The sequence below is a fragment of the Lissotriton helveticus genome, chromosome 1_2, assembly GCF_964261635.1.
Source record: "Lissotriton helveticus chromosome 1_2, aLisHel1.1, whole genome shotgun sequence".
Lineage (NCBI taxonomy): Eukaryota > Metazoa > Chordata > Amphibia > Caudata > Salamandridae > Lissotriton > Lissotriton helveticus.
In genome coordinates this window covers 301,501,981-302,078,696 of record NC_136058.1, presented here as the reverse complement: position 1 = coordinate 302,078,696, position 576,716 = coordinate 301,501,981, and the positions used below count along the sequence as shown (strand labels likewise).

At 45.7% G+C, this 576,716-nt stretch overlaps 1 long non-coding RNA gene across 1 annotated transcript; it reads right to left on the bottom strand.

The window, feature by feature from the left end:
• Positions 1 to 241,210: 241,210 nt before the first annotated feature.
• LOC144807866 (uncharacterized) lies at positions 241,211 to 508,552 on the bottom strand. The gene is made up of 3 exons (XR_013606480.1): positions 508,468 to 508,552; positions 480,606 to 480,671; positions 241,211 to 241,329 (listed from the first exon to the last, which is right to left on the bottom strand). It is a non-coding gene; the product is annotated as an uncharacterized LOC144807866 (long non-coding RNA).
• Positions 508,553 to 576,716: the final 68,164 nt, after the last annotated feature.

The following is a 576,716-nucleotide window of genomic DNA, read 5'->3' as shown; positions in this document are numbered from 1 at the left end:
GATGGCACGTTTCGCAAGCAACAAGGCCAGATCCGCGAAGCGTGTCGCCACGGTTCTAGTGCGCTGTGAGGGCCCCAACCCCAGTAACGTGCCTTCCAATGTTGGGGATCGGGTCAAAGCACCCACTTCCTGGAGCGAATCATGGACCGTGGTCCAGTAGTATCCTAGTTTGGGGCATTGCCAAAGCATGTGTATTAGTGTTGCGTCCTCGGTGTCACACCGGGGGCAATTACTGTTCGCATCAGGAAACATCATGTGTATGCGGCGTGGGGTCAGGTAGGCTCTGTGTAGAAGCATCGACTGAATAAACTTGAACTTGGGGTTTCTAGCCACTCTTTTGGGGAACTGAAGAATACGTTCCCATTCCTTACCCCTCAGGGGCCTACCAATATCTACCTCCCATTTTGCTCGGAGTGGCGACAGATCGAAAGCCCTCCCCTTCTTAATACTAACAGTAAGCCACTTAGTAAGGTGGGCGCCCGTGCCCATAAGGTAGTGCATGGTGATGAGAGGATTCGTAGCTGGCTCCAGTCCCCTAGGGGACCACTTATGTGTGATATAGTGGCGAAGGCTAGAGTGTAGCAGGAAGGTGCCCCCAGGGACTCCATGGGCAGCTCTAAAGTCTGCAAAGGACTGTAGGCGTTCATCCGCGAACAGGTCACCCACGTGTGACACTCCGGCGTCATGCCATTGCTCCAGCGAGGCCGTCGATAGAGTCCCGGTAGCCAACGGGATACCCAGGAGCGGGATCGTGGGGGCATAGGACGACTCAGGGGATGTGTACTTTAACGCCTTCCGCCAGTACGTTATCGCCAGTTTGAGGAGAGGTGGGACATCCCTAGGTACAATTGAGTTAGGCAAAAGTAACGTGTGTAATCTCCCCAAATCATGATCCCTGTCCGACATGTTAATCTCATGAAGATTGCGGCCCGCCACCCAGAAGGCCAGCCATTGCAATTGACATGCATAGTTGTAGGCCCGAAAATCAGGCAAACCCATGCCACCGGCTTCAGAGGGGAGCTGCAGTTTGGACAGGCCCACACGCCTGCGGCCGTGCCCCCATACCAGTTCGGTAAGTAGAGAGTCCAGGGCCTTAAAGGTAGCTGCCGGGATCAGGTGTGGCAAGTTAGTGAAGTGGTAAAGAAGGCGGGGGAGCATCACCATCTTGGATATCGCCACTCTGCCAGGTATAGAGAGTGGCAGTGTGATCCAAAATTGTATCTGCGACTTCAGTGCTCTAATGGCCCTCCCAAGATTACCGTCTATCATCTGATCTGCTTCCCTGTAAATCTGCATCCCCAGATATCTGAAGGTGGTTTCAGCCATCCGGAACTCGTGGGGGGCGAAGAGCAATGGAGTAGTCAGACCAGCGGCTGCAAATGTGAAGCCATACGATTTGGACTCGCTTATGGTCAGGCCTGAGATCGACCTAAAGACCTCAAACACCCGGGCCACAGGGCTCAAATCGCTCCTCAAGTCTCGGAAATATAAAATAATATCATCCGCATAAGCGGACACCATATGCGCCGTCCCATGTCGCATAATGCCAAACCGGGGGGCCATTTGGCGGAGTCTACAGAGCATCGGCTCAAGGGCAAGGACAAATAGTAGGGGGGAAAGCGGGCAGCCCTGTCTGGTGCCCCGTGCAATAGCGATAGGGACCGAAATATGACCTGAGGTGCGCACTCTAGCAGTGGGAGCTGTATACAGCAATCTGACCCAAGCGAGGAATTCGGGGGGTATCCCAAATTTCGACAATGTGTCAAACATGTAATCCCATCTGATGGAGTCAAATGCTTGTTTCAAGTCTAGTGAGATGCAGCCTTCAGAGCCCGTGTCCTCCCGATCACCGAGCATGAGCTGGGCTAGTCGCCTGAGGTTCATGGCTGTACTGCGGCCCGGGACAAAACCACATTGATCCGAGTGGACTAGTTGAGGTACATATTGCACGAGCCTTGATGCTAGCACCTTGCTCAATATCTTGGAGTCAGTATTGAGAAGGGACAGGGGTCTATAGTCACCCATCTGAAGCCCATCTTTGTTAGGCTTTAAAAGGGACGTGATCAACGCCTGCATAGTCGACTGCGGTAGGGTGGTCGTTCGCAGTGCTTCCAAGTAGATAGCGTGTAATCGTGGGGCCAGTAGTTCTATGTACGTTGCATAAAAGTCGGCCGGTAGGCCGTCTGTCCCAGGGGTCTTACCCTTAGGAAGGGCGCGTATTGCCTGTTTGATTTCAGCTATGGTGATGGTGCGCTTAAGGTCCGTGATCTGCCCCTCTGTAAGTCGAGGCAGGGCTAAGTCCTCCGTAAAGGCCTCAAATGCGACCTCCGGAAGGGGCTGTGGGGGACTGTACAGCGCTGTATAGTATTCCCTGAACGCAGTGTTAATCCCAATCTGTGTGGTGACTGGATTTCCCGCTTGGTCCAAGATTCTCAGAACGGGGTGGCTCACTGGTGAGTCCTTTAATAGGCGGGCTAGTAGGGGGCCAGCCCTATCTGCCTGTGTATGCTGCCTGTTCGTATATTCCCTATAGTCTAGGAGCCTTAGGTCTTCCAATAGCTCTGCGTGTCGAATGTGTGCCTCCTGTAGTGGTGTGAAGGGCGCATTCGTGCCTGCAGCCTCACTTTCTAGGGAAGCCAGGGAGCCCTCCACCTCCTTTAAGTGATTAATTATCTCCCTCTTCCTGCCCATTCCAGTGGCCATGGCCGCCCCCCTAATACAGACCTTAAATGCATCCCACTCCACTTGACGGGTGCTGGCAGTGTCCATGTTTGTGGAGAAATATGTTTCTATAGCGTCGGCCAGGGAGGCCCTGAACACTGAGTCTTCAAGAAGATCTGGGGACAGTCTCCAAGTAGGGATGGGGGCCAGACGCCTGCCCCATTGCCATGTGAGTTCTACAGAACTATGATCGGACAGGGTTTTCCCCATGTGTTGGGCCTTAACAATTGTATCCGCTACGGAGCGGGAACAGAAAATGTGGTCAATTCTAGTATGAAGCTGATGTGGTGGGGAGAAAAAGGTATATTCCCTGTCCTGTGAGTGTGTACTGCGCCATACATCAGTCAGGTCCCAGCCCTCAGCCCAACGAACAAGAGCATCTGCCTGTTTCCTACTCTCAGTCGCCTGTAAAGGGGGATGTGACCTATCCATCGTAACATCAAGCACAGCATTAAAATCACCCCCAATAAACCATCGGTGATCAGCCCATCCTGACAGCACCTCATTCACTGTTAACAAGAACTCCGATTGATTAGAGTTCGGCGAGTAAACACAGCCAAATACAACAGCATCCCCGTCCAACATCCCCCGTACAAATACATATCGGCCCTCTTTATCAATTCTATGCTCTAACATCTGAAAGGGGACAGAGCCACGGAACCAGATCGCCGCCCCCCTTGAAAATGCAGAATAAGAGGTAGCAAATAACTGTCCCCTCCATTTTTTGCGCAGCTTAACTGCTTCAGAGGCGTTCAAATGCGTTTCTTGCAGGCATACAATCTGGGTCCCCCTGCGGTTGAGCTGGGCCAAAATTCTATGGCGTTTCTGGACTGCTCCCATGCCACGCACGTTCCAGGTGCACATTTGGTAATTGTTAAGCGGCCCCATATCCAATCATGTGGTGCGACTCTGTGAGACTCCCAGGGCCCCATGTCAGTTTTGCGCTAAGATAAGGTGAGTGTGTCGTGGAAACAAATAACCCCTTAACAAAAAGGTCCCCTAGCCAACGTGCCCGGGATCCAAACTGTGGTGCCCAACGTGGGCACAAGTCATTGGAGTCCATGTGCAGACCGGGGGGTGACAGGCCTCCGTCGACTGTCATTAAACGGTCTGCATAGGCTCGGTAGTCCTCAACAAAGCGAGGTCCCCACGCAACCCACCAATTGCGAAAAGAGGGGGGGGGGGGGGGTATTCAAGTATACATTACCACCCGGAGGGTATCATATTTTCAGCAGATCAGAACTCCTCCGCCATTTGGGCTGTAACTTTCGGGAACAGCGGCAAGCTATCCATTGAGCCGGATGCCTCTGTATGGGTGCCAGTGGTGGCGGAGCGTCTGTCGCTACGTGCGCTGGCGTCATGTGCTGCTAGGGCCTCCTCAGTGAGCTGCTGCCGGTGAGATGACGATGGGTGGTCGTCCATTCGAGCATCAGGAGGATGCGTCCTCACAGGGGGTCCATTGGAAGAGTGGAGACCAGGGCCCGAAGTGTTGTGTCTTCTGTCCGAAGTGTCTCCGCGCTCGTTGAGGTCGTCCTCCCGGTGCTCCCCAAGTGGGTCCTGTGTGGTCGGCGGTGTCAGAGTGACCTCCATCCATTCCTCTGCCTCTTCCGGTGACTCGAAGAAGTGGGATTTGTTGTCGTGCATGATTTTGAGCCGAGCAGGGAACAGCAGCGCATACTTCATATTTCTGTCCCTTAACTTGCGCTTGACACCCATGAAGGTGGACCTGGCGCGCTGTACAGTGGGCGTGAAATCAGGATAGACTGAAATGTTCTTATCTTCAAATCGTATCGGTGCCTTCTCCCTGGCTGCACGCAACACAGTGTCCCGGTCTCTGAAATGAAGGAGGCGCGCGATCAGAGGACGAGGGGGCGCCCCTGGTTTGGGGGGCCGGGGAGGCACCCGATGCGCCCTCTCCACGCTGTACAGCGCAGTGAGATCTTCTTGGCCCACTAGTTTCCGTAGCCAGTCCTCCACGAATTGGGTGGGGTTCCTCCCCTCGCTTCTCTCCGGTATGCCCAGTATGCGGACGTTGTTTCGGCGCGCACGTCCTTCTGCCTCATCCACTTTATCCCAGAGATGTTTAAGCTGTTTTTCCACTCCCTCCAGCCTCGTGGAATGCTCCGTCTGTTGTGGCACCAGGTCATTCAGCGCCAGTTTCTGCTCCGTCACCCGTTCCGCCAATTTGTTATGGTCCGCCCTAAGTAGTGACAGGCCCGTCGCCATGTTGTCAATACGCGATTCCAGGGCCTCACGGGTCGCTCGTATCTCATTAAGGATAAGGTCCAATTTTGCATCCTGGGATCCTTTCCCAGTCGGCGGGACGATGTCCGCGTTGGAGGAAGCCAGTGGGTCCTCGGAGCCCGTGGACTGCTGGTCCGTCGCAGCGCCTTGTCCATGAGCCCTGCCCCTCGGCTTGCCCATGGCTCTTGTCAGCAGGGTGGCGTCGGAAAGGGCACAGCCGTTCGCTGCTGTCTTCTCCCGAGTCTACTCCGGGCGCCGGACTGTGGTCTCCCCCATCTCTTCCTACCGAATTTCATCAACTAGAATCTGAAATTACCCCTCAGGAAATTCTCAAGGCAATTACTTCCCTCAAGAAAGTGAAAGCCCCTGGTCCAGATGGTCTCCCTATTGAATTTTATGCCAACATGCATTCTATTTTTGTCCCCCATCTTTTACAACTATTTAACTTCTTTATTGCAAATGCTAAAGCTTCTGGCTCATTTTTGGACGCCCTTATAATCATAATCCCCAAACCTGACAAAGACCACTCCCTGTGTAAAAACTATCGTCCCATCTCCCTTATTAACTACGATTGTAAAATTTTTGCCAAAATTTTAGCGGCCCGCCTCGAATCCCTTATTCCTCTATTAATTACAACCGATCAAGTTGGCTTTGTAAAAGGTAGACTTGCAGCTGATAACGCTCGTGTTTTTGCCAATATTATCTCCCACAGTAAACAATTCAAAGCCCCTCTAGCTGCCCTATCCCTTGACGCTGAGAAAGCGTTTGATCGAATTAATTGGAAATTCATGTTTAAAGCATTACAATGGTTTGGATTTGGTTCCCACTTCATTTCCTTAGTTACATTACTTTATTCTGCTCCCCGTGCTAGTGTTTTTGTTAATAATCAATTCTCAAAATTTTTCCCCTTATCCAGAGGAACGAGACAAGGCTGTCCTCTTTCCCCTTTACTTTTTATTCTTTGTCTTGAGCCCTTCCTCATCAAAATCCGCTCTAATCCCCTAATTCAAGGGTTCAAACAGTCATCGATTGACACAAAAATTTCAGCATATGCTGATGATGTCCTGGTCTACATGGCTAACCCTGTCTCTTCCCTTCCTCCATTTTTAGAAGAAGTCCGCTTATACTCCTCTGTTTCTGGTTATAAACTTAATCTTTCTAAAACGGAGGTCCTACCCCTCGACTCATCTTGTTACCAATATATGTTTGCATCAACTGATTTTGCATGGTGTCCCTCCAAGATCAAATACTTGGGTATTTGGTTTTCCTCTACCTTACGTGACACACTCAAACTGACCTTTACCTCCCTTACTCAAAAAATTCAATCGCTCCTTCAGTTGTGGTCTCCTCTTTTCCTTTCATGGTGGGGTCGTTTAGACACCATCAAAATGATGATTTCCCCACATATTTTATACACTATATCCATGCTTCCTGTGAAAATCCCTAAATTGTATTTCAATCGGCTGAACTCCATCTGCTCCAAATTTCTGTGGAATAATAAAAGACCTCGTATTGCCTTACATAAACTTATACGCCCAAAATCTGAAGGTGGGGTTCGCTTTCCTGATTTCCAATCATACCATTCTGCCTTTTTAATAAAACAAGCCTTCTCTTTGGCGTTCGATTTTACTGATACCCCCCTACCCCGATGGATTATTGTTGAAAGGTCCTTGTTAAAAGATTTTACCTTCCAACAATCTCTTTTCATGTCAAATGGTTCATTTTTGTCTACACACCCTGTACTGAAATACTCCCATACTCTACTGCACAATGTATTCTCGAAAGACTTGTCCCCCTTACAAACTTTTCTTTCTTCTAGCGTATGGTATAACAAATATCTTAAGTACAAGGGTAAATCTTTCTATTTCAAGTATTGGAAAGAAAAGGATATTATGTTTGTATACCAATTTTTCTCTGATTCATCCATTATTTCATTTGATGTAATGCAAACTATGTTTGATTTACCTGCACATTTTCGCAAAGAATTTGACATTATTTCTTCTGTCATTCTATCTCACTTATCTACCTTTCCTACTTTTGATCTTCTTCCTTCCTTTACTCCTTCCACTCCTCTATATCCTATGTTTTCTCACCAAATCCCTAAAGCTGCTCTAATTTATAAACTGTTATTAGATAAGGTTGGCCTTAGGCCTAAAACCATTACTGAAACTGTTTGGGAAACTGATTTATCTTTCTCGTTATCTGTTGATGTTTGGGATCGCTTATGGTCTAAACTGTTTAAGACTTCGATTTCAGCCCGTATTACTCAGTCACTTTTTTTTCTTTATCATAGAGCTCTTATTACCCCCGTAAGCATAACAAAATTCTCCCCTTCTTCATCCCCCCTTTGTTGGTCATGTTCTTCTCACCCAGGCACACTCAAACATCTTTTGTTTGATTGCCCCTCTGTTTTTATTTTTTGGAGCTCAGTTTGGAATTATTGCATGCGTATTTTTCATTTTTCTGAACCATTCTCATCATTGCATATTTTTTTAGGTTCCCTATCTGATGTTTTGGACTTACATTCGTATAACGCTAAATTGTTTGATCTTCTCATTGCAACTGCTTTCAAAGTAATTTTGTCCTGCTGGAAGGATAACTCTAAATTGTCTGTGCATACATGGTGGAATTTTGTATGTGATGAGCACAGAATTGCAATTGCTTCTTCTTCCTCTGTCGCCTTAAAAATTAAATCTGATCTTACCTGGCTATCTTTCTCTACCTTCTTATCCTCTTATCCCCCTCCCTAACCTTTCCCTCCTTTTTCTCTCTCTTCCTCTTTTTCTCTTTTCTTTTCTTATCTTTCTTTCTCTCTACTATTTTCTTCCATTTCATATTTTATCTGAACCTTTTTTCATCTCCACTTTTCCTTCATGATTATCTCATATTGGTTCTGTTCTATGTCATGCTGTTATATTTTGCTGAACTATTTTTCTTAAACAAAATAAAAACTTTATTAAACTGAAAAAAAAAGGATTGTTACTTCTGAACTGCAAGTAAGACAAGGATCTCTGTGACAAGGGCAGTAACCCACTGAGCTATCCATATAAAATACAGTTCATCTGCATTTAAAAACGACTAACAGATAAGGGATTGCTTTCCAGCAGGATCATTAATCACCAGTGTTATCTGGGCATTTTGTATCGTCTTATTGTTGTCCTGCATTGGCCACAATATTGATAAAAATGAAGCACACACGAAGTATGTGTCCTGCTCGGCCTGTGCAGATTTAAAAAAGTAAAACATGTAGTAACACATTCCCTTACCTACTCCATTAGTCAAACTTTGTGTCACAGCCTGACGTGATAAGCAGCTGCAGGGGTTAGGAAAGGTTGCCTGAGAATAAACAAACTTCTTTTCTCCTGTGCTGCATAGAAAAAGAAATATCAACTTAGCAGGATATTAGGCAAAGGTTACCGACGTCAAAGAAAGGATTTGTCACCTTGCCCCATACAGAGATGAAGGTGTGAAAAAATAAACAAAGCCTCATTAACATTTAAATGGTCTTTTAAAGACCTGTGAAGTACTCGGGTGCGGCTGCGATCATCTTTAAAACTGTCTCTGTGTGTGTGCGCGCGCGCCCGGGTATCTGTCTCGGCCAGGCTGACACACACGACCTGTGTGTTGCACGCCTGCCTTCCAGCCTTCACTGCTGAGGGCGAAGGCTCCTGTTTGGGCCAAACATGAGCCTGGCCCACCCGGCCCACCTGCTAGAACCGGGCCTGGCGCCAGCGCACAATGGGCTGCGTGCGCCATCGCAGGCACCTTTGCACAATGGTGCAAGGGTGCCTACGTTGCAGGGATGATTATTTTTGTACAGGAAGGAAAACCTTTCTGTACAAAAATAATCACAAGAGGCTTTTATTCTTTCTATGCGTGCTGCAGAATGCAGCACACATAGAAAAAGGAAAAACGAGGAGAAATAAAGATATTTCTCCCCGTTGCGCGTCCCCTACGCCTCCCCTGGGGTGGTGTAAGCTTTTGGCACTGCATCAGATTTACGATTTCTCGTAAATCTGGGCCAGTGGCAAAAGGCCATGGATGTTGCTGGTAACGCCCCCAGCAACATCCATTGGACACCCCTTTAACGCAGAACACTGCGTTAAAGGGACTGATATTTATCAGGCAGAATTAAGCCCAAAAAAGTGGCTTAGTGCTGCCTGATAAATATCACGTAGGCTTCTGCACAAAAAGTGACGGTCCGATGGCGCAAGGGGTCTCATAAATGAGGCCCTAAGTGATTTGCCCAGAATCCCAGGATATTCAGCGTCATAGCCGAGACTCGAACCCAGGTCCCCAGATTTGAGGTCGACCTCCCTAGCCGTTAGGCCAACTCCTCTCCCCTGATATCTGGTTTTCTGCAGGCACCGGTACTTGCAAAGCATCACGTCACAATCCATATAGTTTAAAAGTCTCACTATTATTCGTCTGGCTGGTGCTCACGGCGGGAGGTTCGGGCCAAGGGAAATGTGGGCCCGCTCCACTATGCATATCGCTGACAGGGCATCCCCCAAGAGAGATCGGACATTCCTTTCACGTAGTCCTCAACCCGAGTCATTGCTGTGGGCTTTGGAATTCAAAGAATTCACAAGTTGTTACATCGAGAACAGGCCTCGAGGTCTTCGTTTTTGTTTTTTATTACCTCCAGCACCTTCTCCGTGCAAAGTAGTTTCTCACAGGTCGTATTACCTACGTCTTTCAGTGCGGAGGTCCGCTGCTCAACCTCTGCAACGTTTTCTGCACTACGCAGCGTGGGTCATATTTGTTCCCATCAGGCCCCACTCCTCTGAGCCATACGCGGTAGGCAGTAAAGGACAAGGGGGTGATCACCTGCAGAGCCTCACTATGTGGCGCCCCGACAACAGAATATTTTTGGATGTATTTATGGGGTGTTCCCTTTATTTGACACAAAGACCATAAACCATTGTTAAAAATTCTGTCCCCAGGAGGAGCAGGGGAAGGTTCTGTGAGATTGGCACGCTTAGCAGCTCGTATACACCAACTCCAATATAGTATAGAAAAGATATCAGATTGGAGGAATGCCCAAGAAGATGGTTTGTTTAGGTTGCCATTTCCATGGGAAAATGAGGCAAAAATGAAGATGGAGGATTTTGATGAAAAAGGTGCATAATAATGATATCACCAATGGCGAATTTATTCTGCAATGTCTCAAGATAGTGCTCTTTGAGAATTACTTTGAATTCGACCAAACCATGTACAGACAAGCTACTGGAGTCAGCATGGGAGCGAGCTGTGCACCCAGTATAGCATGCCTGTGTATGGGAGAATTTGAAAGAACTAACATCTTCAATGAAATGGCCCCCTTCTACGAGAACGTCAAGAATTGGAAACGATTCATTGACGATATCTTTTTCATCTGGAAGGGTACACAAGAACAACTCTATGAATTCATCGAATGGCTCAATGCGGCAGACGCCAATTTGAAATTTACTAGCCATATCAGTAAATCTAAAATTGAGTTTTTGGATATCTGGATCGAACATCACGAGAACACTATCAAGGTATCTTTATACACTAAACCTACGGCACGAAACACCCTGCTCCAGTATGCTAGCTTTCACCCGCGGAGCCAGAGGGATAGTATCCCATATAGCCAGTTCCTCCGTATCAGAAGGAACTGTTCTGATATGCGTACTTTCTGACCCAAGCTGACATCCTGAAGGAAAAATTACTCTTTCGAGGTTACCCAGCTAGATTGATTAAAGACTCTTTCAAACGGGCAAGGTACACAAATAGAGAGGTGATGTTTACATAAAAAAACACTGAGAAGACAAATCAACTTATATGCATCACTCGCCACTCGGAAATGAATCACAAAATTCGACAAGCCATTAATTCGAGTTGGCATATCCTGAACTTGGAGAAAGACAGGACCCACTTGAGCAGACCCATATTTGCCTTCAGAAAGAACCCTAATCTGAAAAATCACCTGGTAAGAGGCAAGCTGCCGGAAATATCTGAAAACACCCAAACTACTATAACTGGATTGGAACCCATATATGGCAACCACAAATGTGGGACATGCCATGTTTGCCCACAAGCCATTGTGGGTGAAAATGTCAGTACCAACACTCGCACGGTGTCCGTGCGGCGTAATGCCACCATGACCAACTGCCGTACCAGCAACATCATATACCTGATACTGTGTCCATGCAACCTCCCCTATGTTGGGGAAACAGGCAGAGAATGTCGAGTACGAATAGGGGAACACAAGTCAAACATCAGAAACAAGAAAATCGCAGCCCCCATTGTAGCACATTGGCTTGAAAAAGAACATAATGAACTGGAACTACGCTGGTTCATTCTGGAGAAAATAAAGGCCGGACCAGGAAGTGATCCTGTGGGCCTCCGGAAAAAACGAGAGGTCTTTTGGATCTTTTTCTGGAATGCTGTGACCAAGGGACTGAACGAAGAATGCCCTTGGCATCAGGCATTCTTGTAAAGTGACTTTGAGTGACAGGATTTGTGAATTCCTAAATAAATAAGGGGAAAAAATCTTATTAATTGGTAGAACCCATATATTGGACTCATCTCCAATATCACGTTGGTGGACACGGAGTGGACTAACATAAAATGCTGGCTCTTCATGTTTTTTGATGAGACCCAATCATACACACTACATATGATTGGACATCCGGCTGTCCCGCTTTTTGCGCCTTTTCTACCCTGGGCATTCGTACCAATAATTACACACAAAACCTTTGGGACCGTCATGTCACGCAAACTTCCCACAGGAGAAAATAAAACTATGGCATACTTTGTTGCCCTCTTAATAAATGTCATGCAACCATTATGACAATTTATTTTAAAACATGACTTCACGAGATAGCGAACTGAAATAACTTGTTTCTGTTCATGAAACAAAGATTCATCTTTCTAAGATGGCCACCGCCCGTCGATTGTAGAATATGGGTCTGTCATCTATGTTTACAGCCCCAGTACAGCTGATCCCTATCACTGGGCGTGCGGTTGACTGCCTATTTAAATGTGAACAGGCTCAGATAAGGTGAGGTAACTGTCTCCCGTTGCGGTTGGTCGGCCGGTTTGAGCCGACGAAATCCCACTGAAGGACGAACTATTAGAACCTAAAGGTAAGAGTACACCCCGATATGTCTAAGCTTTAGCCCTTAGAGGTAGCTCATGTGGCTAGTAAACCATGTATATAACTAGCTTTCTTGTCTTACGTTAGGAACCCCTGCCGAGAGTAACGATCACGGCTTATGGAACCGTAATTGCTGCACATCGCTTTGGGAGAGCAGTCTGAAACCTTGCTCCGGTAAGCAGCTAGTTACACAGCGGGTGTTTTCCACTGATCTGGGCAGCGGAACCCTAGTTTAAACTACTTAACATCTAGGATAAATGGCGCTGCTAGTAAAATTATGACTATAACTAGCTTTCCCCTTACCTGTTAGGAATCCCTGCCAGCAGTAACGAACACAGCCTATGTAAACCTAAAAGCCGCAAATCATTTCCGGAGAGCAGCCTGAAATCTCTCCAGGTAAGTCGTTAACTGCGTGGTGTAAAACATTTTTTTTTTTGCAGTACAGGGCCACGGGACCAGAGTTCGATTCCGACCACACCCAGAATAAGATAATGGAGCCCGTACGTAAGATTCCATCCACAGGCAAAAACGGAGGGTCGTACCGAATTCAGTAGAGACCCCTTCGCGCCCCCTTGCTTTAAATGCAGAAGCAGTGTCCTAACCAACATTAACGATTCAGTGATTTATCTATTGCACCTAACCAACATTAACGATTCAGTAATTTATTTATTGCACTTTATTGTGATCACAGGATAGCATTATCTCGCGTAAGTGGAATCAGAAAGTGTCACCCCCTCTGTCCATGGATCACCTGGCTACAACTATCTGTCCACCAAATACTAGGATTCCAATATAGGTAATATATCGTTCGATCATTTCCCTCTTGCTAGCTAAACCTTGTAATGTTGAAGGATAGCATGTGATGTTTTAATACATCGTGTTTCCTTCTTTCCTGTAGTCCATCCTTGTAAAGTGTGAAATTCCTTACGAATCATGCCAGTAATCCCTATGTTCTGACATACACTATGTAAGTACAACGCCAGTATGAAAACAATGTTCTCTAAATAGATTAAACTACCATAGACATTGGGCAGGGTCAGTAAATTGATGTCACACTGGACCTCTAAAAATGAACTCCTTGACCGCCATAACAATAGATAAAATTAAATGTATCTTAGTTCCAATTATGGAAATTCAGTCAATGCGCTCTAGAATGAATGTATGTGTGTATGAGGGAAGTTTATTCAGCTTGAATATGAGATATGCTTTGATATGTACCCAATGGTTCGCCAAGACAAGGTTATCTAGTTGCCTTTAGCAGACCTCACCGAACGGGAAGTCTTCTCCAGGGAGTGTCAATAGGTAGTCTAGTCCTGCACAGTCACAAGAAGTTAACTATACAGCAATCCAACTAGAAACAATGTTTGGTTAAAAATATAAAAAATAAAGAGGATATTAACAAAGTTATCGAAATTTATTAAATAAACAGAAAATGTATATTTGTATGATTTGAATCTGTATCTTGAATGAAGATCTAAGACACTGTTTTTATTTCCAGATTTTATGCCTGTCCCCCTCCCAGTTAACAACCCCTAGCCCTGACGAAGGTGCGGCCCCCCCGGCCAATCACCGAAACGCGCGTCGGCTTGCGTTTCCAGGAAAACGACATACTGATCCATATTCATCAGGATTTCTCCATACCTCGTTTGCCCCCTGGAACAATATTTTGACCTATGCAACAAACTTAACATCTTCATGTTGCAAGCACCAGGACTATATGAGTGAATGAAAGCTGAATGAAAGAACACTAGATTGATTGAAATGGAATGAGTGAGCTTGAGAGTATGAATGCTGTGTGGTATGTTACTGGGTAGGCTATGCTATAGGTTTAGGACTACTCCTTTATTTTTTATCTTTCCCCCCATCATGTGTATTTGATGTTATAAATATAATGTGGATTCAAACAATGTAATCTACTTTTGTACCTTTTGATACATAAAACCAAAGAAAAATAATAAATAATATATGTATAAAAAATATATCCTCTCTGAGTATATCTGGATTGATTTGCCTCTTGTTATGTGCAGTGCTGGCTCCTAGATAAATCACCCCTTTAATACTGGTTGGATCCTCTCCGGGACCACAATATCTTGGGGCAGGGTTACTCTTTTGTGTTCTATTCATAGAAAAAGGTGCATATGCCTGATTTGGGGGAAAAACGAACAGAGACCAGTTGGAGGGTCTCCTACCTGCGAGGCTGACGGTTGCCGAGTTGCTCCTGGGTTCCTAACGCTGTGGTCTCGCCGCTACCGCACTCCACCTCGCGGCTTGAGACTACAGCTCCCAGGGAGCTTTGAGGCCACTTCCCACTTCCGGCCACAGCGCGCCCGGAGGCGCTACTTGAACAGGACGCTCCCTCGGTGGAGCGGGGGGAAAAACGAACAGAGACCAGTTGGAGGGTCTCCTACCTGCGAGGCTGACGCTTGCCGAGTTGCTCCTGGGTTCCTAACGCTGTGGTCTCGCCGCTACCGCACTCCACCTCGCGGCTTGAGACTACAGCTCCCAGGGATCTTTGAGGCCACTTCCCACTTCCGGCCACAGTGCGCCTGGAGGCGCTACTTGAACAGGACGCTCCCTCCGCGTCGCGGGACGCGTGCGGGCGGGCGCCGGGCTAAGCCCGGGCAAAGGGCGGGTCGTCCGTGGCCGTCAGTGGCCGGAGGAGGCTGGGCTGGGCCACCCCCCCTGGCTGTCCCTTCTCATTATCGATGGATCTTACGACAGGTCAGTGACAAAGTACTGTACATCGCATATATAACTGCTTTTATACTATGGGGAAAAAAACACCGGCTGTCATTAGGCCAAAAGACTCCCTTAAATTGGCCCACCCATCGATTATTACTACCCCGCGGCCAACATTGACCGCCATTGATAAAATGCTCCAGAAAACAATTGAGGTTGTTGCTACTGCCATTCAGAATACAGAAAGACACTATTCACTCCCATCCAGCTTGCCCCCCCTTCTGTTGAATCATGATAACTCAATGGACTCTTTACTCGCTGCTTCTTATGCAGGACTCCCAGGCACAGATTCAAATGAGAATGAGAACTGTATAATTGTGGACTCGGCACCAGCGCCACAATTTACCCCAAGTAGTAGGTTATCTTCAACTCCTACCTTGCTTAGGGTCGATACAAACATTAGTCAAGATTCCTGTGCACTTTTGGCCAACGACCACCTATGTTCAAATGGTAACGACTCACAGGTGGATTCTGATATATCAATCACTGAGGGAGATAAAAGTGACAGCATCCCCGTGCGAACCAGGGGCCAAAAAGCAAAAAGTTAAATGAAGCACCTACATATTGAGTCTCCATTAAAAACATACAGAACTAAAGGAGGACGCAAGCGCAATCGGAGGGCTCCTGTTCCCGTACATCAAGAAAAGAACAAGGGAAAATATGAAACCGTGGCAGCTACAACTCCACTCACAGAAGTTACTGCAGCATCAGGGAATGAGGCTTTTTGGGGGAGGATGGAGACATTACTGTCCACACTCCTAGGTCCAATCAACCAACACATTTTAAATTTGGATAAAAGGTTGAAAGTATTGGACGATCGCGTATCAAAACTGGGTACAGGGCAGATTTCCACTAACCAAGCTGATAATGGGACACCAGGCCCCATTAAGGCCAAAAATAGTGGTCCCAATACTAACACCAATTCAAAAACAGTTGATAATAACAAATCAATTCTAACTGCGTCCATACCCAGCACTAGTGAAAATCAACCCCTACCAAAACAGGCCCTCAATCTGAACTCAACCAAAACAGCCAGTGTGTCAAGGATGGACCCTAACACTGATAAAAGTAAAAGGGTTCCAACCAATCAACCTAAGAACAATCCCCAAAATTGTCCCACAGCCCAACCTGAATCTAACACATCAAATTATAGGAAGAAGATGCTTATCTGCATCAATCTTCCCCCTGAATACGGGGCATATGTGTTGATTTTGGTGAATGTCCCTTAACTAAAGAATGACCAAGAGGAAAACCGCATAACCCTTAATAATAGGATTCTCCACTGGTTATCCACTAATTGTAATTTCCCAATGGAAGGAGCAAGGGAGATCATCCAAACACAAAGGGTCGGGTGGGTGGGCCCATTGAGAAAAAAGTTTGAGGGAGACTGCGTAGTCATCAACTTTAGGTCCCCACAATGGGCCCAAAAAAACTCTTCCTAATGCACCATTACCCTCGCCCTGGGAATTTAACACGACCTTGCTTCCCCTGGGTTATTTTTATAGACATCTAGCCCCAACTCCCAATCCCATGTCTAATCCAGCCGCACAATTCCAGGAGCGAAATCTTGGAATCAGGGACTTATATCCATTCCACCAACTGACCCAAGATTTCAATCCCGTCAACGGCCAAGCCCAATGCTATCAGGATAAACCCATGGGACATCTAACGTCTTATCCACACTTCCCAGTTATGCCTCGGCATAACTACAGCGAGAGGCTACACTTCAGTCTCAATGTAAATCCCAATCTAGGGTACAACAATGAGTTGAGGCCTATATATAATATACCAACTTACAACCGATTTGAACATGCCTTCTCAAACCTAGAAGAACAGGACTGACTGAGGATAAAGGGAAGTAGAGCTGAATGCCGAGATGCAAGTGTCGATACTGAGGAACATTCACCCCCGGTGTCAGTTATCATAACACGGGAAATATTGGCACAAAGTCATATTACTACATCTGCAATTACAGAAGAGGCTGTACTCCCGACTTCAACTACTCCCATGCAGAGCACAGCTAAGAATGTTAGAATTAAACCAATTAGACACAGTAAACACTGTGACCTATCCATTCTTAGCTGGAACGTCGCAGGACTGGAGTCAAGATTGACTAACCCAGAATAGATTAAGATATTGGAGGACAAAGACATTATTATGTTTCAGGAGACCTGGGCCGTGGAGAACCTATATATCGAAGGGTATCAATGTTTTAGTGTGACAGCACCAAAACCAGATTTTTGACGTGCAGTGGGAGGTTTGTACATTGGCATTAAGACATTGGCCGGAGGCACAATCACAGATCTCTCAAGAGGACACCCGAACATTCAGATTTTAGAGTTCAAGCGAAAGACCCGAATTTATCTAATTAACTTTTATAACAATGATTTTTGCTTTGTTCCCAACAAAAACTTTGAAGCACTATCTAAGACTTTACGGAACCTTGAAACTAGTTTTGCCACTGGGGAGGAAATATGGATCCTTATTGGGGGGGATTTTAATGCCAAAAATTGTTAGCAACTGCAGCACTGAGGAGAGGAAACAATCAGACCTGGCCAAACGCAGGGGTATTGAACTAGCTAACATCCTAACTGAGCACAATTTAAGTAATGTTATGGACATATGTCACACTCCCAGCGAATTCCATGCCCTTACGTTCAGAGGGCGGGACTGTTTTTCTATAATTGATTTTATTTTCATGTCACCCCAATTACTAGACCGTGTGATAAAATCTAAAGTGATAGAAACCTCGTTTGGTGACCATAATCCCCTCAATGTGACGCTAAAACTAGGCTGTAACAAGGTTTATGAAAAAATAAACGGGGCAAGAGATATCACACCCACAGGCGATGGCCTGCACCTCAAATGGAGGGGGGTTGATAGTGGGGCCGCAATAGAAAGTGTAACCAGGGCACACCCCAATTTAATTACTTCTTGCCTAACTATGGATGGGAACTGCCACAGGATAATCGATGATTTCGGTAAACTGTGTCTAGTAATAAAAGGTTCTTTGTCAGTCCCATTACCAAAAGAGCGAAAAGAACCTAGGTGATTTGACTCTGCCTGCTTAATAGCAAATAGGGAGCTGCGCAGGGCGCTAACTACTAAACCACGGTGTCTAGCAGAGGTTCAGGTAGCCAGGAAATTTTATAAACTAAAGATAGCCGAAAGGAAGGCCACATTATTAACAGAACAATGGGAGTCGCTGGTTCGGAGTGCTAATTTGAAAAACAGCGGACTTTTTTGGTCAGCTGTCAAAAAAACGTGTGAAATGGGCAAACAACTAACCCCAATTAGTTGCAATATAACCAGCAACTCTTGGGAGGCCCATTTCTCCTAAATATATGCTGCCCCATCCGAAGATATACCTGGCCCTCCTTGTGGTCAGCCCAACGGCCTGAAAATAGATCTTCATGAGGTGGTGATAGCCATCAAAAAGAGCCTTGGAAACAAGGCGCCAGGCCCCGATGGCTTACCCATAGATATAATTAAACACAGTCCAGAACTATGGGCACCAATCCTCCTTAATGTTTTTAATAGCCTCCCCACAGTCCCCATGCCCAACACCTGGGCCACTAACATCATAGTCCCAATTTTTAAGAAAGGGGAGAGATCGGACCCCCAGGGGCCTTGAGAATTTAGTAATTCAAGATAGGGCATGGTGACCATTTGGGACAAACGTTGATACTGAAAAGGCTGCGTGAAAATTTCTGGTGGCCTGGCATGGAAAAGGAAGTAATAGAGTAGGTAATGAGATATAGGGACTGTAAAGAGAGTGAGAAGAGACAAAAGGTAGGGGAGCAGTCAGTAATGGGTGATTGTGGATTCAGGTGTACCATCGCATACATTGAGTGCAGATTTCATTGGACCCATGAGAGGATTTGCGGCTGAGGTAAGATTTGCATTAGTCCTGATGGATAAACAACATTCCAAATGGCTGGTTGTGAACTTTATAAGATAGATAAAGGAACACGGTCAGTGTGTTAGATGAAATTTTTGAAAGGAGAAAGGATATCCCCTAAAACTGATTACTGACAATGGGACTCAATAGACATCATAAGAAATTAAGCAATATTTTAATTTTTGTGGCATAATGCATTCCCATACATCATTGTACAAAGACCAGGTGAATGATGTTGTTGAGAGGACAAATTACATGGTAAAGGGAGTAGTACAGATGGTGGTGGAAAAGAAAGGAGACGTCAAAGCATTGGTGAGCATTTTAGCATTCGCGTGTGTGACCACTGAAAGTAAGGACATTTGGTTTGAGGTGTTTGGGTATTTTAAGGGTTCAGATATAGTTTTGGTTATGGGGTACTGGGGTAGTTTTAGGGTTTAGGGATAGGTATGGGTTTTGGGGTACAGGGGTATTTTTAGAGTTCAGGGCTAGGTTTGGGTTTTGGGGTATAGGGGTATTTTTAGGGTTCAGGAGTAGGTTTGGGTTTTGGGGTACAGGGGTATTTTAAGGGTTCAGGGCTAGGTTTGGGTTTTGGGGACAGGGGTATTTTTAGTGTTCAGGGCTAGGTTTGGGTTTTGGGGTACAGAGGTATTTTAGGGTTCAGGGGTAGGTTTGGGTTTTGGGGTACAGGGTTATTTTTATGGTTCAGGGCTAGGTTTGAGTTTTGGGGTACAGGGATTATTTTTAGGGTTCAGGGGTAGGTTTGGGGTTTGAGGTACAGGGATATTTATAGGGTTCAGGGCTAGGTTGGGTTTTGGGGTACAGGGGTATTTTTAAGGTTTAGGGATAGGTTTGGGTTTTGGGGTACAGGGTATATTTATAGGTGTTAAGATGGGTTAGTGTTTAAGGGTGTTGGGGTATTTTAAGGAGTAAGGGTGGGTTATTTAAAGGGAGCAGGGTGGACACCCGGAGCTGGAATGTACAGAACCTGGGAAGAAAAAACAATGAAATATTTGGCACAACGCTTGCTTTTTTTTCCCCGTAATCCCGCGCCCCGCACACGCCCCCAGCACACGATATGAGACATGGCATGAAGGGCAGAACATAAAAACAACAGTTGATGGACAGAATGCAGAACAATGTCATACTTTCACCCCAGTACAGAGATCTGGGCCTAAATCCATCGTTTTTTTTCTCACTCCACAGCATCTCAGTTTAGTCATAGCCGTATGCAAATCAGCCTTGACCCTGTGCCTCATGGGAACAGTCCAGCACGAACTGCCAAGCAATGTCTTTCCTGGACCGGAATCAAGCATCCTAGAACCTAGAAAGCAAGCATCCTAAAACCGGTTTTTTCAGCCAGGATAACTTGACTCCAGTGGTGTGGAGAGAATGGAATTCACATCTGAGCATACCCATCCCACTCGGGGTGACAAATGCAAAAACAACAGTTGATGGACAGAATGCAGAACAATGTCATACATTCACCCCAGTACAGAGATCTGGGCCTAAATCCTTCGTTTTTTTGCACTCCACACCACCCCAGTTCAGACATGGCCATATGCAAATCAGCCTTGACCCTGTGCCTCATGGGAAAAGTCCAGCCCGAAGGGCGGAACATACCACATGCCCCCAGCATTTGTCACGCCCCCCCAGCACACGCCCACAGCACAATGCAGACACGCCCACAAGGGACTACTTTGCTGGCACGGTTCTTTTACCTTTTAAATGTATATGGTGGGCGTATGCGTAGCCTATGTCCTTCTGCTGCAACTGCCCTTTCCAACGCTGTATTGGGTGTTGTGATTGGTGCAGTGGTTCCTGAGATTACCCGCCTCAAAGGTTTGGGCTCTCTCTTTATTATATTAGTATGGATGTGTTATGTAGAATGTTTCTATGTAAGGGTTCCAGTATGCCCAGGTTCTGTGACTTGGCAATGTTTCCTTGAGAGACAGTTATTCACTGGCTGGAGAGGAAGAACCAACCAAAGTCATCTCTCTCAATACATTTTGATATTAAAACCTTCAATTAGTCTCCTGCAAAAGCACCACACAAATTTTCAACAATACCAGGCAAAGAAGAACAGTCAGTTATGCAGAAAGGAATTTGAGAGACAGAGAGCCATTTTCAGGTCAACAAAAAGAGAAATTGAGAGTCACATTAACATCCCACATATGATTATATTTCAACAAATGAGGATTAGAAAATCCTACTCCCTTTAATATTCAGCATATCAAGAGATATTCTGCTGAAATTGCTGATCTATTTGTGCTGCTAGTTTTTTTATGCCTTCTGTTGAAAACGAAGAAATGCTAAAAAGTTGACTATCAGAATGATGGGGCATATTATCAAGGACCTGTGTTAAAATTATCGCTGTTTTATCGGCAGGAAACTGCCAATAAAACGGCGATAATGGGCTTGATAATACACCCTTGTTAATTCCCATAGAAGCCCATGTTCTTGTGTTAACATGGGCTTCAATGGGAATTAAAAAGGGCGTATTATCAAGCCCATTATCGCTGTTTTATCGTCAGTTTCCTGCAGATAAAACGGCGATAATTTTAACACCGGTCCTTGATAATATGACCCACTATACCTTGAAAAGGGATATGCACCCTTGTCCAAACACCAGCTGCTTCAGGCCATCCAGGCTGACGTATAACTAAGGCGCATATTATCAACAACTTGCAATAAATATCGCAAAGTGTGCTTATCGCTATTTTGTTTATCGCTGGATTTCCAACGCTGACATATCGCATTATTAACAACGATTATCTCCGAGGCATAATGAAATCCAGCATTAGCTGTCGAAAAGAGCCATTATCGCTTGAAAAGCAGAGATAAATATTGGAGATAATGGATTCCTTGCTGATACGCCCCTGTGACCTTATCCCTGCAATCCACCTCCCACTATGTAGAAGTCCACTTTTGACCAGGTGTTAAAATCCTGCGATAAGGAGGCTTAGCACGAATATTCCTGTCGCTAAGCGAGTCTGCTGTAGGCTTGTAAATACTGCGAAGCCTTGTTAGCGACTATTTCCATGTTGTTTTGCTCCGGTATGCCTACTTTGCATGTCATTAGAGATGGCATGCACGGCTATATGAAACGTGAGCAAAAACATGAAAACTAGCGCTAACAAAGCTTAGCGCGAGCTTGTTAATAGGGCGATGTGAATATCCCCGCTTTAGCGGCAAAAAGTGCTGCGATAAATTCCCTTGATAATATGCCCCTTAGTTGTTTCCGGAGCCCATACCTAGTGTATGAGTTGAGCAGCATCTGACAACATTTCTGGGGGTTTTCAGGCAGTCCCGAAACCTCCCCTACCATCACAATGAGGAAGTGATTGAATATCATTTTGTGACCCTGACCTTGAATACCACAGGGACGGGTCATGCGCCGTAAACAGAAACATGGGGGCATATTACCAACAACTAGCGATAATTTTTGTCTCTAACTTGTTTAGAGACAAAAATTATCGCCGCACATCGGCGATTTTTATCGCAGATAAACCTTGCTATTAGCAAGGTTTATCGCAAATGCGATAAAAAACGGCCGCAATGCATGAATATCGCTGAAAAGTCAGCGATATTCATGCATTATCGAGCAAATGCTCTTAGCCATGTTATCCACCTCCCATTGGATAACATGGCTAAGAACTGCTCAGGGCAGGTGTTAGCTTTTGGAGATATTCGCGCTTAGCGCGAATATCTCCAAAAGTTGGTAATAGGAGATAGCGATGTTAGCGACTGTTTCCAGTCGCTAACATCTTGGCACGCCCACTTTGCATGTCATTAGTGATAAATATCACTGACATGCAAAGCGGGGCCCAAGATGGTCGCTATCTCCTATTAGCTGTCACTAACTGGTGTTAGTGACAGCTTGGTAATAGGGAGATAATTTTATCTCCGCTTTCTTGGCTTTTAAAGCCAAAAAAGCGGAGATAAACCCCCTTGATAATATGCCCCATGGTGTTATAATATACGTTACTGCAGTTTGACGAGAAGTGAATGTGTTCACACTGTGATCTACAGTCGGTGTGTTCCGTGTAATGCACATGTTATGTTTGTGTTGTATGGGGCAGTGAAAACAAGGGTTGGTAATATCACTTTATTCCATCAACAGCGCCATATTTACTGCATTTCCAAGGCAGTCCAGATTGTTGATGAAAGCGTTAATCTAAAAGACAGCTCTGCGCATAAACCTTTACACGGACATAGAAGGAAATTTACAAGGAAGTGGTGGAGAGAAGTGTTAGCCTTCCTGGCTTAACGCCTCTCTCTGCCACTTCTGTAATGCAGGTCTGCACCATATTTACAAGGATATGGCGCCGCCTTACATTTCCCCCTGAAATAGAGTTACACTTAGCAGTGTAGTGCCAACACAAGCACTGTTGCACCATAGTGCAAGGGTGTCTGAGTGCAGAAAAGGATTGTTTATGTGTAGGAAGATATCCCTTCCTGTACATAAACAATCTTGAAATGCTGTTTTGCCTCTTCTGTGTGTGCTGCTTAATGCAGCACACATGAAAGTCACAAAATAGAATTTTTTTAGATTGTATGTAAAAAATCCATGGCATTTTGCAGCACACATGGCAAAATCAAAAAGGAAGAAAAATAATGCATTTTTTCTCCTTTCGCCAACTTAAGACTAAACATATAGGGGCAAGCGAAATGAAATTGTCGTTGCTTTTGAGGCCGTTTTCGCCCGCAAGGCGGCAATAATTTCATTGCCCCATTAGCAAGCTGTCACTAACATCAGTTAGCGACAGCTTTTAGGTGATAGCGAGCAGTTTGGGGCCTGCTTTGCATGTCAGTGATATTTATCGCTAATGACATGCAAAGTGGGCGTACCCAACCAGTTAGCAACTGAAAGCAGTCGCTAATGTCGCTATCGCCTATAAGCAAGGTAGGCCTAGCAATAAAAAAATGTGCGATAAGCGCGAATATCGCTAAAAACTAACGCCTGCTCAGACCAGTTCTTAACCTGTATATTCAATGGGAGGTGGATATCCAGATTAAGACCTTATTGGCGTTAATGCCTTATTATCACTGGTTTTCCAGCGATATTCACGCATTTCACTGATAGCACCGGATATTTTATCACATTGGAGATAAACGATGCTAATAGCACGTTATCTCTGCGATAAAATTAGGCAATGTTTGGCAATAAAAAAATGTCTCTAAGCTTCTTTAGCGATAAATATCACTAGTTGTTGATAATATGCCCCAAAGTTTGCTATATCTCCATGTAGCTCTTTCTTTACATGCATATGGTCATCTCACAAAAGTGAGAATAAAAATACAGCAAGCAGTGAGAGAGGTGATGATTTTGGGGTCCTCCCTAACCTAGGCAGAGAGCCAAGAGGATGCCTTGCACACAAAGAGCACATCATGCTGAACGATTCAGTGGTGGTCCCATCCTCCTAGGACCACCCCAAGCACAGTTATGGTCACAAATATAATCCCAGCCAAAGGCCCTGCAAAGCATTATTGGATGACATTCTAGAGTGCAGTGAATATTATAGTATCCAATATCAAAACATTCCTCAAGCAGCAGCTGCTTCCAGCCCTAAGTGCTCCCGGTATGCCCAGGCGTGGGTCCCGGGCTCACTGTGCCGCTGGATTTTAGCGATCCTTACTGATGAGGGGTGAAATGCCGAAACCAGTCCTAGGATGCTTGTTTCCGGTCCAGGGAGGACCTGGCTTGGCAGTTCGGGCTGGGCTGTTCCCATGAGGCACAGGGTCAAGATGATTTGCATATGGCCATGTCTTAACTTGGGTGTCATGGTGAGTATAAGAATGATGGATTTAACCCAGATCTCTTGACTGGGGGTGAATATATTAATTTGTTCTGCATTCCATCCATCAATTGTGCGTCTTATAATATGAATACATTCACTTAATACTGTTGTGTAAAATCTAAATTAACACGTTCTATGAGCACATGAACACATGAATAACTGTCAGCGGTATACATGAATTCTGCAAGTTAATGATTTTAGCTAGCTACATTTAATTGCTGCGTTGATTTCTTCACATTTACAGACGGGCAGATTTATGTTGGGAATGCGCCACGTTTGCGTCACGCAACTGCGGCGTAAACGTGGCGCATCCCTACGACCCATTTACAACGTGACGCATCTAGGCAGATGCGTCACGTTGTAAAGCCCTGCGCCACTTGTGGGTGTTCCGGAGCAGGGTGGGCGTTCCGGTCCAGGTGCGCCTCGCAAAAGTGGCTGAGTTAAATCTATAAGATTTCACTCAGTCACTTTCAGGCCAATGCTGCGTCAAAACGGTCTTGACGCAGCATTGTAAAGATGGGGCACCCCTGAGCCTTGCTGGAGCTGCATCGCGCTTGCGACGCAACTCCAGCAATGCACCACCTTTACGGCACAGATGCGTCACGCATCTGTGCCATTTTTGCCCCATGGTGCGCCGCATTGTAAATGTGGCGCACCATGGGGGGCGGAGCAGAGGCGCAAAATAACTGGCGCATCCCTGGGGATGCGCCAGTTATCATAAATCTGCCCCAAAGTGTCTTAAAATCCGTCATGGTTCACGTTATTACAATTCACATTCTTCTAATGTCCCATGTTAATACGATGAAAGAAATATGTGGATGTGGACTACTCGTGATTATGATGCACCCCCACAAAATGAAAACTGATTTTGGGCTACATCAGTCCACCCCTCTGATTACCTGTGTAATCACACTCATCACAATTCCCTGTTGAGTAAACTGATCTAAACAAATGTTGTACCTAGTCTTCTCTGCCTGAACTCCGCCAAGCGCTTAAGATTCTTAAATCACCGTCCTGTAGTCTCTCCATTCTCCTCTCTCTCTTCCTTATAAAATTCTCCAATTGTCCCACCATGTGCCATTTATAAGTTCTCACTAGACCCAACAAGATGATAGCACAAACACAACAATTACTATCAGTTTCAAGATATATCCAAGACCTCATCTTCCCAGATTTGCTAACTAACTTCCAACCATTCCAAATCCTATCCCAATCTTGTCCCAAATGCCCTCGGTTGCCAGATAATTTATCTCATGATGTATCTTCGTGATGTTACTTATATACTTCCTAAATCCTTACAGTGGTCCTGGATGTAGGCGCAACACTGGTGGACCTTTCGTATTTTACAGACTCTGCCTTGTTTTGACAGTGACACATCTAATGCAAGATCGTTTTGCATCACAATAGCCCTCATCAAAACCATCTGTCCATCAAAAAAGCTATAGCGAGAGAGCTGTATTGACTGACAACGTATCCACAATAGTTGACGGCCTTCTAATGTCATTCAAAACAACTCCTAAACTGGGAATAATTGCTTCAAATATATACTCTACAATTTCCCTTGCACTCGTTCCACATTTCTCTCTATGAGCTGACCTTCTTTCCAAACTCTTCAAATCCTCCACATGGTATATCTTTGGAAACACAACAGGCACTTAACAGGTACCATACCAATTGTTCGGAAGCCAAACATATACGTTTCTTCCACACACAAAATACACACTTGGCACAACTTGAACAGCATCTTGCAAGAATTTCTTTGAAGAGGCATCAATCAAAAATATGTGTTTGCACATACTCTGTCCCACAAAAACAGTGTCAAAGTGTATCTGAACCTGTCGAATGCAAAGCTTGCCTTGTTGTTCCCAATCTAGATCTATTGGACCATAACTTCCGTTAGCCTTGTGGGCTAATTCTTCATTGGTCCATTGGAAAACTTCCTCCCTACTATTAAGTTTAACTGTTAGTCCCCTATGCCCATCCTCACCTTGGTCTCTGAACGTCTTCTCTATATCTGTTAGAGTACAAGTTAGATTGTGTCTGTGCGCATAAGCCATATCTAATGTAACTGTGGGTACAAATTACGTTCCCATCCTCTCCTCTTGCTTGTAATATATAACCCTGGGCATAGTACTACGCTACGCTAATGGAGCATTAGTAGTTTGTACTAATTCACACTCCGCAAATTGCACGTTTGCATAGCAGCACTACACGTAGCTGCACATAGTATATTTTGAACTACACGTAGTACACGTTGTACTGCATAGCGTGGGTGAATGCATTGTGTACTTGTCTGTACTGTAAAATAATTGCAAATGGCATCTTGCACAGTGCCAGTTATGATAAAACAAGTAACTCTATCTTTATATGCTGTTTCAAAAACCTTTATCCATACTAATATAATAAAGAGAGAGCCCAAAACTTTGAGGCGGGTAATCTCAGGAACCACAGCACCAATCACAACACCCAATACAGCATTGGAAAGGTCAGTTGCAGCAGATGGACGTAGGCTATGCGGACGCCCACCATATACATTTAAAAGGTAAAAGAACTGTGCCAGCAAAGTAGTCCCTTGTGGGCGTGTCTGCGTTGTGCTGTGGGCGTATGCAGGGGGCGTGAAAAACGCTGGAGGCGTGTGATAGTTCCACCCTTCGGGCTGGACTGTTCCCATGAGGCACAGGGTCAAGGCTCATTTGCATATGGCCATGTCTGAACTGGGGTGGTGTGGAGTGCAAAAAAAAGTTGGATTTAGGCCCATATCTCTGTACTGGGGTGAATGTATGACATTGTTCTGCATTCTGTCCATCAACTGTTGTTTTTGCATTTGTCACCCCGAGTGGGATGGGTATGTTCAGACATGAGTCCCATGCTCTCCAAACCACTGGAGTCAAGCTATTCTGGCTGAAGATGGATGATAGCCAGAAACTAGTCCTAGGATGCTTGATTCCGGTCTAGGAATGACATGGCTTGGGAGCTCAGGCTGGACTGTTCCCTTGAGGCACAGGGTTAAGGCTGGTTTGCATATGGCCATATCTGAACTGGGGTGGTGTGGAGTGCAAAAAAAACGATGGATTTAGGCCCAGATCTCTGTACTGGGGTGAATGTATGACATTGTTCTGCATTTTGTCCATAAACTGTTGTTTTTGCATTTGTCACCCCAAGTGGGATGGGTATGTTCAGACACGGCTGATAGCCAGGAACCAGTCCTAGGATGCTTGATTCTGGTCCAGTAAAGACATGGCTTGGCAGTTTGGGCTGGACTGTTCCCCTGAGGCACAGGGTCAAGGCTGATTTGCATATGGCCATGTCTGAACTGGGGTGGTGTGGAGTGCAAACAAACGATGGATTTAGGCCAAGATCTCTGTACTGGGGTGAATGTATGACATTGTTCTGCATTCTGTCCATCAACTGTTGTTTTTACTTTCCACCCTTCATGCCATGTCTCCTATCGTGTGCTGTGGGTGTGTGCGGGGCGCGGGATTACGGGGGAAAAAAAAGCGAGCGTTGTGCCAAATTTTTCATTGTTTTTTCTTCAAAGGTTCTGTACATTCCAGCTCCGAGTGTTCACCCTGCTACCTTTAAATACCCCTGCACCGCATAATCATGACCCACCCTTACTACTTAAAATACCCCAACACCCTTAAACACTAACCCATCTTAACCCTCTAAATATTCCCTGTACCCCAAAACCCAAACCTATCCCTAAACCCTAGCAATACCCCTGTACCCAAAAACCCAAACCTAGCCCTGAACCCTATAAATACCCCTGTACCTCAAAACCCAAACCTACCCGAACCCTACAAATACCCCTGTACCCCAAAACCCAAACCTAGCTCTGAACCCTAAAAATACCCCTGTACCCCAAAACCCAAACCTAGCCCTGAACCCTTAAAATACCCATTTACCCCAAAACCCAAACCTACCCCTGAACCCTAAAAATACCCCCTGTACCCCAAAACCCAAACCTAGCCCTGAACCATAAAAATAACCCTGCACCCCAAAATCCAAACCTACCACTGAACCCTAAAATACCCCTGTACCCCTAAACCCAAACCTAGCCCTGAACCCTAAAAATACCCCTATACCCCAAAACCCAAACCTAGCCCTGAACCCTAAAAATACCCCTGTACCCCAAAACCCATACCTATCCCTAAACCCTAAAACTACCCCTGTACCCCATAACCCAAAACTATATCTGAACCCTTAAAATACCCAAACACCCAAAAACATATACCTCAGTAACCCAAAACATATACCCCTATACCCATACTTACCTTATCCAAACAAAAGACATGCTTTTACCATTCATGCATTTAAAACGAATTTCGTTGTAAATGTATGCATGGTAAAAGCATATAAAATGTAATGCCATGCGTTATAATGGCATTGCGGAGTCATGGTACTTTCGTAATGAAAGTATGCGGAGTGATGGTATGCGGAAAGAAAATGGCAAAATAATGGGTGTTTACCCTCCCCCGGTAAGTACATTGGTGGCACGGCAGCCCACGGGCCCGATTCACAGAACTAACTTAAGACAAAAACCTAAACTTACTACCATTATGGTATTCACAGAAGGCACTTACTCATTTTGGTATTCACAGAAGGCACCTACTCATTCCGGTATTCACAGAAGTTAGGAGTCCTAACTTTAGGACTCCTAAATGTGTTCTGTGAATACCGAAAGTCTTAAAGTTAGGATTTTTCTCAACTTAGTAGTAGTAAAGTTAGGAGTCCTAACTTTACTACTACTAAGTTGAGAAAAATCCTAATTTTAAGTCTTTGTATTAAGTTACTTTTGTGAATCGGGCCCCACATCTCCAGCAACATACTCATATTTTTTCACCCCCAATTTGAAAAATGCACAGGTCTCTCTCATTGATGGCCAGCACTGACATACACTTTTAGACACACCTCCCGCCACAAGTTCTAGAATTGCGAACTTTAGAGCTGGGGAGCTACGTTCGAATATCGGCATCAGCTCAACATCCTGTGATTCCAGGCAAATCGCTTTGTCTCCTCATGCCTACCACAAATGAATGTGTTCTTCTGTAATGTAAATTGTGCTCATGCCATGTTGTCGAGTTCGCGCTATATAATATTGCAAGGAAAAATAAAGTAGGGAAATTCGAGTTCACACACTACTGAACGCACACAGTTAAGTGCATCAGCAGTGCACTGTGAATCAGAGCGTTTCACAGGCCTGTCACAGATAAGAAATGCTATCAAAACGAAATCCTCAAAACAATATACTACTGGCCGGCAGCAATTCATATCCGGACAACGTCGGGACGGGCTGCTAGTGAGGTAGATAAAGGCACATATACAGAGTTACAGTCAAAACATTTTGTCACATTAATAGAGCCAAAATTACACATCTAGCGCCAGATTCACAGAATGAACTTAAGACTCAATCCTAAACTTACTACTATTTTGGTATTCACAGAATGCACTTACTACTTTTGGCATTCACAGAATGCACTTACTACTTTTGGTATTCACAGAATGAACTTACTACTTTTGGTATTCACAGAAGTTAGGATTTTGTGTTAAGTTTGTCCTATGACAAACTTAAGACAGACTTAAGTTAGGATTTTGTCTTAAGTCTGTCTTAAATCTGTATTAAGACTAACTTAAGACAAAATCCTAACTTCTGTGAATACCAAAAGTAGTAAGTTCATTCTGTGAATGCCAAAAGTAGTAAAGTCATTCTGTGAATACCAAAATAGTAGTAAGTTTAGGATTGAGTCTTAAAATCATTCTGTGAATCGGGCCCACAGAGTTGTATGGCGAAGAACTACAATATGTACATCAAGAGGTCAAGTGGCAGAAAAAGGGCGGTTTGTGTCACAAGCGTGGCATGGCACACCCTCAAAAAGTGAATAAAGATTTTATTTATCACCTATATAAATGCCAATCCTCATAGCCTGGTGGCAAGACAAAGAAAAACAGAAGTTGTCAACAATACACTAAATATATATGTCTTAAGTGATCCATCCTTTCCAGTTTTAAATTTGCCACAAAGTGTTGGCTTCCTCAAGTCACAAGGTGGCACGATCTATATGAACATAAGTCATGATTTTATCAAGGAAAAGGTTTCTGCACGCCTTAGCATCCATGTCCTTATGTAGAAAAAGAAACAGATTCCGTCCCACAATGCCTCCTTAGCACAGTTCAACAGTCTCCACGAAGTGTGGGGACGTTGTGCAGAAATGTCCTGTCCAAAAAGAAGGGCTTAGAAAGACAAGGTAGAAATGCCTGCAATGTTCAAAAGAAAGGGATGTAGCAAAGTCCAGAAGGACTTGGCATGAAGGCAACCACATAGCAAATGGAAAGTTTCTTCCTTTCCGCATCTCGTGCGTGGGCAACATGTGGGGGCCAAACCTCGCCAATGCTGAAACACTTTCACTGGAAGGCATCCATGCACAGCCATCCAAGCCAAAAGCCGTTGACTGTGGGTAATGTCTCTGTGGCCCACCATCTTCCATATTCACAACGACTGTGGCTCTGACAGGATGCCCAGTAGGATCGGCTGCTCTTGTTTCCAGAGCTCATTTTTCAGTAAGGTAGGGTGAATACATACATCTCTATCAAACGTTTCAGTGTCCAAAGTTTGCAACAAGGAGTAAAGCCCCTTATAGTATGGCGGTACCTCTTGGGCCATAGGAGGAAGGTTAGAATGGGTACGGAGTCCAAAACGTCGTAGCATTGCCCCCACAAAATATTGTGCAAGCAAGGTAAGTACTAAAATCATAGCTTCATCTGTACGTGAAACAACTTAGCATAACACTTTAGACAACAAAAAAGCCTTACGGTCTGGAAAAGTTTTTCCTCTATTTTCCCAAGTTCTACATACATTGGGCCTCATTTATAAGGCCGTGCGTCACTTTTACGCTGCCGGTGCGTCACTTTTTATGACGCACCAGTGGTGTAAAAAATGCGCCTTGTTGCGCCGTATTTAAAATGTGCCACATCTAGGTAGATGCGTCACTTTTTAAACCCCTGCGCCACATTATACCTGCGCCAGGCATAATGTATGCAAGGGGGGCGTATTGACGCAAGGAAGGGTCGTAGAAGTGACGCAGTGAAATCTATGAGATTTCACTGCGTCACTTTTAGGACACTGTTGCGTCAAAATCTTGCGCCTGCCTCACAGCAGGCGTAAGATTGACGCAGGCCCTTTCACCTGGGGCTTGGCCCATGTGAAAGGGCGCATTGCTGGAGTTGCGTCACTTTTGTGACACACTCCAGCAATGCGTCACTTTTGCGCTTACAGATACGTCAGACATACTGACGTATCTGTAACTCCTTGCTCCATGATGCGTCATACTGTAAATATGACGCATCATTGGTCTCGCAAGGAGAGTGCAGTGAAAATTGACGCATCGCTGTTTTCATGCAGCGATGCGTCACTTTTCATAAATGAGGCCCATTGTCCCTACTGAGCTTTTCCATTCAAGAATTCCACAAGAAAGTAAAAATAATTTCCTGAATTTTCTGCAAAGTGAGATGCTGAGGAGGAAACGCCATAGCAAGGTATAGAAATAAGGGGAACAAACCAGCTTTAATTATCAACACCTTCCCTTCTAGTGTGAGCTTTTGCAAAGACCACCAAGAAAGCTTTTTCAATAGTTTAGTCTGAAGTTCCTTCCAATTTTGTTCCTCATACCCTTGGCCCCCAAAGTATACTCCTAGAATTTTTGTGAGTTGTGGGTTCTGTGGTCACTGTTACTTGTAAATGAGCCAGCCGATCCCAGGTAACCTGTGTTCAAGCATACACTCTTGTCCATGTTTAAACATAACCCTGAAACTTCCTGAAAAAGAGAGGCTGTAAAAGAGTTCTGTGCACAGAGGCCGAAGTAGTACATAATACAGTCACGTCATCCATGTATGCCACAACTTTATTCTGGACCCCAGAACCCCCTGGTACAAAAACCCCTTTTACCAATTTGTCCTTTCTAAGTTTGCACATGAAAGGTTCTAACGCATAGACAAAAAGGAAGGTAGACATTGGACACCCCTGACGTACCCCAGTGCAAATGGGAAATCCAGCGGTGTAGAAGCTGTTGATACTTACTTGGCTACGAGCTCCTTGGTAAAGGGTCTGTATCATTTTAATAAAAGTAGGAGGAACATTCATTGAAACCGTTGTCAAGGATATCGCTAAACCTGTTAGCGAAAGAAAAGCAGCGCTAACCATGGTTAATGCTGTTTTTTACATCTGGTATTTTCTGACTATGAATGTCTATCCCTATCAGCAAGCTATCGCCAAACCTTGTGGGATTATCGCTGTATTTCCAGCTGTGGTATTTGGTTCTAGCAGATCTACATGCTCTGCAAACGTACGACACTTTAAAACAGAAGTTGGCACGGACACTGGAATACAAAAGACAAGTTTATTAATACCCCATGGGGTGTTGGTACATTCAAACAATACCCTTCGGTAATGCAAGAAGCAGCACACCGAATATCGAGCAAGTGGCTCTTTTATACCGGTACAGAGGTTTGAAAAATAGGCGGTACACATTTTTGAACAATTTCAGGTATATATAAGGGCATTTTTGGAGCACAGCCAACTTGTGGGAGGAGCTTAGTATTACTGGTTAGTTTTAGGAGCATTCCTGAGCAGTGACTGATCGTTAACCTCAGGGGCCTGAGTGCGCATGTACAGTCTTGACCAACACTAAAAGGTAGCCTGTTGCTGGGCAGACCAAGTGGTCATCGGGAGAGAGAAAGGACAAAAGGGCATGCTGACCACGAGGCAGTCCATTCAGTTAAAAAGGAGGTTAGAAATACTAAATAGCCTCCGGAAAATGGTCAAGTTTAACAGGGGAAAACTCGTCTAGCTGAAGCAAATGCTAACCCAATCGCTGTCAAAATACGACAGACGGCCCTTTTAGCATTTTGCTGAAGCTACCTCATATCTGAGGTAATCTGGATATTCGTCATCGATATTTATTAGCATTATTTTCGTTATTTCTTTGCTAGTTAGTTGTTCATTTCTGGCAATAGCTCGTCTAGACGGAATACAAGCTGTGATACATATGGAACATAGCGTAGGGCCACATTGGATTCATAGGCTGAACATAAAGAATATTCCAACAATAATACAGAGGATAGTCAATAATTTCCAACCCCAGGTACTAAGCAAAGTCCAGAACCAATTTGAAAAGGTCCATGTACCATTTTCAGGGTTAATTTCTGCCGCAATCTTATGTAATTTGGAAATAGCATCATATACAGAAGGTGAGTTGTCGGGAAAGTATACACAGCAACTACTCCCGATAATGCAACATGCACCCCCGCGATCGGCCAACAGGACGTCAAGAACCATTTGATTCTGAAGCGTCACAATCCTAGTAATTTGAAGCTCCTCAGTCAATTTCCCTAGAACAGAGGCAGTTTGGTTGGCGACAGCTTCCACAACACGTGTCAGCCGCCTAATTTTCCTACTATTTAGCGCTGCTCCTACAAATGAGAATAAGCCCATATTAAAATCCACATATTGCTGTAAGGCGGTATCTGTCTGATCAATATCGTCAAGATCTAATTCCCTTTTTTCTCTATTCAGTATAAAATCATGGTATAATACAAAATCATTGTGGTACATGGGTGGGGCAATAAAGACAGGGGGCAATAAAAAAGTTATATAACATGTTCCTGACCACCCAACGGAAAGACGGTGGTAGCCCTTATCCCCACAAATGAAATAGGTGTTATGTGACGTTACAAAGGCAACATTATTTGGTGTATCAAATGCTAGTGTGGTAACGCATTCGCTCTTGCCAACTGGGATAGTACCTTTATTTCTAACACAAAGTTCGTCTCTTGCTTTAATGATCGTAATTACGAATAGGTTGGACATATTCACAGTTCTCAAATTAGTAAAAATACGAGGTGAAGATATATTGTCCGGTCGGTATTCTTCCCACTCAAGTTTAGTCCCTTCTGCTTGTGGGTGACCATCTTTATCATTGTATTTATAAAAATAACAATGGTTTTGGGTGGCCTCAAAAGGTCCTAATGAAAAGGGAATCTAATTTTTTAGTTATGAAATCAATCCTGGGAGAAGGTTTTTTGCAAGGTACCATATAGGTAAAATATTTTATTAATGTTTTTACAATTAGCTATTTTATATTTCAGGTGCTCACACATGTGACAAAGTGCTTATAGTGACTGAGTGAGAAATTGTTAAAAAATCTTATTAAAAAACAGCTATATACAAAGTGTCACAAACAAGGTTATTCCCCACAAAAAATATATACAATGGGACAGGGGAGTTTTCTTGAGTAGGTCGACGGCGTTTCGATCTAAACAATTCTAGATCATCATCATCGGGGACGCTTTGCTGATTTGCTGCTCTTTTGAAACCAACGCTGGGTGTGTGCTGTTTTCTTCCCGCTTTGCTTCACTCCTTGCGGTACCCGCTCCGCGGGTCCCGCTGCGTGGGGAGACTTTGCCGACCTTGAGCGGACTTTGCCGGTGCCACAGGAGGCGTGTTGACGTCTAGGGCTGCGAGCGAGTGCAAGCGCTCCACTGGGGACTACATCTCCCAGGAGCGCTGCCTGCCCGGATTGCCACCACCTGGGCCGCTCTCCCTGACGGCCCCTCCTCACCTGGATCTGTTAAATCCCACAAGCACTTGGGCTCCAACGGGACGCTTTGCTGATTTGCTGCTCTTTTGAAACCAACGCTGGGTGTGTGATGTTTTCTTCCCGCTTTTTATAAATACTTCAACCCCAGGTTTTACTAATGGGGTACCCTTGTTCTCTTTAACTACATCTTTATCATTGTGGCAAACTTTATTAAGTCGAAAAAGTAATCCTCCTTTCGTTGGCCATCGCAAAGTGACCAAAAGGGTATACCAGGCATTGCAGGAACCATTATGAGAAAACGGAAGAGGAATAAGAGGAGTTCCTCTTTTCTTTTGATGTCTAGACAACATACCACACACCCAACAGTTCGAAGTGTTGGTCATATTGTGGGTGTGATGGAGAATTTGAATGAAACTGTTGTTCAGGTAAGTCTGTATATGTCTCTCTTCATGATAGGGTAAAGTAAAATGGGAATGTTCAGATGGAGCTGGAGTGGTAGGAAGCAAATACTCTTTCACAGTGGCCATTCGCTCTACAACCCAAGCTATTATTGCTATTACCGCAATCGTTGAAACAAAAATCACAGCACCGAGAATTTTCCTATTTCTTGCCATATTAGATGCCATAGTCTCGAAACAAAAATAACTAAAATAACGCTAAGACGAAAATGAGTGCTGAGCCCCGAGGTAGCCGTTGGTATCTTCTCCGAGATTCAAGACGGGTGTCTCTACATTAGACAGAACTGATCCCCCCCTTGATATTCTCGGCATCGTTTTCACAAACCTCAAGGCGGTAACTCAACCAGTCTCACACAAAACAGCTGCTTTTCTCGGTCGCAGATTGTACTTCACTGCACCAGAAACTGTGTGGTCCAGGAGGGCTTCCTCTGATTTGCTGGGCGTGGTGGCTGGACTCTTCTCCGCATTCAAGATGTCTTGATAATCAGACAACACAGCAGGTTTCACCAGGTCCGGAGAAACACTGCGGCAATGCGAGGAATGCACCCACCGCTTCTTGTTCGTGACTCGTTGTTGGAAGGGGCGAACTCTGAGGGCCCGGTTGTGCTCACCCGGTCACCCCAAAGTCCCACCTCTCCCACAGAACCTGCCGAGTCTTGATCGTGAGGTCCTCACCTGGGAGGACGTCGAGTCTAGGATCGTACACGCTGAGCTCACACCACACTACGAACAGACACCACACCGTTAGATTCAAGTAATAAGTTCTTTATATAGCAGTAAGATGAAGAAAGCACTCTTAGGTACACAGGGGTCGAGGGACCACCAAAGTCTTTGAGGATTCGGGAAGGGGGAAGCGGGACAGTCTTTGAGTCTCTGGGATCGTACGAGGCGTACCCTACGCACAGCTCTCAATCCTCGAGCCGGGGGGTACGGGTTGCTTCACCTCCGTCGGGTCGGCTCGGTCGTGATGGCATTCTCCTTAGTCCAGCCGGACCAGGGTACTCCTCGAGCCGCGACGAGGTCAGCAGGGCTTGATTTGGGGAGGTTCGGGAGGAGCCGCGACAACGTCAGCAGGGCTCCGATGGTTCAGCTTGAGCCGCGACAACGTCAGCAGGGCTCCGATGGATCAGTTCAGCTTGAGCCGCGACAGCGTCAGCAGGGCTCCGATGGTTCAGCTTGAGCCACGACAACGTCAGCAGGGCTCCGATGGTTAAGTTCCAGTCTTCTTAGGGTCAGCCGCGATCAGATCAGCAGGGCTTCAAGTCCAAGATACAACTGCCCGCTAGTTGTCGGGCGGGCCCAGTTATAGTCCTTCTGTTCTTTGATCTCCGGACCCTCGCAGGCAGGGGTCTCAGGCCCTGGGGGCTAATCGTTGGCGAGGTCCGGCGGGTGGCTCTTTGATCCCTTTTGAAGATGGGTCCGGGGATTCCCAGACACCCAGCGGGTTTGGAGCCAGCCCTCGGGGAGGCCAGAGGGGTGATCGAGACTGGCCCACAGGAGAGGGCCAAAGGTGTGACAGAAACCAGCCCCTCAGGGGAGGCCGGAGGTGCCATCGAAACTCCCTGGCTTATCTCACTTGGGGAGCCCTTTACCCCCCAGCCGGGACTGGCGCGCCTTTGGAGTCGGGGTTTCGCTGGGCCGGGGTCACGCTAGGCCCAGGGAGACAGGGATGTCTGGAAGGGAAGATGGCGTCCGGGCCTTGTGGGGCATGCAAGATTTAGGCGCTCGGAGCCAGGAGTGGAGCGGGGAAGGCAGGCCTGGTCGAGGTTCCAGGGGGTTCTCGGCTTAACTGGGGTAGGACGACCAGGCTCGGGGTGCAGGCTACACTAACGGGGAGGCTGTGCAGGGGACTCGGGGCACAAGTCTACGCTCACAGGGTGCGGAGGGACAGAGGCGAACCACGCCACGAGGCCGGGTCCAACACGCGGCCCCCCCAGCTGAAGGCGGGGAGAACTACCCATCCTCTTGGGGGTTCTCTTCGCTGAGGCGGAAGAATCGGGACAGGCCGTCGGCGTTGGCGTGGTCAGAGCCAGGCCGGTGCTCAACAGTGAAGTCCATCCCCTGGAGGGAGATGGACCAGCGCAGCAATTTGGGATTCTCCCCTCTCATCTGCATTAGCCACCGGAGGGGCTCGGTGGTCGGTCTGGTCCCGGAAGTGAGTACCGAACAGGTAGGGCCTCAGCTTCTTTAGGGCCCAAACCACCGCGAAGGCCTCCCGCTCGATGGTGCTCCACCTTTTTTCGCGAGGGAGTAGCCTTCGGCTAATGAATGCCACTGGTTGGTCTAGGCCGTTCTCGTTCACCTGGGACAGGACCGCTCCGATGCCATGCTCGGACGCGTCTGTCTGGACGACAAACTCTCGGGAGTAGTCGGGGGCCTGTAGGATGGGGGCGGTGAACATGGCGTGCTTCAAGGTTTCAAACGCCTCTTGGCAGGCGGAGGTCCAGCTGACGTTCTTCGGCTGGTTTTTGGAGGTCAACTCCGTGAGGGGGGCTACGATGCTGCCGTAACTCTTAATGAACCGGCGGTAGTACCCCGTGAGCCCTAGGAACGCCCGCACTTCCGTCTGGGTCTTGGGGGCCTCCCAGGCCACGATGGCATCGATCTTAGGCTGGAGGGGGGCTACGAGGCCGCTTCCGACCTGGTGCCCGAGGTAGATTACGGACCCTTGTCCGATCTGGCACTTGCTTGCCTTAATGGTGAGACCAGCCTTTCTCAGGGCGGTCAGCACCTCCCAGAGGTGCTGGAGGTGCTCGGGCCAGTGGGAGCTGTACACTGCGATGTCGTCCAGATATGCAGCGCTGAACTCCTCCAACCCGGCCGGGACCTGGTTCACCAGCCTCTGGAAGGTGGCGGGGGCATTCTTCATCCCAAAGGGCATCACCCGGAAGTGATAGTGACCATCCGGGGTGGAAAAAGCGGACCTTTCCTTAGCCCCCTCGGTGAGGGCGATCTGCCAGTATCCGCTGGTCAGGTCGAATGTGCTAAGGAAGCGAGCAGCCCCGAGGCGATCGATAAGCTCGTCGGCTCGGGGGATGGGGTGCGCATCTGTTCTGGTGACTGCGTTGAGCCCGCGGTAGTCAACGCAGAACCTCAGCTCGGGAACAGCACCGGGGGCGGCTGCCTTTGGAACCAGGACCACGGGGCTAGCCCATGGGCTGTCAGAGGCCTCGACCACCCCGAGAGCTAACATTTTCGATACCTCGGCCTTGATGCAGGCCCGGACCCGGTCAGGGACGCGGTAGGCTCTGTGCCGTACCGGAGGGCTGTCCCCGGTGTCCACGTCGTGGACGCACCAGCTGGTGACGCCGGGGGTGAGGGAGAAGAGGTCCGAGAACTGTCCCAACAACTGGCGACAGTCCTCGCGCTGCTCGGGGGAGAGGGAGGAGGAGAGACGCACTCCCTCTACGGAGCCAACTTTCTCTTTCACAGACAGGAGATCGGGGAGAGGCTCCGTTTCTTCTTCCTCCCCATCGTCCGTGGCGAGGAGCAAGCTCAACTCGGACCGGGCGAAGTGGGGCTTGAGGCGGTTCACGTGAAGGACCCGCAAGGGGTTACTGGGGGACTCTACGTCGATGAGGTAGGTCACCTGACTTTTGCGCTCTACCACCTTGAAGGGCCCTGTCCACTTGTCTTGTAGGGCACAGGGCTCCACGGGGGCCATCACCCAGACCCGCTGTCCGGGCTGAAACTCGACCAAAGTGGCATTCTGGTCGTACCACCGTTTCATCTCTTCTTGGCTGGCCTCGAGGTTGGCCTCGGCCAGATCTCGGAACTTCCTCGTCTGGTTCCGGAGGGCTAGGATGTATCGAAACACATCGGGAGGGGGCTCGGGGGTCGCCGTCTCCCACCCTTCCTTGACCAGGGTGAGGGGTCCCCGGACGGGGTGCCCATAGAGCAGCTCGAAGGGGCTGAACCCCAGTGACTTCTGGGGGACTTCACGGTACGCGAAGAGGAGACAGGGAAGGAGGACGTCCCACTTACGCCTCAGGGGCTCTTCGAGACCCATGATCATCCCTTTGAGGGTCCGGTTGAAGCGTTCCACCAGACCGTTCCCCTGGGGGTGATAGGGGGTGGTGAACTTGTAGGTCACCCCACATTGCTGCCAGAGAGACTTCATGTATTTTGAGATGAAGTTCGCCCCTCGGTCGCTGACGACCTCTCGGGGGAATCCTACCCTGGAGAAGATCCCCATGAGGGCCCGCCCCACCACGGGGGTGGTCACCGTTCGGAGGGGAATGGCTTCGGGGTAGCGGGTGGCATGGTCCACCAAGACAAGGATAAAACAATGACCCAGGGAGGTCCGGGGGTCAAGGGGACCCACAATGTCGATTCCCACCCTCTCAAAGGGGGTACTGACCACGGGGAAGGGTTGGAGAGGAGCCTTGCGCCTTCCACCGCTCTTTCCGCTGGACTGACACATGGGGCAGGACTTACAGTGGGCCTCCACATCGGAGCGCATGCCCGGCCAGTAGAAGTGAGTGACCAGGCGATGGTACGTTTTATCCTGTCCCAAGTGTCCCGCCAGGGGTACGTCATGGGCCAGGTTGAGGAGAAAACTGCGGAAGCGTAGGGGTACCACCAGCACCCGGCCAGACCCTAGCTCGGCGGACTTTTGCTCGCTGTATAAGAGGCCGTTTTCCCAATATACCAAGTGGGAGCCGGACTGGTCACCGGCGGCCTGGGCGGCGGCCTGCTGCCGCGGCCCGACCAAGGACGGACAGGAGGTCTGCTCTAGGCAGAATTCTTCCCGGGACGGTCCTCCTTCCTGGCGCCACTGGGCCAGCTCGGGCAGGTCGTCCGGGCACGGGGTCGGTTCGGCGCCAGGGCCGAGGGGACCTGCGTCGGGGGGGAAGCTGCGTCGGGGAACAGCTCAGGGGTCTCAGACGGTTCAAGGACCTCGGGGTCCTCTGGGGTCGCTGGTTCCGCCTCTACGGTCGCCCCTTCGGGGGTGGCTCTTCGGGCAGTCATCGACCTGGTGCTCACACAGGCCCATTCGGGCAGGCCCACCATCTCCAGGTGGGTCCTTTTCTCAACCCGCTGCCAAGGGGAGCTCTCTAGATCGTTGCCGAGCAGGCAGTCCACCGGCATGTCGGAGCGGACCGCCACTCGTAACTCTCCAGAGACGCCTCCCCATTCGAACGGGACTTGCGCTATCCGGCAGGTGCGGACGGAGTTATCAGCTGCGATCACCCTGCAGGAGATGTGGGGGACAATCTGGGCTTCGGTGACGAGGTGCCGTTTGACGGCGGTGATACTGGCCCCAGTGTCTCGGAGCGCCCCTATGTGATGGCCATTGACAGTCACCTGCTGTCGGTACTTCTCGGTATTGTCGGGTAGGGGGGCTCCGGGGACCATCTCCCTATTACCCAGGGAGACTAACATCATCGCTGCGGGGTCAGTTCCCTCGAACTCCTCTACTCCCTCCTCTTCTTCTAAGGCTACTGAGGTGATGTGGCGCGCTGGGGGCCCTGCAGCGGCAGGCTTCTTGAACAAAGGGCAGCGGGGGTCATTGGCATAATGCCCTGGCTGCTGGCAATGGAAGCAGGTTTGGCTGACTCGGGGCCCTGGCTTGGCTGGGGGAAACCCTGTGCGTGCTGCGGGGGGCGAGGAGCTGGGCTGGTTTCTAGGGGGACTGCGCGGGGCTCCTCCCTGGGACCCCCTCTGTCTATTCTGGTTCCCCCCTCCCCTCTGGCGGGAAGATCCCTGTTCATTTCGGCCAGAGTCTCCCCCGGGCCCCCGGGGGACTCTGGTGCTCACCCAGCGATCGGCCTCGACAGCCAGCTTCCGGGGGTCAGCCAGCTTGCTGTCCAGGAGGTGCTGTCGGAGCTCCACAAAGCAGTTCAGAGACAAATGTTCGTAGGCAATGAGGTCAATGAGCCCCTCGAAGGTGGATACTTTGCTGCCCTTGATCCACCCTTCTAGGGCTCGAGTGTAGAAGTTGACGTATTCCACCCATGTGGTGTCGGGGATCTTCTTGCAGTCTCTAAAGCGTTGACGGTACATTTCTGGGGTAAGCCCGTACCGGGTGAGGAGGGCGTCCTTCATGTGGCTGTAGGAGGTCTGTTCAGCAGACGGTAGGTCGAGTAGGGTGTCTCTCCCCTCGCTCAGGAATCGCCCCCACAGCCCAGCTCCCCAATCTTTCTGTGGAACTCGGTGCGAGGTCATGGCGACCTCGTAGGCCTTGAACCATTGCTGGATGTCATCGTTTTTATAATATTCTTTGACCACATCCTTGGGGATGTGGACTTTGGGTTCCACCGGGGGAACAGACTCTCGGGTCGCTGCTGTTTTGTTGTTCTCGTTCCGGGCCTTTAGTTCTATTTCCAGCACGCTGCGCTCGTGCTCCAGCTGGAGCTTCTTTCCGTCATGTTCTCGCTGGAGCTTCTTCTCTTCTAGTTCTCCTTGCAGCCGCAGCTGCTCGATGGCTAGCTTTTTCTCGGCCAGCTTGAGTTCTACCTCCATCTTTAAACGGGCTAGTTCTAGCTCGTGGTTCCGGTCGCGTTCTCGGTCGGTCATCTCTTCGAGAGACAGACCTCTCTCCGTGCTGCGAGTCCGCGTCGGGGACTCGGTTCTTTCTCGCTCTGGGGCGTCGGTTGCGATCAGGGGAGCTCCCCCTCCATCGGCTTCTGTCAGTGCTGGAGGTTGGGCTCCGGACTCCACCCAGGCGGTCAGAGCTTGTTGGAAGTCCTCTTTGGTGTTTAATCCCGTTGACGGGATATGGAGATCCTTGCAGAATTGCTTGAGCTCACGGTGCGAATAGTCCTTCAGACGCTCCATCTGGAAGGAGGTCTCGTCGTTCGTGAGGCTCATGGTTGTTCTTCGTTCGGGTAGTGTGTTAGTGCTGTACGATCCCTAGATGTGGGTTCTTATCGCGACGCTGCCACCAATGTTGGAAGGGGCGAACTCTGAGGGCCCGGTTGTGCTCACCCGGTCACCCCAAAGTCCCACCTCTCCCACAGAACCTGCCGAGTCTTGATCGTGAGGTCCTCACCTGGGAGGACGTCGAGTCTAGGATCGTACACGCTGAGCTCACACCACACTACGAACAGACACCACACCGTTAGATTCAAGTAATAAGTTCTTTATATAGCAGTAAGATGAAGAAAGCACTCTTAGGTACACAGGGGTCGAGGGACCACCAAAGTCTTTGAGGATTCGGGAAGGGGGAAGCGGGACAGTCTTTGAGTCTCTGGGATCGTACGAGGCGTACCCTACGCACAGCTCTCAATCCTCGAGCCGGGGGGTACGGGTTGCTTCACCTCCGTCGGGTCGGCTCGGTCGTGATGGCGTTCTCCTTAGTCCAGCCGGACCAGGGTACTCCTCGAGCCGCGACGAGGTCAGCAGGGCTTGATTTGGGGAGGTTCGGGAGGAGGCGCGACAACGTCAGCAGGGCTCCGATGGTTCAGCTTGAGCCGCGACAACGTCAGCAGGGCTCCGATGGATCAGTTCACCTTGAGCCGCGACAGCGTCAGCAGGGCTCCGATGGTTCAGCTTGAGCCGCGACAACGTCAGCAGGGCTCCGATGGTTCAGGTCAGCTTGGGCCGCGACAGCGTCAGCAGGGCTCCGATAGTTCAGCTTGAGCCGCGACAACGTCAGCAGGGCTCCGATGGTTCATTTCCAGTCTTCTTAGGGTCAGCCGCGATCAGATCAGCAGGGCTTCAAGTCCAAGATACAACTGCCCGCTAGTTGTCGGGCGGGCCCAGTTATAGTCCTTCTGTTCTTTGATCTCCGGACCCTCGCAGGCAGGGGTCTCAGGCCCTGGGGGCTAATCGTTGGCGAGGTCCGGCGGGTGGCTCTTTGATCCCTTTTGAAGATGGGTCCGGGGATTCCCAGACGCCCAGCGGGTTTGGAGCCAGCCCTCGGGGAGGCCAGAGGGGTGAACGAGACTGGCCCACAGGGGAGGGCCAAAGGTGTGACAGAAACCAGCCCCTCAGGGGAGGCCGGAGGTGCCATCGAAACTCCCTGGCTTATCTCACTTGGGGAGCCCTTTACCTCCCAGCCGGGACTGGCGCCCCTTTGGAGTCGGGGTTTCGCTGGGCCGGGGTCACGCTAGGCCCAGGGAGACAGGGATGTCTGGAAGGGAAGATGGCGTCCGGGCCTTGTGGCACTGCTATAATCACTCACAAGGAGTGTAAATCCAAAATTTCAAAAAGTATACAAACTATTTCATGTTAATTCGTTACTTGTACACATTGTAATCATGCATAGTTACACAATTTAACTCATTTTCATTTTATTCAATTGATTATTTCTTATATAAATTCACAAGAAAGCGCAATATGTGACGTTGTTGCAAATTCACAAGCATCTACATGTAAACAACAATATGATTATGCGCATCCCAATGCATTTCGGGCAGATAACAGTCCCCTTCATCAGGGGAATCTGTGGAATGATATAACATAATGTAAGTGTCTATTGGCGGCAGAATATACAATGTCCGTGCGACTTATATTACGTTGGAAAAACAGAACGCAGTGTGCGAATAAGAATTACAGAGCACAAAAGCCGTATACGCACGCAGAACACCACTTCCCCTCTGGCCATGCATTGGGTTACTGCCAAACACAACATATCCCAACTAAGATTCGGGGTTCTTCAAGCTATTGAACCTAGCTCTGAACATGACCGAGCGAAGCTTTTGTCTCAACGTGAGACACATTGGATATGGTTTTTACGAACCTTGACACCGACAGGGCTCAATGATAAGTTTGAACTGTCATGCTTTATGTAACCACATGTACATTCTATTCAATCAATTAGATTGTGCACACCAATAGTGGCAGATTCTTCTACATAGTACCTGTTAATGGTTTTTTAATGTAACAGATATGAATCGACACATTCTGCATACTAGTGCTTATACATTAATACTGTTCAGTGTTACACCAGCAATTTTGCGTTTTCTGCTGTGACTCTTTTAATTTAATTTAATTTATCACTTAAGCTTCTGCACTAAAAACGTAGCTGACCTTTTTTTCAACAGTATTGCAATGATTTAAAAGGTTAAAATGCTTCTATCCATTCATCTTCCATGATGACACAACCTTTATTACAGTCTGTCATTAATGTTTACCTTTGTCTGACAGAGAGTCAAGTATCCGACTTAGTTAAGTAGATTGTGCACACTGGTAGTGGCAGATATTATACTAAAGTTTTTTGCAATGAATTGGATATGGACCGGCACATTGTGTACAATTGGGTTTTTATATCCAGACAGATCAGATGTCTGAATACAAGTTTGTATGTTTGGTAGAGATTTCTTTAGGCTTATTTATTCTTCCAACATGGCGCGACCGCGGTCCGTCATTTATGTTTATCATCCACCACATATACAGTCACTTCCTGTTAGTGTTTTCCACCATACCGGCACTGTCGTTCATGCAGAAGAGCACCCGCGTTTAACATTTACGGTAAGCTCAACTATGGCACACGGTATATGTCGAGCACTGCCTTAGCAGCATACGATAACTAACTGATCCGTGCTGTTCGTTTTTTCACAGAGGATCGTGTTCATCTGCCTATATGGTAATCGCGTCTGTCTGTTTTTTAATAAAACGGGTGCACACCACATGGTCATTAGTTAAAACATGATGGGTTATTTTTATCCATAATAGGGCTGGATCCACAGAAGGGTATCTCCTGATATCCGGAAATCGAATTAGCGCACTGAAGTAAGGCTTTCTACAAGCGCCTAAGTTTCACTTCATGCATGCTCACCTCGGGCTACCAAAATTGCTTGATACCGTTTCCAACCAAGTCAAGACCTGCATGGCACAAAACTTTAGCCACTTGAAGCATGAAATTGCATGGCACATATTAAACAATTCGACTAAGGATACTGACACAGGACACAGCACACTACACTTGTTGTGTTTATGAAGAGTAAGCTCTTATGCTCAAGTAATCACCAACCACGTATTGAACGGGTCATGCTTTATTATTTTTTACGTTTTCACACACTGTTTCAGTTACTTTGGTGCAGATAGTTGAGCCTGATAAATCCTGACAATCTCTAAAATGTCTCCTTGTATATTCTGCCGCCAATAGACACTTACATTATGTTATATCATTCCACAGATTCCCCTGATGAAGGGCACTGTTATCTGCCCGAAATGCATTGGGATGCGCATAATCATATTGTTGTTTACATGTAGATGCTTGTGAATTTGCAACAACGTCACATATTGCGCTTTCTTGTGAATTTATATAAGAAATAATCAATTGAATAAAATGAAAATGAGTTAAATTGTGTAACTATGCATGATTACAATGTGTACAAGTAACGAATTAACATGAAATAGTTTGTATACTTTTTGAAATTTTGGATTTACACTCCTTGTGAGTGATTATAGCAGTGCAACAGTAGCCTGGACTGAATCCAGGAACTCCACTAATATTTTCAAAACAAGGGCTCTAGCAGAATCCCTAAGACTGCTGCACGCCACTGTTAAGTAATTATAAACAAAATACAAAGTTGAAATCAGATTAATTAGATTATCGAGTGCACACGCTGCTGCGTTACCCTCTTGTCCGGGCCTTGTGGGGCATGCAAGATTTAGGCGCTCGGAGCCGGGAGTGGAGCGGGGAAGGCAGGCCTGGTCGAGGTTCCAGGGGGTTCTCGGCTTAACTGGGGTAGGACGACCAGGCTCGGGGTGCAGGCTACACTAACGGGGAGGCTGTGCAGGGGACTCGGGGCACAGGTCTACGCTCACAGGGTGCAGAGGGACAGAGGCGAACCACGCCACGAGGCCGGGTCCAACACTCGTACTGCTGTTAGGGTCGCTAACAACATCTGCTCTGGTCCACGCCACCTCGGCTCTAGACTGCTGGATCTCTCAAACGATCTGACCATTACATGGTCCCCAGGTCGGAGATTGTGAGCCTCGCCCGTAGATTTGTCCGGAAGAGCCTCTCGAACCTGTTGATGAATGGAAAGCAAATCATTTATTAATCGTGCCAAATAATCGTTCATCATTATACATGGGACATCATGCACTGGGCGGGGTTTAGGGACTCCCCAGATATTCATTGGCCTTCCAAACACCACCTCATATGGTGTGAGGCCGGATCGGGAGTGTGACACTGATCTGATAGATAGCAATGCTAAGGGCAAGGCGTCCGACCATTTCTAAGACATGGATGCCACGATCTTTGCCAGCTTCAATTTTAAAGTAGCGCTGTATCTTTCCACCAAACCTGCTGACTGCGGGTGAAATACAGCATGGAATTTTTGTTTTATCCCCAATCCTTTCAGGACATACTCCACAATCTTCCCCACAAATGGGGCCCATTGTCGCTCCACAAAAATTTACAAACACCATATCTTGGGAAGTACTCCTTGAGCAACACCTTAGCTGTTGTCAGCGCTGTATTGTCCCTCATGGGGTAGGCCTCTAGCCATTTACTGAAGGCACATACCACCACCAGGACGTACTTCAGTTTATTACAACGCTCAAGCTGGATGTAATCCATCTGTAGTACTTTGAATGGTGCAGTTGGTGGAGTGAACCCTCCTTTATGAGTATAAGTCCCTTTTGCAGGATTATGCTGTAAGCATATCAAGCAGGTTTGCACCACTCTTTTAGCCGTGCTGGCAATCTCAGGATGCTCCGAAACTCACGTAAGCAATTTGGTAATTGCAAGAGCTCCAACATTGCTTGCAAATAGGCAGCAGGGAATTTCCTTCTCTCTATATTCTTGCTACGCCAACCGCCCTCATCATCCAACACTCCCTCTGTAGCCCAGCTTTTAAGTTCTGCTTCAGAGGCTGATTTCTGTATGTCCAGTATTTCCTCTCTGACATCGTGCCATCTCTCAGCCTGCGATTTTACCACATACATAGGTGAGGCATTCTTTAACATTGCGGTCTCTCTGGCTGTGTGATCTGCGAAAGCATTTCCTTTGCCTATTTTGTCTGTCACCTTTTTATGTGCACTGTATTTAACTATTGCTACTTGCTTTGGACATCTCAATGCATTCAGGAGATCACGTACTAACTCTCCATGCATGATTTGCAACCTGTGCGAAGGCAAAAATCCTCGCTCCTTCCAGAGTAGGCCAAAATAGTGCGCTACTCCAAAAGCATAGCGACTGTCGGTGTAAATGTTCTTGCGTAATCCAATACTTAGCTCACATGCTTTTGTTAGAGCTATCAGTTCAGCTGCTTGGGCCGACTTTTGTGGGATGCGGGCTGTTTCCACCACTGTCCTAAGTGTCGTTATTGCATACGCTGCGGAAGTCGTACCATCTGGCAACTTCAAGCACGACCCGTCAACCCACAGTTCCCCATCTACATCTGAAAGTGGCATAGTAAAGTAGCAGGGTTCAAAGTGGTGCACCTTTTCAGTGTAATATGTGGCGCCAACAGCGTTAACTCGTATCCCGTTAAACGAGCGCTAGTCAGATGCTGTGTTTTCGTTTTGTACAATAAGGCGTCTACCGCATGGGGCACTAAGACCAATAATTTGTGCGACAAAACTATTCCCTCACTTTGTCGTATAGACACTGCTGTTGCTGCAACCGCTTGAAAACACCCAGGGAATCCTCGTGCTACGGGATCAAGTACTGCTGAGAAGTATGCGCAGGGTCGCTGTTTATCTCTGTGTGTCTGCACTAAAACTGACAATGCACATCCATCCTTCCGTGTACATACAATGTAAAAATCTTTGTATAATCTGGCGTACCTAACACTGGTGCAGAGCAAACAGCCTGTCTCAGATGTTCAAAAGCATTCTGACATTCATCTGTCCATACAAGGGGAGTTGGTGTATTTTTGGACAACAAGGCTAACAAGGGTTTTATAATGTGTGAAAATCCCAATATCCACTGTCTGCAAAAGAACGTCAACCCTATAAAAGCACGAACATCTTTCTGAGTGGAGGGGACTGGTGTGTTTAGGATTGCTTGAATTCGATCTGATGTCAACGCACGCTCCTCCTTAGACAGAAGATGACCGAGGTAGGTCACCTTCTGTCTACAATATTGTAATTTTTTTCGTGACACTTTATGATTATTCTTGGCAAGGAAAGAAAGCAGGGAGAGAGTGCTCTCCTCGCATTGCTCTGGTGTATCTGCCGCTAACAGAATATCATCAACATATTGAATAAGAGTGACTCCAGGCAGTAATTTAAAGGAATCAAGCTGTGGTTTCAAAGCCTGACTGTAAATACTGGGACTCTCTGTATAGCCTTGAGAAACTCTACAAAATCTATACGATCTATTATTCAAAGTAAAGCCGAAGAGGTATCGGCTATCAGGGTGAATGGGAATCGAGAAGAAGGCATTCTTCAAGTCGATAACTGAGAAGGTAGTGGCTGTGGGTGGAACCAAAGTAAGTAAAGTAGTGATGTCAGATACCACGGGATATTGGGGCACTACAATTTTGTTGACCTCTCTCAGATCAATGATAAAACGGTAAATCCTAGTATCTGTATCTTTCTTCAGGATTGGAAGAATAGGGCTGTTGCAAACATTATAGGGAACTTCTTCCACTACTCCTACAGTAATCAAGTCATTTATAATATGGGTCAAAGCAACTTCACCTTCTCTAGATATTTTGTACTGTGGTACACGTGGCAAAAGCACTCCCTCCTTAACCGTGATATGTCCAGGGGGGATAATCATGTGTCTGACATTAATCAATCAATCAATCAGGGGTTTGTTAAAGCGCGACTACTCACCCATAAGGGTCTCAGGGCGCTAGAGGTGGGGGGGGGGGGTGCCGGTTCCATTCCATCAAGGAGGGGGGTCTGTCGAAGAGCCAGGTTTTGAGGTTTCTTGGGAAGATGGGGAGCGATGTTGTCTGTCTGAGGTGGAGCGGAAGGGCGTTCCATGCTTTGGCAACGAGGAAGGAGAAGGAGCGGCCTCCCGATCCGGTCTTTCTGGTGCGGGGGACCACGGCGTAGGAGAGCTGGGCTGATCGTAGTGTCCTTTGGGGTGCTTGGAATTTGAGTCGGCTGTTCAGGTATGCTGGTCCGGTGCCGTGGAGGGCCTTGTGTGCGTGGGTGAGCATCTTAAAGGTGATTCTCGCCTCGACGGGGAGCCAGTGGAGTGTGCGCAGGTGCTGGGAGATGTGGCAGTGTTTTGGCAGGTTGAGGACCAGTCTTGCGGCGGCGTTCTGGATGTTCTGTAGCTTGCGGATGAGGTTTTTGTTTATTCCGGCGTAGAGTGCGTTACCGTAGTCGAGTCTGCTGGTGACCAGGGCGTGAGTGACTGTCTTTCGGTGTTCGATGGGGATCCATTTGAAGGTCTTACGAAGGAGGCGGAGGGTGTGGAAGCAGGAAGATGAGACAGAGTTGATCTGGCGGTCAATTTTGAGCTCGGAGTCCAGGATGATTCCCAGGTTGCGTGCGTGGTCTGTGGGGGTTGGCGGGTTTCCGAGGGCGGTGGGCCACCAGGTGTCCCTCCAAGCGTCGGGGTTTGGGCCCATGATAAGTACTTCTGTTTTGTTGGTGTTTAGTTGTAGGCAGCTGTTTTTCATCCATTTGGCGACGGCTTCCATGCCTTCTCGAAAGTTGCATCTGGCGGTGTTGGGCTCGTTGGATAGGGAGAGGATGAGCTGGGTGTCGTCTGCGTATGACACGATGTTAAGTCCGCAGGTTCTGATGATGGGGGCAAGTGGAGCCATGTAGACGTTGAAGAGCGTCGGGCTGAGGGAGGAACCCTGGGGGACTCCGCAGGTGGTAGGTGTGGGGTCCGAGAGGAAAGGGGGGAGTCTGACACGCTGCGTCCTGCCGGAGAGGAAGGAGCAGACCCAGTCGAGGGCCTTGTCCTGGATTCCTGCATCATAGAGTCTGCGTATTAGGGTGCGGTGGGAGACTGTGTCGAACGCCGCTGATAGGTCGAGGAGGATGAGGGCTACTGTTTCTGCTTTGTCCATTAGGGTGCGGATGTCGTCTGTTGCGGCGAGGAGGGCGGTTTCCGTACTGTGGTTTTTTCTGAAGCCGGATTGGGAGGAGTCGAGGATGTTGTGTTCTTCAATGAATGTGGCGAGTTGGCTGTTGATGGCTTTCTCGGTGACTTTCGCTGGGAACGGGAGCATGGAGATGGGTCTGTAGTTTTTGAGGTCGGTGGGGTCCGCTGAGGGTTTCTTTAGGAGGGGGTTCACCTCGACGTGTTTCCAGTCGTCGGGGAACGAGGCAGTCGCCAGGGAGCGGTTGATGGTGTGGTGGAGCATGGGTGCGATGGTGTCGGCGGCTCTGTTGAGGATGTGGTGGGGGCAGGGGTCCGTGGGGGCCCCTGAGTGGATTGACTTCATTGTCTTCAGTGTGTCTTCGGTGGTGAGGGCTGTCCAGTCATCAATCGCTGGTTTCCAGGTGTCGGGGGTGGTTGGTGAGGGTTCAGTGTGTTGGTTGTCTTCGTTGAAGTTGTCGTAGATGCTCTTTATTTTGTGGTGGAAAAAGGTGCTGAGTTTGTCGCAGAGGTCTTGTGAGGGAGGGATGTCGGTAGATTCGCTGGTGGGTTGGGCAAACTCCTTGATGATGCTGAAGAGTTCCTTGCTGTTGTGTGCTTGGGTGGAGTCTTCAAACGCTTTTTTCCTTGTTTCTCTGATGAGTTGATGGTGGGCGTTGGTGGCTGCTCTGAAGTTGTTGTGGGCTTCTGTGGATTTGGTGTTTCTCCAGGCCTTTTCGAGGCGGCGGCATGTGCGCCTGGATTCTCGAAGTTCGGTGGTAAACCATCTGGCTTTCTTGGCACGGGTATTGTTGTTTTTCTTGAGGGGGGCTATGGTGTTGGTTCTGTCCGAGATCCATCTATGCAGGGTTCGGGCTGCGGTGTTGGGGTCGTCGTTTTCCGCGATGGTTGGGGTGGAGTTGTTGAGTGAGGAGGTGAGCTGGTTGTCGGTGGTTTTGGTCCAGTTTCTTTGTGGAAGCAGGTGCTGGTGTCTGTGGATGGTGGGTGTTCTGAAGGTGAAGTGGACGCAACGATGGTCGGTCCATGGGAGTTCGGTGGTGTGGCTGAAGGTGATGGACATCGGTATCAGAAGTGGCCCACAAAGCACTTGGAAGGGAGGCTAGTGCATCGGCTTCCTGAAGGAGGCACGATCTCTCAAACTCTGGGTAATTGTCATTCAAAATAACTCGCACCCTTTCGGGGGCGCAGCGTATCGTCGCTCGCAAATGTTTGAGCATATCAAGGCCCACAATGTTATCTGGTGTATTTGGGGACAATAGAAATGGGCATGGAGCAGTAAATTTGTCAATGTGGAATGGAAGAGGCTGAGACAATGGGCTAAGGGAGGGTGTTCCATCGAACCCTATCGATGTAATCGTTTTTCCAGACAGCGGAGCCCTTGGAACCAATTGTGTGGACAGAGCACTACGTGTAGCTCCTGTATCGACCAGAAACTGATCAGTAGAGCCCAAAACATGCGCTGAAATATATGGACCCCTTTGATTCACTGGTACTTCAACCGATTCCATACCCCATCCTATGCAATCCTCATAAGTGGCAACCTGCAACTCAGGAGACTCACCCTCGGCTATCTGGTACTGATTTCGTCAATCAAAAGTATTATAGTCAGTCTGACCACGACCCCTAGCTTCAAACCTACCACGATCATTCGCTCCACCCCTAGGACCTGAATAACCATTCTGAAACCTGTTATTTCCTCGACCACGCTGATTACGCTGTTCTCGAAGCATGGGACAATCTGCAAGCCAATGCCCAAACTGCTTACAATAAGCACACTGATCTGCAGAAATATCAGCGCGGGCAGAAGGCGAACCATACGATCTCCGTCTTCCTCTATCTTTCTCTCTCTGCTGCGACCCATAAACCTGTGCTAGCACCACCTTCGTCTTTAAGTCTTTCGTCTTTTTATCATCATTTACTGACCCATTGTGAGGAGGGAAGCAGGAGTTGCAGTGGTCCATGAACTTTCACTAGCCTTCAAACGTTTCGCCATCTCCGGTAGGAGATTAGCCACATACTTATCAACGAACAAATGCCTACCCGTGTCTTCTGTTAATGATTGCCCACTATAATCATGAAAAGCCTCCTCAAAGCGTGTAAAGAAATCGGAAACCGACTCTTCTGACTTCTGTTTACAAGACGCTAACACCGTCCAATCAATCTTTTTAGGGGGAAGGAGTAATTTTAACTTATTCAAAATAGCCACAGGGAGATCTAAAATCAATTGGCATGGTTTACACGCGGGCTTTCTTTCTAAATCCGCTTGTTCTATGCGCTTCCAATCTGCCCCTAAAATCGCTCGATCATCTACCTTATGAATTGCCCTCCACATATCAGGAGGTAATATTAAACCAAAGAAAAGGTCGATATCAACTAAAGTCATAGCACACGAGCTAATAGCCCCATCAACTTCCACATAGAAAGCCGCCGGATTTTTACGCGGGTCAGGCAAAGCGGTCTTAAGAGCCATAACATCCGCCCTATTCCAGGGAGTGTAAACCCAGTTATATATAAAATAACCCTTTGCATCTACAGATGTTTTATCATCATCTGTACCATTACCCTTAGGAGGGACATACAAAGGTGCGGCTTCCCGCATAGGCATAACATGGACCGCATTAATCTTATCTGATCCGAAGATAGGACACTCCCTGTTCTCAACCGTCGCTCCAGGCACAGACGAAGCCTCTTTCTTTTTCAGCTCCCATAATCGAGTAGCCTCGTCCCGCAATTTAAGTAAACGCTGGAAGAGGTCATCTGCATCTGCAAGAACAAAAACACTATTAAGCAAATTAGCATAGTCAACACTGATATCCTTAGGTTCTAAAGCAGGCGAATGTTTCCTGTAGCATTCAATAACTTCCTGAGCAAAATGCTCCAAAAAATACAACTGCTCTTTTTCCTGCCAAGATTTTATAGAACTAGTAACATCAGAAACAGCAATATAAGCAACATTAAGTTTGGAAGCCATAGAACGTAAATCCGCAGTTCGAGAAGCAGAAATCATGGAACGAGTGTCCCTCTTTTCATTTCTGTCATCGGGAGGATCAGAATCGCCGTCCAGAGCCGTAGGTAGGACATATGGAGGCGGAGAGCGATCTAATAGAGAAAAATCTTCAGGTGCATTATTAAGGACAGGATAGAGGGGACGTCGAATAGGAAAACTGACCATTAACTTGCAAATTACGTTCTCTAGTCTCCCTCTCTTTCTGTTTCTGTACTTCCTTATCTTGTAGCTGTAAAACCTTAACATGAGCAGCTTTTCGCTGTTCTTTATCCGCCAAGGCTTGTTCACGCTTCATTCGTTCATGTACAGCTTTCTCCCACATATGCACACAATCAAACATATCCTGTCTAGACCTGCGCTGAAACAAACACTGCTCCACGTACTGAACCTTACGTAAATCACACGACCCATGTAGTGGCCATTGCAATTCAGAGTCGTTCTTTGTATATCGGTGCCACAATGAACTATACATTATAGGGGGAAGGCCAAATTTTATAAAAATTTCTCGGTTAGGTGTTCCCTCTGGGGGAGCCGGCTGAGTCACATTTAATCATGAACTAGTATCATTTCCAAGACAGCACATCCCTCGGAGTGTGCTAAAAACAGGCATGTCAGGAATATCACAAAACATGATACTTTACACAAAATGGCACTTAAAGTATTTTACACACGGTGTGCCGTTCAATCAAACACAAAGACAGAGAAATATCTCTACATTACCTGCCTATGTGAGGTGCACTCCACATGTAGTACAAATCATATTTCCAAATGTTAGCTAACTCAAAGAAATCCACGAAAAAAACTGCGATAATCTCACATGTGGCAGCTTGCGCTCTGAATTTTATGGCTTTGGAAATAAGCGTTGCTGATAGTAGGCTATCTCCGTGATAAAATTCAGAGTTGGCCGGCGATAATTATCCTAGCGCTAAGTGCGCTTAGCGATAATTATCACCTTGCCTTGTTAATATGTCCTAAAGTCTTTTTGGGTAGCTTCTACGAATCTTGGAAAGTTCTTTAACAGTCTCTGGCACAATATTTACACAGCTTGGAAGACTTCCCTAGACCTCGTTTTTCTTTTAAGGAAAAGTCCCTATCTTCATTCTTCTTCCACTGTGGCCTAGGTTATCTTCTTTCAAGCAAAGTGTTCATTACTGTTCAAAGTTCAGTTTACATCCCTTATGAGGTCAGAACCATTTTAGTCGATAACTCGCTGCAACAGTTCAATTCGGAATGCTGCAATCTTGTGAGGTGGTGGCGGATTTCCAAAAGTCAGGAATTCGATGTCTTTCAAAATCAAACTCTGTAAGCCACTCAGCCTCGGTGGATAGCGCACAGTCAATGACAAAACAACATTTGCTTATATCCCAGGGACTCTCAGTTTGATCTTGATTATCAGTATCCCAGTACCAGAACCCACTCTTCCCGGCACTTGTAGTTAGGTTAGTCCACTCAGGAAATGCTTATCTCTGGCACTGCTCTCTTTCCCTCCTTGATCTCCTCACGCTCCCCTGAACTTGTTCTGGCTCACTTTGATCAGATTCAGATGATTCAGTTATTGCAGCAAGATCTCTCTCAGGCGCAAGTCTCAAGTTTTGCCTTCTCTGTATCACTGGACAAAATTCCTTTACGGCCTCTCTCCTTCTTGATTGCACACGACCACTCAGCCCACCAGTCTCTTCTGCTGCGTCAGACTCTACACCACTCGCAACGTTACCTTCCCCCTCAGAGTCTATGCCTGAGCCTTGTGTACTTCGACTTGGTTGGGTTCCAAACTCTTGAAGAACCCCCACAGCTTGACTTACCCTCTCCAGTGATCTTGCAATCATGGCTGAAGTTACTTCTGGGAGAAAAGATGTTTCTTCCTGAGGCCCTGGGACTCAACGGGTGTGTGAGGCATGTATCCAGTTCACCAGGCCGCTGCACTTCGCAGACGTGTTTATTACAAAAATCACCTGATACAGTTCATGCCATCATGAGTCAAGACAGTTCTTTCTTACATGCTTCAAGACTATGGGCCCAATTCACAGAATTAACTTAAGACAAAATTCTAAATTTACTACTTTTGGTATTCACAAAATGCACTTACTACTTTTGGTATTCACACAATGGATTTACGACTACTAACCTTACGTCCGCACTCGGGCTGTATATTCTGGCCTGGGGTTGAGCTTCTGGCTTGGAGGTGGAGTTTACGGCTTGGAGGCGGAGCTTGTGGCCCGGAGGCAGAGCTTCCGGCACGGAGGAAGAGCTTCAGGCACGGAGGTGGGGATTTAGCCATGGCTGAAATCTCCACCTCTGGGCCGCAAGCTCAGCCTCTGGGCCGGAAGCTCTGCCTCCGGGCCACAAGCTCCACCTCGAAACCGGAAGCTCCACCTCCGGGCCGAAAGCTCCACCCCGGGCCAGAATTTACGGCCCAACTGCGGACGTAAAATTAGTCGTAAATCCATTCTGTGAATACCAAAAGTAGTAAGCGCATTCTGTGAATACCAAAAGTAGTAAGTTTACGATTTAGTCTTAAGTTAGTTCTGTGAATCGGGCCCTCCGACCCAATCTCCTGGGCCAAGGTCGTGGCAGAGGTCTTTCGAGGTCGGTGCAGTTGCATCTTCAACCTGGTGAGACACAGAATAAACAACATCAGCCAATCCTTTGCAGTAATCAAGAACCAAATCATTGGTGATGTTAATCAATGCTGTGGATGACACTGCAGGTAAGAGCAGTCGCATCTTCAACCTGGTGAAACACAGGAGAAACAATATCAGCTAATCCTTTGCAGTAATCAAGAAACTAAATCATTGGTGATGTCTTTCAATTCTGTGGATGGAACTCCAGGTAGGAGCATCACTCTTCCCATGAGAATGTTGTGAGGTTTGAATTCCATTGCGGAGATTTCTGCTATGCAATGAAGTTACCCACTGTACCAACAACCCTTAGGAAATGTAACTTTACCATTACATGCTTTTTTTTTTTTTAAAGCATATAACAAACTCACAAAAGTGATCTTTGAACCTTCCCTCTATAAGTAGTCAATGGACAGCTTTTACCTCCGACGGCAAACAAAGACAATTTAAAGGATTAGCCATGCGCTACAAAAATATCCTACGTGATTTTGCCGCACATGTCGTCTTCTTGTTAGACGACAGAGACCCTGATCCGTACTCGTACGTTGATGATATTTATCTCACGGACATCGAATTATGGCTGCATCTTTTGTCGCATGGACCGCATTATAGTTTTATTTGGGGACTACGGTTACAAATTTAACTTTGCAAAATCATACATTGCAGAGTAAACAGTGTTATTTCTGGGCTATGAGCTCAACAATGAAGGTAGAGGCTTGCCACCTCACTTCTTGTAGAAATGTAGACGTTTGTGTTCTCCTTCAACTATGAAAAAATTACAATCTTTACTGGAATTTTTAAACTTTGGTCGAACTTACATTCCCAAATATGCCCAGCGTATCAAGCCTCTCTATGCCTTGATACAACCAAACTTTTCAAAAGCCTGCTGGCATCCAAGACATTCAGCTATACTGCAATCTTTGCAGTCTGATCTTGCTGAATCTAAATACTTGTTGACACGTGACAACCACACAAACCTGGTAATACGTATAGTGCCAGGCGCAGTGGGTTTCACCTACTTGACATTTAATGGAGGGGACACGGTACCTATTGCTTACAAGTCACATTTCTACACGTTGGCTGAGATGCGATTTTCAACAGTTGAAAACGTCTTGACAGCGGTCCAGATGGCGATCCAGAAGTAACGCGCACTGGTGCAGGTAAAACACATGTTGGTTGTAACACCATATCCTGAACTTGAAGCAGTGACGAAAGCCAGTGTACCAAATTCAAAAGCTTTGCATCCTCATTGGATACAATGGGCTATTTCCGTGACATCTCCTGATGTCCCATTTATCTTTGACTCCTCATTGCAAACTCAGGAGTTTTTACAGTATGAATTTGTTCATCCTGCTCCTCTGTCAATGCGCCCGCTTGAGGAGTACCATTGTATCATTTACACCGACGGTTCTGCAAAACTGGTGGCGGAATCTAAACATTCTTATTCAGCAGCCTGTGCTATCGTGACCGGTACCATGGTGAATGTTGAGTTCAAGTCCAGTGTGGACCACACGCAGGCACTAGGGAACTTTATCCGCCCAGTTAGCAGAGCTGCGTTCTCTGGTGCTTGCACTGGAGTTTGCTGATCCTCATGTGACAACCTTAACAGTAAGTGACTCTTACTATTGTGTTCAGTCTTATAACAACAACTTATTCTTTTTGTCTCAGAATGACTATCGTGATTCCAAAGGCAGCACGGTTAAGCATAAAATGCTTAGGGTTCAAGTCGCAGATCTTAAAGAACGTCTGCCTCTCATGCAAGTAATTCATCCTCTAGGCCACCAGTGCCTGGGAGTACACATGGTTGGCAACAGTTTGGCGGACGAAGCAGCTAAAACAGCAGTAGCCACATACACATTTGCAGCAGTTACAAGGTCCAGGAGTAAGATTGATAATGACATTTTAGCAGCAATAGCAGCTACAGAGAAGGAAGATAATTAGCCATAGGGCTTCCCTTCCAAATAGTCCTATTATTTAGGTCCTGATAAAAATCCCTATGTGGGGGGCCTGGCCAAGGCGTCAAGATGGCGGGCACACTTTAAGAGTGCTCTGGACCCCCCATCCATCATCCGCCTTAATCCTACCTGCTGCAGTGCCCTTATTTCGCCCACACCGGGCCGCCTGTGTTCGCCATCCCCGACGCTCTCTGCTGCTTCGTTCCTGGGTCCTGCAAGCTGTCCCTGAGGCTCGCGGGGCTCCCGGTGGCCTGGAAGATCGGCGCGGAGGCAAAATGGCGGCCCCCCGCGTGGCTCGCGGGTAGTGGCGGCTCCTCCACGAGAGTCCTGTGATGATCTCCTCGACTCCCCGCGGTGGACGGAGAGCCGGCTGCTGACCGAGGAGCCAAAGGCCGGGGCTGAGACGATCCGGTGCTTCCCCTTCGGTCCCCGCCACGGGAGTCCGATGCCCGATACTGCACCAAGATGGCGGCCCCCTGAAGTGCTTTGGCCTGCCGTGTCCGCTGCTTGCCGCCTGACTCCCCCGGTGCACATCCGCGCCTGTGACACAGGCACCCCTCTCGCTGGCGGTGGGACCAGTCCTGCAGTGCCTTACAGCGACTCTGCCTGATCCACCGCTGGAGCGACCCTGGTGGGAGACCGGCCGCCGCCTGACTGATGATCCGCAGGAAAGCCCTGGCCTGGAGGGATACGGAGCACCGTTTGCCGAGGCCACCATTTGCGGCGCACCACGTCTGTTCGGCTGCTGCTGGCCCTGCGCTGCATGTGACCCTGTGGGAAGGAGACGGCAGCCCTGGAGACTGCGTCCTGCCTGCCTCGCTGCCCGTGGGCCTCCCCCTGTTGAGTGGTGCTGTCCTGCCTTACCCCCTGTGACTTTCCTCCCGAGTGGGCCCCGGAGGGCGCTACACCTGGCTGCACCCGCCTGCTCCCAGTTTGGTGGTGGGTGCTGGGGCGTCCACCCGCTCTCCGCTCCCTCCTCCCCACGCCATCTTGGAGGGGTGGCCCTCCCGACTGGCTCTCACCCACTTGGGGCTCTACCCACATCTGCTGCTTTCTTTGGGCACGGAGACTCTGCGGTGTGCTGCCCCTGCCGCGACCTCGGCCTGGCCCGTCTCTCGGCCCGGGGCCGGTGTGGCACTAACCTTGAGGCCTCCCCACTGCGCAGGGCCTAGAATACTGGCGTTGGAGCCTAGGAGGCTGTGTTCCAGCTGGGTGCCCAGCCGCCTAGTCGGGTGGCATTGCACTGTGATAAGAGCGGCGTCCTCCCCCTGCCTGCTGAGATTTGGGGACCGTGGCACGCCTTCTTCCCACCTATGTGTCGGACTTTTGGGGGTCGCCAGTCCTGCCTGGGATACCCACTGTGCTGGACTTCACCCATCGGAGATTGTGGCTGGCCTCTGCCCTGTTCTCCTGAGTCCCGGCGTGACGGACAGTGTGTGGCGCTGAACTGCGGCTTTCCCGCCTGTGATACCGGAGATCGTGGCGCTTGTCCCTGCATCGAATCCTTGGCCCTGAGTTCGGAGGATTGCCGCGCCATGGGGAAACCTCGGGCGCCCGCGGTTCCGTACCCGCTACTCAGACGACCCTGGACAAATTTGTCACGGTGAAACGGGGGACTGGCGCGGACAGGCTGTCGGGCCCTGGCCCGGCTGGAGGGGACTTACAAACTATCCTTCAGGCGATCTCGACCTCACAGACATCGGTCGAAGACAAGATAGGGGAGGTAAAAATAGACGTATCTCTCATCCGCCAGGACCTCCGCTAGGCCACGGAGCGCCTCAGGGAGGCTGAATCCCGGATCTCCACGGTCGAGGACGATGTCTCCACCATCAAGGCCCAAATGGCTCATCTTCAATCACAAACCGCTGAGCTTCACCGTCGGGCTGAGGATGCGGAGAACAGGGCGCGCCGGAACAACCTACGCCTCCTGGGATTCCCGGAAGGGGTCAAACAGGCGGATGCGGCCACCTTCCTAGAGGAATAGATCCGCCTCTGGATGCCAAAGGACAAGCTCTCCCCATGGTTCGTGATTGAGCGTGCCCACTGCTCCTTGGCCCCCAAACCACCACCGGGAGCCCCTGCTCGACCTTTCATCCTTCGTGTTCTCAACTTTCGGGATCGAGATACCATTTTGAGAGCCGCTCGGGAGTTGGGGCAGGTACACCACCGAGACTCCAAGATAATGATTTTTCCCGACTACTCGAGAGAGGTCCAGTCCCAGCGCCGTTCCTACGAGGAGGTGAAACAGAAGCTTAGGGCGATGCACCTCCGATATGGACTCATCTTCCCGGCCCGGCTCAAGGTCTTCTTCCAGGGTCGGACCTTCTTCTTCGATTCCCCGCAGGCGGCGTGGACCTGGGCCATGGAGGAGAGACCCCTCCAGCTGCGGGTGACCCGTTCCCCGCCCCGAGTAGCCCCAGACCACCCGGGCAATGCTGCACCCAAGCCCAGGTGACGCAGGACCGAATCCCGCAGGAGGGGGGCACGCGGGGTGCGGAGCTCCCGCTCGCCGGGCCTCCCCTGATGCACGACAACGCGACCCTGACCCGCCTTCGCAGTCCCCGTCCCTGATTGACCTGCGTTCGGCCCCTGGGCCCGCCGACACCCTGCGATGTGCCGTTTCTGACACTGACCTCTCCAGAAGTCCGATGCTTCGTGGCTCCGAGGGCGACTCTGACTCCTGATTGAACGCGACTTTGTCCTGACCTTTTTTGTCTGGAGCCCTGAGACTCACGCCCGGATCCGGGGAGCCGGGACCGGCTTCGGCTGAGCCTGTGGCTCAGCACTCCTGTGATTCCCTGAGCCCCACGTCTGGGGACATGGAGTCCTTCCTGCACCGCCATGGAGGCATTGGCCTGTTCACAGACTGTCATTCATCTACTACTGTACCTGGATGGTGATGTTTTCGTTGGCACTGCTGGTTTATATCCTACATCATGGAGGGGGGTCCTCCCTATTGGTGTTCTAGCCATAGTCCCTACCCTTAGCTAACCGTTTTAGTTTAGCACTTGTCCTAAGAGGTTGTAGCTAGTTAAGGGCAACAGATGTTTCCCGTTTCGAAGTATAGGGTGGGGGGAGTTGGAGGGATGAGGGGGATCATTGTCCCTCAAGAGTTTGTTATTTTTGGCCGCCTTTGTTGTTTTTCATCACTAGTCACCTGTCCTTTTCATCTTCCCTGGCAACTGCAAACACCCCTGTCTCCACATGACACACCCCGGTTCCCTGAGCTGGACCTCGACCTGCCCCCTGCTCACGGGGGGAAACTATCCCTTACGGTTTGGTTCTTGTTGACCGACTCTGGACAGTCTTGCTCTACCTGTACGTGCACTCACGCGCCCCACTGTCCCCTGAATTGGTCACGTATGCCCCTGCATGAGCCCTGAAGTCCCGAACATTTCCAGGCCTCTCCCCCGGCTGAGGGGAGACCCCTTGCTCTCATCCGTTTTGTGTCAGATCACGCCCTTCCACATGCCCTACATCTCTGACACGCCACTCCATATTCTCTCCTGGAATGAGAATGGCCTCCTGGACCGTATCAAACGCACGGCGGTGCTGCGCGCTGCCCGCTGCCACCTCCCTGATGCCCTGTTCCTCCAAGAGACCCACCTCCTGGGCTCTCAGTGTCAATTCCTGGCGGGCTACGGGTTCGATCTCGTCTGGCATTCCAGCTTCGTCAGAGGCCCTAGGGGGGTGGCCGTTCTTCTGCGGTACTCAGGGTACGTACGTGGCGATATCGGGCCTGGTTGAGGGTAACCCCCTGAACCTTCTCTCCGTATACGTGCCTCCGGCCCTCCTGTCCTCCACCTTTCAGCACCTCACTCGCGTGGTCTCTTCCCTCCCCCAGGGCCTCACAGTTATCGAGGGGACTTCAACGCGGTCCCCCAGCCCCACAGGGATGTATCGGGCCCTCCTTTGGTGCAGCGGTGCGTCTCTGCGAAGTGTCTGGAGGGCTGGGCCTCGGCGCTGGGACTCTGTGATGTATGGAGGGTGTGGAACCCTCGAGTGACACGATACACCCACACGTTCGCTGCCCACCGAAATCACGCGCGGATAGACCTGATTCTTATGCCCGCTACGGACTGTCAGCTGGTGTCCGGGGCAGAGATACTCGCTAGAGGAATCTCTGATCACTCCCCTGTCGCTGTGCGCATTGGGTCCCCACCTACTGGTCGTAGGACTACCTGGCGCCTCAATGCGTGGTACCTGCAGGACCCAGACCTGGTAGACTCCCTCGGTCAGGAACTCCAGCACTACTTCTCCGCCAATGTGGGGTCGGTCTCTTCACAGGGAACGCTCTGGGAGGCTGGCAAGGCAGTGCTTCGAGGAGTCGCTAGGGGACTTGTACATGCCAAACGCGCGGCTCAGTCTGCCCATCTGGCGCAACTGGAGTCCCTCCGCCTAGAGCGGGACCAACTGGAGTCTGACGCCACAGATTCTTCCAGACAACTGGCCCTTGTCCGAGACGAGATCCGGCGGGTCTCTTTGGAGTCTCCCAAAATGCTCTGGCGATCCTCGGTTGCCCGCATATACAGATGGGGCGACAAAAACGGGAAACTGCTCCATAATTTGATCTCCTATCCCAGCGCTCACCGTATTGTCCCTGAGATCCGTGCGGCTGATGGGACTTGCCATGTGGCGTCTCAGGCCATGGCACAAACCTTCGCCCACTACCACGAGGCCCTCTACACTGCGCGTCCTCCCAGTGCCTCCCTTGCAGGCCTGATGGCAGAATCTGGATTATCTCTGCCTTGCCTTTCCGAAGGAGGTAGCGGACACCCTCGACGGCCCGCTTACCTCGGAAGAAATCCATGGGGCTATAACCCTGCTACATCCGGCAAAACGTCTGGGCCGGATGGTTTCCCCCAGGAATACTACTCTGCGTTCCGAGATGATCTGGTACCCCACCTGACGGAGCTCTTTCGACAGGTGGTGGAGGATGGGTCCTTTCCATCTGAATCAGACGTGGCGACCATCGTGGTCATCCCAAAGACACACCGACCCTCCTTGGACTGCTCGGCCTTTAGGCCCATTTCCCTGATTAACACTGAAATTAAGATTTTCGCCACCGCCATTGCCCAGAGGCTCCGCCCTCTCCTGCCTGACCTGGTCCACCCTGATCAATGCGGCTTTATGCCGGCCAGAAGCACCCGACATTGCATCCATCGTCTTCACCTTGCCCTGACCCATCGTCACCGGCTCTCCCCCTACCTGGCCCTTCTCCTTCTTGACTTTGAGAAGGCATTCGACACGGTGGACTGGGGGTACCTGGGCGATGTTTTGGAGAGGTTGGGCTTCGGCCCACCCTTCCACCTCCTGATCCAAGTCCTCTACAATGGCCCCAGAGCCCGGGTGCTCGTTAATGGCAAGCTCTCCGCCCCGTTCCCCATCCGCAGGGGCACCCGCCAAGGGTATCCTCTCTCCCCACTCCTATTCACGATGGCGATGGAGCCCCTGGCGGCGCTCATACGACAAAACCCCTTGATTCGGGGATGGCAATGTGATTGGAGCCACACGGAATAAATCGCTCTATATGCGGATGACGTGCTGCTCTATTTGGCTGACCCGGAGTGCTCCGGCCCTCGGTACCTGAGAGCGCTAGCGGCCTTTGAGGGGGTCTCCGGTTTCCGCCTTAACCCGACAAAGTCCACCCTGGTTCCCCTCCACCCCTCCCGAGCCTGCTTTGATTGGCAGGCTGTGATCCCCCTTCGGAAACTGTCATTTAAATACCTGGGTGTGTAGATAACCCTCTTGCCTGAACTAGAGTGGACCCTCAGCATCGCCCCCCTAGTCACCCGGATGAAAAATGATCTCCGTAATTGGCAATCCCTCCCCCTTAACCCGCTGGGACGCAGTGCCCTTTTTAAAATGATGATCCTCCCACGCTTCCTATATATCCTACAAAATACCTCGATCCGGCTGGTTCCGGGAAATAGATAGTATGTTGATTCGATTCTTATGGGGAGGGGGACGCTCCCGCTTATCACTCTGTCACTCCCGCATTCCCCCATACGATGGTGGTATGGGCGTTACCAACCTCTACGCCTACTACCTGGCCACCAAACGCATCATGATCCACGATTGGTTTTCGGGTGGGTGGTCTGACCCCGCCTACCGGGTGGAGCTTGCCGTTCTTGAGTTCACACACCTGCAGGGCTTCCTATACGACTCCCCGGTGCCCCGAGACATACCCTCCATCACCAGGTCAGTCCTTATGGCTTGGCGCACCGCACTTTGCCTGGTGCGCTGGGACCGGAAACTGACTAGGCAGACACCCCTTTGGTGCGGCACCTGGTTGGGCGAGGCCGTGGCCCTGGAGGGGTTCTGTCGATGGGACCTGGTGGGGATAACTCTGCTCGGCAACGTCTGGGTGGGGGACCACATACGCTCCTTCGCTGACCTGCAGCAGCGTCAGTCACTCCTACACTCCCAATTCTACAAGTACCTGCAACTCCGACATGCCCTCCACATTTGCCTCCCCACTCCCACTTCTCTCCCGGAGTTTAGTCCCCTGGAGGCCCAGGTCATGATGGGAGATCTGGGGAAGGGAGGGATCTCCCGGATATACCGTGCCCTCATTAATATTTCCCCTGCATACTTGGATCACCTTAGAGAGAAATGGGAGGAGTGGGTGGGCCCCTTGGATGAGGTGGACTGGCGTAACGCCCTTATGGCGCCCAGAACCCTAACAACATCCTCAAAACTACGCCTGGTCCAGCTCTAATTCCTTCAAATGGCCTACTTGACGCCGGTCCATCTCTTTCGTGCGGGTATGCGGCCCTCCCCGACATGTGCCCAATGCGCTGGTACCCCGGCTGACTTCTTCCACGTGGTGTGGCTTTGCCCGGCCCTGGAGTCATTCTGGAGGGGGGTGAAGAGGGAACTCACGGGTGTGCTGGGTTGGATGGTTCTGCATGACTCGAGACATTTGCTTCTTGGAGTGTTCGATGGTCTGGACGGCTCTCGGGCCCTTAAGCGTCTTCTAGGTACGGCGCTGGCGGTGGGGAAACGAGACATCGCAGCTAAGTGGTCTCAGAGGGAGGCACCAACCTTGTCGAATTGGAGGAGAGGGGTGGACTGGTGTGGGACTAAAGAGGAATCCGTTTTTGAGGCGAGGGGTTGCCCGGAACGTTTTAACAAGATATGGGGCAAATGGTTTGGTGTATTACCGCCGTGAAGACTCTGATATCATGTTGTGATTGCTGGGAACCAATGACTCGTTATATCCATGTTAATCTGCTTTTTGTGATGTCATGTGGGTGAATCAGGGGTGTTTTAAGGGACTATGTGACTTGTTGCGTATGAATTTCCTTGTGTTCAAAACTTTAAAAAAAACTGATTATCAAAAAAAAAATCCCTGTGTGAGAATAAATGACATTGGTGACAGGTTGATTCCCAACGTGGACCGCAGACTTTCATTGATAACAGCCACACAGGGGGCCTGATTCACAGAACTAACTTAAGACAAAATCCTAAACTTACTATCATTTTGGTATTCACAGAAGGCACTTACTCATTTTGGTACTCACAGAAGGCAGTTACTCATTTCGGTATTCACAGAAGTTAGTAGTCCTAACTTTAGGACTCCTAAATGCCTTCTGTGAATACCGAAAGTCTTAAAGTTAGGATTTTTCTCAATTTAGTAGTAGAAAAGTTAGGACTCCTAACTTTAGGACTCCTAAATGCCTTCTGTGAATACCGAAAGTCTTAAAATTAGAACTTTTCTCAACTTTACTACTACTAAACTGAGAAAAATCCTAATGTTAAGACTTTCAGTATTCACAGAAGGCATTTAGGAGTCCTAAAGTTAGGAGTCCCAACTTTACTACTACTAAATTGAGAAAATCATAATTTTAAGAGTTTTGGTATTCACAGAAGGTATTTAGGAGTTCTAACTACTAAGCTGAGAAAAATCCTAACTTTAACACTTTCGGTATTCACAGAAGGGATTTAGGAGTCCTAAAGTTAGGACTCCTACCTTCTGTGAATACCGAAATAAGTAAGTGTCGTCTGTGAATACCAAATTGAGTTCGGGCCCGATTCACAGAATGAACTTAAGACCCAATCCTAAACTTACTACTATTTTGGTATTCACTGAATGCACTTACTACTTTTGGCATTCACAGAATGCACTTACTACTTTTGGTATTCACAGAATGAACTTACTACTTTTGGTATTCACAGAAGTTAGGATTTTGTCTTAAGTCTGTCTTAAGTCTGTCTTAAGTTTGTCTTAAGTCTGTCTTAAGTCTGTCTTAAGTTTGTCTTAAGACAAACTTAAGACAAAATCCTAACTTCTGTGAATACCAAAAGTAGTAAGTTTATTCTGTGAATGCCAAAAGTAGTAAGTGCATTCTGTGAATGCCAAAAGTAGTAAGTGCATTCTGTGCATACCAAAATATTAGTAAATTTAGGATTGAGTCTTAAGTTCATTCTGTGAATCGGGCCCTAAGTGTCTTCTGTGAATGCGAAAATGGTAGTAAGTTTAGGATTTTGTCTTAAGTTTGTTCTGTGAATCGGGCCCACAAAGGTTTGGCCTCGGCACATGCAAGCGTTTCAGCGACTGTTTCTATCTTACAGCAACGTTACTGATGGCGTGGGTTGTATAAACAAACCCGTGCTTATGTGCTTTCATGTGACATTTGTCAGCAGATTAAACTTTCAATTGCTGTACGCCCACCATAAACACAGCTGTGCATTTCTAATAAACCATTAGGTTGTGTTTATTTAGATCATTGCGGTCCTTTTTCTTCAGATACTGTGTATAAGTTTATCTTAATTGCAGTTGATTTGTGCACACGCTTTCTATGGGTCTGACCACAAGACAGTGCTGACGCATAAACTGTCATCAGGGATCTGCGTGTCTTTGTGAGAATTTTTGCATGTGGCACCTTCCATTCTGACCAGGGTCCAGCGTTCGCCTTAAAGGCGTACAAGGATGCCATGAGGTCTTTAGGGGTGCAGGCCAAATTTTCTTCTCCATACAGGCCTGAGGGCAACTCAGTTGTGGAGCGAATAAACGTGACTTAAACCAATCCTTGACAGCTAGAGTTATAGATACTGGCAGGAACGGGTTCGCCCATTTGTATAGTGTACAACGTGCACTGAATAATCTTCCTAGAAGATCTCTGGGTGGGCGGACTCCATATGAAATGCTCTTTGGCATAAAAATGTTTGTCCCGGATCTTGATGGTCTTGACATGGGGCGACAGCCGCAGCCTTTGACGTAGATAATCATTCTGCTTTGTTACAGAACCTACAAGAGACTTGTGACAGTCTTGCAAAGGAACATTTGCCCTCCACCACTGAAGCTACATAACAGATTCCAGTGGTTGGCTGGCTACCTAAAGTCGGAGACCTGGTCCGTGAGAAGGTGGAGAACAAGAAAGAGTTTTGCCCCTCTTATCGATTACTGGTTCATTTCCTTGGCGTGAAGGGTACTCGTACAGTCTTTTTACCACCACTTCCTGGTCGCAAGGATGACAGATACATCTCGGTGGACAATGTCAAGCTACAAAGACTGGCCAATTCTTCATAGTATGACTCCAGCTGTTTCCTGTCCAGCGATGTTAAGGAATTTTGTCTTGGACTCGACAAACAACATTAGGCCTGACACAACCATAGAGATGACCAATGTTAATAATCTATTGTTGAATCCTCCGGCTTGCAGTCCACATGGAGGGACTGAGTATGTGTATCCCACTGATGTGTCATTGCTGGTGTGCCAAGAGATGCAGTTAACCAGTCATGTTTTTCTTTTGACACTGACTACACAACATCGAGTTCCCCCCCAAAATGTCCTCATAGGCATTTTTTTGTTCATGTCGATTGGATTTGTGACATTCTTTTTCCTTCTAATCAATGGTCTCCACCTTACTGAACACTCTTGTTCACACATCATGAAACAAGACCAGACTTTTGTCAACATCTCTGCCTGGCCAGTTTGGGATGGAATTGTTTGGGATGCTGTTATGTTCCAAATTCATGGCCCCACCGACTTGGTTAATGTCCCAAATGTACTTCGTGCTTCCATGGGGGATATATTGAAACAAAACATACACTCTGATGATTGGGATGTTCAAGCCGTACAGTCTTGATTTTCTGATTTAAAGTATTATGCTGCGTTTGATGCTGAAGATTTGTATTTGAATTCTGCTAATTATGCTGATTTATTTTGCTGCCGGCATTATGGCCATCAATTCCTGCATAAAGTATTTTTGCAGGAAATTTTGCAGTATTTAAAAAATAAATTGCAGCAGTAGCATAAGTAATAAAATGAATTTCACTAAGCAAGGAAAGGGTGCAGTACCACAGGCTGTTACTAGGTATCCCTGTGGAGTTGTAAAGGGCCTTTTATTAGCCACATAAGGTACTGCACCCTTAATGCAATTAAGAAAAATATTGTAGCTCAGCATACATTTCCATTTATTTTTTATTAAAATTGAGAATTTTGTTGCTTGTGTTTAAAAAAAGCACCATTGATGTTTATTTCAATGGTGATTTTTAAAAACGCTAGGTAGCAAAAATCTCACTTGTATTAAAAAATAAAGGGAAACCTATGTTCAGCTGCAATTGTTTTTTTATTACAATTGTATAAGGGTGTAGTATCTTATGTGGGTAACAGAGGTCCCTTTACAACTCCACCGGCACACCTAGTAACAGCCTGTGGTACTGCATCCTTTTTTTTCTTTGTGGAATATGTTTCAGTACATATAATACTGTGAGATATTTTTTGACCCAAAAAATAAAATAACAAACATTAGCATTTGCAATTGGTCTCGAATTAGGGACCTATTGATTGTGTCAAAGGTTTTTGGCGATGCTGTGCAACATAAAAAAACAAAGGTGCTATGACGCAGCCTTTGCAGCTGTGAAATTTTGTTTGTGTAAGTAAGTAAGTAAGTAAATATTTATTGTACAAGTTAATAAAAACCTTTACAAAAAAAAGAGATTGCTCAAGTCCAAACAAATTCAAACTAAAATAATACACTAAAATCAACATTATTGCACAAACAATGAAGATACAAAAAATATGGGAGGAATTGGCCCGGCCAAGTTTTCCTTTTTCAGCGTGGATGAGCCTTCCCCCAACAAAGTGGGCCCGATTCACAGAATGAACTTAAGACTCAATCCTAAACTTACTACTATTTTGGTATTCACAGAATGCACTTACTACTTTTGGCATTCACAGAATGCACTTACTACTTTTGGTATTCACACAATGAACTTACTAATTTTGGTATTCACAGAAGTTAGGATTTTGTCTTAAGTGTGTCTTAAGACAAACTTAAGACAGACTTAAAACAGACTTAAGTTAGGATTTTGTCTTAAGTCTCTCTTAAGTCTGTCTTAAGTCTGTCTTAAGTTTGTCTTAAGTCTGTCTTAAGTCTGTATTAAGTTTGTCTTAAGACAAACTTAAGTCAAAATCCTAACTTCGGTAAATACCAAAAGTAGTAAGTTCATTCTGTGAATGCCAAAAGTAGTAAGTGCATTCTATGAATACCAAAATAGTAGTAAATTTAGGATTGAGTCCTAAGTTTATTCTGTGAATCGGGCCCAGTGTCTATATCAACAAGTGTCCTTTAGTCAATCCTTAGTCCAAAAGTTGAGATATAAAAGCCTAGATTTAAAAAAAATGTAAGAATTACTTTTTTATTTAAAAGTCACAAAATTAATAGTTGCATATATCAGGTTTCTTCAGTTATGATATAGGGCCCGATCCACAGAATGAACTTAAGACTCAATCCTAAACGTACTACTATTTTGGTATTCACAGAATGCACTTACTAATTTTGGCATTCACAGAATGAACTTACTACTTTTGGTATTCACAGAAGTTAGGATTTTGTCTTAAGTTTGTCTTAAGACAAACTTAAGACAGACTTAAGACAGACTTAAGACAAACTTAAGACAGACTTAAGACAGACTTAATACAAAATCCTAACTTCTGTGAATACCAAAAGTAGTAAGCTCATTCTGTGAATACCAAAAGTAGTAAGTGCATTCTGTGAATGCCAAAAGTAGTTAGTGCATTCTGTGAATACCAAAATAGTAGTAAGTTTAGGATTGAGTCTTAAGTTAGTTCTGTGAATAGGGCCCATAGTTATTACTGGTCCTTCTTGACCTTGGGCCTTTCCTTAGCACCTCCGTTTTCAGGCGACGAAGGAAAGCTTATGTCCTGCATTTCTCCGATTTAAAAAGAAGAGGCCATTTAAGGACCATACAGAGTAACCCCCTAATTTAGACCTGTTTTATGGTATTCCATGTCCTTTCATTTTCTCTTCTGCCGCCCACATTAATTGTACAAACCGGCATGCCAGCTGTATGTCTCCTCCACCAAAGCAAGCCTTCACTGCTTGCCTGCAGGTTCTTATCCTCTTGGTGTTGAAGATAGATTTCAATAACAAGCGTTGTTCTAGGTCCAGACCGTGGCATGCATGCATGATGCTCTCTTCAGCTTCTCCGCAGAGGCGGCACTCAGTTGTTTCTGCGGTTCGCTTCCATGGTGGTAGATGCGGGAGGACAGGAAGAATTCCCAATCGAAACCTGAGGTATCTCTCTTTTAGCCTCCGGCTGAAGCCAGCATGCAGGTAGTCTTGAGGACCAGGTGTTGTGTAGCTCTGCAGCACGCACCAGCCGTGTGATCGTCTCCTGAGCGTTTCCTTATCTTCAAGTACTGATAGATTTTTTTACTGTCTTGTTTACCAAAGTCTTAAAACTATTCTGCGTTCCCATAGTAGCCCAGAGTTCCTTCAGGCCTAGACGGTTTATCGATGTGGTCAGGTAATTCATTGGGATACAAGCTCTGCTTGAGTTTATCTCTTTCCATAGGTGGAAATTCGGTGAGCAGTTTTCGGAGCTTCTGATCCTAAACCAACATTTCACATCAGCTGCGTTGCGAGCTATTTTTGTTACTGTAGGCCAAGCTCCAGCCTGATTTGCGCGGGAGAGACATAATTTGGTAGGCTAAAGATTATTCTTGCAGCTCTTAGCACAGTTTGTTCCAAAGTCTCTTCATCTTTTCCCCTGAGGCATTCACTTCCGTATGTAATAGCTGGGATTAGCTTTGCTTGTAGTACTTGTAGTAAGGGATAAAAGCTTGGCCCAGCAGTTTTGTGTTTCAGAGATTTTAGAGCTGCCGCTATTGTATTTCCTTTCCGTTTTATGGCTTCTTTTTGAAGATACCTTTCTCATCCAGTATTACCCCTAGATATTTGTATTCTGACACGACTTCCATAGGTGCACCTGCCAGGTTCCAATGAAACCCTGTGGTATTCTTTTTCGGGTTGAACCGCATGATTTTTGACTTATCTAGGTTGATGGTTAAACCATTAGATGCAGCATGCTTGGCAGTTGTATTTAGCAAGTGCTGAAGCCCAATTGGAGTTCGGCTTATTAGGACGATGTCGTCAGCGTACAGTAGGTTACAGAGTGACAGCCCGCCTAACCTCGGCGCATGAGAAGTGCTGTTGTTTAATTCTGTGGAAAGGTCTGCCATAAACAGGTTAAAAAGCGTGTGGGCCAGTACGCAGCCCTGCTTCAATCCGCTAGATGTTCATATTTTCCTTGACAGATATTCTCCGGTTCCTAGTTTTATTTGAACCCAAGTCTTAGTGTGTAAGTGGATTATCTATTTTAATAGTGCTGCTGCAATTTCCATCTTTGCTAGTTTAGCCCACAGCTGCTGCCTGTTTATACTGTCGAAAGCAGCAGAATAATTGATGAAGCAGAAAAATAGGGGGAGATTTGCTGCTTTGGCACCATCCATCACTAGCGTCAGGGGAAGTAGATTTGTGATGGTCCCAGTGCCTTTGGAGAAGCCTGTCTGATTGATAGGGATGAGGGATTTTTCATTTGCCCATACTGTTAGTTCGTCCAAAAGAAGACCGGCATAGTATTTTGCCTCGACATCAATTAAGGCTACAAGTCTGTAGCTAGTAGGTTTATTCTTATCACCCTTCTTATAGATTGGGGATATTATGGAGCCTTTCCAGGAGTCTGGGATGCCAGCCCCTTCTTCTATGGAGTTGAACACTTGTAATAATGCAGCTGCCAAGTAGTTCGGGTCAGCTTTGAACAATATTGGGGGGATACCGTTAGGGCCCGGTGCCCCCTCTGGCCTACCTTTGGCTACTCGGTTTTTAATCTGCAAAATCGTAAAGTGCAGTTCTCTTGTTGACCTCCTGTCGATGTTACCATGGGTGGTCAGCTTGTCAGGCTGTCCTGACCCTGGTTGTGCCGTACCGGAGCTTTCCCCTCCTGGGTTAAAGTGATCGTGGAGCTGGCCTGCCCATGTTTCCTCTGTTAGGTGGGAGTTGATGCCCTGCACGTGGGTTTTACCTAAATTATTTATTGTTCGCCAAAATTTTGGCTTTGATTTGTCTTTGCATCAAACAGGAGCTTAGCCCACAAAGATTCTTCTGCTTCCCTTTTTGCTTGCCATATCGTTTTCTTGTTAGTGTTTTTAATTGAGCAAGGGTATTTTGTAGAGTGGGTTCATTACCCCTTTGTCTTAGCTTTCGTAAAGTTTTATTTATCTCTTTATTGAGGGCCCTCAGACATGGTATACAATCTCTATATTTGGTGATCGACTTTCTGGCCCTCTGATCTATTGGCAAATTGTTCCTCTAGTTGTTTTGTCACTGTTTCCCAGCGGGCTTTCGCATTACTATGTACCTCTGCTTGCTTTTCCCAAATTGACTTAGCTACGATTTGGAGTTTGTCAGGTTGGCTTATTTTGCAATTGAGCCTCCTGAAATTCACAGTATAAATAGTTGCAGGATCCTCCACTGGGAGCATCGAGGGCCTCTCCTTTATACACAGTGAAATTTCCTGGGGCTGATGGTCACTATGCTCTTTTATTCTGATCTTAAAGCTAGAAATCCTACTAAACAATTGTAGAGTAACCAGCGTGTAATCTAGTATAGAGCTGGCCATGGCTTTGTGATAAGTTGCTGCGGGGGGTTGGTCTCCCTGAAAGCGACCATTTAGTACAACAAGGCTTAAGTGCTCCATGTCCTGTATAAAATTGTTTGTGTATGCACCATGCATGCATGCACACACCTGCAAAATGCGCAGGTGCCTTTTCTCTTATTCTTTACTTATCCAAGTTGGACTGGTAATAAAAAAAAGGGCAGTGCAAAAGCATCTTTTCAACAAAATAAAAAGTGTGTGGGGTGGCAAAATGGAGGGCGCAGTTGGGGTGAAGCATCACGCAGGGCAGGGCGGGAAGCCACACAGGGTGACAGGAAAAGTCATCCAACACAGGTGAGAGCAATGTGGATTGCGGGAGAACTCGCACATGGGCAAAAGAGAGAGCACGCGTGGAATGGGGAGAAGCAAACCGGCAAGAAAGCAATGTAGGGGAGAAGGCACGCAAGGACAAGCACAACACAGAAGGGGTGGGGGCAGTGCCGTCTTAACGCAAGGACACGCTGGGCAATTGGCCGGGGGCTCCGCGAGCATAGAGTACCATGCAGAAGAGAATTTAACATCAATTTTCGTTAAACATTTTTATTCCTGTTTGTAGTTGTTTAGTTGGGCCCAGTGCCCTGCTTTTCCCGGGGGCCTATAATGATGGTAAGACCACGCTGGGTGGGAGAGAAGCACACAAACAAGAGCAACTTGGAGCACAGTGGAGGGGCGAAGAGTACACGAGGGAGAGAGCAGGAAATCATATGCACTCATGGAGTACTTAACCAACAAAATAAAAAAAGACTGCCTGAAAAGTAAGCATTGGAAAGACACACATAATGAGGCCAGGCTTCAGTGGAGGGAGAAACATAGGAAGAGGAAGTAAACGACACACAACCAGTCTTGGAAGCAGGATTGACTCTGTTAATCAGTTGCTCTATTAAAAGCATACCATGTCCTGCGATGAACACAAAGGGGCAGATTTATGTTAACTGGCGCATCCCCAGGGATGCGCCAGTTAACATGCGCCACAGTGCGCCACTGCTCCGCCACCCATGGTGCAAGGCAGTGAAGATGCGTGACGCATCTCTCGGCGCACGGGCGGCGCATTGCAGGAGTCATGTCGCAAGTGCAACATGACTCCTGCAATGCACAGGAGCCACCTCTACAATGCATGGTGCGTCAACCTTACGCCTGCTTCAAGCAGGCGTAAGGAATTGACGTAGAAAGTGACTCAGTGAAATCTCATAGATTTCACTCAGCCACTTTTAGGAGGCGTTCCTGCGCAGGAACGCCACCCCCTGCGCAGGAACGCCTCCTTATGGCGCAGGGCTTTCCAACGTGACGCATCTCCTAGATGCGTCACGTTGTAAATAGGGCGCATTGTTTGCACCGCCGTTGCGTCACATTAAGTGACGCAATTGCGGTGCAAGGAGGCGCAAGGGCATCATAAATCTGCCCCTACGTTTTCATATTCCCACCGCACAGCAATTAATCTGTAGAAGTTAATCAAAAATTAATTTTATGCTTATATGAATCGGCCCAGTGAGCTCTCACAGCTGTATCCTTCTCAACATTCACATATTGATTTCCATGAAATAGGCCGACAGGTCAATACATGGCTCTAGACAAGTATACTTGATACATAGTTGCATTTTTTCATGTGAGGACAAGCTACTCAGGAGTAAACAAACTTCCATGAAAACAACAAGAGATTAATGAGTTGAGAATGGTTCTTTAAAAATGAGGGGGCATATTATCAAGGATCGGTGTTAAAACTATCGCAGTTTTATCGGCAGGAAACTGCCGATAAAATGGCGATAATGGGCTTGATAATACGCCCTTGTTAATTCCCATTGAAGCCTATGTTAACACAAGAACATGGGCTTCTATGGGCATTAACAAGGGCGCATTATCAAGCCCATTATCGCCGCTTTAGCAGCAGTTTCCTGCCGATAAAACGGTGATAATTTTAACACTGTTCCTTGATAATATGCCCGAGAATCTTTTATGACAATAGAGAGCCCAGTTGAATGAAAGGGTGGCATTGGTGAGGTTGGTAGTGGTTAGGGAGATACTGTTGGTGCACCATACCAGGCGCTATAAGATTAACATTAACGGTTTGCTCACTTCTGAGTAAATTCCATGACTGTTGAAGGGATCAGTGGATGACCTTTTGCCTAAATGTTCGAATTCCGGTAAGGCAGTCAATTTATCATTTGTTGGTGGAGCTATTAAAATGGGCATTAATACATCTGATAATTTAAAAGTGGGAAAAGCAGCACAGGTGCGCCAAACTAAACGAGCTATAATAAAAACTATCACAAACACACAAACTGCAGCAGGTGCGCAAACTCGCGGAGCCATTTTTGTTTTGTAACCTGTGACCTCTGGATTACACACACGTGCACACACCTGTAGCAAGCGCACAAATTCGCAGACTTTTCCTATACCTGATCTACATTGACACACAGATCTCTACAGCCGGCACATCAACCCAGTGAGCTGTGTGCTGGTATGCCTGACAGAAAACCTAACCTGTTACTTTTGTGTGTTCAAGTGTGGGGAGAGGGTGGAGAAGAATGCCTTTGTGTCACGCCTTGTTCCACTTGTTCTTCAGGAAGCTAAATGCAGATTTTTAGAAAAATAATTCATGAATATGCAGTTATTAAAAAATAATTAAAACTTTAGTTGGAACCATGTCTGATCGGTACGGGTTGAACTCCCCTTCTTTGTGTATTGAAAGAAGGCAGACATGGTATTTGCAAAATAACTGTTTGCATAAGTCGTGTAGAGTTGGATTGTATGTCAGGACTTAATTGTGCGTGTGTGTTTCGCAATGCATTTTTGCTTCCTTTTAGGCTCTAGATGGTGACCTAAGCAGAAGAATGAAAATCAGAGACTCCAAAGATCGATAGATTGGACGCAAGTTTATTTTAAATGAAAGCACACTGCAGGTGATATTTTTAAAAGATGCAAGCACATCTACGACACTGTGGGGGATATTCACAAGAACATGTGTTAAACATCACCAGAGTCAACGTGCAATTCACAATACGGCTCTAGCATGCGATAGTCCGCCGATAATGTGGACAATGTCCGTGATAAAACCACCTCGGTGATGATAAAAACACAAACCTCAACGCAGAAATACATGCAAATAGCTCATTCGCGAAGAGGAAAGCAGGGATGAGTACCGCCAGGCCCGAGACTGACATGTCAGCCAGGAATAAGCACAAGTAACCAATGAAAAAATAAGACAAACCGAAACAGAAATAAGTGCCAAGCACAATGGAGGTGTGGATTTGGGGGTGTTTTGGCAGACCACCAAAGGTGTCAGGGTCACCCTATAGTCCACTGGGGTCCGGAATACAAACTGAGACCAACGCTGGAGCCAGAGAGAAAGGATATTTATTACAATCTCATGAGATGGAGAGGCCTCCACAACAGACACCCATAGCTGTCTGAGGAGGCAGTCTGTTAGAATGGTCTCACTTCACATATTATATACTCTTTATCCTGCCCCAGGCTTGTAAGGCAGTTGTATCAGTTAACTATTTATTACATTCCTAAACAAATGGAAAATCTGGAGGGTCAGCAGGTGAGTAGCCTTTGGATATTTTCGCAGGATATGGGCAAAACATTATAATTACATAGTTCACAGAGGTTAATCTGAGTTAGATGGTTCTGCAGGGCATAGCATGATTACATGTCAAACAAAGGTAAATCTGATAAGCACAGGTAACGGGGAGGCACCTGTAAGGTGTAGGCGAAAAGCATGTTTATATAATGGAGTCCACAAGTATTTAGCTGTTTACCACTGCAGGGCACAGGTGATGAGTATGATTACACAGCAAGCAGGGATAGGCCTGTTGATGGATGCCTGGAGGGCGCAATGTACAGGGTGAGGACGATAAGCATCTGAGAAATTCCTTGTCTGGTTGAGCATGAGCTGGTCAATCAGTGTCAGGCCAAAGCGTGAACAGAGTGTCCGTGCAGGAATGCAACAGGTCAAAAGTTTGAGCTCAAGAGTGTTCATGATACAGAGAGAAAGCCAGTCACAAGGGCACAGCACAAAAATGGCGGAGTGAATGGGAAGACAATAAACGCACTTTTCCACAGAGGCAACCCGAGCCAACATACAACCTTACAAGCAATAAAGGAAAATAAACATTGTATATGGCATGCGATCTTGGACAAGGTGAATGCAACCTTAGAGTGAAGGAGTATAATGGAAGAAAACCAGATAATACGGAATGATGTGAAAGGCACAAACAAGCTGAAATGTGCCAACAACAAGAAGGCAGCAAAGCACACCGGATTTTGGAGTCCAGCACCACCCAAGGAGCTGGTTGACATGGAGGGAATTTTGTCCACCACATAAGTCTGGTGATGGTGGCAGGACTCGGGGACAGAAAACTGGCCAAAACAACAGACACAACAGCACCAGGAAGATGAACAAGCATGGACTGAGGGACGGGGTGAGATGAGTACAATGGCACACATGCACAATCAAGTACCGCACTCCCTGAAGGACATGTCCGAGCTACGCCCTGCTCCCCCTGCCGAATGAGAACACCCCTGCGCTGACCTGTGTATGCCGAACCAGCACACGGCGCTTGTGCATGCAGGGGGATACGTGTGTAGCTACATGTTCAGGGTCACTGCCAACGCTGAGGTGACATGGTAACGTCCGCTGAACGCAGCACACTATGATGTTGCAGGGCCCATGCCCATCATGCTGACACAATGACCACACAAACACACTTTCTCAGATGGTGTGAGTGGCTACATGCACATGGCCACATTTATTAGCTGTAACTGCAAACACAACAATGATGGACAGAATGTGGATCAATGTCACACATTCACCCCAGTCCAAAGATCTGGGCCCAAATCCATCGTTTTTCCACTCCACACCACCCTGGGTTAGATAATGGCGATATGCAAATCAGTGCTGACCCTGTGCCCCATGGGAACAGTCCAGTCCAAACTACAAAAGCCATGTCCTTCCCAGAACGGAAACAAGCATCCGAGGACCGGCCCGGTTTCGAGGTAACACCTCTCTTCAGCCCGGCTAGCTTGATTCCAGTGGTGTGGAGTAACTGGGACTCACGTCTGAGCATCCCCAGTACACTTAGAGCGGTAACTGCAAACACAACAATGATGGACAGAATGTGGATCAATGTCACACATTCACCCCAGTCCAAAGATCTGGGCCCAAATCCATCGTTTTTCCACTCCACACCACCCTGGGTTAGACAATGGCGATATGCAAATCAGAGCTGACCCTGTGCCCCATGGGAACAGTCCAGTCCGAACTACAAAAGCCATGTCCTTCCCAGAACGGAAACAAGCATCCGAGGACCGGCCCGGTTTCGAGGTAACACCTCTCTTCAGCCCGGCTAGCTTGATTCCAGTGGTGTGGAGTAACTGGGACTCACGTCTGAGCATCCCCAGTACACTTAGAGCGGTAACTGCAAACACAACAATGATGGACAGAATGTGGATCAATGTCACACATGTGACATTTATCCACATTCTGTCCATCATTGTTGTGTTTGCAATTACCACATTTATTAGCTGGCACACATACTGAGTGACACCTGTGTTGGATGTGTGTGGGGTATGTGCACACCAGCTGGCAAAGGCTGCCTGGTGCAGTCACTAATCGACAACAGTGTCCATCATAAAGGACACATCAATTATACCATGAGGGTACCATGATTTGTGCTGCACAGAGTTAGTGGCCCCGTGGTGGTAGGCCCTGCACCGGCTTACCACCATGGGACGTAGAATTCTGGTGCACAAAGGTAGGGCTACGTGGGCTGAGCTGGTCAAAGTCGATGTCGGGGTGCATGTCGCACATGTTTATGGGGCAGAGTGGAAGGTGTAGTTGCAGGGGATGATGCAGAGGGGAGACCTGCCGGAAACAGGCTAAATGGCGGAGTGGAGTGCTACAGCCTCACTTTTTACCACCAAGTCAGTAACACCTACATGATGGTGAATACCACCCCCAGGCCAGACTCAGACGCCATCAATGTCAACAAGAATGAGTACATGAATGTCGGGCCACTGACTTCGTGGCACTGGAGCTGAAAGGGCATGCAATTTGCGATTATGTCTGTACATTGATATGGACTCTGCAATATAAACAAGTCTTGGTTCAAGACATATGACCTACTATGCCGCAGTGTAGGCTTCAGGGAGCGCTCTGCAGAGGCACACAGCCACATGTCTCCAGCTTGGATTGCACATGGTTAGTGGTACCATGAGTTGATGACTTGGGTTGGACAGGGTTAGTGGCACCCAGTTTCGCGGCTTGGATTGCAGAGGGTTAGTGGCACCATGAGTCGATGACTTGGGTTGAACAAGGTTAGTGGCATCCAGTTTCGTGGCTTGGATTGCACAGGGTTAGTGACACCACGTGTCGCAGACTAGTGTTGAACAGGGTTAGTGGCACCATTTGTCTCCGGACATCCCAATGGCACTGTGCCTCACTGATCTAAGGGAGTCTGGTGCTGTGGCCGCTGCCACGGACTTGGGGTCAATGCCATTCAGGACTCAGGACACAGTTCCACATGTGGGATCTACTGTGCCGAAGGGCACGCCGGTGGAGCATCTCAATATAAAAGGAGTGATGGGGGCCTGCGTCGGGTGTGCCAGCGATGGTCTGCAGAGCCTGCAGAGCTGGTGGAACTGTTTCCTGGAGCTTTCACGGCCATGTGGTTGGCCCTCTTTGACACACACCGGTATAAGCAGGTGTGCGGTGAATTGTTGGTGTGTTGGGGCAGCCTGGAAGGGTCTGTGGGCCAGCAGCCCTGGGTGCATCAGGCGCACAGGAACACAGGCCCCGCTGCACTCTGTGCAGGACTCGTGGCAGGCTGAGAGGCACCGACCTGGATGAGGCATTGGCCATTCCGGTAAAGGAACCACACCCTGTACGACATGCTTTTTGTTCACACCCCTACGCAGGCCTGACGTACACTGGTCCAACCCACTACGCATGCGCATGGAGGGGCAGACGTGACGTAAGACATTTCCGCATACGTCACCCCAGACTATGGGGATATGGTGGCCTCCACTTTCCTCTGCACCCCATGTTCCAGCAGTTGATCTTGATGGAGAGAGGTACAGAAGATTTTGTGTGTACTCCATTCAGACCAATCATCCCATAACAAAGTAAATATATTAATTTTGATTGCTGTGTATTAACTAAAAACACACACATTACATGTATGTGGGAAATGGTTTGCACTAACAGGTTTGATTAACATATTAATTAATGATGTAAAACGCATGTTTAATCTAGTTTGTGCACTTAAGTGGTGTAATAGTGCATGTCTATGTTGAAATGTACATTGTGCATTGCATGCTGCTTTTCTGCTTCATTTTTAATGGCTTGCAGTGTGATGCTTTTCCGCCAGGTAACAGTTTTAGGGGTTAAATATTAGTACTGGTGGGTTACACTTATTTTCTGTGTATTTACATTTTCTTTTTGTGTTTATCGTTGTTTTGGCTGGTTGCCAGTTCCAAAATGGCTTCGCTTTTCCCGGTTCTGCGCAGTAGAGAATGCTTACATCATCTGGCTGAGAGAAACCTCGTTCATGCTCTGTGCTTCACTGTAACTTTGCAACTTCAGCTGACTATGTTCAAGGTCATTTGGTATGAATGCCGGTGAGTGGCTGAGAGCCAGAATGAAAGCACAGGAACTGCTGAACGCCTGCCAAAGATAATAGTCGAATGCTTACCAAAGAATGACCACGTAGAAATAGCTGAATCACGGCCAATGAACATTTAAATGCCTGATAATGAACTGGGACAGTCAAACTTGTATCTATCATTTTGTCAAACAAGGTTATTCACGGACATCCTGGAAGTTGAGAAATGCATGGACAGTCGCATTTGTATCTGTCAGCTTTTTAATCAGGAAGCTATTCACTGACATCTGAAAGTTAAAAACGACATTGTCATGAAAGGACAACCTGAGAGCTGAGAACTGCAATGTCAGGACAAATCAGAGCATGGGAAATGACAAAACTTGAAACATTTGAGGGTAGAGAGCCAGAAAACACAGTATAAATATCAGACCAAAATTGGGAGTGTCACTGAAGCTGTTTGCAGAGATGCTGAGATCTCAACACTACGCCAGATGCACACTGATGACCCTGTAGGTATGAGATCGTTGTGGGACACTAGCCTGGGTGAGAGATGTCACCGAGGTGGCCAAGGGTTAATTAAGTTAGTTTGGGGTTTTAGTGCTGGGTAGGAAGGTTTTAGTGTAGGAAATCTTTCAAATTAAATGCATGTTTTTAACTATGGTTCACTGATCCTTTATTTTGGAACCCACTGTCAGTTACATGAGCAGGGATTGATTTTTAACTATTTAGAGAATAATGGAATTAATGTAAAAGCTTGCTTTTTAATTATTTTCGCACCACAACACTCTGTCAGACAGATCGATTTTCTGGGTGCAAAGACTTTTACATTTTTCCTGACTTTAACTTTTGATGGGATCTGAGTCTTGATAGGAGGTTAACATCGAGGCAGGTAGAGAGGCTGATTTTGGGAACTTTTTCATTTAATCCTGTTTTTCCTCTATGACCAAGAAGATGGGTAATATGTCTTTGGACTTTCTCATTTCTGAACTATTCTGATAATAAATGTAAACTAATTGAACTTATTTTATCCTTTTTGCTTGAAGCGATCAGAGAAATGCTTAATCTAATTTTTCCCGAATAAAGAATAAAGGGCCCGATTCACAGAACCAATTTAAGACAAAATCCTAAACTTACTACCATATTCGTATTCACAGAAGACACTTACTCATTTTGGTATTCACAGAAGACATTTACTCATTTCAGTATTCACAGAAGTTAGGAGTCCTAAATTTAGGACTCCTAAATGCCTTCTGTGAATACCAAAAGTCTTCAAATTAGGATTTTTCTCAGTTTAGTAGTAGTAAAGTTAGGACTCCTAACTTTAGGACTCCTAAATGCCTTCTGTGAATACCGAAAGTCTTAAAATTAGGATTCTTCTCAATTTAGTAGTAGTAAAGTTAGGACTCCTAACTTTAGGACTCCTAAATGCCTTCTGTGAATACAGAAAGTCTTAAAATTAGGATTTTTCTCAGTATAGTAGTCGTAAAGTTGAGAATAATCCTAATCCTAACCCATGCTTCGCCCAATCCCAACTCTCCCAAGAGACTTTTGACATCCCTCAACCACTTTACCCTGTGCCAACCCCCCATGGCCATCACCTCGGACAGGCCCTCTGCATATGAGGCAAGTTCGGGGACCATCCACAAGCGGGCCCACAACAACAAGGGCCGTAGTCGTGCCTGATCCACAATCGATCTACATCCCAGGTCCAGTAGTACGGGAACTGTGGGATTGCTCTAAGGGAGAGCCATCAGATCTTTCAAAAATTTGCTCTCCACTTTGGCTAATACCTCCAAGTTACAAGTGCCCCACAGCTCTGCCCCATATAGTGTAGCAGAGACCCCTCTAGCTTTATAAACATCAATAACAGGGGCCATGCAATGTTTGGGGGAAGAGCAGTGTTCCCTGAGTAGCACACCGCCCACCCTTTTATGGCTAAGAAGCATTTTGTTAATATGCGGAGTCCAACTCATGGAGTCGCTAAGCCGAATTCCCAGGCAATCAAACTCTGTTACCTTCTCCAGTGGACAGTCATTCAGGACCGGTGGACGCCCTAATTTCCTGGGGGGATTCATGACCAAATACTTGGTCTTGTCAATGTTGATCACCAATCCCCTCAGGGAACAGAACTCCTGGAAGCGGTCAAGAAGCTTTTGCAGGCCTTGGGGGTTCTTCGAAATGAGGAGAGTGTCGTCTGCAAAGAGCAGGGTAGGGATCCGATGCCCGCCAGGGAGGGTGCATCAGCCGGTTCTTTTTGTAAGTGCTCCACCACCCCATTCACATACAAAGTGAATAGGGTGGTGGCTAGCACACATCCCTGGCGGACACCCCTGCACACCGGGATCCTATCGGTCTTTCCCCCCCCGTACCCCACCGCCACTGCGCATAATTCCCTGAGTGCAGTTTAATTAGGAGTGACAGAATATAGCGGGGCAACCCCATGTTCAGCAGGACCCTCCACAGATCCTCCCTAGGTACCAGGTCAAAGGCAGTCTTCAAGTCTATAAAGGCCAAATAAAGACTGCCCTTGCCCAGCACCACCACCTTCCAGTGCAGGAGCATTAGTCTGAAAGCCTTGTCGATAGTCCCGGTTCCCGACCGGAAGCCCGCCTGAAAGTCTGACAGAATCTGATTGTCGTCCACCCATTGGAGGACCCTCCCCAGGATCGCCTTCCCTGCCACCTTCTGGGAGGAGTCAATAAGGCTTATGGGCCTATAGTTGGCAGGGCTGTCCCGACATCCCTTTTTTGAATATCGGGACAACCTCTGCCCCTTTCCAAGAGTCAGGTACAGGACCTCCCCCTAAAATTGCGTTCAATAAGGAAGCAACCAACTGGCCCCATTCTTTGGGGTTGGCTCGTAGCAGGTCGCCGGGAATCCCATCTGGTTCTGCAGCTTTTAGTGGGACCAGGGTCTTTATTACGGCTTCAACCTCCCTAGCGGTGAAGACATCGAGGGGACCAACTAATGCCTCGATCACCGGGGATAAGGAATCGCTGATGACCCCATCAGGTAGGGAATAAAGGGCCTCAAAGTGGTTATACCAACTCTGAGCTGGAATGTTGCAAGTGACCAGCGTGGCAACCGGCCTATCCCTATTCCTGACCAGGCTCCAGAAACCCCTGGCGTCCCTTCCTATGCTAGCTGCCAAAAGGTCTGCCCAAAACTTCTCCTCCCACTCCTTTATCGCTGCCCTCAAGGTCCGGTAGTAATCCTTCCTTGCGAGCCTGGTAGCTACCTGAGATTTAGATTTGACTGCTCCCACTAAAGCTTTTTTCATGGCCCTGCATTTTTTTGTGTACCATCCCTGTTTGATAGGCGGTTTCTCCCTGGTGTTAGCTCCCGAGCACCTACCAGGGAGAATAAATAGATTACTTAATTCCCTGGTTAGGTTACAGAAGGTCAACGAGACCTCCTCAGACACTTGGGATGACAAATCTAGTTTATTCGAAGCTGCAATCAGGAGAGACCCTACGGCTGCCACTTTCTAAGGTAAATTTAGCCCACTTCAACCGTCGGCCACAGTTAGAAATAGTAACTGCCTGGGGGTTGGTGGCCATATGGGGGAGGGGTTTCTCCCTACCCTTAAACCACTGGGGGGAGAGGACAAGAGAGAGGAGATTGTGGTCACTCTCAATTGTCGACTTGATCTCCATATCCTTTAGGGCACCCCATAAACATACATCGAGAAGAATGTAGTCTATTCTAGATGTATGGTTTGGCCTATTGTAGGTGTGGGCCCCTTTCAGATCTGATTTGGACCTCCCATTGACTGCCCTTAGGTCGAATTCCATATTGAGGGAGTTAATCTGTAGAGCCACTTGAGTCCACCTCTTAAAGGGGGGCAAGGCCAGAGCAGGGATCCCCCTCCTTGAGTCCTCCTCATCTGTGCCTAGTACATCGTCCGTATCAAGGGGCTCGAACGTGCAATTAAGGTCACCCGCCACCAAGATATGGGATTTAAGAGGGCGCTGCCTAAGCAGTTCTTCCAAGAGAGCAATGGTGACCGATTGTGTACCACCCTTCGTTCCTCTAGCGTAGATGTTAAAGATGTCCAAAAGCAGGCCACCCCATTGAATCCTTTAAGGTGATGTTAAGGAGGTCGGGAGAGTTGGTGGGGTGCTCCTCCACCTTACACTCTAAGGAGATCGCGACCCAGATAAGGAGGCCACCCGAAGGGCGTCCCTTCAGTGCCACCGGGGGAACAGCTGGGACAAAGTAGGTTGAATATCCTACCTTGTAGCAAGGCTCCCTGCACCAAGTTTCCTGGAAGATACAGATGGAGTAACCCTCCACAAGGGTATTCCAATCCGGCAAGCCCAACTTCCTATCAATTTCCGGCGACGTTCCAGCTGAGAATCCTAAGGACTGGATCCGCCACAGCTAGCTCGCTGCGGAATACGGAACCATCTCCACCCTCCAACTGACCCAGGGTTCCTATTCCACTGCCCCTGCTTAATCTCCTATGGGACGCGTTGTCTCCCTGTACAATAATAGGGGCCACCGAGCTGGCGGATGGGATGTCGCCGACTGCAGATAGCTTAGGGGCTGCGGCAACTACACCCGTACTCCGTGCCCGAGTAGCCTCCCCATGGTGGACATCGGTTCAATATCTTGGAGGGCTCCAGTCAAACCCAGGCCAGGGAGCACATGGGTGAAACTGGGGACCAACAGGATTGTCGGGATAAGATGAACTATTACTCCAACCCCTGCCAGGATAAGGGCCAATAGAGATTGCAACAGGCCTTGGGTAGAAGTAGGTCAAATCTACTACACCAATGCTGGAACCCCCAATTATATCCCTGTGGTTGCAAATAACTTGTGCTACTCTACTGTCTTTAAAATTAACTATCACACAGTCCCCTTCAAATTGCTTATTGCCATAACCCACCCACCCTACTCTTCTTACTCCCAAGATCAGCCCGTCAACACCCCTAGGAAGTGGTCTGTTGGTCTTTAACCAATGAAAGGTTTTGTTTTTGAGTGCTTGGTGGGATTCGTATTGTTCATCCTTCAGTATTGGTACATTTGTAAGGATGACAACATACGGATGGCAATCAGGGGGCAAATTAACCGGGAGGCACTTTGGGGCAGTTTTTGACACAGAAGCTTCAGAATGAGTGGCTCTGGATAGATTGGTGGAGGTTGAGACTGGATGTGCCCGAACAGGACCCTTGCCAATACCATTCCCCTTCGATGTGCTCATGATGTTGCCAGAACCCTTCCCTCCCTGCGGCTTGGCCTTACTAGACTTCGTCGCCGGGGCTTCAGGGGGTTTGGGGATACTCGTGGGTGCATGGGCAATCAGGGTAGTGCTCACTGGGGTATCCACAACGCATGCTGCAGGAGCATTATCAGTCGCCTGCAGAATTACTGTATTTGCTATAGATGTTGTTGTGGAAATTGTCTGCGGAGAATCCGGGTTCGCCCGGTTACCAACTACCCCTCCCTGTCCATCCTCCCTCTTCCTAGAATGCAATTTAATGAGGATTTTCAATGAAAAAAAGTTGTCCAGTGTTACCTGTTCGAACCTATCCACCCTTTCCCCTAACCCCTTTACACTATCAGCTATCGGGGACAGTAGTGTTTTCATCAAGTTTTCAATTTGTGCTAGTGTTACCGGATCGTGACTTGCGGCCAGTTGGCAATTAGAAGGGGGGACTACACATGCTTCCTTAACTTTAGTACCTGGATGGTAGCCCCTTTTTTCAGTGATGTTTTCCGTAACTAAGCCCTCCCCCATTGTTTTTCCTGTACCCCTACTTCCAAGCTTCTTTGGTCTCTTGTGTGGTTTGAGGGAGCTACCTTTGCGTGGAATAACAATCCTTTTCCTTTTGGCAAGAGACGGGTTCTTGTTCGCCAACACCGGTAAGGCCAATGGGTGTGGAGAACCAGAACCACTTGGGGAGGATACCGGGCAGAGTGAGGGGGCTGGTACATCCTGAGAACACAAGTCCAGTCCACTACCAACTACTGGAGTGGGGATGGATGGTGCTACCAGGTTCTCCAGCCTGTCAATACTATCCCTCAGAGAAGCAATTCGTATCTGATCAGGTGTAGAGGGGGTGGGGTAGAGGGGAACCGAGCTGCATACTGGTGACTTAACCTGGGCTAGTGAGCCCAGAGAAGAGCACTTAGGCGGGAACTGTTCATGTGAAAGGCGCCGCTCTGTCATTACAATCTCTTTCTCAATAAATGCAGCTACTCGTGTGATGAACTGGTCCATAGTTCCTATAATAGTACTGGGCCCCGCCTCTCCCCCTCCCTTCAAGATTTTCCCAGAGCGTGTGGACATTTAGTAGTAACTATGGGGGTATAGCGACACCCTATACCTGAGATAGTCCAACCCTTGCAGCCAGGAGTAGCAGATGACAGAGGGGTGTCCCAGCCCAGCCTTGGCCAGCCCCGGACTGCCACAGACTGCCCACCCTTTGCCCGGGCTTCGCCCGGCATCCCGTTCGCGTCCCGCGAGGCATTAGACGAGCCGTTGAAATAGGGGGCATTGCAGGCGGCTACCAGGGGGCGCGGCCGCGATGTTCCTGGCTGTGGAGGGGCTCCTGGGCAACAGAGTCCCTGCCGCGCAACACCCCTGAGGCTGCTGCTGGCTCCCCGGCTTGACAAAGTTTGCAGGCACAGGTTTCAGGTTCAGCCCTCTATTCTCAACCAGAGATGTGACAGCGCCTCCAGAGACCCACGCAGGAAGGCAAACAGAAAGATCCAAGGTCGGTATCCTTATTCCGCTTTACGGCCAGTAATGTGAGCGTATAGAATGTAATTCTAGATGAAGTAGGGTACTCCACTATCCAGCAGCTCGCCCTCTTTTTTTTCACTGATCTCGGGAGCAGTGTGATTTGTGTGAATGAGTGACTCGCGGTGTTATGGGCCCCACTGACGAGTGAAGTATGATAGCTCCTGAGTATTCCGTGATGGTTTGAGGGTTGTTTGAGAGCAGCACTGGATCAATCTCCACATGGCCATTCCTGTTGTTTGCATTCTGTGGTCTGTCTGGCAGCTCCACGGCACACCTGGCATTGAGTAGGTTCACATTTTTTAGTGACTTGCCGCTCTTGCACATGCCTGCTCCATGCCACTCATGACCTTCTGCTATTGGGCATCTGTGGTCAGAAGCGCAACTTAAAAAAAATCGAGGGGGGAGCTACATACATTTTGAGGGGGGGAGGCGGCGGTGTTGTCGGGCCTGGAGTGGTTGTGGTGAGTGTTGTGGCCCTCATGGGTATCCGCGTATCATGCTCATTGTCCCCATGGCACTTGTGGGTCTTCCCTGGCTCTTGGCTGTATTTTCTTACATGCTGCAGGTAGTCGTCCTGCTTAACACCAGCAAAAGGCGGGTGTAAAAATCCTGGTGCTAGCGGCTTATTGCCAGAATTTGTTTTCCATCGCAGTTTTTGGATTTCGTTGCGAAAGTTGTGATGTCGTTTTTTCGTGTGTTTTTGCACGGCAACACCTACTCTGCATCTCATTAGTGTTATTTGGTGGTGTCCACCGTGGCGATAAATTTCAGGCCAGTTATCGCAGGGATACTGGTGATGGCTGCAGTTTGCACCAGCTTGTGACTAGGGTGCTACATTTATCTCAACTTTAGTTGCGTTGAAGTGGCGATAAATCTGAGATAAGTCCTTGTGAATATGCCCCTGTGTTCTGTGAACATTGTGTGTTTGTGAAGTGTGTGCCGCTAATAACATTGTAGTACTGCAGCGGTACATGCATGCAAAATTAATTTATATTAATTTACAAAAATAGAATGGAGAGTGAATAAAAGGAAAAAGCTGACGGGATATGCAGTATGCCTTTGTTAAATCCGGGCATACCTTGATGTTTTCAGTTGATGTATTTGTGGTGGGCAGAAGCAGCAATGGGCAACGCTGTTTAAAATAAAGTTACCACACTCAGCTCCATAGTCCAGCCACCCCCTGCTCGCCTCTCACAGGTTTCTGCAGAACTTGGACAAGCCAATTATTTTGTTTTCTTGAGAGTGCGGAATTAGGGCAGTGTACACTGTGATAGTGGAACATTGCGGGTGAAGTGTGGCCGCAAGCAAATATAATTTTAAAAAAGCCTTTGGCAAATACAGATGTGGTTTGATGTTTGTACTGGTGCATTTGTGTTGAAGGATGGGCGGAAGTAATGACGGGCTCAAACAACCATGAAAATAAAAAAGAGTTACCATCTCCGTAGTGCAGCTCACGTACCACAAACACTTTTTGCTCGCCTATCCTCTCACAAGTTTGATAAGCAGAGGAGTTTGTTTTCTGGAGAGCGTGGAATGCGGGCAGTCCTCACATAAATATAATGAAAAATAAATACAATGCCTTTTATAAAGGTGGGCGGAAACAGCGACGGTTGATGTAAAAAACAGGAAAGGTGGCGCCCTGCTCATACAAAGCGTGGTGCCCATCCACATAAAAGGGAGTTAAAAAAACATGGGAGCACGAAATTAAAGATATAGGGACATATTATCAAGACAGGAGATACAATTATCGCCGCTTTATCGGCAGAAAACTTCAGGTAAAGCGGTGATAATTGGCTTGATAATATGTTCTATGGAATTCCAATCGAAGCCCATGTTAGATGGCTTCACATCTCCTGGCTTGATATGCCCCATAGTCCCTAAAACAAACACATAAAGGCCTACTGCGTAAGTAAACTGTAGTTGGCCGGTGCTCCTTGCCATAAAACAGAAATGATGTATCGGAGCACAAGCCAATAAGAAGCCATGACAGAAGTACAACACAGTAGTGAACCAATGGCAAGCAGCAGGAAGAAGCAGGGGGAATACCCTCCTGAATACTGATTACAGCAGGTCTTGCAGACAACGCATGCACGATGATGCTCGACCTAAAAACAGAACTTAACACCTGCTGCCCTCTAGCATCGCGCGCTTCTGCTCCTCTTCCCTGCAGGCAGGCACAGGCTTCCAGCCTGCCCTTTGGCCAAATGAAAGCAGCTCCAGGATTGGCCTGAGCTCAGATGATTTGCGCTCCAGGACAGACTGGGAGTCTGTGCCTCCTCTCTCTCCAACCCAGCAGTGCAGCTGGTTTTAGGAGAGCTTCACTGGCATATGGGTTTGGCCGGTCTGCGATGGTGGCCACACCGACGTGTGCAGTGAAGGCTGTGCCAAACATTCCCCCTTCAGCCTGTCACCAACCTTTCCCCAACCCCAAGCCTCCGCACAAGCTAAATAAAACTGATAATAAAACAGATTTTAAACCAGTTTTATAATCGTTTTATTTTTCACATTTTTCAAAGTGAGGGGGTGACGCTCCTCTGCCATAGCAGAGGACCCGCCTCTGCTAGACGGACATGTCTGTACTTACTACAGTTCATGACTGAATTTAACTGTAATTAACAGTAATAATTCGCAAATGTCAGCTCAGATCTGAAGATGTTAAAGTTAACTTTTAAACATAGAGGGGCATATTAACAAGCCCCTGCCATCACAGGAATGCCACTTTTTTCTACGTTCCTGTGGCGATATGAGCTTTGCCTTATTTACAAGGCGTTGCTAAGGCACTTTCGTGGCTTAAGCCCTTCCATGCATGTGACGGCTGGGAGCCGTCACACGATACGGTGGGCGTGTACGTGGAATGGCTCCCGGCCATCCCAGCCCCCATCAGGGAAGGCAGAGGAAGCCCTTCCACTGCCCCGCCACGTCATCTAATGACGTCAGTGCTCGCCGCTCATAGAGGAGGTCAGTGACGCCAGTGCACACAGATGAAGTCAGACTCGCTGGAAGCCATTTGCTTCCAGTGGATCACTGAAATAATATCGAGGGACAGAATATCGACCATCAAAAATATCGTTGACAAAATATCGACAGTCAAAATATCGAGTTTCTATCTACAAACAGGTAAGTACAAAAATATCGAGTTAAAAATAACGTTTACAAAAATATAGTCGTAAAAAATATCGTATTTACTAAAAACAGTGTTAAATTAAATTAATATTAATAATTAATTACTAAACTATACTTAAAATTACTTAAATTAACTTATAATAATTAAATAATTAATGAAAGTTAAATCATTTTTTTTTTATTTCATATTTATTAAAACATATATATATATAGTAACAAAATATAATAAAATAATACCCAAAAACTGAAAACTGACCCTGAACCCTAAAAATACCCCTTTACCAAAAAACCCAAAACTGACGCTGAACCCTAAAAATACCCCTTTACCCAAAAACTGAAAACTGACCCTGAACCCTAAAAATACCCCTTTACCCAAAAACTGAAAACTGACCCTGAACCCTAAAAATACCCCTTTACCCAAAAACGGAAAACTGACCCTGAACCCTAAAAATGCCCCTTTACCCAAAAACCCAAAACTGACCCTGAACCCTAAAAATAAAAACGATTTTTTTTACTATCTATATTATATACTTACATATTTTCACTTTCTATATTATTTACAGTCGATATTACTTCACTTACCTTAAAAACGATATTTTGGCTGTCTATATTCTGTCCTGTCGATATTTTGTCCAAACGATATTTTTGACTCGATATTCTGTCCAAACGATATTTTGGAGTCGATATTATGTCTGTGCACCGCTTCCAGTGTGTCCAGGAAGAGGAGGTAAAGTTCTCCTGGTGCAGGGTTCTTATTTAAATCAAAGAGTCATCAGGGGAAAAGAAAGGGTTTTCCTTTCCTCCAATGTCTCTTTGGGGCATTCCTACTGCACGGTTGTGCATTTTTTAGATAATTTTTGTGTTTCGTGGAGTGGCCCCTTTGGAAAGGTTCGCTCCCCTTGGGGGAGCAATGAAATGGCCCATTTCCTGGCCCCCAGGGGGGCAGATCGGGGGTTGTTTTTTTTATTTTTATTATGTGTGTTCCACCGATCCACCTGCGATTTTTTTTATGTTGGGGAGCGGCCCCTTGGCCAAGGGTCACTCCCCTTAATGTGGGTAATTATTTTGGCCATTTCTGCCCCCCTTGGGGTGAAGATTGGCCTTATGTTTTTAGGCCGTTCTGCCCTGAAGGTGGGCAGAAGCCATTAGACCCAGGGATTTTATTTGGCAATGTCGGGAGTGGCCCTTGGGCAAGGGTCGCTTCCCATTATTTGGGTAATTCTTTTGCCTGTTTCTACTGCCCTTGGGGACAGATAGGCCTATCTGCCCCCAAGGGTGGCAGAATCCACTAGACACCAGGGATTTATTATTAATCAATTTTGGCAATGTTGGGAAGCGGCCCCTTGGGCAAGATTCACTCCCATGGATCTACTTTTAGAAAACATTTGCATTCATCCTTAAAGGGTTGCAAAGCTGGTGCCTGTTCAATGATGAGTTTTATCTTGTTAAATGTGTTGTGTAATTATTTACTCCATATGAATTTGGCACCTTTTCTGTGTAACGCTCTCAAAGGTTCTACTATTTGAGCATAACAATGTACAAATCATGCTTAACCCTAAAAAATAGCGTAAAGCATTCTTATCTCTAGGGGGACAGTTTCAGGTATTGCTTTGATTAACATTTAGGTTTGATACCTTCTGGAGTCAAGGTGTGTCCTAAATAGTCCACCAAACTTGCATTTTTTGTGTCTAATGGTCATACCACAAGAACAAATGGGACACCCAATAAACCCTTGTAGGTATGGGCAATGAACAGTATTGTGTAGGAAAGTCTACAAGGGATTTTATTTAGAATATCACTGAACTAGATTTTTAATTCAACTCAGAGAGTAAGTCATAAGATCAAACTTGTATGTGTCCACAGGAAAACAGCAACTAATGAAAAGAACAATGAAAAGCACACGGAATACCTTGATTGTATTGGATGAATGTATATTTCAAAATTTCATATATTAAAACATGAATTCACAGGGATATATATACAGAAAATGAATCAATTGCAAAAAGTCATGAACAGATGTCTGGGTAAATTACAACAAAGGCAGTTCATAACAAACATCATCTCCTGAAAATGAAAAGAGCAACTGAAAACAACAATGGAAAAAGTTACTCTCAAACAAATAAAATTTCTTTTGGAGATGATGAAGAGGTCGACGTTTCGGTCTTTGCAGCATAAGTCTATAAGACCTTCATCAGGACATTTGATTATTGCAGGAAAAAGCCCCTTATTCTTTGGAAGAGGTAGGTGTAGACAAACACAATCAATGTGACTTCATTGACCACACCGCAGAACTATCTTAAAACTGGCTGTGGAACTTCAGGAAGAAATAAAATGTTCTAGCTTAAAGCACCCAGCGTCAATATTGGAATGCGCCGTGGTTCAAAAATTATTTGCAGCAATGTGTGGCGAGAACAGGATCAGGCAGCATCCAGACTCTAGCCAGGTTTCTGTGCTTGGGGTGGTTCTAAGAGGATGGGACCACCACTGAAGTTCAACAAAATGTGCTTTTTGGGGACCCCTCAACCGCTACCAGCTGAGGGTGAGATTTCCCGATGCCCACCCGCACTGCGACTCACTGTGCCTTCCTTTGGGGTACCCTGTGTCCTAACCTACTTCCCCATTTGCCCTGAGTAAGTGACCAGGAGCCCAGCTCCCACAGCCGCATGGCCTGCTGGCCAACAGCCACCAACCGAAGGCTCCCTGCATCTCATTGGATAACATTGGGCCTAACTACCTCTGCACCCGGCTGCCCCTGTTCCACTGAGGGTGTACCAACTGTACCTACCTGACCCTGGGGGACCCCTGAGTCTATGCCCAGAAACTTAACTTCACCAGTCGAGTACTCACCTGGAAACCGATAACTCACTTTCCTGCCATAGGATAACATTGACTGTTTTGACTCGAAAAATGTTCGTGTGAAGTTTTGAAACTCTGAACTATTCCTATAAAATCATCCAAGCAACACATTTTGAAATACTCACCTGGAATCAGGAGAGGAGCCAGTACTGTACCTTTCAGCCCAGTACTGACCTGCAAAAGTAATTTTTACCGTAATTACCCATAACTGAATTTTCTCCCATAGGAAACCATTGACTGCTTTTCTCTGAAAATTGCAAATATTCCTTAAAAATCGTACCAGCTACTGAAATGTAATTGCTTACCTGTCTTGGGTTGAGTTCCCAGTGCTGGACCTAGGAGCCCAGTACTAGATTATAAAAGTAACAAGAACCTACTTTACCTGTGACTTGAATTTCCTGCTATAGGATAACATTGCCAGTTTGTCATTGAAAAGTTTCTGTGTCAACTTTTAAAATACCTTTTTATTCCTTAAAAATCATTGCAATAACCAAAATGTTTTTACTAAACTGTTTTTTCAGCTTAGACCCCAAGACTGAATCTAGGATCCAGTCCTGGGTTTACAAAAGTAATCTATAAAGTAATCAACTGCATTTATGTGGGAAAACCCATTGAGCTGAATGTTAAATTGTGTTTAGAATTGTGTTGCCTACTGCAACCCCTGTACCTATTGGGGCATATTTACAAGTCCCCTGCGCCTCTTTTACGCCGTTGCTGTGTCACTTTTGTGACGCAGCGGCGGCGCAAAAGATGCGCCGTGGTGCGTGGTATTTACAACATGACGCATCTCCCAGATGCGTCACGTTGTAAAGCCCTGTGCCAGAAGGAGGCGTTTCATCAAAGGGGTGGGGGGGGGGCGTTCCGGCGCAGGATCGCCTCCCAAAAGTGGCTGAGTGAAATCTGCAAGATTTCACTCAGTCACTTTTGGGCCCATGCTGCGTCAAAACCCTTCGCCTGCTTGAAGCAGGTGTAAGGATTGGCGCAGCATTGTGGAGATAGGGCCCCCCAGAGCATTGCTGGAGCTGCGTCGCGCTTGCGACGCAACTCCAGCAATGCGCCACTTTTACAGCCCAGATGCGTGACGCATCTGACCCATTTTTGCCCCATTGTGCGCCGCATTGTAAATGCGGAGCATCCAGGGTGGCGGACCTGCAGCGCACAATAACTGGCGCATCCCTGCTGATATGCAGGGATGCGCCAGTTATTGTAAATCTGCCCCATTGTGTTTACAAATGTATTGCCTCTCTGCAAAGTATTCAGCTGAGATCAATCATATTGAGAAAAGTATATTTTGATATCTGTTGGTTCTAAAAATAAAATAACTATATATTTTGATATAAAAACAATTGGCCTGGAGTTCAGTCCTTGAGTGTGTGAAACTTTTGCTGACTGAGTGTGTACAACAAATGCTTTACACTGTCCTCTGGTACTGCCTTACTGCTCGACCAATCTACCACTTTTGACAGTAAGGTCAGTTCTGACTTTAACCTCTGTTATACCTCTGGGGATTGTGGACCCTATACACACTGGGGCATATTACCAAGCGATATTTATCGCTTAACACGGTTAGCGGCAATATTATTATCGCAGAGCTCTGCCGATTTTTATCGCAGATAAACCTTGCTATTATCAAGGTTGATCTCAAACGCGATAAAAACCGGCTGTAATGCATGAATATCGCTGAAAAGTCCGCGATATTCATGCATTACCGAGCTAATGCTCTTAGCCATGTTATCCACCTACCATTGGATAACATGGCTAAGAACTGCTCTGGGAAGGCGTTAGCTTGTGGAGATATTCGCGCTTAGCGCGAATATTTCCAAAAGTACTCCTGTGTAGGTAATAGGAGATAGCGATGTTCAGTCGCTAACATCGTGGCACGCCCACTTTGCATGTAATTAGCGATAAATATCGCTGACATGCAAAGCGGGCCCCAAGATGATAGCTATCTCCTACTAGCTGTCGCTAACTGGTGTTAGCGACAGCTAGGTAATAGGGGGATAAAATAATATGCCCCACTGTACCTTACTTTGGTCCAGTATATATATAGCGCAACTTTCTCACATTGGTGGATCAGCGGGGGGATACAAACTTGCATTTGTTGGACTACTTGGTTACCATCTGATCACACAGCAGAACTCATAAATTGCCTTTAGAATTCTGAAATAGATTTTTCCAAAATACTAAAAGTCTGGAGGGCCTTGCTTAAGTCCCAGTAGAATTTTAGAAGAATAAAATTCACTATAATTAGGGTAGAGGGTTAGAACTGTCAGGTTAGAATGTCTCAACAGAACCCAGCTATTAGTGGAGATAACATGGACCTGGTTGAGGAGCTCGACCTCACACTTTACTTGCACTTGAATTTAAAGAAATTGAGGTCCCTATGCAAACGTAAAAATATCGTCATGGGCCTTCATCCAACCAAACAAGGGCTCCAGGAGCTCCTGGCTGAGTATGCAAAAGACCACCCCTCTGAACAGGGTGACACCCAGTCAGAGGAAGAAGAGGAGGAGGAGGAGGAGGAGGATAATACCAACACCCCCCTCCCCCATCTCTAGGGAATAAGGGTCTCTACACCCTTAAATCCAAGAGTCAGCTTTTGGGAGCCTGGGAACCACACAGGTGGACAGGGCCCCAGAGAACACATTGGGGAGCCCCAATGAAGAGAACAACTTCTTAGCAAAGTTGGCCAAGAGATTAGATCTAGAGTCCAGACTCCTGGCTCTTGAAAAAGAAAGGAAAGAGATGGGTTTAGCTCCCATCTCTGGTGGCAGCAATACCAATAATAAGGATGATGATCCTAAGATCCCCAAAGGGATTGTCCCTAAATTTAAGGAAGGTGATGATATCACCAAGTGGTTCACAGCCTTCGAGAGGGCTTGTGATATCAGAAGATAAAAGAAACCTCTCTCTGGGGGGCACTCCTGGGAGAACTGTTCTCTGGTAACTGCAGAGACAGGCTTCTGACCATCTCTGGGCCAGATGCAGGGTCCTATGACCTCATGAAGAAAACTCTGATTGAGGGATTTGGCTCCCTACTGAGGAGTATAGAATCAGGTTCAGGGGGGGACTCACAAAACCCCCTCCCAATCCTGGATAGATTTTGTAGACTACTCAGCAAAGACACTGGATGGTTGGTTAAATGGACACAATGTGCATGATTTTACTGCACTTTACAATTTGTTTATGAAGGAACACATTTTGAGTAATTGCACAAATGAAAAGTTGCATCAGTATTTGGTAGACCTAGGTCTAATTTCTCCCCAAGAATAGGGAAAGAAGGCAGACCACTGGGTCAATACTAGGGTGGCAAGGACAACCACTGTGGGTGACCAAACAAAAATGCTTACAAAGCCTCCCCAGGGTAAGGGTGGTGAGAATCCCCAAGTTAAAAAGGCTGAGTCTTCCAAAGTCCCCAAAACCCCGTACAGGTAGGTGTGTCCCAAACTATTCCCTATTTGTCTCAGCCCCATAAAGGGGAAGAACTTTGATCCTAACAAGGACTATTGTAACCACTGTAAGAAGTTGGGACATTTAAATGTAGACAAAAACTACCCCTACAAAAAAGCCCCTAAGGCACCTAGTACAGCTGCTCCAGGGACAGTAAATCTACAGATGGGATCAGAGGAGTGCCCAGAGCAAATCTGAGAATACACTCAAGCTTGTCTAGTCTCTTTGGAGGAAATGGAGTTTGCCAATGTAGCTGGTTGGCCACCCAACTGTAAAACATATTTGCAATACCCCTCCATTAATGGAACTAGAGTAGAAGCCCTGAGGGATACAGGTGCCAGTATCATTATGGTGAAACATATGCTGGTTTCCCCAGTGCAATACTTGATTGGAAAAGCATACCCAGTCACCAATGCTGACAGCATTACCACCCAACGCCCTATGGCCATGGTGACATTAGGTTGGGGAGAGGATACTGGCCTGAAATCTGGTAGTGGTCTCTCCACAATTACCAGCTGACTGTCTGCTTGGAAATGACCTGGAAACTTCAGCCTGGGCTGAGGTGGAGCAAATAACTCATGCAGCCATGCTGGGTATCCCTAGACTGGTGTGTGTGCAAACCAGAGCACAGAGCAAAATGAAGGGTGAACAAGTAGGTTTGGAGCCTGAAAGTATGGCCCAACTACCCAAGAGAAAAAGCAAGAAGTCTGGGGGACCTGCTTCTTCACAGCAAGCCTCTCAGGACCCATCTCCTCAGGGAGAGGACTTGGAAACCCTAGAGGGAACTGAGCCCATGGAGCTTGAGCCTTACCAGGTTGGACTCCTGGGCCCAGGGGGACCCACCAGGGCAGAGCTGTGCCAGGGTCAGCGAGACTGCCCCACTCTTGAAAGCCTGAGGCAGCAAGCTGTTTCAGAAGCACAGGGAGATGTCAGTGGTACCCACCGAGCTTGTTGGGAAGAGGGGTTACTGTATGCTGAGGCAAGAGACCCCACTCCTGAAGCTACCAGGAGGGTGGTAGTGCCACAGAAGTATAAGGAGTTCCTCCTAACTTTAACTCATGGCATCCCCCAAGCTAGATATATGAGGCGGAACAAAACTTAGGAAAGGCTAATTAGTCACTTCTAATGGCCCCAGATGTACCAAAAGGTGAAGGAGTTTATGAGCTCCTGTGTTACCTGTCCGGCTAGTGGCAAGATAGGTGGCCACCCAAAAGCACCCCTGATACCACTGCCAGTGGTGGGGGTACCCTTTGAAAGGGTGGGAGTGGGCATTGTGGGTCCAGTTGAACCTCCACAACCTAAGGGAACAAATTCATTCTAGTAGTAGTGGATCATGCTACTAGGTATCCTGAAGCAATTCTCCTTGGGGTTACTACAGCTCCTGCAGTAATCAAGGCCCTCCTGGGTGTCTTCACCAGGGTAGGGTTTCCTAAGGAGGTGGTTTCAGACAGAGGTTCCAACTTCATGTCTGCTTACCTGAAGCACATGTGGAGGGAGTGTGGTGTGCAGTAGAAGTTTACTACCCCATACCACCCACAAACCAATGGTCTTGTGGAGAGTTCAACAAGACATTGAAAGGTATGATCATGGGACTCCCTAAAAAACTCAAAAGGAGATGTGATGTCCTGTTGCCATGCCTGCTTTTCGCTTATAGGGAAGCGCCACAGAAGGGAGTAGGATTTTCAACCTTTGAACTACTTCTGCTTGGCCATCCTGTAAGGGAACCACTTTATCTTGTGAAAGAGGGTGGGAGAGGCCTCTCCAAGAACCCAAGCAAGACATTGTGGACTATGTGCTTGGCCTAAGGTCTAGAATGGCCGAGTATATGGAAAAGGCATCCAAGAATCTTGAGGCCAGCCAGGAGCTTCAGAAGCACTGGTATGACCAAAAAGCTGCCATGGTTGAATTTCAACCTAGGCAACAGGTGTGGGCTTTGGAGCCAGTGGCACCAAGGGCTCTCCGAGACAGATGGAGTGGCCCTTAACCTATCCTGGAGAAAAAGAGTGAGGTCACTTACTTAGTGGACCTGGGCACAAGCAGGACACCCAAAAGGGCTATCCATGTGAACCGCCTTAAACTCTACTATGACAGAGCTGACCTCACCATGCTGATGGTGACTGATGAGGAATAGGAATCAGTGAGTGATCCTCTCCCTGACCTCCTCTCTTTCAGCCCATAAGATGGGTCAGTAGATGAAGTGGCCTTTTCAGACACACTATCCACCCAACAGCAGACTGGCTGCAAGCAAGTCTTGCAGCAGTTTGCTAGTTTCTTTTCCTTGATCCCTGGTCTGGCCAGCTGGTGTACCCATGATGTGGACACTGGTGACAGTAACCCTGTCAAAAACAAACTCTATCGACAATCAGACCAAGTCAAGGAAAGCATCATAGCTGAAGTCAGCAAGATGCTGGAGCTAGGGGTGATTGAACCCTCTGAGAGCCACTGGGCTAGTCCAGTGGTTCTGATCCCCAAGCCTCATCAACAAGGTGAGGTTCTGTGTGGACTATCGAGGACTCAACTCTGTCACCAAGACAGATGCTCACCCCATTCCAAGAGCAGATGAGTTGATAGACAAGTTAGGGGCAGTCAAATTCCTCGGTACCTTTGACTTAACTGCAGGGTACTGGCAGCTTGGCAAGGCCCCAGGAGTCAAAGAGAAAACAGCATTCTCCACCCCTGATGGGCACTATCAGTTTACTGTAATGCCTTTTGGGTTAAAGAATACCCCTGCCACCTTCCAGAGGTTGGTGAACCAAGTCCTAACTGGATTGGAGTCCTTTAGTGCAGCTTATCTTGATGATATTGCGGTCTTTAGCAGGATCACCTGATCCACCTTGGGTTCTACAAGCCCTGGCATCTGCAGGACTATCAAGGCATCCACATGCCAGTTAGGGCAGGGCACTGTGGTATATTTGGGCTACCTTGTTGGTGGAGGCCAGGTCCAATCCTTACAGCCCAAGATCCAGAGTATCATGGACTGGGCAGCTCCAACAACCCAGACCCAAGTCAGGGCATTCCTTGGCTTGACTGGATACTACAGGAAGTTTGTGAAGGGATATGGGTTCATTGTGACTCCCTTCACAGAACTTCCCTCCAAGAAAATGCCCAAGAAAGTAAACTGGACTGTTACCTGCCAAAAGGCTTTTGACACCCTCAAAGAAGCAATGTGCTCATCACCCATTCTAAAAGCACCAGACTACTCCAAGCAGTTCATAGTACACTGATGCCTCAGAGCTGGCGATAGGAGCGGTCCTACCCCAGATCAATGAGGAAGGCCAAGACCAACCTGTTGCTTTTATAAGCAGGAGGCTACTCCCCAGAGAGCAGCGGTGGCGTGCCATTGAGAGGGAGGCCTTTGCTGTGGTTTGGTCCCTGAAGAAGTTGAGGCCCTACTTGTTTGGAACTCACTTCTTGGTTCAAACTGATCACAGACCTCTCAGATGGCTAATGCAGATGAAAGGGGAAAATCCCAAACTAGTGAGATGGTCCATCTCCCTACAGGGAATGGACTTTGAAGTGGAACACCGACCAGGGACTGCCCACGCCAATGCAAATGGACTTTCCAGGTTCTTCCACTTAGAAAATGAAGACTCCCTAGGGCAATATTAGTCTCATCACCTTTTGTTTGAGGGGGGTGTGGGGGTCGTGTGAGAAAGTGCAATCTTTCTTGCATTGGTATGCCCCCACTTTTTTCTGAACTGCTGATGTGCTTTGACTGAATGTGCCCTGGGCACCTGCCAACCACGTAGCCAGGGCCTGTGTTCCTTCCCTAAAACTATATTGAAACTAAAACCCAATTGGCATCTCTGGGCCCCTATCTGCCCCTAGTAAATGATACCCTAGGTACCCAGGGCATGGTGACCAGATAAGACTCCTAAGGGCTGCAGCACTTATTGTGCCACCCTTAGGGGCCCTGTACGCTGACACCCACACACAGCCTTTGCAGGCTGAGTGTCTAAGTACAGAACTAAACAGAGAGTCAACATGACCCACATCCCTGTGTGCCATGCCCACAAACCCACTGTCCTGGCATACCTCAGTCACCCCTCTAGCTAGGTGCCATATGCCAGTGGTGTGGGCACAGGTGCATGAGCCCTGTGCCCCTACAGTACCCAGGGCCATTCCTGGGCACTGTAAGTGCAATGCTGCTATTTAGAGTATATGTGCTGGGAGGTCGTCATTACGAACTCCACAGCACCATACTGGCTTCACTGAAGACTGAGAAGTTTGGTATCAAACTTCTCAGCACATTAAACCCACACTGAGGCCAGTGCAAGATTTAATGTAAAATGCACCAGAGGGCATCTTAGAGATGCCCCCTGAAACATAAACCTGCAATACACATCTGACTGAGAGGCTTCCTTGGCTGCCATACAGCAGACATGTTGCTGGACCCCTGTTTTGAGAGCCCTCCGTTCTCCTAGGCCTGCAACAATGTACATCCTGGGTGCGGTGCTAGGTCCCCTCACCCAGAATGGGCAGGGGGAAGCTTCAAAGTCCTGCCGCCTATGTGAGCTTCTCCAGACCATTTGCTGTACCCAGCAACTGGCCCCAGCAACTGGCCCCCACCAGCCCTGACCCACACTCTGGTGGGAAGACTGGCGGGAAAACCTATGTCAGAAAGGGGGGTGTGCCAGCCTGTGCCAACCCCACCCCTCAGGTGGGGGAGACGAGGTGAAGCACGACCACGGGCTCCGGCCATCTTGAGGATGGGGAGCCCTGCCCAATCACAGCTAGGCTCTTGCCCCCCTCCCACAGGAGAGGAGCAGGCTAGGGGGTGTACCCACCCTAGGACAGGGACCCATTGGTCCCTGCCCTTGCCCTACCTGTAAAACCCCTAAAGTCAGTATTTAGGGGCTCCCTGAACCTTCCTTCCTCAGATTCCGATAAGAAAAGAAGAAAGAAGATCAAGATGAAGAAGACCCACTGTGCAGCTGCTAACAACAGGACAACACCAACTGACTTGGCCCCAGCCCTACCGGCCTGTCGATCCTGGAACCTGCTCCTGCCTAAGCCCGGCGACTCTTGCAGACAGAAACCTTGGGACACCCGGAGGACCTGCCTGTCTTGACCCTTTTAAAGACTGGGATTCCCATAAGCAGAGGCTCGGCTCAACAACCCTACCCCTGGTGCGAGCCAGGAAGCTCCAGACCAACCCACTCTGCACCGCCAAGCCTGGCCTGTGCCCATGTGCTCCAAGACCCTCCTCGACGAACTAGATGATCCTTGCAGCCTTCGAACCAAGGATCCCCCCAACCGAGACCAGCTGAGGGTAAGATTTCCCGATGCCCAAAGACACCCCTGCACCCGGCGCCCTGCAACTCACTGTGCCTTCCTTTGGGGTACCTATCTCTGCTCCAAGATCCCAACTTACCTCTCGAAGTTGGGGTCGCACCTGAAGAATAACCGCCCCTGAGTCTGCAGTCTTTCTTTCCTTTTACCTTTCTCATTGAATAACATTGAGCGCGCAAAGGCTCAAAAGCACCCTGCACCCAGCCGCCCGAGTGCCTCTGGCCGTGCAGCCTATGTCCTAACCTACTTGCCCATTTGCCGTGAGCAAGTGACCAGGAGCCCAGCTCCCACAGCCGCGTGGCCTGCTAGCCAGCAGCCACCAACCGAAGGATAACATTGATCCTAACTACCTCTGCACCCGGCTGCCCCTGTGCTGCTGAGGGTGTACCAACTGTACCTACCTGACCCCGGGGGACCCCTGAGTCTATGCCCAGAATCTTAATTTCACCAGTCGAGTACTCACCTGGAAACCGATAACTCACTGTCCTGCCATAGGATAACATTGACTGGTTTGACTCGAAAAATCTTCTAAGTGTGAAGTTTTGAAACTCTGAAATATTCCTATAAAATCATCCGAGCAGCACATTTTGAAATACTCACCTGGAATCAGGAGAGGAGCCAGTACTGTACCTTTCAGCCCAGTACTGACCTGCAAAAGTAATTTTTACCGTAATTACCCATAACTGAATTTTCTCCCATAGGAAACCATTGACTGCTTTTCTCTGAAAATTGCAAATATTCCTTAAAAATCGTACCAGCTACTGAAACGTAATTGCTTACCTGTCTTGGGTTGAGTTCCCAGTGCTGGACCTAGGAGCCCAGTACTAGATTATAAAAGTAACAAGAACCTACTTTACCTGTGACTTGAATTTCCTGCTATAGGATAACATTGCCAGTTTGTCATTGAAAAGTTTCTGTGTCAACTTTTAAAATACCTTTTTATTCCTTAAAAATCATTGCAATAACCAAAATGTTTTTACTAAACTGTTTTTTCAGCTTAGACCCCAAGACTGAATCTAGGATCCAGTCCTGGGTTTACAAAAGTAATCTATAAAGTAATCAACTGCATTTATGTGGGAAAACCCATTGAGCTGAATGTTAAATTGTGTTTAGAATTGTGTTGCCTACTGCAACCCCTGTACCTATTGGGGCATATTTACAAGTCCCCTGCGCCTCTTTTACGCCGTTGCTGTGTCACTTTTGTGACGCAGCGGCGGCGCAAAAGATGCGCCGTGGTGCGTGGTATTTACAACATGACGCATCTCCCAGATGCGTCACGTTGTAAAGCCCTGTGCCAGAAGGAGGCGTTTCATCAAAGGGGTGGGGGGGGGGCGTTCCGGCGCAGGATCGCCTCCCAAAAGTGGCTGAGTGAAATCTGCAAGATTTCACTCAGTCACTTTTGGGCCCATGCTGCGTCAAAACCCTTCGCCTGCTTGAAGCAGGTGTAAGGATTGGCGCAGCATTGTGGAGATAGGGCCCCCCAGAGCATTGCTGGAGCTGCGTCGCGCTTGCGACGCAACTCCAGCAATGCGCCACTTTTACAGCCCAGATGCGTGACGCATCTGACCCGTTTTTGCCCCATTGTGCGCCGCATTGTAAATGCGGAGCATCCAGGGTGGCGGACCTGCAGCGCACAATAACTGGCGCATCCCTGCTGATATGCAGGGATGCGCCAGTTATTGTAAATCTGCCCCATTGTGTTTACAAATGTATTGCCTCTCTGCAAAGTATTCAGCTGAGATCAATCATATTGAGAAAAGTATATTTTGATATCTGTTGGTTCTAAAAATAAAATAACTATATATTTTGATATAAAAACAATTGGCCTGGAGTTCAGTCCTTGAGTGTGTGAAACTTTTGCTGACTGAGTGTGTACAACAAATGCTTTACACTGTCCTCTGGTACTGCCTTACTGCTCGACCAATCTACCACTTTTGACAGTAAGGTCAGTTCTGACTTTAACCTCTGTTATACCTCTGGGGATTGTGGACTCTATGAACACTGGGGCATATTACCAAGCGATATTTATCGCTTAACACGGTTAGCGGCAATATTATTATCGCAGAGCTCCGCCGATTTTTATCGCAGATAAACCTTGCTATTATCAAGGTTTATCTCAAAAGCGATAAAAACCGGCTGTAATGCATGAATATCGCTGAAAAGTCCGCGATATTCATGCATTACCAAGCTAATGCTCTTAGCCATGTTATCCACCTACCATTGGATAACATGGCTAAGAACTGCTCTGGGAAGGCGTTAGCTTGTGGAGATATTCGCGCTTAGCGCGAATATTTCCAAAAGTACCCCTGTGTAGGTAATAGGAGATAGCGATGTTAGCGACTGTTTACAGTCGCTAACATCGTGGCACGCCCACTTTGCATGTAATTAGCGATAAATATCGCTGACATGCAAAGCGGGCCCCAAGATGATAGCTATCTCCTACTAGCTGTCGCTAACTGGTGTTAGCGACAGCTAGGTAATAGGGGGATAAAATAATATGCCCCACTGTACCTTACTTTGGTCCAGTATATATATAGCGCAACTTTCACACATTGGTGGATCAGCGGTGGGATACAAACTTGCATTTGTTGGACTACTTGGTTACCATCTGATCACACAGCAGAACTCATAAATTGCCTTTAGAATTCTGAAATAGATTTTTCCAAAATACTAAAAGTCTGGAGGGCCTTGCTTAAGTCCCAGTAGAATTTTAGAAGAATAAAATTCACTATAATTAGGGTAGAGGGTTAGAACTGTCAGGTTAGAATGTCTCAACAGAACCCAGCTATTAGTGGAGATAACATGGACCTGGTTGAGGAGCTCGACCTCACACTTTACTTGCACTTGAATTTAAAGAAATTGAGGTCCCTATGCAAACGTAAAAATATCGTCATGGGCCTTCATCCAACCAAACAAGGGCTCCAGGAGCTCCTGGCTGAGTATGCAAAAGACCACCCCTCTGAACAGGGTGACACCCAGTCAGAGGAAGAAGAGGAGGAGGAGGAGGAGGAGGATAATACCAACACCCCCCTCCCCCATCTCTAGGGAATAAGGGTCTCTACACCCTTAAATCCAAGAGTCAGCTTTTGGGAGCCTGGGAACCACACAGGTGGACAGGGCCCCAGAGAACACATTGGGGAGCCCCAATGAAGAGAACAACTTCATAGCAAAGTTGGCCAAGAGATTAGATCTAGAGTCCAGACTCCTGGCTCTTGAAAAAGAAAGGAAAGAGATGGTGGCAGCAATACCAATAATAAGGATGATGATCCTAAGATCCCCAAAGGGATTGTCCCTAAATTTAAGGAAGGTGATGATATCACCAAGTGGTTCACAGCCTTCGAGAGGGCTTGTGATATCAGAAGATAAAAGAAACCTCTCTCTGGGGGGCACTCCTGGGAGAACTGTTCTCTGGTAACTGCAGAGACAGGCTTCTGACCATCTCTGGGCCAGATGCAGGGTCCTATGACCTCATGAAGAAAACTCTGATTGAGGGATTTGGCTCCCTACTGAGGAGTATAGAATCAGGTTCAGGGGGGGACTCACAAAACCCCCTCCCAATCCTGGATATATTTTGTAGACTACTCAGCAAAGACACTGGATGGTTGGTTAAATGGACACAATGTGCATGATTTTACTGCACTTTACAATTTGTTTATGAAGGAACACATTTTGAGTAATTGCACAAATGAAAAGTTGCATCAGTATTTGGTAGACCTAGGTCTAATTTCTCCCCAAGAATAGGGAAAGAAGGCAGACCACTGGGTCAATACTAGGGTGGCAAGGACAACCACTGTGGGTGACCAAACAAAAATGCTTACAAAGCCTCCCCAGGGTAAGGGTGGTGAGAATCCCCAAGTTAAAAAGGCTGAGTCTTCCAAAGTCCCCAAAACCCCGTACAGGTAGGTGTGTCCCAAACTATTCCCTATTTGTCTCAGCCCCATAAAGGGGAAGAACTTTGATCCTAACAAGGACTATTGTAACCACTGTAAGAAGTTGGGACATTTAAATGTAGACAAAAACTACCCCTACAAAAAAGCCCCTAAGGCACCTAGTACAGCTGCTCCAGGGACAGTAAATCTACAGATGGGATCAGAGGAGTGCCCAGAGCAAATCTGAGAATACACTCAAGCTTGTCTAGTCTCTTTGGAGGAAATGGAGTTTGCCAATGTAGCTGATTGGCCACCCAACTGTAAAACATATTTGCAATACCCCTCCATTAATGGAACTAGAGTAGAAGCCCTGAGGGATACAGGTGCCAGTATCATTATGGTGAAACATATGCTGGTTTCCCCAGTGCAATACTTGATTGGAAAAGCATACCCAGTCACCAATGCTGACAGCATTACCACCCAACGCCCTATGGCCATGGTGACATTAGGTTGGGGAGAGGATACTGGCCTGAAATCTGGTAGTGGTCTCTCCACAATTACCAGCTGACTGTCTGCTTGGAAATGACCTGGAAACTTCAGCCTGGGCTGAGGTGGAGCAAATAACTCATGCAGCCATGCTGGGTATCCCTAGACTGGTGTGTGTGCAAACCAGAGCACAGAGCAAAATGAAGGGTGAACAAGTAGGTTTGGAGCCTGAAAGTATGGCCCAACTACCCAAGAGAAAAAGCAAGAAGTCTGGGGGACCTGCTTCTTCACAGCAAGCCTCTCAGGACCCATCTCCTCAGGGAGAGGACTTGGAAACCCTAGAGGGAACTGAGCCCATGGAGCTTGAGCCTTACCAGGTTGGACTCCTGGGCCCAGGGGGACCCACCAGGGCAGAGCTGTGCCAGGGTCAGCGAGACTGCCCCACTCTTGAAAGCCTGAGGCAGCAAGCTGTTTCAGAAGCACAGGGAGATGTCAGTGGTACCCACCGAGCTTGTTGGGAAGAGGGGTTACTGTATGCTGAGGCAAGAGACCCCACTCCTGAAGCTACCAGGAGGGTGGTAGTGCCACAGAAGTATAAGGAGTTCCTCCTAACTTTAACTCATGGCATCCCCCAAGCTAGATATATGAGGCGGAACAAAACTTAGGAAAGGCTAATTAGTCACTTCTAATGGCCCCAGATGTACCAAAAGGTGAAGGAGTTTATGAGCTCCTGTGTTACCTGTCCGGCTAGTGGCAAGATAGGTGGCCACCCAAAAGCACCCCTGATACCACTGCCAGTGGTGGGGGTACCCTTTGAAAGGGTGGGAGTGGGCATTGTGGGTCCAGTTGAACCTCCACAACCTAAGGGAACAAATTCATTCTAGTAGTAGTGGATCATGCTACTAGGTATCCTGAAGCAATTCTCCTTGGGGTTACTACAGCTCCTGCAGTAATCAAGGCCCTCCTGGGTGTCTTCACCAGGGTAGGGTTTCCTAAGGAGGTGGTTTCAGACAGAGGTTCCAACTTCATGTCTGCTTACCTGAAGCACATGTGGAGGGAGTGTGGTGTGCAGTAGAAGTTTACTACCCCATACCACCCACAAACCAATGGTCTTGTGGAGAGTTCAACAAGACATTGAAAGGTATGATCATGGGACTCCCTAAAAAACTCAAAAGGAGATGTGATGTCCTGTTGCCATGCCTGCTTTTCGCTTATAGGGAAGCGCCACAGAAGGGAGTAGGATTTTCAACCTTTGAACTACTTCTGCTTGGCCATCCTGTAAGGGAACCACTTTATCTTGTGAAAGAGGGTGGGAGAGGCCTCTCCAAGAACCCAAGCAAGACATTGTGGACTATGTGCTTGGCCTAAGGTCTAGAATGGCCGAGTATATGGAAAAGGCATCCAAGAATCTTGAGGCCAGCCAGGAGCTTCAGAAGCACTGGTATGACCAAAAAGCTGCCATGGTTGAATTTCAACCTAGGCAACAGGTGTGGGCTTTGGAGCCAGTGGCACCAAGGGCTCTCCGAGACAGATGGAGTGGCCCTTAACCTATCCTGGAGAAAAAGAGTGAGGTCACTTACTTAGTGGACCTGGGCACAAGCAGGACACCCAAAAGGGCTATCCATGTGAACCGCCTTAAACTCTACTATGACAGAGCTGACCTCACCATGCTGATGGTGACTGATGAGGAACAGGAATCAGTGAGTGATCCTCTCCCTGACCTCCTCTCTTCCAGCCCATAAGATGGGTCAGTAGATGAAGTGGCCTTTTCAGACACACTATCCACCCAACAGCAGACTGGCTGCAAGCAAGTCTTGCAGCAGTTTGCTAGTTTCTTTTCCTTGATCCCTGGTCTGGCCAGCTGGTGTACCCATGATGTGGACACTGGTGACAGTAACCCTGTCAAAAACAAACTCTATCGACAATCAGACCAAGTCAAGGAAAGCATCATAGCTGAAGTCAGCAAGATGCTGGAGCTAGGGGTGATTGAACCCTCTGAGAGCCACTGGGCTAGTCCAGTGGTTCTGATCACCAAGCCTCATCAACAAGGTGAGGTTCTGTGTGGACTATCGAGGACTCAACTCTGTCACCAAGACAGATGCTCACCCCATTCCAAGAGCAGATGAGTTGATAGACAAGTTAGCGGCAGTCAAATTCCTCGGTACCTTTGACTTAACTGCAGGGTACTGGCAGCTTGGCAAGGCCCCAGGAGTCAAAGAGAAAACAGCATTCTCCACCCCTGATGGGCACTATCAGTTTACTGTAATGCCTTTTGGGTTAAAGAATACCCCTGCCACCTTCCAGAGGTTGGTGAACCAAGTCCTAACTGGATTGGAGTCCTTTAGTACAGCTTATCTTGATGATATTGCGGTCTTTAGCAGGTTCACCTGATCCACCTTGGGTTCTACAAGCCCTGGCATCTGCAGGACTATCAAGGCATCCACATGCCAGTTAGGGCAGGGTACTGTGGTATATTTGGGCTACCTTGTTGGTGGAGGCCAGGTCCAATCCTTACAGCCCAAGATCCAGAGTATCATGGACTGGGCAGCTCCAACAACCCAGACCCAAGTCAGGGCATTCCTTGGCTTGACTGGATACTACAGGAAGTTTGTGAAGGGATATGGGTTCATTGTGACTCCCTTCACAGAACTTCCCTCCAAGAAAATGCCCAAGAAAGTAAACTGGACTGTTACCTGCCAAAAGGCTTTTGACACCCTCAAAGAAGCAATGTGCTCATCACCCATTCTAAAAGCACCAGACTACTCCAAGCAGTTCATAGTACACTGATGCCTCAGAGCTGGCGATAGGAGCGGTCCTACCCCAGATCAATGAGGAAGGCCAAGACCAACCTGTTGCTTTTATAAGCAGGAGGCTACTCCCCAGAGAGCAGCGGTGGCGTGCCATTGAGAGGGAGGCCTTTGCTGTGGTTTGGTCCCTGAAGAAGTTGAGGCCCTACTTGTTTGGAACTCACTTCTTGGTTCAAACTGATCACAGACCTCTCAGATGGCTAATGCAGATGAAAGGGGAAAATCCCAAACTAGTGAGATGGTCCATCTCCCTACAGGGAATGGACTTTGAAGTGGAACACCGACCAGGGACTGCCCACGCCAATGCAAATGGACTTTCCAGGTTCTTCCACTTAGAAAATGAAGACTCCCTAGGGCAATATTAGTCTCATCACCTTTTGTTTGAGGGTGGTGTGGGGGTCGTGTGAGAAAGTGCCATCTTTCTTGCATTGGTATGCCCCCACTTTTTTCTGAACTGCTGATGTGCTTTGACTGAATGTGCCCTGGGCACCTGCCAACCACGTAGCCAGGGCCTGTGTTCCTTCCCTAAAACTATATTGAAACTAAAACCCAATTGGCATCTCTGGGCCCCTATCTGCCCCTAGTAAATGATACCCTAGGTACCCAGGGCATGGTGACCAGATAAGACTCCTAAGGGCTGCAGCACTTATTGTGCCACCCTTAGGGGCCCTGTACGCTGACACCCACACACAGCCTTTGCAGGCTGAGTGTCTAAGTACAGAACTAAACAGAGAGTCAACATGACCCACATCCCTGTGTGCCATGCCCACAAACCCACTGTCCTGGCATACCTCAGTCACCCCTCTAGCTAGGTGCCATATGCCAGTGGTGTGGGCACAGGTGCATGAGCCCTGTGCCCCTACAGTACCCAGGGCCATTCCTGGGCACTGTAAGTGCAATGCTGCTATTTAGAGTATATGTGCTGGGAGGTCGTCATTACGAACTCCACAGCACCATACTGGCTTCACTGAAGACTGAGAAGTTTGGTATCAAACTTCTCAGCACATTAAACCCACACTGAGGCCAGTGCAAGATTTAATGTAAAATGCACCAGAGGGCATCTTAGAGATGCCCCCTGAAACATAAACCTGCAATACACATCTGACTGAGAGGCTTCCTTGGCTGCCATACAGCAGACATGTTGCTGGACCCCTGTTTTGAGAGCCCTCCGTTCTCCTGGGCCTGCAACAATGTACATCCTGGGTGCGGTGCTAGGTCCCCTCACCCAGAATGGGCAGGGGGAAGCTTCAAAGTCCTGCCGCCTATGTGAGCTTCTCCAGACCATTTGCTGTACCCAGCAACTGGCCCCAGCAACTGGCCCCCACCAGCCCTGACCCACACTCTGGTGGGAAGACTGGCGGGAAAACCTATGTCAGAAAGGGGGGTGTGCCAGCCTGTGCCAACCCCACCCCTCAGGTGGGGGAGACGAGGTGAAGCACGACCACGGGCTCCGGCCATCTTGAGGATGGGGAGCCCTGCCCAATCACAGCTAGGCTCTTGCCCCCCTCCCACAGGAGAGGAGCAGGCTAGGGGGTGTACCCACCCTAGGACAGGGACCCATTGGTCCCTGCCCTTGCCCTACCTGTAAAACCCCTAAAGTCAGTATTTAGGGGCTCCCTGAACCTTCCTTCCTCAGATTCCGATAAGAAAAGAAGAAAGAAGATCAAGATGAAGAAGACCCACTGTGCAGCTGCTAACAACAGGACAACACCAACTGACTTGGCCCCAGCCCTACCGGCATGTCGATCCTGGAACCTGCTCCTGCCTAAGCCCGGCGACTCTTGCAGACAGAAACCTTGGGACACCCGGAGGACCTGCCTGTCTTGACCCTTTTAAAGACTGGGATTCCCATAAGCAGAGGCTCGGCTCAACAACCCTACCCCTGGTGCGAGCCAGAAAGCTCCAGACCAACCCACTCTGCACCGCCAAGCCTGGCCTGTGCCCATGTGCTCCAAGACCCTCCTCGACGAACTAGATGATCCTTGCAGCCTTCGAACCAAGGATCCCCCCAACCGAGACCAGCTGAGGGTAAGATTTCCCGATGCCCAAAGACACCCCTGCACCCGGCGCCCTGCAACTCACTGTGCCTTCCTTTGGGGTACCTACCTCTGCTCCAAGATCCCAACTTACCTCTCGAAGTTGGGGTCGCACCTGAAGAATAACCACCCCTGAGTCTGCAGTCTTTCTTTCCTTTTACCTTTCTCATTGAATAACATTGAGCGCGCAAAGGCTCAAAAGCACCCTGCACCCAGCCGCCCGAGTGCCTCTGGCCGTGCAGCCTATGTCCTAACCTACTTGCCCATTTGCCGTGAGCAAGTGACCAGGAGCCCAGCTCCCACAGCCGCGTGGCCTGCTAGCCAGCAGCCACCAACCGAAGGATAACATTGATCCTAACTACCTCTGCACCCGGCTGCCCCTGTGCTGCTGAGGGTGTACCAACTGTACCTACCTGACCCCGGGGGACCCCTGAGTCTATGCCCAGAATCTTAATTTCACCAGTCGAGTACTCACCTGGAAACCGATAACTCACTGTCCTGCCATAGGATAACATTGACTGGTTTGACTCGAAAAATCTTCTAAGTGTGAAGTTTTGAAACTCTGAAATATTCCTATAAAATCATCCGAGCAACACATTTTGAAATACTCACCTGGAATCAGGAGAGGAGCCAGTACTGTACCTTTCAGCCAAGTACTGACCTGCAAAAGTAATTTTTACAGTATTTACCCATAACTGAATTGTCTCCCATAGGAAACCATTGACTGCTTTTCTCTGAAAATTCTTCGGTGTCTACTTTTGAAAATTACAAATATTCCTTAAAAATCTACCAACTACTGAAACGTAATTTCTTACCTGTCTTGGGTTGAGTTCCAAGTGCTGGACCCAGGAACCCAGTACTGGATTACAAAAGTAACGAGAACCTACTTTACCTGTGACTTCAATTTCCTGCCATAGGATAAAATTGCCAGTTTTTCATTGAAAAGTTTCAGTGTCAACTTTTAAAATACCTTTTTATTCCTTAAAAATCATTGCATTAAGCAAAATGTTTTTACTGATCTGTTTTCAGCTTAGACCCCAAGACTGAATCTAGGATCCAGTCCTGGGATTACAAAAGTAATCTATAAAGTAAAGTAATCAACTGCATTTATGTAAGAAAACCCATTGAGCTCAATGTTAAATTGTGATTAGAATTGTAGTGTCTACTGCAACCCCTATACCTATTGTGTTTACAAAGGTATTGCCTTTCTGCAAAGTATTCAGCTGAGATCACTCATATTGAGAAAAGTATATTTTGATATCTGTTGGTTCTAAAAATAAAATAACTATATATTTTGATATATAAACAATTGGCCTGGAGTTCAGTCCTTGAGTGTGTGAAACCTTTTGCTGATTGAGTGCATACAACAAATGCATTACACTGTCCTCTGGTACTGCCTTACTGCTCGACCAAGCTACCACTTTTGAGAGTAAGGTCAGCCCTGACCTTAACCTCGGTTATACCTCTGGGGTTTGTGGTCTCTATACACACTGTGCCTTACTTTGGTCCAGTATATATAGAGACACTTTCTCACACTCAGCCAGCAAGAGATGTAGATAATTAAACCTAAATCTCGTCAGGAGAAAACGGTGCTGCGGCTTTGCACCAATATCCAGATCAGGCTCCATAAAATGAGAAGTTTTTAGGAGCTGGTGGGCACGAGCAGTGCGTTTCAGTAATTCCGCGGCCTCTCTTTCTAATGACGCTATGCGCAGAAACGAGGTCTTGGCCCACAAGAGGTCTTTTTGCATATTGTTTCTAGGTTGCCAAACAAGGCGGGCCGGCCTAATAAATCAGCTGTGCTTTTCAGATGTCTCAACCACGGTATATTGCTGACCCTATCTAGGGACTTGCAATCTCGTATGATCTCCTTATTCAACACCAAGTCAGGATTTGACCAGATTGAGATCCATTTAAGAATGAGTGACATTCCAATCGAATCCACCACATAGCAAATACCCACCTCCTGATGAAAAATGTACGAGGATGTCGATTAGGGGACTAAGAGCAAGGATCTTAAAAATGTTTTTTTTTCCAATGATTTGTAGCTCAGTACAATTATTATTATAACCCCAAATGTCAGAGCACTGCGGAATTCAAGAGGAGGCTCCGCTCGAATCTAATATCCCTCATATGGGCGGGTGGCCAGCCCCGAGTGGCATGGGAGACTCTTACGCTTCTATTTGAGTAAAGGTGTCGTATCAGACCTCAGCCAGGCCCGCTAGTGCAAGGGATTCGCTCTTCTGTGCACAAAAGTGCAGACTCCAAAGGAAAAAGTTGGCACGGAAACTGGAAAATACAAGACATAACGTTTATTACACCTCATGAGGTGGTGCTAAAGTTCAACCAGTACCCTTCGGCACTGCAAGAAGTAGCACCCAGGGCTACTGAACACATCGTTTGTTTATACCCACACAGGGGCTCAAAAGAGGGCGGTACAAAGCATAAGAGCACATTTTATGTCCATACATGGTAATATTGAGAGGCATAATCGATCAGTGGGTGGAGCTATCAGATCAGTCTTAGGGGTCTCGGCTAACACATTCCAATCTAAGGCTAACCTTTAACAGATGTAGACCCTAACGGTCAGCGGAGAACTCAAAGGAGCTATTAATAGCTTGTTGCCGGGCAGTTTAGAGGCCATGAGCAGAAAGGTAGGACAACGCACATGGTCGACACGAGGTAGCATGCGGTAGACAAAATGGCTGCCGTGAGTTCAAAATGGATGCCATAACCAATGTCAAAATAACGGAAAACCCGAATGTCTTTTGCTAACGCTCAACCTAATCGCTGTTTTATATACAACAGACGACCCTTTTAGCGTTAGCTAAAGACATATGCTCTTTTGGGGTAATCTGTGCATTCATCTCGTATATCTATGCACATTATATTGGTCACTTCTTTATCAAAGGTCTCCTGTGCTTTTGCAGCGTCCCTTCTAGATGGTATACAGGCAGTTATACACATAGAACATAACATTGGGCCACAATGGATACACATACAACAGGTGAAAATCACTGCAATTGCAATACATAGAATAGTCAATAATTTCCAACCCCAGGCAGAGATCAAAGCCCAAAACCATCCCGCAAAAGTCCAAGTGCCATTTTTCTCATGAATATCAGAAGCAATTTTATGCAGTTTAAGAATTGCCTCATATACAGAAGGTGAGTTATCTGGGATGAAAAGACAACAACTACTTCCGATGACTTTACATGCTCCTCCTTTATCTGCCAACATGACATTAAGAACCATCCGGTTCTGGAGGGTAACAATTCTAGCAATTTGTAACTCCTCCGTAATATTTCCTAAAGCTACAGCAGTTTCATTAGTGACAGCTTCTACAACTCTTGTTAATCGTCGTATTTTCCTACTATTTAATGCAGCACCTACAAAAGGGAATAATCCTAAATTGAAATCAACATATTGCTGTAGGCTAGTGTCTGTCTGATCCACATCCTCAATTCGAATTGTCCGTTTGTAACGATTCATAGAAATATTTCGAAACAATTTAAAATCTCGATAATACGAAGCAGGTGCTAGAAAAACAGGGGGTTATAGAAAAGATACATAACATGTGCCAGACCACCCTATAGGTAATCTTTGATATCCATGACTCCCACATACTAAATATGTGTTATGTGATGCTAGATAAGTACTGTCATTTATTCCATCCATGTTTAATACAACGACACAGTCACTAGGAGAAGTGTGGCTCACTGGTTAGAGGAGGCAGACCTGGAAGCAGAGGTCAGCCCGGAACCAGGGTTCAATTCCCGGCTCGGTGGGGTCTTGAGTCCTAAAATGTCCATGGACTCGACAATTCTCGCTCCAGTGCCTACTTGATTCACGAGTTCACACTCTGCGACTCTGGGCAATAGCTTGCTTAATCTCCACAACGGCCCCTCGCGGCGGGATGCCTGGCTTTCACCTTGCGGATACCCTGCCGGGGTTATCTCACAGGGGAATACCAGGACGGGTTCCCTAAGCAAGCGCTTAGAAACCGCTCGGTGATTTGCGCTATATAAATTACTGTACATTTACATTTACTAGACCCAACTGGAATTCGCCCAGTACTTTGTACACATAAATTTGCTTAAGTCCGTGTTACAGTAATTACAGATTCGTTGCTCGTAGTAGAGTCTCTCGTGGGGGTGAAAACATAAGGCGTAGAAGCATTGTCCGGTCGGTATTCCTCCCATTCCCATATAGTTCCATTCGCTTGGGGATACCCATGTTCATCTTGATAACATTCTTTATTCAAACGAAAGAGAAGTCCACCTACTGCAGGTTTCCTGTTTGGAAAGAGAAGAGTGTACCAGGCTCGACAAGATCCATTATGTGAAAAAGGAAGTGGAATAAATGGTGTTCCACCTTTCTTTTGATGAGCTGGAAGCATGCCACATATCCATCAGTTTGTAGTATTTGTGGCGTTATGAGTGTGGTGAAGCATTTGAACAAAAGTATTATTTAAGTAAGACTCTCGATGCTTATACTCATGATAAGGAAAAGTGAAATGCTGGTGCTCTTCCGGAATAGGAGTAGTAGGAACCACCACGAACCCACGAGCAGGAGTCACTATTTCAATGGACCAAGTGATCGCTGCTATAATCGTCAAAACAACAAACACATTTAATACTCCTAAAATCTTTTTCTTAGTAGCATTCATAGTCACAAGAGTCATCTTCAAACTAGAAAAATAGAAAAAACAAAAATAGTCAATGAGCTCTTTACTCTGGGCAGACGTTGGTTTCTTCGCCACAGACCAAGACAGGTGTCGCTACACTACGCAGGGCTGATCCCCCTCCCTTGTCATATCGGCTCTCCGTTTCCACTACCCAGAGCGGTTGCTCAACCAGTCTTGCAACAAAAAAGAAAAATTATAAGAATCACTTTCTTGATCTCAAATTATATCGCGTTGCTCCAGGAGTTGTCTGGTCTGGGAAGAACTCCACAAATCCGCCAGGTGATACAGCAGGGCCTTTCTGTGCAGTCAAGATGTCTCGATGATCGGTCAGCGCAGCAGATTCCACCAAGGCCGGCAAGACATTCCGCAGTGGACACTATGGATCCAGTTTCATTTATTGGTGACACGGACTGCCGTCCTCGTAGCAAGGAGTACCTGTTCCGGTCCACGCCACCTCGGTTCCAAGCTGCTTGACCTCTCGAAGGTTTTAATCATAACAAAGTCACCAGGACGGAGTTCATGGCCTTCACCTTGGGATTTATCGGGGAGCGCTTCTCGAACCTGTTGATGAATAGAAACCAAGCTATCAGTTAATTGTGCCAAATAGTCATTCATTAAAACACAAGGTACATCATACACAGAGCTTGGTTTTGGAACTCCCCAAATATTCATCGGCCGTCCAAATACCACCTCATACGGGGTAAGACACGTTCTAGAATGTGGTACCGATCTAAAGGATAACAATTCCAATGGCAATGCATCTGGCCAAGTCAATTTCATGGAGGCTATGATTTTCGCGATTTTTAGCTTCAGAGTAGCATTGTATCTTTCCACCAATCCTGCTGATTGTGGGTGGAACACAGCATGAAACTTTTGCTTGATTCCCAATCCTTTCAGAACATATTTGATAACTTTTCCAACAAAATGAGGTCCGTTATCATTCCATAGGAACCTGCAAACACCAAATCTAGGGAAGAACTCCTTCAGTAGCACCTTGGCAGTAGTAATCGCAGTATTGTCTTTCGTGGGGTATGCCTCAATCCACTTACTGAAAGCACAAACCACCACTAACACATACTTTAAATTATTACACCGCTCTAGCTGGATATAGTCCATTTGCAGGACTTCAAAAGGTGCAGTTGGTGTAACAAAACCTCCAGATGGAACTCGCGTTCCCTTTCCAGGATTGTATTGCAAACAAATCAAGCAGGACTGTACTGCTCTTTTAGCCATGCTAGCAATTTCTGTATGCTCCCAAACGTGCGTAAGCATTTTCGTTATTGCGGAAGTTCCAACATGTGCTAACCCATGTGCCATCTGGACCATTGGCTGTACCAAAGCTATAGGCAGCTTCCATCTGCTTATTTCTCCAACAACCTTCGTCATCTAACTCTCCATCTTTTGACCACTGTTCACGTTCTTGGTCAGAGGCTGTTTTCTGTATCTCTCTCACTTCCTGCCTAGCATCGTGCCACCTTTCAGCTTGTGACTTCACTACATACATAGAAGTAGTGTTCCTGTGTATGGCAGTTTCACGTGCTACATGATCTACAAAGGCATTTCCCTGACTAATTTTATCTGTTACTTTCTTGTGTGCACTGCATTTTATGATAGCTACTTTCTTCGGATATGTCAATGCAGTCAAGAGATTATGCACCAAATCTCCGTGCATAATCTGTATTCCATGAGATGTAAGAAAGCCTCTTTCCTTCCAGAGTAGGCCAAAATCATGTGCTACTCCAAAAGCATAGCGGCTATCTATATAAATGTTCACGCACAACCCAGCACTGAGCTCACATGCTCTCGTCAGAGCTATCAACTCAGCTGCTTGGGCTGATTTCTGTGGTATGCGAGCTGTCTCCACTATTGTTTTAAGTGTCATAATTGCATATGTGGCTGAAGTCGTACCATCCGGCAACTCCAGGTAAGACCCATCAACCCACAATTCACCATCCACATCTGGAAGGGGCGTATCCTGTAAATCAATGCGACCCTTTGTCTGTTCCTCAGTCAGAAAAATACAATTGTGCGTTTCTTGTGACTGAGGCTGGGTCACCGGATATGGCAACAAAGTGGCTGGATTCAAAGTTGCACATCTCTTCAACGTAATGTGAGGAGCTAGCAATGTCAATTCATATCCTGTAAGACGAGCACTGGTCAAATCCTGCGTCTTCGTCTGATTCAAAATGGCATCAACAGCATGTGGTACTAACACTAACAATTTGTGTGACAAAACTATTCCCTCACTCTGTCGAATTGACACTGCTGTTGCTGCAACTGAACGAAAACATCCAGGTAATGCTCTAGCAACAGGATCCAGAACTGCTGAGAAGTAAGCACACGGGCGTTGCTTATCGCCGTGTAACTGAACCATGTACATAAAGTGTGAAAAGCTTCGTATAATCTGGTGTATCTAACACTGGTGCTGAGCAAAGGGCTTGTCGTAATTGTTGAAAAGCACTTTCACATTCTTCTGTCCATGGGAGAGGTACTGGGGTATCTTTCGTCAAAAGTGCTAACAATGGCTTAACAATGTGTGAGAATCCCAAAATCCACTGTCTACAAAAGGAAGTAAGACCCAAAAATGCACGTACTCCTTTCTGTGTGGTAGGAACTGGTGTATCTAAGATTGCTTGTGTGCGGTCTGATGTCAATGCACGTCCCCCCTTAGACAAAAGGTGACCTAAGTAGGTTACCTTTGGTCTACAATATTGCAATTTCTTCCGGGATACCTTATGATGATGTAAGGCAAGGAAAGAAAGCAGAGAGAGTGTACATTTTTCACACTGCTCTGGGGTGTCAGCTGCCAACAAGATGTCATCGACATATTGGATGAGAGCCACACATTTGGGCAACACAAACAAATCAAGCTCCTTTTTCAATGCTTGACTGTAAATACTCGGACTCTCAGTATAGCCTTGAGGAACTCTACAAAATCGGTACGATTGATTATTCAAAGTGAAACCGAACAAATATCGGCTGTCAGGATGAATAGGAATCGAAAAGAAAGCGTTCTTCAAGTCTATCACAGAAAAGGTAGTAGCAGTTGGGGGAACCAAAGTAAGGAGTGTCGTGATGCCAGACACCACAGGATAGTGTGGTATAACGATCTTATTCACTTCCCTCAAATCAATAATGAATCTGTAAACACGCTTGTCAGTATCTCTTTTTAAAATTGGAAGAATCGGGCTATTGCAAACATTAAATGGAACTTCCTCAACAACCCCAACTCGGACAAGATCATGTACAAAATTTGCATGAGTGCTTCTTCTCCCTCCTGTGAGATCCGATACTGTGGCAATCGGGGTAACACTGCTCCCTCCTTAACACTGATCTGAATTGGAGGAATTACCATCTGACCCACATCGGTGTCTGATGTAGCCCAGAGGGACTCAGGAAGAGTGGCCAATGCAACGTCTTCTTTAACAAGACAAATTCTGTCAAAATCGGAATAATTATCATTTAGAATGACTCGTACCCCTTCAGCAGAACATCGTATCGTGGCTCTAAAATACTTCAGCATGTCAAGGCCCACAATATTATCTGGCGTGTTAGGGGAAAGCAAAAACGGGTGTGAAGCACTGAATTTATCAACATGAAGTGGAAGTGGTTGTGACAATGGGCTAAGGGAAGGTGTTCCATCGAAACCTATCGAAGTAATAGTCGTGCCAGACAGGGGAGCCCTCGGAACCAATTGTTTAGATAAAGCGCCACGAGTAGATCCTGTATCGACCAGAAACCGATCAGTAGAACCCAAAACATGTGCTGTAACATAGGGACCCGTCTGATCTACTGGAACTTCAATTGATTCCTTACCCCATCCTAGGCAATCCTATGCATGAGCTGAACCGTACAGATCAGGCTGAACATAATCGGACATCTGATATTGATTTCGTCTATCAAAGGTGTTCTGCCTATACTGTGGGCATACATTTGCATCAAATCGAGCACGATCATTCACATTTCCCCGAGCATCTGACGATCCTGAACCATTTCTCCCTTGGCCCCTCCCACGAGCATCCTGTGGCGGACGCAATAATGGGCAATCACGCATCCAATGACCGGGCTGCTTACAATATGCGCATTGATTAATATTCAAACTCGTACGAGTGTAAGGAGTATTGAGAGATGTTCGTCCACCTCTATCATAATTTCTATCGGGGCCCCTATCATAACCTCTAGAAGGCGGGCCATATACCTGGGCCATCATAACTTTCGTTTTTAGCTCTTTAGATTTCTTGTCCTCATTCCCCTTCGCCTCTGCTTCTTGGCGCTCATAATACTGAGCCATTGTTAAAACAGAGGCCGGAGAGGAGGTAGTCCAAGAACTCTCGCTAGCTTTTAAGCGGCTAGCTATCCCTGATAATAAATTCGTAACATATTTATCAACAAACAAATGTCTGCCGGTATCGTTTGTTAAAGATTGGCCGCTAAAATCATGAAAAGTTTCTTCAAAACGGGTGAAAAAATCTGAGACCGATTCATCTGCCTTTTGCTTACAGGACGCTAACATCGTCCAATCAATCTTTTTAGGGGGAATAATCGTTTTAAGTTTAGTCAAAATGGCTGCAGGAAGATCTAAAATCAACCGATGTGGCTTTTGGGCGGGTTCTCTATTCAGATCCAACTGTTCAAGATCTTTCCATTCAGCACCCAGAATAACACGATTGTCAATCTTACGAACTGTTCGCCACATGTCTGGGGGTAAAATTAAACCGAAAAACAAATCTATATCACGTAAGGTCATAGTGCAAGAATTTAAGGCGCCTTCGACTTCCTCATAAAAGGCCGCTGGGTTTTTACGCGGGTCAGGCAACGCATTTTTAAGCGCCATTACATCTGCTCTATTCCACGGAGTGTACACCCAATTATAAATAAAATAACCCTTGGAGTCAGCAGAATGTCTATCATCATCATCCCCTTTTCCTTTAGGAGGAACATACAAGGGTGCAGCTTCCCGCATAGGTTTCATTTGGGCAGAGTTTATCTTATCTGTCTCGGAGGGAGAAGACGGCGATACTCTATTCGGATTGGGCTGTGGAACGCTGTCCGCATTCTTTTTCTGCTCCTTCAGCTGGGACGCATCATTCCGTAATTTAACCAGTCGTCTAATCGTGTCTGGTACCTGAGAAAAAACAAAAGAGCCATCACGTAAGAATTTACGATCATTTTCTATGTCAGTCGGTTCTAACACCGAAGAGTATTTCCGAAACATTTCTATAACTTCTTCAGCAAATATCGCAGAAAAATATATCTGCTCTTTTTCTGACCAATTTTGTATGCTAGTTATGATATCGGGAGCAGAATTAATACTACGCAGTGGTTTACGAGCAGCCTGCCGTGGTTCGGACAAACGTTCAGCTGATAACATGGATCGAGTATCCCGCGTTTTCTGTTGCTCCGAGTCAGAGTCAGAGTCGTCTCCGGGCGGGCGGTCGGAACGGCATACGGAGGTGGAGGTCGATCTAATAACAAAAAATAATCTTGCGGTTTATTAAGGACAGGATAGAGAGGCTGATGGACAGGATATTGGCCAGATATCTGTAATCTACGTGCCATATCCTCTTGCTCCTGTAGTTCCTTTGTTTCTTTCTTTCATAACTCAAGCGCTTTCTCATACACACTCTTTCGCTGCTCCTTTTCTATCAACGCTTGCTCACGCTTCTCTTGCTGTCGTACTTCTTTCTCCCACATTCGCAAACTCTCAAACATGTCTCGCCTAGATTTTCGCTCAAACAAACATTGTTCCACATACTCAACCTTACGCGCATCAAATGACCCATGCAGTGGCCATCGTAACTCAGGATCCCTTTTGGTGTATTTGTGCCACAATGTGCTGTACATTATGGCAGAAGGACCAAACTTCACATACATATCTCTATTAGGTGTCCCCTCGGGGGGAGCCGGCGGTGAATCTTCAAGTCGCAAACTGGTACCCTTACAAAAGCAGCACAACCTTCGAAGTGCACTAAAAACAGGCATGTCAAAAGAAATAGCGCAAAATATACACTATTTAGAGGGAAAGAGCGCTTAAGGTACCTTCTTAGTACATCGCGCTATACAAACAAAGTTTGAGGAAAAGTCCTCACATTACCTGCCTATATGAGCTGCAGTTCATATATTTCCCAAATACATATACATATCCAAAGAGACTAGTCTGATTTCCCAAATACCAATATGCCACGGTAAGCGTTTCCTAAAACTACCTTACCACTCAAGGGCATCCAAATTCCAAAACCTACAACAGGCGCCGCAAAACGGCTCTTACCAATCATAGGCTGTCCAGGTTCCAACTGCCAAGTTCTAAATTCGACCAAACGGTCACTGCACGGCGGGCCAACAGAAGAGATCTCAGTCGGGGACCGGCGCCGCCTGGATGGTCGGATCAGAAAGTAGGGAAGAACCGCCTCGGGTGCCAAGACTCGAGTCTCCTCTGGCAGCGATCGCTTCCTCAGATTAGTTCCGAACCGTCGTCGCGACCAATCCTTCGGGCATCCGAGTCGCCGATGAGCCCCACGTGCCGGCGCCAATTTGTCGTATCAGACCTCAGCCAGGCCCGCTAGTGCAAGGGGTTCGCCCTTCTGTGCACAAAAGTCCACAGACTCCAAAGGAAAAAGTTGGCACGGAAACTGGAAAATACAAGATCTAACGTTTATTACACCTCATGAGGTGGTGCTAAAGTTCAACCAGTACCCTTCGGCACTGCAAGAAGTAGCACCCAGGGCTACTGAACACATGGTTTATTTATACCCACACAGGGGCTCAAAAGAGGGCGGTACAAAGCATAAGAGCACATTTTATGTCCATACATGGTAATATTGAGAGGCATAATCGATCAGTGGGTGGAGCTATCAGTCTTAGGGGTCTCGGCTAACACATTCCAATCTAAGGCTAACCTTTAACAGATGTAGACCATAACAGTCAGCGGAGAACACAAAGGAGCTATTAATAGCTTGTTGCCGGGCAGTTTAGAGGCCATGAGCAGAAAGGTAGGACAACGCACATGGTCGACACGAGGTAGCATGCGGTAGACAAAATGGCTGCCATGAATTCAAAATGGATGCCATAACCAATGTCAAAATAACGGAAAACCCGAATGTCTTTTGCTAACGCTCAACCTAATCGCTGTTTTATATACAACAAAGGGGTTTGGGAGCCTCGGACATGGAGTTGTATTATAACTGTCCACAGGCCCAATTCAGGTTCCACTGGATTTACCCGACCCCATTCATGGCACACACTGCCCCTGAGAGTGGCCAGGTGGACCCGACCTCGCTGCACATGGCATTGTACAAGCCCCAGAGCTGCCTTCGGGCTGAGATTAATACGGTTGGCAGCCCAGTTTGGGCGTGGCGGGAACTCAGGCACAGGGCACGCCTGGACAATCTATTTGGACCCTCTGTGCCACTCACTAGTCACCCGCATTATCCTTTACTGCAGTGACGGAAGTGAGGAAGCTGCAGTTGCAAATGATGGGGCGGGGGTTTCCGGATGGCATCTTCATTTACATGGATGCTACCCTTGGGAACGAACGCACGGGTCTTTTAGATCGAATGATGTACTTTCAGTTAAGGGCGGCGCTGCGCGCTCTATATTATTAGTTCCCGGTTGCACCACCAACATTCTGAATCCTAGAAGAGTTCTTAGCTAACCCCTTACCCCATAAACTCATAACACACATATATTCAGGAATGCAGCATGAATCTCCGGTAAGTATTCCCCCGGCTCAGCGAGAATGGGAGATATGCCAGGGAGTTCCATTTGAGGAGGGTGTTTGGGCCTACCGCTGCGCACAGGCCAGGAAGCTGTCGCCCAACTAAAGATTGAGATTGATACATATTACATTTATTAATAGGTTGAATACGACCCTGTGTGGCTGCATAGAGCTGGGCTGAGTGCTGATGCACGATGTGTGCATTGCGGGACGCCGGAGGCTCCTTCCTGCACCTGGCTTGGGAGTGTCCGGTAGGTGCCAGGAAATAGGGTAGCGTCTTTGAAGTGTTGGAGGAAATGATAAGTTATAGATTTGACCGCTATCTGCTGACTGTACTCCTGGGATATGTACGAAAAGTGCTGGCCAAAAATAGAAAGCTGGGGGCTTTGCTGTTGTAACTTGCTAAGAGGCAGGTGGCAATTTGATGGGGCCGCAAGCGCAAACTGAGTGTGAAAGAATGGCTGAAGGACAAAGCATTTTGCCATAACCAGCTATCTGAGTTTTGGGAATTAATGCCTGTGCAGGCATGCCCTCAGAATATATGGAAGCCATGCATGGCTACCTTGGAGCCCTTCCTCCTGATCAAGCAAAGGCACCCAATACAAATGAGCAGGCAGAGTGATAGGAGTGTATGAATGGGAAACAATCATTACAACGCAGTCATTACAACGCACTACCTTTTCAACGCGGGTGCTACAACGCAACTGCATTTACATCACATGCCATTACAACAAAGACATTACAACGCATGTTACAACAACGCATGCCATTACAATTCATACCATTATAATGCATGCCATTACAACGGATACCATTACAATGCATGCCATTACAACGCATTATAAGGTCAGTAATGGCGTTTTTTTTGTTTTAGGGTGGGTATGGGTTTGGGGGTACATAGGAATAATAATGTTTACACCTACACTATCCAACAGTTACCCTACTGTTGCACTCACCGGAGTGGGAATAGTAGTTTTACCCCTATACTATCCAACACTTACCCCACTGTTACCCTAAATGTATTATGCGTTGCAATTGTATGCGTTGTAATTGTATGCGTTGTAATGGAATCCGTTTTACAGGTAGTTTATAAAAAAAGTGTTGTAATGCCAGGCGTTGTAAAATCATGCGTTGTAAATGTAGCTGCAATGTAAAACCCATGTTGTAAAGGCATAGGCAAAGGCATGCATTGTAACTGTTTGCTTTGTAACGTCATATATTCCTGTGAAGGCACGGTTTGCACCGGCAAAACACGTCACTAGCGAAGGCCAGAGAGACCCTCCAACCCCCCCTTTTTAGGTCTCACCTTGGCAGCGCATGCACTGTCTCAGCGAGACCTAAAGTAATCTGTATGTTGGTTTAAACTTCATGTAATCTGTTTTTCTGCATCCTATTGGCTTACTTGTGGTAGTGTTGTTGTTATCTCCCTCTCTGTTGGCTGTTGGTCCTTTGCTAGCTTCCTTCTAGTCCCGATACAGCGGTGCCTAACTACAGTGTTAGTTCGCTCTGCTTGCCCTTCTTTTAATTGAAGTGCAGTGTGCCATCTGTTTTTCACGCTGTAACCTGCCCTTGTAATTGGAGACTTTTGAGCAGCTGGCTAGTTTTTGCTGTGTGATTCCTTCGCTCCTCCACCGCACCACGCGCTTTCACTTTCATATCGGACAGGACAATTACAGCCGCTTATTTGCAATGTCATAGTTCTCGCATAGGGTACTCAGACAAAATATCGAAAATAAAATATCGTAAAGACAAAATGTCGAAGTAAAAATATCGAAGGCAAAAAATATTGGGAAGCAAAAATATCGGATACAAAAATATCGTAATAGGTAAGTAAGTATAAATATCGAAAATAATAATATTGTATGACAAAATATCGACAATACAAAATATCGTGTAGTAATGGAAAAAATAAATAGTATAGGAAAAAATATAATAATTGTACATAAACATTTGATAAAAAGGTCTATATTAAAAAATTAAAATATATTTAATAAAAACATTTTTTTAAATACCATATCTAGTTTTAGGAGCGGGTTATTGGGTTTATAGGGGATAAGGGTGGGAAGTAATTTAAAAATAATTAATAAATTAATATATGTTTGTTACTTTTTTTTATTAATAATTAATTGGTAAATAATTAATATTAATTCGTTAATTAATTAATATAATTGTGTACATAATTTTTAATAATAATTAATTGGTAATTAATTATTAATAATTAGTTAATTAATTAATATAATTTTGTACATTATTTTATGTAATAAATATTTGGTAAGTAATGAATATTAATTAGTTAATTAATTATTATAATTTTGGACATAATTTTAAATAATAAATAATTGGTAATTAAATAATAATAATTAATTGGTAATTAATTAATATTATTTAGTTAATTAATTAATATAATTTTGAACATAATTTTTAATAATAATTAATTGGTAATTAATTATTATTAATTAGTTAATTAATTAATATAATTTTTTACATTATTTTAAATAATAATTAATTGGTAATTAATTATTATTAATTAGTTAATTAATTAATATAATTTTGTACATTATTTTATATAATAATTAATTGGTAATTAATGAATATTAATTAGTTAATTAATTATTATAATTTTGGACATAATTGTAAATAATAATTAATTGGTAAATAATTATTATTAATTCGTTAAATAATTTATATAAATTTTTACATAATTTTAAATAATAATTAATTGGTAATATATTAATATTAATTAGTTAATTATATTAATTAGCTTCATTTAGTTAAATATATATTTTTTACTTATTGTAAATTAATTTGGAAAAAATAATATTAATAATTAATTTTATGTATTTACAGCTAATGTGCTAATATATTTACTTTATTGTTATTATTAAATAATAATTCATTTGTAATTACATAATAATAATTATTTTTGGGTAAAGGAGTATTGTTAGAGTTCAGGGTCAGTTTTCAGTTCTTGGTTAAAGGGGTAATTTTAGGGTTCATGGTCAGTTTTCAGTTTTTGGGTAAAGGGGTATTTCTTGGGTTCAGGGTCAGTTTACAGTTTTTGGGTAAAGGGGTATTTGTTGGGTTCAGGGTCAGTTTTCAGTTTTTGGGTAAAGGGGTATTTTTTGGGTTCAGGGTCAGTTTTCAGTTTTTGGGTAAAGGGGTATTTCTTGGGTTCAGGGTCAGTTTTCAGTTTTTGGGTAAAGGGGTATTTCTTGGGTTCAGGGTCAGTTTTCTGTTTTTGGGTAAAGGGGTATTTTTTGGGATCAGGGTCAGTTTTCAGTTTTTGGGTAAAGGGGTATTTTTAGGGTTCAGGGTCAGTTTTGTGTTTTTGGGTAAAGGGGTATTTTTAGGGTTCGGGTCAGTTTTCAGTTTTTGGGTAAAGGGGTATCTTTTGGGTTCAGGGTCAGTTTTCAGTTTTTGGCTAAAGGGGTATTTTTAGGGTTCAGGGTCAGTTTTCAGTTTTTGGGTAAAGGGGTATCTTTTGGGTTCAGGGTCAGTTTTCAGTTTTTGGGTAAAGGGGTATTTTTAGGGTTCAGGGTCAGTTTTGGGTTTTTGGGTAAAGGGGTATTTTTAGGGTTCAGGGTCAGTTTGGGGTTTTTGGGTAAAGGGGTATTTTTAGGGTTCAGGGTCAGTTTTCAGTTTTTGGGTAAAGGGGTATTTTTTGGGTTCTGGGTCAGTTTTCAGTTTTTGGGTAAAGGGGTATTTTTTGGGTTCAGGGTCAGTTTTGGGTTTTTGGGTAAAGGGGTATTTTTTGGGTTCAGGGTCAGTTTTGGGTTTTTGGGTAAAGGGGTATTTATAGGGTTCAGGGTCAGTTTTCAGTTTTTGGGTAAAGGGGTATTTTTAGGGTTCAGGGTCAGTTTTGGGTTTTGGGGTAAAGGGGTATTTTTAGTGTTCAGGGTCAGTTTTCAGTTTTTGGGTAAAGGGATATTTTTTGGGTTGAAGGTCAGTTTTAATTTAATGTACGCTGGATTTGGTAAAGTAATAATTAAATTATTAGAGTCCAACATATACTCACATTTAATATACAGTGCAAAATATTTCTAATAAGATTGTTACATTATAGTAAGATAATGATACAAATAGTTCAACATGATTGTAGAAACATTATTTTTATTTATGTTTCACAAATAAAATGTTATTTCAGAACAAAAATCTTTTTATTACATTTGGTTTTATAAACATATTTTATAAACACAATGATAAGCAACTATACAGAAGCATTATTATTTTCATACTTTTTGTACAACAATGAAAATTATTTATTATCTCTTTTACATATTGTAATTTCAGAAAGAAATGTAGAAATAACAAAAGTATTTTTTCCACTTCATTTCAATACATGAAATATTTTTTATATAAGTCACACATTTTTTACACATTTTTCAATTATTATAATTTGTGACAATGTACTTACATTTCTAGACATTGTTAACATAAATATTATTCTTTTTATAATATGTATTTATTACATTCATTTATATATTTGTTAATCAAATCATTGTAGGATTAAAGTAAATTTTTCTTTACAATAATAGAAACTTTATGCTTATTTTTGCCTATTTAGTTAAGTATAGATATTATATTTTATACTTGGGACTATTTTATTGCATTTGGGTGCTTTATTTTGTAACCGGGTTAGGTCGTTTTGGGTTATTTGGAAGAAGGGCTGATCGCGGTTGGGAGACACTTCACGTCGCTTCAGGTAAGGTTTATTTTATATGTTTTATGTGTATTTTTATGATGTTTTGAGACTAGTGACCTTATATTTTGTGTTGTTGAATGTGAAGGAGTTATGTTTTAGATTTCGAAACCAGATAATTACTTATGGTAGATACACGTAGTGTTAGTTAGTTAACTCATTATATATAGAGTGAATTTTAGTCTTTTACGGTATATCTACAAGTGAAATCATCTATTTTAATATGTTTGTACCTAATTACTAGCTAATTAATGTGGGTGGGAATGTCTGTTTTCTATGTTTTTGTCATAGGTGTACGCTACATCGGAAGTTCCGTTTTTTTTTTTAAGGAAGTGTTTGTTTGTTTAATTCAACACTGCTTTACAAACACTTCTTTAAATTTTTCGGTTTTCCTGGAGCGATTCTTTCTATTTTTCCAATTTTTCGGGTTTTTTATGGTTATTCGATGGCTCTGGACAACGTGGATGTCTTAATTTTGGAACAGTTGTATTTTTGCATTTTTTTTGGGGTTAATTTTGCACTACCTGGATTACTTTGGTGGAGAAGGACGTTATTGGATTGACAACATGATTGGTAAATCCTTGCTTTCTTATTTTGTGTGGGTGGGTAATGTTATTTTTATTATGGAATTGTTTTTTAGTTGTTATTTAGTTTTAATGTGTGCATATATTATAATAATATCTCTATATATTGCATACATTAAATACTTTAGAAGCTCACGTTACATATTTTGGATACTTAGGTGATACTTTTAGTGTTTTATAACATTTTGGGAATTAATTAGAGTAGTGTTTTGGCAATGATGTTTAGGTATTCTATGCCTTTTGTACTAGGGTAAAGTTTAACTTGTTCTTCCAGGTACTTGTGCATTTGTTTATTTTGCTTTGATGTTTTAGGGACAAGTTCAGTTACAGATTGGTCCATTCTAAATTCCTGGTAGCTCTGTTCTTTCTGTAGGCATTTAATGAAATGTTCTAGAGTAGGTTTGGTTTTGCCAGTTGATTGTACAAATGCATTGTGCCAACCTTCCACTGCATTGTTAGTTTTTGATTCTCCGTTAAGGGTACTTCTGTAAACGTTCCACCAGGGTATGAGGAATTTGGGATTTCGTCTGTGGCCAGATCTGTGGAGTCTGCCTACCCAGGTGTCTTCAAAGTAGTCGAGAAATGGACTTAATTTAGCTTCATTTTGTTTATAGAAGGGGCTGTCTATAAGAATGTTGTAGTGTTCAGCTACGTCTGTTTCAGGGACATAAGCAAGTGCAATGAGTTTTTTAATTTGGAAAGCAAAAGATGAGTTTGTAGCATATTCGACACTTAGGGTAGTTTTTTTAAGGTGTCTCCATAAACACTGGTTTAAATGATAATAGCAGCCTTGAATGCAGGTATGGGGGTGGATTTTTAGGATAGTTGAGAGCATTGCTTGCTCAAAATCAAGAATGATTTTTTCAGGAGAAAAATCATTAGTTTTTTGTTTAATTATATTTATTAATTCCATATATGTGGAATTATTTTTGTTTGGTAATAGTGCATATAGCAAAGGTATGTTGCAGTTGTGGTAGAGGCCATGTATTGTGTATAATTGGAAAAATGGTTTGGGACAGATGTTAAATGTTCCATCCATCATCCAATATTGGCTTTGTTGCAGTTTAACTAAATTCATATTGGTACCAAAAATTATAAGCCTTTTGTCATTGTTTTCGTTGTCGTAAACTATAAATGGTTGTTTATTTAAAGTTATTATTTGGTTAGCAGTTAAATTTATATCCTGATATGTTCTGGGAGATGGTGTTGTAGCAGTGGTAGCTTTTTTAGTTCGTGCTATAGTTCTTTTTAAGGAGAGGATATTTGGCATTTGAGTTGTGGCAGTTTTTGGGATTTTAGGAATGGCTTCTTTTAAAATGACATTTGTTTGCTTTTGGGAACCTGTACTAGCTTCTTTTAGATTTTCCAAAGCTGTTCTAACTTCTATTTCAGTAACATTAGGTGGATGATTGTGTTCCCTAGTATACAGTACTGTAGCTTCTCTAGTTGTTGCTCTGCCATAGCACTTGTTAGAATAATATTTACAACATTTCCAATTAACTTTCCTGCCATATTGCTTTTCTTGTGTATAAGTGTAACCCATGTAGCATAGTAATAGTTTTCCTTTCTGGCTGGTCACAAATTCGGCTCCTTCGGTCATTTTGTACTTTGTATATCTATAAAATATATATAATAGTTAATGTCAAATTAAATGTGATAAATAATCTATGTTAGTGATAAGTAGGAATGTTTATACTTACGTGTTTTAGAATTTACAGCAAAATTAGGAGTTGCTTGCTTCTTTAGTTGGGGATAATTGTTTGTGATGTTGTTGTAGCTGTTATGAAAAACATGAAAGTAGTATATTATTAATTAATGTTTCGGTACATTTGCAATGTTAGAGCTCATTTCTACTACAAAAGTGTATCTTCATGATTCACATTGTGAAGATACTTACATATTTTTTTAAGTTGGTCTTTGCCAGTATAGTTGTTTCTTCAGCTTCTGGAGAGTAGTTTGTAGTGTTATCTTAAATACAAAAGGAACATATGTGTTACAATAATCACCATGTTGGTATGTTTTTAATAGATTATCTGGTAATTATGTTCTTTAATATACTTACTTTGTGATTAGTATCTGTATTATTCAGAATGTGGAGTTCTGTATTATGTCTGTATATCTATTCGTTGTGTTTGCTCTGTAAATAAACAATATATAATAGAAAATAATTAGAACAGTTCTAAATGTTTGAATTGTTTTTCCACATTTATTTCAGTTGCATAATACTTACTTAGTAAAATGTATTGGAGAAATAGTACTGATGTCCTTAGTTCATTAGTAGTGCAGTTTTCAGTAGTAGAATCTACAGAAAAGAAGAAATATGTGGGGCTAAAGTCATTATTTCTGTGTGTTTAGATTTATGTGCACATAATGAAACAATGTGAAATTACTTACATAGTTATTAGAATCTGTATTCTTATGCTTTGTTCACAGTTATTTTGAGTAGAATATTCAGTAGTCGTTGTATCTAAAAAAAATAGTTTCATATAATTATTTAGCATGTTAAGTAGTATGAATAGCAAAGGGGCACTGGGTATTTAGCAGGTAAGTAAGTAGTAGTAGCAAATAATGCAGTTTCTATTTTATTTACTTACTTAGAAGATGTGATAGTAGGTTGATAGTCTGGTTCTTCTAGTTGTTGTGCAGCAATTCGGATAGAGATGAATCTCCTTCAGTGACCTTTGGCAAGTAGTTAGTGCTTAGATTTTAATTGTTTATATAGGGGAGTGTCAGTAGTAATTACTTTGCTATTGGTTCATTTAAAAAATTAGGTTTGTGATTGGTTAGTTAGTATATTTGAATTTCAGTTGTGATTACTTTGTAATAGAAGTGAAAAACCCAAAAAAATTATAAAATTATACAAAGTAGTATAGAATATTTTTATATGTGTAGGTGATATAATTATACCAATAGGATATATTTGACAAATTAATAGTGTGTCTATAGTATTAATTTAAGTATTATGTGTTTATTTAGATGTGAAAACATATAAAACGTTAATTAATTATGCAAACAGATGCATATAAAAAGTCGATATAGCTGAGATTCCGATATTGAAGTGCACGATATTTTTGATGTCGATATTATAGTTAATGTCATTATTTTTTGTAGATAGCGATATTTTTGTTTTCCGATGTTAATGTAGTCGATATAAAAGTAAACGATGTTTTTGTATATCGATATTAAAAAATCGATATTTCTGTATATATGTAGTTAAGTATAGGAAGCCGATATTTTTGATTTCGATATCTTTGCTCCGATATTTTTGTACGTCGATATTGTGAATGTCGATATTTTGTCAGACATTCCTCGCATAGACCTATGGCACTGCAAATATTTTTTTGTAAAGACTATTCTCAGGCTCGAACCTGGATCTTCTGGACCAAAGTCGCCAGCTCTGTGTATTGAGTTACAGCACTAACTTATTTTAGCCTTGTTGCAAGGGAGGAGGCATGTTTGATGCACCCCCACCGGCCTTTGTTTCCTGCTCATCCGAGCCGTTGGAGGGCGCCTGTTCTCGCAGAGGCCGGCCACCGTAGGGGGCTGAGGAGCCGTCGCCATAACCCGGCGGAGAGCCCCCAGAGCAGCAAGGTGGGGGCAGGAGACGGCCCAAGAGACGCCAGTTTGGCGCAAAAACGGGGTCACCCCAGTGAGGATGTATGACATCACAACGCATGCTTTCACAACGCATGCCTTTACAACGCGATTTTCACAACGCATACCATTACAACGCATAGTGCTTTGGGGCGCTGGATAGTGAATTGTTTAATTTACTATTCAGAGGGGTTGGCCTAACGGCTAAGGCGCTCGACCTCGGACCTGGGGAACTTGGTTCGAGTCTCGGTAACGACGCCAAAAAAAAAAAAAAAAAAAACCCTGTGATTCTGGGCAAATCACTTAATCTCCCCGTGCCTAAAAAATGAAAGTAACTGGTGCTATGTAAAGCGCTCTGATAACTGATTCGGTTCGGTTCAAGGTCGCGCTATATAAAACTCTCTAAAATAAAAAATAAATAAAATAAAATACTATTCCAACTCCAGTCCCCGTGGATAGTAGGGAAGGTGTTGGATAGTAAATTAAACCTATTCCCTATCCTAGAGCGCCCCCAGCGCAATGCGTTGTAATGGTTTGCGTTGTAAAAGTTGCGTCGTAATGGCACTGCGTAGTAAAAGTTACGTTGTAGTGGATGTCCCCCCCAGCGAGCAGGGTAAACCCCGAGAGGTGTCCGGCTCATCCCCTACCCCTCCCTTTCCGCACCACGGCCAAAGGGGGGGGGGCGGGCGACATTTGAACCCCCCAATGAGGAGGTGTCCCTGAGCCCAAGTACAGCCTGGGGGGCATACAAGGGCCGCTCCCCCAGGTATGCTCCTATCTACAGGAGCGGGGGAGCAGCACGGCGCACGAAGAATCTTGTTGAGCAGGTGGGACGACGACGCAACACCTTGCAGTCCCACGAGGAGGACCACCGAAGGAAGAGCGCGACCGGAGTCCACCCGCGGCACCCAGCCGAGCGGAGCGCCCAAGGACCCCGCAGGAGAGTGACCGGAGCCCACCTGGTGCCTACTGCTCCTGGACAAAGTGACCGGCGGGAGCCTACCCCACGGCGCACTAAAAGCGGGAAGAACACGACCGGAGCCCAGCCGGTGCGTCCAAGCGGACAGGGGACAGCGGAGGCAACGTCCAGGCTAGCCGACGCCGCAGCGCCACTGAATTGCCCCTGAGAAGGAGACCGGAGACCACCCGGTGCCTTACTCACGGCCGGAAGCGCTCGGGCCACAGGAACACGACCGGAGCTCACCCGGTGCGTCCTGACCAGGGAGGGACCCGTCCGAAGGCACCGGACCACGTACGGGCAACAGAGAACGTGACCGGAGCCCACCCGGTGCTCCCTGAATAAGGAGAGACCCGCCCGAGCCAATCGGAGCCCACCTGGTGGGGCGGGAAGCGGCGGCACACAAGCATCACGACCGGACCCCACCCGGCATGTGCAAAGACTGTGAAAGCTCGGGGAAGCAATCCCGAGTAGGAACAACCCCCCCGTTTCCCCTTACCTCACCCCGAGACACTAGGGGGGAACGGGAGGAAGGCACAGAGTCCGCCCGGCAGCACCAGCGAATAGGTGAAGGAGTGCCCCTCGGTATCCAGGGAGGACGAAGAAGAAGCAGCGGGCGCCCTCTGGTGGAGGAAGAGGGCAATAGGAGGCAAAAAGAAGTCCAACAAGCATTGGAAGAGCAAGGAAGTTTCTCTGTTGTGGGGTCTTTCGCTTTGGTGCATAACACACAGAGGCTGCACCCCGCCACCGCGTGCCACAGCAACAAAGTTTGGTGCAAGATCTTTGGCAGCAGCACCCTGCCCGACATACAGAGAGCCCACAGCAAGAACAGCGGCACCCCCACCCAGAAGGGATGGCCAAGAAAGGGGGCACACGGAAGGGCCAGGACGACCTGAACGACCTGCTGAGGAGGATAAGCGCGACCTCAGAGGTGCATGGCGACGGATGGTTACAGGAGCAAATTGACCGCGACCCGGATGAGGGGACGAGTGAGACACGGCGCAACACAACCACGCCCCCCCGTGGCCAAAAGGAGCAGGAGGGCGCCAGCGAAGCTCCCAGATGCGGCGAAGGCACGAAAGCACCAAAAAGGACCCAGCCAACTGCAGCCAGCACGGCGGTGGCGGGACCGGACAAGGGGACCAACGACACACCAACCAGTGGTGAGCATATTAGCGTAATTATTCAAGAGTGTTGCAGAGCAATGGCGCCACTGTTATTACAAGGGTTAGGTGTGCAGAACGCAGGGAGCGCAGGGGCGCAGACGAGCGCGGGACAGGGGCCAGGGCGACCAGAGGGAGCAGCAACCTCGCAGGGCGAGGAGGCCACAGGGGCTCCTTGGTACTTAATCAACCAAGGCTCGGCAGCAACAGATAGGGGAACAGACCACAGTCGGTCCAGAGAGGGAGGGGGGTCACCCACAGTAGCATGGGAAAATGTCCAGCTCCAGAGCGGACCTCCCACCTTTGCAAGACCTTCACCGGGACCCGCACCCACGACCACAGAGCTGCGGGATTGGCTAGCCTCATCCCCTTGGCAGTAAAAGAAAGAATATGGCGGAAGGAGTTCATAGATATCTTCTCGCTACTGGAGATACAGTTAGAGGGGCTAGACTTGACAACGTGCAACAAGAAAGAGGAAGACAGGAGGGAAAGGAGAAGGGAGCGGAAGGAGCTCACATTTGACAATTGGTTAGATGCGTTCCGGATAATGGCGTGCATCATAGTCGAGAAGTTCCCGCGCTGCGCAGCCGACCTATGGCTGTACAAGGCGAGCATACACAATGCGCAAAGGCAGTTCCAGGGTGAGGCATTGCTAGAATACGACAAGGGTTTCAGGCTTAAAAGGCAGACACACCCGGAAATGGAGTGGAACGAGGAAGACGTTTCGGGTTTCATCCATAAGATGATGGTAGCGAAGGACGCTAGGTCTTGGGGGGGGAGGGGCGAACAACCCTATCGGGGATCCTTTCAAAGAGGGAAAGGAAGGCCGTTTCAGAAGCACAAAAACTTCAACACAGGAAAGGGGACACCCGCAAGCGGCCCACCAGCAATATGCTGGAAATTTGAGGCCAACGAATGCACATATGGGGCAGCATGTAAATTCTTACACACATGTTCAGCATGCGGGGGAGGACACCCGGCGGCAAACTGTAGGTGCAGAGATAACCCAAAGCGCGACAAAAAAGAGAGTAAGAAGCAATGAGGCACGCAGGGAGGACCGCGAGGGTGAAGCGCGACAAAGTACCCCCCCCCTTGCATGGTCCCCCATCAACATACAACGACTGCGCGCGTTAGCCAACAGATACCACAATAAGTCAGACGCGGAAATATTGGTACAAGGATTTGAGAAAGGTTTTACCATACCATTCAGAGCCCCCCTCCCCCCCAGCTGCGAGACGAACTTGAAATCAGCGATGCAGCACCCTGGGGTGGTAGCAAAGAAGATAGAAAAAGAGAGGCAGCTGGGCAGGATTGAGGGTCCCCTCCCAGCAACAGCAGGGGGGGAGCTGGTCATCTCACCACTGGGGTGGTGCCAAAAAAGGAGGCAGGGCAATTTAGACTGATTCACCACCTGTCATTCCCGGACGGGTTGTCAATTAATGATGGGATTGAGCCAGAGGTGTGCTCAGTAAGCTACTCCACGATAGATGAAGCAATAAACTTGATAAGGGCCACTGGCAGCGGCACGCTCATGGCAAAGGCAGACATCAAATCGGCGTTTCGCCTTCTCCCAGTCCACCTTGACAGCTTCCACCTGTTAGGTTTCCAGTGGGAGGGACAGTACTAACATGACAAAACAATGCTAATGGGTTGTTCAGTGTCATGTGCCTACTTCGAGCTATTTAGCACATTTATTGAGTGGGCCCTACACGACCGCCACCTGGCGGGCGCCAAGCTGTATTACTTAGATGATGATTTCTTGTTCACCGGCCCAGCGAAGTCCCCCGTGTGCCGGGACACCTTGGGGGCATTCATCAAGCTTGCAGGATATTTAGGGATTCCCTTGTCCAAAGAAAAAACCGAGGGGCCCACGACAAAGATCACGTTCCTAGGGATAGAGCTGGACTCAGTCTTAGGCACGCCCCCCCGTGGCCAAAAGGAGCAGGAGGGCGCCAGCGAAGCTCGCAGATGCGGCGAAGGCCACGAAAGCACCAAAAAGGACCCAGCCAACTGCAGCCAGCACGGCGGTGGCGGGACCGGACAAGGGGACCAACGACACACCAACCAGTGGTGAGCATATTAGCGTAATTATTCAAGAGTGTTGCAGAGCAATGGCGCCACTGTTATTACAAGGGTTAGGTGTGCAGAATGCAGGGAGCGCAGGGGCGCAGACGAGCGCGGGACAGGGGCCAGGGCGACCAGAGGGAGCAGCAACCTCGCAGGGCGAGGAGGCCACAGGGGCTCCTTGGTACTTAATCAACCAAGGCTCGGCGCGGCAGCAACAGATAGGGGAACAGACCACAGCCGGTCCAGAGAGGGAGGGGGGTCACCCACAGTAGCATGGGAAAATGTCCAGCTCCAGAGCGGACCTCCCACCTATGCAAGACCTTCACCGGGACCCGCACCCACGACCACAGAGCTGCGGGATTGGCTAGCCTCATCCCCTTGGCAGTAAAAGAAAGAATATGGCGGAAGGAGTTCATAGATATCTTCTCGCTACTGGAGATACAGTTAGAGGGGCTAGACTTGACAACGTGCAACAAGAAAGAGGAAGACAGGAGGGAAAGGAGAAGGGAGCGGAAGGAGCTCACATTTGACAATTGGTTAGATGCGTTCCGGATAATGGCGTGCATCATAGTCGAGAAGTTCCCGCGCTGCGCAGCCGACCTATGGCTGGACAAGGCGAGCATACACAATGCGCAAAGGCAGTTCCAGGGTGAGGCATTGCTAGAATACGACAAGGGTTTCAGGCTCAAAATGCAGACACACCCGGAAATGGAGTGGAACGAGGAAGACGTTTCGGGTTTCATCCATAAGATGATGGTAGCGAAGGACGCTAGGTCTTGGGGTGGGAGGGGCGAACAACCCTATCGGGGATCCTTTCAAAGAGGGAAAGGAAGGCCGTTTCAGAAGCACAAAAACTTCAACACAGGAAAGGGGACACCCGCAAGCGGCCCACCAGCAATATGCTGGAAATTTGAGGCCAACGAATGCACATATGGGGCAGCATGTAAATTCTTACACACATGTTCAGCATGCGGGGGAGGACACCCGGCGGCAAACTGTAGGTGCAGAGATAACCCAAAGCGCGACAAAAAAGAGAGTAAGAAGCAATGAGGCACGCAGGGAGGACCGCGAGGGTGAATCGCGACAAAGTACCCCCCCCTTGCATGGTCCCCCATCAACATACAACGACTGCGCCCGTTAGCCAACAGATACCACAATAAGTCAGACGCGGAAATATTGGTACAAGGATTTGAGAAAGGTTTTACCATACCATTCAGAGCCCCCCTGCCCCCCAGCTGCGAGACGAACTTGAAATCAGCGATGCAGCACCCTGGGGTGGTAGCAAAGAAGATAGAAAAAGAGAGGCAGCTGGGCAGGATTGAGGGTCCCCTCCCAGCAACAGCAGGGGGGGAGCTGGTCATCTCACCACTGGGGTGGTGCCAAAAAAGGAGGCAGGTCAATTTAGACTGATTCACCACCTGTCATTCCCGGACGGGTTGTCAATTAATGATGGGATTGAGTCAGAGGTGTGCTCAGTGAGCTACTCCACGATAGACGACGCAATAAACTTGATAAGGGCCACTGGCAGCGGCACGCTCATGGCAAAGGCAGACATCAAATCGGCGTTTCGCCTTCTCCCAGTCCACCCCGACAGCTTCCACCTGTTAGGTTTCCAGTGGGAGGGACAGTACTAACATGACAAAACAATGCTAATGGGTTGTTCAGTGTCATGTGCCTACTTCGAGCTATTTAGCACATTTATTGAGTGGGCCCTACACGACCGCCACCTGGCGGGCGCCAAGCTGTATTACTTAGATGATGATTTCTTGTTCACCGGCCCAGCGAAGTCCCCCGTGTGCCGGGACACCTTGGGGGCATTCATCAAGCTTGCAGGATATTTAGGGATTCCCTTGTCCAAAGAAAAAACCGAGGGGCCCACGACAAAGATCACGTTCCTAGGGATAGAGCTGGACTCAGTCTTAGGCTCGCCCAGCCCCCCCCCCCCGAGAAGGTAGAGGACTTCAGGCGGGAGATACAAGGTCTGTGTGGGTGGGAAAAAGCCACACTAAGAGAGATACAGCAATTCATTGGGAAGCTGAATTTCGCCACCAGGGTCATCCTAGCAGGCAGAGTGTTCGCAAGGCGATGGTAGTGTGGGATTCCTTCCTAGCGGAATTCAACGGGGTACTGATCTGGAGGGAAGGTTGGCTTACCTGCAAGCAGGTTGAGCTGTACACGGATGCGTCAGGGAGCACAGGGTTTGGTGCGATCTTGAGGGACAAGTGGTGCACGGGCAGTTGCCCGACAGCTGTCACAGGCAAGGCGTAACAGGCAATATAACATTCTTGGAGCATTTTCCCATTGTAGTAGCTCTGGTGATTTGGAGGGAGGAACTCCAGAACATGAAACTGACCCTATGGTCGGATAACAAAGTCATAGTTCAGGCAATTAACAGGGGGTCGGCCAGGTGCCCAGACACACTGAGACTAATGCGCCGCTTGGTTACCTGGCAGTTGGAAGGCAATATAGACCTGCGGGCAAGGCACGGGCCAGGAGTGGAGAACGAGATAGCGGACGCCCTATCCAGAGACAATATGAGCAGATTCAGGGAACTGGTACCCAGGGCAGATGCAGAAATGACACCCTTCCCGCATCAGCTGTGGAAACTGGCCGGGCAGACCTCTCAGAACTGATCGCCCACGCACTGGCCCCCGGCGCGGCGAAAAGTTACACCAAATACGTAGCGACAGTGTTTAAGGTAGGGGGCATACAATCACTGGCCAGCCCGGGTGACATGTGCAGGGCGGCGGAGCAATTTATTGTCTGGGCATACAAGAACGACAGGACCAGGACCAGGTCATGGACACAAGCCCACCTAGCAGCCGTGGCGCACCATGTGAAGTTAGAAACAGGGCACAACCCGATTGCATCACACTACATAAAGGCGGCAAAGAAAGGCTGGAGGAGGAAGGAAGGAAAGAAAGTGGACACAAGGCACCCAATAGATTTCGAAAGATTAAGGGCGCTACTCGAGGCACTGGAGAGCGTAGCAGCAGGCGAATACGAGCAGGTGCTATTCAGGGCAGCATTCACCACGGCGTTCTTTGGGGCGTTCCGCACCAGCGAACTAGTGGCCCCCGCCAGGGAGGGCCAGGCTGAGCGCTGCCTACAGGCCAGTGACGTAACCCCAAGAGCCAGGGGAGTAGAGCTGGTGCTGCGGAGGTCAAAGACAGATCAGGCGGGCAGAGGGGCCACAGTGAGATTGCATTGCATTCAGGACCAGGAACTCTGCGCGGTATGCTGCCTGTTAGCCTTCATGGCAATACGCCCAGCGGGAGGTGGCCCCCTACTCATACACGAGAATGGGTCTCATCTGAGCAAATTCCAGTTCATAGCGGTAATGCGTATCGCTCTCAGCAAAGCTGGCCTGCCACCGGGGGCCTTTGGGTCCCACTCATTCCGGATAGGGGCGGCCACAACCGCGGCACAACACGGGATGCCCGAGGCAGGCATACAGGCGGTAGGGAGGTGGCGCTCGTGCGCATACAAGACATATGTAAGGCCCCAGCTATTATGACCAGGGGGGCACGCGGGGTAAGCAGGAGAGTGACCGGTCACTTTCCATTTGCCTCGACAGGGAGCAGACCTCACCCAGTGTGGGTGGTTGGCCACTCGTTCATCAGGCGGATGGGCACGTGGTGGAAAAACAGGGGACGCGCCCTTGAGGCCAGACCACGACACACGTGCATCCGCTGGTTCAGCCGGTCAGGCATGCGTTGGAAGCAACTGTCGGCGGCCCTCAGAAGCCTGAGGGAAGAGGTGGGACACCACCCGGATGTTCTGATCATCCACCTTGGGCGGGAATGACCTGGCCAGTTTGGGGCGGAGAACCCTACTAAGCGGCATACAGAACGACCTGGTAGAGCCAGCCAGGGCATTCGGGCGCTCGACAATCATATGGTCCAAACTGGTCAGCAGGCAGGAATGGCGAGGTGCAGAATCATACAAGGGGGAGGAGAACTCGAGAAAAAAGGTGAACCTCACAGTGAGCAAATTCTGCAAGGCAAACGGCCTGGGATCAATCAGGCATGGGTCGATACACACGGGTCACCCGGAGTTTAACGACGCTGACGGGGTTCACCTCTCTGAGCAAGGGATGGAGATCTTCTGGGGCAACCTGTGGGGCACCATGGTTTTGGCAGGATGTCAGTGAATGAGGGGGCGTAAGGGGGGAGCCGCAGGAAGACAGCAGCCTCCCTGACGGCGCGGCGAAGGGCTACGCTGAGAACGGTTGGTACGGAGGCACACTGGAGGGCGGTGCGCCAGAATAGGTCCACTCACCTTCAGATGCAGCACGGCTGGTGAGATGGTCTAAGGACAGCGGCTCTGGGATGCCTCACGGCTGGGTGACATGGCTACGAAGGGAAGGGGTAATATGCAGAGACGGCGCTCGCAGCCCAGCCCCCGCCGGATGGCAGGGCACAACAAGGTCGGAAAGGTAGCGAGGCAGCCTAACTCTGGGACAACGGATATACCCTTCCCGCGCAGAGGGAGCGCAAGGAAATCAAGCCTACAGAAGAACCGCCCCAGAAGGGCCAAGAGACAATGGCACAGGGTCAGACTGATTTGCATACAGCCATGTCTGAAATGGGGTGGCTGAGTGGGCTAAAGAATGGTGGTGGATTAAACCCAGATCAGTTGACTGGGGGTGAGTGTTTGATTTGCTCAAATGCTCCGTCCATCATCCCCTTTTGTTTCGCTTTGTTCGCCCTAAGTGTGGCAGGGTATGCTCAGACGTGAGTCCCTTGCTCACTTGGCCACTGGATTCAAGATAGCCTGGCTGATGCGGATTATGAATCCGAAACCGGTCCCAGGATGCCTGTTTCCGGTCCATGGAAGACATGGCTTGGAAGTTCGGGCTGTACTGTTCCCATGAGGCACAGGGTCAGACTGATTTGCATATAGCCATGTCTGAAATGGGGTGGCTGAGTGGGCTAAAGAATGGTGGTGGATTAAACCCAGATCAGTTGACTGGGGGTGAGTGTTTGATTTGCTCAAACGCTCCGTCCATCATCCCTTTTTGTTTCGCTTTGTTCGCCCTAAGTGTGGCAGGGTATACTCAGACGTGAGTCCCTTGCTCACTTGGCCACTGGATTCAAGATAGCCTGGCTGATGAGGATTATGATTCCGAAACCGGTCCTAGGATGCCTGTTTCCGGTCCATGGAAGACATGCCTTGGCAGTTCGGGCTGTACTGTTCCCATGAGGCACAGGGTGAGACTGATTTGCATATAGCCATGTCTGAAATGGGGTGGAAGAGTGGGCTAAAGAATGGTGGTGGATTAAACCGAGATCAGTTGACTGGGGGTGAGTGTTTGATTTGCTCAAACGCTCCGTCCATCATCCCCTTTTGTTTCGCTTTGTTCGCCCTATGTGTGGCAGGGTATGCTCAGACGTGAGTCCCTTGCTCACTTGGCCACTGGATTCAAGATAGCCTGGCTGATGAGGATTATGAATCCGAAACCGGTCCCAGGATGCTTGTTTCCGGTCCATGGAAGACATGGCTTGGCAGTTCGGGCTGTACTGTTCCCATGAGGCACAGGGTCAGACTGATTTGCATATAGCCATGTCTGAAATGGGGTGGCTGAGTGGGCTAAAGAATGGTGGTGGATTAAACCCAGATCAGTTGACTGGGGGTGAGTGTTTGATTTGCTCAAACGCTCCGTCCATCATCCCCTTTTGTTTCGCTTTGTTCACCCTAAGTGTGGCAGGGTATGCTCAGACGTGAGTCCCTTGCTCACTTGGCCACTGGATTCAAGATAGCCTGGCTGATGAGGATTATGATGCCGAAACCGGTCCTAGGATGCTTGTTTCCGGTCCATGGAAGACATGGCTAGGTAGTTTGGGCTGTACTGTTCCCATGAGGCACAGGGTCAGACTGATTTGCATATAGCCATGTTTGAAATGGGGTGGCTGAGTGGGCCAAAGAATGGTGGTGGATTAAACCCAGATCAGTTGACTGGGGGTGAGTGTTTGATTTGCTCAAACGCTCCGTCCATCATCCCCTTTTGTTTCGCTTTGTTCGCCCTAAGTGTGGCAGGGTATGCTGAGACGTGAGTCCCTTGCTCACTTGGCCACTGGATACAAGATAGCCTGGCTGATGAGGATTATGAATCCGAAACCGGTCCCAGGATGCTTGTTTCCGGTCCATGGAAGACATGGCTTGGCAGTTCGGGCTGTACTGTTCCCATGAGGCACAGGGTCAGACTGATTTGCATATAGCCATGTTTGAAATGGGATGGCTGAGTGGGCTAAAGAATGGTGGTGGATTACACCCAGATCAGTTGACTGGGGGTGAGTGTTTGATTTGCTCAAACGCTCCGTCCATCATCCCCTTTTGTTTCGCTTTGTTCGCCCTATGTGTGGCAGGGTATGCTCAGACGTGAGTCCCTTGCTCACTTGGCCACTGGATTCAAGATAGCCTGGCTGATGAGGATTATGAATCCGAAACCGGTCCCAGGATGCTTGTTTCCGGTCCATGGAAGACATGGCTTGGCAGTTCGGGCTGTACTGTTCCCATGAGGCACAGGTTCAGACTGATTTGCATATAGCCATGTCTGAAATGGGGTGTCTGAGTGGGCTAAAGAATGGTGGTGGATTAAACCCAGATCAGTTGACTGGGGGTGAGTGTTTGATTTGCTCAAACACTCCGTCCATCATCCCCTTTTGTTTCGCTTTGTTCGCCCTAAGTGTGGCAGGGTATGCTCAGACGTGAGTCCCTTCCTCACTTGGCCACTGGATTCAAGATAGCCTGGCTGATGAGGATTATGAATCCGAAACCGGTCCCAGGATGCTTGTTTCCGGTCCATGGAAGACATGGCTTGGCAGTTCGGGCTGTACTGTTCCCATGAGGCCCAGGGTCGGACTGATTTGCATATAGCCATGTCTGAAATGGGGTGGCTGAGTGGGCTAAAGAATGGTGGTGGATTAAACCCAGATCAGTTGACTGGGGGTGAGTGTTTGATTTGCTCAAACGCTCCATCCATCATCCCCTTTTGTTTCGCAAGGAAATGTATGATGACATAACAAGCAAATGCAAGATATACCTGTTTCCTTGTAACCCTAATAAACTGTGGCCAACAAATGACCACCACAAAGACAAGAAGTGTAGTGGCGTTCTTGGCGGGAGGGGAACTACAAAGAAAATGTATTGGGGATCACTGCAAGAGTGGGGCAGAGTGCGGGGGTTATCACAGAGGTGGGCCACCGTCAGGGGCTGGGGAGACGTCGCCATAACCCGGCAGCGATGCCCCCAGTGCAGCAAGGTGGGGACAGGAGACGGCCCAAGAGACGCCATTTTGGCGTGAAAACGGGGTCACCCCAGCGAGCAGGGAAAACCGCGAAAGGTGTCCAGCTCACCCCCCCCCCCCCCCTTTCCGCACCACGGCCAATGGGGGGGCGGGCGACATTCGAACCCCCCAATGAGGAGGTGTGCCTGAGCCCAAGTACGGCCTGGGGGGGCATATAAGTGCCACTCCCCCAGGTATGCTCCTATCTACAGGATTGGGGGGAGCAGCACGGCGCACGAAGAATCTTTTCCCACCCACCCACACCTAAGGATCAGCATTGTCGCAGGGCTGAGATAGGGAAAGCTTGTGACGAAGGGCTATGCCGAGAACGGTTGGTACGGAGGCACACCGGAGGGCGGTGCACTAGAATAGGTCCACTCACCTTCAGATGCCGCATGGCTGGGTGAGATGACCTAAGGACAGCGGCTCTGGGATGCCTCACGGCTGGGTGACATGGCTACAAAGGGAAGGGGTAATATGCAGAGACGGCGCTCGCAGCCCAGCCCCCGCCGGATGGCAGGGCACAACAAGGTCGGAAAGGTAGCGAGGCAGCCTAACTCTGGGACAACGGATGTCCCCTTCCCGCGCAGAGGAAGCGCAACGAAATCCAACCTACAGAAGAACCGCCCCAGAAGGGCCATGAGACAATGGCAAGGAAATGCATGATGACATAACATGCAAATGCAAGATATACCTGTTTCCTTGTAACCCTAATAAACTGCGGCCAACAAATGACCAACACAAAGACAAGAAGTGTAGTGGCTTTCTTGGCGGAAGGGGAATTACAAAGAAAAGGTATTGGGGAGCACTGCAGGAGTGGGACAGAGTGCGGGGGTTATATTCCGTGCACCCCTCCTCTACTTGTTTTGATGCAACAACATTTGTTTATCTTATCCTGTACCTGTCTTACAGCCAACAAAGCACTAAAATAAACAATTAGCGAAAAGAAGCTGAAAATAAATGATACTTATTAAATTATTTAATAATATCAGCATATTTTTAAGGAGCCTATGCCGAGACTCGAACCCGGATCCCCAGGACCTAATACGATAGCTTTGTTTATTATGCCACACCTCTAGCTTGTTTTATTTCAGTTGCGGGGGAGGTGCATGTTCGAAGCTCTTCCCCCTCCCCTGACGTATTTGTTTCCTGCTTATTGGAGCTTTTGGAGGGCACCAGTTCTATTCTGTGATGTGGCTTAAGTCAGGTAAACCATGTAGACCCTCATTTTGGTGTGTTTTTCCATTGCAAAAATAAAGGCAATTGGTCTTCAAACCTGCCAGTTGTTTTTCTGAAAATTCAAACTTTTGAAAGTTAAATCAGCTTCCTGCATTACCTCTCACAGATTTCCTTCGCATATTCAGTTAAACACACCAGGTCATCGGAGCCCAGCACTGTAAAATGGCAGGATACCAGGGCGTGGCTAATGCAAGGTGACACCTCTGTTTCAATATACCTGCCTGCTGTTCACTAATAGTGTAATGAAACATTTGTTTACCTCTTGACAACTGATCCTTGTTCAAAGGATAAAGGCTGTCTCTTGGTTCACATTAAAGCGGCCTTGCTGAGCCTTAGTTCCATTATCGGCGAATGAACGCGTTTTGTCTTTATAATAAGAATTTGTGTTCAATACATCTAATTGCAAATAGTCTGAACTAAGAAAACATTACCATTTATTGGCTTTATCATTTACATTTCTGTTGACAAAGGGCCTTAGTGTTTTGTTTATGTATAGTTGTATGAATGAAGTATGAATGTCGTTGGTAGGATGTGTTTAAACTGTAAATTGTAAATATGTATAAAGCTGTTGGTTTGATATGTCTAACCTTCTAATTGTTTATACATGCATATTCAACTTTTGATATGGTTTTCAATTGTAATGTTTAACTAGTGACTAAAAATAAAACTTTGGACTTGTGACGCAAAACGGACCGTTATGCTTGATTCTTAAGGTTATCATTAGATTACGTTTGAAGTTTATCCAGTATTGGCCACTGTGTTGTTTTTAATTATCTGTAATTATGGCAGCTGAGCCTTTTGCCACGCTTTTTTTTAACTCTTATTCTGGTGTCACGTTACTTGTTTTCTCTTTGGCGCTTAAATCCTGCAATCAATGGGCCTCATTTATGAGGCTGTGCGTCACTTTTATGCCGCCGGTGCGTCACTTTTTGTGACACACCAGTGGTGTAAAAAATGCTCCTTGTTGCGCCATATTTACAAAGTGACGCATCTCGGTAGATGCGTCACTTTGTAATACCCTGCGCCACATTATACCTGCGCCAGGTATCATGTATGCAAGGAGGGTGTATTAACGCAAGGAAGGGTAGTAGAAGTGATGCAGTGAAATCTATGAGATTTCACTGCATCACTTTTAGAACTCCGTTGTGTCAAAATCTTGCGCCTGCCTCACAGCAGGCGTAAGACTGACGCAGGCCCTTTCACATTCTTTTGCCATTCTTGGTCCCGCTGATCTGCGAGCGGGCGCGAGACCTACCAGAGCGCTTCCAGGCGCTGTGCTCACCTGACGCGCGATTTTGCAGCGCGTTTTAAAAATCCTGTTTTAATATTTGGTTTGCTGTTTAATTTCGGTATCCCTTGCTTTTAAATCCTAGCGCCCTCACTTGCACCATAATAGTCGACTCACCGCGTTTTGCGGGTCTCGGTCTCCTGTGGGCTGGCTGTGGGAGCCCTGGGCTTCAGTGGCGGCCATATTGGGTGAGGGGCGCGGGCGCTGCGGTCTAGTGGCGCAGGCGACGGACTGTTCATTAGGGAGCCATGCTTACGCGCAGCGGTCACGCGCAGCGGTCACGCGCAGCGGTTGCGCCGGGTCACCGCCGGAGTCACGCCAGAGTCCAGCCCGTCTGCGCCCGTCAGCGTCCCGGAGGCGGGCGGGGCGGCGGGCCGGGCTCTACCATTGTTTGACTCCGCCGTTGGGTCTCCCTGGCTCCGTTACACATCTTGTGAGCTGCACTCACTTCGCCCTCTCTCCCCCCCTCAAGGGGACTGCCGTACCGTTTTTCCCGGTCGGTTCAGGGGTAAGTGTTGTTGCCCTGGATGCGGTTGGCGCCCGAGCTGTACCGTGTTCCTTCCCCCCAATAAACTGATCGAGCATGCCGGCCATCTCTGCATGCTGCTTAACACCAGATCTCTTGCCAGACATGCGCAGGATATCTTTGATCTTTTAGATCTGGAAAAGCCCTTGTGTCTCATGTTAACTGAGACCTGGCTGGGGGATTTCTCTAATCCTGATGTGGCAGCGGCTATACCTCCTGGTTATAACATCTTTAGGCAGGATAGACTCAAGGGCAGAGGCGGAGGAGTGGCCTTGGTGGTTCAGGAGAGTGTGGCTTGTTCCATTCTGCCGATTGAGGACATCCGGGGCTCTGAGTCCCTTGCTTTTTCCATCGCCCTGACACCCCACCATTCCTTCAAGGGTCTGCTGGTGTATAGACCACTTGGCCCTTTGGGCACCTTTTTTGAAGACTTTGAGTCTGTCCTATCTGGGCTGGCTTTGAAAGCAGTTCAGTGCATTGTCGCTGGAGATTTTAACCTCCACATGGATGACCCATCAGACTCGGATACCATCAAACTCCTGGAGGCTACTGCCCCCTTGGGCCTAACTCCGTTTCTCTTGGGACCCACCCATGTGAAGGGGCATACCCTGGATCAGGTTTTTTCTACCACTCCCCTTGAGGTTAAGGAGATAATCCCGGTGCTGTGGTCTGATCATCGGCTGGCCAAATGTTTGGTCAGAGGCTCCATGAGACCTGTTAACATGGGGTCTCTGCAACAGCGACGCGCCCACCGGGCTTATCATTCTATGACTCCAGCAATGCTCGCGCAGGCAGCCCTTGATCACCCGTGCCCCCTTACGGGTGATCTTGAGAAGGACTTGGAGGCGCTGCAAGGCTGGCTTTTGGACAGGCTTAACGATCTCGCCCCAGTGATGGCCCCCCGTGCTACCTTGAAACGGGTGTCGGCTCCGTGGTTCACGGCGACACTGGCGACTGCCCGGCAGTCTTGCAGGGCGGCGGAAAGAGCCTGGCGTGCCCAATATGATCCTGAGGCAAAACTGCTTTATAAGTCTGCGGTTAAGGCTTATCAACGGGACATTCGTCTCGGGAAAAGGGTTTACCTTGCTGGGAGAATAGAGGCTGCCTCTAACTCCTGCAAGGAAATCTTTTCCATTGTGAAGGAATTTACAGCTCCCCGCTCGAATGTCGCCCACGATATGCCTTTAAAGTCCTGGGCCGCGGACCTTGCCAAGTTTTTTACTGACAAGATAAAGCTCATCCAGGATTCTTTCCATTTGGTGGTGCCTGCGGGTGTAACCTGTATAAGGGAGGACTCCCTTCTGGCTGCGACATCAGGCCCGTCATTGGCAGTCTTCCCTCTTCTTTCAGTCGCTGAGTCGTTAGGACTTATGGGCGCGCTCAAGTCCGGCTCGCCTATGGACCCCTGTCCGGCCAAGTTTCTGTCTAGAATGGCGGAAGTTTTAAATCCCCTGGTCAACCCCCTCCTTAATTTATCCCTGAGCCAGGGCTTGGTCCCATTAGCCTGGAAACAGGCTATGGTGATCCCCCTGCTGAAAAAGCCCGGTCTCGATTCGGAGGCATTGGTCAACTATAGACCAATCTCTCTCCTGCCTGCCTTGATGAAAATTTTGGAGAAGCACATCCAAATGGTGCTCTCCAACTTTTTGGAAGTGCATGAGCTCTTGCATGCCTCCCAATCAGGCTTTCGCCCCAACCTCAGTACTGAGACAGCACTCCTGGAGGTGTCGGAAGACATCAAAGGAGTTCTGGACTCCGGAGGCAGGGCCATGCTGGTCATGTTGGACCTGTCGGCGGCGTTCGACACCGTCTCCCATGATGGCCTTCTCATGAGACTCTCCGAGATAGGTCTCAGGGGGACGGTGCTCAGCTGGTTTTCATCATTTTTAGCCGACCGCCGACAAACGGTCTGGACCCCGCCGGACTCTGCCGTAATGCCGCCATTGGGTGTTGGGGTCCCTCAGGGCTCTATTTTGAGCCCGACCCTCTTTAACATCTTTATGACCCCTTTGGCGGCACTGGCGGAGTCCTTCGGAGCCCGGATTGTGTCCTATGCTGACGACACTCAGCACCTCTTCTCCTGTGAGAGGGGAGGAGATTTTAATGGGGAGAGCATCCGGGATTGCCTTGGGGCTGTTTTCAGATGGTTTAATTTGAGTGGCCTCAAGTGCAATCCCGAGAAGTCCGAGGTGCTCTTCTTTGGGTGTGCGTCGGATCCTGACTGGCACGACTGGTGGCCTACCGACATGTTTCCACCTTCCTCCTCATCCCTAGTCGTTAAGAATCTGGGGGTGAAGATGGACAAGGGCTTGTCGATGAGAGCCCAGATTTTGAGAGTGACGGGCACCTGTTTCGGTCTCCTGAAGGTACTAAGAAAGTTTCTACCCCTGTTGTCGGAAGAACATCGGAAACTGACTGTGCAGGCGCTGATCGGGTCCAGGTTAGACTACGCCAACGTCCTCCACCTGGGCCTGCCGGAGTATCTGCTACAGCGCCTCCAGGTGACACAGAACGCTGCGGCAAGAGCCATTTATGGCTTAAATAGGCGAGCAAGAGTGGCGGGCCTCTTGCAGGCCCTACACTGGCTGCCTATCCGCAAGCGTATTATTTTTAAGACCTTGACTCTGGCCTATAAGGCCCTGCACTCTGGAGGCGCAAAGTACCTTCAAAGGAGACTGTCCTTTTACCATCCGGCCCGGTCACTCAGATCGGAGTCACAGTTTTTGGCTGTGGTGCCGCGTGTTCAAAGAGCCCGCATTGGGGGTCGCTCCTTTGGGTTGCGTGCCCCCCAGGCTGTGGAACGCCTTGCCGCTGACACTTCGGGGCGCTTCGAGCCTGCTGGCTTTTAGAAAAGGTCTTAAGACTTGGTTATTTACTTTATAGGCTTTTCTTTTTCTTTTCATTTTATCTCCCCTCTGTTTTAATCGTTGTGTTGTGTTATTCTCTCGTAGGTCTCGCTGTGAAAGCGCCGGGATACTCTTTTTGAGTCGCCGTGCGCTATACAAAAGAAACATAACATAACATAACACATGGGGCTTGTCCCATGTGAAAGGACACATTGGTGGAGTTGCGTCACTTTTGAGACACACTCCAGCAATGTGTCACTTTTGCGCCATACAGATACGTCAGAAATACTGACGTATCTGTAAGTCCTTGCGACATGATGCCTCATACGTTAAATATGACGCATCAGGAATGTCGCAAGGAGTACGCACTGAGAAGTGACGCATCGCTGCTTTCACGCAACGATGCGTCATTTCTCATAAATGAGGCCCAATATGCCCACACTGTTAGACTGCAAACACTAAACGCAGAGCGACTGAGGGGAGCAATAAAAGAATGTATTCAAAATGACATGGCATTATTTATCTTGTGTTTTGTTAACAATATTAAAAGGGGTTCGTGGTTGTTTAACATTTGCAGTAATCAATAAACTCATATTAATGTTAGCACGCATGCGCTTAAAGACAGCATTGACATAACAGGCAGTGAGGGTACTTTGTCAGCGTGTAGGCGTTGTCTTCGTTTGTAATTGAATGTAAACAGCAACCTACGCTCCACCCATCTGTGTGCGCCGTGGGGTCAGTGCCGAAGGCCTGTGTCAGGTTTCACCTGCACCTAGAAGCTGTGCAGCGCTGCTCCAGTCAGGGCCGGACTGGGAACAGAAACCGGCCCTGGCAAACTGCTCAGCTGCCTCCGGCCCCTACCCTAGCAGCCTACCGGGGAAATGCCCGGTGCCCGCTATGGCCAGTACGGCCCTGGCTCCAGTCTTCTCCCCACAGCGAGGGCTGAAGTTGTGCTGCTTGGGTTAGATGAGACGACGTCTCCCGCTCTGCAGAGAAGCTGAGAGAGATTGCATTTTGAATCAGAAAGCTACGTTTTCACAGATCAATGACTGCAGGACGGCTTGTGTTTACTTAGACATTTTGGAATCATCATAACATCATAACCCCTGCAGGTGCAGTTAACCCCGGGGCGGGGGGGAGGGACAGGAGGGGTTTCATTTCACTATGAGCATTTCACGTGGGGTGCGGTTTTGTCTACAGAGACCTTTCCAAACTATCCTAAAGGTACCGGGGCAGATTTATGAAGGCCTTGCGCCGCCGGTGCGTCACTTTTTCCCATGTTAAAAATGACGCACCGGCGGCGCAAGGCCTTCATAAATCTGCCCCACCATGTTTATTGAACCCCCTTCGGCAGGTCAGTGCATGTTGAGCACTGGGGGCAGATTTACAAGCCCCTTGCACCTCTTTTACGCCACCATTGCGTCACTTTTGTGACGCAGCAGCGGCACAAAAGATGCGCCATGGTGCGGGGTGTTTACAACGTGACGCATCTGGGAGATGCGTCACGTTGTAAAGCCCTGCGCCATAAGGAGGCATTCCGGCGCAGGGGGTTGGGGCGTTCCTGCACATGAACGCCTCCCAAAAGTGGCTGAGTGAAATCTACAAGATTTTACTCAGTCACTTTTGGGCCCATGCTCGACAAAACCCTGCATCTGCTTGAAGCAGGTGTAAGGCTTGACGCAGCTTTGGACAGGTAGGGCCCCCCAGAGCATTGCTGGAGCTGCGTCGCGCTTGCGATGCAACTCCAGCAATGCGCCGCCTTTTCGGCACAGATGTGTCACGCATATGTTCCGTTTTTGCCCCATGGTGCGCCGCATTGTAAATGCGGCGCACCATGGGTGGCAGGGCTGCGGCGCACAATAACTGGCGCATCCCTAGGGATGCACCAGTTATTGTAAATCTGCCCCACCGTGTTTATTGAACCCCCTTCGGCAGGTCAGAGCATGTTGAGCACTGGATAATTCGTGTGACAGTGCAGTGAGGTGGGTGTTCAGCGTTTCACCCTACAGCTTCTCTCTGGTCTGCGGGTTGATGGTGGCACCAGGCGCTAGTGCCGCCTGACGGACAGGTAGAGTTCAGCGTCGGGGGGTATTTCTGGCACTGCTTTGTCTCTCCTTTGTTGGCATGGACCTTATGTGGATAGAAGTGTGCTACACTTGATGCTTTCTGTGCACTCCTCATCTAGAAAGATGCACAGTAGAGGAATGTGAGGCTAAACTTAACACTGTATGAACTTTTAGCTGGTGCTCGGTGTTTGTTCCACGTCCAATGTGTGGGAGTCTGGAGGTGAAGTGGATACCTGGCTTAGCGCAGGAGCTGTTGCGAGTTGTCACAGGGGCCCGTTTTTCTAGAAGCCAGAATTCAAAGGAAGAAGTATGTGAAACTTTATTGGTTTGTTACTTGGTTTTAAGCTTTATCGTTCTCGTCATATTCCTTACATCATGTGGTGGGCCATGGTAAACATCATGCTGTAAGTAAGGGGTGAGTAAGTGGTACCAGAAAATATCAGTTCTTGCTAAGTCTATTGTGAGCGAGAATGTCCAGAGTCGAAGTTGCTGCCAAGAATGGCGACCAAAGACATATTGGTTTCAGAAAACAGCCACTGTTCTTCATACTCTGATGAAATGCTTGGGAAATATCAGTGTCTTTCTAACTTTTCATGACATTTTCCAGCCAAGTCTTGACATTTACCAGGAAATTTCAATAAATACGGAGTCACCTCTTAAATCTTAGGTAAATGCACGTATTACAATACAAACACTTTTACTGGTACTAATAAGAGAACAGCCGCTTTCTGCGCCAGTCCTTTAGCTTCCGAAATTACTTAACCTTCCATGCTCATGACGAGCTCAGCTCGTCATGAGGCACACTGGAGCTGTGCTAATGACAAGGTGAGCTCGTCATGAACAATGGGATTCAATAAATGTCAGCACAGGAGAAAAATACCTTTAGCATTGAAGGTGTTAAAGCATTTGCACCAGTGCAGCAATAGATGAAACACATTGATAAACATTGCAAAAAATACACCAGGAGGATATGTCTTGGAAAGTATTTCACTTATTTGATACATTTTTAAAAAGACAACTTGGTCTGTGAATAATTTTGCATCATGAGTAACCTTTCTGCAAAACTTTCGTTTGAAACAGTTCTGTTTTCGCAATTTGCTGCTTACACGGGCAGTAAAGGTAATTTGCTCTATTTTTGCACTTGTGCAGAACTTTATGTAGCTTCTAAGTGCTTGTTTCCCCACAAAGAGACAGGCATAATATTACATCACAGTTGGTTCTAAATGGCGTTTGACAATGATATGCTTTTTTCTGAGGACTTTCAATTTTCTTATATTAGAGGAGTGAGGCATTAGGAGAGGAGACACACTGGGTGTGGAGCTTATGGAGAAGTAACACCCCAATTAGAAAGTGGGCCTCCAGGTTTCAGATATTTGTTTTATGTTTTTTTTGCAGTCTTATGTAGCACACATGTAGGTAAGGGCATTAGAGCAATTGACATGGGCACCAGGTAACAAAACGTAAGGTCATGTTATTTATTTTTTGTGTTTTATGACTATTGGGATTAAATTAATTGCCCATAGGATATTGAGCTGGAACCAGGTCTCAAACCAGCTCCATCAAATACAATAACTATTGCAATAGTAAAAAAACAATTTACAATGCCAATACCTTCAACCTCAACAAATGCGAGACCTATTGCATTTCCAATGCTTGTTTATTTTTCTTTCTATTGGTTTGCTAGTGTCTCCCATTGGGAGCCCATGCAGGCTGGCAGTCCGTTATTATGGATATAGGGACATTGGATGTTTCTTGGGACTCTCAAAGTGAAAGATACACCATGTGCTTCAGTGAGTATAAACGTGCCCTCATAACTCTCATATGTCCCATCAACCACTATTCATTTGCAATTGTGTATTGGTGTTGTTGTATGTGATGTAAACTTATAAATATAACAATAAAGAAAATATATTATGTTTCCCTCTCTAGGAGGAGACAGTTAATATACGGATAATGTACTCCCACTGATTGCTGTATTTTGAGTAACTTTGAACACAAGTTTACTCATGTAGGTTTGCTGAGCCAGTCCATGTTTTCCAGGCTGCGCCGGTCAGCCAGCCATTCTGTGCAAGGAGTAGGATGACGCCGGGCGCCGGAATGAAGAGTTAGCGAGCTTGCGGGCGAGGAGCAGGGAGGACACCGCTCTTCTACCTCACACCCCCGTAGCGGAGTGGAGAAAGAAATATGGGGCCTTATTTATGAAGGCCTTGCGCCGCCGGTGCGTCACTTTTAAAATGGGAAAAAGTGACGCACTGGTGGCGCAACACCCTCATAAATAAGGCCCATGGAATTGAGTTATGAAAATCAAGATTGTGACACTCCTGATCAGTTAAAAACAACGATTATCAAAAAAATGAGAGGCAATGAGCAAGTGGTAGTTAAAACTGAATGCCTGTTGCTGCTATACGGGAGGTAATGAGAGCCCATCTCCCTCCAGAAAGGCCACTCAGACACCCACTGGGCCGCTGGCGGTATAGTCGAACAACAGAGACACCGCCCAAATCGGCCCCCAGGCTGCTCAAAAGCAGCCCTCAGCTGGAACTTGGACCCCGGCCCCTCGGGCATTGCCTGAATGCCCCCGTTACCAATCCGACGCTGAATTAGAGCATACATAAAATGTAATTTTTTAACCCAGAAGCGTGCCTGTTAATTAAATTGCTTTATTGGAACAACTGCTAACAATCCCTGCTTAGTAAAACATAAAAATAAAAGAACCTCCCTCTGTATTCGGTCGACCCTCTCAAAAAACCGCAAGAGCAAAATGTCCTGAAATCTGCTAGGACAGCTGGTGGAAACCCCGGAACGTCTGGGCAAATCCGGAACGCCTGGTCACCCTAAATTTTAAGGGGCCTCATCCTTCACCACAAGCACGTGATCTGCCCAGGATCACAGGAGCTGCATGGAAACTCGAACCTAAAAAGACAGGCCGTGGCCCAGCCAGATGGGACAGTACACTCTGCCCCCACAAGGGAAAGGGTAAACACCAGGGGGCAGATTTATGATGACTGGCGCATCCCCAGGGATGCGCCAGTCACTCTGCGCCGCTGCTCCGCCACCCATGGTGCGCCGCATTTACAATGCGGCGCACCATGGGGCAAAAACGGCACAGATGCGTCACACATCTTTGCCGTAAAGGTGGCGCATTGCTGGAGCTGCGTCGCAAGCGTGACGCAGCTCCAGCAAGGCTCGGGGGTGCCCCATCACCACAATGCTGCGTCAAGACCTACGCCTGCTTCAAGCAGGCGCAGGGTTTTGATGCAGCATTGTCCTGAAAGTGACTGAGTGAAATCTTATAGATTTCACTCGGCCACTTTTAGGAGGCGTTCCTGCGCAGGAACGCCCCCCCCCCCTGCGCAGGAACGCCTCCTTATGGCGCAGGGTTTACAACGTGACGCATCTCCTAGATGCGTCACGTTGTAAATGGGGCGCATTGTTTGCGCCGCCGTTGCGTCAAATAAAGTGACGCATTGCGCCGCCGTTGCGTCAAATAAAGTGACGCACCGGCGGCGCAAGGCCTTCATAAATCTGCCCCCTTAAACAAAGTGCTACCTCATTTTCTAACCAGGGAGGTAAGCATAGGAAAGGGTGACCAGATCTTGAGAACCAAAATCTGGGACATTGTGCACAAAATAGAAGAAGGACTACAATTTTAAATCAACCATGCTGTGCAGAATGACGACTCTTATCAACGTAGGAACACAAAAGAAGCACTAAGAAAATAAATAAAATGTAATTTCTTACACCAGCATCATACCTCATAATTAAATTGCATCCCTTTAACAGCTGCTAACTCGAACAGCTTTAGGACACCCAATAAGTGCTTCCCTCTAGTTTGAGTCGACCCCCTCTAAAAACCGGGACATGAGCCAAAATTGCTCAAATCTGCCCGGATAGCTGGTGAAAACCCGGGACTGCACGGGCAAATCCGGGACGCCTGGTCACCCTGGCAGAGGAGGCAACCGGGACAAGCACTGCTCTGCAGCGGCTCCAGGAGAGAGGAACCCACCGCGCCTGGTACCCCGGGCGGTCTCCCCTCTCATGCATGACCCGGTAAAAGCAGCAGCAGCACCCGAGGTCCAATCACGTGACCTCGCCCGAGTCCAACACCCACACTTCCCACAATCCTTTGCGTCATATCTACATACAGCCTAACATGGAATTGCTCTTTCATTTTAGTGGGTTAAAAACTATGTATTGAGTCATATGTACTACAGTATGTTGAGGTTCACTACTATGCTATAGATAGTCGATTGCAAAAATCTGCATCGCCACACTACTATTATTAGGTGAATATAATTATTAGGTTGTGTCGTGCGGACCATCACGTGATGTTCTGACATTGATAGTCACTTGCACTTCGCATGGCAGTGATTCATTATTTGTTAGAATTTTTGGAAGACTTTTCCTGGAGGAATTGTCTGCTTTGTTGTTATAAAGCAATTGTTTCGAACATTGATTGTGTACTCTTCCGCATTTACTTCGTTAATAGCCCAAGCTTGCACATATCAAATAATGTAACAAGCTAGCCTAAGAGTTAACAGGAGCCGTCTCAGGGAAGAGCACGCGGTGCAGTGCTAAGTTTTGTCGCTAGGGGTCAGGCTCCTTCAGTTCCAACAGGTAGCACGGTGGGTTCAGCGCCTGTGCCGCCGCCTGGTACAGAAACAGGCTCCTGCCTTGGGTTGTGGGTTCAAATCCATGCGAGGGGTGGAGACAACTTGTAGAGGGGCCACTAACCTGTCTGCATGATGGTTGGTCATGGGAAACATCATTTACCACGAAGGCATTACCACTACTAACGTTTACCACGTGACACTTACCACGCAGGGTGCCTTCCACGCAGGGTGCCTTCCACGACGTCTTTACCACGGGCTGGGGGGGAGACGTGGTATTCTTTCAAGTCGTTCTGCGTGGGCTTGGGGGGCAAAGGGGGGGGGGCTCGGGGGGGGGCTGGGGGGGGTCTCCCCCCCCAAAAAATAACAAGCAGGTTACTTTAAAAAAAAAACCGAACATAAATTTCAAAGAAAAAGGAAAGAGCCTCCCCCAAAGACGTGCCGTGTACGTCAAAAAAGCAGTCCTTTTTTTATTTTGGTATACGTGTTTTGACGCTTGTTTCAATGGAGGATGGAAGTAAGGGCTCGTAGAGAAAGACGTGCAGGTAAGACGTTTCTAGGCGTAGTAAAATCCTACGTTGTAAATACCAGCGTGGTAAAGCCACTTGCGATGTAAAATTCGCGTGGTAAAGCCATGCGTGGTATTTGAAATCGTGGTATAATCATATATTCGTTGGTCATAGCACCTCCATCTGACCGGCTCCAGTGATTCTCCCTAAAGTCCCTTTGTATCCCCATCTCCCTCTCACCCCCCTGCCATCCCACATGGTCACACCCCCTTACCCCACCACCTCCTTGTCACCTGTGTGAAGGCGGTAAGATGAGGGTAATTCAGGTGGGTTGGAGAGGCACAGAAAGGCAGTTGATCGAGCCTGGGTGTTATCGTTCATCTGATCTCAAAGAATTCTCCTGGAAAAAGGACTTATGACAATAATTTACAGATATGACAAATGTGTGTAGAGTTGTCATGCTTTAAGAACCGTGCACGCAAATAAAGTTTGATCTAGATACTGCATCATAAATGCATGCACAATGTTAGAAGTAGATTTGTAATGATACCTAACCACTGATGAACTAATGAGAAGTTAATAAGAATAGTGATATGTATTTTCTTAATGTTGATAAATATTTTCTTTATGCATAAATAAACAATAACAGGCAAACGATAATACTGAAATTCCTTATACGTCTTTGAATAAAGTTGTTTTAGGTTTTGAGAAAATGGACGCTAACATTAGGATGTGTAACGTAAGCACCGATATTGATGAGTTAACCAATGCTATAATAATTTGTTTTGTAAAATTTAGCTTAGCAATGTTTCACTTACTGAATGGTGTAATAAGCTTGTAACATCAAAAGAGTATTGAAAAAACGAATATGTGAATTGATATAAAGTTATAATTTTTTTATATAAGTACTGTATACTTGCTAATGTAGATGCAATTATTAATTGATATAAAAATGAAGACCTAATAAATTGTATTCAGTAATATGAAATTCATATTTGAGCTCAATTCAGCAGCACACACAAGCTGCATTTCATATAGGCCTCGAAATATCTTTTCCTTTCTAGCATGAACAAGAAAGCCTAGAGCCTAGGGGCCTCATTTATGAAAAGTGGCGCATCGCTGCGTGACGCATCATGTCGCAAGGAGTTACAGATACGTCAGTATTTCTGACGTATCTGTAAGCGCAAAAGTGACGCATTGCTGGAGTGTGTCACAAAAGTGACGCAACTCCAGCAATGCTCCCTTTCACATGGGGCAAGCCCCATGTGAAAGGGCCTGCGTCAGTCTTACGCCTGCTGTGAGGCAGGCGCAAGATTTTGACGCAACGGCATCCTAAAAGTGACGTAGTGAAATCTCATAGATTTTACTGCGTCTCTTCTACGACCCTTCCTTGCGTCAATACGCCCCCCTTGCATACATTATACCTGGTGCAGGTATAATGTGGCGCAGGGGTTTACAAAGTGACGCATCTACCTAGATGCGTCACTTTGTAAATATGGTGCAACAAGGCACATTATTTACGCTATAATCAGAATTTGGATACATACAGACTACGGGCGCTCACTCCAATGTTATCTGGGCATATGTATTAAATTATCATAAATGTGGTGCGTCTAGAGGTAAGATGCGTATCCTACATCCACAACTTCCAAGGAAGCGACAAACTCTACATGAACCTCTGAGCACACATATCACAATTCCAAACGTCACTAATAGTAGTATTCAGGCAAGAGTCAATTAAAATCAAAGTTCAGTTTTCCACAAATACAATGTCCAAAATTCCAAAGGATTGATGTTCCTTGTTGTTTATTTTCTTGCTTCAATTTTCACAAAGAATGGTACAACAGCCAACACGTGTTTTATCCTGTGGTTTATAACACATTGACTTCTTCAGGGCTGAAACCAGATAAACATTACCCTCAATTACTACACGCAATGCGTCTTTGCTTATAGCAAGAAAAATAGGTGCTGAGCACCCCTACTTGTATAAAAAAACGCTAAGTGTGTAGTGTTCAGAGGAAAGAACCGGAATATTAGAGCCCCTGTTATCAAATAAAACACCTCAATTTAGTGAAAAGGGTTATAGTCCCACTACCAAGAAGTGAGTACTAAATTGAGTATAAAAAGATTAGTACAATCTGAATTCATATTCACCAGATTATCCACTGTTTTTTAGCATCAAAAGTAGTTCCTCATTCCAAACCGTTTCTCGTTGCTATAATAGAAAGAGGATCTCCTATCAGCCTCTATTGGTTCTAAACAGTGACATAGACCACTGAACCATTTATAAACATTCTCATCAAAGTAACTCTGAATTTACCTTTATCCAATCACTTTATGTTTCTATACAACACGTTTCTCTTCAAATCCCTCCAAAATCAAATTTCGATTCCACTCTGTAATCGAAGATAAGTATTAATACTAAAGCTTCCATTTACGTATAAAAAGTGGTGGTAGCATTAATATCATGTAACCCACACACTTACCCTAACTAAGTTTTCGATGGGTTAATATTTTCAGCAGTTTCAATACTTGTTTGTTTCTTGTGTAAACTGTGACGATAAGTAATCCATTTACCCACTGTTAATTCACTCGTACTTTATGGTAAAGTTTAAGTGAGTGAAGTGAACAAAACTCACCCAAAACGTAAATTAGTACTGCGATGAGGGAACTATCCAAACGTTTCTCTGATTAACAATTGAAAATCCTATTAAAAGAACCAAATCACATACATAATGTAATGGGATTACCTCATATTATGCCGGTTTACATATGTCTCATCGATCCAAATAATCTCACCTTCACAATATTATCCCCTTCATGGGTTCCCTCATCCTTACTTGCACTATTCCATAATCGTCTCTATAACACACATTAAAGACTCGTCAAGAATTTAGTATTTCACAAACCTACTTCATACAGTTTAGCTAGGCTGTATGCACTCACCCACAATAAAAATTATATTGTCAATCCGGAGGCCGTTAGTATCTCATTCATCAAATTTCAATTCTATTGAGAGAACCAAAGTGTTAGAAAAATCCATACCGCTAACACCTGCATATCTGAAATTACTTGTTGTAATACATTATCGCTCACCAAGTATTATATCACGACTTCGTAGCAACCTCCGCTCCAACTCCTAAGTAAAAATACACAAAACCATATCTCAAAATTAAACTCATCATTCAAAAGTAAAATAAAATAAAATGAGGGCGATATCTCTATGATACAGAAGCTGTTTAAACTTGTACCTCAGTACGGGTGGAACAATCCCATCGAATCTCCTCGGCGTCTAGCACCGGCGCCATCTTGTAATGTCTATTTATGTCCGTTATCTATCAGCGCCATCTTGTAACATGTTCGTATTTTCACTACGAAAATTAGGGCAACCTAAAATCACTCACAATTCTCCTCTCAGTACAATAATCCACTAAAATAAACTGTATGCCAAGAGATATTCCTATACTAAATTATATTTGTGAAATATGGTCCCATTTCTAATCCGAGAAAATATATAGCGTTATTAATAAGAAATTATACAAACACCGTGAATAACGAGTAAAAGGAGTACTTGCCGGTTATAGGTTATAAGTTCAGAAATACGCATGCAAATAACGAATAATGTCATACAGTTAGAATTCAAATCCAGTTTCATAAAGGATAGTGAAAGAATATAATCAGCCCGATTCACAGAATGAACTTAAGACTCAATCCTAAACTTACTACTATTTTGGTATTCACAGAATGCACTTACTACTTTTGGCATTCACAGAATGAACTTACTACTTTTGGTATTCACAGAAGTTAGGATTTTGTCTTAAGTTTTTCTTAAGACAAACTTAAGACAGACTTAAGACAGACTTAAGACAAAATCCTAACTTCTGTGAATACCAAAAGTAGTAAGTTCATTCTGTGAATACCAAAAGTAGTAAGTGCATTCTGTGAATGTCAAAAGTAGTAAGTGCATTCTGTGAATACCAAAATAGTAGTAAGTTTAGGATTGAGTCGTAAATTCATTCTGTGAATCGGGTCCAGAGTGCCTATGTTTGCCAGTTTGTCAAGGGTCAGGTTCCACAGTTTTCATAAACAAAATATGCATTATGTATCTATATATCTCACAACATACAATGTGATAGACAACATTCTAGACTTATACATAGTATTCAATATAAAGAATAGTCATATTACATGTAGATGAATTTTCTGGCATATATGTGATAAAGACCTCTCCTACCAGACTGTTATTTCTCATTTGTACATTATTCCATCAGTCATTACCTAAGAAAAATTAATACTCATTATCAATATTAAGTCCCCGCTCCACCGCTTTCAATCTCATAATCCAAAGTACTTCCTTTCTCCTGAGTTTCAATAATCTGTTGCCACCCCTGGGATCTTGTGTTACACGTTCTATCCCATGATAACTAAATTGGTGGTCATCTCTCTTATCATAGTTTTGAACACAATGTGCAGCAATCGGGTACCTGGTGTCCCCATTTTTCCATGCCCTAATATGTTCCATCATCCTGTCTCTAAGTCTGCGAATTGTACTGCCGACATAGATCTGTCCACATGTGCATGATATTACATATATCACAAAAAGTGACGCACCGGCGGCGTAAAAGTGACGCACGGCCTCATAAATCAGGCCTTAGAAGGCTATGAGAACTTTTCGTAAAGTTTCTACTTGTGCTCTAACACTCAATAATTCCTTTTACGCTTGTAGCTTACCTGACCGGACTTGCAACAAATGTGTTATTTCCTAGAGTACATGCTTGAGAAGGGACTGACAAAGGATGAGAGCATGGACTCACCAACTTCCTAGATGTCATAACCAATTAGATGAATAAAAATGTGTGGTCTAATGGAACATGCAAAGTAACGGTTGCAGCCAGGCACAGACGAACCTGTTCAGGAACTGGAACTGGTCATTTTGGTGATTTCTGAACTTACATCCATAGGGTTTGCATGAGGGTTATATGCTTTAAAAGACTCATTTCTCATGATACAATCTCCCTCAGCGGAGGAAGAATTTCCCTTTAAGCTTGATTCTTACAGCTTTAGTAATTCATATTAAAATTCTATGAATCGGGAGGCGCTAGGGGGCGCACAGCGGAATGGCAGTGTGATTACACAGCTCCGCTGGACGGCTTACAAAACGCGGCCTGTACTGTCTGTCTTGGCCCCCAAGACCAACGAAAAACACAGATTCAGGGATGTGAATACATCTAGCCCTGAATGCGACGAGTGCGGGTGCCTGCACAGCGATCTATCGACATGAAACGGCGATAACTTCGGGAGTAACCGGTGCGAGGTGGCAAGATGGCGTCCGGCGCCACGATCGTCGGCTGGGCGCCGAGACGCTGCGATACCTTTAGCCCCTGAGGCTTATTCAGCGGTGGTCCACAAGTACTAACCCCATAAACACAGGATCTCCAAGCGTATAATTGTTGGGTGACCGGGAGACGATGCGAAGAAACCACAAGAGGCTCCTTTAAGAAATTCTGGTCGGCGATGCACAAAATGGCGGCGCCCATAGGCGCAGCGCGAATTGTTATTGTTTAACCCGGAGGCGGGCAAAATCAAGGCTGGATAAGACAGGAAATAACATCGGAGACTAGTGCACTTCCCGCCGACGACAACACTTTTGGACCGGAGCAGTGGTGGAGTGTAGCACTCAGGAGGAAGACTAAGGCGCGAAACTGCCGTACTCTCGGCCCCTGGATAGCGGAATACTTGGATCGCCGAATGGAAGGTACAGCGCGAAGCCACTAACATCCGCCTCCGATCGGACACTGAGCAAGCCCCTGAGCCTGGGTAAGAGCGGAATATAAATCTGAGGTACTGGCGTCTGCAATTCAAAAATAACCAGCGCATGCATGCAACTGCAGCGCCATCAATTTGCAGCCCAGGGATCCGCGTGGTGGCTATGGCGCGAGCCGAGAATTACTACTGCTGAGGCGGCGTGAAGCAGATTACAGCACTAGACATAGTGTTAACAAGGTACCAGCGCGGACGAGGGGTGACTGCAACAACTCGACTTCCTCGAATGGTGACATTTCCCCGCATTGCAGACCACGGTTCGGCGCAGAACAGAGAAACATGAACCTCGGCAGGGAAGGTACACACAACACGTGACGAACCACGTGCACGGACACCCCATGTTCCTGTGGTCGGTAAACACTCAAAGGCTGCTACACACAGAGACATTGCAAAAAACAGAACCGAAGCGTCAGAGAGATTTGTATGATGGCGGCCAGGTGAGCCTTTAGCATAACCAATTCAGAATAGTGCGGAGAGTTGGTCTGGAGTGCTAGGTCCGACCAAGGCAGGTACCCAACGTTGGAGAGCTATACACACACACAGCCAGACATGCTCCCTTACAACTCTTGATAGATAGGGGGCAAGGAGAAGCAACGAAGGAAGCTGGGGACCGCTGTGCTGTGGTGCCCCCCGGGTTCGCCACTCGAAGTGCGACTGCGGCGGCAGCGGCCAGCACCACCAGTCCCACGCCACAACTGACGGTTACAGGACCTCCTGGAACATCCATGATGGGGAAGCCTGATAAACAGCAACAAAAAATCTCCTTTGAGAACAAGAAAGCGCCAAAAAGCACAGAACACGCTCCAGAAGGGGACGGGACGCCAACTATGGAACCTACATCCAACATGGAAAAGATACTACTGTCCATCCAAGCGAATGTACAAGATATCAACGGAAAACTAGACAACCTGACGTGTAGAATGGACGGGATGGCAGACAAACTTGAGAAACATGGCGAAAGACTGGATAACGCCGAATCCAGAATATCAACAGTGGAGGATGAATCGCACGCCACGACTAGCAAGTGTGCCAGTATGGAACGCGTCCTGGAGGTGATTAAGGCAAGGGAGGAAGATTTGGAAGCGCGCTCCAGGCGCAATAATATGCTCATCACGGGCCTGCCAGAGTCCACAAACACGGGCAAGATGGAGTTCTACATAGAGCAACTATGCAGAGACATTTTTGGAACGGAGGCCCTATCTCACATTTTCATAGTCGAGAGAGCCCACAGATCCTTGGCGCCCAGACCGAAACCAGGAGCGACGCCTAGACCGATTGTAGCGAGAATCCTCAATTACCGCGACAGAGACTCCATCCTGCGTTTGGCACGCGAGAAAGGGAAGATCACACATCAAGGCAACACCCTAGAGTTCTACCCGGATCACACGGTGGCGGTTCAACAGGCGAGGAAGGAATTTGCATCCGTCAAGGCCAAACTCAGAGAATTAAACGTGGGATATTCCATGCTGTATCCGGCGAGGCTGCGGGTAACATGGAATGACAAAGCAGTGGTGTTACCGTCCCCAAAGGCAGCCCAAGAATTCGTTAAAAAGGTGATACAGCAAAACAAGCATCGAGAACGAACCGATCAGCACACGGATTCAGACGGAGCAGAGTAAGAATGGGGGTGGAATTCTGCAGGTTTATGGTAAGACTCTCCTTTTCTATATCCCCAGGAGGCCCGCATGCATAGACCCAAGGGGACGCAGACTTATGGGCTCTTTGCACACGTGCATAGGCACTGGCCCGAATTGAAGACGTGCACGAATGGAGCTGAATGCAAGTCGGTACCTAGACCTCTGACCGAGTTCACAATGAATGAGAGACAAACGCAAAGATTGCATGAGCCGTGTGCACCTAGCGGGGATCACAAAGGGGGCACTAACGGTCTTCACTGTGTATAGGGGTGGGTATATACCTGGTAACCACCGCACAGCGCACACACTGTTGACATGATGCAGGTGCCGGTTGCCTTGGCCTTTTCCGGCGACGTGCCTTCCTGTCTTCACAGACCCCAGATATACTGCAGGGCAATGTATACCTGAGGTTGAGATTGGTGGTTCAAGGGGACCTGACAATGTGGTTCCAGAGCCATGAGGAAGGGCAGGTGTGATCCCACAGGGGCGAGCACCTTGAGATTTTGACTGATTCTGTGCTGCTCTCACAGGTCCCACTGCGGCTCACGGAAGGGCCGCGGTGGCCATTGGGGCCAAGCACACCCCACCAGAATTGGCGTCCTTGAGCCCCGTTTGTCTCTACGTACGGTGCTAATCATTGCCAATCAAATGCACTACATGGGACGTTGACTTATATTTCTGAAATGTTGATCTGCAGGTACACTTACCCTGGTGACCCGTAATGTATAAAACAGCACGCTATCGCTCTCCTGAGTGGATGATCACAAATGAGGGAATCTGGCTTACGAAACTATAAAACACGGTATGGTACGATTAGGTTAGTACCACAGACCCACCCTCTCCATATGGTGGTGAAACGTTGCTAAGTTGTACATGGGGAATCACCTGCCACCGAGGACTACACTGACTCACAAGAGTGCCCGGGGTCTACGGGTGGAACCGGGATGGATAGACGAAATACACATGTATGAATTGTAAATATGTAGGACGTCCGCACCCATTCAGTTGGGTGTAGAGTTGTGCCCCAGACAGACCTCCAAAAGGGTAACCCCCACCAAAGTTGTTTGTGTTTGACTATTTTTGGGGGATGCTTACACTGGGAAAATGGCTTCGGCAGAATTGGGTTGCTGGAGTGGGTGGGAGCGGGGGGCATGGGAGTATTGTTCAGGTTTTGAGTCCGAAGCAGATACCACATGTTCATCTACGAGGTGTTAGTGAGCGAGGGACTGATGGTACGCAATTGCTCTCAACTGGGGGAATGAAGTTCTGTTTTGTATCTGATTATCATCTGCTGTTAAGATGGATCCCTCGATTTTATAGATGGCGCAGGTAGTAAGCGGTACCAGTAGGAATCATATAAACCTCCTCACGTGGAATGTCCGGGGTTTAAATCAGCCGAAAAAAATAAGACAGGTATTTGCCTACTTAAAAAGATGGGAAGTGGATATTGCTGTATTACAGGAGACACATATTGCACCTAACACACATGCGCAGATGGCAGGACGTTGGTCGGAATCCTCGTACATGGCTAACTACTCCTCTTACTCGAGGGGAGTGATCACACTAATCCGAAGAGGCGTGAACTTCACGGTACATAAGGTTATCAGTGATCCCAATGGCAGATATGTTATTGTGTCAGGCACACTACGTGGGCAAAAGATAACGCTTCTCAATGTGTATGGTCCAAATACAGACGCCCCGGAATTCTTCCAGGAACTGTGGGTGCATCTCCAGACACTAGCGAACACTCACATCATATGCGGAGGGGACTGGAATGTGACGATGGCAGAGGGGGTGGACCGTTCCTCACACTCATCAGAACCACATAAACAGGCCAGGGCTAATCTTCTGCACATGCTCTCAAACCTAGCATTGACAGACATCTGGAGGCACAAATTCCTTGATATCCCAGGTGCTACACACATTTCTGCGGTCCATCATAGCTGGTCACGCTTAGACTATTGGCTGGGTTCGGACGGCATTATGTTGTGGTCACGGGAGATAAGGATCTTACCCAGGACACTTTCGGACCACAGCCCTGTGTTATTGGCCCTCTTACTTCTGAATTATACCACGCCCCCTTTTCACTGGAGATTTAATTCCCGCGCACTCACAGACACGGTCTACGCAGACACCATTCACAAAGCGATCAAAGAATACTTCCTACTAAACGAACATGTGGTGGAGGACCCGGGACTGTTATGGGAAGCATTCAAGGCCACGATACGTGGAGTATGCATGAGCACCACGATAGGTATCTTGAAAGATATCCGGGGGCAAATTGCACCTTGTGAAACACGCATGAGGGACTTAGAGTTGGCCTCCGAAACCACCCAAGATATCACCCTTTTGGGTGAACTGAGAACACTACACTCAGAACATCAGACATTCGTCGACGACGAAATTAAGTACTTAGATAAGAAACACTCAGCCAGATCATACGGGGAGGGTGGCAGTGCAGGCAGTATACTGGCGGCCAAAATTTGCGATGACAAAGGGCACACACCTATCCTACGTATTAAAGCCAATGATGGCTCGCTCCACACACAGGCTACAGACATCTTAAAATGTTTTACAGAAGGGTACGAGGAGCTGTACAGGTCACGACCGATAGCATCAAGGGACGACACTTTTAACTATTTAGAGACTGTGGCAATAGGGTGGCTATCGGACGGGCAGAGGGAAATGTTAGCATCACCCATCACAGTAGAGGAAGTAACTGAAGTAATTGGGTCTCTCCCAAATGGGAAAGCACCAGGCCCTGATGGATACACTAATGAATTTTATAAACGATATGTGGACATCCTTACCCCACATATGGTAGAAATGTATGGAGCAGCATTCGAACAGTCAGAATTACCCCCAACATTGCGTGAGGCGGCAATAATAGCGCTCCTCAAACCTTCCAAAGACCCAGAGGTATGCGACTCCTATAGACTGCTTTCATTTATCAAGGAGGAGGAGGAGGAGCCGAGACAGGACGGACGTGGACCGTCTCGGCTCCCAGCCCGCGCGCTGCTCCGGCCTGGAGCCCAGCGTCCTTGGGAGGCCCCCCGTGACGCACACACTCCCTGATTGTAGCGGAGGTTGTGGGGCATCTGCAGGGCTACCCCGATCGCTGCTGGTGCCTGTGGAGCGGCGATTGCTGAGTGCTCCCGATCCCCGCCAAGGACCCAACATGGCGGCCGCCCGTTACCAGCTCGGGCTATGGAGCAACAAGGAGGAGGAGCGGAGACCGGGGGCGAGTCGGACGGGCGGGCGCTGTTCACCCGAGCCGATGTAGGGCTCCTGCCGCGTCCCCCGCTGCCACCTCGTTGCTGGTGTCTGTGGAGCGGCGCTGGCTGGCTGTTGTCGATCCCTGCCGGGGACCCAACATGGCGGACGCCCGCTGCTGGCCCGGACTGAAGGGCATCAGGGAAGAGGAGCGGAGACCGGGGGCGAGTCGGACAGGCGCTGAGCACCTGAGCGGTATGTAGAGCTCCCTCTGCGTACCCCGCTGCCACCCGCTGTCACCCACAGAGACTCTGAGGGCATTCCAGGGGCACACCAGTAAAGGGCCGGTGATTGACGGCGGCGCCCCTGCTGATGACGGCGCCGCCCTGAGGCCTTCCCACCGACCTGCTCCGGGGGCCATACACCCCTCTCTCCGCCACAGACGAGCCTGGGCCCGAGGGCAGAGATGCGCCCCCCCCCCCCTTCCCGGCCGCGCTGTTTGGCGCCGGCGGTGCCTGACTTCAAGATGGCGCCCTCGGGGACACACTTTCTATGACCGGCAGACGCAGGCTACGGGAACACGAACGCAGAGGATAGTGCCCTGGTGGACTCTGGAGGACTTTTTCGTTGGACTAGTCCCTCCCTACATACCCTGCATCCTACCCACCCTTCCTCTATGCTGTGAATGCTGCTGTTTTTTCTTGGACAGTTCTCGCTGGACTCTAGCCCTTCCTTCCCTCCAGACCTTTGCATCCCACCCACCCCTCCTCTATGCTGGTACTCGTGTAGTGTTTGCAGCGGTCCTCTGTACTCTCTACCACCCCTATATTACCCCTAGAGTGTTTCCAGTCACATCCCTCCTGTCAAGATAGATGATAACTCTAATGACTAGTTTACTATTTGATTTTTAGATTGTATCCATGTGTATCCCCTCCCTGGGTCAGAATTATAGCTTTTACGACTAATCGCCTGTGGAACTGGTGGAATATAGCCAGGTGTACCCCTTCCCCCGTGTGAAGAGATAACCCTATCCACTAGAGCTAAAAGAAAGGTGTTCCTGAAATGTGTAACGTAACTGATTTTATGTAAAGTGCCTTGTAAAGGGGCAGCTGAAATTCCAGGAGCCTAGTCCCGACAGCTCGACGACTTCGGAGGGCTGGAAGTGGTCCCCCGCTACACGGCGGAGGAGGGCACTGGACATCGAATGCTGTCTTATGTAAAGCGCTCTGATAACCTAACCTGTTCAAGATCCTGAAATGTGCAACGTAATTGATTCTATGTAAACTGCTGTGATAACATGTAACGGAACTGGTGCTATGTAAAGCGCTCTGATAACCTAATCGGTTCAAGTTCGCGCTATAGAAAACTCTAAAAATAAAATAAATAAAAATAAACACCGACTCTAAAATATTGGCGAAGTTACTGGCCATGCGACTGAAACCAATAATGACGAGTCTGGTCCTACCAGATCAGGCAGGGTTTATCCCTACGCGTTCCACTTCCCATAATACTAGATCATTGTTTGCCCTTTCACATTATCTTCAACCCTCCACAAGAGCAGTGGCGGTTATGCTAGATGCCGCCAAGGCCTTTGACTCCATTGAGTGGGAATATTTAATTGCTATTTTACATAGAATGGGGTTCCCCAAATGATTTGTACAGTGGGTATCACTCATATACACCAAACCGTGTGCCAGGGTGCGCATCAATGGTTATGTATCAGACTCATTCCATATTCAGCGTGGCACCAGGCAGGAATGCCCGCTCTCACCCCTGCTATTCGCGCTAGCACTCGAACCCCTAGCCTGCATAATACGGCAAAACTACAAAGCATCAGCGCTTCAGTTCCCATCCAGACCATTGCATATCTCTCTATGCGCAGATGACATGCTGCTATATGTCTGCGACCCCAACACACATTTAAATCCAATATTACGTGAATATATCAAATTTGGTGGACACTCAGGGCTGGCCATAAACTGGTCCAAATCCTTCATTATACCCCTGACAGATACGACAACCCCCCAAGACACTGAATACCCTTTGGAGTGGCAATCAGACCCTGTAAGGTATCTAGGTGTGTTGTACCATAGAGACCCCGAAGTGGTTATCAGATCTAACTATGGCACGGTAATATCCAAATTGGAAGATAAGATAACAAGCTGGATACAACTGCCCCTATTGTTAGCGGATCGTATAGCGATCGTGAAGATGAACATACTACCCAAACTATTGTACCTTTTTAATAACATCCCTATCGCACCACCGACAGAAGTATTCCGTCGTATAAAATCGCTCGTACTAAAACTTATATTGGCTGGAAAACAAGCACGTGCGGACCTTCAGACACTACCATTTCCGTATATCAGGGGAGGTTTCGGGGTGCCAGACTTCCTATTGTGCTACTTATGCGCACAAGCGCAATACGCTGCATATTGGTTCCACGACATACCATACCTCACGCACACTGCTATTGAGGAGGGAGATGCGTTACCGATACCATTGACGTCGATGCTATCCCATATCCGACAGCCCCTACATGCTCAAGACAGTAACACAGTTGACACCACCGTTAAGGCTTGGAGGAAATTGGGACAAACAGCACATAAGACACCATTGTACGCACCCGCGATGCCTTTACATCACCATCATGCAATATCAGTCTCAGGGGAAAAAGTGGGCATGTCCCTACTGCAACAAGTAGGTATTGAAAAAATGGGTGACATGTTTCATGAGGGCTCCTTTGTAAACACAGAAGACATGACGTATATCCAAAATAAAACGCCCCTGTTTCAATTCATGCATTATAGACTGAAACGTGCAATGCAGGTGCACTATCCAACATTTCCCATTGAACCCGCTAGCCTGAACACACTACAGCTGGTCATTACCACACAAGATCTATCCCACCTGGTGTCTAGATTGTACACCACAGCACAGGCTGAGATACCGTACACCACTGACAAAGCCAAAGCAAGATGGGACGAGGTACTAGAGGAACCGCTGTCCGAAAACGAATGACAACAAACCTGTGCATTAACACAAATCCTTACTCCAAACGGTAATTTAAGAATTATTCATTACAAGTTTGTGCATCAGGGGGGGCGTGGCCAGCAGCATGGAGGAGTAAGACGTGCTTCGGCTCGGCTCCCGGCGTGTTGCACTGATCCGGCGTTTATATATCTCCAAAGCTACCTAAAACGGCTCCGTTTTGCACCTTGACTGGCACCGTGACCTCCACCACCATCTAGCCGAGTCCACGGACGGAATCCGACCGGCAATCGGCCGGGGAAAAGGAGAGCTCCGAAGCGGTTCGAGCCAGACAAAATGGCGGCTGGGCGCGGAGACGCTCACGGACACGGCCATGTTACTAGAGGCGATTCAGGCCTCCAGGACTGATATCAAGGACTCCCGAGCGGCACTTGAGACTAAAATTGTCGAGGTAGGCTCCGAGGTCCTACAGCTGCGCCAGGACTTCCGAAATCTCACCGAAAGAGTGACGACAGCCGAAGCCAGAATCGGCGAAACGGAAGATTCGGTCACCACACTCCGTAGGGAAATGGCGGAGCTACAGGCGTCTCATAGACAACTGCTATGGAGGGTGACGACGCCGAAAATAGAGCAAGACGGAACAACCTCAGATTTGTGGGATTTAGGGAAGGAATTGAGAAAATGGACACTGCGGCCTTCCTAAGAGACTGGCTCCGTACCACCTTCCCACAGGCCCGATTCTCTGACTGCTTTATTATTGAACGGGCTCATAGGGCACTGCTGGCGAAACCGCCCGAGGGAGCGAGGTCTCGGCCGATAATTGCGCGCTTCCTGAATTACGCAGACAGGGACGTCATTCTCAGAGAGGCGAGAAATATTGGAGTGCTCCGGTACGAGAATGGGCATATCATGATCTTTCCTGATTATAGTCAGGATGCGCAGAAACAAAGGAGATCTTATGACTCTGTAAAGGCAAAGCTTCGAACACTCAACATCTCATATATGCTGCTTTTCCCGGCGAAGCTGAAAGTCATGTACAAGGGGAAATCGCACTTCTTTACTCGCCCGGAGGAGGCGTGGCACTGGCTGGAGGAAAGACCGATGTTTCGGGAAGCAGAGGAGGAGGGCCGCAGAATCAGAACGGAAATGGCGGTTGAGAACTTTCGGAGAAACACACCTGGGGTTAAAAGATCCCAAATCCCTAGAATGAGGCGAGGCTCGCACCCGGCGCCGTACCCGGATCCGCATGCTTCAAGGAGGAGTGGAGGAGGCGACGGCGACGCGGTCCCCGTCAACCTCATGGGCCAGGGACCTGGTCATGGGAGACTGGCTCGTCCACAGGACGCAAACACGGAAGGTTTGGACAACGAACTCTTGTCAGAGACTGAGGAGCCAGCCGACAGCTCGCCGCACCCATTGGCTGAAGTGATTCGTGAACTGGAAATGGGTGCATCCGGTGTGTCGGAGGACCATGCTGTGGAAATGCAGGACTCACATTCATGAGGTAGCTTGGACCCTAAATCGGAACTAGCTTCACGCTGCTGCTATTGCCGCGCAAGTTAAACCCCCTTTTGTATTTGGTTGCTTTTCATTGCTATTCTTATTTGAAGTACTGTCTGCGGGGTTAAGCTGGTGCCCCTGCGGTCTTGCCTGTCTTTGGAGAGGCGGTACGCGGTACGCAGGGTGCTAGTACGGACTATACCCCTGGGTGGTATCCTAATCGTGGTTTGAATTGGGATCCTGAGGGAGGGCGACAGGCCTTCTCCACCTGAAAGTCCAAATGGTTCAAAATTTCACACATGGGCTGGAAGGGGGGGAATGGTGGGGAGGGGGGAGGTTGGGGGGGAAATGTTGAACCAGTTTGTTTGGGGGGGTTAGTGTTTGGGGAAGGGGAGGGAACGTTGTTTACTTGCAGTCTAATTCATAGGTGCCCCGCGCGCCCCCGCGCTAGGCCATTCCCACGTGCTCGAGGATGCCCAAGGGTTCACTGGAGCATTCCATATAGAGGCTTGAACCGCCTATCTAGTGAGGCCCGCCTGCCTGACCACTCCACAATCCCAACATGCTAGCCGACTATAATACACAACGGGACACCCGGGGAGGGTTTAGTGTCCTTACATGGAATGTGAACGGTCTGGGCAGTAAGATTAATTGGTCAATGCATACCTGAAACGTGTCGCACCGGACATCACGATCCTGCAGGAGACACACCTCAAGAGGACCAAATGCGGTTTCCTAGCCAGAGGCCGTTTTAGGCTGCTAGCACACGCAGGATACACATCTGACTCCAGGGGGGTGGCCATTATTCTGAGAAAGTCGACACCATTCCTCATAACACGCACGTGGACAGATCCCCAGGGAACATATGTGGCAGTCAAAGGCACATGGAACAGGTGTGCATACACTATTATCTCAATCTATGCACCGCCGAAACTACAGGCCCATACACTTAGAAAAGTCGCGGACATATTGCTTGACACTGCCGGCACAATACAAATCGTTGGGGGGGACTTTAATGACGTGATGGACGTCTCCAGGGACAGATCAAGTGAGACACAGAGGAGGGAGGCACGGACACCATTGTCTCAATGGGCGGACGGCCTAGGCCTGACGGACATTTGGAGATGGCTGCATCCTGAGGCAAGGGTTTACTCGTTCTTCTCTGGTGCACATCGTGTCTTCTCGAGGTTGGATTATGTCTTTATGGCTCGTCAATACCTTACGATACAGGATGTGGCAGAATATAAAGCCAGAGGGGTCTCGGATCACTCGCCGCTTCTAGCTAGGCTGGGGGCGAGACGACAGGGTGACTCGAGACACCTACACATAACGGCTTGGGATCTGCAGAACCCGAATATTATCCGGGGGCTGAGGGGGACATTAAAGTATATGTAGCCGAGAACGAAGGTTCGGTAGACTCGAGGGTGGTCTTCTGGGAGGCCTTTAAGACAGTGATGAGGGATAGGGCTAAGAGTAGACTGGCAGAGGAACGAAGAAAGTTACATTCTGAAGTCAGCACCATGGAACACGGCATATTGGAATTGGAAAGGGAATGCCAGACCTCTAGTGACCCAGTGCTACTTAGGAGACTAACAGACAGACAATCGCAATATAGAGAGCTGGCGACAGGAGAGGCGAAAACGCAGGCGCTGGCCTCCCTCCATCGCCTATACGATGTGGGAGACAAATCCGGGAGGCTCCTGGCGTGGCTAAGCAAAAAGGAACGGGCAGAGAGATGGGTAGAACGGATCACAGACCCTCAGGGATTAACACATCGCTCAGACATTCAGATAGCTGGAGTGTTCGCCGACCATTATGAGAGTTTTTATGAGGCGAGGGATCTGGGATCAAAAGATGAGGCGCTACAATATATGGCCCGAATTGACCTCCCGACATTGTCCACGGACGACGTGAGGGAGCTAGACACTGACATCACACTAGAGGACATATCAGAGGCACTAGCCAAACTGAGGCCGGGGAAAACGCCGGGACCTAACGGCTTTCCTGCGGAATTCTTCAAACGTACAGCTGACCTCCTAGTGAAACACCTAAAGGGACTGTATGAGGATGCCCTCAAGGACGGTAGACTTCCTCCCGACTTGACTATGGCTACCATTGTCCCCATTCACAAAGACGGCAAACCGAAAGAGCTTTGCGCGTCTTATCGTCCGATCTCCTTATTAAACATGGAAACAAAGATATTGGCCACCATTCTTGCAATGAGAGTAAGGCGGGTGATAACACAGCTGATTCACCTTGACCAAACAGGGTTCATACCTGATAGGGCCACTAGACTGAACCTTAGGCGCACCCACAACTGGTTGCAGGAAGTTAAAGATAGGGAGGACCCGCACTGGTTCTTATCCCTAGATGCGGAGAAGGCCTTTGATGCGGTGCACTGGCCTTTCCTAGAGGGAGTCCTGCAGAAATTTGGCTTCGGCCCAAAATTCCTGTCGTGGGTGCAGCTGCTATACACTGAACCGAGAGCAAGGGTGAGAGTGAACGGGGTCCTCTCACGGGAATTCCAAATACGGCGTGGGACCAGACAGGGGTGCCCCCTCTCCCCGCTTTTGATCGCCCTAACGATAGAGGTCCTGGCGGCCAAAATTAGACAGAACCCAACCATTAGGGGTTTTCAACAGACCGGAGGGGGCATGACCGAGGAAAAAATCTCCCTTTATGCAGATGACGTTCTCCTGTATGTAACCTCTCCGGAGACGTCGGTCCCGCAGCTGTTCAATGAATTGGAGCGCTACGGGGGCCATGCTGGGTATAGCATAAATTGGCATAAGTCGGTCCTATACGACCCCGCTGGGAGAGAGGACTGGCTGGACCTGCAGGGACGGCTGCTAAAAACGACTGAGGGATTTCAATATCTAGGTGTCTATCTCACCCTGGACAAACGTGTTTCATACACCCGAAATATTGAACGAATCATGGTGAATTCAGTGACCGATATGGACCGATGGAGGCTGCTCCCGCTCACCATCCTGGGTCGAGCGGCAATGTATAAGATGGTAGTTCTCCCCAAGTACCTATACGCCCTCCAAAATGAGTATTACCCCCTCCCCCCGAAAGTCTTCCGTACGATTCACGCGGACCTCCGGTCCTTCCTGTGGTTGGGGAAACAACCCAGGGTGGCACTGACCACCCTGCAGAGACACCAATATAGTGGGGGGATCTCGCTCCCAAACCTAGAAGCATATTATTGGGCGGAACACCTGACCCCGATAAATGAGTGGATACATGCTCGGGCAGACCACCCCTCCTACGCATTGGAACGTCATAAATTGGCACCTAGACATATCCTTTCCTATCTGTATGGGAGGGGAGACCGGAAAGGCCTCCTGCCGGCTACTGCCATTACCATCAAGGCGTGGATAGCGTCCACGAAACGTATGGGATGGGATAGGAAACTAACAAAACAAACACCGCTCTGGCACTGCAAGTGGTTACAAGAGCTCCACAAACTGACGGGATACAGGAGATGGGATGACATAGGGATCTCCACGTTGGGAGATATCCTTGCCAAAGGGCAATTGAAAACATTCACAGCCATATCTACGGAGTGGATGTATGACGTTACAACGCATACTTTTACTCCGCGTACCATTACAACGCGGTATTTACAACGAATACCGTTACAACGCATAGCGCTTTGGGGTGCTGGATAGTGGTAAGTATAATTTACTATTCTAACTCCAGTCCCCGTGGACCCTAGGGAAGGTGTTGGATAGTAAATTAAACTTACCTCTTATCCTAGAGCGCCCCCCAGCGCAATGCGTTGTAATGCCATGCGTTGTAATGCCCGCGTTGTAATGGTAGTGCGGAGTAAAAGTTGCGTCGTAACGGGTGTATACCCTACGGAGTACGGCCTACACCCAACACAGAGATACAAATATACCAGACTTCAACACGCATGGAGGGCTCAGAACGCAGACACAGCAGAGTTGCCGGACTTCGCCCCGCTTGAGGGCAGACTCCTGCAGGAACATATTCAGCAGAAAGCAGTCTCTCTGACCTACAAGACCCTTACAAATAACATGCTGGGAGACCTGGCCAGGCTGAGACACCAGTGGGAGGCGGAAGTGGGGAACATGGAGGACATAGACTGGGAATTGTGTTTAATGCATCCGAGAGAAGTGGCAGTTAAATCTCGGCTCCGCCTCATTCAATTTAACGTGTTACATAGGACATATTTCAATAGGGTGAAGCTGCATAAGATGGGTAAGGCGGAGGATGCTAAATGCCTGAGATGTCAGGACCCTAGTGGGGATTTCTTTCATGTTCTGTGGTTATGCCCTAGGATACAGCGGTACTGGTCAGAACTGTTTATAGAATTGTCTGCAATACTGGAGATTCAATTGCAGGTTGACCCCAAACTGGCCCTATTGGGAATGACAAATGATGTTGACCTCCCGAGTCATCAGTTGACCTTCCTCGTGTTCGCCCTGGTGGTGTCCAAGAGAGACATTGCCAAATACTGGGGCTCACAAGTATTGCCATGTCTGGAGGAATGGAGGGGAGGCTTGGACATGTATATGGCAGCCGAAAGGGTTGCCTACAAGGCGCGTGGGTGCCCCAGGAAGTTTAAAAAAGTTTGGGGAAAATGGAGACACTATCACGGACTAGATGCCGGACTATGAGGGTACATGGCTAAGGATACATACTGGACACCAGAGATGCATTGTAAATTTGGAAAGTGGAGACTTTTCCGGGACCCCCGAATGGGGACCGCTTGTGCTGGTGCACTGTATGTTTTGCCGGGGGGATGGATGGAGGGGGGGGAAGCGGGAAAGGAGACACTGTAAATTGCACTTTAAAGTACGAATTGACTGCTATGTTTAATTTTGTTTTTGTTTTATTTGAAAAAAAAATGCCAATAAACATGGTTTAAAAAAAAAAAGTTTGTGTATCAGGCGTATTACACTCGCACGCATGTACAAATTTGGACTACAGGATAACGACAGGTGTAAGAGATGTAATGGAGAGGGAGCAGGGTTTGCACATTTGGCTTGGTACTGTTCTGCGGTGCATGCTTATTGGATGGAAGTGGTAACTGTGCTGTCCACTATGTTGGAGGTTGAGATAGAATGCACACTCCACACTTGTCTGCTGGGTATAGTACCGCAACTCAGAGCTACACAGAGTAAATTTTGTGCGATAGCACTATTGTTGGCCAAGAGACAGATTGCACAATGCTGGCACAGCAGGCAGATGCCCAAAACATCCAGATGGTTGCTAGATATGGCCAGCTGTAGAGACAAACTACAGACCTACGAGGAAGAATTGCCAGCAAAATCCAGGCCCAAAGACTTCTGGTGCTATCTCACGGACTATATACTGACACTGAATACCGGCGAGGAGGATTGACCCAGATGTAAGAACTACTCTATGGGAGTTGTGCAGCATTCGGTCCCATATGTCTATAGACACCATGATTCAATTCCATACTACTACTGAGCCAGGTAGCTTGTAAGAGTCTCATTTTTCTGTTATTACTTTGTTTTTTTGTTTTTTTGGGGTTCATAGTTGACAATCTACAAAATTGTAAAAACTCTAAGACCCCATGATCTGCAATGTAATGCCGGAATTCACATGATTGTGTTTAGAAATATATGTATAACACGTCACTATGTCCTGTCTATTGGTTTGCAGCCGGCCCCAGGGTTGTAGGCACGTGGCTGGGTATGTTTAACGAATTGTAATAAAGGTCTTACAAAACAAAAACAAAAATTCTATGAATCGTACATCTATTTGAGTTAATTCTTCTGCTACTTCTGTTTCACTCATTGGTTCAGGTCATTTTATCTGTTTACTAAATTCATTTGACCTGAACAGATTCTGCCTAAACGGTCCATTTGGTAATGAATAAATACTATTATCTTATTCCAGGTCCTCATATGATAATTATTCATCCCCTAAATATTCTAGTGCAAGAAGGGATGGCCAAGAAAGGGGGCACACGGAAGGGCCAGGATGACCTGAACGACCTGCTGAGGAGGATACGCGCGGCCTCAGAGGTGCATGGCGACGGATGGTTACAGGAGCAAATTGACCGCGACCCGGATGAGGGGACGAGTGAGACACGGCGCAACGCAACCACGCCCCCCATGGCCAAAAGGAGCAGGAGGGCGCCAGCGAAGCTCGCAGATGTGGCGAAGGCCACAAAAGCACCAAAAAGGACCCAGCCAACTGCAGCCAGCACGGCGGTGGCAGGACCAGACAAGGGGACCAACGACACACCAACCAGTGGTAAACATATTAGCGCAATTATTCATGAGTGTTGCAGAGCAATGGCGCCACTGTTATTACAAGGGTTAGGTGTGCAGAATGCAGAGAGCGCAGGGGCGCAGACGAGGGCGGGATAGGGGCCAGGGTGACCGGAGGGAGCAGCAACCTCGCAGGGCGAGGAGGCCACAGGGGCTCCTTGGTACTTAATCAACCCAGGCGCGGTGCGGCAGCAACAGATAGGGGAACAGACCACAGCCGCTCCAGAAAGGGAGGGGGGGTCACCCATAGTAGCATGGGGAAATGTCCAGCTCCAGAGCAGACCTCCCACCACAGCAGACATAGCCGGGGCCTATGCAAGACCTTCACCGGGACCCGCACCCATTACCACCAGAGCTATGGGATTGGCTAGCCTCATCCCCTTGGCAGTAAAAGAAAGAGGTGGAAGGAGTTCATAGATATCTTCTCGCTACTGGAGATACAGTTAGAGGAGCTAGACTTGACAACGTACAACAAGAAAGAGGAAGACAGGAGGGAAAGGAGAAGGGAGTGGAAAGAGCTCACATTTGATAATTGGTTAGATGCGTTCCGGATAATGGCGTGCATCATAGTCGAGAAGTTCCCGCGCTGCGCAGCTGACCTATGGCTGTACGAGGCGAGCATACACAATGCGCAAAGGCAGTTCCAGGGTGAGGCATGGCTAGAATACGACAAGGGTTTCAGGCTAAAAATGCAGACACACCCGGAAATGGAGTGGAACGAGGAAGACGTTTCCGGTTTCATCCATAAGATGATGGTAGCGAAGGACGCTAGGTCTTGGGGGGGGAGGGGTGAACAACCCTATCGTGGATCCTTTCAAAGAGGGAAAGGAAGGCCGTTTCAGAAGCACAAAAACTTCAACACAGGAAAGGGGACACACCCAAGCGGACCACCAGCAATATGCTGGAAATTTGAGGCCAACGAATGCACATATGGGGCAGCATGTAAATTCTTACACACATGTTCAGCATGCGGGGGAGCACACCCGGCGGCAAACTGTAGGCGCAGAGATAACCCAAAGCGTGACAAAAAAGAGAGTAAGAAGCAATGAGGCACGCAGGGAGGACCGCGAGGGTGAAGCAAGACAAAGTACTCCCCCCTTGCATGGTCCCCCATCAACACACAACGACTGCGTGCGTTAGCCAACAGATTCCACAATAAGTCAAACGCGGAAATATTGGTACAAGGATTTGAGAAAGGTTTTACCATACCATTCAGAGCCCCCCCCCCCTCCCCCAGCTGCGAAACGAACTTGAAATCAGTGATGCAGCACCCTGGGGTGGTAGCAAAGAAGATAGAAAAAGAGAGGCAGCTGGGCAGGATTGAGGGTCCCCTCCCAGCAATAGCAGGAGGGGAGCTGGTCATCTCACCACTGGGGTGGTGCCAAAAAAGGAGGCAGGGCAATTTAGACTGATTCACCACCTGTCATTCCCGGACGGGTTGTCAGTTAATTATGGGATTGAGTCAGAGGTGTGCTCAGTGAGCTACTCCACGATAGACAACGCAATAGACTTGATAAGGGCCACTGGCAGCGGCACGCTCATGGCAAAGGCAGACATCAAATCGGCGTTTTGCCTTCTCCCAGTCCACCCGACAGCTTCCACCTGTTAGGTTTCCAGTGGGAGGGACAGTACTAACATGACAAAGCAATGCCAATGGGTTGTTCAGTGTCATGTGCCTACTTCGAGCTATTTAGCAGATTTATTGAGTGGGCCCTACACGACCGCCACCCGACGGGCAGCAAGCTGTATTACTTAGATAATTTCTTGTTCACCGGCCCAGCGAAGTCCCCCATGTGCCGGGACACCTTGGGGGCATTCATCAAGCTCGCAGGAGATTTAGGGATTCCCTTGTCCAAAGAAAAAACCGAGGGGCCCACGACAAAGATCACGTTCCTAGGGATAGAGCTGGACTCAGTCTTAGGCACGCCCAAGCTCCCCCCGAGAAGGTAGAGGACTTCAGGCGGGAGATACAAGGTCTGTGTGGGTGGGAAAAAGCCACACTAAGAGAGATACAGCAATTCATTGGGAGGCTGAATTTCGCCACCAGGGTCATCCCACCAGGCAGAGTGTTTGCAAGGCGATGATAGCGTGGGATTCCTTCCTAGCGGAAATCAACGGGGTACTGATCGGGAGGGAAGGTTGGCTTACCTGCAAGCAGGTCGAGCTGTACACGGATGCGTCAGGGAGCACAGGGTTTGGTGCGATCTTGAGGGACAAGTGGTGTGCAGGGCAGTTGCCCGACAGCTGACACAGGCAAGGCGTAACAGGCAATATAACGTTCTTGGAGCTTTTTCCCATTGTAGTAGCTCTGGTGATTTGGATGGAGGAACTCCAGAACATGAAACTGACCCTATGGTCGGATAAAAAAGGCGTAGTTCAGGCAATTAACAGGGGGTCGGCCAGATGCCCAGACACACTGAGACTAATGCGCCGCTTGGTTACCTGGCAGTTGGAAGGCAACATAGACCTGCGGGCAAGGCACGTGCCAGGGGTGGAGAACGAGATAGCGGACGCCCTATCCAGAGACAAGATGAGTAGATTCAGGGAACTGGCACCCAGGGCAGATGCAGAAATGACACCCTTCCCGCATCAGCTGTGGAAACTGGCAGGGCAGACCTTTCAGAACTGATCACCCACGCACTGGCCCCCGGCGCGGTGAAAAGGTACACCAAATACGTAGCGACAGTGTTTAAGGTAGGCGGCATACAATCACTGGCCAGCCCGGGTGACACGAGCAGGGCGGAGGAGCAATTTATTGTCTGGGCATACAAGAACGACAGGTCCAGGTCATGGACACAAGCCCACCTAGCAGCCGTGGCGCACCATGCGAAGTTAGAAACAGGGCACAACCCGATTGCATCACACTACATAAAGATGGCAATGAAAGGCTGGAGGAGGAAGGAAGGAAAGAAAGCGGACACAAGGCGCCCAATAGATTTCAAAAGATTAGGGGCGCTACTCAAGGCACTGGAGAGCGTAGCAGCAGGCGAATACGAGCGGGTGCTATTCAGAGCAGCATTCACCACGGCGTTCTTTGGGGCGTTCCGCACCAGCGAACTAGTGGCCCCCGCCAGGGAGGGCCAGGCTGAGCGCTGCCTACAGGCCAGTGACGTAACCCCTAGAGCCAGGAGAGTAGAGCTGGTGCTGCGGAGGTCAAAGACAGATCAGGCGGGCAGAGGGGCCACAGTGAGATTGCATTGCATTCAGGACCAGGAACTGTGCGCGGTATGCTGCCTGTTGGCCTTCATGGCAATACGCACAGCGGGAGGTGGCCCCCTACTCATACACGGGGATGGGTCTCATCTTAGCAAATTCCAGTTCATAGCGGTAATGCGCATCACCCTCAGCAAAGCTGGCCTGCCACCGAGGGCCTTTGGGTCCCACTCATTCCGGATCGGGGCGGCCACAACTGCGGCACAACACGGAATGCCCGAGGCAGGCATACAGGCGGTAGGGAGGTGGCGCTCACGCACATACAAGACATATGTAAGGCCCCAGCTATTATGACCAGGGGGCACGCGGGGTAAGCAGGAGAGTGACCGGTCACTTTCCATTTGCCTCGACAGGGAGCAGACCTCACCTAGTGTGGGTGGTTTGCCACTCGTTCATCAGGCGGATGGGCACATGGAGGAAAAACAGGGGACGCGCGCTCGAGGCCAGACCACGACACACGTGCATCCGCTGGTTCAGCCGGTCAGGCATGCGTTGGGAGCAACTGTCTGCGGCCCTCAGAAGCCTGAGAGAAGAGGCGGGGCACCACCGAGACATTCTGATCATCCACCTCGGGGGGAACGACCTGGCCAGTTTGGGGCGGAGGACCCTACTAAGCGGGATACAGAACGACCTGGTAGAGACAGCCAGGGCATTCGGGTGCTCGACAATCATATGGTCCGAACTGGTCAGCAGGCAGGAACGGCGAGTTGCAGAATCATACAAGGGGGAGGAGAACTCGAGAAAAAAGCTGAATCTCACAGTGAGCAAATTCTGCAGGGCAAACGGCCTGGGATCAATCAGGCTTGGGTTGATACACACGGGTCGCTCGGAGTATTACGACGCTTACGGGGTTCACCTCTCCGAGCAAGGGATGGAGATCTTCTGGGGCAACCTGTGGGGTGCCATGGTTTTGGCAGGATGTCAGTGAATGAGGGGGCGTAAGGGGGGAGCCGCAGGAAGACGGCAGCCTCCCTGACGGCGTGGCGAAGGGCTACGCTGAGAACGGTTGGTACGGAGGCACACCGGAGGGCGGTGCGCCAGAATAGGTCCACTCACCTACAGATGCCGCACGGCTGGGTGAGATGGCCTAAGGACAGCGGCTCTGGGATGCCTCACGGCTGGGTGACATGGCTACGAAGGGAAGGGGTAATATGCAGAGACGGCGCTCGCAGCCCAGCCCCCGCCTGATGGCAGGGCACAACAAGGTCGGAAAGGTAGCGAGGCAGCCTAACTCTGAGACAACGGATATCCCCTTCCCGTGCAACGAAAGCACAAGGAAATCCAACCTACAGAAGAACCGCCCCAGAAGGGCCAAGAGACAATGGCAAGGCAATGTATGATGACATAACATGCAAATGCAAGTTATACCTATTTCCTTGTAACCCTAATAAACTGTGGCCAACAAATGACCACCACAAAGACAGGGGGCCCGATTCACAGAACTAACTTAAGACAAAATCCTAAACGTACTACTTATGGTATTCACAGAAGTTAGGATTTTGTCTTAAGTTTGTCTTAAGACAAACTTAAGATAGACTTAAGATAGACTTAAGACAAACTTAAGACAGACTTGTCTTAAGTCTGTCTTAAGTCTGTCTTAAGTTTGTCTTAAGACAAACTTAAGACAAAAAAAACCTAACTTCTGTGAATACCATAAGTAGTAAGTTTAGGATTTTGTCTTAAGTTAGATCTGTGAATCGGGCCCAAGAAGTGTAGTGGCTTTCTTGGCGGGAGGGGAATTACAAAGAAAAGGTATTGGGGATCACTGCAGGAGTGGGGCAGAGTACGGGGGTTATCGCAGAGGCGGGCCACCGTAGGGGGCTGAGGAGACGTCGTCATAACCCGGCGGCGAGGCCCCCAGTGCAGGAAGGTGGGGGCAGGAGACGGCCCAAGAGACGCCATTTTGGCACGAAAACGGGGTCACCCCAGCGAGCAGGGGAAACCCCGAAAGGTGTCCAGCTCATCCCCCCTCCTTTGCGCACCACAGCCAATGGGGGGGGGGCGGGCGACATTCGAACCCCCCAATGAGGAGGTGTGCCTGAGCCAAAGTACGGCCTGGGGGGGCATATAAGCGCCGCCCCCCCAGGTATGCTCCTATCTACAGGATCGGGGGAGCAGCACAGCGCACGAAGAACCTTGTCCCACCCACCCACACCTAAGGATCAGCATTGTCGCAGGGCTGAGATAGGGAAAGCGTGTGGCGAAGGGCGAAGAAATGTATGATGACATAACATGCAAATGCAAGATATACCTGTTTCCTTGTAACCCTAATAAACTGCGGCCAACAAATGACCAGCACAAAGACAAGAAGTGTAGTGGCTTTCTTGGCGGGAGGGGAATTACAAAGAAAAGGTATTGGGGATCACTGCAGTTGTGGGGCAGAGTGCGGGGGTTATATTCCGTGCACCCCTCCGCTACTTGTTTTGATGCAGCAACATTTGTTTAGCTTATCCTGTACCTGTCTTACAGCCAACAAAGCACTGAAATAAGCAATTAGCACTAGTGTCCTACGAAGCTGAAAATAAATTATACTTATTAAATTATTTAATAATGTCAGCATATTTTTAAGGAGCCTATGCCGAGTCTCGATCCCGGATCCCCAGGACCTAATACGATAGCTTTGTTTATTATGCCACACCTCTAGCTTGTTTTATTTCAGTTGCGAGGGAGGGTGCATGTTCGAAGCTCTTCCCCCTCCCCTGACGTATTTGTTTCCTGCTTATTGGAGCTTTTGGAGGGCACCAGTTCTATTCTGTGATGTGGCTTTTGTCAGGTAAACCATGTAGACCCTCATTTTGGTGTGTTTTTCCATTGAAAAATTAAGGCAATTGGTCTTCAAACCTGCCAGTTGTTTATCTGAAAATTCAAACTTTTGAAAGTTAAATTAGCTTCCTGCATTACCTCTCACAGATTTCCTTCGCATATTCAGTTAAACACACCAGGTCATCGGAGCCCAGCACTGTAAAATGGCAGGATACCAGGGCGTGGCTAATGCAAGGTGACACCTCTGTTTCAATATACCTGCCTGCTGTTCACTAATAGTGTAATGAAACATTTGTTTACCTCTTGACAACTGATCCTTGTTCAAAGGATAAAGGCTGTCTCTTGGTTCACATTAAAGCGGCGTTGCTGAGCCTTAGTTCCATTATCGGCGAAAGATGATCCCCACCCGCACCAACGTAGAAACGCATGCGTAAATAAATACTCAAAACAACTGGTTTGGAGAAAATATGGCTGTCAGTTTATTCCATACAACAGTCTGCAAATTATGGTGGGTTATCTTACGGGCGATCAAATGGCAGGTATTTATTTATTTTATTTTATAACACTTGTAAGGCGCACAGCTACCCACAAAGGGTTTCCCGGCGCCGGACCAGCAAAACACAACACACAACTGGATAGAGAATATTAAATGCACTTATTTGTCGAACAGCCAGGTTTTTACACTTTTTCTGAAATTCATAAAGCTTTCCTCCTTGCGTATATGAATGGGTAATGTGTTCCACAAGGTTGGGCCCAAATAGGAGAAAGATCTCCCACCTATTCTAGCCCGTTTGAACCTCGGTACCGCAAAGTTCGCAGCAGTGCATGAACGCAGACTGCGATTTGGGAGGTAGGGTTTAGCAAGGTCTTGAAGGTATTTGGGGGCAGTGCCAGCTTTGATTTTAAATAGGTAGGTCAGGGTTTTGAAACGAATCCGGTTTTCCACCCTGAGCCAATGGAGGTCCCTAAGATGTTTGGTGATCCTAGCGGATCTAGGGATTCTGCAAAGCAGTCTGGCAGCAGCGTTTTGCACCAGTTGCAAACGTCTTATTACTGCTTTGTTTGAGCCCAGGTACAAGATGTTACCGTAATCAAGCCGAGATGTCACTAAGGCATTGACCACGGTCTTCTGGGTAGTAGGTGGTAACATCCAGACAATTTTACGAAGCCATTTAAGAATGGTAAAACAAATGCCTGCCACTTTATTAGCTTGTTGAGTCATAGATAGATTGTCATCTATGATGACCCCAAGGTTTCTAACCTGAGAGGCTGGGGATGGAAGTTTACCTAATGACGATGGCCAATGGGGGTCACTCCAGAGATCTTTACTATTCCCTAAGAGGAGGACCTCTGTTTTCTCCCCATTTAATTTAAGTTGATTAGCTGACATCCAACTAAATATTTCCTGCAGGCCTATCTTTAATGCAGATGGAGCAGACGAGTCAGATTTGGAAAGTGAAAACAGGATTTGAGAATCGTCTGCATAAGTCATTAAAATAAGACCAAACTTTTCTGCAACATTGGCCAAAGGTCGTAGGTACAAATTAAAAAACAAAGGGCTCAGGATCGATCCCTGTGGCACACCATGAGGAGAGTGGAATACCTCAGAGCATGCCTCTGAGGAGGAGATCTGAAAGGTGCGGAGGGATAAGTATGAACTAATCCACTCCAGTGCTTTGCCTTCGACACCATTCTCCCCCAGCCTGTCAAGCAGTATGGAGTGAGAAATGGTGTCGAAGGCTGCACTTAGATCCAACAGGACCAATGCTACCGTTTGGCCATCATCCATGAGCTCCCTGATCTTTTCTGTGACCCCGAGCAGAGCCGTCTCGGTGGAATAACCACCCCTAAACCCAGATTGAGATGAATGAAGAAGCTCGTTATTTTCCACATAAGTTGAAAGTGCCTTATGGATATGCCTCTCTAAAATTTTTGAAAAAGCAGGCAGTAATGATATTGGACGATAATTGGCCAATATCATAGGGTCTGCAGCCGGCTTTTTAAGTAGAGGACTGACCATAGCATGTTTCCATAGAGCAGGAACTATGGCCTGCTCAATGGAGGCGTTCAGTATCTCAGCTATGGAAAACATGGCAGAGTCCTCTAATTTACTCATAATACTGATAGGAATAGGGTCACGTGGGGAGCCTGATTTGATCGATTTTAATAATTCCTTCAGTGTATCCAGATTAATGGGAGGCCATGCTTCAAGATGACAACTTCCTCTGGGGCCTTGGGAGGTGTTATGTTGTTTATGTATGATCGTACTGTCCCTTTTGATATTAGAGACAATGTTGTCAATCTTGTCGGTGAAAAAAGAAGCCAAGTCCTGGCACTGCTGGGTATTGAGAGGGGTAGGCTCCGCTCTAGCATTCTCACCAGCCAACTCTTTTACAGTATTGAAGAGAGTCTGGGATTTGTTTACTGCCATGTTAATGCTAGTAGTAACATAGCATGCTTTAGCTCTCATGCATGCTGAATGATAGCTATTTCTGGCCTTTCGGTAAACTTCTTTCTGATGAAGTTCATAGTTTTTACGCCACTGCCTCTCCAGAGTCTTACATATGGATTATTCTTTCTTAAGAGCTTCTGTATACCAGGGGGCAGGGGGGCGATGTGTTTTTCCTTTGCACCGGGATAGAGGCAGGCAGGTATCCGCTGCACCATTTAACCATGTTTGTGTAGCCTCTGCTATACTTTCCATATCTCCATCTAAGCATGGGTGATCCTTCCTCAAAGCATTGTTAAGATCCTCCAGGTTTAGAGATTTCCAATTTCTCCTAAAAGATTCTGAAGGAGTCGTAACAGGACATTTGGTAGGTTTAAGTGAGATAGCGAAACGTAAAAGGAAATGATCTGACCAGGGAACAGGAGTAGTGTTTAACCATGAGAGTTCTTTCATATTTGATATAATAGGGTCTAACAAGTGACCAGCTTTGTGGGTTGGACCCTCATTACGTAAAGTCATATTTAAAACCATAAAATCGTCTATTAGGTTTTTGCAGGTCTTGTTATTGTCATCTTCTAAATGAAGATTCAAGTCTCCAAGTACAGTAAAATTTTGAGCATTCAGATGTTGGGGTAGGATGAAGTTTACCAAGTTATCTGACCAAGAGGGATTATTAACTGGCGGTCGATAGATCAGTACTCCAGAAAAGGTAAAATTAGGGCTGAGAGTAATTTTAAAAGATGCTGCTTCGCAGTTAGGAATGTCTGCAGGTTCAAAGTTGCACACAAAATCTCTACTATGAATAATGGCAATACCACCTCCTGTTTGACCTGTCCGATCCCTCCTTACAATAGCATAGCTCGGGGGGAGGGCAGTTGAAACGTCTGGACCTGATCCGTCATGAAGCCAAGTCTCGGTTAAAAATATGGCAATGGGCTTTTTTTCCATTAAAAGATGAAATATATCTAATTTATGTTGTGGAAGTGAACGGCAATTTACCAAGTAGAATATGAAGTTGTTTGAACTGTCTCCCTGCTGGTAAGATTTGAAAACAGTACCCTGGGAGATGTCAGAATAGGGCTGATAGTTAGTCAAAGAAAGGGTGCATTCAGGGCATGTTTGTACGCCAGCTAATAAAGGATTCAGGGTTATACAGTTGTCATGGTTATTGGGGCGTAACGCCCTGAGATTGGCACCTGTTAACATACCGGATAGTGTAGGGGCAGAGAATTATGCCCTATGACCCGGACTGGCCCGGACGGGCACAGACGGGCTGACTCTGGCTGGACTCCGGCGAAGACGAAGCGCGTCCGCTCAAAACGCGTCTGCTATCGCGGAGAAGGCTGTTTCCTTTAATCACTGAGCCTAGAGCGCTCTCGCCGCTCTGTCCCGCCCTAAGATGGCCGCCACTAAATCCCTAGAGCTCGGTGCCTTGCCCTGAATCGGCAGGTATCGAGCGCGTGTGTGCTGGAGAAAATGCGGGTACGTAACAAGTGTGCTGCCTGCAGATTTCTAAAGTTAAAATACACAAGTATTACAAATTATCACAATACAATTCTTAAAAGGTTTTTGTTCGCTAAAAATCGGCTTTCAATTGTCCTCTAGCGAAATGAGGTAGTCGTACTAAGCTATGCTACCCTGCCCGCCTGATGAGCTAAGCACTGTGAAAACCCAATCAGCTTATGGGGTAATCCCCTTACTGGATCACGTGACACATTGGTCCCTTATTACTCACGCCCCTTTCAGGGCGGAGCATAGCAAGGCAAGCCCCAGACTGGCTGACCCTGTGGCTTCAGGGCACCGACTGTTCATGTAGGCCACACGCTTTTTCTTTCCAGTTTGGCAACCTGCTGATCTTGTGTGAAATGGGTAATGTTACTGGAGGGTGACACACTCACCCAGCGGTGGGAGTTTCATTACCCCTCTACCAGTTTGGCTGCCGAATTGCGCCGTTCATAGCAACTTGCTCACCGTTCGCCTTCAGCACAAAGATAAACAAGAGGCTCACTCTGAATTCTACAACCCAGGCCAAGTGGTGCGGGTGGGTCTACCGTATGCCGTACACCTTATGAGCACGCCGCATGCTCACAACATTAAAATGTCTTTCACTATTATGTTTTGAATAACCCTGGGCATAGTTTGCGTAGCAGCACGTAGTACTGCGTAGCGTAGCTGATGGCACTTTGTACTTTTCTGCACTGTAAAATAATTGCAAATGACATCCTACACAGTGCCAGTTATGATAAAATAAGTATCTTTATCTTTATATGCTAAAGAGCATATAGTACTTTTACAAAAGTGAAACTGAAAAATTAGCAAGCAGTGAGAGAGGTGATGATTTTGGGATCCTCCCTAACCTAGGGTGAGTACCAAGCAGATGCCTTGAAAACAAAAAGCACATCTTATTGAACAATTCGGTGGTGGTCCCATCCGCTTAGGACCACCCCAAGCACAGTTATTGGCAAAAAAAACATTTCCCCAGTAGCGTAGCGTAGTACTATGCCCAGGGTTAGGTTTGAAGTCATCGAATACTCAAGAAATTAAAATTCTTTCTGCCACCTCCTCCCAGGATTCAAACAAAGAGTACAATCATTAGTGATCTCCAAACTAGAATACAGATCTGCGACCCTGTCAAGTCTTCCCAAAGCGAGAACAGCTCCACTCAAAACGACCCCTAATGCAGCAGAGCTATACCCTCTTCTTTTTTATTTTATTTATTTTCCAAGACGAGCACGGCAACAGAGGACAACCTCTTTGTTAAAACAGAGCATATTAAAATGCTTGTTTTTGTTTTTAAAAGAGCGCCCCCCTAAGTTATAAAAATAGTTTGTTTTAACTAAAACCTCAGGGCCTGGGGATCTTTCAATTGATTCAGGATAGCTCAGGAAGTTAATGTAACCTCCTGAGATGGTGCAGAGGTCTCAGTCTAAATCTTAGCACGGCCCTCTTGGACTTTTATCCTTCAGAGGTAGGTAAAATGAGATGTCTAACAGCTTCTGTTTGTGATCAGCTGCTGGCGTGTGCTACATGCGACGGGATGTGAGTGACAGTTAAACAGAGGTATTTGCTTTGCTATTGCTGGTTTAAGAAGTCTCCTTCGGCTCTCTGGCCTCCCACACTGCTTGAAGGACCCCACCACTACTGTTTTGCTTGTTGTGTCAAGCAGCGCTTTATCTGTAATTATGGCAGCTGCGCCTTTTGCCACGCTTTTTTTAACTTTTATTCTGGTGTCACGTTACTTGTTTTCTCTTTGGCGCTTAAATCCTGCAATCAATGGGCCTCATTTATGAGGCTGTGCGTCACTTTTATGCAGCCGGTGCGTAACTTTTTGTGACACACCAGTGGTGTAAAAAATGCTCCTTGTTGCGCCATATTTACAAAGTGACGCATCTCGGTAGATGCGTCACTTTGTAAGACCCTGCTGCCACATTATACCTGCGCCAGGTATAATGTATGCAAGGAGGGTGTATTAACGCAAGGAAGGGTAGTAGAAGTGACGCAGTGAAATCTATGAGATTTCACTGCATCACTTTTAGGACGCCGTTGCGTCAAAATCTTGCGCCTGCCTCACAGCAGGCGTAAGACTGACGCAGGCCCTTTCACATGGGGCTTGTCCCATGTGAAAGGACACATTGGTGGAGTTGCGTCACTTTTGTGACACACTCCAGCAATGCGTCACTTTTGCGCCATACAGATACGTCAGAAATACTGACGTATCTGTAAGTCCTTGCGACATGATGCCTCATACATTAAATATGACGCATCAGGAATGTCGCAAGGAGTGCGCACTGAGAAGTGACGCATCGCTGCTTTCACGCAACGATGCGTCATTTCTCATAAATGAGGCCCAATATGCCCACACTGTTAGACTGCAAACACTAAACGCAGAGCGACTGAGGGGAGCAATAAAAGAATGTATTCAAAATGCCATGGCATTATTTATCTTGTGTTTTGCTAACAATATTAAAAGGGGTTCGTGGTTGTTTAACATTTGCAGTAATCAATAAACTAATATTAATGTTAGCACGCATGCGCTTAAAGACAGCATTGACATAACAGGCAGTGAGGGTACTTTGTCAGCGTGTAGGCGTTGTCTTCGTTTGTAATTGAACGTAAACAGCAACCTGCGCTCCACCCATCTGTGTGCGCGGTGGGGTCAGTGCCGAAGGCCTGTGTCAGGTTTCACCTGCGCCTAGAAGCTGTGCAGCGCTGCTCCAGTCAGGGCCGGACTGGGAACAGAAACCGGCCCTGGCAAACTGCTCAGCTGCCTCCGGCCCCTACCCTAGCAGCCTACCGGGGAAATGCCCGGTGCCCGCTATGGCCAGTACGGCCCTGGCTCCAGTCTTCTCCCCACAGCGAGGGCTGAAGTTGTGCTGCTTGGGTTAGATGAGACGTCGTCTCCCGCTCTGCAGAGAAGCTGAGAGAGATTGCATTTTGAATCAGAAAGCTACGTTTTCACAGATCAATGACTGCAGGACGGCTTGTGTTTACTTAGACATTTTGGAATCATCATAACATCATAACCCCTGCAGGTGCAATTAACCCCGGGGCGGGGGGGAGGGACAGGAGGGGTTTCATTTCACTATGAGCATTTCACGTGGGGTGCGGTTTTGTCTACAGAGACCTTTCCAAACTATCCTAAAGGTACCGGGGCAGATTTATGAAGGCCTTGCGCCGCCGGTGCGTCACTTTTTCCCATGTTAAAAATGACGCACCGGCGGCGCAAGGCCTTCATAAATCTGCCCCACCGTGTTTATTGAACCCCCTTCGGCAGGTCAGTGCATGTTGAGCACTGGGGGCAGATTTACAAGCCCCTTGCACCTCTTTTATGCCGCCATTGCGTCACTTTTGTGACGCAGCAGCGGTGCAAAAGATGCGCCATGGTGCAGGGTATTTACAACGTGACACATCTGGAAGATGCGTCACGTTGTAAAGCCCTGCGCCATAAGGAGGCATTCCGGCGCAGGGGGTTGGGTCGTTCCTGCACATGAACGCCTCCCAAAAGTGGCTGAGTGAAATCTACAAGATTTTACTTAGTCACTTTTGGGCCCATGCTCGACAAAACCCTGCATCTGCTTGAAGCAGGTGTAAGGCTTGACGCAGCATTGGACAGGTAGGGCCCCCCAGAGCATTGCTGGAGCTGCGTCGCGCTTGCGATGCAACTCCAGCAATGCACCGCCTTTTCGGCACAGATGTGTCACGCATATGTTCCGTTTTTGCCCCATGGTGCGCCGCATTGTAAATGCGGCGCACCATGGGTGGCAGGGCTGCGGCGCACAATAACTGGCGCATCCCTAGGGATGCACCAGTTATTGTAAATCTGCCCCACCGTGTTTATTGAACCCCCTTCGGCAGGTCAGAGCATGTTGAGCACTGGATAATTCGTGTGACAGTGCAGTGAGGTGGGTGTTCAGCGTTTCACCCTACAGCTTCTCTCTGGTCTGCGGGTTGATGGTGGCACCAGGCGCTAGTGCCGCCTGACGGACAGGTAGAGTTCAGCGTCGGGGGGTATTTCTGGCACTGCTTTGTCTCTCCTTTGTTGGCATGGACCTTATGTGGATAGAAGTGTGCTACACTTGATGCTTTCTGTGCACTCCTCATCTAGAAAGATGCACAGTAGAGGAATGTGAGGCTAAACTTAACACTGTATGAACTTTTAGCTGGTGCTCGGTGTTTGTTCCACGTCCAATGTGTGGGAGTCTGGAGGTGAAGTGGATACCTGGCTTAGCGCAGGAGCTGTTGCGAGTTGTCACAGGGGCCCGTTTTTCTAGAAGCCAGAATTCAAAGGAAGAAGTATGTGAAACTTTATTGGTTTGTTACTTGGTTTTAAGCTTTATCGTTCTCGTCATATTCCTTACATCATGTGGTGGGCCATGGTAAACATCATGCTGTAAGTAAGGGGTGAGTAAGTGGTACCAGAAAATATCAGTTCTTGCTAAGTCTATTGTGAGCGAGAATGTCCAGAGTCGAAGTTGCTGCCAAGAATGGCGACCAAAGACATATTGGTTTCAGAAAACAGCCACTGTTCTTCATACTCTGATGAAATGCTTGGGAAATATCAGTGTCTTTCTAACTTTTCATGACATTTTCCAGCCAAGTCTTGACATTTACCAGGAAATTTCAATAAATACGGAGTCACCTCTTAAATCTTAGGTAAATGCACGTATTACAATACAAACACTTTTACTGGTACTAATAAGGGAACAGCCGCTTTCTGCGCCAGTCCTTTAGCTTCCGAAATTACTTAACCTTCCATGCTCATGACGAGCTCAGCTCGTCATGAGGCACACTGGAGCTGTGCTAATGACAAGGTGAGCTCGTCATGAACAATGGGATTCAATAAATGTCAGCACAGGAGAAAAATACCTTTAGCATTGAAGGTGTTAAAGCATTTGCACCAGTGCAGCAATAGATGAAACACATTGATAAACATTGCAAAAAATACACCAGGAGGATATGTCTTGGAAAGTATTTCACTTATTTGATACATTTTTAAAAAGACAACTTGGTCTGTGAATAATTTTGCTTCATGAGTAACCTTTCTGCAAAACTTTCGTTTGAAACAGTTCTGTTTTCGCAATTTGCTGCTTACACGGGCAGTAAAGGTAATTTGCTCTATTTTTACTTGCGCAGAACTTTATGAAGCTTCTAAGTGCTTGTTTCCCCACAAAGGGACAGGCATAATATTACATCAACGTTAGTTCTAAATGGCTTTTGACAATGATAGGCTTTTTTCTGAGAACTTCCAATTTTCTTATATTAGAGGAGTGAGGCATTAGGAGAGGAGACACACTGGGTGTGGAGCTTATGGGGAAGTAACACCCCAATTAGAAAGTGGGCCTCCAGGTTTCAGACATTTGTTTTATTTTTTTTCGCAGTCGTATGTAGCACACATGTAGGTAAGGGCATTAGAGCAATTGACATGAGCACCAGGTAACAAAACGTAAGGTCATGTTATTTATTTTTTGTGTTTTATGACTATTGGGATTAAATGAATTGCCCATAGGATATTGAGCTGGAACCAGGTCTCAAACCAGCTCCAACAAATAAATAACTATTGCAATAGTAAATAAACATTGCCATTTACAATGCCAATACCTACAACCCCAACAAATGTGAGACCTATTGCATTTCCATTGCTTGTTTATTCTTTCTATTATTTTGCTAGTGTCTCCCAATGGGAGCCCATAATGGCTGGCAGTCCGTTATTATGGATATAGGGACATTGGATGTTTCTTGGGACTCTCAAAGTGAAAGATACAACATGTGCTTTAGTGAGTATAAACGTGCCCTCTTAACTCTCATATGTCCCATCAACCACTATTCATTTGCAATTGTGTATTGCTGTTGTTGTATGTGATGTAAACTTATAAATATAACAATAAAGAAAATATATTATGTTGCCCTCTCTAGGAGGAGACAGTTAATATACGGATAATGTACTCCCACTGATTGCTGTATTTTGAGTAACTTTGAACACAAGTTTACTCATGTAGGTTTGCTTAGCCAGTCCATGTTTTCCAGGCTGCGCCGGTCAGCCAGCCATTCTGTGCAAGGAGTAGGATGACGCCGGGCGCCAGAATGAAGAGTTAGCGAGCTTGCGGGCGAGGAGCAGGGAGGACACCGCTCTTCTACCTCACACCCCCGTAGCGGAGTGGAGAAAGAATTATGGAATTGAGTAATGAAAATCAAAATTGTGACACTCCTGACCAGTCAAAAACAACTATTATCAAAAAAATGAGAGGCAATGAGCAAGTGGTAGTTAAAACTGAATACACCGGTAAACATAATAACTTGGTTAAATCAAAAATTCAAACAGAAAACCAAGCAATTCGCCAGGTTGACACAACCACCTCTATTAGAAAGAAAAAAATACACATTAATCAACATTTTAAAAATGCATGCAATCAGGATCTAGGAACTATATGGGATATATTTTATCAAGCTTCAACACTAACTCTAGAAGCACTGACATATCAGTCGAATAAAATGGATACTTAAATTGAAAAACTTGGAGTAATTGCCGATGCAGTCACCGGAATCGATAATAAATTAGCTGAGTTAAACAACTAATAAACAAAGCTCAAAAAGAAGCAGCCTCAAATTATTTCGATTGCACATGTGCACCCATAATACCCAAATTTGCAACTATCCCGGATGTAGTAAACACCATATTGGAAGATGTTAAAGACATTGTGCGCAAAAAACATGAAAATAAAAAAGAGGAGATTTGTTGCGTTGACAGAAATCCATCTGCTTCTGTAGAAGAGAAAAAATTAAGCAAATTGGTGACATAATAGATTTTAATGTCGACTTGTAACCAAACTGAACTCAGAAATAATGCAGAGGACACAACAAGAAACAAATAGGTTAAAAAGTAAAGAAATACTGCTTGACTTCCCACAGTTGAATAATGAAGGAAAGGATAAGGAAGATCTAATAGCCTTTGAAATTACAAAGAGAAAAAGGAAATAATTACTTAAAGTAAGAAATAAGTCAAAAAAGGAAAATGCAGTAAAACATATTCCTAACCGGAAACACCTGCTGATATGACAAAAGAAGGAAAAAAAGATAGTGATGTATCCGGGAGTCAGTCTGCAAAATTATTGGAAAAAAATGAAAAATATTATGATATATTTTTAAAGCCTGGGAAACACCTTGCTGACCTAAAGCCACTGCCAACAAATACAATTATATTAACAGATAATACTGACGTAGTAAAATTAGAGGGGAAGAAAGCCCGAAATAAAGAAGAACTACATAGGCTAAAAGGAAATGGTTGTGTATTAACAAAGGAACTTATGTGTGATATTCAAAGCAACCCGATTAAATAAACGAGATCCCTAACCTCCCTTCATCCTAAAACCTCACTAACTAGCCAAAATGAAGAACAAAGGTACGTTGGCCAAGACCAAAATAATGCATCAAAAGTACGGTGGAATTTGACACAACAAAAAGATAATCTAGTTGCACAAAAACAACGGCTAGAGGAAACTGATAATAACTCTATGATGTCAAAAGAAACGATCGAGGATATGAGGGATAAACTTATAAGGGATGACCTAATTATTATAGGAAATGGTCAAGATAAACAAATTATATGTAAGGAATACCAAACTTGTGAGGATAAAAAGAGAGAAGCGTTGATTCTGAAAAGGCCTGCCCAAATTACTCTCACAACATTATATGACTCACTCGGCAATCATGATACTTTGAACAGAGGAAATATCCTTCAGCTGTTGAAATCAGTACCCTCACTAGAAAAAGTGACAACAGAAGATATTGAATGTGTAGGAGTTTTACAAAACCCTGATGGCAGTCAACGAATAACATTGTTAACTGTAAATACTGATTCCATAGTGGAGCAAATCCTGCAGGAACAAGAAATCTTTCGCATTTGGGGGATAACAAGTCCTATGAAAAGGTCAAAAGGGATAAAAGACGATCTAGTCTATTCCATACTAAAAAATCGCATGGGTAAAATAAACTGTGATGATGAAAAGTCCGTGGATGAAATAAAAGTTGGAAAAATTAAAAAAAATAAACGAATAAACGAAAAATGGATTCTGACAGCTTTGCATGGTAACACTAAACAATGACAGAATAGATCACAAGATAAAACAGAAGAATTGAATACAGATATTTTAACAATAGGAATACGCTTATGGAACATACATGGTTTATGTAAAAAGATAAAAAATGCCCAAATAGATTTATTAACAATTTTTTATCAAATTATATTATTGCAGGAAACATGGGAAATGGGCCCTTTTATGCTACAGGGATACAAAGGATACTTTGTGACTGCAATTAAACATCATAAATTTGGACGACCATTTGGGGGCTTAGCAATATTCATACTGATTGACTTGAAAGTTGAACATGAGCGGCTAGTCACAAATAATTCAAACTTCCAAGCGGTAAAGTTGAAATATGTAACAAGGGAGGATAAAAAATCAAAAATTCTAATATTAATCAGTCAGTCAGTCAGTCAGTCAGTCAGTCAGTCATAAGCTTTTATTCGATACTCAGAGATATCTTATAAGCACATACATAATACAATCAATACAGTATACAAAAAAGTTTATGCCATAAGGAGTCAGTAAGAAATATTAAAATGTTTAAGAGTGATAAAAGGATATAAAATCCGTTAATAAATTAGCTAAAACGAGAATTAAACAGCTACTGACAGTCTCTTACATCGAATATGCCAAAACTGCTTTAAAAATTTAGCTATTCCACAGACTATTGGGGGGGAAGTGTCCGTGCTTAGGATACGCAAGGCTACTAAATAACTGCGTGTGCCCATATTACGGCAGAGTGGTTTCAGCCAAGAGCTCCTAGGCCTTGCATAATCCGGGCATTCAAATAAAACGTGCACAATAGACTCAATTTTAGTCGGGCAACATGCACAGTTAGGAGAAGTGCGATCCGCTGTTGACCATTTCGATACCAGGGCACCTAACGGGAGGGAACCAACTCTAAATTTAAAGTAAAGGGCACGATCAAAGGGGAGAGTAATCAGGTCCAAATAAGGTTCAAATGCCACAGTGTCTTTAATTTGTAAAAAGGTGGCAGTGGACCTGCAGTGATTTGGGCTAGAGATTAGACGCTCAGCAATCCATTTCCAAAAAAGCGCCTTGACAACTTCTTTTGGAGGGGCTGAGCGGGATGACCAACAATCCCCTAGTCCTATATTCTCCAACAGCTTTTTAGTGTCCTTTAACCATTTTATTTTGGCCCAACCCCCCTGGCTCATTATGTCTCTCAGTGCATCAGCATAGGATTTTAATTCTTCGCACCTCCAAATCCGTGTCCACAACAGGAGCGGGCGAAGCTGGGCCTGGTCTTTAATGTTTTTACATCCCGTGTCCATCCTCACAGGTACTGACGGTGTGCTCAGAGGGAGAGCGATGAAGGATTTTAATAGCTTGCTCTCAGCAGTAACTAGGGCATCCAGACGGCAATGACCCCACAGTTCTGCCCCATACAAGGCTGATGTCGCTACTTTGGCCTTGTAGATGTCAAGTACTGGGGTAAGTGATCTCCTAGTTGAGGCCCTGTATTCCCTCATGAGAGCTCCTCCTACTCTCCTGTGATTAAGGACCATTTTTTCAATGTGGTTTGCCCATGTCATCCTGTCCGTAATCCGAATGCCAAGGTAGTCGAATTCGGCTACTTTCTCCAGGGGAATAGAGTTAAGTGTAGGTGGGCGGCCCAATTTTTTAGGTGGGTTAACAACTAGGTATTTGGTTTTGTCCACATTTATTGTTAACCCTTTTGCAACACAGAACTCCTGGAATCGTGTTAGAAGTTTCTGTAGTCCTTGTGGGGTCTTCGAAATCAGGAGCGTATCGTCCGCAAAAAGCAGGGTTGGGATGCGGACACCTCCAAGACAGGGGGCGTCAGCTGGTTCTTGTTGAAGGTGTTTTACCACCCCATTCAGATATAGCGAGAATAGGGTGGGCGCCAGGACGCAACCCTGTCTTACGCCCCTAGACACTGGTATTTTTTCCGTGAGTTCTCCGTTATTACCCCAACGGACCTGAGCAAAAGTGTGGGCATGAAGGCTTATAAGAAGGGACAAGATGTAAGGTGGTAGCCCCAACTCACAAAGGACCCTCCAGAGCTCTTCCCGGGGAACTAGATCAAAGGCAGTCTTCAAGTCTATAAAGGCTAAGTAAAGACTGCCCTTGCCCAGTTCCACCACCTTCCACCCCAAGAGGGACAACCTAAACACCTGCTCTATAGTCCCCATACCAGCCCTGAAACCTGCCTGAAAGTCTGATAGGATTTTATTCTCCTCCACCCAATGGAGGATCCTACCTAGGATAGCTTTGCCAGCTATCATTTGGGTGGAGTCTATCAGACTTATTGGGCGATAGTTTCCCGGGGTTTCCCTGCAACCTTTTTTATAAATGGGGACTACCACCGCCCCTTTCCAGGATTCTGGTACTACTCCTCCCCTCATAATATCATTTAGGAGAGCTGCTATGATCCTTCCCCATTCCATTGGGTAAGCCCTCATCAGATCACCCGGAAGGCCATCCGGGCCCGGTGCCTTGCGTGGTGCCACCCAGCCTATAACCCCCTCAATCTCTAAGGGAGTGAAAAGGTCATAGGCATGAGGTTCGATAGCTAGCGTGAGATCCATCCCCACAGACAGTTCCCCGTCTGGTGGGAGGTATAAAGACCCAAAGTGTTTTGCCCAACTTTGAGGCGGGATGCTGCAGGGTCTCATGGCTGCATCGGATTTGGTCCGTTTCCTTATGAGATTCCAAAACACCCCGGAGTCCCTGATTTTGCTAGCCTGGAGTAGGTCCTCCCAGTATTTTTCTTCCCACTCCCTTCTAGCCGAACTAAGGATCTTTTTATAAGCCTTCCTAGCCTCGTGGATCATACTTTGGGATTTAGATTTAACTGCCTCAACTAGCTTTGTCTTATGGGTCCTGCAGGCTTGGGTATACCACCCCTCAAAAAAATTTTTTTTAGTTCCTGTAATGCCCGGCTTTTTAGAGTACAGGATAAAGACATTGGTTAGGGCTTCAATCAGAGAGAGAAATAACCCACTCACTTTACCCACCCCTTCTAGCGAAGATTCCAAAGATGTTACCGCGCGGTTTAGATGGGATTGAATTTCCCCAACCTTCGCCTCGGATAGGACCAGTTTCGCCCATTTAATTCTTCTACCACATGGGGAGACTTCAGATTCATCTAGTGGTACGAGCGCCTCTTTAAACTTGGCCTTCCTTAGGGGTTGCCACCAGTGTTCCATTTCTAGGGAGAGAGGGTTGTGATCGCTTTCTGTCGAAGGGACCACCTGCATGTCCTTCACATAAGGCCATAAGCACACGTCTATTAGGACATAATCCAGCCTAGAGGTGTGCCCTGGTCTGTTGTAGGTATGTGCACCCCCCCTATCCAAGGAGGTCCTCCCATTCGCTGCCCTTAAATTAAATTCAAGAGTAAGGGAGTATATTTGGAGCGCCACTTCTGTCCACTTTTTAATCGGTGCGATGTCCAGAGCCGGGATCCCCCACCTGGCATCCTCCTCATCCTGGTCGAGGGAAACATCCGAGCCCAGAGGCTCGAACGTGCAGTTCATATCACCAACAACCAGGGTGCGGGTCTTATGGGGGGTATTGTTTAGCAGGGTCTCGAGAAGAGCTATCACAGGAGACTTTCTCCCACCCTTTGTACCCCGAGCATACACATTAAAGATGTTTAGAACAATTCTTCCCCTTTGGTCTATAAGGGTAATATTTTGTATGTCCGGGGAACCCGTGGGATAGTCCACCACTCTACAGTTTAAAGATGCCGCGACCCAAATAAGAAGGCCGCCGGCTGGGCGGCCTCTCCCAGATTCCGAGGCCCGCGCGGGAGAGGAGTATGAGGAAAAGCCCACCCTATGGACCGGTATCAAGCTCCAAGTTTCCTGAAAAAGGCACAAGGAGTGCTTGTCGACCCACGCAGTAAAATCTGGGAGGGCCAGTTTTCCAGCAATCCCTGCGATGTTCCAGCTGAAAACCTTAAAGACTAGGTCCGTCACAGCTGGATAGTCGCTGGGCGCTTGAAAGCCCCTATCCATAGGGCTCCCCCTATATAACCGAGGAGAGCAGGGATCTTGTGGAGTTGTTGTAGGCTCTCCTATTCCACTTACAAGGTTTATTTGGGTGGGTGGTGCTTCTACTCGTTCTGCTCTCCTCACTGATTCCAGTCAGCAGGGGCCAATTGCCCACATATGTTTCTCCCTGTCGCCTCCTACAACCCCGGCCCAGTTTTGGACCGAGTTAAGAGAACTTTCACTTCCTCCAATTGGGCTCACAAGATGCCTAGGGTAAAAATACGAGAGGTCTACCAATTTCACCCCCGGGGCCCCCATATTTTTAATAGGAGTACAGATGGATGGCACCATTCTATAGTCTTGGAAGTTTATGATTACACAGTCTCCTTCCAGCATTTTTTTCCCTTGCCCCACCCATCCCACTCTACGGACACTTAAAATAATGCCGTCCATACCCGGGGGGATTGGTTTATTTGTCTTCAGCCAGTGTATACACTTGTTCTTAAGTGATTGATGGTTTTCCAACTGGCCATCCTTTAGGGGAGGCACATTGACCATGACTGCAACAAATGGTTGACAGTCTGGTGGGAGATTAATTGGGGGGATCCGTCGTGGGCGGATACTGGGGGCCTGTGGAAAAATTGTTGGGGCAGAACATTGTGTTGCAGGCCTGGGGGCTTTCCTAGTCGTTGGGCCGCTGGGTTTACTGCTACCTTCTAATATTTGTTGGGCTGCCTTTTTACCCTCAGCTGTCTGTTGCTGTTTTTGAGAAAGAGATTTTGGCTTATTTTTCTCAGGCTCTTTATTTGTTGGAAGTCCCTTATGGCTTGGACCTGGTTTCGGATTCGGAGGAGATTTCGGAGTTGGAATTACTAGATTGTTAAGAGCAGCTTTATTTTGGGTTGTTGGGGGCTCAGGGCCTTTCTGCGCTAATAGATCATTCCCTTTTACACCCACATCCTTATTTACAGTCACTCTAGTAGCTAGTTTAATTGTTGTCTTGAGTGAGTGTAACCCATCCAGAGTTGACTGCTCTAATTTGTCAATCCTCTCCCCTAGACCCTTCACTTGAGTTATTAATGGTTTCAAGAGGGTATATACCTTCTCCAGAATATTTTCGACCGCTACCAAGTCAGCTCGCTTTGGGACCTTAGTTGTATGAGGGCCCTTTGGAGAAATCAGTACATCCCCTTCTGTATCAGTTTCTTTCAGCATAGGGGCACCCCTTGTAATACTTGATTTTTGTACAGGAGACTTCCTTACTCTTTGGTAGAGGGCGGCCTGTCTCACTAGCTTACCCTTCTTACGTTTGCGCAATTTTTTACCTACGAGGGGAAACTCCTGCCTAGTATCACGCGTCACGATGATAGGAGAAGCCCCAACTAGCTTTCCATCTGGTACAACTGTGGTAGGTACAGGGGAATTAGGGGACTCTGGGTCTCCAGTGACATCACTTAGCAAAATAGGTAGTAGTGATGCGGAACAATTACTACAGCCATCATCTTCCAATGTGTCTATAGGAAGAAGAACGGCCTGAGATTCCAACCTGTCAATATTTTGCTCAATACCAGTCAGATGGAGGGGTTCCAAGGGAGCACTGTCCATACTAGGGGGGGTACCTACTTGAACCCGGGTAATGGCTGGTGTGAGCGACTGGGCGTCTACCCCCAATAATGAACGACTTGCGGGGAGATATACTTCAGATAGACGCCGCTCAGAGATAGCGATCTCCTTTTCAATCACCGCCGCTACCCTGGTAATGAAGCGGTCCATTGACCCTATCACGGGGCTCGCGGCATTAGATCCCCTTTCGACCTCACCCCTGAGAGGCTTACCAGAGCGTGTAGACATGGTTTGGGCAACAGGAGAGCAACAGACACCAAGCGTGAGACGTCGTGGTTGGTAAGAGGAAAGGGACGGGGCCCAGCCCAGCCTCTGTCAGCCCCTGACGGCCACAGACGGCCCGCCCTCTGCCCGGGCTCCGCCCGACGACGCCCGCGTGCGTCCGCGACGCGGAGGGCGAGGCTCCGCTTTGTAGCGCCTCCGGGCGCGGGAACAGCGGTGGCAGGAAGTCCGCGCTAAGCCCACTGGGAGCTGTAGTCTCTAGCCGCTCCTGGGTGTTGATGGCGGCGAGACTCACAGCGTAGGCAACCCAGGGACTGCGGCAGAGTACTGGCGTGCTGGCGTGACCACAGGTAAGCAGAGAGCGCTGCTCGAAACCCCCGCTCCACCGAGGGCGAGGCTCCGCTTTGTAGCGCCTCCGGGCGCGGGAACAGCGGTGGCAGGAAGTCCGCGCTAAGCCCACTGGGAGCTGTAGTCTCTAGCCGCTCCTGGGTGTTGATGGCGGCGAGACTCACAGCGTAGGCAACCCAGGGACTGCGGCAGAGTACTGGCGTGCTGGCGTGACCACAGGTAAGCAGAGAGCGCTGCTCGAAACCCCCGCTCCACCGAGGGCGAGGCTCCGCTTTGTAGCGCCTCCGGGCGCGGGAACAGCGGTGGCAGGAAGTCCGCGCTAAGCCCACTGGGAGCTGTAGTCTCTAGCCGCTCCTGGGTGTTGATGGCGGCGAGACTCACAGCGTAGGCAACCCAGGGACTGCGGCAGAGTACTGGCGTGCTGGCGTGACCACAGGTAAGCAGAGAGCGCTGCTCGAAACCCCCGCTCCACCGAGGGCGAGGCTCCGCTTTGTAGCGCCTCCGGGCGCGGGAACAGCGGTGGCAGGAAGTCCGCGCTAAGCCCACTGGGAGCTGTAGTCTCTAGCCGCTCCTGGGTGTTGATGGCGGCGAGACTCACAGCGTAGGCAACCCAGGGACTGCGGCAGAGTACTGGCGTGCTGGCGTGACCACAGGTAAGCAGAGAGCGCTGCTCGAAACCCCCCCTTAATCAATATATATATATACCACCTAAACAGACCTAAATGAAGGATATGTGTGCTGCTCTTACTATCTTCTTATTGGACCAAATAATGGAAGACCCGTCTGCAGATTTCATCGTTACAGGTGATTTAATCATAAACCTGTTAATACACTTCATACGGGACGATTTTATACAGTCCCAAAATCACCAATAGTTAATCCCAGAACAAATACTTGATCCCTTAATAAATGATAAACAAAATCTAATTGGGAGTAACGTCCTGATGGACGTGGAAGCATTGGGACTAAGAATATTAAACAGTAGTTTTGAATCAGATATACCCCTAGCTTTGTCATTTCAGTCTCATAAGTTTAAGTCAAGAATAGACTATACAACGGTATCTATAAATATCTTTGACAAAATCGTTTTCTACCAACTAAGGAAGGTATTTGATAGCGACCACAGCCAACAAATAGTCTAAGTAAAATTGTCATGTTCGAAACATCAAAATTATTTGACAAGGCAAGGTAAGACGGATGTACGTTGTTACAACGCATGCTTTTAGCACGCATGCTGTAACAACGCGGTTTTTATAACGCATTCTTTTACAAAGCATAACAGAAAGAGGTGTTGGATAGTGAATATTTTAATTTACTATTCCAACACCAGTCCCCGTTGACACTAGGGAAGGTGTTGGATAGTAAATTAAAAGTATTCCCTATCCTTGAGCGCCCCCCAGAGTCATGCGTTGTAATAGAATGCGATTTAAAGACTGCGTGCTAAAAGTTGCGTCGTAAACGACGTTCCCCAGGTAAGACCTGTACTACCAATTATAGAAAACTTATATGGAAAACAAATAATATGGATGGTATGAAGGAAAAGGCACAAGAACTAATTTAAGAATGCTTCAAAGATAACATCACGTGGTCTGCAATTGAGCAATGGGAAAACTTCACACAGAAAATAGTTAAACCGTATGATACCTCTTTTCGGGCCCGATTCACAGAATGAATTTAAGACTCAACCTAAACTTACTACTATTTTGGTATTCACAGAATGCACATACTACTTTTGGCATTCACAGAATGAATTTACTTCTTTTGGTATTCACAGAAGTTAGGATTTTGTCTTAAGTCTGTCTTAAGTCTGTCTTAAGACAAACTTAAGACAAAATCCTAACTTCTGTGAATACCAAAAGTAGTAAGTTCATTCTGTGAATGCCAAAAGTAGTAAGTGCATTCTGTGAATACCAAAATAGTAGTAAGTTTAGGATTCAGTCTTAAGTTCATTTTGTGAATCGGGCCCTTCGTGTTCAGAAAAAACAAATGACTCACACAGAATAAAGGTATACTAACATCAATCTCCCACATACAATTGAAAAGATCAGATGGACCCGTAATAGACTTAGGAAACAGCTAAATAAGCTCCCAAACAATGAAGATATACTAAAAAAACAAAAAAATGTCAACAATAATTTGAGGAAACTAATTTGGAACAAAAAAATAAAGTCAGGCAGGAATTATGGACAAAAATCTTCTACGCTAGTAATGAAGCAAACTCAAGGGAGTTCTGGAAAGTGATTAATGGACTAACCAGGCTGAATAAATATGTGGTAGCATCCTCCTTAACTGAAAATGATTGGTTTGCATTTCTTATAAAAATCCTAAACCCTGTTACCAAACTAAATATTAAGCAAGTAAAAGCAAATATCAACCGCATGCGCGCCAGCGGTTTTCCCGCTGCGCGCTGAGATTTCAAAAATCGCTTGTTACGTGACAAAGTCAGCTCGTCATGCGCGTAGCGCAGGTAACGCCCATGACGAGCTGGCTTTGTCTTGCGCGTCGAAGGGGTTAAGGAAGGCAAGAAGACAATGGTGGTTAAAATGGACCTAGAATGTGATGCTGAAATCTATATTACAGAAACCCAAGTCGCCAAATTAATAAAGAAGCAAAAAGACGGAGCACCAGGACCCAATGGCATCCCATTTGCTCTTAAGGAAGAACCAAACTTCTGGGCTATATTTCTAACAAAGGTTTTTAATGAAGTCGTACAAACTGGGCTGATTCTGAAATTGTGGAGAGGGTCATTAACATCTCCTATCTTTAAGAAAGGACGGGGCATATTAGCAATGGCCAGCGATAATTATCGCTGGCCGTGCTTAGAGATAATTATAATATCACAGGCTATCTCTGGTATTTATCGCCTTGGTAGCACGTAATTAACAACGCGTTACTCCAGGGTGATAAAAATTCTAGAGATAGCGAGGTCATCGCCCTTTTGCAGAGAACATTGCAGGTTTTCCAGCGATGTTCCCTGCAAAAGGGCGATTACCTTGCTGTAGAACTGTTGCGTGGGGTGATCGTAGTTTCCACGTATCAACGGCAAAACTCTGGAATTCCCTTGAACTAGACGTTAGGTCCGCTCCCACTCTGACCATTTTCAGGAAAAAAATAAAAACATGGCTCTTCAACCAATAACCCAATTCCCTCTCCCATTTTCTGCCTCATCCATAGCGCCGAGACGCCCTTGGGCAATTGTTCGCGCTCAACAAATTGCAAAAATAAATAAATAAATAAATAAATACGACCCGCAGGGTTGTATCAGCATAATACACCCCCTATGTTAGGGATGGCTAAGTCAGGATTTTAGCAGACGTTAAATTTTGGCGAAAATGGCAGTTTTAGCCATAATCTAATGTGGGCTAAAATCATGTGGGCTGGCTTGTAAATATTGCGATGTAAACATCAGCGATATTTGCAAGGTAGTCCATTTGGGGTACGCCCAGCAACACCCACTTTGCATCTCATTGGAGATGCAAAGGGAGGCATTGGGGAAAATGGTGCTAACATGCGATTATGCATGTTAGCACCCTCTTGTAAATAGGGCGCTGGTTTTATCAAAGCCAAAAAAGCGGAGATAAAGCCCTTGATTGTGGGTTTGATTGTGGGTTTCTAAAGCTCTAAAATCGACTCCCGAAGGAGTATCTCTGCGCTGTAGACCGCTGGGGAACCCGTCCTGGCTTTCCCTGTGAGATGGTCCTTACTGGGTATCTCCAAGGTGAAACCAGGCATCCCCGGTGTATGTGGGGGGCCGTTGTGGAGATGTGGCAACCTAATGCCCAGAGTTGCCAAGTGTGATCCCTAGTTAGACTAGGCACCAAGGTGAGAATTATCGAGTCCGTTGACCCTGGTCCAAGACCCTGCCGCGTCGGGAATTGAACCCTGGTCCCGGGCCGTCCTCTGCTCCCGGGTCTACCGCCTCTAAGCAGTGAGCCACACCACTCCACTCCCTTGTAAATATGTCCCGAAATTGGCAATTACCAAAGAACTATATTTGATTACCCTCCAAGATACTGAATCAAAACTGTTTGCGGGGCTTGTACTATCAAGTTTAACAGACTGGGTAAAGGATAAATGGAATCAAACTGGGGTTATCAAAGGTTTAGGTACCTCCACAAATATACTGATCCTATCTCTATTAATGGATAAGGCACTTTTAGCTGAACAGCCCTTGTATTTTTGTTTCGTTGATTTTAAATCCGCCTTCGATTGTGTGAATAGACACCGTCTGTGGATAAAACTCAAAGATCAAGGAATTCCAAACTCACTACTAAAAATAAATGATACAACTACTGTACACTGACAATTGGATCAGGGTAAGAATTGGTGATGGCCGAACACTAACTAACAAAATACCTACGACTGAAGGATTAAAACAAGGGTGCTTCCTTGCTCCACTGCTTTTTAATTTATTTTTAGCAGATCTTTCTACCGCATTGAACGAAGTAAATGCACATCCGCCTAGGTTAGCTGATAAGCAAATAACTAATCTGTTGAACTCAGATGATGTTATACTTTTAAGTCAAACTAAAGTTGAGTTGCAAAGGTTAATTGATCGTATATCAATGTACGCAAAAGAAAATGATATGGTAATAAATGAAACAAAGACCAAAGTAATGGTAGTTACAAAAAATATAAGCCTTAAAAATAAATATAACTGGCTGTTGGAAGAAACTCGATTAGAACAGGTTGATTCTTACCGGTATCATTATATTTCATGACATTGAAAATTTCCTTCTGCAAAAAAAGAAATTACAAGAAAAGCTAATACTTTGGTCGCAGCATTAAGGATTATTCAGAAATCAATAAGTGACTAGTCTTATCGTCCTTTACTAAAGATCATTGCGGCGGCTGTGAGGTATTAAACGAGAAAGATGCGGAGATTATTAACAACGCAGTTGGAAAAAAGTATAAAATCTTATTTTGCAGTTGGAAAAACGTATAAAATCTTATTTTGCCTGCCGAATAACCACAGGCGGAGGTGAGGCTGGAATTTGGGATAAATAACCAGCTATTTGCTAGAAAAGGATAAGCACTAACAGTGTGGACCTGAATAAAAAACGATCAAGAAAACCAAATGACTCATCTATTATGGCAAGAAGTCAAAGACAATAGGAAACTGCAAGCCTGGTCTTCTCTACATAAAGTATCAGAGCAGCACTATAGTGTGTACTAATTAATTTGCACAAATAGCAGCTATATCAACAAAATTTTTTACCGTTTTGCTGAGCTTTGCGTATCGCGACTACGCAAATTCCGCACATTCAACTTCCCCTATTCAACTTAGTGGTATTCCGTGTAGTACTACTCTGCCAACTACGCTCACCCTTATTTGAATATCTATTTGCGTTGTTGTTAAAGGGGGAAGATGTGGGGTGTCGCAGTCTAGTGCTCAGCACCCACGTGACTCGCGGGATGCCTTCTGGGAACATTCCTAGGCGCGGGCATAATTCAATGGGGACACTACTGAGAGTACGCGCACATCTCTCTCCCATGTTACAATAAAGGCTGCTACAGTTACCAGTGGCTCCTGTCGTCATTTACGGTAGGGCAACCAGAATTGCAAAGTCAAAAACCGGGACATTTTGTGAAAATCGAAGAAGGACTGCAGTTTTACTACAAGTGAGCACCCAGAATGACAGCGCTCCGCAACAGAGAAAGACAGAACAGGCAGTTAGAATTAGAGCAGGGTTGGATTGGGATTAAAAATCGTCTCGGGCACGCATAAAAAAATCGGCCCTCATTAGCATAATGCCTTCCCTCAAATCACTGCTTCAGCGTAATTTTACCTAAAAAAGGGGGGGGGGGAATGCACGCATCAGTTTACACTAGTTAAACACACCTGAAAACAAGTGAGGCCACTTCTGCTCAGGCCCCCTGCCCCGCTCAGTATGCCTACGTTAATAGGAGGCCCAGCGAGAAAAAAGGGGTGACACCTCTGCCTGTTGCTGCTATACGGGAGGTAATGAGAGCCCATCTCCCTCCAGAAAGGCCACTCAGACACCCACTGGGCCGCTGACGGTATAGTCGAACAACAGAGACACCGCCCAAATCGGCCCCCAGGCTGCTCAAAAGCAGCCCTCAGCTGGAACTTGGACCCCGGCCCCTCGGGCATTGCCCGAATGCCCCCGTTACCAATCCAACGCTGAATTAGAGCATACATAAAATGCAATTTTTTAACCCAGAAGCGTGCCTGTTAATTAAATTGCTTTATTGGAACAACTGCTAACAATCCCTGCTTAGTAAAACATAAAAAATAAAAGAACCTCCCTCTGTATTCGGTCGACCCTCTCAAAAAACCAGGACAAGAGCAAAATGTCCTGAAATCTGCCAGGACAGCTGGTGAAAAACCCGGAACATCGGGGCAAATCCGGGACGCCGGTCACCCTAAATTTTAAGGGGCCTCATCCTTCACCACAAGCAGGTGATCTGCCCAGGATCACAGGAGCCGCATCGAGGCTCGAACCTAAAAAGTTCAAGTTCAAGTTCAGGCATTTATAAAGCGCACTACTCACCCAGAGGGTCTCAAGGCGCTAGAGGGAGGGGTTCACTGTTTGTCGAATAGCCATGTTTTCAGTTCTTTTCTGAAGGAGATGTGATTCTGAGTAAGGCGGAGGTGGGTGGGGAGTGAGTTCCAGGTCTTGGCAGCCAGGAAGGAGAAGGATCTGCCACCCATGGTGGTTTTTCGGATGCGCGGGACTGCGGCGAGGGCTTGATTGGATGATCTTAGTTGGCGGGTGGGATAGTAGAAGGACAGTCGGGTGTTGAGGCATTCGGGTCCTAGATTATAAAGGGCCTTGTGTGCGTGGGTAAGAAGGCGGAAAGTAATTCTTTTGTTGACGGGAAGCCAGTGGAGGTTTTTTAAGTGACCGGTGATGTGCTCTTGGCGCGGGATGTCTAATATGAGTCTCGCTGATGCGTTTTGGATGCGCTGGAGCTTTTTCTGCAATTTTGTTGTAATTCCGGCGTAGAGTGTGTTGCCATAGTCCAGTCGACTCGTGACCAGTGCATGGGTGACAGTTTTTCTTGTTTTGAGGGGGATCCAGCGGAAGATCTTTTTGAGAATGCGAAGGACGTTGAAGCAGGAGGACGATACGGCGTTGACTTGTCTGGACATTGAGAGAGAGGAGTCTAGAATGAAGCCAAGGTTGCGTGCATGGTCTGTGGGTGTGGGCGCTGATCCCAAAGCGGAAGGCCACCAGGAGTCGTCCCAAGCTGAGGGGGAGGATCCTAGTATGAGCACTTCCGTTTTGTCTGAGTTGAGTTTTAAGCGGCTCTGTTTCATCCATTCGGCTACTTCTTTCATACCTTCGTGAAGGTTGTTTTTGGCGGTGTTGGGGTCTTTGGCGAGGGAAAGGATCAGCTGGGTGTCGTCGGCGTAGGAGATGATGTTGAGGTTGTGTTGACGTGCGATGGAGGCGAGGGGACTCATGTAGACGTTGAAGAGGGTGGGACTGAGTGAGGAGCCTTGAGGTACGCCGCAGATGACTTCGGTGGGCTCTGAATAGAAAGGGGGGAGTCGGACTCTCTGGGTTCTCCCGGCTAGGAACGAGATGATCCAGTCCAAGGCTTTTCCTTGAATGCCGATGTTGTTGAGGCGTTGTATTAGGGTGTTATGACAGACAGTGTCGAAGGCGGCGGAGAGGTCGAGTAGAATGAGGGCCACTGTTTCACCGTTGCCCAGGAGTGCTCGGATGTCGTCGGTCGCCGCAATGAGGGCGGTTTCGTTGCTGTGTTTGGCTCGAAAGCCGTTCTGTGAGGGATCGAGGGAGTTGTTGGATTCAAGGAAGGCTGCGAGTTGGCTATTGACGGCTTTCTCGATGACTTTGGCCGGGAAAGGGAGGAGGGAAATGGGTCGGTAGTTTTTCAGTTCTGAGGGGTCTGCTGTTGGTTTTTTCAGAAGGGCGCTGAGTTCGGCGTGTTTCCATATTTCTGGAAAGGTGGCGGAGTTGAAGGAGCAGTTGATGACATCGCGGAGTTGGGGAGCGATGATGGAGTCAGCTTTGTTGAAGATGTAGTGGGGACAGGGGTCAGAAGGTGAGCCAGAGTGGATTAAGTTCATGAGGCAAATGGTGTCTTCAATGGTGATTGGGTTCCAGGAGTTAAGGTAGTTAGTTGGAAGGGTGGGATTTGAAGGGGGTGGGGTGAGTTGTTCATTGGGAGTATTCTTGAAGCTGTTGTGGATGTCGGCAATTTTGTTGTAGAAGAAGGAGGATAACGCATCGCAGAGGTCTTGGGAGTTAGTGATGTCGTTGGATGCTGCGGGAGGGTTGGTGAATTCTTTGACGATATTGAAGAGTTCCTTGCTGTTATGAGAATTGTTGTCGAGACGGTCCTTAAATGCTGATTTCTTGGCGGATCGAATCAGTTGGTGGTGTTTGCGGGTGGCTGTCTTGAGGGAGGCCATGTTGTCTGAGGTTGGTTCTTTTCTCCAGTTCTTCTCCAGGGTGCGGCATGTCTTCTTGGATTTTTTAAGGTCATCATTGAACCAGGGAGCCTTTTTGCTGGATGATTTCAACTGGTGTTTTTTCAGGGGTGCTAGTTCGTCTGCACTGTGGGTAATCCATTGCCTGAGGTTGGTGGCTGCTTGGTCTGGGTCCGTTGCTAGGGTGGGAGTATTTTGGCTGAGTGATGTGAGGAGTTGGTCGGTGGTGATTTTGTTCCATTTTCTTCGGGGAATGGGTTGTGGACGGTTGTGGGTCAGGGTTGTTTTGTAGCTGAAGTGAACACAGCTGTGGTCCGTCCAGTGGAGAGCTGTAGTGTGATCGAAGGAGATGTGCTTGCTGGAGGTGAAGATAGGGTCGAGCGTGTGTCCGGCTGTGTGAGTGGGGGTGTCAACAAGTTGTTTGAGTCCGAGATTGGACAGGTTGTCCAGAAGGGTGGTGGTGTTGTTGTCGAGAATGTTGTCAAGGTGGTAGTTGAGGTCTCCTAGAAGAATGTAGTTCTCTGAGGCGAGGGCGTGCGGGCTGACGAAGTCAGTGATGTCGTCGCTGAATTGAGATCAGGTGCCTGGGGGCCTGTAAATGAGGGTTCTTCTAAGTGTGGTCCTGGGGTCGGTGTGGATCTGAAAGTGGAGGTGTTCGGCGGTTGCAAGATTGTCGTCAGAGCTGGTTGTAATTTTGATGGTGTTTCTATGGACGATGGCGATGCCTCCTCCAGTTTGATAGGTGCGGTCTTTTCGAATGATCTTGTAAGTGTCCGGTATGGCTATGGCGATGTCGGGGGCAGAGGATGCATTCATCCATGTTTCAGTAAGGAAGGCGATGTCAGGTGACGCAGTGTCGATTAGGTCCCAGAGTTCGGTTGCATGTCTGTGGACCGAGCGGGTGTTCAGTAGGATGCATTTCAAGTCGTTGGGTTCGGAGCTGTTGTGGAAAAGTAAATTTTGCCATGTTCTGTGTCCCTACGCCTCATCCATCATATGTTATGTGTGCATGACCAATATGCATATGTTATTCCCCATGTCTGTTTAATGACGCAATTACAGTTGTGTCCACCTCTGGTATGTCATTTTCCAGTCCTCGTGAATACTACGAATATCAGGCCTATGTAAAGCTACGTTGCCACGTTTCTCAGTGTGCACGTTATTTCATTATAAAGTCCCCGTTTCCAGGCCTCAAAAGGGCCCGGACAACAGATTCAGCTCCTGTCTCCTGAAAGCCTCGCTGAGGAGCGATACAGCCCCCACCTGTATCCTCGACCCTTCACTTACTTCCTGCCTCGCAGTGCCCGGTGCAGCTTGGCTCTGCCTCTGAGTCTGCCAAGAGTATGTTATGATTCCAGCTATCAGTTCAGTCCTTCTTCTCTGCATTCCTAAGCTACTGAACTGCATCAATAGTTTCCGTCATTGTCTAGCCTATTCGGCTCCACGTTAGAGAAATACTGTATTAATGGTCATTTAATATTCTTCATCACGCACTACATGTAGAATAATGCATGGTCCAGTCTTAGAATCAAGTTAGCTTTTCCCCTCATGACTTCTAGTTTATATCAACATGTTCCCTAAACATCAGATACCAGATAGGGTTCAGGCACATGTCGCTCCGACCCTCCAGACTCAAGTCTCTGCTCCTAGCACAGAGTTCGTAGCCCCCAGCTTCTCCTAGTAACACGTCATTGCCAGTTTACGCGCACCATTAGATTAGAGGTCCCGGCTCCTTAGGTAGCCCCCTCCAATGATTCCGCCCATTCATGACATATTCTGTTACGTTTGCATCACATGTCTATGTATACTCCCAGTTACACCTACTTTTACTGTTATCTCTCGCGACTGCTACGCGTCACGCCTTCTGCTCCACCCACTGTTACGCCTACTGCAATGTAATGCTATGTGTTTGCGCTATGTATATAAGTTGATGTATTGTTATTAAAAGTTAGCGCGCTCATCCCAGACCCGGCCCCAGCAGCTGCTGGGTCATCCTATGCAGGTTGTCCCGATCCTGTCCTTATGCTGTAATAAACCTGCAGAAACTCCTACTACCTCGAATCTTGACTCTTATTTATTGAGCTACCTGCTATGATATATGCTTAGTCAAAAATAGGGTATTATTTATTTATTTACCACATAATGGCGCCCGAATAGGGACTTGCCCTTTCCCCACGCGTCGGTGAAGCCACGCCGACCCCCTGACCCTCTGCAGCCGTGACGGAACCATACCGGCCACGTGCAGATATTTCTGCCTCAAGTATCCCTCAGGCCCACGGAGGAGACGGAGGAGGCGGTCCAGCATCCGAACGAGACGGTGGAGGAACGCGGCGAGTCCCGACCAGAGCCCAAGCCAAGAGTCCAAGGTCCGAGGTATCCAGAGGCCCACCCGTAACTGAAGTCCGAAGTTCGTCGTCCGTCGTCCAGTCCAGTCCGAGGCTTTCCGTTCTTGCTGCCCGGTGAGTACCATTGCTGGGGTAGTATCTAGACAGGACCAATCTAAATTGACTCCTGGTCCGTGGGTTGGTGGTGCCCAGACTCACAAACGAAGTGTTCACCTAGGTGGATACGGGTCTTGATGCGTCCCTTTATGGGACCGGTATGTTCCGTACTGTTATAGCAGTGCATCCAGTAACTCTAGTCTGTTCCGTTCTCGAGAAATTCTGTTCTGTTTCTGTTCTCAGTATTCCAGGTAATATTCTGTTCGACCTGTCATCTATAATGTTGTTCAATGTATTTCCAATGTCGTGGTATGCCTGAATTGTTTTCCCAATTGTTATTGTTTTTCGTGTATTGTATTGTGTTCCGATTCAAGTTTACAATGCCGCTCTTTTCCAAGTTACGTCAGTTAAAAACTAGAAAGGGTTTATTAGAGGAAGCAGTTCCTGTCCCGCCCAGGGACAGTCCAGGTCATTTTATGTATCAGAAACATGGCATAAGCGCCATATTGTATCTAGATTTATGGGTAGAGTATACCAAACAGTTAGACGAAAAGTATAGATGGCCCGTATCGGGTACATGGGATGCCGAATGTATCATGCGAGTAGAAGAAGCATTATGGAAAAAGAAAGCCAGACAGTCACAGAAAGATGCCATCGAGTTATGGCGTAAGGAAGCCCATAGAAGGACCGAGAAAGAAGTCAGAAAGTCAGAGTTAAGTAGAGAATCCCAGGAACGAGCCCAAGAAAGAGAATTAATCGAGATAGGTGAACAAGTCAAAGCCGAACAGTCAGACAGACAGAGGCATGCCCTCATTAAGGGTATGTATCCTCTTCTTGCCGAAGGTTTGCCAAAAGCGACCCCAGAGGCATCTAGTAATTTCCCGCCACCATTAGTTCCGACCAAGCTACGTCACAAACCGACCGCAGCTGATATTTTTATTTCGTCCTATCTGGACGACACAGTCCCCGAATATGCAAATCCTGTTCGCGCTCCGCCAGTCCCTGTAAACCAGGTAGTTCATGCTCCTCCAGACACCGGGGTGCCCTTAACAGCTTCCCCGGTCCAGCCCGCCATACAAGTCCAGCCCACGTTACAATTACCGACCCTGCCAGGACGAAGAATGTCAGTCGACGATTCTAGTCTAGGGGCCGCAGGAGGAGGTCTTCCTCAAACCCCGCCGCCACACAAGCGTTTAACATTACTCGAATTACATGCTCAAGCGTTACAGCGCACGCCTAAACATCAGTCTGTTACAGAAATCAGGCAAACCCTTAACGAATGTGTCTATGATCCAGTTCCAGGCGAATATAATATGGTTTTATATTCCTTACGTGTAAGGAGAGTGACCGAGTATCTAGTCACCTTACCGAATATGAAAGAAGATCTAGACAGAATATATCGTTTCATCCGTACAGGGGATGATCCAGAAAGTATTGGCGAGATTATGTCTCAAAGGAAAGCCGAGATCCAGCTCATGATATTAAAGTTCCTGATCAATTGTCTAATAAGAGAACAAGATTACCCGTCTAAAGATTCCGCCGAGATGAAAATTCTGACAAGGTGGAGTGATAATATAGCCGAGGGTAAGCACAAGACCGTCAGTGCTATGGAGAGTATGTACAAGAAAATCCGTAAAGAAATAATAAAGATACACGAACAGCGTAAAGCAGCACTAGTAAGCGAGAAAGAAAGTATCTCTGATCCTGAAGAGGAAGAGAACGAGAATCCCGCCAGAATAGCGTATGTAGGAAAATCTAGATTTCCAGATCGCCATTTACGTCTAGAACACAAGTCTATTGTTCATCATCCAGCACCAGAACAAGGTTCTCTAGAACAAGTATTCCAAGCTACCGATCACATTCTGAAATCACGAGTCGGTTACAGTGAATTAAGTACTATGCACGAACAAGAACTAGCCCGATCAGCAGTCCGATGGATTACTGATTCTACCACTTTTCCAGACGAAATAGTGGCACAAATGTTTCTGAAACTGCCCCCAGCCGAGCAACGACTGGTGGGTATGTATATGATCCAGTACCTCATTACTCTGTATGAGGGTCAACACTCTGATCCAGGTCCGTTACACGATATCCTGAACGAGTTACTCCAGTATAGATGGAGAGGTCTAGGTACCGATTTAGTTAGTGTCATTCTAGAACAGCGTCACAAGTATAGAACGTTTCTGAATCCGCATTTTGTTCATGTTTCACCCCCAGAAAGCAAATCATTCTACATAGACAGACAGAATCCGTTACGAGAAGTCCACCCAGTCCAAGGGGCGGGTGGCGAAATGCAACGAGTGTTTGTATACACTCCGATTTCAAAGATGGAACTTCTTGAAATGAAGAAATTAATTCCCTGTCATGACAAAGATCCAGCAGGGTTCCATAGAGAATTAAAAGACATGCTCCGTATGGGAGAATACACTTACCCAGATATCGTTAAAATGTTAAAGGTCCTGCTACCCGCAGGGGTGTATGAAAAGCTAAAGGAAAAGGAATGGGAGGTGGGAGAGAAAAAGATCGATTGGGCAGTCCTAGAAGCAGAAGACAAGGCACGGGTACCAGGTACCGGTCTTGGAGATAAATGTAAAGAATTACCAGAATTACTGATTCAAGTTTTACCCAGATTATTGACAACTAGGAAGGAAGACTGGGATGCAATCTCAGCCTGTAAACAGAAACAAGATGAAGATATTAGTGATTTTTATTCTAGATTTGAGAAATGTTTCAGTATTAACAGTGGTCTCAAGACAAGTAGTGAGTCATACCCTCACCTTTTTGTTACCAAATTAGTCGAGAATTCAAGTCCACAAATTAAAAACCGAGTTTTGAAAGTCGAAAGCACCTGGCAAGCAAACACCCCGTCCCAGATGCTCCAGATGCTCCAGTATCACCAGAATAGAATCAGGGAAGAGCAAGAACACGAAAGAAAACGTATGAAAGACACGAAAATGAAAGTGCTAGTTGCACAATCTATTCCTCAAGACAGTCAGAAGAGGGGTCCGAATCAAGCCAGTCATCCTGCAGCTCCCGTTAAAGGGAACTGCAATTATTGTAAACAGCCAGGTCATTTTATAAACGAGTGTGCAGTTCTGAAACATAATATAGCTACTGGTAAGACTAAAGAAAGACCACGTCCGCCTAGACAAGAACAAGTTTCACAGACTCCTCAGCCACAGAATGCACAACAGACAGTTCCCGCACCGCAGCCCATTGCTGCAACACAGCACGTTACATCGCAGATGTACCAGTATGCTCAGACAGAGTATCCAGAGTACCAGCCATATTCATGAAACAGCCTAGAGAGGGAGGTAGGCTTGCCTCTCATCGAGATACCTGTAGATCAAGAAGGTCCCTATGTTCACAGTCAAGTATTAGGGAAAGACAGAAAGTTTTTGATCGATACAGGGGCAAGTAGGACCACAATTAGTCATGCCGAAGTTCCAGGGGCTCCGCTCTCAGGCTCAAGAAATGTTTCCCTTGGATTTTCAGGAAAGCCAATAGTTAACGAGATTTCAAAGCCAGTCACTCTAGAAGTAGGTCCATTGTCCCGTACTACTGATCTGTTACTTACTAAGTCATGTCCAGAAAATCTATTAGGCATTAAGACACTGAAAGAATTAGGTGCAGTTATTTGCTGTTCCCCAGAGGGAATACGTCTGTTCCTACGTGACTTCAAGGGTCACTATGTATTACGAGATTTTGATTCAAGATTGTCTAAAGTTCCGCAGCATTTATGGGCGCAAGGTCCAACTGATGTAGGTTACATGCAAATCACACCCCATCGTGTGACTCTCAAACCAGGTGTAGTGTTACCCCGAATCAGACAGTACAGATTGCCACCTGAGGCTGTAGCAGCCTTATCCAAAATTATTGACGAGCTCATGGCTCAAGGAGTAGTTGTAGAAACTGACTCCAATGTATGCAATTCTCCGATCATTCCAGTCATGAAACGTACTGATCCAAATGCACCTCCAGTATATCGATTAGTGATTGATTTACGAGAGCTTAACAAATGTATTATTCCTCAGTACCCAGTTGTCCCAGACATTTCTTCCCTGTTAACAGCTATTGATTCCGAAGCCACGTTTTTCACTGTCATAGACCTCAAGAATGCATTTTTCAGTGTTCCAATTCATCCAGACAGCCAGTTTCTTTTCGGATTTTGTTTAAATGGAAGGAGCTATATGTTCACACGCGCTCCTCAAGGTTTCACAGAAAGCCCTAGTATTTACAGTCAAGCACTCAAGAGACAACTAGACAACATTCACATGCCAACTGACACTGCCCTACTCCAGTATGTCGATGATCTACTGATCACAGCCCGTTCTGAACGTGACTGCGAGCGAGCATCACTTACAGTTTTGTATTTTCTAGCCGAGATGGGGCACAAGGTGTCACCTTCGAAGCTTCAATTCTGTGTCCAGCAAGTGGTATACTTAGGACACTTACTGTCCAAGAGGGGTAGGCAGTTGACACCAGACCGTATCCAGTTAATAGCGAGTCTTCCCCAGCCCAGAACCCAGAAGGAGGTACGTGCCTTTATCGGCCTTACTTCTTATTGCAGACAATGGATTCCCCAGTATGCATTTCTAGCCAAGTCACTGATACAGTTAACGACACAGGAGGCAGCCGTATCGACTGTCCTCCCTTGGACATCTGAACATACACTGAGTTTCAACGAGTTAAAGAAAGCTTTATGCCAAGCTCCAGTTCTAGCTACACCGAACTACAGTAAGCCTTTTACACTTTTTGTTACTGAACGCGAAGGTACAGCATTATCTGTTCTCACACAAGATCAAGCAGGACAATACAAGCCCTGTGCTTATTTTTCGAGCACATTAGATCCAGTCGCCCAGGCGTTGCCTGCGTGCCTCAAGTCAGTTGCAGCCACAGCACTAGCTATCAGACAAAGTGATTCCATAGTTTTAGGACATTCCCTGACAGTACAAGTTCCACATTCAGTAGAAGTTCTTTTAAACCGAACACAAACTCAGCACTTGACAATTGCACGTTTAACAGGTTATGAATTGACACTGTTCCAGCCACACATAGAAATTAGACGCTGCAACGTCCTGAATCCTGCTACACTGTTACCATCAGTTAATTCAAATCCAGCCACACATGACTGTGTGGAAGTAGTTAACATTACGACAAAGCCAAGACAAGACCTGACAGACATTCCGTTACCAGACCCCGACCTGACACTTTATGTGGATGGTTCATGTATGAGAACTAGTACAGGAGAACTAGTCGCCGCGTATGCAGTGACTACTGACACTGAAGTTATTGAAACACACCGTATTGATACCCTGTCCGCTCAAGCAGCAGAGCTAGTCGCTCTGACACAAGCCTGTATACATTCCAAGAACCTGAAAGTTAATGTTTACACAGATTCACGTTACGCATTCGGAGTTGTACACGACTTCGGAGTGCTCTGGCAGGAGAGAGGTTTCATGACTTCTCATGGAACCAAGATTCAGCATGGTCTCCTTATTCAAGCCCTGTTAGATGCCATACATTTACCGACATCCATTGCCATCATGAAATGCAAAGCACATACGAAAGTTACTGACATTATTTCCCAAGGTAATGATCTAGCAGATCGCACAGCCAAGCTTACAGCACAGAATCCAGACATTCCAGTTAACATAATACATACTCCAGATCCGATTACATGCATGACAGTTAAGGACCCTACACAAGATGTCATAGATATCCAGTTACATGCTACTCCCGACGAAATCAAGAAATGGTCTGAACAAGGAGGGGTCCAGACAGATCAAGGATGGTTAACGAAGGGTAGAGCCACATGGTTTCTCCCCGATTCTATGGTTCAAGTCATTATCAATACCGCACATAGTCCAGCACATTTAGGAGAAAAAGCTATGTTAGACAGTATCCAGAACATTTGGTTCAACAAGCATTTACGAGCTGCAGCCAAGCAGAAAGTCCGTACCTGTATGATATGTTGTCAGTTTAATCCAGGTAAAGGTGTCCCGGTGGAACAAGGTGGTTTCCAGCCCCCTGACCACCCTTTTGAGGTCCTCCAGATGGATTATATTCAGATGGAGCGATGTCGAGGTTTCAAGTATGTCCTTGTAGTTGTATGCGCTTTGTCCAGGTGGACAGAAGCATATCCAGTCCCAGATTACACAGCCGCGACCACTGCCAAGCAGTTGGTTCGTGAATTCTTCCCTAGATACGGACTCCCTAGAGTCGTATATTCTGATAACGGCCAGCCATTCTCCTCTGAACTGATGAAGCACGTTTCCCTGTTGTTAGGGTACCAGTGGAAGTTTCATTGTGTACGCCATCCTGAAGCAGCCGGTCTAGTCGAGAGACATAATCAGACCCTGAAAATCCGTATTGCCAAAGTTTGTAAAGAAAAAGGTGTGGACTGGCTAGTAGCTCTGCCAGTTGCTTTGTTTTATATGCGCATGGTCGCACATTCCAGATCAGGTCTGTCCCCGTATGAGGTCGTATTCGGCCGCCCCCCTAATATGTGGGGTACTCCTAGACCCCGAAGTATTACCGATGTTTCATGTAATATGCTGACAGATTACCTAGCTTCCTTGATGTCTGCCCTCAACTCATGTCGTTCACAGGTTGCTGCCGCATTTCCAGACAATACCGAGGTGGCACCGCATGAAATCGTTCCAGGTTCCCTAGTGATGGTCCGGAATTTTGACCGATCAAGTCCGCTGGAGCCTCGTTGGAAGGAGCCCCGTCAGGTCCTCCTCACCACCCGTACAGCCGTCAAGTTGGAAGGCAGAAAAGGATGGATCCACCTTTCTCATATTAAACTTTTTAAAGGATTGAAATCCGTTTCTAAAAACATTTCCCAGGATTCGAAAGATTGCCAGAACATTGTTTTAAAGGACTGTCCCGCAAAAGACATTACTACAACCCCTCCCTGGTTAGAGAAAACTCCGCAGCAGGAGTATAAGCAAAAGCTCAGGTCTAATAAGTCAGTCAGTTTGATTGTATAAGTCCTCCCCTAGGTGAAACGGTTAGACTGTTTCTGACATGTATAAAATAGACCCCCATAGTGAGAGAGTCAGTCGAAGTTCAATTCAATGTATCGTTTTTCTGAGTTTCGTATTATTCATCAGCATCTTGATTTCCTGCACCAGCTATGCGTTCTATCTGTATTTTCCAGTTCCTCATGTAAATATGTCTGCTAATGCTACAGTAGAGCACACGTTTAGTGATCTGCCTCCTCACGAATATTCATACCGCCTCGCTATGCGCAACAACACATTTATCCGTATGTTACATTACTCACACCAGACCAGCAATGCCACTAATTGTTGGGTGTGTGGTCGACTCCCCCCTTTCCAGACACCGAAGGGAGTTCTGCCACTCTTTCCTTATCCATTCTCACATAATGGTTCGTGTGGAGCATGGTCCACGCTAACGTCATCCTCAACAGATATGTCTTTTCTTAACAGTACATGTTTCCCAGACAAGCAAGGTCTTCCCCACAGAACAGGGTTAGATCTAGAAAATGAAGTATATAATTTAGGTAATTATTCGTCGAATTTTATGGTCCTGAATGTTCAGTCTGATACTACTCCAGACTTACCTGCTATTTCAGTACTACCTGTCAAAGGCGAATTATGTGTCCATAGTTATGGTTCTGTACATGTAGGACATAGTGAATGTACTACTGTTATCCAGTATAGTGACAGTGGGAAATCTGTTTTCAAAGCTTCACGTCATTCTTATTTTATTTGTGGTCAGACCGCATATGTCCGTCTGCCCCTCGATTGGGAGGGAACCTGTTACATTGCCTTCCTACTGCCACCTGTTTTCCTAGCCCCATCTGATTATCACAGAAACACACATCTAGTACACATTAGACATAGAAGGGAGTCCCCAATTGTCGATTATACTGAAACTACTCTAGAACAGTATACAGATTTCAATAAAGGTTTCTTCTTCTTTGTAGGACCTGTCCAGAATAGTAAACTGATCCGTAGGTTAACAAGAACCCTTGAAGCTGTAGTAAATGAGACTGCCTCTGCTCTAGGTAACCTAACCGAAGAACAATCTGCTATGAGATTTGTCGTTTTGCAAAATCGTCTCGTCCTTGACGTCATACTGGCCGATAGGGGCGGGGCCTGTAGAGTCATCGGATCTAGTTGCTGCATTTTCATTCCAAATAACGCGCCGTCTGTTTATTCAGCTATAACCAGACTCCATAAAATTGCCCATCTGTTACACCAAGATCCAGGCACCTGGACATGGTCCGGTTGGTTCTGGAATATAATTTCCGCATGGGGATGGAAAGTCCTGTCCTTTCTAGGTATTGCAGTAGCGATCATATTCAGCTGCTGCCTCTGTATACAATGTGGCCCTGCGATTTGCAGCATGTGTGCTACCTCTTGTATTCCTAGTCCCAAGCCCCGTTCTAAATCCCGTTCCAAGACAATTCGAGACGAGCAAATGGTACTGTATGAAATGATAGATGGTATCATGAATATTGATGTTTCCTGATGGAAACGTAGTGACAAGGAGGGAATGTGGAAAAGTAAATTTTGCCATGTTCTGTGTCCCTACGCCTCATCCATCATATGTTATGTGTGCATGACCAATATGCATATGTTATTCCCCATGTCTGTTTAATGACGCAATTACAGTTGTGTCCACCTCTGGTATGTCATTTTCCAGTCCTCGTGAATACTACGAATATCAGGCCTATGTAAAGCTACGTTGCCACGTTTCTCAGTGTGCACGTTATTTCATTATAAAGTCCCCGTTTCCAGGCCTCAAAAGGGCCCGGACAACAGATTCAGCTCCTGTCTCCTGAAAGCCTCGCTGAGGAGCGATACAGCCCCCACCTGTATCCTCGACCCTTCACTTACTTCCTGCCTCGCAGTGCCCGGTGCAGCTTGGCTCTGCCTCTGAGTCTGCCAAGAGTATGTTATGATTCCAGCTATCAGTTCAGTCCTTCTTCTCTGCATTCCTAAGCTACTGAACTGCATCAATAGTTTCCGTCATTGTCTAGCCTATTCGGCTCCACGTTAGAGAAATACTGTATTAATGGTCATTTAATATTCTTCATCACGCACTACATGTAGAATAATGCATGGTCCAGTCTTAGAATCAAGTTAGCTTTTCCCCTCATGACTTCTAGTTTATATCAACATGTTCCCTAAACATCAGATACCAGATAGGGTTCAGACACATGTCGCTCCGACCCTCCAGACTCAAGTCTCTGCTCCTAGCACAGAGTTCGTAGCCCCCAGCTTCTCCTAGTAACACGTCATTGCCAGTTTACGCGCACCATTAGATTAGAGGTCCCGGCTCCTTAGGTAGCCCCCTCCAATGATTCCGCCCATTCATGACATATTCTGTTACGTTTGCATCACATGTCTATGTATACTCCCAGTTACACCTACTTTTACTGTTATCTCTCGCGACTGCTACGCGTCACGCCTTCTGCTCCACCCACTGTTACGCCTACTGCAATGTAATGCTATGTGTTTGCGCTATGTATATAAGTTGATGTATTGTTATTAAAAGTTAGCGCGCTCATCCCAGACCCGGCCCCAGCAGCTGCTGGGTCATCCTATGCAGGTTGTCCCGATCCTGTCCTTATGCTGTAATAAACCTGCAGAAACTCCTACTACCTCGAATCTTGACTCTTATTTATTGAGCTACCTGCTATGATATATGCTTAGTCAAAAATAGGGTATTATTTATTTATTTACCACACTGTGAGTGGAGGAAGTGTGTTTGGTGAGGGTCATGAAGCAGTTGAACTTACAGGAGAGGCAGGAGAATGGGCCGTGGGTACGTCCTGGGGTAGCTGCGCAGCAAAGTGGGGTGCGTCCGGCGTTGAGGGCGAGGAGAGTAGCGGCATCATAAGTTACTCTGGGGGGTTGGGAGCGGCATAGAGCAGGGGGACGGGCGCTGGGCGCGGTCCAGGCGCGGACGGGCGCAGACGGGCTTACCTTTGGCGCACCTTCGGCGCGCATCCGCTGCGCGTGGACGCTGCGCACATTTGCATCTATCATAAAGTATAGGTGGGGGGAGGGGCGAGGGAGGGGCAGCTGGGAGGCGGGTGCGTGCTGGGGAGCCTCTCTACGAGGCAAAACAAACAAAATGGCCGGGTAGGATAAACAAATGACTAGCCAGGCGGGCAGTCCGATCTACAATGCAGTCAGCAGTACAGCCAAAACACTTAGAGCAAAAGCGAGTGCACAATCAATAGTAGAATATTCAACAAATCAATTTAGACCAATGCGAGCGCTCAATTGATGGTAACACTGCTTAGCAATTCAATTAGGCACAAAGCGAGCGCACAATTAATACTAGAACTAAACAGCAATTCTAATTAGGCAAATGCGAGCGCGCAATTAATAATTCTATGAACAGAGAAGTAGTCACACTGAGATACCAGGCAGCCAGGGAGAGCGCTGTGAAATGCGGTCAGGGAGCGTGGGGGAGCGACCTCTTCTCACGAGGATAGGGAGGTCACCAAAAAGACAGGTCCTGGCCCAGCCGGAGGGGACAGCATACTCTGCCCCGCAAGTGAAAGGGTAAACCCCTTAAACAAAGTGCTTCCTCACTATTTAACCAGGGAGGTAAGCATAGGAAAGGGTGACCAGATCTTGAGAACCAAAATCTGGGACATTTTGCACAAAAATAGAAGAAGGACTACAATTTTAAAACTACCAACTCTTATCAACGTAGGAACACAAAAGAAGCACCAAGAAAATAAATAAAATGTAATTTCTTACACCAGCATCATACCTGATAATTAAATTACATCCTTTTAACAGCTGCTAACTCAAACAGCTTGAAAACACCCAATCAGTGCTTCCCTCTAGTTTGACTCGACCCCCTCTAAAAACCGGGACATGAGCCAAAATTGCTCAAATCTGCCCGGACAGCTGGTGAAAACCCGGGACTGCCCGGACAAATCCGGGACCCCTGGTCACCCTGGCAGAGGAGGCAACCGGACAAGCACTGCTCTGCAGCGGCTCCAGGAGAGAGGAGCCCACCGCGCCTGGTACCCGGGCGGTCTCCCCTCTCATGCATGCCCAGGCCTGCGGTAAAAGCAGCAGCAGCACCCGAGGTCCAATCACGTGGCCTCGCCCGAGTCCAGTCTGAAGGCAGCTCAGCAGCATCCCCGGCCATGAGCCACAACCACACTCCCCACAATCCTTTGCGTCGTATCTACATACAGCCCCACATGGAACTTCTCTTTCATTTTAGTGGGTTACAAACTTTGTATTGAGTCATATGTACTACAGTATGTTGAGGTTCACTACTATGCTATAGATAGCTGATTGCAAAAAGCTGCATCGCCACACTACTATTATTAGGTGAATATAATTATTAGGTTTTGTCGTGATCATCACATAATCTTCTGGCATTAATAGTCACTTGCATTTCGCGTGGCAGTGATTCATTAATTGTTAGAATATTTGGAAGACTTTTTCTGGAGGAATTGTCTGCTATGTTGTTATAAAGCAATTATTTCGAACATTGATAGTGTACTCTTCCGCATTTACTACACTAAGAGCGTAAGTGTCAACATATCAAATAATGGAAAAAGCTAGCCTAAGAGTCCTCTCAGGGGAGAGCCCGCGGTGCAGTGCTCAGTTCTGTCGCTAGGGGTCAGGCTCCTTCAGTTCCAACAGGCAGCACGGTGGATTCAGCGCCTGTGCCGCCGCCTGGTACAGAAACAGGCTACTGCCTTGAGTTATGGGTTCAAGTCCATGCGAGGTGTCCACAGTCACTGCGGGAGTTAGCAACTGGCCTGTGAGTAGAAACGGGCCCTCCTCTGTTTCTTCTTGCTGTATTGACTAGCAGCAGCCTGAGTGCCAAATGTGTTGTCACCCAAGGTTTAGGGGAGCTGGGGACACCTTGGGCAAACCGGTAGGTGGGCCTGGGGATAAGCGGACAACAGAATGATACACGCACACAGTTAGCTGGATGGTTGGACCGGAAGCCACGAGCGACGACCGTCCGTTTATTTAAAGCCTTCTGGCCACGCCTGGCCAGAAGGTGATACATTGTGTGGTGGTGTTTCCGGGTCTCAGCCGAGACCCGAGAAACACTAGAACGCTACATCCCTGACCAAGTCAGATTTCAACTGAATGTTCTTTTATTCAGCATTGCAGAGTCAACACACAAAGTCCGCCAGCATCCGATTCGGTCTGGGGTTTGGTCTGAGATGGTGGTAGCTTCGTCCGCGGGTGACCTTAGGACTGGGCGCTCTCGTATCTGGGGATGGTGGACTGGTGGTATTATCCTCCCCATCACAAGATTTCTGGCCGTCGTCTGATTGGTTGTTCAACTCAGTCGCAGGGTCATCATTTCCTTCATTACTGTCACTGGAGGGAATTCGTTTAACCCCTTCGACGCTCATGACGAGCTGGGCTCGTCATGCAGTAGCCTCCCAGCACGCTCATGACGAGCCCAGCTCGTCATGAAACAATGGGATTCACGATTTACCAGCACAGCAGGGGAATATCCTCAGCAGCAGAGAGGTTAAACCAAGACACATTCCTGGTGATTTCTTCACCATTCTTCTGTGCAGTCACGGCTGTACCTTTCGTAGCTTTGACTGTCCATGGCTCCACTTCATATGGAGTCCTAAACTTTCCTCCTGGGCGACGCGTTCTCACTAGCACTTCATCACCTGGCGCCAAGGTTCTATCCCGCGCCCTCCTCTTGTTGCTTGCCTTCTCATTCGTAATCCTCCTCCTATTGTGAGTCAACTCTGGCGAGTATGGCGCTTGCTACCAGTTCTCCGCTGTTGGCAACAAATCATGTCTGTGCCCTACAAACATTAGTGCCCACGGGGATCTCTGGGTGGTACCATGTGGGGTGCTCCGGTATTCCCTCAGGAATAGTTGCAATGCTGCTTCGGGATCAGTCCCCTCTACAAGCGCAATTCTCAGAGTCTTATTCACAGTCCTCATGAAGCGCTCTGCCTCCCCGTTGGCTTGAGGCCATTGGGGTGTGATTCTCCTATGTGTTATCCCTAGACCTTGCAGAAATTCCCTGAACTCATGTCCTTGAAATGGGGGTCCATTATCTGTTTTCAGTACCTGCGGGATACCAAACATCGCAAATACCTTACTAAGTATCGGTTGTATGTTCGTGAAACTTGTGGATTGAGCAACTTCTACCACTGGGTATTTAGTGTAACTGTCAACCAATACTACTGTCACTCTCCCATCCGGGAAGCTCCCAAAATCTAGACTGACCCAAGTCCAGGGTGCTGGGGGCGGTTCCTCCGTTATGATGGGTGCCGGCACTTCTTGAAGACTGGTTAGTTGACAGGCACGACAGTTCTTTACCAGGTCATCCACTTTGTCTTCCATGTAAGGAAACCACACCTTCTCGCGCATTCTAGCCTTCATTCGTTTCGTACCTTGATGTCCTTCATGAGCTAATCTTGTCGCTCTATCTTGAAGAGTGCGGGGAATCACTACTCTCATTCCTCTCAGTATTAGACCATTACTCGCTCTGCTTAGCTCATTGTGTATCCTCCAGAATTGGGACAGCCGATTCCGATCCGTTTCGTCCCAGTTGCTCACGTTCCTCAGGAAATTTTCCCACGACCCAGTGTCCATAGCGGCCTGGACTCTCATGATGACCGCATCTTCGCCTTACTGACCCACAATCTCTTCAGGTGCTAGGGCTTGAGGGCACGACAGCTGAGCTACCATGTCTACATAATCTTCTGTCTTTGTTTCCTGATCCACTTTCTCACTACTTTCGATCTGGGGATGTCTTGACAAAAAGTCTGCCGGATTCTTGGCTCCGGGTCTATAAATCAAATCCATTTGATAGTGTTGAACCTGAATTGCCCATCTCTCGATTCTTGGCGGGGGATGTGGAGCCGTACCTTTGAACAGCGGTACTAGGGGCTGATGATCGGTGATCATTCTGAATGGCTGTCCCGTGATGTACAAGTGAAAGTGATTACACGCCCACTTCACAGCTAACGCTTCTCTCTCGATCTGTGAGTATCTGGCCTCTGTAGCTGTGAGGGCTTTGCTTGCAAACGCCAATGGCACCCATACTCCAGGTTCTGCTTCTTGTGTCAATAACGCCCCTAGTCCTACTGGGCTGGCATCCACCAGTATTTCCGTTTGACGTGCTGTGTCAAAGTATGCCATCGTCGTGCTGTCCTGCAGCGCTGCCTTGATCTTGTTGAACGCATCCTCTTCCGTCCGTGACCACTTCCACGGGTTCTCCTTTTTCGTCAGGTTTCGCAGTGGTTCAGCTATAGTAGCAAGTTGTGGTATAAACCTGGCGCAGTATTGCGCCATCCCCATGAAGCTTCTCACTTCCGACGCAGTTGTCGGTGCTGGAGCATTTTTAATGGCAGTCGACTTCCGGGGATCAACTCTCACTCCTTCCGTTCCGAACACGTACCCAAAGAATTCTATCGACTGCTTGAAAAACTGACATTTCTCTTTATGCAGCGTGACGCCAAACTCCGCCAGTCTTCTCAGTGTCGCCTTTAATCTTCGATGATGTTCCTCGCTGGTCTTGGCATGGATGAGTATGTCATCGCTGACATTTAGTACTCTGCTGAGTCCTGATAGAATTTCTCTGATAGTGTTCTGAAATATTTCAGCGGCTGACTGATTCCAAAATTGAGCCTCTTATACCTTCTCAGGCCCAGATGTGTGGAAAACGTTGTGATGTATCGGCTTTCTTCCGCCAACTTCAACTGATGATACCCCGCATTGAGATCTAATTTGGAGAACCATTGCGCTCCATTCAAGTCAGTCAATATGTCATCTACTGTAGGGGTAAGATGTCTCTCTCTTTTAATTGCTTTGTTCGGCATCCTCATGTCTATACATATCCGAATCTGCCCTGGTTGTTTCGGTTTCTCGGCAATCACCATCGGTGACACCCATGGCGTTGGTCCCGACACTTTTTCAATTACTCCTTGTTCCTCTAGCTTGGCTAACTCTTTCTCCACTGCCGCCCGAAGATGAAACGGTATCCTTCTGTGCCTTAATGCAATTGGTTGGATCGCCTTGTCAATATGCAGTTTGACTGGGGGCCTCTTGATGGTCCCTAATCCTTGGAACAGTGACGGGAATAACTGGAGGATCTCTTCCGTATGTAGTTCTTTGACTGCGTTCGCAAAGACAATTAACTTGAGGTCTTCTGCCGTGTGACTGCCGACTAACAGGTCTGCTTCCCTGTCAATCACATGAAATGTCGTCGTTAGTTCCTGATCCTCTGCTCTGACTTGCACTGTCATCTTCCCTTTCACTGGTAGTGGCGTCGTGCTTCCATAGGTGAGGATTCGTGCTTTTGACGGTACTAGCTGGGGTTTTGGTCTCAATGCATTGTAATGTTGGATGCCCATTACATTTATCGTTGCTCCGGTGTCTATAACTCCTGTTACAGCCGACCCATCAATCTTGATCTGGCACTTTGGTTGGGGCCGACGACGCCGTTTGAGCTCATTCACAAAGGAGACGTAGTAACATTCCTCCTCATCTTCTGTTGATGAGTCATCCAGACGTGTCGGGTGATGAGCTGGTGTTCTGTTCCCTCTTATCGAGTGATCGTCTCTCGTGTCCTCTACTGCCAGCTGCCGAACTGCCTTAGTTATTGATTTCTTTCCTTCCGGTCTTCGTCCTCGAGATGATCCTCTTGCCCCTCCTCTGCACACACTGGCAAAGTGGTTACTTCCTCCACACTTGTCACACGTTTTGCCACGCGCTGGGCAGCTGTCTCGATTGTGCTCTTCATATCCACAGGAACCACATTGTGCTCGCCTCTGTGTCCTGGTCGGCCATCTTCCTCTGCTCCCTCGGTTAGACATCCGTACTGCATCGACCCTCTCGGTCTTGACTGTTAACTCCAAGCTGGTTGACGGATTGATGGCTGACTCCATCGCTGCGGCTCGCACGTCCGATAGCTCGTGTGACCGGGCTAGCAGTAGTATTTCGTCCAGTGTTATGCGTGGCTGCCTTAATATCAATGTTCTTAGGTGTTTGTTTCTGCACCCCTGTATGAGCTGCGCCGTTACCTCCTTATCCTGATCGTCATCCGGGCATGTGCTTATGAGCTCCCTCAGCCGTGCATAGAACGCATCCATAGATTCCCCTTCCCTTTGCCTTGACTGTCTGAATTTGAATCTTTCAAAATGGGGGTTCAACTGCGGATCAAAGTGCACATTTAGTGCTTGGACGGCACCATCATAGTCTGTAGCTGCTCCCGTATTAGGTAAGTGTAAAAATAGCTTGTGCAGTTCATCTCCACCAAAATGTAATAACAGAGATCTCTTAACCTCATTGTCCTTTTCCCTCGTCGCTGTGAAGTAGTTGTTCAGGCGACTTAGCCACACCCCCCAGCGTATCGCTGCTGTGCCGGGGTCTATTAACTCACTGAATGGAGGAATGGGGTTTATTTGGGCATGGGGTGATTGCTGGACCACAGCCCCTACCACCTGCTGACCTGCTGGCCCCACTCCCTGTGCAGGGGCAACTGCTTGCTGTGCTCCACCCGCATTGGCTGCACCGGGTTGGTCAGGCATGTTGTGCCCTGCTGGGCGTTATGCTCCACCACAGTCCAAATGACCAATGTTCCTCCCTGTTTGCCTCCACTCAGGTTTCTGACCCTTTGACTCCCTTAACCGCCGCTTGCGTGAATAAACTGCTCCTTTTATTTGTGTATCTTGTGCAGTTTCGATTTGCACTAGCCAGTGCTTGTTGATTTCAGTCTTTTTTTTTTTTTATATCCAGGGTCTGCTTGGCACTTCACGCCGTCACACAGCGCCGTACACCCTCCGCGGCGCTCCACACCGCTGCCACCCGAACACTGCACTGCCTCTTGTCACAGCCGGGGCCTCCCCACGTGCTTCCTCCCAGAGCGCGGCCTCAGCGGCACCGCGCATGCGAACACCTCGTGCAGCGGCAGCCGGGATCACTCCGCTCTCTCCTGCGGCCTCCCAGTGCACTCCGGTCCCCACGCAGCTCAGCTCACGCTGCTTACCGGACACCACGCCGCCAGACACCGCTCCGCCGAAGAGAAAACGGCAGGCACCACGCGGCGACAGGACCACGCCGGGTCCGTCAGCGATATCCCCGCTCCGCAGTCCGGGTTCAGGCCACCACGCAGCCTCGCACCACCCTCGTCGCCAGTGTAGGGGAGCTGGGGACACCTTGGGCAAACCGGTAGGTGGGCCTGGGGATAAGCGGACAACAGAATGATACACGCACACAGTTAGCTGGATGGTTGGACCGGAAGCCACGAGCGACGACCGTCGCCTTCTGGCCACGCCTGGCCAGAAGGTGATACATTGTGTGGTGGTGTTTCCGGGTCTCGGCCGAGACCCGAGAAACACTAGAACGCTACACAAGGCACTATCTGAGCAAAGACCAGCTCTAGGGGAGGAGGGTGAAAAAGTGAAACCATGCTATTCCTCAGAGAGTGGAAGGGTGAAACAGGGAGAGGGTGCATTGTTCATTCTAAAACAGAAGGATGAAATGAGGAGTCACTGGATAAATTACTACACAAAAGGTGTGAAGGAGGGTGAGGGGCCTTTTTCTCCTTTGTAAATCAGATGGTACAAATAAAGGCTGAATTGTTCCTTCTAGAGCAGGCAGTGTGACAGGGAGAGAGTGAATTATTCCCCATACAGCTGGTGACGGGTTTAAATTGGAGAGGACAGCACTATCCACCTTGTATAAGGTGAAGGGTGAAATGGGGAGGCCTCATTATTTCATAAAGGGTGATCACATATTATGAGGTCCTTACCTCGAGTAAACGCCAGGGAGCTGCCTTGCAGAGAGGCAGTCCAAGGCCACGCCCCCTTTTTACACCACTCTGATACGCAGCTCTTTGGCACTTAATGGAGGTAGCTGGTGGGCTACTTGGCCCCCAGGGATCCTTTGGACTCAAGGGGACTTAGGGGCATATTACCAAGCAATAGCGATAATTATCGCTATTGCTTGGTTAGAGATAAAAATGTACCGCTGTGCTGCGGTGATTTTTATCGCAGATAAACCTTGGTATTACCAAGGTTTATCGCAAATGCGATAAAAAACGGCCGCAATGCATGAATATCGCTGAAAAGTCAGCGATATTCATGCATTACCGAGCTAATGCTCTTAGCCATGTTATCCACCTCCCATTGGATAACATGGCTAAGAACTGCTCAGGGCAGGTGTTAGCTTTTGGAGATATTTGCGCTTGGCGCGAATATCTCCAAAAGTTGGTAATAGGAGATAGCGATGTTAGCGACTGTTTCCAGTCGCTAACATCTTGGCACGCCCACTTTGCATGTCATTAGTGATAAAAATCACTGACATGCAAAGTGGGGCCCAAGATGGTCGCTATCTCCTACTAGCTGTCGCTAACTGGTGTTAGTGACAGCTAGGTAATAGGGAGATAATTTTATCTCCGCTTTCTTGGCTTTTAAAGCCAAAAAAGCGGAGGTAAACCCCTTGATAATATGCCCCACAATCCCCAAATTTACCACTCACCAGGGGCTGCATTTGCGCAGTAGTGCAGGGAGGGGGCGTGGCCTGATGTGACAAGCGTGCAAACACACCCTGTGGCGCGTTTTACATTGAGGAATTAAGGGGCAGGTTATAAAGCCCCTTATCGCCGCGTTATCGGCACTTTTCAGCCGATAATGTGCGATATTTGCATCGCCCTATTATCAAGGCAGCATTAAGTCAATTAACGTGGCTTAAAGTCACGGTAATTGACTTAACGCTGCCTTGGTAATAGGGCCCCTTTCACGATAAACTCATCGTGAAAGGGGGCGTGCAGTGGGTGTTGCGGTGGGCGTTCCACCGCAACACCCATTCACTTTGACTCTGCCACCTATTATCAAGCTTGGCGATAATAGGTGGCAGCGCCAAATTTAACACCTGAAAAATCCTGGTGTTAAGGTGGCGAAACGAGGAGAAATGCTTCATTTCTCCTAGTTTTTGCTTTTTTCATGTGTGCTGCCTTGTGCAGCACACACGGAACAAGCAAAACGCCAAGGTTTCTTTATGTACAGGAAGGAACAAACCTATTTCTAAAAATGCCAATTTGTAACTTACATGTGTGCTGCATAAAGTAGCACACCTGTAAGTTACAAATTGGTATTCATGGTTTGTTTATGTGCAGGAAGGAACTCCTTCCTGAACATAAACAAACCTCCCTGCTCGCAGACACCCTTGCACTCTGGTGAAAGGGTGCCTGCTCTGGCTATAAGTTGTAAAACCTACCGACATCGCAGGGAGAAGCGCTAGGCTGCACCATATACTTGATAATATGGTGCAGCCTAGCGTTTCCGAAGTGGCGAAGAGAGGCGTTAAACCAAGATGGCTAACGCCTCACTTCGCCACTTTGTTGATAATATACCCTGAAGTCCCCTTGAATCATGAGGGTCCCTGGCAGCCAACTAGCCCACCAGGTACGTCCAGTAAGCGCCACAGAGTTGCATTGCAGAGAGGTGTAAAAAGGGGTGTGGCCACGGACCACCTCTCTGCAACACAGCTCTGTGGCACTTACTGGAGGTATATGATGGGCTAGTTAGGGATTAAAATTTTTTTTTTTAAATGGATGGTGGTTGACGGGACATATCAGAGTCATGAGGACATGTTTATACTCACAGAAGCACATGTTGTATCTTTCACTTTTAGAGTACCAAGAAACATCCATTGTCCCGACATCCATATAATGGACTGCAAGCCTGCATGGGCTCCCAATGGGAGACACAGCAAACTAATATAAAGAAGAAACAAGCATTTGCAATGCAGTAGGTTTCGCATTTGCAAGAGTTTGAGATATTAATATAGTAAATGATAATGCCTTTTATTTGTTTTAAAAATCAAAACTCTTCCTGACTGAAACATGGCTGCACGACCGTGCCGGCCCTGACATAGCCACAGCTCTCCTCACCAATTATGCCATCATGCGGAGAGATAGAGCACTGAAATTAGGAGGTGGTATTACCATTATTTTCAAAAATCACCTGAAATGTAGCTTCGACCCCTTGAACATCCCTGATTGCGAAGCTGCCGCTTTTAAATTAACTCTGACCCCGAATTTCACTCTATCAGGTATGCTGGTCTATTGTCCTCCAGGAAATCCAACACAGTGGGCTACCACATTCGCCAAGTACATTACCCCACTTCATCGTAGTTCTATGAACTTCTCTCTCATTGGAGACTTCAATCTTCACTTAGAAGATCTTTCCAACAATATCTGTAATAACCTGATAGATGACCTTGCAGCCCTTAAAATCAAACTTCTTAATTCCGGCCCCACACATAAAGCAGGACATCTACTAGATCCTATGGGGCAGATTTATGATGACTGGCGCATCCCCAGGGATGCGCCAGTCATCCTGCGCCGCCGCTCCGCCACCCATGGTGCGCCGCATTTATAATGCGGCGCACCATGGGGCAAAAACGGCACAGATGCGTGACGCATCTGTGCCGTAAAAGTGGCGCATTGCTGGAGCTGCGTCGCAAGCGCGACGCAGCTCCAGCAAGGCTCGAGGGTGCCCCATCTCCACAATGCTGCGGAAGCAGGCGTAGGTTTTGACGCAGCATTGTCCTGAAAGTGACTGAGTGAAATCTCATAGATTTCACTCAGCCACTTTTAGGAGGCGTTCCTGCGCAGGAACGCCCCCCCTGCGCCGGAACGCGTCCTTAAGGCGCAGGGCTTTACAACGTGACGCATCTCCTAGATGCGTCACGTTGTAAATAGGGCGCATTGTTTGCGCCGCCGTTGCGTCAAATAAAGTGACGCACCGGCGGCGCAAGGCCTTCATAAATTTGCCTCTATATTCTCTAGCCTCTCTGAAATGGTATGCTATCCTGCCATTCCAATGTGCTGGTCAGATCACTTTTTATCTAAATTTACTCTTGGGCTTTCCGTCCCAGTCACCCCTCCTTTCTCCCCTCAGATTACACAGAGAAGGAACTGGAAAAATCTTAAATGCTGTAAACAATGCTCTCTGTGAAAATCCCCCCCCCCCAGATGGTCTTGAAATGGAAATTGTAGCTGAGACCACACAAACCTGGCTTTCTAAAGCCGTTGATTTATGTCTGCCCACATCCAACAAAAAATTCAACAATCACCGCCCCCCAGCCCCATGGTTTAATGACTCACTCAAAATGGAAAAATATAAATGTAAAGCATTAGGGAGGAAATGGCGTAAACATTACTCACCTGAGCAAACAATTATATATACCAAGGCCAGAAATAATTATCATACCTCCTGTTTAAAAACGAAAGCCACTTATGTCTCTAAAACTATCACCGAAGCCACCAACCGATCAAAAACTCTGTTTAACATGGTCAAAGAACTGGCGGGATCCTAAACAGTCGCAACTCCTCAACCTTTAAACAAACTACAGTGCGATGATCTCGCTCAATTTTTCACAGGGAAAATTGAAAATATAATTCTGGAAATTAATAATTCCAGCCCGACAACACCATTTCCACTAATCAAGAGGACACTGCAACTTCCTCTGCCTCTACGGGCATCTTAGACTGTTAGCCTCTTATTAGTATGGACGAATTTAAAACTATCCTCAAAAGCATTAAATCAGGTTCACCTAATGATCCCGTTCCCATCAACATTCTGAAACAACTTGATAACCCTCATTAGAAGTTGATTCTTAATACTGTTAATACCTCATTTCTTCAATCCATTGTACCTGCTTCCTGGAAACATGCAATGGTGACCCCCCCTCCTGAAAAAACCTATGGCTGACTGTGAGGTACTGTCCACTTATATACCCACTAGCAGCCCTTCCAGACTTTGTCCGGGTATTAATTGCTGCCGGCCAGTAGTATATTGTTTTGTAGGATTCGTTTTGATAGCATTTCTTATCTGCGACAGGCCTGTGAAACGCTCCGATTCACAGTGCACTGCTGATGCACTTAAGAGTGCGCGTTCAATAGTGTGTGAACTTGAGTTGCCCTACTTTATTTTTCCTTGAAATATTATATAGCGCGAACTCAACAACATGGCATGAGCACAATTTACATTACAGAAGAACACATTCATTTGTGGTAGGCACGAGGAGACAAAGCGATTTGCCTGGAATCACAGGATGTTGAGCTGATGCCGAGATTCGAACGTAGCTCCCCAGCTCTAAAGTTCGCAATTCTAGAACTTGTGGCGGGAGGTGTGCCTAAAAGTGTATGTCGTCCTGGCCATCAATGAGAGAGACCTGTGCATTTTTCAAATCGATGGTGAAAAAATATGAGTATGTTGCTGGAGATGTGGGCCGCCGTGCCACCAATGTACTTACCGAGGGAGGATAAACACCCATTATTCGGCAACTTTCTTTCTGCATACCATCACTCCGCATACTTTCATTACGAAAGTACCATGACTCCGCAATGCCATTATTACGCATGGCATTACATTTTATATGCTTTTACCACGCATACATTTACAACGAAATTCGTTGTAAATGCATGACTGGTAAAAGCATTTTTTAAAATGTTTGGATAAGGTAAGTATGGGTATAGGGGTATATGTTTTGGGGTACTAAGGTATATGTTTTGGGGTGTTTGGGTATTTTAAGGGTTCAGATATAGTTTTGGTTATGGTGTACTGGGGTAGTTTTAGGGTTTAGGGATAGGTATGGGTTTTGGGGTACAGGGGTATTTTTAGAGTTCAGGGCTAGGTTTGGGTTTTGGGGTATAGGGGTATTTTTAGGGTTCAGGGATAGGTTTGGGTTTGGGGTACAGGGGTATTTTAAGGGTTCAGGGCTAGGTTTGGGATTTGGGGTACAGGGGTATTTTTAGGGTTCCGGGCTAGGTTTGGGTTTTGGGGTACAGAGGTATTTTAGGGTTCAGGGGTAGGTTTGGGGTTTGGGGTACAGGGTTATTTTTATGGTTCGGGGCTAGGTTTGGGTTTTGGGGTACAGGGATTATTTTTAGGGTTCAGGGGTAGGTTTGGGTTTTGAGGTAGGGGTATTTGTAGGGTTCAGGGCTAAGTTTGGGGTTTGGGGTACAGGGGTATTTTTAGGGTTTAGGGATAGGTTTGGGTTTTGGGGTACAGGGTATATATTTTTTTTCAGTTAAAAAATATAAGTTAATTGAAAGGAGTACATGGTAATAATACAAAATGGGAACAAATATTATGAGGGAAACAATAAGGGGGTGAGAGGGAAAGGGAAACATACGATGATTAAGTAAGAAAAAGAAAGAAGAACAATGCAGTTTGAAATGAGCAATTCGAAATATAGAAATGAATCATGGGTATCAAGGCATAAAAAATAAAGGGTACAATAAATATGCAGTAGAATTAAATGCAAATATAGCTATGCAGTAAAATAGTTTAGTTTAACATGAAGAAATGTAAAGGGTATCAAGGGGGTTTAGGAACTTCCTGCTGAGCAGGTCGAGGACGAAAGGAGCGGATTGTACAATTATCTAAATACAACGTAATAGGAAGCCATAACTCAGCACGTTTAGTTGCCATCTGTGCAGGAAAAACAAAAGCATTATCAAGTCTATGGTTGTGACAAACATTATACCACCAAGCTTTGAAAGTGATACTGGACGTAGACTTCCAGTTGATAGTGATTTGTTGAAATGCAACCGCTAATAATAAGTCAACAATTCGAACATTAAGATCATTGCGGTCCCAACAAGGAGAAAGGCTTCCCAGGAAAATTTGAGCATGTGAAAATGGAATATTAGTGGAAAAAATGACATTAATTTGAGCCCAAACTTGTAACCAGAAGGCATGGACCTTCTTGCAGAGAAACAACATGTGAAACAAAGTAGCATTTGGGGAAGCGCATGACCAACATGTATCTGGTGTAGTGGGGAAACGTTTGCGAAGGGTGGAAGGAGTATGTAATAAACGGTTATAAATGAAAAATAGAGATTGCGTTAGGGAAGCAGCTCTGGAGGATTTATGAATCTTTAACCAAATCCTATCCCAAAGGGAAGTTGGCCAAGATAAGGAAAGATCACTCTCCCATTGCTCCTCTACTTTGCTTTTGAATCTGAGAAAAGTGTGAGTATGAAGATGTTTATATAGGACAGAAGCTTTTGGAAGGGTTAGTAAAGTAGAATGAAGGTGAGTAATAGGATCAGGAGCAGATGTAGGAGGACGGGATTTGGGAAGGTTATTATATGCTTCCATAACTGATGCTTTAAGGAGAAGATATTGGGGAATAGAAGAGAGGGGTAAATCAAAGGTGAGGCGAAGAGTGTGAAAAGGCAGGAAGGTGGATTGTGAAAACAATTGTGAGACCCAAAGCAAACCTTTGGCTCTCCAAGACTTCCAAAGAATAGGCTTACCTCGAATCAAAAGGTATCTATTATGCCATATAGTGGAGGAAAGGAAATCAGCAATACAAGTAGGGGGCGGAGGATGAGAGGATAAGAGGAGTTTAAGGGTAAACTTATGTATAGGAGTAAGAATTGAGGAGGGCTTGCGGGAAAAGGAGACACATTCAGCGAAAGAGAAAGGTAAAAGAAAAAGGCGCTCCACCTTGGTCCACAAAGGGCAGGGAGAGTCAGGATCTTGTAACCAAAAGGAGGATTGACGTAACAAAAAGGCCTTGTGATAGGCTAAAAAATTCGGGAAATTAACACCACCTTCAGAGGCAGGACGAATGAGCCTAGCCAGAGACATTCTGGGTTTATTCTTATGCCATAAAAAGGAAGATAAGACTGAATTTGTTTTTTTTATAAGCTTAGCTGGAATAGCAATGGGAATATTGGATAGAGTATAAAGAACAACAGGGGAGAGCATCATTTTGATAGTATCTAGGCGACCCCACCAGGACAAGTAAAGAGGGTGCCACTTGGCCGTGAGGTCGGATAATTTCTGGATGCACTTGGTTAAGCAAAGGGAAACAGTATCAGGGATTGAGGGGGTAATATGCAAACCTAAATATTTAATATGAGAAGGACTCCAGGTGAAATTTGAGGCACTAAAATCATTCTTAAAAGTGAACTTTGTCAAAGGTAGAATTTCGCATTTATCGTTATTAAGTTTGTAACCAGAGATTGAGGAGTAATGTTGTACTTCTGCTAAAAAAGCGGGAATGGAAACAGTAGGGTTCGAGATGAATAGTAAGATATCGTCCGCGTAAGCAGCTAGTTTTATGGAAAGATCCTTAGTTTGAAAGCCATGAATATCAGGGTTTTGACGAAGTTTGGACAAAAAAGGTTCTAGGGCCAGGTTGAATAGGAAGGGTGAAAGAGGGCAACCTTGACGGACACCTCTACCAAGATCAAAATAAGGAGAGATTTGGCCGTTTGCGAAAACTGCAGCACGTGGATGGGAATATAACAACGAAATTAGGGAAATAAATTTAGGGCCAAACCCAAACCAATTAAGGGTGTGAAAGAGGTAGGGCCATTCTACCCTGTCAAACGCTTTTTCAGCGTCTAAAGCTATTGCTGCGAGAGGAGATTGAAGATGTGAGGATTTTGTTAAGATGTTAAATAAGAGTCTTGTGTTATCAATGATGTAACGGCCTTTAACAAAGCCTGATTGTTCATCTCCGAGGAGGTCAGGGAGCAAATGATCTAATCTAATCGCTAATAATTTAGCAAAAATGTTGTAGTCTATATTAACTAGGGAAATGGGTCTGTAGTTTTTACAATATTGGACATCCTTCCCGGGTTTAGGAATTAAACAAATGTGAGCGTCTGAAAAGGTACCAGAAGAAGTACCTAATTCAGCAAAAGAGTGTATAAGGGAGTGAAGTTTTGGGATAAGAAGTTTTGAAAAGTGAAGATAAAACTCAACAGTAAATCCGTCAGGGCCAGGAGCTTTGTTAAGTTTTAAACGTTGAAGGGCAGCAAGCAGTTCTTTTGGTGAAGCGTCAGATTCTAAGGAGGAGAGGTCGAGAGGGAAAGAAGTAGGGGTTTGAATGGTAGAAAAAAAGTGAGCAAGAGACTGAGGAGAAGATTGGGTGTCTGAAGTGTATAATGTCTCATAGAAATGTGAGAAAGTAGCAAGAATGTCAGCATCCTTATGTTGTAAATGGGCATCATCATCATAAATCGATTCAATATTTACTTTATTGTGTTTGACCCTTAAGTAATTAGCAAGAATCTTCCCAGCTTTGTTCCTACCACCATAAAACTTGGCACTAGATTTAAGCAAATATAAAGAAGCATCTTCAGTAGACTTTTCATTAAATTTAATTTTGGCAGCAACCAGAGATGTCAGACTATCCGAGGAATGTGAAGTAAAATAGGCGTGTTCCAATCTCTTAATGTCATGGAGAAGGTTTTTGGTAAGTTGGCGGGCGGACTTTCGTTTTTTAGCGACAAAGTTAATAATGAAATCACGAGCAGCTGTCTTAAAAGCATCCCAGAGAGTATGTTTTGAAATGGGTGGGATATCATTGAAAAGGAAAAATTCATCAAAAAAGGCGGAAAAAGAAGTGGAAAATTTGGGATCTAGAAGGAGGGCATTGTTGAAACGCCACCTTTTAGGACCTTCAATTTTGGGTAAAACTTCAAGACTGACCATTACAGGGGCATGATCAGAAAGCAAAATCGTACCAATTTCTGCCGCCTGGAGAGTTTGAGTAAGTGCGTGTGAAACAAAAATATAATCAAGCCGCGATTGGGAACGATGATGGGGGGAATAAAAAGTAAACTCTTGCAAAGTCGGGTTACATAAACGCCAGGAGTCAACAAGCTTATGTTGCGAAATAGCTTGAGTAAAGAGTTTGTGTGGTTTTGTGGGAATATAAGTGGCATCAGACTTCCTGTCCAGAAAAGGATCAAAAGGGTGATTACAGTCTCCCGCAAGGATGAAGTTATCATCCATGAATTGGGTGATGTGGGGAGAAAATTCAGCCCAAAAAAGGGGTTCACCGTTCGTGGGACCATAAACATTAAGGAGGGAGATTGGAACACCACTAAGTGATAGTCTGACATGGTTCCATCTACCATTAGTATCCGAGTCTTGAGAGATGACTGTGAGAGGAAGTGACCTACGGCATAAAATAGCAACACCATTACGTTTCCCATCACCCTGTGAGTAAAAGACTTCACCCACCCAACCTCTCTTAAGTTTCTCAGATTCTATATCTGAAAGGTGAGTTTCTTGAAGAAATGCAATGTCAATATTTAATTTGGCTAGGTGAGATAAAATGCGCTGTCGTTTAATTGGGGAGTTAATACCCTTAACATTCCATGAAACTATATTTAAAGACATAGTTTACACAATAAGGCCATAAATTAGTTGACCAATAATTCCAAAAAATAATAGGGAATAGAAAAGAAGAAATCAGACAAAGAGGAGTAAATGATCATAAGTATAGGAAGAGAAATAAAAGTAAATTGAAGAAGAAGGAAGAAATATGCAATGAGAGTGAAATCATGAATAGGAGAAAGACCCAAGAATAATGAGTAGAGAATGAGAAATAGGAAGGGAATGTAGAAGAATGGATAAAGAAGTGAGAAATAGAAATGAATGAAAGTGAGGAAAGAGGAAATACAACCTGAAAAAAATAAAACATCATCGTTATGCAAAAAAGGAAATTTGGTGATAAAGGAAGGGGAAGTGAAGAGGGACAAAAAACAAAGAAGGTACAAAAAATATGAGGAAAACATACCTACTAAGGGGAAATACGAGAAGAAGTTGAGGGGGGAGGGAGCCAGGTAGGGAAGGCAACACAACTGAGGTCAGCCGGGCAAGGAACCGGGGAGATGTCATCAGACAACGAAGGGTTCCTGTGGAAACAAAGATGGGGTAAAGCTGATAAGGTAATACAAAGAACTGTAACGAAAATGATGACCAGGGAACACAACTTAGTGGATAACATCACAAGATTAAAAGGAGTAAAACAATCAAACAAGCAGGAAACTTCAAAAGGGGGTATACATGACAACAAAACGCACGACTAGAACATGAACTGGCTAATAGAAACAAAAGTCAGCCAGAAACATGAAGCAAACAATAACACAGCAATGGGAGAGATTGAATTTTCAAACAGGCGTGCAATGTCAACAGTCAGCCAGGGGAGAAGGACGAAGGACCAGAGGCATCCATGACAGAGGTACGATGTGCATTAATGAAGCTTTGCAGTCTCACTGGATCTTCATAGGTGGTAGTTTTGTTATTATAGGTGACCTTAAACAGACACGGATGGTACAAGCCATATCGAGCACCCATGGAGCGAAGGACCTCTCTCATGCTTAGGAAAGCTTTCCTGCGGTTAGCAGTTGCTTTGGCATAGTCCTGGGCGAAGAATAACGGAGAGTCAGACCAAGTCAGTTTAGGAAGAGCCTTGGCAGCTGCTAGAACTTTCAGGAGGTCGGTATACTCTAAGAAATAAAGGATGACGCCCCTTGGCCTTTGTGACATGGAGAGGGATGTAGGTAAACGGCCCAGACGATGCGCACGTTGGATGTTGAGAGATGTATCCTGCGGTAGATGGAGCAATTTAGGAAGGAAGGACTTAAAGAAGGTAGGCGGGTCAGACCCTTCAAGACCCTCCACCAGGCCGTAAATGCGAAGATTATTACGCCTGCCTCTGTTTTCTAACTCCTCCACCTGCTTTTGAAGAGCTCCCACCTGCGAAGAAAAGTGTGTAACTTTGGCTTGAGATTCTTGAAAAGATGCAACAGATTGCTCCACCGAAGAGACTCTTGTTTCAATTTGAGACCAATTGTCTGTTAGAACTTGAAGTTTGGTATTGGTCTCCTCCATAAAAGGGCGCAAAGTTCCAATTTCCTCAAGAAAAGGACGAAATGATCGGATTTCCTCCAGTAATAGCTCCATGGATACAGGTGTCGATGGCTTAGGTGGGGAAGGAGGATGTTTTTTTAGCCGCTTAGCATTTATTTTTTCTGATGGTGTCTGAGAGGGTGTATCCATGAGTACCTCTGAGCCTGATGATGCAAGAGAGTCCTCTAGTTGGGAAAGAGTTGAAAAAACCTTAGAGTTCTTAACAAAAGCCACCCTTGTAGTTGCTTTGGAGGAGAAGCGAGACATGTGTTGTTGTCGTCCCATATAGAGAAGCAAAGAAACGAACAGGAAATGTAAATTGGTGGTACTGGACTGCAAGTGAAAAAAAAAAATGAAAAAAAAGACGCTATTGATAGCGAGTAAAATCACTGGTAGACAACCCCAGTTATAAGGAGGTAAGCCTGAGGAAAATGAGGGAGGAGCTCAGGCATATAGAACCAATATAAATATTAAGCAGAAAAGTCAGCTAAGATAATACTGCAAACAAGGAGAGTACATTTTGTTAGGATGGATACGGGCAGCCAATTGTGTCACAGAAGAAATTCAAAAACTGAGTTGAAATCCAAGAGTACTTTAAGCAAAAATGGAGAACCATCTGGAGTGAGGAGAGCATCCAAACAGCAAAGCCTGTAGTAAGTAAATATCACCAAGTCGCCAATGAAGTGATAAGTAGGCAGGAATGAAGCATCTGCATCGTTAAGGCAATTCCTATGTAAATATATTGACTGGTGGGGACAATAAGTAATCTACCGTCCCTGCTGGCATTGAAACGATAATTTAGGCAATAAAATCGTTTCAGAAGGTGACCAGGAGATAATATATTTATGCCAAGTCAAGCCATGAGGCGTAAGGAATGCGTAATGAACGTACCAATATGTAGGCAGAAATACTCCTAAGCGCGCAAAATGGCGGTCGCGCTGCGTGAGGAGATATTTGGCTGCAAATGTATGACGGTATTTAAGCAACACAGGAAGCCTGGACCTCGAGGGGGTTGTAGAAGTGGTCCGAAGTTGCAGCGACGCACATATTCAGGCTTGAAAGGTAAACCGCATTCGCCTTTACGAGAGGACTACTCCGTGACGGGACCCGCAAAATGGCGGCCGCGAACACCGGAGCGTCCTCGAAAGCGGAGCAGCAATTACCTCCTTCTTCTACGCCGGGGAGAGCTTCTCAAGAGTGCCACTGCATGGCGGAGATGTTCCGACGTCGAGATGGGACCTCCGATACAGGAACTGCGGGTGTAGAGAAGTGAGTCTCCCGGTGCCTCGGCGGAGCTTCACTCAGGCGCCGCCATCACCCACGGCGCCAAGCCACGCCCCTCACAGGGTATATTTATAGGTGTTAAGATGGGTTAGTGTTTAAGGGTGTTGGGGTATTTTAAGGAGTAAGGGTGGGTTATTTAAAGGGAGCAGGGTGGACACCCGGAGCTGGAATGTACAGAACCTGGGAAGAAAAAACAATGAAATATTTGGCACAACGCTTGTTTTTTTTTCCCGTAATCCCGCGCCCCGCACACGCCCAGGCCCCCAGCACACGATATGAGACATGGCATGAAGGGCAGAACGTAAAAACAACAGTTGATGGACAGAATGCAGAACAATGTCATACATTCACCCCAGTACAGAGATCTGGGCCTAAATCCATCGTTTTTTTGCACTCCACACCACCCCAGTTCAGACATGGCCATATGCAAATCAGCCTAGACCCTGTGCCTCATGGGAACAGTCCAGCCCAAACTGCCAAGCCATGTCTTTCCTGGACCAGAATCAAGCATCCTAGGACCGTTTTTTTCAGCCAGGATAGCTTGACTCCAGTGGTGTGGAGAGAATGGGATTCACATCTGAGCATACCCATCCCACTCGGGGTGACAAAAGCAAAAACAACAGTTGATGGACAGAATGCAGATCAATGTCATCCATTCACCCCAGTACAGAGATCTGGGCCTAAATCCATCGGTTTTTTGCATTGCACCCCACCCCAGTTCAGACATGGCCCTATGCAAATCAGCCTTGACCCTGTGCCTCATGGGAACAGTCAAGCCCGAACTGCCAAGCCATGTCTTTCCTGGACCAGAACCAACCATTCTAGGACCAGTTTCTGGCTAACAGCCGTCTTCAGCCAGGATAGCTTGACTTCAGTGGTGTGGAGAGCATGGGACTCATGTCTGAGCATATCCATCCCACTCGGGGTGACAAATGCAAAAACAACAGTTGATGGACAGAATGCAGAACAATGTCATACATTCACCCCAGTACAGAGATCTAGGCCTAAATCCATAATTTGTTTGCACTCCACACCACCCCAGTTCAGACATGGCATATGCAAATCAGCCTTGACCCTGTGCCTCATGGGAACAGTCCAGCCTGAAGGGCGGAACGTACCACACGCCCCCAGCATTTGTCACGCCCCCCCAGCACGCGCCCACAGTACAATGCAGACACGCCCACAAGGGACTACTTTGCTGGCACGGTTCTTTTACCTTTTAAATGTATCTGGTGTGCGTCTGCGTAGCCTATGTTCTTCTGCTGCAACTGCCCTTTCCAACGCTGTATTGGGTGTTGTGATTGGTGCTGTGGTTCCTGAGATTACCCGCCTCAAATGTTTGGGCTCTCTCTTTATTATATTAGTATGGATTTCCCTCTTACCAGTCTTTTTGAAAATCTTGGAACGACATGTTCACTCACTTCTAACACATTTCACAGAAAACAATAACTCTCTCCATCCCTCTCAATCCGGTTTTCGGGCCGGGTACTCCACAGAGACAGCATTACTGGGTGTCACGAAAAGCTCCGTAAACTTCTAGATGAAGGTCAAACAGTCACACTTATTTTATTAGACCTTAGTGCGGCTTTTGATACCATCTCGCACAAACGGCTAATACATACGCTTAAAAACTCCGGCATATGTGGTGCGGCACTGGAATGGATCATTTCCTTTCTAGAAAATCGTACGTTCCAAATCATGTCAACCACAGCCTGCTCTAAAATCTATACCTCACCTCACGGAGTACCCCAGGGCTCAATCCTAAGTCCACTGCTATTTAACCTTTACGTTAGACCTTTAGCGGACATAGCAAATCAAGCTGGACTAACTCCTTTTACCTACGCAGATGATTCCGAAATCATCTTTTCCCTCTCTGACTCTAACCCGCTTGCACCTTCCCATCTCAAACAAGGCCTCACCAACATTTCCAACTGGATGACCAAAAACCAGTTAAAACTTAATGGTGATAAGACTGAGGTTCTCATCTTGGGGAAACAGAATGACCGTTAGAAGCTTTCCCACTGGCCTACTCAAATGGGTAATCTCCCTGAGCCTACCATCCATGTTCGGAACTTGGGCATCATTGTGGACAACACACTGTCCATGCACCAACAAACTGTTAAGGTAGCTGCACTATGTTTCACCATTCTAAAATGGCTCAAGAAGATTCTATGGATGTTGCCCGTTTCCACTCAAAAGACCATAGTCAACGCTCTTATTACATCAAGACTTGACTACGGCAACATTCTCTATATTGGGTCAAACAAAGCCGTGGTCCGCAGACTGCAGCTAATCCAGAATTCTGCTGCTAGGTTGCTCTGCAGGATTCCAAAGACTTCCAGCATTTCTGGATATCTACATGACCTACAATGGCTCAGTGTGGAGAACCGTATTAAGTTCAAAGCCCTGAGCTATATGTTTAGGATAAAAGCAGGTACAGCTCACAAATATCTCCAAGCACTAGTACGTCCTTACGTACCTGGCTGCCATTTAAGATCTGAAACCTTGGGAAACTTCTGTGTGCCCAGGGTTAAACTTTTCAGAATGGGAGGGAGATCATTCTCCTATCTGGGCCCCTCCATCTGGAATACTCTCCCTACCTCCATCCGTAAAGAAACCAATTACATGCGTTTTCGAAAAAACCTCAAAACCTGGTTGTTTGATCAGTAACACCTGCTGAAGGTCCTGCATTACTGCAAAAGCTCCGTCCTGGCGCTGGGAAACCCTTCTTGGGTAGCTGAGCGCCTTACAAACTTAACAAATAAAATAAATTACATTTTTTTAAATTAAAACGTAAATTAAAGGCATTGTCATTTACAATGCCAATAGCTCAAACTCGCATAAATGCGAGACCTATTGCATTGCAAATGTGCTTCCAAATTGAAGAATTAAACAGAAAAGCACACTGTGACACCTACCATAACATTGTGAGATGTGAAGTAGAGGTTTCTTTTTCTTCCTCATAACCAGACCTAAGGTTACCGTGGCCAGTACGGGACCGAACCCCTAGGGCCTAATCAACATTTAAATCTCAAATATCTTACACTACCCAAAACAGCCTTCAGAGGCCCTTTGTGCTAGTGTCCCTCGAGCGGACATGCCAAATGGACAGAACGTTCGACAGCCGAGGAGGCGTCTGAGATAGGAACGGAACGAAGAAACCAACTTCATCCATTTCATATATGTATAACCATTACATAGCTCGCAATACCAACCGACCCGCTTCATGGCCCTCCAGACCCAATGTCACTTCATTGAATGCACAGATCCATACTAATATAACAAAGAGAGAGCCCAAACCTTTGAGGCGGGTAATCTCAGGAACCACAGCAAAGTAGTCCCTTGTGTGCGTGTCTGCATTGTATTGTGGGCATGTCCTGGGGGGCGTGACAAATGCTGGGGGCGTGTGGTACGTTCCGCCCTTAAGGCTGGACTGTTCCCATGAGGCACAGGGTCAAGGCTGACTTGCATATGGCCATGTCTGAACTGGGGTGGTGTGGAGTGCAAAAAAATGATGGATTTAGGCCCAGATCTCTGTACCGGGGTGAATGTATGACATTGTTCTGCATTCTGTCCATCAACTGTTGTTTTTGCATTTGTCACCCCGAGTGGTTTGGGTATGCTCAGACGTGAGTCCCATGCTCTCCACACCACTGAAGTCAAGCTATCCTGCCTGAAGACGGCTGATAGCCAGAAACTGGTCCTAGAATGGTTGATTCTGGTCCAGGAAAGACATGGCTTGGCAGTTCTAATGAGGCACGGGGTCAAGGCTGATTTGCATATGGCTATGTCTGAATTGGGGTGGTGTGGAGTGCAAAAAAAAAGATGGATTTAGGCCCAAATCTCTGTACTGGGGCAAATTTATGATATTGTTCTGCATTCTTTCCCTCAACTGTTGTTTTTGCATTTGTCACCTCGAGTTGAAAGTGTATGCTCAGACGTGAGTCCTATGCTCTCACACCACTGGAGTCAAGCTATCCTGGCTGAAGACGGCTGATAGCCAGAAACCTGTCCTAGGATGCTTGATTCCCGTCCAGGAAAGACATGGCTTGGCAGTTCGGGCTGGACTGTTTCCCATGAGGCACAGGGTCAAGGCTGATTTGCATATGGCCATGTCTGAACTGGGGTGGTGTGCAATGCAAAAAAACGAAGGATTTAGGCCCAGATCTCTGTACTGGGGTGAATGTATGACATTGTTCTGCATTCTGTCCATCAACTGTTGTTTTTGCATTTGTCACCCCGAGTGGGATGGGTATGCTCAGATTTGAATCCCCTTCTCTCCACACCACTGGAGTCAAGCTATCCTGGCTGAAAAAACCGGTCCTAGGATGCTTGATTTCTAGGTCCTAGGATGCTTGATGCCGGTCCAGGAAAGACATGGCTTGGCAGTTTGGGATGGACTGTTCCCATGAGGCACAGGGTGAAGGCTGATTTGCATATGGCCATGTCTGAACTAGGATTGTGTGGAGTGCAAAAAAAACGATGGATTTAGGCCCAGATCTCTGTACTGGGGTGAATGTATGACATTGTTCTGCATTCTGTCCATCAACTGTTGTTTTTACATTCTGCCCTTCATGCCATGTCTCATATCGTGTGCTGGGGGTCTGGGCGTGTGCGGGGCGCGGGATTACGGGAAAAAAAAAACAAGCGTTGTGCCAAATATTTCATTGTTTTTTCTTCCCAGGTTCTGTACATTCCAGCTCCGGGTGTCCACCCTGCTCCCTTTAAATAATCCACCCTTACTCCTTAAAATACCCCAACACCCTTAAACACTAACCCATCTTAACACCTATAAATATACCCTGTACCTCAAAACCCAAACCTATCCCTAAACCCTAAAAATACCCCTGTACCCCAAAACCCAAACCTAGCCCTGAACCATAAAAATAACCCTGTACCCCAAAACCCAAACCTACCCCTGAATCCTAAAATACCTCTGTACCCCAAAACCCAAACCTAGCCCTAAACCCTAAAAATACCCCTGTACCCCAAAACCCAATCCTAGCCCTGAACCCTTAAAATACCCCTGTACCCCAAAACCCAAACCTACCCCTGAACCCTAAAAATACCCCTATACCCCAAAACCCAAACCTAGCCCTGAACTCTAAAAATACCCCTGTACCCCAAAAACCCATACCTAGCCCTAAACCCTAAAACTACCCCAGTACCCCATAACCAAAACTATATCTGAACCCTTAAAATACCCAAACACCCCAAAACATATACCTTAGTACCCCAAAACATATACCCCTATACCCATACTTACCTTATCCAAACATTAAAAAAAAATGCTTTTACCATTCATGCATTTGCAACTAATTTCGTTGTAAATGTATGCTTGGTAAAAGCATATCAAATGTAATGCCATTTGTTATAATGGCATTGCGGAGTCATGGTACTTTCGTAATGAAAGTATGCGGACTGATAGTATGCGGAAAGAAAGTTGCCGAATAATGGGTGTTTATCCTCCCCCGGTAAGTACATTGGTGGCACGGCGGCTCACATCTCCAGCAACATACTCATAGTTTTTTCACCATCGATTTGAAAAATGCACAGGTCTCTCTCATTGATGGCCAGCACGACATACACTTTTAGGCACACCTCCCGCCACAAGTTCTAGAATTCCGAACTTTAGTGCTGGGGAGCTACGTTCGAATCTCGGCATCAGCTCAACATCCTGTGATTCCAGGCAAATCGCTTTGTCTCCTCGTGCCTACCACAAATGAATGTGTTCTTCTGTAATGTAAATTGTGCTCATGCCATGTTGTCGAGTTCGCGCTATATAATATTTCAAGGAAAAATAAAGTAGGGCAACTCGAGTTCACACACTATTGAACACGCACCCGTAAGTGCGTCAGCAGTGCACTGTGAATCGGAGCGTTTCACAGGCCTGTCACAGATAAGAAATGCTATCAAAACGAAATCCTACAAAACAATATACTACTGGCCGGCAGCAATTCATACCCGGACAACGTCGGGACGGGCTGCTAGTATTTCAAATAAGAGAGTACAGGTCATTAGACATGTCTGTCCATTTAAAGCACTGCTTAGTATGTTACAGCAAATGAACCGAGGCGCCACAGGGCAGACATGGCAGCAGCGCACGGTGTCAGTGGTACTTGAAATACGGGGTCACTTCATGACACGGTGTACATGCTCCAGCGGACAGCGGACTGTTCTTTCATTCCGGTTTTAGGTAAGGAGAAAGGCAGTGCCTGGTTTCTCTCAAGTGGTGTATAAACCACTTTTGAGTCAGGGTCCGAACGTCGAGGTTGCAGTGTGGGCCTGATCTTTTATGCTTTGGACAAGGTAAGTGGGGAAGGGACCCAGGTGACCTTTGAACTGTAGTGACACCAGGAGAATAGATAGGGATTCTCAGCCTCGCGCCCCGCCACCCTCCCCCTCCAACTATATGTTACTGAAAGGGACATTTGCATACCGGTGCTGCTCAGAGTGGCATTGTTGGAACCGGAGGTCTCTGGTTGGCACAGGTATGCACTTGTGACAAGCAGGGACCCTCACTTCCAGTCAGGGCAAGGGAACTACTCCTTCGAATAACCCCTGCTCACCCTCTAGGTAGTGTGGCGCGAGCAGACAAGGCTAATCTTCAGGGCGATAGTAAGTTAAGCATTTATGATCACACACAGTAAACCCACTGACCCACCACAAATGGACACCAGTCGTATGGTTGTATCAAAAATACGCATACTTTATATAAAAGATAGATTTCAAGCAGGATTATCACAAGACCATATAACGTTTAGCGATTTGAGGCCACCAGATTACAATAGGCAATTAGTCTTTAAATGTTCGTTGTTCAGCAAGGCACGATGACAGGGAAATAAGAACGTTGCGGACCCTAGATCCGATATGAACTCAAGGCAGAGTTCAGGTGTACTTTGCTTGTGGAAGTCCGAGGCATTTCAGGCGTGGCTACTGGTGAGGGCGGACCCAGGACGAGGCCGACGGTTCTCCCGAGGATCTCTCCGGCTCGGAGCCCCCTCGAGGTGCTAGGTGGGGGAGCAGGACTGTGGAGGGTTGTGGGGATCCAGGGTCGATGCAGCTCACGGGGCGAGGCGCCGTTCAGGCCTGCGGGACGTACTACTTCTTAGCACGCCGGGTCGTACTCGTGGATCTGTCAGGGGCAGACGGGTGCAGCAACAGGCTTCCGGTACCACTGTACGGGGAGGCCTTTCTTGAGGTGCTGATTAAAGTAAGAGGTGTCAACAAGGAATTTTGGGGCATATTATCAAGGGGGTTTATCTCTGCTTTTTTGGCTTTAAAAGCCAAGAAAGCGGAGATAAAATTATCTCCCTATTACCTAGCTGTCGCTAACACCAGTTAGCGACAGCTAGTAGGAGATAGCGACCATCTTGGGCCCCACTTTGCATGTCAGTGATATTTATCACTAATGACATGCAAAGTGGGCGTGCCAAGATGTTAGCGACTGGAAACAGTCGCTAACATCGCTATCTCCTATTACCAACTTTTGGAGATATTCGTGCTAAGCGCAAATATCTCCAAAAGCTAACACCTGCCCTGAGCAGTTCTTAGCCATGTTATCCAATGGGAGGTGGATAACATGGCTAAGAGCATTAGCTCGGTAATGCATGAATATCGCGGACTTTTCAGCGATATTCATGCATTGCGGCCGTTTTTTATCGCATTTGCGATAAACCTTGGTAATACCAAGGTTTATCTGCGATAAAAATCGGCGCAGCTCAGCGGTAAATTTTTGTCTCTAACCAAGCAATAGCGATAATTATCGCTATTGCTTGGTTTTGTTTCTGAACTAAGTACATATAATTTAAGAACAATGTCACTTTTAAGATTTGTAAATCAATTGAACCTAACTGTATCCATAGGATAACTAATGTATTCCAATGTTGTTCAAAACTGGTACATTCAATAAGAGACAAAGAGAGGAGAAATTCAAAAAGCACACAGCAAACTGATTATATATAAAAAGCACTTATATTTGACCCAATCATTTTCAAAAAGAAAGCCCCTTGGAGTAACTGGGCACAAATTGCCACTGGTCTCCCCAATGAACGATTATTTTATTCAATCCAGGAGATCTGAAAGTGTAATGCAGAACACTCAGTATTATAGAACTTCAAATGATGAATGATGAAAAAGAATTTTTCTGCCTTCCATCCCGCCCGCAGGCGCGTACAACTGGCACCCGTCAAATGCAACTCCTGCAGAAAGCAGACGTCTGCGCCATGCTGGCTAAGATATGCTGCAACTAATCACACCTTTCTGCAGTCATTCAGTCCACGCGCATTCCACCTTACCACTTTCATCATGGTCATTTTGCTGGCATTCCCACCCCATACTTGCATTCCAGTATATCTATGTGCGCTGGCACTAGGGAAGCGTCCATCACCTGCTGAGGTGAGACCAGAGAGGGTAGAGGGGGGAAGAAAGACAAGAAAAAAGCAATGCAACCAAGTTAAACTACCCATCACCCAAAAGTAGCACGTCTCACCCAATACAGCTGCATAACATGGCTGACAGAAAACACTACTACCCTCAACCAGGCCACTAAGGGCCAACTGCTAAGTACAACATGGGACTCATCCCGGAGGGTGGCGCCAGTGGTCCCAGCATATTCCAGCGATTGAGTGCTGGGTGGCTGGACAATGAGCACCCAAGAGGGGTTCTCATTTATTCAATCAGGCGGCTAAGCTCAATTCCTGTGAACTAATGTGCCAGAGAGGTGCCAGGCCATAGAGGGGCACAAATGAAGGTTCAGGCCCTCCAGGCATTAAAGGTCCCTATCCGGCCAGTCTCTTGACGCCGGGTCAGACTGTCCATCATGTGCACTAAGAGGGTCCTCTGCCACTGTATCCTTGTTTGCAGATGCTGCTGGTTTGGAATGCTTGAGGCTGCGGACAAACTTGGCGGCAGTCGTGGGATCGGTAAAGAACGAGCCTTTACCAGAATGAAAAATACGAATCTTCGGATGATAGAGCAAAGAGTACTTAGGGGCAGATTTATGAAGGCCTTGCGCCGCCGGTGCGTCATTTTTAACATGGGAAAAAGTGATGCACCGGCGGCGCAAGGCCTTCATAAATCTGCCCCTTAAAGTCCAGTTGCTGCAGCAGTCTTTTAACCGGCACAAATTCTCATTCAGCAGCCTGGACAGATAAGATGAAATTGGGGTAGAAAGAGACTGCATTGCCCTGATACAAATATATTTTTTTACAGAGTTTTATATGGTGCGAACTTGACCCGAATCGGGTATCAGAGCGCTTTACATAGCACCAGTTGCATTACATGAAGATACATTCATTTTTTTTGTTATGCACGGGGAGATTGAGGTCCTCATTTATGAGGCCTTCTTGCTGCGCTTCCCTACGGCAAAAGAAAAGGGCAGGAATGCGCCATATCTATAAGATACGGCGCATTCCTGTCCTTTTCCCATGCGCCAGCCAGGCCCGGCTCCAGGAATTTTTATTTGGGTGGGCCAAGGGTGCATTTGGGTGGGCCACTTGGGCTCGATTTGTCACATATATTTCTGGGCAGGCCTGCTTCAGGGCCCTCCTTTATCTCTTTTTAGTCTTGCAAGGCCCAGTAAAACGCACTCTTTTCCAAATCTCTTTCTAAGGGTTATCACTCTCAAAAAGTGTTCCTTTGATGGGAAGAGGAGTTTTCTGAGGTGGGAGGATCAGGCAAGTGACACTCCTCGGCCTCCCTCTGTGCGAGCCTTCAGGGAGAATCCCTCTTCATTACTACCTCCACCTAACTCCAGACTCTGCAACATACTCCCTTACAGGCTTGAATATCCACTACTCCTCTCTAGTGCACCTTATCTCACAGCTGACCTTAGGCCTCAGCCCCATATCAGGCACCATCGGGCTCCACTTTCATTTTGCCCGGTAAAAACATTAGAAAAATCACCTTCAAACTTAAAACATTGAATATAGCAGTAAATATAATTAGCACGCACTTTAAAGTATGTACCACAGTAGCCCTTATGACCCGACTGCTAATTAAACAAAAACAGAAAGGCCATGTCAGGGCCAACTTTAGCGTTGATGCGAAAGTCTTTTTTGGCGCAGCACCATTAACCTCTTTCTCCATAAATACCTTTACTACCACCTTCCAACAGTGCCCCTCATCCCTCCATTACCCTCCCTATTGACGTCCTCCTCGGATTTCCTCACTGCCTCACGCGAAAGTGCCACTCATATCCCCATAGCCCCTCACCTTCATGACCTCCTCCTCAAAGACCAGTACCCCTTATCTCTGTAGCCCCTCCCCCTCATGACCTCCTTTTCTGACTCCCTCACTACCACCCTCCACCAATGCTCCTCATCTCTCCCTAGCTCCGCCCCACCCCACTACCTCCTCCTCGGATTCCCTCACTGCCACCCTTCAACAGTGCCCGATATCTTTACGTAGCCCCTCTTTCATATGCATTTCATTTGTTGTTTAGCGCTACTCATATCAGTGTGGGTGTCACAGTACTTTACACCATGCACACATTATACAGAGACAATGAATCATACAAGTATGTAAATCAGTATACATGGAATGCCACATAAGCCACTGAGGATTACAAGTTGTATGAATCACATGTCATCCATACTGGTGGGCAGGATATTTTAAGAGGGTTTGGTCTTGTGAAACACAACCTTAGGACTTACAGAGTATTCCCTGGGGGTCAGATTTACTGATAAAAATGTATATATGCCCACACATACTCATTTTAGCAACATGAGAGTAATGAAAGACTGAGGAAGTTCTAACTATATCACAAAACAAAAAAAGTGAAGTACTAACTATACCATTCATGTTTGTATGCAGCTCTTTGGTGACAATTCATTGGTCACTGTCCTATGTTAGGATTGTAACTTCTGAACTGCAAGTAAGACAAGGATCTCTGTGACAAGGGCAGTAACCCACTAAGCTATCCACATAAAATACAGTTCATCTGCATTTAAAAACGACTAACAGATAAATGATTGCTTTCCAGCAGGATCATTAATCACCAGCGTTATCTGGGCATTTTGTATCGTCTTATTGTTGTCCTGCACTGGCCACAATATTGATAAAAATTGTTCAAATGAAGCACACACGAAGTATGTGTCCTGCTCAGCCTGTGCAGATTTTAAAAAGTAAAAAATGTAGTAACACATTCTCTTACCTACTCCATTAGTCAAACTTTGTGTCACAGCCTGACGTGATAAGCAGCTGCAGGGGTTAGGAAAGGTGACTGAGAATAAACAAACTTTTTTTCTCCTGTGCTGCATAGAAAAAGAAATATCAACACAGCAGGGTAGTAGGCAAAGGTTACCAAAGGTTACCGACGTCAAAGAAAGGATTTATCACCATGCCCCATACAGAGATGAAGGTGTGAAAAAATAAACAAAGCCTCATTAACATTTAAATGGTCTTTTAAAGACCTGTGAAGTACTCGGGTGCGGCTGCGATCATCTCTAAAACTATCTCTGTGTGTGTGCGCGCGCGCGCGCCCGGGAATCTGTCTCGGCCGGGCTGACACACACGACTTGTGTGTTGCACGCCTGCCTTCCAGCCTTTACTGCTGAGGGCCAAGGCTCCTGTTTGGGTGGGCCTGGCCCACCCGGCCCACCCGCTAGAACCGTGCCTCGCGCCAGCGCACAATGGGCTGCGTGCGCCATCGCAGGCACCTTTGCACAGTGGTGCAAGGGTGCCTACGTTGCAGGGATGATTATTTTTGTACAGGAAGGGAAACCTTCCTGTACAAAAATAAGCACAAGAGGCTTTTATTCTTTCATTGTGTGCTGCAGAATTCAGCACACATAGAAAAAGGAAAAACGAGGAGAAATAAAGATATTTTTCCCCGTTGCGCATCCCCTACGCCACCCCAGGGGAGGCGTAAGCTTTCGGCACTGCATTTGATTTACGATTTCTCGTAAATCTGGGGCAGTGGCAAAAGGCCATGGATGTTGCTGGGAACACCCCCAGCAACACCCATTGCACATCCCTTTAACGCAGAACACTGCGTTAAAGGGACTGATATTTATCAGGCAGAATTAAGCCAAAAAAAGTGGCTTAGTGCTGCCTGATAAATATCATGTAGGCTTCTGCGCCACGGAACGTCACAAAAAGTGACGTTCCGATGGCGCAAGGGGTCTCATAAATGAGGCCCTAAGTGATTTGCCCAGAATCCCAGGAAATTCAGCGTCATGGCCGAGACTCGAACCCATGTCCCCAGATTGGAGGTCGACCTCCCTAGCGGTTAGGCCAACTCCTCTCCCCAGATATCTGGTTTCCTGCAGGCACCGGGACTTGCGAAGCACCACATCACAATCCCTATAGTTTAACAGTCTCACTATTATTCGTCTGGCTGGTGCTCACGGCGGGAGTTTCGGGCCAAGGGATATGTGGGCCCGCTCCACTATGCATATCGCTGACAGGGCATCCCCCAAGAGAGATCGGAGTGATGAAGCAAAGCTTCGCATCGCGACGTGCTTTATTCATGAACCTCGCCCGTGTGTAATCCAGTAATAATTTGTACGTCTTACTAACGTTTATATTTCATGTTTAAACAAAGTCCATGAAGCTTGCCTATGTGTATTTCTAACACTATTAATTTGAGTCAATTAAATGGCCGCTGCTTTGAAATAAGTGTCTGCGCATGCGTCAGTCACACTCACGTGTCCTGATGTGTTTGCAGGTTTGGAGGGAAATAGTTGCGCATGCGTAATACATAGCTTTGCCAGTAACGTGGTACTGCTCGTGCCACTGCTCTAGTGCTCGTATATATGTAGCTAACATTTAGACTGCGTAAGTATATTTTTTAGTGAAAAGTTGAAAGTACAAACTCAATGATGTGTTTTCATATCGTTATTTCTATGTATTAATTTGTTCTCGCTTACTTTTCATGTACCGCGGGGAATGGGGGTCTGACTGAACCGAAAGCCATCTTGGAGGGTACTTGTGCGCAGTCTCGTCAGGAGCTGTCTTGGCATTGAATTGCTGCCAAAGAAGGTTGATACCAGAAGCCACCCTGGGAAGCAGTACCTTCGCCCCGCAGCATCACGATATTGTTCTATTATGTTGCTAAAATGTATTCTTTCCCTGTACTCTGCGCAATTTTCTCATGGGAACCCCAATCTCACTAGGCGGTACCCAGAGATGTAAATTAGGCATCCAAATAGTGTGTTTTGATTGGTGTGTTACCCAAATCCTACCTTAGGACCAATCCAAATTGAGGGATTCTGACACTTTGCAACATTGGGGGGTGGTACACCATCCCCAAACTGTATATCTACCCTGGGTTCACCTAGGGAAATTGTCCGACTTGTCTGGTTTAGCTGACCTGTCACTGACCCAACGCACTCAATAGGTGACTGAAGATACAGAGAGCTGCGGAGCACTCTGTCCGAAATTGACCATAGACTAAGGTTCTACTGAACCTTAAAGTGCTGGCGGAGCACTTTGCTGGGAGTTCGCTGACCCAATCGGGGTCTTGATCGATAGCTGCAGAGAGGGTGGAGCGCAGGCGTTGCTTCCAAACTGCGGGTGCGGTCCTGTCCTGAGCGGTCCTGTCCTGAGGGTTTCCTGTCCTGATTCCTAATCTGAGGGTTTCCTGTCCTGTCCTGGGTGTCCATTCTGCACCTGCTGTCCATTGAGGGGTATCCTTCCTTGAGGGTTTCCTGTCCTTAACTGACCCTTGGCCAGGGTTTGGTTTCCACACCAGTCTAGGTAAATATCGCTCTAAACTCTTTAAACTTGCACCTTTCTATTTTTCTGTCCTTTGCTTCAATAAAGAGACACCTTTGCATATGTTGATTTTTTCCATGCTTTTTGCCGAAATTATTGAAACGTAAAGACATTGCATATTTCCTTAACGTGTTCCCATGTTACCCTTCCTGTTAGAAATCATATTTTGCATTGCAGTTTGTCATTTCCTGATATGGTCTAGAACGGCCTTACTTAAACTGTCCAAAGAACTTTTACCCTGAATGCATAGCGTTTTCTGTTGCATCTCATATTAGCATTTCCATGATTACCCTGACTTTATTTCTCTATAGTTATGTACTTTTCGTTATCTTGATTATTGATTGCCTTATTCTTGTAAATCTCATGTTAGAAGAAAACGAACTTTAGATAAAGATTTTAAAACTTCCAGTTGTCCGTGGTCATTTACAACAGTATTGAATGTCATTTTGAGTTGTATTTTGCTGCCTTTCCTTTACAGCTAGCTCCCTGATCCGTTGTGGTCATAGGTACCCGTGTCGGTGGATGGTAAGTCGGGTACGCTGAGGAATAACAGTAGGGAATTCACACAAATTGGTAGCAGCCCGTGAAGTCACCCGGTCAATGTATATTGTGAATTGAAATATATGGGCCCAAAGCCGGAAACGGCGAAATTATTGGTTGGGTGACCTCGCGCGCGCTATCAGTTTTTCTGGTAGCAGAGGATGGTTAGGGACTAGTTAAAGGTTAGGCAGGATTAGTTAGGCTAGTGAAGTCGGTAGCTGCTAGTATATTAATGCTGCTATAAGAGCGGCTGTTCCGAGGGACCTGATCATTCTCTTGAGAATACGCTGCTTTGAAATTCATGAATTGTTTTATCATTGTTATTCTTGTTCTTATATTGTTATATGTATTAATCCATGCGTTTGTAAACCGTCTCGTTCATTGTTGTCCGAACTCCCCGGGGAATTGAAAAGGCAAGTGGTGAATAGAATCCATTGCCTTGAGGTCGCAGGCTTAAGGAAAAGTTAGGTGCAGGTTAGGATAACCGGGAAGCACTAACTAGGGTTTTTCTGAATACGTGTGTGAATAAATGTCAGTAACGAGGTTCATTGGCAAAATTCCCATAGTGGCGTTACCTAGTAAGGGTCACATCGGAAGAGTAGCAGGTTCATCGAAGCTTGGGTGAAAGCAGAGGGGTCCGCTGAGAAACCCTAGACTCGGATATATCCCGGAGAAGTGGATGAGTTTAGGGGAATAACAGGTTCACCGATGCTAGAGTGAAGGGTGGGCGGAAGAGATCTACCCGCAGCGTGTGAAAAGTAAATGGAAGTAGTTTACTTGCAGTAAAAGAAATCTTCTCTGTCTAGACACTTGAGCACTGTGGCGAATGTGTATTTGTTGTAAAATAACCAAGCACTAGCACTTTAGAAAGAAAGAAAGTTTCCGTTACCTTGTGAAGGGAGGGAGTCAGTCGCGAAGCGTCTCTGACGTCACTCCGTGCCGCGCTGGGATTGGTAGAAGCAGCGGGCGGGTAGCGGGGCTGGAATTGTGAAGGAGGGGTGAGCGCCGAAGCGTGAGAACTGTCTCGCGAAGGGGCCGCGCACCCATTGGTCGAAACTATTTGAACGCGTGCACCCCATTGGTTGCACGGAATTACAAGACGCGTTCTGATTGGAGGTAACTTTGTAAACAAAGTTAAGCGTAGAAATCGTATGTGGCACTCGTATTGTCCAGAGACTAGACCCGATCCAAGAAACCAAGGGTTTGAAAGGGATCAGTTGAAAGCCAATAGATACGATATTATGTACGGAGCTAAGAGAAAAATGTCCCTTGTAAATAGGGTAAAGAATTATTTCAAAACGGACAAACCGATTAAGTCCAGAGAGGGCGTTATTGTCCCGCCACCGAATACTCCCACCTCGTTCATGATGTTTGATCGAGGGTACAATACCTGTGTGTGGTTGGAAAATTGGGTGAAGTACACAAAAGATGACGGAATATTGGCTTTTCCGTTAGACGGTACTTTCAATGGCAGGATTTTATTTAATTTAAGAACCCGAATGAATGAATTGCATCCCAGACCGAGACTAACGCAGTATGAGGCATTAGAGGAATGGGAGATTGAGGCTTTTGAAAGAGAGAAACCCCGGTTGGACAAAGGTCTGACCAAGTGGTACCCAAGGCTAAAACAGGAAACCAGGGATAAAAGGATGAAACAATGGAGACAGAGCATGATTGTTGAGGGTCTGTTTCCCATGATGCCAGCATGTAACCCTTCAGCGGGAGAGAAGAAGACAGAAAAGTGTAAACATTGGGGGTCCCTTGGGGAATCAGACGATGAATTGTTAGATGATATCTTTACCAGAAGTCCGCCCCCTTATAATGAGGGAGCCCGACCTTCCAGTGCAGGAGAGAATCCCCAGCGTCCATCTATTAAGGAGGAGGACAGATCCCTAAGTAGGGGGGGAGGTGGTCAGGTACTGCCCTATTTTGAGAATCCCGGACCCGCGGAGGTACGAGATATATATCCTAGAGTGCCCGTGAGCCCGGAAGAAAAATATTCCCGTGAAAGAGCCTTTTTCCCCAGACCTCTTTATGAAAACGAAGAAAAACAATTGAGTTCAGGAATGCCCTTTTTACAGCCTCCGTATGGGGAAGAGCGTAGGTCATTTGGCACAGGAACTTTGTTCCCAAAACCAAATTATGGTGGAGGACCAAGTGAAACGCATCCTACTGCCCCGAGTTTTACCCCTCACCTGACCCCACAGATAATACCTGACCGAACCTTAGGAAGAGCATTAGATGAAAGGGAGCAAGAGGCCATAGCTAGACAGAGGACAGAAATAATTCAGAAAATCTCCCAGTTAAATACTAGTCCTGAGGCTTTGACCATCCCAGTAACAATTGGACCAGTGGTTCCGTTATATGGGAATAATCAGGGAAGTCCAAACCCTCCAGTTATGAACCCAATCATGGCCCCACCAAGGCAGGAGCCCCTACTGATAGACGATCAGTCCAGTGAGTGCGAGTCCGAAGTTGTGTTCTTGGACTTGCCAAACAAACAGAACGGAAAGGGAGTGCAGAAGAGGCAAAATCCTTTTAATGCGAAAGAAATTAAATTAGAATCAACGTCAGGTACTAGGAGTGTCTCTCTGGTATCTCCGGAAGAAATTGAAAATTGGAGTCGTGAATTAGAGAAACAGACTCCGCAAACGAAACCTTTAGACCTCTACAAACTGAGGGTAGAAATAGAGGAATTAATGGCAGGAAATGTGGGATTAGACAGGTTAAATACCTACTCTGAAGAAGAGTTGCTGTTTATGTGTAAAAGCCTTACCAGAAGTACCAGGGTGCTCCACGAAAAGCTGACAGACACCGCAGCTAGTATGGGGGTAGATATTTCAAGATCCAAGCCCTTGCAAAAGCCTTACAGAGCTGAATTTTCAGACAAGGATATAGAGAACTTGAACGTGTCAGGGAAAAAGTTGCAGATTAAAGAGTTGCTAGCGATTCTACAAAAATGGGGAGACGTGGAAAAATGGAAAAGCAGGTGGGCTCGAAAGAAAGATGAGGCTCGATCCAGACAAGCGACCCCTGAGTTCCCTTTGAGAGAAGTAGACAAGCCCGAAACATTATGCCCCATGCGTGAAGTACCAGGTGGGAGGTATGTGCACGTTCCATGGTCCAGACAGGATATTGTGTCCTTTACTAACGATTTCCCGAAATTGCGCGAAAAGCCAGTTGACTGGTACCGGCAAGTGGAAAGGTTCGTAAAGGTGCAAAAATGCCTGTGGAAAGACCTGGATGGATTTTTCAAAATTGTGGTCCCGGTAGATCTATGGACCGAGTGTAAAATAGCCATAGGCTGGCCTAGTGAGGAGTACCCGAGGGACTCTAACACAGGGGAGCCGTCCATTGAAGTAATGAAAAAATATGAACAAGTAATTCTGCATCTGAAAAATAAGGTGCCCGCAAAGGAAACTGATTGGACCAGGATAGATAGAACCACGCAGGAGAGAGACGAGACAGTGCACTCCTATTATGAAAGGCTGTTGCAGGTGTTTAAAACATACAGTGGTATAGATAACATCGAGATGAAGGATATGACGCATTTCATTTACAGGTTTGTAAACGGTTTAAGACCCGAAATTTGTCAGTGGATAAAGGATAACAAAATTTGTTGGCAGTCCAAAAAGATAGACGAGGTCCTGCGGTACGCAAAGTACTGCGAGGACGAGATGGCAGAAAAGAAAAAGGTTCTCAAGGAGAAGGTTATGTGGGCTCAAGTGAAGCTCGCAGAACAGCAGGAAAAACAGTTGAGTAATATGGTCAAAAACACTCAGAACCAAGGTCCTGGGGGTGGGGGAGGAGGTAAGCCCCGGCCCAAAATGAGCAGGGAAGAGGCTATGAAGAAATTTCCCTGTCACCAGTGCGGAGAAATTGGACACTGGCGAAACGAGTGTCCTTATTTGCCTGACGATAACCCCAAAACACCTGATTTAACTCCACAGACGCAGAAAGAAAGACCAAGAAAGACTCAACCACAGGTAAAAACGGTTCAGGTGCCCCGAGCTCCAAAGCAAGTACATAAGGGAAAAGGCACAGGGGGTGATGAGATAGAAGTCTGGGAAAGCAATGAGAACAGAAATGCAGCAACTTCGCAGTATTTGTTAAATGATACCTTCCTTTGTGATGACCAGTACTGACGGGGCCTGAGAGGGGAGGACGAGGAGTGCGTACTTGGCGCCTCCTTGCCGGTAGACCAGTCCGGACCATACATTGAAGGGAAAGTTGACGGAAATGATGTCACTTTTCTGTTGGACACTGGTGCTACCCGTTCTACTGTGAGAACAGTGGACGTTCCAAACCTACCCCTCTCGGGAGAAGCCATCCAAGTAGTAGGTGTATCTAATCAATTGATTAGTACTCCTGTTACCAAGCCCATGGAGATCTCAATTGGAAACTTTAAGGAAATGCATAGATTTGTCGTTTGCGACACCAGTCCAGTGAACTTACTGGGACGTGATTTGCTGTGCAAAATGAACTGTACCATCTTTTGCACACCAAAGGGTGTTGAAATTCAGACCCCCGATGAAGACGGCATTTATAAATTAATGTTAATCAGACCTGACTCAGAAATTAAACGAATGACCATGCAGGATTTGCCCGAAGAACTCCAAGAAGCAGTGAAGCCAGAAGTATGGGACTTTACTGGGAAAGACGTAGGATTAATGAAAAACATGGACCCCATACAGATAGCAATAAAGGATAATGCAGTATACCCCAATACTAAACCCTACAGAATGAATGCAGAAGTGAGAGCTGGTGTTACCCTGGAAATACAGAAATTGCTAGAAGGAAACATCATACAGGAAGTAATGAGTAGCCCATGTAACTCACCGATTATGGGCATCAAGAAGCCTAGTGGCAAGTACAGAGTAGTGCAGGACCTACGAAAAGTCAACAAAATAGTGGTCCCCTGCTGCCCTATTGTCCCGAACCCAGCAGTGATTCTGTATCAGATTCCCTGGGATGCTGAGTGGTTCACTGTGATAGACCTGTGTCATGCATTCTTTTCCATTCCCTTGCATCCAGATAGCAAATTTCTTTTCTCATTTGCCTTCAATGGTCACGTGTATGTCTGGAACCGGGTCCCTCAAGGATACACAGAGAGCCCCTCTATCTTTAATCAGATCTTGAAAAAATGTTTGGAAACTTTGGTCTTACCTGGAAACTCTGTCCTAGTGCAATACATTGACGACCTCTTGGTGGCGTCTAAAAGTCATAGGGATTGTGTGATTGACACCATTGCCCTACTGAATCACCTGAGTGAGAAGGGACATAAAGTGGCCCCTGACAAATTACAGTTCTGTGCAAAATCAATGAAATATCTGGGGCACCAGATAGAGAAAGGTGTCAGGAAAGTGACATCAGAAAGGGTGAGAATAATTCAAAAGATGCAGTTACCACGTACTCAGAAAGAGATCAGAATGTTCCTGGGAGTGATAGGGTATTGCAGGCAGTGGATTCTGGGATTTGCAGTCCTAGCTAGGCCCTTGATAAAAATGACCAAGAGAGGAACACCAGATATTGTAGAATGGGATGATGAAAGCTTAACAGCCTTCACAAAACTGCGGGATTGTCTGTGTACAGCACCTGCATTGGGAATGCCAGACTATTCCAAGGAATTTGCCCTATTCTGTGACACTCGCGATAATTGCGCGTTGTCAGTCCTAACTCAAGAACATGGCACGACCAGAAGGCCTGTGGCATATTTCTCTGCCACCCTGGATCCAGTGGCGGCTGGATTACCAGGTTGTCTGAAAGCAGTAGCTGCTACCTGCGCAAGTTTAGAGCAGAGTGAGTCCATTGTCATGGGACATCCGGTAACTGTGTATGTTCCACATGGAGTGGTAATTTTACTGACCAGGACGAAAACTCAGTATCTCACCCCTAGTCGGCTGACTAAATACGAGAGGATACTTGTGGGTGCTGCAAATGTAAACATTGTTAGGTGCAGTATTCTGAACCCCGCCACTTTGCTCCCCGACCCGAAGGATATGGAAGGGGGGGTGGAAGATGAGCATGATTGCATTGACTTAACAGAATTCAACACCAAGCCACGCCCAGACATTAAAGAAACACCATTGCCTGTGCATGACAAGGAATTATTTGTGGATGGTTCATGTCTAAGGCATGAACAAGGAGGCCTGAGTGCTGCCTATGCGGTAGTCTCCTTAAACAAAATTGAAGAAGCAGGTTATCTATTTGATATAAAGTCTGCACAAGTAGCCGAATTGATCGCTATGATAAAAGCTTGCAAAATTGGGAAAAACCTACGCATAACAGTGTATACTGACAGTCAGTACTGTTATGGGGTTGTGCATGACTTTGGCCAGTTGTGGCTACAGAGGGAGTTCCTGACTTCATCAGGTACCCCTATTCGAAATGGAAAAGTGGTTCAAGACCTTTTAGAGGCAATCCAGTTACCAAAGGAACTGGCAGTGGTAAAATGTGTTGCTCATAAGAAGGGCATTGACACTGTATCACTGGGAAATGATTTTGCTGATCGAGTGGCCCAATGGTGCGCCAGAGATCGGTATATCATAAATCCAAAACGAGGGGGGCCAGGAACCAGCTGCCAACTTCAAGTGTTTGAAGAAGTGCCTACATGGGATGAAGTGAAAGAGTGGCAGCAGGCGGCACCTTGGCAAGAGAGAGAGAAGTGGAAGGAAGATGGGTGTAGACCAAGACGTGTGGATGGTGTCATCTTGGGCCCAACTGGTATGCCTGTGTTACCTAGACACTTACTTAGCACAATGGCGAGATTGATACATGAGGGATCACACATTGGTAGGGACGCCATGATCCTAGTGTTCCAACAGACTTGGTACAGTAAAAAATTCAGGAAAGTAGCAGAGTCCCTCTGCCAGAGGTGCCTGCCATGTCAAAGGATGAACGCCGGCAAGAAAACTGCGGTGGAATTGGGAAAAATTGGGAGGTCAGGGGGTCCCTTTGTAAGGATACAGGTTGACTTCATCACCATGCCCCGTTGTGAAGGGAAGCGATATGTCCTTGTCATGGTCTGCCTGTTTTCAAAGTGGGTGGAGGCTTTCCCTGCTCCCCAAAATGACGCAATAACAGTAGCTAAGTGTTTACTAAAAGAACTGATACCTAGGTTCGGGGTTCCAGTCACTATTGAATCAGATAAAGGCCGACATTTTCAGAATGAGGTAATCGCCGAACTCTGTAAAGCCTTTGGAATTTCACAAAAGCTTCACTGTGCATACCGTCCAGAAGCTTCTGGAATAGTGGAACAAGTAAATGGAACTATCAAAAACAGACTAGCAAAACTGTGTGATGCATCTGGCATGACCTGGGTGAAGGCCCTGCCCTTGGTCCTGATGGGACTCCGAAGTGTTCCTGACTGCAAGACAGGCCTAAGTCCCCATGCAATCCTGATGGGAAGAGTGATGAGACAAGCATGGGTACCAGGAAGCAAACTGTTGAGTATTACTGATGATTTGGTGCTTGAATACTGCAAGAGATTAGGTGACCAAGTGCGTTCTATCTCTCGCCAGATCGGAGAAGACGCCATCCTCAATCCAACGACTCCTCTCCACAAACTGGTCCCTGGAGACTGGGTCAAGATAAAGAAGCATACTCGGAAGAGCTGCCTGGAGCCCAGGTGGGGAGAGAAGCGTCAGGTGATCCTGGTAACAACCACAGCAGTAAAGTGTGCAGGGGTTCCACATTGGATACACGCCAGCCACACCCAGAAGGTATTACCAGACGAAGAGCCTGAAGAAGAAGGGCGTCCAGCAGAGGACTCTGCAGGAGCCAGACCGGAAGTAGCTGACGACGTACAGCCCAGTACCAGTCAAGCTGCAGGAACAGCAGACGTTGGCCCAGGAATAGTTGATAACGAACTACCAAGAGTCCAGACTGCTGAAGGGGTCCAAGAAGCTGAGCCAGAAGTAGCTGAAGACGAGCTGCCGAGCATATGGCCAGAAGAGTGGATACCATTAATTGATCTCACTGAAGACCCGATCAGAACAAGTGAGCGACTTCGGGAAGGTAGAGAGTAGACTAGAGAGGAAAAGCAAGGCAAAGGCGAAGAACCTCAGGATCTTGAGATTCACATCAAAACTGAGGAAGGAGAAGGTCAGACAGGGACAGAACAAGTGATTGATACTCCTCCACTGACTCCTGATGTCGAGAAGGGACAGACTAGACATAGTGTAATAGTTCGAGCAGAAGAAAATCAAGAGATCGAAGTGCTTGAACAGGATCAGATAGAATTAGAAGAAAGTGTTCAGGAAACAGAAACAGAGACATTTGAAAGACAAACACAAAACTGTCCTGAACAAGGCCAGATTAGTGACCAGGCAGAAGAAATAGATGCTAGCCCTGGAATTAGTCAGATAGAAGGGGGAGAAACTGAAGCAGAATTGCCACAAGTTAATGAAAACAAGAGGGCAAGACAAGAAAGCGAAGTCCAAGTGCCAACTAAAAGACTTAAGAAAAGAAAGCACATTGAGCCTGGCTTTGTAAAGAAATTGAGGCTAAGGATAAAAATGGTGGAAGAAAAACGTGCAGAAGAAAGGAGAAGTGCTCGCATAGCTGAGCAACAAGAGGGTACTTCCAAAAGAAGGAGTGATCGAATAAAAAGACAAAACAAAAAGTACAAGTCTCCTGAATGGACGCTCGTGTTGGAAGAATTTGAAGATCTTGATATCACTGCCGAAAGTGACGGAGAACCCGTCCCTGAGTACTCTGCCGAAGAAGAAGACGAGCCACCGTGAATTTGCACGAAGTAAGATACTCGTGTAAAGTCACAAAGAGGGGTCGAGAAACTTCTTCTGAGCCAAAATGTCTGATTCAAGCGTGAATGGTAGACCTAGTCGCAGCTGTTGCAAAACATGCTGCAAAGTATGTGTATGTAGTATAGTTATACTGATATTAGTTTGGATAGGACTAACAGTGTTCATTCCTTTTGCGGTGAGCAAAAATACTAATATTTACCCTACTGAAATTGTAAATACTGACAGTGAGGAGCTGACAACACAGAGTGTAGCAAGACATGAGAGAGCACTGAAGCAAACAAAACGAGACTTAGAAGCATCAGATGAGGGAGGACTACATTATCACGGAGTTAAGAACAAGACACATTTAAATGTTTTCGCAAACTTGTTAATACACTATGTAGAGACTATGGAAATTGAAGATTGCTATGTCTGCATGAAGCTACCTACCTCTGTAGCGGAAGGCGTGACATACCATCACCTGCCCTTGACATATGGAATCTCCTGTAGCATTTTAGCTAGTTTATTTTACAAAAGAGGACCGTTACAGTACTATTACTCTAACAATGACGTGATATTTTCTGAACTTCCTATACGTGGGAACTTGAATCCTGTACATACCAAAAGTGACGTTACTCGCTATATGGGCGAATACTTTCTGACTATAGGTAATATCGACATAGGTGACGCACACAGAGATAACTTGACTTGTTCTTTGCGTGAGCAGGAAAAGATGTTCCTGAACATGGCAGAGAAAAGGAGAATTAAAATAAAAAGAAAGGCAGGTGACGAAAGACAGAAAAGGCCAAGATGGGCAGAGAACATGGAAGGCACCTTAACTGGTGGGGCGGGTCCTGCTCTGTTGCTGGATTTTGAAAAGAAAGGCAAGCTATGTCTTCACCGCGAGAAGACTAGCTATTATAATAACATTTTCATTGGTTCCAGTGAATGCGAACATAATTACAAGGTAATTGGAGGTTGGGGTTTCAAAAATGGGTCAGAGCCTGTGTTTCCTGGAATTTATTATATTTGTGGGGACAAGGCTTATTTCAAATTGCCGGATCACTGGTATGGAAGCTGCTACTTTGGCATTGTCTTCCCGAAAATATACCATGTGAATGAAGTTGCTGGAAGCAGTGAAAATACTAATGGCTTAGTGCGTAGTAAAAGAGAAAGTGTAGGTGAAATAATGGGTAGTATTTTTAGTGCACTGATACCTGGAGTGGGAGTGGTTCTGAACACTCACAGAATTTGCAAATTGTCCACTATAGTGGATGTGTTGTCTACTGACACAGCTCATGGATTTCTGCTGGTCAATACCGAAATGGTTGCGATCAGATCAATGGTTTTGCAGAACAGACTTGCTCTTGACACCTTATTAGCAAAAGAGGGCGGAGTCTGCCGGATGTTGAAGTCGCAACATTGTTGCACTTATATTCCGGACAAAAGTGTGCAGCTTAAAAGATATGTGACAAACATTACTAATTTGGAAAGGGAACTTAAACCACTCGAGGTTGACAGTGCCTGGAAGAGACTGGTAGATGGTCTCTCAAATGTAGGTCATTGGCTTGCTAGCTTAGGTAAAAGCTTATTGTTCAAGGTACTGATGCCAATTGGAATTATAGGTCTTATCCTATTCTTCATTTTTGTCTGTTGCAAATGCCGTAAACACACCAGAAAGCATCAAGTGAATGCCAGAGGAGTGAAACGAAGTGTGGATGAGCTTGAATTGGAGGAAATAAATAATAAGATCTACAAAAGGGTGAAGAATTCTCACCCTACAAAAGATGAGAAAGAGAAATTGAATCGCTTGCTGGAAGAGATAGAGTTGTATAGAGTGTGAGAAGTTGGCATCTGGTTCCATTTATTTTTGTGATGATAGTAAATATCATCAAAGAGGGGATTGATGAAGCAAAGCTTCGCATCGCGACGTGCTTTATTCATGAACCTCGCCCGTGTGTAATCCAGTAATAATTTGTACGTCTTACTAACGTTTATATTTCATGTTTAAACAAAGTCCATGAAGCTTGCCTATGTGTATTTCTAACACTATTAATTTGAGTCAATAAAATGGCCGCTGCTTTGAAATAAGTGTCTGCGCATGCGTCAGTCACACTCACGTGTCCTGATGTGTTTGCAGGTTTGGAGGGAAATAGTTGCGCATGCGTAATACATAGCTTTGCCAGTAACGTGGTACTGCTCGTGCCACTGCTCTTGTGCTCGTATATATGTAGCTAACATTTAGACTGCATAAGTATATTTTTTAGTGATAAGTTGAAAGTACAAACTCAATGATGTGTTTTCATATTGTTATTTCTATGTATTAATTTGTTCTCGCTTACTTTTCATGTACCGCGGGGAATGGGGGTCTGACTGAACCGAAAGCCATCTTGGAGGGTACTTGTGCGCAGTCTCGTCAGGAGCTGTCTTGGCATTGAATTGCTGCCAAAGAAGGTTGATACCAGAAGCCACCCTGGGAAGCAGTACCTTCGCCCCGGAGCATCACGATATTGTTCTATTATGTTGCTAAAATGTATTCTTTCCCTGTACTCTGCGCAATTTTCTCATGGGAACCCCAATCTCACTAGGCGGTACCCAGAGATGTAAATTAGGCATCCAAATAGTGAGTTTTGATTGGTGTGTTACCCAAATCCTACCTTAGGACCAATCCAAATTGAGGGATTCTGACACTTTGCAACATTGGGGGGTGGTACACCATCCCCAAACTGTATATCTACCCTGGGTTCACCTAGGGAAATTGTCCGACTTGTCTGGTTTAGCTGACCTGTCACTGACCCAACGCACTCAATATGTGACTGAAGATACAGAGAGCTGCGGAGCACTCTGTCCGAAATTGACCATAGACTAAGGTTCTACTGAACCTTAAAGTGCTGGCGGAGCACTTTGCTGGGAGTTCGCTGACCCAATCGGGGTCTTGATCGATAGCTGCAGAGAGGGTGGAGCGCAGGCGTTGCTTCCAAACTGCGGGTGCGGTCCTGTCCTGAGCGGTCCTGTCCTGAGGGTTTCCTGTCCTGATTCCTAATCTGAGGGTTTCCTGTCCTGTCCTGGGTGTCCATTCTGCACCTGCTGTCCATTGAGGGGTATCCTTCCTTGAGGGTTTCCTGTCCTTAACTGACCCTTGGCCAGGGTTTGGTTTCCACACCAGTCTAGGTAAATATCGCTCTAAACTCTTTAAACTTGCACCTTTCTATTTTTCTGTCCTTTGCTTCAATAAAGAGACACCTTTGCATATGTTGATTTTTTCCATGCTTTTTGCCGAAATTATTGAAACGTAAAGGCATTGCATATTTCCTTAACGTGTTCCCATGTTACCCTTCCTGTTAGAAATCATATTTTGCATTGCAGTTTGTCATTTCCTGATATGGTCTAGAACGGCCTTACTTAAACTGTCCAAAGAACTTTTACCCTGAATGCATAGCGTTTTCTGTTGCATCTCATATTAGCATTTCCATGATTACCCTGACTTTATTTCTCTATAGTTATGTACTTTTCGTTATCTTGATTATTGATTGCCTTATTCTTGTAAATCTCATGTTAGAAGAAAACGAACTTTAGATAAAGATTTTAAAACTTCCAGTTGTCCGTGGTCATTTACAACAGTATTGAATGTCATTTTGAGTTGTATTTTGCTGCCTTTCCTTTACAGCTAGCTCCCTGATCCGTTGTGGTCATAGGTACCCGTGTCGGTGGATGGTAAGTCGGGTACGCTGAGGAATAACAGTAGGGAATTCACACAAATTGGTAGCAGCCCGTGAAGTCACCCGGTCAATGTATATTGTGAATTGAAATATATGGGCCCGAAGCCGGAAACGGCGAAATTATTGGTTGGGTGACCTCGCGCGCGCTATCAGGAGCATCCCTTTCACGTAGTCTTCAACCCAAGTCATTTCTGTGGGCTTTGGAATTCAAAGAATTCACAAGTTGTTACATCGAGAACAGGCCTCGAGGTCTTCGTTTTTGTTTTTTATTACCTCCAGCACCTTCTCCATGCAAAGTAGTTTCTCACAGGGCGTATTACCTTCGTCTTTCAGTTCGGAGGTCCGCTGCTCAACCTCTGCAACGTTTTCTGCACTACGCGGTGTGGGTCATATTTGTTCCCATCAGGCCCCACTCCTCTGAGCCATACGCGGTAGGCAGTAAAGGACAAGGGGGTGATCACCTGCAGAGCCTCACTATGTGGCGCCCCGACAACAGAATATTTTTGGATGTATTTATGGGGTGTTCCCTTTATTTGACACAAAGACCATAAACCATTGTTAAAAATTCTGTCCCCAGGAGGAGCAGGGGAAGGTTCTGTGAGATTGGCACGCTTAGCAGCTCGTATACACCAACTCCAATATAGTATAGAAAAGATATCAGATTGGAGGAATGCCCAAGAAGATGGCTTGTTTAGGTGCCATTTCCATGGGAAAATGAGGCCAAAATGAAGATGGAGGCTTTTGATGAAGAAGGTGCATATGCCTGATTTGGCTGAACGAATTCAAGGAGTGATTGAGAAGTGATAGTGGTTTAAGAGTATGGAGGAAGATGAAGTCCTTCAGCGAGTGTTTCTATTGATCTCTAAAGAGTGCAGGTGCGAACGTTTCTTACCGGTGTCTGTGAGACAGTATGTAAAAGTGGTAGGTTAATTGTTTGTGTTTGATGAAAAGTTCATATCAAGAGGTGAGTGATTCATTGCCCCAGGGGCCTTGAGAATTTAGTAATTGAAGAAAGGGCATGGTGACCATTTGGGACAATCCTTGACACGGAAAAGGTTGCGAGAAAATTTCTGGTGGCCTGGCATGGATAAGAAAGTAACAGAGTAGGTAGTGAGATATAAGGACTGTAAAGAGAGTGAGAAGAGACAAAAGGTAGGGGAGCAGTCAGTAATGGGTGATTGTGGATTTAGGTGTACCATCGCATACATAGTGTGCAGATTTTATTGGACCCATGAGAGGGTTTGCGGATGAGGTAAGATTTGCATTAGTCCTGATGGATAAACAACATTCCAAATGGTTGGTTGTGAACTTTATAAGATAGATCACTACAAGGAACACGGTCAGAGTGTTAGATTAAATTTTTGAAAGGACAAAGGATATCCCCTAAAACTGATTACTGACAATGGGACTCAATGGACATCATAAGAAATTAAGCAATATTTTAATTTTTGTGGCATAATGCATTCCCATACATCATTGTACAACGAACAGGTGGGTGGTGTTGTTTAAGGGCAAATTACATGGTAAAGGGAGTAGTACAGATGGTAGTGGAAAAGAAAGGAGACGTCAAGGCATTGGTGAGCATTTTAGTATTCGTGTGTATGACCACTGAAAGTAAGAACGTTCCCTTTTATGTGATGAGAGGGCGGGAGGCCAATACCAAATTGTCACCAGCTTGGATGATAGTGATGGGCAGTCAGGAAGTTCTCAAGGCTGGAGGTGAATTTAAGGGTGAAAATGGTAGAACTTAAGGTGGGCAACCTGGTCAAAGTGAATACCGGGCACATTGAAGGTGACCTGATGAAATTTCGTGGAACATTTAAGGTGAAACATGTGCATGATTTATTTGGGATTTTGGAGAACAGTAAAAGGCAGAGTATGAGGAGAGTAGCATTATATCAACAAAAAAGGATGGCGCCAGTGTGGTAGGTGTGGCAAGCTGCAGCAATTCCATGTTGATGGATGATGGTGATGTTTTGGTTAGAAAAGTAGGTAGAGGTAAGTGGATGAATGTTAGCTATGATGCTAAGTATGAAGAGCCCAATGAAAGGGGAGATGGTTGTGTCCCCAGCAACATGAGTGGAGACAGTGGACAAATGGTAGGAGGCAGAAGATCCCCGGGAACACAGAGGTTCCAAAGACAACCAGGGTATTTACATGATTATGTAATGTAGTGTATATATTTAGGTATCATTTTATTTTTGTGTTCTTATGTTCTCCATTTCAGGGTTGGGGAGATAATTGTGCTACTTTGTTAAGGGGAGAAGATGTATTGTATCTTTAAATGTGTTATATAGAATGTTTCTATGTAAGGGTTCCAGTATGCCCAGGTTCTGTGACTTGGCAATGTTTCCTTGAGAGACAGTTATTCACTGGCTGGAGAGGAAGAACCAACCAAAGTCATCTCTCTCAATACATTTTGATATTAAAACCTTCAATTAGTCTCCTGCAAAAGCACCACACAAGTTTTCAACAATACCAGGCAAAGAAGAACAGTCAGTTATGCAGAAAGGAATTTGAGAGACAGAGAGCCATTTTCAGGTCAACAAAAAGAGAAATTGAGAGTCACATTAACATCCCACATATGATTATATTTCAACAAATGAGGATTAGAAAATGCTACTCCCTTTAATATTCAGCATATCAAGAGATATTCTGCTGAAATTGCTGATCTATTTGTGCTGCTAGTTTTTGTATGCCTTCTGTTGAAAACGAAGAAATGCTAAAAAGTTGACTATCAGAATGATGGGGCATATTTTCAAGGACCTGTGTTAAAATTATCGCCGTTTTATCGGCAGGAAACTGCCGATAAAACGGCGATAATGGGCTTGATAATACACCCTTGTTAATTTCCATAGAAGCCCATGTTCTTGTGTTAACATGGGCTTCAATGGGAATTAAAAAGGGCGTATTATCAAGCCCATTATCGCTGTTTTATCGTCAGTTTCCTGCCGATAAAACAGCGATAATTTTAACACCTGTCCTTGATAATATGCCCCACTATACCTTGAAAAGGGATATGCACCCTTGTCCAAACACCAGCTGCTTCAGGCCATCCAGGCTGACGTATAACTAAGGGGCATATTATCAACAACTTGCAATAAATATCACAAAGTGTGCTTATCGCTATTTTGTTTATCGCTGGATTTCCAACGCAGAGATATCGCATTATTAACAACGATTATCTCCAAGGCGTAATGAAATCCAGCATTAGCGGCGAAAAGAGCCATTATCGCTTGAAAAGCAGAGATAAATATTGGAGATAATGGATTCCTTGCTGATACGCCCCTGTGACCTTAACCCTGCAATCCATCTCCCACTATGTAGAAGTCCACTTTTGAGCAGGTGTTAAAATCCTGCGATAAGGGGGTTTAGCACAAATATTCCTGTTGCTAAGCGAGTCTGCTGCAGGCTTGTAAATACTGCGAAGCCTTGTTAGCGACTATTTCCATGTTGTTTTGCTCCGGTATGCCTACTTTGCATGTCATTAGAGATGGCATGCACGGCTATATGAAACGTGAGCAAAAACATGAAAACTAGCGCTAACAAAGCTTAGCGCGAGCTTGTTAATAGGGCAATGTGAATATCGCCGCTTTAGCGGCAAATGTGCTGCGATAAATGCCCTTGATAATATGCCCCTTAGTTGTTTCCGGAGCCCATACCTTGTGTATGAGCTGAGTAGCCTCTGACAAAATTTCTGGGGTTCTTCAGGCAGACCCGAAACCTCCCCAGCCATCACAATGAGGAAGTGATTGAATATCATTTTGTGACACTTACCTTGAATACCACAGGGACGGGGCATGCGCCGTAAACAGAAACTTCGGGCCCTATTCACAGAACTAACTTAAGACAAAATCCTAAACTTACTACTTTTGGTATTCACAGAAGTTAGGATTTTGTCTTAAGTTTGTCTTAAGACAGACTTAAGACAAAATCCTAACTTAAGTCTGTCTTAAGTCTGTCTTAAGTCTGTCTTAAGACAAACTTAAGACAAAATCCTAACTTCTGTGAATACCAAAAGTAGTAAGTTTAGGATTTTGTCTTAAGTTAGTTCTGTGAATCGGCCCCCATGGTGTTATAATACACGTTACTGCAGTGTTCTGAGAAGTGAATGTGTTCACACTGTGAGCTACAGGTGGTGTGTTCCGTGTAATGCACATGTTATGTTTGTGTAGTATGGTGCAGTGACAACGAGGGTTGGCAATATCACTTTATTCCATCAACAGCGCAATATTTACTGCATTTCCAAGGCAGTCCGAATTGTTGATGAAAGTGTTAATCTAAAAGACAGCTCTTCGCATAAACCTTTACACGGACATAGAAGGAAATTTACAAGGAAGTGGTGGAGAGAAGTGTTAGCCTTCTTGGCTTAACGCCTCTCTCTGCCACTTCTGTAATGCAGGGCTGCACCATATTTACAAGGATATGGTGCAGCCTTCCATTTCCCCCTAAGATAGAGTTACACTTAGCAGTGTAGTGCAAGGGTGTCTGAGTGCAGAAAAGGATTGTTTATGTGTAGGAAGATATCCCTTCCTGTACATAAACAATCTTGAAAAGCTGTTTTGCCTCTTCTATGTGTGCTGCTTAATGCAGCACACATGAAAGTCACAAAATAGCATTTTTTTAGATTGTATATAAAAAATCTATGGCATTTTGCAGCACACATGGCAAAATCAAAAAGGAAGAAAAATAATGCATTTTTTCTCCTTTCGCCAACTTAAGACTAAACATATAGGGGCATAATATGAAGGCAGGTGAAATGAAATTATCGTTGCTTTTGAGGCCGTTTACGGCCGCAAGGCGGCGATAATTTCATTGCCCCATTAGCAAGCTGTCACTAACATCACTTAGCGACAGCTTTTAGGTCAGAGCGAGCGGTTTGGGCCTGCTTTGCATGTCAGCGATATTTATCGCTAATGACATGCAAAGTGGGCGTACCCAACCAGTTAGCAACTGAAAGCAGTCGCTAACGTCGCTATCGCCTATAAGCAAGGCAGGCGTAGCAATAAAAAAATGCGCTAAGCGCGAATATCGCTAAAAACTAACGCCTGCTCAGACCAGTTCTTAACCTGTATATATCCAATGGGAGGTGGATATTCATGTTAAGACCCTATTGGCGTTAATGCCTTATTATCACTGGTTTTCCAGCGATATTCCCGCATTTCGCTGCTAACGCCGGATATTTTATCACATTGGAGATAAACCTTGCTAATAGCACGTTATCTCTGCAATAAAATCAGGCAATGTTTGGTGATAAAAAAAATGTCACTAAGCTTCTTTAGCGATAAATATCGCTAGTTGTTGATAATATGCCCCATAGTTTGCTATATCTCCATGTAGCTCTTTCTTTACATGCATATAGTCATCTCACAAAAGTGAGAATAAAAATACAGCAAGCAGTGAGAGAGGTGATGATTTTGGGGTCCTCCCTAACCTAGGGAGAGAGCCAAGAGGATGCCTTGCACACAAAGAGCACATCATGCTGAACGATTCAGTGGTGGTCCCATCCTCCTAGGACCACCCCAAGCACAGTTATGGTCAAAAATATAATCCCAACCAAAGGCCCTGTAAAGCATTATGGGATGACATTCTAGAGTGCAGTGAATATTATAGTATCCAATATCAAAACATTCCTCAAGCAGCAGCTGCTCCCAGCCCTAAGTGCTCCGGGTATGCCCAGGCGTGGGTCCCGGGCTCACTGTGCCGCTGGATTTTAGCTATCCTTACTGATGAGAGGTGAAATCCCGAAACCAGTCCTAGGATGCTTGTTTACAGTCCAGGGAGTACCTGGCTTGGCAGTTCGAGCTGGGCTGTTCCCATGAGGCACAAGGTGAAGATGATTTGCATATGGCCATGTCTTAACTAGGGTGTGATGGTGAGCATAAGAATGATGGATTTAACCCAGATCTCTTGACTGGGGGTGAATATATTGATTTGTTCTGCATTCCGTTCATCAATTGTGTGTCTTATAATATGAATACATTCACTTAATACTGTTGTGTAAAATCTAAATTAACACATTCTATGAGCACATGAACACATGAATAACTGTCAGCGGTATACATGAATTCTGCAAGTTAATGATTTTAGCTAGTTACATTTAATTGCTGCGTTGATTTCTTCACATTTACAACGAAGTGTCTTAAAATCCGTCATGGTTCACGTTATTACAATTTACATTCTTCTAATGTCCCATGTTAATACAATGATAGAAAATATGTGGATGCGGACTACTCGTGATTATGATGCACCCCTATGAAATAAAAACTGGTTTTGCGCTACATCAGTCCACCCCTCCGATGACCTGTGTAATCTCACCCATCACAATTCCCTGTTGAGTAAACTAATCTAAACAGATGTTGTACCTAGTCTTCTCTGCCTGAACTCCGCCAAGCGCTTAAGATTCTTAAATCACCGTCCTGTAGTCTCTCCATTCTCCTCTCTCTCTCCCTTATAGAATTCTCCAATTGTCCCACCATGTGCCATTTGTAAGTTCTCACTAGACCCAACAAGATGATAGCACAAACCACAACAATTACTATCAGTTTCAAGATATATCCAAGACATCCTCTTCCCAGATTCGCTAACCAACTTCCAACCATTCCAAATCCTGTCCCAATCTTGTCCCAAATTCCCTCGGTTGCCAGATAATTTATCTCATGATGTATCTTAGTGATGTTACTTATATACTTCCTAAATCCTTATAGTGGTCCCGAATGTAGGTGCAACACTGGTGGACCTTCCGTATTTTACAGACTCTGCCTTGTTTTGCCAGTGACACATCTAATGCAAGATGGTTTTGCATCACAATAGCCCTCATCAAAACCATCTGTCCATCAAAAAAGCAATAGCGAGTGAGCTGTATTGACTGACAACTTATCCACAATAGTTGACAGCCTTCTAATGTCATTCAAATCAACTCCTAAGCTGGGAATCATTGCTTCAAATATATACTCTACAATTTCCCTTTCACTCGTTCCACGTTTCTCTCTATGAGCTGACCTTCTTTCCAAACTCTTCAAATCTTCCACATGGTATATCTTTGGAAACACAACAGGCACTTAACAGGTACCATACCAATTGTTCGGAAGCCAAACATATACGTTTCTTCCACACACAAAATACACACTTGGCACAACTTGAACAGCATCTTGCAAGAATTTTTTTGAAGAAGCATCAATCAAAAATATTTGTTTGCATGCACTCTGTCCTACAAAACAGTGTCAAAACGTATCTGAACCTGTCGAATGCAAAGCTTGCCTTGTTGTTCCCAATCTAGAGCTATTGGACCATAATTCCGTTAGCCTTGTGGGGTAATTCTTCATTGGTCCATTGGAAAACTTCCTCCCTACTATTAAGTTTAACTGTTGGTCCCCTATGTCCATCCTCACCTTGGTCTCTGAACGTCTTCTCTATATCTGTTAGTGTACAAGTTAAATTGTGTCTGTGCACATAAGCCATGTCTAATATAACTGTGGGTACAAATTGCTTTCCCATCCTCTCCTTTTGCTTGTAATATTTAACCCTGGGCATAGTACTAAGCTACGCTAACGGAGCATACGTAGTTTGTACTAATTCACACTCCGCAAATTGCACATAGTGCTTAATAACCCTGGGCGTAGTTTGCATAGCAGCACTACACATAGCTGCACGTAGTATACTTTGAACTACACGTAGTACACGTACTGCATAGCGTAGGTGATGGCATTGTGTACTTGTCTGCACTGCAAAATAATTGCAAATGGCATCTTGCACAGTGCCAGGTATGATAAAATTAGTATCTCTATCTTTATATGCTGTTTCAAAAACCTTTATTAGGTAGATAAAGGCACATATACAGAGTTAGAGTCAAATCATTTTGTCACATTAATAGAGCCAAAATTACACATACAGAGTTGTATGGCGAAGAACTACAATATGTACATCAAGAGGTCAAGTGGCAGAAAAATGGCAGTTTGTGTCCCAAGCGTGGCATGGCCCACCCTCAAAAAGTGAATAAAGATTTTATTTATCACCTATATAAATGCCAATCCTCATAGCCTGGTGGCAAGGCAAATACACTCTATATACATGTCTTAAGTGACCCAAACTTTCCAGTTTTTAATTTGCCACAAAGTGTTGGCTTCCTCAAGTCACAAGGTGGCATGATCTATATGAACATAAGTCATGATTGTATCACGGAAAAGGTTTCTGCACGCCTTAGCATCCATGGGCCTCATTTATGAAAAGTGACGCATCCCTGCGTGAAAACAGCGATGCTTCACTTTTCACTGCGCTCTCCCTGCGACATGATTGATGCGTCATATTTATAATATGACGCATCATGTCGCAAGGAGTTACAGATACGTCAGTATTTCTGACGTATCTGTAGGCGCAAAAGTGACGCATTGCTGGAGTGTGTCACAAAAGTGACGCAACTCCAGCAATGCTTCCTTTCACATGGGGAAAGCCCCATGTGAAAGGGCTTGCGTCAGTCTTACGCCTGCTGTGAGGCAGGCGCAAGATTTTGATGCAACAGCATCCTAAAAGTGACGCAGTGAAATCTCATAGATTTCACTGCGTCACTATTACGAGGCTTTTTGCGGGTGAACGCCCCCTCTGCATACATTATACCTGACGCAGGTATAATGTAGCGCAGGGGTTTACAAAGTGACGCATCTGCTTAGATGCGTCACTTTGTAAATAGTGCGCATCAGGAGGCATGTTTTACGCCGCCGATGCGTCACAAAAAGTGACGCATCGGAAGCGCAAAACTCACGCAAGGCCTCATAAATGAGGCCCCATGTCCTTATGTAGAAAAAGAAACAGATTCCGTGCGTCCCACAATGCCTCCTTATCACAGTTCAACAGTCTCCACGAAGTGGGTGGACGTTGTGCAGAAATGTCCTGTCCAAAAAGAAGGGCATAGAAAGACAAGGTAGAAATGCCTGCAATGTTCAAAAGAAAGGGCTGTAGCAAAGTCCAGAAGGTAGACTTGGCATGAAGGCAACCCCATAGCAAATGGAAAGTTTCTTCCTTTCCGCATGTGGTGCGTGGGCAACATGCTGTGGGGGCCAAACCTCACCAATGCTGAAAAAATTTCACAGGAAGGCATCCATGCGCAGCCATCCAAGCCAAAACCCGTTGACAGTGGGTAATGTCTCTGTGGCCCACCATCTTCCATATTCGCAATGACTGTGGCTCTGACAGGATGACCAGCAGGATCGGCCGCTCTTGTTTCTAGAGCTCATTTTTCAGTAAGGTAGGGTGAATACATACATCTCTATCAAACGTTTCAGTGTCCAAAGTCTGCAACAAGGAGTAAAGCCCCTTCTAGTATGGCGGTACCTCTTGGGCCAAAGGAGGAAGGTTAGAATGGGTACGGAGTCCAAAACGTTGTAGCATTGCCCCCACAAAATATTGTGCAAACAAGGTAGGTACTAAAATCATAGCTTCATCTGTACGTGCTACAACTTAGCATAACACTTTAGACAACCAAAAAGCCTTAAGGTCTGGCAAAGTTTTTCCTCCATTTTCCCAAGTCCTACATACTTTGTCCCTACTGAGCTTTTCCATTCAAGAATTCCACAAGAAAGTAAAAATAATTTCCTGAATTTTCTGCAAAGTGAGATGCTGAGGAGGAAAGACCATAGCAAGGTATAGCAATAAGGGGAACAAACCAGCTTTAATTATCAACACCTTCCCTTCTTGTGTGAGGTTTCGCAAAGACCACAGAGAAAGCTTTTTCAATAGTTTAGTCTGAAGTTCCCTCCAATTTTGTTCCTCATACCCTTGGCCCCCAAAGTATACTCCTAGAATTTTTGTAGGTTCTGTGGTCACTGTTACTTGTAAATGCGCCAGCCGATCCCAGGTAACCTGTGGTCAAGCATACACTCTTGTCCATGTTTAAACATAACCCTGAAACTTCCTGAAAAAGAGAGGCTTGTAAAAGAGTTCTGCGCACAGAGGCCGAAGTAGTACATAATACAGTCACATCATCCATGTATGCCACAACTTTATTCTGGACCCCAGAACCCCCTGGTACAAAAACCCCTTTTACCAATTTGTCCTTTCTAAGTTTGCACAAGAAAGGTTCTAACGCATAAACAAAAAGGATGGGAGACATTGGACACCCCTGACGTACCCCAGTGCAAATGGGAAATCCAGCGGTGTAAAAGCTGTTGATACTTACTTGGCTGCGAGCTCCTTGGTAAAGGGTCTGTATCATTTTAATAAAAGTAGGAGGAACATTCATGGTTTTTAAAACCAGAAAAAGAAAATCATGAAAAACGTTATCAAGGATATCGCTAACCCTGTTAGCGAAAAAAAAGCAGCGCTAACCACTGTTAACGCTTATTTTTTACATCTGGTATTTTCTGACTTAGTCATGATATCTTATGTAAGGTGGATATCATGCCTAAGTATGTCTATCCCTATCAGCAAGCTATCACCAAACCTTGTGGGATTATCGCTGTATTTCCAGCGATAATCTCATAATTGGCAGCTTGCGCTCTGAATTTTATGGCTTTGGAAATAAGCGTTGGCCGGCGATAATTATCCTAGCGCTAAGTGCGCTTAGCGATAATTATCACCTTGACTTGTTAATATGCCCCAAAGTCTTTTTGGGAAGCTTCTTAGAATCTTGGACAGTCTCTGGCACAATATTTACACAGCTTGGAAGACTTCCCTAGACTTCTTTTTTCTTTTAAGGATAAGTCCCTATCTTCATTCTAGGACTCCTAAATACCTTCGTTGAATACCGAAAGTCTTAAAACTAGGATTTTTCTCAATTTAGTTGTAATAAAGTTAGGACTCCTAACTTTAGGACTCCTAAATGCCTTCTGTGAATACGAAAGTCTTAAAATTAGGATTTTTCTCAGTTTGGTAGTAGTAAAATTGAGAAAAGTTCTAATTGTAAGACTTTCGGTATTCACAGAAGGCATTTAGGAGTCCTAAAGTTAGGAGTCCTAACTTTACTACTCCTAAATTGAGAAAAATCCTAACTTTAAGACTTTCGGTATTCACAGAAGGCATTTAGGAGTCCTAAAGTTAGGACTACTAACTTCTGTGAATACCGAAATAAGTAAGTGCCTTCTGTGAATAGCAAAATGAGTAAGTGCCTTCTGTGAATACCAAAATGATAGTAAGTTTAGGATTTAGCACGTAGCAGAACCTGGTGGCAGCTGGTTCGCGGCTGCAGCGGTGCTCGTGGGCTCGCCTTACTTTTATTTTGCTGAATTTTAAAACTGTTATTTCTTGTGACATTCTTACCTGGCTGCTGCTCCTCAAATAACATCGCCGCTCCCCTAGTCCGTTCCGGCACGGCTGAGTGCCGCTTGATCCGGAGGGCTGACGGGGTTGCGGCCGCCATCTTAAGGGGGCAGACCAGTCCCTAGGGCAGCGCTCCAGCTTCCGCGCTCCTAGGCTTCAAAAGCGAAGCCCCATGCGCACACGCAGCGGACGTAGCAGAACCTGGTGGCAGCTGGTTCGCGGCTGCAGCGGTGCTCGTGGGCTCGCCTTACTTTTATTTTGCTGAATTTTAAAACTGTTTTTTCTTGTGACATTCTTACCTGGCTGCTGCTCCTCAAATAACATCGCCGCTCCCCTAGCCCCGTTCCGGCACGGCTGTGTGCCGCTTGATCCGGAGGGCTGACGGGGTTGCGGCCGCCATCTTGAGGGGGCAGACCAGTCCCTAGGGCAGCGCTCCAGCTTCCGCGCTCCTAGGCTTCAAAAGCGAAGCCCCATGCGCACGCGCGCAGCGGGCGCGCCAAAGGCAAGCCCGTCTGCGCCCGTCCGCGGCCGGCCGGGGCTAGGGGCACCTTACTATGCCCAAATTTTAACCTACTCTTCAGACGAGCTCCTTGCCCATCAAAACTACGGTGTTCTCAATGCTGCCTCTGTGTCCACCATATTCAACCTCGGTCTTGCCCGACCCCAGTCGCTCCCCCCCATGGCCCTAACCGGTCCTCCTACCCCTTCTCTGCCTTATCGCCCCCTGGTACCTGTCCAGACTTCTAGTTTAGGAGTCACCATCTCGGCTGGTCTATTAAACACCAGATCAGTGGTGAAGCACCAACTAGAACTCTTTGACTTTTTAGATAGCCATAAACCTGATTTGTTATTTTTGACGGAAACCTGGTTCTGCCCTGATTCCCTTCCCAACATTCTTGCACTACTTCCCTCCACTTACTACGCACTACGGGCGGATCGACCATCGGGCAGAGCAGGTGGAGGGGTCGCCTTGATCGTCCGCTCAGACTTTCATTTCCAAACCCTCTCCTGCCCGGCCATCAAGGGAACCGAATGCTTGGTGATTCGGTCCGAGTCCTTCCAAACCCCTGTAACCTGTGTCCTCGTTTATCGCCGCCCCCGGCTCTTCCCCTCATTTTTTAGCTGAATTTGAGGAGCTGTTGGCCACATTAATAGTTAATAATTCTTCTGTATTAGTCCTTGGTGACTTTAATTTTTGGCCTTCAGATCCGGCAGAAGACACAGCATCTAGGAATTTCACAGACTCCCTTCTTAGCCTAAATTTTACCCCTCACGTATCCGCCCCCACTCATTGTAAGGGCCACATGTTAGACCAAATCTGGTCTCTGAATATCCCAGTCTCCCCCCTCACCATTACCCCCTGTTTGTGGTCTGACCACTTCCTAATTTGGTTCACCCTAAACTTGCACCGACCCAAGCGCCCAGCCCTTCCCAGGAACATCTGGGCCCGCAACTGGAGCAAGGCAGATATTCCTGCCTTGTGTTCCTCTTTGCAAAACTCCTATCCTTCTCTGGATAAACTCTCTCCACCATCGCAGGTTGCTACGATTAATGCTTGGTTATCCAGGTCTTGCAACCAGGTTGCCCCCCTGAAACGCGTTGCAGTGAAACGCGCCCACAATGTTAACCATTGGTTCTCTGATGAACTTAAGGGTAAGAAGCTTGCTGCTCGCCAGGCCGAACGCGCATGGAGGCGCTCCTATTGCCCTATTCTAAAAACCCAGTACTCATTGTTGCTTAATGCATATAAAAAGGCAATCCTATCAGCTAAGACTGACTATTTCTCTGAGAAAATACTTTCAGCAGGAAATCATTCTAGAGAAATCTTCTCTACCGTACATGAGCTGGCTCTTTCAGATAGAACTACCTTAAAACCTCTGCCTTCCCAAGCCCTCTGCGACTCTTTGAACAATTTCTTTGTGGAGAAAATAGAAGCCATCAAAGCCAACATACCTCCCCCTCCTTCACTTCCCCCGGTCCCGGACCCCTCCCCTAACAGGTTTTATTTGGACCACATTCCTCTGCTGACTGAAGAATCACTGTCCTCTCTGGCAGCGAAAGTTAAATCTGGCTCCCCTTCTGACATCTGCCCAGCGCCCATCCTGAAAGAAATCTTCCGAGCCAGCCCGGCTCCTCCTTTGACATTCTTAAATGACTCTTTGGTGATTGGCGTAGTTCCAAAACCTCATAAATCAGCCATAATCATCCCCCTCCTAAACAAAAATGGTGCTGAACCCACTTCCCTAACGAACTATCGACCTATTTCCCTTCTCCCTTACTTGGGAAAAATCTTGGAGCGCCACGTCGCCTCTGTCCTCAGCTCCTTCATGGAGGATAGCGGTTACCTGGCCCCCCGCCAGGCCGGATTTCGCCCCCGCCACTCTACTGATAGGGTGGTGGTCTCGGTCCTGGCTAGTTTAAGGGAAGGAATGGACAGAGGCCAATCTCAGGCCTTGGTCCTCCATGATTTGTCCGCTGCTTTTGACACGGTTGACCACTCCATCCTCCTCACCCGTGTCAGGGCAGCGGGCATCAGGGGCCCCCCCCCTGACCTGGCTAACCTCCTTCTTGAGGGACCGAACCCAGGCTGTCCATCTTGATGGGTTCTCTTCTCTTCCACTTAAGGTGCACTGTGGTGTCCCCCAGGGTTCCTCCCTATCCCCTCTTTTATTCAATCTTTACATTTTCCCTCTCATTTCTGCCCTTCAACAGCTGGAGGTCACCGTTTTTAATTACGCGGATGACCTTCAGCTGATTTTCAATCTCTCTGATTCTTTCAAATCTATCTCTAACTTTCAATCAGTTATGATTTTCATCAGGGACTGGATGAATTTTAACCATCTTAAACTCAACCCAGACAAAACTGAGTTGGTCTTGACTGGTGGAGCATCCAGTCCCTGGTCCTCCACGTTTTGGCCCCCTGCACTTGGCTGCCCCCCCTTACCTTTGTATTCTGTCAAAACACTTGGGGTTACGTTAAACTGTAAATTAACTCTGCACTCCCAGATCAGCACGGTGGTGTCTTCCTGTTTCTTTACTCTCCGCACTATTAGGAAAATCTCAAGATTCTTTTCAGTTCCTGCTCTTAAACTCATCATGATGGCTATGGTTCTGTCCCGGCTGGACTACGGTAACATCCTCTATAATGGCGTCCCAGCTTATGCTCTTCGACGCCTACAGCTGGTACAGAACCAAGCGGCACACCTTATTTTTGGCCTCCCTAAGTTCCATCATGCCACTGCCGTACTTAAGAACTTGCACTGGCTACCTATTAGGGAGAGGGCCCTTTTCAAATTGGGCTGTACTGTGTTTCAGGCCCGAGCGGGAACCGCCCCAGCCTTTATAAACTCGTCAATTTCCAGGTACATACCTGTCAGAGAGCTTCGTTCCTCTTCTCAATCCCTCCTCTCTGTACCACGCTTCAGGAAAATGAGGATGGGGGGGGGGGGCGAAGTTCGCGGTTCTCGGTCCTACTCTTTGGAACTCTCTTCCCCCCAATGTTCGCTCCATCTCACTCTATCAAGATTTCCGTAAGTCCTTAAAGACTTATCTCTTCCTGCTTGCCTTCCCTGCCTAGTCTCTTCCTAGCTGCCATCTGATGTTCAAACAGTCCCAGCGCCATGAAACCGCCAGGTATAAGTGCGCTTTACAAGTGTTTTTAAATTCAAATTCAAATTTTGTCTTAAGTTAGTTCTGTGAATCAGGCCCCCTGTGTGGCTGTTATCAATGAACGTCTGCGGTCCACGTTGGGAATCAACCTGTCACCAATGTCATTTATTCTCACATAGGGATTTTTATCAGGACCTAAATAATAGGACTATTTGGAAGGGAAGCCCTATGGCTAATTATCTTCCTTCTCTGTAGCTGCTATTGCATGTCATTATCAATCTTACTCCTGGACCTTGTAACTGCTGCAACTGTGTATGTGGCTACTGCTGTTTTAGCTGCTTCGTCATCCAAACTGTTGCCAACCGTGTGTACTCCCACGCGCTGGTGGCCTAGAGTTTGAATTACTTGCATGAGAGGCAGACGTTCTTTAAGATCTGCGACTTGAACCCAAAGCATTTTATGCTTAACCATGCTGCCTTTGGAATCACGATAGTCATTCTGAGACCAAAAGAATAAGTCCAGTGTGGAGCACACGCAGGCACTAGGGGACTGTATCCGCCCAGTTAGCAGAGCTGCGTGCTCTGGTGCTTGCACTGGAGTTTGCTGATCCTCATGTGACAACCTTAATAGTATGTGACTCTTACTACTGTGTTCAGTCTTATAACAACAACTTATTCTTTTGGTCTCAGAATGACTATCGTGATTCCAAAGACAGCACGGTTAAGCATAAAATGCTTTGGGTTCAAGTCGCAGATCTTAAAGAACGTCTGCCTCTCATGCAAGTAATTCATACTCTAGGCCACCAGCGCGTGGGAGTACACACGGTTGGCTACAGTTTGGATGACGAAGCAGCTAAAACAGCAGTAGCCACATACACAGTTGCAGCAGTTACAAGGTCCAGGAGTAAGATTGATAATGACATTTTAGCAGCGATAGCAGCTACAGAGAATGGAGAAAATTAGCCATAGGGTTACCCTTCCAAATAGTCCTATTATTTAAGTCCTGATAAAAATCCCTATGTGAGAATAAATGACATTGGTGACAGGTTGATTTCCAACGTGGACCGCAGACTTTGATTGATAACAGCCACACAGGGGGCCTGATTCACAGAACTAACTTAAGACAAAATCCTAATCTTACTATCATTTTGGTATTCACACAAGGCACTTACTCATTTTGGTATTCACAGAAGGCACTTAGGGGCATATTATCAAGGGGGTTTATATCCGCTTTTTTGGCTTTAAAAGCCAAGAAAGCGGAGATAAAATGATCTCCCTATTACCTAGCTGTCGCTAACACCAGTTAGCGACCGCTAGTAGGAGATAGCGACCATCTTGGGCCGCACTTTGCATGTCAGTGATATTTATCACTAATGACATGCAAAGTGGCGTGCCAAGATGTTAGCGACTGGAAACAGTCGCTAACATCGCTATCTCCTATTACCAACTTTTGGAGATATTCGCGCTAAGCGCAAATATCTCCAAAAGCTAACACCTGCCCTGAGCAGTTCTTAGCCATGTTATCCAATGAGAGGTGGATAACATGGCTAAGAGCATTAGCTCGGTAATGCATGAATATCGCGGACTTTTCAGCGATATTCATGCATTGCGGCCATTTTTTATCGCATTTGCGATAAACCTTGATAATATTCTGACGATGCTTAGCGGTAAAAAATTCGTTGCTAAGCATGGTTAGCGATAAATATCGCTTAATGTTGGTAATATGCCCCTTACTTATTTCGGTATTCACAGAAGTTAGTTTAGGACTCCTAAATGCCTTCTGTGAATATCGATAGTCTTAAAGTTAGGATTTTTCTCAATTTAGAAGTAGTAAAGTTAGGACTCCTAACTTTAGGACTACTAAATGCCTTCTGTGAATACCGAAAGTCTTAAAATTAGAACTTTTCTCAATTTTACTACTACCAAACTTAGAAAAATCCTAATTTTAAGACTTTCGGTATTCACAGACGTCATTTAGGAGTCCTAAAGTTAGGAGTCCTAACTTTACTACTACTAAATTGAGAAAAATCCTAGTTTTAAGACTTTCGGTATTCAAAGAAGGTATTTAGGAGTCCTAACTTTACTACTACTAAACTGAGAAAAATCCTAAGTTTAAGACTTTCGGTATTCACAGAAGGCATTTTGGAGTCCTAAAGTTAGGAGTCCTAACTTCTGTGAATACTGAAATGAGTAAGTGCCTTCTGTGAATACCAAAATGAGTAAGTGCCTTCTTTGAATATCGAAATGGTAGTAAGTTTAGGATTTTGTCTTAAGTTAGTTCTGTGAATCGGGCCCCAATAACCCCTTATTTGCCCCCAGAGTGTAAGTCTGTGGGGGGTGCGCCAGGCCTCCTACACCAGCCGGATCCTCCTTAAGCGTGACTATATATATTTTGGTTTTCCATTCCAGATCCCACAGATGTTTTTTATTTTTTGCCCACCCCTAATGTTACTGCAAAAACGATTTAAAAACACCTTAATCAATCTGTGATCAGCATAGGGGTTGGAAATGTGTGTATACTTGTAAATGTGTGTATACTTGTAAAGCGCACTATCACCTGAAAGGTATCTTGGCGCTGTATACCGCTGTGGAACCCTTCCTGGCTTTCCCTGTGAGATGCCCCCTTACTGGGCACCTCCAATGTGCGGCCAGGCATCCTAGCACTTTCGGGGCCGTTGTACATATGCACTGCCAGAATTACCTTCTTAGGGGCAGACATAGAAGTAACAGAGAGGCCCCGAAAAGGCTGGGTGTCTTTGCGATGTGCCACACATGCCAAAAGATCATTACAAATAGAATCACTGGAGAAAGTTGCATCAAAAATGCCTCGGCTAGAAAAATCCTGGATACATTCAATAGCACGCTCAACAATCTTGCATTATTTTTTTATAATATCATCAACCAAAAAGAGCACATTTTTTTCCTTCCTGTGTGCTTCACTGATTTCCACACATACAGTGTTAGGCACAAAATCAAAACTTCTAGTATTCCCCGGCATGCGTGAATATGGTGCCATGCTCACTCGTGCAGGGCCTGGGAGAGGAGCCCCCAGCAAGGAGAATAATTATAGCTGCAAAGCTCCTGGATGATTAATGGAACAAAAGCGGCATCAGAAAAACGAGTTTGAACACAATGCAAAGTCACAGTTTAAAAGCAATGTAAGAGGTGGCAGCCACCACTGCTCATAATCCATACTAATATAATAAAGAGAGAGCCCAAACCTGTGAGGCGGGTAATCTCAGGAACCACAGCACCAATCACAACACCCAATACATCGTTGGAAAGGGCAGTTGCAGCAGAAGGACATAGGCTATGCAGACGCCCACCATATACATTTAAAAGGTAAAAGAACCGTGGCAGCAAAGTAGTCCCTTGTGGGCGTGTCTGCATTGTGCTGTGGGCGTGTGCTGGGGGTCGTGACAAACGCTGGGGGCGTGTGGTACGTTCCGCCCTTCGGGCTGGACTGTTCCCATGAGGCACAGGGTCAAGGCTGATTTGCATATGGCCATGTCTGAATTGGGGTGGTGTGGAGTGCAAAATAAACGGTGGATTTAGGCCCAAATCTCTGTACTGGGGCAAATGTATGATATTGTTCTGCATTCTGTCCATCATCTGTTGTATTTGCATTTGTCACCCCGAGTTGAATGGGTGTGCTCAGATGTGAGTCCCATGCTCTCCACACCACTGGAGTCAAGCTATCCTGACTGAAGACGGCTGATAGCCAGAAACCTGTCCTAGGATGCTTGATTCCCGTCCAGGAAAGACATGGCTTGGCAGTTCGGGCTGGACTGTTCCCATGAGGCACAGGGTCAAGGCTGATTTGCATATGGCTATATCTGAACTGGGGTGATGTGCAATGCAAAAAAACGATGGTTTTAGGCCCAGATCTCTGTACTGGGGTGAATATATGACATTGTTCTGCATTCTGTCCATCAACTGTTGTTTTTGCATTTGTCACCCCGAGTGGGATGGGTATGCTCAGACGTGAATCCCATGCTCTCCACACCACTGGAGTCAAGCTATCCTGGCTGAAGAAACCGGCCCTAGGATGCTTGATTCCTAGCTCCTAGGATGCTTGATTCCGGTCCAGGAAAGACATGGCTTGGCAGTTCGGGCTGGACTGTTCCCATGAGGCACAGGGTCAAGGCTGATTTGCATATGGCCATGTCTGAACTGGGGTGGTGTGGAGTGCAAAAAAACGATGGATTTAGGCCAAGATCTCTGTACTGGGGTGAATGTATGACATTGTTCTGTGTTCTGTCCATCAACTGTTGTTTTTACGTTCCGCCCTTCATGCCATGTCTCATATCATGTGCTGGGGGCCTGGGCGTGTGCGGGGCGTGGGATTACAGGGAACAAAAAGCAAGCATTGTGCCAAATATTTCATTGTTTTTTCTTCCCAGGTTCTGCACATTCCAGCTCCAGGTTTCCACCCTGCTCCCTTTAAATACCCCTGCACCCCATAATCATAACCCACCCTTACTCCTTAAAATACCCCAACACCCTTAAACACTAACCCATCTTAACCCTATAAATATACCCTGTACCCCAAAACCCAAACCTATCCCTAAACACTAAAAATACCCCTGTACCCCAAAACCCAAACCTAGCCCTGAACCCTATAAATACCCCTGTACCTCAAACCCAAACCTAGCCCTGAACCATAAAAATAACACTGTACCCCAAAACCCAAACTTACCCCTGAACCCTAAAATATCCCTGTACCCCAAAACCCAAACCTAGCCCTGAACCCTAAAAATATCCCTGTACCCCAAAACCCAAACCTAGCCCTGAACCCTTAAAATTCCCCTGTACCCCAAAACCCAAACCTACCCCTGAACCCTAAAAATTCCCCTATACCCCAAAACCCAAACCTAGCCCTGAACCCTAAAAATACCCCTCTACCCCAAAACCCATACCTATCCCTCAACCCTAAAACTACCCCTGTACCCCATAACCAAAACTATATCTGAACCCTTAAAATACCCAAACACCCCAAAACATATACCTTAGTACCCCAAAACATATACCCCTATACCCATACTTACCTTATCCAAACATTTAAAAAAATTGCTTTTACCATTCATGCATTTACAACGAATTTCGTTGTAAATGTATGCGTGGTAAAAGCATATAAAATGTAATGCCATGCGTTATAATGGCATTGCGGAGTCATGGTACTTTCGTAATGAAAGTATGCGGAGTGATGGTATGCGGAAAGAAAGTTGCCGAATAATGGGTGTTTATCCTCCCCCGGTAAGTACATTGGTGGCACGGCGGCCCACATCTCCAGCAACATACTCATATTTTTTCACCACCGATTTGAAAAATGCACAGGTCTCTCTCATTGATGGCCAGCACCGACATACACTTTTAGGCACACCTCCCGCCACAAGTTCTAGAATTGCGAACTTTAGAGCTGGGGAGCTACATTCGAATCTCGGCATCAGCTCAACATCCTGTGATTCCAGGCAAAAAGCTTTGTCTCCTTGTGCCTACCACAAATGAATGTGAGTAGTATAGGTTTGATACCATCCATCACCATTCATTTTTGACAGGTGGGAACGCCCCCTGGAAGTGACGTATAAGCCGGAAGTCCCGCCCCGGAAGTCCCGCCCCGGAAGTCCCTCCCCGGAAGTCCAGGGCAGGAAGTCCAGGGCCGGAAGTCCCTCCCAGGAAGTTCAAGGCAGGAAGTCCAGGGTCTGAGGGCTCCCCCCAGAGGGGCAGTGGTGGAAGTGGGGCAGGTGTAGGGTGCGAGTGCCCTTCACACAGGAATTAATGGATGTGTGTCAATGGATGTGGAGTGATGGTGTGGGGGTAGCTAGGGATAGTGGCAAGGCAGGCAGTAGGGCCTACAGGAGTGTTTAGGGTTGTGGGAGCAGGGACTTACCGGTGTGCGCCATGTTGATCGGGTCAGCAGGGACATGTCTGGGCATGCAGAGAGACATGTCTGGGCATGGCCGTTGGCTAGTTGAGGCTGCAGGCTGATGTTGCATGAGCAGCGTCGTGGTCCATCTGTGGACTGGGATCACCAGAGTGTTGCAGGGTCTTTTTTGGGGGATAGGCCAGCCCCTAGGAGGCGTGTCTGATGGCGATGGTGTTCCTGAGTGGTGGCCTGTTGTGTAGGGGGGCGTAGCCATAGCCAGCAGAGGGCTGGAAATCCATTGGCCGCAGAAGAGGCGGGAACCTAGACCTTTTGTTTGCTGGGGCAGTAATTTTGCCGCCTAATTTTAAAAAGGCTCTGATGGAAAATTACAGCAGTTATGAAAATAAAATAAAAAATAATAAAGACAAGTGTGCAACTATGGCTTCTTTCTGTGTGGGAGTAATGTATTAGAGATGATAAACATGGACAGTATGTAATCCAGCAGCTGGGGGCCGTGTAACATGCCAGGGCACTGCATTGTAACATGGTGGAGTGTGCTGCAGCAAGCCTAAACATGTAGTTTTCCAATGCTATATTTTGCACAGCCTAATAGTAAAGTCTCTGGTGTAAAATGATGCCTATTATGAAATGGAAAATAAATAAAATAAAAAATAAAATGAAGACCAGTTTTATGCAACTGTGGCTTCTTTCTACGGGGGAGTAATGCGTTAGGGCTGATAAACCGGGGACCAGTATGTAAGGCAGCTGGGGGCCGTGTAACATGCCATGGCATTGTTCTGTAACATGGAGGACGGTCCTGCATCAGCCCCAGACTGCTATTTTGCCAGTGCAATATTTTGCACAGCCTAACTTTTAAAGTGTCTGGTGTAAAATGACACTAATTATGAAAATAAAAATAAATAAATATTTTAAGGTCTCTGATGTACAAGGATGCCTGTCATGGAAGCCATAATAAAGGAAATTTTAAAATAAATACATAAATAAAGACATTTGTAGTGCAATTGTGATTTCTTTCCTACGGGTGTGTAATGTATTAGGGATGATAAACAGGGGGGGCAAGTATGTAATGCAGTTGTGTAGGCTATGTAACAGGCCTGTGCAGGGTTCTTTAACAGGGTAATGGGATGTACAGACCTAAACTGTAAGGTTGCTGGTGCAGCACCATGCACAGCCAATGTTGAAAGCCTCTGCTGTAAGTGCCATTAATTATGAAGGAAAAGTAAATAAATATTTTAAAGGCTCTGATGTAAAATGATGCCTATTATGAAAAGGAAAATAAAATAAACACATAAATGAAGACAAGTGTTATGCAGTTGTGGTTTCTTTCTAAGTGGGAGTAATGTGGTAGGATTGATAAACAGAGGTTAGTATGTAAGGCATCTGGGGGCTGAGTAACAGACACTTGCAGGGTTCTTTAACAGGGTAATGTGTTGTCACAAACCTAGACTGTAAGTTTCCTGGTGCAACACTATGTACAGCCTATTTGAAAGTCTCTTATGTAAATGACACTAAGTATGAAAAGAAAAAATAAATAAAGACCTGTGCTATGCAACTGAGGCTTTGGCTCTACGTGTGAGTGTGGGGACATGGCTGAGAAACATGGCACTCTTATACAGCATGCGTTAGGGTTCAGCAACATGTATGGGCATATTTTTGCAATGGTAAAATAGGCTGCTGCAGCCCAGAAGTGGGATGGACGGAGCAAGTTCCACAAAAGGCGGCAAACCAAACCAGCCTGGAGATATAACCTGGTGAAGAAAAAATGCTTTTTCAGCCCCAAAAAGAGCGGGACGGACCAAAGTTTCATAAGAGCGGCAAAACCAAAAATGTAAGTGTGCTGATGTAACATTTTCAGCGCCTAATTTTAAACCGCCTAAAAGACTGCTAAGACACGAAGAGTCTTCTACGTGGGGAGAGAGCTGGCATGAACTGATAAGCATGGAGTCTTGCAAAGGGTGGCGCCGAGGGTCTGGAAATATGCACAGTCATGATGTTCTTAGGCAGGGAGAGGCCGGTGAAAGTATGACTTTTTTAAGGCATGCTTTTAACACCTTGGGAGTGTGCAGAGAAAAAATTGAAATAGGGACGTAACTACACTTGCACTCTGAAATTTGTTGGAGCACGTAATTATATCTTTGCGGGTAAACAGGCTTTGCAGAAGACTACAGAGTTAACATGGCGCAGAGGGGAAAGAGCCACGCTGATGAAACACACTCTATACTTAATGTAAGTAGCTATGGATTTTGTTTTTATTCTATAAGGCAGTTCTGGTATTTGTTAAAAACTTTAGACAAGGAATAACTGTAAAATAAGCATGCATATAGGTATTATTGTAGTACTATGTCATAGAGACCTAACAGCTTTAAGAGGGTAAAAATTACAAATAAAACAATGCCTTTTATACACATACCTTAAGTGTTGGTGGTCTCCGGCATCTGATGTATTACAAGGGGCCAGTTGTGGTAGGTGCATTGGCTGCGGCTCTGCGCCCTAGTTCTACGCCAGACACAACATTTTATTGACTGCTTGCCTTCTCCTGCTGCATCTTCTGGGAGCACACTCCTCAGCATACTGATACACGATCTTTACTAAACACAGCTAGCATTCCAGTACTTGTAGTGCTGGCTTTTCTCTGTCTCATACTGTTTAGGGGCAGTACAGTAATGTTATTGGGAAATCGACAATGACAATACTTCCTATCAACATTCTATGCATGTTTGCATTCATTTGAGAAAACTATTGATGTTTTCAGGGTGAGTGTGAAAACATCAGTTGATGCTGTTAGTCTAGTACATTTGTATTTACAGCAGCCAGGATACAAAGTGCACAGCCCAGGGCTCAGACAACACCATTGCATTTAACAATTACAGACGTGGCATTACAAACCTCAGCACCCTGCCATTGTATCCCCTTATTTGGCACCGCTGCTATCCTCCTCGTGATTGTCTTCTATTCAATCCACTGCAGTATTGACAACACTTGTTTATTGTAGCTTTACTGCTTTGAGTCCATGTCTCATGGATACACAGGTTTTGGCTCTCTTGATCTCAGTTGCAAAAATGGTACGCTGTCGACCATTCTTTGCAGTGGTTAATTTGTAAAAAATAAGGGCTGGGGTTCTTAGCAGGAGGCAGCCTGCACCAGCCCATTTCTCCTGTTAGCACAGCCTAAAACAGAACCAACTACCAACCACGAAAGTGGGGAGAGGATGTGGCGTAATGGCCAGAGTTGCTGACTTCAGCACATGGGAACCTGGTTTGAGCCAAGGTATCGGCTCAACATCCTGAGATTCCGGACAAATCACTTAATCTCCCTATGCATAAATGAATGTGTCCTTAACTGGTGCTAATGAAAAGCACTGGTGTGGATGATTAAGAGCCGGCTGAGCACTGGAAAACACCAGCTCAAATTAAGCACTGATTCCTATGCTTCTTTGTGCTAGAGCTAAAACATACATGAACCTGTCAATCTGTGGAAACTATTCCTAAATGAAAGTGCCTTGAAGTACATGTGCTGATGCAGGAGTACAGATCCATACTCCCATACACAGAGTATACTCATTGTGTTGTATATTCCCAAAGGTACCATCCAGTGTAGATAGAAAAACACAAACTTCTTTTTGTCCACACCTATATCACTCACAATTTCAACAACTGGCGCCCCCCGGGTGTTGGAACTAGGGGTGCAGCAGGTGATACAGCACCACCAGACCTGGAAGGAGTTAAGAAAGGTGATGGAAAACAGTGAAGCCTTTCAATCTGTGAAATTTTCAAACAGCATTAGCTGCGTGCTCAAAAGCAGTGAAAGATCAACGTAAATTAAGGAGAGCCCAGAGAACAAAGGTATGCCGCTCTTGTGAGAGTGTGATATCAGATTACAAGAACGAGGCACATAAAAGGCACTAATGTAACCAATAGCTCATTTTTAAAGTTTGCCAACATCGCAAACAAGAATCATTTGAGTCTTTTTAATTGGGAAATGTGGAGACAGACATGTGTTAAAGTAGGGTGCGAAAACAAACCAATCCACAAATTATTTTACCCTTGCGTGCATGCATGGCTAAAACCACTCCGATTTATTAATGGTCTCTTCTAAGTAACTCATTTCTTTAATATTTGTTTTAAAAATAAATTGACACAATGTATTCAAATGTTTCATAATATCGCACCATAATGCAAACTGAACCACATTTTCACTAAAAAGGTCTCAGAATATCATTCACCCGATTCCATCCCTTCAGCTCCCCACTTAAAACTTTTTGTCATGCTCATTTGATACACTTGCTTGTTCAGTAACAGAAGGATGCTCTTAGAACACCTACAGTTTTAGTGTGCTGAAGCCCCTGGCCAGCATTCTGAATGAGAAATGTGTTCTAGCATAACTGATGGCTTTTCAGAGCGCATGTGACATTGTTCACCAGATGACCCCTTTCAAGCTCCCTGGGAAGCAGATCCCACGTTGGTTTAGGCTGTAGAGCACTTCTGCGGATGAGTCTAGACCTTCCATAATCTAGATGACAGACGATTTTTGTTTTCCAAATCCTCGTGCAATTAAAAGTGTCTCAGACCACGGTAGACATCCCTCCATTGCCATAACGACCTTTAAAATCGACATACTTAGTGTGTCAAAATAGGACTTTCTGTGGTGTATTGAGCCGAAGAAGAAAATGGACTTGGATATCCAGAAAGCGAGGAAGTAAACCTGATACGGTGTTAGTAGCAACTGTGCAAATAGGAAAGGACTCTTTGTTATGTTATGGTAGGTGTTTTTATTTAGCCACCCTACACTGTTTACATGGTCTGTTAACACCCTTAAGTGTTATGGCAGTTTGCTCTCCAACAGAAGGTTCATTTATTAGGGGAAATCAGACTTGTGTATTCCTGATTTGTTGTCAGTGTATTTGTGGTGGCTTTGCTCAATTTGCACTGTGGTGGTGTGTCTCTATCCCTGAGCCTCGAGGTTATTGTTTGTCCATTTGTGGATGTAAACAAGCAGATGCCTCTGGGTAAGGGCTGAATGGTTTGCATTATATTTTTATATTATACTACAGCTCTGTTTGGCCCAGCAGGGTGAGGTTTTGCTGGAAGAGTTTTGCTATAATAGATGGTTTATACTAGATGTTGAACACCCTCATTTTCTGGGTAAGACTTGTGTCTTGCTGTAACTTGTGTAAAGAAGCAGGTTGGTATGGTTTAGACTGATGTGGTGTTGCAGTGGGTGGTGTAGGGTGGTGTGGGGAGTCAAGTGTGTTTTTGGCTATTGTACTACAATGAATTGTATAGTAATTACATTGCAATTTAGTGTGGTAAGGTATGGTGCTATGAAGCATTTGGTGATGTGGTACACAGACATTTAAGGTGAGATGTAATGATATGTTGTGCCAAAGTCTGAGAAAGTGTGGCATCGTGTGGTATTGAGTGTGTTGAGAGTGGTGTGGTACTGAGAGATGTGGTGTTGAAAATTGATGATGATGTGACATGATGGCATATGTTAGTGTATGAGCTGTAGTGAGGTAGACTGAAGTGGAGTGGTGCAATATGAGATTATCTTGTGTGGGATGTTGGTGTTCGCTGGTGCAGTGTGGTGATATGTACTGATTGAACTTCGTTGTTGTATAGTTCTGCTGTGATGTGCAATGTAATGGCTCTTATATGGATAGTTGTGGTATTGAAGGGCGCGTTTACTGCATGGTGTGGTGTAGTCTGATGTGGAAGAATAGGGAACGATGGGAGGGGTTGATAGAGGGGTGGGGTGCAATATGATAGCCTGTGATGTGGCTTGGTATAAAGTGTGGGATGTTGTAATCTGGTATAAGTATACTTGTATCCGGTGGTGCAATGTGTAGGATGTTGCATTTTGGTGTGGTGTAGATTGGTGTGGGTACATTAGTGTGGTGTTAGATTTTGTGGTGCTATGTGGCATATGTGGTATGGTGAACAGGGAGGTGTGTTGTGGTACAGTAGGGTGTGTTGTATACCATAGAATGTATGGTCCTGTGTGGAGGTTTTAAGTCAAGGAGGATGCTGTGAGGTGCGGTGGCGTGACAGGAAGAGTTTTGTCATAATAGATAGATGGTTTATACTAGATGTTGAACAACCTCATTTTCTGTGTCTGACTTATGTCTTGCTGTAACCTGTGTAAAGAAGCAGTATGGTATGGTTTAGACTGATGTGGTGTTGCAGTGGGTGGTGTAGGGTGGTGTGGGGGAATCAACTGTGGTTTTGGCTATTGTACTACATTGGTTGTATAGTAATTACATTGCAATTTAGTGTGGTATGGTATGGTGTTATGTGGCATTTGGTGATGTGGTACACAGACCTTTAAGGTGAGACGTAATGAAATGGTGTGCCAAAGTCTGAGAAAGTGTGGCATGGAGTAGTATTGTGTGTGTGTGTGTGTGTTGAGAATGGTGTGGTACTGAGAGATGTGGTGTTGAAAATTGATGATGTGACATGATGGAATATGTTGGTGCAGGATATAATGTGCTGTAGTGAGGTAGGCTCAAGTAGAGTGGTGCAATATGAGATTGTCTTGTGTGGTATGTTGGTGTGTTCGGGGGTGCGGTGTGGTAATATGTACTAAATGAACTTTGTTGTTGTATAGTTCTGCTGTGCTGTGATGTGCAATGTAATTGCTCGTATATGGATAGTTGTGGTATTGAATGGCATGTATACTGCATGGTGTGGTGTAGTCTGATATGGAACCATAGGGAGCTGTGGGAGGGGCTGATGGATGTGTGTGGTGCAATATGATAGCATGTGATGTGGCTTGGTATAAAGTGTGGGATGTTGTAATCTGGTATAACTATACTTGTGTCCGATGGTGCAATGTGTAGGATGTTGCGTTTTGGTGTGGTGTTGATTGGTGTGGTGTACATTAGTGTGGTGTTAGATTTTGTGGTGCTATGTGGCATATGTGGTATGGTGAACAGGGAGGTGTGTTGTGGTACAGTAGGGTGTGCTGTGTTGTACACCATAGAATGTATGGTCCTGTGTGGAGGTTTTAAGTCAAGGAGGATGCTGTGAGGTGCGGTGGCGTGACAGGAAGAGTTTTGTCATAATAGATAGATGGTTTATACTAGATGTTGAACAACCTCATTTTCTGTGTCTGACTTATGTCTTGCTGTAACCTGTGTAAAGAAGCAGTATGGTATGGTTTAGACTGATGTGGTGTTGCAGTGGGCGGTGAGCGTGGTGTGGGGAGTCAAGTGTGGTCTTGGCTAATGTACTGCATTGGGTTGTATAGTAATTACATTGCAATTTAGAGTGGTAAGGTGAGGTATGGTGTTATGTGGCATTTGGTGATGTGGTACACGGACCTTTAAGGTGAGACGTAATGAAATGATGTGCCAAAGTCTGAGAAAGTGTGGCATGGTGTGGTATTGTGTGTGTTGAGAGGGTATGGTACTGAGAGATGTGGTCTTGAAAATTGATGATGCGACATGATGGAATATGTTGGGGTATGATATAATGTGCTGTAGTGAGATAGACTGAAGTGGAGTAGTGCGATATGAGATTGGCTTGTGTGGTATGTTGGTGTGTTGGGTGGTGCCGTGTGGTGATATATGTACTAAGTGACCTTTGTTGTTGTATAGTCCTGCTGTGATCTTGCATGTAATTGCTCTTATATGGATAGTTGTGATATTGAATGACCTGCATACTGCATGGTGTGGTGTAGTCTGATGTGGAACCATAGGGAACTATGTGAGGGGTTGATGGATGGCTGTGGTGCAATATGATAGCATGTGATATGGCCTGGTGTAAAGTGTGGGATGTTGTAATCTGGTATAAGTATACTTGTATCCGGTGGTGCACTGTGTAGGATGTGGCGATTCGGGGTGGTGTAGATTGGTGCGGTGTACATTAGTGTGGTGTTAGGTTTTGTGTTGCTATGTGGCATATGTGGTATGGTGAACAGGGAGGTGTGTTGTGTTGTACACCATAGAATGTATGGTCCTGTGTGGAGGTATGAAGTCAGCGAGGGTGATGTGAGGTACGGCAACGTGACGGGTTATATGGTCGTAGTGAGTTGTTGTGTGAGATAAAGGGTGGGGGTCTCATTTAGGATTTCCACCCTTGTTCCACAGCCTCTGGGTGCTATCCGGTAAGGTGTGAATTGATCTGGACTAACGTTATGTGATGCGAGTTATAATGTGCTGAACACATTATAGTGTGGTGTTAAGCTTACTGATTATATTGTGTGCCAAGTGTAGTGATGATGTAGTATGGTACGGAATTGGTTGGGGGTGGTGATGTTTTGTGGGAGGCAGGTTGATATTGTATAGTCTGGAGGTGTTTTGGAGTGTGCTGTGGCGAATGCTGTTATCATATAGCAGAACAACAAAAACCCTTTAACTTATTTTAGGAGCCCGGAAAACATAGCAGTCTGAGTCGAAGACCAAGTTATAATGGAAACAGAGTTAATTAATTATATAATTACATTTACAATTGGTGTGTTACCCCTTCTACGCATGTGCAGGTAGTGGTAGAAGTGGGATTGAGGATGCTTCCGTTGTAGACCCAACAGTGTACCAAGTGGCAGTAGGTCAAAGACATTTTCAATAGCTCTTAAATAGTATTCTCAAAAGGCCCTACAAGAAAGCAAGCTTTTTCACATAGCCTTCACGGCCAAACTGCTAGATAAGCACAAAATGGCAGTGCAAAAAATATTGCCTTAGTTAGTCTAGCAGTTGCTAAATCCAAAGTACACCCTAAAGTACCATCTGCCATCTTACAAAAATAGGTTCCAAGGAAGTACTTTACTTATGTATTCATTCATTTTGAAGGTGTGGCTAAGAATGCAGCCTCTTAGGCAATATTGTTGGGCCAGTATACCTCCTTTATCAGCAGAAGTTCAAGCTGCAAGTCAGGATGCTAAGCCTGTGAGTGCCACACCTTATGAAGATCTTAAATAAGCCATTATAGCGAAAATTGGGCTCAATGAAGAGAATTACTGAGTTGTGCTCAGAGAGAAATGTGGGTGTATAAGGAAATCCCTAGGCATTATTCTTTAGAGTCAAAGACTGAGGAGAAATATGGTACTGATGGGTTTGGCTAGTGAAGGTTATAGATAACATATATATGGAGTCATTCATAGATATTTTACCTTCTAGTACTGTAAGATGAGCAAAGCAACGTACAAGGTTAGGCCTACAGGAAGCCATTAATATAGCTTTCGACAATCCTTGTGCTCAAGATTGGAAATTGGGAAATATCTGAAGTTAACACCCACTCCTAATGTCTGTAAAGGCCCACTTATTTCTCCAAGAATATATTTTTTTCTAATGGCTCATTATTCCAATAATGGAGCAGAGAAGTTCACCTCCAAAAATAGGCCACCTTTAATGTTAATCTCTCAAGGACCACAATGCTTTAACTGTGGTGAATGGGTCATCTTGGTTGAGTGTGTCTTAGGACACTCGCATAAACATTCATAAGCACACTAACCTTCCTTGGCTTGCCTTCCTGCTAGTGTTTTCCTAAGACACACTCAACCAAGATGACCCATTCACCACAGTTAAAGCATTGTGGTCCTTGAGAGATTAACATTAAAGGTGGCCTATTTTTGGAGGTGATCTTCTCTGCTCCATTATGGAAATAATGAGCCATTAGAAAAAAATATATTCTTGGAGAAATAAGTGGGCCTTTACAGACATTAGGAGTGGGTGTTAACTTCAGATATTTCCCAATTTCCAATCTTGAGCACAAGGATTGTCGAAAGCTATATTAATGGCTTCCTGTAGGCCTAACCTTGTACGTTGCTTTGCTCATCTTACAGTACTAGAAGGTAAAATATCTATGAATGACTCCATATATATGTTATCTATAACCTTCACTAGCCAAACCCATCAGTACCATATTTCTCCTCAGTCTTTGACTCTAAAGAATAATGCCTAGGGATTTCCTTATACACCCACATTTCTCTCTGAGCACAACTCAGTAATTCTCTTCATTGAGCCCAATTTTCGCTATAATGGCTTATTTAAGATCTTCATAAGGTGTGGCACTCACAGGCTTAGCATCCTGACTTGCAGATTGAACTTCTGCTGATAAAGGAGGTATACTGGCCCAACAATATTGCCTAAGAGGCTGCATTCTTAGCCACACCTTCAAAATGAATGAATACATAAGTAAAGTACTTCCTTGGAACCTATTTTTGTAAGATGGCAGATGGTACTTTAGGGTGTACTTTGGATTTAGCAACTGCTAGACTAACTAAGGCAATATTTTTTGCACTGCCATTTTGTGCTTATCTAGCAGTTTGGCCGTGAAGGCTATGTGAAAAAGCTTGCTTTCTTGTAGGGCCTTTTGAGAATACTATTTAAGAGCTATTGAAAATGTCTTTGACCTACTGCCACTTGGTACACTGTTGGGTCTACAACGGAAGCATCCTCAATCCCACTTCTACCACTACCTGCACATGCGTAGAAGGGGTAACACACCAATTGTAAACGTAATTATATCATTAATTAACTCTGTTTCCATTATAACTTGGTCTTCGACTCAGACTGCTATGTTTTCCGGGCTCCTAAAATAAGTTAAAGGGTTTTTGTTGTTCTGCTATATGATAACAGCATTCGCCACAGCACACTCCAAAACACCTCCAGACTATACAATATCAACCTGCCTCCCACAAAACATCACCACCCCCAACCAATTCCGTACCATACTACATCATCACTACACTTGGCACACAATATAATCAGTAAGCTTAACACCACACTATAATGTGTTCAGCACATTATAACTCGCATCACATAACGTTAGTCCAGATCAATTCACACCTTACCGGATAGCACCCAGAGGCTGTGGAACAAGGGTGGAAATCCTAAATGAGACCCCCACCCTTTATCTCACACAACAACTCACTACGACCATATAACCCGTCACGTTGCCGTACCTCACATCACCCTCGCTGACTTCATACCTCCACACAGGACCATACATTCTATGGTGTACAACACAACACACCTCCCTGTTCACCATACCACATATGCCACATAGCAACACAAAACCTAACACCACACTAATGTACACCGCACCAATCTACACCACCCCGAATCGCCACATCCTACACAGTGCACCACCGGATACAAGTATACTTATACCAGATTGCAACATCCCACACTTTACACCAGGCCATATCACATGCTATCATATTGCACCACAGCCATCCATCAACCCCTCACATAGTTCCCTATGGTTCCACATCAGACTACACCACACCATGCAGTATGCAGGTCATTCAATATCACAACTATCCATATAAGAGCAATTACATGCAAGATCACAGCAGGACTATACAACAACAAAGGTCACTTAGTACATATATCACCACACGGCACCACCCAACACACCAACATACCACACAAGCCAATCTCATATCGCACTACTCCACTTCAGTCTATCTCACTACAGCACATTATATCATACCCCAACATATTCCATCATGTCGCATCATCAATTTTCAAGACCACATCTCTCAGTACCATACCCTCTCAACACACACAATACCACACCATGCCACACTTTCTCAGACTTTGGCACATCATTTCATTACGTCTCACCTTAAAGGTCCGTGTACCACATCACCAAATGCCACATAACACCATACCTCACCTTACCACTCTAAATTGCAATGTAATTACTATACAACCCAATGCAGTACATTAGCCAAGACCACACTTGACTCCCCACACCACCCTCACCGCCCACTGCAACACCACATCAGTCTAAACCATACCATACTGCTTCTTTACACAGGTTACAGCAAGACATAAGTCAGACACAGAAAATGAGGTTGTTCAACATCTAGTATAAACCATCTATCTATTATGACAAAACTCTTCCTGTCACGCCACCGCACCTCACAGCATCCTCCTTGACTTAAAACCTCCACACAGGACCATACATTCTATGGTGTACAACACAACACACCCTACTGTACCACAACACACCTCCCTGTTCACCATACCACATATGCCACATAGCACCACAAAATCTAACACCACACTAATGTACACCACACCAATCAACACCACACCAAAACGCAACATCCTACACATTGCACCATCGGACACAAGTATAGTTATACCAGATTACAACATCCCACACTTTATACCAAGCCACATCACATGCTATCATATTGCACCACACACATCCATCAGCCCCTCCCACAGCTCCCTATGGTTCCATATCAGACTACACCACACCATGCAGTATACATGCCATTCAATACCACAACTATCCATATACGAGCAATTACATAGCACATCACAGCACAGCAGAACTATACAACAACAAAGTTCATTTAGTACATATTACCACACCGCACCCCCGAACACACCAACATACCACACAAGACAATCTCATATTGCACCACTCCACTTGAGCCTACCTCACTACAGCACATTATATCCTGCACCAACATATTCCATCATGTCACATCATCAATTTTCAACACCACATCTCTCAGTACCACACCATTCTCAACACACACACACACACAATACTACTCCATGCCACACTTTCTCAGACTTTGGCACACCATTTCATTACGTCTCACCTTAAAGGTCTGTGTACCACATCACCAAATGCCACATAACACCATACCATACCACACTAAATTGCAATGTAATTACTATACAACCAATGTAGTACAATAGCCAAAACCACAGTTGATTCCCCCACACCACCCTACACCACCCACTGCAACACCACATCAGTCTAAACCATACCATACTGCTTCTTTACACAGGTTACAGCAAGACATAAGTCAGACACAGAAAATGAGGTTGTTCAACATCTAGTATAAACCATCTATCTATTATGACAAAACTCTTCCTGTCACGCCACCGCACCTCACAGCATCCTCCTTGACTTAAAACCTCCACACAGGACCATACATTCTATGGTATACAACACACCCTACTGTACCACAACACACCTCCCTGTTCACCATACCACATATGCCACATAGCACCACAAAATCTAACACCACACTAATGTACCCACACCAATCTACACCACACCAAAATGCAACATCCTACACATTGCACCACCGGATACAAGTATACTTATACCAGATTACAACATCCCACACTTTATACCAAGCCACATCACAGGCTATCATATTGCACCCCACCCCTCTATCAACCCCTCCCATCGTTCCCTATTCTTCCACATCAGACTACACCACACCATGCAGTAAACGCGCCCTTCAATACCACAACTATCCATATAAGAGCCATTACATTGCACATCACAGCAGAACTATACAACAACGAAGTTCAATCAGTACATATCACCACACTGCACCAGTGAACACCAACATCCCACACAAGATAATCTCATATTGCACCACTCCACTTCAGTCTACCTCACTACAGCTCATACACTAACATATGCCATCATGTCACATCATAATCAATTTTCAACACCACATCTCTCAGTACCACACCACTCTCAACACACTCAATACCACACCATGCCACACTTTCTCAGACTTTGGCACAACATATCATTACATCTCACCTTAAATGTCTGTGTACCACATCACCAAATGCTTCATAGCACCATACCTTACCGCACTAAATTGCAATGTAATTACTATACAATTCATTGTAGTACAATAGCCAAAAACACACTTCACTCCCCACACCACCCTACACCACCCACTGCAACACCACATCAGTCTAAACCATACCAACCTGCTTCTTTACACAAGTTACAGCAAGACACAAGTCTTACCCAGAAAATGAGGGTGTTCAACATCTAGTATAAACCATCTATTATAGCAAAACTCTTCCAGCAAAACCTCACCCTGCTGGGCCAAACAGAGCTGTAGTATAATATAAAAATATAATGCAAACCATTCAGCCCTTACCCAGAGGCATCTGCTTGTTTACATCCACAAATGGACAAACAATAACCTCGAGGCTCAGGGATAGAGACACACCACCACAGTGCAAATTGAGCAAAGCCACCACAAATACACTGACAACAAATCAGGAATACACAAGTCTGATTTCCCCCAATAAATGAACCTTCTGTTGGAGAGCAAACTGCCATAACACTTAAGGGTGTTAACAGACCATGTAAACAGTGTAGGGTGGCTAAATAAAAACACCTACCATAACATAACAAAGAGTCCTTTCCTATTTGCACAGTTGCTACTAACACCGTATCAGGTTTACTTCCTCGCTTTCTGGATATCCAAGTCCATTTTCTTCTTCGGCTCAATACACCACAGAAAGTCCTATTTTGACACACTAAGTATGTCGATTTTAAAGGTCGTTATGGCAATGGAGGGATGTCTACCGTGGTCTGAGACACTTTTAATTGCACGAGGATTTGGAAAACAAAAATCGTCTGTCATCTAGATTATGGAAGGTCTAGACTCATCCGCAGAAGTGCTCTACAGCCTAAACCAACGTGGGATCTGCTTCCCAGGGAGCTTGAAAGGGGTCATCTGGTGAACAATGTCACATGCGCTCTGAAAAGCCATCAGTTATGCTAGAACACATTTCTCATTCAGAATGCTGGCCAGGGGCTTCAGCACACTAAAACTGTAGGTGTTCTAAGAGCATCCTTCTGTTACTGAACAAGCAAGTGTATCAAATGAGCATGACAAAAAGTTTTAAGTGGGGAACTGAAGGGATGGAATCGGGTGAATGATATTCTGAGACCTTTTTAGTGAAAATGTGGTTCAGTTTGCATTATGGTGCGATATTATGAAACATTTGAATACATTGTGTCAATTTATTTTTAAAACAAATATTAAAGAAATTAGTTACTTAGAAGAGACCATTAATAAATCGGAGTGGTTTTAGCCATGCATGCACGCAAGGGTAAAATAATTTGTGGATTGGTTTGTTTTCGCACCCTACTTTAACACATGTCTGTCTCCACATTTCCCAATTAAAAAGACTCAAATGATTCTTGTTTGCGATGTTGGCAAACTTTAAAAATGAGCTATTGGTTACATTAGTGCCTTTTATGTGCCTCGTTCTTGTAATCTGATATCACACTCTCACAAGAGCGGCATACCTTTGTTCTCTGGGCTCTCCTTAATTTACGTTGATCTTTCACTGCTTTTGAGCACGCAGCTAATGCTGTTTGAAAATTTCACAGATTGAAAGGCTTCACTGTTTTCCATCACCTTTCTTAACTCCTTCCAGGTCTGGTGGTGCTGTATCACCTGCTGCACCCCTAGTTCCAACACCCGGGGGGCGCCAGTTGTTGAAATTGTGAGTGATATAGGTGTGGACAAAAATAATTTTGTGTTTTTCTATCTACACTGGATGGTACCTTTGGGAATGTACAACACAATGAGTATACTCTGTGTATGGGAGTATGGATCTGTACTCCTGCATCAGCACATGTACTTCAAGGCACTTTCATTTAGGAATAGTTTCCACAGATTGACAGGTTCATGTATGTTTAAGCTCTAGCACAAAGAAGCATAGGAATCAGTGCTTAATTTGAGCTGGTGTTTTCCAGTGCTCAGCCGGCTCTTAATCATCCACACCAGTGCTTTTCATTAGCACCAGTTAAGGACACATTCATTTATGCATAGGGAGATTAAGTGATTTGTCCGGAATCTCAGGATGTTGAGCCGATACCTTGGCTCAAACCAGGTTCCCATGTGCTGAAGTCAGCAACTCTGGCCATTACGCCACATCCTCTCCCCACTTTCGTGGTTGGTAGTTGGTTCTGTTTTAGGCTGTGCTAACAGGAGAAATGGGCTGGTGCAGGCTGCCTCCTGCTAAGAACCCCAGCCCTTATTTTTTACAAATTAACCACTGCAAAGAATGGTCGACAGCGTACCATTTTTGCAACTGAGATCAAGAGAGCCAAAACCTGTGTATCCATGAGACATGGACTCAAAGCAGTAAAGCTACAATAAACAAGTGTTGTCAATACTGCAGTGGATTGAATAGAAGACAATCACGAGGAGGATAGCAGCGGTGCCAAATAAGGGGATACAATGGCAGGGTGCTGAGGTTTGTAATGCCACGTCTGTAATTGTTAAATGCAATGGTGTTGTCTGAGCCCTGGGCTGTGCACTTTGTATCCTGGCTGCTGTAAATACAAATGTACTAGACTAACAGCATCAACTGATGTTTTCACACTCACCCTGAAAACATCAATAGTTTTCTCAAATGAATGCAAACATGCATAGAATGTTGATAGGAAGTATTGTCATTGTCGATTTCCCAATAACATTACTGTACTGCCCCTAAACAGTATGAGACAGAGAAAAGCCAGCACTACAAGTACTGGAATGCTAGCTGTGTTTAGTAAAGATCGTGTATCAGTATGCTGAGGAGTGTGCTCCCAGAAGATGCAGCAGGAGAAGGCAAGCAGTCAATAAAATGTTGTGTCTGGCGTAGAACTAGGGCGCAGAGCCGCAGCCAATGCACCTACCACAACTGGCCCCTTGTAATACATCAGATGCCGGAGACCACCAACACTTAAGGTATGTGTATAAAAGGCATTGTTTTATTTGTAATTTTTACCCTCTTAAAGCTGTTAGGTCTCTATGACATAGTACTACAATAATACCTATATGCATGCGTATTTTACAGTTATTCCTTGTCTAAAGTTTTTAACAAATACCAGAACTGCCTTATAGAATAAAAACAAAATCCATAGCTACTTACATTAAGTATAGAGTGTGTTTCATCAGCGTGGCTGTTTCCCCTCTGCGCCATGTTAACTCTGTAGTCTTCTGCAAAGCCTGTTTACCCGCAAAGATATAATTACGTGCTCCAACAAATTTCAGAGTGCAAGTGTAGTTACGTCCCTATTTCAATTTTTTCTCTGCACACTCCCAAGGTGTTAAAAGCGTGCCTTAAAAAAGTCATACTTTCACCGGCCTCTCCCTGCCTAAGAACATCATGACTGTGCATATTTCCAGACCCTCGGCGCCACCCTTTGCAAGACTCCATGCTTATCAGTTCATGCCAGCTCTCTCCCCACGTAGAAGACTCTTCGTGTTTTAGCAGTCTTTTAGGCGGTTTAAAATTAGGCGCTGAAAATGTTACATCAGCACACTTACATTTTTGGTTTTGCCGCTCTTATGAAACTTTGGTCCGTCCCGCTCTTTTTGGGGCTGAAAAAGCATTTTTTTCTTCACCAGGTTATATCTCCAGGCTGGTTTGGTTTGCCGCCTTTTGTGGAACTTGCTCCGTCCATCCCACTTCTGGGCTGCAGCAGCCTATTTTACCATTGCAAAAATATGCCCATACATGTTGCTGAACCCTAACGCATGCTGTATAAGAGTGCCATGTTTCTCAGCCATGTCCCCACACTCACACGTAGAGCCAAAGCCTCAGTTGCATAGCACAGGTCTTTATTTATTTTTTCTTTTCATACTTAGTGTCATTTACATAAGAGACTTTCGTATAGGCTGTACATGGTGTTGCACCAGGAAACTTACAGTCTAGGTTTGTGACAACACATTACCCTGTTAAAGAACCCTGCAAGTGTCTGTTACTCAGCCCCCAGATGCCTTACATACTAACCTCTGTTTATCAATCCTACCACATTACTCCCACTTAGAAAGAAACCACAACTGCATAACACTTGTCTTCATTTATGTGTTTATTTTATTTTCCTTTTCATAATAGGCATCATTTTACATCAGAGCCTTTAAAATATTTATTTACTTTTCCTTCATAATTAATGGCACTTACAGCAGAGGCTTTCAACATTGGCTGTGCATGGTGCTGCACCAGCAACCTTACAGTTTAGGTCTGTACATCCCATTACCCTGGTAAAGAACCCTGCACAGGCCTGTTACATAGCCTACACAACTGCATTACATACTTGCCCCCCCTGTTTATCATCCCTAATACATTACACACCCGTAGGAAAGAAATCACAATTGCACTACAAATGTCTTTATTTATGTATTTATTTTAAAATTTCCTTTATTATGGCTTCCATGACAGGCATCCTTGTACATCAGAGACCTTAAAATATTTATTTATTTTTATTTTCATAATTAGTGTCATTTTACACCAGACACTTTAAAAGTTAGGCTGTGCAAAATATTGCACTGGCAAAATAGCAGTCTGGGGCTGATGCAGGACCGTCCTCCATGTTACAGAACAATGCCATGGCATGTTACACGGCCCCCAGCTGCCTTACATACTGGTCCCCGGTTTATCAGCCCTAACGCATTACTCCCCCGTAGAAAGAAGCCACAGTTGCATAAAACTGGTCTTCATTTTATTTTTTATTTTATTTATTTTCCATTTCATAATAGGCATCATTTTACACCAGAGACTTTACTATTAGGCTGTGCAAAATATAGCATTGGAAAACTACATGTTTAGGCTTGCTGCAGCACACTCCACCATGTTACAATGCAGTGCCCTGGCATGTTACACGGCCCCCAGCTGCTGGATTACATACTGTCCATGTTTATCATCCCTAATATATTACTCCCACACAGAAAGAAGCCATAGTTGCACACTTGTCTTTATTATTTTTTATTTTATTTTCATAACTGCTGTAATTTTCCATCAGAGCCTTTTTAAAATTAGGCGGCAAAATTACTGCCCCAGCAAACAAAAGGTCTAGGTTCCCGCCTCTCCTGCGGCCAATGGATTTCCAGCCCTCTGCTGGCTATGGCTACGCCCCCCTACACAACAGGCCACCACTCAGGAACACCATCGCCATCAGACACGCCTCCTAGGGGCTGGCCTATCCCCCAAAAAAGACCCTGCAACACTCTGGTGATCCCAGTCCACAGATGGACCACGACGCTGCTCATGCAACATCAGCCTGCAGCCTCAACTAGCCAACGGCCATGCCCAGACATGTCTCTCTGCATGCCCAGACATGTCCCTGCTGACCCGATCAACATGGCTCACACCGGTAAGTCCCTGCTCCCACAACCCTAAACACTCCTGTAGGCCCTACTGCCTGCCTTGCCACTATCCCTAGCTACCCCCACACCATCACTCCACATCCATTGACACACATCCATTAATTCCTGTGTGAAGGGCACTCGCACCCTACACCTGCCCCACTTCCACCACTGCCCCTCTGGGGGGAGCCCTCAGACCCTGGACTTCCTGCCCTGAACTTCCTGGGAGGGACTTCCGGCCCTGGACTTCCTGCCCTGGACTTCCGGGGAGGGACTTCCGGGGCGGGACTTCCGGCTTCTACGTCACTTCCAGGGGGCGTTCCCACCTGTCAAAAATGAATGGTGATGGATGGTATCAAACCTATACTACTAATGTGTTCTTCTGTAATGTAAATTGTGCTCATGCCATGTTGTCGAGTGTTTCACAGGCCTGTCACAGATAAGAAATGCTATCAAAACGAAATCCTACATAATAATATACTACTGGCCGGCAGCAATTCATACCCGGACAACGTCGGGACGGGCTGCTTGTTGAATAGGAGTAGGCAAATCAAAAGACAGAGGCCAAAAGGGCACGATGGGAGATGGAAAATGAAGATGTCCCGGGCCGTGGAATGTCTTTCAGAATCGCTCACTGCAGAAATGAAAAAAAACTGAGGGGCATATTATCAAGTAAAGGAGTTAAAATTATCGCGCTTTAGCTGCAGGAAACTGCTGCTAAAGCGAATATAAAAATCATTGGTAACAGAAGCAAGTGTCAGTTTAAGCCTGCCACTGTATCAAACAGGAATTCTGTCAGGTAGACAAGGGGTGCGCCCCCAGTACCCCTCCCTTTCCCTCACGAGTCAAATGCAATTCTTGATGAAAGGGTTTCAATGGTTTTGCATTTGACTCGTGAGGGACATCTAGTAACGACTAGTGGAACTGCAGCTTGATGTAAGAATAAGTTCAATGCTTTTCCATTTGACTGGCTGAACTGCAGCTCAGCTCTTTGTAGAATAATTTTGATATTGGATACTAAAATATTCACTGCCCACAGGTAATATTGTATGCAGGGCTTTTGGTTGGGGATTGTTTTTTTGCCAATAACTGTGCTTGGGGTGGTCCTAAGAGGATGGGACCACCACCGAAGTTCTACAAGATGTGCTTTTTGTTTATGCTATTTGTGTATCATAAAATAAGTAAGTAATCCTCCATAAATTCCTGAATTAAAAATCGATTTCAAAGTATTACTTTAGCATGACAATTTAACATTAACTAATCATGATGTATGTATTCTTTTCTGATGATATATGTATAATAAACATATTTAAAGTCTCTAAGTATCTGTGCACAGCTCTATTTTTTTAAAAAACTTTTTAATTATTATATTTAAATTCAGAGAACTGTAGCCTGGGTATAGTTTTAAAAACCCTGACCTTCTGCTTGTGTACATATTTTTCGGTAACAACTCCGTGCGTGCAATCCCATGAGGCATGTGTGCAGTGTCAATGCCAAACCCTTTGTTATTTTGCCAATATGCACCACACCGTAATTTGTTTTTTAACTGTAATTGGAACTGGAAAAATAGATGGGCAAGTAGACTGCATAGACAATGCCACAGCACCCTTTCACTGTGAGGTACTTCTTGTCGCAGAGCGGGAAACGCCCTCTCCTGTCCGGGTGACATTCTTCAATAATTGTTCACAGTTGACACCGGGCCGAGGGTGGAGTGACGAGACACATGGTGTTCTACAAGTGAACCGAATGTGCAGTGCATAACGCTGAGGTTGCAGTATGGATACACTTAACCATGTTTTGCACACAAATCTCTAGTGTTCTGTGGAACTGTTGCCAATGACTAAATTATGTGCGTGTGTTGCACTTGTATAGCGCACAGCTACCCCGGACCCGGGTCTCCCGGCACTTCTACTCATACCTCTAAGGAACCCTTCCTGGCTTTTCCCTGTGAAATGTCCACTCCTGGGCACCCCCAAGGTGAAGCCAGGCATCCCAGCACTGTTGGAGCCGTTGTGGAGATTAAGCAAGCTATTGCCCAGAGTTGCAGAGTGGGACTCATGATTAGAATAGGCACTGAGGCGAGAATATCAGGTCCGAGGAATTTAAGCCCAATAACCGCCGAGGCGGGAATTGAACCCTGGTCCCAGGTAAGAGCTCTGCATCAAGGTCTGCCGCTCTAACCATTGAGCCACACTTCTCCACATTTCATTAGTCACTTTCATGTTAGGTTAATTTTTTTCTTATTTTTTCAACCTGTATAAACTTTAGACTTTTTAAATCGGCGTTTGTGTATAACATGGCTTGAGAAATGGTTTATGCGTTTTAAAGTTAAATGGGAAGGGGATTTTTTAGACGGACAATTCACATTTCAGTATAATATTTAACAAGCATTGGCATAGCGAATAGGTCTCGCCTTTGGGACCTTATAAGTGCTTAGCCATGCAACAGTTGATGTTGTCGCACCAAGGATATTGTGCTTTATAACTAAATACTTATAAGGTCCCAAAGGCGAGACCTATTAGCTATGCCAATTCTTGTTTAATTTACACCTTAGCTTTTTCGAAGCTGTCCTGATGCCTTTTCATGCCCAAATAAAGCTATTTATTCTACTCTGAACCGTATTTAAGCTGTTTTGTTAAATTCAAGGGATATACAATTGGAAAGAACTGTGGGTCTCATGTACAATGAACAATTTTAGAGCAGTGTCGCATGTCATTTTGCTGTTCTGCCTTACACCAATTTGAACGGGCAGGAGTACACAGTATTTACAAGATATGGTGCATTCCTGTCCTTTCAACCTTCGTACAATTTGGTATCGAGCGCCAACGAGTCACCCTTGCACCATGGGAAGGTGCAGTAGAGCGCCCTATTGTCAAAGATACGGCTCTGTCTTCCCCTTTCCCTTGCACCAGTGCTGATTTAAGCTGCAGTGCTAGGGTGTGTGTGTGAGACTAGCATAGGTTTTGTTGAAAAACAGCACTTCAGATTGTTTTTGTGCAGGAAGGGAACGCTACCTGAACAAAAACAATCACCCCACGACAAAGGCATACTTGCACCATGTGCAAGGGTGCCTGCGCCGGCGCATAGCAGAAGTTTGTGCTCCAGCGCAGGGGGAGGCACAGAGATGCGACACATTGTTGTAAATATGTCGCATCCCAGTGCTTTGAAAGTGACTCAGTGCGGCACAGCCAAATGGATTGCGTTCCGCATTGAGTTCCTTTCTTGTAAATCTGCTTCTATGTTTTTAGTTTTCGAACTGATAGCCTAGGGACAAGGTCTAGACAGAGTTCGTCCTTTTTTGTTCCGCTCAAAGGCAAGATTAAGGAATGCGACATTCAACATTCTAAAGAACCGATTCCCCCCTTCTGAAAGATTCCTTGTCTCCATTTGGCCTGAGCCCACACCAACAGCAGGAAATCCCTGAATGCAGGTGGGTGAGAGTTGCTGACACTGTGCAGTCAGACTGGCGGGCTGGTACCAGACCATTCCGGGGGGACAACTGCAGCGGTAAACAGGTTTGGTAGCCCATTGAAGGGCAACAGCTCACCAGCCAAAACCTTGGTAGCCGAATGAGGAGCCATGGGGTGGAACCATGCTACCATGGCTACCATGTTACCTGCTTCCACAATCCTGCAGTTATTAGGTTCTGGGCACTGTATACACCTGGCAAGCACCATATTCATATGCTCCATCAAACCGTTTGTGAGTGATACAGTGATTTTGTGGGTGAAGACAGCCAGCGAGGGATGGTACCCTGCATTTGAATGTCATAAGAAGGGTGCTCAACGGCATTGTTGCTACAGCTAGTACCGGTACCAGTGCCTATCGCTGGATATTTTAGCGGAGAAAACATGCTATTAGCAACATGTTTCTCCATTGTGCTAAAATATGGAGAGAAATATCGCTGGAAATCCAATGGGAGCTTAATCTGAGAATCCACCCCCCCCCCCCCATTGACTATACAGGTAAGTCAACTTTTTAGTAGGCATTAGATTATAGCGATAATCGCGCTTAGCACAATTTTTTTTATCGCTTCGCCTCCCTTGCTAGTAGGCGATAGCTGTGTTAGCGACTGTTTTTAGTCACTAACAGTTTGGGTACGCCCACCTTGCATGTCATTAGCAATAAATATCGCTGACATGCAAAGCGGGCCCCAAACTTGTAGCTAGTGCCTAAAAGCTGTCGCTAACTGCTGTTAGCAACAGCTTGCTAATAGGGCGATAAAAATATTGCCGCTTCAGCGGGAAAAAGTCCCGCTAAAGCGGCGATCTTCCCCTTACTAATATGCCCCCCTAAGTATCTCAACATATTTAAAGCTACCAATATTAACAAAGCCATTCAGGAGGCAGAAAGATGCGCAGTCTCGCTGGCAAGATTTTATGTTTTCCAGTAGTGGGGCTTGAACATGCCCCTCTTCTCCATTGGCTGGCCTCCTAAATGCTGGCCAGCCATTGGAGAAGAGGTTTGTCTGTCAATTCAAGCCCCGTCTTTTTGGGATTCGGGGGGTGTTTTTTAGGTTCTTTCTCTCCGTGACGTCCTCATTCCAAAACCCGCCCCCCATCACGCTGCCTGCACGCCCAAGTCAGCTCTCTGATTGGTTGACAACTACCAGATAAACACTACCATTGGTGTTCCTTATTAAAATCAGTTTACCATAATCTTAATTCATTTCTGCCCTTGTGCGCTTTATTTTTAAAGCGCAGATTCTTTTATTAGTCTTTTTCTTCCCATTTACAGCATAGTCTGCACTTTGTCGCATTCCTCATGAGCGGAGCAATCTGCTCACGTGCTACGCAACTCGGACTGTGCTCACCATTTTGCTGGCGCAGTTGGACTAACATGGACGCTTTACTTTGCACCCCAGTCTTCCTCACATCACATTGCCTCTCTCACCTGCAATAATTGTAGTTTTTAACCTGATGACTGGCGAGGTCGCTGTTTCTCTTCTCATCCGACTCACTCAGATCCCGTTTCCCCCCCTCGTTAGGGTGGGGCCTCAATTTATATATGCCTCCTTTTTTAGGTCTCGACTAGCGAAGGCTGCGCTTGCGCAGTCTCGCTGGCGAGATTTTCCAGTAGTGGGGCTTGAACACGCCCCTCTTCTACATTGGCTGGCCTCCTAAATGCTGGCCAGCCATTGGAGAAAAGGTTTGTCTGTCAATTCAAGCCCCGTCTTTTTTGGATTCGGGGGTGTGTTTTTAAGTTCTTTCTCTCTGTGACGTCCTCATTCTAAAACACGCCCTTCATCACGCTGCCTGCACGCCCAAGTCGGCTCTCTGATTGGTTGACAACTGCCAAATAAAGACTACCATTGGTGTTCCTTATTAACCAATCAGAGGGCCGACTGGCGCGTGCAGGCAGTGTGAGCAGACAACAGGCGATAGCAGCACTTCTCAGAAGCGTGTTTGAACTGGCCGGGGAGGGAGGGGGGCAGGAGAGCGTTTCTGTGCATCTCTGCATGGTTGTTACTAGCAGGTGCCCACCCTGCTTATCTCTTTATGGATACGGGTGCCACCCCGCTCCTTTAATTATTTAATTTGAGTGGGTGCCTACCCCGTGACTTTTCCCCATGATTTAAATATTTAACTTGCACGGGTGCCTACCCCGCGACTGCGGCCGTAGTTACAGCGGGTGCCCACCCCGCTGTTTATTATCACTCACGAGGGAGCCTACCACTCGTCTTTGGCCCCGAAGGGATCACCGCAGGCCCGGGACACCCCCACGATATCATCATCAGCACCGCGCTGGGATTGAACCCAGCGCGGCGCTGCGATTGTTGGAGCCAAGGAAAACAGGAAATGGACGGGAACCCACTCCGCGCTCCTGTGACCGGGTGGAGGCTCGCCCCACGAGCACAAGGGCGGCTTTTGCACCCGGGCCCCGGAGAGCAAGGGAGAGCTCCGTGGTGCCCAGTGTGAGGAGGAAGAGCGAGACAAGGAGGAACAGCGGCCCGCCTCTCGTAGGTGCTCCCATGTGAGGAAGGGGAGCCCTGCCGAGGCAAGACCGTCTGGAGCCTCGAGGGCTCCAGCAAGAAGTAACCAGTAGCCAGGGGGGCAGCCCAACAGCCACCCGGATCCCTCCCTAGGCCCCCCCGGCGTGGCTGAGGCAGTCCACACTTCCAAGAGAACTCTGCTTTACCATGCAGTTGGAGGGCACGGCCTGCGGCAGTGATCACTGTGATACCAGCACTTCCCAACCACAGGGCTCCCGCGGCACGGCGCACTCCGGCTCCGGGCTGCGGCGATGACCTCACGGCCTCCGGTACTCCAGATACCCTTCTCTCTCTCTCGCTCTCTGGTGGCCATGCTGCCTCGGCTTGGGCCAGTGGGGCCACCGTACAAGGCCAGAATCCCCCCTCCCCGTGGAGCCCTATGAAGAGCCTGTGCTGCAGGATCCACGCGATTGCTGAGGCCCGGAGCCCACGCTAGGCCCCCCCGGCGGGGCTGAGGCAGTCCTACCCCCCTGGGTGCACCCCAGCCTCCGGCCCCCCAGGTGAGCAGGGAGGGGGGAGGAGGCAGCGCTTCCCTGGGCCGCCCCCTGCACCCAGCGTCCCTTTAACAGCCCCCTCGGTGCACCCCTTCACTGCCCTGGACCCCACTGGTGCCTGCCCGCATCTACCCCAGTGTCAGCTCCCTCCACTCTCTGTCCCATCTGCTCCCCAAAGTTCCCTCTAACTGCCCCCTCACTTGCATCCATAGCTGCCCCAACCCTACGGTCTGCCCGACCCCACCAGTGCCTGCCCTCATCTACCCCAGTGAGTGTCAGCTCTCTCCACTCTGTGCTCCATCACTCTCTGCCCCATCTGCTCCCCAAAGTTCCCCTAGCTGCACCTTCACTTCTATCCGTACCTGCCCCAACCACCGCTCTGCCCTGGACTCCACCAGTGCCTGCCCTCATCTACCCCAATGAGTGTCAGTTCTCTCCACTCTGCGCTCCATCACTTTCTACCCCATCTGTGCCCCTTCTCTTGCATCGTACCTGCCCCAACCCTACTGTCTGCCCTTGTCTCGCCATTGCCTTCCCTCATGTACCCCAGTGTCAGTCTCTCCACTCTCTGCCCCATTTGTTCCTCTAACGGCCCCTTTTCTTGCATCTGCACCTGCCCCAGCCCACCCTTGACCTCGCCAATGCCAACCCTCATCCGCTCTATTAAGCGTCATTTCTTTACACTCTGGCCCCACTGCCCCAAATCTGTTCCTCTAACTGCACTACTCTTGCCTCTCCATCTGCCCTCACACGCACCATTAATCTGACATATTTACAGGGCCGATTCACAGAATGAACTTAAGACTCAATCTTAAACTTACTACTTTTGGTATTCACAGAATGCACTTACTACTTTTGGTATTCACAGAAGTTAGGATTTTGTCTTAAGTTTGTCTTAAGACATACTTAAGACAGACTTAAGACAAACTTAAGACAAAATCCTAACTTCTGTGAATACCAAAAGTAGTAAATGCATTCTGTGAATGCCAAAAGTAGTAAGTGCATTCTGTGAATACCAAAATAGTAGTAAGTTTAGGATTGAGTCTTAAGTTCATTCTGTGAATCGGGTCCTACGCCCCTATCCTGCTTCCCTCTGAATATGGAATACTTCCTTTTCTGCCCCTTTTCTGATCCTTTCTCGTCCCTCCAATGGTTTCTTAGTCTCTGACATACTTGCTCCTGCCTAGTTTACTCTCCAGCATTCCCCAGCTACCTTCCCTAATCCTCCCTTCTGTCTCAGCTCCTCATCACCCTGATCACGACTTAAAAATAAAAAAAAAGATGACCCACCCCTCTTCAATCTATCTTTCGAGTATTTACTTTTCATTCTTACTTTTTTCCCCTCGATTTCTTTTTTTTCTGTCCGCACCCATGGTTCCTGTCCTTGTTGCTCTTCATCCTTATCTCGCTCGATTTTTACTTTCTCACTCTTATTCTTCACTGTTCATCTCCTCCTCATTATATTTTCTTCTGTGTAACACATCTAGTTTGTTTTCTCTTTACTTCCTCTCTTCTCCGTCATTTCATCTCTTGTCCTTCCACTTTCTTACAGTTTATTTATATTTTCTTTGCCCGTTTCTTCCTTCTCCCAAGTTCCTTTCTTTATTGTCGTCTGCATTTACACCATTCTTTTTCTTCTCTTCATTTCCTTCCATCTTTGTTCTTTTCCTTTCCTCTTTAATCAATTCTGTTGTCTTTTCCACCATTATCCGGCGTTTCCATTTTTCCTTCCTTCTCCCCTTCCTTCCTCTCCATTTCCCCTTGCACCTGCCTCAGCTCCATTGTTTCCTTTTAAAATATTTATTTTCTCCCTTCTTTTTGTTTCACTTTCTCGTTCACTACTTCCTATCTATTTTCTACCTTCCTGTCACGTTCTCTCCCTGTAGTCTCCCCTCAGCTCTTTCCTTCCATCTATTTTCTACCTTCTTTCATTCTTTCTCCGTTCCTTCTTTCCTCTGCTGTAAACTTCGACATCTTCTATATGTCTGCCCTATCTATTCCTCAAAGTTACCTCTAACTGCCCCTATATCTGCCCCATAGATTCAGACACGCCATCCGTTCTCCTCATTAGGTTTCAGTAACTCTTGAACTCCTGAAGGTGCTGTATTGTAAACATTGGTGCTTCCCCAGGTGCATTGTCGGTAAATAAATCTTGAGGGCCCTATACAGTCACCCCACCTCATGTATTTCGAAGATGCCTCCTGACTGAGATCTGCCATGCTACTGGGGTCCACTGGACGCAAACACGCCTGGCAAACTCTGAGCAGGTTCCTTCTGTTTTTAGGACTTTTATCCATCTGGGTTTTGACAGGGCAGTTGTCAAGTGGCCTTTTGTTAACAATATACATTCAGGTGGCTTCAGGTCCACTCCTTTCAGAGATTGGCTTTCTTACAACCAATCTTTTTCAGTCATTGGCTTGAGATTTACCCAATCAGCTTCAGCAGTACAGACCTCTCACCTAATATTGTTGGCTATTTGAGTATATCCTTCCACCTCTCCTTGAACGCTTACATTGAACGAACTGCAGGTGGGACTACTTTACAACTCTCTCGTGCCTGCTGATTCCCGCCTGTGTATCTCACTCCATTGTGCTACCATTCCATGCCTTAGTACATTAAACACGCGCCTTGGCTTTGCCAAGGCTTGTTTTCCATAATTCTATACGCACTTGGCACGCCCTGGTCCTGAAGTCACTTATTAGCACACGTGGACATTGCTCTGGAAGCTGGGTGGAGCACGGCAGGTAAGGATGGGGTGAAAAGAACTGTTGAAAGGTGTGCACTTGCAAAGGGCCCGGTATGGGTGTGTGGCTCTGTGTGGGTGGCTCTGTGTGGGTGTGTAGGTGGCTCTGTGTGTGTGTGGGTGGCTCTGTGTGTGTGTGGGTGGCTCTGTGTGGGTGGCTCTGTGTGTGTCTGTGGGTGGCACTGTGTGTGTGGCTCTGTGTGTGGGTGCAAATGCAATAGGTCTCGCATTTGCCAGAGATTAATCTATTGGCATTGTAAATGACAATGCCATTTATTTATATGTTTTAAAAACAAAAACATAAACAAAAATAAAGTCATGAGCAATGCCAATAGCTCTAACTTTAACAAAGACGAGACCATTGCATTGTTAATGCTTGTTCTCCTTACGCTGGGTTTGGCATTCACCCGATGCACTCCCCTCTGGCCCGCCCACCACAGTGAACAGTTTTTTTCTAACATATTAACCTCCTCTTTGCTGGTTTATAGATAATTTCTGGGGTTTTTTAAACATGGAAATGAATAGCTCTCCACTATTACGTTAGGAGAATGAGGAACAAACATTTATCAATATACAGTCTTCTGTGGAACAGACTAGCAGCCTCAATGGACAAAGTGACTAAAGTATTGAGAATTCGGTCATTAACCTTATGTCAAAAACTATTTTGAGCCATTCTGCAGGGGAAAGCAGAAACGCATTATTCTTTGCCATCTTTTGTCAAACCACGTCAAAATCTAATGTTGCACTAGTGGACAGTGAGGTTCCCTCACACTTGGCAGAAGCTATAGTTCCTCCCGGGCCTCCTACCAAGGACAGGAATAACAATAATAATTAGTCCAATTACAAGGTTACTCTGACCGAATCTAAATGTAAAGTCAAAACAAAAAATATTAAGTTGGTGTCATCTCCTGTTACAATTTCCCACATTATTAATACACAGATGATGACATGGGACAGGGCGGGGATGGGGGGCAGGGTTGGGAGTTAGCAAGAATTAAAATAATTTTTAAAATAATTAAAAAATGTTACTGTAATTCGCTACTCCGTCTCTCTTCCTCGTTGTGCTTCCCACCAGAACAGAACAGGAAGCACACCCAGGCTCCCTCAGCCAATCACAGTGCTGTGATTGGTAAGCACCCAAGCTCCCTAAGCCGCAATTCAGCGCTCAGACAGGGAATGGGAGCCTGGGCATGTTCTCCACCCAGGCCACCCAGGCCGTAGTGCAGCCTGGTTGGAGAGCATGGTAAGTGCGCATGAATGTTTGCCTGGCCGCAAACAGCCAGCCAATTGTTCATGTGCACATACAAAAAGTGCTCGCCACGCTACCCCGCCTGCTCCTGCATCAGAGCAGACCCACCCCACCCTTCAGAGCTGACGCAGCAGGACAAAATAAAATTATGATAACATTAAATTATTATAATTTTATTTTTTCTTTATTTTGCTGCTGCACAGTGGTGGGGCGCAGCTCCTTTGCCTCAGAGGAGCCCCCCGTGTCTAAGGATCCTTTTGCTGCCATTACCGTTTTGGACTCTGAGGGTTCTCCTATGTTTGATCCAAATTTAATTTGTCACCCTACCTTCAAATAATGGTTCATGGCTGTCTATGTGAATGAGTACATAGCTTCTAGGCTCCATTTGCTTCTCGGCAAACAAACTAGGGCTAACCTTAAGTCAGAAATTACCTTAGACCATCCCTTCTCTACAAAATTTCCTTACTCCTAACATAGACCCTTCTATGATCACCTTTTCTCCTCAACATTCTGCAAGGACCCGTACAAAGGCCTCAACAAAGCATGGTCCACATGTCAGGATAAATTGGTAGACATTGTGGGTCCTCTGGCCTGGATTTTGGATTTGGCTGAGAAGGCCAGATTGGATAATTCTTCTATGCAGTGCCAATTCGGCCATATCTCATGAACGCAGAAAAGGCTTACTGCTCAAATTAGTTCCAAAACTGGTTAATCATTCCTTTATCAAGGAACTCTGTAAATACAGCCCAACAGTATCTCACGAATGTTTTCCATAACATGTTTTTGCCAGGGCTGGTAGAGGCAGGAGCTGCTTCACAGGATATAACTACCAACATCACGGATCCAGAGGCTCCTACAACATCTTCCATAAGGAATACAAGCTGCAGTTCTACCCACAAAGAGTTTGAGAATACTGTGGTAGAGACCAGAAAAGTTCCAGAAACAGCTCCCAAAAAAGTAAGGGCCCGATTCACAGAATGAATTTAAGACTCAATCCTAAACTTACTACTAGTAAGTGCATTCTGTGAATACCAAAAGTAGTAAGTGCATTCTGTGAATGCCAAAAGTAGTGAGGGCATTATGTGGATACCAAAATAGTAGTAAGTTTAGGATTGAGTCTTAAGTTCATTCTGTGAATCGGGCCCTAAGTCTTTCTTATGGCCCCCCTTCTGTAGGAGGCTGTCTTCATTTATTCTTTCAAAATGGCAGTCTATAACATCTGATCCATGGGTTTAAACACTGTCCAAGGTCATGCAATAAAACATTACTCTCCTCCTTTTCAAACAGAGTTTTCTCTAACATTATCCACGGAGATGTCCAACCTATTTCCTTGGAAATAGAACCTCCTCTCACTAAACAGGCAACTCAGATAACTTCTCCCAACCCTTTGGGGTATTTCAGTTCTTTCTTTATGGTTAAAAAAAGAAAAAAAAGATGAGTCCTGAGATCAACCTCAAACATTTCAACCAATTCGTAGTTTACTGTCACTTCTAGATGGAAACCATTGTCCATATCAGGGACTACTTACAACAACACGACTGGATGGTCCACTTTTACCTTCAAGATGCCTATCTATCTTTTCCCATTCCCCCAGATCACAGAAAATTCCTCAAATTCCAATGGCAGAATCAGAACTATCATTTCTTCTCTCTTTGTTTCCGCCTTGCATTAGCCCCAGGGTGGTCTATAAAACTAATGAAACGGGTTGTAGCATTCCCCAAAGCTCAACAGATTTAAACCACATGCTCCCTTCTTTCAGACCCGGGTTTGCTAATCAATTCAGAAAAGTCCATTTTAATCCCGTAACAGCAAATAGAAATTTTGTGGTTTCAAATAAATTCTACTTCAGACACTCTCCATCTACCCTCGGCAAAAATAAAGACCATAAAATCAGAAATGATCCAAACTCTTGGAAAGCCCGTCATCTCTCTCAGATCCTTAGCATGGATCGTGGGTCTTTTCTCATCATGCATTCAAGCACTATTTCCAGGCCCTCTACACTGTAAGCCCTTGCAAAGACTACAGATCATTCATTTATATATAGTTCTAGCATATTCAGACTCAATAAGTCTAGATGCAGAATCCATACCAGAACTCCAGTGGATAGACCATTTAGATGCCTGGCACGGAGGTCAATCTTTCAATAAGCCCCAGATCTTGTATAGAATCAGATGCAAGCCTGAAGGGTTGGTGCGCCCTTTGTGGATCAATCTTGACTGGAGGTACATGGTCTCGAGAGGTGCCCGGATTGCACATAAGTTATTTAGAGATGTTTGCAGTCTCCTTTGCAATGCAATCAAAGGCCTTGCAAAAAAGGATTTGTTGCCCCAGCCTTCTTCTCATGGACAACATTTCTGCTGTTAGGTACATCAATCATCTAGGACGAACAAAATCCAAACCTTTGGCAGAACTTGCAAAATGTTTTTGAGAATTTTGTCTCCTAAACAAAATCTCTCTACATGCAAAATACTTACTGGTTTCCTTAAATTCAATAGACTGGCACTAAAGTGACTGGAAACTTCATCCTTCTGTTTTCGATTCTTTACTTCAAAAGTGGGGTTTTTTCCCCATGGACCTTTTCACCTCTAGACTCAATCATCAGCTTCCACTATTCTCCAGTTGGCCACCAGATCCATTGGTGTTAACCTCAGATGCCTTCTTACAGGACTGGTCTCAGCTGGTGAATTACTCCTTTCTTCCTTTCACCATGATAAACAGAGTACTGGCTCAGGTCAGACGCCAAAAGTAAACTCTTGTACTAGTAGTTCACTTTTGGCAATCTCAAATATGGTTTTCTTCTCTCCTGGAACTGACCATGGATTTTCACGCCCTTCTACCATCCTTTCCAGCCCTCTTTCTCGACCCTTCAGGCAATCCACAAAATCTCTTTTTAGACAATTCTCTGGTTTTATTAGAATGGAAAATAACAGGGCATCTGAACCTTCCCCAATCATTTCGCCAGAAGCCTCAGAATATATCGATAAATCCTGGGCTCCAGGAACAACTAAGACTTACAGATCAGCCCGAACTCTTTGGTCAAGCTGGTGTATGGGAAAAATATCAATCCCCTATCAGCAGATATAGTGTACATTGTTAATTTTCTTGCAGTCGAAGCCAGTAATGGAAAAGCATATTGTATCATAAATCTTTACAGAGCTGCCATTTATATTAACCATCCTTTCATCAATGGACACCAGTTGGAGAACATCTGCTTGTGGAGAAGTGTGGCTCACTGGTTAGAGGAGGCAGACCTGGAAGCAGAGGTCAGCCCGGGACCAGGGTTCAATTCCCGACTCGGCGGGGTCTTGAGTCCTAAAAAAATTTCCATGGACTCGACAATTCCCGCTCCGGTGCCTATTCGATTCACGGGTTCACACCCTGCGACTCTGGGCAATAGCTTGCTTAATCTCCACAACGGCCCCTCGCGGCAGGATGCCTGGCTTTCACCTTGCGGATACCCTGCCGGGGTTATCTCACAGGGGAATACCAGGACGGGTTCCCTAAGCAAGCGCTTAGAAACCGCTCGGTGATTTGCGCTATATAAATTCCTGTACATTTACATTTGCTTGTCATCTTTTAAAGGGAGTCAAATTTTGTAATCCTTCTACTTCAAAATACAGCACATTATGGGATGTAAATGTTGTTTTAAAATTGTTTCAGTCATGGGCAGATATTGATGCACTATTTCTGAAAAGGTTGTCAGCTAAACTTACCATGTTGTTGTGCCTTAATTCCAACAAATGTCTGTCAGAGTGTTAGATATTTCTTCTAGGCAATTTATTCCTACCGGAGTTCTCTTCCCCATTTGTAAACTTGCAAAGACTAATTTAGCTTCTGTTTTCTATCCTTATTTTCCTGATCGTCCCAAAGTTTGTGTGGCACAATGTCTAACTCAAAGTGTATGAACATCATACAGTTGATCTCAAAAGCTCCTCTGATACCCAACTCCTCATTTCCTTTGGGAAACCTACAAACCTGTTACTTCCCCTTACTTGTCAGGTTGAGTGTGTTATGTCACTTGTGTGTATTGATATTTCCTCTTTTGGTCCCAATTCAGCATGAGGTGCCATTGCCTCCAAAACTTTTTTGGGCTGGCTCTTGTCTGGAGGACAATCTGAGATCAGCTGCCTGATCTAATGATAATTCTTTTTTTCGCATTTTCTCATGTAAATCTGTTGAAATTGCTTCTTCTATTGTTGTTTAATACGCTTTAAACAAGCCTAATCAGAGCCTCCGGTCTTGCCATAAAATGTAGAATTGCCTAGTAATTTATGAAGGAAGGTCTTACTTTTATTAAAAACACGAAGTTGAGGATTATCCCGCCCCAACATGCTCTCAAGTTGCTCTCTGTTTCCCTCCCTAACAGCCACTTCAGCGCAACATCCTACTTCTACATAAAGCAACAGCATCTCTTCATGGATCTACAACTACTCGTCTTCAGCTCTGGTCATTCCTGGACACTTCCAGTTTTCATCCCCCTCTCTCATAGTGACGCCTGCCTTTGTGGACTTTAGCCAAGATGTGTTTCCTTTTTCTTTAGCCATTTCTATTGTTTTTTCTAATTTATTTTTGTTTAACATTTACCACTGTTATTCAATATTTAGCTTTGACCTCTCGCACAAGAAAAGAGGATTGTTCGCAGTCTCGTTAGGTATTATACATCGTGCTACCATGCCGTTGGTTATTGTACATGTTGCGTTTTTTATGCCATCGGCCATCTTCTGCTTAGTTTCATGGGACTTGTAGTTGTTCTTTTATCTTAACTGCTGCTATTCAAAGAAAGCAATATGAGAAAGCATAATACTCACCTCTGTGTTGTTACAAAATTAAGACTTTCCTTCATAAATTACTAGAAAAATCTACATTTTGTGAGAAACAGCAGTTCCATAGGAAATGCATAACTGACTCATTCATCTCCACCACCTCTTTCTCTGGGCCATCTTGGGCTCCTCAGTATTCCTCTTTTGTGTTGGCATGTTCTCACGGGCAGGCATTAATTTTCTGCCATTCAGGCAATGTCCTTTTGCATGTTTGTAATGTCTCTGTGGCTCACTTGTTGCCAGATACTTTCTGATTGTTGGTGTGACAAATTATTTATTATTGAAATCTCTTCTTTATCCTTCAAGTGTTCTTTCAGAAGTCTTTGCGATTTCAAGTTGTCTATGCTTAGTTCTTTGATATCTTTGTTTTTCCTAAAAAGGATTCTAGACATTTAGGGGCTTATTTACCAGGCCCGTGCACCGCCGGTACGCCACTTTTTACATATTAAAAGGGACACATCAACGGCACATGGGGATTGTAAATAAGCACCTTAAATTGTAGTGGTGTATTCAGAGATATAATGCAGGCATTGTGTCTCTTCAAAAGTGGGCCTACAGAAAAACGAAGGTACAACCTAGTGACGTTTATTCCTGTTGTAATCAGGGCTGGACTGGCTACCGGGCAGTTTGGATTGCTGCTGAGCTGGGGGCTGATTTCGTTGATGGGACCTGCGTGTGCTAAACAAATTCTTTTTGCTTTAATTATTTTGAAGCAGACGCAGGTCTCCATGAACGAAATCAGCCCCTACCGCATCTGCCGTAGACAAGAAAGGTTATGGCGTTCGAAGTTTGATCCGGCAGACAGGGAGCTCCACAAGATTTCTCTGAAATATTACAAGGAAGCTATTTTGGAAGAAAAAAGGTTTTATTATTCAAAGATGAAGGACTCGTCTAAATCTCCGAGGGAATTATTTATCACAGTGTTTTTGTGATAAAATCTCCGATTTCTTTACTAATAAGATCAGAGACATTTATTCGGCTCTTGAAGTTGCCAATATAGGACAGTCCTCGTCTTCACCAACAGTAATGGAGGAATTGACGTCCTCTGAGACTCTACACACTCTCCTTACTTTCCCATTACTAGCGTCCGAAGACACGGGTAGTTTGCTGGAAGGGGTTAAGTCGGGCTCTCCGTTAGACTCATGCCCTCTCAAGATATTAAAACGGTGTCGAGATGCTATTATTCCACACGTTACTGCGGCTCTGGATCAGGCTATCGCTGATGGACAGTTTCCCTTGTCCTGGAAGACGGCAGTGGTAAAACCGTTGTTGAAGAAGCCCTCCCTTGATCCGGTGGAGCTTAAGAATTATCGTCTGATATCATTGCTCCCGGTCCCGACTAAGATCCTGGAAAGGCATCTCAATTTTCACCTCTCTTCCTATCTGAGTGACTATCAATTGTTGGATGATTCACAAACCTGCATAGTACGGAAACGGCCCTTCCTGTGGTTTTCAATAATATCCGTATGCAGGTGGATGCAGGCCATACTACCTTGCTTATTCTTCTCGATCTCACAGCAGCCTTCGATACCCTGTCCCCTGTGAGGTTAGTAGAGCGCCTCAGGGAGATAGGGATCGGGAGCTCAGCTCTGGGACTTCTTGCCTCCTTCCTGAATGATCGGACCCAAATTGTGAACCTTGGGCCTTTTTTCTCTACTCCCAAGACTATGGTGTGCGTCGTTCCTCAGGGCTTTTCCCTAAGCCCGACGCTTTTTAACATTTATGTGGCCCCACTCGCCAAAGTTGTGAGATCGTTTGGTTTGGAGGTTCTATCCCTATGCAGATGATACGCAAATTATGGTATCTACTAGCAGCCCGTCCCGACGTTGTCCGGGTACGAATTGCTGCCGGCCAGTAGTATATTGTTTTGTAGGATTTCGTTTTGATAGCATTTCTTATCGGTGACAGGCCTGTGAAACGCTCTGATTCACAGTGCACTGCTGATGCACTTAAGAGTGCGCGTTCAATAGTGTGTGAACTCGAGTTGCCCTACTTTATTTTTCCTTGTAATATTATATAGCGCAAACTCGACAACATGGCATGAGCACAATTTACATTACAGAAGAACACATTCATTTGTGGTAGGCACGAGGAGACAGCGCGATTTGCCTGGAATCACAGGATGTTGAGCCGATGCCGAGATTCGAACGTAGCTCCCCAGCTCTAGAGTTCGCAATTCTAGAACTTGTGGCGGGAGGTGTGCCTAAAAGTGTATGTCGTGCTGGCCATCAATGAGAGAGACCTGTGCATTTTTCAAATCGATGGTGAAAAAATATGAGTATGTTGCTGGAGATGTGTGCCGCCGTGCCACCAATGTACTTACCGGGGGAGGATAAACACCCATTATTCGGCGACTTTCTTTCCGCATACCATCACTCCGCATACTTTCATTACGAAAGTATCATGACTCCGCAATGCCATCATAACGCATGGCATTACATTTTATATGCTCTTACCACGCATACATTTACAACAAAATTAGTTGTAAATGCATGAATGGTAAAAGCATTTTTTTTAATGTTTGGATAAGGTAAGTATGGGTATAGGGGTATATGTTATGGGGTACTAAAGTATATGTTTTGGGGTGTTTGGGTATTTTAAGGGTTCAGATATAGTTTTGGTTATGGGGTACTGGGGTAGTTTTAGGGTTATGTTATGTTATGTTATGTTATGTTTCTTTTGTATAGCGCACAGCGACTCAAAAAGAGTATCCTGGCGCTTTCACAGCGAGACCTACGGAGGATAACATAACACGACAATAAAAACAGAGAGGGAATAAAGTAAAACGGAAAAGAAAGGCCTAAAAAGTAAACAACCAAGTCTTAAGACCTTTCCTAAAAGCCAGCAGGCTGGTGGCGCCACGAAGTGTCAGCGGCAGGGAGTTCCACAGCTGGGGGGCTCGCAACCCAAAGGAGCGACCCCCAATGCGGGCTTTTTGAACGCGCGGCACCACAGCCAAAAACTGTGACTCCGATCTAAGCGCCTGGGCCGGATGATAAAAGGACAGTCTCCTTTGGAGGTACTTTGCGCCTCCAGAGTGCAGGGCCTTATAGGTCAAGGTCAGCGTCTTAAAAATAATACGCTTACGAATAGGCAGCCAGTGCAGGGCCTGCAAGAGGCCCGCCACCCTAGCTCGCCTATTTAAGCCATAAATGGCTCTTGCCGCCGCGTTCTGCGTCACCTGGAGGCGCTGTAGCAGGTACTCCGGCAGGCCCAGGTAGAGGACGTTGGCATAGTCCAACCTGGACCCGATCAGAGCCTGCACAGTCAGTTTCCGATGTTCTTCCGACAACAGGGGTAGAAACTTTCTTAGTACCTTCAGGAGACCGAAGCAGGTGCCCGTCACTCCCAGAATCTGGGCTCTCATCGACAAACCCTTGTCCATCTTAACCCCCAGATTCTTGGCAACTAAAGATGGGGAGGAAGGTGGAAACATGTTAATAGGCCACCAGCCATGCCAGTCAGGGTCAGACGCACACCCAAAGAAGAGCACCTCAGACTTCTCGGGATTGCACTTGAGGCCACTCAAATGAAACCATCTGAAAACAGCCCCAAGGCAATCCCGGATGCTCTCCCCGTTAAAATCTCCTCCCCTCTCACAGGAGAAGAGGAGCTGAGTGTCGTCTGCATAGGACACGATCCGGGCCCCGAAAGACTCCGCCAGTGCCGCCAAAGGGGTCATGAAGATGTTAAAGAGGGTCGGGCTTAAAATAGAGCCCTGAGGGACCCCAACACCCAGTGGCGGCATCACAGCAGAATCCGGCGGGGTCCAGACCGTTTTTCAGCGGTCGGCTAGAAATGAAGAAAACCAGCTGAGCACCGTCCCCCTGAGGCCTATCTCGAAAAGTCTCGAGAGCAGGCCATCATGGGGGACGGTGTCAAACGCCGCCGACAGGTCCAACATGACCAGCATGGCCCTGCCTCCGGAGTCCAGAACCCCTTTGATGTCTTCCGACACCTCCAGGAGTGCTGTCTCAGTACTGAGATTAGGGCGAAAGCCTGATTGGGAGGCATGCAAAAGCTCATGCACTTCCAAAAAATTGGAGAGCACCATTTGAATGTGCTTCTCCAAAATTTTCATCAGGGCAGGCAAGAGAGAGATTGGTCTATAATTGACCAACGCCTCCGGGTCAAGGCCAGGCTTTTTCAACAGGGGGATCACCATAGCCTGTTTCCACGCTAATGGGACCAAGCCCTGGCTCAGTGATGAATTAAGTAGAGGGTTGACCAAGGGATTTAAAACTTCCGCCATTCTAGAGAGAAACTTTGCCGGGCAGGGGTCCAGTGGCGAGCCTGACTTGAGTGCGCCCATAAGTCCTAACGACTCAGCGGCCGACAGGAGAGGGAAAACTGCCAGCGACGGGCCTGATGTAACAGCCAGGTGGAGGTCCTCCCTTATACAAGTTACACCCGCAGGCACCACCAGATGGAGAGAGTCCTGGATAAGCTTAATCTTGTCAGTAAAAAACTTGGCAAGGTCAGCGGCCCAGGACTTTAAGGGCATATCGTGGGTGACATTCGAGCGGGGAGCTGTAAATTCCTTCACAATGGAAAAGATTTCCTTGCAGGAGTTAGCGGCAGCCTCTATTCTCCCAGCAAGGTAAACCCTTTTCCCAGAACGAATGTCCCGTTGATAAGCCTTCACCGCAGATTTATAAAGCAGTTTAGCCTCAGGATCATATTGGGCACGCCAAGCTCTTTCCGCCACCCTGCAAGACTGCCGGGCAGTCGCCAGTGTCGCCGTGAACCACGGGGCCGAAACCCGTTTCAAAGTAGAACGGGGGGCCATCACTGGGGCGAGATCGTTAAGTCTGTCCAATAGCCAGCCCTGCAGAGCTTCCAGGTCCTTCTCAAGATCGCCCGTAAGAGGGCACGGGTGATCAAGAGCTGCCTGCGCGAGCATTGCCGGAGTTACAGAATGATAAGCCCGGTGGGCGCGTCGCTGTTGCAGAGACCCCATGTTAACAGGTCTCATCGAGCCTTTGACCAAAAATTTGGCCAGCCGATGATCAGACCACAGCACCGGAATTATCTCCTTCACCTCAAGGGGAATGGTAGAAAAAACCTGATCCAGGGTGTGCCCCTTCACATGGGTGGGTCCCACGAGAAACGGCGTTAAGCCCAAGGGGGCAGTAGCCTCCAAGAGTTTGATGGTATCCGAGTCTGATGGGTCATCCATGTGGAGGTTAAAGTCTCCGGCGACAATGCACTGAGCCGCTTTCAGAGCCAGCCCAGATAGGACAGACTCGAAGTCTTCAAAAAAAGTGCCCAAAGGGCCAGGTGGTCTATACACCAACAGACCCTTGAAGGATTGGTGAGGTGCCAGGGCGATGGAAAAAGCAAGGGACTCAGAGCCCCGGATGTCATCAATCGGCAGGATGGAACAAACCACACTTTCCTGCACCACCAGGGCCACTCCTCCGCCCCTACCCTTGGGTCTATCCTGCCTGTAGATGTTATAGCCAGGAGGAATAGCCGCTGCCACATCAGGGTTAGAAAAATCCCCCAGCCAAGTCTCAGTTAACATGAGACAGAGGGGCTTTTCCAGATCTAAAAGGTCAAAAATCTCCTGCGCATGTCTGGCGAGAGATCTAGTATTAAGCAGCATGCAAAGATGGCCAGCATGCTCGATCAGTTTATTGGGGGAAGGGAACACGGTACAGCTCAAACGCCAACCGCATCCAGGGCAACAGCACTTACCCCTGAACCGACCGGGAAAAACGGTACGGCAGCCCCCTTGAGGGGGGGGGAGAGGGCGTAGTGAGCGCAGCTCACCTGATGTATAATGGCGCCAAGAAGACTCTACGACGGAGTCAGACGATGGTGGAGCCCAGCCCGCCGCCCCGCCCGCCTCCGGGACGCTGACGGGCGCAGACGGGCTGGACTCTGGCGTGACTCCGGCGGTAATCCGGCGCTACCGCAGCGTGTGACCGCTGCGCGTAAGCATGACTCCCTTATGAGGAGTCCAAGGCCAGAGCCACTAGAGCGTGCAGCTCGCGCCCCTCATCCAATATGGCCGCCACAGAAGCACTGGGCTCCTACAACCAGCCCACAGGAACCGGGACCCGCAAAACACGGTGGATCAAACAATTATAGTGCAGGTGAGGGCGCTATAGATTAAGAACAGGGGTTAAGGAAATGAAAGAAAAACAAATAAGCAACAGGTAAATTTTAAAAGCGCTGCCAAGAACGCGCGTCAGGTTAGCAAAGCGCCAAGAGGCGCTCTGGTAGGTCTCGTGTCCGCTCTCCAATCAGCGGAGCCAAGAATGGTAAGAACGAGCCCCCTGAATTACCTCCCTTATGAGGAGTCCAAGGCCAGAGCCACTAGAGCGTGCAGCTCGCGCCCCTCATCCAATATGGCCGCCACAGAAGCACTGGGCTCCTACAACCAGCCCACAGGAACCGGGACCCGCAAAACGCGGTGGATCAAACAATTATAGTGCAGGTGAGGGCGCTATAGATTAAGAACAGGGGTTAAGGAAATAAAAGAAAAACAAATAAGCAACAGGTACATTTTAAAAGCGCTGCCAAGAGCGCGCGTCAGGTTAGCAAAGCGCCAAGAGGCGCTCTGGTAGGTCTCGTGTCCGCTCTCCAATCAGCGGAGCCAAGAATGGTAAGGTTTAGGGATAGTTATGGGTTTTGGGGTTCAGGGGTATTTTTAGAGTTCAGGGCTTGGTTTGGGTTTCGGGGTATAGGGGTATTTTTAGGGTTCAGGGGTAGGTTTGGGTTTTGGGGTACAAGGTTTTTTAAGGGTTCAGGGCTAGGTTTGGGTTTTGGGGTACAGGGGTGTTTTTAAGGTTCAGGGCTAGGTTTGGGTTTTGGGGTACAGAGGTATTTTAGGGTTCAGGGGTAGGTTTGGGTTGGGGGGTACAGGGTTATTTTTATGGTTCAGGGCTAGCTTTGGGTTTTGGGGTACAGGGATTATTTTTAGGGTTCAGGGGTAGGTTTGGGTTTTGAGGTACTTTTTTGCACTCCACACCACCCCAGTTCAGACATGGCCATATGCAAATCAGCCTTGACCCTGTGCCTCATGGGAACAGTCCAGCCTGAAGGGCGGAACGTACCACACGCCCCCAGCATTTGTCACGCCCCCAGCACACGCCCACAGTACAATGCAGACACGCCCACAAGGGACTACTTTGCTGGCACGGTTCTTTTACCTTTTAAATGTATATGGTGGGCGTCTGCATAGCCTATGTCCTTCTGCTGCAACTGCCCTTTCCAACGCTGTATTGGGTGTTGTGATTGGTGCTGTGGTTCCTGAGATTACCCGCCTCAAAGGTTTGGGCTCTCTCTTTATTATATTAGTATGGATTACCCATAACATCAGAGATGCGTCCTCCAACTTCAAGCTCTGCATTGAAGCGGGGAGAAGACTAAGGTGTTGATTTTTGGCAGCAGTTTGGATATCTGGTCTAGTGATTGGTGGCCTAACTTGTTGGGCGCCTGTCCCTGTCCTGTCTCACTTGGAAAAAATCTGGGCATTTTGGTGGACAACTCTCTCACCATGAGTCGGTAGGTAAGCAGGACAGTTTCTACCTGCTTCAAGATCATCAGAACTTTAAAGAAAATCTCTCCTTATCTTTCACTGGATTCCCGTAAGCAGGCTATGGAAGCTCTTGTGACATCCAGATTGGATTACTGTAATGCCCTTTATTTGGGCATCAACAGAGGTCTGATTCAGCGGCTGCAACTGGTGCAGAACGCCGGTGCCAGGTTTGTGAAGAACGTACCTAAATTTCATTCCATCTCCCCTTCTCTGAGGGCGTTGCATTGGATTCCCATTGATTGCAGTATTCTTTTTAAGACCTTATGCCTAGTTCAAAAGTCTTTTTTTGGCTCTGGTCCAGAGGGTATGAAGACACTTCTACATCGTTACCTTCCCTCTAGGAAACTCAGGTCGGCGGATAAGAACCTGCTTAGAGTGCCAAGGTTTAGGAAGTCTAGATGGGGTGGCCGTGCCTTTTCTTTGGCTGCTGCCAAACTTTGGAACTCCCTTCCTTATGATCTTTCCGGACTTTCTTCCCATTCACTCTTCCGTAAGGCCCTGAAGACATGTCTCTTCACTCAGTCTATAGCCTAACTCTTTCTCCCTCCTTCGTGTATAGTCTGCTTTAGCGCCTTGATGCCCTTGTGCTAAGTCCGCGCTGTATAAGATCCAATTTCATTCATTCATTCACCGCAGTGAAATCAGCCACCAGCTCGGCAGCATTCCAAACTACCCGATAGTCAGTCCGGCCCTGGTTGTAATGGATTGTATACTTTTTGACAGGTCATTCCTCACCATTTTGCCATGATTTCCAGGAGAAACATGAGATTAGTCTCTACAAACTCTTTAACATATTTTGCAATGGAGGAAAGACTATTGCAGTGTACAGAAAAATTGGTAAAATAATTGCTTTGATCACCAGCACTTTCCCCTCTATAGATAATTGCCTCGGTTTCCCAAATTCTATTTTTTCTTAATGTTTTTCTTCTGTGAGAATCCAGTTTAACTACCCATGAGTATCTTCTGAAAACAAAATGGGTACAATATTAATCAGTTCTTTGGTACGGGATGCCTGAATGTTGGCTAGATTATTCCATGGACCTATTGTCAGGCATTGGCTTTTTCCATATTTAAGTTTAGACCAGATGCCAGTGAAAACATGTTTTTGTGTAGAATACTCCTATGGACTGATGCCACACTGGGACACAGTAATGTGACATCGTCCATGTAGGTTGCACATTTGGCAGTTCTACGTATCCCTCCTGGTACAAAGTCACCTTTAATGCTTTTGTCTGTTCTTAATTTACATAACAGTGGTTTAAGTCCACATACTAATAAGGCAGGAGACATGGGGCAGCCTTGATGCATGCCCAACTATAAATTTGGAAAGGTTCGGAGTGAAATCCATTGATCATAACTTGACTTGATGCATTGTAGTACATTTGTTGGATTATGTTGGTGAAACATTTTGGAAAACCCATCTTTTCTAAAGAGGAGAACACAAATTCATGAGATACTTTACTGAGTCAAAGGTTTTTTGGAAGTCCAGCGAGAGGCCTCCTAAAGTGGCTTCTCTTAATACAGTTAGGCTATCCCAGATTTTCCTCCTGGGCACTGCACATGTTTGATGTTATGTTATGTTATGTTAAAATTATTTATAGAGCGCGCTTATACCAAGCGGCTTCATGGCGCTGAGGGCGGGCGGACGTCAGCAGGATGATGACAGGGGCTTTACTCGTATGCGTGTGAGAAAAGAAGGATTTTGAGAAGTGTTCTAATTTGGGTTTAGGAGCTTACGGATCTCAGTCCGGTCGGGAGAGAGTTCCAAAAATGGGGGGGCCAGGAGAGAAAATCTGAGGCCACCATGTTTTTTGCGTTTGAAGGTGGGTATCATGAGCAGGTTGAGGTGGGAGCAGCGGAGTTCGCATACTGGGATATAGCGATCTTCAATTAGGACTCTTGTCATACTGTTGGTTAGTACTTTGGATAGAATATTCACATCCACATTTAATAAGGAGATAGCCCTCCAAATGTTGTATGTTGTCTTTGTCGTATTCTTTTATAGTAAAGTGACATTGCCGTGAAAGAAAGGATGGGGGTACAAGATTCTGCTTCACCCCATGTTTAATCATCTCCATAAAATCTGTTCCTAACATGTGCCACAACTTGCTATAAAATTTCCATCTTAGACCATCCTTGCCTGCTGATGATCCTGTGGGGACATCTTTAATTACATTAAAGAAATCTTCTCCTGTAAAAGGAGATTGTTAGGTATTCTCTTTCCTCTTGGGATAAAAAACATTACATTCTTTGCTAAAAATCTTGATCTGTGTTTTTACACCTATGCAGATTCTCATAGTAACTTTTTGCTATCTCCTGAATTTTTGGGAAATGTGTTTGTATTGTACCATTTTCATCCTTCAGCTCAGTTATTGTGCTGTGCACCTGTTTGGCTTTCCTGAAAAAATATCTGTTTTCATAGTGTTTAAGCCTTGAGTTGAAAATGTTTTGTTTTGTCTTTTCAGATAGCCATTTCTTGATTTCTAAGACAGTTGCTTACTTTTCTTTCTGAACATCCAGACCTACGGGGCATATTATCAACAAATAGCGATATTTATCGCTAAGTAGGGTTAGCGGCAATTTTTATTTTTTTGCCGCGCATCATGGGATTTTATCGCTGAGATAACCTACTATTAGCAACGTTTATCTCAAAAGCAATAAAATTCCCGGCGATAGCGGCAAAATACGTGAATATCGCTGAGAATGCAGCGATTTTCACGCATTATCGCTAACAGGGTCTTAGCCATTATATCCACCTCCCATTGGATATCATGGCTAAGAACTGGTCTGAGCAGGGGTTAGTTTTTGGAGATATTCGCGCTGAGCGCGAATATTCCCATCACTACGCCTGTGTTGGTAATAGGCGATAGCGATGTTAGTGACTGCTTTCAGTCGCTAACAGGTTGGGTACGCCCACTTTGCATGTCATTAGCGATAAATATCGCTGACATGCAAAGCGGGCCCCAAATCGCTCGCTATCGCCTACAAGCTGTCGCTAACTGCTGTTAGCAACAGCTTGCTATTAGGGCGATAGTATTATCGCCGCTTAGTGGCAGAAAACGGCAGCTAAAGCGGCGAAAATTGCATATCGCCCCCCTTGATAATATGCCCCTACTTTCTCTTGCTTTTCCAAATGTTCAAATTTTTTATTTAATTTATGTACACATTCCTCTTTTTAAATGCCCTTTCTTAGCATTTGATTTGGAAAATGTTGGCAGTTTTGTATGGAACATATTCCCACCAATATGCTTTGGTTGAGAAATTGGAAACTTCTCCTTTCCAAGTGGCATAAATGCGTTCAAATTCATTTAGCACTTCTGTTTCTTCTGAAATAGAAACATTCAGGGGCATATTACCAACAAGTAGCGATAATTATCGCTAAATAGGCTTAGCGACGATATGTTTATCGCTGCCTATCGCTGGATATGTTAGCGGAGAAAACATGCTATTAGCAACGTTTTTCTCCATTGTGCTAAAATATGCAGCGATAGCGGCGAAATGCGTGAATATCGCTGAGAATACAGCGATATTCACGCATTAGCGATGAAATGCCCTTAGCCATGTTATCCACCTCCCATTGGATAACATGGCTAAGAACTGGTCTGAGTAGGCGTTAGTTTTTGACGATAGCGGGAATATTTCGATCGCTACGCCTGCCTTGCTAATAGGCAATAGCGACATTAGCGACTGCTTTCAGTCGCTAACAGGTTGGGTACGCCCACTCTACATGTCATTAGCGATAAATATCGCTGACATGCAAAGCGGGCCCCAAACCGCTAGCTATCGCCTAAAAGCTGTCGCTAAAATCAGTTAGCGACAACTTGCTAATTGAGCGATAGAATTATCGCCGCTTAGCGGCCGAAAACGGCCGCTAAACCGGCGATAATTGCCTATCGTCACCCATGGTAATATGCCCCTCAATTTCCATGTCCCTGGTCCTTTTTTGTATTCTACCAAAATCCATCACTACCTTAACTGTCTTGTGATCTGATAGGCAGTTGTTATGACTGGTGTCAAAGAGCATGATTGCGTTTTTTGGGACAAAGATGTAGTCAATTCGCAATATTAATTTCCCAGGTGAATCCTCGATCAGCGTTATTGAGGGATCAAAGTCTTCTCTCAAAGTCAATAACATTTTGGATGTCTTATCTAGAGGGTTTGCTGCGTTTGGCCCAATTCTGTCCTTTTGTTTGTCACTGTGTTAAAATCTCTTACTAGAACAAGTGGCGTGGATCCTGGGAAAAAAAGAGTTTGCGTTTCACAAAGGTTTTTCCTGTCACTCTTTTCTGTGGTGTGTACATTTTGCGTATTTTAATGTAGAGTTCCTATAGGACACATTCAGGAGTATAGCTCTTCCTGGTGAAAATTGCAGTTTCACTTAATATGGCAATTATTTTACTTTTAAATGTGATTCCTACACCTGCATTTCTGTTTCCGCCTCTTGACCATGCTGAGTCACCATAGGTCCATTCTTCTTTCCTTTGAGTCATGTGAAAAGGGTATGATACATTCCTGTAGGCAAATTATCTCAGATTTCAGAGCTTTGCCGTTTTCATACACTTTTGATCTCTATTCCCTTTACATTAAAAGGAGAAATGTTGATTGCCATCATTAAGAGAGAACATATTGTTTCCATCATTCTCTATTTAGGGTGACCAAATTGACTCAACGCATTCTATTTCAATGGTAAACCTCTCTTGGGGTGAGTATGTAACCTCTTCAAAGTTACCAGTAAAACGGGAGTCCACATATATTTCTTCATCTTGTCCGGGTCATTCAGTTAATTGTTGGGAAGGGGTTAGAGAAAAATCTCATTCCTGTGTTTCAGCAGATTTAGAGATCATAGGTGTGTTTAACAGTCTGGACTCTTGTGATGTAAGTTTTAAGTTTGGCACTTCTTGAACAGGGACATATTGAATATTACTTTGACTCCGTCGACCTCCCATGCTCGACCCATGGAACACCTCCCTGTGGCAGACTAACGCAAGACAAAACTCGTGCTGCCTTGTGTTACTGTAGATTTACCAAGCCACGCAGGGCCAAGTAAAGTGACCTTGTATGACTTGTTAAATCTCTTTATAGGTATTGCGTCACCCTGAGCCCCCTTCCGGGGCTCAAGGATGATGCTAAACCCTAGATAAACATGCCCCTTGGTTTCATAGCATTAGATTCTGAACAAAACACCTAGGGCTATATTAATCATTTTCTCACACAATGCAACACATTAAGACACCTTGCTGTACTGCATGAAAGAGAGAGAGCAGGAATGTGCAATATCTGTTAAAAAATATGACACATTACTGACTGTGTCAACAGGAACCTGTTGTGGTGGAAACTACAAAACTGGGAGATTCCCACTACACTGCTGAAAGCAATTATCACCCCTTACAGCGAAATTGGGTACGCGTGAAATTATCGACAAACTCTGTAACAAAAAATATCTACAAAGATCGAGGGTTAAAACAAGGATGAGTACTGGCGCCTTTGACCTTTAACCCCTTCGCGGTGGGGAAAATTCCGCCGTGGTGCGAAGGGGGGAAGGGTTGGGCGTGGCGCTCCAATACGCAGGACGGCTCCTGCCCGTCATAAATGACGGTGGACGTGTGCTTATGACGGCCAGGAGCCGTCCGAACTCCACCCACTGATTAATTCTCTCACACAGGAGGGGAATTTATACCGCGTGGGTGGAGTAGCAATGTTCGGACGGCTCCCGGCTGTCATGAACACATGCCTACTGTGACTCATGACGCCCGGGAGCCGTCATGAGCACTCAAGGAGTTAATCTCTATATCGCAGACCTTGGTAAAAAAATATCCAAAGCAAACTTGCTATTTTTCAAAATTGGGTCAACTAGACTGTTTCTAATGCAGTATGCTGATGACATGGGGTTAATGGACCACACTAAAATGGGAATGCAACGAATATTGGACACACTAAACACTTATAACAAAAAAATGTTTTATTAGCAAAGGCAGAAAAAGCGAAGGTCGTAATTTTCGGGAAGTATGCAAATAAACTTAAACAACAATGGAGATAGGGCAATTTGAAAATATCAACAACAAACAAATACAACTACTTGGGTGTATGGATTTTGAGTAATGGGATGTCTGCAGCATATACTGCATCCATCGAAGCGAAGGCCAAGGCTGACACATATGCCCTATGCAAATTGAACTCCAAACTAAGCAGCCCGACAACCTAACCTATTAGAAAGGTTATAAGAGCCAAGCTACTCCCTTCAATTACATATGGTCAACTTGTATTTCCCGCGGTATCAATTACCATTACGGAACGTTCCAACTGTTAGGCGTTCAGATTTTTCACATACCCGCTCAAGCTCAGAACGCCTTGGTACGACCAATTCGGGCTAAATAAACAATGTTACTGGCATCGATTGTTCAATACTATGGAGGGGTTTGTAATGCACCCCCGAATACAATGAAGGAAATTTCCGGGAAGGGTAATAATTCATGAGCTAATGGCCTTCTTACTGCTTGTACTGACTTGCATCTTGACCTGTCCAAATGGCAGGATTTTATCCTTCAACCCAGAATTTTAAAATCAGTTAAAAAAAACAAGTCAGACTGCTATCTAAGGAAGATGACATGAAGGAATTAGAGTTGTTTTATCAACTCCCTCTGGAAAACATTACGGGGTTCACCACTTGTAGACTGTGCCATCAGTATGAGGAAACTAAGGCTCACTTGGTCTGCATATGCCACTGTCTGGATTATGCACATCACACTTTATTGAAACATTTGTTTTCAAATATGGTACACGTACCTGCACAGAGGCCATGATATTTCTTTTCAACTTGGAGACTTCAATGGAACTGGCCAGAGTAACGAAATGTGCACATCAAGTGAAAGAACTCAAATTATGACTATAGGTAGATTGTAGTTTTTAATTGAGTATTTCTTATTGCTACCTTTTACTCATTATTCAATACTATGACTACTAGGTTAATGCAATGAAATGACCATGTTTTAGATCTAAATATTAGATTTGTCAAAGGAAAAGGTTATGTATTGACTGTGTTTGATGAAAGCAATAGGATGGAGCGATTCCCGTCCAGTCTCTCTTGTAACAATTTTAACTAATTGAAACAATATATTCATTCAATTCAAATACTGCTCTCTTCTTGCCCTAGTGCACTTTGTCTGCCTAGCGCCAATGCAGGCACCGCACCCTTGCACTATGATGTAAGGGTGACTGTGTTCTGGCAGGATTGTTTTTATGCAGGAAGGGACACCTCTGATGCTTTATCTCTTTCTGTGTGTGCTGCAAAATGCAGCACATGTAAAAAGAGGAAAAACGAGGAGCAAGATATTTCTCCTTGTTACGCCTCCCTTGGGAAGTTGTAGACTTTTGACGCATTCCTACGTCTGCCACTCATGGTAAATCCGGGAATGTGCCACAATCCATGGGTAGATGCACCTCCTTGTGGCAGATGAACACTGTGGGCCCGATTCACAGAATGAACTTAAGACTCAATCCTAAACTTACTACAATTTTGGTATTCACAGAATGCACTTACTACTTTTGGCATTCACAGAATGAACTTACTACTTTTGGCATTCACAGAATGAACTTACTTCTTTTGATATTCACAGAAGTTAGGATTTTGTCTTAAGTTTGTCTTATGACAAACTTAAGACAGACTTAAGACAGACTTAAGACAGACTTAAGACAAAATCTTAACTACTGTGAATACCAAAAGTAGTAAGTGCATTCTGTGAATACCAAAATAGTAGTAAGTTTAGGATTGAGTCTTAAGTTCATTCTGTGAATCGGGCCCAATGCGACTTTTGTGCTGCGTCACATTACTCTGGATTTATAGAACTATGCAAGGTGTAATTGTGTGGCTTGATGAATTCATCTTAGGTTTTGCATCAAGGCACAAGGGCGACGCAGAACTTTCAGAATGTTGGGCCCGATTCACAGAATGAACTTAAGACTCAATCCTAAACTTACTACTATTTTGGTATTCACAGAATGCACTTACTACTTTTGGCATTCACAGAATGCACTTACTACTTTTGGTATTCACAGAATCAACTTACTACTTTTGGTATTCACAGAAGTTAGGATTTTGTCTTAAGTTTGTCTGAAGACAAACTTAAAACAGACTTAAAACAGACTTAAAACAGACTTAAGACAAACTTAAGACAGACTTAAGACAGTCTTAAGTTAGGATTTTGTCTTAAGTCTGTCTTAAATCTGTCTTAAGTCTGTCTTAAGTCTGTCTTAAGTCTGACTTAAGTTTGCCTTAAGTCTGTCTTAAGTCTGTCTTAAGTTTGTCTTAAGACAAACTTTAGACAAAATCCTAACTTCTGTGAATACCAAAAGTAGTATGTTCATTCTGTAAATGCCAAAAGTAGTAAGTGCATTCTGTGAATACCAAAATAGTAGTAAGTTTAGGATTGAGTTTTAAGTTCATTCTGTGAATCGGGCCCGTTGCCCCTAAATGAGTAAAACTAAATAAATTCTGTCAAACAAGAAACCAATGAACAGCAGAATCCTTCAGAATGATCCCAGAGGTCACTATTGGTGCCACTGCTTTGTAATGTTTATGTTGTGCCTCTAGCCAAACACATGAGAGAGCAAAACATACATGCCCTACAATAGGCAGATGAAAAAGAATTGCATTAAGATCTCTCAAAGACTCCGAGACCCCTAATTTTCAAATTTGGCTAACTCGTTTCTTATGGATATTTAATCAAGAAATGGCAATTTATTCAATAAAGGGCAAAAAGTCTAGACAACAGGGTATTCAACTTTGGCAGCCTATTATCACTTGGAAAGATGGGCTTTAAAAACTAGCTGTTATTGTAGCCTCCCCTGTGAATATGTGAATATGTGAATATGTGAATATTTATCTTTTGATATATCTCGGTGGTAAAAATCTATTTGTTTTATATGTATCTGCATGTATATCTCTTAATGTTATAAAATTGTAATGTTCTTGTAAGTACTCTTTATTTCTATATGCATTGTGAAGTTGCTAAATATAAATTTATAAAAAAAAATTAAAAAAAGATCTCTCAAGGCTTTGAAAGGCTTTGACCCTGAAATGCTGACAAACTGTTTTTCCAAAGTCTATGTAAATGGAATTAAATGGAATTCCTTCATTTCTCATCTCCAAAGGAATGCAAACTGCAAACTGGATGGCCCCTGGTTTCATGCCCCACACGAGACTGAGGGTTTATTGTTGACATAAATCTCAGAATTGTATCTTATGCCAATATTCAATCAATGCAATCTTTTCATCAGCAACGACCATCTTAAAACAGCCATCCAGTCCTGGGCAATTTGCATTCCTTTTATTCCGCCTGATGATTTTAAGACAGTAGTGCACTCTCTTGTCCTCTGCCATCATCACAGGAAATCCGAAAACCTACCTTGCCCCCCTTACAACAGTTCTCAACATGGCTGCCTGGCTACTAAGAGGTGTTAAATGATTTGAGCACATTTCACCGACCCTCAAGAACTTCAATTGGCTTCCCATCGAAGGAAGATGTATCTACAAGTCTGCTTGCATCACCCATAAAGCCCTTCACACTCATGACCCAGACTACCTAGGTTCCAGACTTTCCATAGCAGGTAGAGCCAGGGATCTGAGAAGCTCCAACTCACTTCTTCTCATCCCTCCCAAACTGAAAACAAAATCCTCACAGACTCACTTATTCTCTGGAAATGCTACTAGGATCTGGAATGTACTCCCTAGACATCTCTGCTGGAACCCATCCTTTTGATGCTTCAAAAGGGACATTAAATACCTTCTGCTCAACAAATACTTTAATACTCAAACAAACTAAGCTATGCTCCCAATGATCACACCAAATCTCTTTACACACTTTAAGGTGGGCATTTGATTGTTTAAGCTTCTTCTTTGTCATTCAAGTCATTAACTTATCTTGTTCCAATGTCCTCTTTTTTGTAACTACCTTGAAAGCGTTCCCTCCCCCTCTGACGGGCAGGTCACGAGGGCGGGGACGGGCGTGTCTTACATCTTGGGCTGCTCTCTGGTTGGCGGGGCAGCTCCTCTGTCCCTCCGCCCCTGGCAATTTCTACCTGCCGGGCGAGTCCCGCCCTAGCTCTCCTGAATCGCCAGACCTCCCGAGGCTTCGCCGGGAGCAACAACGCTGCCGAGGCGCGGCGCAACGTTCATTTTTAACTGTGCTTGGACACTTTTACTTACCTTGCTCCTCGTTTCAGGGGCTGCGCTGAGGACACCGCGCACCCCTTGTTCTCCTGGGACTTCCTTGTTTCCTTGCCGCCACCAGAGCGCCCCACGCTGAGCGTTCCCTCCCCCTCTGACGGGCAGGTCACGAGGGCGGGGACGGGCGTGTCTTACATCTTGGGCTGCTCTCTGGTTGGCGGGGCAGCTCCTCTGTCCCTCCACCCCCTGCCACGCCTTATTGTTTCCGGTTCCCTACTTATGGCACTACTATCCCGGCCGCGCAGCGGACGAGCGCAGCGGGCGCGTCGAAGGCGCGCCGAAGTTAAGCCCGTCTGCGCCCGTCCGCGACGGGCCGGGACCAGGGGCCACACCCCCTGCTTTCTTGTTGTCATACACATCTGCACAACTCCTCGCCTGCTCCACTGAGGTGTCTCTTTCCCATACCCTTATGCAGCATCTTGTTGCATTAGATATTTATGTCCCCCATGCAGACCGTGTTGTGTTCTCACATCCAATTATTCCTTTGCCTACGCCGGACATTGACTCCCCCCCCATTGGACCCTCATCACCCCCTCACACTGCTTCTGCCTATCTCCTCAATACTCGCTCGGCAGGCAAACACCAACTTGACCTGTTTAACCTTCTAACTACAGACTCCCCAGATTTTCTGTTCCTAACGGAAACATGGTTTTCGGAGGCTTCCCTCCCCGACATTCTTGCCATCCTTCCCCATTCTTATTATGTCCTCCGGGCCGACCGCCCCGCGGACAAGATTGGGGGGGGTGTTGCCATGATTGTCCGATCCACTATTCAATTCCAGCTTCTCCCCCAAGCACCTATCGCTGGAGTGGACTTCCTGGTCGCTCGCTCCTCCAATCTGTCTGCACCTCTTACTATTGTCCTTGTCTACCGCCCTCCCCTGAACATGCCCCTGTTTGTGGCCTCCCTGCAGGAACTCCTCGCCACGCTGGTGGTTAATAACTCCTCTGTTCTCCTACTTGGGGACTTTAACTACTGGCCTGGCGACCCCAGGGAGGACCCAGCATCCAAGGACTTCACGGCCACTCTCCTCTGTCTCAACCTTAAGTCCCATGTTTTGGTCCCTACCCACAATCTTGGAAATATCCTGGACCAAGTCTGGTCATCCCAGGACATAGTTTCCCCCCCCAGCATTCTCCCATGTACATGGTCTGATCACTCTCTCATTTCTTTTTCTATTACTACTGGCTCCCCCCACAAGCCCCTTCGTACCAAGAATGTCTTTTCCCGTAGTTGGAATCGTGTTGACTTGGCCTCCCTCTCTCACTCCCTTGCTTCTTCTTCCCCAGACCTCACTGGCATTCCCCTTGATTCACAGGCCGCTGCAGTTGGTTACTGGCTCTCTTCCGCATGTGATTTAGTAGCCCCCCTCAAGTTAATCAAGTCCATTCGCCCTCACGAGGCTCACCGCTGGTTTAGCCCGGAGCTCAAGACTCTCAAATTGGAGCTTAGACGCTCAGAGCGCCTTTGGCGCCGTAGTTACTGCCCTGACCACAAGGCCAAATATAAATTTCTTCTTAAGGAGTACAAGAAGGCCATCCTGGCCACTAAGATCAAGTATTTCTCCGAACAAGTGGCGCTCTCGGCTAACAAATCTAAAGAAATTTTCTCTTTGGTTAACAACTTGGCCACCTCTGATCGTGCTTGCCCTCACTTCACTCCCTCCCAGGCTCTTTGCTCTTCTCTTAACAACTTCTTTATCGAGAAGATTGTTAAAATTAAATCTAACATCTTGATCACTCCTTTTACTCCTCCTCACTCTGTCCCCTCTGCGCTTAAGTTTTCTTTTTCTTCTTTTCCCCCCCTCTCTTTGGACTCTTTTCTAGCTCTGCTCACTAAAATTAAGTCTGGCTCCCCCACTGACTGTGCCCCTGCCCGCATTCTCAAAATCCTTTTTTCTTCCTGTCCTGATACCCCTCTCTCCCTTCTTAATGCCTCTCTCTCCACTGGATTGGTCCCTTCTTCATTTAAATCTGCTATTGTCTCTCCCATTCTTAAAAAACCTGGTCTTGATTCTTCTTTTCTCTCTAACTTTAGACCTATCTCTCTTCTTCCCTATCTTTCTAAAATTCTCGAATCTTACGTTACTTCCTGTCTCTCTGCTTATGTTGAACAGAACCAGCTCCTGGCCTCTCACCAAGCCGGTTTCCGTTCGGGTCATTCGACCGAAACCGTGGTGTTAGCCGTCCTTGACGAGCTTAAAGCCAAGGCCGACGTCAACTCTCCCCAAGCTTTGATCCTCCTCGACTTGTCCGCTGCGTTTGACACGGTCGACCATAACATTCTTCTGGACCGTGTCAGCGCAGCGGGCATACGAGGCTCTGCCCTCTCCTGGATCACTTCCTTTTTAACAGGTCGTTCTCAAGCCGTCCACCTCCCTGGCTTTTCTGCTTCCCCCCTCCCGGTGCCCTGTGGGGTTCCCCAAGGTTCCTCCGTTTCTCCCCTTCTCTTCAACCTCTACATTCACCCTCTTATCTCTTCCCTTCTTGAGCTGGGGGTCTCTGTGTATAACTACGCTGACGACCTCCAGCTCGTCTTTGATCTTTCCTCTTCTTCTCACTCTCTATCCTTTTTTCACTCCACCATGGTCTTTATTTCTGGGTGGATGAGCGCCAACCACCTCAGGCTCAATCCAGATAAGACTGAGCTTGTCCTGATTGGCGGCTCATCCAGCCCCTGGTCCCCTGCTTTCTGGCCTTCCATTCTTGGCCCTCCTCCCACCCCCGTTCCCTCCGTTAAAACTCTGGGCATCAAGGTCAGACAGGACCTGTCCATGCATGGCCAGGTCAGTGCCGTGGTGTCCTCCTGTTTTCTCTCCCTCCGGATGATCCGGAAAATCTCTCGTTTCTTTTCTTTTGACTCCCTTAAAATCATTATTTCTGCCCTTATTACCTCCCGCCTTGATTATGGCAATAGCTTGTTCGCTGGCATTCCTGCCTATGAATCCCGCCGCTTACAAGCTATCCAAAATCAGGCTGCCCGTCTCATCTTTCACTTGCCCAAAACCCATCACATCACTCCCGTCCTCAAATCCCTCCATTGGTTGCCCATTTTTCAGAGATCTTTGTTCAAATTGGGGTGCCTTGTCTATCGGGCCCTTGATCACTCTGCACCGGCTTTCATCAATTCTCTGATTTCCCTTCACACCCCTGCCCGCACTCTCCGTTCATCATCTTCTGCCCTCCTCACTGTTCCCCGTTTTCACAAATCTCGCACTGGTGGAACCCGTTTCTCTGTTCTTGCCCCCCGGTTCTGGAACTCTCTTCCTCTTTCTATGCGCTCGATCCCTATTTTTTCACACTTCCGTAAAGCGCTAAAAACTTTTCTGTTTGCCCTGGCCTACCCCCGCTAATCCTCCTGGCCCTGTCTGTCCGGTTCTTTAGAGCTCCCAGCGCCAGGAAGCCGTTTTGGCCATCGCGCGCTTTACAAATTATTTCATTCATTCATTCATTCATTCATTCATTCATTCAAAGCTCAACTTTTTCTTGGTCTGTGTGTACTTCTATGTACTATCTGTATATTTATATGTACTTCTATGGAACTATCCTGCATTATATGTAAAGCGCTCTGATACCTTCGGGTCTAGCTAGTGCTATTTAAAACCTATAAATAAATAATAATAAGTAATTTAACGTTTCAACTATAGGAGCAGACTCTTAAGCAACCACCCCTTAACTAATAGCACCGATTAGATCAGGTCTACACTCAGCTGCTTCCCTAGTCACTTGCAAGAATAGATTTGGTGGTATTATCACTTATCCCACTTTGTTACCATGAAAAGAAGATGATCCTTTAAAACAACCTGTCAGGAGTATAAGGCCATCTACTTCATGTAACCAAAACACTAAGGGGCATATTTATCATGGTTCTCTCATCACCCTTGCGCCACGCAAAGGGGTACAAGGACGACACAACAACAAGGCCAGATGTAGTGGGCCACGCAAGGCCACCTTGCATAACCCTGACTTTCTTGATAAACCTAGAGTAACTCAAGGCTGCACAACTCCCTGCCTTGTGTTACTCTGCCTAACCACTCTAAAACTAACATCATGGTATGTGGGACTAGAAGCATCATGAGCTCCAACAAATTTAAATTTGTTATGGATGATGCACAATTGAGACTAGTGCTAACCCTCAAGTACATATGCATTCATTTTAACCAGCATGGTTCTTCAACAACACAGCTTTCAAATCTTAAAGATAGTGCCTTGTCCATGATAACGAGTTTCAAGAAATTGGTGTACAAGATGTGGGGCCCAGATCTTACAGACATATGTAAAGATGTTGAAGCCAAATTTATGCCAACCTTCACCTATGGCTCATTGATATTTAAAGACAGTCTTGCAGTATGGCTGGACAAAGCTCAATCCTGTTGCTACAAGCGACTGTTCCATTTGCCCGACTCCATTCCGTCATCTCAAATACGATTGGAATTTGGCCTATACAAAGAAACGGGCATGGTCCCTGGGTTTATATGCTAAACTCAAGTGAGCTCCCACAGGAATCCCAAAGAACTGATTTGGCAAGGTACCCAAAATCACAAGCTTCAATTGAACTCCTCTGTGAGGAGCTCAATAGAATCTTTGAATGCGCAGGGCACCTTGGACAGAAATCTACCTCCAAAGACAGCCTCCAAAATTTTAGCTAAAAGGGCAAAAATAACATCAGGAGAGGAGGATAGGCAAGGCCTTGTATGAAAAGCACATGCAGACTTATGCATGCTGTTGAAAAGTGGGTTCTTCCTTAAAGATGAGAAAAGGCCTTGAAGTCTTGAGAAAGGAGTTTATTAAATTGTAGTTAGGAAGGACAGCTCAGCAACCCAACTGGCTCTGCCCACAGATACCGTTCAAGTCCCAGAACATTCTACACTATAGCCAGCCAAGGGCTGGCAAGATTTGTAGAACTTGCACATATCATGTAATGATGAGGCAAAGCAGAAACATATTAACACACATGCTTCTTTACCAAAGCCTGGGGAAAGCCTCACATATTACCAGCCACATGAAATTGATCTTTAAAAAAGAACTAATGATGCTCAGATGTGGACTAATAAGGTTGAAAGCATATACATTTGGACACCTAAAGGCTCCTCTAACCATAATTGCTGACTGTGTAATTTTAAGCTGGGTTCTTTGATTTGAAGCTTATTGTGTGTATTTGCTCCTGTCTGAAAAGCCTACGGTGCTTCTGTTTAAAGCCAGTATTCAGTTGTCTGGGTATATGTCAATGTAACTAGGCCAGCCTCACTTGCTTGACTGGTGCTGATGCACATCTTTCAGTTGGATGCATGAAATTCCTTTGGCTGGTCCTAAAGCTGCTGAATGTGGCCCCTGCAGATAGCTAATGGAGCAGCTTGAAAGCTCCTAGAATGGCTACCTATGGGTGAGACTATTGCACCTTGCACAATGTTCTTTACTTACCAGCCTGCAGCCCTTCCATGCCATGTTGGCTAGGATCAGTGGGGAAGAGGAGCACAGCAGAGAGTACACAGGGCTTTTTGAACACTGTCACCAGGCCCTAACTGTAGACCAGCTACCTATGCCTGAGGTCATTGCACTTTGCTCCATGCACTTTACTTACCAGTTTACTTACCTTGACACCCTGGCTAGAGACCAGTGGAGAAGAGAAGCCCCATAGATCAGTCCTAGATCAGCCACCTAAGCCTGAGTTCATTGCACTTTGCTCCATGCACTTTACTTACCAGTTCGTAGTCTTACCTTGACACCCTGGCTAGAGACCAGTGGAGAAGAGAAGCCCCATAGATCAGTCCTAGATCAGCCACCTAAGCCTGAGTTCATTGCACTTTGCACTATGCACTTTATTTACTCGCTCGTAGTCTTGCCTTGACACCCCGGCTAGAGATCCATGGGGGAGAGGAGATCCATACTAGATAAGTTGTAGAACAGCCACCTGAACCTAAGGTCATTGCACTTTGCACCATGCACTTTACTTACCAGCTCACAGTCTTACCTTGACACCCTAGTAGGGATCAATCAGTGGGAAGAGGTGGTCTGTAGCCAGCTAACAGCATATCCTGGAAAATGTCAAAGGATCATAGTCCTAAAACAACCATTTAAGCCTGAGGCTATCTATATGCTGCTTCATGCAGTTTACTTCCCAGTTCCTACCTCATTATGACACTCTGGCTAGGATCAGTGGAGAAGAGGACCTTTCAGTCTAGGATGAGTGTAGAGTGGATTTGAAAGGACCCTCGGTATTGCACAAAGCACCCCCTGATGATGCGTACCCCCACGTTAAAATGCGTTCGTCTACGCCTGATGAGTGATAATTGGCAGGGCTGCAACATATCCAATTCAGACGGGACAGGTGCATCACTTTTTCCCAAATAAGTAAACCCCTCAATTTTTTTTAAACCAAAATGGCTTCATTTGAAATGTCTCTCTCCTTCACATGCCTCTGCTATAATAAAACGCAATGGGGGAAAATAGATTCCCTTGACCCTTACTCAAAAATCTCCAATTTTCCAGTTAATAAGTGTTGGCATATATGAAAAGCACACATCTTACACAGCTGACCCATGAGCAGTTATCTTTGCCTAGAACTTTCTATTCCATGGCCAGAGTACAAATCCTATGCAATGCACTTCCGGGTCAGGCACTGCACAAGGCTTTGCATCTCACAAAGCAGCCATTCAGAGCGCTCGTGTGATGTCATCAGTAGTCGACTCTTTGTAAACACTGGGCCTCATTTATGAAAAGTGACGCATCGCTGCGTGAAAACAGCGACGCGTCAGTTTTCACTGCGCACTCCTTGGGACACCAATGATGCGTCTTATTTACAGTATGACGCATCATTGCGCAAGGAGTTACAGATACGTCAGTATTTTTGACGTATCTGTAAGGCGCAAAAGGGACGCATTGCTGGAGTGTGTCACAAAAGTGACGCAACTCCAGCAATGTTTCCTTTCACATGGGGCAAGCCCCATGTGAAAGGGCCTGCGTCAGTCTTATGCCTGCTCTAAGGCAGGCGTAAGGAATTGACGCATTTGTGTCCTAGAAGCTTATAGATTTCACTGCGACACTTCTATGACCCTTTCTTGCGTCAGAACGCCCCCCCTGCATACATTATACCTGGTGTAGGTATAATATAGCGCAGGGGTTTACAAAGTGACGCATCTACCTAGATGAGTCACTTTGTAGATATGGTGCAACAAGGCACATTTTTTACGCTGCTGGTGCATCACAAAAAGTGACGCACCGGCGGCGTATAAGTGACGCACGGCTTCATAAATGAGGCCCACGGCACTTTGCACTTCGCTGTCATTGAATCAACGTAGGTGCGGGAATTTTTCATGCAGGGCTTCATTGCATGAACAATTGTAAATCCACCCCACTGTCTAAACTAGTTTTACACAATGTAATGCTTCTTTCTTGACATGACAAAATGGACAAGCATTCCCACAGATTAATTGTTCTCTTTTGATTGTGTTTAACAAGGTATCCATTCACTATGTACAAACTAATATTAAAACTATTTTTGTTGCTAAATAAATGGAGTTCAAAGACAGCTAGTGCTGCTGGATGTACTCATGAGTTACTGGATCAACAGGGAATCTAGTAAAAGGCCTGTGCTATTATTGCCTCTGAGGTCTGCTGACTCCACAGGGACATCTAGTAAGGGCCCGAGGTACTGCACCTTGTGCTGCTTAACTCTGCAGGGACATCTAGTAACGACCTGTGGTACTGCACCATGTGCTGCTTGACCTTAGGGTGACCAGGGGGTAGATACTAAGCTTTTGTTATTGTCGCAAACGCTGCGATTCGCAAAATAGCAGCGTTTGCGACAAGAAAAACGGGAAATGAGATGTATCATGCAAAAAGTTTGCAATATTAAGGAATCGCAAATTTTGCGATTCCTTAACAGTGCGCAAGCATTTAAGAAATCGCAAATTGCGATTTCCTAAATGCTATGTATGAAACATTTCATTTTAGCGAATTTTGGCTAAGAAATCGCAAATTACCAACTTGTAGTTGGTGGTAATTTGAGAATTCTTTTACAAATGCACTTTATGCAATTTGTAAAGGTGCCAAGTGACGCTCATACATGCCCTTAGCGGTACAAAAGGGGGTGGTAATGGATGGAGTATCTGAACCAATCAAACACTCACACCCAGTCAAAAGATCTGGGTTTAATCCATCACTGTTCTTTAGCCCACTCTGCCACCCCAGTTCAGACATGGCTATATGCAAATCAGTTTGACCCTGTGCCTCATGGGAACAGTCCAGCCCGAACTGCCAAGCCATGCCTTCCCTGGACCGGAAACAAGCTTCCGAGGACCGATTTCTGGCATTGCAGCCATCTTCAGCCCGGCTTGCTTGAATCCAGTGGCAAAGTGAGCAAGGGACTCACGTCTGAGCATACCCTGCCACACTTATGGCGGCCAAAAGGGGGTGGTAATGGACGGAGCATCTGAACCAATCAAACACTCACACCCAGTCAAAAGATCTGGGTTTAATCCATCACCGTACTTTAACCCACTCTGCCACCCCAGTTCAGACATGGCTATATGCAAATCAGTCTGACCCTGTGCCTCATGGGAACAGTCCAGCCCGAACTGCCAAGCCATGCCTTCCCTGGACCGGAAACAAGCTGCCGGGGACCGGTTTCTGGCATTGCAGCCGTCTTCAGCCCGGCTTGCCTGAATCCAGTGGCAAAGTGAGCAAGGGAGTCACGTCTGAGCATACCCTGCCACACTTATGGCGGCCAAAAGCGGTACAAAAGGGGGTGGTAATGGACGGAGCATCTGAACCAATAAAACACTCTCACCCAGTCAAAAGATCTGGGTTTAATCCATCACCGTTCTTTAGCCCACTCTGCCACCCCAGTTCAGACATGGCTATATGCAAACCAGTCTGACACTGTGCCTCATGGGAACAGTCCAGCCCGAACTGCCAAGCCATGCCTTCCCTGGACCGGAAACAAGCTTCTGAGGACCGGTTTCTGGCATTGCAGCCGTCTTCAGCCCGCTTGCTTGAATTCAGTGGCAAAGTGAGCAAGGGACTCACGTCTGGGCATACCCTGCCACACTTATGGCGGCCAAAAGCGGTACAAAAGGGGGTGGTAATGGACGGAGCATCTGAACCAATCAAACACTCACACCCAGTCAAAAGATCTGGGTTTAATCCATCACCGTTCTTTAGCCCACTCTGCCACCCCAGTTCAGACATGGCTATATGCAAATCAGTCTGACTCTGTGCCTCATGGGAACAGTCCAGCCCGAACTGCCAAGCCATGCCTTCCCTGGACCGGGCTGGACTGTTCTCATGAGGCACAGGGTCAGACTGATTTGCATATAGCCATGTCTGAACTGGGGTGGCATGTCTGAACTGGAGTGGCAGAGTGGGCTAAAGAACGGTGATGGCCCATAGAAATGAATAGGAAATTATTCCTTATTTGCGATTATCAATTTGCAAATCGCAAATTAGGAATTTTAAGTAATCGCTAAAAAATAGCGAATTTCTACATACATGCGATTTTGCTATTACCAAATAGCGATTCCTTAAAAATTGCTATTTAGAAATCGCAAAAGGGAATGTTGATACATCTAGCCCCATAATTTGAAGGCGAACAAAAACGGAGACATTCAAGAAAAATAGAAGGAGAACAATTTTACTTCAAGTTACGAGAGCGCTCCTCAGCAGAGAACTACAGAACAGGCAGTAAGAACCTAATTAAAATGCTATGTTTAAACCCAGTAGCTTGCTTTCTTGAAACAACTGCTAACTATCCCTGCTTTGTAAAATATAGAAAACACCTCCCACCGTTTTTAGTCAACCCTCTCTAAAAACTGGGACATGAGCTAAGGGGCATATTATCAAGGCGGGCGATATGAAATTATCGCCGCTAAGCGGCGATAATTTAATCGCACTATTAGCAAGCTGTTGCTAACATCCGTTAGCGACAGTTTGTAGGCGATAGCGAGTGGTTTGGGGCCCGCTTTGCATGTCAGCGATATTTATCGCTAATGACATGCAAAGTGGGCGTATCCAACCTGTTAGCGACTGAAAGCAGTCGCTAACATCGCTATCGCCTATTATCAACACAGGCATAGCGATTAAAAAAATTCACGCTAAGCGCGAATATCGCTGAAAACGAACGCCTGCTCAGACCAGTTCTTAGCCATTATATCCAATGGGAGGTGGATATTCTGGCTAAGTCCCCATTGGCGATAATGCGTGAATATCGCTGCATTACCAGCGATATTCACGCATTTCGCCGCTAATGCCTGAAATTTTATCGCATTTGAGGTAAACATTGCTAATAGCACGTTATCTCTGCGATAAAATCAGGCGAAGCACGGCAATAGAAAAAATTTAGCCAAGCTTAGTTAGCGATAAATATCGCTTCTTGTTGATAATATGCCCCTAAATTTCTTGAAATCTGCTGGGAAAACTGGTTAAAAACAGGGACCCTCCTGGCAAAACGGTGATGCTTGGTCACCCTCCCCTATTAGGACTTTTAGTAGTTACCTGCAGTACTGCCCTTTGGTTCGCCCCCCCCTCCCAAAAGGGAGGCGTGATATGGCGGAACCAAGGGCCTTACTCGCCCCAGGAAGCGGTACGCAGGCTGGGCAGGGGTAACGAGAGGGATAGAGGAAGGCAGGGAAGTTAGTGGGCAGTGAAATGGGATGCTGGGTTCAGATCAGTCATAAATGTACAGATAGAAATTTGGCCTTGAAGGGGTGGAGGGTATTTAACCTCAGGTGCCTAAGAAGGGGCCCGCTTCTCCTGGGGATTCTGCAGAGAAGAGAGGTATTGCTGGGCATGGTGTGAGGTGATTTGAGGTTGCGGGGCTAGGTGGAGGGAGAGCTAAGGGAGCGGTAAGGCCTCTGAATGAATGGGACACTGGACAGGAGTGGTTTGCATTGGCACATTTGGTGCAATGTAAAATGGCGCATGGGTGTGCAGTAAGTAGGAGAGGAAATGATTGGGGAGGGTCTGTATAGTAAGATACCCTTAAAAGTATGGTGATCAGACGGAGAGAGACTGAAGGAGTGCGCCTCATAGGCTGAGTTCGAAGCTGTGCAAAAACCCTCTTCAGTGATTTGTGATCAATTATGGCTACGCCCCCTCCTTTCCTGACTGGTCTGTTTAAGGTGAGACATAGAAACCCAGGAGGTATTGCCTTAACAATGTCAGGACATGAGGCTTCGCCAGTCCACGTTTCTGTAAAAACGCCATTTTATTATCTCTTTCCTCAATTAAGTCTGCGCACTCTATGCTGCGCTTGAAAAGGGGGGGCCAATCGGCCCCCACGCAGGCATGGCGGGGCCCGGCCCCTCCCATACCCCGGTTCCTTCGTGGTCGCTTGCCCCCGCCCTTGCCCTGGAGGTAGTTGTGCACTTCCGGGGCGAGGGGGCGGGGCCGCAACGGCGAAAGGGTTAAGAGCCTGGGGAGCGCGGGAAGCGGCCTCTTTGTGCCCGCGCTCCCAGGCTCACTCCTCGCCCCATCGTGGGGCTGTGTAATTTTCTCCATTTTTCTTTTTAGGTCTGCCTCGGAGCCGACGCGAGTTCGTGGCGGAGCGGGAGTAGCAGCAAGACCGGAGCCGATGCGAGTTTGTGGTGGAGCAGGAGTAGCAGCAAGACCGGAGCCGACGCGAGTTCGTGGTGGAGCGGTAGTAGCTGCAAGTGACCGGAGATCGGGCGTAGCTGCGGAGGAATCCTGTGGATCCAGCGAGGCCGGGGAGAGCGCACCGCCGAGCGGCAGTTCCAGGACTCAACTGGGGAAGGACACCTAAGGGACGCTTGCGCACGGAGACACAAGGTATTTTGCGGGGCGGGCGGGGCTCGGCAGCGGCTCAGAAGCACCGGCCACAACGAGCGGGGATAAGCGGCTTTGAGCGCTGCTGCCCAGCTCACGAAGCAAGATTTAAAAACCCAGAAATTAAGTGTGTCGTGTGCGCTGTCCGTTGGGGGGAGGAGATTGTGCCTCCTCGTGTGTGCTGAGTGATTCGCATAATTTTCCTTCAACGAACTTGGGGCGGGCTCGGCTCTTGCTTTCTCTTTACCCGGCAAGTTTTGCAAAAAGTTAAGCAGGGACAGCTAGGGCAGAGAGCGGATGGGAGACCAGAGAAGGTTCCTGCTTGTTCTGCTTTACTTTTTGTGTTAGCAGTTTAAATACTGTACAAGCGAGTCGGGAGAGCGCTGCCTTTTGTGGGGAGTGTTAGACTCGTTTTCCACGAAAGCGGGGCAGGCTCGGCTCTTAAATACAGTACAAGTGAGTCACGCGAGCGCTGCTTTGTGTGGGGGTTTTTAGATTCGTTTTCTGCTTACGTTAACACAAACGCGGGGCAGGCTCTGCTCGGTGTTTATGCTAGAGTTTAATTTACAGAGCGAAGGTGCCCTTCCTGTTTATCTTAAAAAGTGTGACGTGACTTAGAGACTGATTTTGTTTTAATTCTCATATGGAAGTGTCTCTATGTAATGCAACTAGTGATATGTAAAGCGCTCTGATACTCTTTTTAAACAGGTTTAAGACCGGTTGTGTTCTTTACAAAAGTGGTTTGATCTAGTCAGGTCCCCCAAGGGATTTACCTGTCTCTTCGCATATAAGGGCTTGACTTAAATACAGTACAAGTGAGTCACGCGAGCGCTGCTTTGTGTGGGGGTTTTTAGATTCGTTTTCTGCTTACGTTAACACAAACGCGGGGCAGGCTCTGCTCGGTGTTTATGCTAGAGTTTAATTTACAGAGCGAAGGTGCCCTTCCTGTTTATCTTAAAAAGTGTGACGTGACTTAGAGACTGATTTTGTTTTAATTCTCATATGGAAGTGTCTCTATGTAATGCAACTAGTGATATGTAAAGCGCTCTGATACTCTTTTTAAACAGGTTTAAGACCGGTTGTGTTCTTTACAAAAGTGGTTTGATCTAGTCAGGTCCCCCAAGGGATTTACCTGTCTCTTCGCATATAAGGGCTTGACTTAAGTTGCAATTAAAATGCACGCAAGGAATTATTAAAATACATTTGGAATTTATTAAGGGTTTGATTGACAATTTAATAAGTACATGATCTGTAGTGTGTTTTCCCAAAAACGTCAAAAGGGCGTGGACTGTCCAGTCAATAAGTTCAGTTACAGGTGGGAAGAGAAGTTTCCCATGCATAAATAGCCACAATTGTATTTTAACGTATTTTCTATTTTCAGGTAATCAAGTCTACGATCTTGGTCAGTGTATTCCAGCCCGGGCGCCTTCAACTGGGTCAGGTACGGAGCACGGTGTGCTCATAAGTATGTCTGCAAGAAGGGGGCATGGGAATGCGAACGTGGGTTTAATGTTTCAAAAAATGATGCGCAGAATGTCTGCAATGGATAAGCGACTAGGGAAGGTTGATAAACTGGGTAAGACCGTAGCGGAATTGGGAGCAAAGGTAGATGCTCAGGCCGGGCCATCTGGAAGACCTAAGCGAACGATAGTACCGCCCAAACCAAGGGGAGTATTTGAGACACCACCCAAGCGGGCAAAAACTAGGAGGGTGGGGAGTCGTCCACGAAGTCCAACTCCCAATGTACCTCCAGCTGCACCTATCCTTCCACCTCAGGCCCCGTTGGGTGTCCCGGCATCGGTACCCCAGCTGCCAGTGGCAGTGCCAGTAGTGCCAACCATTCCAGTGGCGGCACCAGTGGCGCCAGTGGCGCCACCGCCCACTCCGGTGCCCTCGGGGGGCCCGGTACCGAGTGCGGTCCCTAATTCTCTCCCCGCGTCGGGTCCAATGCCAACAGAACTGGCAGCCCAGGTAGCAGCTGTCCTCCCATGGCTAGGTGGGGGAGCGCTGCCGGCCAATACGACGCTCACAGCAGAGCAACAAACATTGATTACTCAGATATTGTTGGCTAGTGGTCGGGGCAGCACGCCGCCTGCACCAGTTTCTCCACAAACAGGTCCAACGAACGATGGAGGTGCTGCCAAGACCGTGGAAGCGACGTTACCCAGCGACAATGGTAAGGAGATTGCCCTGCCACTGCTGGGCGAGGGCGCAATGCCCTCCAGGGGGGAGTGCCTAGCGCAACATGTATCACAAAGCGTGAAAGAGATGATTTGGGCGGACAAATATGTTAATATTTTTTCATTACTGATAGACAACAGGGAATGGGAATATGCAAAATCACAGAAGGATATGATGTTGCCTAGTGAATGGAGAACAAAATTGTACAAATTTAGGGTGGAGGAAACCATCATGAATTGGGTAAGGGCCTTTGCGGTGTACAGTGCAGTAATTGGTGAACGTTTTCCAGGAATGCAATCTGTTATGAGCTGCTATCAGAGTAGGATCACAATGTACCATGATAATCATGTGGGGGATGTTTGGAAAGAATATGACATAGCTTTCAGAAAGTCTAGGGAGTTTAATAAGTCTTTGGCATGGGACAAGGTTGATTCTATTTCCTGGCATTCGCAATTTGAGAAGGGGCAGGGCGCAAGCACTAGCGCTGCCTGGAGCAAAAGTTATTCTCCCAGGCCACAACAGCCATTCCAGCAGCCCTTTCGAGCAGCGCAGGGTGGGGAGACAACCCAGAAAAACAGAGGCAATGGAGGTACGAAGGGGGTATGCTGGGACTTCAACAGAAGGACATGCAACAGGGCACAGGGCACTTGTAAGTTCAGGCACGCGTGCAATTTATGCGGCCACCCTTCCCACCCAGAGTCGACATGCCGGAATAAAGGCAATGGGTCAGGTAATAGGGGAAGGAAAAAACCAGAATAACAAGATCCATCCCATTATAGCACATTCACCTATTCTTTTGGCGGCAATGATCCCCTGGCTTAATAGGTACCCTAACCACACTTCTGCGAGACTGTTGCAAGAGGGTTTCACCCACGGTTTCCGAATTCCAGCTGGGGGTTATGTCGGGACACCACAGTGCAGAAATCAGCTGTCAGTACTTTCCAATCCCACGCTGGTGGCGACCAAAATAGAAAAAGAGTTGCGTTTAGGTAGGGTAGCGGGACCTTTTCATGTCATTCCTACTCAGAATTTTGTATGCTCTCCTTTGGGGGTGGTACCAAAGAAGGAGAAGGGGGAGTATAGGCTCATCCGCAACTTGTCTGCACCTAGGGGCCTATCCTTGAATGATGCTATTGATGAATCAGTTTGCAGCGTTAAATATGCGTCTTTTGATCAGGCAGCGGACATGCTGAGGGGCTTGGGCGCGGGAACACTGATGGCTAAATCAGATATCGAGTCAGCCTTTAGATTGCTCCCTGTTCACCCGGAGGACCAGCACCTCTTAGGTTTCTCTTCTGAAGGGAGTACTACATGGATAAGTGTATGCCCATGGGTTGTTCAATTTCATGTGCATATTTCGAACAGTTCAGCTCTTTCCTGGAATGGGCCCTAAGGCAATATACGGGTCACCAGTGGGTCATGCACTACCTGGACGATTTTCTTTTTCTGGGTCCGGCGGGTTCACGGGAGTGTGCGTCAGCATTGCAGGAATTTTGCGTGCTCATGCGCTCTTTCGGGGTCCCGCTGGCGCAGGGGAAGACAGTCGGGCCAGTAACATGCCTGGAATTTTTAGGCATTGAACTGGATTCAGTGGAGGGCTGTTTTAGACTACCAATGGAGAAGATACAAAGATTCAAGAATACCCTAGGACTATGCCTACAAGCTAAGAAAGTGACTCTACAAATGTTGCAGCAGACAGTGGGGCAGTTAAACTTTGCATTAAGAGTAATTCCCATGGCACGCCCTTTTTCACGCTCAATTGCACAGGCCATGAGGGGTCTTCGGGAGAAACATCACCGGACACGGCTATCTGCTGAGGTTCGCCAGGATATGCGGATATGGATCGCATTTCTGGAGGACTTCAATGGCAGAGTACTGTGGGGTGCACCCACGCTGTCCTCGGAGGACCTGGGTTTGTGGACCGATGCGGCAGGCAGTGTAGGGTTTGGTGCAATCCTTGGTAGGAAATGGGTGGCACAGAAGTGGCCCGCCTGGTGGGAGGAGAGCGGGCTGACGGTGAACATTGGTTTCCTCGAGCTCTTCCCAATCTGGGTGGCACTGAAAGTGTGGCCTGAGGATTTGGCCAACCGATCTGTAATCTTCTGGTCAGATAATATGACAGTGGTGGAATGCATCAACCAACAAGCTGCAAGGTGTCCATTCATACTACGCCTGATCAAGGAGATTGTGCTGTGTTGCATGACATTGAGTATACTTTTCAGGGCGAAACATGTCCCGGGGGTGTTAAACAATGCAGCTGATGCCCTTTCTCGCTTTAAGATGCAGGTTTTCAGGGAGCACTTGCCGGAGGCGGAGGCAACCCCGGCCCATTTCCCGTCGAATCTCTGGCAGATTGGTGCCCCCAACTACATGACCTCGTGGCAGCCAGCCTAGCACCAAAGACAAGGACAGCTTACGAAGGGGCGTTCAGGTCTTACTGTCACTTTCTGGGACAGGGCTGGGAGAGTGGGTGGACTCTGGAAGCTAGTTTCAATAGGTACATGAGCGCCTTACACAAAGAAGGGCGCACGGCGGCGACAGCCAGTAGGCACAAGGCGGCAATCTCCTTTTTCGCACGTGCAAAAGGGGTGAGGGATCCTACAAACAGCTTCCTAGCTCAGAAGGCATTGAAGGGATGGCGGTGCATGTAAGCACCTTCCACAGATTCTAGGAAACCAATAGGTTTTGAACGCTTGTCGGCAGTTCTCCTCGCGCTGCCTGACACATGTAGCTCTGCGTCCGAGGTGGGCCTCTTTAAAGCGGCATTTTCTTTAGCCTTTTATGGTGCCTTCAGGGTAGGCGAACTGGTGGCGGCCAACAAATGTGATAGGGTAGGCGGCCTTCAGATACATGATGTCAGCATAAGGAGTGACACAATGTGGATTATAATCAGGAAATCAAAAACTGATCAGGAAGCTAGGGGTCAGAGCTTGGTGTTACACCGGGCATGGAACAATCTCTGCTGCCCGGTGACACACGTGGAGGAACTGATAAGACAGCGGGCGCAAGAGTGTAGGGGGCCACTGCTGATGCATAGGGATGGGACACCGTTGACCAGATTTCAGTTCCAGAGGGTACTAGCCATGAGTATGGCCAGGGCTGGTTATAACCACAAAGAGTTTGGGACGCACTCCTTCCGGATAGGGGCCCCCACGGAGGCAACGGCCAGGGGTTTGAACACAAATAGTGTGCAAAGGATTGGGAGATGGTCCTCGAATGCCTATAAACGTTATGTGCGGTTGCACATGTTGTGAGAGCTGTTGCCATTTGGAGTTTTCTAACACCTGCTGTTTTCTGGTTATTTACAGTTTCTCTGGCCTGCAACGCAGGACGGAAACTACCCATGGATCATCACATCCACTCATCAACATCAAGGAAGTACCAGGAGGACAAACAGAAGACAGTGGTAGTTTGGGTTGTGGGACATTCGTATGTCAAGCGTGCTAATCCTATTTTTCTTGCAGGATCGGGTAGACAGAGGGTGGAGAGCGGGGGGTGCACGGTCGCCTTCCATGGCAGGGGGGGGCTTCGCCTCAGTCAGTTTAGGGACTATATGTCGGACTTATTAAGAAGACATACTGCACCTCCTTCGGCGGTGATCCTTCATCTGGGGGGGAATGATCTGACAGGTCTGGGTAGAAGGGTCCTCCTGGAAGAGATTATATCAGCAGCAGGGTGGCTAGCGAAGCGGTTACCGGGGAGCGTGATTGTATGGTCACAGCTGATACCGAGAATGCAATGGAGAGGGGGGGACTCAGTCAGCACGTTGAATAACTCGGTAAAGAGGGTCAACAACAAGCTGGACAAGTTATTTAGAACTCCGGTCTTACAGACCATACCGCACGGTTGCATCTGGGGAGAGCACTTCTACCTGCGGGACGGGGTCCACTTAACAGAGGCGGGGAATTCCCTTTTTATAAGGAATATCTTGGCATGGGTTGAAGTCTTTGCAGGGAGAGTATGACCTTTCTACAGGATGGTTTTGGGGGGGGCCAGATAGTCGGTCAACTACCTGGCCTGTGGCGGTAAGGTCATAATCGGTGAGCTGCATTTTAAGGTCCTTAGGGGGGGCGGGCCCATTCACGAAAGGGGCCACCCGTCGGGAGGGGCCATTGGTCTCTCTCAGAACTTCAGGGGCAGGATATGATATCCATTATTTAACCACTTGGATGCTGTGGTACCTGATATTCTCCAATGTAATTTCCTTTGAAATCAATGGAAACTCCATGACGAGTTACCCTTGTCATTAGCAGCCAAGTGGTTAAAAGGGTGCGGGGGAGGGAGTCTACGCTTTCTTCAGGCTGGTAGCCACCCCTCACAGACACTATGACGTCATCAAGGTGCGCGAGTGTCAGGGCCCTCCTGTTATGGTTAAATGGAGTTCAGGGAGCGCACGTGGGTGAAACGTGCCCTGGGTTGCGCATGCGCATCTCGAACGTGAGAGCGCAGCTGTAAAAGGATCTGACACCGGTTAGCGACCTTGCCGTACGACTTCATTATTAGAATGCAATTTTAATTTTCAGGATGTTAGATTCGGTTAGGAAACACGCTGTACTAGATATTTGTTAAGGTTAGCCCATCATACCATGTCAAAACGGATGTCAATATAATGTTCTGAAATGTGCATTTAATAATTGTCTAAATGTTTATTTTATTAAAATTTTAATTTTGTTTTTATATTTTAATAAATACGGCCAGGGGGGGCCCTGACCCCCTGACTTCCAAAGACCCCATGTGTTGAATGGTTGAATTAGGTAATCCAGTCAGTGTGTTAAGGAGGGGGGTGGCCGGTAGTCCCAGACCATGTCACTAGAGATCTGGCGTTAAGCATCATGCACTTAATCACTGTATTTTCCAGCCCCATATCTTTTTGCTTTTTTGCGGGTATGAGGCTAGCATTTTGGTACATGAGTCTGGGCAATGTGGAATTGCAATTGGTACAAGTGATCAGGGGAGCGGGAGGACACGGATCCCACGCGAGACATATTCACCCAGAAGATTTATTAATTGACCTCACATCCAATAGCTGTGCTTTTGTATAACTTAGGATGGAGGAAACTCCTGGTTTAAAAAGCATAGGGGGACTGGCACTGAGCACGATCCGAAGGTGGACCAGCTCAGACGGGCTTGCTTTAGGCGCACCGGCGGCACGTCCGCTGCACGGTCGTGTCAGCATGCGCACCTGTAGTTAGACAGGGTGAGGAGCTGGCCCACTAACCTACGACCCCCCAAGATGGCGGCTCCGCTCAGTCCACCGGGTCGACCCGATCCCAGCGTGAGCAATCAAGCGTGAGGGCAGACAGCAACAAGAAATGCAGCAGTAACCCTCAGAGTCCCAGGTGCGTGTTTTAAAACCAGTTTAAAAGCAGATTCCCTATAGTAAAAACAGGACGTTTTTAGTATATCAATTTAAGAACATATCATACATACACAAATAAAATCTGGGCAGTCCGGGCAATCCAGTTAAGTAAATGTGCGAAATATATCAAAAGTGCAAATCGTGCTGTACAAGTCTCCCGGCTCAAGCCTCAGGAGATAATAACTCTGCGCGGTCGTGTCAGCACGCGCATTTATAGTTAGAGAGGGCGAGAAGCTGGCCCGCTAACCTACAATCCCCCCAGCTGTGTCCTTCAACTCCTGTGTCGTCTGTCATTTAAACCCAATCAATCTCTTTAGGAGAGATCTTTCCTTTCAAATAGGTATTAGTTTGATTATGTTTCTTCATTACCTCAGGAAATGGTGCAACTGAACGTGGATGTCTTGCTGGTTCTGTTTCAGGCCAATCAATAGCAATTTTGCATTCCGCCCACAAATCACTTGGGACTACAATATCAAACAAAGGGGCATATGTACAAGCCCCTATTGCCATGGGAACGTCACTTTTTGTGATGTTCCCTTGGCGATAGGAGCCCGTGCCTTGTACATAAGGCCCCTTTCACGCTATGGTTAGCGTGAAAGGGGTGGGCTTTCCACCACAAAACCCATTCATTTTGATTCTGCTCCCTATGTACAAGGGTGGTGTACACAGGAGGTCAAAATTAAGACCAGGAAAACCCTGGTCTTATGTTGGCAAATCGAGGAGAAATGCATTATTTCTCCTCATTTTTGCTTTTTCCATGTGTGCTGCCTCGTGTTAAGAAAGCAACCAATGATGATAATGTGGGCACTCTCGCGAGTACCATCCAGTAGCCCTATGGGTTTGCGCACATGAGGTGCTTTCTTACCGCTCTCACATTTTTTTATTTTTATCTGATGAATTTGATATACACATTAGTGTAAATATTTCTTATCACTGTGGTATTTATGTGGGATGCGGTTATTGACAATCTCTTTTTAAATTGGAGCAGCAGTTCGTGGATGTATGAACTGAACTGTACTGGGAAAGTTTTTTTTAAAAGATATAGTAACCCCCAGGAGTCTAAAAAGTTGTGACTGCCTGCTCTTGGAGGTCAGACCTAGCTGTGTTTATAATTGATGGAGAGGGTGCGCTCCTATTGTTGATGCAATACCACTTTTATTGAATGCATTTTCTCTGTTGTGCCTAGCCACGCCCAGCCCTGCCTTCCCGGAGGAGCAGCCAGGAGACGCGGAAGACGCAGCCTGCACAATCGAGCAGGAGCAACAGGAGTCGCGGATTAACGCGGACGCAAACACGGACACACAGAGCGGCAAGAGTAGAGGCATTGCACGCCGGCCGGCAGGTTACCGGCCGCCGGGAGCCCCAACACCGCGAGGAAACGTGCAGGTCAAAGGGGACGCTGTATGCTAAAATACCCCTGGAACCATTTTCCAGCCTTCCCCCACGCTGCAAACACCAGCCACGCGAAAAAAGCAGCGTGAAGCAGCGTGAACGCGAGCGTCACAAGGTCACTGTCAAGACCATCAAAAGAGACCAGAGGCACGCTTGTCAGTGGCTCAGCAGCGGAGGAGGGGGGGGGGCTCTGCCCTGACCCCAGATGGTATAATTTGAACCCCAGAGAGCGTGACTGCACCTAGTTAGTACCCAAGGCACCTGAGGTGCAAGGAGCCTAGGAGAGAAGGTGCAACAGCAGCAGAAACACCCCGGTGAGGAAAACAAGAACGGCAAGGCAGGCTGGATGACATAAGGCACAACAGAGGTAAGTGTATGAATTGTGTACACCTATAAGTTATACTTGAACAGAACCGTGAAATTATTTCTGCAACATCACAGTTAAAGACATTACAGCCCCATAAGATGGCCCCGAAAAAAGGGCAAAAAGTGCGCAAAGAAGATAGCTTAGGGAAAAGTAAAGTAATAATGGACTCAATTTCACTGGAAGAGACCCAGGAAAGCCAGACCTCTGCTATGGACAACAGCAAGGGGCGTCGTAAGAAAAGGAAAGTTAAAAGGGCAACCAAAAACATACCGGAGGCCAAAAGGGACTGCGCTAAAACAACCACTAAACGGAAAGACAATATGGCAGCCTCGAGCTCCATAAAAGATTTTGTAGGGAAACACTACAAATCTATAGAGCCAATAAACTTGGAACAAGCAGAGGACGAGGAACTAAATGGCGCGAAGGACAGAGAAGAGGCGGAGGCAGAAGATGAGAACCAAAGAAGGAAAGAAGTGGGAGAATTTCCCGATGAACAATCTATAGATATAGAGGAAGGAGAGGAGGACGCAATATTAATAAACCTTACCCTCCTGAGCCAAAACCTCCAAATAGCAGCGCCTCGGCTCTCTTCATCTCCAAGAATGTTCTCGCTGCAACCTACGGAAATAGAAATTCAAAAGGGGAACGAAACTCAGAGTCCAAGCTTGGTCTGGGGAGACGCAAGTGATCAACAACGGCAGGAGGTGAATCCCCAAAAAAACCACTTAGAGCAGGCCATTGGAAGAACGGAAAATCAAACAAACCCAGAAATAAACAATCCCCAGGACTCGATACTCTCTGTAACCCCCGCATCTTCCCTGGTGGAACTAATATTGATGTTACAGAAGATACTCCAAGGAATTTTAGAAGTAACATTATCAAATAATGGAGTATTGAAAGCACAGAAACTGTTCCTAAAAAAGATTGGTGAAGAATTGGTGGGGATTAAGAGCCGACTACCTAATATGACAGCCACTCTCCAGCCTAGAGAAGAAAATACAGAGAGTGACTCCGCAGACGCAGCTGTGGCAAATTTAGCAGCCATACCCCAACCAATAGAACAAAGAATAGCAAATGAAGTGGCAGAGACAACAAATAACGTATATATTTCTAGATACCCTATGCTGATAAAAAGGCGAGGAGGGTATGCAGTAGCCCCCATTAGAAATAGGAATGGTAAGAAGCGGGCCCGGCCTCTTTCGACAAAAAGACAAGGGAAGAATCCAGAGGGGGGTTCAAAGCCAGGCTTAAATGCATTAGCCCCAATTTATGTACCGACTGAACCCCCGCAATTAGTATCTAAAATAACAACGACCCCGCTAGTATTTAGGAAAAATGGGAGAAGTAAGGGATTGAAGGATAAATCTCCGACGACATATACCAAAAAGCAGAAAGTAAGGATAGCCCCAGGACAATCCAAAAGTGGCCAAAGAGTAGTTAGTCCACACTCGCGAGAATTATTAGAAGTGGAAAGCCATGGGCCGCCATCAGGGAAAATAAAGTGCAGACAGTTAAATTATGAAACTCCCAGGAAAATATTAGAGGAGGATAATAACAAATGGGTATACTTGGAAGTACTACAAGCAGGGAAAAGGGGAAATACGGTTAGAAATACGAATCCCTTAAATAGGGCACAGATTCTGACCGCCTTTGCCAAATGCAGCAGCCTGAGGGAGATTAGTACAAGGGATCTAAGGCAAGTTGGCTTCGAAGAAAATAGAAATGGTAAAGAAATAACTAAAGTGTCACTGCACTCAGACCTGGTAAAAACGGCAATCTTAAAAGCCACCAGTGAGATAAACCAAATGGGTATAAGGGTAATACCAGAGAGGGAAGTAAAAGGCCCTCAGGGCAGTACCTTTCTAAAATACCACGCAGGTCTGGGGAGGAGACAAGTAAAGTTATGTAGAGAAAATCCAGAAAATCGGAGCCGCATGAATATAGTGATAAACAATGCAGGAAACGATGTCACATGGGACAACTGGTCCCTAAGTAGTAGTAATATGGGAGATCTACACGAGTATTACACGGAGGAAGGGGTAGAAGATGGAGGCCTAAGTGAGGTAGAATAGGAAGGGGGGGAGTCGCAATGCCTAAGTCTCCTAACATGGAATATAAATGGCTTAGGCAATGAACTAAAGCGTGAATACATTAAAGAAGTAGTAAATAAAGTGGAAATTGCCTGCCTACAAGAGACTTGGACATGCGACGAAACCCCAATCATTGAGGGTTATCTACAACTAAATTGCCCAGCCACGAGAAAAAGATTTGGTCGCCCGTCTGGGGGTTTAATGACACTAGTCTCAACAAATGTACTGAGAGAAGTAACCCCACTTAAAATGAAATGTAAATGGATTCTAGCTTGTAGACTTGAACTGTTGACCTTGGAAATGAATTACAAAATGTTGACTGTGATGAATGTATATATGCAGTGGGATAACACAGTAGAGTATGAGAGGGAGATGGGATATTTTAAGGAGGACATGGATTTTCTTTTAGAAATATATGCTTCAGATACATTAATAATTATGGGAGATTTTAATCATAAGTTAAATCCAAAGAAGGTTGATCGTTGGAATAGAGAGCTGTTAGAAGCGTATGGAATAAACTACGCCAGTTTCCCAGCAGGTGAACCCACGAAAAAGGAATCCGAACTAATACATCACCTAGGAGGTAGGGGTCTCCAATGTCTGAATGGCAGAATGAAGACAGACTGCCCAGCAGGAAAGACCTTTAAAATAGGCCTACAGAACTGCCCAATTGACTATATGTTTATGCCAGCCTGGAATTTCCATCTAATACGGGATTTTAAAATAGAACAGAAAGAACTGAGTGACCATTATGCCCTGCTCCTAAGGATATCTGGGGGAAATAAGTTACCTAGAAGCAAAGTGATCCCACAGGATGTCGAGTACCCCAAACGGGTAACGACACGACTTACAGAGGAATATCAAGAAAAACTGAAGGCTATGCAAGCTAAGGTGAAACTAGGAAATTTGGAAGGTAAAAATCTGGAATGGTACATAGAAAAGTTAGATCAAGTAGTCCAGTGCCTAAAAATAGAAATAAAAAAGGACAAAAAGAACAGTCCAAAACCCCCGGTCAGCCGAGTGAAATGGTTCTCGGCGAAGTGCCAAGCTAAAAAAAGGGAGTTACGAGCAGCACAAAGACGTCAAAAAAAGAACTTCACCTTTGAGAGACAGAAACGTATAAACAAGCTGAAAGCAGATTTCAGAAAAATGGTAAATGATGCAAAGAGGGCATATAAAGAAAAATGCTGGTTAAACTTGCTAGAAGCAACTGAGGAAAAAAACTTAAGGAAATTCTGGAAAATTGTAAAGGCAGCCTCAGGTCCGATAGACGGAGAAATGAAATGTGTGGTCAGTGAGGCAGCCTGGGAGGAGTACATAAAGGAATTGTACGGGGTACGAACTCCTCAAAATCATGTAGAGCCCCAAAAATGGCAGGAAATATCTGAGGACCTCAAATCCGAGTTCAATGAGAAGCAAGTAGAACAGGTAATAAGAGATCTTAATCTAACTCGAGCGGCAGGACCAGACAACCTACCCGCAGTAATAATAAAGTCAGAAGTAAAGTGGTGGGCAAAATTTTTTGCCCAGATGTTCCATATAATATTAACAAAGGGTAAAATGCCACCCAACTGGAAAGGCGCAGTAATTCGGCCAATCCATAAGAAAGGGAGCATGGAGGCACCACAAAACTACAGACTGATTAACCTTCTAGATATAGGAGAGAAGGTCTTCTCAAAAATTGTGCTAAATAAACTGAACGCCTGGGCCAAGGAGTACCAAATCATACCAACAGAACAAGGTGGATTCAGGGAGGGACACTCCACAATAGATCATGGATTCGCACTGTGGGCAATGGCAAAGAAGTCAACGGAACAAAACGGCAAATTGTGCTGTTGCTTCGTTGACTTCCGAGCCGCCTTTGACTCAGTAGATCGGGACTGCTTATGGGAAACACTAACGAAGGTAAAAATTCCTAAAGATCTCCTAACTATAATAAAGGAATTACATCAAGGAAACTGGGCGCAAGTAATTAGAGATACCGTGGGTACATTGACACAAAAAATACCCATTGAAAACGGCTTAAGACAGGGTTGCGTTCTGGCACCACAGTTGTTTTCGATATTTCTGTCAGACCTACCGGCCCACCTTGAGGTAGAAGGTAGTGCAAGCCCAAGAATGGACGGAAAAAAGGTGTCCTGCCTACTTTATGCAGATGACTTGGTAATAGTAGACCAGACCGAGATTGGCCTCCAAAGAAAATTGAATGCATTTAAGGTATACTGTGAGAGAAAACTCTTAACAGTAAACTTAGATAAAACAAAAACCTTATGCTTTGGAAAAAAGACAAGTAAGTTCACCTGGTACCTAGGGGATCTTAAACTGGAGACGGTAAAAGAATATCGTTACCTAGGTATATGGTTCGATAAATTACTAAATTGGCGAACTCATTTGGAATCCCAAAGAGCAAAAGCTCATACATCAATTTGTGGTCTAAAAATGTTTAACCGGGATTACGGTGATATGTCGCACCGCCCACTTTTGAAAGTCTTTAACGCAATGTTACCTGCACAGGTCTTATACGGAGCAGAAATCCTTTATTTGAGCGGTAAGGGAGCCTGGGACCCGATAGAAGGGAAATGCCTCAAAAACCTCTTATCTCTACCTCAATCATCTATGGTCCAAGCAATAAGAGTAGAGATAGGCACAATTTCTTGGGAGGTACAAATACAATCTGCGATAATTAGATTTTGGAAACGTCTAGAAGAGACAGAAGGTCAAAAAATAGCACAACGGTGCAGGAAGGAAATCCATAATAGCGACCTAAATTGGGCAAAAACTTGTAGAGAAAGAATGACACAGATCTGCAAAAGGTTAAAGGTGGAGGTAAACCAGGACACATACCAACTAGTCAGCTCAAAGAGTGAGCTGAAATTGAATAGTAAGGAAGTCTCGAGGAAGAATGACATGACCTACTTGGTAAAGAAAAAATCAGTAGAATTCATGTTGAACGCCTGGTCTAATGAGGGTGGGTTTCCCTACCTTGACATCTTACCAAACCGCTGCTATAGGCAGGAGATATTAAGGTTGCGGCTTGGGATCAATCCCTGGTTAATAAACAAAAACCTAAAATCAACAATGTTAGACCATAAAGGATGCTGCAGGTGTAACCTGGGCTCCAAAGGCAACCTTGTACATATTCTTCTCGACTGCCAAATTTTATTAGAACAGCGGAAATTATGGCTGCGCCCAATATTTTTAAAACATAATATAAGAACAAGGGCGCAGGCGGCTATCCTCTTAACCAAAATGCCCACAATTGATGTTGCAATTGCCATAGGTAAATACATAAAGGAGGTACAGAGCCTAGTAAGAGGACAGGAGTAATCGGTAGGATCTTATGTTTCTCAAATAATGAAATATATACTTGATGTAATGAAATGAGAGTGTTTTAAATGAGAAGTAATCTTATCCTTTTAAATCCATATGGATGATATGAAATGTATGAGGGTGGTTAAGATTACCTAGTCAATACTGGAGCATTGATTTAATGATTTTATCAACTTTTATGTGGACATTTTAAACTCATGATATTGCCTTTTACATTTGTTTAAAGACTATGATCTTAATAAACATAACTTTTGACTTTGACTTTGACACTTTTATTCAAGAAGACCTCCATCTCTAGAGAGACCAACTGAACACCATTATCAGTGAAAATAGTATTGAGAAGACCTTCCCTAGATATGAGACTCTCCAAAAAGTCAATTACATTTTCCGTTTCAATACTACTGGTGAAACAGTCTTCTGGCCATTTAGAAAACACATCCATTGCAACTATGACAAACGTTTGTTGTCCATTCCCATGGATGGGTCCCAGTATGTCTAGTGCTATTTCCTTCCATGCACCTGTTATGTTATGCTTTTTACTTATCCTCTTCATGCACTCTGCTTCCTTCTCGTGCACTCTGCTGCCTTCGTGTTCCATAGAACATGGAACGCGAAGCCAGTTGAAGCTGATGAGGAGTGAGATAAGAGACGACTTGGTTGTTGGCTGCGCTCCTGTACCTGCCTGCATGTTATACTATAAAACTTGTTCACATGAAGAAATGACCTCCGCGATTTGATGTAACAGGACCACTTGGTAATTTCCTTATCACCATGGGTTGTACCTTCACCATCTTAGACTTGTCACACATGGCACACTCCACACAATCTCTAGCAAGTCTTCCCACCTGTAAATCCATACCGGACCACCAATATGGTCCGGCATGGATTAGTCTTAGACATCCCAAGATGAGAAAGAGGAGCCAGATCAACAAGCTTGGCGTGGAGATTGCGAGGAGGAATCAATCTTTTGCCTCTATATAGAAGTTAACCAGATTCACTCAACTCCTCCTTCACTCCCCAACATTTCTGAGCTTCATCTGAAGCTTGCTTCTTTGAACACCATCCTTTATTAACAAGAGATACAACTTCATTAAGAGTGGGATCTGAGGACAGCTCACTGCGTCACTCATCCTCAGAAATAATCTCTTTATCAACACTGCACACATGGGTATCATCATCATCCTCATCATACCATTCCTCATTCTCATCCACTGAACGTACAAGTATGGATAACGTGTCATCTATTCCATTTTCTACACCGAGTATGTACCTTATGTCAAATTCAAACTCTTGTAAGGCAACTACCCACTTGGTAATCCTGCTAGAGATGGAATCTATACCCCTTTTTGTAAATATCTCACACAGGATTTTAGGGTAAGTCCTAACAATGAATTTTGTTCCCCACAAAACCTTTTTGAATTTCCTGATGGCCCACAATACAGCCAGAGCTTCATGCTCGATAACTGAGTAGCGTGACTCTGCATCTTTCAACCCACGTGAAGCAAACATGTTAGTCAACATGCTCTGATCACTCTGCTGTTGGAGTTCCGCTCCTAAACTTTTCAGACTGGCATCTGTGGTAATAAACGAGATCTTAAGAGGATCAAAACTTTTGAGACATGGAGCAGAATTGAGTTTTAGTTTTAAAATGTTACATTATTTCTCACAAGCATCATTCCAAGCAAACTCAACCCCTTTTTTAAGCAGTAGTTTCATGTAATGGTGTCTACCAAATCAGATTTAGGCAAGACTCCATCACCTGAGGTAGAGTGACCCAAATAACTAATGGTGGAGATATCAAACTGACACTTCTCAGCTTTAATGGTCAAATTCGCCTTGTCCAGCTTTCCAAGTACTACACCAAGGCGATGACCATGTTGTTCCTCATGCTTACCAAAAACCAGAATGTCATCCTGGTAAATACATACTCCTTTGCATCCCTTGAGAACTTTTTCCATAACACGTTGGAAAACGGATGCTGCAGACACAAGGCCAAACGGCATCCTCACAAATCTGAAAGTCACAAAAGGCGTCACAAAGGCAGTACAGTAAGATCTCTCGAGGCCTCATGCAACTGGATCTGATGATAGGCAGAGGTGACATCAATGGTGTTGAACACCGTAGCACCCTCCAGCAACACCAACAGCTCAGAAATATTAGAGAGTGGGTAGTGATCCTCCATAACATTTTTATTAAGCTGTCTCAAGTCCACACAGAGACGAAGACTTCCGTTGGACTTACGAGCTGCGACGACTGGGGCCAGCCACTCAGTACCTTCCAATTCCTCGATTATACCTACTTCCTAGAGTTTTTGTAATTCTCTTTGTATTTCCTCCCTAATATCTAAGGGTACATTTCTTACTTTTGCAGCATGAGGGCTGGGCTCCAGCACACAGACATATTTCATGTTTACAATTTCGCAGACATCCAAGTCCTTCCCTGAACACATTAGGGAACCTTTCTTTTATGTTATCCATGGTGACAGTACTAAGAGAAGAGTAATGTTGAACCAAATGTACTTTTTCTTTGGTGACAGTACTAAGAGAAGGGGAATGTTGAACTTTTTCTTTGAGAATAATAGGAGTATTCCTGCTAGGGTGAAGCATAACACCAAGTCTCACTGTTGAAACCAGCTTATTATGCTGTCTCCCTTCTCAGAGAAGTATATTTTCCCTGAAACATAACGCCGCTCATACTCAATGAGCCCAGTGAAATAACCCTTCAGAGGTATTGGCTCCCCCCCATCTGCTAGCGCTTTATAGCAGGTTTATGTGAGGTAATTTTGTGTGTCAGTTTGTTGTGGAAGAAAAATGTAGGATTATTGTAATCTTTGCTCCAGAATCAAAGATAACTTTGGTAGGTTCACCTTCTACAAGAATAGTATCAACAGGACCTGTTCCGGACTTGCACTCCAAAGTATCAACTTGAATAACAATTTGTCCAGAAACATCCTCAGCATCAATACATTTCACTTTGGCAGATGATGTTACAGCTCTACTTTTACACACAATAGCAAAATGCCCCTTTTTTTGCACTTGAAACATATGTTGTTCATTCATTAGCCAAATGTCCAGGTTTATCACATCTGTAACACTTTCTTATGATGGGTTTGTATTTTACTTCACCTCTTTCTACTTTTCCCATGGGTTTCTTAACAGCAGCCTTAACTACATGAATAACATGTTGCTTATCTTTCTTGGTAATATCAACACACTTCAAAGAGTGTTCAACTCTCTTAGCAGCTTGCAGTACTTCATGGAGAGATGGCTCATAATTCTTCTCTTACCCTATCAATATTGCATCCAATCATAAATTAGTCCCTAATCCTCTCATCCAACGAATTGGCAAATTTGCATGAGGATGCAACTTTCTCAGATGAGTAACATAAGTCTTGACAGTCTTTTTCTCAGCTTGAAGTCTCCTGGCGAAACAATACCTTTCTAATATGGTACTGATCTTGGGAAGAAAGTGTTTGTCAAGTTTCTTAATACAAATTTCAAATTCATTACGAATCTGAGACTCTGTGTCACTCAACTCAGGTAGATGATCATAGACCTCCTGGCCCTCAGAACCCAAACAGTGCAGCAGGAATGAAAACCTTTGTTTAGCACTGAGTGATGAACCACAAACCCTTGTATAACATTTGAAAATGTTCTTCCATTTTTGACACTTTATGGGATGTTCTCCAGGTGACACTATGGGGTCGATTCCGATTAGGGAAAAAACGCTCCGTATAGCCATACGGAGCGTTTTTCCCATAAGAATCGTACCCTGAAACGTCCCCCGTGTGTACGACGAAGTACGATTCGTACCAGGAGCTGGACTCCATACGAATCGTACAGAAACCATGCAAATAAAATCCCCATACGAATCTCCCTCGGAACCCGCTGTACGCGACATCGGTACGCTTAGCGGCTGGTTTTTCCGACCCAGCAAGTACGATTCATGTCGTGTACACACCGTACGACGCTTTTTCTACGGGAGCCGAAAACATCTGGAGAAGCAGAGTTCGCCTCGAAACAGGTACGGAACGCCCTCCCCCCGGGTACGGTGCGTTTATCCCGTGATCGCAGGGGTACAGTGTGTACCCCTGCGATCATGGGGTGTACACACCATACCCCGCGATCATGGGGTGTACGCACCGTACCCCATGTTCGCTGGGTGTAAGGTGCGTACACCTTGCGATCGCGGTGTACGGTGCGTACACCCCATGATCGCAGGGGTACGCACCGTACCTGTGTGATCATGGTGTGTACGGACCGTCCGGTGTGTATGTGATTGTGTGCTTTTCCGTACGAATCGCCCTTACCAGACCTGAGCCGTACGAATTGCCTCCTCATACCCCGGTCCGGATCGGACTCGTCGGGTCGTACGGCATGTTTACGATTCGTATGGAGAGGGCTCCGGATACAAATCGTATGGACGTTTTTTTTCCAGGATCGGAATCGACCCCTAAGAAGAAAGGAGGAGCTGTAAAATTCTGCATTTCATAAAACAAAAAAAAACACTAAGTACACTTTAAAATTGTAAATTGAGCAATGTGGTAACCAACGTTAAATTTTGAAAGCACCCTTCCCCTTTGAAATTAATCATTAATCAGAATGAATGATGAGTATTAAATTCAATAAGCTGTGGGTGAAAACTTGAAGATAACTAATTAAAACGTCATGACTTTATAGCTGTGCTCATCAGCGTGTAAGAAAAATGAGCATTTAAACAACAAGCTGTGCCAATGAGCGTGAAACATGAATGACACTGAATCCATAGATGTGACTTTACAGCTGTGCTCATCAACAGAAAAGATGAGCGTTTAAGAAAAGGCTGTGTCAATCTGTGTGAAACCTGAATGACACTTTATCCAGAGATGTGACTTTAAAGCTGTGCTCATCAGCGTGAAAAATGAGCATTTAACAAAAAGGTTGTGCCCATCAGCGAAAATAACATGAATGAAACAGAAGAAAAATATGAATCTATGACATAATATCGACAGACAGAATCTAGACATACAAAAATATCGACACAAAAATATCGAAATCAAAAATATTGGAGTTCTATCTACATAAAGGTAAGTACAAAAATATCGAAAAAAATATATAGTAATACAAAAATATCCAAGGTAAAAATATCGTTTTTTTAAATGTATTAATAATAATGTAAAAATAATTTTAAAATACATATAATTTAGCAAATTAAAAATATAAACATTAAAACATTAAAAAATTAATAACTAATACATACACATTTAAAATAAATTTAAAACTACATATAAATTAATATATATACTTACTCTACATATTGCAACAGTAGGAAAAGCGTTCGATAGCGTAGGGGTAAAAATTACTATTCCCACTCCAGAGAGTGCAACAGTAGGGAAAGCGTTGGATAGCGTAGGGGTAAAAATTACTATTCCCACTCCAGAGGGTGCAACAGTAGGGAAAGCGTTGGATAGCGTAGGGGTAAAAATTACTATTCCCACTCCAAAAGGTGCAAAAGTAGGGAAAGCGTTGGATAACGTAGGGGTAAAAATTACTATTCCCACTCCAGAGAGTGCAACAGTAGGAAAGTGTTGGATAGCGTAGGGGTAAAAATTACTATTCCCACTCCAGAGAGTGCAACAGTAGGGAAAGCGTTGGATAGCGTAGGGGTAAAAATTACTATTCCCACTCCAGAGGGTGCAACAGTAGGGAAAGCGTTGGATAGCTTAGGGGTAAAAATTACTATTCCCACTCTAGAGGGTGCAACAGTAGGGAAAGCATTGGATAGCGTAGGGGTAAAAATTACTATTCCCACTCCAGAGAGTGCAACAGTAGGGAAAGCGTTGGATAGCGTAGGGGTAAAAATTACTATTCCCACTCCAAAGGGTGCAACAGTAGGGAAAGCGTTGGATAGCGTAGGGGTAAAAATTACTATTCCCACTCCAAAGGGTGCAACAGTAGGGAAAGCGTTGGATAGAGTAGGGCCACAAATTACTATTCCCACTCCAGAGGGTGCAACAGTAGGGAAAGCGTTGGATAGCGTAGGGGTAAAAATTACTATTCCCACTCCAAAGGGTGCAACAGTAGGGAAAGCGTTGGATAGCGTAGGGGTAAAAATTACTATTCCCACTCCAGAGGGTGCAACAGTAGGGAAAGCGTTGGATAGCATGGGGGTAAAAGTCACTTCCCACACTACTCCCCCTTTAACGCACAACACACTACACATACAAAAAACCACAATTAATATAAATATCAATTAATAAATTAATAACAATTAATATATTGATGTAATTATAAATTAGCTAATTAACACATATTAAATACCAATCAAAAATTAATTACCAATTAATTAACAAGATATTTACAAGAATAAACATTATTTATTAATACATTATTTATAATTAATATTATGAAATAATTAAAAACAACGAACAATTAATTAACAATAAATACCAATAAATAAATACAATCTCTTTAATAAATTTAATTTAGATATGTCACACCCTATTCTCCTACAAACACACAACCCACTACACATAAATAAATCACATAAAATATGTAATTGTCATTTAATCACTTAATAAAAATTAATTACCAATTAATTATTAATTAACAATAACAGAAAATATTAAACATTACTACATTAACTCTAATTAATTTAATTAGCTAATTAATAATAATTAATTACCAATTGATTATTAATTAACAATAACAAAAAATAATAATTACTACTACATTAACTCTAATTCGTTTAATTAACTAATTAATAATAACTAATTACCAATTAATTATTAATTAATAATTATTTATTAATAAAAAAAATTGTTAAACATATTAATCAATTAATTATAATTAAATTACTTCCCACCCTATTCCCCTATAAACCCACAAACCGCTCTGATACTAAAACGCAAAATGTAAACAAATTTACTAATTCTAAACATACATTAAAAAACATGTTTAACAGACATATAAACAACATAATAAAATACATAACACTAAACAAAATTTCGATATTGTAGTGTAGTTCCTATCATCCCAATAGGCTCTGCGCATTGGAATAATACCTACAGCAGTAAAGGCCTAGGCCAGACGTTAACTAGGTCTACTACTGTCGATACTAGACTTAAAGTTTTGGGTTTGCCAGCTTAGCTCAGAGTTCACTAGAAACTTTCTCGAATGTTCAAGGAGGACTTAACTTCCCTGATTAGACAAGAAGGGATTTAGTTTCTGACAACCATAGAACATGACAACTTTGCTCTCCCCTAATCAAGAGTAAATCTCGAGAGTCGTGTGAACAAAAGGCAAATTATTTTACTCAGTCAGTACGTGCATTCTTAGTCTCATCAGATTGTAGAGAAAAGGAAGAGACGGGCGTGTTCAATAAAAAGGTGTTATTTATTGATCAGTCTCTTTTCTCGTACAAGAGAAATGGATCGATATTATTGCAATACTTATAGTTAAGTAAAGTGCATACATTAAAAGCAATAGTATAAAATAATACTGTAAAACATTGATATGGTTTCTAAGCCATAAGATGTTTTAAAATGAATAAAATATATTACATACACATATACATTTGACTAAACGTACTCAACTGGTGTTTCTAGATACGCCTACCCCGTGTACCTGACCTAAGTCTAATACGAGGGCGGGAATAGAAAGTTACAGTTTAAGTTAAGTTTGTTTTTGCCAAGTGAATAACTAAAGAATTCTCTGTGAGGGGTCATTCAGTTCTGTACCTGGAAGTTAGGATGAATGAGGAATGGTATCTCTCTCTCTGGTCTCGATATTCCAGGCTGCCTGCGAGGGCTACCCAGAAACGCCGGTGCTGGATTCTCGGCAGGAGAAAGCAGCGCGTCTCTCAGCGCGTCAGGAAGGCGGGGCTGCTGCCAGCGGGGTCTGCTCTGCTCTTGGCTTCGGCAAGTATGGCTGCTCCGTCTCGTCACCACGCGTGTGTTTGCATAGGGCAAGATCGGTAATATTTATACCTTTAAGGTGCCGAGATTGACGTAAGGATGGACATAGATACGTCAATAAGGATGTCATACGACTTGCTCGTTAGCACATTCTTTTACTGAAGTTCTCTGTGAAATCAAAACAATGGCCGCAGGGTTTTGCCCAGGTTGTCATAGGTTTGATTTGTTATGAGAACTCCGTATGCCTTATCAGGGGCTGGAGGAATATCGCTTTTCTAATTAGATCGCAAGCGTTATGACCTAATCAGATAACACGTTCCTGTGCCGTAGTGTGACTGCGTCAGATAACGGTATCTGCATCATGGGGGTTTTCTGCCTCATGGGCTGACTGCTAGTTAACTTGTTGGTTTGTTTAACTAGAATAGGATCAGGAATAGGGGGATCGATTCAGAACCTATAGGAATACATGACACCCACTCCACGCTAACTATGGACATATTTACTAATCTAGGCATAGTATAACATAGTACAACATACTATAGAGTAGTGTGTATACCTTACCTCCCCAAAATACATAAATGCATTTTGAAATTCTTCAAATATACGGAAAATTTGCAGACATATATATTGTATGCACTCAAGCTATGGAATAATGCTAAAGTAATCACGCATTTGTATACATTATTGCTTATTTGGTATATGAGAATTACACATGAAATGGTTTCTTAAATACAGAAAAAAGTTTCGAGACCATTCCATCACATAATAAAATATTTGTGAACATACCAGCGGGCAGCTAAAGTCTATAAAGTATCTAAAAATAGAAATCTTAGTTCTTTAGGAATAGTTTCTTACTTTAAGCAGAAGATAAGTGTCCCGAAAAACCGAAAAAATGAATTGGGGCTTCTGAAAGAGTTGCTGTCCGTGAACTGGAGTGAAAAATAGTTCATGTGACTTTATTATTTAAAGTTGAAGGCCGAATTCAGGGAACGCCGTGTGCGAGCTTGCTCAAAAGTCTCTATTTCTGTTCGGGTGAGAACATCATATCATTTAGGCTTTCGAAAAAGCTGTCAACAGCTTCCTGGGAAAGTTCCACTAACTCGGAAATAGGTGTAATCATGCATTCTTGTGCATGATTGTCTCCATTGACATTCTGATTCGCATTGCTGACAGAAGGTCGTACCTGTTCGATGCTGCTTTCATCTTGAACTTCACTACCCATCAATCGTAGTGGTGAAGCTTCCACGAATGCCGTCATCAGGATTGGTAGCCTTTGAGGGCAGCACAAAGCATGAACCTTGATCGGGCTCAACAATGTTTCTGCATCCATCGGCGCATCCGATTGTAGCGTCAGACAGGTGTCTAACACGCATTCTTCTCCGCATAGCAGACACCTTAATACAGGTAAAACACATCTTTGCCACATTGGTCGAAATGATAGAAACCAAGTCATGTTCAGGTCTCTAAGCCGGGAGAGTCCCAGGATTTTTGATATCCGGTCCCGGTATCCAATGGCTAGGATTGTTTCTTCCCTTGTCGCAAGAGTTTTGTCTGTGACATGGGTTGCCATAACGAAAAATAAGGACTAAGAATAGGATTCCTGCAAATAGTCCCAAGATCAGGGGAAGTCCGCCAAAAATCGAATGGACGAAATCTGGAAAAATACCCAGTATGGCTTTGAATGGTGTTAATGCCATCGAAAATACTGTCTTAAATACCTTTGAGACCCCATTGGTATCAGAAATATTTAAGATTTCATTCAGGATTTCCGCGAAATGTACGGGGGAATTAGTTGATAATAATGTATGTATCTCTGCAGTCGTCCTTGCGACTTGTAGATCATACGTTTCTTTTGATGACGAGAGCCTGGTAGGCGTCTGAAGAAGCACTGTTTTCATTCTGCTTAAAGTATCTATTCGAATAGAAGTAATTTTCAAATCGGGCCATGCCCTTGCCTCCCTGTCTGGGAAGGAGCTGGGGAACAATGAGCGTCCACAGCACTTGACCTTCGCAGTAGTAGTTACTAGATAAGGAGTCCCGGGCATAAGACTACAACATCTGCGGTCTACAATAAGAATGTAACTCCCATTATAGAGTCTTTGAAAGAATGGTTCTATTTCTGTTGCAGGTGCGCCTTGCTGGTGACATGAAAGGTTGTATGAATTCCCTTCACAGGCTCCATGCAAACTAATTCCGTTACACAGAAGTGTGCCACTTAGTGACATCGCACAATTGTTGCCACTAAGAAACACTTTCTGTCCTTTATTACTGACACATGCATGTGAATAGGGCAGGTTCCATGTTGTTTTAAGGTACCCCTTTCCCAATTTCTCGTACATGCCAGCCTGTATATATTTTTGGCAGTATTGAAACCTGAAGGTTGAGATTGGAATATTTATTATCCCATGTATTATCCATTCACTGACAGGTCGTTCTGACATTGTCACTGGTAATCTTTCGAGTTTTTCAATGCTCAAGATTGTATAATCAGCACCCTTTTGTGCCATACTGATTTGTCTATCAGTAAGGTTAAAGATTTGGAATAATGACGTTGTGTTGATTAGACGCCAAGGCACATAGCCTGAACGCAGATTTTGTAACGTCCAGCCAAGCTGTACAATAGAACGCAATTGTGACTGACCGTGTTGTAATAACAGTAAGTCCTGCGATAATATGTCGATTGCTGAAGACACAATGCTGTCCAAAGAAAAAATTCTGGAGGACAGAGTCATTAACCCATTGTCCACTACAGAAAGTGATTTTTCCAAATTAATACGGTCAATTTCCCGTATTCTCTCTGCTGTTTCAATTTGAGTAACCTTCCAGGCCTCATTGTATGCTGCATATACAGAGGCTGCTATGAAACGCTTTTGACGCTGTTTGCGTGGTCCCATAGTGAAATCACGCAAGTCAGCACCATCAGTAAGTAAAGTTAGGTGTTGCTTAATTTCTGTTAGTCAAAAGGGGGAATCCCTGGAGTCGACTGGTCGACCGTTCACTATTGGCCTTTCCTATTTAAGAAGAAAAGGTCACAGAGTGCGGTGGGTATATAAATGGATATAAAAATAGGTTTCCACAAAGAAATAGAATCGTTAACAATCTATATTTATTAAAATTACAATCAATCAAACAATAAAAAGCAAAGCAAATTCATACAATTTTTGCAATACAGTTAAAATCCAAGGGAAAGGTGCCTTGGCAGGATAAAAATTAAATATTCAACAATGTTACACGAACACAATATTACGGTACACGAAAAATAGGGACACAATTTAAAGCATATTCACAGTAAATAGACGGCAAACTACATATAGTCACAAAAACCCCTAATGCATATGTGGCCCACCAGATATCTATGCCACTGTATTTAACCAGATCCAATGGCCTGAACCAATTCTGTTGCTATGAAGCTTTAGTGGAAAAATGAAATACCCATCTAAAATTTTACCCGGCCCTGATTGGATTCTTTTAAACAAAAAACAGTGCGTCGACGCGTTTCGGTGCTGTACAGTTGATTTTGTGGCACCTTCCTCAGGACTTCTCTTTTCTGGGGTTTCGAGGAACGGATGGTTACACCGTATCTGTAGATATATTAGGAGAGATGTACGAAATCAATTATCGTGCATAATACCTGTTTCTCTTTCTCTTAAAGAGGTAGGTTTCTAATTTATCAGATGCACATTATGGCTTCCTCACTATGAGTTAGCTCCCATTATTATCTGACAATTCCTATCTTCTAACACTGAGATAGTTAGTCAAAGAATACACATCTGGTCACTCATGGTATGTTACCCGGTACATCTGACAGCTCAATTTTGTTTGCATTGTGCACTGCTGTTACTTTAGAACAATCCCATTTGCCATAAAACGGTTGGGCAACTCGCACAGCGATCCCTCCGAGTCTTTTTCGGTGTGGAAAACCTTTTTGATTCCGGGGGGACTATTACACCCAGGGACCAGAGGGAGGTAGGAAATGTGAGTTCTCACCCTTAGAGTCGTGTGGGAGACGTTCCAGGATGGGGTCTGTTTAAAATCTCACTTTGCTTCTGCAAATATTGTTCTTCAAGCCTTCTGTCAAATAACAAAATACTTCTATTAGGGATGGGATAGGATCTCCTGCACCCTACCAGCTAGGCGGGTCTATGTGTTCACATAATTACCTCTCTCCTGAACTAGGAGCTCCTTGTCTTGGGGTTTCTTTCTTTGAGGTTGTCAGGCGTTTTCCCGATTTTCATGTATCTGTGATATTAATGTAAATATTTTTATTATATGTCTAAATCTCATCTTAGTCTTACAGTGTCTTGAGTATACACCTAGATCTAATCAAAACCTTTATACTGAGAGTATCTTACCTCATATAGTTTTAAAACGTTCTTTGAACGGGCATGCAATGTCGCTGGTCTACTCCAGAACTGGATATGTTCTGTTGGATGAAGACAAATGTGCCACAGTCATTTGCTACTTATGTTTTAAATACTACAAGATTTTCTACTCCTGGCTATGTTGTTGCCCACGGAAGATAACTTGCACCTCTCTTTTTAATACTCTTATGTTTGCTGCTGTGATATACCCTCTATCCTAATGGACACCCATAGTGCTCAAATTCCTATTTCTTGCCCCTATTTTCTACTTTTAGAAGGAACCGAGGGTACCTAGTTATTTATTCTGCTAGCTCTCCCTGTACAGCTGAGGTTTGAGTCAGGAAACCAGGGCCCCCACCCCGGACCAGTAATCAATGCAGAAAGTCATACCTCCTCTATGCCATTTGATGGTATGGGGCTAAGGCTATCCCCTGTCTTAGCTACCTGCAGGACATTCTATCCTGTTGTTTAAATTACAATCTAAGTGGCTTCCCCTGCTTAAAGGTCATATGGGCTTGGTATACACTTACCAGAATAACGTTGTGGTCGTGCTTCTGCCTCGTTCCTTCACTCGCTCTAGTGTGTGGTGTTTGGAGCCTGTATTTATATCTGATCCTGATTATTAAAGTGTTCGCACCTGTCAAGAAAAGATTGTGCTCGCACCTGTCACAAAAAGCGCCGAAATCGCGCTTCAGTAAACAATGCTAGCGTGGGCGCCATCTTTGAACGGTGTTAGAAACCGCTGTTTGTACCATGAGGTCTCCCCGCGTGCTATTTGTATGTATACACACGTCTCCCAAGATATACGTGCATTTTTCTTACGAATGTTTGGGTGATATATACAGCCGATGTGTGTTTAAATTGCGGAAACGGGCCGAATCGGTAATGGGTGCCGTATTGTGGTGCTGTTTCCAAACATAGAGAGAATTGCTCTCGTACTGTTTTCCGTTCTCGATATGTTGTAGATTAACCGAAATCGTGTCATTTTGAACAGTCTAGAGGGTCCAGGTCTCAAAGTGAAAATTCTATTTAGACCAATGGGCCGCCCCGATGTGTTCACTCGCTGTGGGCGCCATCTTGGACTAGTGATTCATATGTACCTTTACAGCGCTGTTAGATTCAATTTTAAGTGCTAGTGGGTTGCAATTTCCCTATAGATGATACCTTTTTCCTCAGTCACACATGAATATATGCAGAGAGAGTCACCTACTGGTGTAACTGGTTTTACCAGCTTGTTTTAGTCAGGCTGTAACTTTCAGAACTTGATTCTTTTAAGTATAGGGCTATTTGCCTGTGATCCAGTTTGTTGGGTTAGAGTAGTTGAACGGTGGTATCATGGTAGGATAGGCTGCCTAAATAAGAGCCTCCCACTCTTCCCTAGAATTTAGTCCTTTCCTGATGGTATTGAATTTAACCATATACCATTGTTCCTGTTGTTTTCGTGCTTAATTTCTGCCAGTGTGGAAGTTTGTAGCCATTGAAGGCATAATTTGCCCACACTGTAGGTGGTTATTATCCCTGGGTGATGTCTTTGAGGATATCTAGGGTCTGGCCTGGTCATTTTGAACCCCTGCGTTTTGTTCAGGAATCTGTCTTGACAGTTATTAGTATCTGTGGGCCAGATCAACCACTGTTTCCAATCAGGATGTATTCTGTTTTGGTTTAATATATGGTTTACGTCTATCTCTTCATCTGTATCAGAGTTATTGCTAAACATTGTTGGCTTTGGAATAGACGGTTTATTTAAATCTTTGATTTTGGCTAAGCCAAGACAGGTGGTCTGTTGAACAGTGTCATTTAAAAATATCATTTGTTCTGGGATCATGCAGGCTCTAAACAAAGCTTCTATACCCTGTACTTGCCATTCTTTTGTACCCCAAACACTTTTCAATTCAACATTTTTGTCCCAATAATCAAATCCAAAGGTATTCATTTTTTCAAAGAATGAGTCTGAATATAACAATTTTGTGTTGGTTATCATGGTCTTGGTCCCTGTCTTATTTGACAATTTAAAATAAAATGCTTCAGCATTACTTGTGTTAAAACCTGAAAAATATGAATATTTGTCGTAAACGGTTCTTGAGCTCCCTTTTGGAGGTGTTGCACAATGTTCCCATTGATTATAATTTAAAACATTTCTAGGTTGTGCAGATCTATGTAAAAAATGGTTACCATAGTGGTTATAACAGTACATACTATCATAATTGGTAGAACCCTGCAAATAATCATGTTTGGTAAATTTAGCAGACATTACTAAATCAGACATCATATTATTAATGCTTTCGAAGTCCCAATCATCAGCAAATGAGTTTGGTTTTACAAAGTCACTCAAGGAGATCTTAATTTGGTGTGGATATTTCAGGATCTCGACCGGACCATAAATTTCATAGTCAGTGCTGTCCCAGGCTACCCCACCAGGTATCGGATTGGCTGTGAAGTTGGCTGAAGAAAGTTCTCTTTTCTTGACGTGTGAAGATGTGTGTGGTTTGAGGATCAAGTTGATTTTCTGACTTGCTGTGTCCATTTTAGCATATTTTCCCTCAATGAAGCGTCCCAAAGTAAGTACCATGATGAGCCAAAGTATGAGGATAAATGCACCAAAACCCACCCAAAATTCAATCCATGGAGAAATCAGATATGTTTCTTTCAGTTGTTTCAAAAGTTCTTTAGCTTTATCTTTAAAGGTTTTTGATGATGGCTGTGTCTTTGATTCAGTGAAGCCTTCAGAGGAATCATCGAAGTTTATGAAGTAGCCGGAAGCAGTTCTGTCAATTGTTCCAATTGGTTCATTGGTTGCATTTTCACTTGGTACTTCATTATAGATTGGTGTGTCTCTGCTAAATGTTTTTATTTGGGTTTTCAGAGGTCTGAGTTCTATTGCATTGCTGCATAGTCCTTGTTGTTCTTCTGTAGGCGTTTCGAATGTGATGAGCCTCTTCGTAAGAACCTCTGTACTGGTAGCAAACCTTGGTGTTCTGCTACTTATTGGGAGTCCACTTGGCCTACTATTTGTTATCGGCCACATGTTGTGGTTTTACCAGGTCGATGGATACAACTCGGTTCTCCTTTTTACCAGCAAGTGGCGGTAGTACAACTGATCTTGTCCCGTTGACAGACAAGACAGGAACTGCTTTTCTGTAGGAAGGTCCAAATTCCTTCTTTACCGCGATCTTCTCCCTGACTAGATCCCCGACTTTAGGAATCCAGACAGGTCTTGCTGGGACAGGTGGTGGTTCTTCAGTGGTTGTTGGCTGTTGTTTCAACTTTATGTTGCTCAGGTCTTTTCTTGTTTTGTTTAAGTCCTGCAAAATAGCCAAACGGTCTTTGATATCAAAGCTTTTTCCTTTCACCACTGAAGTCTGACTGTCAAGGTCAGAGATAATCATCCTAGTTCCGAATAATAATTCGTACGGACTGAATCCCTTCAGAGAATTTCTTGGCAAGTTATTGAGACTACGTTGGACACTTATTAGATGTTTGACCCACCCAGCTCCCGTACCTAATATCCTTTCCGTTATAGATTGCTTTATGCCTTGGTTTTTTCTTTACACCATCCCGTACCCTCAGGAAGGAAGTGAGAAGATTCCCGCTGGGCTATGCTCATTTGGCCATGTTTCCCCCCAGGCTTGAGGGCTAGAGTGGAGACAATGGTCAAACATAGCATGCTCTTAGCGTATATGCCATTTAGACTCGCAAATCTTTGTATAACAGTCCGGACGTCAGCCGAGTGCTGGTGATCTACATTATAAGTGGAACTAGCCTGTATAAGTTAATCGCAACCCTTCCTTTTTACTCCTGATTTTTCCTGGAGTAAACCGACGAGGTATTATACTGTTTATCTCCCCACTGCGATCTCTGTTGCAGTTTGGGCAGTTTTTTACAAACATGGTGTGACGCAGACTCATGCCTGGCCACCAGTACCGTGATTGTAATTCTTCCAGAGAATCTTTTAGTTTGAGGTGTCTGAGACCCTCGCCCATATGTGCGTCTGCGATTAACAAGTTTCTCCTGTCCATGTTTGGAATCACTCTATCCCCCACTCCAGGGATTCGAGCAAAAGGGACGGAGTTTGCATCAATTATGTATGTATAATTGAGTGGATAGTTGATCGGTAACGCTGAGCAGTCGCCTTTTGATGACGTTTTCACTGCCAGCACTGTTTCACCGTCAATGTATTTTAATGTACGCTTTTTTCGATCTACGGGAGCCGATTTAGTGGCTGCCGCTGTGGCTGTCTCAGCCAATGAATTCCCTGCAACGTGAACGCCATCACGCTGATGACTCAGTGAGTGTGTCACGTGAGTCTTTGGTAGTTCTTTTTGTAAAAGAGCTATTTGTTCCCAGAGCAGTTTCTGCTTTATTGGTGCATCTGTGTCATCTTTGTAACCGTTTTGAATCCATGTCTGCAAATCCTTGTTATATGATTTGACGCAGTAATAAGAATCTGACACTATAAGTGTCGGGAATTCGCAATCCGCATTATCTAGCGCCATTTTCAATGCTATTATTTCAGTTTGTTTTTCTGAATTAGTTTCTACTGAGTGTGATTTTGTTAATAGAGGTTTTAGTTTACCTCCGCGCCACACTTCTTTTGTAATCTCACATGTGGGGTTGTATGCCTGTTCTCCCCAAACGGGGGGTTGAGCATGTCCGTCTGTATAGATTACACAGGCGTAATGTCGTAAAGGCAGAATGTCGATTGGCAGAGGGTATGTTTTTTCATATTCTAGATTTTCCAATTCCTTTAGTTCTGGATCAAAGTAGTAGTGTACTTTGTCCGTTGTAATTGAATTCACCCATTGTATCCATTCCGGATTCAATGTTGTTGTTGGTAAATTACACGGTGTTGTTAATGCCTCAAAGGCTGATTCCGCTGTTCTGACTGTGATATGTCTACCGTCCGCTTGATCTTTTTCTCTAGCTATTGCGGTTTGAACTGCATGAACAATTTTTTCTTTGTTGCTGAATTTCTGTTCAGCCTCTGTGTACAAGTGTGATTTGAATGCAATTGGTACCTTTTCTCCCTCATTAGAGGTCAGGTATGTGAATCCGCATCTCCCTGGGATGACTCGAATCACAAGATTGTGTGTGTTATCACGTGTTTCTAATTTTGTTTTAATTAGCATGTCTGTTTGTAGGGATCTCAAAATTTCTGTGTGAATTTGAGTCCAATTGGATCTTTTAAAATCAGGTTTTATCAGATCACAAAGGGGTTTGACCCTTTCTGCGTAATTTGCAATGTATGTTCTTCCGAAATTTAGGAAGCCTAGAATCGACTGTAAGTTTTTTAGTGTTCTAGGTGCTTGGAGTACGGCACATTTCTCTAGGAAATTGTCAGCCAGGCTTTTGCCTTCACTTGATAACTCATATCCTAAGAATAGGACTGTCAGATGGGCAATTCTGGATTTTTTAAAGTTGAATTTGTAACCCTCTGCTGCGAACCCAAGTATTATGGTGTTCACTCTCTTCAAGTGAGTCTCCAAGTCATCATCTGTTAAGTAAATGTCATCGACATAAGATAATGCTTCATCATCATATAGTTGTAGTAATTCTGTTACTCTCGCTGAGAATACCCCCGGGCTGTTCTTGTACCCCTGGGCTAACCGACAGAATTGTTTTTGAGTGCCATATATTGAGAATGCAGTTAAATATCTGCTCTCTGGTGCTATGTTTTGACAAAAGAATCCATTAGAGATGTCCAAGGTTGTTTTGTATTTTTTGCGCACTATGTTATTCATTAGTGCAGCACTGTGTGAGTTTTGCACTGCAAAAGTTTTGCAACATGTGTTAAGGTGTCGGTAATCCAAAACTAGACGATATGAATTGTCTGGTTTGGAGACCGGAAACAAAGGGTTGTTCATCTGTGAGGTGCAAGTTTCAATCACCCCCTGGTATTCTAGCTGATCTAGTATTTCATTTACCTGTTTTTTAGCTTCTTGCTTAATTGGGTACTGCCTTTGTGCAGTTGGTTGTGATTTTAACTGGATTTTGTGAGGTGGAGAGTCCTCATCCCATCCTACATGATTTTTATATAAGGCAGGAGCTAAAGCCACTGCCCACTTTCTGGCAAGTGTGTATTTTTTATGAATCGGGATATGATTCGAGAAGGCAGGCATAATTATTTCTTCGCCATGAGGGCCCTCCCTAACAAACTCTGGTGGCCAGTCTTTTTCAGCTAGAAGGATGTCATAGCCCTCGGATAGGTTATCCCAAAATAGTCCCCTTATTTTCCTAGTCTTATCTCCCTCTATACGTAATGTTATCTCGTATATCTTGTGAGGTTTGATAACTCTGGTGTCCGCAGTTTCCACTTGAAGATATTCATTCGTGTCCACTGTCTCCAGATGATTCATAAGGACTTTGCGAGCTATGCTCACTTCTGCTGCACTGTCTAGCATTGTATGAGCCCACTCTCCGTTTTTCAGTTGTGTCCTCAGTATTCTCGGCATTGTTAACTACCTTGATACTGGCTACCTTCTTTTTTGGAAATTGTAATTTCTTTTTTAGTTGAGCAGGTTCCTTGTCTTTGGACTTGGCGTGCTCTTCTCTTTGTTCTGATCGTCCTCTTCTTTCCGATTTCTGCGAGGAAGTCTGAAAAGATTGAGAGGGACGTGTATCAATGTCTTGATATCTATCAGGCTTTTTTATATTATCCCTATTTCTAAGGTTATATCTTTTCCCAGAGGGGTCACTCTGGGGTGACCTGTGTCTTTGGTTCGGAGATTTCTCTCTTCGCCTAGGAGACCTTCCTCTGGACTGGAATTTCTTTTCTTTAGGATTGGATTGTTTGTTTCCATCCCAGTTCTTTTTTGGTGAATTATTATTAAAAAATATTTTTTCTGGACTTTCAATCAGTTGTGGTTTTACTGGTATTCCACCTAAACTATCTCTACCTAGTTCCTCATAGGATTTTTCTATGATTCTGGCAATTTCAGCTGGTTGGTCTGCTATATCTGTCTCTTTTAACCTCTGGCGGATCGCCACGTTTGCTGCTTCTCCCTTTATGTTGGCTAATAATATAGCCGAGACCTGCTTGAAGTCTTTTAGTAATTTCATACCAAGAGTTAAAGCGGGTTCAGGACCATATTCATCTTGAATTTGTTTTAGCACATCTGGTATTACCGAAATGAATGGAACACCGTGCGTTTTTGTGTAGATGGAAGCAAAGACTGTACCCCAAGTGTCACAGTCCTCAATGTGTGGTGCGATTCCCATTGGGAGACAGATAGTCAGAATCCTGTGCTTTTCTAGCGGGGTGGTGTCAGGAAACACCGCCTCTATTTGGGTAATTTTCTGTGCCAACCAGAATGGTATTTGTTCCCGTTTAGCCGGTACTTTACCTAGGCAGGATTGGATGTTCTGTGGTGTAATTTTATTTGTGTTCCCCTGGTGAGGGGTCAGCTGTGGAAGTTTAATCGCTGGCTGAATTGTTGATGTCCGCATCACATACTGAACTAATTGTCTATGAATTTTTATTAATTGTTTTAGCTGTGTTAAAAGGTTTGGTGCAGACATCCCATCGATGTCTGGATGTGGTGTGTATCCGGCTAGGACCGGCCACGTTGCTCCTGGTCTACCTAAAGGACCGAGCCTGGTGATGTGATTGTTATGTTTTAGGGCGCCATCAAATAAGAGCAAATGCTCTTGAAATTTGAGTGGTACTTCCACCTCCTCGAAAGGAGTGTACTCATTAGGAGGTTCCTCTATTTTGTAATAGTGGAAGTACTTTGTTACAGCATTTGCTGCTGGAAAATATATCCATGAATAGTATACCTCTGTCTGCCGATATTCGTGTGCCTCAATTACGAATATGACTGTGCCACCTCTAGGTGTCAGTCCATTTTCTATAAGTTTCAGGGTTATAGATCTCCTTTTGATGACCGGGATGAGTATTATATCCCCGTCCGCATCTAGTGTTGCAGCATCAGCCGCTGCGAGTTCAGCTGCTAATCTAACTGCCTCTCTTTCTTCTTCATTGTCTGACATTTTACTGTCCTGAAGGTTATTTCTTTTGTTTGCAGATCAGGTTTCTTATGGAAACAAAGATTAGATGCACAATATTTTGGAACAGTGTATGCTTCAACGTTGACTATACCAAGAACCATACATAGGAGTTCCCTCCTGCGAGGTCTGGCGGATATAACCTTTCACCCACTCCAGACGTCTTTGGAGTATTTGGGAAAAGGGGTCTGAGTGAGAAAGCACGACTGAGTTACTCTAAATGTCTTACGTTAGTTTTATCGCCCTTTCCAAACGCGTTGGGCGCCATGTAGTGTAGTTCCTATCATCCCAATAGGCTCTGCGCATTGGAATAATACCTACAGCAGTAAAGGCCTAGGCCAGACGTTAACTAGGTCTACTACTGTCGATACTAGACTTAAAGTTTTGGGTTTGCCAGCTTAGCTCAGAGTTCACTAGAAACTTTCTCGAATGTTCAAGGAGGACTTAACTTCCCTGATTAGACAAGAAGGGATTTAGTTTCTGACAACCATAGAACATGACAACTTTGCTCTCCCCTAATCAAGAGTAAATCTCGAGAGTCGTGTGAACAAAAGGCAAATTATTTTACTCAGTCAGTACGTGCATTCTTAGTCTCATCAGATTGTAGAGAAAAGGAAGAGACGGGCGTGTTCAATAAAAAGGTGTTATTTATTGATCAGTCTCTTTTCTCGTACAAGAGAAATGGATCGATATTATTGCAATACTTATAGTTAAGTAAAGTGCATACATTAAAAGCAATAGTATAAAATAATACTGTAAAAACATTGATATGGTTTCTAAGCCATGAGATGTTTTAAAATGAATAAAATATATTACATACACATATACATTTGACTAAACGTACTCAACTGGTGTTTCTAGATACGCCTACCCCGTGTACCTGACCTAAGTCTAATACGAGGGCGGGAATAGAAAGTTACAGTTTAAGTTAAGTTTGTTTTTGCCAAGTGAATAACTAAAGAATTCTCTGTGAGGGGTCATTCAGTTCTGTACCTGGAAGTTAGGATGAATGAGGAATGGTATCTCTCTCTCTGGTCTCGATATTCCAGGCTGCCTGCGAGGGCTACCCAGAAACGCCGGTGCTGGATTCTCGGCAGGAGAAAGCAGCGCGTCTCTCAGCGCGTCAGGAAGGCGGGGCTGCTGCCAGCGGGGTCTGCTCTGCTCTTGGCTTCGGCAAGTATGGCTGCTCCGTCTCGTCACCACGCGTGTGTTTGCATAGGGCAAGATCGGTAATATTTATACCTTTAAGGTGCCGAGATTGACGTAAGGATGGACATAGATACGTCAATAAGGATGTCATACGACTTGCTCGTTAGCACATTCTTTTACTGAAGTTCTCTGTGAAATCAAAACAATGGCCGCAGGGTTTTGCCCAGGTTGTCATAGGTTTGATTTGTTATGAGAACTCCGTATGCCTTATCAGGGGCTGGAGGAATATCGCTTGTCTAATTAGATCGCAAGCGTTATGACCTAATCAGATAACACGTTCCTGTGCCGTAGTGTGACTGCGTCAGATAACGGTATCTGCATCATGGGGGTTTTCTGCCTCATGGGCTGACTGCTAGTTAACTTGTTGGTTTGTTTAACTAGAATAGGGTCAGGAATAGGGGGATCGATTCAGAACCTATAGGAATACATGACAATATCGATATTCTGTCTATCGATATTATTGCACATCGATATTCTATACCATCGAAATTAAAACATCGATATTATTGTATATCGATATTTTAATTTCGATATTTTGTCTGTCAACCGAAAAATATATATAAAACGTCTGCATCACTGGAGCTCTGTGCAAGGAGTGTGGATGGCATCAAAGGAGAAGATCACAGATGGACGTGCTGTTAGAAAATGGCCTTAAAACATAAGAGCGTAGCCAACCAAAAGATGGCCGCCGGTGAAGCACGCAAGGTTAAAATGTGATGACGTCACCCTCTTGTAATCCAGTTACACAGAGAGAGAGAGAGATGCACGCGATGAATGCACGCGGAGCCGGTGTGGAAACTGAAGAAAAACAGCAGCTGGTAGGGGCACGCGAGCAGTTAGAGTGAGCTGAAAATGTTTGTTTACATTAGCGTAAAATATTTAAAAATGACACATGCTACCAGAAATACTGTGATAATCCTGAACCACACAAGTCACGGCGATTCCAGTAAATGACCAAACGATGATCCTGAATGTAGGTAACAGAGTTCAGAGCCACAAAATCATGGCGATTTAGTGAACAACACAACAACAATTCCGAGTGTAGAAAACAGGCACAGAGGCTTGCGTAAAGGGTGAACGTCTCAGAAATGTCAAAGCTGATCTTGAGAATGGCAAAAGAGGCTTGCAGAAATACGCAATAGCTGTTGAACACAGACGATTTCCTTCTTGCAAAAGCGTACAGTGGGAGGATGATTTAGGCCCACTTTAAAGAGTAATTGTAACATTCTCTGGTATCTTTCTTCTATCTTTTCTTTCTTTTATTTCTATTCTACTCTTTCTATTCTTCTATTCTAGAACTCTGTTATTTCATTCTTCTCTACTCTTCCTCTGATACGCGCTGCTCTGCTGTGGGTCCGATTATTGAAATACCAAAAGACTTTAAATAAAGTCTCATCCTTATTGAAGACATTCCTGTGTCCGTCCTCTCATTCCTCGGTACATATTTTGGGTGAAGCAGATAACTCATTCTGCCAACTCACTTTCTACCGAGGATTCCTGCCAGCCAACGTCGGAAGTTTGACATTTAAATGAAGAAAAAAACTTGTTCAATTTCACTGTTCTCTACGCGTTAGTCAGCTTCCTGCTAGCTGCTTGATACTTTGTTTCGGACCCACTGCATTTACAGAGACCAGCTGGCAGTTTGTCAACAGCGCAGGTCTGTTACATTATTTATTTATTATTCATGCAGTGCTGATGACTTTAACGCTTTTGAAATTTTAAGCGCTTACATAAATAACTTTATGTCAGCTTGATTAATGAGGTTTTCTACTGGCACAGAAAGTCTTCCAACGTTTATTTTACTCAGCACGAGCCTCTTTTGCCTGCAAGCATTATTTAAAGGCTTTCATTAACGTTTCTTCAGCTCGTGGAATAGCTTTGTTGATTAGGTCACTTAGCAACTGGATATTGCATCATTTATTCGAGGCAATCAATTTGACAAGCTTCCAGATTTAGAACTGCACTGTATTCCATTGGAACTTCATTACAGCATTCCTGTATAATTCTATTTTGGAATTTATAAAGCAGCAAATTTGAAATCTTCATGTATGACTCTGGAACTTTACTCTGTCATAATTAAAGCAGCAAGTTTCAAGGAAAGGTTAATATTTTGGTGACATCATAATTCTTCATATGCTAAGCATTATTTGTTTCATTCCAAACTTCTATTTTACTCTCAGCATTCTTTACATTGTTTAACCATTGCATTTCTTTCCAGCAATCTCCCACTTGTATCTTATGACATCATAATATTGCCATTCTAATCAACTCACCATGTCTTCTTCAGAAAGTGCTTTACATCCTCCGCCCTTCCTACAGAAACCAGGCAAACCTGAAATTGTTTGGAAGCAATGGATCAATATTTTTGAGAACTATCTGGTTGCCATCGATGGTGTTGACTTTTCTGCTCAAAGGAATAATGCTCTACTTTACAATCATTTGGGTGTTGCAGCGCAGAAAGGTTTTAACAATTTACCACCTTTTCCAAGACCTTCTGGCGACACCACATGGAACGCATACATTGAATCTATAGCTAAACTTAAGAAACAATTTTCGGATGAACCAAATGTCATGCTGGAAAGACACAGCTGCTTCAAGAGGAAACAAGGAAGTGATGAATCTGTCAAAGAATATGTTGCCGCTCTTCGAGTTCTTGCTTCAACTTGCGAATTCGACAATTATGCAGACACTGCTATTAGAGATCAATTCGTCTTTAATTGCTTTCCAAAAAAGATGCAAGAACGGTTATTGACTTGTCGTAATCCATCTCTTTCAGAGGTTGTTGATATTGGTAAAAGTATCGAGCGCACAATAATTTCTTCACAAGCTTTAGCTGGACATGAAGTTCATTCGCCTATTTCATATATTTCAGAAAATGCTGAGTTTTCTATTTCTGCTATTAAGGTTAATAAGGATAAAGATGTTAAACCTACCTTTTGTTTTAGGTGTGGTTCAAAAAATCACATTGCCAATTTTCCTTCATGTCCTGCCTTAGGTAAAAGATGTGGGAAGTGTAAAAGGTCAGGTCATTTTCAGGAAAATTGCAAACCCCGTTGTTTTTTTCAATATCCGAATCAAAATGTTAGAGTACATAATGTTGAATTAGAGTCTCCTTCGCAATCTTCTATCAACTCAATTTCTGCTTCTGTTCCTGAGTGCTCCAACATGTTTTTAAATATGCTGTTAACTATTGATGAACCATCTGATTGTGAAAAACCTGTATGTCAAGCTCTTATCAATGACAAACCTTTACAGGTTTTAGCTGATTCGGGTGCTCCCATTACAGTATTGGCTGACACCACCTTTTTCAGTGTTTGGGGTCACTCTATATCTTTGCAGGCTCCTGATATTTCACCTAAAGTGTTGGGAGACAAAGATATTGACCTTCTTGGTTTCTTCATTGGTTCGCTTATAATCCTTGGAAGATCTACCGAAACCAAGATTAACATTGCACTCAAAGGCAGAGATTTGGTTGGTTGGAGAGACTTAGCCAAATTAGGGATTTATTTAAAACCTGGTCACAAGAACCCGATTGTTCTAGGAGATCTCCCTTATTTGTCTATTGATAGTGATCCTTCTCCTATTGATTTATTCAAAAAAGAGTTTTCTTCTGTTTTTAATGACAAAATTGGTACTATAAAAGGTTTTGAACATGTTATTAAGCTAAAACCTAATGCTACACCAGTCACTCATAAAGTCAGACCTGTTCCGATTAGCGTCAGGAATGATTTAAAAAAACAATCGGAGAGACTCACTGTAGATGGAGTCATCACTCCAACTGATTCCTCTCAGTGGGTATCTCCCATTGTTCTTGCTAAAAAAAATGGAGATCTTTGTCTTTGTGTGGACCTCAGGTCTCTCATTCACAATATCGTTGTTGATTGTCACCCTCTCCCGCATATTCAACAAATGCTTGCCAACATTGGTCATGCTAAATATTTTTCTAGTATTGATCTCCGTTCGGCATATCACCAGATATTACTTACTAGCGAGTCTCAAGAACTTACAACGTTACAAATTATTTAGGCTGCCGTTTGGTTTGGCCTCGGCAGCCTTGGTTTTTCAAAAGGTCATGGACGTCCTTTTTAAGGACATGGAAAATGTCCAGGAATATCAAGATGATATTCTTGTGTTCACAGAGACCAAGGAGGAACATTTGTGTATTTTGCATAAAGTTTTTTCAATTTTGAAATTAAGAAGAGTTACAGTGCAACCAGACAAATGTAAATTTTTGTAAAACAAATTGACTATCTAGGTCATACCATCACCCCTGAAGGTAATAAACCCAAATTTTGCAATGTTGAGGCCATTCTTAAAGCTCCTCCTGCTTCTGATAAAGATACTCTTAGATCTTTTTTAGGTCTTTGCGAGTACTATGCTCGTTTTGTGAATGAGTATTCTATCTATGTTCAACCTTTAAGAAATTTGCTCAAGAAGGGTACTAGTTTTATTTGGTCAGATGATGCTTATACTGCCTTCAAAAATATCAAACAATTGGTGGTCAATGCTCCTGCGCTCAGCCCGTTTGTTCATGGTCATCAGTGCACAGTTACTGTTGATGCCAGTTTAAATGGACTTGGTGCAGTTTTTGGACAACATAATTTGGGTAAGGATCGCACTATTTCTTTTGCATCGAGATCTTTGACTCATGCTGAGTCAAAATACTCGACAATTGAAAGAGAGGCCTTAGCCTGTGTTTGGGCCGTCTCCAAATTTAACACTCATCTTTGGGGTAATTTGTTTACTCTGTACACTGACCATAAACCTCTGGTTTATCCTTTGCAAGGAGATGGTTTAGGTAAAGCTTCAGCATCTTGTACGTATTCTATCCAAGTTGTAGGAATACAACTTCACCATTAAATATATTCAAGGTGGGAAAAATGTCAGGGCTGATTGCCTCGCTCGGCTTCCTTTACCTACTACAACTGATGATGTCATAGATGAATTTGATTGTGTAGTGGCTTCCATTTATATATCTTCCTCATCTAATGGTGCCATTTCTGAAACAGATTGGCTTGAAGCTACTTCCACTGATCATGATTTGAATAGAATTTCAAATTTTATTGTTAAAGGTTGGCCTCCCATTTGTAACATTCCACATAATCTTAAACCATTTGCTCAAGTCTCCTCAGAATTGTCTTTGGAAAATGACATCTGTACGAGGAATGGTTGAATTATTCCTCCTGTTTCTCTTAGGAGTAAACTTATTTCAATTGCTCATTCAGGACATTTAGGAGTCACTGCTACCTGTAAGAAACTCAGAGAGAATTATTGGTGGCCTTCTTTAAATTCTCAGGTTTCGAGTTTTGTTGATGTGTGTCCTCAATGTGTCGTATCGGACAAACATTGGAGGACAACACAAAACTCATTACGTCCAGTCTCTTTACCCGAAGGTCCATGGGTAAAAGTTGCCCTAGATTTTGCTGGACCTTTTAATTTATTACCCACCTCATCAAGATTTTTGTTAGTTTTGATTGACTATTTCTCAAAATGGATTTATTTTTCTTTTGTTGAATCAGCCTCGACCAATTTTGTTTTACAATTTCTTAACATTTTTTTTTCTGCTGAAGGTCCTCCAAGAGAGCTTGTTACAGATAACGGTACTCATTTTGTATCTAATGCAATGCAAGATTTCTTGAAGTCTATGGACATTAAACACATTAAACACATTCATGTTGCTTTATACAGTCCTGCTGCCAATGGACTTGTTGAGAGAGCGAACCGTTTTCTCAAAGAAAGGGTTCAGACTGCTTTATCCTCTGGATTAGATGTAAATATTTTTCTTAAAAATAAGGTGAATGCATATCACAATTCTCTGCATTCAACAACTAATTTCACACCTTTTGAGTTGTTAAGAGGTAGAAAGTATCGTACTCTGCTTCTTCCATCTTGGTTGGAGCGACATTCTTCTAACTCTTCCTCAAGTGGTGTAACCAGTGATAACAAGTCTGTTTTACAGCAATCTGTTGCTTTAGCACAAAACAAGCAAAAGTATCATTTTGATATTCGCAAACATGCTAAATCAATGGATTTTATTGCTGGCTCGTATGTCCTCATCAAGAAACATTTTCTTGTCAAGAAGGGAGAATCTTCTTTTTCCTTTCCTTATAAAATTACAAAAGTTGGTCTCAGTTCTTGTTTACTTCATGATGGGAGATGGTGGAGCAAGAATAGACTTGTTCCTATTTCTGATGAGCAAGCTGAGATTTATAAAAAAAAAAACGCTATTACTCCTAATTTGGATGATTATATTTTGTTTGAAGGTTCTACTTTCTCCTCAAATGTAACATCGTCCAATTTGCATAGTAATGTTGTTGCTTCCACATCTTCTACTTCAAGGGGAAATGTGGTCTCTATTCCAACTACTGAAAATATTGTTGTTGCTTCTGATATGATTTCTGCTTCAACTTCCTCTTTACCTTCTAAAAGGATTTGTAAATTACCTGTTCGATTTAAAGATTTTGTTTTATCTTAATATTTTATTTCTTTAAATTTTGCATTCTTGTACATTATTTATTTGATGTTTCATGTAAAGTATCATTTATCATTTCTCCAAAACAGGGAAGATGTGTAACATTCTCTGGTATCTTTCTTCTATCTCTTCTTTCTTTTATTTCTATTCTACTCTTTCTATTCTTCTATTCTAGAACTCTGTTATTTCATTCTTCTCTACTCTTCCTCTGAGACGCGCTGCCCTGCTGTGGGTCCGATTATTGAAATACCAAAGGACTTTAAATAAAGTCTCATCCTTATTGAAGACATTCCTGTGTCCGTCCTCTCATTCCACGGTACAGTAATGTAAAACACAGTACCTTGAAGTTGGAAGCTTAAAGAGGCTTCAATGAAATGAAGTGAAAATTGTAGAAGTAACTTGTTGGGATCTTCTTGTCAATAAGAGAGCTGCCGACTACGCCAGTGTAAGATCCGCAGGTACCAGGCAAAGGATCACACAAGGCAGATTACTGGTAGAAGTTTTAGGTTTATTCCAAAGGAAGAAGATACCATCCAGGCACGGCAAAGGCGCATCAGCTCTATCTCAGGTTACATTTCAAAAGATAACATTCCAACTAACAGTAATTCACTTGTCACACAAGGCTTAGGGTATTATGACATACATTCCCTAGCAGCCATGGCATCAACGGCGATGTTACAGTGACAACCAGATGCCACAAACACCCTTCATCCCCTACAAATAGAAAACTATAAACCAACTAGCAGCCCGTCCCGACGTTGTCCGGGTATGAATTGCTGCCGGCCAGTAGTATATTGTTTTGTAGGATTTCGTTTTGATAGCATTTCTTATCTGTGACAGGCCTGTGAAACGCTCCGATTCACAGGGCACTGCTGATGTACTTAAGAGTGCGCGTTCAATAGTGTGTGAACTCGAGTTGCCCTACTTTATTTTTCCTTGAAATATTATATAGCGCGAACTTGACAACATGGCATGAGCACAATTTACATTACAGAAGAACCCATTCATTTCTGGTAGGCACGAGGAGACAAAGCGATTTGCCTGGAATCACATGATGTTGAGCTGAGGCCGAGATTCGGACGTAGCTCCCCAGCTCTAAAGTTCGGAATTCTAGAACTTGTGGTGGGAGGTGTGCCTAAAAGTGTATGTCGGTGCTGGCCATCAATGAGAGAGACCTGTGCATTTTTCAAATCGGTGGTGAAAAAATATGAGTATGTTGCTGGAGATGTGGGCCGCCGTGCCACCAATGTACTTACCGGGGGAGGATAAACACCCATTATTCTGCAACTTTCTTTCCGCATACCATCACTCCGCCTACTTTAATTACGAAAGTACCATGACTCCGCAATGCCATTATAACGCATGGCATTACATTTTATATGCTTTTACCACGCATACTTTTACAAACAAATTCGTTGTAAATGCATGAATGGTAAAAGCATTTTTTTTAATGTTTGGATAAGGTAAGTATGGGTATAGGGGTATACGTTTTGGGGTACTAAGGTATATTTTTTGGGGTGTGTGGGTATTTTAAGGGTTCAGATATAGTTTTGGTTATGGGGTACAGGGGTAGTTTTAGGGTTTAGGGATAGGTACGGGGTTTGGGGTACAGGGGTATTTGTAGGGTTCAGGGCTAGGTTTTGGTTTTAGTTTATAGGGGTATTTTTAGGGTTCAGGGATAGGTTTGGGTTTTGGGGTACAGGGGTATTTTAAGGGTTCAGGGCTAGGTTTGGTTTTTGGGGTACAGGGGTATTTTTAGGGTTCAGGGCTAGGTTTGGGTTTTGGGGTACATGGATATTTTAGGGTTCAGGGGTAGGTTTGGGTTTTGGGGTACAGGGTTATTTTTATGGTTCAGGGCTGTTTGGGTTTTGGGGTACAGGGGTATTTTTAGGGTTCAGGGGTAGGTTTGGGTTTTGAGGTACAGGGGTATTTTTAGGGTTTAGGGATAGGTTTGGGTTTTGGGGCACAGGGTATATTTATAGGGTTAAGATGGGTTAGTGTTTAAGGGTGTTGGGGTATTTTAAGGATTAAGGGTGGGTTATGATTATGGGGTGCAGGGGTATTTAAAGGGAGCAGGGTGGACACCTGGAGCTGGAATGTACAGAACCTGAGTAGAAAAAACAATGAAATATTTGGCACAACGCTTGCTTTTTTTTCCCCGTAATCCCGTGCCCCGCACACGCCCAGGCCCCCAGCACACGATATGAGACATGGCATGAAGGGCGGAACATAAAAACAACAGTTGATGGACAGAATGCAGAACAATGTCATACATTCACCCCAGTACAGAGATCTGGGCCTAAATCCATCATTTTTTGCACTCCACACCACCCCAGTTCAGACATGGCCATATGCAAATCAGCCTTGACCCTGTGCCTCATGGGAACAGTCCAGCCAAAACTGCCAAGCCATGTCTTATCCTGGAGCAGAATCAAGCATCCTAGAACCTAGAAATCAAGCATCTTAGAACCGGTTTCTTCAGCCAGGATAGCTTGACTCCAGTGGTGTGTAGAGCATGGGATTCACGTTTGAGCATACCCATCCCACTCGGGGTGACAAATGCAAAAACAACAGTTGATGGACAGAATGCAAAACAATGTCATACATTCACCCCAGTACAGAGATCTGGGCCTAAATCCATCGTTTTTTGCATTGCACACTACCCCAGTTCAGACATGGCCATATGCAAATCAGCCTTGACCCTGTGCCTCATGGGAACAGTCCAGCCCGAACTGCCAAGCCATGTCTTTCCTGGACGGGAATCAAGCATCCTAGGACAGGTTTCTGGCTATCAGCCATTTTCAGCCAGGATAGCTTGACTCCAGTGGTGTGGAGAACATGGGACTCACATCTGAGCATACCCATTCAAATCGGAGTGACAAATGCAAAAACAGTAGTTGATGGACAGAATGCAGAACAATATCATACATTTGCCCCCGTACAGAGATTCGGGCCTAAATCCATCGTTTTTTTGCATTCCACACCACCCCAATTCAGACATGGCTATATGCAAATCAGCCTTGACCCTGTGCCTCATCGGAACAGTCCAGCCCAAACTGCCAGCAATGCCATGTTTTTCCTGGACCAGATTCAACCATTTTAGGACCAGTTCCTGGCTATCAGCCGTCTTCAGCCAGGATAGCTTGACTTCTGTAGAGTGGAGAGCGTGGGAATCACGTCTGAGCATACCCATCCCACTCGGGGTGACAAATGCAAAAACAACAGTTGATGGACAGAATGCAGAACAATGTCATACATTCACCCCAGTATAGAGATCTGGGCCTAAATCCGTCGTTTTTTTGCACTCCACACCACCCCAGTTCAGACATGGCCATATGCAAATCAGCCTTGACCCTGAGCCTCATGGGAACAGTCCAGCCCGAAGGGTGGAATGTACCACACGCCCCCAGCGTTTGTCACGCCCCCCAGCACACACCCACAGCACAATGCTGACACTCCCACAAGGGACTACTTTGCTGGCACGGTTCTTTTACCTTTTAAATGTATATGGTGGGCGTCTGCATAGCCTATGTCCTTCTGCTGCAACTGCCCTTTCCAACGCTGTATTGGGTGTTGTGATTGGTGCTGTGGTTCCTGAGTGTACCTGCCTCAAAGATTTGGGCTCTCTCTTTATTATATTAGTATGGATAGCTTTGCTACCTATTATGGGTATGGTAGTGGAAAAACATATCAATCCGTTTCTCTCAGCATATTTGGAACAAAATAATGTGCTTCATTCTACAGAAACTGGATTTCGATCCGGTCACAGCACAGAGACGGCTTTGTAGCCATGGTTGGGAAACTTAAATTGAACTGGGCCATAGAGGTACTGCAGCAGTTATCTTACAGGACTTAACTGCTGCCTTTAATACAGTCTCTCACAAGGTGTTATAGCAAAGACTACAAACACCAGGAATCTCAGGGTGCTCTCATATGTGAAAATGAGTCTCTGCGAAATAAAGTATTTGCCTAGGATCACACAATTTGTTCAAGCAGGAAAGCCAGGATTGATTCCAGATTTCTGATCTTCACATTCTGCAACTCAGCCACTGAAGATCAATATTTTGTCCTTAATTCATGAAGGATGAAAATAGAGCACAAGTGACAAACAGAATACCCAGTGGCGGCTGGTGACATTTGAAAGTGGTGGGGCACAAACGTTGCGCTAGGTACACAGTGGCGAGCGAGCGTAGCGAGTGAGCCTGATGGAGCAAGGTGAAGAAACAAAATTTTGTGTACCCCTTGCAAAATCACATTTCCATAATCACAACTTGAACTAATTGAGTGATGTGTGAAATTAACCAACCCAGAATAAAAATTGCACCTACACAGACATACGTGGGAACTAATTTTGCTTATGTTGCAATCATAATTAACTAATTATGTAATTTTGTCGTGTCCTAAACTAATAAGCAGCTTTGAAATAATGAAATGTGGCCTAAATGTGCTTTTTGTTTACGTACTTTGTGGCAAAACGTGGAAACTGGTGAGCATATTACGCCTGAATGTTGCTTATTCGCTAGGTAACTACTAATAGGGAAAACCCTAGCAGGGGGGGAGGTAAACAGAAGGGTTACATTTCTAAAATTAACGTTCGTTTGTGTTTGTTTCTATGATAGTTCCCATTCTGGCCTGTGAGGCCTAGTGAAAATATGGCTGACTTATTAAACTGCGAATAGAAGATGAACTGAGCATGCGCAAGCCCAAGTCCGAGTTCGAATAAGAGCTGTTTGTACCTCCGCTGATATTGAACCTTTTGGTGCGTATGCATGAGGGCAATTATGCCTGAATCAGGTGGGGTACACATGGCCAAAAAACTGAGAAAACCCCAATTGAAAGAGGGGTCCGTCAGGGCTGTGTTATGGCCCCAACCCTCTTTTCTCTTTTTGTGAATGGGGTTATCTCTTACTTACTAGAAATAAATGCAGATGCCCCAGTCCTGGCAGGAGATAAGGTGCCCGCTTTACTTACTAATTTCCAAAACTCCCGCAGGCTTGCAGAAATTGTTAAATAGGTTTCATTCTTTTTGTAATTTGAGGGGCCTGGTAATCAACACAACAAAGACTAAACTTCTCTTTTTTAACCCTAGTAGGCAGTCAAACTCTATCCTTATACTAGATGGGTCCCTCTAGAGTGTGTCAAAACATTCAATTACTTGGGCATTAGAATTTCAGATAAATTGTCCTGGAAACCCCATATTGATAAAATGACCTTGAACATCAAGAGGGATGTGGGAGCCATAGGTAGAGAACACCGCTCCTCAAGTTCCAGGCCAATTGCTCCTGCGCTTGTAATCTATGCTGCCAAGGCCGTAGGCTCAGCACTATATGGTGCTGAGCTCTGGGGCTTTGAGAAAGCTGACGAAATGGTTAAGGCAGAAAATAATTTTTTGTAGAGAGCTGGTCTCTTTGCCGCAAGGAACCCCAACCAAGCCTTTGCTGAGTGACCTGGGAAATCGTTCATTGAAAGATCTTGCTATTTTACGTCCTCTCCTTTATTGGGCCCGCCTGCGGCGTACACCTGAGTTATCCAAATACACCGACGGCTTAAGAGAAGTAATGCACCTTGAGGGATCCCAAAAAATTAGTTGGCTCTCGAACATAAAAAATACTCCTTGTAGAATTGGGTTTTAGAGAAGCCTGGGATTCTGAGATCCTATTGAGCAAAGCAGATATCAAGAGTGCCTACTGGGCTTGGGTTGACAGTCAGGAGTCTAGTAACCATAGGTTAGGTAGGCTCACTGATGATTTTCATCTACACAAACAGGTCCCAAGCCTAGAACCCTACCTGGACTTTATCAAGAAACCTAAAGATTGGGCTCTTTATATCCAGTTTAAGTTAGGCACATTACCTGTCCGAGTATTTACTAAAAGTTGGAAACCCCCGTACCAGACCCAATCATCCTGTCCCCACTGTGATGAAGTAGAGGAAAGCGTCCCGCACCTTATGTTCGCCTGTACTGCTTATGTAAAACCGAGGAAAAAATGGTTGATTCCGGTTTGCTGCCAATTAGGAACCAGAAACCATTGTGAGGCCCTGAGATTATTACGCACAAATACTAACACTACTCTGGTTTGTGGGGTTGCCAAATTCCTCAGGTGGTCATGGGTGATCCGCTCAAAAAAGCTATGTTTGGGATGAAGCTTTCTCCCAAACTGTGTCTTAACGTTGCATCAAAGCTGTGATTATTTAATTTAATCTTAATGAATATGTACTGTATATTTTTACCTTAATTGATTTGATGGTAATTGATCTTATAACTATGTACTCTCCCTTCTTAGAATGAATTGTTATTTACTGATTGTATAAGTGGGGAATATGTTTTATCTTGTTGTGCTTTAAATTCATTTTTTTATTCTTTTTTTAAAAAAAAATACTTGGTAAATGCTTTTATGATATTTTTATATTGAAATAAAGCTTTGATGATGAATTAACCAACCTAGAATAAAAATTGCATCTACACAGATATGCGTGGTAACTAATTTTGCTTATGTTGCAATCATAATTAACTAATTATGTGATTTTGTCGTGTCCTTAACTAATAAGCAGCTTTGAAATAATGAAATGTGGCCTAAATGTGCTTTTTGTTTATGTATTTTGTGGCAAAACGTGGAAACAGGTGAGAATATTACGCCTGAATGTTTCTTATTCGCTAGGTAACTACTATTGGGAAAACCCTAGCAAGGGGGGAGGTAAACAGAAGGGTTACATTTCTAAAATTAACATTTGTTTATGTTTGTTTCTATGATAGTTCCCATTCTGGCCTGTGAGGCCTAGTGAAAATATGGCTGACTTATTAAACTGCGAATAGAAGATGAACTGAGCATGCGCAAGCCCAAGTCCGAGTTCGAATGTGAGCTGTTAGTGAATGCAGTTCAAGGACGATATGGCCTGGAAGTCTAGATGGCTGCCAAAAAGGATGAGCACAATGGTTCTGAACGTGAGAAGATCTCGTGAAGTTGCTAGTTGAGAACAGGACTAGGCCGGACATTGCCCAATACAAAGACCCTTTTAAAAAACTAGCTGACGGAAGAGAATTGAATATTATAATGATGATGTGATGCTCATCCACCCCAAATTGTACAATCAGAACTCAAATTTATGCTGAACGTTACTCTTTTAGATAGATAGAGCTAGTGAGAAAGGTATAAAAAGTGCTGGTTTTAGTGAGGAAAAAACTCCTTTTCGATTTCTTCCCGAGATGCTGGCTGTATGCTGATTTTTGTAAGACTTTGAATAATTTTTGTATTTCTTTTGAATGAGGTCTGAACTTTAGGTGAGGAAAGTTAGGAGAAAGGATGCATTTTGGGAACTATCTGTCTTTTGCTAATACTTGCATTTCTGAAATCTAAATAAAATGTCTATTTCTGAATTTTCTAAAAATAAATGAAATTAACTGTTTTGAAATAAAATCCTTATTTTCCTTTCAATGTCGTTTTTGAATAAATAAATAAATAAATAAAGTGAATAAACTTTTAGACATGTTAAATTTGCTTTTAATAAAAATTAGATAAATGGAGAATTAAGCTGGTCTTAATTTTTTCCTATGCCTAATTTTTTACTAGCAGATTCGTCAACCACAGTGTCTAAATAAATGTTTTGTTAATAAAAACCATGGTAAAACTCGTTTAAACTGCAGGTGTAAATAGTATAAATATTCAGTTATAGTTTAGACACTCCACTATGATACAGCAGCTCTCCTCTGAATATCACCGATCCATGAAGTAGGGTGGAAGTGTTTTGTGAGTGACTCGCAGTGTCATGGGCCCCACTGTCGAGTATATGTATTGATTTTGTGCTTCAGGGAATGGTGTCATGGTTTTTTAAATATTTTCGGAGTAGCGCTGCATCAAGCCCAGTTGGCATAAGAGGAGTTCTGGTTGGTGCTGTGGAGAATAGTGACCTGTATATGTTTAGTGGTACAAGATTGCAGTCTGCTACAGTAAGCACTGTGACCATGCAAGTCATTATTTCAACTTGCATAACACTCAGTATAAAATAGACTGCTACGGAATGCACAAAACTGTTTAAAATAAAAAGTGTTACCAAAATATATATATTTTTTTGCGGCGAGTATGTAGTGCAGTTTTTTTTATAACGGTCTTTCAAAAGCACACACTTCACAGTTTTAGCTGGTACTGGTAGCCCCTTACAATACCCAGCAAAAAGAATGAAGGTGTATTAGGAAGCTTTAATTTATTTCATCAATTAAAGTCAATACCTTCCAGGCACCCTTTACATTTGCATTACTGACCAGTTGCGCACATTTACATTTCTTTCTGGGAAGCAGGCAAACTGGTAAGAAGGCTTGATATAGTTGTTTGCTGTCCCTTGGTTTCAAGGCAGAGGAAGACTCCCTGCCTTACATTGCAGCTGAAGAATTTCGAATGGGGCAGTCGTGCCCTTCAGATTCCCCCTGCCTTTCACAGTTTTTGCACCGTTGTGCAAACAACGTTTGGCGGTCATTATGCACACAAAGAGGGGAGTAGGAAGACGAGACTGCTGTGGTATATTGCTAATGCGGATACCTGTGCGCAAGTCACGATGCTCGCACAATGAAGCCGAAACCCACAGGCATGCAGCGGTGTGTAAACAGAGAAATCAAATGCACACATGACAAGACTTGCCATCAAAAGTTTCTGAGCTACATGCTGCAGTGCTAGAAACAAAGGGGCATATTATCAAGTAAGGGCATTACATTATCGTCGCTTTTATCGGCAGGAAACTGCCGATAAAGCGGCGATAATGGGCTTGATAATATGCTCTGTGAATTTCAATTGAAGCCCATGTTAGATGTCTTCACATCTAACATGGGCTTCGATTGGAGTTGGAGTTTCCTGCCGATAAAAGCGGCGATAATGTAACGCCCTTACTTGATAATATGCCCCAAAAGGTTTCTGAAGCCTTTGAACCAATAAAGAGGTACTTTGGAATTGCAGCTGATTTTCCAATTCTCTCATTAACATATAGTTTTGAGCATGCTTTCAACAGTGCATAACAGCCAATAGCTATGACGACAATATTGATTTACATCACTGAGATGCCTAAATCCAATGTTAAAGTACACTATTTTCTAATTAACAAGAGTAGCACTGCAGAATAAATACAGTTTTGAAAATTATCGGATTGTTCATATTTTTATTGTGCGACCAAGAAAACCCTGAGATGTTACTATTACCTTGCAGTCTTCTTTTGGCTACTCAGCTGTTTGTGCACGGTGACATGTTCAATGGTGGAGCTGATACCCTGCACCCCTGACCCACAGTAACCTACACATTGAATACATTCAAATGTATATGCAACGTGACAGCCCGAAACTCACACAAACACCCACTTAATATGATAGCCAATCCCACTACATGTACATACACATAAAGCTTTCTTTGCACGCATTTCAAACATGTTGCATACTCGCATACCAAGCTCAAAATATTGCGTCAGCCACAAATCTATACTGGACAGGTCGTGCTCACCTAAATCACAACACTACCTCACAGACCCGTAGTAGTAGATGGGCTCCAGTTCAGTGACCATGAATACGACGAGTTAAAAACTTCAACCACTTACGCTTCTTATCTTATTGCACAATACACACGCCAAATGCTTACTTATGTTTATTTAAATATGGGATTCCTGTTTTATTTGGTTTAAAAAAAATAATGCATCTATTTTTCGTGCTGACCAGACCAATTCATTTATTTCAATTAGCCCATTTCACTTATCTTTATTATGCTATGACCTCTGCTGGAGGTAACAGAGGACATAGAAGAGACTAAACAGCTGGGGAAAGGTTGGATGGCTGGCAGGAAAGAAAAGGATTCTAAGCAGAAATCAAATAACATGAACATTCAATTAACTATCATTTACTCAAACTCTGCACACTCCTTTATTTAAAACAAACTATGTAGCACTATAAATATTACATAACTGTATTAAAACCTACTTTAATTTTCAGGATGAGTCAGAGGGGTGGGCTAGAGAGGTGCATTTTAGAGGCACTGGCTCTGTGGCTCATCTTCTTTGGGGGGTGGGGGGGATGAAAAATATCTCGGGGGGGGGGGGGCTAATTCTTCCAACCATAGACAGAGTGACTGAAAGAAGGGGTGAAAACACAACAAACGCCTAATTTACAAGTATATGGTTTTTTAAAGACCTGTTAAGTACTCGGGTGCGGCTGCAATTAGATGGTCGCCAGCAGGGCCGGACTGAGAACCAAAACCGGCCCTGGCAAAGTGCTCGGCCGGCCCCCTGGGGTGTGACCAAGCTCTTTGGCGGGCCGGTTTCGGCCGATTTTGTTACAGGGCCAATTTTGCAGCTATGCTGCAAAAACGTCCCTGTAACAAAAACGGCCCCCAGGGCCTAAAACCGGCCCCCACCCTTGCGGCACACCGGGGGATTGCCCGGTAGCCGCAAAGGCCAGTCCGGGCCTGGTCGCAAGCCCGCAAAGCTGTGTCAGCCCGGGCTGACACACACAACCGGTGGGGGTGAGGGGGGCTAAAGCCCCGTGTGCCCAATGGGTGTTGCGCGCCTGGTGACCGTTACTCTTTAATTTATGTTAGTTGAGCTCCTCATGTGGCAGAGCGGCTCAGGCTGGCACTGAAGTTGTTTGAGGCTGGCAGGACAGAGAGCTTGGTAGGCCCAGGCAATAATCAAAAATGCTCCGTTCAGGGTGAGACAACTAGCTTGCTGTTCTGGGACATTGATTTAGTCAAATCTGCTGTTTGGTTCTTTTCTTCGATTCGAAACACACGTACACGCTGCTGCGACACGGTTGTTCCTTCAGTACGCCCCTGCCCGCAAATCAAAGTGAGCAACAGCAGTTGCAGAGGCCAGCAATGCCACGCCCAGCCTTTCGTTTTTTAGGCCTACCCTGCCCCTGGGCCACTGCAAAGAACGCCCAAATGGAATTCTGAATCTTGAAATGCTCAATCGTCACTCCCACCACTATTGACATCACATTGCAAGCTTATGCTCAGCCAAGTGTAGGATCATCACCGGCCATTCCTTCAGACACTTTCACTTACACCTCAGAAAAACAAATATTCAAACAGATTTCAAACATAAATTTTATTTTGAGCTGCCCAGTGTTGTCTTTCATCCTTTTCTTCTTTCTTCCCAAAGGTGGGAGGGCAACATCTATTTCAAACATTAATGCCAGCTTTTTGTTACTTATATATAGAGCTAGCCATGAACATTGCTCAAGTACATAGAATCACTTTACAGCAGACACAAACTATCATACTTTTGTTTCTTGGCAAAGGATGGTTTAAATGACAGAAAAATGCACTAAGACTATATTTGAAACTAAGAATAGGCATAGTTTGAGAAGTACTATAGTCATACCACATAAATGAAAATAACAAATTAGCAAGCAGTTAGAGATGTGATGATTTTGGGATCCTCCCTAACCTAGGGAGAGAACCAAGCAGATGCCTGGAAAACAAAGAGCACATCTTGCTGAACGATTTTGTGGTGGTCTCATCCTCTTAGGACCACCCCAAGCACAGTTATCATGGTTAAAAATACAATCCCGACCAATGGCCCGGCAAAGCAGTATGGGACAAGATTAGCAGTGGGCAGTGAATGTTATAGTATCCAATATCAGAATAATTCTACAAAGAGCTGCAGTTCCACTAGTTGTTACTATGTGTCCCTCACGGGTTAAATGCAAAAGCGTTGAAACCCTTTCATGAAGCTGCAGTTCCACTAGTCGTTACAAGGTGTCCCTCATCGCATTTGACTTGAGGGACATCTTTATGGGGCAGCGTCAAGATCAGTGGGCGTTGCAGTGGAACGCCCCACCTTAACACACATTGCCCACCCCTTTCACACTGAGCTAGCATGAAAGGGGGCCTTATTTATAAGGGAGATTTAAGCCACGTTAAGTTGCTTACCACTGCCTTGTAAATAAGGTGAAGCACATATCGCTACAGCAACAACACTAAACCTGAAGTTCCTGTGGCAATAAGAGCTTATAAATATGCCCCAAAGTTTGATCAAGAGAAGGTGAGATAAAACATAAGGGGAAATGAAGGAGGAATGGAAAAACTTAAAAACAATCACCAAGGGAAAAAGCAGAAAAGAAAAATGGACCGCAAGAGTGAGATAAAGAGGCAGATAGTGCATGATGGTGGATTAAAGCAACATGCTGTGGAATGAAGATTATGTAGCTTTGATGTTTGCCACCCACACTTCAACAGCACCGGCTGCGGGTTTCTGAGCTAAACTTTATGCCCCACACTTAGGGCCTCATGTATGAGAAGTGGCGCATCGCTGTGTGAAAGCAGCGATGTGACACTTCTCAGTGCGCCCACCTTGTGACACCAATGATGCATCATATTTACAGTATGACTCATCGTGTCACAAGGAATGACAGATACGTCAGTATTACTGATGTATCTGTCAGCACAAAAGTGGCGCATTGCTGGAGTTGTGTCAGAAGCGTGACGCAACTCCAGCATTGTTCCTTTCACATGGGACAAGCCCTATGTGAAAGGGTATGCGTTACGTTTATGCCTGCCATGAGGCAGGCCTAAGGTTTTGACGCAGTGGTGTCCTATAAGTGCTGCAGCGAAATCTCCTAGATTTCACTATGCCAGTCCTACGACCCTTTCTTGTGGGGGGAATGCCCACCCTGCATACATTATACCTGATGCAAGTATAATGTTGTGCAGGGGTTTACAAAGTGACAAATCTGCATACATGCATCACTTTGTAAATATGGCGCAACAGGGCACATTATTTACGCTGCTGCTGAGTCACTAAAAGTGACGCAACGGTGGCGCAAAAGTAAGGCCTCACTACTTTACAAATGAAGTACTGCTCAAAATACAACCAGGTGATTAGTTCCAGTACAAGAAGACAGATCTGACGCTGTTAAATCACTGTGTTCCAGTAAAGGCTGAACAAAAGCGGAGAGATGCTGCAGTGATCAGAAGTAGGCACTGCTAGGCACTTGGAGTTAGGCAAAGCAGCATGAGCTGCTGCATTGCCTTACTCTGCACCAGAGAGGTGCTCCATGAGCACTGCGGTGTCATTTCCCACGTAACACCCATGAAGTTTGATGCTGCACCAGATTTACTTAATCACGTAAACGGAGACAAAACGGAGGTGATGGCGGTCGGCAATAATATTAATTGTTGTTCCACAGTCTACTGGCCTGAATCCCTAGGTAACCATCCCCAGCCGAAGGCCATGAATAAGAACTTGGCCATTACCTTCTTTGTGATGTAGGGGTGGAAGCTAGCCGCCAACTGCTACAGTTTCTTGAGAGCACTAAAAAATATATTAATGGGGAGATTTACAAGCCGCTTGAAACACTTTTGGGCTGCCGTTGCATCACTTTTGAGACAAGGTGGCGGCATCTATGAGACCAAGCAAAGCCATGCAAAGTACCTTTGTGTGGCCTCATAGATATGGTTGAGAGATCTGCGGTGCGGAGCATCAAAAAATGTGACACTCCAGCAGGGCAAGCCTCTCATAAATAAGCCCCAGATAAGCACCAGAGTTTCTTTTGTTACTGTGCATTTCATAATTTACAATCGTAATTTAGCACAGTGAGCTAAGAAGTGTCATCAAAGAGATGCATGCAAGCTGCATGCTACAGGTTAGAAAGTTATGTTTTTTGCCCAGTATTTCATTATCCTGATGTTGCTAAAAAAGAGTTTGTTTTGGTAGAAATAAATTCTTATTCATAAAGTAAACCCTAACCACTGTGTTATGTTCTGAGTCCTGAGTTTGTGCTTCTCCAGACCAAGCACTTGTAACTCCTTTGCTGAGAAACTTTCCCTCCCCATGTGCTAAGCCTTTTTGTGTCTATTTGGGATAGTTCGTGCTTAGGCCTCCATAACTTTTGTCCACATAAGGCATCCACGCCAAATTTGCGTACTTTTTTCCAGCTTCCTGAGGATTCTAAAGGGAATAGCATCTGTTACCACGCATGCCAAAACCATGAGTGGTTAAACAATGCAGTCAGTACCATGACTGTGTCATTACCATGAGTTCCATTACAACGCAAGTCATTACAACGACTTTCTTTAGGGAAGAGCTGGACTTTGGAATAGTTTAAATTAATATTACAAGTCCAGTCGGTGTATAAGTAGTTCAGGTGTTTGTACTTAAAAACCAAACCAATCCAACACCGCATTCTCTAAAGCAAGTCGTTGTAATGACTTGCGTTGTAATGGAACTCAAGGTAACGTCGCAGTACTGGTATTGACTGTGTTGCACTATGATGTAATGCCTGCATTGTAACAAATATTTTCCTTTTGAAGGTACCCAGGGTTTGTGGATAACCCCCGAGGGGACCAAGAAATTAGCCAAAAAAACAGCTTACTTTGAGGTTTGGGGGAAGAAATGGGAAAAAAGTGATGCAGAAGAAAGTGAATGTTTTTTACCCCCTGAAATTTGTAACAATGAAGGGTTGGTGGTGGAAAAATTACCAACTTCCCAGCTTTCAGGAACAGGCAGACTTTTGTCACAAAACCACATTTTTCTACACAGTTTTGGCATTTGGGTACCCATACTAGCATATGGATTAGAGGCCATTTCAAAATGATTTCCTTTTAAACACAGTCTTACATTCTGAAAGGCACAAATGCAGAGAAAGACAATTAGTAATAATACGCGTTCAACTATTCTGTGTTCCCCTAAGTCTCCCAATAAAAAGGGTACGTAACTTGTGTGGGTTGGCCTAGTGCCCGTGACAGGAAACGGACCAAAACCGAAAATGGACACATCACATTTTCCCACTGAAAGGTGAGCCGTTATATGCAGTGTTCCTAGCTGTGGATTTAGGCCCTTGCTCAACCGGCATCTAGGGAAAACTAGCACACTTGTACTTTTTAAAAACTAGGGGGCTTATTTACAAGCCCCTTGCACCACCGATGCAAAACTTTTTGTGACGTGCCTCTGGCACAACCTCCTGCCCAATACTTACTAAGACACGTAAAGCCACCCTGCGTGGCTTTTCATGTTGTTGTAAATGTGGCCCCTTCTCAGGCAATACTTCGGTGAAAGGGGAATGCCATGGGTGTTGCTGTGGGTGTTCCCACACAACACCCATGCTGCATTTTCAGATTGACGAGAATTCGTAAACCTGGAAATGCATCAGAATGCTACATTTCTCCTCGTGTTTCCCTCTTTCTATGCTTGCTGCATTCTGCAACATACATAGGAAGAGGGGTGCAGAGCAGGAATATCGACGGAGAAATATTGTGGGACATTAATATCTCCGCAAAAATATTGTGGGGAAGAAATATCGACAACAAAAATATAGTTGACAAGAATATCGACTGACAGGTAAGTAATATCGATTACAAAAATATTGTTGTAATAAATATTGTTTACAAAAATATAGTTATTAATAATGGTATGTATTCTAATGTTTTAAATGAGAATTGTTTGTCATTTTATTATATGCCTTAGAATTTTACTAGTTACTAATTTATTTTAAGTTTATTTCTGCGTTTTTGGTTCTGTAGCGGGTTGTGGGCTTATAGGGGAATAGGGTGGAAAGTAATTTATGTAGATTTAAATAATAAATTATAGTAGTTAATTTTGGGTTTTTTATTTGAATTTTGTGTTTTTAGTTCCACAGTGGGTTGTGGGTTTATAGGGGAGTAGGGTGGGAAGTAATTTAATTATATAAAATTTATTAAATTATTAATGTGTTAAGTGATGAATTAATAATAGTTGAATAATTAGTTGTTAACTAATTTCAATTAGTCAATGAATTTAATTATGTTAATTGTTTCATTAATTATTGGTGTGTGTTGTGGTGTTTATATGTGTAAATGGTGTGAAGGGTGGTAAGTAATTATTTTTTTATTGATTAATTATTACATATTTTTTAAATTAATTTCCTTGAATTAATTAGTCATTATTGATTGTAAATGTGTAAATAATTTTAGGTGTGTGTTGTGGATATTATAGTGTTAAATAATGTGTAATTAATTATTTTTTATTATCGTTGTTAATAATAATATATTTAAATTGATATATTAATTATGTTAATATTGGAAATTAAATTTAATAAAAATGTTGATGGTTCTATTTTTATTGTTTTGGGATCCAACACTTTCCCTACTGTTGCACTCACTGGAGTGGGAATAGTAATTTTTACCCCTCCGCTATCCAACGCTTTCCTTACTGTTGCACTCACTGGAGTGGGAATAGTAATTTTTACCCCTACGCTATCCAATGCTTTCCCTACTGTTGCATTCACTGGAGTGGGAATAGTAATTTTTACCCCTACGCAATCCAACACTGTCCCTATTGTTGCACTAATTGGAGTGGGAATAGTAATGTTACCCCTCTGCTATCCAGCACTTTCACTACTGTTACACTCACTGGAGTGGGAATGGTAATTTTTATCCACACGCCATCCAATACTGTGCCTACTGTTGCACTCATTGGAGTGGGACTAGTAAATGTTACCCCTTTGCTATCCAGTGCTTTCCCTACTGTTGCACTCACTGGATTGGGAATAGTAATTTTTACCCCTACGCTATCCAGCGCTTTCCCTACTGTTGCACTCACTGGAGTGGGAATAGTACATTTTACCACTCTGCTATCCAGCGCTTTCCTTACTGTTGCACTCATTGGAGTGGGAATAGTAATTTCTACCCCTATGCTATCCAGCGCGTTCCCTGCTGTTACACTCACTGGAGTGGGAAAAGTAATTTTTACCCCCTCGCTATCCAACATTTTAACTACTAATGTTTTATTTTGTTATTAAATGTATGTATTATTCTTTTTTAAATAGTGTAATGTGTCAATTAAATATAGAATATTTTATTTTATTTTAAATTATTTATGTGTTTATTTTATTTTTATATAATTAAAAAAGTTTATAAGTTAAAGAAAGATAATCCATACTAATATAATAAAGAGAGAGCCCAAACCTTGCAGCAGAAGGACATAGGCTATGCAGACGCCCACCATATACATTTAAAAGGTAAAAGAACCGTGCCAGCAAAGTAGTCCCTTGTGGGCGTGTCTGCATTGTGCTGTGGGTGTGTGCTGGGGGGGCGTGACAAACGCTGGGGGCTTGTGGTACGTTCCGCCCTTCGGGCTGGACTGTTCCCATGAGGCACAGGGTCAAGGCTGATTTGCATATGGCCATGTCTGAACTGGGGTGGTGTGGAGTGCAAAAAAACGATGGATTTAGGCCCAGATCTCTATACTGGGGATTAATGTATGACATTGTTCTGCATTCTGTCCATCAACTGTTGTTTTTGCATTTGTCACCCCGAGTGGGATGGGTATGCTCAGACGTGAGTCCCATGCTCTCCACACCACTGAAGTCAAGCTATCCTGTCTGAAGACGGTTGATAGCCAGAAACTGGTCCTAGAATGGTTGATTCTGGTCTAGGAAAGACATGGCTTGGCAGTTTGGGCTGGACTGTTCCCATGAGGCACAAGGGCAAGGCTGATTTGCATATGGCGATGTCTGAATTGGGGTGGTGTGGAATGCAAAAAATCAATGGATTTAGGCCCAAATCTCTGTACTGGGGCAAATGTATGATATTGTTCTGCATTCTGACCATCAACTGTTGTTTTTGCATTTGTCACCCCGAGTTGAATGGGTATGCTCAGATGTGAGTCCCATGCTCTCCACACCACTGGAGTCAAGCTATCCTGGCTGAAAACGGCTGATAGCCAGAAACCCGTCCTGGGATGCTTGATTCCCGTCCAGGAAAGACATGGCTTGGCAGTTCGGGCTGGACTGTTCCCATGAGGCACAGGGTCAAGGCTGATTTGCATATGGCCATGTCTGAACTGGGGTGGTGTGCAATGAAAAAAACCGATGGATTTAGGCCCAGATCTCTGTACTGGGGTGAATGCATGACATTGTTTTGCATTCTGTTCATCAACTGTTGTTTTTGCATTTGTCACCCCGAGTGGGATGGGTATGCTCAAACGTGAATCTCATGCTCTCCACACCACTGGAGTCAAGCTATCCTGGCTGAAGAAACCGGTCCTAAGATGTTTGATTCCTAGGTTCTAGGATGCTTGGTTCCAGTCCAGGAAAGACATGGCTTGGCAGTTCGGGCTGGACTGTTCCCATGATCCCATGCATTCAAAGAATATGAACGAAAAAATGAATATAGACAGAGTCAATCTATATTAAGAGCGACATGTCCAGCCGGATTGCGGTCTTCCAAGTTTACTTAATAAACATTTAGTTAAAACACAAAGAGTACCTTCCACAGTGCAACCAGTGTGGTACACAAGCCTGTGCCCGACACTAACAGATCAGGTACAGAAGGTGAGTATAGAAAGCAAAGAAGGGCTTTTTAAGGCAAAAGACGTGTTTCTGTTTCCAATTCAGATGTACAGAATTTGCAAAAGAAGCACCATTACATTGCATAGTAATCACGTTTTGTTTTAGGTGCTAAATAGGTCGACGGCGTTTCGGACCCCCTATTAAATCACGGGGACCATCATCAGGACATTTCAATGAAAGCCTTAACAAAAATTAGCCTCTAGTTGCCTAAAAAGGAAGAAAGGAAATATACACATTTAGGTACATAAACTACAGAAAAGTATATACAAGTGACTTATAGTGACAAGTGCAGCAATCGTCACCAAGGCGGGTGGAATTCGAACTATGTGCATTTATCATAGTGGCGCGAACGGTCATGCTGAGGTAAACTAGCCGGTGTAAAGGTTTGCAAAAATTGCATGCAACTCAGTCATCTGTGATGGTATCCGATAAACGGGATCAGGTCATGCCGGCGCGGTGCTTTTGACATAATCAGGTGATGGCCGTGACGCATGCACGGTCGTTTGCTTCGGAGCAGCCGGTGGAGGAAGCGACCGACCAGATAGGTAATAACGTGACTATGAGCAATTGGGAAATTGTAGTGTTAACGTGATACGAGCCTCCAGACTATGAGGAGCAAGGCTAGAGGCGCTAACAGGAATTGGACAGGCTTACCAGTAACTTCCACTGGAGAGTTGCGCGTGGAAAGTAAAAGGTGACCGCCCTAAAAGGAGGAGAAAATGGTAAATAGGGCGTGCGGGCGAAGTGACCGGAACTATTGGGCGGGTGGGCTCATGTTCTTACCAGAATCGAGCGCACAAGTCCGCGGTACAATGTCGTATCCGTCGGAGCCTAGGGAAACCTATGGGGAAACCCGAGGCATTAGGGTAATGTACCAGTAATTAGTTATGGAAGCCATTAAGCTAACATTAAAAGTGAGGATTCTTACCGGATGAGTCGGCGTGAAGGTGTGACCATTGGCAATTACCGCCCCTCCGTGGCCACGCCAAATGTGGCACCTGTGTTGTATGCGATTTTTCACTAGATGGTAAAGAGTTTGTATACAAAGATGTGAGAAATGTATTAAGAACTTTCACCAATTGTAATAGCTGCAATATCATCTATGCCATTTTTTGCCCGTGCAACCTGATATATGTTGGCCAAACGAAGCAAAAAATCAAGCTGAGGATATCCCAACATCGGAGTCGTTTCCGCTGTAAAACACCCAATGCCCCGCTGGTTGAACATTTTTTGGACAAGGGGCATACGGAAAATGACATCCGCTGGACTGTGATCACTCAGGTCATCATTCCACCCAGGGGTGGTGATCTAACTCGCTTACTGAACAGAGAAGAGCTCAAATGGATTTTGAAGACTGACAGCCTGAACTCAGGACTGAACCTGCAAGAGGAATGGACTGCTTTAATTTAGTGTTGGCCCGAGTCAGCCATGTTTTTCATTGTAATCCTTGTGTAATATAATGTAATTCACATCTGTCACATGCACTTCACTCCGGCACTACCCCACCTTCCCAAGATGGCGGCCGAGCCGTTGTCAATCTTCCATTCTCATGCCCAGGAACATCACATGTTCCTCACCCAATCAGCCCCCCTGCCTATATAGTCAGCTTTCACTTTCCTCCACGAGCACGCCAGGGAGCACACCTTCACGCCGACTCATCCGGTAAGAATCCCCACTTTTAATGTTAGCTTAATGGCTTCCATAACTAATTACTGGTACATTACCCTAATGCCTCGGGTTTCCCCATAGGTTTCCCTAGGCTCCGACGGATACGACATTGTACCGCGGACTTGTGCGCTCGATTCTGGTAAGAACATGAGTCCACCCGCCCAATAGTTCTGGTCACTACGCCCGCACGCCCTATTTACCATTTTCTCCTCCTTTTAGGGCGGTCACTTTTTACTTTCCACGTGCAACTCTCCAGTGGAAGTTACTGGTAAGCCTGTCCAATTCCTGTTAGCGCTACTAGCCTTGCTCCTCGTAGTCTGGAGGCTCGTATCACGTTAACACTACAATTTCCCAATTGCTCATAGTCACGTTATTACCTATTTGGTCGGTCGCTTCCTCCACCGGCTGCTCCGAAGCAAACGACCGTGCATGAGTCACGGCCATCACCTGATTACGTCAAAAACACCGCGCCAGCATGACCTGATCCCGTCTATCGGATACCATCACAGATGACTGAGTTGCATGCAATTTTTGCAAACCTTTACACCGGCTAGTTTACCTCAGCATGACCGTTCGCGCCACTATGATAAATGCACATAGTTCGAATTCCACCCGCCTTGGAGACGAGTGCTGCACTTGTCACTATAAGTCACTTGTATACACTTTTCTGTAGTTTATGTACCTAAATGTGTATATTTCCTTTCTTCCTTTTTAGGCAACTAGAGACTAATTTTTGTTATGGCTTTCATTGAAATGTCCTGATGATGGTCCCCGTGATTTAATAGGGGGCCGAAACGCCGTCGACCTATTTAGCACCTAAAACAAAACGTGATTACTATGCAATGTAATGGTGCTTCTTTTACAAATTCTGTACATCTGAATTGAAAACAGAAAAACGTCTTTTGCCTTAAAAAGCCCTTCTTTGCTTTCTATACTCACCTTCTGTGCCTGATCTGTTAGTGTCGGGCACAGGCTTGTGTACCACACTGGTTGAACTGTGGAAGGTACTCTTTGTGTTTTAACTAAATGTTTATTGAGTAAACTTGGAAGACCGCTGTCCGGCTGGACATGTCGCTCTTAATATAGATTGACTCTGTCTATTTTCATTTTTTCGTTCATATTCTTTGAATGCATGGGACCACTGTTGCATAAACAAAGTATGTTCCCCGAGGTCCCTGCTGACTGATTTGGGGTCCCTTGTTGTTGTTAACAGGACTGTTCCCATGAGGCACAGGGTTAAAGCTGATTTGCATATGGCCATGTCTGAACTGGGGTGGTGTGAAGTGCAAAAAAACGATGGATTTAGGCCCAGATCTTTGTACTGAGGTGAATGTATGGCATTGTTCTGCATTCTGTCAATCAACTGTTGTTTTTATGTTCCGCCCTTCATGCCATGTCTCATATCATGTGCTGGGAGCCTGGGCGTGTGCGAGGCGCGGGATTACAGGGGAAAAAAAGCAAGCGTTGTGCCAAATATTTCATTGTTTTTTCTTCCCAGGTTCTGTACATTCCAGCTCCGGGTGTCCACCCTGCTCCCTTGCACCCCATAATCATAACCCACCCTTAATCCTTAAAATACCCCAAGACCCTTAAACACTAACCCATCTTAACCTTATCAATATACCCTGTACCCCAAAACCCAAACCTATCCCTAAACCCTAAAAATACCCCTGTACCCTAAAACCCAGCCCTGAACCCTATACATACCCCTGTACCTCAAAATCCAAACCTACCCCTGAACCCTGAAAATACCCCTGTACCCCAAAACCCAAACAGCCCTGAACCATAAAAATAACCTTGTACCCCAAAACCCAAACCTACCCCTGAACCCTAAAATACCCATGTACCCCAAAACCCAAACCTAGCCCTGAACCCTAAAAATACCCCTGTACCCCAAAACCCAAACTTAGCCCTGAACCCTTAAAATACCCCTGTACCCCAAAACCCAAACCTATCCCTGAACCCTAAAAATGCCCCTATACCCCAAAACCCAAACCTAGCCCTGAACCCTAAAAATACCCCTGTACCCCAAAACCCATACCTATCCCTAAACCCTAAAACTACCCCTGTACCACATAACCAAAACTATATCTGAACCCTTAAAATACCCAAACACCCCAAAACATATACCTTAGTACCCCAAAACGTATACCCCTATACCCATACTTACCTTATCCAAACATAAAAAAAAAATGCTTTTACCATTCATGCATTTACAACGAATTTCGTTGTAAATGTATGCGTGGCAAAAGCATATAAAATGTAATGCCATGCGTTATAATGGCTTTGCGGAGTCATGGTACTTTCGTAATTAAAGTAGGCGGAGTGATGGTATGCGGAAAGAAAGTTGCCGAATAATGGGTGTTTATCCTCCCCCGGTAAGTACATTGGTGGCACGGCGGCCCACATCTCCAGCAACATACTCATATTTTTTCACCACCGATTTGAAAAATGCACAGGTCTCTCTCATTGATGGCCAGCACCGACATACACTTTTAGGCACACCTCCCGCCACAAGTTCTAGAATTGCGAACTTTAGAGCTGGGGAGCTACGTTCGAATCTCGGCATCAGCTCAACATCATGTGATTCCAGGCAAATCGCTTTGTCTCCTCATGCCTACCACAAATGAATGTGTTCTTCTGTAATGTAAATTGTGCTCATGCCATGTTGTCGAGTTCGCGCTATATAATATTTCAAGGAAAAATAAAGTAGGGCAACTCGAGTTCACACACTATTGAACGCGCACTCTTAAGTACATCAGCAGTGCACTGTGAATCGGAGCGTTTCACAGGCCTGTCACAGATAAGAAATGCTATCAAAACGAAATCCTACAAAACAATATACTACTGGCCGGCAGCAATTCATACCCGGACAACGTCGGGACGGGCTGCTAGTAGTTAATAAAATGTATTTAAGTAAATATATGTATATGTAGACATTTTTGGGTGTTTAAAATTATTAAAGTAAGGTTATTTGTTATAATTAGTTAAAATATATATTAAATGTAATTTATTTTGTTAATAATATTAATATGATTAAATAAATTTTATTTAAGTTATGTTATTTTTTTAAAGTCGATATTTTTTACATCTATATTTTTACATCAATATTTTTTATTTGAAATTATTTTTCTTATCTGTTTAAGTATAGCGAGTCGATATTTTTGTAATCGATATTTTTACATCGACATTTTTTCCATAGATATTTAAACATGGAACCAGGAAGAGGATATCACCTCTTATTATTGTTTTTGTGCTACAAGGTGTCCCTTCATGCACAAAAACAATCTCCCCACAACGCAGGCACCCTTGCACCATGGTGCAAGCGTGGCTGCGTGGTGCATGGCAGGCGATTGTGCGCCAGTGCAGGGGAATGCACAGGGATGCATCATATAGTTGTAAATATGACGCATCCATGTGCAATGAAAGTGCCGCATTGTGGTACAGCCAAAGGGCTTGCGGTGCCACGCTGCAGCACTTTCTTGTAAATAAGGTCCTAGATACCTAGGATGATTCAGGATGGGCTGACTCATGTGGCTCTCTCCATGTTGTTTTACCCATAATCCCTTGCAGACCTCAAAATGTATCAAAAAAGCATACTTTCCTCACATTTCTGTTATAGAAAGTTCTGGAATCTGCGGGGAGCCACAAACGTCCACCCACCCAGCATTGCCCCAGGTCTCCCAATAAAAATGGTTTCTCCCTTGTGTGGTTAGGCCTAGTGCCCGTGACAGGAAACTGACAAAAACGCAACGTGGACACATCACATTTTTCTATTGAAAAAACAACCCTTTTTTGCTATGTGCCCAGCTGTGGATGCTTGGCCCCAGCACAGCTGGCACCTAGATAAACCTGCAAAACAACAGTTGATAGACAGAATGCAGAACAATGTCATACATCCACCACAGTACAGAGATCTGGGCCTACATTTATCTTTTTTTGCATTCCACACTACCCCAGTTCAGACATGGCCATATGCAAATCAGCCTCAACCTTGTGCCTCATGGGAACAGTCCAAACCAAACTGCCAAGCCATGTCTTTTCTGGATCGGTTTCTGGCTATCAGCCGTCTCAGCCAGGATAGCTTGACTCCAGTGGTGTGGAGAGCATGGGACTCACGTCTGAGCATACCCATCCCACTCGGGGTGACAAATGCAAAACAACAGTTGATGGACAGAATGCAGAACAATGTCATACATTCACCCCAGTACAGAGATCTGGGCTTGTTTCCGGTCCAGGGAAGGCATGGCTTGGCAGTTCGGGCTGGACTGTTCCCATGAGGCACAGGGTCAGACTTATTTGCATATGGCCATGTCTGAACTGGGGTGGCAGAGTGGGCTAAAGAACGGTGACGGATTAAATCCAGATCTGTTGACTGGATGTGAGTGTTTGATTGGTTCAGATGCTCCGTCCATCACCACCCCCTTTTGTACTGCTTTGTTCGCCATAAGTTGGCAGGGTATGCTCAGACGTGAGTCCCTTGCTCACTTTGCCACTGGATTCAAGCAAGCCTGGCTGAAGACGGCTGAAATGCCAGAAACCGGTCCTAGGAAGCTTGTTTTCGGTCCAGGGAAGGCATGGCTTGGCAGTTCGGTCTGGACTGTTCCCATGAGGCACAGGGTCAGACTGATTTGCATATGGCCCTGTCTGAACTGGGGTGGCAGAGTGGGCTAAAGAACAGTGCTGAATTAAACCCAAATCTGTTGACTGGGTGTGATTGTTTGATTGGTTCAGATGCTCTGTCCATCGCCACCCCTTTTTGTACCTAGGTAAACCTAGCAAACCTATGTAAATCAGCATCCCTTTCAAACCTCACAATTTGTCTAAAAATAAAACATATTTTCCTCACATTTCTTCGATGGAAAGTTCTGGAATCTGCAGGGAGCTGCTGACTTCCATTTACCCAGCATTCCCCTAAGTCTACCGATAAAAATGGTACCTTAATTGTGGGTAGTCCTAGTGCCCGCAACAGGAAACACCCTAAAACACAACATGGACACAACATTTTTCCCCTGAAAAATCACCTTTTTTTCCAGTGAGCCTATCTGTGGATTATGGGCCCTAGCTTAACCGGAAGCTAGGAAAACCTAGCAAACATGTATTTTTTTTAAAAAACTAGACACTTAGGGGTATCCAGGGTGGGGTGACTTGTGTGGTTCTCACCAAATATTTTGCCCAGATTCCATCACAAACATCATACTTTGACTAAAAAAACACATATTTCTCACATTTCTGTGATGTAAAGTTCTGGAATCTGTGAGGAGTCACAAACTTCCATCCACCGGCATTTTCCCAAGTACCTCACTTGTGGTGGTAGGCCTAGTGCCCATGACAGGAATTGGCCCAAATTGTATTGTGTAGCCATCAAAATTATCTATGACAAGGCAACCTAGTTTTACTAGGGAATAACTTGCGTTTTTGGTCCCAGGCTCAGCGGCCATGTAGGGAAACCTACCAAACTCAGACATTTATAAAGACTAGCCACCCAGGATAGTCCAGCGAGGTATAGTTTGCATGGATGCTCCAGTGTTTTCTTACCCAGAAACCCCTGCAAATCTCAGATTTAGCTAAAAGAAAATCAAATTTTCCTCACATTTCTGTAATGGAAAGTTGTCTCCCAAGGTCACCTGATAAAAGTGCTACCTCACTTATGTGGGTGGGCCAAGTGCCTGTGACAGGGAAGGGCCCAAAATGTATTGTGGAGGCATCAAAATGATTTATCAGAAAAGGGATTAACCTGCATTTTTGGTCTCGGGCTCGGTGGCCATCTAGGGAAAAGTACCAAATCAGACATTTCTGAGAACGAGACACCTGGAGGAGTCCAAGGAAGTGTGGCATGCATGGATATGTGGTATATTTTCCCTATAGACAATGTACATGTTGGCAGAGAAAGGCAGAAAAGACAAATATTACTGTCCAACCATCTGTTCCTCAAGTACACACACACATACTAGTTGGATTGGGCATGAGGGTGAATGAAAGGTTCCAAATGTATATTTTATTAAGTAGAGATTTCACAAAAATGAAATGCACAGTTATTAATTGAACTGTCAAAACAATAAGCCATTGACTCACAGCTCCTGAGCTGTAAAGCCGCAACAATGCACCAACTGCTTTACAGGCCATTCACACACCTTTCATATGTGACACAGATAAGACCATTCTCACCTCCAGCAGTGGGCCGAGCACATTACAACACTCACATCAACAGACAATGTAGTGACAATGTTCACCCTGGCAGAGAAAGACAGAGAAGACAAATATTACTTCCTAAATATCTATTTCTCAAGTACACACATTCTGGTTGGATATGGCACAAGGGTAAGTGAAGGTTCGGAATGTAAAATTATCCTAGCCAATTTAGACAGACACAACATCCAGATCGCCATGTTACAGGAGGCACACCATAGGAGCGTATTTAAATATTTTACATTGAGAAAAGTGGCGTTGTGGTGGCTATATGGGCTTTTCCTTATTCACAAGTCGGAGTTAAGCCACTTAATGTGGCTTAATGCCGCCTTGTGAATAAGGCACCCTTTCACGTTGTACTTAGCTTTAAAGGGGTGGGCAATGGGTGTTGTGGTGGGCGATCCACCGCAACTGTCATTGATTTTGACGCTGCACCATATTTACAAGGGTAGCATAAACATAGGGCAGTGCCAAAATGAAGACCAGGGAAACCTGGTCTTAACCTGGTGCAATGAGGAGAAATGTTTAATTCTACCTCAATTTTAGTTTTTCCATGTGTGCTGCATTGTGCAGCCCACATAAAAACAGAAAAGCCCCGTTGATTATTTATGTGCAGGTAGGTGTGCCTTCCTGCACATAAACAATCATTTGTTTATGTGCAGGAAAGGACACGTTTCTGCACATAAACAATCATTCCCCTCAACGCAGGCACCCTTGCAGCGCTGTGTTTTAGAAGTGGTGGAGCGCTATGTTACGCCACAGAGGCTAATGCAGCGCTCCGGCACTGCCTTGTAAATATGCCGTAGTCCCTCGATGACTCCTGTTTTTGCCACTCGATGGACGGAGCACAGATGCTTCTCCTCCTACTATACATATGCTAGAGGCACAAAGATTTTGATAAAAAAACATACACCATATGTTGCCTTGGGATCACTCCAGGAAACGCAGGGCTGCTTTAGCCTTATGTGGGGCAGATTGGCGACATACTTTGTCACTTTGGTATGTTGCTATGGCCCTAATACCGACGACCCAGCTTTCTTTAACAGCCTTTGGTGAAAATGTATGGGCATAGGATCCACATATGTAATATGGGGAGGGGGAGATGTCAACACTGTATTGGAGCCACAACGGGATCGATCACATCCACAACCCCTTCACTACATTGTTACCCAGTGTCAGATGTGGTGCATTCTCACTGAACACTATCTACTTGATGTGTCGAAACACCTCCATCCAACATTGAGGAGGGCACCCATTATTCGCCTGTACACTCCACATGGTCCAGACTTGATTACTGGATTATCTCTAGGGGGTTGTGTACCTGGGTGAAACATGTCGAACATCTAGCTTGCACATATTCAGATCACTCCCTGGTGAATCTGATGTTAGTCCCCCCGACCGATTGCTCGCCATATCTCACCTGGCGGATCACCCGGAGGGCATTGTTAAATGCCCCATTAAGGACGGGGTAGGACAAGAAGTATGAGATTTTTTTCAGTGTAATGTAAGGACGGTCCCCCAAATAACAACAGTATGGAAAGTCTTCAAAGTTACCGTACACGGGATATGCATTGCAAAGGGAGAGGGGATATTGCGTGATATATGCACCACCCTTAACCTCTAGAGATGGACCTCAAATGCCTTAAGGAGGATTTGTTTGACACCCCCACTGGGGATACAAAAGTCCCCCTCAGAGACAAACTGACGGAGTATAAGTACACTGCAGAGCAAGAATGTCTTGTCCGGGGCAAATACTCTTTAGCCTGCGGATATGGTGAAGGGGAAAGGCCAGGGAAAGCACTGACCAATCAAATCCGCAACCCTCAATTCCCTAATGATGTGCTAGAAATACAAGACCCAAGCGGCACAATCCACAGAGACATGTCCGGCATTTTCCGTGCCTTCACTATATTCTACTCCATATTACGAGGAGGGGTCAAACGATGGCACTAACCTCGTACCTGGATGACGTAGCCCTGGGAGCAGAGAGAGTTTTTATCTGCTGAAATTGAGGCTGGACTACGGGAACACCCTCTACGCCGGAACCACAGCCAAACTACAGAAAAGACTCCAACATATACAGAACGCTTCTGCATGACTCGTCCTGGACATCCCCCGACACAGCCACATCTCTGCCCACCTGAGAGACCTGCACTGGCTCCCCGTCAGCAAAAGGATCACGTTCAGGCTCCTCACCCACGCTCACAAAGCTCTCCGCGACACGGGCCCCGAATACCTCAACAACCGCCTCACCTTCTACACACCCACCCGTCAGCTCCGCTCTGCCAGCCTCGCCCTCGCCACCGCCCACGGATTCGCAGAACCGCCACCGGAGGAAGATCTTTCTCCTACCTGGCTGCCAAGACGTGGAACGCCCACCCCACCCGCCTACGACTGACCCAAGACCATTTCCCCTTCAGGAAGCAACTCAAGATCTGGCTCTTCGAGCAGGAGCAGCACCCTCCCCCCTCCCAGCGCCTTGAGACCCTTGCGGGTGAGTAGCGCGCTCTATAAATGCCCTGATTGATTGATTGATTGATTGACTTGAACCCCCATACTTAAGGAGGTGTATAAGGAGGCCAGTGATATGAGTGTCTTCCCCCGTTCATGCAAGAGGCAGTGATCATTTGCTTACTAAAGGCTGGTAAGCCGGAAGATAAATGCGACTTGTATAGACCGCTATCCTTGATAAACTGCAACTTCAAAATCCTAGCCAAAGTGTTGGCTAATCGTTTGAGCTTCCTTATGGACTCTCACATGCTGTCCGACTAGTCAGGATTTATTCGCGGGCGTGTGACATCGCACAATCTACGCACCCTCATTGAGAAGATGCAGGATGTAGACCCTGTTATAGCTGCGGTGGGAGACTTCCTAGACGCCACCAAAGCTTTCGATTCTGTAGTGTGGGACTATCTTGTTTGTGTGCTGGGTCAGATAGGAATGCCTCCTGGCTTTCTCTCATGGATAGAATTGTGATACCATAGACCACAGGCAAAAGCTCTGATTAATGGTGTGGGCTCAGCCCCTTTCCAGGTCTCGCCTGGCACGAGGCAGGGATGTCCACTCTCACCCCCTACTATTTGCACTTGTGATTGAGCCGCTCGCTGCAAAACTACGCCAACAACATCAAGAGTATGCAATTCGCTATCCGATTCCTACCAGACAATTTTAGTATCTGTCTACACAGCGAATGTCCTTTATATCAAACTGCTTCATGAATAGCTTTTATATGGACCTGTTTTTGGAAAGTAAGCAAACCTATATTTTTATGTTGATAGGGTACCCTATGATGGAATTAGAGGTACCCAGCATATGTCACTTAATAGAGGTCGGATTTGTTCACATTTTAAATTGAAGGGGAGCACTATTATGTCTTTTTGTATACACGGGTTATCCTTGTTTTGATAAGAGAACAACAGAAGGAAATGACATATAATAAATAATATGTATAGTGTCTTTCCAGGGGTTATTCTAAATGCAGTATTATATTGTCCTGAGGATGGTCTGAAAGAATAACTTGAACAAAGAACGAAACGTCAACCCCATTGCTTGTTTCCTGCACAATTGTTTGATCTTTTTGATTATTTGTTCTAGTATGACATTTGTCAAGATTTGATTTCTTTAGGAACTGTCTTCTTATTCATGAGACATAGGTCAGATTCAACTGTACCTTGTTCATGTTTTTCTTGCATTTAATTCAATGGCCAGTTTTTGTCTGTATGTACCCTATCAAATATATTTATAAATTTTGATAAGATGTTCCCGTGTTCCGCTCCTTTTTCTTATTATTATTTGTTTGCACATTAATTGCATATTGTGTTGAATTCATTTGACTGTTGGTTCAAGTCATTTAACCAGTAAGATTCAGATTATTCTGAATATTTATTGCTTTTTGAACAAAATCCCTTGTTGGAACCCTGTATTTGTTCATGTCTACACAGATGACATCACTCTCTATGTACGAGATCCACAAATTAGCCTCAACCCCATACTGCACAAGTGTATTGCTTTTATAGAGATATTGGAGGTTAACATCAATTGAGAGAAGATCCAGATCTTCCTCCTCATGAAAAACGTCCGCCCTTATGCCTAGGATTTCCAAATATTATGGTGTGAGTCTGAAGTGAAATATTTGGGCATAATAGTCACTAGAGACAGGGCAGAGCTAATGTGTGCTAATTATGGAAGAACCTTGGCTTCCCTGACAGATATGATCACTCACCGGATCTCCTTGCCCTTGTCCATGGCGGGGAGAATCTCTCTGATCAAAATGGTAATCTTGTTGAAACTTGTATATCTTTTTTCCAACATACCGTATAACCTGGGTCGCCACTTTTTGAAAACTCTAAGGCGCATATTATCAAGACAGACGATAAAATGATCGCTGCTTTTGCGGCAGAAATCTGCCGCTAAAGCGGCGATAATGGGCTTGATAATATGCTCTATGGAATTCCAATTGAAGCTCATGTTAGATGTCCTTCACATTTAACATGGGCTTCAATTGGAATTCCATAGAGCATATTATCAAGGACATTATCGCCGCTTTAGCTGCAGTTTTCTGCGGCTAGAGCAGCGATAATTGTATTGCCTGTCTTGATATTATGCCCCTAAAATCGCAATTAATAAGACTAGCTTCGGGGTGGAAGCATGCTGCCATTACTACAGAAGTCAATAAATAAAAAGTAGTGTAAACAAAAACAATTGTTCGCCTGCCCTATTACTTTTCCATTTGCAAAGCCAATAGCTCAGCATTCAAATGAATTGAGACCTATTGCATTACAAATGCTTGTGTTGCATAGTGCACTTGTTTTCCTGGCTCAACAATGCGCCTGCTTCATGGACGCAGCACTTTATCGTTTACAGACTCTCGCTCTCCTCCCCGTTATTTACAGGACACCAGAACTACTGCAACATGACCACAATCTCTGCTCTGCGACTGTTATTACAAGCTGCTGTTGGTGGGATACAAAGTGTGCTCGCCTTACGGTCTTGCAGTGTTGAGAGGAGAGTTTATGTAATGGAAACTCTGACTGGAATTATGCATGGGCACAATTCTGCTTCGATGTCAGAATCGCAAGTAATTATACAAGAGCATCCCCAGCCCTTTAACACTATTAGTACTCAATTTGTTTGACCTAAATTAATTTGCTTTCTTCTTGCAGCATGGTCAAGTTTGCGTCAAGGTTATTAATTATTTATGGGTGTTGTGATTATTTCTTATATATGGTGGTTAAGATTGTTAGCTATCATTAAACAGGGATCCAGAACCTCACCGCCTTTTATTTATTTCCCTTTATTGCGTATACATGTAGTGCCAACTCGAAAAGAAGGGCCTCAAGCGCTTTGCATGAGCACCGTTTACATTACACGGGACACTTAGCAAGCATTCCACAAAACGTGCATCTGCAGCCATCTTAACTACATGTTAACCCACCACCCCTCACCTCTGCATGCAAGGAAAGCTTTACATCCGCATATACAACAATTGTTGTTTGTGTCTTACTGGCGCAAGTAAAACATTTTTGCTTGCCAAAATACAAAATGATTGCCTTTTTCAAGGCTTTTTTTATGGGGCCCACAACTACATAAGTTAACAGAAGATCTATCTGTGCCTCTAATTGAGATTTTTTAATGTTTTTTTATATATAAATTACCCAATACATCATTTAAATTTGCAAAGTCAAATGTATGTAAAAAAAAATATATGTCTATATTTGCCAACACTCTGGGGCAGATTTACAAGCCTCTTGCGCCCCTTTTACGCTATTGTTGCGTCACTTTTGTGACGCAGCGGCGGCGCAAAATATGCACCATGGTGCGGGGGTACTTACCGGATGCATCTGGGAGATGCGCCACGTTGTGAAGCCCTGTGCCAGAAGGACAAAATATTAAGGTGAGCAACCCAATCTACCCTTGCGGGCTCGGGCAATACTTGTTATACAAGAAAAGGGACCAGCAAGGGACTTTGTTCTGTTATTATTTATCAGCGTGCTAGGACTCTGTTATGAAAAATCCGAGTGCCTAAGACTGTTCTTAGTCAGTAGCTGTACTGAGTCAATAACTTCAGGCAATTAGTCACATAAGATCTTAATAAATAAATACAGTGTTACCACACTAACACAGTAAATAATGCGAAACAGCAAGCAAGCAGCAAGCAAGCAAGCAAGCAGGAACCGATATTGCTGTTTGGTCCGCTGAGCGTATGAGGGAGATTGCTGCCTTCTAACCTTTTTCTAAACTTGCAAGCCGGAACCGAAACTGTTGTGTGGTCCGACGATTGCAAGAGCGATTTTGCCGCTTTTGTTTAAAACGAATGGTTGCCCCACAGTTGGGCGAATAACTGAAATAACTACAGTTTTGAACACAAGTAATCTGGATACAAAAGAATTAATTTCTGTGTCCCACACCGTCAAAATAATTGGAATTGCGGTTAGCTTTGTTTGCTTAGAGAAAAAGAACTATCTCTATCCCGGTCAAAAGGGTCATCTACCGTATGTAGAAATTGCTTGTCCTGATGATGGTCTTATGAACAATTCCTTAAAAGACCGAAACGTCGACTATTTAGTCCAAGCCTGCATGTAATTCATCATACCATCTTTGACTTTCTTCTGTTTTTAGTTGAAATCATAGTGTTATCTTGTGTTTAGCAGTATGGACTCTCTTAGATATATTAAAGGACGAAATAATATGTACCTTGTATATCTGATGATAACATCTTTCGTATGTACCCGATTTAGTAAGAATTTGTTTTCTTCTTTTGTATAAAAATATACTTTTTGTCTTGAAAAGAAAAAATAATAATCTTCAGACAACACAAAACCCTGGTTTTTTCGCATTATTTACTGTGTTAGTGTGGTAACACTGTATTTATTTATTAAGATCTTATGTGACTAATTGCCTGAAGTTATTGACTCAGTACAGCTACTGACTAAGAACAGTCTTAGGCACTCGGATTTTTCATAACAGAGTCCTAGCACGCTGATAAATAATAACAGAACAAAGTCCCTTGCTGGTCCCTTTTCCTGTGCCAGAAGGAGGCGTTCCTGCGCAGGGGGGGGGAAAGGGGTCGTTCCGGTGCTGAGATGTGGCTGAGTGAAATCTACAAAATTTCACCTAGTCACTTTTGGGCCCATGCTGCGTCAAAACCCTGCGCCTGCTTGAAGCAGGCGTAAGGATTGACGCAGCATTGTAAGAATAGGGCTCCCAGAGCACTGCTGGAGCTGCGTCGCGCTTGCGACACAACACCAGTAATGCGCCGCTTTTACAGCACAGATGCGTCACGCATCTGTGCCATTTTTGCCCCATGGTGCGGCGCATTGTAAATGCGGCGCATTCATGATGACGTATGCATGGCGCACAATAACTGGTGCGTCCCTGCTGATATGCAGGGATGCGCCAGTTATTGTAAATCTACCCCTCTCTATTTAAAATATAGCTAAACTCTTTCCAAACAAAATACATAAATTAAATTAACAAATAATGAGGGAAACTAAAAATATATGAAATTAATATGAAATACGAGCATTTGTAAAGCACGCAGCTACCTCAGGCAAGGTGTCCCGGCGCTGGGGTCCGTGGTGAAGATTAAGTGAGCTATTGCCCAGAGTCACAAGGTGCTGGGCTAACCTGCTGCCGGCGCAGGGATCGAAATGAGGGCGACTAAAAATATATGCACTGGATGTAGAATTGGATGAGTGACAGAAGGGCAAAAACAGCCACAATCCAATTTTAAAGGAGAACTCCAGGAAACTAAATTTAATTTTGCTGTTGCACCACCAAATGTTTACACCAATTTACACCAGTGTACATAAAACTAAGCAGAAGCCAGAAGGACAATGTCAGGGAATCCATTAGTGAAGTGGATCAGAGGAACCAACTTTTTTTATTACAACTTTTCAACATGATAGACAGCAGCCACACTGCTCTACCACAAAACCGTAACACATTGGCATAGCCAATAGCTCTAGTTATACACTTAAAAGGTCCCAGAGGCCAGACCCCAAATTGGCGGATGGAAACAAGATTCACGTCAGCGTCTCTCATGCTCCTCATGTCCTGAGTCCACTTTTGCTGATTCAGCATCACCTTTTGCCCCACTAAGCGGTGATCGAGCCTGTTAATTGCTGAGCGCCACAGGAGGGCGAGAAGACCCTCACTTTCTTCAGCGCAGCAAGTCCTCTGCTGATTCACCATTTAGGCCTTTTACAACTGCGCAGCAAGTAGTGCCAGCTGCTCCGCTTAGGCCTTCTACAGCTGCGCCGCTTAGGCCTTCTACAGCTGCGCAGCAAGTAGTGCCAGCTGCAACGTTTAGGCCTTTGTACAGCTGCGCAGCAAGTAGTGCCAGCTGCACCGTTTAGACCTTTTTACAGCTGGGCAGCAAGTAGTGCCAGCTGCACCATTTAGGTCTTTTTCAGCTGCGCAACAAGTAGTGCCAGCTGCACCATTTAGACCTTTTACAGCTGCGCAGCAAACACTGCCAGCTGCACCGTTCGGGCCCGTCACAGCTGTGCTGCAAGTAGCGCCAGCTGCACTGTTTATGACACCTTTTTACTTAGGGTCATTTCTGATTGAGGCAGAACTCTTGTTGGATTGGCAGCTACCTTGACATTATGGTTTATGATTAGAGTCCATTAGTGGTCCGCTGAGACTATGGGCGTATAATGCGGTTGGAGCCGAATGTGCTTGTGTTTCAGACTGATGCTTTGTACTGTGATTACCAATAGTCACTGGGCGTTCGTTTTTGATCTGCTTAACCTTGACTAATTGTGCATTGTGATGGTTTTGACAGTGACCCAGTTGGTTCTATCATATGTATTCATGTCCATTGTAAATATTATCTTGTGCCAGTGGTTTTCATATACACCTAGATGAAGGGCTCATCAAACACCCACCTCTCTTCCCGAACTACACATTAGTCCAGTTTTCGACTCCCAACGCCTGGATTATGTGTCCCCTGTTAGTCCCTATACTTCTCTTCTGTACCGCTCTCCTAGGTACACCCGTCTCATACTCTCCTAGCACTCTCTCTCGCGTCCCCAACATGGCCACCTCTCGAGTTAAGGATGGAATTAACTGTTACAAAATCATCTATCCTCCTGGCCAAACCAAAGCTTCAGCTAAACGATTGAAGCATGAGACTATTGAACGTTTCCCTGATTCCCTTTTTGTTGACCTTTTTTACAACAGTAATTCTGGGAGGCGCAAAAATGATTTCATTTTCTTCACTCACGACACCCCTTCTTGGTCCAACAGCTTATCTAATTCCCTTAACGTCACCTCCTCCTCCTCTATCCCTCATGGGAAACAACTAAAGATTTCCCCTTCTGCGCATTTCAACGGCTTCCTCTCCATCTCCATCTATAACAATGGTACTGTCTTGATCCAAGGCAAAGACACCTCTCTCTCTCTCTATGACCACCTCTTCCCCTCCCTACTCCCCTCCCCTGCGACCAGGTTTTCCCCCGACTCTCCATCCAACTCCACCCTTTACTCCCTTTCTCCTCCCCTGACCCCCCGACACTCCAATAGGCTGCACCCTCGGGAGGCTCAGGTCGTCCCTCTTCCCTCCCCCTCCTTTGTGCCCTCCTCTCCCTTTCCTCCCACTCCACAGTATGCCCCACCCTTCATCACGTCAGCCTTACCACTAGGCAATACGCTCCTCGTCCAGTCGGCACCGTCTCGGTACCCCAATCTCTTCTCGTCCCCCCTATTCCTTTCTGCTACTCCCTTTTTTAGTCCACCCCTCCGCCAACCTCCCCACCCAGCTAACTTTCCTTATGCTCCCCTCATCCCTCCCTCTCCCCCTCTTCTCTACCCCCTCCTCTCCTCACCTCTTTCCCCGACTTCTTCACAATCCCATGGCTTCTCTTTCTTTCCCCCAACTCCGCTAGCAATGCTGTGCTGCCCCCCCTTTACCCCCCTGGTACCCCTTTCCATCCCCCCCTTCAGGCACAGCAGAACCATTTCCTGTCGTCAACTTCCCCTTCTCCCACCCCCCCCCATTCTACCAGATACCGGCTCCCTCACAGCCACCGCTCCTAGCCAACAGGACCTCTCCAATCACCTCCCCTTTTTTCCGCCCAAACCTCCTACACTCCTATGACTCCTCACAGTCCTCCCCTCTCCCTCCTCCCCACAGTCTTGTTCCGCACCCACCCCCCCTAAACATGTCCCTAATTCCCCCCCTTCGTGCAGCGCCATCAAATACAACTCCCCCTTCTCCTCTGATACCCCAACCCCCGCTCTCAACCTACCCCTTTCCCCACCTAGGAACCCTATACCTCAACTCTCCTCCTGTCCTCCCACCTCTCCCTGCCTACCACCACCTATACCACCCCATCCCTCTGCCATCGAGAGACCCAACCATCCGTGTTCTGCCCTACTCTCTCTCGAAAATAAGATATGCTCTCTCATCACCTCCATCTCCCAGCTTGTAGCTTCCATTTCACTCTTAAGCTCTAAGATTTCAACTTTCCCATTCTCATCAACTCCTCTGGAAAACTCTCACCTTCCCACGAGATGCACCTTGACCCCTCACACCATTATAGCCAAGCATAACCTGTCGTCTGCAAACATCGCTCACCCACACAAGCCTTTGAACGCCACCCCTCTTCAACCAGCACCTCCGAGTAACCCAATTACCTACTCTATTACAACCATCTCCTCTGTCAGAACCAAGCATCCACCTAGACACTCCCGTGCACCCCCATATAGGTATAATATCCCTATCACCCTTCTTTGCCCAAGTGCCCCCGTCACCAAAACAGTCTCGACAGAACTGCGATGCATACTTCACAACTGCAGATCTGCAATAAAACACAAACTCGAAATCTCTGATACCATCACCCTTCACAATATTGACCTGTTCTTTTTAACAGAGACCTGGTTCAACGATACCTCTCACTCCATGTTTGATCTTCTCCTACCCACTGGCTACTCTATTCTCAGGAATGACAGACCTATCACAGTTGGGGGAGGTGTTGCAGTTATCTTTAGAAACTCCCTTCAACTCAAGGCTTTTCCCATCAGCGCATTCCGCACTTTTGAATGTCTATCTCTTGAGCTTCAACTACACCACCGCTCACCCCTTAGATTCCATGTCATATACCGCCCACCTGGCAGTGGCCCTTCATTTATGGAGGAACTCACTGACTTCATCAGCGACCAATACGCACAAAGTGACAATCAGACCTTCGTGGGTGACTTCAATCTCCACTGGGGCTCCTTGCAAGACTCTTCCGCGAACGGGCTGGCCTCCTTCCTCTCTACAAACGATCTTACCCAACACTGCACAGAATCAACACACTCTAAGGGCTCTATCCTGGACCTTGTTATATCTAAAGCAGGCATGCTTTCTATCGCTACCCCTATTCACGTAGACTGGTCTGACCACCTCCTCATTCCATTCTCTCTTCTCCTAGCACATTCTACCACTCTTGGCCAACCTAAGAGGGCTACCTCTTGGTTCCGTGACGCCAAGAATATTGACACTGTTTCCCTCTGTGAATCAGCTTTGCTGTCACTGCCAAGGCTAGACCTGAACCTAGATGTTGATGATCTCACCTCACAATGCCTCTCAGTCCTTGCAGTCGAAATCAATAGCGTTGCTCCTCTCCAAAGCAAAAAGAAAAGGCCCATTCCCTCAGCACCCTGGTTCAGCAAATCCCTATATGAAGAAAGGAAGCACCTAAGACGCCTAGAGAAACATTGGAGGCAAGCACCCTCCACCGATAACTTGGCCACGCTTCGTTCAGCAAGATCCGAGTACCACAAGCACATCTTCCTTGAGAAAGCATCACACTTCAGAACCCTCCTTGACTCAGCCAAAAACAGACCCAAAAAACTATTTGATCTCATCAAGACCCCTAACTACTCTCCCCCAACCTCCAAATTGGAGGATTCTACTAAGAAAGCTGCTGATTTCGCTGTATTCTTTGATGAAAAAGTGAAATCACTTGTGGTTCAGGTCGCTCATCCTACCCCTCCAGAGGAGCGCAAATCACTAGCCATCTGGCAGAACTTCGACCCCATCTCTGAAGATGTCCTCCTCAAGTGCATCCTCGAAACAAAGCCCTCCTACCACTCGCTCGACCCCATCCCCAGTGCCATTGCCATTGACTTCTATACCCTTTCTCTTCCCTATTGGACCACTCTGGTCAACCTCTCCCTCTGTCAAGGCTCCCTCCCTGTTCCCTTCAAATCTGGGCAGGTCACCCCTCTGCTTAAAAAACCCACTGCGATGCGGATGACCTCAACAACTTCCGCCCCATCACTAACCTACCCTTTCTTGCGAAGATCACAGAAAGATGTGTTGCGAAACAACTCTCACGTCATATCAAGGACAACGATCTTCTTGACAATTTTCAGTCCGGCTTCATCCAAAACTGCAGCACTGAAACTGCCCTGCTGCAAGTGATTGATGACGCGCTGAGAATACTAGACTCGGGGGGGGTCTTGTCTTCTAATTCTCCTTGACCTTTCGGCAGCCTTTGACACTGTCAACCACAACACCCTCCTCAACACCCTTCAACAGAGAATGGGCATGGAGGGCACCGTGCTTAAATGGTTTGCTTCTTTCCTTTCTGATAGATCCCAAATTATCAAAATAGCGGACAGTCTTTCACCTCCTTCGGCGGTGGGTCAAGGTGTTCCCCAAGGCTCTATTCTTGCACCCACATTGTTCAATCTCTATTTGGAACCTCTGGGAAATCTCCTAAGTAAATCTGGGGTCAACTATCACCTCTACGCTGACGACACTCAAATCTACCTAAAGGTTGCCTCCACTCAAGATCTCTCTGTCCTAAGCTCTACCCTCGACTCCATTCATAACTGGATGTCAACACATCAACTGATCCTGAACCCCTCCAAAACTGAGTTCCTCCTCCTCTCCTCCTCACTTTCTCCTCCCCCGGTGCAATCATGGATGGACCAGATGAATCTGATGAACACTAATCCCATCATTGTCGACAGCGCAAAATCCCTTGGTGTCATACTCGACACAAAACTCAACCTACTCTCCCACATTAATTCAATTGCAAAGTCTGCCCGATACCAACTGCGCCTTCTTTGGGGGATTCGTCGCTCCTTCCCGGTGCATGACCTCAAAACCCTGGTCCAATCGCTGGTCCTCTCCAGACTTGACTACTGCAATTCTCTTCTGACTGGCCTCCCTAAATCCCACCTATCCCCCCTTAAGTCTGTTCTACATTCAGCAGCTCGTTTCATTTATGGGGCCAAAAGAAGCGACCACATCACTCCCATGTTATCCTCCCTCCGCTGGCTCCCCATCGAGGCTAGAGCTATCTACAAGACTGCCTGCATCACCCATAAAACCTTGCACTCCTCCTCTCCGCGCTACCTGGCGAATAAATTGAAACTCTCTGGAGGCCCTAGACCATCACGAAACGCGGAAAATCTACTACTTGAACCTCCCACTTTCAAGACGGAGAGATCGATGGCCCAATCCTTTTCAGGCAGCGCAGTGAGAATCTGGAACTCACTTCCGCCTCAGCTCCGGACCACCTCCTCCTCCCAAGCCTTCAAATCTGACCTCAAAGCTCTCCTTCTTCAAAGACATTTCCAAATGTAATTCCTGCCCTCTCTGCTATCTGAAGGAAGCCCTTCAACTACTGAAAAATCTATTTTACTTGACTATGGAAGTGTCTTCCCAGTGTGTTCTTGTGGTTTGAGAGTCTGCCTCTTATGGCAGTATTGTCCTTCTTCCTGTGGCGGGGACTCGTGGGTGACTTGCATCCGTCACCTTCTCCTGTAACACACTGTTTACACTCCTACATTTGTTTGTGTCGACACCTGCACAAGTGCCACCAGTGCCTTCGTAACGTTTGTTCTTGTGCTGGAGTGTCCTCCATATATTGCAGTATTATACCTCTATATTTATTTTGTACGCTTTTTGTAACCTGCACACGTCACTTTTTTCCTCCTGCAATGCACCGTTTGCTACCTCTTGTATTTTGTTGATTCACGATTGCCACTTTTGTAATGCACCGTTTGCTACCTCTTATATTTTGTTGGCGCACAATTGTCATTTTGCTTCATTTAATGTAACGTTTGCTTTTGTATTTTGTTCACTTGTAATGTTCTCATGTATCAGTTCTGTTCCTATTGTGAAGCGCTCTGACACCTTCGGGTAAAGTCCGCGCTATATAAAAATGCATAAATAAATAAATAAATAAAAAGACCTATTAGCTATGCCAATGCTTGTTTATTTTCGGGGGGAGGCTTTGGGAATAGGTTGGGGTTCAAAAGGGCCTCATAGGTCCTTCTCTTCGGGAGGCCACGCCCCTCCAAGGCCCCGCCCCCACTTCCCTCGGTGAGATTGTTCAACAGCTTGGCTGGCTGGTATGACGTGGTGCTTGTACGGAAATAAGCACGATACTCGAAAATATGCATACCCACAATCCCTTGGAAAGCCACAGCGTACTTAATTATGGTATTTATTTAAAGAGAAGCTACAGAGGGGTATCTAGGAGAATACCATATAGAGAAGAAATACGTGCTTTGTGATAACTAATGCGAAGAATGTTTAATGAGAGTCACTCTAATATGTTTAGGGTGATAAATTCTTGAATTATACAAGCAAAGGTGAAATCAGGTAGAGGATTGAATTCGAGCAAGTTGTGAGCCTTTTCATATGCACTTCGTGTGGCGATGATCGGCTTGAATCTTGTTGAATTTTTGGAGGTCTCTGCATGGCTAGAGATCTATTTTGTAGTTTAAAGTAATTCATGTATGCTCTCAAAGACGAAGGTGAAAGCCATCAATCGTATAACTGTTGTATTCCGCTGATGTGTGGTGCCGTCCGCAAAATTTACTCTGTAGTCCGTGACAACTTCTTTAACATACGCCAGTTGTCCGTAATTTTACAGATTTTGGGTGACAGCTAATAACTTTGTGGCTCTCTCTCTTCAATATTGACCAAGACCTTGTGTGGAGAACCTAGGATTGGCTTGAAAGCCTTCAACCAATCCTAGTGCTCCAGGCTCCACTGCAGGACTGTTTTCATTGGCACCGATGCTTCAGGGCCAATGAGAACAGCTTTAGGGAACCGCCCTTGCTCTACTTTAGTACGTGCAGAAGCACGCTTTCGGTTGTGTATTTATCGGGTCCGACTCCTGCATTTTTGGAAGAGTAACATCGTTTCCCAATGCTGCAGACTCTCTCAGCCTCAGTTTCTGGACCACAGAGTCAGCCATGGACTTTGTTACTCTTTGCAAAGAACTTCTCAAACGGTCTGTAAATTTAATAAATGTGGTGGCATATTATCAACAAGTAGCGATATTTATCGCTAACTAAGCTTAGCGACATTTTTTCTATCGCCGTGCTTTGCCTGATTTTATCGCAGAGATAACGTGCTATTAGCAACGTTTATCTCAAATGCGATAAAATCTCATGCGTTAGCGGCAAAATGCGTGAATATCGCTGGTAATCCATCGCCAATGGGGACTTAGCCAGAATATCCACCTCCCATTGGATATAATGGCTAAGAACTGGTCTGAGCAGGCGTTCGGTTTTGGAGATATTCGCGCTTAGCGCAAATATTTCCATTGCTACGCCTGCGTTGATAATAGGCGATAGCGATGTTAGCGACTGCTTTCAGTCGCTAACAGGTTGGGTACGCCCACTTTGCATTTCATTAGCGATAAATAACGCTGACATGCAAAGCGGGCCCCAAACCACTTGATATCGCCTACAAGCTGTCGCTAACTGCTGTTAGCAACAGCTTGCTAATAAGGCAATAGCTTTATCTCCGCTTAGCGGCCGAAAACGGCCGCAAAAGCGGCGATTATCTGTTATCGCCCGACTTGATAATATACCCGTTGCTTTTTACCGTTCTTTTACGTGTGTGCGTTTATTTGCAGTTCATCGAAGTTTGTTTGCTGTTTTCACAGTTTCCCCTAGTGTACTTGTTCCTAGGTTATCTCTAGCTTTCTTTCGCAAGTTTCCCCTTCAAACTACGCCTCACTCTTTAGATAAGAGGAATGTTTGTTAACGAGGTGAGGGGATACTGGGTCGAAGGTAATGACTTCAGTCACTGTCTTCCCCAATTACTAGGAGTCACGAGTTATTGGGTCCAAAATCAGGGAAATCATGCTTGATATGGAATTACCAAGTTCAATTTTACATGTGTGTCCTGATTCGAGGCCTTGTGCCTGCACATTCAACAGAAACACATTTGTTTATACTCTCTGCATTTCTGCACCCAGTAAAGCTGGAATCTGGAGAACAATGTCCCATCTAACATGAAATGGGCCTCTTTGTCTTCCTGAGAGCAGGAGCAAAATATCATATCAAGATCACAGCGTGTTATTCGGTGCATGATGTTTATGATTCAAGAAACCTCATCAATGGTTTTTTCCTCTCTAAAGGTAAAGATGTTCAGCCTAGCTGTGAATGAATAATGCTTGCATATCCTGTCTCGGTTTGTCCTTTACCAGCTACTAGCAGCCCGTCCCGACGTTGTCTGGGTATGAATTGCTGCCGGCCAGTAGTACATTGTTTTGTAGGATTTCGTTTTGATAGCATTTCTTATCTGTGACAGGCCTGTGAAACGCTCCGATTCACAGTTCACTGCTGATGCACTTAAGAGTGCGCGTTCAGTAGTGTGTGAACTCGAGTTTCCCTACTTTATTTTTCCTTGCAATATTATATAGCGCGAACTCGACAACATGGCATGAGCACAATTTACATTACAGAAGAACACATTCATTTGTGGTAGGCACGGGGAGACAAAGCGATTTGCCTGCAATCACAGGATGTTGAGCTGATGCCGAGATTCGAACGTAGCTTCTCAGCTCTAAAGTTCGCAATTCTAGAACTTGTGGCGGGAGGTGTGTCTAAAAGTGTATGTCGGTGCTGGCCATCAATGAGAGAGACCTGTGCATTTTTCAAATCGGTGGTGAAAAAATATGAGTGTGTTGCTGGAGATGTGGGCCGCCGTTCCACCAATGTACTTACCGGGGGAGGGTAAACACCCATTATTCCGCAACTTTCTTTCTGCATACCATCACTCCGCATATTTCATTACGAAAGTACCATGACTCCGCAATGCCATAACGCATGGCATTACATTTCATATGCTTTTATCACGCATATATATTTACAACGAAATTCGTTGTAAATGCATGAATGGTAAAAGCAAGTTTTTTTTAATGTTTGGATAAGGTAAGTATGGGTATAGGGGTATATGTTTTGGGGTACTGAGGTATATGTTTTGGGGTGTTTGGTTATTTTAAGGGTTCAGATATAGTTTGGGGTTATGGGGTACAGGGGTAGTTTTAGGGTTTAGGGATAGGTATGGGTTTTGGGGTACAGGGGTATTTTTAGGGTTCAGGGCTACGTTTGGGTTTTGGGGTATAGGGGTATTTTTAGGGTTCAGGGGTAGGTTTGGGTTTTGGGGTACAGGGGTATTTTAAGGGTTCAGGGCTAGGTTTGGGTTTTGGAGTACAGGGGTATTTTTAGGGTTCAAGGCTAGGTTTGGGTTTTGGGGTACAGGGGTATTTTAGGGTTCAGGGGTAGGTTTGGGTTTTGGGGTACAGGGTTATTTTTATGGTTCAGGGCTAGGTTTGGGTTTTGGGGTACAGGGGTATTTTAGGGTTCAGGGGTAGGTTTGGGTTTTGAGGTGCAGGGGTATTTATAGGGTTCAGGGCTAGATTTGGGTTTTGGGGTACAGGGGTATTTTTAGGGTTTAGGGCTAGGTTTGGGTTTTGGGGTACAGGGGTATTTTTATGGTTCAGGGGTAGGTTTGGGTTTTGAGGTACAGGGGTATTTATAGCGTTCAGGGCTAGGTTTGGGTTTTGGGGTACAGGGGTATTTTTAGGGTGTAGGGATAGGTTTGGTTTTTGGGGTACAGGGTATATTTATAGGGTTAATATGGGTTAGTGTTTATGGGTGTTGGGGTATTTTAAGGAGTAAGGGTGGGTTATGATTATGGGGTGCAGGGTATTTAAAGAGAGCAGGGTAGAAACCTGGAGCTGGAATGGTTTTTTTCCCAATAATCCCGCGCCCCTCACAAGACCACACCCCCAGTACACACCCACATTATGAGACATGGCATGAAGGGCGGAACGCTCAGACAACAGTTGATGTTCAGAATGCAGAACAACGTCATACATTCACCCCAGTACAGAGATTCTGGCCTAAATCCATTATGTTTTTGTACTCCACACCACCCCAGTTCAGACATGGCAATATACAAATCAGCCTTGACCCTTGCAACAGTCCAGCCCAAACTGCAAAGCCATGTCTTTTCTAGACTGGATTCAAGCATCCTAGGACCGGTTTCTGGCTATCAGCTGTTTTCAACCAGGTTAGCTTGACTCCACTGGTGTGGAGAGCATGGACTCATATCTGAGCATACCCAGTCCCACTCGGGGTGACAAATGCAAAAACAACAGTTGATGGACAGAATGCAGAACAATGTCATACATTCACCCCAGTACAGAGATCTGGGCCTAAATCCATCGTTTTTTGCACTCCACACCACCCCAGTTCAGACATGGCCATATGCAAATCAGCCTTGACCCTGTGTCTCATGGGAACAGTCCAGCCCGAAGGGCGGAACGTACCACATGCCCCCAGTGTTTGTCACGCCCCAGGACACGCCCATAGCACAACACAGACACGCCCACAAGGGACTACTTTGCTGGCATGGTTCTTTTACCTTTTAAATGTATATGGTGGGCGTCTGCATAGCCTATGTGCTTCTGCTGCAACTGCCCTTTCCAACGCTGTATTGAGTGTTGTGATTGGTGCTGTGGTTCCTGTGAATACCCGCCTCAAAGGTTTGGGCTCGCTCTTTATTATATTAGTATGGATTGAGCGGATGATAGTTTGTCTGGATTTAAAAACAATATATGAAAAAACCTGTTCCGATGGGCACCACTCTGCTCTAGTAGAATTCCCTGCCACTTGGATGTGGTTGGGCGAAAATATTTGATGGTGCTTTGCAGATCTGTAACTGAAGGAGTCTCAACTGACTTTCTTACCTGTTCTATTACTTTTTCACCTATTTCACCTGTCTTCCACCTCTCTTACAACCCCTTGCCTGTCTCTTTCGCAGCAGTCTTGTATCAGGTGCATACCTCTCACCTTTCCTTCTTCCTGCCTCTCCCTCCGCTATTGTTTTCTAACCTGTGTCTTCTTATCACCAGTTTCTCCTTTTCTTTTTCTCTCACTATAGACGACATAACCTGTCTGGTACTTTCTCACCACACTCACAATTGTCTCCCTTTTTTCATCTGTACTTTCTCACCTGTCTACCACCCCACCCTTTCAGCGGTCTTTATAACCTCTCTTTATCGCACCTCTCTCACATCTGTCTCGCTTCTCTTCTGGTCTCCCTTCGGCATCTTCCTCTATGTAGATCACAACTTTCATACTGTCATCCCATCTCGTCACTTTTCCTTCTCTCTCTGATTCTTGGCTGTCTTTTTGGGCCAGATTCACAGAACTAACTTAAGACAAAATCCTAAACTTACTACAATTTTGGTATTCACAGAAGGCACTTACTCATTTTGGTATTCACAGGAGACACGTACTCATTTTGGTATTCACAGAAGTTAGGACTTCCAACTTTAGGACTCCTAAATTAATTCTGTGAATATTGAAAGTCTTAAAATTAGGATTTCTCTCAATTTAGTAGTAGTAAAGTAAGGACTCCTAACTTCTGTGAATACCGAAAGGAGTTGGGGCCATATTATCAAGAAAGGGTGATACATTATCGCCTCTTTTATCGGCAGGAAACTGCCGCTAAAGTGGCAATAATAGGCTTGATAATATGCCCTTGTGAATTGACGCAGCGGCGGCGCAAAAGATGCGCCATGGTGCAGGGTAATTACAGCATGACGCATCTGGGAGATGCGTCACGTTGTAAAGCCCTGTGCCAGAAGGAGGCGTTCCTGTGCAGGGGGGACATTCCGGTGTAGGAACGCCTCCTAAAAATGGCTGAGTGAAATCTACAAGATTTCACTCTGTCAATTTGGGGCCCATGCTGCGTCAAAACCCTGCGCCTGCTTGAAGCAGGCGTAAGGATAGACGCAGCATTAACAAGATAGGGTCCCCCCCAGAGCATTGCTGGAGCTGCGTTGCGCTTGCGACGCAACTCCAGCAATGTGCCACTTTTACGGCACAGATGCGTCACGCATCTGTGCCGTTTTTGCCCCATGGTGCGCCGCATTGTAAATGCTTAACAACAAGGGGTGGTGATGGACAGAGTTTCTGAATTAAGCAGAATACTCTCACCCAGTCAAGAGATCAGGGCTAGATCCAACACCGTTTTTTAGCTCACTGCACCATCCCAGTTCAGAACCTGGCTATATGCAAATTAGTCTGTTCCTGTCCCAGTGCATGATGGGAACAGGGCAAACCAAACTACCAAGCCAATTCTTACACTGGGAAGGAAACAAGCTTCCGGGGACCGGTTTCTGGCATTTCAGCCATCGTCGGCCCGGCTTGCTTGAATCCTGATGGTGCAATGAGCAAGGGACTCACATCTGAGTATACCCTTCCACGCTTAGGGTGGACAAAATATTTAACAACAAGGGGTGGTGATGGACAGAGTTTCTGAATTAAGCAGAATACTCTCACCCAGTCAAGAGATCAGGGCTAGATCCAACACCGTTTTTTAGCTCACTGCACCATCCCAGTTCAGAAACTGGCTATTTGCAAATTAGTCTGTTCCTGTCCCAGTGCATGATGGGAACAGGGCAAACCAAACTACCAAGCCAATTCTTACACTAGGAAGGAAACAAGCTTCCGGGGACCGGTTTCTGGCATTTCAGCCCTTGTCGGCCCGGCTTGCTTGAATCCTGATGGTGCAATGAGCAAGGGACTCACAACTGAGTATACCCTTCCACGCTTAGGGTGGACAAAATATTTAACAACAAGGGGTGGTGATGGACAGAGTTTCTGAATTAAGCAGAATACTCTCACCCAGTCAAGAGATCAGGGCTAGATCCAAAACCGTTTTTTAGCTCACTGCACCATCCCAGTTCAGAACCCGGCTATATGCAAATTAGTCTGTTCCTGTCCCAGTGCATGATGGGAACAGGGCAAACCAAGCCAATTCTTACACTGGGATGGACACAAGCTTCCGGGGACCGGTTTCTGGCATTTCAGCCGTCGTCGGCCCGGCTTGCTTGAATCCTGATGGTGCAATGAGCAAGGGACTCACATCTGAGTATACCCTTCCACACTTAGGGTGGACAAAATATTTAACAACAAGGGGTATGATGGACAGAGTTTCTGAATTAAGCAGAATACTCTCACCCAGTCAAGAGATCAGGGCTAGACCCAACACCGTTTTTTAGCTCACTGCACCATCCCAGTTCAGAACCCGGCTATATGCAAATTAGTCTGTTCCTGTCCCAGTGCATGATGGGAACAGGGCAAACCAAACTACCAAGCCAATTCTTACACTGGGAAGGAAACAAGCTTCCGGGGACCGGTTTCTGGCATTTCAGCCGTCGTCGGCCCGGCTCTGTTCATCACCAACCCCTTTTCTGCATTGTAAATGCGGCACATACATGGTGGCAGAGGCATGGCGCACAATAAGTGGCGCATCCCTGCTGATATGCAGGGATTCGCCACTTATTGTACAAGCTTCCAAGTACTGTGGGTGGGAGTGCTGCTCTCATGGCTATTTCCTTCAACAACATCACAGTTGTATCATTTAGGCCGGATGCAAGTCAAATAAGGTTGTGTTTCTGGTTGAGAACTGTGGGCAAAGACAGTCTGAGCTTTTTGGGGGGTAGCTACCCACAGAAAAATGACAGTCCCACAGAACTTCTGATGAATACTTATTCTCCTTTCTCAACTATCTGATCTCATCAAGTGCAGAGATGTGGAGACCAGAGTACAGTAGAGCCAGACAACAGTTCTTATGAATGGAGAGTCTTTTGAGCTTGCACAAATGAGATACTTCAGGGCTGTGTGGTCGGGATTCATGCCCTTTTGGGGCCCTGTCTCTAATATATCCATTGCATGACCTCCTTCGTATTGTCTGTAGAACATACCTTTGCCCCGAATTTTTGTCCTGAATTTTGACCTTCCGTCCTGAATTTTTGTCCTGAATTTTGACCATTTGTCCTGAATTTTTACCCTCACCGTCCTGAATTTACAACCATGCACCTTAGCTGCTCTTCGTATGTGTGTTTCCACGGTCTCTTCTACAAACTACCATGTCACTCTCTGGAGAGAAGTGCTATCTCCATTTTAAAGTGCCTCCTGTGAGTTGTTGCGCTAGTAAAGATCCACAATTTGTTTTAAAATATAACTTTAATATCTCTAGATGTGTGGAAGCCTTTATGAACAATTATGGTGAAATGCAGAACACTGAGGGGCAGATATATCTTGCCTGATGCATCTCTGTAAATCAGCAGAGATGCGCCAGGAAAGATGCAGCACGCAAGTTTATCCTTGCGCCATCAATGATGCGCCGCATTTACAATGCGGCGCACCATGGCGCTGGAATAAACAGATGCGTGTCCTATCTAGGGCGTGAAGTTGGCACAGTGCTGAAGTTGTGTTGCGTGCGGCATGCAACTCCAGCAGTTTTACAACTTGCCCTATCTGTAACGTGGTGCGTCAAGCCTTAAGCCTGCTTCAAGCAGGTGCAGGGTTTTGACGCATCAGCGTTGGTAAAGTGACTCAGTGAAATCTTGTTGATTTCACTGCGTCACTTTTCAGGGGGGTTCCTGCGACGGAACGCCCCCCTGCGTGGAAGCTCCCACATGAAACCTGACGCAGGTTTCATGTGGCGCAGGGCCTTACACTGTGATGCATCTCCATAGATGCGTCACTAAGTATGTATGTCGCAAGGGGCGTGGCCACGGAGGTGACCAAGATGGCCACTTTCGACTAAAGCTCCGCCATCCGGGCGGCCGAACCACACCATCCTACGGTCCTGACACTGCTCTGACCCCGCTCTACATCTCCATCCTGTAGCCACGACGATTCGCCGCCATCCGGTACCTGTTTTGGGCTCGGGGGTGCCCCGGAAGGGTTCGACTGGCGGAGGAGCAGGAGCGCCACCCCACCGGCATCCGCTCTCACTGCGTCTGGATTGCTGGTGAGTTCTGGGCCGGGGGCGCACCTCCTATCGGCCCGCGTTCCCTTGGGGTGCCGGGGGCTTGGGCTCGCTCCTTGCGGTTCAGCCTGGGGGTTTGTCCGCGCTGGCTCCGTGACTCCGGGGCGCACAGCGGTTTTAGGGCCTAGGTCGTGGGCCGGAGCCGGGGACTCGGATGGCGGCTGCTCCCGGGGACGCATGGGCGGTGGTGGGCGTCCGAGGGGCATGAGCTGCTGCGAGGCCGGGTGGCCCCGCCTTTCCTTGGTGGCTCCCCCGTAGCTACCTGCTGCGTGGAGCGTGGTAACGGCCAGATCCGCGGCTCCATACCTGCAGCCCTGGTCCGCCATCTTGTCGGAGAGTCCCGCCGGAGTCGCCCTGGGTGTTCTGGCGCCTGGCTGCGGCGCATTTGCTTTGCCAGTAACGGAGTGTTGGGGGAATCATTCCTTGTGCGCTAGCTGCCCTCGCTACCACTAAGCCCCGGATTGAATAGCCGCCACTTCATTGCCTGAGATGGCCTGCACACCGCGAGACCCCTCTGCATCACGGAAATTGTAGAGACATTGTGCGACCTTGCGCTACACTCCCCTTCTGGATCGCCGGCTCACGACCACAGTGCCCACCCTACACTTGGATTACCATCTGCCGCCCACTCCAGACGGAGCACCGGCAAACATGGGGAAAAGAGACCCTAACAAGCGAAAGCTTAGTTTTGACAAGGCCTCACTGCTCAATGCAGACACTGCCACTGGCTCCTCATCGGAAGCGATGCCTCCCCTTCCTCAGGACAACACCACTACACTGCTCACGGCCATGATGTCCGAAATGAGGGCTGGGTTCAAGTCACTGGACAACAGATTTGACACATTGGAACAAAAACTGGCTGACATGGGCTCTAAAGTACAAGCACATGATCGCCGACTGGATGTTGCCGAATTTCGCATTTCGGATATGGAAGACGCAGGCGCCAAAACGCTGAAACGTCTTGAGCGAGTTGAAAAGATTCTAAAGGAGGTGGCCATAAAAAATGAGGACTTAGAGGCACGCGGACGACGCAATAACGTTCGCATTTTGGGTGTGGCGGAATCGAACCAGACTGGCCGGATGAACGTCTTCCTGGAAAAGCTGCTCATAGATCTGTTCGGCAGGGATCAGTTTACTCCAGGATTTGTGGTGGAGCAGGCCCACCGGTCTCTGGGTCCTCGGCCGAAACCGGGACTGCCGCCACGTCCCATCATAGCCAGGATCATGAACTTCAGGGACCAAGATGCAGCCCTCCGTGCGGCTCGGGAGAAGGGGGAAATATGGTGACAAGGCGACTCACTGTCATTCTACCCGGACTTCACCATTATGGTTCAAAAAGCGCGCCGGAAATACACTGGGATTAACGCTACTCTACGCAATTTAGGTCTCAAATATGGTATGCTTTACCCTGCGCGCCTTAGGGTGGAGGTAGCCGGCAGGGCCCGCATCTTTGACACCCCCGACGGAGGTACAGGAGTTCTGTCATTCCGATAAATCCAGAGATACCCAGGCTACGGGCAACTCCAGGGCGCCGTCACCATCTCAGGGAGACTCTCAACACAGCGTGGAACTGTTCACGGGCTCAGGACCTGGCTGACAATTGGACTCTTGTTCATGAATCTACTCTTGTGGCTTGGACAATTGGTGAACCGACTAAGGACCCACTAGATTGGTTGCTACGCAGATGTGGACTTGGTTAGCCCGGATGGCGAGGCGTTGCCACCCCCTATGGCGAACGCCTTTCTACTTGGGGACTTTGTTGCCTTCTTTATTGCGGTGGTCTCAGTTGAAACTGCATTTGTACTGCTCATCATGTTCCATTTTACCGCCGCATTGGGTTGGGTATTCCTCTTTGGGGTTTGTGAGAGGTTGGGTGGGGGGTGGGAATGGGGTTTGTTTGGTTTTGTTATTTTAGAGTGTGTCACGAATTCTTTGCAATTACAATTTTTGTGCTGAGCTGCTCATGTCATAGGTCATTTACCCTCACCCTGTACTCATGGCCAGATTAGGGTTACAGTTGGGTCCCTCGGAACTATCATTGATGTCCTGGAATGTTAGGGGACTGAACAACGCCAGGAAGTGTAAGCAAGTGTTTAATTACATTGCTAGCCATAGGATCGACATAGTCTTCCTGCAAGAAACTCATTTGACTACAGATGCCGCTTCACAGATTGCCAGAAGTTGGGGTACGCACCGCTTCTTCTCCCACTATAACAGATATTCCAGGGGGTGGCTATTTGTATACACAAACGGATACCCTTTGTGCTAACTCACACTGTCATCGACAACGAGGGCAGATATGTAGATCATCACAGGGACCCTCATGAGCCACAAGGTCACGCTCGTCGGAGTATATGGCCCTAACACTGACACTCCTACTTTTTTCAATGACTATCAGATACACTTGCTGAACTTGGAACCTGGTTTGTTACTAATCGGTGGTGATTTTAATCTACTACTTAACCCGTCAAGGGACAGCACCGGGGCTACCCCAGACACCAGACCCCACTCACGCTCAGTCCTGCGAGACATATGCTCCCACTTTTCCCTCATAGACATCGAGGCACAGTTGCACACCTCTACACCGGCTTACTTGCACTAATCCGGGTTTCATGACACATGGACCAGGATCGACTATTGGCTGATCTCCCCGGAAGTGGTCGGGTGGGTAGAAGACATCCTTACGCTCCCACGTACCCTGTCGGACCACTCTCCTATAGTACTGGGGTTGCAGGTTCCCCGGGCGGGTGGTTATGAAAGAAGGTGGCACTTCCCTGGGAAAGCTTTATCAGATCCAGTCTTCACGGAAGAAATCAGAGGGGCCATTGAAGAATATTTTGACCTGAACATGGGTACGGTTGACACCTGGGCTGTCCTCTGGGAGGGATTTAAGGCAACCATCAGGGGAGTGTGCATCGCTAAACATACTGGAGTACTCCGCGATGTACGGGCGACCCTCTCTCGGATAGAGCGTGACATAGTGACACTAGATGCGGAACAACTTCGACAACATATAGAGGAGAGGGAACTTAGGCGTTTACAATTGATGGTAGAGTTTAGGGAGGAGGCCGAGAGGGAGCTCAGATTTCTGGTTAGATCATACACGGCTAGGCAGCATGGAGAGGGCGATCGGCCAGGCAAGTTGTTGGCACACTTACTTCACCCCCGTACACCTCTTCCTACATCACAGAACTCAGAGGGCCGACAGGGGACTTGCTATGCACCACGCCTGAGATCTGTGATGCCTTTTTGTCTTACTACACTTCTTTGTATACATTTATTTATTTATTTATTTATTCAAAGTTTTATATAGCGCGAACAGGATCCTTACAGATATCAGAGCGCTTCACAAAGACAGGGAAGGGGCAATAGGAGTAAACAGAGATAATGGGAACAGTATAATAGTCAGTGACATGGTAATAACATGGATGATAAAACAAACATAAAACCAATCCATATATGATCAGGTAAGTAACATGGTAACATGGTAATAACATGGTAATAACATGGTAATAACATGGTAAGTAACATGGTAATAACATGGATGATAAAAACAAACATAAAACCAATCCATATATGATCAGGTAAGGGAGTAGTATAGAGCAGCACAAGTCATTGATCCCACTACAATGGTGTACAGGTGGATCAGTAAACCAACGTGTATCATATCTTGGTCGGTAGTAAGAGAGTAGCGTAATAGTGCCCCCAACAAGTCGAGTATAGTGCCAGGGGATAGGCAGAGCAACGGTACAAAGCAATGCAGAGTCTCTGACCCAACATCTGTAGCGATCAGGAGATCTTGGCCAGAAGGATTGTTTTCACCTCTTTCTTGAAGAGTGCAGTGGAGGTGATTAGGCTTGTTTCAGGAGGGAGCGCATTCCAGATCCTGGGTGCCATTCCTGAGAAGGAGCGTTTGTAAGTTTTCGCTTTCCGAAATCTACGAGGTTTCAGGAGTAGATTTTTAGTACTCCTATTGGATCTCGAACCTCCTGATATAGACAGCTTTTGAGTGAGGTAGTTGGGTGCCTTGTGGTGCACGGCCGCGTGTGTCATAGTTGCAATTTTTAGCTGTATTCTGGCTTCAAAAGGCAGCCATTTTAGAGACTTTAAGTCTGGGGATATGTGCGAGTGCTTTCTAGAGCCAGTAATGAGTCTCGCGGCAGCGTTCAGGGAGGCTCTTAAGGGTGCTGTTGTGGATAGTGGGAGACCACTGAGGGTCGCAATTCCGTAGTCTATTCGAGGGATGACTAGAGCTTGTACAGCAGTTTGGAAGTCTTTGGCCGGGAGGAAGGGTTTAATTTTCCTCAGCGTGTTAATTTGGAAATTAGCTGCTTTTGTGGCTTTGCTGACGTGCTGCTGCATGTCGAGCTTGGCGTCGAGTGTGATGCCTAGGGATTTCGCCGAGTCCACGATGGTAGGTTGGACATTGAGTGCTGTTAGGTTGTTGAGCCAGGTTTGGGTGGTGGAGATTTTCGCCGGAGGTGAGATGAGTAGGAACTCAGTTTTTAGAGCATTTAGTTTGAGGTGATTATCGGCCAGCCAGGATTGGGTGTTAATAAGCGTGGAATTCAGCTGTTTGATATCTTCCGGGGATTGTAACTTTAGGTAGAGTTGTGTGTCATCAGCGTACATATGGAATTGAACATTGGATGCTTGAAGCAAGGTGGCGAGGGGTTCCATAACGAGGTTGAACAGTGTAGGAGAGAGGGTGGATCCTTGTGGGACCCCTAGATCTGCAGGCACAGGTGTAGATAGTACATTGTCGATCTTGAACCTCTGAGACCGGTTGTGAAGGAAAGACGAAAACCATTTGAGAACAGTTCCCGATAGCCCCATCCTAGTACTTAGCAGCTCCAACAAGTTCTCATGTTTGACCGTGTCAAATGCTGACGAGAGATCAAGAAGGATGAGGAGGCAGGACTCATTGCGATCCAGAATTTGGAGGGCGTCATCAATTATGTGTGTCATAGCTGTTTCCGTGCTATGTTTCGCTCTGAAGCCTGATTGATGAGGGTTGAGGAGGTCAAATTGATCAATGTGTTTTGTTAGTTGGAGTTGGACACATTTCTCCAACAGTTTGGCCAGGGTGGGGATATTGGTGATGGGCCGATAATTGTTTAGGTCAGACGGATCAGCTGTAGGTTTCTTGAGTATAGGCGTGACTTGCCCCACCTTAAGGGAGTCTGGAATGTGTCCTTGTTGCAAAGAGCTGTTGATGATCTTGGTCCAGAGAGGGAGGAGCAAGGGGATAAAGTCTTTTACAGCATTAGCAGGTAGAGGGTCTGTGAGGTGATTAGAGGGCTTCAAAGTGCAGAGCAGTTTGTGTATAGCTTCTTCCGAGTAGGTGTCGAAGTACTGCCAGGATGCCTTGTTTTTAGGTTGAGTGTCAGCCATTCTGGTGTAGTTGGAGTATCGAGTTACATCCATGATGAGGTCATTTCTTATGTTGTCAGTCTTATGTTTAAAGAAAGCAGAGAAGGCTTCACAGTGTGGGGTGTCATTTGTTGTGCTATTTGATTGTGTGGGTTGTGCCTTTGTTTGGGTCTTGATTAGCTCGAACAGTTTTCTTGGCCTATTCTTCGCTTGGTCCAACTGGCGGCTGAAGAAGTCCGACTTTGTGCGCTTTATTTTCCTAAAGTAGGCATTTCTCTTGGTCTTGAGCTTTTTGAGATGCAGTGCTGAAGGGTCCGATCTCCAGGTGCGCTCTGCCATTCGCATATTACGCCTTTCGTCATTGAGACTGTCATCATACCAGGGGTTAGAAATTTTGGTGGAGACTCTCTTCAGTTGCAGAGAGGCGACTTCATTGACTATGGTATACATAGAGTCAAGGTAGTGGTCAGTCAGTGATTGAACATCTGAGGCACCTGAAGGGGGAAGGAGGAGGTTGCCGATGTGGGGAGGTAGGGTGGAGGGGTTAAGATTCTTCAAATCCCTTTTCCATGTTTTGGATTTGATTGGTTGAGTAGGGTTAGGTTTAACTTTTTCGTTGATAAAGAAGGTGATAATGTGGTGATCTGACCAATCGCAGGGTAGAATCGCTTCCAGTTGAATAGCGTTCTCTTTGGCAATGATGAGATCGAGTATCGCGCCTTTGTCGTGTGTTGGTTTATCGCATAATTGGGTGAGGTCAAGCGCATTGAGGAAAGTTTTTAGACTATTCACCGCAGTGTCTTTCTGATCGTTCCAGTGGAGATTGAAGTCACCCAGGTAGACTTGAGTGGTCTGCCGACCGGCGTTGGAAGTGATCAGGTCCATGACTTGTTGGGTGAATATGAGATTGTCACCAGGCGGGTGATAAATGAGATGTAAAGTACATACTTGTTTGCCCTCACTGATGATGTCTAGGCAGAGGAGTTCACAGGAGGAAAGGGAGGGGGAGGTGACTTGAGTAACGGAGATGTTGCTCTTAAAAATGCATGCAATTCCCCCGCCCGTCTTGCCAGGAGACCTGTCCAGCCTAATGATGTGATAATTGGGGGGGACTAGTATGTCCATAATCGGGGTAGAGGCTTCAGTGAGCCACGTTTCCGTTAGAAAGGCTAGGTCTAGCTCCCTATTTGAGACAAGATCCGCGATGTCGGAGGAATGTCTCTGGGCCGATCTGCAGTTTAGTAGGATGCATTTGAGTTTGGGAGAGAGAAGGGTGGTCGAGCTTTCTAGTGTGAGGGGAACTTTCCTGAGGTTGTTAGGGACGGAGCCTCTGTTGTTGAGTGTTGGGAGCCTCAGAGCGTTTGTGGGAATTGTGGGTATGGGGATGTGCGAATTGGAAAAATCTTTTACCGGACCTGGGCCATAAGAGCGTAGGAGAGAGCAAAGGTCGAGGTCCGACAAGGGGCTGAGAACACGACGGGGGCGGTGGGAGTTATTGCGAACGGGGATAGTGGACCATTGCTGGTGTCGTCGGGGGCGAGTTTATGTAGGAAGGGTGCGTCGTTTGTAGGGTAATGGGATGGTGGGAGGTAGACTGGGCTGTGAGGAGAGAAGGTCTTTGATTGCGTGGATGTCTTTTTTGATTTGTAAAATTTCCTCCTTGACTTGTTGGAGTGTGGATAAGGTCAAGTCAGGAGGGTTGCTGAGGTGTTCCGCTGTGCTAATGGGTGGGATGGTATTCAAGGTGTGGACGTGTTTGTGGGCGAGGGGTGTGAGTGGTGAAGGTGAGGCAGGCGGTGGGTGGGAAGCATAGATAGTGACTTCAGTGGGAGACGGTACAGGTGAGTAGAAGAGTGAGTGAAGGTTGAAGACAGTGGGGGAGACAGGAGGGTAGTGAGGGCTAAGAATAGGAGGTGGGAGAGAGGGGGGTGCTAGGGTAAGGGAGGAGGTATGTTCTGTATCTTGTGTTAACATCTACGTTAACTGACGACGCCACTGACCGAGGGAATTACCTCAATGAGATCGCAATGGTGTACTTAGATAAATGGATGATAGACTTTTTGGCTGATCCCATAACGCCGGACAATGTAGTGGAGGCCATTGACTCCATGAAAGGGATTTTTACAAGGCCTATAAAGATCTGTTGGTTCCCCGTTTGGTGGAAGTGTATGCCGAGGCCCTAGAAACGGGTTGTCTGCCCCCTACTCTTAGGGTGGCGGTCATTGTATTATTACCCAAGCCGGGTAAAGATGCTACTCACTGTGAATCTTATCGTCCTCTGTCTTTACTGAATCTAGATTCTAGCGAAAGTCATTGCCATCCGCCTTTCGCTCCTCATGGAATCCATAATTTCTCCTGCCCAATCTGGCTTTGTTCCACATCGCTCCACCTCCCTCAACCTCCGCAGCCTTTTCTCCATTCTGCACTGTTTTGACTCTGCTACCTCGGCAGCGGCGATACTGCTAGATGCCGAAAAGGCGTTTGATTCTTTAGCGTGGCCTTTCCTTATGTCTGTGATGCGCCGTATGGGGATACCTGAATGGTTAGTCAATACAGTGGAGTTATTGTATACTCTCCCCGCGGCCCGACTGCGCCTGAATGGTACGATCACTGCCCAGTTCCGCCTGGCGCGAGGTACGCGACAGGGTTGCCCCCTGTCGCCGCTATTGTATATTTTAGCGATGGACCCATTGGTTCGACATTTTCAGGAGAGGCATTTACACCGAGGCCTCGAATTCCGCACGGGCCAACTCTTGATTTTGCTTTATGCGGATGACTTCATCCTCTATGTCCGGCAACCCCAGATCAACCTCGAACCTTTACTCCTGGAAATAACCCGGTTTGGCAAGTACTCGGGCCTCCGTATAAATTGGCATAAGTCTGTTGTCTTCCCACTCACGCCCAGTACAGTCGAATGGCCCAACCCCTTTCCTCTCGCGTGGAACCGAGAATCTGTGAAATATTTGGGCATCCATGTACATTTGGAAACAGAATCCATCATTAGATTAAATTACGGCACTGCGCTGACTGCCCTAGGGGGACAGGTTGAACGATGGAATCGACTCCCGTTATCCATGGCCGGACGTGTCGCAATCATCAAAATGATAGTATTACCACGGTTTCTATACTTGTTCAATAATATACCTGTACTCCTCGCAAATTTTTTTTTCGCACAGCTACGCTCTCTATTGTTGAGACTGGTGTGGGGTAACAAGACTCCACGGGTATCTTGGCGCGCGTTGACGCTCCCGTATGAGCGAGGTGGACTGGGTGTCCCTGATTTTTACCTATACTTTTTGGTGGCACAGTGCTCCTATGCATACCCATGGTTCCACCCTGACGCCCGGATCCCTCACCTGAAACCGGAAGCCGACTTGGTTTTGCCGGGATCGTTGTCCACCACTCTACAGTCGGGCTTTCCTAGAGATCCACGAGACATTCAAACTGTTTCATCGACCTGCTGGGCGTGGGGAAGGCTGGGCTGCCTTATCGGCCTTACACAGCTGTATTCCCCGACCCTTCCATTGCCCAATCCCACTTGGCTCCCAATAACTGGGGAATCTGTGGTACGGCAAACGTTGACCAAGTTCCACATTACTACCATCGGAGATTTGTTCCCTGATGGGCACGCATTCTCGCTTACAGAGGATCACCGCTTTACAGAGAGAGCGTTCATGGACTCATTTGTTCTAACCAGACGGCGCTCTCTATTGCGCGCATAGTTCTCTTCGTTCCCCCTCCCTCCCGAGGAGATGGCTCCCCTCACCTTCATTATTCAACACCCATCTGGCACTCATTTAGTATCTAAGTTATATCAAATGTGCTGCGACCTTCTCCCTTCTCGAGATCAAGTAGTGCGTGCCGCATGGGAGGCGGGTTTGGGACACACCATTTCAGATGACCAGTGGCAGTGGTGCTGTAGAGCGACGAAAGACATCTCTCTCAATAGTAAACACAAACCTCTACACTTTAAATTCTTACGTAGACTGTACTTCACTCCAGCGCGACTGCATAGAATAGACCCAACAAGATCCCACAAGTGCCCCAAGTGCGGCGGTCCATTCGCAGACTTTGCACACCTTTCGTGGTCCTGCCCTGCGTTACATGATTATTGGTCCCGAGTACACAGCACACTCAGTGACATGCTACACTTAAATCTGGCTCCCATCCCTGAGATTGCCCTTATGGGATATATGGCTGAATTTCCGAGGACAGTGCGCAGACTGGCAGCGCTGAGTTTTTTATTGGCTAAACATGAGGTGGCACTACGGTGGTGTGACCGACATCCCCCGTTGCACAGCTCCTGGCTCCGGAGCATGGCGCACTGCAATGCTAATAGTACTGAATACTCCACCATGGTCCCATCTACATCCAGACCCGTTGACATTTGGGGCCCGTACCGCACATATATCGCTGGCGCCATTGATGGGGGCCAACCCACTCCTACTCATGTGGTGGTCCCTGAGGGAATCGGTTGAGGGGTGGTGAGGAGTCCCGATCTTAGACACTTGATTTATATAACACATGGTGTGGTACCCCTGTTTCTTCTGTCCAAGTTTTCCAGTGGCTCAGGGAGTTGAGTGCTGTACATATCCTGTTGAGGTCCTTGCGGGGTCATGCTGCCTTAGGGGGTTGCTATTGGTGTGTTGTCCCACTGCGGGCCTTTAACCCTGTCTCAAGAATGACATTTGAGTATGTTCGGACTATTATGTATTATGTATATGTGACTAGAGTGACACCCTACGATTCAGCGGTATATTTCAGACATGTATGCTTACTTTTATTTTTGTATTTGTTTTGGAAAATAATAAACAAAGTTTAAAAAAAAAAAGTAGGTATGTCGCAACGTGGCGCAGGGATTACGCCGCTGCGTCACAGAAGTGACGCAACGGCGGCGCAAAAGTGGCGTAAGTCCAACATAAATCTGCCCCTTACATTTTTGTGGAACAGACAGGAACCGCAGTGCAGGCCTATCTCCTAGTCATGATCAAGGCAAGGTGCTGGGAAATCTGTATACCCACAATCAGGGCTTTAAGTGGGATGAAAAAACTGGGGGTCTCATAAAGGGGCGTGGTCAATGTCATTAAGGGCGTGGCTTAAAAACACAAGCTAAAAATCTGTGCTTGGCATAGTGTGCCGCCCGACTTGTAGTTTGCTGTTTATGTTACTGCATTTAGATATATGATACAACAAGTAACATCATACCTACAACAAGTCAGGACTATTGGCTTTGTCAGTGGTTGCTAGTTGCATAAGATAACTAAGCAGCAACTATGGTTTGTATATAATATTGAAAAGCTTCGACTTAAAGCCCTGGTTACACCACAACAATGTTGTGCTCCTGAGTTTCAATAAGAGAGGGGAAATCCAGAGAGAAAATGACTCTCTTTAAAGGATTACCCTTCCCCAGCAACACTCACCTGGCATGACGTCATGCCATAACTTCTCCACTAGTCAGAAGTGAGCAGTATAAGCAACGCACATTGATTGACTGGCGCAAGTAAAACATTTTTGCTTGCCAAAATACAAAATGGTTGCCTTTGTCAAGGTTTGTTTTATGGGGCTCACCACTCCGTAAGTTAACAGAAGATATACCTGTGCCCCTGATTGAGATTTTTTATGTTTTATTTTTTTTTTATAAATTACCCATCAAATCATTTAAACTTGAAAAGTCAAACGCATGTAAAGAAATAATAATAAAACAATTTGCCAACACTCTCCATTTAAAGTATACCTAAACTATTTCTCAACAAAATACGTAAATTAAATTAACAAATAATGAGGGAGACAAAAAATATTTGAAATGAATATGAAATACGAACATTTGTAAAGCACGCAGCTACCTCAGGCAAGTGTCCCAGTGCTGGGGACCGTGGGGAAGATTAAGCAAGCTATTGCCCAGAGTCACAAGGTGCTGGGCTAACCTAGTACCGGCGCCGGGGATCCAATTTTAAAGGAGCGCTCCAGTAGGCAAAATTTCATTTTGCTGTTGCACCACCATATGTTTACACCATTTACACCAGTGTACGTAAAACTAAGCAGAAGCCAGAAGGACAATGTCAGGGAATCCATTAGTGAAGTGGATCAGAGGAACCAACATTTTTGTATTATAACTTTTCAACATGATAGACAGCAGCCACACTGCTCTACCACAAAACCGTAACACATTGGCATAGCCAATAGCTCTAGTTATACACTTAAAAGGTCCCACTGGCCAGACCTATTAGCTATGCCAATGCTTGTTTATTTTGGGGGAAGGGTTTGGGAACAGGTTGGGGTTCAAAAGTGCCTCATAGGTCCTTCTCTTCGGAAGGCCCCGCCCCTTCAAGGCCCCGCCCCCTCTTCACTCGGTGAGATTGTTCAACAGCTTGGCTGGTATAACGTGACTGCTTGTACGGAAATAAACGCGGTACTCGAGAATATGTATACCCACAATCCCTTGCAAAGCCACAGCATACTTATGGATGGTATTTATTTAAAGTGAAGCTACAGAGGTGTATCTTTGAGGATACCATGTAGAAAAGAAATACGTGCTCTGTGATAACTGATGCGAAGAATGTTTAATGATGGTTGCTCTAACATGTTTAGGGTGATGAAATCCTAAATTATACAAGCAGAAGCGTATAATGTTAGGTTCATGAATACAAGCGAGTTCAAGGCTTATTCTATTACAGGACTGGAGGCTTCAGATTATGCTTCTCTTTCTTTTACTGTAAACTCACAGCAGCCAATAAACGTACAGTACAGTTTCAGTTTCCATGAATTCTTAGCACTACAAGAGCCCTGGTAACAGTCCCAGCTTCCTCTTTCTTTGCTGCTCACACAGCAAGAGATAAGTGCTCTGCTCTTTTCTCTATGAATGACATTTTACACTTAAAGTTTCATGTATTGAATTGCTATTTCTGAAATTGCTAATGATAGCGCTTATAGCGTATGCTTCGTGGTGATTTTGTCTGTTTTTTATATATTTGCCAATTGAGTTATTTTCAGATCGCGGGTACTCCCGCGCTTTATTTTAATGTTGTTGAGCGCCCGCTAGCAGCGGCTTTCGGTAGAGCACTCTACGCTCGTGATCGGAGCTCCACTCCGAGCTTCTGCTCTTAGCGCCTCGGCGCTCCCAGTACCGGGCGGCGCTGAGGTCTATTTGCTTTCCTCGGCTGTGCCTCGGCCGGCTTGGGGCTGCGCGTGGGCTTCCCTAATCGCCCTGGCGCCTTTTGGAGCCGCATACAACCCGGCACTAACGCGTGTAACGTGACGCGCGCCCGTTGGGCTACCTTTTGGTAGGATTTGGGCTACTCACGCTTTTCTGCCGATTTTGGTGGAGAGTGACACCTAACTGGTTGCCCTAATAGTTGCCTTCAGGGAGTGAGCACACACTCCATATAATTGTTTATTAACTCCTACGCCCTTTGGGCTGCAATAACATTTACCACAGCACTGCTGAGGGGGTCTGGTACTGGGAAACTACTTGTGTCTGTGTGCAGTGGGGCTGACCCCCCCTTACTCCCCTTGCGCCTTACTCTGGTGAAATTTGGAATTCTACTTGCCCCACTGTGTGTTAAATATGGAGTAGTGGGTGCATTTTGATGAGGAGGCAGGGGAAGAAGTTTATGAAGAGAAGCCTGCTGCTGCTGTGGAGGACAGGATTGTGGAGGCTCTGGATGCTTCGGTCCAGGCCTCGGTCAATAAGGCAGTAGAGAGCACAGTGCCTTCGACTGTGCAACAAGCATTGGCGGCTGCGCTCAAACCAATCACCAAGCAGCTGGAGAATTTCGCGAAACGCCATGGATTTACCAAAGATAAGTCGGCTAAAAAGGCTCCACCAGCCACTAACGAAAGCAACACTGACCAATGGCCACACACTGACGCCTTAAGTTCCCTTCCGGCGACATCAGGGCAGGATCATGGCTACTCTGCCAGTGGCAAAGCTAATAGCAAACAACATTATGTGGACACAGACACTACTACCACCACAGGTACCGACACAACAGATACGGACGAGGAACCGCCCCCGAAGAAGAGGGCAAAGAAATGCGCCTCTTTGGCCTCAGTCCCTCCTCCTAATACCCCCTTTACATTTAACCCTAGCGAGATTGTTCATCCTAGATCTTCGGATTGGGTCCCGGCCACGGCTGTGGCGGAGTACCTACAGGAGAACATTAGAAAGGGGTTTGATAAAGAGGTCCGTAACCGCCTGAGATCCGAAAATTTGCAAAGGATCCTAAGAAAGGAATAGACCGCGCCTGGCGCGGTTGCCAAGATAAGATGCTAGACGTGGTAGGTCCATTGGCAAAGATCCTCGAGATGGCGCTGCTATTGTGTTTCTATCTAGGGCACTAATTCAATATTCCTAATTTATGCCCGTATACGGTTATAATAAATAATATCCTTATAAAGGCATAGGATTCATATCCATATTTAGTCGTAGCCCATGCAGTCACATTAAGCATGGCTACCTCCCCGGACTCCTAGAAAGTACAACGAGTTCTCTAAACAAACCAAACCTCCAGCAACCTGGGAAATCCCCATTGCTTTTGTTTTGATTTCGTCCTAGAACTCCTGTGAGCACTGTAAGAACAGCCAGTTCTTAGTGACATCTTTATTGACGTCTTATGTCCAACCTTACGACAAACCCGGCACCTTTCAGGTATAAATATACCAGTGTTGCCTTAAGCAAACACACAGTGGTTTTGGAGCAGAGCGGCTATCTACTTGCCCGAGAGCCCAGCTGATGCGAGAGCCCACGGACGATGCCCCTCCCTTTTGACGCACTGAGAGAGACGCTGTCTTTTCTCCTACCGAGAAATCCAGCTCCGGTGTTTCCAGATACCTTCGCAGGTTACTGGGATATCGAGTCCTGAGAGAGAGATACCATACCTCCTGCTTTCTATTACCCAGGTACGGAGCTGACTAAACCCTTAAAGAGAATTCTTGAGTCAGATTCTTGGCAACACCATCTTAACTTAAACTGCTACTTACTTACTCCTTCCCACGTATTAGGCTTAGGTCAGGTACACCGGGGTAGGCGTATTTAGAAGCACCAGTTGAGTACGTTAGTCAATGTATATATGTATGTATATATTTTATCTATTTTAAAGTATCATATGGCTAAAAAACCATATCAATGCTTTTACAGTATTATTTCATAATCCTCCTTTTACTGTACGCACTTTACTTTACTATGAGTATTGCAATTGTGGCAATTCATTTCTCTTGCATGAGAAAGAAGACTGCTCAATAAATTACACCTTTTATTGAAAACGTCCGTCTCTCTTTTCTCTGCACTCTGGTGAAACTAAGTATGCACACTTGACTGAGTGAAATAGCTGTCTATTGTTTTCACACGACTCTAGAGATACACTCTTATTCCGAGAGAGCAAAGTTGTCATGTTTTATGGTTGTCAGAAGCTAATCCCTTCTTGTCTATCCAGGGAGGTTAAACTCCTCCTCGTTTATTCGAGAAAGTTTCTAGTGACCTCTGACCTAGCTGGCAAACCTTAAGTCTAATATAGTCAGTAGAGACCTAGATGACCTCAGTCCTACGTCTACACTGCTGTTTATATTATTCCATTGCGCAGAGCCTATTGGGAATATAGGCTCTGCCTATAACGTTTGGTAAGGCGATAAATCTAACGCAAGACGTTAGAGTAACTCAGTCGTGCTTTTTCACACAGACCCTTTTCCCGTAAAAACTCCAATAGACGTCTGGAGTGGGTAAAAGGTTAAAATCCACCGGAACTTAGTAGGAAGAGATTCCTATGTATAGTTTTTGGTTTATTCAACGTTGAAGGATACAGTGTTCCAAAATATTGTGCACCTAATCTTTGTTTCCTTGAAACTTGATCTGCAACAAAAAACCTTTCTGTCAGTAAAATGTGAGAAAGTGAAGACGAAAGGGAGACAGCTAGAATTGCAGCTCAACTCCTAGCGGATGACACAAGTCTCCGAGACAATGACCCAAATGTTATACTCATTCCGGTCAACATAAAGAAAACTATAACTCTTAAACTTATAGAAAACGGACTGACATCACGAGGTGGTACAGTCATATTCGTGGTAGAGGCCCATGAATATCGGCAGACAGAGGTATTCTATTCATGGATAAACTTTCCAGCAGCAAACGCTGTAACACACGATTTCCACTATTACAAGATAGAGGAATCTCCGGATGAATACACTCCTTTCGAGGATATTGAAATCCCATTAAATTACCAAGAGCACCTGCTCTGGTTTAAAGGTGCCCTAGAACATAACAATCACATCACCAGACTCGGTCCACTAGGTAGACCAGGAGCAACGTGGCCGGTTCTAGCCAGCTACAGACCACATCCTGAAATTAATAAAAATGTCAAACAAAGAACTCTTAGTTAAAATAAAAGAATTAACAAAGGCATATAGAGAGTTAGTTTAATTGGCAACGAAGGATATAACTTACCTCCAGAAATTGAAAGAAACAGATATAGCAGACCAACCATTTGAACTTGCCAGAATCATAGAAAAATCCTATGAAGAACTAGGAAGAGATAGTTTGGGTGGGAAACCAGTAAAACACCAACTAACTGAAAATCCTGAAAAAACCTTTATTAAAAATACTCTAAATACTCCAAAAAAGAGTTGGGATGGTAATAAACAATCCACTCCCAAAGAAAAAAGATTCCAGTCCAGAGGAAGGTCTCCTCGGCAGAGAGAAAGATCTCCGGACCAAGGACACAAGTCTCCCCAGAGGGAGCCCTCTGAGAAAAGATACAACCTTAGAAATAGGGATAATTTGAAGAAACCTGATAGATATCAAGATATTGATACACGTCCCTCTCAATCTTTTCAGACTTCCTCGCAGAAATCGGAAAGAAGAGGACCGTCAGAACACAGGGAAAAGCACGTCAAGTCCAAAGACAAGGAACCTGTTCATCAAAGTAAAAAATTACAATTTCCAAGAAAGAAGGTAGCCAGTATTAAAATAATTAAACATGCGGAGGATACTGAGGACACAACTGAAAAACGGAGAGTGGGCCCAGACAATGCTAGACAGCATAGCAGAAGTGACCATAGCTCGCAAGATCCTGATGAATCTTCTAGGGACAGTGGACACGAATGAATACATTCAAGTGGAAACTGCAGATACCAGAGTTAGCAAACCTCATAAAATATATGAAATAACATTACGTATAGAGGGAGATAAGACTAGGAAAGTAAGGGGTCTATTTTGGGATAACCTCTCCAAAGGCTATGACATCCTTTTAGCTGAGAAAGACTGGCCACCAGAGTTTGTCAGGGAGTGCCCTCATGGCGAAGAAATGATTATGCCTGCCTTCTCAAATTATATTTCAATTCATAAAAAAGCCTTATAGGATGGGATGAGGACTCTCCTCCTCACAAAATCCAGTTAAAATGTCAACCAACTGCACAAAGGCAGTACCCAGTTAAACAAGAAGCTAAAAAGCAAGTCAGGGAGATCTTAGATCAACTTGAATACCAGGGGGTGATTGAAACATGCACCTCACAAATGAACAATCCTTTGTTTCCTGTCTCCAAGCCAGACGATTCATACCATCTAGTTTTGGACTACAGACACCTTAACTCATGTTGCAAGACATTTGCAGTACAAAATTCACATAGTGCAGCACTAATGAATAACATTGTGCGCAAAAAATACAAAACGACATTAGACATCTCTAATGGATTCTTCTGTCAAAACATTGCACCGGAAAGCAGGTATTTGACCGCTTTCTCAATAATAGGGTCACAGAAATTTCTGTCGACTCCCACAGGGATTCAAGAATAGCCCAGGATCATTCTCAGCAAGGGTAACAGAGTTACTACAAATATATGATGATGAGGCATTATCTTATGTCGATGACATCTATCTCACAGATGATGACCTGGCTACTCACTTGAAAAGAGTGAACACCATAATACTTGGGTTCGCAGCAGAGGGTTACAAATTCAACTTTAAAAAGTCACGAATTGGCCATCTAACAGTCCTGTTTTTAGGATATGAATTATCAAGTGAAGGCAAAAGCCTAGCAGACAACTTCTTAGAGAAGTGCGCTGTACTCCAAGCACCTAAAACGCTGAAGAACTTACAATCAATACTAGGTTTCCTGAATTTCGGAAGAACTTACATTCTAAATTATGCAGAGAGGGTTAAACCTCTCTATGAATTAATAAAACCTGATTTTAAACCAATCAATTGGACTCAGAAACTGAGATCATTGCAAACAGACATATTAGCTAAAACAAAATTGCAAACTCGCGAAAACATACGCAACCTTGTAATCCGAGTCATCCCAGGAAGATGCGGATTCACGTACCTGGCCTCTAATGAGGGAGAAACGGTACCAATAGCTTACAAATCACATTTGTACACACAAGCTGAAAAGACATTCAGTCTTAAGGAAAATATTGTAAATGCAGTTCAAACTGCTGTAGCAAAAGAAAGAGCCCAAGCCCAAGGCAAAAGGATAACTGTTTTAACAGCAGAATCAGCCTTTGAGGCATTAACAAGCCCACGCAATTTGACTGCTGTGGCATTAGACCCAAAATGGATCGAATCGGAAAATTCTCTTGCTGCAGAAGACGTGAAATACTATTTTGACCCGAACATGAAAAAACTAAAAAATCTAACATATGAAGAAGAATATCCTCTGCCAATCGAAATTCTGCCTCTCGAACAGTATACATGTGTAATCTACATGGACAGATTTGCACAACATTACGATGTAGAGAAAAAACTCCTACAACGCTGCGTGCGCGATTGTTAAAGGTCGCTGGCGCTTTGGTAAATTCAGACCAATAGTCACGAAAACTGAATCACTCAGAAACTGCTCAACTCAGCGAGCTGAAATAAGATCTTTACAGATGGCGCTTGAAAATGCCGATCGCAAATTCCCCACACTAATAGTGTGCGATTCGCATTACTGCGTCAAATCTTACAATAATGACTTACAGACCTGGGTTCAAAACGATTACAAAGATGACACAGGTGCCACAATAAAGCATAAAAGGCTTTGGGAACAGGTAGTTCTTTTGCAGAAAGAACTACGAAAGACTCACGTGATACATACACTGAGTCATCAGCGTGATGGCGTTCACGTTGCAGGGAATTCATTGGTAGACACAGCCACAGCGGAAGCAACAAATCCGGCTTTCGTAGCCACAAAAAAGTGTTCAGAAAAATACATAGACGGGGAAACCATGCTGGCGGTAAAAACGTCTTCAAAAGGCAACTGTGCAGCACTACCCGTGAGCTATCCACTCAATTATACATACATAATTGATGCAAACTCCGTTCCTTTTGCTCGAATCCCTGGAGTGGGGATAGAGTAATTCCAAACACAAACAGGAGAGTCTTTTTAATAGCAGACGCACACATGGGATTGGGTCTAAGGCACCAAGAGATCAAGGAATCTCTGAAAGAATTACAATCAGAATACTGGTTGCCAGGAATGAGCCTGCAACATCACAAATTTGCAATAAGCTGTCCAAACTGCAACAGAGATCGCAATGGCGAACCGGCCGGAGTATTGCCATGGCTCTTCGTTTAGATAGCATAAGGCTATCTACACGCAAAATCCAACAGGAAAAATGCGTCCCATTAATATTTAAGACTAGATTCACTTAAAATTGCAGACACCAGCACTCGGCTGATGCCAGAACTGTTATACAAAGATTTGCGAGTCCATATCGGCACATACGCACTTGCCATGCTACATTCTGACCAGGGTCGTGCTTTTAGCTCTAGGGCTTATAAGGAGGCCATGACCAGCATGGGCATTGGATTGCGGTACTCTTGTCCCTTCCATCCTGAGGGAAATGCGGTAGTGGAAAGAAAAAAACGGGACATAAAGCAATCTATAACGGCGAGGGTATTAGGTTCGGGTGATGGGTGGGTCCAACATTTAACAAGTGTCCAACGTAGTCTTAATAATCTGCCCAAAAATTCTCTAAAAGCTTTCGGTCCGTACGAACTATTGTTCGGGACTAGAATGCATATTCAGGACCTTGATAGTCAGACTTCAGTGGTAGAAGAAAAATGCTTTGATATCAAAGATCGTTTAGCTATTTTACAGGACTTAAATAAAACAAGAAAAGCCCTGAGCAACGTAAAGTTAAAACAGCAGCCAACAGCCACTGAAGATAAACCACCTGTCCCAGCAAGGCCTGTCTGGATTCCAAAGATTGGGGATCTGGTCAGAGAGAAGATCGCGGTGAAGAAGGAATTTGGGCCTTCTTACAGAAAAGCAGTACCTGTCTTAGCTGTCAGCTGAACAATATCAGTTGTACTACCGCCCCTTGCTGGTAAAAAGAAGAACCGAGTTGTATCCATCGTCCTTGTTAAACCACAATCATGTGGCCAATAATAAGTAGTAGGCCCAGTGGACTCCCAAGAAATAGCAGAGTACCAAAATGTGCTACAACACAAGAGTTTCAAACTGAGAGACTAATCACATTTGATAAACCTGCAGTGAATAAAAAAGGACTATGCAACAAAGCCATAGAACTTATGCCTCTTAAAACCCAAATTGCAACAGTTCGGCAAGAAACACCTGTCTACAACGATGTAGCCTCAGACTATGCTGATGAAACAAAAAATCTAAAAGCAAATGAAAATTCGGAAGCGATTCCAACAATTGACAGAACTGCATCTAGCTACTTCATCAATTTCGATAACTTTTCTGAAGATCCAAGCGAACCGGAAGAAATGCCAACAATAAAAACTTTTAAAGACAAAGTAATTGAACTGTTTCATCAACTCAAAGAAACCTATCTGATTTCTCCATGGATTGAATTTTGGATTGTGTTAGGTGTACTTTTCCTCCTGCTTTGGCTCATCATGATTCTTTGTTTGGGAAAATTCATTGAGGGAAAATACAGTACAATGGACACAGCAAGTCAGAACATCAACTTGGTCCTAAAGCCACACAAGTCATCTCACATCGAGAAAAGAGAACTATCATTAGTGAATGTCACAGCCAATCCAATACCCGGTGGGGTAGCATGGGAAAAAACGGATTATGAAATCTATGGTCCGGTCGAGCTTTTGAAATATCCACACCAGTTCAAGGTTTCATTAACTGACTTTGTAAAATCAAGTACATTCTCTGATGATTGGGACTTTGAAAGTATTAATGATATGATGCCAGATTTAGTAATGTCAGCAAAATTTACAGAACATGATTACTTACAGGGTTCGTCAAATTATGAAGAAATGTATTGTTATAATCACTTTGCACATCACTATTTGCATAAATCTGCTCAGCCTAGAAATGTTTTTAATTATAATCAATGGGAACATTGTGCGACTCCACCTAAAAGAAGTTCGAAAACATTTTACGAGAAATTCCCATACTTCTCAGGGTTTAACACAAGTGATGCAGAAACGTTTTATTTCAAACTGTTAAATAAGACAGGGGTTAAAACAATGCTGACCAATACTAAATTGATCTATTCGGAAACATTTTATGAAAAAATTATTACATTTGGTTTTGATTTCTGGAAAAACAACATTGAAACAAAAACCATCTGGGTTACCAAAGATTGGTTTAGAAGCATTATTTAGAGCCTGCATGATCCCAGAACAAATAATATTTTTGAATGACACCATTCAACAGACATCCTGTCTTGGCCTAGCCAAGATTAAAGATTAAACAAACCGTCTATTCCAAAGCCAACACCTGACAGTAATAGCACTACAGATGTTGAGATAGACGTATCCCATATTTTACACCAAAACAGAACACATCCTGATTGGAAAAAAAGGTTGATCTGGCCCACAGACACAAATAACTGTCAAGATAGATTCCTGAACAAAATACAGGGGTTCGAAATGACAAGGCCAGACCCAAGATATTCCCAGAGTCAACATCCAGGGATAGTTACAACATACAGTGTAGGGAAACTATGCCTCGAATGGCTAAAAAAAATCCACACTGGGAGAAATTAAGCAACACTTGACTTTACTTAACCCCTTCGGTGCTCATGACATAACGATTCCGTCATGAGCTACGGCTGAGCTGTGCTCATGACGGAACCGTTCCGTCATGACCACGCCCGTTTCTATTAGGGCTCAGCACCGGAGGGGGAAACGCGGCCGCACGGAAAGGGTTAAAGACGGTGCTGACTCGCAAACAGCGTCAAAAACGTTTCATAGCGGCTGGTATATACGCTGCATACAACGAAGCATGGAAAGAAATGCAAATTGAAACAGCAGAAAAAATACGAGAAATTGATCGTATTAATTTGGAAAAACCACTTTCTGTTGTGGACAATGGGTTAATGACTCTGTCCTCCAGAATATATTCACTGGACAGTATTGTATCATCTGCTATTGATATAATAGAGCAGGACTTACTAATGTTACAACACGGTCAGTCCCAATTACGTTCTATTGTACAGCTTGGCTGGACGTTGCAAAATCTGCATTCAGGCTACGTACCATGGCGTTTAATCAACACAACGTCATTATTCTCTATCTTTAACCTTACTGATAAACAAATCAGTTTGGCACAAAAAGGAGCAGACTATACGATTCTGAGCATTGAAAAACTTGAGAGATTACCATTGACAATGTCAGAAAGACCTGTCATTGAATGGATAATACACGGAATAATTACAATTCCGATAACAACTTTCCAATTTAAATACTGCCAAGTGCATATACCGGTACAAAAAGGGGGGGTGATGGACGGAGCATCTGAGTCAATCAAACACTCACACCCAGTCAAAAGATCTGGGTTTAATCCATCACCGTTCTTTAGCCCACTCTGCCACCCCAGTTCAGACATGGCTATATGCAAATCAGTCTGACCATGTGCCTCATGGGAACAGTCCAGCCCGAACTGCCAAGCCATGTCTTCCCTGAACCGGAAACAAGCTTCTGAGGACCGGTTTCTGGCATTCTAGCCGTCTTCAGCCCGGCTTGCTTGAATCCAGTCGCAAAGTGAGCAAGGGACTCACATCTGAGCATACCCTGCCACACTTATGGCGGCCATAAGCGGTACAAAAGGGGGTTGGTAGTTCGGACTGGACTGTTCCCATGAGGCACAGGGTCAGAGCTGATTTGCATATAGCCAGTGTCTAACCCAGGGTGGTGTGGAGTGCAAAAAAACGGTGGATTTAGGCCCAGATCCTTGTACTGGGGTGAATTTATGACATTGTTCTACATTCTGTCCATCAACTGTGTTTTTTGCAATTTTCACCCCGAGTGGGCTGGGTATGCTCAGACGTGAGTCCCAGGCTCTCCACACCACTGGAGTCAAGCTATCGAGGCTGATGAAGGCTGATAGCCAGAAACCGGTCCTTGGATGCTTGATTCCGGTCTGGGAAAAAGACATGGCTTGGTAGTTCGGACTGGACTGTTCCCATGAGGCACAGGGTCAGAGCTGATTTGCATATAGCCAGTGTCTAACCCAGGGTGGTGTGGAGTGCAAAAAAACGATGGATTTAGGCCCAGATCCTTGTACTGGGGTGAATGTATGACATTGTTCTACATTCTGTCCATCAACTGTGTTTTTTGCAAGAGTATATACCAGCGGGCCAGTATGAAAGGTTGGGTAAAGGGTAAATCAAGTCATCGTGGAAATTATCTTATACACACACCTGCTACAGTGAAAAGAAAAGGAATGTATTTCTTAGTGGTAAAAATTGTAAAAGATCCCTGAGCGGTACACTTCTTTGTGAAGGCATTAACTTGCATGGGGCCTGCGAAGGGTCTTCAAATAACCTTTCATGTCACCAGCATGGCACACCTGCAACACAGATAGAGCCATTCTTTAGACGGCTTTCCAACGGGAGCTATATTCTAATAGTGGACCACAGCTGTTGTGGCATGGTGCCAGGGAAAGCCTATCTCGTGAGCGTGAGTTCCATGGTCACTTGCTGTATGCAAGTATTGTATCCAAATAGCACTCCAGATACGGAGACCACAATTTGGCCTTCTTTGAATATCTCTTCTATTCGAATTGATACTTTAAGCAGAATGAAGTCTGTTCTTTTACAGACAACTGTGCCCTTAACGTCATCAAAAGAAACGTATGATCTGCAAGTTGCAAGGACAACGGCAGGGATACATTCCCTTTTATCAACAATTTGCCCAGTGCATTTCGTCGAAATGCGAAGCTAAATCCTAAATATGTCAGATACCAGTGGTATCCCACATGTATTTAAGACAATTTTTTCGGGACTGTTAACACCCTTCGAAACAGTTCTGAGTATTTTTCCTAATTTTGTCCATTCTGTCTTTGCCGGCCTACCACTTCTTTTGGGACTCGTAGCAGGAATTTTATTTTTGATCCTTCTGCTCCGATATGGCAAGCCAAGTCGCAGACAAGACTCCAGCAACGATGGAAGAAACGATCCTAGCTATACGCTATCGGGACCGCATAACTAAAATCCTTGTATTAGCCCGGCTAAGAGATCTGAATATGACCTGGTTTCTTTCATTCAGACCCATCTGGCAGAATTGCATCTTACCTGTGCTTCGATGTATGCTATGCGGAGAAGAATGCGTGTTGGACGTCTGTCTTACACTACCATCAGCAGTACCATTGGATACAGATACTTTGCTAAGTCCTGTAACGGCTCATGCATCGTGTTGTCCCCAGCGGCTACCCATTCTGATGACGGCATTCATTGAGACTTCACCACTACGATTAGGTGGCAGTGAAGTGCGAGATGAGAGCAGCATCACCCAGGTACGACCCTCTGTGAGCATTGCTGATCCTGACATAGATGACAGCAATCATTCTCACGAATGCACTGTTGCGGCATTTTCAAATTTGGTCGAACTTGCACCAGAAGCCGTAGACCAATTTTTTGAGAGTCCCTGAACTCTGAATTCGGCCTTCAGCTTTGATAAACAAAAGCTTCTGAAAAATATTTGGAACTATTTTTTTTCCCCCCTGAAAGCGAAATTATTTTTTTCCAATTCCAAAATATTTACCTTTTTTGTGGCACATGTACTCTGCTTAAAGTAAAACTATTCTTAGAGAACAGAGCTTCTATTTTAGGAACTCTAGAGACAATATATTACCTCAGCCTCTAGCACATTTACAGCAACTGTATTTATATGTGATGGAATGGTCTCGACCTTCTTTTCTGTATTAAGAGCCATTTCATGTGTAATTTTCGCAAATCATTCAGCTGATATATATGCAATCTTTTTTACTGAATGATAACACTGCTTAAAACGTACAGTACCAATAATCATTTTCGTGTATTTACCATATACCATTTCAAATGCAAAAAAATGTATTTTGGGGTGGATTGGAGAACACATGCACTTTTATATGTTTACTATTGCTTAGTTTTAGTAATGATGGACATTATGGTCAAACCCATAGAGCGTACCATCGAGTGACCCCTGAGATGCTGGCTCAGGCTGCTCTGGATCATCCCTGCCCTCTTTCTGGAGACCTGACGAAGGATTTGGAGTCCCTGCAGGTGTGGCTGGCTGACAGGTTTAACGATCTTGCCCCGGAACTAGCCCCCCGGCTTACTCGTAAACGAGTTTCCGCCCCTTGGTTTACCGTAGCACTGTCGGCTAAGCGGCAGCAGTGCAAGGTAGCTGAAAGAGCTTGGCGGGTAAAATATGATGCGGAGGCTAAGGTGACTTTTAAGAGCATGGTTAAGGAGTATCACCGGGGCATTCGCCTAGGTAAGAAAGCCTACCTGGCAGGGAGGATAGAAGCTGCCTCCAACTCCTGCAAGGAGATTTTCTCTATAGTCAGGGAATTTACATCCCCACGGATAAACATCGTTGAGGAGAGGCCCTCTGACTCCTGGGCGGCGGATCTTGCCGGCTTTTTCACTAGCAAGATCCAACTTATACAGGCCTCTTTTCCGTCAGTTACACCCGCGGAGCGGACTGCCACGGAGGCCAATCGATCGCCCCCGGCTTCGCCAGGCCTGACACTGGGCGCTTTTCCACCTATATCGGCGCCCGCCTCTTTAGCACTCATGGGCAACTTGAAATCAGGCTCGCCCCTGGACCCTTGCCCTGCTAAAATTCTGGCGTAATTGGCTGAGGTGATTAATCCATTGGTCAATCCGCTGCTGAATCTCTCGCTGAGCCAGGGAGTGGCCCCACAGGCTTGGAAGCAGGCAATGGTCATCCCGCTGCTCAAGAAGCCTGGTCTGGACCCTAAGGCCCTTGTTAACTATCGGCCTATCTCTCTGCTGCCGGCTCTTACGAAAATTGTTGAAAAGCACGTGCAGACGGTGCTCTCCAATTTTCTAGAGTCGAATGAGATTCTGCACGCCACCCAGTCAGGCTTTCGCCCTAATCTTAGCACGGAGACTGCGCTCCTCGAGGTCTCCGAAACAATCAAGGGGATCTTGGATTCAGGGGCAAGGCCATGCTGGTGATGTTGGATTTGTCGGCGGCTTTCGACACCGTTCCCCATGATGGTCTTCTCACAAGACTCTATGAGATAGGACTTCGGGGAACGGTGTTCAGCTGGTTTTCCTCCTTTCTAGCTGGCCGCCGGCAAACGGTCTGGGCCTCACCAGATTCCGCTGTGATGCCGCCTCTGGGAGTCGGGGTCCCTCAGGGCTCTATTTTGAGCCCGACCCTCTTTAATATCTTCATGACCCCTTTGGCGGCGTTGGCGGAGTCGTTTGGGGCCCGGATCGTATCCTATGCCGACGATACCCAGCTCCTCTTCTCGTGTAAGAGAGGAGGAGATTTTGAGGGGGAGAGTATCCGGGATTGCCCTGGGGCTGTGTTTCAATGGTTCCAACTGCACAGCCTCAAGTGCAATTCCGATAAGTCCGAGGTACTCTTCTTTGGGTGCGACACGGAGCCAGATTGGCTGACTTGGTGGCCTATCAACATGTTCCCCCCAACGTGTTCATCCCAAATGGCTAAGAACTTGGGTGTTAAGATGGACACGGGGCTGACAATGAAGCTTACTGTGCAGGCCCTGCTAGGCTCCAGGTTGGATTATTCGAACGTTCTATACCTGGGCCTGCCAGAGTACCTGTTACAGCGGCTACAAGTTGTGCAGAACGCTGAGGCAAGAGCGATCTACGGACTGAACAGACGCGCCAGTGCTGCGGGCTTGCTCCAGACCTTGCACTGGCTTCCAATCCGTAAGCGGATCGCCTTTAAGGCTCTGACCCTGACATACAAGGCCCTCCATGCGATGGGAGCTAAGTACCTCCAAAGGAGACTTACCTTTTACCAACCGGCCCGCTCTCTGAGGTCGGAATCCCTATTTCTGGCGACTGTGCCACGAGTGAAGAGAGCGTGCCTGGGAGGTCGCTCCTTTGGATTACTGGCGCCCCAATTATGGAACTCTTTGCCCCTTTCACTTCGGGGAGCCACTGGCCTATTGGCTTTTAGAAAGGACCTAAAAACCTGGTTGTTTATCCAGTAGGCGTCCTTTGTTTGCTGTTGCTTTTTGTCTGTGTTTTTCTCTCTTTTAATGTGTTATGTTAGTTCACTGCAGCCTTCCTCAATTAAAAGCGCCGGGACACTCTTTTTGAGTAGCCGCGCGCTCTACAAAAACAATTTTAACATAACATAACATAACATTAGATCGTGGAGTGGGTATTGTGTTTCTATCTAGGACCCTAATTCAATATTCCTAATGTATGCCCTTATACGGTTATAATAAATAATATCGTTATAAAGGCATAAGAATCATATCCATATTTAGTCGTAGCCCATGCAGTCACATTAAGCAAGGCTACCTCCCCGGACTCCTAGAAAGTACAACGAGTTCTCTAAACAAACCAAACCTCCAGCAACCTGGGAAATCCCCATTGCTTTTGTTTTGATTTCGTCCTAGAACTCCTGTGAGCACTGTAAGAACGGCCAGTTCTTAGTGACATCTTTATTGACGTCTTATGTCCAACCTTACGTCAAACCCGGCACCTTTCAGGTATAAATATACCAGTGTTGCCTTAAGCAAACACACGGTAGTTTTGGAGCAGAGCGGCTATCTACTTGCCCGAGAGCCCAGCTGATGCGAGAGCCCACGGACGCCGCCCCTCCCTTTTGACGCACTGAGAGAGACGCTGTCTTTTCTCCTGCCGAGAAATCCAGCTCCGGTGTTTCCAGATACCTTCGCGGGTTACTGGGATATTGAGTCCTGAGAGAGAGATACCATACCTCCTGCTTTCTATTACCCAGGTACGGAGCTGACTAAACCCTTAAAGAGAATTCTTGAGTCAGGTTCTTGGCAAAACCAACTTAACTTAAACTGCTACTTACTTACTCCTTCCCACGTATTAGGTTTAGGTCAGGTACACCGGGGTAGGCGTATTTAGAAGCACCAATTGAGTATGTTAGTCAGTGTATATATGTATGTATATATTTTATCTATTTTAAAGTATAATATGGCTAAGAAACCATATCAATGCTTTTACAGTATTATTTCATAATCCTCCTTTTACTGTACGCACTTTACTTTACTATGAGTATTGCAATTGTAGCAATTCATTTCTCTTGCATGAGAAAGAAGACTGCTCAATAAATTACACCTTTTATTGAAAACGCCCGTCTCTCTTTTCTCTGCACTCTGGTGAAACTAAGTATGCACACTTGACTGAGTGAAATAGCTGTCTATTGTTTTCACACGACTCGAGAGATACACTCTTATTCTGAGGGAGCAAAGTTGTCATGTTTTATAGTTGTCAGAAGCTAATCCCTTCTTGTCTATCCAGGGAGGTTAAACTCCTCCTCGTTTATTCGAGAAAGTTTAGAGTGACCTCTGAGCTAGCTGGCAAACCTTAAGTCTAATATAGTCAGTAGAGACCTAGATGACCTCAGTCCTACGTCTACACTGCTGTTTATATTATTCCAATGCGCAGAGCCTATTGGGAATATAGAGGCTGATTCACAGAACTAACTTAAGACAAAATCCTAAACTTACTACTTTTGGTATTCACAGAAGTTAGGATTTTGTCTTAAGATAGACTTAAGACAGACTTAAGACAGACTTAAGACAGAATCCTAACTTAAGTCTGTGTTAGGCTATCTTGAGTCTGTCTTAAGACAAAATCCTAACTTCTGTGAATACCAAAAGTAGTAAGTTTAGGATTTTGTCTTAAGTTAGTTCTGTGAATCGGGCCCATAGGAACTACACTACACTGCAAGCCAAGGAATCCAACGCTCCAGTTGACCCAGATATCCTAGCGGGTTGGACCCAGCGTGCCATTTGTTTGTTAGGCAACGCTAATTGAGCACTGTCCACAGAACGGCGCAAGTCACTGTTAATGAGAATTGACTCTAATTTGACGGAGTTGGCAGCGGCAGAACCAGGACCCTTAGCTGAGGGCAACCTGTTTGGAGATCGCTTCGTGAAGGATGTCTCCAAGTACGTGGGGACCTTCACTTCGCTAGATAAGGCTCAAACCGGAATCAAGCGTGTGTTTCACCAACAAGTTTTTAACAGGGCCGGACGAGGTCGGGGACGCTCGCCAGGCTGTTTCGCCAACCAAGGTCCCCCCAGAGGTGATTTCGGTAGAGGCAGAGGTGACTGGGATTCGACCAGAGGTGGTACGTTCTACCCCACACGAGGCCGATTCAACAGAGGCAGATTCCAAGGTGGTGGCAACAGAGCAGGTTTCCACTCCCAGAATTCAACAGGTGAGTGCAATCGATTGTTTTCCTATTCCATTGGTGGGTCGCACAAGACATTTCATTCACAATTGGGGTCTTCTGACCCAGGATTCGTGGGTCTTGCAGACTGTTCAAGGGTTTCAGCTAGACTTCTACGAGACTCCCAGACAAAGGACCAGTCCGAGGACTCTCTATTTTTCCCAACAAGAGAGACTTTTTATAGACAGAGAGATAGAAGAATTGCTTCACAAACGCGCTATAGCGGTGTGCAATTACAATCCACACGGGTTTTGCAGCAATATCTTTCTAGTTCAGAAGAAGGGAGGAGGTCACAGACTTGTGTTGAATTTGAGGGATTTCAATTACTTCCTGGTATACAACCATTTCAAGATGGAGGGCATCCATCTGTTGGCAGATCTACTGCGGCAAGGCGACTGGATGGTCCGTTTGGATCTAAAAGACGCCTATCTGTCTAATCCCCTCTATCCACCTCATCGCCGATTCCTCCAATTTCAGAGGAACGGACGATGGTTCGAATACTCTGCCCTTCCTTTGGGCTTTCCTCGGCTCCTTGGTGCTTCACCAAGGTGATGAAACCGGTGGTCGCCCACCTTCGGGAACAGGGTATACGGTTGATAATCTACCTGGACGACATCTTGATCATGGCTCAGAACCCGGATCTGGTGTCGCAACATCTGCAAACGACCATTTCATTACTTCAGAATCTGGGGTTCGTATTCAACCAGGCCAAATCGGCTCTGATTCCGTCACAATTGACGGACTTCCTGGGTTTTGTGATCAGTTCACAAGCGGCACAGTTGAGTCTTCCGAAGTCGAAACTAAAAGACATAAGGAAGGAGATTCTATCTCTTCTCAACAAACAGATGGTCTCGCTCAGGACAGTCGCCAGAGTAGTGGGTTTATCGGCGTCGTCCGTTCAGGTGATATTTCCGGGGCCCCTTCACTACAGGGCGCTACAGAGATTGAAAATCCAGCACCTTCAGAGAGGGCTGGCTTACTCAGACCTGGTTCCCCTGTCACAGGAAGTGAGAGACGAGATGCAATGGTGGTTGAACCACGTGGAGGCGTGGAACGGCAGGGCCATTTTCGGTTCGCTGCCCGAGGTGGTTATAGAATCTGACGCCAGCCGTTGGGGCTGATGAGCACGCTGTGGTGCAGTTTCAACAGGAGGCAGATGGTCTCCTCAAGAGCTGGGGTTACACATAAATTGCCTGGAACTCCTAGCAGGATCCTTCACGATCAAGACCCTCTCCCCGCAGCAGACATCGTGTTGCATTCTTCTCAGAATGGACAACGTCTCTGCGGTACGATACATAAACAAACTGGGGGGGACGAGATCGTCCCTGCTGGTGCAAATAGCCAAAGATTTTTGGCATTATTGCCTCAACCGTCAGATCACGGTTATAGCGGAATACATACCGGGACAGTCCAACGTGGTAGCGGACTGGAACTCGAGACACCTGCGGGATTACAGCGATTGGCAGCTGCATCCCAGAATGTTTCAATGGCTGCAGGACCTTTGGGGTCCTTTTCAGATCGAACTGTTCGCATCCAGGCTGAACAGCCATCTGCCCAAATTCTTCAGCTGGAGGCCGGACCCAGCGGCGGCAGCGACAGATGCTTTTCTGCAGGACTGGTGGGGGGCAGTGAACTACGCGTTCCCCCGTTTCTTCTCATTCCACGAGTAGCATCATACATTCTCAAGCAGAAAGCGGAGGTAGTCCTGGTGACGCCTCTGTGGAGGTCGCAACCTTGGTTCCCGACGCTTTTGGGGATGTGCTGCGACCTTCCCAGGATGTTGCCCTGGTCGGAATCCCTTCTTCTGGGACCTCTACGGGAACAACATCCATTGATCCTGTCTCAGCGCCTCGCGTTGATGGCATGGAGGCTTTCAGGCAGCAGTGGAATTTGCCTGGAGTTTCAGGAACGGCTAATGACTTCATCAAACAGGCTTGGGCCCGTTCCACGAGAAAAAGGTATTCTACCGCCTGGAAGGGATGGTTATGTTGGTGCGTGGAACAGGACTTGGATCCCGTGGGCGCAGGCCTTTCACATGTTGTGAATTTTTTGTCGGAAAGGGCAGCTAGCGGCTTAGCCTATCGATCGGTGAATAACTTCCGATCGGCTATTTCCGCGGGACACACCCACATTGATGGGAAGCCAGTGGGAGTGCACCCTTTGGTGTGCAAACTCCTCAAAGGAATACGTGTCGCAAACCCTCCCAAGCCCAAATATTCGGGACTGTGGGATGTTTCTTTAGTAATCAAACTCTTGGATAGCTGGCCCTCTAATGACTTGCTTTCTAGGAAGCAGTTATCAGCTAAATTAGCTATGCTACTATGTTTGTCAGCATGCAGGAGATCTTCGGATGTACGTGCACTGGATATTACAGGTGGAGTATTTACTCCGGAGGAAGTTTCCTTTACTATTACAGGTCACACAAAAACTATGGGGCCGATTAGGATGGCGGACGGACTTGCGTCCGTCCGCCACCCCTGAGTAGGAGGGACCGTCCGCATGTGCAGCGGCGGTCCCTCCATGGCAAGTAGGATGGTCACATCCTCTATTTTTTACATTACGGCGGGTGCAGCTTCAAGCTGCACCCGCCGCAATGTTAAAAATGCATGTGTTGCATTTACATGCACAAAGCGGCAGGCACCGCACGGTGCCTGCTGCTTTGTGTACGCAAATGCAGGGAGGTACCAAAGGTACCCCCCATGTGCACCCCCCACCCCCCATTCACCCAGGGGGCCCGCAACGGGCCCCCAAAGTGAATGTCCGTATGCTTTTCCATGGCGGAAAAGCCGCCGTGGAAAAGCATATTTACACAAACATCATAATATGGCGGACGGTGTCTCATAGACACCGCCTGCCATGTTATAGCTTTTCCGCCACGGTCGGAAGCCGACCACGGCGGAAAAGCGGCGGACGGAATTCCAGACCCACCAGCCATCCTAATTTGGCGGTGGGTCTTTGGAGTCTCCGCCACGGTTTTTCCGCATCCTCCAGGCCGGCGGACACTTCCGCCGGCCCGGAGGATGCGGAAAAACCGCCATCCTAATCGGCCCCTTAGTCTAGACAGATTGAATATAATGCTTTTCATGGTATTGCCAAACTTTGTGTTGTCCAATGCTTGAAAGCCTACGAGGAGTGTACTCGTTCTTTGAGACCGACTGGGGTTACCCAGCTTTTGATCGCTGTGCAAAAGCCATTTAAACCTGTGTCCTCTGCCACTATTGCTAGGTGGCTTAAGTTTATCATGAAAGAGTCTGGTGTTGATGTTCAACTGTTTGGGGCGCACTCAGTGAGGGGTGCTATGGCATGAAAGTCATATTTGTTGGGAGCTAATATTCAAGACATTATGCATTGTGCTGACTGGTCATCTGAGTCGACATTCAAACAGTTCTACTATAAGCCGGTAGGAGATATTACATCTGTTGTTTTTGATTCAGCGGTAAACTAGCATAATCTGAAGCCTCCGGTCCTGTAATAGAATCAAAAATTAGCTAGCATTCCTGCCAAGAACTTTCAATTCTATTAAGGACACGGAGGCGAGGATTATCCCACCCGGCTATGTCATGGTATGATCATGCTTACCCACCCGTTATTATATGCTTGATACTGGTTTTATACCGAAATTACGGGTTGTTTATATTTCTTTCTAGGTAATGACAAGAAAAAGGATTGACGATTCTTCTGCTGAAGACTGATGTTGGAACGCTCTTCCCTGTTATCCCATGTTGGAGATTATTCTGAAGTTGGAAAGAGATTTCCGTGTTATTCCATGTTGGAGAATTTATAAGACTTTTGGACATCGAACTTATTCTGCATGTTCTTGCAAAGAAAGAGGAAGCTGGGACTGTTACCAGGGTTCTTGTAGGGCTAAGGAGGCGTGGCTTAGGCCGAGCATCATGGTTAATATGGTTTATTTTTGTGAAACTGTACGTTTATTGGCTGCTGTGAGTTTACAGTAAAGGAAAGAGAAGCATAATCCTCGCCTCCGTGTCCTTGATAGAATTGAAAATTCTTGGCGCGAATGCTAGCTAATTTTTGATTCATGTGCACTCCGTGTGGCAATGATCCGCTCTGATCTTGTTGAATTTTTGGAGGTCTCTGCATGTATAGAGATCTATATCACTGTTATATAAAAATCGTGTTTTGAATCTGTTTACATATTTCAAAGCCGACATAAGCCTCCGGTGAGTTGATGCGTTCGTAAAGATCCACCATTTATTTGTTAAAATATAACTTTATCATCTGTAGATGTGTGGAAGCCTTTGCGAACAATTACGGTGGAATGCAGAACACTGAACTTTTTTTGAACAGGCAATGCCAATGCTTGTTTCGTTTTTTTTTTGGGGCTGGGAGAGGGTTTGTGGACAGGTTGGGGTTCAAAAGTGCCTCTTCGGTTCTTCTCTTCAGAGGCCTGTAATGGAGTGCTTCCGTTGTTAAAAGAGATGAAGCACAGGCGTAGGTTTCAATCCAAGAAGAAGTTTAATTCACATTAATCAGCATTACACGGGAGCGCCACTGGCAAGTAACAAGCACATCAGTTGAATGCCCAGTCAACAAACAGTTTGAGTCAAACATTAGTTTAACAGACATTGCATCCACGAGAGATGCACCCCTCAAACATAAACATGTTTGAAGGAACACTCTCTCTCTCGAGGATGCAGAGCATGGAACATAGAACGTTAAAGAAAGCATGACTTGACACGAGCAGTAATAATAAAGGACACAGAAGATGTACAATACCTTACATCATCTCCCTTTTTATAAAGGAGAATAAAATAAAGACAAAAGAACTAAGACATATAACAATCCTTGAACCTAGAAGGAAAGGAACAATTACAAGTTTTGTCTAACAGATTCATACATTGCACTTAACGTAGAAGATGTTTGTGAGGAAATTGGTGAAGTTTGCAAAACCATACCTGCAGAAGAAGTGGAAGGAGTAACAGAAGAACAAGCATTGCTATGACGAAAATCAGAGGGGGTACCTAAAGGAAAATGTGAACATTCAACATCACTGGAGTCAGTTTTATAAACACAAAGGGCCCGATTCACAGAATGAACTTAAGACTCAATCCTAAACTTACTATTATTTTGGTATTCACAGAATGCACTTACTACTTTTGGCATTCACAGAATGAACTTACTACTTTTGGTATTCACAGAAGTTAGGATTTTGTCTTAAGTCTGTCTTAAGTCTGTCTTAAATCTGTCTTAAGTTTGTCTTAAGACAAACTTAAGACAAAATCCTAACTTCTGTGAATACCAAAAGTAGTAAGTTCATTCTGTGAATGCCAAAAGTAGTATGTGCATTCTGTGAATACCAAAATAGTAGTAAGTTTAGGATTGAGTCTTAAGTTCATTCTGTGAATCGGGTCCAAATTCTTTTGGCTTGATCATTAGAAACTTTAACAAGAGCTCTTTTACTCCACCATCCCTTTTCCTCCAGAAAAACTGAACCTTTAGAGGTTTTGACAATTTGACAAGGAGCAGAAAATTTCGACATTCCTTTAACACATTTTTTAGGGTTCCTAAACAAAACCCAATCACCCACTTGAAAGTCTTCCACTACAGAATGAGAAGAAGCATCAAACTACTTCTTTTGTAGAGCTTGCTTCTTCATAACATTCTCCTTCAAAACACTTTTATCATGACAAGAAATACAAGAAGAATTGTCTTTCCTCAACTCCCTCAACCAATTTGGACAAATAACCCCATTCGGATTCCTTTTCTTCAACAGTCTGAACGGGGAAATACCAGTAGTTGCCTGTGGTGTGATTAGGTAGGACCAAATTTTCTTTCTCAAAAATTCTTTAACTGGTAAATTACTAGCAAGAGCCGTTTGTACACCCTCCTTTAAAAACCTATTAAATCTTTCAATCAGACCATTGGCAGCAGGGGAGTAGAGTGCCACTCTCAAATGTTTAATGTCATGTGCTTTAAAGTAATCTTGCATAGCCACGGAACAAAAATGCGAACCATTGTCCGTAACAATTTCTTTAGGATAGCCTTCTACATGAAAAAGTCTTTCTAAAAATTTGATGACAGAAGAAGAAGATGGGGAGTCACAAAAATCTATGTCCGCCCACTTAGAGTGGTAATCAATTAAAGCTATAACAAAGCGATCACTAGCTGGCAATAAATTGAAAGGACCAGAAAAATCCAACGCAACTTTAGACCATGCCTCATCTGGAATAGAAACAGGATGAAGAGGCAATTTATTGACTCTCCAAAGTTTATCGGATAAAAGACAAGAATCACATTTATCTATGAATAAAGCGACATCCTTGTCTAGTGCGGGCCACCAGAAAAACTCTTTTAGTTTTCTGGAAGTGCCTCCAATGCCCAAATGGCCCTGATGCGCACATTCCACCAATTTCGTACGTATAGAACAAGGTGGAATGCATTGATCTCCACGCATCAAAATCCCATTTACAATCGACAGTTCCTCAGAAACCTGAGCAAATGATTTCATGGAAGCAGGTAAAGAACGTTCCCTTGGCCAACCATTAACAACCATGTTCTCCACAGCTTGTAAAACTTTGTTGTCACTGTAGGCTTTGAACCACAGTTCTTGAGTTAAAAATGGAAAAACCTCGCTTGAATCAGAGATAGATGCTACTACACATTCCACATCACCAAATTTCGTCTCCACATAATCCTCCTGTAGTGGAAGTCTTGAGAGACAATCCGCTCTAACATTGAGACCACCAGACACATGACGAATTGTAAAATTAAATTCGTGCAACCTAGAAAGTAAACGCACCAAACGTGCTGAGGCCTTCCCAGTACCATTACCATTCAATAAATTGAGTAAGGGTTTGTGGTCACTTACAGCCTGATTCATGAAGCTAAATGCGCTCGCAAAAGGGCCAGATTCTCATAATCTGGCCGTTTGCGAGTGCAATTTTTGCATTTGGGATTCATCATCCCAAATGCAAAAATCGCTAATAAAGAATTAGCAAAATGCGAGGATTAGCATTTAAGGAATCTCTATTAGAGATTCCTTAAATGCTATTCATGACACATTTAAAAATTGCGAATTTGCAATTTTGGGCCGCTATTTACCGAGAGGTCAGACCTCTCGGTAAATAGCAAAAACTTAGAAAAATGCTTTTAAAAGCATTTTTCTAAGTTGCATGTTGCACACACACATGTCCCTTGGACATGTGTGTGCGCAACACCTGTTCAAATGTGCATTTAAGGGGTGCTACAGGGTGTCCTTTGGACACCCCTGGCAACCTTAAAATCGCTATCTTATTTGCGAGTAGCAAATTGCTACTCGCAAATAAGGGATACTCCCCATTCATTCCTATGGGCCTTTTGGCCCATAGGAATGAATTGGGAGTTATTCCTTATTTGCGAGTAGCAAATTGTTACTCGCAAATAAGGAATGTGTAGGAATCGCTATTTATTTAGCAATTCCTACATGAATACCGTTTTGCGAGTCCTCAATAGCGATTCGCTATGAATCGCTATTAGGGGCTCGCAAAACGGCCCGTTGATGAATCAGGCTGCATGTAACACAAAGTGTGTGCCCCAAATAAAACTTTTAAACTTCTCTACAGCCCACGAACAAGCCAATGCTTCCCTCTCAATTGTTGAATAATTCCTCTCTGCTGTGGAAAGACCTTGAGGCAAACCCTATTGTACGTTCAAGAGAACCTGTATGCTGACATAGAACTGCGCCTAGACCTAACTGGCTGGCATCAACCGAAATCGTACACATAATTCCTGGGGTAAAAGATGACAAAGCTGGAGAATTTAAGATCGCTTCTTTAACAGTGACAAATGACTTGTTAACACTATCAGACCATTCAAACTTAATATTCTTTTTAAGCAAATCCCGTAGGGGTTGAACAATCTGTGAATAACTTGACACAAATCGTAATACTCTGTCATGCCAAGAAACGACCTCAAAGAATCCTTGTTATCAGGAATTGGAACATCTGAAATGGCCTTTGTAAGAGAGAATTTTGGTTTTATGCCCTCTGAACTAATGCAGTGACCTAGGTAATCAACCTCTGATTTTAAAAATTTACATGTATCCCTTCCCAAGGTGATGCCAACATTCTTGAAACATAACAGTACCTACTTTAAAGTGCTAACATGGTCCTCAATTTTTTTTGAAAAAATAAGGACATCGTCCTTCACGTTAGTAAATTCTTTATTTAGATATAAAAACATATCTTTAAAAGATTCTTCCAGCACATTAATACAATCTTACAGCTTAAAAGAGATTAAAAATGAAGAAGATAAAAGCAGAATAAAATGTGGCTTTCTTATCAGTGCTTACTGCAACGTATCGATTTAGAAATAGCACTCCCGGACAGTGCAGATGGGGTTAGGTGCACATTATGCTACACAGTAGTCCAATTTTTCTAGAAGCCTATAGGCATATAGAACGAATTTGGCCAATTTTATGTTTAAGTCAGTATTCTCTAAGGACAGAGCAGCAGTAATGGCGTGTCTGCAGGTCCGAACTCCCAGCCTGTTCGATTCCGGCCTGAGTAGGCGTCTGCGTTGGGAAGTGAAGAAGGGGCATATACAAAGCACATGCAAAAAAGTTTCGCTTACTGACCCACACCCTCTACACATTTGATCAGCCCTTTTTTGCTGCCATACAGGGAGATTTTGTAGGAAGCGCCAGTCTCCCAGTCTTAGGGCGATCAGGCATCGCTTTAGATGGTAGGAAAATGTTATCGAAAGATAATTTGCCGGGTAAAGTCGTTTATAGGAGTTGGCTACTGCCCAAGCGTGGCTGCGTTTCGCAAGGAGAGCTTTGTCCATAGTCAGGGATTTCAGTTTTATAACTTTTTTAATTGTGTTTTTGAAGGCAGTCTGACTTGGGTTGAGGGCCCAGAGATCCGCAGCAGACGTTTGGTGGATATAGTTATTTAGGAGGCGGCCGTATGTTCCTCCCGGATTGCTCATACTAATTTCATTCCAGACCAGGAGTTCCAGGGTGCCAGCTTCTGCCTTCCTTAGTTTGTGGATCAGATTTAGATATGAGCCAACATTGGAGGATTCATAGTTAGTTAAGCCCAGCTCTAGTCTGACCTGAGCTGGCGAGGAGGAACTCGGCAGGTGAAGCAATTTCTTATAGAGTTTAGTTGTCAGTTTGTTTAGGGATTTGTTCATTTTTCCCTTAAAGATCTCTATGCCATACGAAAGTGTGGGCCCGATCTTTGCTCTAAGCACTTCCAGTAAGGGCAGAACGGTGGGGCCTGAGAGTCTCCTCGATAGCTTAGCCAGGGATATCATTAGCGCTGTTGCCTTGGCTGCAATCACAGTGCTCTGTTTGGTGAAATTGCCCTTGGAGTCTAAATGGACCCCTAGGTATTTGTACGATTGGCCGATTTAAATGCTTTCTTTGTTTATTGTCCAGCCTCCACCGTTATAGGGTTTTGTTTGCCAAACGGGACAACCATTGTTTTTTTCATGTTAATTTCTAACTGGTTGTTGGCCGTGTATTGCATTAAGGCGTCCAGAAGTCTTTGTAGCCCCACTCTGGTGAGACTGAAGAGTGCCAGGTCGTCGGCATATAAAAGATTGCATAATGCCGTGCCTCCTACTTTTGGTGGATGGCTGATTACTTCCTCTAGAGTACTTGATAGGTCCGCAGTAAATAGATTGAAGAGAAGGGGAGCCAGCACGCATCCCTGTTTGACACCACGAGAGGTCCCGATTTTCCGGGAGAGATGCGCGCCAGACCCTAACTTCACTCGAACCCATGTGTTGGAGTACAGCAGGATAATAGGATTCAAGATGTTGTCTGGGATTCCCCACTGCTTCAGTTTTTGCCACAGCGCTGCCCTGGGCACCCTGTCGAATGCTGCCTTGAAGTCGACAAAGCAGCAAAAGACCAACCTGGAGTTTGTGAGGGCTTTATCAATGATGGTGGAGGTTGCCAATAAGTTTGTCATTGTTCCTGATTTGGCAACAAACCCTGTCTGATTAAAAGGAATCAGATTTTTATCCTTTGCCCATTGTCTGAGATCCTCCAAAATGAGGCCTGCAAAATGTTTTGCCTCTATGTCCAACAAGGCAATTAATCTGTAGTTGTTCGGGTTGCCTCGTGGTCCGGCTTTGTAGATGGGATGGATAATAGCACCTCTCCAAGAATCCGGGATGATTTGGTAGGTCAGGGTGTAGTTAAAAAGACTTAACAGTTCTTTAGACCAAAAAGGGACGTCGGACTTGAATAGCCTCTGCGGCAGGCCATTCGGGCCTGGTGCTCCATCTTGTCTCCCTTTAGTCAGTGTTTTGACTACTCTTTCTTCAGACAGTTCCGCGAATAAGGAAGGCCCCTGCATTTGATCAAATGGAGGATTCAATGTTATTCTCGTGCCAGTGTCAGAGATCCATGTTAATCCAGGGCAATCAGGATCGTTTTGTGCCTGGAAATGCTCTGTTAGGTACGAGATCCAGTCTGCTTCCTTGATGTTTGCTGATCCGAAGGATGTTGTATTTCGATCGATGTTGTTGATAAGAGACCAAAATGTCTTTGAGTTTTGTTGTTTGCTTTCCCATACTAGTTTAACCAAGAATTGAGATTCCTGGTCCTTTCTCTCTTGGGTAACTGCCCTCCTAAGTGCCTTTTGGGCATGACGATATGTGTCAAGGAGGCTGCTGTTCTCTGGAGATTTTAAAAGCAACCTCAGTGCGTTATTTCTCATTCTTTTTAATGTTTTTATCATGGGGAGTGCTGTTGCTCCTACTGGTGGTGTGCGGTTTAGGCCCTGCCTTGTAGCTGGATAAATTCTGATCAAATGTGTGCATAACTGCGACCATGTTGCTGTTGGGGAGGCCATTTGGTCTAGAGCACACGTGATAAAGTCCTTGCTGGTTTTTAGGATGCACTGTCCGTTAGCCTCACTCCATTTCAGGCGTTTTAGGTTGTCGGAGTATATTCCTTTGTATGTAGATGGTGCCTTTTTATGGAGAACTAAATTTGTAGCAAAGGAAACGACCAATGGCCTGTGGTCGCTCTCAAGTCTTGGCAGGACGGAGAAACCGGCCAGATTGGACAGGAATTCCGAGTTACAGATAGCGAAATCCAGGTAGGATTTTGTTCTTCCATTTGACCAGGTCCAATTTGGGGGGGAATCGCTTGCTGTTCTTCCATTCACCACCAGATACCCTGCGTTGTAAAGCCTCAATGCGGTGACCTCGCCTAGTGTATTGGAAATTTGCTTAGGGGGTCTAGATTGGGAGACATCCTCAATAATGCTGGTCAGATTGGGACCTTCTGAGTCTGCTATATTCCCCTAAAAAAGGTTCGTATTAAAATCCCCAGTGATGATGCGGTCCGAGTTGGGGTATTCTATGGCTATATCGTTCATTGTTTCGCAAAATCTGGCCAGGTGATCTTTTTTTGTGCGGGTGTTGGGATTAATATACACATTTATAATTAGAAGCAATCGCTGTCTGTTCCGTAGTTTGATTTTGACCCCCAATAGCCAGTCTTCGTTCAAGTTAAGTTGACTCTATTCACCTTTTAGATTGTTGGATACGTATATGGAGAGCCCGCCTTTGGGGTGGCCGAAGCGGCTGTCCCTCAGTGCCTGCTTCCGATATTCAATGAATCCTTCAATGGGGCGACCCTCAAGCTCCCAGGTTTCCTGCAGGGCAACTGCCACATGTTCCCCCAGGAAAGACATACAGCCTGATTCATGTACATGCCGTTTTGCGTGTCCCTAATAGCGAATCATAGCGATTCGCTAATGAGGACACGCAAAACGGCATTCATGTAGGAATTGCTACTTAAATAGCGATTCCTACATGTTCTTTATTTGCGAGTAGCAATTTGCTACTCGCAAATACTCCCCATTCATTCCTATGGGCCAAGAGGCCCATAGGAATGAATGGGGATTTGCGAGTAGCAATTTGCTACTCGCAACTAAGATAGCGATTTTAAGGGTGCCAGGGGTGTCCAAAGGACGCCCTGTAGTGATGAAGCAAAGCTTTGCATATTTTGCGCTTGCCGAAGTCAAGAACCTCGTTTATGTGTAATACGGTAACAAGTGTATGTTCTACTAACATTTATGTTTAGTTTAGATAAGGATCGTGAAGCTTGCACATGTGTTTTACTAAAATAATTTATTCGAGTCATCTAAAATGGCCGCCGCTTGTATTTAGTTACTGCGCATGCGTCAGCCACACTCACGTGTCCTGACGCGTCTGCAGAAGTGGAGGGAAAGTTATGCGCATGCGTAATTCATAGCTGTGCTTATCATGTGGTACTGCTCGTGCCACTGCTTTTGTGACTGTGTCAATGTAGCTAACATTTAAAATGCAATAGTTTTTATTTCTTGATGATGAGTCAAAAGTACAAATCCTGTGATGTGTTTTCATAATGACATTATTATGTATTAATTTGTTTTTCGCTTACTTTTTATGTACCGTGGGGAATGGGGTTTGTCTGTGCCGGGAACCATCTTGGAGGTCTCTTCTGCGCCTGCGCGACTTGCCGAGGCCTAAACAGACCTTGACTGATGGAACGCAGCCAGTTGGCAGTGATGAGCAAGATGCTCCTGAGAACGACCCGAAAACTCGGCTGAACCAATCATATGTGCTCACAGAGCAACAATGTTAAAGTTGCCATTGTATTTCTGCACCAGTTCTCATGAGAACCCCAATCTAGTTAGGCGGTACCCTATTATGCAAATGTAGGCTTGAAGCGCTATGTCGTGATTGGTGTGTTACCCAAATCCTACCTTAGGACCAATCGAAATTAAGGGATTCTGACACTTTGCAACATTGGGGGGTGGTACGCTGTCCCCAAACTGTATATCTACCCTGGGTTCCCCTGGGGAGCCGTCCGACTTGTCTGGTTTTAGCTGACCTGTCACTGACCCAACGCACTCAATAGGTGACTGAAGATACAGAGCGCTGCGAAGCACTCTGTCCGAATTTGACCATAGACTGAGGTTCTACTGAACCTTAAAGTGCTGGTGAAGCACTTTACTGGGAGTTCGCTGACCCAATCGGGGTCTTGATCGATAACTGCAGAGCGGGTGGAGCGCAGGCGTTGCTTCCAAACTGCGGGTGCGGTCCTGTCCTGAGCGGTCCTGTCCTGAGGGTTTGCTGTCCTGTCCTGAGGGTCCTGTCCTGATTCCTATTCCGAGGGTATCCTGTCCTGTCCTGGGTGTCCATTCTGCACCTGCTGTCCTTTGAGGGGTATCCTTCCTTGAGGGTTTCCTGTCCTTAACTGACCCGTGGCCAGGGTTTGGTTTCCACACCATTCTAGGTAAATATTGCTCTGAAACTCTTAAAATCTTGCACCTTCTGAATTTCTAACTTTTGCTTTAATAAAGTTCATCATTGCATATGTTATATTTTCCATGCCTTTCCGCAACTATTGAAAGTCAATTACATATTTTTCATAAGTTTGTTCCTATGTCTTCTCATTTGATAGAGATTATATTTTGCATTGCAGTTTGTAATTTTCTGATTTGGTCTAGAACTTCATTGCCTAGATTGTTCAAAGGCCCATTCACCTTAAGTGAAGCGTGTTACTCTTTATAGGCCCTCCTATAGATATCCATGCATAAACTGTCCATGCTTAAACATTTCTGAGTTTTTATAGTATTTTTCCCATCTACATACCATATTACATTTGAATGATTACCCTGTCATTATTTCTTCATGCCTATATAATTTACGTTATCTTGGTTATTGATTGCTTTATTTTACTGTACCTCATGCAAGAAAATAATGAACTTTAGATAAACATTTTAAAACTTCCAGTTGTCCGTGGTCATTTCAATAGTATTTTGAATGTTATTGGTTGGGTTTGTATTTTGCTGCCTTTTCTTTACAGCTAGCTCCCTGATTCATTGTGGTCATTAGGTACCCGCATCGGTGGATGGTAAGTCGGGTGCATTGAAAATTATTAGTAGGGAGAACACACACAAATTGGTAGAGCTCGTGAAGTCACCTGATCGATGTATATGGTGATTTGAAAGTATATGGGCCCTGAAGCCGGAAAACGGCGAAAACTATTGGTCGGGTGGCCTCGCGCGCTCTATCAGTTTTTCTGGTAGCTAGAGGATGGTTAGGGACTAGTTGAGAGTAAGGCAGGGATTAGTTGGACTAGTTGAGTCGGAAGCTGCTAGTATATTGATGCTGCTAGAAGAGCGGCTGTTCTAAGAGACCTGATCATTCTCTTGTGAATACGCTGCTGAAACTCATGAATTTTTGCATTGTTATTATTCTTGTTCTTATATTGCTATATGTACTAATCCATGCATTTGTAAACCGTATCGTTTCATGTTCTCCGAACTCCCTGGGGAATTGAAAGGGCAAGTGGTGAATAGAATCCATTGTCCTGAGGTCACAGGCTCGAGGAAAGTTAGGTGCAGGTTAGGATAACCGGGAAGCACTAACTAGGGTTTTTCTGAATACATGTGTGAATAAATGACAGTGACGGGGTTCATTGGCAAAATTCCCATAGTGGCGTAACCTAGTAAGGGTCACATCGGAAGAGTAGCAGGTTCCTCGGAGCTAACGTGAAAGCAGAGGGGTCCGCTGAGAAACCTTAAACTCGGAATATATCCCGGAAAGAAGTGGATGAGTTTAGGGGAATAACAGGTTCACCGATGCTAGAGTGAAGGGTAGGCGGAAGAGATCTGCCCGCAGCGAGTGAAAAGTAAATGGAAGTAGTTTACTTGCAGTAAAACAATTCTTTCTCTGTCTAGACACTTGAGCACTGTGGCGAATGTGTATTTGTTGTAAAATAACCAAGCACTGAGCACTTTAAAAGAAAGAAAGTTTCCGTTACCTTGTGAAGGGAGGGAGTCAGTCGCGAAGCGCCTCTGACGTCACTCTGTGCCGCGCTGGGATTGGTAGAAGCAGCGGGCGGGTAGCGGAGCTGGAATTGTAAAGGAGGGGTGAGCGCCGGAGCGTGGGAACTGTCTCACGAAGGGGCCGCGCACCCATTGGCGGAGCTTATTTAGTGTCGCGCACCCATTGGTTGCACGAATTTCTGAAGCGCGTTCTGATTGGAGGTAGTTTGTAAACAAAGTTTAGCGCAGAAGTCGTATGTGGCACTCGCAGACTACAGGAACTCGACCTGATCCAAGGCACCTAGGGTTTGAAAGGGATCAGTGGAAGACTAATAGATACGATATTATGTACGGAACCAAGAGAAAAATGTCCCTTGTAAGTAAAGTGAAAAATTATTTTAAAACGGACAAACCGATTAAATCTAGGGAAGGTGTTCTTGTCCCACCACCTAATACTCCTGCCTCATTTATGATGTTTGACCGAGGGTACAATACCTGTGTGTGGTTGGAGAATTGGGTGAAGTACACAAAAGATGACGGAGTATTGGCCTTTCCGTTAGATGGTACTTTCAATGGAAGGATCTTATTTAATTTAAGAACCCGAATGAATGAACTGCATCCCAGGCCAAGACTAACGCAGTATGAGGCATTAGAGGAATGGGAGATTGAGGCTTTTGAAAGAGAAAGACCCCGAATGGACAAGGGTTTGACCAAGTGGTACCCCAGGCAGAAACAGGAGTCCAGGGATAAAAGGATGAAACAGTGGAGGCAGAGCATGATTGTTGAGGGTCTGTTTCCCATGATGCCGGCATGTCATAACGTTGGAGCAGGTGAGAAAAGCACCGAAAAGTGTAAACATTGGGGGGGTCCGGGGGAATCAGATGATGAATTGCTAGATGACATTTGTACCAGAAGTCCGCCACCTTATAATGAGGGAACCCGACCTTCCAGTGTAGGAGATGCTCCCCGACGCCACTTCCTCAAGGAAGAAGACAGATTCTTAGGACTGGGAGGGGGTGGTCAAGTATTGCCCTATCCTGAGAAACCCGAACCGGCGGAGACAAGGGATATATATCCCAAAGTGCCCGCAAGCCAGGAAGAAAAATATTCAAGTACGAAAGTTTTTTTCCCCAGACCCTTGTATGAAAGCGAAGAGAAACCATCAAATTCAGGACTGCCTTTTGTTCAACCTCCATATGGGGAAGAACGCAGGTCCTTTAACACTGGAACTTTATTTCCGAAACCAAATTATGGTGGGGGACCAAGTGAAACGCATCCTACTGCCCCGAGTTTTACTCCTCCCTTGACCCCACAGATATTACAGGACACGACTTTAAGAAGGATACTAGTGGAAAAAGAGCAAGAGGCTCTAGCTAGACAAAGGACAGAAATAATTCAGAAAATCTCCCAGTTAAATACCAGTCCTGAGGCATTGACTATTCCAGTAACTATTGGACCGGTGGTCCCGTTATACGGAAATGGTCAGGGAAATCCGATTACTCCAGTTATGACCCCAGTCATGGCAACCCCGAGACAGGAACCGATAATCATAGATGATCATTCCAGTGAGTGCGAGTCTGAAGTTGCGTTCTTGGACTTGCCAAACAAACCGACCGGAAAGGGAATGCAGCAGAGGTATAACCCTTTTAATGCGAAAGAGATTAAATTAGAATCAGCAACAGGTACTAGGAATGTCTCTCTGGTAACTCCAGATGAAATTGAGAGTTGGAGTCGTGAATTAGAGAAACAGACTCCGCAAACGAAACCTTTAGACCTCTACAAACTGAGGGTAGAAATAGAAGAATTAATGGCAGGAAATGTGGGGTTGGATCGATTGAACACTTACTCTGAAGAAGAATTGTCGTTCATATGTAAAAGCTTTACAAGGAACACCAGAGTGCTCCACGAAAAACTGAGCGAAACAGCAGTTAGTATGGGGGTAGATATCTCAAAATCCAAGCCCTTACAGAAACCGTACAGAGCAGACTTCTCAGACAAAGATATAGAGCACCTGAATGTGGCGGGAAAAAAGCTGCAGATTAAAGAATTAATGGGGGTACTGCAGAAATGGGGAGATGTGGAAAGATGGAGAAGCAGGTGGGCGAAAAAGAGGGAAGAGGTTCGCTCCCGACAAGTGACTCCTGAATTTACTTTAAGGGAGGTAGAAAAACCTGAGCAGTTATGCCCCATGCGCGAAGTTCCAGGAGGGAAATATGTGCATGTCCCCTGGTCTAGGCAGGATATTGTGTCCTTCACGAACGATTTTCCAAAATTACGAGAGAAGCCAGTTGACTGGTACAGACAGGTGGAGAGGTTCGTGAAGGTACAGAAATGTCTGTGGAAAGACCTGGATGGGTTTTTCGACATTGTGGTTCCAGTAGATTTATGGACCCAGTGTAAAATAGCCATAGACTGGCCCAGTGAGGAGTACCCAAGAAATAAGGAAACAGGGGAGCCATCAAAGGATGTCATGCGAAAATATGAGCAGGTAATTCAGCATTTGAAAGAAAAGGTGCCCGCAAAGGAGACGGATTGGACAAAAATAGATAGAACAACACAGGAAAGGGACGAGACAGTGCACTCCTTCTATGAGAGGTTATTGCAGGTATTTAAAACATACAGTGGTATTGATAACATCGATTTGAAGGACATGACGCACTTTATTTACAGGTTTGTAAATGGTTTAAGACCTGAAATTTGCCAGTGGATAAAAGATAATAAAATCTGCTGGCATACAAAGAAAATGGATGAGGTCCTGCAGTACGCTAAGTACTGCGAGGACGAGATGGCAGAAAAGAAAAAGGCCCTTAAGGAAAAGGTGATGTGGGCTCAGGTGAAGCTCGCAGAACAACAGGAAAAACAATTGAGTAACATGGTTAAAAATGCTGAGAACAAAAGTCCTGGGGGAGGGGGTGGAGGAAAGCCCCGGCCAAAATTTAGCAGGGAAGAGGCTATGAAGAAATTTCCCTGCCATCAGTGCGGCGAAATTAGACACTGGCGTAACGAGTGTCCTCAATTAATGAATGATAATGCAAATACTCCTGATTTAAATCCACAGACGCAGAAAGAAAGGCCAAGAAAGACTCAACCCCAGGTAAAAACAGTTCAGGTGCCTCGAGCACCCAAGCAGGTATACAGGGGAAAGCAAGCAGAGGGTGAGGAGATAGAAGTTTGGGAAAGCGGTGAGAACAGAAATACAGCAACTTCGCAGTATCTGCTAAATGATACCTTCCTTTGTAATGATCAGGACTGACGGGGCCTGAGAGGGGAGGACGAGGAGTGCGTACTTGGCGCTTCCTTGCCGGTAGACCAGTCTGGACCATACATTGAAGGAAAGGTAGACGGAAATGATGTCACCTTTCTGTTGGACACTGGCGCTACCCGTTCTACTGTAAGAACAGTGGACGTTCCAAACCTACCCCTCTCGGGAGAAAATATCCAAGTAGTGGGTGTATCTAATCAATTGATTAGTACTCCTGTTACCGAACCAATGGAGATTTCAATTGGAAATTTTAAACAGATGCATAGATTTGTCGTCTGTGACACCAGTCCAGTGAATTTATTGGGTCGTGATTTGCTGTGCAAAATGAACTGTACCATCTTTTGCACACCAAAGGGTGTTGAAATACAGACCCCAGATGAAGATGGCATTTATAAACTATTGTTACTTAGACCTGACTCAGAAATTAAAAGATTGACCCTGCAGGACTTGCCCCAAGAACTCCAGGAAGCAGTAAAGCCAGAGGTGTGGGATTTCACTGGGAAGGATGTGGGGTTGATGAAAGATGTGGATCCCATACAGATAGCCATCAAGGACAATGCAGTATATCCTAACACTAGGCCCTACCGAATGAATGCTGAAGTGAAAGCAGGTGTCACTTTGGAAATTCAAAAATTATTAGAAGGAGACATCATACAGGAAGTAATGAGCAGCCCATGCAACTCACCGATTATGGGCATCAAGAAGCCTAGCGGCAAGTATAGGGTAGTGCAAGACCTGAGAAAGGTAAACAAAATTGTAGTTCCTTGCTGCCCTATTGTCCCGAACCCTGCAGTGATTCTGTACCAGATTCCTTGGGATGCTGAGTGGTTCACTGTGATTGATTTGTGTCATGCATTCTTTTCGATACCCCTGCACCCCGACAGCAAATTTCTTTTCTCTTTTGCCTTCGAGGGTCACGTGTATTGTTGGAACCGGGTCCCTCAAGGGTATACAGAGAGCCCCTCTATCTTTAATCAGATCTTGAAAAAATGTCTAGAGACTTTGATCTTACCTGGGAACTCTGTGTTAGTGCAGTACATAGACGACCTTCTACTGGCGTCTAAAAGTCATAGGGACTGTGTAGTTGACACCATTGCCCTCCTAAATCATCTGTGTGAGAAAGGGCATAAAGTGGCCCCTGACAAACTACAGTTCTGTGCGAAATCAGTGAAATATCTAGGACACCAGATAGAAAAGGGTGTCAGAAAAGTCACATCAGAAAGAGTGAGAATAATTCAAAAGATGCAGTTGCCCCGTACTCAAAAAGATGTCAGAATGTTCCTGGGTGTACTAGGCTACTGTAGGCAGTGGATTCTGGGATTTGCAGCCTTAGCCAGGCCTTTGATAAAAATGACCACGAGAGGAATGCCAGATATTGTAGAGTGGGACGATGAAAGCCTAATGGCTTTCACAAGACTGAAAAACTGTCTGTGTACAGCCCCTGCGCTGGGAATGCCTGATTATTCCAAAGAATTTGCCTTATTCTGTGACACTCGCGATAATTGCGCATTGTCAGTCCTGACTCAAGAACATGGCACGACCAGAAGGCCTGTGGCCTATTTCTCTGCCACTTTGGACCCAGTAGCTGCTGGGTTACCAGGCTGTCTGAAAGCAGTAGCTGCTACTTGTGCAAGTTTGGAACAGAGCGAGTCCATTGTCATGGGACATCCTGTGACTGTGTATGTTTCGCATGGAGTAGTAATTCTATTGACCAGAACTAAAACGCAGTATCTCACCCCTAGTCGGCTGACTAAATACGAGAGGATTCTTGTGGGTGCAGCAAATGTAAGCATTGTCAGGTGCGGTATTCTGAACCCTGCCACTTTGCTCCCCGACCCCTTGGAAATGGAAGGTGGGGATGATGATGAACATGACTGCATTGACCTGACAGAGTTCAGTACTAAACCACGCCCAGACATAAAAGAAACGCCATTGCCTGAACATGATAAAGAACTATTTGTGGATGGTTCCTGTCTAAGACATGAACTAGGAGGCCTGAGTGCTGCTTATGCAGTAGTCTCTTTTACAAAAATTGAAGAAGCAGGTTACCTATATAGCATCAAGTCTGCACAAGTAGCCGAATTGATTGCTATGATAAAAGCTTGCAAAATTGGGAAGGACTTACGCATAACAGTGTATACTGACAGTCAGTACTGTTATGGAGTTGTGCATGACTTTGGCCAATTATGGCTACAGAGGGAATTCATGACTTCCTCAGGTACTCCCATTCGGAATGCAAAGGTTGTTCATGACCTTTTAGAGGCCATCCAGTTGCCCAGAGAACTGGCAGTGGTAAAATGTGCTGCTCATAAAAAGAGCATGGACAAAGTATCACTGGGAAACGATTATGCTGATCGAGTGGCCCAATGGTGCGCCAAAGATCGGTATATTGTAAATCCAAAACGAGGGGGACCAGGAACCAGCTGCCAGCTTCAGGTGTTTGAGGAAGTGCCTACTTGGGATGAAGTGAGAGAGTGGCAGGAATCGGCTCCTTGGCAAGAAAGAGAGAAATGGAAGGAGGATGGGTGTAGACCGAGACGTGTGGATGGTGTGATTTTGGGCCCAACTGGTATGCCTGTGTTACCCCGACACTTGCTTGGCACAATGGCAAGATTAATACACGAAGGATCACACATTGGTAGGGATGCCATGATTCTGGTATTTCAACAGACTTGGTACAGTAAAAAGTTCAGGAAGGTAGCAGAGTCCCTCTGCCAGAGGTGCCTGTCATGTCAACAGATGAACCCAGGCAAGAGGACAATGGTTGAACTGAGCAAAATTGGGAGATCAGGGGGTCCCTTTATAAAAATACAGACTGATTTCATCACCATGCCCCGTTGTGAAGGAAAGCGATATGTCCTTGTCATTGTGTGCGTATTCTCGAAATGGGTAGAAGCTTACCCTACTCCCAAAAGTGACGCACTGACAGTAGCGAAGTGTTTACTAAAAGAACTGATACCTAGATTCGGAATACCATACATTATTGAATCAGATAAGGGTGGACATTTCCAGAATGAAATACTGGCTGAACTCTGTAAGGCCTTTGGAATAAGGCAGAAACTGCATTGTGCATACCACCCAGAGGCTTCTGGAATAGTGGAACAAGTAAATGGAACTATCAAAAACAGGCTAGCAAAGCTGACAAATGCTACTGGCATGACCTGGGTGAAGGCCCTGCCCCTGGTCCTGATGGGACTGAGAAGTGTTCCTGACCGCAAGACAGGCCTAAGTCCCCATGAAATCATTATGGGAAGAGTAATGAGACAAGCATGGGTGCCAGGAAGCAAACTGTTGAGTATTACTGATGATTTGGTGCTTGAATACTGCAGAAGATTGGGTGACCAAGTGCGTTCTATCTCTCGCCAGATTGGAGACGACGGCATCCTCAATCCAACGACTCCTCTCCACAGCCTGGTTCCAGGAGACTGGGTCAAAATAAAGAAGCACACTCGATCAAGCTGTCTGGCACCAAGGTGGGGAAAGAAACGCCAAGTAATCCTGGTAACAACCACTGCAGTGAAGGTCGCAGGTGTTCCCCAGTGGATCCACGCTGGACACACCCAGAAGGTATTACCAGACAAAGAATTTGCAGAAGAAGGGCAACCAGCAGAGGACCCTGCAGGAGCCAGTCCAGAAGCAGCTGACAACGAGCAGCCCAGCACCAGTCAGGCTACAGGAACAGCAGACGTTGGCCCAGGAGTAGTTGACTACGAACTGCCAAGAATCCAGCCTGCTGAAGAGGTCCAGGAAACTGAGCCAGGAGTAGCTGAAGACGAGCTGCCAAGCATATGGCCAGAAGAATGGATACCGATGATTGATCTGACCGAAGATCCCATCAGAACAAGAGAACGACTGTGTGAAGGTAGAGAGTGGATTAGCCAGGAAAAGCAAGGCACAGGCGAAGAACCTCAGCCGCTTGAGATTCACATCAAAACTGAGGAAGGAGAAGGTCAGACAGGGACAGAACAGGTGTTCGATACACCACCGCTAACACCTGATGCAGATAAGGGAGAGACTAGAAATAGAGTGATAGTTCGAGCAGAAGAAAATCAAGAGATCGAAGTGCTTGAACAGGATCAGAGAGGGTTAGAAGAACGGGTTCAGGAAACAGAAACAGAAACAGAGACAATCGAAAGCCAAAAACAAAATATTCCTGAACAAGGCCAGATTAGCAACCAGGCAGAAGAATTTGATGCTAGCCCTGGAACTAGCCAGATAGGGGAAGTAGAAGAAGAAAGTGGAGAAGAATTGCCACAAGCTAAAGAGAACAAGAGGATAAGAGAAGAAGGTGAAGTCCAAGTACCAACTAAGAGACTAAAGAAAAGAAACAACCTTGAGCCTAGGTTCATAAAGAGACTAAGGCTAAGGATAAAGACGGTGGAAGAGAAACGTGCAGAAGCAAGGAGAAGTGCACGGATAGCAGAGCAAGAAGAAAACTCTAGCAAAAGAAGGAGTGAACGATTAAAAAGACAAAACAAGAAATACAAGTCTCCTGAATGGACACTGGTTTTGGAAGAACTTGAAGATCTTGATATAACTGACGTGAGCGACGGAGAGCCCGTCCCTGAGTACTCAGCTGAAGAAGAAGACGAACCACCGTGAATTTGCACAAAGTAAGCTAGTTGTGTAAAGCCAAAAAGAGGGGTCGAGAAACTCCTTCTGAGCCAAAATGTCTGATTCAACAGTGAATGGTAGACCTAGTTGCAGCCGTTTTAAGACGTGTTGCAAGGTGTGTATATGTAGTGTAGTAGTACTGATAGTTATCTGGATAGGACTAACAATTTTCATTCCCTTTGCTGTAAGTAAAGATACTAACATTGTCCCTACTGAAGTTGTAAATACTGACAGTGAGGAGCTAACAACACAGAGTGTAGCAAGACATGAAAGAGCCCTGAGACAAACAAAACAAAACTTAGAAGCATCAGATGAGGGAGGACTACATTATCATGGAGTTAAGAACAAGACACACTTAAATGTTTTCGCAAACTTGTTAATACACTATGTAGAGACTATGGAAATTGAAGATTGCTATGTCTGCATGAAGCTACCTACTTCTGTGGCTGAAGGCGTGACATACCATCACCTGCCATTGACATATGGAATCTCCTGTAGCATTTTAGCTAGTTTATTTTACAAAAGGGGACCGTTACAGTACTATTACTCTAACAATGACGTGATCTTTTCTGAACTTCCTATACGTGGGAACTTGAATCCTGTACATACCAAAAGTGACACCATAAGATATATGGGAGACTACTTTCTGACTATAGGTAACATTGACATAGCAGACGCACACAGAGATAACTTGACTTGTTCTTTGCGTGAGCAGGAAAAGATGTTCCTGAACATGGCAGAGAAAAGAAGAATTATAATTCAAAAGAAGGCTAATGACGAAAGTCAGAAAAAGCCAAAGTGGGCAGAGAACATGGAAGGCACCTCATCTGGTGGAGCGGGTCCTGCTCTGTTGCTGGATTTTGAAAAGAAAGGCAAGCTATGTCTTCACCGCGAGAAGACTAGCTATTATAATAATGTTTTCATTGGTTCCAGTGAATGCGAACATAATTACAAGGTAATTGGAGGTTGGGGTTTCAAAAATGGGTCAGAGCCTGTGTTTCCTGGAATTTATTATATTTGTGGAGACAAGGCTTATTTCAAATTGCCGGATCACTGGTATGGAAGCTGCTACTTTGGTATTGTCTTCCCGAAAATATACCATGTGAATGGGAAAGCTGGAAGCAATGAAGATACTAATGGCTTAGTGCGTAGTAAAAGAGAAAGTATAGGTGAAATTATGGGTAGTATTTTCAGTGCACTGATACCTGGAGTGGGAGTGGTTCTGAACACTCACAGAATTTGCAAATTATCTACTATAGTAGATGTGCTGTCTACTGAAACAGCTCATGGATTTCTGCTGGTCAATACTGAAATGGTTGCGATCAGATCAATGGTTTTGCAGAATCGACTTGCTCTTGACACCTTATTAGCGAAAGAGGGCGGAGTCTGCCGGATGTTGAAGGCGCAACATTGTTGCACTTATATTCCGGATAAAAGTGTACAGATCAAAAGATATGTGAAAAACATTACTAATTTGGCAAAAGAACTCAAACCACTCGAGGTTGATAGTGCCTGGAAGAGACTGGTAGATGGTCTCTCAAATGTAGGTCATTGGCTTGCTAGCATAGGTAAAAGCTTATTGTTCAAAATTCTGATGCCAATTGGTATTATAGGTCTTATTATACTTTCCATTTTCTTGTGCTGTAAATACCGCAAGCGCACCAAAAAGCACGAGGTAAATGCAAGAGGAGTGAAACGAAGTGTGGATGAGATTGAATTAGAGGAAGTGAATGATCAGATATACAAAAAGGTGAAGACTTCTCACCCTACTAAAACTGAGAGAGAAAAGTTAGAACGGTTGCTGGAAGAGATAGAACTTTATAAAGTGTGAAAGAAAGTTGGCATCTGGTTCCATTATAATTTGTGATGATAGTAAATATCATCAAAGAGGGGATTGATGAAGCAAAGCTTTGCATATTTTGCGGCTTGCCGAAGTCAAGAACCTCGTTTATGTGTAATACGGTAACAAGTGTATGTTCTACTAACATTTATGTTTAGTTTAGATAAGGATCGTGAAGCTTGCACATGTGTTTTACTAAAATAATTTATTCGAGTCATCTAAAATGGCCGCCGCTTGTATTTAGTTACTGCGCATGCGTCAGCCACACTCACGTGTCCTGACGCGTCTGCAGAAGTGGAGGGAAAGTTATGCGCATGCGTAATTCATAGCTGTGCTTATCATGTGGTACTGCTCGTGCCACTGCTTTTGTGACTGTGTCAATGTAGCTAACATTTAAAATGCAATAGTTTTTATTTCTTGATGATGAGTCAAAAGTACAAATCCTGTGATGTGTTTTCATAATGACATTATTATGTATTAATTTGTTTTTCGCTTACTTTTTATGTACCGCGGGGAATGGGGTTTGTCTGTGCCGGGAACCATCTTGGAGGTCTCTTCTGCGCCTGCGCGACTTGCCGAGGCCTAAACAGACCTTGACTGATGGAACGCAGCCAGTTGGCAGTGATGAGCAAGATGCTCCTGAGAACGACCCGAAAACTCGGCTGAACCAATCATATGTGCTCACAGAGCAACAATGTTAAAGTTGCCATTGTATTTCTGCACCAGTTCTCATGAGAACCCCAATCTAGTTAGGCGGTACCCTATTATGCAAATGTAGGCTTGAAGCGCTATGTCGTGATTGGTGTGTTACCCAAATCCTACCTTAGGACCAATCGAAATTAAGGGATTCTGACACTTTGCAACATTGGGGGGTGGTACGCTGTCCCCAAACTGTATATCTACCCTGGGTTCCCCTGGGGAGCCGTCCGACTTGTCTGGTTTAGCTGACCTGTCACTGACCCAACGCACTCAATAGGTGACTGAAGATACAGAGCGCTGCGAAGCACTCTGTCCGAATTTGACCATAGACTGAGGTTCTACTGAACCTTAAAGTGCTGGTGAAGCACTTTACTGGGAGTTCGCTGACCCAATCGGGGTCTTGATCGATAACTGCAGAGCGGGTGGAGCGCAGGCGTTGCTTCCAAACTGCGGGTGCGGTCCTGTCCTGAGCGGTCCTGTCCTGAGGGTTTGCTGTCCTGTCCTGAGGGTCCTGTCCTGATTCCTATTCCGAGGGTATCCTGTCCTGTCCTGGGTGTCCATTCTGCACCTGCTGTCCTTTGAGGGGTATCCTTCCTTGAGGGTTTCCTGTCCTTAACTGACCCGTGGCCAGGGTTTGGTTTCCACACCATTCTAGGTAAATATTGCTCTGAAACTCTTAAAATCTTGCACCTTCTGAATTTCTAACTTTTGCTTTAATAAAGTTCATCATTGCATATGTTATATTTTCCATGCCTTTCCGCAACTATTGAAAGTCAATTACATATTTTTCATAAGTTTGTTCCTATGTCTTCTCATTTGATAGAGATTATATTTTGCATTGCAGTTTGTAATTTTCTGATTTGGTCTAGAACTTCATTGCCTAGATTGTTCAAAGGCCCATTCACCTTAAGTGAAGCGTGTTACTCTTTATAGGCCCTCCTATAGATATCCATGCATAAACTGTCCATGCTTAAACATTTCTGAGTTTTTATAGTATTTTTCCCATCTACATACCATATTACATTTGAATGATTACCCTGTCATTATTTCTTCATGCCTATATAATTTACGTTATCTTGGTTATTGATTGCTTTATTTTACTGTACCTCATGCAAGAAAATAATGAACTTTAGATAAACATTTTAAAACTTCCAGTTGTCCGTGGTCATTTCAATAGTATTTTGAATGTTATTGGTTGGGTTTGTATTTTGCTGCCTTTTCTTTACAGCTAGCTCCCTGATTCATTGTGGTCATTAGGTACCCGCATCGGTGGATGGTAAGTCGGGTGCATTGAAAATTATTAGTAGGGAGAACACACACAAATTGGTAGAGCTCGTGAAGTCACCTGATCGATGTATATGGTGATTTGAAAGTATATGGGCCCTGAAGCCGGAAAACGGCGAAAACTATTGGTCGGGTGGCCTCGCGCGCTCTATCAGTAGCACCCCTAAAATGCACTTTTGGACAGGTGTTGCGCACACACATGTCCAAAGGACATGTGTGTGTGCTACATGCAACTTTGAAAAATGCTTTTAAAAGCATTTTTCTGAGTTTTTGCTATTTACCGACAGGTCTGACCTGTCGGTAAATAGCGGCCCCAAAAGTCCAAAATCGCTATTTTGTTTTGTGTCATGAATAGCATTTGAGGAATCTCTATTAGAGATTCCTTAAATGCCATTCCACGCAAATATGCGAATTCTTACATAGCGATTTTTGCATTTGGTATCATGAATACCAAATGCAAAAATCGCACTCGCAAAGGGCCAGATTCTCAGAATCTGGCCCTTTGCGAGTGCAATTTACCTACATGAATCAGGCTGATAGTGTCTTCATTTAGGATTTTTTGGTGTAGGCCACAGATGTTCCATGAGCACAGTGAGAAAAGTGGCTCCCCCTTGCCACTGGCCACACTGTGCTGTTGTATCCCTGACGGAGGGAATGGTTTTAGTGAATTGTATGTTTTTGCTGATGGGCCTGCGGCAGGTGGTCAGTTTCTGCTTTTTGTGGCCAATGCTACTGGCAGCCATCTCCAGGCATGGTCTGGTTCATTATTTCTCGCCGCTGTTTCAGGGCATTTAAGTTCTGTGTCCGGCCCTGAGGCGTTTTTTAAAACAGAGAACGGCCTCCCATACTCTGTATTTTTGATGGAGGCTGGCTTGTTGCATGTAATTGCTCCTGATAGCAGCGTAATTGGATACCCTGGCGTTGAGTAAGGGTGCACTCTGATCCCCCAATTCCGCAGTGTGGCCTTGTGTTCGAGAAAGGCTCCTGCCCAAACTGCCTGCGTGAAAGTTACGACAGTGACCTCAGAGGGCTGATTTCCTCGTGGGGGAAGAAATTCAATGGATTCGATATTATTCGTGTCCAGACCCACTAGCCCCGGTATGCCTTCCGCTAATTTCAGCAGATTTGTTCTGTTGAGAATATCGTGCCGCCCCTTAGATTTGTACTCGGGGGCTAATAAAATCCGATGACACGATTGGTTGTCGCTTCGCGGCTCTGGTGCAATTGTGGGTTTGGGGATCTGTTTTTCGATTGTTGCATCGGATCTGTTTTTATGTGGCTTCTGTGGTGGTTGGAGGGGAGCCTGTTTTGATTGTGAAGTATGTCTGATCCGAGCAGCTATGTCATTGCAAATGGTTTTAGTAAGACTCAGTTTTGACGTTGTTTTTTCATTTCCAAAAAAGGGAAGATCCATTAAAGGCTGAAATTTTCTTGCCGCTGTCACATGCCCAGTGTGACTTGACCTAACTGGACTCACCCCTGTACTTGTTGCAGGATCGCTACCCTCTGTTTTCATTGCCAAGGTAGTTGTTGATGTACTTAGACTCTGGGGGCTCCTCGCCAGTTCTTGAATGGGTGAGTCCACAGTTGGTCCGTACGAAGTTGCTGTTGGGATTGTTGTCGGTACCACTGTGCTGGGCTCTGAAGAGGGTTTTTTATTTTCAGCTTTCGAGAAGATGGGGAAGAGGTTCTGATGGGCCAGATTGGAATTAGCTCTAAGTTTATGCCTCGCTTTTCGTTGACGTTTACGCTCTCTTTTGCTGCAAGGGGGAATGGGCCTAGGGGAGATCAGGACTGATGGAGCGGGCGGAGAATCAGAGCTGTTGATTCGTCCGTCCTCAGGTTTGACATACTGGTTTATAGGCCCGGTTAACGATGGAAGAATGCAGTTTTCGACTATCAGTGTTGGATTTATTAGAGCGTTATGAGGATGGTCGTTCATCGATGGGAGGCGGTTAGTGGATCCTTTGATATCCGCTTCTTCTTCCTTTGTTTTTGTGTTTTATTTCCACAGTCCTTCTGTGGTTTGTCCTGTTCTTGGTGTTTAATGGATTGCGATGTGGCTGACACGTTACCCCCCCTCAGCTGCTTTACTTCCCTGATAACTGTGGAAAGACAATCTGGGAGCAGGGAGAGGGAGTCAATAATTGGAGAGCAGCAGCACGTTGGTTGTACAAAGTTTGCAGATGCTTGCGCTCTTAGAATTAATGAATTCAATTGATCGAGTTTGCCATCAATCCCTGACGTAAAGAGTGCCAAGGTGTTTAGTAGATCCACTTGGACCTCTAACTTGAATGAGTGATAGTTAAGTGCGGTCACAATTTGTTGGAGGGTCTGCAATAATTGGGGCCAAGCGCTGGTCATAGTGTCCTCTTCTGTATTAGGTTTATCATCCAGAGTGAGACTCTGGTTTGGGGAGTTTGAGGTGGTTTTAAAGAAAAGTGGCAAATTCGGCATGGATTGATCTTTTGCTGCCATCTGCGCTAATTGGCTTTGACATAGACTTCTTATTTGGCCAAAAGGTGGAGATAACTTATGTAGTGGACTTAAGTCTGTTGGTTCTGTTAATGTTTTTGTTATTGGTGAAGTTAGCAACTTTGGAGGTTGGCAACTACCATTAAGTAGCGGTGGCCTGGCTTGCCCGTGAATTTGGGCCGTCGTTGTTTGTTATTGTAGAGAGCTCATGAGTGGCATAATCGGGAAATGTGGAAGTTGTAGCAGCAAGGGAGAGGCTTCTGTTGAACACATGATGTCTTCCAGCTGTGTTTGCAATAGAGGGGCGATCCCGTTATCGTCTGCCCGAGGGGTGGAAGGCTTCTCCAGTTTGAGAGAATCTGTTTGGGTGTTTTCCCTGTATTGGTTAGTGCAGGTAGACCCAAAGAGATAGACCTCTGATGACTCTTTTGCTGGCATGGTGTTAAATACCCAATTTTTCGGTGATGCTTTAAGGTCAAACCCTTGGTGGTCAGAGGTTGTAAAGGTGGTTACCTCCGAGGCTTGCGGGTATTGCTCTAATTGTTGTATTAGTACTGTACTTTTAGATGGAGTCTTTCTAAAATAATCCCGTAGAGTTAGGCTCTTGAGTTTCTGAGGTTTTGGGGTGTGCTTGACGTGGCCCTGAGCCCCAGCTGTGTCTAGTTGCTTGGACTTCCTTCGCTTGGGTGCTGTGTACTTTCTTTCTTTTCCGGATCTCATAGCTCCAGGAAGGTCTTGGCTTGAACTCTTTGTCACCACTGCGTGTGAATCAAGAGAATCAAGAGAATAAGTGCTATTTCCCAATAGAAGTTATTTGTTTAAATATTTGATAAGTGAATCACAGTAGATGTGGGCCACATCGATTGAAATTTCATTAAAGATAAAATAATCAGTTAAATGTTTGTAAGCTCCATGCAGTTAGTTAGCAGTTAATTGGCAGTGTTCTTTATCAGATCCGTGGAGGGCAGGAAATACTATCCTACAGGGATGGCTATATCGTGTAGCCACGTACCTGGGTTAGCTGGTGTGCTCTTAAAGTCCCAGGTGTCTTGCAGGCGGCTGTCCCAGCTGGTCGATACAGGCCAAGCCTCTGCCCCCCGTGAGTCTCACTGTGTCACTGTGTGGCAGATTGTGGCTCTCCGCCGCGCTGTGGGGCGACTTGCAGCTCACCTGCAGCTCACCACAGCTCTCTGCCACGCTCAGACGTGCCCAAGGATTTTGTTGCATTGAAAAGTGTTTTGCGGCTCCTTTGAAGGGGATTGTAAAGCGGGACACATGGAGCTCCGAGGAGCGCTCCGCCTCCAGCAGCTGGGGCACCGGTTTCAGGCGTTCTGAACTGTGGGAGCAATATTGTTTGGAGGTGTGCAGTGCAGTGCAGTGGAGGTGGAGGTGGGCGTGTGTGTCCCAGCCGCTGATGCCAGCACTCGCGGTCCAGGCAAATCACTCACGGCCCCCCCCTCACCGCTCCCCGCAGCGAGGCCGCTCCCTCCTCGCGGCTCCTCACAGGCGGCAGCTCACTCACTCACTCCGCTAGCTCCTCGCAGTCGCGGCTCGTTCCGTTATCGCCGCTGCCGCTTGACTGCGCCTTCACGAGGGAGAGAGGAGAAGGGGATAGAAATGCCAACAATGTCCGCCGTGGCCCCCCGCAGTTCGTGGCTTCGTTCGTAGTGCCTCGGTGGCGACGTACACTACTCTCCTCTCCTCTCCTCTCACCTCTCTCCACGGACACCTCGGCTCAGGCACGTCTCAGCAGCGCCACCTAGCATCAGCTAACCATCGTCCTGATATGCTTGAACATTTTTAATTTTACCTAACACAGAGTCCATGAACTTTTGAAAAACGCTAGCGGCTGAGGCTAGGCCAAAAGGCAATCTTAAATACTTATAAGCACCAAACGGTGTAATAAATGTGGTCAATTCAGTAGACTTTGAGGATAAAGGGATTTGATGATAAGCATTCCGCAGGTCTAAAATCGTGAAAAACTTACATCCATCAATACCAACAAGGAGATCTTGAATTCAGGGAATAGGATGACAATCAATCAATATATTTTTGTTTAACGACCGAAGGTCTGCACACAAACGGATGCTAGAATCTTTTTTGCGAACAATAACAATTGGACTGACCCATTGTGAGGAGTTTGTAGGCTCAATGATTTTGTCAGCCACCATGTTGTCTAATAATCTCTTTAAATCATCCCTAACACTAAGGGGAGTTGCTCTAAGTTTGTGCACAACTGGAATTGCACCAGGTTTCAACTTAATAAGATGTTCAAATTTTTCAACTTTACCCACATTTGAATTAAACACTTCTGGGAATTGTTTCAAAATTTCATTAACAAAAGACTCATCAATTCCCTCCACTAAAGCAATTTCAACATCATTCAATTGAACTGGATTTTTAGACCCAGGGACAAGTTTTAAGCCCATTTTGGCTAAATCTTGCCAACCAACTATGCTTTTTCCCTTAATGGCTACATAAACTTTAGTGAAAGTTTTCCTACCCAAGCATGTAACATCAGACATGAAGACACCAAGCATTTCAATGCTCTTTTCTCCATATGCCTTTGGAATGATGTCAACTTAACATAAAGTAGTTGAATGGGCCCATAACTTATCAAAAATGACATCAGAAACAATTGTGACTGGTGCACCAGAATCAGCCATCATGTCAAGTGAGTGTCTACCAATAAACACTTGACAAGTAGGAACAGGAACACGTTCATTATCAATTAAATTACCACATGAATCAAGAGCCAAAATTTCCTTAAGCTCTTTGGGCATGATGGGTAATTCAATAGTATTGATGTTTAAATGTTGCATATCAGTCTCTAATGGGACAACATCAAAACCTGATAAGCTATCACATTGATAAGGCTCATGAGTATCAACAGTTCTAACATGCACAGTGCGTTTAGCTTTGCAAACACTATTAAAATGACCAAATTTATGGCAGTTTGTACATTTCTTACCCAAAGCATTACATATTGGGCTATTACTAAGATGAGTTCTTGATCCGCACCTGAAACAAAATGTATTAGAGCGAGGCTGTTGAGGTTTGCTAAACTTATTTCTAACTGCTAATGCATTAACTGATACGTCATTTTGAACAAGATTAACAGGGACGGCGTTTTCAGAAAAAATACTTTTTGATGAAACTATGCTTCTCTCAATACTTTTAGCCATGTCAATGACTTCTGCCAATGTAGGATCTCTGCAACTCAAAATCCTTTCTTGAATTTTTTTATGGCAACAACCATAAACGAACTGATCTCTGATGTAAATGTCTAGATCAGCTCCGAAGTTGCACTCAGCTGACATATTCCTTAATACAGAAATGAAGTCTTCAACACTTTCCTCCATATTTTGTTTTCTCTTCCTAAAATTATAGCGTTCCAAAATAACGTTTGGCTGAACCAAAAATTTGATATTCAGTCTATGAACTGCATCCCTGTACACATTCCATCCTTCACCTCTGCCCGGAGGTGGAATGGCAGTGGGTAAATTACCAAAAATTTCTCTACCAGCCCTTCCCAAATGGCTGTAAAGAATGGCTAATTTCCTTTTAGGCGTGTAGTCTTCGGCATCAATTGCTATTAAGTAATTTTCAAAGCTTTTGAACCATATTTTCCAAGGTTCAATTGGTTTGCTGTTAACAGGTAAAAATGTATTCAATAAAATTACTTGTTGACTGTTTTCCATGTTAAAGTTAGTCGAAAATTACAAGGATTGAAGTTGAATTCTTGCAGCTTTTTCTTTCACAATTTTATGAAATAATAGTGAAACTTATAATTTTGCAAAGTGTGAATAAACAGTACATACCATGTTCACGAAGGTTTCTTTCAAGTGCAACACCTTTAGCAAAGGCTATACAAGTAAACGCGTATACGAACCAGCTTCTAAAATGAAATACTTCCGTTGAGCGCAGACGGAGACATTCGATAGGTAGAAGTGCTTTCGTTGCGCGATGACGTCACCAGAGACTGTTCTCGCGTGGTTTGGACAGAGGAAGCTCCGTAAGGAAACCAAGATTTACACAAAATTCTTTGAAACGACAAAGAAACCTCATAGAAGATCCATTTAAAGACATAGGTGAGAAACGCACGTTTCTTTTTAAATTTAGGCACAGTGGAGCAAAAATATTCCTGGGGTTATCGTAAAGGGTTCAGATAACGGGCCAAGGAATTAGTGAAAATGCCGAAAAGGATAAAAACATCCCAAATCCTGTCGCCAAATGTAATGGAGTGCTTCCGTTGTTAAAAGAGAGGAAGCACAGGCGTAGGTTTCAATCCAAGAAGAAGTTTAATTCACATTAATCAGCATTACACGGGAGCGCCACTGGCAAGTAACAAGCACATCAGTTGAATGCCCAGTCAACAAACAGTTTGAGTCAAACATTAGTTTAACAGACATTGCATCCTCGAGAGATGCACCCCTCAAACATAAACATGTTTGAAGGAACACTCTCTCTCTCGAGGATGCAGAGCATGGAACATAGAACGTTAAAGAAAGCATGACTTGACACGAGCAGTAATAATAAAGGACACAGAAGATGTACAATACCTTACAAGGCCCCGCCCCTTCAAGGCCCGCCCCCTCTTCACCCGTGAGATTGGTCAGCAGCTTGGCTTGTATGACGTGTTTGCTTGTACGGAAATAAGCAAAGTACGCGAGAATATGGATACCCACAATCCCTTGCAAAGCCACAGCATACTTATTTATGGTATTTATTTAAATTGAAGCTAAAGAGGTATATCTAGCAGAATACCATATAGGAAAGAAATACCTGCTCTGTGATAGCTGATGCGAAGAATGGTTAATGATGAAATCGTGAGGTATACATGCAGAAGGGTATCATGCTAGGTTCTTCATTCGAGCGAGTTCTAAGACTATTCATGTGCACTCCGTGTGGCAATGATCGGCTCGATTCTTGTTGAATTTTTGGGGATCTCTGCATGTATAGAGATCTATATCACTGTTATAAAAGATTTGTATTTAGTGATCATTGACATATTTGAAGGTAAACAGTATGCCTCCAGTGAGTTGTTGCGGTAGAAAAGATCCACCATTTATGTGTTAAAATATAACTTGATCATCTGTAGATGTGTGGAATCCTTTGCGAACAATTACGGTGAAATGCAGAACACTGAACTTTTTTTGAACAGGCAATGCCAATGCTTGTTTCGTTTTTTTTTGGGCTGGGGGAGGGTTTGTGGACAGGTTGGGGTTCAAAAGTGCCTCTTCGGTTCTTCTCTTCAGGAGGCCCCGCCCCTTCAAGGCCCCGCCCCCTCTACACCCGTGAGATTGGTCAGCAGCTTGGCTGGTATGACGTGTTTGCTTGTACGGAAAAAGGCAAAGTACGCGAGAATATGGATACCCACAATCCATTGCAAAGCCACAGCATACTTATATATGGTATTTATTTAAATTGAAGCTAAAGAGGTATATCTAGCAGAATGCCATATAGGATAGAAATACGTGCTCTGTGATAGCGGATGCGAAGAATGTTTAATAATGGTTGCTCTAACATGTTTAGGGTGATGAATTCCTGAGTTATACAAGTAGAAGCGTGGCAAGCTAGGTTCTTGAATTCGAGCGAGTTCTAAGCCTACTCATGTGCACTCCGTGTGGCAATGATCGGCTTGAAGCTTTGTTGAATTTTTGGAGATCTCTGCATGTATAGAGATCTATATCACTGTTAAAAAAGAATCGTGTTTAGAATCCGTTTACTTATTAAAAGGTAAACATACGCTTTCAATGACTTGTTGCGTTCGTAAAGTTCCACCATTTAATTGTTAAAGTATAGCTTTATCGTTGTAGATGTGTGGAATCCTTTGAAAACACTTATGGTGAAATACAGAACACTGAACTTTTTTTGAACAGGCACTGCCAATGCTTGTTTCGTTTTTCTTTAGGGGGGTTGTGGACAGGTTGGGGTTCAAAAGTGCCTCTTAGGTTCTTCTCTTCAGGAGGCCACGCCCCTTCAAGGCCCCGCCCCCTCTTCACTCGTGAGATTGGTCAGCAGCTTGGCTGGTTGTACGGAAATAAGCAAAGTACGCGATAATATGCATACCCACAATCCCTTGCAAAGCCACAGCATACTTATTTATGGTGTTTATTTAAAGTGAAGCTACAGAGGGGTATCTAGGAGAATACCAACTACAGAAGAAATGCGTGCGCCGTGATAACTGATGCAAAAAATGTTTACTGATAGTCGGTCTAATATGATTAGGTGATACATTATTGAATTTTACAAGCAGAGCTACAAATATAGTACTAATGATATAGCCAATGTAATGAATTTCTTTTGTGGTTTATTGAGATTTATGCTCGATTAGGGGTATTCGGGTGGGTTGTAAATTATCTTTTGTTAACCAATGGGCTTGATAATATACTCTGGAAAACCATTCTTGATAATATGGCCGTGATAACTATAAAAGTAAATTCTGTATGCCATTCTTGATAATATCAGTCAGTCAGTCATAAGCTTTTATTCGATATGCAGAGATATCTTATAAGCACACTTACAATACAACCAATTACAATGTACTAAAAGCATCACTTTAAGAAATCAGTAAGAAACTCATTAAAATAGATAAAAGGACATAGAGTGCCCATAATAATTTAGCTAAAAGAAGAATTAAACCGCTACTGACAATCTCTTACAGCGAATAAGCCAAAACTGTTTTAAAAATGTTGCTGTTCCACATACTATTGGGGGGGATGTGTCCGTTGTTAGGATGCGTAAAGCTACTAAGTAGCTACGTGTACCCATGTTTCGGCAAAGGGGTTTCAGCCCAAAACTCCTGGGCTTTGCATAATCCGGGCATTCAAACAGGACATGTGCGATGGATTCTAACCTACTCGGACAACAAGCACAATTAGGGGACGTATGAGACGCTGATTTCCAATTTGAAACCACAGCGCCAAGCGGGAGGGAACCAACTCTAAATTTAAAATATAGGGCTCGGTCAAAAGGGAGGGTAATAAGGTCCAAGTAGGGCTCAAAAGCCACAATGTCTTTAACTAATAAAAAGGCGGCCGTGGACTTGCAATGGTTCGAATTTGTAGTTAGACGCTCCGCCACCCATTTCCAAAAAAGGGCCTTAACAACCTCTTTTGGGGGGGCTGAACGTGATGACCAGCAGTCCCCCAGTCCAATTTTTTCCAATAGCCTTTTAGTGTCTCTCAACCATCTTATTTTTGTCCAAGCCCCCAAGCTCATTATTTCCCCCAAGCCATCAGCGTAGGATTTTAACTCTTCACTCCTCCAAATCCGTGTCCATAAAAGGAGAGGGCGAAGTTGGGCTTGATCTTTGATGTTTTTACAGCCTGTGTCCAACAACACTGGTACAGTTGGTGTGCTCAGGGGGACAGCAATGAAGGATTTTAGTACCTTGCTCTCCGCTGTCACCAGGGCATCCAATCGGCAATGGCCCCACAGTTCTGCCCCATACAAGGCTGATGTCACTACCTTGGCCTTGTAGATATTGATTACTGGGGTGAGTGATTTCCTAGGTGAAGCCCGGAACTCCCTCAAGAGAGCTCCTCCCACTCTCTTATGGTTAAGGACCATTTTGTCGATATGGTTTGCCCAAGACATTCTATCCGTTATTCGAATTCCCAGGTAATCGAATTCGGATACTTTCTCTAGGGCAACAGAGTTAAGCATAGGTGGACGACCCAATTTTTTTGGTGGGTTTAGGACTAAATATTTAGTTTTGTCCACGTTTATTAATAAACCTTTTGCAGCACAAAACTCCTGGAAACGTGTTAGCAATTTCTGGAGGCCTTGGGGAGTCTTCGAGATCAAAAGAGTGTCGTCCGCAAAAAGCAGAGTGGGGATCCGTACTCCACCGAGACAGGGGGCGTCGGCTGGTTCCTGTTGGAGATGTTCTACCACCCCATTCACATATAGTGAAAATAGGGTGGGCGCCAGGACGCATCCCTGTCTGACGCCCCTGGACACCGGTATTTTCTCCGTGAGCTCTCCGTTTTTCCCCCAGCGGACCTGGGCAAAGGTGTGGGCATGGAGGCTAATGAGGAGGGACAAGATGCAGAACCCTTGACCTTGCCAGGTAGGTCGCCCCCCTACGCTGCAGCTCCACCTGCTCCCTGAGTCTCTGTGCCTTTTGCTCCTTTGTGCTCCGCTGCCCACTTGCCTTCTGTGACCCGTTCTTGTGTGCCTATTGCTCCTCTGTGCCCCGCTGCCCACTTGCCTTCTGTGACCCGTTCTTGTGTGCCATTTGCTCCTCTGTGCCCCGCTGCCCACTTGCCTTCCGTGCCCCCTTTCGTGCCTGCTCGCGCCGCTCCCATTCCTGCCGCTGCATCCCCTGCGGCCGGCCCCGCGCCCATTTGCTGCCCCCTGCCACCCGCCTCCCTCCTCCCAGCTGCTCATCCCTCCCACCTGCCCTTAAAATGCCGGTCGCTTTGCGGCCACGCAGCAGACGCACGCAGCGGGTGCGCCGCTGGCGCGCCGAAGGCAAGCCCGTCTGCGCCTGGACCGCACCCAGTGCCAGAACCCTTGGCCCCTGTGATGGAGAGCGGTAATTTCTTCCGGTAGTTTCTCAATGTAAAACCTCCATGCTACCTCTAATTTACCGCTCAAAAGGTGTTGGGCCCTTCACACCATGTATTACCATCAGGAGAAATTTAAATAAAGATGAACAGTCAAAATGCAATTATTATTGTAAGCCAATAAAGAGAGTTGTTGATTATTTTAAAGGGTTTTTATTTTCTAGTCAAAAAGTTAATTTTTCTCTGACCCTTTATTCATTAGTAAAATATCAATTAGGTTACAGAATTTTGGAAAACAGGAAAAATATCAATAATACAGAACACATTACAGTCTGCATATAAGCATTACATGTAGTTATGAAAATGTGGTGCAAAATTTCAGTCACAATTCTTAAAGAGTTTCTAAGAAAAATAGTCTTGCAAAGCTAATCAATAATTAAATAGTTGGCAAAAAATCTCCCATTAAGAGAAATAAATGCATAAGACAAATAAATCTTTTAGACCTAATTAATTAGTCAAAACATATTAGCATCTAATCCTATCCTGATCCACTGCACTCTCTGTCTGTCTGTGTCTAAAGAGGAAAGCAGCCCGCCCTTCACAGGCCTCAAAGGAATGTGGCAATGAAGTGCCAAGATATGACGTGGAAGCAAGAAACCTCCCCCTGACACTCCTCGGACGCAAGCCCGCCCTTCAGCAATCTCCCGGGACGTTTCTCGTACCTAACCCATAGAAGCCAGCTGAGCTGAGAAAAAGAAGAAGTGGTGGCTCCCATCCAGAGAGGACAGTATTTATACCATAATTATTGGCAGAGTACACAAATATGTAACATTTTTCAGGAGAACCTTACGTGATTGGTCAGTCATAAAGGCATGAGGTCACACTTCCCTGACTCATTCTAAAAACCTGACTTCACTAGTCTTAACAAAAGAAGCATACATGAATAACTACATTTATAAACATTGCAACATTTACTAGGAAAAATGTTTCAATCTAATTCATCTTTTCCTTCCTTCTCAGCGCAGTAGATGGACACTTTTAACTAACTGGTACATTGGCAGAATGACAAGAATTCAGGTTGTCCTTGACTTTTTGTCATGAGGAAAGCTGCCACAGTCTGCGCATGCTCCCTTCTCATTAAATTGTAAGCCATAGTCTTGATGGATTCACAGGCAGCCATGTTTTGTGTAGGCCCCAAAAATAAAACAAACACAAAGATAATATTAATTTCATGTAAATCAGTCCATTATGTGTCCCAAGTGCATTATTAATTCACACACATTATAAAAAGAGGTGTTATTAACTGAAAATGTTTATCAAAATATGCAACAAGTCAAAGTCTATTAAGACAGGAATAATACATTTAGTTTACATGGATGTGCTGGGAAGAGAGAAACACATTCTATTAAAAATCTTCAAAGGTAAAAAGGCCACTTTTTCTCTACATTGCAAAAAAACACATGTTAATTTAATTCAGCAAAAGCATTTTCAGTCTGAAGTGAATAGGCCTCACTTTTCATGTTTTTCATGTGCCATGTTTTTAACCTGCACCAAAATGTGCGTGGCAATTTAAATGCAGCCTGTCTGAAGCACAAAAAAATAAAACAATGCATGACTGCAGATGAAATCTGCTCCATCAATCCACCCTCTTGATAATTCAAATCATAATAAAATGATTTATAATTCATCACACATATTTCATTTCATAAGTGACAATTTTTTTTTTTTTTTTTTTTTTTTTTTAAATTGCAAAAGCTGAGCATATAAGAATGTTACTTCTATTTCTAAGGCAAACACAAGTTTGGTCTGTAATCAGATCATATATAGCCAAGCTCAAATGGTTTAGTGCAGAGATCTGTAAGTAGCTTCTTGGAACAGTTAGTCTTCTTTAAAATAAGTAACTAAAATAATAAAAAAAGGAATTCAACATGACAGTTTCAGCATTTCTTTGCTCTGTGTCATCAGCTTGCCATCAGAATGGCTCATACTTTCCATGCAAATTGGACTACTTAGGTGCTGAGAAACTCTGACAGAGCACCATCAATCCTTTGCACTTTTTCAACCAAGGCCTTTCACTCTTATTTTCACTTTGATCAGATTCAGATGTTTCACCACAACATCTCTCAGATCAAAACCGTTGCACCATCCATTATGCAGATCTTGTGTAGCAGCTGCAATCTGGTGAGAAACTGCACACTGTACATCAACCAGACCTACACAGCAATGGCTAGTGTTCTCCTCAGTGTTTTCCACAAGTGCATTTGCATATGCATTTTCAAGCCACTTTGGTAATGCTGAAAAACAGTCTTTTGCAAAAGGTAACTCTGTGCTGCCATTGTTTTGCTTTATTATGCGTGACACTTCAGGCAGATAGCTACAATCCATTTCTTGTCCAATCTGTTGTTCTGCACTCATTATCTTTGAGACCACATTATGATCTGATTTCAGAGAAACTGGCAATTTATACCTGGGCATCAGTCTTTGCCATAACACATTTGTCACTTTGCAGTTGTCATTTTTCTCAAAAACAGTTCTGATACAACCCTGTTGTGCTGCTTCAAAAACATTTTCTTGAGCCTCTTTAAACTTAACTGTGAAGATTCCATTGAATGTATATGCTAACAGAACACAATTGTGTGCAACTGAATTAGCATTACTCTCTCCCATGACAACAGTGACTCTCATTTGAGCAGATATACTGCATGTTAGGGTAAGGGCAATCAATTTCGAATTTTGGGCTGGGGTAATTACTAAAAGCCATGAAGCTTTGACAACATCATGTATAAGGAGCACAGCATGTGCTGCTTTTAATGTGTCACCTTTCAAACATGGGCCATCTACAAAATGGACATTGTTGGGCTGACTCAGATGTTCATCCTTCAAGTCTGAATTTGGCTTTATGCATATTTTCATGATATTTAGACACTCATTTTCAGTTTCATCACAATCCAATCCATTTGCTGACATTTCTGTGAAGTTAGGGTCAAAGGCCATTGGGCAATACATCACAGACCCTTGAAAACATTAATCTTTTTGAATAAGCAATGAGAGAGCGCAGCCCTCCCTCTCACTGCAAATTAGTGTATTTTCTTTCAAATAAACTTTCATTCCTAGTGCTGGGGCGCGCCATTTTTTCTCTTTCAACTCTAGGAATGCTTTTGTGCAATTGTTGTCCAATGGAAGCGGATCAGACACACCTGAGTGTGTCAGCCTCAGTAAAGGCTTAGCCACTAGGGAACTGTTTATTAACCACTCTCTACAGCAGCTAACCATTCCCAAAAATGTCCTGACTTCTTTCTGAATTTGAGGTGGATTCATCTTGGAAATTATTTCCACCTTCTCTGGTGACACCTTTCTACCTCCCTTTCCAATTTTGTGTCCCAGATATTCATCTTCTTTTTGACAGTACTCCTGACTATTCTCATGCAATGGCACTGTGACATGAACTTGGCAAAAATCAATAAAAGTAAGCCATTCTTCACCACATGGAATGTGAAAAAATATATTGGCTGGATTCGGTACCACAGGACAACATGGAAAAAATATGCTTTTAATCTCCTGCACTATTCTGTTCTTTTCATTTATTTTCTGTGAACCTATGATCAGAAAGTTACACAAACTTCCAATCAGTTCCATCAAAAATCCTTTTATTGGTAAAATTCCTGCAACTGATTGTGTTCCTGAATACATGTCATCTGGTTCAAATTTTAATAAGACATGTTCAGCACATTTTATTAGCCTGGCATCCTTCTCTGTGAACTCTCTTATTTCTGTGTTTATTATTTTTTCCAAAGCAGAAGGTAATTTTTCAACTGTCTTTTCTGAAAACAATGCTACAACTGTCTCTTGATGGGCCATTTTAAAATGTACATCCTCATCAGGAATCTGAAAAATAGCATTATCTGGTGTACAGTAATCTGTACTGCTTAATTTGAAAAATATTTGTTTTCCTGCTAGGCCTGAGTCACAGACAACAGTTTTGCAATCTTCCTCAAATGGGCCTAATTTTGGGGCAAATTCTTCTAAAACTTTGTTTGTAATTTCTTTGTTTAAAACTCTTGCAACTAAATCTGGACTTTCCACTGCCTTCGCAATGGAATTGGTAAATTCAGAACTGTGAGTGTTAAAATTCTCATTTGCAAAAAGAGCAACCTGTTGAACTGGATTCTGATTTTTTCTCAGGAAATAATTCCCATTTGCTCTGGACAACCTATTTAAATTAATGTTAGCATTTTCCATATTTTGTGGGACCATCTGTGCTTGAAAAATTCCTGCCATAGGTACCTGTTTCTGAACTGACATTTGCATTTGCTTAACTGGCATATTTTGCATCTGCAATTCTCCATGTTTTTGTGCATCATGTTTAAATTTATATTTCTTCTTCCAATGCTCAAATCTGTTATAAAGATGGCAAAAGGACACATTTTCCAGCAGTACAACATCCATACCTGAATTTGCACTAACCAAAATACCTTTACTTCCATCCTGTGCTCTTTTAATCTGTACCCAATCAACATCCTTTGCTGGCACTCTGCCCTTCAGGAAAATAATCACTGCTATATTTTCCTCCATAACAACAGAAAATGATGGTGCATTCATGCAAACCATTTTCACTGTCTCCTCACCTGGCCCTTGAACAACAACTTTAGATTCAAACCACAATTTAGTCAGCATGGCAATATAAAAGAACATTTCCAAATGAATGCACAACTCTTTTAAAAATTCACCAAATCCATCAACTTGTGGGTACCACAGCATAAATTTGTCTCTCAATTGTGGGATTGTGTTCAGAAATGCTGCAAGTTCACTTTTATTCTGTGGCATATGCACATACATTTCTCCCACCTTTTCTCTCAATGAGTAAGCAAAAGCCTCTCCCTCATTCTGTTTATTATTTTTCTCAACTAAATCTGGTGGCTTCTTTTCCTTATCCAGTTTCCTTGCTAGGTCTGGTCGTTTCTTTTTCTTCTCATGTTTTCGTGCCCATTTGTCTCCTAATTTCTCAAACCCATTGCATTTGAAAATATATTTTATTTCTGCAAGGTGCAATTGCATTTCTGAAGAATACATTTTCTCATTTGCTTCATCATCCATGTGTACCCTGAAACTTTTCTGAAATGGAAAACTTCCTGAAACATCAGTTTTATATTTTTGAGCCAAATCTGTCAGTCCATTATGAGTAATTAATGAACATGTAGCTGTTTCCTTACTCAGGGAAATTAATTCTTTTTCTTGACACTGGTTCACATTTTCATTATTTAAACAGCAGGGACAGTTAATTTCTTCATGTTCACATGTTGAATTTAAAACACTAAGCTGTTTCTCTTTTTCAGGGCCTGTGTTAATATGTTCCCCCATGTTTTCTATATTTTTAATCACTGCTGCTTCCTCAGAGCAGGTTTGAAAAATCCCATTTTCAAATATATTTATTTTATTCTGGGCTGCAGATGTTGTAAATACCATTTTTCCCTCACCTTTTAGTGCTTGGGGTAATTTCTGTTCAATAATCTGTGTATTCTTAGTTTCTGAAATAAACCCTTCCATGATCACTTTTTCTGCAGCTCTTTCAACTTTTTCAGTAGGGACCATATTAATTGGGACAGTCATAATTTTTCTAGGCATTATCTGTGCATCTGCAGTTTGCAATTCTTGGACTAAATCAGGCACATTTAAAGCAGTAACACCTGGAGGTATCACTGTCAGTACTGAATCAACAGGTAATGGTTCAATATAAAATGTCTGCACAGTTCTCTCAGTCTGTATTTCTCTCTGTTCAACAGAAGCAGTAGCCCCTGTAGTATTTACTGGTGCACTATTTTCAGTATTTTTCATGGGAACCACATAAAGTGGTGGACACTCAGTTAACAATGCATCCATTATTTCATCCCCTGAATTATTATTTATTTGAAGCTCTTTTTCAGCATTAATTCCCTTCTCCTGTATATGGTGCTTTACCTTTTCATCCTCACTTGCTTTCTCTCTTGCTGCTTTTTCCCACAGGCTTAAGGCCTCAAATTGTGCAGCTTTAGATGGTGTCTTTATTTCACATAACACTTCCCTTAATTTGTCAATAATTTGCAATTCAAAAGTACCATCTTTTGGAAACCTCAAAGCACCCTCTTTTTCAGTAATCTTGCACCATTGTTGAACCCACATACATGTGTTTTGTCCCAAACTGGTAGACATAAAATGCACAGGTGTTCCTTCAGGAGCATCACCAATAAAAAACGAATTTTTCACTTTACCTCCTAACAGCTTCTTTAAACCTTCAAACAGTTTCATTTTTGCAATAGTTCAATGCAATTTCTTTCTCCAAAGCTGTCAATCTAAATTTCAGTCAGTTTTACTCCTACCACTGACCCTCCACAAAATCTTACTGCAATATTTTCTTAATCAATAACTCTGTTAGTAACAACATAAATACATTCGCTACTCTGTCTGTTGTGCTAAATAAAGGATAGATTTATATTCACTGCGAGTAACACATTCCGCTTACCCTTCACAAAGTAAGACTTTCCGTTTACTCTTCAAACACTACAGGTAAATCCCTTCCGCTTACCTTTCACTCAAGCTCAGAAAAACCTGCTACTCCTTTGGACTTATCCTTCAGGATATATCTTAGTCCAAAGTTTCACCAGCGAACCCTTTTGCTGTCACTCAAGCTCAGAAGAACCTGCTACTCCTTTGGACTTATCCTTCAGGATATATCTTAGTCCAAAGTTTCACCAGCGAACCCTTTTGCTGTCAATCAAGCTCAGAAGAACCTGCTACTCCTTTAGAGTGACCCTTTCTAGGTGATATCAGACTAAAGTTTCACCAGCGAACTCTTTGCTATCAATCACTCACACAGAAAATAGTCCCTAATTTAACACTGCCAGCCCTACCTAGCTTCTCAGTGTTATTCCAACAGGCGAGTAACCTCAGTGCAGTGTGGCTTCCATTTACCACCCGCTATTCCTTCCCGGGATTCCACAGGTGTGCATACCTGCGTGTTCCAGACAACATAGAACAAGACACTAACTTAACATGAAGAGTTAAAACATGTAATCAATAACCAAAAAAGTATGTCCTATGAAATTACCAATATAATCAATAACACCATCAATTCAAAATGAGCAAAATATCACCAACAGTAAAAAATCCTTACTATTTTCAACACTTCAAAAAAAACATGCTAGCATATTAACACCATTTCACAACCCTATTGATACTCACACCCCTTCTTGCATCACCTGCCAGTACTGCTTTGCCAGTCTTCAGGTTCTGAACATTGGAGTCAGGAATCAGGACTTGGACATTTATCTAACTTGGGCAATTATTTTATTTCCCTTTTAAGGTCAATGATCCATTAGTTGAGTAGTTGATGGTGAAATCAATAATTACTAATCACCAAACTAATCAATAATGACCATCCTCTGCTTACCAAAAACTGATGGAGAGCGGTAATTTCTTCCGGTAGTTTCTCAATGTAAAACCTCCATGCTACCTCTAATTTACCGCTCAAAAGGTGTTGGGCCCTTCACACCATGTATTACCATCAGGAGAAATTTAAATAAAGATGAACAGTCAAAATGCAATTATTATTGTAAGCCAATAAAGAGAGTTGTTGATTATTTTAAAGGGTTTTATTTTCTAGTCAAAAAGTTAATTTTTCTCTGACCCTTTATTCATTAGTAAAATATCAATTAGGTTACAGAATTTTGGAAAACAGGAAAAATATCAATAATACAGAACACATTACAGTCTGCATATAAGCATTACATGTAGTTATGAAAATGTGGTGCAAAATTTCAGTCACAATTCTTAAAGAGTTTCTAAGAAAAATAGTCTTGCAAAGCTAATCAATAATTAAATAGTTGGCAAAAAATCTCCCATTAAGAGAAATAAATGCATAAGACAAATAAATCTTTTAGACCTAATTAATTAGTCAAAACATATTAGCATCTAATCCTATCCTGATCCACTGCACTCTCTGTCTGTCTGTGTCTAAAGAGGAAAGCAGCCCGCCCTTCACAGGCCTCAAAGGAATGTGGCAATGAAGTGCCAAGATATGACGTGGAAGCAAGAAACCTCCCCCTGACACTCCTCGGACGCAAGCCCGCCCTTCAGCAATCTCCCGGGACGTTTCTCGTACCTAACCCATAGAAGCCAGCTGAGCTGAGAAAAAGAAGAAGTGGTGGCTCCCATCCAGAGAGGACAGTATTTATACCATAATTATTGGCAGAGTACACAAATATGTAACATTTTTCAGGAGAACCTTACGTGATTGGTCAGTCATAAAGGCATGAGGTCACACTTCCCTGACTCATTCTAAAAACCTGACTTCACTAGTCTTAACAAAAGAAGCATACATGAATAACTACATTTATAAACATTGCAACATTTACTAGGAAAAATGTTTCAATCTAATTCATCTTTTCCTTCCTTCTCAGCGCAGTAGATGGACACTTTTAACTAACTGGTACATTGGCAGAATGACAAGAATTCAGGTTGTCCTTGACTTTTTGTCATGAGGAAAGCTGCCACAGTCTGCGCATGCTCCCTTCTCATTAAATTGTAAGCCATAGTCTTGATGGATTCACAGGCAGCCATGTTTTGTGTAGGCCCCAAAAATAAAACAAACACAAAGATAATATTAATTTCATGTAAATCAGTCCATTATGTGTCCCAAGTGCATTATTAATTCACACACATTATAAAAAGAGGTGTTATTAACTGAAAATGTTTATCAAAATATGCAACAAGTCAAAGTCTATTAAGACAGGAATAATACATTTAGTTTACATGGATGTGCTGGGAAGAGAGAAACACATTCTATAAAAAATCTTCAAAGGTAAAAAGGCCACTTTTTCTCTACATTGCAAAAAAACACATGTTAATTTAATTCAGCAAAAGCATTTTCAGTCTGAAGTGAATAGGCCTCACTTTTCATGTTTTTCATGTGCCATGTTTTTAACCTGCACCAAAATGTGCGTGGCAATTTAAATGCAGCCTGTCTGAAGCACAAAAAATAAAACAATGCATGACTGCAGATGAAATCTGCTCCATCACCTGCTCCAGCCATGAAGACCGCCTCCGATACGACGCCAGCACCCTCATCGCTCTCAACCCAGGACGAACCCCCACCTGCTGCAGGGCCACCCCAATGCGCACCCACACTCCCTTCGCCTGAAAGAACTGCAGCTTCTCCTGCATCGAAGACGCAGAGACACCCACCACGACAAAACACAACCAGCTCCGATGCATCCTGATCAACACCCGCTCCGCACGCAAACACGCGTCGAGCTCTGGGACCTACTCGACACCGCATCTCTAGACGTCGCCTTCTGATCGAGACCTGGATGAACAAAGCCTCCCCTCCAGACATCGCCACAGCCATCCCCGTTGGATACAAGATCACCCGCAGAGACCGCACCAACGGAGTCGAAGGAGGAATCGCCATCGTCCACAAGAAGACCATCAGGGTCTCAACAAACACAGACGACACTCTCTGCACCGCTGAACACATGCACTTCCAGATCCACACGGACCCCAAGACCACCCTAAGAGGCACCCTTGTCTACAGACTACCCGGACCCCGACCACTATTCTGTGACACCATCGCCGACTTCATCAGCATGCACACACTGACCTCCACCAACTACATCCTCCTCGGAGACCTAAACTTCCATCTGGAGAACAACAATGACAGCAACTCCTCCACCCTGATAGACAACCTCGCCAGCCTCGGACTGGAACAGCTTGTCGCGGCGACCACCCACATCGCCGGACACACGCTCGAGGCCATCTTCTCCTCTAGCCCACACGTCTCCTTCAGCCACGTCTCCGAACCCACCTGGACCGACCACCACTGCATCCACTTCTCCTTCTGGAAACCCATCACACATCAGCGCAACCTACAGGTCCCCCGTCACCACTGGGGCAAAATCACCGAAGTACAACTACAGACAAACCTCGCACTCAACCCACCGACCAAGCCCTCCAAACCCGACGATGGTGCGCGCACCCTCTGACAATGGATGGACGACTGCGCCAACACCTTAGCCCCGCTGGAAATCAGAGCACACACACTAGTGTATGCAACGTTTTCCCGCCCTTTCCTCACTATGATGGACAGCTCAGTCGAGGGACCTTGGCGCCCAAACAACTAGTGAGCACAGTCGAGGCTAGGCAGGGGTGCTTCCTCCCCATATCTACTGTCTACAATTAGATGTAATCCTTGATGGAGGTCTTTGCATCCACGAGTTTCTCGAGCGCAATCCCTGTGTACTTCCTGTGACCAGGAGGCTGCTTTCTTCTCATCTGCTGCTCTGATCGGTCTCTGACCCTTTATAAACAAGAGGCACGTGAACTCGCATAGAAGCCCTGCCCGTTTGGCCCCGCCACACACTCACTAGGGTATGCAACGTATTCCCGCCCTTTCCTCACTATGATGGACAGCTCACTTGAGGGACCTCGGCGCCTTTTGGCACGGTGGCAAAGTTACAGACACAAGTGGTCTCATTATTTGTGCAAATGGCCCAAAAAGTCTGCGAGTTCGCGGGAAAATCCGCAAACTCGCGGATTTTTTTGCCATTTTGCGCGAATTCGCGGACCGCAGATCTGCAAAATCCGCCCATACTTACTTCTTCCACCACAAGATCGCTGACATCAACGATAGCTTTAACCCCCGGATGACCCTAACAGGCCCCAACCTGCCGGAACCACCACACCCCACCGACTATGACCCCCTGACTACCTGGGCCAACGTGAGCATCGAAGACACAATCAAAACCATGGGCAAAATCCACTCCGAATCGCCGTCTGACCCTTTTCTACACCATATCTTCAACAAAGCCGGCAGCTCCATCGCACCCCACCTACGCAACATCATCAACCTCTTCTTCGAGACCGCGATCTTCCCTGAAAGCTGGAAACACGCCGAGATCAACACCCTATTGAAGAAACCCAAGGTGGACCCGAGCAAACTGAAAAACTTCCAGCCCATCTCCCTACTTCCGTTCCCAGCTAAGGTCATTGAGAAGATAGTCAACATCCAGCTTACCCGCTACCTCGAAGACAACAGCATCCTGGACCCCTCCCAGTCAGGATTCCGCAGCAACCACATCACAGAGACCGCCCTCATCGCCCCCACAGATGACATCAGGATCCTACTGGACAACGGCGAGACGGCGGCCCTCATCCTTCTGGACCTCTCCGCCGCCTTCGACACCGTCTGCCACTGCACACCACGCACACTAATCCACGACGCAGGGATCCGAGACAAGGCCCTGGACTGGACCTCCTCCTTCCTCTCCAGCAGAACCCAGAGAGTCCGCCTCCCCCCGTTCCGATCTGAAGACTCCGAGATCATCTGCGGCGTCCCGCAGGGATCCTCCCTCAGCCTGACACTGTTTAACGTCTACATGGTGCCTCTCACACGCATCGCTCGACATCACGACCTCAACATAATCTCCTTCGCCGACGACACGCAACTGATCCCCTTCCTCACCAAGGACCCCCTCACCGCCAAATCCAACCGCCACCAGGGAATGAAAGCCGTCGCCGACTGGATGGAGGATAGCCGCCTTAAGCTGAACATAGACAGTCGGAGATCCTCATCCTCGGTCCCAACCCCTCAGCATGGGATGACTCCTGGTGGCCCGCATAGCTGGGGACACCCCCCGCACCCACCAACCACGCACGCACCCTGGGAGTCATCCTCGACTCAAAACTCGCCATGACCAAACAAGTCAATGCTGTCTCCTCCATCTGCTTCATCACCCTCCGTATGCTCAGCAAGATCTACAGATGGATTCCGACAGACACAAGGAAAACAGTCACCCAGGCCCTAGTCAGCAGCAGACTCGACTACAGAAACGCCCTCTATGCTGGAGCCCCTACCAAGCTCATCAACAGACTGCAAAGAATCCAGAATGCCTCTGCACGCCTGATCCTCGACGTCCCGCTCCAGGACCACATCACCCCCCACCTGAGGAACCTGCACTGGCTCCCTGTCGACAAAATAATCTCCTTCAAGCTCCTGATCCACGCACACAAGGCACTCCACAAGACCGGCCCAGCCTATCTAAACAGTCGACTCTCCTTCTACGTACCCAAGAGGAAACTCCACTCCGCAGACCTTTTGCTGGCTACCGTCCCACCCATCCGTAAAACCACAGCCGGAGGCAAATCCTTCTCCCACCGTGCCGCCAAGACGTGGAACACCCTCCCCCTCATCCTACGACAAACTGAAGACCTTCTAACCTTCAGGAGACAACTTAAGACCTGGCTGTTCGACCAGTAGCAAAAGCACCCCCCCTCTCCCCACCCTCAGCGCCATGAAACCCTTGCGGGTATGTAGTGCGCTCTACAAATTATTTGATTGAAATTGATTGATTGATTGAACTGTAAAAGTAAATTAATTCCATAACATTGTTCTTGATAATATCCCCCTGAGAACTGTGAAAGTAAATTCCGTGTTTCATTAATACTATTTATAAGTATACCTTTGGATTCAAAGACTTACTATGACCCGGCTCTTTGTACATGTGTTTGCACTCTCTCTACTACAAAATAAACTACCATGACATTTCGGCTGTCATTCTCTGAAGAGAAGTGCTACCTCTCAGTCCCAAATAGTGCACGTGGCGGCCCAGCTCCTCCGTTGTGCAGTTCCTCGTGTATTCCTCTCGGTCCCGAATAGTGCACGCGGCAGCCCAGCTATTCCGGTGTGCAGTTCCTCGTGTTTTCCTCTTGGTCCCCATAGTGCACGTGGTGGCACAGTTCCTCCGGTGTGCAGTTCCTCGTGTTTTCCTCTTGGTCCCCAATCGTGCACGCGGCGGCCCACTCCTCCAGTGTGCAGTTCCTCGCGTTTTCTTCTAGGTCCCCAATAGTGCATGCGGTGACCCATCTCCTCCGGTGTGCAGTTCCTCGTGTTTTACTCTCAGTCCTCAAACGTGCATGCGGCGGCCCAGCTCCTCCGGTGTGCAGTTCCTCGTGTATTCCTTTCGGTCCCCAATAGTGCACGCGGCGGCCCAGCTCCTCCAGTGTGCAGTTTCTCGTGTTTTCCTCTCGGTCCACAATAGGGCATGCGACAGCTCAGCTCCTCCGGTCTGCAGATCCTCCTGTATTCCTCTCGGTCCCCAATTGTGCACGCGGCGGCCCACTCCTCCGGTGTGCAGTTCCTCGTGTTTCCTCTCGGTCCCCAATAGTGCACGCGGCAGCCCAGCTCTTCCGGTGTGCAGTTCCTCGTGTTTTCCTCTTGGTCCCCAATAGTGCACGTGGCGGCACAGCTCCTCCGGTGTGCAGTTCCTCATGTTTTTCTCTCGGTTCCCAATCGTGCACATGGCGGCCCACTCCTCCGGTGTGCAGTTCCTCGCGTTTTCCTCTCGGTCCCCAATAGTGCATGCGGTGGCCCATCTCGTCCGGTGTGCAGTTCCTCGTGTTTTACTCTCAGTCCTCAAACGTGCATGCAGCGGCCCAGCTCCTCCGGTGTTCAGTTCCTCGTGTATTCCTCTCGGTCCCGAATAGTGCACGCGGCGGCCCAGCTCCTCCGGTGTGCAGTTCCTCATGTTTTCCTCTCGGTCCACAATAGTGCATGCGGCAGCTCAGCTCCTCCGGTCTGCAGATCCTCCTGTATTACTCTTGGTACCCAATAGTGCATGCGACGGCCCAGCTCTTCGGACGTGCAGTTCCTCGTGTTTTCCTCTCCGTCACCAATAGTACACACAGCGGATCAGCTCCTCCTGTGTGCAGTTTCTCGTGTTTTTCTCTCGGGCCCCAATAGTGCACGCTTCTCTTGCCTCACACTTCGCAGCAGCAAAAGTGGAATTGTAAAAGAGGGGCCCTGAGGTGAAGGTTATGTTTTTATAATACACTTACTTTATTCACAGCAGCTCCATATCAAAGTGTACCAAAAAACTACAATATCCATTAGCCACGTTGGGAACTACAAAAAAAAAATGCTTGACAGAACAAGACTAATCAAAAGCTAGCAAGAGTATAACCACGCCCTCCACAGTCTCTTCACTACCTTAGTTTTACAGCTCACAGATCAGATAATTCTGTGAAGGATCATGTTTCTCTTCCTTTTTGAACCCTTATATCAGCCAACCTATAACATTTTATAGCAAGCATTTGCATTGCAAATTGGCCTAGCATTTGTGAGCGTTAGAGGTATTGGAGATGTAATGACAATGGGCCATATTATCAAGAACGGCGATGACATTATCGCCGCTTTTGCAGCAGGAAACTGCCGCTAAAGCGGCGATAAGGGGCTTAATAATATGCTCTTGTGAATTCCCATAGAAGCCCAGGTTCTGGTGTGGACCTGGACTTCTATGAGAATTCACCGGAGCATATTTTCAAGCCCCTTATCGCCGCTTTAGGGGCAGTATCCTGCCGCTAAAGCAGCGATAATGTAATCAACGTTCTTGATAATATGACCCATTATCTTTTACCCATGTGGTTTGGATTGGAGTGTAGTGGATGTATGTGGTGTGGAGTGGAATTATGTGTGTTGTATTGGAATTGTGTTTGGTGAAATTGTGTGGAGTGGATTTGTGTAGTGAAATTATGTGGCATGGAGTGCAGTGGGAATTTTTTAGGGATAATAATTATGTGGTATTAAATGTAACATAATTATTGGGATTGTGTGTTATATAGTGGAATTATGTGGAATGGCATTTTGTGATATGGAGTGAACCATGTTTACATTTGCCTGCAGTCAGTGGCACCTCACGCAATAAACCTTAGCAATGAAACATGATATATAACTTCCACTATGCAACCTCGAAAATACTACTTTTTTGGGTCAGTAAAATATAATGGCCTCATTTAGGAAAAGTGACGCATCGCTGCGTGAAAACAGAGATGCGTCACTTTTCACTGCACCCTTCTTGCTACACCAATGATGCGTCATATTTACAGTATGACACATCATTGCGCAAGGAGTTACAGATACGTCAGTATTTCTGACGTATCTGTATAGCGCAAAAGTGAAGCATTGCTGGATTGTGTTCACAAAAGTGACGCAACTCCAGCAATGTGTCCCTTCACATGGGGCAAACCCCATGTGAAAGGGCATGTGTCAGTTTTACGCCTGCTGTGAGGCAGGCGTAAGAAATTGACGCATTTGTGTCCTAGAAGTGGCGCAATGAAATCACATAGATTTCACTGCATCACTTCTACGACCCTTTCTTGCGTCAATATGCCCCCTTGCATACATTATACCTGGCACAGGTATTAAGTGGCGCAGGGGTTTACAAAGTGACGCATCTACCTAGATGCGTCACTTTGTAAATGTGGCGCAACAAGGCGCATTTTTTATGCCACTGGTGCGACACAAAAAGTGACGCACTAGCGGCGTAAAAGTGTTGCATGACCTTGTAAATGAGGCCCAATGATTCTAGTACTGAAGCACAGAGCATATTACAGCAAATGTCTACCAAATTTGTTTCTGTACACACAAGACTTATCTTCATTAAAATTATCGCTGGTTTAGCAGCAGAAAACTGCAGCTAAAGCGGCGAAAATGGGCTTGATAATATGCCCTGGTGAATTCCAATAGGAGCCGATGTTCACACCAGAATTTGGACTTCTATTGGAATTCTCAAGGGCATATTATCAAGCCCATTATCGCTGTTTTAGCAGCAGTTAACCGGCGATAATTTTTAAATCGGTTATTGATAATATGCCCCCTTGCTTGTTTTTTCCTTTCACCATACCCAACTACTCAGTTTCTCTCCTATCAGTCCTACCCTCATCCTTCCGGTCTTTCCTCAGCTTTTACTTGAACCCCTGCGTGCTCAACTGCTAATACCCTGTGTGTCACCTGTAGCGTTTTTTTCTGCATTTTTTATCTTCAATTTCATTTTTGGGGGTCCCAGCTGTAATTTTCGGAAGCGGGCTACTTTCTACAGAAGGCACTTTTGCACATTTTTTATAGTTTGTAAATTTACAGCTGCAAGATATGGTTCCAACATCCTGAAACAGCAATTTTTAAAAAAGCTGCCGTACCGGCATAATGTGTAAGGGCAAATGTCCAAATGTCATTTAGCATGTGTGATGGTCTGATGACGTATGCCTACTATCACCCCAGAATGACGGTGATAATCTAAATTTCATCTGAACACCGTTTATCCAAAGTCTTAATTGGGCTCACTCTTTTGGGTTAACCAAAAAAATCCAAGACTACACATACAAATTGAGAAGCATAAAATTAGAAAAAGCCTAAGTAGATTTTTATCAAAACTCACAAGTATTTTGTATCAACAAAATTTACAATACTTACACATGCTTTGATAAAACAATTTTACGACCGTCATTGAGAGAGGTGATTATTTTTGAGTTTCCCCTAACCTAGGGGGAGGACCAAGCAGATGCCTTGAATACAAAGATCATATCATGCTGGTGAATGATTCAGTGGGGTTCCCCTCCTCCTAGGACCACCCCAAGAACAGGTATGGGCAAAAATACAATCCCAACCAAAGGCCCTGCACAGCATTATGGGACGAGATTAGCAGTGGGCAGTGAATATTATAGTATCCAATATCAAAATAATTCTACAAAGAGCTGCAGTTCAATTAGCTGTTACTAGATGTCCCTCACGAGTCAAATGCAAAGGCATTGAAATTCTTTTTTTTTTCTCCAAAAACCATTATTGATAACAAAAAAGGTATAGATCACAGCAAACTGCCTACATCCACAAATTGGCCGGCATTGCGATAATATTTGCGTACAGGTAATATCTTATCAGGGTGAAGGAGTACACAGCAAGCCGCCTTCAACCCTTCCAGGCCGGCCGTGTTTAATGGGGTAAGAGGTTGTAAAGCTAGCAATTGTATTAAAAGCAGATTCTGTTGAATGCGACCAATTAGAAAAAATGTAAACAATTAAAAAACAAAGGAAATCATTGTATACCCTAATACATAATAGCCATCAGGTGCATAACAAAGGTGCTGGTAGCGATCAGACAATAAAAGCATGAAGAGTAGCGTCATGTGGTGTCCCATTTCAGCCAATGTAGGAAAGTGTGCGGGCGTGGGCAATAGGGTCGTCATTAGGGTCTTAAGTGTCTATTAGCGACGTCGTGTCATCCACGTCGGCCGTGTGTTCCAATAAGTAATGTGTAAAGGGCTCCAGATGTCTCTTGGGCGTGATGAGGGAGGTTGAAGGTCTGCATATGTGTATAGTTGCTCTTGGCAATAGATTAAATCTTGAATCCAGTGTTTAAATTTCGGCGCTTTTCCCCTGCCCCATCTACAAGCAACCCTCCTTTTGGCAAGGGGGGCGCAAGGGAGGCGCATCTGCGCACTTTAACAGCCAGGGGTTCAGTGCATCCCAGCAGGGTGGTTAGGGGATCAGTAGAGACGTGAAGGCCCGTCATAAGGTCAAGTGCAGTCAGGACCTCTGCCCAGTATCGCTGTATGGGCAGACAGTCCCAAGCCACGTGTACACAGTCTGCCCCTTCGCACCCGCAGCGATCGTTATCTCGTAACTTCAGTCGGTGCAGGTGTATAATAAAGGCGGTGCAAGCAGGGGCGCAACTAGGTCTTAACTTCGGGGGTGGCTAACCTAGCAAATAAGGGGCGTGGCTAAAGGTAATCAAGGGGGGCGGAGCTAAAATGGCAGACAATCAGGATCAGGTAATGCTCAGGCCAACCTGAGAAACAGAAGTGGCGATTCTGCATTACAAAACTGCACCCTGGTATTTATCATGCACCACATGGAGACGCTTTCCACAGAGGCTCAAAGCAAAGACAACACTCTTCCAACCACACAAGCATAAGGTGTAACCTGCTACCCGCATGGACAAGTGCTTCAGCATCGCACATAGGGGTAGTAAGTGCTCTACAACACAATATAATACGCCCTGCATTGTGTCTCTCTTGGAGCACAATGACTATGTGAGGACTGTGCCTGCTCTCTGCATTAACGTATCTCAACTATTGATGAAAAGTGTCAGAATTGGTAGGACTGATCTGTCCCGTCGAAGGAGAATTCCAAACAGGCTATGGCTGAAGGATGCACTGGTTGACAGTATAGATTGGGGTCACAAAGATGGAAACACTTATGGCACAGATTTGGTAGAACACTGGTTATGGGAGCACACCGAGGAAGGGAGGAGCAAAGATAGAATAAGAGCCACAGTCCCCTGAGTATTCTCACCTGCGACAGCAGTTGGTGAGTTACCTTCACTCCACGATGCTCTATCACATGTTTGTGTCACCACAGTTTTATTTTGTTCCCTATGGGGTTGGCTCTGTGGACCTGAATCTGGGGCTTGCAGCTACTTCACTTCTTTCTATGGGGTTGACAGTGTCTTCCACCTCAGCAAAGTATCCTGCCTTTCTTCTCTTAGGTTCTCTGGCTGGATCCAGGCAGCTGGGAGACTGGTCACACTCTTGTTCTGAATGTTAGCAGTAAAATTCTTTGTGCTAATGTAGAGATCTTTTGGTTCACATTTCTTACTTTGTATTTGATCATATTTTCTCTAACTTACTCTAGACTTTTCCTCTGATAGATGGACCATGGCAACGCATTGATTGGCGCGTCCTTGTGGTGATCTTTTGGGGGGTCTCCCTTTTCTCTCTCCCTTATCCCTTTTTCCTCCCAAGGGTCAGTGACAGACCTCACCTCAACCATTGTTGATATTCACCATCATAGGAGACTGAGTGAATTTGCCAGCAATTATGCAGTCTCGTCCATACTGAATCTCGATCCTAACACCATGCCCATGATGTCCCAGGTGCCTTGACGCTCATGTACCGTTGACATGTGCCCAAAACAACATGCACCACCTATCTTCAAGCATAGTTCTCCGTCTGGAGCCAATGTTCCCCTCAAAGCAGTGCGTTTGGGTAAAATCAACATCATTGTTCAGTCAATGCAATTTGGCACAGAGGGCGGTGTGACCATTTTGGAAAGATGTTTCAGCTTTGTCTGCTTCTTAATAAAAGGGCTGTTGTAACTTTACGTCATTCAGTCTATCTGGACGTATATGAAGTCCAATTAACTGAGGGGTGTGTGGAGGTAGAGGATTCATCCCTGTATCTCCTTGCAACTTTTACAGATTTCCCTTAGAAGTGTTCTTTTGTATAGGAGTATTTGTATGTTAAAATAAATACTAGTAAGGTAAATCATTGCCACTTTATTGCTCTAGTTCCTCTCAAATCTCTGGGGGTAGCTTTCTGCTTTGATGTTAATAAACCACCTGTCATAGAACCACTTGAGGAAATACATTAGTGATTTTTTGTTGGTCTTATGACAATGTAATGCCACTGAATGGTAAATGGCATTTACCAGTTGTTGAGTGCATTTACATAAATTGTTTCTTGGTTTTAGGAGTAGCAATTCCATCCAAAAGTTTGCTTGGACACCTTGCCTAATCATATTCAATTTTTTTAAGCGTAATGTTACATAAAGATGGCCACCTTTTATTCTGGGTTTTAATGCATTCCCAATTCCCATCTGCCTCCTGCCTAGAAGCTTTTCAATAGCTCAGTTTGCCAAATTTTCTTGCCTTTTCTTTCTGTTTAATCGATATAGTTGTCAAATTGATTTCAGAAACGTCAAAAGTCTAAACATGTAGTTGGGGAAAACTTAAGTGTGTTTGTAACATATTCTCTTAAGTTTACTTCTGGATAGTATTTGTGCTCATAAAACTAAAGCCCATACCTTTCTGAGGGGCATTATTTTTTTATCGGCGGCGCATAACTCATCTGAACTGAAAAACGATACTTGCTTCAACATCTTAGCCTCCTTTCTAACAAATGTATATTTGGTTGAGATTCATTCAGTAGGACGCCTGTGTCATATGTGGGAAAGGAAGTGTAACCTCCCACCCCTATCCCACGACTTGCATTCTTTCAGCAACTGTTGCACCCTGTCCATTATATTTTTTTAGTCTGCGGAAATAATTGGGATGGTACTTGAAATGTCATATTACCATCTACAATATGTCGTCCTATAACCTCCTATCTATATGTTTAGGTACGCACTACTTCCAGTAAAAGGCGCACTAAATAGTGTAGTCTGTAGCCTTAAGAATTGTTGCTCTGGCCAGAGATGAACCCCCTTGATTAAGCAACCTTTGCTATTAAGAACCTGAACACAAGGGAATGTTTATTTTTAGAACAAAATAGATTCAGCATCATCAAGCAAATTTGACCTGTTTAGCTTGAAGCAGAATACTGCATAATTTCCTTATTCACGTAACGCCTATTGCCTATTTACTACGAGACAGCTTTCAGGACATTCACGATCCTGGGCAGTCACATTTTTTTTTCTTTCCACTGTCACGTTAAAACCTTCACACCTCCCAGCAAATAAAGTCTCGCTTCACGGCCTCAGGCTGGGTTTACAGTGCACCAGAGAAAACCGAATCCCAGCCAATCCCACTTTAAATAATCAGCAGAGGTGTGTGGGTGGAGGCGACTACCGTGCAAGTATTTATAATGTATGATGCGAAATCTACAACTAGCTGATATATCGCCAGTTTGCCTACAGCAATACGACCACTGTTCCTCAGTGAGGGGGTACCCTAGTTCCTCCTCCCACCTTTGACGGGCCAAAGGTGGACCATATTCCCTGCCATTCTAGACCGAATGATATAAAAGTGACAGCACATGTGCGGGGGCGACTTGGTGCAATAGCATATGTAGTGGAAGCATGAGGGGAGGCTCCAGGGGAAAGGTGGGCATAATGGTCTTTACGTCTTGGCAGAGCCTTATATAATAGAAACTGTCTAGGGGGTAGGGTTCGTATCTTAAAAAAATTCCTCACTAGGGCTGAATGTCCCCCCAGTGTACAGGTGGCTCCAGGTGTGGATAGAGAGTTTACGAAGAAGTCGGCATAATCCGCCTTCCCTCGTGAATAGGAGGTCTAGGCGACTGGGACGGGGCAGAAGCGGGTAATACATTAGTGTGCATTGTGTAGCTTTAGCGAGGTCGAGCTACGCGCTGATCATGCATTGGACATTGGTGGTAGCCAGGTGGCGCTAGACCGTCGGGGTGATAAGATAAGCAGTGCTTGGGGTGGGGGCCACACACCCATCTTCCACTGCGAAATGTGGCATGAAGGGAGGGGATTTCATCCAATACACGTCATAATGGGCCTGTGCGCAGCTAAAGTATAATTCGATATCCGGAATAGCGAATCCGCCCTCACTGTACGGGCGAGTAAGTACATCCCATCGCAATCTGGCCTGTTTCCCCCCTCATGTGAGTCTTATGAGTTGAGTCGTAATCACCGAGAAGAAGTGCAGGCTGGGGGCGTAGGGGATATTTACAAAGAGATATAAGAGCTTTGGTAAAATGACCATTTCAATAATAGACGCTCTGCCAGCCATCGACAGGGGCATCGCGACCCATCCCTTAATTTTGTCGGTGATAGAGACCAGCGCCCGTCCGTAGTTAGCTCACATGAGTTCTTAACGACTGCGATAGATCCATCACCACAGTCATAACTCAACCTCTGATAAGAGAGAACTGGAGACAAAATGACAGGAGCACCCTGCCAATTTGTCGGTCTCAAAAAATGGAATGAGACCTCGCACTGGTCTCATGCGAGGTCTCATTCCATTTTTTTACTGTGGTGATGGTATGAATGGGTGTGTATGTGATGACGGATGGTTTATTACCAGGGGTATATCTTTTGTGTAGAGTGAAATATTTTCTGTTTAGAACTGTATGTTATATTTATATTGATGTACATTTTTCTCTCCTTTTTTCTGTTTAAACTATGAAATTGTCTTTGTACTTTGAAAAAAATGTTTTAATATGAAAAAAAGTTCTCACTACTAAAGAAAAAATAAATATGAAAGAAATGATGATTTGTAAACAATGAATACAATTTTGACACTTTTTTAGAAAATAAATCAGATTGTTGGTTGTTTGTCACCCATGTTGGAATAAAATTTGGATATATACAGATATTTGAGTATAGTGGCCATTGGGGAAAACACTTTTTCTTGCTGAAAACATTAGGGTTCACCTGGAGGGCAACTGCCAGAGGGCGACCAGGTGCTCCTCGCAGTGGCGAGGGTGTTCGGGGTAGCGGTGAATGTCCAACCAGGCGGAGGTTCCAGTACATACCCCAGGTCTTTGCAATGCTGGTCAATGAGCAGTGTTTAGGGTGTCCACTAAGGCGCAAGGGCACAACCTCTGTGACAAGTCCTCCAAAGGCGTATCCCAGACACGGATCTCAGAGTAGAGTCATGCGTCACACAGTGTCCCCCTCAGGATATCTTGGCCTGGTAATGGAGGCGGTGCAGGCGCCCGCTCAGTGGGGTGTGTCAAGAGCTGTAGAGCCAGGGCCAATGTGAACTAATTAGAAAAAAAGGGGGGAGAAGTTCGATGAGGATACTGCACAGCTCCACTCGAAGATAATTAAGTTAGTTCTGTGAATCGGCCCCATAGTAACAACTAGTGGAACTGCAGCTCTTTGTAGAATTATTTTGCTATTGGATACTATAATATTCACTGCCCACTGCTAATCTCGTCCCATAATGCTTTGCAGGGCCTTTGGTCAGGATTTATTTTTGCCAATAACTGTGCTTGGGGTGGTCCTAAGAGGAGGGATTCACCACCAAAGTTCAACAAGGTGTGCTTTTTGTTTATGCTCTTTGTGTTCATGGCATCTGCTTGGTCCTCCCCTAGGTTAGGGGGACGCCAAAATCATCGGATAGCGCGTAGTACTACTCCTATGGTTAAATCACACTCTTTTGAATTTGGTGAATACTTTGGTTGTGCAATAAGAACTGTAGATAATTAAAGATGCAATTTACATGCGATCTATCATCCACCAGGCCATAATTTCTTCTTCATGGACCAGGTAAAGAAGATTACAGCTGGCTTTAGCATTCACACTAATATTATGATCCTAGGTGACTTTAATTTACACTGAGACAATAGTAATGATAAACAAGTCATACTTCTTAGCAGATCTAAACCTTAGTGAAGTCTGCCCATTGCCAACACACTCGAAAGGATCAACTTTAGACTGGGTGATCTCTAGAATAAAGGCTACTACAATTCACTCAATTGTTCCTTGCGATTGGTCGGAACACCATGCCATAACCTTCGATATATCTACCATAAAAAAGAATAAGACCACACAACCTGTCAAACTTAAACAGTGGATTCGGGACACCAAATACCCTAATATTGAGCAATTAGCAGAACGATGTGCGAAGGATCTAAACCCACCTAACAACTTGATGAACGTTAGTGAACTCACGGATCGCTACAACGCATCAATGACAAATATAATCAACTCCACCATGCCGCTAAGACTGAAAAAAATTACAGAAAAAGATAAAAATCCCTGGTTTAATGGGTCACTAGATGAAAGGCAGAGGCTGAGACTAGCAGAAAGAAAACTGAGCTTTGAGGAATTCTCAACCTTCTTCAGAAACAAAGGCAACTTTCCAGAAAGAGTACACAAGAAGACGGCAGCTAACAACCTCTCTAGCCCATTATCATCACAGATTGAAACTACTATCAAGGATGGGCGTAGGAGAACTCCCTCAATTCCATCTCACCCCAATTGATAAAACAGAAATGGCACATACTCTTGGTGAAGGCAAATAACTCTATTATTACATTTTAAAATGCATATAATCATTTCACACACAAAAAATGCAAATACAGCAAGCAGTGAGAGAGGTGATGATATTGATGTCCTCACTAACCTAGGGAGAGAACCAAGCAGATGCCTTGAACACAAAAAGCACATCATGGTGAACAATTGGTGGTGGTCCCATCCTCCTAGGAGTAGGACCACCCCGAGCACACTTACGGGCAAAAAATACAATCCCAACCAAAGGCCCTGTAAAGCATTATGGTACACTATTCTAGGGTGCAGTGCATATTATAGAATCCAATATCAAAACATTCTTCAAGGGGTAGGCTCTCGGGCTCAGCTGAGAGCTAATCTATAATAATATAATAAAGAGAGAGCCCAAACCTTTGAGGCGGGTAATCTCAGGAACCACAGCACCAATCACAACACCCAATACAGTGTTGGAAAGGGCAGTTGCAGCAGAAGGACATAGGCTATGCAGACGCCCACCATATACATTTAAAAGGTAAAAGAACCGTGCCAGCAAAGTAGTCCCTTGTGGGCATGTCTGCATTGTGCTGTGGGCGTGTGCTGGGGGCGTGACAAACGCTGGGGGCATGTAGTACGTTCCGCCCTTCGGGCTGGACTGTTCCCATGAGGCACAGGGTCAAGGCTGATTTGCATATGGCCATGTCTGAACTGGGGTGGTGTGGAGTGCACAAAAACGATGGATTTAGGCCCAGATCTCTGTACTGGGGTGAATTTATGACATTGTTCTGCATTCTGTCCATCAACTGTTGTTTTTGCATTTGTCACCCCGAGTAGTTTGGGTATGCTCAGATGTTAGTCCCATGCTCTCCAGACCACTGGAGTCAAGCTACCGTGGCTGAAGACGACTGATTGGCAGAAACTGGTCCTAGGATGCTTGATTCCGGTCCAGAAAAGACATGGCTTGGCAGTTCCGCCTGGACTGTTTCCATGAGGCACATGTTCAAGGCTGATTTTCATATGGTCATGTCTGAGCTGTGGTGGTGTGGAGTGCAAAATAACGAGTTAGGCCCAGATCTCTGAACTGGAGTGAATGTATGACATTGTTCTGCATTCTGTTAATCAACTGTTGATTTACGTTCCGCCATTCATGCCATGTCTTATATTGTATGCTGTGGGCGTGTGCTGGGTGTGGGATTACGGGAAAAAAAAGCGAGCGTTGTGTCAAGTATTTCATTGTTTTTTCTTCCCAGGTTCTGTACATTCCAGCGCCAGGTGTCCACCCTGCTCCCTTTAAATACCCCTGCAGCCCATAATCATAATCCACCCTTACTCCTTAAAATACCCCAACACCCTTAAACACTGACCCATCTTAACTCTATAAATATACCCTGTACCCCAAAACCCAAACCTATCCCTAAACCCTAAAAATACCCCTGTACCCTAAAACCCAAACCTAGCCCTGAACCCTATAAATACCCCTGTACCCCATAACCCAAAACTATATCTGAACCCTTAAAATACCCAAGCACCCCAAAAAATATACCTCAATACCCTAAAACAAATGTATGCGTGGTAAAAACATATAAAATGTAATGCCATGCGTTATAATGGCATTGCGGAGTCATGGTACTTTCGTAATGAAAGTATGCAGAGTGATGATATGCGGAAAGAAAGTTGCGGAATAATGGGTGTTTACCCTCCCCGGTAAGTACATTGGTGGCACGGCGGCCCACATCTCCAGCAACATACTCATATTTTTTCACCACCGATTTGAAAAATGCACAGGTCTCTCTCATTGATGGCCAGCACCGACATACACTTTCAGACACACCTCCCGCCACAAGTTCTAGAATTGCGAACTTTAGAGCTGGGGAGCTATGTTCGAATCTCGGCATCAGCTCAACATCCTGTGATTCCAGGCAAATCGCTGTGTCTCCCCATGCCTACCACAAATTAATGTGTTCTTCTGTAAGGTAAATTGTGCTCATGCCATGTTGTCGAGTTCGCGCTATATAATATTGCAAGGAAAAATAAAGAAGGGAAACTCTAGTTCACACACTACTGAACGCGCCCTCTTAAGTGCATCAGCAGTGCACTGTGAATCGGAGCGTTTCACAGGCCTGTCACAGATAAGAAATGCTATCAAAACGCAATCCTACAAAACAATATACTACTGACCGGTAACAATTCATACCCAGACAACCTTGGGACGGGCTGCTAGTAACCTTATAATAGTTTAGCTCTGACGTATAAACGACTCACAAGTCACCATTTATAAAGAAATTAACGACTGCTGGTTATACAGGGATTGCACAGTAATTACAGAATTCTGTGTATTATAAGGTTATTACAGTTGAGTTCTAATGTCTTAATGCCTGCTGCCAGAGCCAGCAACCAAGATGAAAGGCAGGTCAAGTCACGGAGCATAATTGAAGCAGCTGTTTACAGCAATGAAACCAGAACATTACTTTTCTTTTTCTGCTCTAATTTTTACAATGACAAGCATAGAGAAAATGGTTATATTTTGCACTCCTAAGGAAGAGAGAAGCTAGAATCTTTCCGCATGTTTCTACATGTTCTGAGCTACTTCAGCTTTTTTTTTTAAACTGACTTGTCCTGAACTGTTTCTAATATCTGTTTGTAACAAATATCGAACACGTTTTTGATGTGTTTGAGTTTACACTAGGACCTGTATTTATCATGGCTTTGCGTTGTCTAAGTGAAATTTATCAAGCCACACCACAGCCACCTTGTGTCACCCTACATGGCTTGATAAATCTAGAGTGACACAAGGCAGTGCAAATTGCTGCCTTGTATTACTTTGCGGCAGGGAGGCGTTCCATGGTGGCACATTTGAAAATGTACTATTAGTGGTAGAGCAGGGAATATGTCAAAATGTTATGCCTGCCCAGGTCAATCAATCCGGATTTATAATGTGTGACAAATCACCAGTGAGGGTCTCAAGGCACTGCAGCTTCCCGGAGAAAGCAGTTAAAAATTAAGCATAAGCAGGAGGTGTAACTACGATATTTCTCCTAATTTTTTGCTCTTTCTGTGTGTGCTGCAGAATGCCGCTCAGGATTTTGTTGTGCAGGAAGGTGTCCCTTCCTGCTTAAAAATGAACCTGCCTATATTGCAGGCACTGTTGCACCATGCCGCATGGGTGCCTGCGTTGCAGCCAAAAGTGAGCCAGCGCTAGGACAGGACACAAATGCGCCGTATAATTGTAAATATGGCACATTCGTGCTCTTTTCCTTTCACACAGCACAGCAAGGTAGCTTGCTGTGTTGACCTTTGTGAAAGAATGAGAAATCTTTTTATTCCTCATGTTTGCAAACTTGCTTGCTCTATCATATGAAAAAGCTACGCACCCACGGCTATATTTATGACTCCAGTTGCATAGTGCTTGCACCACAGAATGTGGTACATGCGCAACACAAATGAAAAATGAAATTTATGAAGGCATGCAAGGCCACTTTGCGTCGTCCTGATCGGCTTCATAAATCTTGAGTAAAGTAACGCAGCACAAATGGCTTACATGCCTTTCTTTGCACTAGGAAGGCATTCCATGGGCGTTTAACTCTCATGGGTTTTGACGCATTTCCAGATGTACCAGACTGGTAAACTTGGGAATGCACCCAAAAAATGATGCCTTCCGAGGACAGGCGTAATGAAGAGAATATCTTTATTTCTCCTTGTTACTTCCTATTTGTATGTGTGCGGAATATGCAGTTCAGGATTGATTTTGTGCAGGAAGGTATACTTTCCTGCACAAAAACAAATCCTGCATGCTATTCAGGCATCCTTGCACCATTGTGCAAGGGTGCTTGTGTTGATGCTAGGCAACCAAAATGGTGCCACTGCAGGGGAAAAGGCAGGAATGTGCCATATTCTCTTAAATACAGCACATTATTGCCCTTTCCCGTCATGCAGTGCAGTGCAGCAAGGTGACTTGCTGTGCTGAACTGCACGACAAACTCAGAAAAATGCCTCATGGTTTTAAGTGGTTTATGGGAAAGACGATGGTGTGACCATGTATTAGATGGAATACAGTACCCCCTGGTTTTCATGATTTGGATATTGCAAGTCACCTCAGAGTTTCATCCATACTAATATAATAAAGAGAGAGCCCAAACCTTTGAGGCGGGTAATCTCAGGAACCACAGCACCAATCACAACACCCAATACAGCGTTGGAAAGGGCAGTTGCAGCAGAAGGACATAGGCTACGTAGACGCCCACCATATACATTTAAAAGGTAAAAGAACCGTGCCTGCAAAGTAGTCCCTTGTGGGCGTGTCTGCATTGTGCTGTGGGCGTGTGCTGGGGGGCGTGTGTTACGTTCCGCCCTTCGGGCTGGACTGTTCCCATGAGGCACAGGGTCAAGGCTGATTTGCATATGGCCATATCTGAACTGGGGTGGTGTGGAGTGCAAAAAAACGATGGATTTAGGCCCAGATCTCTGTACTGGGGTGAATGTATGACATTGTTCTGCATTCTGTCCATCAACTGTTGTTTTTGCATTTGTCACCCCGAGTGGGATGGGGATGCTCAGACGTGAATCTCATGCTCTCCAGAACACTGGAGTCAATTTATCCTGGCTGAAGAAACTTGTCCTAAGATGCTTGATTTCGGACCAGGAAAGACATGGCTTGGCAGTTCGGGCTGGACTGTTCCCATGAGGTACAGGGGCAAGGTTGATTTACATATGTTCATGTCTGAATTGGAGTGGTGTGGAGTGCAAAAAAGGATGGATTTAGGCCCATATCTCTGTACTGGGTTGAATGTATGACATTGTTCTGCATTCTGTCCTTCAACTGTTGTTTTTATGTTCCGCCCTTCATGCCATGTCTCATATCGTGTGCTAGAGGTCTGTGCGGGGTGCGGGATTACGGGGGAAAAAAAGCAAGCGTTGCGCCGAATATTTCATTGTTTTTTCTACCCAGGTTCTGTACATTCCATCTCCGGGTGTCCACCCTGCTCCCTTTAAATATCCCTGCACCCCATAATCATAACCCACCCGTACTCGTTAAAATACCCCAACACCCTTAAACACTAACCCATCTTAACCCTATGAATATACCCTGTACCCCAAAACCCAAACCTATCCCTAAACCCTAAAAATACCCCTGTACCCCAAAACCCAAACCTAGCCCTGAACCCTATAAATACCCCTGTACCTCAAAACCCAACCCTACCCCATAACCCTAAAAATACCCCTGTACCCCAAAACCCAAACCTAGCCCTGAGCCATAAAAATAACCCTGTACCACAAAACCCAAACCTACCCCTGAACCCAAAATACCCCTGTATCCCAAAACCCAAAATTAGCCCTGAACCCTAAAAATACCCCTGTACCCCAAAACCCAAACCTAGCCCTGAATCCTTAAAATACCCCTGTACCCCTGTACCCAAACCTACCCCTGAACCCTAAATATACCCCTATACCCCAAAACCCAAACCTAGCCTGAACCCTAAAATACCCCTGTACAGCAAAACCCATACCTATCCCTAAACCCTAAAACTACCCCTGTACCCCATAACCAAAACTATATCTGAACCCTTAAAATACCCAAATACCCCAAAACATATACCTTGGTACCCCAAAACATATACCCCTATACCCATACATTCCTTATCCAAACATAAAAAAACAAAAAGGCTTTTACCATTCATGCATTTACAACGAATTTCGTTGTAAATTTATGCGTGGTAAAAGCATATAAAATGTAATGCCATGCGTTATAATGGCATTGCGGAGTCATGGTACTTTCGTAATGAAAGTATGCAGAGTGATGGTATGCCGAAAGAAAGTTGCAGAATAATGGGCGTTTATCCTCCCCTGGTAAGTACATTGGTGGCACAGCGGCCTGTTGAAAATTAGTACGTTTTGGTGAACATTATCTGCGCCATCTTGCCTCTTCCCCTGATGCCACACTTTTGTCGTGCGCGCCCGCCATTTTTTTAGATGCCCCGATCAGAACGAACCCTTTTTGCATGCCGCTGGCCCCTGACATAGCCCTTCGCCTTCACTAAGCCTGCACGCTGCAAACCCCCCCTGCTTGCACCTGCCTTGAGTCATAAACCCCTCTTCGGCGCTGCTCTGCCCCAGGCCCTCATCCTGTTCCCAGCGCGACACCTCCCTGCTTCCCTTTCATGATCTCCGGCCCTTAGATGCAAACCCCCTTTTTCCCCGTGTGCCCGTTTTGTCTTCCCCGTTCCCAGGCCGACACCCAGCTCTGCCGATACCATTCCTTGCCCCTCCCCGTACAATAGAAAGCTTCCCCCATCAAAGGATCCCCGGGTTGATCAAAGCCCCCACCCCATGAGATCCGATCAAACCCCCCACATTCCGTGAATCGGCGGAATATCCAGCTGCGTGATACTCATCACCTGTTATGACTAGGGTGGGGACTTCAACTGTAAATGTGTGTGGGAACGGGCCCAAAGGGGATTTCCGGGAATGTCTTTTCCATACATCAAAGCTTTAACATGAATGTGTAATTTACAATAAAGTCATAAACCAGGGTATAAGAGGCCAGGCCTCAGAAATGTATCTAGAGCACCTCAGAACGATACCTTCTGTCCGTTTCGTTGTGTTCTCCTCCGGAGAGAATAAAAAACCTTGTTTCCTGCTTTCCAGTCTCCAGCGCCTGCCTCTTCATTGATTAAATAACTAGAGGGTCACAGAGGCAATACCGCCGGGCAAATATCGATTGTCCCCGACCCGCCTCAGGTTTTAACAATTGGCGTCCCAAGCGTGGGGCCCATCAGCGACTCGTGGATCCAGTGGGAGAGGTCCCGACGACAGAGTGAACGACTGCAACGATCGGGAGAGCTCTTGCCCAATAGACCCTCGTCTGGCAGCCGATCATCCGAACTTCACTAGTTCCGAACAGACCTCTCTCGAGTGATCTACGGTCCTGACTGGGGACCATCAGGAGTGCCGTGAGAAATACGAGAAAAAGAGGACGATCGGGCGCTGGATTCGGAAGACAAGAAACTGTCCACATGGTCCGGGTAAGGTCGTGTTACCACGACAAGTTGCGAAAAAATTGCTTGATTGTTTGATTGTTCAAAAATACTAGTATTGCTCTTTTTATTTATTTGGAGATTCACTGTCTACAAACGGAGAAACAACGGGCTCTCCCTTTGCAAGCAGTGGAGGATAGGTAGGGCAACAGCCGTGCTTATTTTTTCTCCCCCACTCAATAATTACTTGAAACTGAACTGTTGTTCGCAAAACTATTGTTTCCTGGAGATTCCCTGTCTGCAAACAGGGAAGAGACCACCCTTTTTGCAGATAGTGAAAAGGGTAGGTAACGCAGATCTTTGCGGACCTACTCATTCTCCCCATTGTTATTTATTGGTCTTTTTTGTTATTTTTGATCCATGAGGTATTCACTGCCTGCAAACAACGTAGAATAGAAATATTCTGTCCGGTCTTTGCACCTAGTGATAAGATAGGCAGTGCTGACTTTTTAGTCCCTCGTTACGAGCCGTCATGTCTGTCTTCTCCCCACTGATTAATAGCCTGTTTAGCCCGGACCGTGTATTAGAGGTGGACCATATAGCTCCACTAGAAGGCACCCCTAATAAGGACATGTTCATAAACTATGGATTAGTCACCATAGCCTATAATAAATTGTGGCACAGGTATACCGAAGAGAGTCAAGACAAACAGTGGCCACTGGCAGGATCCTTTGACCTTGATAAAATAGAAACGTTAGAAATAGCCCTTCGAAATAATAAGACAACGCCAATTATGCTCGACAGTCTCGGTATGTGGCGCAGAGAGGCTATGCAACGACAGAGAAAAGACGAGGACAAACCAAGTAGAGAAATATACCGACAGGACAACCCCAGGACATCGCTACCCACAACTTATCCCCCGACACTATGCAAAAGACGACCAGACTTAGGGCCAGCCCAATGCGCTTTTTGTAGGTATGTCGGACACTGGAAAGCCCAATGCCCGACTCTACTGAGCGTGAGTAAAGGCAAAGGGCCGACAGGAACGACAGGCCGGCAGTACGAGAAAAAGCGCGAGACAAAGAAGAACCCGACTTACATAGACAGACCAGACAGAACCACCACGTTTGATTATGCCCGATGGCACAGATTTCGCCAGGACAATTTCAGCGGCATGCTCAAGTTTTCCTAGGTCGGGCAACGTCAAGACGGGAACCCAGCCTCGTTTTAAATTCACAGACGGAAAGAGATAATTATAGCCAATAACTGTTTTATATTCATCTTGGGTCTTTGTATGTCGTACTTGTACTGTCCCCCGTCTGAGTTTGTGTGTATGTAATGTACAAATCTGCGTCATCCCTCTACACGTGTTTCCGTGTTACTCAACCTCTGTTAGCAGAAACTTAGCATAAAAACAACCTGAAAAGAAAGAAATGGTAAAACAAAATCCGTAGACCATTAATGAACTTGAACTTTTAATTTAACACAACAAACAAGGAATAATAACGGTAAACTGTAGAAAAATGAAAGTCAAACAGAACATTCGCCCCCCCCCCCATTCTGGAACCTTCCAAAGTTGGGCAGGGTTACGGCTACGCCCAACCAACGGCAACCCATATAAGGCGGGCCCGGCCGCCAACTCTTGGTCAGGAAATCTTAACGTATGGGGGAGCCGGAGGAGAGGCAGGAGCCAGCAGCCCGGGCTGTTGTAGGTAGTCCCGCCACATGTCCAGAGGAGAACGAGGCACCTTTTTTTTCCTTTTCTCTTCCGTAACAGCCGCAGCAGCTCTGGACGGCGGGATGTCCTGCACGTACCTCCACAACAATTTGTCCAAGTTGGGCTGGGAGGGAGAGGCGACGCGGACGAGCCTCTCCCACCTCCACCGATAGGAGGTTTCCCAGCCCCCGGCCCGACGCCGAACACCCCCAGTCAGGCGATGGTGCCAATACTTCCACAGCACCGAACACACCATGGTGGCACCCCAGTACTTGCGCAGCACCGAACGTGCAATGGTGGCCATATTTTCGGAACACCGAACCTGCAATGACTGCACTGATACTCGTGCCGCGCCGAATGCGCGCCACAGGTGGCCATACTCCCACAGCACTGAGCACAGGACTTGGGAGACACCGGATGTGGAGAGACCTTCATGCGGGGCGATGAAAAGGAGCGGCATGGAGTGCACCGGGAGAAGGAGACGATGCGAACGAGTCTCCCTCGCCCCCCCAGGTGGGGGCATCACAGCTGCACCCCAGCTGAACGTCCCGCTTTCACACAACAGGGACCTCTTCCTTTCACTCCGAAGGATCTCTCCCACTCTTGCAAACTCGACGAGAGTGGCCCCTGCAGGGCCTCAAAATGGCGTCTGGGTCCGCTGGAAGGCGGGCCCCGGCCACTAGAGTAACTTTGACCAGCAATATAACTCGAACATTTGCCCCCTGGAGCACGAGCCCCCATCTCCGACAGCATCTCCGCAGCCTTGAAGATCCTACAAAGGTCCCCGACGGAACCTTCGGCCTCTGCAGGTTTCCGGTAAGGGACGGCTGCCTTGACCGCCAACGAAACAAACATGACATTGCCACTCCTTCTGTTAGCATGAATTCTAGAACTGCCGAAAAGGACTCTGGTCCAAACTGCCAGTAATGGGAAACATTTCCCCTTGATGCTGCTTCCGGACTGAGCCGGCCCCGCCCAAAATGGCGCTGGTATCAATCGGAACTTACGAACACCTCGTGGTGTTCCTTCGCACTAATATAAACTTGATGTTCTGAGATTTTATATGATCCTTTGTACACTTGGCTAGAAAAGACAAGGAGAACTCACTCGACGAACAGTATGAAAGGATCCCCGTTACAAATGTTGATTACAAATGTACAATGTATTATATTTTTATAACTGATGTAAACCTCATTTACGACGCTCACGTACGGTATGCATATAGGAAATCTGATTACCACTATTCTAAATTATGAAAATAAATGCCCCCGAACCCCCAGCCAATTAATAGACGTTTTAGTCTCTTACAAATGAATGAGTAAAACTTTCCGATGTTTTTATTACTGCAAACGACACCCCCCCCCCACTGTACGCACTTTAGCCATGGCCACGACCGGCCAAATACGACCGCACCCTCATAATCCACATGCTGAAATGATTTTTTGCAAAATAAAGTTTTTGAAACTATGGACGGGTATTGCATGCTTTATTTTAAAAATGTGGGATCGGTGGGAAAGTTCTTTTCTGTGCACCCTACTCTGCTCTCTCTTTAAGGTTAAAAGAAGATGGTTGCCCAGCCCTGGAGGACGGATCGGATCGACAACACGACACTCCGCCTTCGAAGTACGCGACTGACTCATGAACTCTCGCGTAGAGGAAGACCTTGACTTCCAAGGATGGGTAAAACGAACGGTGTAAATGAGGGAATGTAAAAGGAGGGTGAAATGAAATAATGTAAATGTGATAAAGTACAACGTTCCAAAGTATCAGGGAACGGAGCTGACCCAAGAACCGAAGAACCTTAGAACGCCACAGCGTTGAAAGAGGTTTTAAGGATCCCGATAGTGAGATACATCCTTTGACTAGATACCCCGCACTAAGCACCTCTGGTTTCCTTTTTACGTTTCCCCGCACACGACCTATATGGACACACTACCCCCCCCCCCCCTCGACTCCAGAAACCATATCCCCGGGGACCCTGCCCCGAGGAGGAAAGACGAGTAAGAGGTAAGTAAAGGACTTATGAATCCACGTATTTGAATATGCGCGAATGCTGTCTCCCCCACCCCCCCCCCCCTTTTTCTTCCTCCCTCTGCAGGTTACATCAGAGATTACGGCCGAGGTGTGGCGAAGATCTGAAGCCTTGCCATGTCTAATACACGAAGCGGACTAGCGCCGCAAGGTGGTGTCTAAGCACGCCTGCAAACTACTCACGTATCGAATAAACCTGACAAAATTAGCACAACCTGATAAAAAGTGATCACCCTTAAACCAGACCGGACGAATGAACCCATGTCACGTATGATGCGAAACTATGAGGGAATGTGTGTGTGTGACTGAGGCGTCGACCCAACTGGTCGAAGGACCGAGAATGCGAGAAGTGCGACAAAATGGTACCTCCTTTCTTCTTTCCTTTTTCTCAAGGCACGTCCCCTCTACCCTGTCTAATGCTCAAACTGCATGATTACAAGATTCTAACGCAGACCCGTGAATGCCCTTTACTGTGTAATGCACTAAATAGCCTTTCTTGAATACACTGCCACCCTCTCTGTTGCACGTGTACTATTTAGCCTGCCGTTGCACTCTCTCTCTCTCTCTCTCTCTCTCTCTCTCTCTCTCTCTCTCTCTCTCTCTCTCTCTCTCTCTCTCTCTCTCTCTCTCTCTCTCTCTCTCTCTCTCTCTCTCTCTCTCTCTCCCTCTATTTTTGCACTCCCACTCTTCCGAGTGATTAGCCCCGAAATTGGCAGATTGCCACCCCTAGCACACCACCTAATTGGCTTCAAATACCGTCAGTATTTGCACAAAAACTTGTCTTTAATACAATCACCCTGAAGCCGCGTCATTACCTCTCCTTTTCCGCTAGAAGTCAATGAACCGAGGTTGGGCCGTAAGGGAAAGGACAGGTAAGACGACAGAGCTTCCCTAATCTGACCCGAAATAAGGGAACTACCTGTCAACGGCTCCTATGGAATAAAACAAGGACCTCAGAATACGCGACCCTCCCCTCCCCGAATTGTCGCAATACCCAAACCGGAAAAATGATCACCCCTGTTACCTCCCCTGTATCAGCCGCCCAAAAACTGGAATTATGAAACTACCCCTCATTTCCGGTTGTGAGAGATGGGTCGATTTATGCCCTTACCACAAGTTTCCTATGTCCCTGGTTGTTCCCCATAAAACCCCTGTCCTTCCTAATTAAGTAATCGGGCTGTAAAAGGTTACGTAGGATCCAGAGTGATGTTTTACAAGGTTAACAGACTAGTCCAAGGTAAAGAAATCATCGAAATGAACCCCGTAGTAGTTAAAAGGCAGGATGCATCGATAGAAAGGAAATGTTTAGCCATGTTCGCCTCTCAGCAAAATACCTGTGTAGTACCATGTTAACGTCTCACGAAGGTGGGTCACCATCAGATGAACTGTCGTGACTGTGATTAATAATTGTAAAGGAAAGTCATAGTAAATCCAACAGGCCCGTCACTGGTCATTCATATGCCAGTTGTGAACACTAATATAACGGGCATTTTCCATTCTTTGCCTGGAGCTGGGAGAGAAATAGACTTTTTGATTATCTTCATCTGCAAATTCTCTAAAGACTGTCTTTTCAAACTTGTTTAAGGGTACTGCTGTTGGAGGAGAGAAGGACCGGATGTGGGAGCACGAGGCCTGACTGCAGACTAAGGAACACCTGCGACATTAGCCAAGGCGAGACCACGACAGAAAAGAGCTGCAGGACGAGGCACTGTTTTCGACAACATGAGAAGAAAGGGTCGACCTGATGCCCCTGCTCGATGTCCAGTGTCTGTCGACAAGTCCCCGCTCTCTGAATTCGGTCACACGCCCGCCTGTTTGAAGTCTCTCGTTCCCCTAGTTTGTTCCTAAATTGGCCTTGCTCCATCCCCCTTTTTCCTCTGACCTACCCTATGGACTGTTTCGTACGCTCTTCTTCCATCTGAACTTTCTGACAATCACCTCAAAGGACACAGGGCGAAAAGGACCTTTCCGACCGGAAACGCGAGGAAAGGGTCGTGCCCTGCAACGCAGAACTTAGAACAGAGCTGGACCTGTAGCTCCACCGCCGGTGCTCAACAGCGCCAACGAAAGGCAACAAAGAATGATGAGAACTCGTTAAACTTCGAACATTTGACATCCCCAATCGCCGTTTCTGCTAGACCTCATTTCTCTCCCAGCCACCATTGTATTGATCATGCTCCAATCCGAACCTGATATATATGTAATAACCTGCCAGTATGAAATATGCTTGCTGCTCTCGCTACAGAATCGTTTTTGTATTGCATTCCTATGACTTTCCTGCTAAACAAATTGATCAAAGTTTATCAAATAGGCCCACCTCCTAAAAACTAGAAATGTTAAAATGTATTGTTTACAACTCTTTTCCTCTAGGGTTCCTACCGTTTCCTTTCTCATGCCCACCACAATAGAACCGAGTAGAAAATGAACCAGCAAGATGTCTTGAATATGTTAAAGGGAGGACTGTTGAAAATTAGTACGTTTTGGTGAACATTATCTGCGCCATCTTGCCTCTTCCCCTGATGCCACACTTTTGTCGTGCGCGCCCGCCATTTTTTTAGATGCCCCGATCAGAACGAACCCTTTTTGCATGCCGCTGGCCCCTGACATAGCCCTTCGCCTTCACTAAGCCTGCACGCTGCAAACCCCCCCTGCTTGCACCTGCCTTGAGTCATAAACCCCTCTTCGGCGCTGCTCTGCCCCAGGCCCTCATCCTGTTCCCAGCGCGACACCTCCCTGCTTCCCTTTCATGATCTCCGGCCCTTAGATGCAAACCCCCTTTTTCCCCGTGTGCCCGTTTTGTCTTCCCCGTTCCCAGGCCGACACCCAGCTCTGCCGATACCATTCCTTGCCCCTCCCCGTACAATAGAAAGCTTCCCCCATCAAAGGATCCCCGGGTTGATCAAAGCCCCCACCCCATGAGATCCGATCAAACCCCCCACATTCCGTGAATCGGCGGAATATCCAGCTGCGTGATACTCATCACCTGTTATGACTAGGGTGGGGACTTCAACTGTAAATGTGTGTGGGAACGGGCCAAAAGGGGATTTCCGGGAATGTCTTTTCCATACATCAAAGCTTTAACATGAATGTGTAATTTACAATAAAGTCATAAACCAGGGTATAAGAGGCCAGGCCTCAGAAATGTATCTAGAGCACCTCAGAACGATACCTTCTGTCCGTTTCGTTGTGTTCTCCTCCGGAGAGAATAAAAAACCTTGTTTCCTGCTTTCCAGTCTCCAGCGCCTGCCTCTTCATTGATTAAATAACTAGAGGGTCACAGAGGCAATACCGCCGGGCAAATATCGATTGTCCCCGACCCGCCTCAGGTTTTAACAGGCCCACATCTCCAGCAACATACTCATATTTTTTCACCACCGATTTGAAAAATGCACAGGTCTCTCTCATTGATGGCCAGCACCGACATACACTTTTAGGCACACCTCCCGCCACAAGTTCTAGAATTGCGAACTTTAGAGCTGGGGAGCTACGTTCGAATCTCGGCATCAGGTCAACATCCTGTGATTCCAGGCAAATCGCTTTGTCTCCTCGTGCCTACCACAAATGAATGTGTTCTTCTGCAATGTAAATTGTGCTCATGCCATGTTGTCGAGTTCGCGCTATATAATATTTCAAGGAAAAATAAAGTAGGGCAACTCGAGTTCACACACTATTGAACGCGCACTCTTAAGTGCATCAGCAGTGCACTGTGAATCGGAGCATTTCACAGGCCTGTCACAGATAAGAAAGGCTATCAAAACGAAATCCTACAAAACAATATACTACTGGCCGGCAGCAATTCATACTCAGACAACATCGGGACGGGCTGCTAGTAACCATATAAAGGAGCTTGGCCTTTGGCCTTGTCCCTCTATATGGTTACAGAACTCCTCCGTGACTTGTAGTAACCTTATAATGTACACCAGGGGGTACTTTTTCCCTTATATAATTGGCGACTTGTGATGCACCAAGTCGCCGCTTATAAAGGAAAGATGTCAGAACAAGACTATCATAAAGTTATTACAGTTGAGTTCTGATGTCGCTACGCCAGCTACAGAGCCAGCAGCTCAGGTGAAAGGCAGGTCAGGTCATGGAGCATAATTAAACCAGCTGTTTAAAGCAACAAATGGAATGTTACTTTGGCTTCTTCAGCTCTATTTTAATAGCTTACAGTGACAAGCAGGTCAAAAAAGTTTCTTTTTTTGCACTCCTCTGATTGTGCATAGCTAGAAACTTTCTGCATGTTTCTTTCAACATGTTCTGAGCTACTGCAGATTTTATTTTTAAACTGACTTGTATTGAACTGTTTCTAACATCTGTTTGCAAAAAATATTTAACAGGTTTTTGATTTATTTAATTTTGCACTAGAGGTTTTATTTTTATTCTACATATTTGCGAACATGCTCGCTCTTTCATATGAAAGAACTATGCAGTAAGGTGTGCTTATGTATTATATGTGATACCGTACCGCTGGTGTACAAGATAAGGTTATTTCAAGTCACCTCGGATATCCATAACCTTATAAAGGGAACTTAGCATTCGGCCTTGTTCCTCTCCATAGTTGTGAAACTCCTTGGTAACTTGCAATATCCTTCTTTATAAGCCACAGCAGGGGGACTTGGGGGCATATTAGCAAGAACCTTGTTAAACTTATCAACGTCAGGAAAATGCAGCTAAAATGGCGATAATGGGCTTGCTAGTTTGCGTTATGGAATTCCAATAGAAGCCCAGGTTAGATGTCCTGTACATCTAACCGGGGCTTCTACTGGAATTCTATACCGCATATCAGCAAGCCCATTATCGCCGTTTTAGCAGCAGTTTCCTGGCGCTAAAACAGCGATAATTTTAACGAGGTTCTTGCTAATATGCCCTTTTATGTCTTATATATTAGCCAAGTTCTGACATGTTTTCTTTATAATCGGCAAGTTGGTGCATTACAAGTGGCTGATTATAAAGAAATTAGTGACTGCTATTTATACAGGGGCAACAGAATCCCATGCAGTAGAAGGTTATTACAGTCAAGTTTGGATGTCTCAGTGCCTGCTGCCAGAACCACTAATTGAGATGAAAGGTAGGTCAGGTAATGGAGCATTATTGAAGCAGCTGTTTACAGCAATGAACATGGAACACTGCTTTTCATTCCTCTTCTTTTTTAGCTTACAATGACAAGCAGGGAGAAAAGTTCCTTAGAGAAAAACTAGAATCTTTTTGCACTTTCCGAACTACTGCATTTTTTTTTATTGACTTGTATTGAATACTTTGCAACAAATATCTAACATGTTTTTGATGTGTTTAACTTTTCACCAGAGTTTTTATTTTGTTTATTTATATTTGCAAACATACTCGCTCTTTCATATGAAAAAAAGCTATGCACCAAGGGGCATATTTTCAAGCCCCTTGCAGCACTGGAGTATCATTTTTCTTGAGGCTCCAGTGGTGCAGTGTGCCTTCCCATATTTACAAGGCCATGCAAAGCTACCCTGTACAGCTTTTCACGGCCTTGTAAATATGACCCCCTTTCACACAAGCAAGGTTTATCTGCGATAAAAATCGCCGATTTGCTGCGATAATTTTTGTCTCTAAACAAGTTAGAGACAAAAATTATCTCTATTGGTTGGTAATATGCCCCTCAGTTATTTTACGAAGAACAACTGTTCCCTAGGGATTCTTTCCTGACGTTCATATGCCCGACTTTACGTCAAACTATGGCATTCCTAAACACCTTCAAGGTATAAATATACCTTCACTTGCTCTAGCAAGATACAGTGGATTAGAGAAGTTCGAAGACCTACTTGCCCGACGCAGCTCGCTACAGCAAGTGCAGAAGAAAGCTGACCCTCCAGCTGATGCACTGATCGGGAAGCTGCCCTTCTCCTGCCGAGAATCCAGCTCCAGTGTTTCTGGCTCCCCTTGAGGGGTGTTGGAAAATCGAGTCTAGAGTCAGAGATACCAGACCTCCTTCATTCTAACCAAGGTATGAAGCTGATTAGAACCTAGAGCAACCTTTGGTAGATTCTTGGCAAAAACTAAACCTATGCTATACAATACTTACTTCTTCCCGCAAAATAGACTTAGGTTGGGTACATTGGGGTAGGCGTATTTTAGAAGCACCAGTTTAGTATTTCAGTCAATCCATACTAATATAAAAAAGAGAGAGCCCAAACCTTTGAGGCGGGTAATCTCAGGAACCACAGCACCAATCACAACACCCAATACAGCGTTGGAAAGGGCAGTTGCAGCAGAAGGACATTGGCTACGCAGACGCCCACCATATACATTTAAAACGTAAAAGAACCGTGCTAGCACAGTAGTCCCTTGTGGGCGTGTCTGCATTGTGCTGTGGGTGTGTGCTCGGGGGCGTGACAAACGCTGGGGGCGTGTGCTACGTTCCGCCCTTCGGGCTGGACTGTTCCCATGAGGCACACGGTGAAGGCTGATTTGCATATGGCCATGTCTGAACTGGGGTGGTGTGGAGTGCAAAAAAACAATGGATTTAGGCCCAGATCTCTGTACTGGGGTGAATGTATGACATTGTTCTGCATTCTGTCCATCAACTGTTGTTTTTGCATTTGTCACCCCGAGTGGGATGGGTATGCTCAGACGTGAGTCCCATGCTCTCCACACCACTGAAGTCAAGCTATCCTGGCTGAAGATGGCTGATAGCTAGAAACTGGTCCTAGAATGGTTGAGTTTGGTTCAGGAAAGACATGGCTTGGCAGTTCGGGCTGGACTCTTCCATGAGGCACAGGGTCACGGCTGATTTGCATATGGCTATGTCTGAATTGAGGTGGTGTGGAGAGCAAAAAAACGATGGATTTAGGCCCCTATCCCTGTACTGGGGCAAATGTATGATACTGTTCTGCATTCTGTCCATCAACTGTTGTTTTTGCATTCATCACCCCGAGTTGAATGGGTATACTCAGACGTGAGTCCCATGCTCTCCACACCACTGAAGTCAAGCTATCCTGGCTGAAGATGGCTGATAGCTAGAAACTGGTCCTAGATTGGTTGAGTCTGGTTCAGGAAAGACATGGCTTGGCAGTTCGGGCTAGACTGTTCCCATGAGGCACATGGTCAAGGCTGATTTGCACATGGCCATGTCTGAACTGGGGTGGTGTGCAATGCAAAAAAACAATGGATTTAGGTCCAGATCTCTGAATTGGGGTGAATGTATGACATTGTTCTGCATTCTGTCCATCAACTGTTGTTTTTGCATTTGTCCCCCCGAGTGGGATGGGTATGCTCAGACGTGAATCCCATTGTCTCCACACCACTGGAGTCAAGCTATTCTGGCTGAAGAAATCGGTCCTAGGATGCTTGATTCCTAGGATGCTTGATTCTGGTCCAGGAAAGACATGGATTGGCAGTTCGGGCTGGACTGTTCCCATGAGGCACAGGGTCAAGGCTGATTTGCATATGGCCATGTCTGAACTGGGGTGTTGTGGAGTGCAAAAAATCGATGGATTTAGGCCCAGATCTCTGTACTGGGGTGAATGTATGACATTGTTCTGCATTCTGTCCATCAACTGTTGTTTTTACGTTCCACCCTTCATGCCATGTCTCATATCGTGTGCTGGGGTCCTGGGCGTATGCGGGGCGCGGGATTACAGGGAAAAAAAAGCAAGCTTTGTGCCAAATATTTCATTGTTTTTTCTTCCCAGGTTCTGTACATTCCAGCTCCAGGTGTCCACCCTGCTCCCTTTAAATACCCCTGTACCCCATAATCATAACCCACCCTTACTCCTTAAAATACCCCAACACCCTTAAACACTAACCCATCTTAACCCTATAAATATACCCTTTACCCCCAAACACAAACCTATCCCTAAACACTAAAAATACCCCTGTACCCCAAAACCCAAACCTAGCCCTGAACCCTATACATACCCCTGTACCTCAAAACCCAAACCTACCCCTGAACCCAAAAAATACCCCTGTACCCCAAAACCAAACCTAGCCCTGGACCATAAAAATAACCCTGTACCCCAAAACCCAAACGTACCCCTGAACCCTGTACCCCAAAACCCAAACCTAGCCCTGAACCCTAAAAATACCACTGTACCCTAAAACCCAAACCTAGCCCTGAACCCTTAAAATACTCCTTTACCCCAAAACCCAAACCTACCCCTGAACCCTAAAAATATCCCTGTACCCCAATACCCATACCTATCCCTAAACCCTAAAACTACCCATGTACCCCATAACCAAAACTATATCTGAACCCTTAAAATACCCAAACACCCCAAAACATATACCTTAGTACCCCAAAACATATACCCCTATACCCATACTTACCTTATCCAAACATTAAAAAAAAGCTTTTACCATTCATGCATTTACAACAAATTTCGTTGTAAATGTATGCGTGGTAAAAGCATATAAAATGTAATGCCATGCGTTATAATGGTATTGCGGAGTCATGGTACTTTCGTAATGAACGTATGCGGAGTGATGGTATGCGAAAGAAAGCTGCCGAATAATGGGTGTTTATCCTCCCCCGGTAAGTACATTGGTGGCACGGCGGCCCACATCTCCAGCAACATAATCATATTTTTTCACCACCGATTTGAAAAATGCACAGGTCTCTCTCATTGATGGCCAGCACCGACATACACTTTTAGGTGCACCTCCCGCCACAAGTTCTAGAATTGCAAACTTTAGAGCTGGGGAGCTACGTTCGAATCTCGGCATCAGCTCAAAATCCTGTGATTCCAAGCAAATCGCTTTGTCTCCTCGTGCCTACCACAAATGAATGTGTTCTTCTGTAATGTAAATTGTGCTCATGCCATGTTGTCGAGTGTTTCACATGCTTGTCACAGATAAGAAATGCTATCAAAACGAAATCCTACAGATCAATATACTACTGGCCGGCAGCAATTCATACGCGGACAACGTCGGGACGGGCTGCTAGTGTTATTTATGTATGTATTTTTATATGGTTTAGAACCCATACAATGCTCTTACAGTATTATTTCATATTACTGTTTACTATGTACACATTATACTTTGCAGTCTGCATAACGATTGTAGTAGTTCACCTCTCTTGCATGAGAAAGAAGACTGTTCAATAAACCCTTTTTATTGAAAACGCCTGTCTCACTATTTCTCTGCAACTCTGTAGAAACGAAGCATGCACAATTGACTAAGTGAAATACTTATCTATTGTTTCTGCCACTCTGAGAGATATATTGTTATTCGTGGGAAACAAAGTTGTCATGTTTATGCGGTTGTCAGAAACAAATCCCTTCTTATGTATTCGAGAAAGTTTCTAGTGACCTCTAAGTTAGCTGGCACACACACAATTAAGTTTAGTATATTCGATAGAGACCTAGTTGACCTCAGTCCTACGTCAAATTCATAGGATATATTATTCCAATGCGCAGAGCCTAATGGGAATATAGGAACTACACTACAATGGGTGATGCTGTGGGTGTTCCCACATAACAACCATGGATTCTAACACATTCCCAAATTTACAAGGTTTCATAAACCTGGAAATGCATCAGATTCTAACGCCTCCCCAGGGGAGGCTTGAAAAAGGAGCAACAAGGAGAAATACCTTTATTTATCCTTGTTTGTTTCATCTTTCTATGTTTGCTGCAATCTGCAGCACATATAAAAGGAGAAAAATGCCATCAATGAATGTTTTTTGCATGAAGGTGTCTCTTCCTGCACAAAAACAGGAATGGTGCTTGCGGTGGTGCTGGGCAGCCAATTGTGCACCGCACAGAGGAAAGCACAGGGATGTGTCATATTGTTGTAAATACAATGCATTCCTGCAGTTTGCTAATGACGCAACCAGCGCACCGAGATGGCTTGCAGCGTCGCCCTGCATCATTATCTTGTAAATATGCTCCCATGTTTTTGAGGGGTTTGTGACCATGTATTATATGGGACAGAGGGGTATATTATCAAGGGGTTTTATCTCCGCTTTTTTGGCTTTAAAAGCCAAGAAAGCGGAGATAAAATTATCTCCCTATTACCAAGCTGTCGCTAACACCAGTTAGCGACAGCTAATAGGAGATAGCGACCATCATGGGCCCCACTTTGCATGTCAGTGATATTTATCACTAATGATATGCAAAGTGGGCGTGCCAAGATGTTAGCGACTGGAAACAGTCGCTAACATCGCTATCTCCTATTACCAACTTTTGGAGATATTTGCGCTAAGGGCGAATATCTCCAAAAGCTAACACCTGCCCTGAGCAGTTCTTAGCCATGTTATCCAATGGGAGGTGGATAACATGGCTAAGAGCATTTGCTCGATAATGCATGAATATCGCTGACTTTTCAGCGATATTCATGCATTGCGGGCGTTTTTTATCGCATTTGCGATAAACCTTGCTAATAGCAAGGTTTATCTGCGATAAAAATCACCGATGTGCGGCGATAATTTTTGTCTCTAAACAAGTTAGAGACAAAAATTATCGCTAGTTGTTGATAATATACCCCAAAGTATCTCCTGCCATCCATGATAAGGATATTGCAAGTCACCGCGGAGTTCCATAACCTAATAAAGAATTTCGGCCTTTGGCCTTGTTCTTCTATATGGTTATGGAGCTCCACGGTAACTTGCAATATCCCTATAATGTATGGCAGGAGGTACTTTGGGGTATATTATCAACAACTAGCGATAATTTTTGTCTCTAACTTGTTTAGAGACAAAAATTATCGCCGCACATCGGCGATTTTTATCGCAGATAAACCTTGCTATTAGCAAGGTTTATCGCAAATGCGATAAAAAACGCCCGCAATGCATGAATATCGCTGAAAAGTCAGCGATATTCATGCATTATCGAGCAAATGCTCTTAGCCATGTTATCCACCTCCCATTGGATAACATGGCTAAGAACTGCTCAGGGCAGGTGTTAGCTTTTGGAGATATTCGCCCTTAGCGCAAATATCTCCAAAAGTTGGTAATAGGAGATAGCGATGTTAGCGACTGTTTCCAGTCGCTAACATCTTGGCACGCCCACTTTGCATATCATTAGTGATAAATATCACCGACATGCAAAGTGGGGCCCATGATGGTCGCTATCTCCTATTAGCTGTCGCTAACTGGTGTTAGCGACAGCTTGGTAATAGGGAGATAATTTTATCTCCGCTTTCTTGGCTTTTAAAGCCAAAAAAGCGGAGATAAAACCCCTTGATATTATACCCCTTTATCCCTTATATTATTCCATTACTTTATTCACAGCAGCTCCATGCCAACAACTACATTAGCCATGAGCCAAATGGGTAGCTACAAAACATGTGACAGAACAAGACCAATCAAATGGTAGTATAACTACGCCCTCCAAAGTCTTCTTCACCCCTCCTTATTGCTCACAGATCAGGTAAGTGCTCTCTAACATTAGCCCATTTAATTACCTTGTAATCAATACCTGTCCGTGCCTGATTGTGGTATGAAAGAGGGTGATTCAATTCTGTAACAGAACCAGAGTCTTTAGATTATGTAGTCTCTTCTCTGCTTTTATGTTTCAGCAAACATGTTACAGTAAAATGTATCATACAGCACAGTGTATTGTCAAAAGTCTGAAATACCCATAAGCGTAATGTGTAAAAAACTAGTTCCATGAAGATAGGTCTTTAATCAGTCAGGTCTTAGATTTGCATATATCTTTGATCACATTAACTGCTTCTTCTATGCTGCTTGGTGACTGAGACAAGCTGCATACACAAAGCAACAGAGCAGCTTAATCAACAACATCCTCAAATGGTTTGATAAAGTAATTTTACATGCTAAAAAGCATATAACCAATTCAGAAAAAAGTGAACTTTTTCAAAGAAACCATTAGGCAGTGATAAAGTTGATGATTTTGGGGTCCCCCTAACCTAGCGGGAGGACCTGACCCCAGGACACCCCCACGCCGCACTGCCCTCCAGCTGCTGGGGCGCCCCTGCCCTGCGCCACAGGCTTGTCCCTGACCTTGGTACCCTCTCGCTGCCGCTCATTCTTCCTCCCTCGCAGCTCTCCGCTTTTTTTTCACCAGCTTGTCCTAAATTGGACCTGTGTTTCTCCAGTTTATGCCTAACTTGTATTTTTGTCCTCTGTTTATTTTGATTTTGTGCATTCTGTTGATTTGTACCCTCTGTTGTGTGCCCCCCCCTGCTCCCCGCTTCCCGCCGCTGCTCCCTCGCAGCCCTGCCCCCTTTCCTTTCTGTACACCCCATTGGCCGCCCCGCTCCCGCCTCCCAGCTGCTCCTCCCTCCCACTTGGCCTCATATGGAGACCGCGCGGCGCAGGCGAGTGTGACCTGACCCCAGGACACCCCCACGCCACACGGCCCTCCAGCTGCTGGCGCGCCCCTGCCCTGTGTCACAGGCTCGTCCCTGACCTTGGTGCCCCCTCGCTGCCGCTCGTTCTTCCTCCCTCGCAGCTCTCCGTTTTGTTTTCACCAACTTGTCCTAAATTGTACCTGTGTTTCGCCAGTTTTGCCCTAACTTGTATTTTTGTCCTCTGTTTATTTTGATTTTGTTCATTCTGTTGATTTGTACCCTCTGTTGTGTGCCCCCCCGCTCCCCGCTTCCCGCCGCTGCTCCCTCGTGGCCCCGCCCCCTTTCCTTTCTGTACACCCCATTGGCCGCCCCGCTCCCGCCTCCCAGCTGCTCCTCCCTCCCACTTCGCCTCATATGGAGACCGCGCGTACGCGCAGCGGGCACGCCGATTGTGTGCCGAAGGCGCGCCAAAGGCAAGCCCGTCTATGCCCGTCCGCGCCTGGACCGCGCCCAGCGCCAGGACCCCTGGCCCCCGAGGATGCCAGCCCACGCGTCGGACCTATGACGCTGCCACCCTCACTGCACTCAAACCTGGCCGGAACCCCGCCTGCTACCGAGCCACCCCGAAACGCACCCACGGACCCTTCACCTGCCAAGCCTGCAAGTTCACCTGCATCCGGACCTGCACCGCACCCGACAAACCGAGCACCAGCAGCAACCACCTCAAGTGCATCCTGCTCAACACCCGCTCCGTCCACAGACACGCCGTCGAACTCTGGAACCTGCTCGACACAACATCACCGGACGTCGCCTTCCTTACAGAAACCTGGATGAATGCCTCCTCAGCGCCTGACATCGCCATAGCTATCCCGGACGGATACAAGATCACCCAGAAGGACCGCGTCAACCAGTCTGGAGGATTCATCGCCATCGTACACAAGACCACCATCCACATCACGACCAACCCCGACGACACCTTCACCGCCTCCGAACACCTCCACTTCCAGATACACACCGATCCCAAGACCACCCTCAGAGGCACCCTCATCTACAGACCCCCGGGACCACGCACACAATTCAGCAAAGATATGGCAGACTTCATCAGCCCGTACGCCCTCCCCTCTGATGACTACATCCTCCTAGGAGACCTCAACTTCCACCTGGAGAACAACAAGGACAGCAACACCACCACCCTTCTGGACAACCTTGCCAACCTCGGACTCAAGCAACTGGGGAACACCCCCACCCACTACGCCGGCCACACACTTGACCCCGTCTTCTCCTCCAGCAAGCATATCTCCTTCAGCCACTCCACCGGACTCCACTGGACTGACCACAGCTGCATCCACTTCAGCTTCAGAAGAACAAAGACCCACCACCACCCGCAACAGATTCCTCGCAGGAGCTTGAGCAAGATCACCACCGAGCAGCTCACCACCTCCCTCCGCCAGAACTCTCCCGCCAACACAATGGACCCCAACGAAGCAGCAAGCAACCTCACACAGTGGCTCACCAACTGCGCAAATGACCTCGCACCACTGAAGATCCCTCCCAGCAGACCCGGCAGCAAGAAAGCCTCCTGTTCACCGATGAACTCAAGAACTCCAAGAAGAACTGTCGCACCCTCGAGAAAGCCTGGCGTCACGACCAGACCACAGACAACATGACTGCCCTCAAGCACGCCACCCGCAAACACCACCAGCTGATCCGCACCACCAAGAAGACAGCATTCACGGAACGATTGGACAACAACGCTCACAACAGCAAGGAACTCTTCAGCATCGTCAAAGAGCCCTCCAACCACAGCGCCGGAAACAACGACATCACCCCCTCGCAAGACCTCTGCGACTCACTCGCCTCGTTCTTCCACCGCAAGATCGCCGATATACACAACAGCTTTGGCGCACCTACCACGCACCCAACCACCAAACCAACGCACCCCACCACCACCCTCTGCGCCTGGACCCCGGTCAGCACCGAAGACACCACCCGCACGATGAACACCATCCACTCCGGATCACCAACCGACCCCTGCCCCCACCACGTCTTCAACAAGGCCGACTCCATCATCGCACCCCAACTCCGGGACATCATCAACACCTCCTTCAACACCGCTACCTTCCCGGAGATCTGGAATCACGCCGAGCTCAGCGCCCTCCTGAAGAAACCAACAGCAGACCCCACCGACCTCAAGAACTACCGCCCCATCTTGCTCCTCCCTTTTCCTGCCAAAGTCATCGAGAATACCATCAACAGACAGCTTGCCGCCTTCCTCGAGACGAACAGATCCCTCGACCCCTCGCAGTCCAGTTTCCGAGCCAACCACAGCACCGAGACCGCCCTCATCGCAGCCACTGACGACATCAGATCCCTGCTCGACAACGGGGAAACACCGGCCCTCATCCTCCTGGACCTCTCTGCAGCATTCGACATTGTCTGCCACCGCACCCTAGTGCAGCGCCTCAGCAACATCGGAGTCCAAGAGAAGGCACTGGAGTGGATCATCTTGTTCCTCGCCGGAAGAACCCAGAGAGTCCGCCTCCCCCCGTTCAGATCCGAGGCCACCGAAGTCATCTGCGGCGTACCACAAGGATCATCACTCAGCTCAACCCTCTTCCACGTCTACATGAGCCCTCTCGCAGCCATCGCACGCAAACACAACCTCAACATCATCTCCTACGCCGACGACACCCAGCTGATCCTCTCCCTCACCAACAACCCCGCCACCGCCAGAACCAGCCTGCATGAAGGGATGAAAGACGTCGCCGAGTGGATGAAGAACAGCCGCCTGAAACTGAACTTAGACAAGACGGAAGTCCTCATCCTGGGATCATCGCCCTCCACCTGGGACGATTCTTGGTGGCCGCCTGCCCTGGGCATCGCACCCAAACCAACGGACCACGCACACAACCTGGGCGTCATCCTGGACTCCTCCCTCACGATGACCAAGCAAGTGAACGCAGTCTCATCCTCCTGCTTCAACACCCTGCGCATGCTCCGAAAGATCTTCCGATAAATCCCCACCGAAACCAGGAAGACGGTCACCCAGGCCCTCGTCACCAGCTGTCTGGACTATGGGAACACCCTCTACACTGGAACCTCAGCCAAACTACAGAAAAGACTCCAGCGCATCCAGAACACCTCAGCACGACTCATCCTGGACATCCCGCGCCGCAGCCACATCTCCGCTCACCTGAAAGACCTGCACTGGCTCCCCATCAACAAGAGGATCCCGTTCAGACTCCTCACCCACGCACACAAGGCTCTCCACGACTTGGGCACGAAGTACCTCAACAGCCGCCTCACTTTCTACACACCCACCCGCCAGCTCCGATCCGCCAGCCTCGCCCTCGCCTCCGTCCCAAGAATTCGGAAATCCACCGTCGGAGGAAGATCCTTCTCCTACCTGGCAGCCAAGACATGGAACTCCCTCCCCACTAACCTACGGCTGACCCAGGATCAACTCTCCTTCAGGAAATTATTCAAGACCTGGCTGTTCGAGCAGTAGCGACCCCCCCCCCCCTCAGCGCCTTGAGACCCTTGCGGGTGAGTAGCGCGCTATACAAATTTTTATGATTGATTGATTGATTGACCAAGCAGATGCCATGAACACAAAGAGCATAAACAAAAAGCACATCTTGTTGAACTCCGGTGGTGGTCTGGTGCAGCGCGGCTCCAAAAATTCTTCATAAACCATCAACTTAAAACCCACAGAGCTATTTACTATTTTCTCACAACTGGGCCATAACTCTTACCTTTCATTCACTTACACATTTATTCTGCTCCGAGGATTCAGGGAAGACTAAAAGGAGAGTCACGGTGCTATAGAGGAGTGCCTAAACTTAAAATGTATACATTATTTACAAATGCAGTTTTTTTTGTGGCAATCTTTTTATTAAACAAATAAAAATAAAAATTACATAAAAGAATTCTCAGGTGAATGCCATTGATTCCAATGCACAGGTTACAGTACAGTACAGAATGAAATGTTCTACATTCAATAGTTAGGGTCCATCGGATTCTAGCACTGCCTCATCCAGGCCTGACATGGGCGGATCACAAATTTCTCCCCGATGACTATTCCACGTCCCCCAAATCTTACCCCACTTCCGTGGGCAACCCCGGGCCACATAGACTGACTTTTCTCTGAACATACAGCAGTCAAAGTCCTCCGCCCACTTGGTGACCCGGGTCGGCTGGCTGGCACCCCAAAGTTTTTTTTTAATAAATCTTTTTATTTTAAAATAAAGAAACAAATACATACATAAACAACGACCGGAGTGCATAGGGTAACCGCAGTTGCAATGATAGACACAGACTTCCATTCATTGCAGTATGAAATTAAAGGAGTGTGGTAAATAAATAAATAATACCTCTCTTTTTGCATGTATAAATGAATAACAGATAGCTCAATAAATAAGAGTCAAGATTCGAGGTAGTAGGAGTTTTGCAGGTTTAATACAGCATAAGGACAGGAACAGGACAGCCTGCACAGGAATAGGATGGCAGGGCCCTGGCAGCGCTGCCAGGATCAGGATCGGGACAAGGGAACGGATAACTTTTTAATAACAGTACATGAGCATATATACATAGCGCAAACACATAGCATTACATTGCAATAGGCGTAGCAGGGGGTGGAGCAATAGGCGTGACGCGTAGCAGTCGCGAAAGATAAGGGTGAAAGTAGGTGTAACAGGGCGTATACATAGACATGTGATGCAAACGTAACAGAATATGTCATGAATGGGGCGGAAACCATGGAGGGGGCTACCTAAGGAGCCGGGACCTCTAACCTGATGGTGCGCGCAAACTGGCAATGACGTGTTACTAGGAGAAGCTGGGGGCTATGAACTCTGTGCTAGGAGCAGAGACTGAAGTCTGGAGAGTCAGGGCGACATGTACCTAAGCAGTATCTAGTATCTGATGTTTAGAGAACATGTTGATATAAACTAGAAGTCAGGAGGGGAAAGGCTAACTTGATTCTAAGACTGGAGCATGCATTATTCTACATGTAGTGCGTGATGAAGAATATTAAATGGGCATTAATACAGTATTTCTCTAACATGGGACCGTAAAGGCTAGACAATGACGGAAACTATTGATGCGATTCAGTAGCTTTAGGAATGCAGAGGAAGAGGACTGAACTGATAATCTGGAATCATAACATACTCTTGGCAGACTCAGAGGCAGGGCCAAGCTGAACCGGGCACTGCGAGGCAGGAAGTAAGTGAAGGGTCGAGGATACAGGTGGGGGCTGTATCGCTCCTCCGCGAGGCTTCAGGAGACAGGAGACAGGAGCTGAATCTGGTGTCCGGGCCCTTTTGAGGCCTCGAAACGGGGACTTTACAATGGAATAACGTGCACACTGAGAAACGTGGCAACGTAGCTTTACATAGGCCTGATATTCGTAGTATTCACGAGAACTGGAAACTGCCATACTAGAGCTGGACACAACTGTAATTGTGTCTTTAATCAAACATGGGGAATAACATATGCATATTAATCATGCACATATAACATATGATGGAGGACTCGTAGGGACACAGAACATGGCAAAATTTACTTTTCCACATTCCCTCCTTGTCACTACGTTTCATCAGGAAACATCAATATTCATGATACCACCTATCATTTCATACAGTATCATTTGCTCGTCTCGGATTGTCTTGGAACGGGATTTAGAACGGGGCTTGGGACTAGGAATACAAGAGGTAGCACAAATGCCGCAAATCGCAGGGCCACATTGTATACAGAGGCAGCAGCTGAATATGATCGCTACTGCAATACCTAGAAAGGACAAGACTTTCCATCCCCAGGCGGAAATTATATTCCAGAACCAACCGGACCATGTCCAGGTGCCTGGATTTTGGTGTAACAGATGGGCAATTTTATGGAGTCTGGTTATAGCTGAATAGACAGACGGCGCGTTATTTGGAATGAAAATGCAGCAACTAGATCCGATGACTCTACAGGCCCCGCCCCTATCGGCCAGTATGACGTCAAGGACGAGACGATTCTGTAAAACGACAAATCTCATAGCAGATTGCTCTTCGGTTAAGTTACCTAGAGCAGAGGCAGTCTCATTTACTACAGCTTCGAGGGTTCTGGTTAACCTACGGATCAGCTTACTATTCTGGATAGGTCCTATAAAGAAAAAGAAACCTCTGTTGAAATCTGTATACTGTTCTAGAGCAGTTTCAGTATAATCGACAATGGGGGACTCCCTTCTATGTCTAATGTGTACTAGATGTGTGTTTCTATGATAATCAGATGGGGCTAGGAAAACTGGTGGCAGTAGGAAGGCAATGTAACAGGTTCCCTCCCAATCGAGGGGCAGACGAACATATGCGGTCTGACCACAAATAAAATAAGAATGACGTGAAGCTTTGAAAATAGATTTCCCACTGTCACTATACTTGACAATAGTAGTACAATCACTATGTCCTACGTGTGTAGAACCATTATTTCGGACACATAATTCGCCTTTGACTGGTAGTACTGAAATAGCAGGTAAATCTGGAGTGGAATCAGACTGAACATTCAGGACCATGAAATTCGAAGAATAATTACCTAAATTGTACACTTCATTTTCTAGATCTAACCCGGTTCTGTGGGGGAGACCTTGCTTGTCTGGAAAACACGTACTGTTAAGAAAAGACATATCTGTTGAGGATAACGTTAACGTGGACCATGCTCCACACGAACCATTATGTGAAAAAGGATAAGGAAAGAGTGGCAGAACTCCCTTCGGTGTCTGGAAAGGGGGGAGTCGACCACACACCCAACAATTAGTGGCATTGCTGGTTTGGTGTGAATAATGTAGCATGCGGATAAAAGAATTATTTCGCATAGCGAGGCGGTAAGAGAGTTCATGAGGAGGTAGATCACTAAACGTGTGTTCTACTGTAACATTAGCAGACTTATTTACATGAGAAACTGGGAAACACAGGTAAAATGCATAACTGGTGCAGGAAATCATAATGCTGAGAAATAATATGAAACATAGAAAAATGATACATCGGATTGAGTTTTGACTAACTCTCTCACTATGGGGGTCTATTTTATACATGTCAGAAACAGTCTAACCGTTTCACCTAGGGGAGGACTTAGACAATCAAACTGGCTGACTTATTTTACTAGACCGGAGTTTGAGTTTATACTCCTGTTGCGGAGTTTTCTCTAACTGGGAAGGGTTCGTAGCAATGTCTTTTGCGGGACAGTCCTTAAAAATAATACTTTGGCAGTCCTTTGAATCCTGGGAAATGTTCTTTGAGACTGGTTTCAGTCCATAAAACTTCTTTATATGTGAAAGGTGCACCCAGCCTTTGCGACCCTCCAACTTCACGGCTGTACGGGTGGCGAGGAGGACCTGTCGGGGCTCCTTCCAGCGTGGCTCCAGCGGACTTGAGCGGTCAAAATTCCGGACAAGGACCATGGATCCTGGAACGATTTCATGCGGTGCCACCTCGGTGTTGTCTGGAAATGCGGCGGCAACCTGTGAACGACAAGAGTTGAGGGCAGACATCAAGGAAGCTAGGTAATCTGTCAGCATATTACTTGAAACATCGGTAATACTTCGGGGTCTAGGTGTACCCCACATATTAGGGGGGCGGCCGAAAACGACCTCATACGGCTACAGACCTGATCTGGAATGTGCGACCATGCGCATATAGAACAAGGCGACTGGCAGAGCTACTAGCCAGTCTACACCTTTCTCTTTGCATACTTTGGCGATGCGGATTTTCAGGGTCTGGTTATGTCTTTCTACGAGACCTGCTGCTTCAGGATGGCGTACACAATGGAACTTCCACTGGTATCCTAACAAAAGGGAAACATGCTTCATCAACTCAGATGAGAATGGCTGGCCGTTGTCAGAATATACGACCCTAGGGAGTCCATAACGGGGGAAGAACTCACGAACCAACTGCTTGGCAGTGGTCGCGGCTGTGTAATCTGGGACTGGATATGCTTCTGTCCACCTGGACAAAGCGCATACAACTACAAGGACATACTTGAAACCTCGACATCGCTCCATCTGAATATAATCCATCTGGAGGACTTCAAAAGGGTGGTCAGGAGGCTGGAATCCACCTTGTTCCACCGGGACACTTTTACCTGGATTAAACTGACAACATATCATACAGGTACGGACTTTCTGCTTGGCTGCAGCTCGTAAATGCTTGTTGAACCAAATGTTCTGGATACTGTCTAGCATAGCTTTTTCTCCTAAATGTGCTGGACTATGTGCGGTATTGATAATGACTTGAACCATAGAGTCGGGGAGAAACCATGTGGCTCTACCCTTCGTTAACCATCCTTGATCTGTCTGGACCCCTCCTTGTTCGGACCATTTCTTGATTTCTTCAGGAGTAGCATGTAACTGGATATCTATGACATCTTGTGTAGGGTCCTTAACTGTCATGCATGTAGTCGGATCTGGAGTGTGTGTCTGTGTCGGATTAACTGGAATGTCTGGAGTCTGTGCTGTAAGCTTGGCTGTGCGATCTGCTAGATCGTTACCCTGGGAAATAATGTCAGTAACTTTCGTATGTGCTTTGCACTTCATGATAGCAATGGATGTCGGTAAATGTATGGCATCTAACAGAGCTTGAATAAGGAGACCATGCTGAATCTTGGTTCCATGAGAAGTCATGAAACCTCTCTCCTGCCAGAGCACTCCAAAGTCGTGTACGACTCCAAATGCGTAGCGCGAATCTGTGTAAACATTAACTTTCAAGTTCTTGGCGTGTAGGCAGGCTTGTGTCAGAGCAACTAGCTCTGCTGCTTGAGCGGACAGGGTGTCAATACGGTGTGTTTCAATAACTTCGGTGTCGGTAGTCACTGCATACGCGGCGACTAGTTCTCCTGTACTTGTTCTCATACATGAACCATCCACATAAAGTGTCAGGTCGGGATCTGGTAACGGAATATCTGTCAGATCTTGTCTTGGCTTTGTCGTAATGTTAACTACTTCCACACAGTCATGTGTGGCAGAATTCGAAGTAACTGATGGTAACAATGTAGCAGGATTTAAAACGTTGCAGCGTCTGATTTCTATGTGTGGCTGGAACAGTGTCAATTCATAACCTGTTAAACGTGCAATTGTCAAGTGCTGAGTCTGTGTTCGGTTTAAAAGAACTTCCACGGAGTGTGGAACTTGTACTGTCAGGGAGTGTCCTAAGACTATGGAATCACTTTGTCTGATAGCTAGTGCTGTGGCTGCAACTGACTTGAGGCACGCAGGCAGAGCCTGGGCTACAGGATCTAATGTGCTCGAAAAATAAGCACATGGCTTGTATTGTCCTGCTTGATCTTGTGTGAGAACAGATAATGCTGTACCTTCGCGTTCTGTGACGAAAAGTGTAAAAGGCTTACTGTAGTTTGGTGTAGCTAGAACTGGAGCTTGGCATAAAGCTTTCTTTAACTCATTGAAACTGAGTGTATGTTCAGATGTCCAAGGGAGGACAGTCGATACGGCTGCCTCCTGTGTCGTTAACTGTATCAGTGGCTTGGCTAGGAATGCACACTGAGGAATCCATTGTCGGCAATAAGAAGTGAGGCCGATAAAAGCACGTACCTCCTTCTGGGTCTTGGGCTGAGGAAGACTCGCTATTAACTGGATACGGTCAGGTGTCAACTGCCTACCCCTCTTGGACAGTAAGTGTCCTAAGTAGACCACTTGCTGGACACAGAATTGAAGCTTAGAAGGGGACACCTTGTGCCCCATCTCGGCTAGGAAATACAAGACTGTAAGGGATGCTCGCTCGCAAGCACGTTCAGAACGGGCTGTGATCAGTAGATCATCGACATACTGGAGCAGGGTAGTGTCAGTTGGCATGTGAATGTTGTCTAGTTGTCTCTTGAGTGCTTGACTGTAAATACTAGGACTTTCTGTGAAACCTTGAGGAGCTCGTGTGAACATATAGCTCCTTCCATTTAAACAGAATCCGAAAAGAAACTGGCTGTCTGGATGAATGGGAACACTGAAAAACGCGTTCTTGAGGTCTATGACAGTGAAAAATGAGGCTTCGGAATCAATGGCTGTCAACAGGGAAGAGATATCTGGGACAACTGGATACTGGGGAATAATACATTTATTAAGTTCTCGTAGGTCAATCACTAATCGATATACTGGGGGTGCATTTAGATCAGTACGTTTCATGACTGGAATGATCGGAGAATTGCATACATTGGAGTCAGTTTCTACAACTACTCCTTGAGCGATGAGCTCGTCAATAATTTTGGATAAGGCTGCTACAGCCTCAGGTGGCAATATATACTGTCTGATTCGTGGTAACACTACACCTGGCTTGAGAGTCACACGATGGGGTGTGATTTGCATGTAACCTACATCAGTTGGACCTTGCGCCCATAAATGCTGCGGAACATTAGACAATCTGGGATCAAAATCTCGTAATACATAGTGACCCTTGAAGTCACGTAGGAACAGACGTATTCCCTCTGGGGAACAGCATATAACTGCACCTAATTCTTTCAGTGTTTTAATGCCTAATAGGTTTTCTGGACATGACTTAGTAAGTAACAGATCAGTAGTACGGGACAATGGACCTACTTCTAGAGTAACTGGCTTTGATATTTCATTTACGATAGGTTTTCCTGAAAATCCAAGGGAAACATTTCTTGAGCCTGAGAGCGGAGCCCCTGGAACTTCGGCATGGCTAATTGTGGTCCTACTTGCCCCTGTATCAATCAAAAACTTTCTATCTTTCCCTAGTACTTGACTGTGAACATAGGGACCTTCTTGATCTACAGGTATCTCGATGAGAGGCAAGCCTACCTCCCTCTCTAGGCTGTTTCACGAATACGGTTGATACTCTGGATACTCAGACTGTGCATACTGGTACATCTGCTGTGTAACATGCTGTGTTGCAGCGATGGGCTGCGGTGCTGTAACTGTCTGTGGTGCATTCTGTGGCTGAGGAGTCTGTGAAACTTGTTCTTGTCTAGGCGGACGTGGTCTTTCTTTAGTCTTACCGGTAGCTATGTTATGTTTCAGAACTGCACACTCGTTTATAAAATGACCTGGCTGTTTACAATAATTGCAGTTCCCTTTAACGGGAGCTGCAGGATGACTGACTTGATTCGGACCCCTCTTCTGACTGTCTTGAGGAACAGATTGTGCAACTAGTACTTTCATTTTCGTGTCTTTCATACGTTTTCTCTCGTGTTCTTGCTCTTCCCTGATTCTATTCTGGTGGTATTGGAGCATCTGTAACATCTGGGACGGGGTATTAGCTTGCCAGGTACTTTCGACTTTCAAAACTCGATTTTTAATTGGTGGACTTGAATTCTCGACTAATTTAGTAACAAAAAGATGAGGGTATGACTCACTACTTGTCTTGAGACCACTGTTGATGCTAAAACATTTCTCAAATCTAGAATAAAAATCACTAATGTCTTCGTCTTGTTTCTGTTTACAGGCTGAGATTGCATCCCAGTCTTCTTTTCTAGTTGTCAATAACCTAGGCAAAACTTGTATTAATAATTCCGGTAATTCTTTACATTTCGCTCCAAGACCGGTACCTGGTACTCGTGCCTTATCTTCAGCTTCTAGAACTGCCCAATCGATCTTTTTCTCTCCCACCTCCCATTCTTTTTCCTTGAGCTTTTCATACACCCCTGCAGGCAGCAGAACCTTTAACATTTTAATTATATCTGGATACGTGTATTCTCCCATACGGAGCATGTCTTTTAATTCTCGGTGGAACCCTGCTGGATCTTTATCATGACAGGGAATTAATTTCTTCATCTCTAGGAGTTCCATCTTTGTAATCGGAGTGTAAACAAACACTCGTTCTAGTTCGCCACCCGTTCCTCTAACTGGGTGGACTTCTCGTAACGGATTCTGTCTGTCTATGTAAAATGGTTTACTTTCTGGGGGTGAGACATGAACAAAATGCGGATTCAAAAACGTTCTATATTTGTGACGCTGTTCTAGAACGACACTAATTAAATCGGTACCTAAACCTTTCCATCTATATTGGAGTAACTCGTTCAGGATATCATGTAACGGGCCTGGATCAGAGTGCTGACCCTCATACAATGTAATGAGGTGCTGAATCATATACATACCCGCCAGTCGTTGCTCGGCTGGGGGCAGTTTCAGAAACATTTGTGCCACTATTTCGTCTGGAAAAGTGGTAGAATCAGTAGTCCATCGGACTGCTGATCGGACTAATTCTTGTTCATGCATGGTACTCAACTCACTGTAACCGATTCGTGATTTCAGAATGTGATCGGTAGCTTGGAATACTTGTTCTAGAGAACCTTGTTCTGGTGCTGGATGATGGAAAGTAGACTTGTGTTCTAGGCGTAAATGGCGATCTGGAAATCTAGATTTTCCTACATACGCTATTCTGTCGGGATTCTCGTCCTCTACCTCTTCAGTATCAGAGTTACTTTCTTTCTCGCTTACTTGTGCTGCTTTACGTTGATCGTGTAACCTTATTATTTCTTTACGAATTTTCTTGTACATACTTTCCATAGCACTGATGGTTCTGTGCTTACCCTCGGCTATATTATCACTCCACTTTGTCAGGGTTCTCATTTCGGCTTGATCTTTGGACGGGTAATCTTGTTCTCTTATTAGACAATTGATCAGAAACTTTAATATCATGAGCTGGGTCTCAGCTTTCCTTTGAGACATGGCCTCGCCAATGCTTTCTGGATCATCCCCTGTACGGATGAAACAATATATTCTGTCTAGGTCTTCTTTCATATTCGGTAGGGTGACTAGATACTCGGCCACCCTTCTTACACGTAATGAATATAAAACCATATTATCCTCTCCTGGGACTGGATCATAGCCGCATTCATTAAGGGCTTTTCTTATTTCTGCTACAGACTGATGTCTGGGCGTACGCTGTGACGCTTGCATATGTAATTCGGCTGTCGTTAAACGCTTATGTGGCGGCGGGGTCTGAGGAGGACCTCCCCCTGCGGCCCCTAAACTAGAGTCGTCTACTGATGCTCTTCGTCCTGGCAGAGTGGGAAATGGAAATGTAGGCTGGACTTGTATGGCGGGCTGGACCGGGGGTACCGTAACAGGTACTCCGGTGTCGGGAGGAACGGGAAGTGCCTGATTTACAGGGACTGGCGGAGCGTGAACAGGATTTGCATATTCTGGGGCTGTGTCGTCCAAATAGGACGAGATGAAAATATCAGCTGCGGTCGGTTTGTGACGTAACTTAGTCGGAACTAATGGTGGCGGGAAATTACTGGATGCCTCCGGGGTCGCTTTTGGCAAGCCCTCGGCAAGGAGAGGATACATACCCTTAATAAGGGCATTCCTCTGTCTCTCTGATTGTTCAGTTCTAATTCGTTCACCTATCTCGATTAATTCTTTTTCTTGTGCTCGTTCTGAGGATTCTCTACTTAATTCTGACCTTCTGATTTCTTTTTCGGTTCTTTTATGAGCTTCTTTGCGCCATAACTCGATGGCATCTTTCTGTGACTGTCTGGCTTTCTTTTTCCATAATGCTTCTTCTACTCTCATGATGCACTCGGCATCCCATGTACCCGATACGGGCCATCTATACTTTTCTTCTAACTGTTTGGTATAATCTACCCATAAATCTAGATATAATATGGCACTTATGCCATGCTTCTGATACATAAAATGACCTGGACTGTCCCTAGGCGGAACTGGAACTGCTTCTTCTAACAAACCCTTTCTAGTTTTTAACTGACGTAATCTCGAAAAGAGAGACATTGTAAACTTGAATCGGAACACAATACAATAGACGAGGAACAATAACAATTGGGAGAACAATTCAGGCATACCACGACATTGGAAATACATTGAACAACATCATAACATAACAGTTCGGACAGAATATTACCTGGAATACTGAGAACAGAAACACAAGAATTTCTCGAGAACGGAACAGACTAGAGTTACTGGATGCACTGCTGAAACAGTACGGAACATACCGGTCCCATAAAGGGACGCATCAAGACCCGTATCCACCTAGGTGAACACTTCGTTTGTGGGTCTGTGTACCACCAACCCACGGACCAGAGTCAATTTAGATTGACCCTGTCTAGATACTACCCCAGCGACGGTACTCACCGGGCAGCAAGAACGGAAGGCCTCGGATCGGACTGGACTGCTACGACGACGGACGACGAACTTCGGACTTCAGTTACGGGTGGACCTCCGGATACCTCGGACCTTGGACTCTCGGCTTGGGCTCTGGTCGGGACTCGCCGCGTTCCTCCACCGTCTCGTCTGGATGCTGGACCGCCTCCTCCGTCTCCTCCGTGGGCCTGAGGGATACTTGAAGCAGAAATATCTGCCGGTGCGCAGAAGAGTTCCGTCACGACTGCAGAGGGTCAGGGGGTCGGCGTGGCTTCACCGACGCGTGGGGAAAGGGCAAGTCCCTATTCGGGCGCCATTATGTGGTAAATAAATAAATAATACCTCTCTTTTTGCATGTATAAATGAATAACAGATAGCTCAATAAATAAGAGTCAAGATTCGAGGTAGTAGGAGTTTTGCAGGTTTAATACAGCATAAGGACAGGAACAGGACAGCCTGCACAGGAATAGGATGGCAGGGCCCTGGCAGCGCTGCCAGGATCAGGATCGGGACAAGGGAACGGATAACTTTTTAATAACAGTACATGAGCATATATACATAGCGCAAACACATAGCATTACATTGCAATAGGCGTAGCAGGGGGTGGAGCAATAGGCGTGACGCGTAGCAGTCGCGAAAGATAAGGGTGAAAGTAGGTGTAACAGGGCGTATACATAGACATGTGATGCAAACGTAACAGAATATGTCATGAATGGGGCGGAAACCATGGAGGGGGCTACCTAAGGAGCCGGGACCTCTAACCTGATGGTGCGCGCAAACTGGCAATGACGTGTTACTAGGAGAAGCTGGGGGCTATGAACTCTGTGCTAGGAGCAGAGACTGAAGTCTGGAGAGTCAGGGCGACATGTACCTAAGCAGTATCTAGTATCTGATGTTTAGAGAACATGTTGATATAAACTAGAAGTCAGGAGGGGAAAGGCTAACTTGATTCTAAGACTGGAGCATGCATTATTCTACATGTAGTGCGTGATGAAGAATATTAAATGAGCATTAATACAGTATTTCTCTAACATGGGACCGTAAAGGCTAGACAATGACGGAAACTATTGATGCGATTCAGTAGCTTTAGGAATGCAGAGGAAGAGGACTGAACTGATAATCTGGAATCATAACATACTCTTGGCAGACTCAGAGGCAGGGCCAAGCTGAACCGGGCACTGCGAGGCAGGAAGTAAGTGAAGGGTCGAGGATACAGGTGGGGGCTGTATCGCTCCTCCGCGAGGCTTCAGGAGACAGGAGACAGGAGCTGAATCTGGTGTCCGGGCCCTTTTGAGGCCTCGAAACGGGGACTTTACAATGGAATAACGTGCACACTGAGAAACGTGGCAACGTAGCTTTACATAGGCCTGATATTCGTAGTATTCACGAGAACTGGAAACTGCCATACTAGAGGTGGACACAACTGTAATTGTGTCTTTAATCAAACATGGGGAATAACATATGCATATTAATCATGCACATATAACATATGATGGAGGACTCGTAGGGACACAGAACATGGCAAAATTTACTTTTCCACAGGAGAATAAACGGGCCTGAGAGTCCTCCGAATCCACACTGCCAGGATCCAATTCCGGTGGTTCACAGATGCTGCCTCGATAAGCATTCCAGGTTCCCCAAATCTTGACCCATTTGCGGGGCCGCCCCCTGGAGACATACACTGACTTCTAACGAAACATACACCAATCAAGATCTTCCATCTATTTTCCGACCCTGGGCGCCTGTTCAGCACCCCAGAGCTATGCTATATTACGTTTGGCGACTGCACAAGCGAGAGCCACCCAAACCTTGCCATGGCTCGGCAGGTCCGTGGGCTCCCACACATTCAACAGACATCTCCTTGCCTCCAGATCAACACTCACGCCCCACACTTCACTCATTTTCGAATGTACCCGCATCCAGAAATCACTGACCCTCTTGCACTCCCACAGAATATGCATAAACGACCCCGGCATCCCCCACCCCCGTAGACAGTCAGCAGACCCAGCCAGTCCCATCCTCTGCAGTCCCAGGCCCGTGACATAGGAGCGATGCAAAATGCTAAGTTGAACCAAACGGAGCCTCATAGGGACCTCCACTTCCTTAGGGGATGCCACCGCCTCCCTCCAATCCTCATCATCCAGAACAAGGCCGTCGGCAACCCACTGGTCGTGCAAACGTACCATGGGGTCCTCAGAGTGATTAATCAATTTTCTGTATGTTAGAGAGATCGCCTTAGTGGGCATGAGGCCATCAAGTAGGTGATCTTCCAGCAGGGAGGACACCGGCAGCACCTCGTCGTTGGAAATAGCTGCGTTCAAGGCATGGCGGATCTGGAGGTAACGGAACCGCTCGGTATCATTCAATTGGTACTTAGCCTGCAACTCCTAAAACGTCAGCACCCTATCCTTACCCCATATGTCACGAATCTGCGATATTCCAATCAAGTCCCAGCGATCAAAACTCTTCGTTTTCCGGAGCATCCCCAACTTCTCAGAGCTCCACAACGGTGTAGCTAGTGTCAAGCACCCAGCCCATTTGAGATCACCGTTGGCCTCATGCCACACGTTGGAGCACAAAGTGGGCCCCTTCAATGAGAAACGGCCATGCTTCGCGTATAAGACACGGGTGTACTCTCCCCTCGGCACTTGGCCACGGTTCATCACAAAGCCCGGGTCAACCGGGGAGCCATAAATAGCATGATTAACTGGAGTCAACTGAAACGCCCAGTAATACTTCCGGATATTTGGAAAACCGATGCCACCATCATACCAAGGCAGCATCAGCTTTGAGAGCGCAATGCGTGGCCTCCCCTCCCAGAGAAGGCTACGCTGCAAAGACTCAATCTCACGGAAGTACGACGGGGGCACAGGGTCAAAGAAGTTCTGTAGTGCGTACAGGAATCGTGGGAGAGCCATCATCTTAAAAAGAACAGCACAGCCCAGCATGGAAAGCGGCAACGTTTTCCACCTTGCAACATCCA